The sequence below is a fragment of the Canis lupus genome, chromosome 20 (assembly GCF_011100685.1).
Source record: "Canis lupus familiaris isolate Mischka breed German Shepherd chromosome 20, alternate assembly UU_Cfam_GSD_1.0, whole genome shotgun sequence".
NCBI classification, from domain to species: domain Eukaryota; kingdom Metazoa; phylum Chordata; class Mammalia; order Carnivora; family Canidae; genus Canis; species Canis lupus.
In genome coordinates, this window is record NC_049241.1 from 50,554,422 (window position 1) to 51,116,114 (window position 561,693).

The window sequence follows — 561,693 nt, forward strand, 5'->3', positions numbered from 1 at the left end:
TAGAGTTCCAGCTTCGGAATCAGGAAGACCCTGGGTGAGTAAATGAGCTTTTCCGACATGGAAAGGGGAGGAAATAATGGTCGCTTCCCTTGTTGACAGGTTCCGTGTGGGGGTCAAATGAGATAATTAGTAATCACCTGGGAAAATCTGTAAGGATGGGCAGGGTCTGGGAGTTTTTGCCACATTTATGAATGTCATCATCAAATTCCATTCCTATTACCATGTGTGACTTTTCTTTTTTCTTTTTCTTGTTCTTTTGGGGGGAGGCGGAAGGGTCAGTTAAAAGCACTAGGTTTCATTTCCCTTCAGAAAAATTGCAACAGCTAGTAAGTTCAGTTTCTGTTGAGACCCCAGCTTTCTCTTATTCATAGGGTAGGAGGAGGCCCTTTCTCCCCAGCTGGTCTGGAAGAAGTTATTAGGAGGGAGTTCTCTTCTGGGAAGGGACTTAGCTTAAAATGTCTTCAAAGCTAGTTCTACAGAGATGTAAGGGCAAGCTTGGCAAAGGGCCATGAGAGCTCAGTAAAGAACATCTCAGTGATGCCTAACCCTGGACAAGGTCTCCCTTTGATCTGTCTTTGGAAATCGCAAGGCCCCACCTGTCCCTTCAACACCTAGGCATGGTCATATATTACCTTAAGGATGGAGTCATGCTGTTTTTAACTTCTCTGTTTCAATTTACTGGAGACTCCATTTGCAGCTAGCTCATAGGGTTGTTGTGAGAAGTAAATTAATACATAAATGTATAAAGTGATTCGAGCCATGCTTGGCACTCAGTAAACACCATATATGGATTTGTACTCTTTTATTTTTTTGGCTATAACTGCATCATTTTTTCTTCTTTTCAGGGAAAACCTTCCTTGAAGGCACTAAAATATAATCCACGAAAATTGTTATGTAATATTGCCAATGATGAATAAGGTTGTTTTTAGCACAAGTTTCTTTCTTTCTTTTCTTTTTTTTTTAAGATTTTTATCTTTAAGTCATATTTATACCCAACATGAATTTACAACCCCAAGATCAAGAGTCGCATGCTCTACTAATAGCCAGCCAGGCACCACTCAAATTTATTTATTTATTTATTTATTTATTTATTTATTTATTTATTTATTTTTATTTTTAAAGATTTTATTTATTTATTCATGAGAGACACAAAGAGAGAGAGAGAGAGAGGCAGAGACACAGGCAGAGGGAGAAGCAGGCTCCATGCAGGGAGCCTGACGTGGGACTCAATCCCGGGTCTCCAGGATCATGCCCTGGACCGAAGGTGGCACTAAACCGCTGAGCCACCTGGCTGCCCTCAAATTTATCTTTTATGCTGGTATTCTCACTGCCACATTTTTGGAAACTGTATTACACCTTCAATCTATAATAAATGTTAGTTTTCTAAACAAACAACCAAAAATCCTTCCACAGAATCCACTTCATTTCAAAGTGGCTGGGCTTGCATAGTCATCTAGGACTAGGGGAGGCATAATCTTCATTCTGGTGGACAACCTGCCATGTCCCAGTTTTTACCTCTAATTCATTAGGAGGCTCAGGCCAGAGGAGCCTGGCCTTTTGCCAGAAATGAGCCACGGCAGATACAGCCTGCCCTTTGGCCCAGCAGGCTACATAGAGAAGGCGAGTAATTACAGATGCCTCTGTGCCTTCAAATAGGTGTGACTAAAGGACCTGAATCTACTGGACCATCACTTATCCCCATACGATGCCCATTAGCCACGTGAGAGCTGAGACCATTGCTTCTATCTCCAGTATCTGGCTGTGGTAAGGGTTAAATAAATAAGTGAAAATAAGAGAAATCATCATTGGCGTGGCTGCCATATTGGGGATGCACTGTTTCTGAATTCCACTTTTGTTGGGATTTTGATAATTCAGAACTCAACTTTGATCTCAGGCTGACAGTCTTTCCTTTGAAACAGAGCAGCAGATGGGACACCTGTGTGGCTCAGTTGGTTAGGCATCTGCCCTCAGCTTAGGTCATGATATCAAGGTCCTGGAATTGAGCCCCATGTCTGGCTCCCTACTCAGTCTGCTTCTCCCTCTCCCTTTCCTCCTCAATCCCACACCCTGCTTGTTCTCTCCCAGTCAGTCTCTCTCTCTCTCAAATAAATAAATAAAATCTTTAAAACACACACACACACACACACACACACACACACAAACACAACAGCAGACTCAAATGCAATCCTGTATTGAGAATACTGAGAGAGCCACAAGTCAGTGGCTGGGTGTGTGGGGTGTGGATTCAAAACCAGGGATCCCTGGGTGGCACAGCGGTTTAGCGCCTGCCTTTGGTCCAGGGCGTGATCCTGGAGACCCAGGATCGAATCCCACATCAGGCTCCTGGGGCACGGAGCCTGCTTCTTCCTCTGCCTGTGTCTCTGCCTGTCTCTCTCACTGTGTGCCTATCATAAATAAAAAAAAAAAACAAAAAAACCAAAACCAACCAAGATACCACCTCATCCTCAAAGACTCCAGGAGAGAGAACAGGGTAGGATGGGTCTACAAACATGGGCCTCTGCAGTGCTGGAGAATGCAGAGACCACTTCTCAAATGAGAAGTAGGCCACTAAACTAAACTAAAAAGGCCACTAAACTAAAAAGTATATTTTCATTTAGTTTGAATGGGTGAAACATTCCCATGATTCAAACATGAAAAAAGACTTTTCCCTAAAATCAAGAAGAGAAAGATGCTGTTTTCATTACTTCTACTCAACATACCACTGGAGGTTTTAGCCAGAGTAATTAGATAATAAGAAATAATCGGTATCCGAAACAGAAAGGAAGAAGTAGAAAACAAGTAGAAGTTTTATATGTAGAAAACCCCAGGGTTGGGAAAGTAAGAAGAATAAAATACTTAGGAAAAAAATGGAAAAAAAAAAAAAAAGAAAAAAATGAACCAAGAGGAAACACTTGTAGGACGCCTGAATGGCTCATTGGGTTGAGGGTCTGTCTGACTCTTATTTCGGCTCAAGACATGATCTTGGGGTTGTGAGATTGAGCCATGTGTTGGGCTCTGTGCCTGGTGCAGAGTCAGCTTGGGATTTTTTCTCTCCCTTTCCCTCTGCCCCTCCTCCCCCACCCTTCCGGGGTCTCTAAATAAAAAAAAAAAAAAAAATAGATGAATAAATATTTTTTAAAAAGGATAAAAGACTTGTACACTGAAAACTAAAAAATGTTGCTGAATGAAATTCAAAAAAAGCACAAATAAATGGAAAGACGTCACGAGTTCATTGATTGGAAGACTACATAATGTTGGGACCCCTGGTTGGCTCAGCAATTGAGCATCTGTCTGCCTTTGGCTCAGGGTGTGATCCCGGGCTCTGGGGATCAAGTCCGGTGTCAGGCTCCCTGCAAGGAGCCTGCTTCTCCCTCTGGCTATGTCTCTGCCTCTCTCTGTGCCTCTTGTGAATAAATAAATAAAATCTTAAAAAAAAAAAAGAAAGAAAGACTACATAGTGTTAAGGTGTCACTGCTGCTCAAAGCATTCTACAGATTGAACGTAATCTATATCAAATTCCCCATGAGGTTATTAGCAGAAGTAGAAAGATTCAGCCTAAAATTCCTATAGAATTTCAAAAGACCCTAAATAGCCAAAAAAATCTTAAGAACAAAGTCAGAGGTTTTCTACTTCCTGATTTCTGTTTTTTTTTTTAAGATTTTATTTATTTATTCATGAGAGAGAGAGAGAGAGAGAAGCAGAGGGAGAAGCAGGAGAAGCAGGCTCCGTGCAAGGAGCCTGATTTGGGACTAGATCCAGACTCCAGGATCATGCCCTGGGCCAAAGACAGGCACTAAACCGCTGAGCCACTCAGGGATCCCCCCACTTCCTGATTTCAAAACTTTATGGCCACAGTAACCAAAACACTGTGTTGCTGGCATAAGGACAGACATATAGACCAATGGACTTGGATAGATGGCCCAGAAATAAACCATGTATATCTGGTCTGAATGATTTTTCACAAGGGTGCAAGACAATTCAATGAGGTAAGGGCAGTCTATTCAACAAATGGTGTTGGGAAAACTTGATGTTCACATGTAAAGTAAAAGGAAGATGTAAAAGGAAGAGCTAAAAAAATTAAAAAAAAAATAAAAGGAAGAGCTAAAACTATAAAACTCTTAGAAGAAAAAAATAGGGATAAAACTTCATGACATTGGATTTGATGATCCTTTCTTTGATGTGACACCAAAAGCGCAGACAATAAAAGAAAAAATAAGTAAAGTGGGTTTCAGAAGAATTATAAACTATCCTGCATCAGAGGACACTCTCAAGAAAATGAAAAGGCAATATATGGAATGGGAGCAAATAATTGAACATTCTGTTCCCGATAACAGTCTAGCTTCCAACAAAATATGTAAAGAACCCCTACAACTCAACAACAAAACAGACAATCCAAGTTAAAAAATGAGCAAAGGGGGATCCCTGGGTGGCGCAGCGGTTTAGCGCCTGCCTTTGGCCCAGGGCACGTTCCTGGAGACCCGGGATCGAATCCCACGTCAGGCTCCCGGTGCATGGAGCCTGCTTCTCCCTCTGCCTATGTCTCTGCCTCTCTCTCTGTGACTATCATAAATAAATTTTTAAAAAAATTTTTAAAAATGAGCAAAGGACTTGAATACACATTTCTCCAAAGAAGACATAAAAATGGCCAGTAAGGGCATGAAAAGATGTTCATCACTAAACATTAGGGAAATACAAGTCAAAATGACAACAAGATGCGGGATCCCTGGGTGGCGCAGCGGTTTAGCGCCTGCCTTTGGCCCAGGGCGCGATCCTGGAGACCCAGGATCAAATCCCACGTCGGGCTCCCAGGGCATGGAGCCTGCTTCTCCCTCTGCCTATGTCACTGCCTCTCTCTCTCTCTCTCTGTGACTATCATAAATAAATAAAAATTAAAAAAAAAAGACAACAAGATGCTATGTACCTTATACCTACCATGACAGCTATTATAAAAATTTTAAAAAGCCAAAACTAGAAAATCACAAGTGTTGGTGAGGTTGTGGAGAAATTGGAACCCTCATGCACTGCTGGTGGGAATGCAAATGGTGCAGCCACTTTGAAAGACAGCTTGGCAGTTTCTTACAAATGTAAACACACTCTTACCATATCATCCAGCAATCACACTCCTTGATATTTACCCAAATGAGATGAGAATTTAAGCCCACCCCAAAAACCTGCATGCAGATATTTATGGCAGCTTTATTCAGAATGGCCAAAACTTGGAAACAATCGAGATGTCCTTCAGCAGGTAAATGAATAAATAAACCATGATACATCCAGCCAATGGACTATTCGAACTAAGAAGGAATGAGCTATCAAACCATGAAAAGATATGCAGGATCCATAAACACAAATTAACAAGTGAAAGAAGCTGGCTTGAAAAAGCACCATACTGTACACTTTCAACCCTGCATATGATATTCTGAAAAAAAGAAAACTATGAAAACGGTAAACAGATGAGTGGTTGCCAGGTGTCCTGGGGGAGGGGTGGAGATGAATAGGTGGAGCACAGAGGGTTTTTTTTTTTTTTTAAGATTTTATTTATTCATGATTGAAAGAGAGAGGCAGACACACAGGTAGAAGGAGAAGCAGGCTCCGTGCAGGGAGCCTGATGCAGAACTCGATCCCAGGACTCTGGGATCACTCCTTGAGCCAAAAGCAGATGCTCAACCACTGAGCCGCCCAGTGTCCCGGAGCACAGAGGTTTTTTTAGTGTGGTGGAACTATTCTATATTATACTGTAACCACGGCTACACCTCATACATTCCTCCAAATTCAAAGCATGTACAACCTGGAGAGTGAACCATAATGTATACTATGGGCTCTGAGCGAAAATGACTGTTGGCGTGGGTCAATCCATTGTAACAAATGCACCCCTCTGGTGGGGATGTTGATGGTGGGGAGGCTGTGCGTGGTGGAGGCGATGATATATGGGAAATCTCTGCATGTCATGCTCTATCTTTCTGTCCACTGAAAAAGGACTAAAAATAGCAGGAGAGGCACCTCGGTGGAGGCAGGAGACAGGGTGGCTGAAGGGTGAGGCACATGTGTGGAATGCTGTAAGGCTGAAATAAAATCAGGATAGATACCCGAGGCCTTGGCATGCCCTTCGAATGAAGGAAACTATTTCCAGGGCACTCAGAAGCATTTGAGGCCAGGGAGGCCGAGAGCAGCAGGCTCCAAGTGGTAATTTGGGCAGATGACTCATTAATTAGGTCACAGGATAGGGATGGGATGGAGGCCTGGACAAGAGTTGAGGTGCGGGTAGGGAGAGATGGCCAGAGTGGGGGATTACACCTCTTAGTTACAGTTTGTATTTGACGCACCCACCAGTTACTAATCCACATGAATCCTGGAATGAAAAATTCAATCATTAGCAGTCCTTGCCCTGTCATGGTTTAGTACATGTGCTGCGGAAGCGAGCACCCTGTCAAGGTTTAGGCAATATATCCATGTGAAGTGCATTGCGCACAGTCTGCTCACAGATGAAGAATTTTTGCAATGGTTTTGAAATATCTGGAATGATCTGGAAGATACTGGAAAGCTTCAGAGGTATGGGAAATCTGTCCAGAAGTGGGAAGTCAGCTCTGCATCTCATTTACGTCAATTCTGGGACCCTGGACAAATCTTCTTTCTGGGTCTCCATTTCCTTGTATTTATTCCTCATTCAATAAACTTTTCATTTTTTTTCCATTTTATTTATTTATTCATGAGAGACACAGAGAGGCAGAGACACAGGCAGAGGGAGAAGTAGGCTCCATGTAGGGAGCCTGTTGCGGGACTTGATCCTGGGACTGCAGGATCCCGCCCTGACCCAAAGGCAGATGCCCAACCGCTGAGCCACCTAGGTGTCCCTAAACTTTTCCTGTGCGTCTACTCTGTCCCAGAAATGTTCTAGGTGCTGAGGACAACACAGAAACAAAACAAAGATTCCACCCCTCCAGGAGCTGAGATTCCATTGGAGGAGATAGTATGAAACAAATCAACAAGGTGATTTTATTTTATTTTTTTAAAGATTTTATTTATTTATTCATGGGAGACACACAGAGAGGCAGAGACACAGGCAGAGGGAGAAGCAGGCTCCATCCAGGGAGCCCGATGCAGGACTCGATCCTGGGATTCCGGAATCACGCCCTGAGCCAAAGGCGGACTCTCAACCTCTGAGCCACTCAGGCGTCCCAACAAGGTGATTTTAGATAACCAAATTCGTGATAATACAAAAAGGAATGGCTAGTGTGGGAAGTGCCTCTTTTTGTGACTTTTTAAAACTGAGATATAACATACAAGCAAAGACATGCACAAACCTAATGTATTCACCTCCATAGATTTTTTTATAAATATTTTATTTATTTATTCATGAGAGAAAACACAGAGAAAGACACAGAGACACAGGCAGAGTGAGAAGCAGGCTCCATGCAGGAAGCCCAACGTGGGACTCGATCCCAGTGTCCAGGATCACGCCCTGGGCCGAAGGCGACGCTAAACCGCTGAGCCACCCGGGCTGCCCTCACCTCCATAGATTTTTAAAAAAAGATTTATAGGGACACCTGGGTGGCTCAGCAGATGAGCATCTGCCTTCAGCCCAGGGTGTGATCCTGGAGACTCAGGATCAAGTCCCACGTCGGGCTCCCTGCATGGAGCCTGCTTCTCCCTCTCTCTCTCTTTCTCTCTTTGTGTGTCTCTCATGAATAAATAAATAAAATCTTAAAAAAATAAAAATATTTATACACTTATTTTAGAGACAGAGCACATAGAGGGGAGGGGCAGAGGGAGAGAGAGAATCAGAAAATCTCAAGCAGACTCCTCACTGAGCTTAGAGTCCAACCTCACAACCCCGAGATCAAGACCTGAGCTGAGATCGAGTCAGACGCTCAACCAGCTGAGCCACCCAAGTGTTCCACCAGAGATTTATTTTTTATGGGCTTATCTGTGTAACTACCACCTAGAGTAAGATAGGTAATATTAGCAGTGTCCCTCACACCACTGGGCTGAGCTAAGATGGGGAAGGAAGGGAGGCATCTCTGAGGATGAGGGCATTTAAGGTAAGGCTTGGTTGAAGAAAGGGCGATGTGGGCAGAAGGAAGAGCAAGTGCAAGGTACTTGAGGTGGGATTGAGATGCCACGGGGATCCCAAAGGCCAAGATCAGACTTTCATTTACCAGCAGTCTGTTCTTGGTTTACAAAGGCACAAGCTCCTGGATGGCCAGCTGGGCTTGCTTCTGCCTGCCCAGGTGGACATGTCAGTCGCATCTCTAAGAGCAGACCGTCGGGCAGCCTGGGTGGCTCAGCGGTATAGCACCGCCTTCAGCCCAGGGCCTGATCCTGGAGGCCCAGGATCGAGTCCCATGCAGGGCTCCCTGCATGGAGCCTGCTTCTCCCTCAGCCTGTGTCTTTGCCTTTCTCTCTCTCTCTCTCTCTCTCTCTCTCTCTCTCTCTGTGTCTCTCATGGATAAATGAAATCTTAAAAAAAAAAAAAAAAAGAGCAGACCGTCTGTGAATTTCTATGACTCTTGAAGAACCAAGACTGATTGACAGTCATGGGCTGGAGTGAAAATGAGTGGAGGTTGGAACTCCAGTCAAGGCTGCATGCCAACTGTCCAGAGCAAGTGGTGACATCCAGGGAGCCACACAGCTGTGGGTTCCAGTTTGAGGCAAGTGAGAAAGTGTCTTTCACTGTGTCCTATGATGTTTGATGTCCTACAGGGATGTGTCATATTCATGTATTACTACTTATGTGATTACAAAAAAAGTGAAACAGGGGGTGCCTGGTGGCTCAGTTGGTTGAGTGTCCAACTCTTGATTTCAGCTGAGGTCACGATCTCAGGGTCGTGAGATTGAGCCCCATGTTGGCCTCCACGCTCAGTGGGAAGTCTGCTTGAGATCTTCTCCCCTTCTCCCCAACCCTCATTCTCTTTCTCTTTCTCTCAAATAAATGCAATCTTTATTAAAAAAAAAAAAGAAAAAAGTGGAGCAAACCATTCATCAAAGGGCAAGTTACATTTATTGGAGGTCCCTAGAGGAGTCAGATTCAGATTTATAGAGACAGGGCACCTGGGTGGCTCAGTGCACCTTTGGTTAGGGTGTGATCCCAGGGTCCGGGGATCGAGCCCTGCATTGGTCTCCCCATGGGGAGCCTGCTTCTCCATCTGCCTTTATCTCTGCCTCTCTGTCTGTGTCTTTCATGAATAAATAAATTAAATCCTTAAAAAAAAAGATTTATAGAGATAGAAGGAAAATGGTGGGTAGCAGGGGGAGGGAGAGTTAGTGTTTAATGAGGACAGACTTTCAGTTTGCAAAGATGGAAATGTTTTGAAGGTTGATGTGCTAATGGTTGCATAACAATGTCAATGTCCTTCATGCCACTGAACCATGCACTTGAAATGATTAAGATGGTAAATTTTATGTTACGTGTATCTATGTATTTTGCCATTATTAACACTAAAAAAAGAAAGAAAGGAAAAGAAAAAATCAAATAGAAAGGAAAGAGGGAAGGGAGGGAGGGGAAATAGATAAATAAGAGGGAAAAAAAATCCCCTAACATTGTGAAAATCTCCTCCAAGCTATGCGTGCAACCTTGGCTCCCTCAGCTTCTTGCGTCAGTCTCAGTGAACCTTGGCCTCGGGATGTAAGTCAAGGGTGGCATGGCCACCCCAACCTCTTTCAGGTCGCCCACTCCCTGGCTGCCAGGAACCCATGGGACCATGGGAGTCCGGGGCGAAAAAGCCCATTGGAATCCCTACGGAGGCTGCACAGACCCATGTCTCCTCTTCTCATTCTGCGTGTTAGGGTGCTCAGCACCCCTGATGCCCTGCCTGGGATCCAGGCTCTGTCCTCCTTGGCCAAACTGACCGTAACTTGGGGTCCTGGGTCACGGCAGGTGGGCGGGCAGTGAAGAGACATCCACCTGTCTACAAGGGCAGTGGAATACTGCTACCTGCCTGCCACTACAGTGCAATGTTTTTCTTTCTTTCTTTCTTTCTTTTTTTTAAAGTTTTATGTAAGTAATCTCTACACCCAACGTGTGGCTTAAACTCCTAACCCTGAGGTAAAGACTTGCACATTCTTCGACTCAGCTGGCCAGGTGTTGGTAATTCTATTTTTAATTGTTTGAAGAACCTCTGTATTATTTTCTCCAGCAGCTGCACCATTTAACATCCATTTTATTTTTATTTTCTCTTCTTTTAATTTATTTTTATTTTTTAATATTTTATTTATTTATTCATGAGGGACACACAGAGAGAGGCAGAGACATAGGCAGAGGGAGAAGCAGGCTCCCTGTGGGGAGCCTGATGCAGGACTCGATCTCAGGACCCTGGGATCATGACCTGAGCCCAAGGCAGACATCCAACCACTGAGTCACCCAGGTGTCCCTTATTTTTATTTTTTAAATATTTTATTTATTTATCTGAGAAAGAGAGACAGCATGAGCAGGAGAGGTGGGGAGCTGAGGGAGGGGGACAAACTGACTCTGCCCTGAGTGGAGAGCTGGTTGGAACTTAATGGCGTGACTCAAAGATCATGACCTGAGCCCAAATCAAAAGTTGGTTGCTTAACTAACTGAGACACCCAGGCACCCCTCATTCATTTAATTTTATTTTTTAATTTTTAAAACGAGATTTTATTTATTTGAGAGAGAGAGAGCAGAGGGAGGAGCAGAGGGAGAGGGATAAGCAGACACCTCGGTGAGTGCTGAGCCCAATGGGGGGCTCAATCTTATGACCCGGAACACATGACCTGAGCTGAACCCAGGAGTCAGAGGCTTAACCGAGGAAGCCACCCAGGTGCCCCTTGTTTTATTTTTTATTTATAGAATCCCAATCCTATTTCAGGTTATCATGTGCCTAATTAAAAGTATGTTCCCAGACTCCCTTGCTGTTGCTGCTAGCCCTAAGACCCAGTTCTCATTGATGAAGCAGATGGAAATTTCTGCCCCCATAAAAAAATAACAATCCTTGAAAGGAGAAATCCTTTGACTGTGGGCCATTGGCCCTTGGGCCTTCTTGTTCTCCTGTCTGGATCTTACAGTGGTGCCTAGAAGTGCAGCTGCTGTCTCACCTGCATGAAGGTGAAAGCCACATACTGAGAAATGGTTGAGAAGAAAGCCCAACAGAGGTCAGCTCAAGTATCACCTCTTTATTTTTTTAAGATTTATTTAATCTCTACAACCAACGTGGGCCTCAAACCCATGACACTGATATCAAGAGTCACGTGCTGTACTGACTGAGCCAGCCAGGTGCCCCAAGTATCACCTCTTTAAGAGTCTTTAAAATCTGTATATAACAGGGCTCCTGAGTGGCTCAGTGGGTTAAGCGTTGGTGTTTAGCTCAGATCATGATCCTGGGGGCCTGGGATTCAGCCCCGTGTCAGGTTCTCTGCTCAGCAGGGAGCCTGCTTCTCCCTCTCCCTCTGCCCGCTGCCCCACTTGCTTGTGTGCTCTTTCTCTCTCTTTCTCATTGTCAAATAATAAATAAAATCTTAGGGGAAATCCCTGGGTGGCTCAGTGGTTTAGCACCTATCTTTGGCCCAGGGTGTGATCCTGAGTCCCGGGATCGAGTCCCACATCAGGCTCCCTGCATGGAGCCTGCTTCTCCCTCTGCCTGTCTTTGCCTCTCTCTCTCTGTGTCTTTCATGAATAAATAAATAAAATTTAAAAAAATCTTAAAAAAATAAAAAGATAAAAAATAAATAAAAAAGGTCTTAAAAATATAAACTGTCGGGGATCCCTGGGTAGCTCAATGGTTTAGTGCCTTCGGCCCAGGGCATGATCCTGGAGTCCTGGGATTGAGTCCCAAGTAGAGTTCCCTGCATGGAGCCTGCTTCTCCCTTTGCCTGTGTCTCTGCCTCTCTCTGTCTTTCATGAATAAATAAATAAAAATCTTTAAAAAACATATATATAAACTGTCTAGTTCATTAGACGAATATCAGCAAAATCACTCAGGCCTCCTTCAACAAAGAGATGAAGAAACAGAGGCACAGAGAAGGAAATGGGTTTGCCCAAGGTCACACAGCAAGTTGATGGTAGAGCTAATCTCCCTTTTCTCAAACTGAGATCCTCACCCCACACTTTATTTTTTGTTGTTGTTGTTTTTTTTCCACACTTTATTTTGTCTATTCTGCATCTGAATCTCGTTCCCATATTTGTGGATCTCTCTGTCTCCCACCTCCAGTTTTTGAAATTCTGAAGGCTACCTAGCAGCTTTCCTGGCATCCCTTGCACAAGAACATGAATGTGTGACCTGGAATCGGTCAACCATATTCTCAGATCCAGGACTTTGACTCCAGAGCTAGGCTAGGAATCCAGTACCTGTAGCCCTTTTGATTCAGGAACCACCCAGACTGGTTTATGTCATTTGTAAACAAGAATCCCGCTTGATCAAATGTCTATGAGATTAAAGCTGAAATCACAAATGTGTGAGGCTAGAAAAACACTGATGTTACCTCCTCAAATTCTCATCCTCATCATCTCCTGCTTAAGACTATTCCTCTGAGGGGCAGCCCAGGTGGCTCAGTGGTTTAGCGACGCCTTCAGCCCAGGGCCTGATCCTGGAGACCCAGGATCCAGTCCCATGACGGGCTCCCTGCATGGAGCCTGCTTCTCCCTCTTCCTGTGTCTCTGCCTCTCTCTCTCTCTGTGTCTCCCATGAATAAATAAATAAAATCTTAAAAAAAAAAAAAAAGAGAGACTATTCCCCTGAGGTTGATCTAAATTCCATCTGTTTCCATCACCATCTTGGATTATAGCACAGGTTTGTTTGTTTGTTTGTTTGTTTGTTTGTTTATTTATTTATTTATTTTTAAAGATTTTATTTATTTTTTCATGATAGACAGACAGAGAGAGAGAGAGGCAAAGATACAGGCAGAGGGAGGAGCAGGCTCCATGCAGAGAGCCCGACGTGGGACTCGATCCTGGGTCTCCAGGATCACACCCTGGGCTGAAGGACCCACCAAACTGCTGAGCCACCCAGCGATCCCTATAGCACAGGTTTAAGTGCAAAAATTTTAGAAAGTAGAGAACTTAGAAAAACGTAGAAATTATCGTTTCTAAGTAGAGAAGACATCCACAATCTACTCAAGATCATCACAGTATATTTTATTTATTTTTTATTTATTTATTTATTTATTTATTTATTTATTTATTTATTTTTAAATATTTTATTTTTATTTATTCATGACAGACACAGAGACGGAGAGAGGCAGAGACACAGGTAGAGGGAGAAGCAGGCTCCATGCAGTGAGCCTGATGTGGGACTCAATCCCGGGTCTCCAGGATCACACCCCAGGCTGAAGGACCCGCCAACCCGCTAGGCCACCGGGGCTGCCCTATATATTACTTATTCCAGTCAACTACTATCTATCAACCGATCGATCGATATATAAATATAATGTAAATGTTTATGAAATGGGATTATTTCCTTTTTTTTTTAATTTTTATTTATTTATGATAGTCACAGAGAGAGAGAGAGGCGCAGAGACACAGGCAGAGGGAGAAGCAGGCTCCATGCACCGGGAGCCCGATGTGGGATTCGATCCCGGGTTTCCAGGATCGCGCCCTGGGCCAAAGGCAGGCGCCAAACCACTGCGCCACCCAGGGATCCCTGAAATGGGATTATTTCCTATGCATAGTGTGGTACTCACTAAACTTGTTGTAGGCCCCAAAAGAATTGCTCCTTTTGTCCCCAAGTGAAGCTCCTAGTGGCCATAAGACTTGATTGGGCCAGAGGCATTAGGCAGAAGTGTCACCTTCAAGGCGATACTCTAAGTGTCATTTTCCTGGCTTGCCAACTATAGAGGCACATGTCAAGGTGGAGCCTTCATATCCCTAGATCCCTGAGTAACACAACCTGGTAGTGTGTGCAGAAAAGAAATCACCCTCTGTTGATATAAACCCCTTAGACAATGAGGATGTTTATTACAGCAGACTGTCCTGCTACAATTTTTTAACCACTTATTTTGAAATAATTATAGACTTGGCAAAAGTTACAAAAACAGTACAGAGAGGTCCCATGGACCTTTTCCTCAGCTTCTCCCAATGGTAGATAATATTACATATCTTACATAGCGATAGTACTTTATTGGACTTGGAAATTAACATTAGTACATTAGTATAACACGATAAATAAGACTATAGACTCAACTCAAATTTTATTGATCAATACCATTTGTAGCCCATTTCCCCCTCTTTGTGCCATATATAAGCCCTTTCTCATGCCCCTGATATGTTTAATGGCTGTTCTGTATCCTCTGGATGAACCTTAATGCATGTTGCCATTGCCTTATTGAATACTTTCATTCCCACTCAAATAATGGAAATGATGCCTTGTTCTCTGATTGTATCTCCAATGACTTCCTTAAGAGAAATTCTTGAGAAAAAAGTGTACATATATGTATATGTGTGTATGTGTTTGTAAGTAGGCTCCATGTCCAGTGTGGAGCCCAACATGGGGCCCAAACTCACAGCTCACTCTGAGATCAAGACCTGAGCTGAGATCAAGAGTCAGACGCTTAACCCACTGAGCTGCAAGGGTATACATATTTTTAAGTAATCTTGTCATACTGCTTTTTAGGGAGTCACAATCAGGCGTAGTAGCTGTTTGACAGTCTGCCTTTCCACCACCTTGCAAACACTGCATGTGTCATTTAAAACATGTTTGCCAATTTGCTAAGCCTAAGAATAAAAAAAAAATAATAACGAAGTGTTTCATTACTGTTTTCATTTGCATTATTTGGCGGTTCATGGGATTAAACCCCTTTATTTTCATGTACACGCTCGAATTTCTTCTTTGCAGTTGCTCTGTGGGGCTTCTAAAGATAAAGAACAAAAACTTCTGTTAGTTTCTCAAAGTGTTTTTCAGTAAACAAGCTAGGATTTCTTCTTTTTTTTTCCTGAACTGGCTCCACGCCCAATGTGGGACTTGAACTCACAACCCTGAGATTGAGAGTCACAGGCTCTAGCAGCTGAGCCAGCCAGGTCCCGCAAGCTAGCATTTCTTTTTCAATTTTTACTTATTCGTATTTATCACATCTCCTCCTGTTTGTCACTCATCAACAAGTCTTCATGGGCGTCATAAGAATGTGCTTTGGAATGAGAGCTTTTTTAGGAATCTCTTAAGGAGGGCCTACCTGCTTCCTTCCCTAGAATGTCAAGGAAGGCAAGAAGGGGCAGGAAAGAAACATTTGAGATGAGGCTCAGAGGAAGATTTGGCAGATGAACCATTATGGGAAGAGGGAGGCGCATGGGCAAACGCCTGAGCGTGTGGTGGAAAACTTGTGTGGTTTAGGTTTAGAGTGATTATAGCTGGAAAGTCGCCAGGCTCAGATGATCTGAGCCTCACATGCACTGAGACGTTGAAGGTTTAGATGCCTCTGGCCCTGTGGAAAGGACAGCCTGGCAGGGAGTGGGGGTGGAAGCCGGGGAATCAGGGAGGAGCTGATCACACCAGGGACGGTGGCTGCGGTTGGACAAGGTGGGAGGCACGGTGGAGGGAGAACTGGTGGATTGAAGAGTCACTTAGAAGAATGGGCCGAGGGATCCCTGGGTGGCACAGTGGTTTAGTGTCTGCCTTTGGCTCAGGGTGTGATCCCGGGGTCCTGGGATCGAGTCCCACGTCAGGCTTCCTGAATGGAGCCTGCTTCTCCCTCTGCCTGTGTCTCTGCCTCTCTCTCTCTGTCTCTCATGAATAAATAAATTAAAAAAAAAAAAAAAGAAGAAGAATGGGCCGGACTGAGACTGGATGGTGGAGCCTTAGGGTAAGTGATGACAGCTGAGTAGGACTGCTGGGAGCCACTCAGGCCACCTGTGAAGGGGACACACGAGAAGTCCAGTGTGGGAGGAACGTGAGGATTTGGGCCTCATAAATATCAATGCTTCAGAAGAAATGAATGGCCTCACTGCAGTAGGGATCTTTGAGACCATGACATCAATTGGAAACCTTCTGCTGAATGAAACATTGGTGAGGAATTTAAGAAATGGTTCTTAAAATGGGCAGGTGTCCAGGGCCTCACGAGCTTGGAGGAGCTCCCAACTCCATCTTCTTGTTCCCTGCACTTGGGGGATAACAGCTGTTCCAAATGTCGTGTGTTAGGAGCGTACCCTGAGAGACCTTTCTCTAAACATTGATGTGGCAGTGACCTGGTCCAGAGGCAATAGTCAGATCTTGTGTGTGTCCAAAATAGTACCTCACTGGGCACTTCATTGTGTAGCTTGCTTTTCTCTTTAGCAATGCTCGAAAGATCTTTCCATGTGACTTATACTCATGTCATTTGAAAAATTTGGGGATGTTCCAGTTACTGTGGCTGCATAGGAAGTCACCTCATGCTTAGTGGCTTAAAACACAATCATTTTTGTTCTCGCTTATGGTTTTATTTTTACTTTTTTAATATTTATTTATTTATTTATTTATTTATTTATTTATTTATTTATTTATTTATTCATTCATGATAGACAGAGAGAGAGAGAGAGAGAGAGAGAGAGAGGCAGAGACACAGGAGGAGGGAGAAGCCGGCTCCATGCCAGGAGCCCGAAGCGGGACTCGATCCCGTGACTCCAGGATTGCGCCCTGGGCCAAAGGCAGGCACTAAACCACTGAGCCACCCAGGGATCCCCTCTCTTATGGTTTTAATGTGCCAGGAGTGTGGGAAGGGCTCAGCTGGGTGCGTGCACATGGCTAGGGACTAGAGCCTTAGAAGCTGGGGGTTGGCTGGTGAGCTCTTTCTTCTCATGTGGGCTTGGTGGTCTCTCAGCATGGGCTTGTGTTGGCTTCCTCACAACACTGCAGCCTTCGGGCAGCTGGTACCTTTGAGTGAGTCTTCCAGCAAGCACGGGGAAAGCTGTGGTGCCTTGTATGATCCATCCTCACCAGTCAGCAGGGTCACCTTCCCTGCATTCCACTGGGTATCAGCAGGTTCAGGGAAAGGTGTATTAGACTCCATAGCCAATGGAATCTAATAGGGGAGCTGCAAGATTCTAGAAATGAATGTGGGATGGGAGATACTGTTGTGGCCATCTGTCACATATAAGGGTCTATACTTTATCTATTATTATTTTTATTCTTTTTAATCTTTAAAAAATATTTTATTTGAGAGAGAGGGAGGGAGATGGCATGGATGAGATAGAGAACATGAGGTGGGGGGCCCACAGAGAGAGAGGGAGAACCAGGCTCCCCACTGAGCAGTGACTCTGACAATGTGGGCCTCAATCCCAGGACCCCAAGATCATGACCTGAGCTGAAGGTGGATGTCTAACCAACTGAGCCACCTGGGCGTCCCTCTTTTTATTTTTTAAATTATGTTTATTTTTAAAAGTAAACTCTATCCCCAAGTGGGGCTTGAACTCATGACCCTGAGATCAAGAGCCATGTGCTCCACCAACTGAGCCAGCCAGGTACCCTGGATCTATATACTCTTCTTGACTGCCCCCTCACAGTCCCAGCTGTATCAGGGTGTTACATGGCTTCCCATCACACAGACCATATGACATTCCAGCCTTAAGTCATTCCTTTTCTTTCTTAAAAAGATTTTATTTATTCTTTAGAGACATAGAAAGAGCGGCAGAGACATAGGTGCTAGGAGAGTGGCAGAGACATAGAGACATAGGAGAGAAGCAGGCCCCTCGAGGGGAGTCCGATAGACTCAATCCTGCAACTCTGGGATCACGCCCTGAGCTGAAGACAGACACTCAACTGCTGAGCCACCCAGGCGTCCCGCCTTAAGCCATTCCAAGCACATCCTCAACCATGTCTTGCTGAAGCCTCTTGTGCCTCCTTGGAGACACAGAGGTCAGCTCCCCTATTGCTCAACGCCTCCACCTTTGTCATGGGGCCATTTCACCTTCTAGATTGGAGGCCTTTCCTCTTGACCCAGGGCAGGTCCTAGCCCTTGAGGACTCTTGTGTTTCCCAAACCTGGGCGCAGATCTGTGGGGATTTGAGCAAGTGCCTCACCTTCCTGAGCTCCACCTGTATTGCCTGTAAAGTGGGAATGAAGTCCCCCACCCCTTAGGGATGCTGGGAGGAATGGGGGAGGAAGGCACTGGCAAGAGGGCAGAGATGGAGGGGAAAGGGCTGTCCATATAGATGGGTGCTGAGAGCAAAGGCCGGCTGGGGGTGGGGCAGCAGCAGGACTTCAGGCTGGTGGAGGCGCCTGGTTCGTGGCCAGTATCCACACAAGAATCAAGCTAGTTCTATGACTTTAGGCCAAGGTCAGTGTGGGAGAGGCAGGCCAGGAGGCCTGCAGCCCTGACCTCTCACCCTAATCAGTCCACGTGTCCCTGGGTCACCATGTGTAAGACACTGCCAAACTAGCAGCTCCTATTGATTACCTTCATTTTTTTTTTTGCTTAAAAATCATCTTCCTTTTTTTTTTTTAAAGATTTGTTTATTTCAGATAAGAGAGAGGCTTAAAGAGAATAAGTGGGGGGAGGGGCAGAAGAAGAGCAAGAGAGAATCTCAAGTAGACTCTGCACTCAGCACCTGATCCTGAGCTGAAATCAAGTCAGCCACTCAACCAACTGAGCCTCAATGCAGGGGTTGATCTCATGATCTGAGCTAAAAGTTGGCCACTCAACCACTGAGGCACCCAGGCGCACCCCCCAAATTATTTCTTTTCATTGTCACCATAGAAAATACAGAAATGCCTGAAGAAGGAAGTACAACCTTCTCAAATACCTGTTGGTTTCCCATCTCCCAGTGGGCTCAGAGAGGTGCAGAATGCTGCCCAAGGTCACACAACCTGGAGGTGGCCAGGTCAGGATTGGAACCCACAACCACCTGACTTGGAAGGAAGGGGAGTACGGCTTGACAAACACTGGCTCTGGGACTGGCAGTGTGGCCTCAGGTAGAAACTTCCCTCTATGTGCTAGTTTTCTCATCTGAAAACTGGGGAGAACCACCATCAAGCAGGTGGTGAGCAAGCTGTGTGTCCAGAAGCAGGGCTGCATGTCTGGGCTTCCAGTGCAGCTATGTGTGGCCATTTGACTATGTCATGGCCAAGGGGCACTGAGAGTGATAAGTCAGTTTCCAGACTGGGTGTCTAAGGGGTGGTGTGGCCTTTCCCTCCCCCCTTGCCTCTTTATTTTTTTAAAAAACATTTTATTTATCTGTTCATGAGAGACACACAGAGAGAGGCAGAGACATAGGCAGAGGAAGAAGCAGTCTCACTCAGGGAAGCCTGATGTGGGACTCGATCCCAGGACCTCAGGATTCATGTCCTGAACCAAAGGCAGATGCTCAACCACTGAGCCACCCAGGCATCCCTTGCCTCTTTATTTATGACTGGAAGGTGGAATGGACAGATGGGACTACCAGGAGCCGCCTTGGGCCATGAGGTGGTCTTGGACACAAGGACAGCACATACTAAAGCAAGAACACAGAAGGAGCTGCTCTCCAACACTGTGAGTAATGAACTCTAGATTCTGCATGAAATATATTAACTCATGTCCAATAATTCAATATTACTTTGCATCTTGTTGCCATTTGCCAACAAACTATGTCATACAAATCCATATATCATATGACATTGTTTACCAAAACTTCACTGGTACTTTTTTTCCCCTCAAGGGACTCATTTTTACACTGGCCTCATCCTGGGGCGCCTGGGTGGTTCAGTCGGTTAAATGTCTGCCTTCGGCTCAGGTCATGATCTCAGGGTCCTGGGATTGGGCCCTGCATCGGGCTCCCAGCTCGGTGGCAAGCCTGCTTCTCCCTTCCCTCTGCCCCATCTCCCACTTGGGCTCTCTCTCAAATAAATAAAAACCTTTAAAAAAGTAATAACAATTAACTGGTCTCATCCTGAATATGCTGAAATCAAGGGTTTGGTGAGCTGATTTTCTGCAAATGTTAAAACAAATTCAAATCTATTAAAGCAGAGTCAAAGCCATTAAAACGAAAAAATGTGGATTTCCAAACTGGCAGGAGTGAGGATCTTGCCAAATGCACTCCCTAAAAGCAAAAGTAAAACTAGGCAGAGTTCTCAAAAACAGCCATTTCTGGAAAATCACGACGGCAGGTAAGATCGGCAGTGGGAGAGTTGTGCGTTTTGTGTGAGGATTGCCTTCCTAGGACCTGAGTCACTGCCTGAGGGGGTCTGCTTTCTTTGGAACTGAACAGCAGCAGTCTGGAAACGGGAGGGATTCTCCTGGTGGGATGAACAGCAAAGGCCAAGGTCTAAGGAGCCTGGGGTTGGGATCCTGGTTGCAGGAGACTGGTGAACTAGTCAGCAGTCAAAAGGCCTGGAGAATGAGACAGCCACAGATGGCCCCACAATGCAAAGGGCTGGAAAGCTGCGTGCAGGAGAAAGGCTGCCCATGTGCGTGGGAGAGATGGGGGGAGCCCCGGCGACCTACGGTTCCATGCACCCAGCTCAAGGGGAGGCCATGCACGTGTGCTGAGAAAAATGTAAGCGAGAGGGACAGGAAGCCAAGGTAGAGCCAGCCTGCAAGCTGCCTGAGCACGGGGCCACTGGCATGCAGCCTCAGTGAGTCAGGTGTTTGAGCACAACTGCTGAGCCCTCGCTGGCTGAGCTGGAAGTGAGGACGACACCTGAGTGACTCCGAGAGGAAGACAGCCTAAAAACAAAACTCAAACCTAAGCAGAAGGGCACCTGGGTGGCTCAGTGGTTGAGCAACTGCCCCTGGCTAGGGTCATGATCTCGGGGTCCCGGGATCAAGTTTCACATCAGGCTCCCCAAAAGGAGCCTGCTTCTTTCTCTGCCTATGTCTGCTCCTCTGTGTCTCTCATGAATGGATAAATAAAATTAAAAAAAACAAAAAACAAAAACACCCAAACCTGAGCAGAACATCAGCAGCTACATGCTGTGGGGGAAAGGCCCACCCTACAGTTGGAGCAGCAACTCTTTTTTTTTTTAAAGATTTTATTTACCTATTCATGAGAGACATAGAGAGAGAGAGACAGAGAGAGAGAGAGAGAGAGGGAGAGAGAGAGAGAGGCAGAGACACAGGCAGAGGGAGAAGCAGACTCCATGCAGGGAGCCTGATGCGGGACTAGATCCTGGGACTCCAGGGTCACACCCTGAGCCAAAGGCACACGCTCAACCACTGAGCCACCCAGGCGTCCCAAGCAGCAACTCTTAAAATAAGAAAGCATAGTGATTACCAACTAAGCTCCCTGTGGTGGAGGTAGGGGTGAGAGGGAAGTGGGGGCAGACTCAGAATTCCGAGTTGCTACAATCTATTATTTAAAATGTCCGTTTTGAACAATAACATAATATTGCAAGGCATGCCAAGAAACAAATGTGACTGACATTGAGGGAAAAAGTAGTCAACAGACTCTTTCTCTGAGAGGGTCCAGATATTGGACTTCAAAGCAGCTGTTATACGTATGTTGGAAGAACTAAAGGGAACAGTGTTTGGAGAATTAAAGGGAAGTCACGAAGGAAAGAGCTTAATGAACAGACATGGATTATAGAGAACTCAATGTACGTTCTGGACTTGGAAGCTCCCTTTGATCATCTGGGCTCCCACAGTGCCCTGGGCTTCCCAGGCCACGATACTGACCTCTGTGTAGCACCTGCCTGTTTATATGACTGTCTCTGCGCCCCCACCTCAGCTGCAGGCAGGGAAGAGACTGAGTTGCTTGCTCCCTGTCTGACGGTGGAGGATGGCAGTGGCACCTTGCAGGGCCAAGAGTCTGCGCTGGTGTGAGGACTGGGCCAGTTGTTTCCCTCTGCCTGGGCCTCAGTGTCCTCCCCTGAAATGGACCCCATGGGACATGGTGACGGGAGGAGGACTGGGCCCCCAAGGCCTTCGCAACCTAGTAGGGAGATAGGAATGAGTCCACGAGGAGGCAAGGCCAGGAGTTTTGTTGTCTGTTTAATTTATTACTGTTTGACATCCAGTGACACTGACATACCCCCGCCGGGCCTGCGGACCCCGGCCCCGGCGAGTCTGACCTGTCCCATAAAATACAGTACGAGGGGTGGACGGCTACACACGTGCATCCACGGCTGAAACTACAGTGACTCCCAACTGCGGCCGCAACAGTACTGCCGGGAAAGGAAAGACAAGCAGGTGTCGCGTGTTCCCCGAGTCATATAATTCTTGTTTTCAACAGTTAATGCTGTTACAAACGCTACTGATGCCAGGACAGGGCCAGACACAAACAGTCCTACATCTTCTCTGCCGTATAAATATGGAAGATTTTCGTTTATACAGTTTACCCCAAGTCTGAAACTACATCTCCTGCTACCCGTTACTGCTAAGGGCTACGCCGCCTCGGCTCTGGAACCAAGGGCCCGGGGTCGAGACTCTGGAATGTTGGGACTCAGTCTTCCTCGCTGCCACTTCCTGAGCGGTCCTGGAGGGAGACAGGAGGAGAGAGCATGATCAGCCCCACCGTCAAGGGCATCCCACTGATGCCTACCTGGGCACTAAGTATGTTTGTTAACTGAGCTGCTTCCACCGGGTGTGAGCAGGTGGCAGAGGGGCACCTTGAGGCCGGTGGTAGAGCAACCTTTGGCTTCACCCCTGGTGTCATAGCCAAACCCCCAACGTCTTTTTTTCTCCTGAGGACTGGCCTCTGGTGCCCACACTGACTCTTCCTTGTCTGGGAGACTCGTTGGGCCCTCTCTGCTTCCTCCCACCACTGCACACCTGTCCTTGTGCCCCTGACCTGTGGCTTCAATACCACCTTGGTTATTCCTTTGTAAAACATTTGTTCCTCTGTACAAGTATTTTAAATAACTTGGTAAGGGCCACAAAATGCTCTGCTGAATCTGGACTGGGCAAATGGGGAGCTTTACAGCCGAGACTCGACTCTCCAGAAACACAGGCCACCTCTCTGTAGTCAGGACATCAGTAATGTCCTCATCAGGGTCTACAGTCAGGTTTGTTTCGAGGTAGTGGATTTTGTTCTTATTGCAAATGTCAGTACGAGAAAAACAGCAATGATGAAATTGCACTCAATGAGTTTTGCTGGGAGGCAGGCCCCAGGAAATCTCCTTGGCCTCCTTGATTTCTAGAAGTGGAAACTGAGACTCTGAAGTAGTGAAATGCCCAGGTCCCACAGTAGGGAAGGGCCGAGCACCCAGGCCCCAGCCAGAGGGCAAAGCTTAATAAAATCCAGCAAGTGGGTCTGCTCTAACCCCCATCCCCGCCCACACCACTGCCAACCGTGGGCTTGCTGCTCGTGCAGCTCCCCGCTGGTGTGCAGGGAGTGCGGCCTGCTCCAAGGGAGACGCAACACCCAGATTCCACTCATGGCACCGTTCACGGGACCTGTTCCACACCGTTTTTGATTTCAGAGCATGGGATTTTTGTTTCTGTTTTTATCTACTACCACTGTTTGGAAATCCTCCTACAGAGGTCAGAGCAGAGCCATGAGCAGAGGCCTGGGGGGTTGGTGAACCACATGTGTCACACAGGGTGAAGGCATCATGAGAGCCTCAGCTACACAGAGTGCTGTGTCTGCTCAGGGAAGACACATGGGGGACTGTCTGGTAGCGTCTTCCATCCCAGTGCCTCCTGACCCCACCCTCGATACAGACCCAGCCCTGCTGGCCTCTGCATGGTGGCCCTGGTGTTATGGAAAGCCAGCTCTGCCCACCAACAGTAAGAGCACCAGTTCCATTAGGGTCACACAGACTTGGTCTTGAGTTATGTGGCATGTTCCACCCTGAGCCTCAGTTTCCCCCTCTGTGGAGTGGGGTGTTAGAGCATTTATCCTCCCAACGCTGTGACAGAAGATTTAAGACCTGGCAAGGGGGACAGACCTCCAAAGACCCAAATGCCACTGGCTACCTGCTCCTGCCTGCACCAGGGCCCTGGGTGCTCACCTCCTCCTGCTCCTCCTCACTGTCATCATCGCTCACCACCGGCTTGGCTCGCGAACCGCGGCTCGGCCGCCGCCGGCTCCCCTTCAGCCGGTCCTGTGCCTTCTCTTTCCGGCCGAGCTTGATCTTCACTTTGACCGAGCGGGCTGGGGTGGGGACCAGAGAGTGGGGGAAAAAGACACACATGAGCTTGGGAGAGCATGGCAAGCCGAGTCGGGGTGGCTGGGAGCTGCCTGGCTGTGAGGTTGGTCTGCCCAACCACCCATCGTTGGGACTCACACTCAGACTCAGAGCCTTCTTCCTCGCCCTCTTCCTCTTCCTCGCTCTCCTCGCCCTCACTGTCATCCTCTTTCTCAATTTTCTGCCGCACGCTGGTGAAGACCGACTGTAGGACGATTGAGTCTTCATAGATCTGGAAGGAGACACGTGGGGTTTGAGTGGGCTGGGGCCCGATGGGGGCCACTGGCCCTGCCCTCTGGCCACGACAGCCTATGCAGGGCAGAGGGTCCTCTGTAACCCTTTCCCAATTGGGGCCTGGGACGTGAGACTCAGAGAAAAGCATGGCTGTGTTAATTTAGGAATGACTACCAGTTCCTCCCTCCCTTTGAAGGATCCCAGTGAGCATATGCTTCTAAGGGCTCTGAGAAGGTCTGCAGTAATGCTGGAAATGCATGTCCTTTGTTTAAGGCAGCATTTCCCTCAAATTTAGGACTGTAAAATCTCTTTTCCGTGTAGCATCTACCCTAAGCACAGTCAGGAAAAGTTTGCTAAGTTGCAGTAATGTATGTGTTAATTTCATTGCAGGAAAGGACACATCCACAGGATTCCTTTTAAGGAAGTCCTAGTGAATTCAAAGTAAAATTCAAACACACCCACCAGATTGCTCACAGGTCATCTTGGATGGGTTAGACGGAGTTTATTTTCGCTAATCTGCTTATTGTTCTTTCTGCATCTTTTAGTAAGGAATACGCTGCTTTTATAATTGACAAAATATTCCAAGTGGTTGAGAATTCTATTGTTTTTTTTTTCTTTTTTCTATTGTTTTTTTAAAGACTTTTTAAAAATTTATTTATTTATTTATTTGTTTGTTTATTTAATTTATTTATTTATGATAGTCACACAGAGAGAGAGAGAGAGAGAGGCAGAGACACAGGCAGAGGGAGAAGCAGGCTCCATGCACAGGGAGCCCGACGTGGGATTCGATCCCGGGTCTCCAGGATCGCGCCCTGGGCCAAAGGCAGGCGCCAAACCGCTGCGCCACCCAGGGATCCCCTAAAGACTTTTTATTTATTTATTCATGAGAAACACACAGAGACAAAGAGGCACAGACAGAGGCAGAGGGAGAAGCAGGCTCCACGCAGGGAGCCCGACATGGGACTTGATCCCGGGTCCCCAGGATCATGCCCTGGGCCGAAGGCGGCGCTAAACCGCTGAGCCATCCAGAATGCCCTGGGAATTCTATTTTAATCAATTTATTGTTTTCGTTTGTTTTTTATTTTTTAAAAGTCTTTTTATTTTTAAAGATTGTATTTATTTATGCATGAGAGACACACAGAGAGAGAGGCATAGACATAGGCAGAGGGAGAAGCCGGCTCCTCACAGGGAGCCAGATGCAGGGCTTAATCCCTGGACCTGGGATCATGACCTGAGCCAAAGGCAGAGGCTCAACCACTGAGCCACCTGGGTGTTTCCTTGTTTGTTTTTTAAAAGGAGAAAGATTTATTCGATCTGAAGAGAAACCAGAGTATTATTTGTTTTTTAAAGTAGGCTCCATGCCCAGCATCGAGCCCAACATGGGGCTTGAACTCATGACCTGAGGGATCAACAAACACCCAAAATGGGGCTTGAACTCATGACCTGAGGGATCAACAAACACCTGAGCTCAGATCAAGAGTTGGACGCTCAACTGAGAAACCCAGGCACCCCTTAATCAGTAAATTTTATTTATTTTTTAAAGATTTTATTTATTTATTCATGAGAGACAGAGAGAGAGAGACAGAGAGACAGAGAGAGAGGCAAAGACACAGGCAGAGGGAGAAGCAGGCTCCATGCAGGAAGCCTGACGTGGGACTCGATCCCAGGACTCCAGGATCACACCCTGGGCTGAAGGCAGACGCTTATCTGCTGAGCCATCCAGGGATCCCCTTATCCAGTCAATTTAAAACAGAGCAAGGGGCATGCTTAATTGGAGCCCAGCTGCAAAGACAGCAAAAATTAGGAGTGGGTGCCCTCCAACCCAGGTGCCTCCTCACCAGGGAGCCCTCCAGGTTGAAGGTCTGAGCATTCTGGCACAGCAGCATGACGTCCTTCTCCAGGTCATTGAGGCTGCGGTACTTGTGGTTGCGGATGCGTTCCTGTGGGTGATGGGAGAGGCAGCCTTAGCTTGGGAATTTGCCTTGTGCCCAGGGACCTTGAGGCCAGGAATCCCTTTGCCTCATAAGGTCATGGGCCCAGTCTTTTGGGTGCTTCTGTAGACTTGGAAGCCTGGGCCCACTGAACACAAGAGCTGCACTGCTGAAGCTTAGGCCATGGATAACCCTGAAGGAGCTCTGAGGAATCCCAAGAGCCTGTGACTAGGATCCCGGCCAGACAGCCCAGGCTCTGCTCAGTCTGCTCTGTGGTCATCTTTCCCATGCACCCCGGGGGGGCCCATATTGGGGAGGGACTGGGTCAGATTCCCCAAACATCCCTGTAGAGAATCCCCACTTCCCACATCTTATGCCAGGGTTACCTTTATCTTCTTGAAGTCCACAGGCTTGCGGATGAGCTCGTAATACTCGGGCAGCTCCTTGCGGGAGGGCAGCTGGATGAACACCTCGCTGAGCTGACGTCCACTACTACTGCAAGGTGGGACACAGTGGGCGTCACTCACAGGCCCTGCCTGCTGGGGGAGCCCCCACTTGGCCACCACCCATTGCTTGAGGAATGAGAAATTCAAAGCACTTTGGAGTTATTTCCTGTACATGTACTGTCTTGTGAGTTCTGGAACATTCTTGAGAGGAAAACATGCAAAGAGAGGCCAGGAATGCATTTGAACGCAGGCTCTGCCCTCATCCAACCTCCAAAGCCCCTGGAGGAAACATTGCCAAATGCTGTGCAATAGAAGCCTTGGCACTCCAAAGAGGTAGAATCATGATTACACCTATGTACTTTGCAAAAATCAGTTTGCTTATGGTGGTTGGGAGCAGTAAGTGCCAGTTCTCAAAGAGAGACCAGTTTTTGCAAGTTTTGCAAGCATGTCTCTCATAGGCAGCACTTAGGAGCAGTGAACTTCAGAGAATTTGGCAAAACCCGTGGAGGAGAAATGCCCCCTGGAAAGACCCTAGCGGAAGACCTGAGCGGTTTTCTAGTTCTTGCAATTGGGAAAGTACTGGTTTTTCACGAGGGAGCAGAGAAAAGACACTGTGAGCAACCCTGAGATGTGGCAGGGTCTTAAGTGTTGTCTCCTGGGCCTCACATATGCAGGTGCCGTGCACTTGGCCACCAGGCTGTGCCACGTCCAGGTCTGGATCTGTCTGGGGCCAGGAGCTTGAAGGGACATCACTCCTCAGGCCTCCCTGAGGAGAGAGTGAGCAGGCACTTCAAGGACTGGCAGACAGGAGAAGACTACTCTTATGAGTACAGTCTCTCTTTTTGGAGACTGGAGACAGGGACCTGGCCCCAGGGGTCCAGGCTGCCGGTGAGTTGGTCAAGGCCCTGCTCCAAGGCTTGACTACAAGTGGCTTGCCCTCCCTTATCTGTGACCAGCTGGATACAACATGGGGCACGATGTGGCTGAAAACACAAGCTGGAAGGAAGGGGGAGGCTGACACCCCCACTTCACACTGGGAAAAAAGGCTGGAAGGCAGAGGCCCGAGGTGGGCTGTGTCTGGGCAGGAACATGTGTATCAAGTATCCAGCACACAGAAGGACTGAATGGTGGTATCTGTCTAAAGCAAGCAAGGTGCAGGACCAGATTCCAGCTCCTGTCTGTCAGGCTTGCATCTCAGGAGACCCCAGCTGTGGGAAGGGGCCCAGGGGTCTCACAATGCACAGGAAGCCCAAACAGGCAAAAAGCTTCTGGGATCCCAGCCGGGAGCAGCCTCGGGGAGGCAGTCCTAGCAAAGCTGCTCCTTAATGCAATCGTGACATTGGGAGCATCCAGCATCCAGCCAAAACCCAAAATGCCCTCCCTGGAGTAGCAGGCTTCCCTCCTCTCTGGGAATAGGCTGGTGGGCGGTTTGGCCAAAGACAACTAGAGCTTGTTTACATGAACTCTGAAAACGAGAATTGGTAGCAGAAGGCACTGGACATTCTACCTGGGACAGGCAGACCTGAGCCGCAAGCCACCACTCACCAACCTCCATGTCCTACTGCCCCCCAACCTTCTCGGAGCTCCCCCTTCTCATCTTGACAGCACTATCATGATACTTTTGACCATGATGCACAGTGGAGGTCACATCTTTCACTCTGATCCAGGACATATACCTACAACCGTAAAGTACTAGAAGTTTCCCTGCACAGGGGTCTCCCTTGCTAAGTAAGATGAACCGTTTTCTCCACTATTTCACTTTTTAGAAATGCCAGCTGAGCCACTAAATTCATTTTGCTGCTCACTAATGGGTGTGGAGTGTGCTCTGCACAGTGCTAAGACTGGGCTCTCCAGGTCACACATTCTTGTGCTCCTCTGTGGCATCCATGAAGGGCCCGGCCCTCGAGGGAGCTCACAAAGTGGAACACTAGTACTGGAATAAAGTGGAAAGTTTTGTAATAAAACTCACTCACCTCCATCAGTCTAAAACTGTGGCAGACATGAAAGAATGGAAAGCAACGGGGTCCCTCTTACAAAACTTTGGAATAGTGGCATCATTGAGGAATACAGACCTATGTGGTCACTCTATGCCTGACTTCACTGGTGCAATGAGCTCTGAGCATGGATGGCCTGGAACCGGGTGCACGTGATGGAGGGACAGGGCACCAAGACGATGGCGGACTTTTAGAGCCACCTTTTCTCAGACAGCAAATCCACTGCCATAAAGTTTTAGTTGCCAACATGCCGAGATGTCACTTTTAATCCTTGGAAGTCCTCTGGAAACCCCACCCCACCCCACCACCAGGCGCTGCTGCAGCAGGCTTGGGGCCTAGAGCCTTCCAGGCTTGCTCACCAGCCCTCCTCACCTCTGTGGACTTAGAGGTGGACAAGTCACAGCTGCCTACCTCACAGGGAATAAAACAGAGTCTCTCTGGTGGCAGCTTGGCCCTCCAGGACGGGCTTCCCTGGTGTCTGACATCAGCATCCCTCTCTCCTACTTCCTCAGAATCATCAAAGCCACTGCTCCTCGGGAAGCCCAGCTGCAGCCCTCACATCGCCTCAGAGCAAATGTCAGCTCCCCCTAAGTTCCCTGTAACCCTCACTCCCCGCCCCTCACAGAGAGTAATCATAAGAATGTGATGAAAGATAAAGGCATGGATTTTCAGTGCTCAGCTCCTTGAGGTAGGCCAGGCCTCTTCTTGAACTTGATGTTATGGGGTCATGCACGGTCAGCTCCCAGGTTTGACCTCCTCCTTCATCCCTGTAGGCACATGCAGCACCAGCTCACTCAACTCAAGAGCTGCCTTATGCCCTGTGGTGGGCACATGCCACACGGTTCGCTTGTCCATTTTCTGCTGACTGGTACCCAGGTGTGCTGGTCTTGAGTATCATGAAGCAAGTGGCCGCAGATGCTCACGTCCAACTGTTGGCTTGCACTTCTTTTGGGAACACGCCTGGAGGTGAAAATGCTGGAAAGCATGGCAGGGGCGCTCAGCTTCAGTAGCCGCTGAGCCCCTGCTTACCCTTCTGCCATTGGATGGGCTCTTCTCATCCTATCAGCTTCACTTGCTGTCACTCCTTGTCGGTGTAGCTGTTCTACAATCTGGGTACAAACTGGTATCTCCTTGTGATTTTAATTCACAATTCCTTGATAAGCAGTGAAACGTGACACCCTTTCATAGATGGAATGGCCACCTGATGACCTCTTTTAGGCAGTATCCATTCACATCTTTATCCTCCCTCAGACAGTCCTTCGTTGGATGTGTTTATTATAAATGCCTTTTCCAGTCTATGGCATGTCTTCTTACTTTCTTGATGGTGTCTTTGGGTGATAAGATCTTAGTTGTAATCAAATTCCAATTTACCGATATTGCCTTTTATACTTGCTGTTTCTCCTGTCTTGTCACAGAGGCATTTTCTTTTAGAAAGGTTGACAATTCAACTTCTTTATATTATTAGATATGAAGCCAGTCACCTAGACTGGTGTCTGTCCATGGCAGCTGCCATTTCTCCTACCAGAGCCCATGTGGCTGTGTCTTTACTGAACCAGAACACAAGCCCCAAGGACAGAGACCTTGCCTGTTTTATTTTCTGCTCTCTCTCTGGCACCTGGTACACCATAGGTGCTCAATAAACATTTGCTGATTGAAGGAAGAAATAGCTCAGGGTGAAAGTTTCAGGGTCGAGGAACAGGGTTCAAACTTGGGTGTCACAAAGGTCATCTCTGAATAAGGGTGCCTCACTGCCCTCAACACTGCATGGTTGTTTATACACGACCCTGTTCCAGAAAAGACTGGCAGCAACTACCAGGAAACCCCCTGCCCTAAGAGAGCACTGCTGTGTGCCCATATCTGCCTCCTGTCTTATGAGACTTGCTCTGAAGAAGCTTCTGCAGGCAGAGTGGTCTGGAACTGTCTCTGTCCTGGCTTTGTGTCTGGCTGCCCTGGCAGAAGTGGGGATGGAAGTAAAGGAGTTTGAGAAAATCCTGAGGCTGTGAGGAACAGACCTGTGACCTCCATTCAGACTGAAGCCTGGGCTGTCACCCGGTTTGGCAATAAGGGCAACAGCAGCCACTGCCACGCATGTGTGTGACAAAGAGAATGATGAGGATGCAACTCTCCTGCCTCCAGACGCCAGCTCCCAGAGCAGGAATTTCTTTCTACCTTGTTCACTGCCCTGTCTCCATTACAGTAAGACAGGAGACAGTTGGGACCCAGAGTGGTCAAGCCCTTTGCCTGAAGGCCCAATTCCTCCCAAGTCTAGCCCGGTGAGCACTTCTTGCTGAATGAAGTCTGTGGCACAAGTCTAACTCTGTGGGGGTAGGACCTGGTCTAGTTTCACAAGCCCCTCTTGGAGCCTGAAGAGCCCTGGTAAAGACCCTTATTATTCAGCCCACCCAGATGGTGTCTGCCTCCCTATGGAAATGGGCCCTCCCCTCTGCCAACTCAGGGCTTTGGTGGTACTGCCCAACACTGAGTCCCCACCTCTCCCCCAAGACTTGCACGGTACCAAGTGCTGTACCTTCACCCATCTGGTCCCTGGTGAGGGGTCCAGGCAAAGGCCTGGGACACAAGCTAGCTAATCAGAGCCCTTCCCGTGACTTGCTATCGGGAGCTGAGGAAGGAGAGGCTTTCTTCTTGGGGTGGGAAGTCTTCAGGACAGAGGGAGCCTAGAGTGGTGGCAGCCATGGGTCACTGTAAGGGGTAAGGGGAGAGCTGATAGACAGCTCTAGGTCCTAAAAGCTAGTTTCTTCCTTCCCTTCCGGGGGGAAGGGAAAAAAAGGGAAAAAGGAAAAGGGAGGGAAGGGATCTCCTTTCCTTTTTTCCTTTCCTCCTTGAAGGAACCTTTCCCTGTTAATGTCCTTCCTTCCCTTTCCCTTCCCGTCCCTTCCTTCCTTCCCGTTCCTCCTCCTTTCTTCCTTCCCCTTCCTTCCTTCCCTTCCCTTCCTTCCCTTCCCCTTTCCCTTTCTTTCCTCCTTTCCTTTCTTTCTTTTCTTTTTCTTTCTTTCTTTTGCTCTTTCTCTCTCTTTCTTTCTCTTTCTCCTTCTTCCTTTCCTTCCTTCCTTCCTTCCTTCCTTCCTTCCATCCTTCCAGATTTTATTAATTTATTCATGAGAGACACACAGAGAGAGGCAGAGCCATAGGCAGAAGGAGAAGCAGGCTCCCTGAGGAGAACCTCAGGGACTTGATCCCAGGATCACAACCTGAGCCAAAGGCAGATGCTCAACCACTGAGCCACCCAGGCATCCCCCAAAAGCTAGTCTTCATTAACTCCTCTATGGCCTTCCAGTGAAGGGAATCCCTAGACATGAAGATCTTAGAACTGACTTCTTGACACGCAGAGCCCCAAATTCCAAATGTGCCTTCAATGTGTCCTTAAAACAAAATTACAACATGCAGAGGAAGAATCAAGAGAATCACAATAGACCAAGAGCCCCCCAAATGGGACAAAACCACAAAGTCTCTACATTGAAGAGGTCATCCACCCAGGTCCCTTTCCAACAGATGGAGAAACCACAGAGGCAATGAGAGCTGGCAGGCAGGCAGGGCTTGATCACAGGTCACCCCCTACAACCAACTCAGGGATCCCTCCCACCCTTTCTCATATGTTACATGAAATCAAGGGTCAGCAAACTTTTTCTGTAACCTGTGTAAATCTTTCAGGTTTTGTGGGCCATCCCATCTCTGTCACAACTACTCAACTCTGCCACGGTTGCACAGAAGTAGCCACAGACAAGACACAGAAAAGTGAGCTTTGGGTATTCCTATAAAACTTTTTTATAAACAATGAAAAGTGAATTCCTACAATTTCACGTCAATGGAATGTTATTATTCTTCTGATTTTTCTAAAATCTTCTTCAAAGAAAAATCTTAATTCACAGGTGATACACATACAGCCAGCGGGCCAGATTTATTCTTTTGCTGGTTCACCATTGATATGAATTCTAAAAACAACAGAATGACTGTCCATATTGGGGAAGGCAACATACTGCCTGGTGTCCTCATGTTCTCATCCTCTGACCAGTGCAGACATGCAAGTAGATCAGAGCATTATTCCTTTGCCCTCAGGTAGGCACAAGCAATCAATTGAAGGTGGTACATAGGACATATACTATGAGCCAAGTATGGAGGGGGTCCCAGTCTGCCAGGAAGGACTGTCTCTTAGCCCTGCTTTCCTTCCTAGAGTCCAGTTCAGTTCACCTTCCCATGACATCGATCAGTGATAACACCAAGCCCCGGGACCATGTTCACTTTCGACCCTTGATCAGTGAACTGAGCCTACAAGGTCCTGGATACAAGTGGCTCAGGAGTTTCAAAACTGATTTAACTGCAAACTATCTGAAACAGAATCTCAGAAGGTTTTTCATAGATAAAATTTGAAAGTGAAATAATGAAACCTTCTTTTCTTTTACTTAATTCTTTTGCTTAATTAGTACACAATTACTTTCTAGGTTCAATTTTTTGACGTGTTATAAAATCATGGAAAATTTGAACATCAGACAAGTGAGAAATCTGATGTACTTAGTTACAAGTTCTTTATGAAGAGCCTCTATCTGCCAAAAGGGCAATCCCTGTGTTAGGCTAGCTGTTGGCACCTACTTTGCATGTCCGCACAGCTTCCCCAAGCAGACCATGAATGTTACAAGGCCTTGCACCATGCCCTGCGGTGGCAAGAGCTCAGAAGACATTAGCTGTGAGTGACGAGGACAAAGAGCTGGAAGCCCATGACCTGTTCATGGCACTGCAAAGAACATTTCTCGGGATGAGAGAAGGTGAAAACAATAGGCAAAGCCAGCCCAGCTCCCCCAGGAGCCATGGCCAGAGGCAGGTGGAACTGGTTATGAAAGTGTAGGGGGACTGGGGCCACCATCTGTGGGCCTGGGTCACTGGGGCCTTGAGAAGCGTGTTTCCTGACTGGAATGAGTCGTATTAGCAGCCTGCTGGTACTTCTGGGAGCCCCTGGAGTGCTGAGGGGCTCACAGCAATGGAAGCCCCAAAGCCCCCTCTGAAATGGAAGAGATCGCTGGATGACCCTACTGGAACCAAGGGTGCTGGGGTTTCTTGGTCCAGTGGGAGCTGAAAGACCCACCTCCACACCTGCCCGAGGCCCTCACACCCACTCTTCCTTCCCTAACTTTTAACATCAGTTAACTAACGTTTTTAACTAGTTTCACCTTGGAACTTTAACCTTTTAATTCTTTTAGCTAGCTGTCTTTTAGCTTTATTTTAAAATTACCTATTTTGTGGTTTCTCATTTATTTGACCTGGGACCTTTTTATTCACCCTCTAGTTTGTTAGTTTTTTTTTTTTCCTTTTCCAGAGATTTTGAATTTTCCTTTTATAGGAAACTTCCTGTCTTACTTGTTGATTATCTTCTATTTTCGTGACCATTTCTTTATTGTTTTTCCTGCATACAGGAGGACACACTTGCTGAAATGCACAAGCACTTTAGAAGGATCTCACGCAGGACTGTGAGGAAGGTGGAGGGTGCAACTTGTTCACCCAAAATTTATTTCTGGGATCCGGTGTCTGTACCCGTCCTGTTTTGAGCTTATATGTAATTCTAGTTTTAAGACCGTTCCTAGACAGCCGTCCTGTTTTCTTTGGTGTGATCCAACTGCACTGTGGCAATACATCATCAGCAGGGAATGAAGTCTAAGGGTGGAACCGGCAGGATGACAAACAAGGCAGATGCAACTTCATCTAGCAAAGTTGGTGGTGGCCTCAGAACTGCACAACTCGACAAGGCTGCTGGGGCTAATCCTTCTGTGGCTTAGAGCCCCATTGGGCCCTCAGCCTGGCCTGCATCTACATCAGGTTGGCCTGGGCCTTAATGATAGGTATCAGCACTTTTCTTAAGACCTATCACCTTGCTGTTTCTCAGGACAGGCTCTCGGCTGAGTGCCAAGCAGAAAATGCTGACTCTAGACCCAGACCCAGAGGGCTAGCTTCTCCTCTTGAAGTGGGTCCAGTCTGAGGTTGGGCTCTAGAGGAAGGGCTGTACAGCTTTCCAATGGCTGAGGCTGGAGAATCCTGAGGCCTCTCTGATCCCCTCTGAAAGGGCTCCCAGGCTGCTCACCCTTTACTCTTTTCCCTCAAGGGGACTGGAGCCACTGGCAGTTAATTACCTTTCCTGGGGAATGCTTTAGCCAGACAAACTTTCCTGGGGCTTGCTACATTGCCTGTTTTTGTCACAAATCAACGTACAAACCTTTCAACTCCCAAGAGTCATCAGCTCTCTGATTCTCAATAGGGAAACACAGGGCCCCTGTAAAGGTAAGGGGAAAGTGCTAACAAGTTTTAGGTAGTGGCTGCCAGGCCCAGGCTGAGGCTGCCATCACAGATGTGGCCAGGGCCCTTCATCATCTACAACGCTAAGTTTAGGGCTGGTTTCTAGGCGGCATGCCTGGCCCATGATCTCTCATTTGGGGGTCTCTATAATTCCATTTGGGGGATTCTACTTCTATGCTGAGGACCCAGAAACCGAGGCAGGGAGATGGATGGTAAACCCAGATCTCTGTGATACTCAAGCCTTCAGCTCTTTTAAAGCTGCTGCCTCGGGCAGCCTGGGTGGTTCAGTGGTTTAGCACCGTCTTCAGTCCAGGGCATGATCCTAGGGACCTGGGATCGAGTCCCACGTCAGGTTCCCTGCGTGGAGCCTGCTTCTCCCTCTGCCTGTGTCTCTGGCTCTCTCTCTCTGTCTCTCTCATGAATAAATAAATAAAATCTTTAAAAAAATAAAATAAAGTTGCTGCCTACTGGCAGGGGAAAAAGGGTAAGGGAACCCTGAGGGTCTGCTCAGTGGGGCTCAGCCAAGGGAGGCTTAGTCTGGGCAGTCTGTACACACCCATCTTTCTAAGCAATCGAGAGTAACTTGCGAGGATCTCCTAAGAACAGAAACATTCTCTTGTGTCAGTATGATCAAGTTCAGAAAACCTGGCGCTGACCCTCTACTGCCCAGCATGTGGTCTTCACAAGAACCGTGATTCTGCCCTATAGCTAGTAATGGTCGAGCTCAAAAGCCCAGTGGGGAGCACAGGTGCTATGAAGGGTCCTCTGAAGCCTGCCTGCTTAAATGGCTCCTCCAACCAGAGACGGTTCTGTAAAATCTTCCCCAAAGCACAAGGTATATGCTCCAGAGCACTCACCTACTGACTAGCATCTGCAGACACTGCCTTGGCTACCTGCTGCCGGTTCCCTATGGAGGATTAAGGGATGAAGACACCAGCTGGCAGCACACACAGCCCCTTGACAAGGTCCCAACCTGCCCGGGAATCTGTGCCTAATGTATTTGCATGTTTAGATTTTAAAGAAAAAATCCCTACCTCCAACATTCTTTCTTAATTCTGGTTCCAATTCTGGCTGGTAACCAAAGGGTTCCTCGATGCAGTCTGAGATTCCAAGCACCAGGGAGAAGGAGCCCTGTGAGGTCCTGCATGTGGGCTCAGCCCATGACAACCTACTGCCTCAGCTGGCTTTCTCTGCACACAGGATGCCCATACCCTCGGCCTCAGGGTATGGCATATGTCTCTGCATATGTTGCCCCCTTTGCCCATGACACTCTTTTCTTCCCTGCCCCTGGAAGGGCCCTGCTTATCCTCAGGCTCTGCTTATGTGGCACACTTCTTCATGCCGCACTAGATAGTAGGGGGCCCCGGGCATGGCAGTCCTGAATCTGTACAGGTAGGAAGGGAACAAAAGCTTTCAGATCAGGATGGTACCTGTATGTGGACTTGGATGGAAGTACAAAGATAATATCAAATGTGACTGCACTGAGATATTTAAATACAGCTGGGGGAGATCTTGAAATATGTAATCAAAAGCAACACCTGGAGCGATGCCCACTGACAGAAGGGTGGCCCCGCTCACACAGCAGCTACTACTCTCGAGTCACTGCATGGAGACACAAGCCCGGCTCCTATGAGCACTGGGCACTGAAACAGCAGCACCAGGTCCTCTTGCTCAGCAAGGCAGACTTGGGACATATCGAATCCAAATGCTGACAACATCCTGTGATCATCTGCTGGCGTCCAGGGACAACTGAGCTGTACGATTTGTTCTCTTTTCGGGCTCCATGTTTAACTCAAATATAGAATTCAACTAATTAAAATGTTCTAGAAAGTTAAAAAAATTAAAAAAAATATAAATGCCTCATTTTCTCTTCTGGAAATGAGCTATATTGGAAGTCTGAGACAAGAAAGTGTGTGATATAGGCTACTTCCAAATTCAGTTTGGAACTACTTTGGTTCTCTTTGGTGTGGTATAGTGTCTGGTCCCTCAGAACCTTCCAGGTACCTCTTGAGTGTGCCATTAGAATTTAACCTGATCCAAAGAGAGGCCTGACCTTTGCACTGGGCTCCTGGGAGATGCTCTCTTAGCCTTGGCAATGCCTTGCCTTCTGGGCTGCCTTTGTATTAGCTGGGGCCCTCTACCCCAGAGAGTCTAAGACCGTGATTTAAGACAGGAGTGATGGGTCATGTGGCATCTGCTCAATCCACAGAGGAGCTAGAAACTGAGGCCAGCCATGTCAGTGGTCAGCTGTGTCTCTGTGAATAGTTCCAATAAAAACTCTAGACCTCCAGCCTTCCTTGGTTGGCAGTGCTCCATGGGTCTTATCTCCTAATGCAGTCAGGAAAGTCAGTGCTGCTGGCGATGCCCTGGGGAGAGGACAGCTGGAAGCTCCACATACAGAACTCCCCTGGACGCTGCGCCCTGATGCCAGGCCTTGTCCTTTCACTGTAACAAACCATAATTATGAGTTTAACAGCTTTCAGAGTCCTTGAGCAAGCTTAAGAGTGGTCTGGGATCCCTGAACTGTGTAGTTGGTATCAAGAGTGAGGGTAGTCTCACTTCTCACCCAGTCTCACAACAGGGTGAACCGTGTGATTGTTTTCCCTGTGGTTTTGAATTTAATATGTTAAAGAATGTCAAAAATATCCATTAAATAAGTTGGCCTTTCACCTATATGTCATCTTTGAAAGGATTTGCTATGAGGTAACTTTTCAAGCAGGAAAACATTAATTCCCAAGTCTATGTGCCCTGATTGATCTTTTCCTAGGGGCCACTGGCAAAGTAGCAAGCAGATGGACCCACTTCAATTGCAAACCAAGGATTTCTCAATATCAGCATGTGAGAGGCTTCCTTTAATGACCTTTTATACTGTTCCATTTGTAACTTCTTTACATTTCCTTCTACTGTAATGGAGAACTCCCATATCTGTGATGCCACCCATTCCAGGAAGACTCGGGGTAAATGTAAACCCTCTAATGAGGTGTCCAGCCACACTGGTTTCATGCCAGCTGGGAGTGCAGCTCTGTGGCTTCAGAGTTGGGGCTTCATCAAACAGGATCTCAGCCTCCTGCAGGAGAACAGTCTCAACAAGGGGTCATGGAGCCCTGAGAGCCAGTTTTAGTTTCAGGCATGACTTACTACCCCATCTTGCACATGCTCAAAGAATAGCTGTTCACAGCAGCTAGGGCAGTCATTTCCTCTTTTCTCCCGTGATACAGGCTAAGGCTGATGCTCAGGGGACTTTTGCAGAAAGTCACAAGATGACTAAAAAATAGACATTTTTTTTTTAAGTTTGAAAATATCTAAGACCTTATCGACAAGTTGAGGATGCTGTTTCCAAGTGTCTTATTTCCTGACTTTTTTAATACAGAAGTGTAACATACTATAGGAAAGTATGCTTATCAAATGTTTATCCTGATGAACGTTTTCATGTCTCGAGGTAACCACTGCTCCTCACCGATCACCATGGATTAGCTTTCCAACTTCCTGTAACTTTAGGAAACATCCAGTAGTTACTTGTTAGTGTCTGGCTTTTTTCTGCCAAGAAAATGACTGTAAGATTCTCCTGGGGAATGGCGGAATGCCTGTGCTGGTGGTGGTTAGAATTCTGCTCTTTGATTAGGCCACCACTGATATGTTTTCCTATGGATGGACACTGGGCTGTTTCATTTGGGACAGTCATGATCAAGGCTGCTATGTATGTGCTTATATGTGTCTTTTGGTGGACACAGGTGCTCAGCAATCTCTGGTTTACGACTAGGATTAGAGTCTCTGGGTCAGAAAGTTTAGTGTCAAAGAATGGTCTGCTCCCATAAGTAGCATGTGAAGTCCAACCACTCCATGTCAACACTTAAAGGAGTTTTAGGCATTCTGGTGGGTGTATAGAGGCGTCTCTGGTTTTACTGTGTTACCTTTTTAATTTTTTTTTAAGATTTTACTTTACTTATTTGAGAGAGAGCACGCACAAGCAGGGGGAACAGCAGGCAGAGGGAGAGGGAGAGGCAGGCTCCCCGCTGAACAAGGAGCACGATGTGGGGCTCAATTCCAGCACCCTGGGATCATGACCCCAGCTGAAAGCAGATGCTTAACTGTCTAAGCCACCCAGGTGCCTCTATTGTGCATTACCTTGATGTTATGATGTCGATGCAGTGATCCTGAGCACCTTTTCACATGCTGATTGGTTACTGGGGTATCTCCTTCCAGGAGAGGTCTGTCCATGGCTTTTGCCCATTTAAAAATTTCAGTTGGTACGAGTAATCACTGGCTTCGTGAGGGTATCCTTGGATGAACAGATGTTCTTAATTTTAATGAAGTCTACTTTATGAGTCTCTTATGATTAGTGGTGCTTGTGTCCTATTCAGGAAGTCTACACCTACACTGAGGTCATGAAGATTTTCATCAATGCCTTCTTCTAGAACTTTGTTTTACCTTTCACATTTACATCTCCATTTCAAATAAACACATGTATAAGGTGTTGGGTAGGGATAAGGTTCATCTCCATTTGGATATCCAAAAGATCAGCATGACTTTTTCAAAAGTGCATCCTTGTTCCCTGCCTTCAAGGGTCTTCTTCATTTTGATAATTTTAAACCTCCCTCACAAGAACATTGGGGAAAAAACACTGGGATGAATCATTTTTCATTGGATTTTTACACATTTATATTTCAAATAATTGTTGACTCTTCCATTTTTTTCCTTTGTGGAATTTGCCTCAAAGCTGAAGTTTGCAGATCAGCTCAGTATTTTTTCCTCCGATTCAGATGTCACATTTTTAGGGTAAGGTCTTTCTCACTTACTCACCTGTTTCTCTTTTAATAATAAAAGATTCTTTTTTAAAGGGCAATTTGTATCCTTTATTGGGTACTACAATCATCACCAAGCAAAATTTCATACTTGCTAAGAGCCTCTCCACTGAGAGAGGCACCGAGGGCTTATACCATGACACTTTTCCCTCCTACAGATGACAATTTACCCTGACTTTGCTTAGTGGCTAACTGCCACGTGTTACTCTACAATTAGGCTCGACAACCCTCCTACGACTGGGACAGCTGCATCGGCCTGTATGCACCAGGATGGTACATACACTGGGGAGCAGAACGCACTGAGCCTTGAGCAACATGCAGTCCTCACACCTGTAACCAGCTCCTGCTGCTCCACACGACCTACCCCGAACTGGCAGGACGTACACACACTCCCTTGGAGGGCTTGGGAGAACTTTTCTTATTTAAATGGTACTTGTGACCCACAAACAGATATGCTGCAGTTTCCTATTTGGTATCTGTCAGGGCAGGGACCCCAGATCCTGGACCGGAGCCTGTTTTGTTTTCTCAACATGTGGCCCAACAGTGATGGCCCAGGGTAAGAACCGGGCTTGCATGTCATTTAGGTGTGGGGAGAAGGTGGGAACTCGAGAGAAGGAAACGCTACTTGGTCTTGGCTCCTGCCACATGGGCCCTCTCACCACAGTCCACCAGGTGTGTGATTGGTGCCCATCCCAGCACGGGTCCCTCCCATTCCACCTTGCCCGTCACTGGCCTCCTGAGGCCTCTCCACCAGCTCCAGCCTCTGTTGGAGCACCTGTCCCCAGACCTCCATTCCTCAAGGCTACCCTTCAAATGTCACCAACCTTGAAAACATTCCCCCATGGCTCCATCTCCCTATAATGCTTTCTCTTTCCTCTCACCACGGCTAATGCTCTGTACTTCCCTCTTGCAGAATGTGAGTTCCACAAAGGCAGGCACGACGATACAAAGACAGGTCACTAATGTCTGTGGAGTGAATACCCCAATAAGTGGCTCACAGGCACAACGTAAGGCCAGATGAGGCACCTCTGAGGACACCCTAGTGCCCACCCACTTGTGCTCCTTGGCTTACCTGTCCTTGTACTTGATCACAGCATCCACGATCTTCTTCATCTTCTTGGTGAGGTTGGGAGGGTTTGGGGAGAGCTTCTCGGCAGGTGGCCGGCCACGCTTCTTCTGCTTCTTGCTCTCGTCGTCCTTGTCACGGCTGCGGGTGCTGGTGGTTGGGGTGGAGGAGCCGGCGTCACTGTCCCGCTTGCGCTTCCGAGACGATTTCTTCTGCCGGACCTCCTCTTCGATCTCCTCCAGCGTGCCCTCCTCGATGGCCTTCAGGGTCAATAGTGGTAAAATAGGACAGCCAGCACCGAGGTTGACAAGCAAAGGCCGTGGCGCAAACCTGCAGGGCCCAGCTGGGCAGGACACAGTGGGGCCCCAGGCAGGCTCCATGACAGGCTAGCTCTGCCTCCCCAGGGTGTTCCCTGCCTAGGCCTGTTCTTAAAAAATCAACAGTTGGATTTCTTTACCAATTATAGAGGCATATCCCACTGAAGGGAACCCAAAGACTTGACCCTGGAATCCCTCCACCTGGAGGTGACACTCTAAATACTTCTGCTCTAGATTCTCTGCATTTTACTTAAAAACTGATAAAATGCACATAACACAAAAGTGACCACTTCACTATTTTTAAGTGTGCACTTTGGAGGCATTAGGTATGTTCACACTGTGCGGAGCCATCACCACCATCTATTGCCAGGACTCTCCCGGCCCTTCCCACATATGTGTGCAGGACCGAGAGCACTACAGTCATGTCCACATGCCATATCAGGACTCAGGTTTTTGCTTACTATGTCCTGGATGTACTTCCTGCCGCTTTTCTGCAACATAATTTTTAATGTCTGTTTAGTATTTCATGGCACAACACACCCTCATTTAACCTTCCCGTGTTCTTGGGCATTTTGGCTGTTTCCATTTGGGGGAGGGGTGCTAGTCTAAGTAATGCTATGACGGACAGCCATATTATTTGTACAGAAATTCCTTGAAGTGGAACTGTTGAGAAGGACCTGAATGTGAACAAAACTAATTTTTGAACAATACCAATTTATTAATTCCCAGTAATAATGACTAATTTGCACATTTTTACCCCCATAAGTAAAGAGAATGAAAAGCCATGTTTCCAGGGGAGCTTGTAATCAGAAAAGGGAGTGGGGGTGGGACTCAAAGGGATGTTCTGGTCATCCACCTCACATTTAACAGCTGTGACTGTGAGCAGGGCACAGGGCCAGGCACTGAGGACACAGCGTGGAAAAAAACCCTCATGGAGGGGACACAGTAAGCAGACAAGTATCTTACAAACATGATGACAAGTGTGTTGACTGCCAGGAACGAGAGTGAGTGGTGTACTGATGGTGGAGCAGATGTGGCCTGGCTGGGGGTCAGGGTAGCATCTCAGAAGAGGTGGCACTTAGGCTGAGATCTGAAGAGTGGGGGTGTGTAAGGCGTCCAGGCCAAAGGAACAGCATGAAGAGCGTAGGGCAGGCAGTAGGGACTCTAAGGTCGGCCTGGGGGATGGTGTGCATTGCGAGCCCAGGGCAGATATAGTGGGTTGAAGAGCGTCCCCCAAAGTTCACATTCACCTGGAGCTTCAGAACATAATCTTATTTCAAAAGAGAATCTTTACAGATGTAACTACTTAAAAAGCAAAAATGAAGGTATCCTATGTCAGGGCAGGCTCTGACTCCAATAAGAACGACCCCATGAGAGATAGGAAAAGATACAAAGATGCATGGGGGACAGGCCATGTAAGATGGAGGCAGACTGGGGTGATGGGTGATGTAGCCACAGGCCAAGGAATGCCTGGGCCTCCAGTAAGCTGGAAGAGGCAAGAAAGGATCCTCCCCTAGAATCTTCAGAGGGAAAAGGGTCTTTTTTGCTGATACCCTGACTTCAAGACTCCAAACCTTCAGAACTCTGAGAGAATAAATTGCTACGGTTTTAAGTCACCCAGTTTGCAGTCCTTGTTATAGCTACCCTAGGAAAGCAACGATAGGTTCTCTGGTCCCAAGTCTCAGGCAGCTAGATCAGCCTAGCAGGGCAAGAGCCAGCGCCATTCTAAAGAGATTTTGGTACATGTGGCACCAGAGTGGCTGCCAGAAAAGTGGGCCCAGCTACATGGCGCCACCACTAAGAAAAGAGAATGGCTCTTTTGGGTAAATGTATTTTTTAAAAATTAATGCAAATTCTTACTGAGCATGACATACAAAAAGGCATGTGCTCTGTGGGGAAAAAATAGTCTTTTTGACAATGGGGCCGGAAAAATTGGACATCTGCTTGTGAAAGAATGAAGTTGGACCCTAACCTCACATCCTAAAGAAAAACTACTCAGATCATGCATGGGCTTAAATGTAAAGGCTAAAACTCTTGAACAAAGCAAAACAAAACACAGGAGTAAATCTTTGTACTCTTACATTTCTCAGTGGTTTCTCTGATATATCAGAAAAACAGGTATGCTGGAGTTTGTCAAAATTTAAAATGTGCTTCAAAGAGCCTCATCAAAAAGGTAAAACAATAACCCACAAAATAGGAGGAAAAAAAATCTATGAATCACACATCCAATAAAGAAGATACACAAATGACCAACAAACACATCAGGGGATGCCCAACACCATTAGCCACTGAAAAAATGCAATTAAAAATCACAATAAGGTTACTGCTGCATGCCCATTACAACGGCTATAATCAAAAGGACAGGTGACAAACCGGAGAAATTGCAACAGTCACACACTGCTGGTAGGAATGTAAAATAGCGTGGCTGCTTTGGAAAACAGACTGGCAGTTCCTCAATAGATTAAGCAAAAAAATTTACCATTTGATTCAGCAATTCTATTTCTAGGTATTTATGCAACAGAGATCACAACACACATCCTCACAAAATCTTGTCTACCGATGTTCATAGCAGTATTATTCATAGCAGCCCAGAGATGGAAAATAGGCCAACTGTCTACCAATGAACAAAGACAGCACTGTGTGGTCTGTACAAGAGAATGTTACTCAGCCTGGAGAAGGGAGGGTACTTGCTCCCACGCAGATGAACTTTGAAGATACTTTGCCTATTTCAAAGTAGAAGCCAGACTCCAAAGGTAGGATACATCCCTCTATTTATATGAAATGTCCAGAACCAGAGCTAGGGGGAATAAAGGGACAGGAAGAGAGCTAAAGAGGACAAGGCTTCTTTCTGAGGTGACAAGAATGTTCTAAAGCTAATTTGTGGTGATCACTGCACAACTCTGAAAACACTAAAAACTACTGAACTGTACAACCTGAATTCATAATAAGTGGTATATAATGTGTATAAAGTGGTATATAAAGTACATTAAAAAAAAAGAAACATGTACACAAAATGTTATTAGCATACAGGCAACTGTTTTTAAAAGGTATCTGTGTCTCAAAACTGCAGAGCCATGGGAGCTGCACATATCTGTGCTTGGGCATATATTCATCTCTAGGGGTTTTCTTGTCCCTGGAGCTCAGGGCTGATGGGTGAGGAGCAGGAGAACCACCTGCCTCCCACCCGAAGGTCACATGGCCCCGTCTGGCACAGCTCACCAGGTGAGCTCACTAGTCTGGGCTGTTCTGAGGTTCCAGGATAGGGCCAGAGCTACCTGACCTCATGGACTGTGGGAGCACTGGGGCCACAGGTGAATCAAGAGGAAACTCAGGAAACATGACCAGAGGCCTAGGCAAGTAACATCATCCATTCTGGACTGTGCCAATCAGCCAGGCACAGCTGAATGCCACCACCTGCCCTCTGGGAAGGGTTGCTTCATGGGCCATTTTTATGAAACTATAGGGCTGGATTCCCAGTCATTACCTCTGCAGTCAAAGCCCTAACCCTGACATGTCACCACAATCCCAGTGCTGCCGGCCTGTGGGCCTACCAGACATCCACAGCCCTGACTCAGCCACCTACACCTGTTGCTGTCAGGGACCCAAGTGCCATCTGCTAAAAACCCTGCGTGTGTCACCTGGGAGCAGCTGCAACTGTGAGCCTCGGTGGAGTCTGCTCCCTCCTCCTCCCAGAGATGGCTGAGGGGTCCAGCCCTGTGGTCGACATGCCCAAAGTGGGGTTGCCTGACCCCCGCTGGCTCTCCCAACCACATGACAAGGCAATTCGCTCTGATGACTCATCACTGAGTTTCCTAATGACAAGCACTTGGAAGGCTGGTTACACCCATTGGTGAGTTCTGAGCTCCCCAGGGGACTACGTGCACACTCCCTCCCATGCCAGGTCAGGAGGAATGGAGCAACCTGACCCCACATCAGGTGTTGCTACTGAGAATGGCTAAAGGGAATCTGCTCAGGTTTTGGATGAGCCCCACGGCACAGTAGCTGAACCTCTGCTCTCCTGACCCTGCCCCTGGCCGGCCCTCTCCAGCATGTACCTTGAGCCACTGCTTCTCAGTCAGCGAGTCGCTGTAGTCCACCTCCTTGCGATGGCGGGAGCCACGGCCAAACATTTTCTCTTCTTCTTCCTCACAGGTCAGCCGCTCCACCTCAGCATCGTCCTTGATGATCCATGAAGGAAGCTCATCCTCCTCCATCAGGCGTGGCTTCCGCTTGGGATTTCGGGCCTCCTCGCGCCTGCGGTCTAGGTCCATGCGCTGGGAGGTGTAGGGCAGGGGACAGAGGGAGAGAGGCGTGAGCACAGGCAGAGCTGGGGGCACACAAGGGGCGTGTGGTGAGGGGAGGCTTTGTTATCTTGGGCACTAATGCTGCAAGGCAGCTAAACAGTAGCTCTGAGGTTTCTGGCTCTGACAGAAAGCAGACCCATGCTAGGGTTCTGCTTCAGGGGCAGAAAAAATGAGAAGGTCACAGAAGAGGGGCCAAGGGCCCGTACTCTGACTCCATGCTGACTTGTGCTTTCTACCCAGAGCTAAGGAGCATCTGTGACTGATGGCTGGCCTGGGACAGCGTTAACTCCCTCTGAAAGGGAGCCTCAAGGACAAGAGACTCAAGAGGACAGGCATTCAGCAGGACTGAGGATCACAGGTGTGTGTGTGGGGAGGTGTGTGTGTGTGTGTGTGTGTGTGTGAGTGTGTGTGTCCCATCACTGCTGCAACACTCTTAGGGGGCCATGGAAGAAAGATCGGTCTGTTAGGAGGGAGGAAGGGGGACCACCCCAAGAGATGCCCCAGCTCCATTACCCGCTGGGGACACCATTGTCACGGAGTTTTGTTCTATTTGACTGAGCTGTTTTGTTCTACTTGATGTCAATGGGGGTGGGCATGGGAAGCCTTCAGAGCGCCCCATGAGGTGTGTGGGGTGGAACACCGCTTCTGTCCCCTCTGCCCACGGTACTCACCATGAACAGGTCAAATTCCTCCTCGTGCCGGGCAATCATCTGGTTCACCGTCTCATCGTCAGGCACTTCGTCTTCTTCCTAGAAGGTTTCACACGTTTAGTTCGAGTGTGGAGAGGCCGGGGTGGGCGGTGGCCGGGCTCGGAGGCGAGCGGCGGCAGTCCATGGGAAATGAGCTGGCGGTCCCAGTCCGGCTGCGGTGGATGGGGACCCACACGGCAGCGAAAGGCACACACGCACACGCACACGCACGCTCCGTGGGATCAGGGCCCTTGCTGGCCGTCTCAGCCGAGAAGCCGAGGATTGAATGGGCATGGAGACTGAACTACCCCTCTCACCTTTAGAGGTGGCTCCTCCAAGTCGGGGTTGACGCCCGCTGGCGGAGGGGCAGTGTGGGCGAAGCTGGCACTGCCGCTGCCCGTGCTGCAGTGTCTGCTCTGTGGATAAATAGAGGACTTCAGTCTCCAGGGCTGTCAATCCGGCGTCTTTCACCAGCAGTTTAGAAAAAAAAAACCACTTCAAAGAAAAAGCAAGTACTCATCCTCTTTCCTTTCAGCCCACACTCCCTTTACTCCAAAGGGATGCAAAAAAAATAAGAGTGCAAAAAAGGTAAAAAAACAAAAATGAAAGCCGCTCATGCGTCCACCACTCACGCCGGGGAGGGGGTTGGGGCTGGCGCTGCCCTCACCTCATCCTGCTCCTCATGCTCGAGGATGGCCTGCAGGAAGGCGCGCCTCTCGTGGCTGGAGGACTTTTGGTCAAACATGCCAGCTTGGATCACCTTCTGGTCGACGTTGAGCTTGTACTTGGCTGCGGCCAGAATCTTCTCCTCTACACTGTTGACCGTGCAGAGACGGAGCACCCGCACCTCGTTCTGCTGCCCGATGCGGTGGGCGCGGTCCTGGGCTTGCAGGTCCTAGAGGAAGAGATGCAGGTTAGTCCCAATCCAGCTTTCTGGAGATCTAAGAGGCAGTCAACTTTGCAGTGCCATCGGGAAAGGCCTTCTCATTCTCATGTGCCTGTCTCCCTCTGCATGCCCTGACCAGCAGCTTCTTGAGCTGGGAACCCAGGAACACAACCTCGAGTCCATGCCACAATGACATTACCACAAGATTATCCCTTCCCATCTTTTTTTTTTTCTTTTTAAAGATTTTTATTTATTCACGAGAGACACACACACAGAGAGACAGAGACACAGGCAGAGGGAGAATCAGGCTCCATGCAGGGAGCCCCACGTGGGATTCGATCCCGGGACCCCAGGATCACACCCTGGGCCAAAGGCAGACACTCAACCACTGAGCCATCCAGGCGTCCCTGTCCCTTCCCATCTTAACTGGGATTTTTTGGTACTCCAGGGCAAAGTGCAACTCAGAGGACAAGTCCTGGGCCGTGAGGGTCCCAAGCAGCTCATGTCACAGCTACACGGGTCCCCTCACCTACCCCAGGAGGGGCTCATGTTTGATGTGGCCATATTGCGGTTAAGAGCACCTTTAACAAAATAGGGTCGAAGCTGGGCACCACCCTGGCAATGCCGGCTTGGTTGTGGGCCCTGCTTCTTTTTTGCTATGCAGGCCAAGCCGAGGCCCTATAAGCCTCAGGACTTACTCTGTTGACATAGGCCTTTCCGGTGATCGTGAGGGGAGAGGAGCTAAGTGGCACTGGATGCTCAGCCCAGAGCGTACTGCAGAGCCAGCTCTGATCAAGTGGTAGCCACGGCTGCCAACACTATCTGTATTATTATCCCCAGCACCAAATCAGGGGGGCGTCCACAAAACCCTGCATCTGGGCCCAGGAGCAGTGTGGGCCTATGCTCAAGATTCACACAAAATCGGGTTGACAGGGGCTGTAACTCGTGGAGGGCCAGGAGTGCCTTGTGTTTAGAGCTTAGCTTCCTGGTTCGGTCAGCACGCCTCCTGACAGGGTTAGCACTGGCTAACATACCCCAGGCTCTGTAGGAAGCTTAGTGGCTTCTGAAAGCCCCCAATGTGACAGAGGCCAGGGCTCCAGGTCCTGGCCTCTGTCTGCCTGTTGACGGAATAGCACACTGCAATCACCCTCTCAAAAAAAATGGATGGTCACAGGGTCTTGGTGAGAACTATGCCCCAGGCTGATGGTAGAAAGGAACACTAGTAACCAACCTGAGCATTTGCCCATCAGATGGACTACAACTCACACACTGTGAACTAGCGCCTCCAGGCTGTGGGGAAGAACATGCTCAGACACTGTTGGTAGGAGAAACACCCAAGGCAGCCTTCTGGAGGCCACTTTGGCAAAGGTGACTAGAATGTACAGAGGACATGCTCAAGGGCCAAGAATCCCACTCTCAGGGCTGACTGGTCAGGGAGTCTTGGTACAAATACTGCAAGAGAGGGAGAAAAGGGCTCCATAAGCAGTTACGCTGAGAAACAACCCAGATGCCTGCCAAGTATGGTTTGAGTCAAGTCTCGAGGCCACCATATGCCAGGACACCTGGCAGCTGAGGAATTGGCTGTGTGGAGTCCCCTGTGCTTGTACTGAGAGGAGAAACACACCAGCTGCCAGAGGGAAGGACACATGCTAGAACGTGCTGTGTTTTCGCCAAAACCAAAACACATGTGTGTGTGTATATAGGTACATGCTGGCACATGGTCAGAAGAGCAGAACTGGTAAGGGGAAAGAAATGGACTCTATTTTATTTTGAGTAATTGATACTTGCATTAAAAGACTATTACTTTTATGAAACATTGGGAAAACTTAAAAACTCACTTAAAAACCGCTGTATTGGGATCCCTGGGTGGCGCAGCGGTTTAGCGCCTGCCTTTGGCCCAGGGCGTGATCCTGGAGACCCAGGATCAAATCCCACGTCAGGCTCCCGGTGCATGGAGCCTGCTTCTCCCTCTGCCTCTGTCTCTGCCTCTCTCTCTCTCTCACTGTGTGCCTATCATAAATAAATAAAAATTAAAAAACAAAACAAAACAAAACAAAAAAACCGCTGTATTTATAAAATACTATTTCTCTGCAGCTACTGGCATGGAGCCCTATATAAGGCATATGGATAAAAAACTTAAGAGCAACAGCATACAAATATGCCCCAGATGTTTTTAAAAGCGTAAGTGTGTGAGAGCATGCACAGAACACAGCCTGGAACCCCTGTATCACTAAAAAAGTGACAATTACTGATGGATGATGAGATTAGGGTATTTCTACTTTATACATTTATATAAAACCAGGATTCTTTTTTAAATAGAAATGGAATATGTTTTTTTTCACAATCAAAATACAAAGTGATGTTCTGAAAAACAACGGAAAATGATACTCTCGGGGCTTCCCCACAAAGGCCTCAGAAGCTGTAGGTGCCACTGCTGCTAGCTCCAGGAGAACATCCAAGAGGCATTAGTGATGGGAGAGGGTCAGCGGGGAGCCTCAAGCCCCTCCCCACCAGGGGGCGGCCTGCCCTTACCTGGTGGGGGTTCCAATCGCTGTCAAAGATGATCACAGTGTCGGCCGACTGGAGGTTTAGCCCAAGCCCCCCAGCTCGGGTGCTGAGTAGGAAGATGAAGTACTCGGAGCCGGGCTCGTTGAAGGTTTTCAGCAGCATGCCCCGGTCCTCCGCTTTCGTAGTTCCTGCAGGTGCAGGGAGAATGCTGTTAGCAGGGGGGCTGCATGGGGAGGGGTGCAATGGCGAGGAGACACAGAGGAACACCTGCTTCGGAGAAGAGAGCGGGGACAGTGCCTGCACCTGTCCCACAGAGGCCTCCTGGGCCAACTCTACAGTCGCTCAGCCTATGTGCCTGAGCTACAATTGACGAGCAATTCAGGTTTATGGTGAGCACAAGCAAACACCATTTCTCCCACCCCAGATGAAAATGAGGCCCAACAGGCCACCATATCACCTCAGAGTAAAATGAGGCCACTGCAAGCATAAGCGGGATGGGTGCTAGAGCACAGTGCCTGGAACAGGGACTGGCCAGAGGGTTGGTGCCTGCCTCCACCAGACTGTGATGCGTTTCTCTACTCGCAGAGAGTCATCTACAGGCAAGCACACAGTCGCCTTATAACAGGTACTCTTCCCTCCAGGCAGGAACGGTTTCCCCTCTTGATGGAATCACAGACACACTCATGTGACCATCTAGGGCATGATCCTTCGCACTGAGAACACCAGCGGGGCACCTAAGCTCTTCGGGTGCTGCCAGTTCAGAGGAAGGGTGCCTCTAATCTAGATGATGAGATGAAAATTAAATGCTTCCAGCCACTTGTCTAACCATTGCAATGAATAGCCTGGAGGCCCGATGCCCACAGGAGCCTGGGCTAGAGGCATGCCCCCAGCTGCCTCTTTCTGAGGAAGGGCTGAGGCTGGAGCAGTGAAGAGGCAGGCCCAAGCTGAAGGGCCCGCTGCCCTGCCTGCACCTTCACTCTCACCACTTTGACAGTGAAAGGTTCCATCTCCCAACCTACTGCTGAACCCCTACCTTTTGTCTGCACTTTGCCAGAACTGGTCAGTGACCATGTGGGTACTGTGTAGTTGTGGCTGAGCAGACAAAAGTCCTCTCCTCACTTTGGAGGACAAGGAAAGAAACAGGGCAAATGCACAGATGCTGGGGCAGGCGGGAACATGCTCTCCACCTATAGCCTCTCCTGAGGGTTGGCTTGGTGACACAGACAAGGACCAATGTTCACAAGGCATAGACCATGGGGGTGGGTGAGGCAGCTGGAAAGTCCTGGCCACCCCATTGGCAGGGGTGCAGTTTTCAGCCTCCAAGGAGTGGGAAGGAGGCACCATACGGAGGCAGGGACAAAGGGAGACACACATTGTCATTTGTGCCTGTAAAGGTTGCCCGGGACGGAACTGCAAGGCGAGGCTGACAGATGGCAAGATGAGCACAATGGGCCAGCTGTGGCTGAGGCTGGAGAAGCCAGAGCCCAGCCACCACAGGTTGTGGTCTATGAAACCACTGTTCCACAGCAACAGACAAATGAGGGTGCAGAGGGGCATCCTGCCAGGAAAATGCACCTGGCAATGAGCTTCAATAAAAGCTCTGTGAAGGATAGGAGCTAATAGAATAGAATAAGAGCTACCTGTTTAACAAGGGTCAACCCAGCAGCTCTCAAGCTCACTTTTCTCACGAGTCTGTGCACTCTTCCAGTTGGACAGAGTGGGGATTCCCTCTAGGGCCTCCCTGGCCAGTGGACATGCGTCAGACCCCAGGTCCAGCATGCTGTTACCATCTCACTAAGCACCCTCCTACCCAGAGCTCCCGTGTGCTGGGATAAAAGCAGAAGCACAGAACTTCCCATGAGAGAGTAGGGGGGTCACAGCTAAGCACCGATCCCAGGAGAACTTGCTATTTTCCTGCCTCACCAGCTCCCCTCTCTCCCTGACCCACCTCTCTTGGTGCACATGGCTCGGGCATGGAAAAGCCTGATTCCAGCTCTGGGCCTGACCAGTGTCAGCTCTACAACCACCTGACATGGAGAGAAGGGCATGTGGCTCACAGCAACCTAACGAGAGGCAGCCCCTGGACCTCTGGGGGAAAAGATGGGCTATCCTCTCTGTTGGGGACACTGAAAAAGCTTATGAGGGGGGCCTGGACAGGATGCCGAGAACAAATCCAAGATGGGGCCAGTAGAACCAAGAGCTTGAGAAAAGCCCCATCAATATCATCTAGACATCTGGATCCCGCTGTACCTGAAGCAAGAAGAACCCTTGGGGCTCAGTTTACGTTTTCCTCAGGTCCACAGGACACAGACTTCTGCCACTTCCAACCAAAAGAGGACTCCTGGGTAGCGCCCCATAACCGCTGGGCCTAGAGCTGCAGTACATACCATAAGCCTCATGTTTACGAGACCTGGGTGCCGCATCCAGGTTGGCCACCCTCCTAGGCCACAGGCTCTGATCCAGCCACGATACCTGCAGAGTCCTCCCTCCCAGCCCCTCAAGCCCATGTCACAGGAAGTGCTATGCTCACTCCTGATGCTAGCTAGCCCCAGTCTCCAGGCCTTGCCCTGCCCTGTGAAGGAGAGTCCACCAGCCAGAAGCTTGTGCAGTTGTGGATGACGAGCTCCCTCAAGAAACATCTCTCCTGGTCCTACTCACCATCGAGCCTGAGGTATTTAAAGCCGCGATACGCAAAATAATCTTCCATGATCGTCATGAGGGAGGTCATCTGACAGAACAGCAGCACTTTGTGGTTGGTGGCACGGAGTTTGGGAAGAATCCTATCGAGGAGCTCAAACTTGCCCGAGGCTCGGTACAGGTCCAGCCTGGTGAGCAGAGGAAGAACAGGGGGTTGACAACAGCACATTGCAGACAGGCAGAGGAGGAAGTGCACCTTCCATCTCTAGGCTGACCTGAATGCTTAGGCAGGCTGGCTTATGGTCACGGGCACAGAGGTAGCTTCCTAGGCAGACCCTCTGACCCCCATGAAGTATCAGCAAAACCATTTCAACCCAACTGAAAACGCTTGGGCCATTCTTGGTCATGGGTGAGCATGTGATTGTCATCCACCTCAGATACTTTTAGGAATGAGAGGAGATTCTATCAGCAACCAGGCTGGGGCAATAGGAAGTGAGGCCTCCTTTCTATTCCATGAGAGAACCTCCAGGAGCACAGGCTCACTCTGGAGAGTGCTCACACTACCCCACATAGGGTTATGGGACACTGCAGCTTCTCTCATTCGTTCTGGTCAACAACCCCTGGCTTACAGCTGTGCACACTGAGGCTGGGGAGACAGTTGACATGGCTGCTGATAGGCCAGGGCCAGGACTCGAACCCAGGTCTGTGAGCCCCCTATTATGTAATTTGGTATAAAAAATACATAGCAAGAGAACTTTTTGATCTTTTACTTGGTGCCCCTATTCTTCAAAGGTTTCCTAGCTCACAGAATTGCTGGTGGCCTTAGCTCTGTAACAAGGCAGTCTGCAATGATGAAATCTAGGTGGGGTACCCATGCCCACCACGAGGGCCTAATGATGCCTGGATTGCATCTCATATACAATGTGGGAGAAAACACCCCCAACAAGGTGGACGGTATATCATCTCTTTTAGCAGAGTTTAGCCTCAGAGTGGTTAAGAAGGCTGCCAAAGGTCAGAGCCTGGGTATGGCACAGTGAGACCTGGAAGCCAGGTCTGCCTCTCAAGATTATTGAAGTATTTCTATTCCCTTCTTTGGGTTTATCTCAATTTTCTAAATTTTCTGCCACAAATACAGTGCCTCTGAAATCGGACAAATGTCATGAGAGCAACAATGCCGGCCAAAGAAGTGAAAAAGACCTTCATGTGGACTACACGCCCACCCCCCTTCACTGGGAGCTTCTCACCCTTGCACAATGCCACCGGTAAACCCCAAGTGCTCGGAGAAGGACTCCTGCAACAGAATGAGAGAGAGGTCAGGGCAGGAAGAGGCCACCCAGCCCCACACCTCTAAGCCCTCACACTGGTGCTCAGCGATCCACAGTGGCTCTGAGGCCACAGAGATGCTACACACTGCTTTTCCATCCCACCGACGTCCCTTCCCTCAAGGTTCTCCAATGAAGAAAAGTCAGTCACAACAGAACACTGTTAACAACTGAAATGACTGCACAAGGACAGTGTGTATCCCAGATCATCCTTGGAGTGGCAGGATGGAATCCCAGGGACATCGGGGAATTTGCAAAGATCCCAAGACTTCACGCCAAGAAGTACAGACGTACGTATGCAATTCAGAAGCAAGAATCCAGACGCCAAAGGTTATCATGGCCCAAAAAAGTTCTGACCCAGAGAGTTTATGACAAGGGAGGCTGCTCCTGATGTTCCAAACCAGGACTGGCCCCCTCCTTCTCTGGGGAAAAGCTAGTGTGCCAACCAACAGAGACGGTGGGACTTCAGTCCAAAGAAGAGTCTCTTAATGCTTGCTGTGGCTATCTGAGGGCAGACTTTCATTTCTAGCATGTATATCCCTACATTGTTTGTATTCTTTACAACAAGCTCTTGTAAACATAAAATTGGTAGTAAAACAGTGTACAGGCGTTACCCGTTTAAAATATTAAAAAGTATTTCCAGGGGCACCAGGGTGGCTCAGTGGTTAAGCATCTGCCTTTGGCTCAGGTCATGATCCTGGGATCCCATGATCAAGTCCCACATCAGGCCCACCGCAGCAGCCTCTCCGCAGCAAGCCTGCTTCTCCCTTTGCTTATATCTCTGTGTCTCTCATGAATAAATAAATTAAATCTTAAAAAAGAAATAAAAAGTATTTTTTAAAAGTCATTAGGGAGAAATACCCTAGCTCTGGCTAAGGGGCTGATGCAGAGAGAGGTCTCTGAGAGAATGGAAGGCCTGGTGGGTGCTGCTAGACCCACAGTCCCTGGTGCTGGGCCTCACCTCGATGTGTTGGAACATGTACGGGTGGTTGCAGATCTTCCTCAGCTGCATGATGGTGTTCATCAGGGTTTTGGTGCCACCTTTTCCCTGGGGAGGCAGAAGAGAAGCTCCATATTGGGTCTTGTTTCCATGGCAGGGTTGAGGGTGGGGTGGGAGGAGGACTACAGAAGGGGACACTTCCAGGGGAGGTGTGCCTTGTGGCAGAGTAATTGGGAGTAAGGGGCTGGCTCCTGTGGAGGCGCAGAGGGCTCGAAGCCAGCTCTGGAAGAGCAGAGACTGCCTGGTACTCCAGGAGGGGTTGGCAGGACTGAAGGGAAGACTGGTATATTGCCAAGGCTGAATGACAAACTTTCCCTTGGTTGTGGGCACTGTGGGAAGTCTATAGGGGGCTTCAGTTAGATGGACCATGATGATAGAAGATTTCTGGCTACAAAGAGGAGAGATATGGGTGAGGGTGGGTGCCTGCTATGGGTCGAGAAGTAAACTATGTGCAACTGTTCAGGTAACAAAGGGGCCAAAGAAAACATGGAGAGGAAGAAATGGGGAGGGGGCGGGGCAAGCCTGAGGCAGGGACACAAAATCCAGGGACCTGGGGAGGGTGGGGTCTGGAACCTCAGAGAGGTCCCAGGAGGCAGCAGCCTGCCCAGCCCTCACTGCACAGCACGTCAATTTCACTTAGTAACATGGTGAAGGGGCTCAGTGGCCATGGCTGTTAAGCCAGCTCTTTCCCAGCTGGGAAGGTGGGGCTCACGAGAATATTCTAACTCTGCTGTGGTTAGTGCTGGGCTCAGCCCTACTTAAGGGTGCATCTGCAGCCGGCAGCAATTCACCACAGGACACCAGATGGTGACAGACTGGGAGGATCCTGGGGGACTCCCTGGAGATGAGCCATTACCCCTGATCCCTCAGCCTTACCGAATGAGCCTGTTCCCACCAGCTACTATTTAACTATAGCTATTTGATGCCCTCGGGAGCATCACCAGATGGGGCCTTGACCTCAACAGTAAACTCCAAGGAAGCATAAGGCTTTGCTAATGACTATACACTTGAGCCCCCCATACCTGCCTTGGACAACCAGATGGGGAAGGGGAAGGGCCCATGGCTAACCTTCTTGTCCTTCTCGGAGCCATCAGTAAGCAGCACTCCTTTGGCCTGCATGTGCCGGTAGAGCACTCGCTGTAGTGCAGACATGTCACATTTGATGACATATTCCACCTGCAGGGGACACGCATCACATTAGACGGAGCTGAGAGATCCTAATCCTAATGCCCAGCCTGGGCCCATCTCTGGTCTTTGAGCCTCTCAGAGGCAACATGTACCCTAGGATATGTGCCTGGTTTAGCGTATAAGGGGATGATGATGATGAGGGGTCTCCACAGGCAGGGAATAAGGGGAAACAGGTGCAGAGAGACAGAGAAATGTAGAGGGGACATCCTGGGCCAGAAAAGGCAACTTGGTTACCTTCTGCAAGGTTGTCTACGGTCTGGGAACCAAACAGCAAGTACTATATCCCAACTGGAGGGAAAGGAGGGTGTCCTGGGGGGCAACTAGGGGACTGGGACCCTGAGCAAGAAGCCAGAGCCATCCTGTGGTGTGAGCAGGATCCTGAGCAGCCTATGGCCTCTAAGCACAGCCAGATGTGGTTGCACAGGACCCCTGCCTAGGCATCTGGCCCACAGACAACAGGGGGGCTTCCCTGCTGTAATCCACACTTGCATCCACATTACAGATCCAGAGTGTGTGAGTGGCCGTCCCCATGTCACATGGACACTACAATGCTAAAGCAAGACCAGGGCCACAATATAATACACTGTGGATCACTGGAGTGCCACCTGCCTGGGCCCACCTTGGGAAGGAGGACATCACCTGATGTGACACTGTACCAAGGCTTCATCCACTCAAAACAATCCATTACCTTCTCAGGCAACTGGGCTTCTACTTCCTTCTTGAGCCGCCGGAGCAGGAAGGGCCGCAGCACTTTGTGGAGACGACGGATGATAAGAATAGTCTCCTCCTCGTTCAGGTCCACCTGGGACCCCCATGAGACAAGCAAAACAAGGTTACCACCAAAGGATGGAGGTGGAGATGTGGAGATGGATAGAGTCATCTAGAGTCACCTGGCCCTCAGCGCCTCCGTTTCACACTGCCTAATGGTTTACGGCATTTGGTGGGGCACCCTCTTCCTTTAGACAATTGCGGGGACCTGGGACCATCCATGCCCCACAGGCCTTGTGAAAAGAAATACTCAGGACACCTGATCGCTTCCCCAAGAGTAATACAAAGTCATGTGTCTGGAAACCTGCCAACACATCCAGAGAAGAAGTGGAGAACACCGTGTTTATAGAATTGTTGGTGTGAAATGGGTGGTCCTCATGCAGGGCTCTGTATTAGAGGAGCCCAAATCCTCTCATTTCAGCCTGGCAGGGACAGAGGGAAAGAAACACTGCTTTCCCAAGGTGTCTGCTACTCTGCTAAGAAGTTAAACTTCTACAAATTAAGAGTCAAACAGACCACACCAAACTTATCTTCTTTGGGTCCTCTGATCAGCTCTCCATAGAGCTTTATTTTTTTATTTTATTTTATTTTTTAAAGATTTATTTATTTATTCATGATAGAGAGAGAGAGAGAGAGAGAGAAAGAGAGAGGCAGAGACACAGGCAGAGGGAGAAGCAGGCTCCATGCAGGGAGCCTGATGTGGGACTTGATCCCGGGACCTCAGGATCATGCCCCAGGCCAAAGGCAGGAGCTAAACCGCTGAGCCACCCAGGGATCCCTCCATAGAGCTTTAAAACTTCTGCTAAACTTGAAAAGAAATGAAACAAGAACATTTGATGGGATGAAGATCCCGGATGTCTGAAAACCGGGGACTCCTCTTTTTGAGATTCTTGGAAAAGCCACAGTTTCTCCTTCAGAAGGGCTTTGTCTCCATTGGTGCCAAAGGTACCTCATGGATGATGGTAGTAAGGTGGCCCCAGCTGGCCTGGACCTGCCTACAGAGGACCTAACAATCAGGAACTAGCTGCCTGGACCAGATATACCAGTGGCCCCAGAGAGCCCAGCCACTGCAGGCAGTGACGTTCCTCATTAACCTCCAACCTCGTGGATGCCTGGGTGGCTCAGCAGTTGAGCATCTGCCTTTGGCCCAGGGCGTGATCCTGGAGTCCTGGGATCGAGTCCCACATCAGGCTCACTGCATGGAGCCGGTTTCTCCCTCTGCCTGTGTCTCTGCCTCTCTCTCTGTGTCTCTCATGAATAAATAAAAATCTTAAAACAAAACAAAACAAAAAAACCCCTTCAACCTCTGCAATTGTGCCTTCTTCAGTCACTGGGTTCCAGCCACTTAGCCTCCTTCAACAGAAATCACACCTGGCCACAATCCCTTCAATCCCCAACAGCACAAGAGGCTCACCCCCAGTGTGGGCCAACCTGGGGATTTCATCAAGCAATAAAAACCTGGCTCCTGATGGCCAATGTGCCATAGTCTGGTTTTCAGGCTGACAATGTCATCCACAGCCATATAGACATTGAGAGACACTGGTCATAGCATTCTTTAAATATATAGAATCTGATCACATTGCTTGTTCCTTGGGCTGAAACCCTCCCTCTAAGCCTCCTGTTGCCCTTAGGGTGAAATCCGAATTCTGTAAAGGGACCATCAGGACCCTGGGGACCTCTGCTGTGCCCTGCTAGCCCCACCACTACCTCGGGGCCATATTCTTTGCTGTGTCCACCCTGTGCCTAAGGCACAGGGTCAGGAAAGCCCCAAGAGACCCCCCGCCCCCCTGCCAAGAGTTCACTCTCTTGATCTCTGCCCATCAGTCTGGGTGCAAAAGCAGCACAACTCTATGAAGACATGGCCTTCAGCTCTGGTATCCAGCATACACCTGGCCTGTGTGGTAGGCACTCAGAGGACCCCTGAGAGAAGCCAGCTGAGCCTGGCACTGTCCCCTAAGGAACAGTTCCTCTACAGAGGCCCCCCACCACCATGGCACCCTTCTTCCCTGCCCTATCACTGGCATAGAGCCAGCCACGCACTCGTACCTTTTCTCCGGTCATGGCAAAGGGCGCATTGAACCACTGCTCAAAGGTGCTGCAGCTCTTGAAGATAGTGGGCAGCAGGAAGTTGAGGAGTGCCCAGAGCTCGGGGAGCTTGTTCTGCAGTGGGGTGCCAGTCAGCAGCAGGCGGCGTGGGGCCACATAGTGAGTGTTAAGGACCTGCGTCAGCTTGCAATGGTGGTTCTTCATTCGGTGGCCTTCATCAACGATCATGTACTTCCAACGGATCTGTGGGCCCAAGAGCAGGCAGTCAAGGGAGAAGCAGCAGCAGGGTTGCCTCCATCTCAGCTAGAATCTCCCCACCATTAGGCAAGTCTCCAGATGGAACAACATATTCAGGTGAGGAACATGAGTGTAACAAGGTCCCCTGACAAAAGGGACTAGCTCACCAGATGAAAGCCAGAAAACACAGTCTCTGTGAAGCATGGGGTGCAGACAGACACAGAGGAGAGACATCCCCATGACCTACTGTCAGGTGAAAAATGCAAACTGCAGAAAAGTACTCTGGTTTCTATCGAAATTACATATGCTAGTATGTAGCACAGAAAAATATTCCAAGTAACAACCCCCTCACTGATTAGAGAGGGTACTGGGGCTGTGGGGTGGGGGTGGGGTCTATAGGGAATGTGGCTCAGAAATGGGTACATTTTCCAACTATTTGGCTGTGCCTCTAAAAGCAGAAGTGGTATAGGTTAAGTTCGGACTGTGAACTCCAAGGGGGTGGAGCTGTGCCCAGAGCCTGCTGTTGGCTCCAGGACTGAATGACACGGGCTTCATGTCAATCCTCATGATGAGCAGGAGTCTGCAGGTGGGAACCCCAGGTCTGAATTGTGATTTAAGTCTGTAGGGCCCCATGATGAGCCTCAGAACTACTCTGTGCTTCAGCTTCCCCCTCCTGCAGGCACAGTGAAGCCTGAGTGAGACAGTGTATGTCAGGCACCTGAGTGAAAAGGGCAGAGCTGACGGGGGCAAGGCAGTCATCTTCCGTGAGGAGTCCTGGTCACTTGGCCTTGACGTTCATTAATGATGACACTGTCAGATAAGAATTTTCAGACCCTTGTTCTTGGGATGAGCCAGGCTTTCCCCTAAGTCAGATGTGTGTATCTGTACTATGAGCCTGAGGATAAGAGCCTACTTACTGGACCCCAGCTCCCTGGGCCTCTGTTCCTGTACCTGTATGCTTGGAGATGGATATGAAGCACCCCAAATCATTACAATGACCAAGCCCCGAGAGGTAACTTGTGAACACCTCCATCCCTGGGACAAAAAATGACCACTTGACCTTCTCTCTACTGGATGATTAGCGGTCAGAACAGATGCATCATCTTCAGCCTCCAAACCAGGAAAATGGCCTTCTTGCAGGCAAGGGATCATGCCTATTTTATATCTGGGTCAAGGTATACTCTCAATGATTCACTGATGGCCTGACTTCAAACTATGTCAGTTAAGAGACTCCTAGGCCTATACAAGCCCCACTAACGTGTGCCAGCTCAGTAACCCAAGGCTGAAAGAAGACAAAGGGCCTCAGAGTCCTCCGCTCTGAATGCTAAAATCATACCTCCTCTGTGGGCTGCTGTCCTGAGGGCTGTGGTGGGAGTGGCACAGCTACCAGGGCTGGAAGGGCCAAGGCCAACAGAGTCAGAGAGACATGGCTGGCCTCACCACAACCCCGCCAGACAATGAAGGTAGGGCTCGCTAGTCAGGAGGCATCATATGTGATGCAGATATTTACGCAGAAGCTCTGAGGAGCTGGTCTGGAGGACATACATATGATAACCCTGCATCATGTGCTCTCTGATGTCACATGACCACCTGAGGTTTGGTGTGTTTTACACAAAGACACACTACCTTTGCAAGAATGTGCTTGTCCTTAATGATGTACTCATAAGTTGTCAGCAAGACGTTGAACTTGCCACTTCGGAGCTGGGGGACGAAAGCACGCCTGGCTGCTGGAGAACCCTGTGGGGGAGAGAATGCATGCACGCCTCAGCCTTCTGGGACCACGGTGCCCGCGTAACTGACACCTGGTCAGGGCTGCATGGAAAGGCACCAGGCAAGGCTGTTGGGCCTGTCGTCTAACCCTGACACGCAAAATGCAACTGCAAGGAGAAGGGGAAGGCATGTGGGCCACGGGCAGCTCGGGCCTCTGGGAAGCATGCAGCCTGCTCTATAGCTGTACTGGTCTCAGTGGCCAATTAGCTCCCTCCTTTGCCCCAGGCTCCTCTCAGGCCTCCTAGCTGGAAACCAGGGCCTCCACCTCAAGGCCTCTTGTGCGGGTGCGGCCTATGTGACTATTCCCTGAAGTTCGGCTTTTCCCCAATTAGCAAACCTGGTCTGTTCCTCCCCAGTTCCAAACTCCTGACCCATGTGTCCATGGCCCCAGGATGTACACATGGTGCTTTCTCCACACTCACATTCCAGTCTGAGCATCACTGGATCCCATAAGCTCTTGCCAGCAGAACTATCCTTAGCTCTTTAAATGCAACAAGTTCTCCCTGCAAACACTGTTCCTGGCGTCGGGACTCCCTTCTCCTCATCATGCGGCAGAGAGCGTCACAGCACAGGGCGAAGTGCCTCATACCAAGAGCCTGGCAGCCACAGACACAACCTGGCTCTGTCACTAAGTGGCTGCATGAGGGCTGCTCCTTCTGCCTCAGTATCCCCACTAAGATAATAGGTACTATCAGTCTCTGCCTCACGGGCTAAATCGGTCTAGGTACGGCCCAGAAGTCCCACATCCTACAGAACATGGGTGTACTCGTTAAGCCATCCTACACGAATGGGTTTTAACTAAAGCTCAGGTGCCAATAACAAAATCTTCCAGCGAATGCACTGATATCACCAGATTCCATGAACTGAGTCCATGTGATCATTTAAAAAAGCAGCATTACTCTCAAATAAGTAAGTGATCCAAAGCATGTATGAAGAGTATGATCCCATGTGTATAACACAGGAAAACGGGTGCATATACATCATACTATTCATGCAAGTGGACCTCCCTCTTTGCTTATCTGTATTCCCCAGTCCTGCCTGCCCTCACGCATGTCCTCCCCTTCAGGCCATGACGTACCTTGTAAGACACCTTCACCACAGAGGGGGCCCACTTGTCAAATTCATATGCCCAGTTTGACAGCGTGCTGATGGAAACAAGGAAGGGACAGTCAGGTTCTAATTCATTCAACTACAGCTCCAGTCTATGCCAATGTCCACTGGGGCACAAGGCCGATTTGGCTGTGATGCTAAGAATGGCCAACTAATAGGCCGTATGGGGGAAGGATGGGGTGACGCCCTGGGTAAGAGGACCAGGGACACACATTGATGAGTAGCAGGTACAGGGGCAGCTACTGCTAGGGTGGCAATAGCCAGGCGACTGCAGAAGGCCAAGATCCAGGAACTGAACTTGGGAGACCAGTCCTGTCTCAGCTGTGGGGTCCCAGACAGCTCTGAGAACATTCCATACACTGTGGGCCTGCTGCCAGGAAACCCACGGACTCACGGTGCCTCATTTCAGACTTGGAGCCATGCTGGAGCGTATGCTGAGGAGATTGGGGAGCACAGGGGACACCTCAGGTTCTCTGTGTCATCCTGAAATACAAATGGCCAGCCACTGTAGATTTCTGCCCAGTATGAGGCAATGGAGATGGTGAGAGCACGCTGGCCTCGGGCAGGTGGGCTGGAGGACTGGATGCAGGGCAGGAATGCAGACTCTTCTGCTCCTCTGTGAGATGAGTGTGGCCAGGAAGGGCACAGAGAAAGAGAAATGGGCAGTGACCAGGTGTGAGGAGAAGTGGAAGGTAGATGAGGAGAAACAATTCACCTGGGACAAGAGACAGAGCCTCCGGTGACGGTGATGATAAGGCCAAGTTCCCAGGGGGTGAGTTCCCAGAGAAATACCAGGATATCCAGTATTCGGTGAGAAAGGGAACTTACTAAAAAAGTCTAGTCTGGGTAGTACGTAAAGACAGGACTCAAAGCCTGAGTGGCAGAGATTGCTTGTAGCTCACCCAGGTCCCCACTGCAAGAAGCTCCACTGAGGGTGGTGCTGTCTTCACCTCAAACCCCTAGCTCCTAGGCTCCTCAGCAGGCAGGGCCAACCAGCTAGATGTAGTTGGAGCCAATGAGATGAAGCTTAAATTGCTGAGGTGAAAGTACGGGAAAGCTCTCAAAGGAGGCTGGAGTGGGGTGGGTGCGGGGGGTGGGGGGAATAATCAACTGCCTTTGCCCTGTCCAGCACCCTGGGAGCCCAGATGAAACAATGGAGGCAGTGAGGCCATCTTGCAACCACAATAAGCTAAAGAGCAGAAGTCATATATTAAGGGCGCCTGAGAAAAAAACTCTAGAACCCTGCATCCTGGCATCTTGGAGCCACTGGGCCTACCTCAAATGAGGCATTAGTGAGGATCAGCCAGATTGCCCTGGTGCAGTCACTGAAGTCTGGATTCTATTGTATGGAGCAATGGCAGACAGGGCACCAAGAAAGACACTGAGGACCAAAATATGAGGTGTGGGGAACATCTGTAATAGGAGGGGAGAAGAGCCACGAGAGTCAGTGGGGCATGGGAGGCTGAGGAGAGAGGCTAGGAGACAGAGTCTAGTGGGAGGCAGGACAAGCAAACTCATGGTGGACAGTTGTCTCAACAGATGATGAGACAGCTGGACACTTGAAGTCTAAAACTGCTCTCTAGGGCAAAAGGAACTCTTCTGGCCTGGAGGAAATGACATTCTATGGACTAGACCTCTGTCTGGGTGGGACATGGTTAATCAACACATGGCATAACTTCACTGAAGCCAATTTAAAAAATCTTGGGAAAAGATATTTTGATGGGAAACTATGCTAAAAGCCAAAAAGAACTGGATTGAAACACTGCTCTAGTTGGTAAAGTTGTTTCACGCAGACTATTTGGAAAGTGCTATAATGTACACGCAGCCATACGCATGGGTGAATGAACAAAGAAAGAGCTGGAAAGAGCTCTGAGATTCTAGCTGAGTCAGAGACAGCTGTTAGACATGACTAGACACAAATCACATTAGATAAATACATACATTTATTTCCAAGTGCTATCTGTTGACAGGGCCTGCTAATGAGGACACTTCAGAAGCAAGGGGCACACCAAGCACCCAGCCCTTAGTTTCTAATACTGTTCTCTAGGAAGAGAAACCAGTGCTTCTTAGAGAAATGGCTGAATCTAGGCCTCAGACATGAAATGTACAAGTGGAGCTGGGGGCATCTTTGGGTGCCAAAAAAGCAACTAAGTGTCCTAAAACCCCATGATGATGGGGTCATGTCAAAGGGACAAAGTAACCAACTGAAAGCTCCCCATGGCTAACCCTGGAATGACCTGAGAACAAGATAAATTAGTCTTGGTGTTACGACCAAAGTATAAAGAAACATCCATGGATATAAATGATTAAATAAATGAATAGATGGGGAAAAGATGTATCTTTTGTACAGAAAAATTCTAAAGAATTTAAAATAGAGCTATTTGCCCCTCAAGGAGGTAGAGCTCAATTGCCCACTTATATGGGTGCTGAACTTAGGGACTATTCTGCAATACAGTATGAGGGGGAGAAAAATTAACTTCAAAGTGCAGACACCTGACAAGCAGGATCTCAACCACATGATCAGGTCACATTACCAGAGACAAGGCACACTGCCAGTAACTGCCCCTGAAATGATGTCATGACAGGGGCCCTTCCTGCCCTGTGCCCTTTGGCCCCTAAGCCCACCATCCTGTCCAAGCATGAGAAAATCACCAGATGTACCCAGACTGGAGGACATACTAGAAAACACCTGACTTGTCCTCCTTGAAATCATCAAGGTCAACAAAAACATGGAGAGCAAGGAGCGCTCCCAGACCACAGAAGGTTAAATGCAGTATGGGACCCTGAGAGGAACTGGACACTGGGAGAAAAGTAGTGAAAGCTGAATAAAGTCTGGAGCTTATTTAAAAGTAATGTGTCAAGGCTGGTTCCTGAATTGTGACCAATGTACCATAGTCATGTAAGATGTTATCAACAGGGGAATTGGGGGAGGGAGGACATGTAGAGCCCTCGGTAGCACTTCTACAGCTTTTCTATAAAGCTAAAACTCTTCCAAAGCAAACAACAAGGCACTTTCGTGGCTCAGTCAGTTGAGCATCTGCTTTCAGCTCAGATCATGATCCCAGGGTCCTGGGATCAAGTCCCACATCAGTCTCCCCAAGAGAGGGAGCCTGCTTCTCTCTTCTGCCTGTGTCTCTGCCTCTCTGTGTCTATCATGAATTAAAAAAACAAAAAAGCAAAAAAACCCCAACTACAATACAATGACCGGGACACGGAACCCGGAAACAGGAAACCAACGAGAAGGATCTCCCCCAGCCAAATCTGGGACAGCTTAAGCAACAAAATAATTAATGTGACCATTCTGTCATTTTCAGATAGAGTCACACAAACAAATGAACACAGAGAGAAGGCACAGTTCTTCCTTAGAGTGGATCTCCACACATGTGGGAGGAGCAGTGGAAAGCAAGCCATCATCGCCCTTCCCACAGGGAAAGGGGTCTCAAGTCAGACTCTTATGACAGATGCGGCAATCTCTGGGCAGAGGATGATGACGAATGGGACCTTCCCATGGTCTCCAAGTGCCTTATCATCAGGCACTTATGAATGACAAAGGAAAACTCCTGGGTTTACATGGGGAAACTGGCGGGCACCACCTCACGGGGACCGGCTGTCTTTGTAACTGTCTTGGAGTTGAGGAAAGATGTGTGAGGCCAGGAAAAAGGAATATTGAAAATATTCTATTTTTGTAACTGTTTCTAAGTGAAATACTTTCAAAATGAAAAGTCACAAACAAAAAGAGCTATGCTATGGGGGAACACGCTGCAGTGAATATTCTGGTGGAAAGGAAGCCAAACTCCACACTTGGGGAGGGGAAACAGGAGCTAAGAAGTGGGACTTCAGTAACTGGTCGGCCAGGAGACGATACATGGGGCAAGTGTGGTAGAAAGCTGGGAAGTTTGGTCTGCCTATGAAGGAGGAGACAGCAAGGCCATCTGTCCTCAGCCTGGGACCTTCTGTCACTCTATGCAAGCAGTTCTCTATCCATGCACATTTGTTCCCAGCAGGGCAGCCAAATTTCCACGGCCATGATGGAGGGAAGGCAGACAGAAGAAATAAATTTCTCCAAGTAAATTATGGGAGAGTTCTGGGACCCTCCAGCCTGGCTATATGGCTTCTGGTGGCCTGGCCATCTTAAAAGCAGGAGAGGATTTCCTGTCGGATCTGGGTATGAGCACTCAGCTTCCTGTTCTCCCCCTGGACAGCTGATTTGAGGATGAAGTGGTCATTGCTGAGTGCTGATAGAAGGTGGGGGGTGAGGATGGGAGTGGGGGTAGGGTATGTTTCTCTCCAAGGCCAGGCCAAGTGCAGACTACAGAGGCCTGGCCACATTAGGGTAGATCATACCCCAGGCCTGTGAATGGTTTGGGGTATGACGTGAAACTCAAGCTGGGTCAATGAGAGCTAATCTCAGGACTTCTAGAAAAACTCTAGGGCAGGGATCCCTGGGTGGCGCAGCGGTTTGGCGCCTGCCTTTGGCCCAGGGCGCGATCCTGGAGACCCGGGATCGAATCCCACGTCGGGCTCCCGGTGCATGGAGCCTGCTTCTCCCTCTGCCTGTGTCTCTGCCTCTCTCTCTCTCTCTGTGTGACTATCATAAAGAAAAAAAAAAAAAAAAAAACTCTAGGGCAGGTGAACCATAATGTGGCAGTGTTGAGCTTGGAAGAGGAATGCCCATGGTGGCTGATCAATCTTGGTCCCCTCAGGACTGCCTGCTGGAAGGAGGAGGCCAACAGCGCCACAAGGTGGTGAGCAAGAGCCTCTATGGAACTCAGTTGGAGGACTCAGATCCTAGCACAATTAATATTGGGGTTGCTGTGCTCAGATTGGGACATGGACCAGAGGCCTCAGTGCCTCAGGCAGGAACAGTTAAGGATATTTCAAGTGGCTCTGCTCCACTCTGCTAGCAGGAGTTTGTCTAGCTCCTGTGGCACCTTGGGCAGAATACACTGCTTGGGGAACTTGAAGGGGACCTCAAGGTCATTTTGTGAGAGCAGTCCCAACAGGGATGATGGGTGGGCACTTCCTCATCCACTCTTCTCCTATCCTGCCCCTTGAAACCAGAGGCGGCATGCGGGGGCCCGAGGTATGTCCCCCACCCCCCATGTCCCCTCAGAATGGTACTGTATTTGGAAATGCAGTCTTTAAAGAGGCAATAATGAACCTGAGCCCCAGGGGTGAGACCACTTACGAGAGAGGTACTATGATGAGAAAGGGCCCGTTGATCCTCTTGTGCTCCATGAGGTATGTGATGAGAGCGATGGTCTGGATGGTCTTTCCCAGGCCCATCTCGTCAGCCAGGATGCCATTCAGGTTGTTGTTGTATAGGGACACCAGCCACTCCAAGCCTTTGATCTGCAAGGGGAGGCAAGGGGCCAGGACTGAAGCCCAAGTCGGGTATAAGAGCATTCCCTGCATTGCGGAGACTCAGCACAGACAGGCATGAGACTGTGCCAGCCACATACCGCCTGTGGCTATGGGGATTTTGGGTAGTTTGCTTTCAACCAGCCCACTCCTGTTTCTTGGCCTCATCCTCAGCAATCACTCAAAATCACAGGACTGCTATGCTGGTGATATGTCTACATAATCTCTTTTTCTGGTACACATTCAAAAACCTTAAGTTTCTACCTGGAAGGGGGACCAGGAAGCATGGCTGCTGGATCCTGACATTTAAGCCCCCTGGCGTCACCAACACTTTGCAGGGCTCCAGGGACCATGCACCGAGCACCTCTGTGCCCAGGCTGGGCTCCATCCTGGCTTGGCCGCACCGGAGTTGTGTGATTTTGAGGAATCGCTGCACTCCTTGCTCCTCACTGTCCCCCCATCGAATGCAGAGATGGAAGCACCTACTAAACAGGGTTGTTGGGCAGCCCAGGTGGCTCTGCAGTTTAGCGCCACTTTCAGCCCAGGGCTCGATCCTGGAGACCCAGGATCGTGTCCCATGTCAGGCTCCCTGCATGGACCCTGCTTCTCCCTCTGCCTATGTCTCTGCCTCTCTCTGTGTCTCTCATAAATAAAGAAATAAATAAAATCTTAAAAAATAATAAAATAAACAGGGTTGTTAAGGGATGAAAAGTAAAGGTGTAGCAGCCTCCTATTCAGCCTGGTATACACCCAGCAGACACTGACTGAGTGCATAATTTCATCCTCTCCTGGAGGCAAAGCTAACAGATTGGGTCCCTGCTTCCCAGACAGGGAAACAGAGGTTCAGAGGGGAAGAGCGAGTGTCCAAAGAAAAGACTGGAATGTGGCTTCATCAGCCACCCAACACCGGAGAACCTTAACACTGCTGTGTGGATGCACCTCCTCCAGCCTTACCTGGTACTGTTTGAGGACACCATTGACCATAAGTGCCGACTGCTTATCCACTCTCTCAGTGACAGCGTGGGCCACAGCGTAATAGGACTGCAGGCCCCGAGCAAGGGCCTGGGACACGCCATACTCATCATCAACGTCTTGCTTGGCATTCCTGGGAGCAAGATGGAAGCACTGTGTGAGGACACCCGTACCTATCTGTGACAATGTGCTTCTGACACAAGCCTCTGCCGAGTTGCCCTTTCTGCCCAATGAACCATGGCCTGAGCCATAAAATAAGCTTAAGTGTAGTCAAGAGAGTCTGAGGGTAGGCCAGGCCACAACTACTAATCCAAGGGGGCCCAAGACTAGACTCATGGATCCCAACCCCACCGTCCCAGATCAGGAATTAGGTCACTGCCACAGCACAGAGTGCTTCTTTCAGCTAGAGGCTGGTCCTATAGCCTGCCCTCTCCTGGGTACTCATGAGCATAGAGAGAAAATGCACATAGCACAGCCTCACACAAAACCAGAATCATTTATAGTATGGCTGTTTTAAGATCCAAAATGGAATTATTTTTTAAAAATGACTTTAAACTATCCGTGTTATGGGACCCCTGGGTGGCTCAGTGGTTTAGCGCCTGCCTTCAGCCCAGGATGTGGTCCTGGAGTCCCCAGATCGAGTCCCACATTGGGCTCCCTGCATGGAGCCTGCTTCTTCCTCTGCCTGTGTCTCTGCCTCTCTCTCCCTTTCGGTGTCTCTCATGAATAAATAAATAAAGTCTTAAAAAATAATAATAATAATAAACTATCCATGTTTTGGGGGTGCCTGGGTGGTTTGGTTGGTTAGGCCTTTGGCTTGGGTCCTAAGATTAAACCCCACATCAGGCTCCCTTCTCAGCGGGGATCTGTTTGTCCCTCTCCTCACTTGTGCTTTCTCTCTTGTTCTCTCTCTTATATAAATAAATAAAATTTTTTAAAATTTAAAAAGAAAAGCTACGTTTTATAAATATGGCAGATATAGGTGATCCAACTTCAGCCATATTGTTTCATGCTGTGCTGTGGACTCTTTACATTTTGAGAAACTTTCAGTGAGTTTAGTGGAATTTTCCCCATCTATGATGATTTAAAAGGACTGCATGTTTGCTCTAGGGTTGCTTTCATACCTATAGTGTATACAGCTCTCAATCCTCTATTTTTTTTTTAAGAGTATCCATTAACTTTGTACCGTAAGCAATGATGAAATCAGTATATTAGCTGTACTTGTGCTTACAAGAGCAAAAGATGAGAAATAATGTGAATGGCCGTCACTAGGGACACACGCACATACAGAACAGCATAACACACCACGCTGCATGGACGACACTCTGTGTACAGTGTCACCTCTGAGAGAAAACTTTCAATGAAAAAATCCAGGGGCAGAAAAGTGTACCTGGATACATGTACACAAGTAAGAAGAAAAATATATACACGTTTGCTTGTTGCACAAAATCTCTCTGAAGACAGATCGCGCTGGAAATAGTTTCCTTCTGGGAGGGAGTAGGGTCAGGGGCCCTGGGGAACAAGAGTGAGATGGTTTTTGCTATATCTCCAACTATCTCTCAAACACAAGATGAACCATGTGAATGGATGGAATATTCAATGCCTACAAAAAGCAATGAAATCTGAAGTAAATCAATTCGGTCTGTGTAGTCCACAATGTCTGCTGGCTGGACACTGGTGAGGGCCATCCAGAAGGGGGCACGATTCTAACAGTCCTGCTGAAGCTGCCCTGAGGAAGCTGGCACAGGAGGAGGCCGCAGAGGGATGCCTTACTCAATGATGTGCCGGGCATCCACCTCTGAGACGTCATCACTGTCTGGATCTGGAATCTTCTTCTTCTCCTCAACGGGCAGGTTGGGAGGCTGTGCTGGCTGCGGCTGTTCCTCCTCCTCCTCCTACCAAGATACAAGGTCGCGTCACCTTAGGCCACTGCACACAGGGGCAGGCACAGGGCTCCCAGGGGAAGAACATACTTTTGGAATTGAGTGCTGTTTTCATGCCCTCTTACTATCCTGGAATGTATCATGCCTCTTCTTTGCCTCTTCCTTAATTGGTCAGTTTAAGATTTTCAGTTTGCCTGGCATGGAGCACAGATACTTCTTTTTAAAGCTATCTCAGTATTGCCTTCTTTTTACTAACAGCAAACTCCTCATGCACCACGCTTCCCATCACAAAATCCATACTCCCATGCTTATTCCTTGCCTGACCAACTCAAAGCAGTTTTTCACTTGGTTCTCCTGGATTTTCTAAGACAGAAAGAAGCCTTTTAGAGCCAATTTTCAGGATTTGTGCTCTTGATTTACTTCTGGCTTTAACAACAAGGCTAAAATGTCTACACTATATCCAATAATGGTGGTGAGAACAGCCATGCTGGTTTACTGCAAGGTTTTCTATCAACTTGTATATTAGGTTTACAAGTGTTGTTCTTCATTAAAGGGATTTTTCAGCCTTCAATGAGCAGATGGTAAAGGGATTTTGTGGGACATACTGATAAAACACACAGGAATGCATTTCTCAATGTTAAACTCTTCTTGTATTCCTGGGTAAATCACACAAAGTGCCAATAGGTTATCTTTATGTATAATGAGACTGCTATAAAACTAAAAGGTATCTGGAATTCTCTAAATAATTACAATCAAAATCCCATGGGATATTCCTTGGAGCATGCAAAATGATTTTATAAATGATTTAGAATAATGAATAGGTGATAATAGCACAAACATTTTGGACCAAAAAAATCATAATTGGTACAGATTTATGATCCTAGCTGATATTACCACATCTGGAATTAAAATAGGGGTAGGACTTCTGGCTAAGTCTGAGTGAAGAAATCCACAAACAGTCTCTTGAGAAAACATCTTTTTGAAGCCAGACAAAACGGGCAAAGGCAACCATTTCAGAGCTCTAGGAGTCTGAGAAGCATTAATGCTTGAAAAACTGCTGGAGCTTGGGTAAGAAGAGTGGGAGATGGTAGCAGTTTTACTTGGGACCGCCTTAATCTCTCTTTACCCCCAGCTGTATCTTCAAGGTTCTGCCAGGAAGGCCAAGTCAAGAGCACTGGCGGCTGAAGCTGACGGGGACTCAGTCATTTTGTGGCAGCGGGCAAGGCCCATACTAGCCAGTGGCACTGTTGATATGTCAGTGAGGTTCTCAGTTTTGCTTTGGTTGGGAAAGCAAATTACTGGCTAAGCCTGTGACTATATGCAGAGAAAAGTGAAAAAGGGCCTTACAGAAAGGAAAAGCCAGGGGTGACCTGTAGATGGCCTGAACTTGGAACGTGTTCCTTTATATACCTTGATCCATCAGAGACAGAAGCTTTATTGGCTCAGGATGTCTGAGCACAATCACTGCCCAATCATTGGATGACTACTAAGTTACAAAGAAACGTGGCCTCTTCCTAGAAAGCCAGGCTTAAAAATAAAAAGGAGTATGAAACCAAGAAAATAAACTGAGCAGAGACACCAAAGGTAGGAGACACCATTGTGGCAAGAATTCCACAGATTCAGCCAAGTAAGTTACTAAATAAACACCACTAGCAAAACCACCACCCAGGAGTGGGAGTCTGAATCCAATGGAGCTAAGAACAGGCTTCCACTCAACACTACAAGGTGAGCCAAAAGGGAAAGTGTGGTGTGGCTTCAGGGGAAAAGCAACTGAGCCTGTTTCTGTTCCCAGATGGTGAACTTAGTATATAATGTTTGAAGCAACGATTATCATAAATACATTCAAAGAACCAAGGGAAACCATCTTTAAGCACAATAAATCAACAAATACAGAATCTCCATAAAAGGCAGCAATGACAAATTTCCCAAATTTGATGAAAACCAAGAAACTACCCAGCTGAGAAGCTGAACAAACACTAAGGGTTGAATAAATACAAAGGAGAGAGTTCACGATTTGCCGAAAAGAAAGAGCCAACGACAGTAAAATCCTGAAAGCAAGAAAGGGAAAACTGAATCATCAAGTACAGAGGAGCATCAATACGATTAATGGCTAACTTCTCCCTTGAAATGGAGATGAAAAAGCAGTGGAATAACACATTCACAAGGAAAAAGTCTGTCACCAGAGAAATTTGTATTCAATTAAACTATTCTTCCAAAGTCGAAGCTACAGAAACACAAACCCAGATTTACCAAGGCTGAGATAATTTGTTGCTAGCCGACAGTAACTCAAACCCCAAGAGCATTATTTTTTTTCCCCAAGAGCATTAGAAATGATAAATACATAAGTCAACATAAAAGACTATAAATCCATTGTCCTTAGCTACCCTCTACTGACATATTTAGAACAAATCATAAGATGACATGAGGTATGAAGCAGAAGACTGCTTTTTGGGTTTACAGCAAATATAGGTGAAATACATATTTATTACATTATATGTACACATACATATACAAATATACATCATACATATATGTGATATATCATGTATACATATAACACAAAGGGTAGCAAATAGAACTAGATTTTTTTTAAAAGACTTTATTTATTCATGAGAGACACAGAGAGAGAAGAGGGAGAGAGAGTGCGCACGTGCGCGAGAGAGACAGGTAGAGGGAGAAGACAGGTAGAGGGAGAAGCAGGCTCTATGCAGGGAGCCTGACTTGGGACTCGATCCCTGGTCTCCAGGATCAGGCCCTGGGCTGAAGGCGGTGCTAAATGTTGAGCCGCCTGGGCTGCCCCTGCAAACAGAACTAGATTGAAGCAGAATTTCTATTTTCTCCCAGAATGGAGCTAGCATTAATCTGAAGTATACTGTGATAAAATGCATTTTGTAATCCCCAGAGAAACTATGAGGCAAACAACTAAAAAGGTATAGTAATAATGAAAACTTACAGAATAAAATGATACAGTAAAAACTATTTAACACAAAAGAAGGCAGTGGGATGCCTGGGGGGCTTAGCGGTTGAGCATCTGTCTTTGGCTTGGGGCGTGATCTCCGGCCCTGGGATCAAGTTCCACATCAGGCTCGAGCCTGACTCTCCCCCTCTGCCTGCGTCTCTGTGTCTCTCAAGATTAAAAAAATAAAAATCTTAAAAAAGAGAAAAAGGCAGTAAAGAAGGAACAGAGGAACAAAAAAAGAACAGGAGATAAAATAGCCAAATGTAAACACAGTCATATCAATAATTACATTAAACATGAACAGCCTGAAACACAATCAAAAGGCAGGCACTGTCATACTAGATTTAAAAAGCAAGATCTAGCTATCTGCTCTTTCAGATTCAAATGAACAGATAGGTTTGAAATAACAGAATGGAAAAATATATACCATAAGAAACAGTAACCATATAAAAGCTGGAGGGACTATACTAACCACCAGACAAAACAGACTATAAAACAAGTATTACTAGACACAGAGACAGATATTTAATGATGATAAAATATCAAATACATCAGGAAGATATAATAACAACTAAGTATTTGTATCAACAGAACATGAAAATACATGAAGCAAAATCTGACAGAATTGAAAGGAGAAATAGATAATTCAACAAAAACAGCTGTAGATTTTACTACTTCCTACTCAACAATAGAACTAAACAAAATTAGAAAGGGTATACATGACCTGAACAACACTATCCACCAACACAACTCAACTATCATACACAGAACACTACACCCAAAGAATGTAGAACATGTGAACATGAAACATTCCCCACAATCCTGAGCCATAAAATGAGTCTTGATAAATTTATTTTATTATTATTTTTTAAAAGATTTTATTTATTTCTTCATGAGAGATACACAGAGAAAGAGAGGCAGAGACACAGGCAGAGGGAGAAGCAGGCTCCACGCAGGGAGCCTGATGTGGGACTCCATCCCAGGACTCCAGTATCATGCCCTGGGCCGAAGGCAGGCGCTCAACCACTGAGCCACCCAGGCATCCCAAGTCTCGATAAATTAAAAAAAACTAAAATGAGAGGTGCCTGCGTCAGAAAAACACCACCACCACAAGGGAAATTACAAAATATTTTGAACTGAATGAAAATAGAAACACCACATCAAAATTTACAGGCATGGGGAATTGGGCAGCTTAGTTGGGTAAGTAGCCAACTCTTAGTTTCAGCTCAGGTCATGATCTCAGGGTTATGAGATGGAGCCCCACGTCAGGCTCCATGCTTAGTGTGGAGTCTGCGGGTCCCTATAGTTCGGCGCCCTCCCATCCTGGTCTCTGTTTCTCTCAAAAAATAAAAATAAAATTATAGGCTTGCAGTTTAAGCAGTGCTTAGAGGGAAATTATAGCTCTAAACAAGTATACTAGGAAAAAAGGTCTTGAATGAATAACCTAAGCTTAGACTGACCATCAAAAAATGAAAGACAAATTACTCAATCACCAAAATGAGCAATTAAACAGATATCACTACCAAATCCACAGAAATATAAGGAAAAAATATAAGTAACTTTATGCCAACAAATAATTAAGATGAAACAAACTCCTAGAAAGATACAAATTACTAAAATCAAGAAAAAATTTGAAAAAATTTGAAAAAAAATCTTTAACAGTTAATTGAATCAGTAAATAAAAATCTCACAATGAAAAGGCCAGGGCAGATGGCTTCACTGATGAGTTCTAACAAATATATTAAGATTTTTAAAAAGACTATATCTATTTACTTAAGAGAGAGAGTATGTACAGAGAGAGAGAGAGAGAGGGAAAAGTAGACTCCCACTGAGCAGAGAGCCCGATGTGGGGCTCAACCCCAGGACCTTGAGATCTTGACTTGAGCCAAAGGCAGATGCTTAACTGACTAAACCACACAGGCACCCCCAAATATGATTAATACCAACCCTTCACAAACTCTTCCAGGAAGTACAGGAGAAGGGAACATTTTCCAATCCATTCTGTAGGGCCAATGTTAACCACATCAAAACAGACAAAGATGTCACAAGGAAACTACAGACTAGTATCTCATGCATAGAGACCCAAAAGTCCTCAACAAAATAGCAGCAACACTGCAATATACAGAAAAGATTCTAGAACAAGATAAAGTAGGGCTTATCCTAGGAATCCAAGGTTTGGCTTAACATCCAAATATTAATTTACGTAAGTCATATTAATAGATAAAAGATAAACCAGATGGGGATCCCTGGGTGGCTCAGCAGTTTGGCGCCTGCCTTTGGTCCAGGGCGCAATCCTGGAGTCCTGGGATCGAGTCCTGCATCGGGCTCCCGGCATGGAGCCTGCTTCTCCCTCCTCCTCCTGTCTGTCTCTCTCTCTCTATTATAAATAAATCCTTAAAAAAAAAAAAAAACCTCTCATGGAGTTTTTAAAAAAAATAAAAAAAAAAAAATAAACCAGACAACCAAGTTAATAGACAAAAAATGTGAGACAAAATAGAAGAAAATGTACTCAACTGGATAAAGAGCATCTACAAAAACCCTCAGCTAACAGTAGTGATAGACTAAATGCATTACCAGAAAAGGGAACAAGGCAAGGATGTCTGCTCTCAACACTTCTATTCAATGCTGTACTGAAGGATCCAGCCAATGGAATACAGCAAGGAAAAAGAAATTAAAGGCACACAAATGGGAAAGGAAGATGTAAATCTGTCATTATTTATTAAACATGATGAGATCCTATATATGAAAATCCTAAAAAATCTACAAAAAGAAACCCAAAACTATCAGAATAAATAGTATGAGTTCAGCAAGTTTATATATATATATATGACCATTATTTTTCAAAACCAATATAAGAAGCTGTATTTTCATGTAATCGCAATAAAGTACCCAAAAATACAACTAAGAAATCAATTCTATTCATAATAGCATGCAAAGAAAAATCTTCAAAACTAAATTTAGCAAATAAAGTATAAAAACTGAACACTGAAAACCACAAACACGGCTAAGAGATAATCAATGATACGAATAAATGGAAACATTCCATGAGTATGAATCAGAAGACTAAATACTGTTAAGCTGTGATTCTCCCCAAATCAATATACAGATTGAACACAATCCAGTAAAAATTCCAGCAAATATTTTTGGAGTAACCAATGAGCTGACACTAAAATTTACATAGGAACATAAAGGATCTAGAATAGACAATGAAAGCCACAAAACCAGAGGAGTAACACTATCTAATTTCAAAACTTATTATAAATTACAACAATGAAGATAAAGTGGTTGTGGCAAAAAGACAGACATGAAGATTAATAGAATAGAAGTGAGAGGCAGGGATCCCTGGGTGGCGCAGCGGTTTGGCGCCTGCCTTTGGCCCAGGGCGCGATCCTGGAGACCCGGAATCGAATCCCACGTCAGGCTCCCGGTGCATGGAGCCTGCTTCTCGCTCTGCCTCTCTCTCTCTCTCCCTCTCTCTCTCTCTCTCCCTCTGTGACTATCATGAATAAATAAATAAAATCTTAAAAAAAAAAAAAAAAAAAAGAAGTGAGAGGCAGAAACAAACCCTAACATTTATGGTCAACCAATTTCTTATAAAAGTGCCAAGACTATCTTAAGCAGGGAATAGTTGGGATGCCTGAGTGGCTCAGCAGTTGAGTGTCTGCCTTTGGCTTGGGGCGTGGTCCTGAAGTCCCGGGATAGAGTCTCACATTGGGCTCCCCACAGGGAGCCTGCTTCTCCCTCTGTCTGTGTCACTGCCCCCTCTGTGTGTGTTTCTCTTGAATAAATAGACTCTTAAAAAAAAAAAAAAAAAGTAGGGAAGGGTGGTCTTTTCATCAAATGGTGCTGGATAAAGTGAATATCACACACACAAAAAAAATCTTAGACCTATATCTCAGACCATAGCCATCAACTCAACTATGACCTTTAATGCTTCAGTTACAAAACTTCTAGAAAACACAGAAGAAAAATCTAAGTGACTTCAAAGAGTTCTTAGATAAAACTCCAAAAGCACAATGCATGAACAACAAAAAATTTGATAAACTGGATTTCGTTAAAATTTTAAAATTTTGCATTTCAAAAGACACCACTAAGGCAAAAAACAAGAGGCAAACTAACTAGGAGAAGATACTGCAAATTATATACTTGATCAGGGACATGTACCAAGAATATATAAAGAATTCTTAAAAAAAAAAAAAAAATTAAAAAAAAAATTCTTACAACTCAATGATGAAATGACAACCTAATTCGCAAGGGGCAAAAAAATGAGTAGACATTCACCAAAGAAGATATATGAATGATGCATAAACATATGAAATGCTCAGCATTATTAGTTACAAGGAAAATGCAAATTAAAGCCACAATGAGATACTTCTCACCACCCACTAGAATGGATATAATCAAAAGGCCAGGGGATTCCTGGGTGGCTCAGTGGTTTAGAGCCTGCCTTCGGCCCAGGGCATGATCCTGGAGTCCTGGGATCGAGTTCTGCATCAGGCTCTCTATATGGAGCCTGCTTCTCCCTCTGCCTATGTCTCTGCCTCTCTCTCTCTCTCTCACTCTGTGTCTCTCATGAATAAATAAATAAAATCTTAAAAAAAAAAAAAAAGATATACTCAAAAGGACAGGTAACACCAAGTGTGGACAAGGATATGGAGAAACTGGAACCTGTGAAATGGTACAACCGCTTTACAAAAACAGTTTAGCAGTTTCTTAAAAAGGCAAACATAAACTTACCATGTGACCCAGCAATTCCACTCCTACTAATCTACCCAAGAGAAATGGAAACATGTCCACACAAAGACATGTATGGTAATGTTTGCAGCAACATCATTCATAAAAGCAAAAAAAAAAAAAAAAAAAAAAAAAAAAAGAAAACAGAAACAAGACAAATGCTCAACAAAGTGGCACACTGTACAACAGAACAGGACTCAGGAATAGGAATGACCTCCGGATGCACAAACAACATGAATGAGCCTCAAAAACACATTAACTGAAATAAGCCAGACACAAAATATGATATGTTGTAGGACTCCACTTATAGGAAATATCTAGAGAAGACAAATCTATAGACAGAAAGCAGATCACTGGTTTCCTGGAGCTGGGAGGAGGGAGCCAGAACAAACTGTAAATCAGTAGGAGGGAGACTTTTGGGATTATAGAACATTCTAAAATGGGGTATGTGGTAATGATTGCACAAGTCTATAAATTCACTAAAAACCACTGAATTATATACTTCCTGTGGGTGCATTTTATGGTATTTAAATTACACTTCTATAAAGCTATTCAAAAATTACAACAAAATTTTATTGGAGAGTCACTACCATCGATGTAAAATGCAACTGAACCCGGGACCCTAAAAAGACTACAATGGATATAAAAACTGAACACATCACTTAAAAAAAAAAAAAAAAAGTCACAGCCCAATGGGATGGGAAGGACTCAACTGTGTATGCCAGTTCACTTAGTATTCCTCAGAGGGGCAACAGCGTAGAGCCCCATCCCATACCCTACACCAAATAAAATTTCAGATGACCTGAAGGTAATGAGGACGAAAGTAAAAGCAGGACAAAGCAAAAGAAGGATTATAGGCGAACACCATGCTGATGTTAGGTAGGGGAAAATACATGAAGACAACTTAAAAAATCAGTTAAAAACCACTTATAACTAATCAGAAATGGGCCAATGACTCAAAGTGTTCATAGAAGAAATCAAAATGGTTAGTTAATACTTGAACAAAATGCTCTACTTTAATAGCAAATAAAGAAATGTCCATGAAAATTCCCTTTTGAAAACCTTATGGAGGTGGCAAGGCTTTCGAGGCACTGAAGAAAGCCTTTTAAGACACTCTTGCCCCAACTGAAGGGGAAGTGACAGAGAACACCCAACTGAATGCTAAGGATGGAGATACAGCCTGCAGATAGAAACTGCTCCTATCCTTCCCAAGGACGCAATCTAGAACTAGAACAGAGAGAGGAAACAGGTTCTTCAGTACAGCTCTGTCAACGGAGAAATAGCCCCTTAATATGGCATAGTTAAATGATTTAGAGAGTTCACATAACAAACGCAACTATTTACAATGTTCCAAAGAACAGAATATAATGGGCAAACATGTACATGATCTAATGATCACAACTTCACATTGACCTTTCTAGAGGGGAGGGCTTCAAACTGAGTACTTGAAAGAGCTAGTATAGCTGAGGATGGACAGCTTTAAATTCTATTTAAATAGATTAATTTAAGATCGAGGAGTCACATGTGGCTAGAGGCTTCTATACTGGACAGTGCAGCTCTGAAGCACCCAATTTCAACCAGGACTGGGGACCTTGGCTGCCCCATGCCTGCTTCCTGCCCCATATGACATCTACCCAGAGCAGGAGAGGATCACAGTGCAAAAGGGTGACAGGTTCTCAAGGTGTGGAAGTTACCACACTGAGAGCCACAATGGTCAGGAAATGGGACTCTTACCTCCTCCTCTTCTTCTGAGCCACTTTCTTCACTATCAGATCTTGGAGCTACTTCATATCTAGAAAAAATATTAATGTTTTAATACACACTTCACCAGAACCCAAAGGATTTACTTTCCTTAGTGCATTGGACTGCTTCTAAATGAAGGCAAAAATCACTTCTTGCTGCCAGAGCCCCCAGAACAAGCCAACTCAGGACTCTGGCTATGTCTGGAAATGAAACCCAACTCACCCCGGGTTCATCTCAAGCCAGGCCTCTAGCTGCCCTGCTTTGGGGGCGTCTGTGCCCGTGAGGATCTTCCCACTCTCCACATGGATCACTTTCACCGGCAGGTCACTCATTTGGCTGGTCTCATCCAGAGGCTGAAAAAGAGTCACATGTGTAACTTGAGGTTCTGTGGCTTCCTACCTCAGGGTTCTGCTAACTACAGCCAACTTGGGAAGTTCCCTCCCAACTCCACACCCAGAACATGGCACAAAACATGCCCAGTGGTTGTGAAAATGGGTTAATGACATTAACAATAACAACAAAAGTTACCGATAAATTAATAATCCAGTAATCATATACAATCTATTGATCACAGATTTTTTTTCAAGGTATTTCATTTTCATATAGATATTATGCTTGCATAGTTCAAACTTCACAAGAATACAGAGTAGGGATGCTCCCTCCACCCTATCTGATGGTTTCTCTGCATACGTGCCTACCAATATCTGATTCTCACGCAGCCTAGCAGATCAACTCCATGCATAAGAAACAAGGACTGGGCTCTCCTTGTATAAACAAATGTTTATACACAAACTTGTTTATACACAAATGACTATATGATGCATTCTTCTGGCTCTTGGTTTTTCCCATTGATATTATATTTGTAAACTTCTTTAAAGGTCCTCATTCTTTTCTGTTAAACAGCTAACTAGAATATTTGAAAAACAAAACAACTAACTTTCTCTTAGCAAATATGGAATTTCTCAATTTCTCATTTTGAGATGCTAACATTGGAAGAACATTCCCTCTTCCATTAGCTCACTCAGATTTCCTGGAGAAAACCTCCAGAATGGAAAAAAAAAAAAAAAAAAAAGAAAGAAAGAAAGAAAAAAAAGAAAACCTCCAAAAAAAAAAAAAAAAAGAAAACCTCCAGAATGAGGATGAAGTTCTTGGTTTATACCCTTGTTTGCATCTTCCAAGAACTTCTACCATCCCCTGGCCCCCCTTAAAGTGCCACATTCACTGTCAATATTGCCTACACTGTAGAGATTAGTCTCCATGCAATCAGATAATCTGTCAAAGCTGCCCACCAAGGAAGTTAACAGCAACCATGTGCCACGCAAACAGGCTCTGCAAACTGCCTCCATGGGCCCCAACTAGTGGACTTTTACCCTCAAGTGCTCCCTGGGAGTGGCTAACATGCTGATAGTTGTACTCTCCCTACACTCAAATTCCGATTCAAAAGGACAGAGCTTTTTAAAAAGCTCTTAGATGATTCAGAGGTGCCAAGGCTGAGAATCACTGGCTGAGATCAAGCACAGTTCACAGCCACCACAAAGTGATGCTGAGGCTTTCTACTATAACAAAATGCCAGCCCACACTTATAAAAATATAAAGTAAAATCTCATGAGGAACCTGGCTGGCTCAGTCAGTAGAGCCTGAGAATCTCAATATCAGGGTTGTGAGTTCAAGCCCCACACTCAACATAGAACCCACTTAAAAGATAAATTAATAAAATAAAATTTCATGAAATAAATACGTATTTAAGTTAATCACTGGTCATTCAGCTTAGGAATCTGGCCTACAGGAAAAAGTGTGCATCTGCTATGGGCTGACTTCTGTCTCCCCCAAATTCAAATGCTGAAGCTCCAACTTTCCAATGTGGCTATCTGTGGAGATGAAGCCTTTGGAGGGTAATGAAGGTTAGCTGAGGTCACAAGGGTGGGGCCCTCAGGATGGTATAGTACCCTCGTAAAAGACAGCAAAGCTTGCTCTTTGGGGATACAGCGAGACAGCAGTCATCTATAAGCCAGGAAGAGACCCCTCACAAGGAACTGACCTTGCTGCACTGTAGTCTTGGATTTATAGCCTCTAGAACTCTGAGAACAAAAATATGTTATTGAAGCCACTCCAGCCATGCTGGTTTGTTCCGGCAGGCTGGGAGAGAATGTGGAAAGGTAATGTACTAGGAGGCTCATACAACAACGTGTGCAACAGGAAAAAAGGAACAAGGGAGAGGCATGTGGTGGTGCATCAGAGCCAAGCAGCACAGGATCTTCATCGCAGCTACAAATGTGAAGCAACCTAAATGACTATCAGTCTGAATGCAGAAAGGGATTCCAATATATCGGACACTATAAAATTAAAATAGAATTAATAGACCGATTTGGAAAGATATTCTGCTGAATGTAAAGAGTCTAGCTATGTCTAGATTGCCCCAAATGGTCTTAAAACAATACAAAAAGGATGTAGGCATAAACATTCCTGGAAGTACAGATAAGACATCAACCAGGGATCAACATGCAGGCCTGCGAGAAGGGCAGATGCCATGGGGGCTTTTGCTTTTCATCATACTGTTTAAATATTTTCTCCAAGAAATACTACATTTTGGTGACACTGGAAAGAATAAGGTAAGTGTATGTGAGCCAACGTGGGAAGATGTCAGAGATACAATGCAAGGCTAGAAAAAGAAAACCATCTGGTGGCACATACATAGAAAAGGCCCCAGAGCAAACACCCCAACGGTTATTCACAGTTTTCTTCTGGGTGGTGGGAGTGAGGAGGGGGTGAGGGAGGTGGGAAAGGAAACACCACTTATTTACACCCCTCTCTTTTATACATCTTTCCTCCAAATGAGTGTACTGAGTAAGACGGTGGCTCTCAGGAGGCGGGTAGGGATGTGGGAGGAAAAAAACTATGTGTGGAGACAGCAACCACTCTCTGGGCATGCTACTTTGTATAGTTCTGACTTTTCAAACCAGGCTGATAAGGTTTCACATATGAAATACATACATGATGAGTAAATAAAAACAAGGACAGGGGAAACCACAGTAATGTGGGCACAGGGGAGAACTAATCCAAGCAACTTTTAAATGTAATACTTGGAGCACATAATTTCAGGCTGAGTAACTCCAAACACACACTAAACTCTAGCTAGGAGGCCTTCTTTGGCAGAGGAGTACGAGTTAACAATTCTGAATGTATTTCCTAGAATTTCCTGGAATTGAGCAAATAAGGAAATATACCATAGCTATATACCATAGCTAAGGGGAGCCAGGTTTCAGGCTGTTATAATAAAGAAAGAGGCAAAGATAGAAATAACCCTACGGTAGTGGATTAGATGCAGAGATATCCATGTGAACTTAAGGTTCTGAATATATATAATGGTAATGCAAATATGTATGCCATTTCCTAGATCTATTTGCCAAGAGGGCCTAGAAACAATGACACTCTATATCAATAGTCACAATCAAAGAGAGATCTTGTGGCCACCTGGCTGGCTCAGTGAATAGAGTACATGATTCTTGATCTCACGGTTGTGAGTTCAAGCCCGATGCTGAATGTTGAGCTTGCTTACTAACTTACTAAATAGAGACAGAAAGAGACAGAGAAAGAAATTGGTCTCTAAATAATGGTTGGGAAAGCAGAGGATGAGCTTGGGCCATTTGGTGTGCAAGGGAGTAAGGGAGCCCTCAGAGGATGCATGAGCCAATTGGAAGGGCCTCTTACTGGCCCAAATTGGAATAATCTGAATATCAAAATAATGACCGTAAAGGATTAAACTAAATGAGAATCCTGTAAGTTGGTACCCAGGGTTGGCAAACCATGCTCCATGGGCCAAAGAGGAAAAAAGAAAGAGCTTTTCCTTCCTACAGAAACCCATCTAACAAATGCTGAGGAAGGGACGTCTGGGTGGCTCAGCAGTTGAGTGTCTGCTTTTGGCTCAGGGCGTGATCCCGGTCTGGGGATCAAGTCCCACATTGGGCTTCCTGCAGGGAGCCTGTTTCTCCCTGTGTCTCTGCCTCTCTGAATTTCATGATTAAAGAAATCACATTGTTAGGGAAGGGCAGGCTGGAGTGGGGAATCACCATTTTGTACCCAACACGCCAAAAACTGATATTGGGAGAAACCAATTAATAGATGAAGAAACTAGTGGATGGAAATCTGAGAACGTAAAATATGTTTAAAGAGCCTTGAGCATCTCTCCACAAGGTATTTAATAATTATAAAAGGAAAAGTAGGAACTTTTCATCACAAATGTCTTGGCAGACAGCAAGGAATAATGGTCAATATCACCAGTGACTGAAGACATCTATGCCATGCACTCCTGAGGTGACCCATGGAGGACACGGCGTCACTCTGGGCTCTACCTGCCAGGAACACATGACCTGAATCTAATCATAAAGAAACAGCAACTCAAACCCAAATTAAAGGCCCTGTAGGAAATACTTGGCTTGTGCTCTTCAGAAATGCCAAGGTCAGAAAAAGCTAAAAGGAAGTGAGGAGCCGTTCAGGATCAAAGGACTAGAAGGACCACCACTGAATGCGATGCATGGCCACACCTTAGCAAATGTTGGGGACGAGATCACGGTATTACTACAGCCGTGTTTGTTTCTGCTTGGTGATCACTGCACAGTTACCAAATAGGACCTTATTTTTAGGAAACACACTGAAGTGCATGGAAGGAAAGGGTCTTCATGTCTGCATCTGATTCTAAGATAGTTTAGGAAAAAAATGTGTGAGAAAATGGGGAACCCAGGTGAGGAAGAGGCAGGAATTCTTTGTCCTGCAATTATGTTAGAGTGAAACTAAAAAATAACAGCATGTACAAAAGAGAGAAGTCTGGAAGGAAACATGCCCAGGAACTGACAATCTACCCTCTTGGGAGTGGACTGAGAAGGGGTGGGATGTGGCAAGGGACATAAGTGGATTCTTCCCATTGTCATAGACAGTGCTGGTGATTTGAAAAGGAAAAAAAAAAAAAAAAAAAAAGTTAAAGGATGCAATAGATCTAAGCTCCCAAGGTTGGGCTGGCCCTTCATGAAAAGAAACTCCTGATTCCTTACCTCGCCATCAGGTCCGATTGCAGGCGTCTGTCCTTCTGCATTTTCTGCCTTCTGGAAGCAAAGAGAGACATGGTCACTTCCTGAATGGGGAGGTTAGGCACACATGCCAAGACAGCTGCTCCAGCCCCACCCAGGGCCAGGCACACGGCCAGGTCCCAGCACACCTTCTTTTTCTTTTTCTTCTTTTTCTCCTTGGCGACCTGGGCAGCCTTGTGCTGCCGCACCAGCTCCGTGAGGTTAGCCACATACTCATCTGTCTGCTGTAAGAGGTAGGCCAAGCGCTTGTCCTTCTTCTGGTCGATGAGCTTGCGGTACCCCTCCTCATCTTCAGCCTGCAGAAGGGTGAGGTTATGGTGCTTGCTTGCAAGAGACAGGTGCTCGTCCATTAGCGCCCCAGGCAGGGACCCCAGAGTCAAGAAGCCCACCGGGGGCTGTTGTTAACCAACAACCAGACCCTCACTAAGGGAGTGGTTAGCTTACACCAGAGCCGTGCTGTATGTACACACTTCACATAGCTGTCAACTTCTTAAGTATTTCCTCAACCCCATTTCCAGGGAAGACCCCAAGGGGGCCTGCTGGGCATACATGCCTTTGCCAGAAGTCTTTTGAAAAGGCCAACAGCCAAGTCCTGGACCCTCTGTCCAAAAACACACCCCAAATCCAACAAATCCAAGCACTGCTCTCCGGTCCGGGCCAGATTACTCTCACAGACCCATAAGCAGGCCCCTCCTGACTTTCTAATAATCAATCAGATCATGTCACCCCAGCTTACACCCTCCTGTGGCTCTCCCCTTCCCCCCGGTATACAGAATTAAATCTAAGCCTTCCTCATGGCCTACAAGGCCCCCTTGACTGCCCTAGGACTCTGCCCTTGCTCATGTCCTCCCCGCACCATTCCAGGAGCACCTGCTATGCCTCACACTTGGTGTTCTGTTACCTGAAGCTCTTACCCTTGCTTCATACAGTCGCCCTCTATCCCTGGGAGACACCTCAGGGAGACATGCTCACCCTTCCCATAAAACCCCCATCAACCCCCATTCCCTCATCCTGCTTCATTCTCTCTGGTGTACTTCCCACCACCTAAAATCACCTTGTTTGTTCAGCCTGGGCATCTGTCTCCCTAGGGCCAGCAGGAGTGGCTGTGAGGGGAGAGACCGCATGCTTCTCCGTGCTGCCGTGGCCACATACATGCACCAGTGCCTGTCAGTATCTGCCCAGCTAGAGAATCCCCCCAAACAGCCAGACACAGAGAGTGGGGAGGAAGGACAGGGATCACATCATCCGTCACGAGGAAGGACAGGGATCACATCATCCGTCACTATCCCGACCTGGAGTATACGCCCCCTCCATTTTCTGGAGAGAACACAAGAGCAGCCAGCTAACCAGCCTAAGGTTTTTGCGATCACTGATGGAACGAACAGGCAAAGGTCTCAGGCCAGGTCTTCTGGATTCCCAAACCCAAGTCCTTTCTTTCTCTCTGTCCCACCTCTAACTCTTAAACCTCAGCATAACACTGGGCAATCAATCCCTGGTGCCTGCCATACCCAAAGCACCCTTGACCAGACACAAAGGCACATGATGTCACGGAGGCAGAAATTTACCATGAGTCTCCGCATTCTCTCTTTCTCAATTCTTTCATTTTCCTTCTTCTGTTCCCTCTCCGTGTTGGCGTGGTACGTGGCCACCGCCTTCGTGAGTTTCTGGATTTTGCCTGTGACCGATCTGTGATATTCTTTGAAATCCTTGGCATGCTGCAGAATGCTGTTGAGGTATTCCTGCAGGGATATATACAAAAGAGAGAACTGGCTACTCCCCAGGGATTGCTGTAGCATTGGTGCAAAGGAAGCAAAGCTTTAAAAAGGCAGCTTGTTTAAAACCAAGATGACGGGGGATCCCCGGGTGACTCAGTGGTTTAGCGCCACCTTTGGCCCAGGGTGTGATCCTGGAGACCCAGGATCGAGTCCCGCATCAGGCTCCCTGCATGGAGCCTACTTCTCCCTCTGCCTGTCTCTCTCTCATGAATAAATAAATTAAAATCTTAAAAAAAAAAAAAAACAAGATGACGTAATCAAAACAGTATGACAAGGACACTGTCTGCCTCTGAGGTTCGGCGTTCTCTGTATCAGGAAAACCCAAGGCTGGGGACTATGGTGAATAGACAGGGCTATCCGCTTCACTGAAACAATCTGGCAGTAACCACTTTAAAACGCTCTTCCCCTCCAAACAAGTTATTCTACTGCCAGGAATTCCCTTTAAGGAAAGGGGCAGATATTGGCCAAAAAAAATCAAGTTCAAGAATGCCTATTCTAGTATTATTTCTAACACTGCAAGGTTAAGAATATGCAACACGTGACCAAACGGGGAAACGGTTACAGAAGTTACTAGATGTGAACACAGAGAAGGAATCCAACGTAGATGCTGAATGTCATTCTTCCATAACACTTAAAAACAAGCCAGTGGGTGTATAGATTTGTTTAAAGAAAGCTATTTAACTTTTGAATACTCTGCGTACAGAAAACCAACATGAGTGATGCATACCAAAATGTAAACAACAGTGGTCAACGCTGAGTATTGACTTTAATTTTTAAACTCTACCAGTACTAGATACTGACTAGAGGAGAGCTTTGGGAAATAGAAATGAGCAAACAAACCAAATCATCCTGGATCCTACTCCAGTAGATATTTGGTCTTCCTGACTGACCTTAGAATTGGTAAGTCAGATCACACTAATGGCTCCCACCTTACTCAAAGCAAAGGCTGCAACTGTCCCCTCAGTCCAGATGCTCTGCCTGTCACCTCTCTGTCCTTCCCTCATCCCATTCACTCACTGGCTCCCTCCACTCTAGCCACAATAGGATCCCTGCTGGTCATGGAACACACAGCACATTCCAGCCACCAGGGCCTTTGCAGCTTCCCCTCAATCTGCAAAGCTCATTGCCCTTGGGTCTTTGTGGCTCCCTCCCTCAGGTCTCTGCTCAGATGCTGCCTTCTCAGAGAACTCCCCCAACCATGCTGTGTAAACAGCCCCTCCATCACTCCCCATCCCTGCTTTACATCTCCTTACACCTTGTTACCTCCCAACATGGCATATGTGATTATGGCCTGTCCTCCCACTGCCATTTGGTTACGTCCACTAACATATTCTCTCAGTGCCTAGAATAACTGTTATGATGAATAGAAGATAGCATACTTAGATGCAAACCAAACAAGACACAGCAGCGTGCAAGCTCTGGCAACCCAGGCACACGGGCTGGGGCTCATGGTTGAGCGGGGACGCACCTGGTGCTTCTGCCGGCGCTTGCGCTCCTGCTCAATCTTCTGCTGCTTCTCCAGCTTCTCGGTGATGCGGGCCTCACGCAAGGACTGCCGCTTGCTGCGCTTGTAGGCCTTGGCATTGAGGGCCGTCTCGAGGGCCGTGTCCCTCCTCATGCACACCACCACTTCCTGTCGTAGCTTCACGAAGGAAGAAAAGATGTGCACAGCTTTGTCAGTCACACATAATCACATAGCTCAAGCTACACAGAATGCTGCTCCTTCCAGAAGGATCTGTTCTAAATGCTGTCTGATGAGTGCTCATGGACAGCGCAAGCATGGGTCAGATGACTGTTTCTGGAAACCCAGCAGATGGTTCTCTCCTACCTTCAGGTCTCCAACTTTGCCTCCAGTCAACTACACACAAAATATTTCTAGTGGGTCATTCAAAGGTACAGAACCCTCAAAAAAAGACCCACTAAAGTCTCCTGTTTCAAACTGGCAACTAGTACCTTAGGGAAGACCCTGAGTTACTCATCCTGGGAACAGCTGATATCCCACCACCATGTAGGATATGGACGGGAGAAGGGGACAGCCAGCCAACAAGGATGTGAGGGCACTGCTGCCTTTAATGGTCAAGGCACATTTAACTGCCTGGAAAGCAGCTCTTGGAACCCAAGCATCCATGTTGGCAGAAAAGGTCTTCTCCTCCAGCCTATGCCCACCTGCCTCTGGAAGTTCAGCAGCCTGAGGGCCTTGAGCTCAATGGTCGCTTTGGTTCGCAAATCCCCGGCCAGGGACCCGGGAAGGTTTTCAAGTTCCTGAATTCGGTGGGCGATTCGAGCCTGCAGCCTGGGTTGCAAAGACAGAAGAAAGGAAAGGTGATGAGAGCTCGACTATTCACGGGAGCCCACCTGTTCCCTTTAAAGGTGGAGCCTCGGGGATCCCTGGGTGGCTCAGTGGTTTAGTGCCTGCCTTTGGCCCAGGGCGCGATCCTGGAGTCCCGGGATCGAGTCCCACGTCAGGCTCCTGGCATGGAGCCTGCTTCTCCCTCCTCCTGTGTCTCTGCCTCTCTCTCTCTCTATGTCTATCATAAATAATAAGTAAATAAATATTTTATAAATGAATGAATGAATGAATGAATGAATGAATGAATAAATAAATAAATAAAGTAAAAAAAAAATAAAGGTGGAGCCTCAGGAGAATTCATCCCTCAAGGAAAGCAGATCCTGGTCATGAGAAGGGGAAATGCCTCAGAAAAGGAAGCCAGCCACAACACAGAATACAAAAAGTGGAGGGCAGGCACAGCAAACCCAAACCTGATAGGGTACAGCTGCCTTAGGACCCGTCAGCAGCCAGAGCTGGCTAGGGAGTCAGGTGGACCAGCCTCTTCACTCCAGCCCTGGGACTCTACTCAGCCTGAGGAGACCCCACAGAGCAGCCCTAAAGGCTTGGCCTAAAGTTCAAACGAGATAATCCCCCTTCTTGATGTTTCATGTGTATTTATTAAATACCTACTATGTGCCAGGGACTGATCCAGATGTTGAGCCTTAGCACTAAACAAGACTAACAGGGCTATTTGTTATTCTTATTAAGCTCACAGACCTATCAACACGAAAGGCCAGAAAGGAGTTAAAAAAAATTAAATATCCACATTAAGGCAGCCCGGGTAGCTCAACGGTTTGGTGCCACCTTCAGCCCAGGGTGTGATCCTGGAGGCCACAGATCAAGTCCCACGTTGGGCTCCCTGCATGGAGCCTGCTTGTCTCTCTGCCTGTGTCTCTGCCTCTCTCTCTCTCTCTGTGTCTCTCATGAATAAATAAAGTCTTAAAAAAAAAAAAAAAAATATATATATATCTATATATATATATATATATATATATATATATATATATATATATATATATATCTACATTAATTGTAAAGAGTACCGAGTACTCTGAGAGGGGGGCTGGAAGTAAGGGGGGTGGGCAGGGATTCTATGACCAGGTGACCTCAACAACTGGTCCTAAATTAGCCAAGGAGTCATGCACAGCCTGTGCAAAACCCAGGGGGCAGAAATGAGACTAACTTGCTCAATAGAAAAAGAGGAACAGGGCAAGTGGTGTAGGCAAGGACAGAGCCTTGGGCAGGGGCTAAACAAAAAGGTGCATACTCGCTGGGCAATGGGACACCATAGGCAGATTTGAACCCAGGGAACAGATGCAATGGAAGTTAATTATAAAAAGAGATTTCAAACTGCCATGGGGGAAACAGACTGCACAAGAGATGGGGAGAGCAAGGAGGCCAGCTAGGAAGTGTAGACCAGGTGGCAGGGTCCACAGTGTGGAGAAGGCCACTGGTTTCTGGGATGTGGGAGGGGACCTGAGATAAGGACATGGGGGATGAGGGAGGGCGAGAAACAGTCAAGGGGTGGCAGTGTCTGGCCCAATGAGCTGCTGTTGGGTACATGGAGTAGAGACGGTAGGGAAATATGGGGGACAGGAAGACATCTGGAAAGGCCATGTTAAAGCTGTCCAAATGGAGCTGGAGCTCCAGAGCACATCCCAGCTGGGCGAGGCACTTTGGAGACTGCCATTAGACAAAGATTTACTGATACACCTGGGGATTGGAGTGAACAAGGCACAGCCCCTCATGCATGGAGGCCAGCCCTGAACAAGTTATCAACGCAATGAAGAAACGGGGGAGGGCAAGGTGCTCAGGGGGCGAACCTGAGGTGCCTCAGGCATATGGGCTAGAGTGATACTGGTGCACCGTGTGCCCAGTTACCTTCCCCAGCACCTGGCACCCAGAAGCCCTTGGCAAAGCAGCCAGCAACTAGTGATTTCTGAGGAGCGCCCTCCACAAAGCTTTGACAGGTTGCTTTTTGAGAGCTGATGAGCTAAAAGTTAGCAGGGAGAAACAAGCACTTCCATGCCAATATCCATCTGTACGACCTCTACAGAGGACAGTTTTTACAGAATCTAGGAAATTTCCCTGTATATGTCCCCTATAATCAAGCAATGGCACTTTTAGAGATTTATGCTGATGCATGCACATGAGACAAGAAAGATAAGCAAATGTGTTTATTCCAGGATTGTTTTAACAGAAGATTAGGGGGAAAAAAATTAGAAACCACCTGACATCCCTTCAGCCAGAGTACTGGCTAAATAAACTACGGTACGGTCACCGGACAGAATCCTATGCATCCAAAAAATGGAAAAGCTCATTTTGTACAAACGGGATAATCTACGCTATGTCGCTATGGGAGAAGCAGTGTGCACGTCATGCGATACTTGGGTACCGTGTGCCTACTTGTTTCTGTCTGCCTATACACACACAGTATTTCTGTGGAAGGGTACATAGTCACAGAGAACTAGGCAACTGGTGACAGATTTCTGGTCACAAACCTCACCTGCCTCTAGCACTATGAGTCAAAGCGACAGGGCTGACCTGGGTGAGGGGCAGCAACCCCAAGTGGCCCCAGGCAGCAGGGCACTCACCTGTACTCCCGCTCCTGCAGGATCTCCACAGGGTCCAGGCCCCGCGGCTTCTGGATGGGGGTGATGCGGCTCTGCTTCTGGTGCAACGGCACCATGGGGGCAGGCTGGGCAGGCTGTCCTGGTGACTGCGTCTGGGGTGGCATCACCGGGGAGGCAGCGGGCGGGACAGCGGGGGGCGCAGGTGAAGGGCGGCCTGTTGGCTGTGGGGGGATCAGCTTCTGAGGTGTGCTCGTGGGGGCAGCAGCATTCGCCATGGGTCCTGGGTGGGGGTGAGGGAGAGGAGGCAAAGGCACAGCTTTGAATTCTGGCTCAACTCTGGGGGTAAGTGAAGAGCCTGCTGGGTGCTCACAGCCCTGGAACAAACTCATCCCCAAGGCTGATGGAGGCCTGCATAGGCTGACACAGGGCTTCTCACTCAGGGCTCCCTGAGGGGTCTTCCCTCCCTCCTGCCTCCTCTGGATCTCAGCAGACATGCTCCTTTCCGAAGCCACCCCTGCCTAAGCACCGCTCCCAGGAGTAGCAGCTTCCAGACTTGCATCCGGTGCCCAAGGAATCCTATTTAAGCCATAAGCTCTCCAGTGCCTATCACTAAACCTCAGGCCACAGGGGGACAAGGAATAAGTCTGTTTTGTCCATGCTTCATCCCCAGAAGTGACCCTCCAATACCTCCAGATGACTATGTTTTACACAGAAGAGAGGCTGCACACAGAAGAAACAGAGCCCTGAGCCAACCTGTCACTGTTACCCCTCCCTGCCTGCCCCCCACAGCATGGAGGAGGGGGGTATTCTCAGGAGGCAAGGGGATCAGACACGACACCAGGCTTGGAGGCACGACATCCTGGAGGATAGGATCTGTGGTTGCAGCAGTGCCTCTCCACAGCCTCTCACTAGAGTCATCCAGTGGACTGTTCACTAGGACCCTCCTCTCCTTGGTAAGGAGACTAGGATTACCTCAACCCACAGAACAAACTGGGGCAGGAATCATGCACTAGAACCAAACCTAACCCTTTGTGAACTGACCAGAGACAGTTAAGACCAGAGACAGATAAGACCCAACAAAGGCAGAGAGAAGTGAGGACTTGCCCTTGGCCCCCTCTCTCTGAGCAGGCTCATCTGGGGCTGCAGGGTACAAGCTCATGACGGCAGCCAGGGAACAGGCACATCACCAAGAGAGAGGGAACTTACCTTCAGGCCAAGGCTTGGGAGGCCCTCCGGGGGGCTGACCTGGCATCCCAGGGGGCACGCCTGAGGGTCCTGGGGGGGGCATGTTAGGCCCTCCCATCCCTACAGAGGGAGAAACAAGCAAGAGGATAAAAGGCACCCTGTATTTATGCCTGCAACCACCCCCACAGGCAGGCCTGGCTCCAGGGGACACATCCAACAACAAGCCCCTCAGTGTGGGCAGGGGGCAGGGGAGCAGGGAGGCAGCTGGAGAAACAACATTTATTACAAAAGCAGCCCTGCTCCCTGAGCACTGCTGACCCCATGCAGTCTCCGGGGAATGCCCGTGGGCAACAGAGCCCAGGTCTGCTGACATCACTGCCCATGTTCTGGTCAGTTTGCTCTGAGTCCCCTCCCTACCCCAAGCACTGTGGACAGCGGGCCTTACCGTGAGGCCTGCTATAATTTGGAGGTGCTGGTCCTGGACCCGGGCCAGGGCCGGGGCCGGGGCCAGGGCCAGGTCCTGTTGCGGACACAGAGGGTGGAGGTAGTGTTGGCATCTGCTGCTGCATCCCAGGCATCGGCCGCTTTCCCTGCACTGCCATCTGCAGGTGGTCGGGGAGGGGCTGCCCCCTGGCCAGCATCTTGTAGGCCATGATCTGGGCTCTGAGCTGATGCAGCTGGTTCTGGTTAAATGGAGTCGGGCCCCGGTTCTGTTGTCCCAAAGCCTGGGGATCGGCACCATCCAGTGGGGCTCCTCCTGGCCCAGAGGACATCTGTGGGCCTGAGGACGGGCCACTGGCTGGAACCGGACTGGAGGCATGCTCGGAGCCGCCCAGGGGGGAAGGGTAACCTGTGAAGCAATGTGGATCCAAGTGGTCACTCAGCAGCACACATCCTATGATTTCTAAGGCAAAGAGAGTAACCTTTCAGCTGTGCTTACACCAGCTCCTATCCCAAGACAGGGGGCGGCCAAATGACTTTATTCTCATGATGCAAACAAGGAGTACCCAGAGAGAGGACACATGCTGGCAGCCTGACCAGTGGTCTGCACAACTGGTTTAGTTTGGTTCAGCTTTCAGCAAGTTGCTTGCTGATGGTCAATGCTGAGCTGTTACTCAGATCCACGCCTCCCTCAGACCTGCCCTCCTGCCCCTCAGCTTGGATAGACCACCCCCCTCACTTCCAGTAAGTGCAGAGACCCTGGAGGCACTGAGTTTCCCGCCCCAATGACAGGAAGTCATCTACTCCATCACTTTTCAGACTGCCCTGTTCAGAAAAACCACCTGGAAGGCCTGTTAAATTTGAGCTCCCTCTGCCCAGATCCTGTCTCAGTATTCTGAAGTGGGAATCTGTATTTCTAGTACATTCCTGGGTGGCATGGGAGCTGCTGGCCCAAGGAGCCCACCCAGCTCAGCCCCTGTCTAAACTCCAGTGCTGCATATATGGATGCATGCCACCAGTGTTCCCTCTCCTGAGGCTGCTATAAGACAAGTAGGCCCAAAACAGGCACTGGCCAAGTCCAAGCTCAACAGCCGTCTGTGGCAGTCTCCCACAGGGCTAAACTGTCCTGGGTCTACCCTGAATCCACCTGTCTACCCTGAATCCACCTGTGGGAGACCAGGAGACCCAATTAGGAAAATGATGTCAGGACATCCAGGGTTGAGGGGAGGAGCTTAACAAACACAAGGAGAGAAGAATAATGAAACAGTACCTTGGGAGTGCTGGTCCATGGGGCTTGGCGGGGGCCCCATCCCTGCATGGGCCCCTGACCGCATCCCCATTCCCTTCATCTGGTTATAGCGGGGGTCATCCGACATGCCCTTCTCATGCATGGACTCCATTGGCTGTAAGAGGGGTCAATGACAAGGCAAGATCAACAAGAGGGAACAGGAAGAGGCAGCATGCAAAGTGCTACCGAAGAGTTCACTGCCACTGAAAATGTCCGCCCAAGGTCGCCCTGGTATGTACTGAATCACCAATGTGACCAACCAGTTTAGGTCCAAGCCATGGTCCTGACACCTGCTGGTCTCAAGCAGATGCATGAAGCAATGTCACCTAGGGACTAGTGGCCTGGAAGTGAAGGGAGAGATGGATCAGGGAACCATGAGACAGTTTCAGATGTCCAAAATACCATGAGGAAAAGATGTGAGCTCCTGCATGAGGAGCTGTTTTGGTTGGGACACCAAGCTCTCCACTAATCGTTACAAAGAGACCTGGTGACCACAAATCTTTGGATCAGAAACCCTCTTCCTTGGGAGACTATATATCAAAGGGACAGACAGAAATTTCTGCCTAGAAGTATGATTGCAATACGTTAGGTGTCCTCACTGATCTGCGATCGGCCTCCAGCCTACTAGTTGGGAGGAAAGCTGTTTGTGGTGTGGTTCTGTCCCTCCTAAGAGGCACATCAGACCTCTGTAGATTGATGACACCTATTTTCTCTCCTAAGGCTCATTCCTAAGGGGACATTTTCTAAGACCCTTCCAGGCCACTCTGCTAGGCCCTGATTGGCACAAATATCCTGGTCTCCAGGAACTCAGTCTAAAGGGTGGTCCAGCAAAGTCAACTACAGCTCAGTGTGTACCATAAGAGAAGGAAGAGAGGATGAAGAGAGGGTGCTTGGTGGCGACCACAGGAGCAGCTTCATATGCAGGAAAAGGGTGGGGCCCTCAGGAAGCTGCAATCTCTGCAGGCGAGGGGTGTCTCACTACCATCTGGGTCCTAACACCAAGCAGGACAAATAGCAGCTGTCTTGCAGACCTGTGGAGTATGTGCAAATGACCCCAAGAGGAAGAAACGAGGTGGACAGAGAGGGAAGGAAGCTGTGCTGGAGAAGCCAGACTAAATGGGGGGGGGGGGGGTCAAGTCACCAACAGCTTCCCAAGAAGGAAGTGACAAGAAAGATACTATGGACAGAAATGTGCAGGAGATGGAGAGGCAAAAAGGGCCAGAGGGATGAGATGACTCACCACTGACCATCAGATGGTAAGTGACCATCTCTCCGGGACCCTAGGGACCCTACTTCCTCATCACCTACCTCTGATGGACAGGGGGAGATTTAAGTGGAATAGGGTACAAACACATGGACAGCCCCAGAAGGGAGGCTGGAGGGGTCAGCAGAGACCCCTCACCTCTGGGCCGCACAATGTGCATTTTCTATTTTCACACAAAGGGTGTCTTGTGGTCTCTGAGGCTTGAACATGTTACCTTTTCCTTTAGATGCTGATACACCTAAGACATTTCTTTGATTTCCCCAACTACCACCTAAGAACATAGTGAGAAAGGAAAACTATTTGTGTTGAGGTTTTTCTCTCACCTCACTGGCAAAAGCACCCCTGATCAGTTCAAGAAGTCATTCAAACAGTGAGTGGCACCCAAGTGCAGGATTGAGTGCGGATATAGAGCACCCATGGCCTGCTCTGTAAGTTACATGGGTGAGCAGAGCAGCCCAATGCAGGAAACCATGTGACATAAGGAACTTTTAGGGATTTGGACATGTTTATTTATTAACAAGAGGCAACTTTGGAGCAGTGTTACCACATCTCCCATTTGGAATGAAGGGCATGGGAGACACAAAGTAGGGAGGCTGCTGGCTCACAGCAGAAGCCAGGATGTACTGTTTACCCTCCCATCTCTGATCACGTTGACCCAGACCATCAGGGTGGTGGGCCCAGGCTCCCTACCTTGTGCATCTGGTGCATGTTGTCCTGAGGGTACCCTCCAGGCCCCTGGGTCGGGATGGGGTGTCCTGCTGAGGGAGGTCCCGGACTGGGCCCCATCATGCTGTGGGCAGAGCCAGGTGAGGGACCTGGACTAGGGCCCAACATGGCTCCAGGGGAGGGTCCCGGGCCCGGGGAAGGGCCTGGCCGAGGAGTTCCGCCCAGGGGTGGGTCTGGAGTGGACATCTTCACAGGAGCTGCAGACAGTGGTCTCCTGTTAGAAAGAAGTCCTGGTCAGTTTGGGGATCACGGCCATCACTAGGGCACCAGAGCTGGCAAGGGAGGACCACATGTACAGTATTGTGAGAAGCACCCATCTGACAGAGCTGGCACCTTTGACGTGCAACCCCCACCCCCACCCCCACCCAGACCTTCCATCGCCATTCTTCTCACAGAAGAGAATACATCAGGCATACAAAATCATATCAAAGGTCCCCGAGGAAGGGATGGGACTCAGGAGGTGGAAGTCCACGGCCACTGCCCCACTTGGGGTCTCACTTCCCTTGCTATTATTCTGATCACAACAAAAAGAATGAACATCTCAGGGTAGTACAGATACATCCTTCACACCTAGTACTTGCCATCTTCCTATTTACAAGGAAGAGCAAGACTAACACTCAAAGCCTCTGCCGGCAACCGTGTCCAAGTGGGCCTTCATAAATTCAACAAAAACAAATATTCACGGCAAGTGATGCTGGTTTTTTACTTAAGGCAGTGAGACCAAGTTTCTTTTAAAATAAATGAAAGTTGGGGATCCCTGGGTGGCGCAGCGGTTTGGCGCCTGCCTTTGGCCCAGGGCGCGATCCTGGAGACCCGGGATCGAATCCCACATCGGGCTCCCGGTGCATGGAGCCTGCTTCTCCCTCTGCCTGTGTCTCTGCCTCTCTCTCTCACTGTGTGCCTATCATAAATAAAAAAATAAATAAATAAATAAAAATAAAATAAAATAAATGAAAGTTTAAAACATAGATTCATTTAAAGTATTATACAAACAATGGCATTCTGATATCTCAAACAGTTCTACAGCGATATTCACGTGTCTAAAGTTAAATGAATGTTGCCAAAAACTAAAAATTGATACCCAGAGCATCTACAAGATCCAAAAATATACTTAAAAAAAAAAAAAATCTAATGATGATGGTAAATTTTGCTTGCTACCACCGGGCCATGAGCTGGTAAATTTTATACATGCTTTCTATAATAAGGCTTCAATGTTCAGGTAACTCTCAACCTACTGTGTAGTTATATATAGCCTGAAATAAATTCTCTTCAATCTAATAACTTCTTTCATGACGGTGGCATAATAAATACATTTGCAGGGCTGAAATGCAGAAAATGCAAAAAGAACACAGAAACTTAAAATCACCCAGCATCCCACGAGACACAGAGGTGAAATGCTTGCTGCCCTGCAAAGAGCAATAAGCAATCCTGCTCTCCTAACCCCAGCTAGCAGGGCAGGGAAAGGTGCAGAGTAGGAAGAAAGGGTTGGGGGTTGCCTCAGTGGGTTAAGTATCTGCCTTCAGCTCAGGTCACGATCCCAGAGCGCTGGGATCCCTGCTTAGTGGGGAGCCTACTTCTCCCTCTCCCTTTGCTGCTCCTCCTGCTTGTACTTTCTATGTCAAATAGATAAATAAAATCTTAAAAGAAAAAAAAATAGAGCTGAGCAGTGCAGGGTGGGCCCTCTCAGGGTGGAGAGCTGCCCTCCTGTTACTGCTGGGACCCCACCACACTTCACTGTCTCCTTTCTAGACTATTCCACACACAGGCGCGAGTGCGTGCGCACACACACGCACACACACACACACACTCAAACAGTATTACTCAGCACATTCTAGGCAAGCTTTTTTTCTTCATAGAATTATACCCAGGACCATTTTTATCATGTACTTGTCTTCAAAAGGTGAATTCTAGTGGCTCCACTGTGTTCCCTCAATCGACTACATACCAAGTTATTTAAAAGCCTCTCTCTTATTGGCATGTTACAACTGCGGTTTTTGTTTCTGTGGACTTTTTTGGTTTTTGGAGTGACTCTCTGTGTCCCTAAACTTTATTGGGCACTTCTGGTTCTAAGGATAAATTTTGTTAAGAAGTGTAAGAACATTTCTGGGGCGCCTGGGTGGCTCAGTTGGTTGGGCATCTGCCTTCGGGTAGGTCATTATTTCAGGGTCATGGGATTGAGCCCCTGGCTCAGTGGGGACTCTGCCTCGGCATCTCCTCTCAGCTTGTGCTCCCTCTCAGATAAAAAAATAAAAATCTTTTTTTTTTTTTTTAAGATTTTATTTATTCATTCATGAGAGACACAGAGAGAAGAAGAGAGCCTGAGACATAGGCAGAGGGAGAAGCAGGCTCCATGCAGGGAGCCCAATGTGGGACTTGATCCTGGGTCTCCAGCAGCACACCCTGGGCTGAAGGTGGCGCTAAACCGCTGAGCCACCCAGGCTGCCCCTAAATAAAAGCTTAAAAAAAAAAAAAAAAAAAAAAAGAGAAGAAGTGTAAGAATATTTTTAATCCTCGTAATTAAATCAAAGGTTTTAATTTGAAAGGTAGGCAAATTTTCCTTGATAACAGATCGGAAAGTCCAAACTTCTTTGTTCCAGTTTTGTGGCTAAATAATCAGAGAAGAGAGGACCAGAAACCTTGGCAGGGCATGGACCAGTGACTAATGCATCAGCCTGACTAAGAACAGACCCAACCACGCAAGGGAGTGCTCCATGTGCTCTGGGCTTTCTGGATTCCCTCCACAGTCCAAGGAGCCTCAATGCTGTACCTTAAATAAATCCTCACAAGAGTGCTACAGGATTGGTATCTGCTCACAATCTCTTCCCCACAAATCCAAAACCCAGTAAGCCTGGGGCAGGGGTCAGGGGTAGAATCGAACTTTTAAAAAATAACTTGGAGACAAATACATTTAGAAGTGGGATGCTCAGCAGTTGAGCGCCTCCCTTCGGTCCAGGGTGTGAACCTGGAGTCCCGGGATTGAGTCCCACATCAGTCAGGCTTCCTGCATGGAGCCTGCTTCTCCCTCTGCCTGTATCTCTGCCTCTCTCTCTCTCTCTTTCTACGTCTCTCGTGAATAAATAAATAAAATCTTTTTAAAAAATTCATTTAGAGGCAAAACGACCTGATTCCAATGCATGTGCACAGTCACACCTTCTGCTACAGAAAAGAATCCCTCGTTACTTCCAAATGCCACTCTGGTCTCTGCCATGTGAGAGTGATCTGTGTCCCAATCTCCTTTTCAAAAATGCTGATTCTGAAGTCTGAACCTCTGGCTGAACCTCTGGCCTAGGGTTTGTCTAGGACACGACACACCTGTAGTCATACTTCACAGGTGGAGCTGAGTGACATGAAGATAGCCACAGCTTGGTCAAGGAAAATGGCCCCTCAGGGTGCCCCTCTGGCTTCGAGTCCCTGGGCCCCCTGAGAGAGGCCCACAGAGACTGCAGTGAGGTGGCAAGAGGGACAACGGCCCTGAAAATACTCAAGGAATCTTGTGGCTCATGGATGCCTCCTCACCCGAAGGCCTCTATTCTAAGTCACGCCAACTGAAACTGACAGCAAATAAAATCTACATCATCTAGGGAACATCATCTCTTTATCTAAAGGCAGACATGCCAAAGAGCAAGCACTGGGAAGTGTCTTTGGAATGATGGCTCTTATAAAGGTAGTTTGTACTTAATGTCAGTCCTTCTTCCTATCAAAATCCATTGTACCTCTGGAAATTCATTATGTCCACCCACAGCAGCATGAACTTCACCAACAACACAAACAAGGAGCTTGCCAAAGATGTCAGAGGGCATCAAAAAATACTTCTGCGCCAAATAGAGCTACCCTACGACCCAGCAATTACACTACTAGGGATTTATCCCAAAGATATAAATGTAGTGATCCGAAAAGGCACCTACACCCCAATGTTCACAGTAGCAAAGTCCATAATAGCCAAACTATGGCAAGAGCCCAGATGTCCATCAAAAGATGAATGGATGAAGAAGATATGGTATGTATGTATGTATGTATACACACACACACACAAATGGAATATTACTCAGCCAGAAAAGAAATCTTGCCATTTGTAATGATGTGGATAGAACTAGAGGGTATTATGCCAAGTGAAATAAGTCAATCAGAGAAAGACAATTACATGATTTTACTTATATGTGGAATTAAAGAAACAAAACAGAGGAACATAGGGGAAGGGAGGGAAAAATAAAACATTTTGGATGAAATCAGAGAGGGAGACAAACCATAAGAGATTCTTTTTTGTTGTTGTTTTTAAAGATTTTATTTTTTTAATTTCTATTTATTTATGATAGTCACAGAGAGAGAGAGGCAGAGACATAGGCAGAGGGAGAAGCAGGCTCCATGCACCGGGAGCCCGATGTGGGATTCGGTCCCGGGTCTCCAGGATCGCGCCCTGGGCCAAAGGCAGGCGCCAAACCGCTGCGTCACCCAGGGATCCCCCATAAGAGATTCTTAATCACAGGAAACAAACAGGGTTGCTGGAGGGGAGGGGAGGGGGGATGGAGTAACTGGGTAGAGAGCACATGATGTAATGAACGCTGGGTGTTATAGAAGACTGATGAATCACTGACCACTACGCTAAAACTACTGATATACTATATGTTAATTAATAGAATAAAAAAAAAAAACATTTGTGCCGAAATATGGCAACATCTACCTTTGGGAAGCAGAGTTTTGCCAGAGTTTTTTATTTTTTTTTAATTCTTATTTTTTAAAAGATTTAACTTATTAACTAAGACCAAGAGAGAGCACAAGCAGGGGAAGGTGCAGAGGGAGAGGGAGAAGCAGACTCCGTGCTGAGCAGGGAGCCCAATGCAGGGTCCCATTCCAGGACCCTGAGTTCATGACCTGAGCTGAAGGCAGAGGCTTAACCAACTGAGCCACCCATGTGCCCCCAAAAGAGGGTTTTAAAAATGGCAAGTGCTTTGGAAGCTGTCACCTCTCAAGTGTCAGGCTATGATGAAGCAGGTAAGAGCATGGAGCTATGGGAAGCAAACTCATTTTGGGATTGAAAGCTCAGATACATGTATGGACAGTAAAAGGGACCCAAAAAGTATAGGCATGAGGCAAAACCATTCTGAGCAGCACAGAGGCTGGGCTCTGCCACACACTGAGGTGCTCAGTCAGGGTGCTGGTACGTGCACAAAGACAGACACAGGCTGCCAGATGTGCAGCAGTACAAGGGGTGGGCAGGAAAATGGAAATGGAAGCAGCGCTCTGGTCCTCAGTGTGGTACCGAAGAAGGAGCATTTTATCTACTTGTATTGAGCTTGGGCATACCTAAAGTGCCCTGACTTTAGGGGTACAGCTGGATGAACATTCCTGCAGGGCACCCCTGGCCCTTCCCCTGAGGCTAGCCTCCCAGGGGGGAAACACTGCTTTGACTCTATCAATCTTTGGTTTCACTTGTTACTGAACTGCATCTGAGAAAAAAAAGAAACATACAGTAGTATCCTCTTGCTCCTCCATGAGGGCGTCCACATTAGCGGGAAAGTGGGCATTCACTCCTCCTCATGGGTCCGTGTTCGTATTTGCACACTCTGCTACCAGGTTTTGACTAGCACAAATGAAGCTGCCATGAACATCACTTGGTGGACGGAGGCATCTATTTTCCTTGGGTATCCTGAAGTGGAACCATTAGTCATAGGAAGGCATAAATTTAGCTTTGGTAAATACTGCAAGCTTTCCAAATTAGGACTACAATCCCACATAACTGTCATCCCCGCAGCAGAGGGAAGAGCATTCTAGTTCCTCTACATCGACACTGACACTTGGTGCTGTCACAGCCTAATTTGTAACCATTCTGATGAGTGTATAATCATATCTTTTGTGTGCCTTGTGACTAATGGTGTTGAGTACCTTTCTGTATACTGGCCACTGAGATTCTCACTTGTGCAAAAGCCCTGTTTTCACTAGTGTTTTACTTGGGGATATGTGGTTCCTCTCTCAGTATGAGGATCGCCTTTGCATTCTCTTAATGGCCTTGTTTAAAAATTTTTTTAAAAGATTTTATTTATTTATTTATGAGACAGAGAGAGGCAGAGACACAGGCAGAGGGAGAAGAAAGCTCCATGCAAGGAGGCTGACGTGGGACTCAATCCTGAGTCCCCAGGATCACACTCTGGGCTGAAGGTGGCACTAAACCGCTGAGCCACCCAGGCTGCCCCTCTTAATAGTCTTGTGATGCAGAGAAGTTATCTTAATGGCATCTGATTTATCAAATTTGTTCTTACATGGTTAATGGTTTTGGAGCCCTGTTTAAGAAAATTTTGTCTAACAGGATGCCTGGGTGGCTCAGTCAGTTAAGCGTTTGTCTTTGGCTCAGGTCATAATCTTGGCGTCCTGGGATCGAGCCCCACCTTGGGAATCCCTGTACTGAAGGAAGTCGGCCTCTCCCTCTCTGCCCCTCCCCCAGCTTGTGCGCACTGGCACACTTTCTCTCAAATTTTTTTTTTTTTATCTCAAATATTTTTTAAAAGAAAATTTTTTCTACCTGAGATAGTAAGAAATATATATTTGGTCTCTGCCTTTAGTTTTTGACTAAAACCCCTGGATTTTCTAAAGTGGTAGGGGTGTCTTGTTCTAATGAAGTAACTCTTGCCGGGCTCCTGGATAGCTTCAGGATTAGGGGCTGGTTGCCAGAAAGACCAACCTATGATCAGAAGTTTGGAACTTTCAGCCCCATCCTCCAAGGAGGGGAGAGGAATTGAAAAGTGAATTATGAATCATGCCTACAAGATGAAGCATGCATAAACACTCTAAGAAGCTAGGAGAGCTTCTGGGTTGGTGAACACATCCATGTATTAGGGGGGTGGTGCTCTCCAAATCCATGGGCATAGTATCCTTCTAGACCTTACTTTATTTACCTCTTCGTATGGCTGTTCGTCTGTATTCTTTATAATATCCTTTATAATACGCCGGTAAACATACGTGTCTCCGAGTTTTATGAGCTGTGATATCAAATAATCAAGACTCTGGAGGGGATTCTGGGGATTTATAACCAAGTTGGACAGAAGTATAGGTAACCTGGGGACCCATTACTTGGGACTGGCATCTGAAGTGAGGAACAGTCTTGTGGGACTGAGCCCCTAACCTCTGGGGTCTGCACTAACTCTGGGTAATTAGTGTCAGAATTGAAGTGTAGGACACCCAGCTGGTATCTGCAGAAACGTGCTCCATGTGGAAAACCCACACATTTGGTGTCAGAGCGCTGTGAGCAGAGGAAATTGGTTTTTCCTTACTATTTCAAGGTCGTGGAGATAGAGGAAGGAAAGGGATATTTTAAAATCCAGAAAGAAAAAAAATCCAGAAAGAAAAATAAATAAAATAAAAAATAAAATAAATTTAAAAAATTTAAAAATTAAAATAAATAAAATAAAATCCAGAAAGAGGGGATGTCTGGGTGGCTCAGTAGTTGAGCACCTGCCTTCGGCCCAGGGAGTGATCCTGGAGACCTGGGATCAAGTCCCACATCGGGCTCCCTGCATGGAGCCTGCTTCTCACTCTGCCTGTGTCTCTGCCCCTCTCTCCGTGTGTTTCTCATGAATAAATAAAATATTTTTTTAAAAAATTAAATAAATAAAATAAAATAAAATCCAGAAAGACTGTGACTTGCTGCCGCCTCCTAGTGATTTTCTACTGCTGAGGATATTATCAGTCACAAACAAGTAACAAGGAAGATGATGATCCAGCTGGAAGGGGACTAGGGTTGTGAGCCCATTCGGTGGTAAGGACTGAGATTTACTTACTGAGCCCATACCACCACACCTCCCAGAGGGACTCTCACGGGCCTATGACAGAGGGGTCCCTGAGGCTCACAGGCCACCCAGCATCTCCGCGAATCTGCTATAGTCACAAGGCTGAAGCAACATGTGAAGTGCGACTCACTGAAGTACAGCCGGGACTCTGAGACTTGCAAATTGCATGATACTAGATAAGTGACTTCACCTCCTCCAGCCTCTGTTTCCCCCTCTGTAGGCTGCAGAGGAGACCAATCCCTCCCTCAGGCATCATAGCCAGCATCATCTGTGCTAATACATGCAAGGCATGTACAGGCAGGAAGTAATACCACCATGCTGGCAAAATCAAGGGCCCCCATGTTTACTGTGAAGGTGCTTACTGCTTGTCACTACTGACCCAAAAGCAAAGTACAGAGTAAGTTCTTCTATCCTCCTGTTCTCTTAAAGAGATGAGTAAATTGAGGCATGTAGTAAGTAACCAGGCTGGACAATGTGTTTCCCACCTTAGCCTCCCCGGCAGGACAAACCTCAAAAGATGCTCCTGTCCCAAAGCGTTCAGGAACAAACTCGGGAAGTAAAGGCTGCACAAGGCAGCTCTGCCGAACTGGGAAAAGAGACACAGGTTGCCTGAAGGCCACAGAGGCCCACTGCAAACAAAAGCCAGTGGTCTTTTTTTTTTTTTTTTTTTAAAGATTTTATTTATTCATGAGAGAGAGAGGCGTGCAGAAACATAGGCAGAGAAAGAAGCAGGCTCCATGCAGGGAGCCTGATGCAGGACTTGATCCCAGGACTCCAGGATTAAGCCCTGGGCCAAAGGCAGGTGCCCAACCGCTGAGCCACCCAGGGATTCCACCACCACCACCACCACCACCACCACCACCACCACCAGCGGTCTTAAGTGATGAGGTCCACCCTGGCAATCAGTGGTCAGGATCTGAGCTGCTACAAATTATCCTCTGCCTCTTAGATCCCACCGCCACAAACATGGTGTTCTCACCCAGCCTCAAACTCCTTTTGGCCAATCAACCGTCCTTAAAGGACAGGGGTGGGCCTGCACCTCCTGAGAACTGGGGAGTGTATGGGACCTGGCACTACTGTACTCTAGCGAGTTGCCTACTCAGGAGGGCCTGACAAGCTTGGCCAGAAATTTCAGAAGTGAAGTGAGATCTGAGAGCAAGGAACAGCCTTCTCCTCAACCCCCTTCTTTCCTCCTCACCAAATACCTCTACCTTTCCTACTTAGTAAACTAAGGATTTTAAATTTTCAGCAAATTCCTTGGGCCCCCAAGGTCATCCCATGGTCTTGGGAGTTTCAGGGGGCTTTCATTGTTCAGACTGGACTCCTACAAGTCCTTCTGTGACAAGTCACTTGGTGTCTGGGCTGGGAAAAAGAAGATAATTAAGCACAAAACTGAAATCCATCTTAAACCAGACAGCCACACCTAAGCAGATGAGAAAAGTAAGGACAAGGGGACAGAGGGACAAAACAATGAAAACTCTACACGTATATCTGGAAGCCTAATCAAGGAATATGTGGCCCATGGATCACGTGTGTTTGGGGGGCTCTAAAGGAGGGAATGGAGCCTGGAAATCCAGGTAGGCAGCCCAAAGGAATGTGATGGGAAGTAAAACTGCTTTGGGTCAAGAATCAAAAACCTGAAAGCTAAGACATCCAGCAAGCTGCAAGAGGAAAACAGGTCCCCAGGGCCAATGGGTCTTGAGGTAACATGGCCACATCACCTTGATTTCTCTGAGAATCATCCCAATTGCCGAGCAGTCAAAACCCTCACACAATCTATGTCCCAGAAGCAGAACACTATTTAAAAATGAGGGAGCTTCATGCACACGAATGTGGAAGAAGATCCAAGATGAAACAGAGGAAAGAAAGAGGCATCAGTGTAAGGTGTGGTTGGCCCAAACCCCACTTTGCTAAGAATAAGACATTATGCAGGTTCAGCTGAACACAGAAGCCAGCCCAAAGAAAACTTGCCAAACCCTGGTTGGCAGTGGCCAGCAGCTGTCAGGAGGTAAATGATGGGGAACTGACACTTTCCACATCACAGATCTCTGGTGTTTTTCGTGTGTTTATTTTTTTACAATAACCTATTACTTTTGTAATCATAGTTTAAAAACAAACAAACAAACAAACAAACCAGACTAGATCAGAAAAATACCTTAGAAATAAAAACCCAGAAAAGATGTCTGGGAAGTACCTTTGTGGAAATAAAAAAAAGATGAAAGAATTTGAGAATTGCATTATTTTCTGTCTACTTTCAACTTCATCAAAATTATCATTTAAAATAGAAACATCTATCGACATTCAAATGCGGAACCAGACTGCTTAAGGAGTACATCTAGTTTCTTCCTTCACACCAACCTTTGCTTTTCTCTTACAAAAAAGAACAGAAGTCACAAGATGGATGGATCTAGAATATGATGCTAAATGAAATAAGTCAGAGAAAGACAAATACCATCTGATCGCATGTGGAATTTAAGAAACAAAACAAATGAACAAAGAAAAAAAAGGGGGACAACCCAAAAAACAGACTCATTAACTTTAGAGAACTGGTGGTTACCAGAGGGGAGGGATGTGAAGGATGGGTGGAATAGGTGATGGTGATTAAAGACTCCACTTAACCACGATGAGCACTGAGATAATGGATAGAACTGTTAAATCCCCATATTGAACACCTAAAACCAATATAACACTATATGTTAACTATAGTGGAACTAAAATTGAAAAAATAAAGAAAAAATAAAATAAAGTGAAAATAAAAAGAATGGTGGTGGTCAGCCACCGAAGCAGGACAGACTGCTAACACTAAATTGGGACCCTCTAAAATCTGCTTGCTGAGATTATGATTGCATTTGTTTTTTTCCTATCTTGCCTGAAAACCAGCATTATACTTAAATTTGGCCCCATGCTTTTTGGGCATGGAGAACTTTGTTCCCCTATGTATTTTCATTGGCAGACACACCATGGCCCAGCCATGGCAGGGTACTTAGGCTGATCATGGAGGCTGGGCATGATGCCTTCAGCAAAAGCAGTCTTATTTGTCACATTAAAACTACAAAACAAACAAACAAAAAAACTACAAAACAAGGGACACCTGGGTGGGTCAGTGGTTGAGCATCTGCCTTTGGCTGAGGTCGTGATCCCAGGGTCCTAGGATGGAATCCCACGTCAGGCTCCCTGTGGGGAGAGAGAGCCTCTCCCTCTGCCTGTTTCTCTGCCTCTCTCGGTCTCTCTTGAATAAATAAATAAAATCTTAAAAAAAAAAAAAAAAAAAAAAAACTACAAAACAAGGGGTGCCCAGGTGGCTCAGTTGGTTAGGTGTCTGTCTTTGGCTCCAATCATGATCCCAGGAACTGGGATGGAGCCCTGTGTCCAGCTCCCTGCTTAGCAGGGAGTCTGCTTCTCCCTATCCCTCTGCCTCTTCCCCCCCCCTCTAATAAATAAAATCTTTAAAAAAAATTTTTTTTAAATATAAAACTACAAAACAAGGTTTCTCCCCAACACTGTAGTAGGAAAACTGTCCACACCTGACCTGATGGTGAGAGGCACATGGTCTGTGAACCTGGAAGAGCGTACAGGATGAGGCATCTGTTGTCTTAGGTAACATACGGAAATAGCTTATTCCTGAGTGCTTCCCCAACACTAGCTGTTGCATGCTGGCTGCTGAGCATTTTCCTTGCAGATATAATTAAGTAGCAAAACCTTGTCCTACATTTAAAAAGGAATACACTTCAGAACCAACCAAACAAACAAACAAAAAAACCCGTCATGATAATTATAGTGTCTTATCCGCTCTACCTAAAATGTAGACATGTGAAGTCCTCTGTCACCAAGTACAGTAGTCCACCCCCCCCACCCCCCAATGCAGGTTTCGCTTTCCAGTTTCAGTTACCCAGTCAGCCCTGGTCCGCAAGCAGATGATCCTCCCACTGCATTTTGCCAGAAAACCAACAGTAGCTTAACACTACGTCACAACGCATATGTCACTTACTTCATTTCATCACATTGGCATTTTATCATCTCATATCATCATAAGCAGGGCGAGTACAGTACAATAAGGTCTTCTCAAAGACAAAGAGCACATTCGCCACATTAATACATTATATTGTCATAAGTGTTCCATTTTATTATAAGTTGTTAACCTGAAAAATAAAACTGTTGGTTAATTTACCTACAAAAATGTGTTCATTCAGGAGGAGCAGAGAACTACAATCCAGGACAAGTAAGCTATGGCAAAACCACAGGCAAGTCTGGAGAACAAAGAATGCTCTTTTCTGGAAGGAAAGGGGGAAGTCAGAAGGGCTGTTATGAACAAGAAGTCCACTGGGGCACCTAGGTGGCTCACTGGTTGAGCGACTGCCTTTAGCTCAGGTCTGATCCCGGGGCCCTGGGATCGAGTCCCATATCCGGCTCCCTATGGGGAGCTGGCTTCTCCCTCTGCCTATGTCTCTGCCCCTCTTTCGGTCTCTTATGAATAAATAAATAAAATCTTAAAAAAAAGGGGATCCCTGGGTGGCGCAGCGGTTTGGCGCCTGCCTTTGGCCCAGGGCGCGATTCTGGAGACCCGGGATCGAATCCCACATCGGGCTCCCGGTGCATGGAGCCTGCTTCTCCCTCTGCCTGTGTCTCTGCCTCTCTCTCTCTCTGTAACTATCATAAATAAATAAAAATTAAAAATAAAATAAAATAAAATAAAATCTTAAAAAAAAAAAAAAAGCAGCCCACTGGAGTAAATAGGGAGTTTTAAGTGCAGTAGTGTTTCATTGGCTGGGCTGTTGCTGGGGCAGAAGAAAAGCCTTTCCAAAAAAAAAAAAAAAAGAAAGAAAGAAAGAAAAGAAAAGCCTTTCCTCCTCAGCTGGGATAGTAAAGTACTATGACCTGCAAGGTGACTTGAAAGACAGGTCTTTTTCTATTGGGTCTACAACTGATAACAAGCAGTGGGGTTTGAGTGCTCCTCCTTCTGTCCTCCTGATTCTATTAAATGAAGTTTCCTCACATTAATGTTCATACTGCTAATCTCTTCTGTGCATTTATAAATTAAATTTTACCATAAGCATGTATGTATAGGAAAAACAGTACAGATAGGGTTCAGTACTATCCATGGTTTCAGGCATCCACTGGGGTTCTGTGTCCTCCACCAATAAGGGGGTCTACTGTATCATTTCTAGCACTGGGAATTGTGTATCAATTTATTCACTGGAATCCACACCTCCTGCCTTTTAAAAAAAAGTTTTCATTCACGTGAAAACCACTGATGGGGAAAATGCAAACATATGACAACTAAGCCAGTTCTCTCTCCCTGGGGAGTTCACCCGGCAGGGAGAGAGGCAGAGTCTCCAGGGAGAGAATACAAACACTTCCCTATGCAGCCACTAGATGGGCGTTTTCCAAACTCTTTCGACCATGACCTGGAGTCACAACATGACCCAGCAAGCATACATCAAGTAAATCCAACCAGCTTTACAAATCTGTCCTGACCATGCTCCCCATGAAACACAGTCTCTCTTCTTTTCTTCTTTTTTTAAAAGATTTTATTTATTTATTCATGAGAGATAGAGAGAGAGAGAGGGGCACAGGCACAGGCAGAGAGAGAAACAGGCTCCATGCAGAGAGCCTGATGCAGGACTTGATCCTGGGTCTCCAGGATCAGGCCCTGGGCTGAACCCGGCGCTAAACTGCTGAGCCACCCAGGCTGCCCTTCTTTTTTTTCTTTTTAAGGCTGGTCAACCCCCACATGGATGTTATGGTCTACTACTGCCGGGTCTGTTGAGGTACCTGCTGCATGTTCTACACTGACAACAACACATAACCTGTGGAGAGGGTGGGAGAGAAGTCCCCCACAATAGGAGTGCACAAAATGCAAGAATGGCCAGGGAGGCATGGCATCTATACAGTTTCACTTGTGACAGTCCCTCCCAGCCACCTCAAATACTGACTGAGAGCCAACTCTGCTCAGCAGAGTACCAGGTATTGGGCATCCAGGGGCCAACCAAGCCCTTGCCTGGTGCAACTGACAACTGAGTGACAGAGGCAAGCACAAAGTAAACATGACATGATTACATTGGGGTGAGGGGGTTTGCTATGAACTTGTATTATGAACAAATAAGCAGGGTTAACAATCAGGCTGACAAGAATCACTCTTTCAGTCGTAGTGGCCAGGGATGGTCTCAGGGAGGGGACATCTAAGCAGAGACCTAAAGTGGAATGGAATCAGTGGCTACTGATAGACAGAGGGACCAGCAAGAGCAAGAACAAAGGCCCTGAGATGGGACTGTGCTGGATCAGAGCAGGAGAGGGGGATGTGGCAGCAGATGAAGTCAGAGATGGGTGGAGAGGGCAGATCACAGGCCTTGAGGGCAGCTGTGAGGAGGTAGGAGTCTACTCTAGGTACAAGGGGAAACCGCTGGAATGTTCTGGGCAGGGTGGTGACATGGTCTGATGATGGTTTTAGAAGATTCCTCTGGACACACTGATGAATAGATGTTAAGGTTAAAAGAATGAAAGGAGTAGGGATGCCTGGGTGGCTTGGTCAGTTTAGCGTCTGCCTTTGGCTCAGGTCGTGATCCTGGGGTCCTGGGTTGGAGCCTCAAATCAGCTCCCTGGTTGGCAGGGAGCCTGCTTCTCTCTCTCACCCCTGCTTATGCTCGCTCTCACTATATGCGTCATTATCTTATACATCTCTCTCTCAAAAAAAAAAAAAAAATCAAACAAACAAGAATGAAAGGAGTCAATGATGACCAAGGTAACCAATAGGGCCTCGGCTAGCATAAAATGTTTGAAATATATATAAAAGGTGTCCCTGGGCAGCCCGGGTGGCTCAGTGGTTTAGCGCCACCTTCAGGCCAGGGTGCGAACCTGGAGACCTGGGATGGAGTCCCACATCAGCCTCCCTGCATGGAGCCTGCTTCTCCCTCTGCTTGTTTCTCTGTGCCTGCCTGCTTCTCTCTCTCTCTCTCTCTCTCTCTCATAAATAAATATATAAAATCTTTTAAAAAATAAAAATAAAAATAAAGAAAAGGTGTCCCTTCCTTAGGGCTGACCAGCCCTGGAGCCAGGTTTGGCAAAACCCAGCCAGGCTGGATTTTAGCTCCAACTTGCATCCCTTGGTTCAGTACTGGCAACTGGAGGTGCGAACTGGGGAGACTATGGGAGGAACAAGGGGTTTTCTGCAGAGAGAGGTTAAGTCAATGGTCCAACATCACACAGGGAATCCTGCCTCAAGTCTGTCTGACTCCAAGGCCTGAGTAACTGATTTAGGCTGAGGATCAAAAGGCAGAGGCCAGCCTGAAATGGTGCAAAGTACAGGCAAAGGGAAGCACTCTGACAGGCAGGGGTATCCAGGGTGTGTTCCCAAGAGGCAGACATGGGTGTTCAGTACAGCAGACCAGGCTGTGATCAAAGACACAAATGGCAGTCGTCAGGGCCTGATGCAGCTCCCAGGGCACGACAAGTGGACCCCTGTGCTTCAGTGTCACCATTAAGACAGCGCAATCATCCATTGTTCCACTGTACTGGGACTTATGGTCCAAGTCAGGGTGGCACACATCAAACCCCTTTCCCTCTGTAACAGGTGAGACAGCAACTGCCATGCAGCCACCTGCTTCCTGAGCCAGTGGGGCATGACTTACTTGTGAAAAGAGAACTTAAACCATCCCAAGGAGCTATTTTAAAGCTCACTGCCACTAAATACAGGGTCCATCCTCCTTTTATCTCACACAGGGCTGGTGAACTTCACATTGAGCAAAATCCAGACTGTTCGCAGTAACAAGTACCCACATGCAAAAATGAAGACATGCCCCCTCTATAACAAAGAAACAGTCCCAAAGGGAAGCATGCTGGAGATAAGTTTAGTCGCAAAGGCTTTGAAGAGGCCTGGGCTGGTTTATGCCCTGCTAACAGTTCTCCGTTTTCTAAAGAAAACCCCTTCTCTAAGGGAATTGAGAGGGAAATGGATGCATCCCTTCCATTCTCTCTGCCCTATGAAATCCAACTGCCCAGCAAACCCAGCTACATCTGGCACTATCCTCAAGGGCCTTTCCTTTACTATAGATGATTTGAGGTCAAATTTCTCATGCCCATCAAATCCATGTCCTGAAAAATTAGTGTCATCAGCATGTAGTTAACCAAAAACTCCAATCATATTAATGAGCCTTACACTTCTTAGGGATGATCTCCATAAGGCTTACAGCAATGGCAGCTGCGTTTAGCTTCAGACTCGATTCTGAACTGTCCCCCCTCAGACATTTCCCCCCCAATAATCCAGTAGCAGTTACTTCCCTTTTACAGTAGCTTTTGCACATCCTTTTAATTTTTTAAGTATTTATTTTTAAAAATTTTAATTGTTTTGGGGGTGGAGAGAGAGAGAAAAAAAAAATCTCAGGCAGACTCCCTGATGAACAAAGAGCCCCATGCTCGATCTCACAACCCTGAGATCATAACCTGACCTGAAACCAAGATCCAGACACTTAACTGACTGAGCCACCTAGATGAGTAATTTTTTTAAAAATTAATTCTCTGTTCCAATCAATGTTACAAGTTATTAGGAAATATGCGAGATGAGAAACAAACATTTGATGTTTTCCAAAACCCATACCACCAAACACACTTCCTTCTTTCCAGTGCATTATGGTGAAATTGCAAGCTTACAATCTTTAAGTTACAAAAAGCAAAATAGAAAAGTTGATTCCTTTGCTACCACTTTGAAAACATACAGAACTATTACAGCAAGACAAAGATATATTCTGTATCTCAACCTGCCAGGATGTTGTAGGAATCCTAATAAATGATACCAGCTACCAACTGTTCCGCACTGTGTGCTAGGTGCTGTCCTACGCACTTTACAGATGTCATTGTTGTTTAGACCTTGCAATAATCCTTGCAGGGTACTATTAGTGCCCCCCTTTGCAACTAAGGAGATGGATATGATTAAATGAGAACAGGGCGCTTGTCTGCCTGTTTCTGACTGAATTCTCAGGCCCCGTCAGAGCCTGGCTCATGGTAGGCTCTCAATGCCCACTTGTCCGAATGAGGGAATGTAAGGTTGGGCCATTTCTTGCACAACTCTGGGGGGTACCATTCATGTTGTGTTCTGTCTATGGTCAATATGAATGGGTCCCTCTGTGCCATAGCAGCCTTAATGACTGAGGCCAAAACTAGCTGACACATCTGAGGATTCACTAAATGCCAGGAACTGTCACCTCCATTTCTCTAAGGCACCAAGAAGAAAAGTGGCAAGGCCAGGAGTTGAACCCAGAAGGCTGAATAGAGCCTAAATGTCAGTTTCTTCACCAGCAGAATGTTGTTCTTACCCAACACACCTAATCTCTCCTACATTCCATAAACAGCTAAGACAGGGGGCTAGTCTAGGGCTACCTCCCAGTGTCTTGAGGGTCCATAAGGAATGACAAAGGTATGTGGCACATGGAGGAGCATTTAATATTGTTATAATTACGTATGAATTGATTTTAAAGACATTAAAGTACATATAACCAGCACATCAAATCTGAGCTTCCTGGGATATAGAATGACTCCAAATTATTTTTTTCATTTTTTAAATAGTTGACTTACAAATATATACACACGTACGTACAAAGAACATTAACTCCAATAAATCAAGTGCTTGCTATATGTCAGGCACTGCAGTGTGTTAAACAGCTTCTCATGCTATGTTTTTAACCCTAACAACAACTGTTTGAGGTAGCATAGCTATCATGCCTGTTTCACAAGTGGGGGTACCTAATGGTCAATGCCTTGCTTAAGGTCAAGCTAGGATTTAGAAGGCTGGGTGTGAATCCAGGAGGTCTGATCCCAGAATTAGCAGTCCTCACCACCACCCTTACCAACCACCCAATTCCCTCGTTCCCAGGAGACAATGGCCTAGAAAGTTAAAAAACCAACAAGAACAAGTAACATTCATTGCTTACAACCCAAACCCAGTCCTATACCAAGCATTTCACACATACGCTCACTCCATACCCCCAGAGATTCTTCTCACTCATTCCACAAATGTTCCCTAAGGACCTACTATGGGCCAGACATCTTGGGTATACTCCAGGACACCAAGCAGACACGATCCCTGCTTTGATGGCCCTCAGAGAAGATCGGATATGTAATTCCAAACTGGGGTAACTGCTACACAGGAAAGGATCAAGGTGACATGCGAGTGTAGCAGTGGGAAGCAATGACTGCTCCAGGTGGTCAAAATGCAAGCCTGAACATCCTCCCTGATTCTGAGAAAAGGCCCCCTCTTCCAAGCAACTTCCTTGATCTCTGGCTCCCATCGCTCCTCTGTGCATTCACTGTGTTCCTCTCTCAGGAAGGGTAATGAGGATTACATGATGGGCCATGGGGAATTCTTCCCACATTTACCATCTGTTCCCCTACCAAACTGGAGAGGCTCCTCAGAGCATCCAACCACCAACCATCGAACACCCAGGAAGGACTCAACAAATACTTGCTCCATAATGAAGGAGGAGATTGGGCCTGACAGCAACAATGGTACTTCCCACTTGCCAGGAACCATTTTACAGGTTTTCACCAACTCCATTTGTGGCATTATCCCCATTTCACAAACGAAAAAACTGAAGTTCAGAGAGATTAAGCTATTTATCTAAGGTCACACAGCTAAGCGACCGACAGCGCAGGGAATCAAACTCCAATTGGATCTGTCAATTCAAACTGAAAACTTGTTCCAAATTCCCAGGAAGTGACTCTTGCGCTTATTCCCTAGTTTCCCCAAGGATTCACTGGGGGGAAAAAATCAAGACTGGTGTCTTCAAGACCAGCACAAAACACTCTCCTAAAGGCCCACATTTTAAATAAAAGCTTTAAAATCTAGAAAACCAAATGAAGACGAAAGGACGCAAAACAAAAACAATGCTTTCAACAGCAAACAGTTCTACCCGTCCTCCCCCACTAGCTCTAGACTCCCCACTTCAGGGCAAACATTTTGAAGTCACCACTTGCAAGGGATTGGGGGAGTTATTTACTTTTCTTCGAAAATCCAGAATTTGTGATTTTTTTAAAAATAAAATTTTAGATCGGCTAACCCAAATGGGCTGCTTATGCTCGTTTCCAGGCGACACTAGACTCATTTGGGGTTTTTCCTACTAAGCCCCGACCGCAGCCTCCCCAAAAAGACAACATTCGGGTCAAACCCGTTACAGCGTAGCCAGAAAAGCCCCGACGCCCTGCTATTGTTGCTGCCGCCACGGACACTACGACCGGGTGCCCGGCCCCCGGCCCGCAGAGGAGGCGGAGAGCTTTGTCCGGCGACCCCGGCGAGAGCGCGCGCGCGGCCTCCACGCGGCCCGGGCCCCCACCCCACGGCCCGCGGATGCTGTAGCCGCCGCGGCCTCGCTACACTGTGGCCTTGCCCGCGCGCGCAGTGCCGGCCAGGCTTCTTGACCCTCGGGCGCCGCCGTACCCCAGCCCCGCTCTGGGCGCCGGCGGCCCCCTCCCCCCTCGGCGCCCCGGCTCCATTCAAACCGTCCTCCCAAGCCCCGCGCCGCGCTCCCCCCGCGGCCCGCGTTCCTTACCGAGAGTGGCCGGCGCCGTCGCCTTCCCGGCACCGCCCCCGCCCCTCCGCGCGGGGCCGGGGGCAGAGTGGGCGTCTCGCCTCTCCTCACGAAACAAAGAAGCCGCCGCCGCCACCACCGCCGAGTGAGGGTAAGTCTCGCGCGCGCGCCCGCCCGCCTCGGCCGCCCCCCCACGCCGCCCGCGCCCCCGCTGCGCGCGCACTCGCCAGCTCCCCTCCCCCCACACTCGGCTTCTCTCGCTTCCGCCGCCCGCCCGGCCTCGTGCGCGCGCCCGTCCGCCCTTCCGCTCCCAGTGCGCGTGCGCGTCCGCTCGGAGCCTCGGGGAGGTGGGCGGGACCAGAGAGAGCGGGCGCTCCTGCTGTACCACCCGTCAGTCCGGGACGGTCTTGCTCATGCGCACTGGGGTCTTCGTCCTCACGCTGCGTCCCGACGCTGCCGGGCATGCGCAGAGCGAGCGCCACTGCGGCGGTGGTGGTAGTGGTGGTTCCCGCGGCTGTGGCGGGATGTTGGGGGATGGGACGGAATGGTTGCGGGGTCTGCGGGAAAGGGTTGGCCTGGGGGGATTGAGACTCAGAAGTGAAGACCCGAGGCTGTGCGTAAGGGCGGGAGGCGGGCAGGCTGGACTGGGGCTGAGGCTAGCCGGCCCCTGGGCCAAGGGCGGGTCTGGGAGCTTTTATTTATTTGTGGCCGGGGGATGGCAGGGTCCGTTGGGCAAGACGTGGTGGGCTTCAGTCGTGGCCGCCTTTTCTTTAGAACTTCTCCAGCACTATTAGTCTGGCTATTTTTTGATCTGCTGCTGAGTCCCAGACGCAAGTGCTATGGCACCACGTAGACGAAGCAACCATGTCAACCGTTGAGCTCTCCCCGGAAGGCAACCAAGAGGCAAGAGAAATAAGTAACATAGATTGTGTTGAGGTGGAAACGTGGACATTTTAAATGAGGCAGCCAGAGAAGGCGTCACTGGGAAGATGTTTGGGACAAAACATGAAAGCAGTGAAGGACAGAGCTTTTGATCGGAGTATGCAGGCCCTGAGCCTTTAGGCCGCATCTCTGGTTTGAAAGTACCTCCAGTGCCACATCCTTTAGTCCTGCAAGTGGACAAGCGCTCCCCTAATCACAGCTCACAGCCTGTGACTGTCCCTATTCCTGCTTCTCGGGCCTGCTCTTCCTCATTTTCAGGTCTCAGCTGACAAACCACCTCATATCTCTCATCCTTTGGATCGCTGCTTCCTTTTCCTTCACATTTCTTGGGTGCCCTGTTCATTGTCTATCTTCTTCCTCTCAATTATGGCAAAGTTGTTTTTTAGTCGCGGTGCGCCGGGGTGGCTCAGTGGTTGAGCGACTGCCTTTGGCTCAGGTTGTGATCCCCCCAGGGTCTGGGATGGAGTCCCACATCGGACTTCCCGCAAGGAGCCTGCTTTTCCCTCTGCTTATATGTCTGCCTCTCTAGATGTCTCTCATGAATAAATAAGAATCTTGTTAAAAATATAATAATAATATAATAAATACAATTTAGGGGCACCTGGGTGGCTCAGTGGTTGACCGTCTTGGCTCAGGTCATGATTTCTGGGTCCTGGGATCGAGTCCTGCAACAGGCTTCTCCCTCTGCCTGTGTCTCTGCCTCTGTGTCTCTCATGAATAAATAATAAAATCTTAAAAAAAAAATCCTGTTGGGATTTTAGAAAAATAAAATGTTTTAGTTGCTAGTGAATACCCAGCATCTACATCTATATAAAGGATGCATCATTGTAGTGCTCTCCTCCACCACATCATGATACTTTCATTTTTTTATTGAAAGAAAAATAGATTGGCTGCCGATTTTGTGTGTATCATAGCTGCATCAACTCGTTGCTTCTTTCTGAGCCACTTGCAGTATAGGGTAGACAGATCTCATGTTGGAGTCAGAAAAGACCTGGATTTAAAACTTGACTCCATTGTCAGCTGGGTGATGCAAGGAAAATTTACTGTACTCGTCTGCACTTTCCTTTTCTTCACCTGTGCACTGGAAACAATAATGACACTCACCTCCACAGATTGGTTATGAGGAATCTGTGAAAGCAGGCCACCCGGAAGTTCTCTGAACCTTAGCCCATAATATTGAGTAACACACAATGGGTAAGTGGAATCTAAACCTCAATAGCTCTCCCTCAAGTGGTATTTCTTTCTTCTTTTTTTTTTTTAATGCAGAGTAACACTTTATTTTATTTTTAAAGATTTTATTTTATTTATTCATGAGAGATGAGAGACACAGGCAGAGGGAGAAGCAGGCTCCATGCAGGGACCCCGACGTGGGACTTGATCCCCGGACTCCAGCATCATGCCCTGGGCCAAAGGCAGGTGCTAAACCGCTGAGCCACCCAGGGATCCCCGCTCAGGTGGTATTTCTAAAGCATCCTCAACATGCTAAACACTGAGCTGGTGCCTGGCCTCCATTGGTGCACTGAACAGTGTTCCTGCTCATAGTTTGGACAGTGCATGAGCTCAGTTTACTGTCTCACATGTTGATTAGCTAATGCATGATAGGAAAACGTAAGTGCAATGGAAGAAAAGCCCAGGATGCAATGAGATCATAACATAGGGCACTCCTGGTGTTGAAGAATCCCCTAGATCTTTCAGAGGAAGAGGCACTTATGCCAAGTCCCAAAGGATGAGCAAGAGCAGGGAGGAGGAGGGCCCTAGGTAGAGGAAACATGATGTGCCAAGACCCTGAAGAAAAGAAGGTGGGAAAGAAAGGCCCATTTGCCTAGGTGGGGGGTGGGGGGTGGGATGTCAGCAATAGCTAAATAGGACAAGGAAGGCCATGTGGGCTGTGGTGACAATCTAGATTTTCCTGAAGTGAGGTGGAAGCAACTGAAAGCCTTTAATCAGGAGAATCCCATAGCTGCTCATGCTGCAGGGTGGAGACTGGGCAGAAGGAGAAGGACAGGAAATGATGAGTCCATTTAGGCCATTACCATGGCCCAGGGTGGCAAAGTTGGTGGCCTGCACTAAAGTGGAGGAAGTTGAAGGTAGAGTGGATAGAAATTGAAGGACTAGACCTGAGAGCTGAGCGTGTGAACAGCTTTCTCTGCAGGTGAGACAATGGGAACATGGGAATGGTGGCAAGGGAGGAGCAAGAGTCCTGCTTTAAGGACAAGGTGTCTATCGGGAACAGTTTTATAGACCAGTGCTTCATGGCTGTATGTGGGAATCCCGGTTTCAGTAAAACTGATTGATGCCTTTAGCACTTAGGTCTATGATACATTTTAAGTTAATTTTTTCATATGGTATAAGATAAGGTTGAAGTTCATTGTTTTCCATAGGGATACTTAGCTATTCAGCACCAGTACTGAAGTGTCTGCTCCCACACTGAATTACCTTGGCACTTTTGTCAAAAATCAATTCACTGCTTAAGTGTGAGTTTGATTCTCAACTCCATATTCTGTTATTGGTTGATAGATCTACCCTTTGCTAAGACAAACTGTCTTGATAACTGTGGCTTTATAATAAGTCTTGAAATCAGATATTTCTCCTATGTTCTTTATGTATTTATTTTTAAAGATTTTATTTATTTATTCATGAGAGACACAGAGAGAGAGAGAGAGAGGCAGGCTCTATGCAGGGAGCCTGATGTGGGACTTGATCCCCAGGACTCCAGGATCACGCCCTGAGCCAAAAGCAGATGCTCAACTGCTGAGCCACCCAGGCATCCCTGTGTTCTTTTTTTAAACTTGTTTTGGGGCACCTGGGTGGCTCAATGGTTGAGCATCTGCCTTTGGCTCAGGCCTCGATCCCAGCACCCTGGGATCCAGTCCAGCATCAGGCTCACCGCAGGAAACCTGCTTCTCCCTCTCCCTATGTCTCCGCCTCTCTCTGTGTGTCTCACAAATAAATAAATAAAATTGTTTAAAAAAAAAAAACTTGTGGCTATTCTAAATCTTTTGCATTTCTGTGTAAATTTTATTTATTTTTTTATAAAGTTTTTCATGTTAGAAATGCAGTTTCCTTTTTTTTATTTTTAAGATTTTATTTATTTATTCATGAGAGACACAGAGAGAGAGAGAGGCAGGGACACAGTCAGAGGGAGAAGCAGGCTCCATGCAGGGATGTGGGACTCGATCCCGGGACTCCAGGATCACGCTCTGCGCCAAAGGCAGGCGCTAAACCGCTGAGCCACCCAGGGATCCCCTCTGTGTAAATTTTAGAATCAATTTATCAATTTCTACCAAAAAACTGCTGGGATTTTGATTGGGATCGCATTGAATCTATAGACCAATTTGGGGAGACTTGTTATCTTAATATTAAATGTTCCAATCCATAAACATGGTGTATCTGTCTATTTAGGTCTTCTCTAATTTCTATTAAATTTACTCTTTTCAGGCCTTTCCTACCCAACTGAAATGACTCATTTCAAGGTCACAGGCACCTGCCTGTTGCTGAATGCAGGCGTCAGTTCTTTTCATTTTCCTTGACCTGTTGGCAACAGTTTACATGTTACCTCCTTAGAATATTCTATTCACTTGGCTTCCAGTGAACCACACACTCTGGGGTTTCTTCCCATCCCATCATCTACTCCTTCATAGGCTCCTTTATAGCTGCCTCTTCTTCACACCGATCTCTTAATAATGAACTACCTCAGGACTTGGTCCCTATCTATTCATTGCCTTAGCTTCCAGTCTTGCTGACCTTAAAAACCCATCTACATTCTAAGATACCTAACCCAAAGAAGTAGAAAACAGGTACATGAACAAACCCCTATAAACAAATGTTTATGGCTGTTTCACTATTAACAGAAGCTAAATGTTGGAAGCAGCCCAGTTATCCATCCATTAACAGATGAAAGATAAAAGTGTGATGTACACATTCAAGTGACTATTCAGCCACAAAAAAGAATGAAGCCCTAAGATGTACTACGATGTGGATGGGCCTTGAAACCATACTAAGCAAAAGAAGTCAGACACATAAGGCCACATATTGTGAGTCTGTTTCAAATGCCCAGAATAGGCAAATACATAGACAGAAAGCAGATCTGAAAGCAGGCCCAGGGGCTGGGGCAGGGGAGAGGGAGTAATTGCTTAATTGGTTCAGGGTTTTATTTGGAGATGATAAAAATATTTTGAAACTAGATATAGTTCTTACACAACATCAGGAATGTATTACGTACCACAAAGTATTCATTTTTAAATGTTTCAATTTTGTTATATGAATATCACCTTAAGTTTTTTTTTTTTAATTTATTTATTTATTCACGAGAGACAGAGAGAGAGAGAGGCAGAGACACAGGCAGAGGGAGAAGCAGGCTCCATGCAGGGAGCCCAACGTGGGACTTGATTCCGGGTCTCCAGAACCACGCCCTGGGTGGAAGGAGGCACTAAACCACTGAGCCACCGGGCTGCCCTCACCTTAAGTTTTTAAAAAATTATCACACTAATGGTTTCCAAATGTTTACTTATTGCCTACACCTTTCCCTTGAGCTCTAGAAAACTGCCTCCCAGACGCCATCATTGAATATTTAATAGGAGTTAAATTTTCATATCCATCACATCCCTCTTTTGCTCAAAGTGGCTCCCATCTTGCTAAGAATAAAAGACAAAGACTCAAGAGAATGAGAAGACTAGCCACAGAGTAGAAGAAAATATTTGAAAAGACACATCCAATAGAAGATTGCTTATCCAAGGGCACCTGGCTAGCTCAGTCAGTAGAGCATGCCTTGATCCCATGGTTGTAAGTTTGAGGTTGAGCTGCACATTTGGTCTTAAGGTCTCAAGACTCCTACAATAAAATTAACAGCCCAACTAAAAAATGGACAAAGCTGAACAGACAACCTCACAAAAGATCTACAGATGGCAAATAAGCATATGAAAAGATGTTCAACTGCCATTAGGGAATTGCAATCAAAGCACCAATGACATACTAGCATATACCTATTAGAGTAAGGTAAATCCAACTTGAAAAACACCAAATGTTGGCAAGGATATGGAGCAAGAAGAACTTTCATTCTTTGCTGGAATGAATGGAAAATAGTACAGCCACTTTGGAAGATAAGTGTGGCAGTTTCTTGTAAAACTGAACACTTTTCAATATGACCTAGCATTTGTACACCTTGCGATAATCACTCAAAGGGGCTGAAAACTTATGTCCACATGAAAACCTGCATGGGAATGTTTATAACACATTATTCATAGTTGTCAAAACTTGGGAGCAAGCAAGAAGTCCTTCAGCAGGTGAATTCGTAAACTATGGTCCATCCACACAGTGGAGTAATAACGTTAAAAAGAGATGAGCTCAGTCTACGAAAGGACATGGAGGAACCTGAAATGCATATTACTGAAGTGAAAGCAGCCAGTTTGAAAAGCCCACATACTGTATGATTCCAACTCTGTGACATTCTGGAAAAAGAAAAACTGGAATCAGTAGAAAGGTCATTAGATCCCAGGGATTAGAGAGGAAGAAGGGATGAATAGGCGGAGCACAGAGGATTTTTATGGAGTGAAACTGCTTTGTATGATCCTATAGTGGTGGATACATATATTTATACATTATCCAAACCCATGGAACATGCAGCACCAAGAGTGGCCCCTAATGTAACTGTGGAGCTTGGGTGATAATGGTGTGCCCATTAGGTCCATCAGTGGATCAATGCACCGTGTCACATGCACCACTCTGGTGAGGGTGCTGGTAATGGGGGAGGCTATGCATGTGTGAGGGCAGAGGATGATAAGGGAACACTCTGTGCTCAATTTTGCTGGGAACATAAAACTGCTCTAAAAAGCAAAGTTTATTTTTAAAATATAAACCAAAAAAAGCCAAAGCCAGTCGTCACGGGGGCTACCAGCCCTTCGCTCCCTCCCCCACCGCTCATTCCACTCCACCATGGGCCTCCTTATTCACTATTCTTCAAGTCTGGCACATTCCTGCCCTGAAGCTTTGCCTGTATGCCCCTGACATCTGCCTGGCCCCCTCTCCCAGTGGCCCCTGTGATATTGCAGTTGCCCGCTCGTTCATTCCCGGGGTTTATTTTTCTCCATAGTCCTGATATTCTATGCTGGGACCTGAGTTTTGTGTCTGTCTCCATCGCCCATATAGCCCCTGGGTTTCAAGATGCTTCCTGAGGCCTCAGTATTACACCCCCACCTCAGGTGCCAATAGGGAGAATGACCTTGGCCTAAAGTCACATTGTTAGGCTCCACTCTTCAGTTCATGTTTCCTTGGCCAAGTCACCTTCCTGATCATCCTCTTCTCCCTTCCCAGATGGGAAGGATGGTGTGAGGTGTGTGGGGAAGGGTGTGCTATGAATGCAAAGAGATGTATAAGAGACCAGGTGTTTGCAGCATCGCTCCCTGTGTGGCAAAAATAAAACTCCCAGTTGGCTTTAGTTACCTCAGAGGCCGAATGTTCATGTCTACATCTTTGCAAATCTGTCCCCTATTATTAGGTGGAAGTTTCCTACATTTTTCATATGCCTTGGAGGCTATGTTTGGGTTTTCCAGAGATACGGATTGTGTATATATAATATATATATAAGTTTATACATGTGTATATTTATATATTTTTTATATATGTACATCTATATTTTTTCTCTTGCTTTTGTTGTATACACATATAGGCATACCTCTTTTTATTGCACTTCGCAGATATTATATTTTTATATGTTTTTAAATTTGTTTAAGATTTTATTTATTTGAGTGAGAGAGAGAGCACAAGCTGGAGAGAGGGACAGAGGGAGAGGAAGAAGCAAACTCCCCACTGAGTAGGGAGCCCAAGGCGGGGCTCATGAGATCAGGACCTGAGCCAAAGGCAGACATTTAACTCACTAAGCGACCCAGGCGTCCCTGCATTTTTATAAATTAAAGGTTTGTGGTTGTGATGCCTGGGTCGCTCAGTGGTTGTGCATCTGCCTTTGGCTCGGGTCATGATTCTGGGGTCCTGGGATCGAGTCCCACATCAGGCTCCCCATGGAGAGCCTGATTCTCCCTCTGCCTAGCCTGTCTCTGTGTGTCTGTCATGAATAAATAAATAAAATAAATTTTAAAAAAGGTTTGTGGCAACCCTGCCCTGAGCAAGTCTATCAGTATCATTTTTCCAGTACCATTTGCTCACTTTCTGTCTCTAGGTCATATTTCAGTAATTCTCACAATATTTCAAACTTTTTCATTATTTTTATATTTGTTCTGTGATCAGTGATTATGGCTCACTGAAAGCTCAAATGATGATTAGCATTTTTTAGGAATAAAGTATTCATTAAGGTATGTAGGGGGGTTTTAGAAATAATACTATTACACACTTAATAGACTATAATATAGACTATACTATAGTATAAGTACTTATAGTATAACTATAGTATATAATACTCTTATGTGTACTAGGAAACAAAAAATCTATTTGATTCTTTTTACTGTGATATACACACTATCTTAGTGGTCTGGAACTGAACCCACAACATCTCTTAAGATATGCCTCTGTGTGTGTTTGTGTGTGTGTGTGTGTATGTATAAGAGAAGGGGGAAGAATTATTTTGAGGAATTGGCTCACATAATTGTAGGGGCTAGCAAGTCAAAATCTAATCTGTTATGCATGCATCACATTATCCATTTATCTGTTGATGGACATTTGGTTTGCTTTCACATTTTACCTTTTGTAAGTACTGCTATTATAAACGGGGGTGGGGCGCCTGGGTGGCTCTATCTGCTAAGCCTCTGCCTTCAGCTCAGGTCATGATCTCAGGGTCCTAGGATTGAGTTCCTCATCAGGCTCCCTGCTTAGTGGGGAGTCTGCTTCTCCCTCTCCCTCTACCTGAATGCTCTCTCTCTCTCTCAGTCAAGTAAATAAATAAAATCTTTTAAAAACAACAACAACAACAAAAAACCCCTGGGTGTGCAAATATTGTTTGAGTCCCCAGTGATAAACTTTTGCAAAACAAATGATAATATACATGTATACAGCTAGCTATACATATGTATGTGCTATGTATATGTATGTGCATATACATGCAATGTGTATATGGCCAACAAGTTGGAAATTCAGGGAGGAGTAGATATTGCAGTCAGAATCTACAAGGTGGGCAGCCCCGGTGGCTCAGCAGTTTAGCGCTGCATTCAGCCCAGGGTGTGATCCTGGAGACCTGGGATCGAGTCCCACGTCGGGCACCCTGAATGGAGCCTGCTTCTCCCTCTGCGTGTGTCTCTGTCTCTCTCTCTCTGTCTCTCATGAATAAATAAATAAAATCTTTTAAAAAAAAAAAGAATTCTACAAGGCAACAGGCTAGAAACTTGAGGGTTCCTATGCAACAGTCTTGAAGAAAACTTTTTTTAAAAGATCTATTTATTGGGGATCCCTGGGTGGCGCAGCGGTTTAGCACCTGCCTTTGGCCCAGGGCGCGATCCTGGAGACCCGGGATCGAATCCCACATCAGGCTCCCGGTGCATGGAGCCTGCTTCTCCCTCTGCCTGTGTCTCTGCCTCTCTCTCTCTCTGTGTGACTATCATAAATAAATAAAAATTAAAAAAAAAAGATCTATTTATTTATTTTAGAGAGCGCACAAGCTGGGAGGGGCAGAGAGGGAGAGAGAATCTTTTCTTTTTTTTAAGATTTTATTTATTCATAAGAGACACACAGAGAGAGAGGCAAAGACATAGGCAGAGGGAGAAGCAGGCTCCATGCAGGAAGCCCGATGTGGGACTCGATTCCAAGACTCCAGGATCACGTCCTGAGCCAAAGGCACATGCTCAACCGCTGAGCCACCCAGGCATTCCAGGGAGAGAGAATCTAAAGCAGACTCACTGCTGAGCACAGAGCCCAACTCAGGGCTTGATATCACAACCCTGAGATTAGGACCTGAGCCAAAACGAAAAATTGGATACTTAACTGAGCCATCTAGGCACTCCAAGAATGTCTTCTTTTCTTGGAAACCTCAATCTTTGCTCTTTAGACCTTCAACTGTTGTATTGAGAGCCATCCACATTCTGTAGAATCATCCACTTCACTCAAGCCTGATGTAATGTTGATTGCATCTAAAATGATACCTCCACAGGGACACCTGTGTGGCTCAGTAGTTGAGCTTCTGCCTTTGGCTCAGGGCATGATCCCAGGGATTAGGTCCCATATTGGGCTTCACACAGGGAGCTTGCTTCTCCCTCTGCCTATGTCTCTGCCTCTATCTTAAAAAAATAAAAATAAAAATAAAAATAAAAAAATAAAATGATACCTCCACAGCAACATCTAAGCTGGTATTCACCAAACAATGAGGTGCCATGGCCAAGCCAAGTTTAAACATAAAATTAACCATTGCAAAGAAAAATGGACATTCTTCTTTTGACTCAACATCAAGGACTTGAATTACAAAGGTTACCAAGTCCAGTATATGAAAATGTAAAATGCATCTTCTTCAGTTGGCACTGTAAAGTGAATAACTTTTCAGTAATCTCTTCAGACTTTCTTTGGAACATCATATTGCTTATTTATTAACCAAATATGTATTTGTTCCTCACGCATGGCCTACTGTCCTGAAAAATAAGCCTCACAAGAAAGTAATTTCCCCAGATCAAGCAGTGAGGTATACAAACCCAGGGCAATAGATTTTTTTTTTAGCAGGCAGCTCTGGTTTTAACTTAGCAGATAAGAGCGTGGCATGTTATGCTTGCACTAAACTATGCCACTTCCAGTGGATACCTAACTACCCACATTTGTTGTAATTTTATTGGCGCTTTATTCTAGCTATAGTATGTTTTATTTTAGATCGGCTTTCGGCTTTATTAAACTTTCTTTGAGTTGTTGTGCTTTGGGCTTCCATCAAAAGTAATCCATTCTATGGGCAGCCCCGGTGGCTCAGGGGTTTAGCACCGCCTTCAACCCAGGGCATGATCCTGGAGACCCAGGATCAACTCCCACGTCAGGCTCCCTTCATGGAGCCTGCTTCTCCCTCTGCCTGTGTCTCTGCCTCTCTCTGTGTGTGTCTCTCATGAATAAATAAATAAAATCTTTAAAAAAAAGTAATCCATTCTATATTTGTATACATGACATATGTATTAGTATATATATATATACACATATATATATGGTTTTATATGTATATATATACATATATAACATAAAATATAGGTTTGAAATATTTAGACATTTCACCACAGAGGATATTCAGATGGCAAAAACATGAAAAGACATTTGTTAGTATCATTAGCCATTAAGGAAATGTAAATTAAAACCACAATGAGAAATCACTACCACCTATCATAATGGCTAAAATGAGAATTAATAACACCAAATGCTACTGAGGATGTGGAAAAACTAAAATACATCGGAAAACATGTGGACCTTATTGTGGGTGGGGATATAAAATGGTACAGCCCTCTGGAAAACAATTTGGCAGTTTCAGAAGAAACTAAACAGATACCTATCACATGATCCAGCAATTGCACTCCTGGCATTTATCCTAAAGAAATGAAAACATGTTCACACAGAAACCTGTGCATGAATGTCCAAAGTCACTTTATATGTAATAGACAAAAACTGGAATCAGCCCAAGTGTCCTTCACACAGCTGAATGATTAAACAGATCATGGTCCATCCATACTATAGAATACTACTCAGCAATAGAAGGAAGTGAACTATTGATTCATGTAACAACCCAAATGAATGAATCTCTAGGGAGTCATGCTGAGTACCTATAAAAAAAAAAAAAGCCAATTTCAAAAGGTTACAAAATGTCTGATTCCACTTATATAACATTTTTGAAATGGTAACATTTTTTCCAGATGGAGACAGAATAACAGTTGGAGGAGGGAGGGGGTTGCTTATGAAAGGGCAGCACTAGGGAAAGTAGTGGTGTTGGAACTGTTTGTAATCTTGACTGAGGTAGTGGATATGGAAACACACAGGCATAAAATTGTATGGAACTTGGGGCACCCCAATGGCTCAGTTGGTTAAGCATCTGCTGTCAGCTCAGGTCATGATCTGAGTCCCAGGATTGAGCCTCAAGTTGGGCTTCCTGCTCCATGGGGAGTCTGCTTCTCCCTATGCCCCTCACCCACTCATGCTCACTCTCTCTCTCTCTCTTTCAAATAAATAAATAAAATCTTTTTTAAAAATTGTGTGGAACTTAATATACACAAACAAATGGGTACAAGTAACCTGAGAAAATTTGAATAAGATGAATGAATTCTATCAATGTCAATATTCTGGCTGATATATCTTAATAAAGCTGTGGGGAAAAAAAAACATAGCAGGAAAAAATTTATCTATAAATCTTGGTTGTGATATTATGCCATCATTTTGTAAAAGACTACCACTGGGGACTCAAACAGATATTTGCACACCCATGTTCATAGCAGCATTACTTACAACAGAGAAGATGTGGAAACAACCCAAGTGTCCTTACAGATGAATAGATAATGTGATGAATGCACACAATAAAATATTATTCAGCCTATAAGAAGGAAGGAAGTTCTGACACCTGCTACAATGCAGATGAACCCTGAGGACATTAAGCTGACTGGAATAAACCAGACATAAAAGGACAAGTATTGTAGGATTCCACTTAGATGGGGTACCAAGACTTAGCAAGTTAATAGATCCACAAAGTAGACAGCAGTTACCAGGAACTGGGGGAGGGGAGAGGAAGTTGGTGTTTAATGGGGACAGAGTTTCAGCTTGGGAAGATGAAGAAGTTGCGGAGAGGAGCGCCTGGGTGAGTCTGATGGTTACGTGTCCACATTTGACTCGGGTCCTGATCTCTAGGTCCTGGGATCAAGCCACACATCAGGCTCTCGACTCAGTGGGGAGCCTGCTTCTCCCTCTCCCTCTGTGCTCTCTGTCTTTTTCAAATGAATAAATAAAATCTTAAAAAAAAGTTGCAGAGATGGATAGTGCTGATGTTTGCACATGTCATTGTTGATGTACTTAATGCTAATAAATTGTATGCTTTAAAATGGCAAATTTTATGTCACATGTGTTTTACCACAAAAACAGAGTAGGAGTGCCTGACTGGCCCAGTTGGTAGAGCTTACAACTCTTGATCTTAGAGTCATGAGTTGAAGCCCCACTTTGAGCATAGAGCTTACTACTTAAGTAAAATAATAATAATAATAATAATAATAATAATAATAATAAAAGCAGTTACCATTGGAGGGAACTGAGAAAGTGAGGAATCTCTCTGTATTATTTCTTACAACTGCATAAAAATTAACAATGATCTCAATAAAATTTTCCATTAAAAAAGAAGGAGCACCTGCGTGGCTCAGTTGTTTTAGTATCTGCCTTCAGCTCAGGTCATGATCCTGGGGTCCTGAGATCAAGCCCTGCATCAGGCTCCCTGCTTAATGGGAAGCCTGCTTTTTCCTTTCCCTCTGCTGCTCCTGGGCTTGTGCTCTCTCATTCACTCTCTCATAAATAAATAAAATCTAAAAAAATAAAAAAAACTTAAAGATATACAATGGCAAAAGATAGTCTTTTCAATAAATAGTGTTGGGAAAACAGGACAGCTACATACAAAAAGAATGAAACTGGACCACTTCCTTATACCATACACAAAAATAAACTCAAAATGTATCAAAGACCTAAATGTGAGACCTGAAACCAGAAAACTCCTAAACACATAGACCATAAGCTCTTAGATATCAGCCTTACCAACATTTTTCTAAATATGTCTTAAGTAGGGCGTCGCGGGTGGCTCAGCAGTTTAGCGCCGCCTTCAACCCAGGGCATGATCCTGGAGACCCAGGTTCGAGTCCCACGTCAGGCTCCCTGCATGGAGTCTGCTTCTCCCTCTGCCTGTGTCTCTGCCTCTCTCTCTTTCAGTGTCTCATGAATAAATAAATAAACTCTTTTAAAAAATGTCTTAAGTAAACAAAAGCAAAAATAAACTATTGGGATTACACCAAAATAAAATGCTTTTGCACAGTGAAGGAAACCATCAACCAATGAAAAGGTGACCTACTGAGTGAGAGAATATATTTGCAAATGACATCCAATAAGGAGTTGATATCCAAAATATGTAAAGAACTTATACGATTTAACATCAGCAAAACAGATGCTCCTATTAAAAATGGACAGAAGACCAGAATAGACGTTTTCCTGAAGAAGACATACAGATGGCCGATGGACACCTAAAAAGATGTTCAACATCACTCATCATCAGGGAAATGCAAATTTATACCTGTCAGAATGGCTGGGGTCAAAAAGACAATAAATAAGTGTTTAGGACATGGGGGAAAGGGAACCCTTGTGCACTGTTAGGAATGCAAACTAGTGCAACCACTGTGGAAAACAGTATGGAGGTTCCTCAAAAAAATTTTAAATAGAATTTACCATGTAATCCAGTAATTCCACTACTAGGTATTTACACAAAGAAAATGAAAAAATATATATAAAAAAAAGAAAATGAAAATATAAACTCAAAAAGTTATCTACACTTCTATGGTTATTATAGCTTTATTTACAACAGCCAAGACATGGAAGCAACCAAGTGTTCATCAATAGATGAATGTATAAAGAAGATGTGGGGGCAGCCCTGGTGGCTTAGCAGTTTAGCGCCGCCTTTGGCCCAGGGTGTGATTCTGGAGACCCGGGATCGAGTCCCGCATCGGGCTCCCTGCATGGAGCTTGCTTCTCCCTCTGCCTGTGTCTCTGCCTCTCTCTCTGTGTCTCTCATGAATAAATAAAGTCTTAAAAAAAAAAAAAAAAGATGTGGCATATATGCACATATGCATATATAAATATTAGCCATAAAAAAGAATGATACCTTGCCAAAATGACAAGGATGGACCTAAGGGTATTATGCTAAGTGAACTAAGAAAAAGAGAAATACTATTTGATTTCATGCATACATGGAATTTAAAAAACAACCATAAATACAGAAGACAAATTGGTGGTTGTCATAGGAAGAGTGTTGACAGAATGGATGAAATAGGTGAAGGGGATTAAGGGGTACAAACTTATGGGGGCCTGGCTAGTTCAGTTGGTACAGTGTGTGACTCTTGATCTTGGAGTTGTTTGTGAGTTCAGTATCCCCAATGGGCATAGATTTTACTTTTTAAAAAAAGAGGTACAAACTTCTAGTTACAAAATAAATAAGTCACAGAGATAAAAAGTACAATAATATTGTGATGATGTTGTATGGTGATAGTAACTACACTTATTGTGGTAAACATTGAATAGAATTGTTGAATTATAATGTATATAATTGTCAAATCGCTATCTTGTACACCTAATATCCACTAATATAACATTGTATGTCAACTATATTTCTTTTTTTAAAAATATTTTATTTATTTATTTATTTATTTATTTATTTATTTATTTATTTATTCATGACAGACACAAAGAGAGAGAGAGAGGCAGAGACACAAGCAGAGGGAGAAGCAAGCTCCATGCAGGGAGCCCAATGTGGGACTCGATCCTGGGTCTCCAGGATCACACCCTGGGCCGAAGGCAGCGCTAAACTGCTGGGCCACCGGGGCTGCCCTCTCAACTATATTTCAATTAAAAATCTTAAATCAATGTGCAGATAATTAATTCATCCAGGCAGTATTGTCTGCTTTGGCTACAATATAAGCATTTTGTTTCTACTGCAATGTAAGTAGCCTTCAAAGATTTTTTTTTTTAGCATATATATAGACCTTACAGATCTTTGGAATGAAAATTCTAATAAACATAATACTATGAGATAAAATGATGCAAGGCTGCTGATCACTTACTCGCATTTTCTTGGATGTTTTAAGATTTATCCAATGAAGCCAGCGAAGTACTGAAGACATCATTACAAGGAAAACTTGGGCGGACTGGCTTTCCATATTCATGTGGGCATGTTCAGAATCTCTACTGCTCTTGTGAGTGAGTGTGTGTGTGTGTGTGTGTGTGTGTGAAATCACACTTCTTGTGGCCCTTCTGGGTTTTCACCCCTGAAGAATCAGCGGAAGCAGTAATGGGATCTGGTCAGTACACCAATCACTGAAGCTTGGAACACTTGAACCTCTGGTTGTCATTCTCCCTCAAGGTCTGTAGGAACAACGCACAGCATTCTGCAGTCTGCAGAACTCACTACCCAGCTTTTGTACCACAAGCTCTGTAGGGTGTCTGCTTATTTAACTTCACCTGGCTGTTGGCACTTATATGAATTTGAGCAAATGAATACACAAGTAGGTCCATCTGCTTATCAGGGATCTCATAAGATATGTTGGGTCCCTTCTTTGTTATAACCACCTCAATTTCTAGAAGAAAATTAAAAAGGAAAGAGGGGTGCTTGGGTGGCTTAGGTTAAACATCCAACTCTTGATTTCAGCTCAGGTCATGATCTTAGAGTCTTGAGATCAAGCCTTGTGTCAGGCTCTGCGCTAGGCATGGAGCCTGCTTGAGATTATCTCTCCCTCTCTGCCCCTTACCCCCTCAAAAATATTAAAATTTTTAAAAAAGGGAAAGAGGTTCTCCCCTCTGGCAGCTACAATGTCTTGCTACATTGGGTAGCAAGACAATTCAACAAAAACAACTTAATTCATTACTTGATTTATTCATATGTATTGTGCAACTCCTCTGCCCTGACAGAGGTTATTTCCTAGAGAAATCAGCAAAGAGCATTAGCCTGTGCAGTGCTTCCCACCTTCGTCTAGTAGTCACACTGGCAAGGGAGCTTGTTCAAAACACAAGCCTGGAGAATCTCCTGGAGTTCTGAGACCCTCTCAGGTGGAGCTTTGGAATTTATTTTTTATAAAAAGTACCGAATGTTAATCTTACCACCTGGAAAATCTGTGAACAGCTGAAGAAGCAGTGATTTCAGTGGGGCAAATCCACAGACTCCCCAGCTTACCCTGCCTGCTTGCCAAATCTCAGAGAAAGGCAGGTACTTCCAACAAGAAATCCCCTACTATTGTGACCATGTGATTAAAATTACCATCTTTTAAAAAAAAACTCCAGATTTAAGTGTGCGCTAGAATTCACATTTTTAGTGTGCCTATAGAATCCCCTGGAGAGGGAAGCCTGGGTGTCTCAGCAGTTGAGCCTTTGGCTCAGGGCGTGATCCTGGAGTCCTGAGATCGAGTCCCACATCGGGCTTTGTGCATGGAGCCTGCTTCTCCCTCTGCCTGTGTCTCTGCCTCTCTCTCTCTCTCTCTCTCTGTATCTCTCATGAATGAATAAATAAATAAATAAGTAAAATCTTATAAAAATAATAGAATCCCCTGGAGGGCCTACTAACACACAGATGGCTGGGCCACACCCACAGAGCATCCGATTCAGCAAATCTGGTGCAAGCCTTGAGACCCTGCATTGCCAACAAGCTCCCAGTGATGCTGTCACTGCTGCCACAGGGAACCACTGGGTTCCATGATGAAATCCTCTCTACAACCACATGAGATTCAGGCTGTGATCCTCCCAGTGTCCTTTCCCAGGCAAGGCAACTGAGCCCAACGGTTAAGAAACTTGTCCTGGATCACACATCACGGAGAAGGGGGTAGAGAGCAGCAGGCCATCTCAAGCTCAGCTTTCTTTGGTCTAGTGACTGAGAGGAGCAGCAGTCCAGAGATCTACCCTTTTTCAGGCTGCGTGCACATATTACCTGTTTAAATAAGTCCTGAATACCACAGAATGAGGCCCCAGCTTCTTGGCATGGCCCACTAGGCCCTGCTCCCTCCTCTACCTGCCGTTATCTTCAGTTCTTCCTCCACCTGCTTCAAAACAGCAGCTGTGCACACCTGTGGGTCCCCTTTTATTCTTTTCTGGTCTTCAGGCATATACACATGATTTCTCAGTGTGAATGCTCTCAGACTCTGCCTCCCCACCCCTTCCTCCCTCCTTGACTTAACACAAGGACTGGGCTTAGATTTAACTTGTACCCCCTGCTCAGACTGGTTAGATACTCCTCCTCTGTTGGAAGAAACAGGAGCACTTGGGAATCCTTTTTTAAAAGGTGTTGGAGAGGGCACCTGGGTGGCTCAGTGGTTGAGTGTCTGCCTTTGGCTTAGGTCGTGATCCTGAGATCCTGGGATCGAGCTCTGCGTCAGCCTCCCCATGGGGAACCTCTTTCTCCCTCTGCCTATGTCTCTGACTCTCTTTCTGTATCTCTCATGAATAAATAAATAAAATATTTTTTAAAAAAAGGTGTTGTAGAGATGAGCTCGTTAGCAAGCAAAGGGTATTTATATGGTAAAGGAAGCAGGTGTTAAGGGACCAATAGGAATATCAACAATAACAGCTGACACTCCTATAGCACTTCCTGGGTACCACGTACTATTTTAGGTCAAGTATATGTAAATTTAAATAGAATAGGAATGCAGAAAGGTACAACCACTTTGGAAAACAGTTTGTTAATTTCTTACAAAGCTAAACTTACTCTTATCACATGATCCAGCAATCATGCTCCTTGGTATTTACACAAATGAGATAAAAACTATGTCCACTCATGGGATGCCTGGGTGGCTCAGCTGACTGAGCATCCAGCTCTTGGTATCGGCTCAGGTCATGATCTTGGGACTGAGCCCTGCGTTGGGCTCTGTGCTTGGTGCAGGAGTCAGCTTGAAATTCTCTCTCTCCCTCTCCCTCTGTACCTCCCTCCACTCACACTCTCAATTGATTAATTCTAAAAGCAACAACAACAACAAAAAAAAAACAAAAACAAAAACTATGTCCATACAAAAACTTGTACAAGAAGGTTATAGCAGCTTTAGTCATAATTGCCAAAACTTGAAAGCAATCAAGTTTTGAACCAAGTGATTGGATAAGCAAATGTAACCCATCCAGGAATATTAGCACTAAAGGGGATGAGCTATGAATCCACAAAAAAAAAAAAAAAAAAAAAAAAAAAAAAAACGCGGAAGAACCTTAAATGGACATTGTTAAGTGAAAGAAGCCAGTCTGTAAAAGTTACACACTATGATTCCAATTCTATGATGTTCTGAAAGAGGCAAAACTAGAGACAGTAAAAGGATCAATGGTTTCCATGGGTTAATGGGGTGGGAGGATGAATTAGTGGAGCACGGGATTTTTAGGACAGTGGAAATACTCTGTATGAGACTACAGTGATGGATACATGTCACTTCACATTTGTCTAAGTTTCTAGAAAGTACAGCACCAGGAGTGAGCCCTAATGCAAACTGTGGGCTTTGGATGGTAATGATCTGTGAATATAGGCTTACCAATTACAACAGAATTACCATTCTGGTGGGGGATGTTAATAATGGAGGGGCAGGAGGTATATGGGAAATCTCTTTACCTTCTCAAATTTGCTGTGAACCTAAAATTGATCTAAAAAAATAAAGCTTATTTTTTAAATGTACAACATCAAGAGTGAAACCTAATGTAAACTGTGAACTTTAATAGTAATACACCATAATTAGTTCAGTTGTAAATTTCAGTGGTAACCAATGTTCCACACTAAGGCAAGATGTTAATAATAGGGGAAACTGGAAACTATGGAGATCTTTTTTTATTAAAGTTTTTTTAAAGTAATTTCTAGAGACGCCTGAGTGGCTCAGCGGTTGAACATCATATGTTCAGGCGTCTAGAGACGCCTGATTATGGCTCAGGGCATAATCTGGGGATCCAGTCCTGCATTAGGCTCCCTACAGGGAGCCTGCTTCTCCCTCTGCCTGTGTCTCTGCCTCTCTCTGTTGTCTCTCATGAATAAATAAATAAAATCTTAAGGAAAAAAGATCTAAAAATAATCTCTGTACTCAACATGGGGTTTGAACTTACAGCCCCAGGATCAAAAATTGCATGCTATAGGGACTGAGCCAGCCAGGTGCTCCTAGAAACTATGCATTGTCTATCATTGTTCCATGTTATAGTTGGAAGAAGGCACAGAGAGGGTTAATCTACCCAGTCCTGCAGAGCTGATGTTATTTGCAGCCAGGCCAGCAGACCCTAGTGTTTGTGCCCTCAACCACTGCACTCTTCATCTGCTGTAAACACAGCACTAGAGATGGGGTGGGAGTTAGCCACCTACCTGTAGGGAGACGTGAAGCCATGGAGGAGAGGCAAACCCTAGGTAATGGTTTTCGTGTGTACTCATTCATCTGTGATAAACAGTGCTGGAGTTTGTTTGTTGAAGTTTGTTTTTGTTTCTGGTTTGTTTTGTTTTTTTAAAGATTTATTTATTCATAAGAGACGTAGAAAGAGAGAGGCAGAGACAGGCAGAGGGAGAAGCAGGCTCCTCACAGGGAGCCAGATGCAGAACTCGATCCTGGATCCTGGGATCAGGCCCTGAGCCAAAGGCAGACACTCAACTACCTTGCCATCCAGGCGTCCCTTTGGAGTTTGTTTTTTTAGAAAGTCTCGCCTCACCTCTATTAGGTTCTTCAGAGGAACAGAACCAGTCAGATGTGCACCTGGATAGGAAGAGATCTACTGAGACCTGCATTGTGTGCCCCCCAAATTCACATGGAAGCCGTGACCCCGCCCCAATGTGACTATTTAGAGATAGGCCCGTAAGGGGATAAGTAAGGTTAAATGAGGTAATAAAGATGGGGCCTGGATCTAATAGGGTTACTGTCCTTGTAAGACCAGACATGGGAGAGCTCCATATTTCTCTCTCTCTCAGCCTTGTGAGCACACAGCAGGAAAGTGTCCATCTATAAGCTAGGAAGAGAGCCCTCACCAGAAAGTGAATTTTCTGGCACCATGATTTTGGACTTCCTAGACAACAAAACTGTGAGAAAATAAATTTCTGTTGTTTAGCCACCCAGCTTATGGAATTTTGTTATGGCAGCCCAGTTGACTGTAAGGAATTGGGTTCAGGGACTCTTGGTGACTCAATAGTTGAGCATCTGCCTTTGGCTCAGGATGTGATCCCAGGGTCCTGGGATCGAGTCCCACATCAGGCTCCCTGAAAGGAGCCTGCTTCTCTCTCTGCCTATGTCTCTGCCTCTCTTTCTGTCTCTCTCATGAATAAATAAAATCTTTAAAAAAAAAAAAAAAAGGAATTGGGTTCAGGTGATTATATAACCTGGCAAGTCCAAAAGTGGCAGGCTGGAGACACAAGAAGAGTCAATGCTGCAGTGCAAACTCCAAGGTTATCTGCTAGCAGAATCCCCTTCTGCTCAGGGAAGGTCAGTATTTTGTTCTATCTAGGCCTTAAACCTATTAGATGAGGCCCACCTACATTATGAAGGGCAGTCTTCTTTGCACAAAGGCTACTGGTTTATGTGAATACCATCCAAAAACACACAGAAACATCCAGAATAATGTTTGACCTGGCATACCTGGACACTGGCCACACCAAATTGACACCTAAAATTAACCATCTCATCTGCAAAATAGACTAGAAATGGGTGAGCATCAGATCACAGTTCTTTGGACACCTTTGGCATGGACATACTGACAAAATCAGTCTTTGTCCCAGGGCTTGGCAAAGGCGATCTCTTTTCTTTGCCAGGATTGTAGGGAGTGTACACTGCAAATATCTAAAATGTAGCATTTCTCCCCCATCAGTTTAGGTAAAATAAGCAGGCCGTATATGTTGGGGTTTGGCCCATGTTAGATATATTTTATCAAGGGTTTGTTAGAAGATGATCTAAGGCGAGGAATTTTTTTTTTTTTTTAAGGCAAGGGGTCTTAACCTCAGTATTACTAAGGTTTGGGATCAAATAATCCTCTGTTTGGGGGGGCCTTCTTGTGACTGTTGGGTGTTGAACAGCAGCACTGGCCCCCGCCCCTCCTGGCCTCATCCAGCACTGAGGACTGGGGCCAGGACTCAGTTCTAGGTGACACCATGGGGCTCAGGGCTTTGTCTAGCCTTTCCTGTAGAAGCCTCCTTGTGGCAGGGCCCAATGTTCTGGGTTTCTGCTCTCTCTTCTTTTAGTACTTCACCATGACTGAGCACCACAGGATTGAGCACCATCCCACTATCTGGTGGCTGCTCAGATGATAGTTGGTGTGGTATATACTGATGAAGGAGAGATGGGGTTAGGCTGGCATCCCTCTCCTCTGTGTCCTTCTTCCAACATGTCCACTCTCCAGAACTACCTGGGGTCCCCACTACCAGGACCCTGTTTTTGGTTTTGTTTTGTTTCTTGAGAGAAAGAGAGTACACACATGGAGGGGAAGAGGGAGAGAGAAAATCTTAAGCCAGGCTCCATGCCCAGTGTGGAGCCTGATGTGGGGCTTGATCTCACAGTCCTGAGATCATGACTTGAGCTGAAATCAAGAGTTGGACACTTAACCGAGTCACCCAGGTGTAGACTCCCCCCCCACCATTTTTTTTTTTTTTATGATAGTCACAGAGAGGGAGAGAGAGAGGCAGAGACACAGGCAGAGGGAGAAGCAGGCTCCATGCACCGGGAGCCCGACGTGGGATTCGATCCCGGGTCTCCAGGATCGCGCCCTGGGCCAAAGGCAGGCGCCAAACCGCTGCGCCACCCAGGGATCCCCCCCCACCACCATTTTTTATTTGAAAAAGCCAATGATGGGAATATTATTCTACCATGAAAAAGAAAGAAAGAAATGTTGACACTTGCAACAACAATGATGGAAATTGAGGGCATTGTCCCAAGTGAATAAATCAGACAGAGGAAGATAAATACAAAGGATCTCAATTGTATGTGGAATCAAAAAAATAAAATAAAATAAAACAAAACAAAGCTCATGGTTCTCTTGGATACAGAGAACCAATTGGTAGTTGCTAGAGGTATGGGTGGGAGTAGGGAGAATGAGTATAGGGGATCAAAAGGTATAAATTTTCCGGGACACCTGGGTGGCTCAGTGGTTGAGCGTCTGCCTTTAGCTCAGGGCGTGATCCTGGGTCTGGGGATCGAGTCCAACATCTGGCTCCCTGTGAGGAGCCTGCTTCTTCCCTCTCCCTGTGTCTCTGCCTCTCTCTCTATGTCTCTCATGAATGAATAAATAAAGTCTTTTTTTTATAAAAAGGTATAAATTTTCAATTACAAGATAAATGTCATGGGGATGTAATGTACAACATAGTGGCTATAGTTAAATACTGTATTGCATGTTTGAAAGAGCAAATCTTAAAAATTTTTATCACAAGGCAAAAAATTTGTATCTATGTATGGTAATGTTAGCTAGACATTGCGATGATCATTTCACAATATCTACAAATATTGAACATTGCATTGTACAAGTATAACTAATACTTAGTTGTATGTCAGTTACACCTCAATTTTATTTTATTTATTTATTTTAATTGTGCTAGGATTTCACGGGACACCTGGATGGCTCAGTGGTTGAGCGTCTGCCTTTGGCTCAAATCATGATCCCAGAGTCCTGGGATCAAGTCCCATGTCAGGCTCCCTGCATGGAGCCTGCTTCTCCCTCTGCCTATATCTCTGCCTCTCTCTCTCTCTCTCTCTCTCTCTCATGAATAAATAAATAAAATCTTTTTTTTTAAATTTTTATTTATTTATGATAGTCACACAGAGAGAGAGAGAGAGAGAGAGGCAGAGACATAGGCAGAGGGAGAAGCAGGCTCCATGCACCGGGAGCCCGACGTGGGATTCGATCCCAGGTCTCCAGGATCGCGCCCTGGGCCAAAGGCAGGCGCCAAACCGCTGCACCACCCAGGGATCCCAATAAATAAAATCTTTTTTAAAATTGTGCTAGGATTCCTTTTTAAGGTTTTTATTTTTTTAGTGATTTCTACACCCAACATGGGGCTTGAACTCATGACCCCGAGATCAAGAGTCACATGTCCTACCCACTAAGCCAGCTAGATGCACCAGTTTTACCTCAGTTTTAGAAAAAGAAATTAATAGAGGGAAATACTCCTACAAAAAAACAAAACAAAACAAAAAGACAAATGAGACAGGGTGGCCACAGACTCACTAGGAGCAAGCCCCTCCAGCCTCCAGCTGGTGGTCCAGTGTTAGGGACCACCCTTCAGAGCATCTGCTCCTTTCTGCTGCCCTGTCCTCCTCACTTCTCTTGGGCGCAGGCTCTAGGCTCTGAAGCCCCCACCACTTGTGGATGTCTGTGCACTGATGTGGGGACAGAGACAGAGCCAGCTGAGGGTGGGACTGTCTCTACATGTTGGATGTACAAAACCTTCAGTCTACAAGACAGATTAAGTTATGACACTTCAATGACTAGTATTTAATCCTGTCCTATTACTACAAACTATTCTGTATTTATGTGACTTCAGAAGCTTTTAAAACAAGGACACCCTCCCTCCAGTGTCTAACATCCAGTTCCAACCCCAGAGGGTGGGACAGATTTTCGTGTTTATTCGTCTGTTCTGTAGGCCTACACATCCCAAATCCTGTTTAAGGTTGTTTGTTGTGGTTGTTTGTTTTTTTTTTTTTTTAAGATTGTATTTATTTATTTCACAGAGAGAAAAAAAAAAGGAGAGAATACAGTAGGCAGAGCAGCAGGCAGAGGGAGAGGGAGAAGCAGGCCCTTCCCTGAGCAGGAAGCCCAATATGGGGTTCAATCCTAGGACCCCAGGATCGTGACCTAAGCCGAAGACAGACACTCAAAGAACTGAGCCATGCAGGTGCCCCCTGTTTAAGGTATTAGAATGCTTTCAATATTTTTTTAAAGATTTTATTTATTTATTCATGATAGACATAGAGAGAGAGAGAGAGAGAGAGAGAGAGAGAGGCAGAGATACAGGCAGAGGGAGAAGCAGGCTCCATGCCAGGAGCCCAATGCAGGACTTGATCCTGAGATTCCAGGATCGCGCCCTGGGCCAAAGGCAGCCGCCAAACCATTGAGCCATCCAGGGATCCCTGCTTTCAACATTTTTTGAAACAAAAGTAATCCCCCCCCCATAAAAAAAGTAATTCCCACATGGGCGCCTGGCTGTCTCAGTCTGAAGAACATATGACTCCCAATCTCGAACTCATGAGTTCAAGCCCCCATGTTGGGTGTAGAGATTACTTAAATAAATAAAATTTGGGCAGCCTGGGTGGCTCAGTGGTTTAGCGCTGCCTTCAGCCCAGGACGTGATCCTGGAGACCCAGGATCGAGTCCCACATCAGGCTCCCTACATGGAGCCTGCTTCTCCCTCTGCCTGTGTCTCTGCCTCTTTCTCCCTGTATCTTCCATGAATAAATAAATAAAATCTTAAATAAATAAATAAGACTTAAAAAAATAAGGGATCCCTGGGTGGCTCAGCAGTTTAGGTGGGCACTTGTGTGGCCAGAGGACCCTGCAGCACGGCGAGAGTGTGACAGAACCAATTGCCTGTCCCACCGGCCCCTCTCCATCCACCTCCTCTTTGCCTCTCCTGTACATTCTCCTCCTTGTCTTTCATTGACCTCATTCCGCAGTGCAAATTAGGCCTGGGAGTGGCATCCATGAGATTGTGGCAGAACAGGTTGTCCAACCCTGAACTGGAGAAAGGAGAGCCTGTCTCTGCCTAAGCCGGTGTTCCCAGAATACCACCTGTATGTGCACTTCCAGGGTGACCGTGGGAAAGGAACAGGGGTGGGGTCTCAATGGCTCTGATTCTCCAAGGAGAAGAGTTTTGCTCTCTTGGCTGTATCTGGCTGTTAACCTCTCCCTGGGCCTGCTCACCGGTTCATTCATCTAATGACTTTATTAACCCAAGACACAGTTCTATGAAGGCAGAAGCAGCCTCTTAACACTTGAAAGTGACAACCACCTGACACTCATTAGGATGACTGCTACTCAGAAAACAGGAGATAGCAAGTGCTGGCGAGGATACGGAGAAATCAGAGCCCTAGTACACTGTTGATGGGAGAAGGTACAGCAGTTCCTCTGACAATTAAAATTACCATATCACCCAGCAATTCCACTCTTTTTTAAATATTTTATTTACTTATTCATGAGAGACAGAGAGAGAGAGAGAGAGAGAGAGAGAGAGGCAGAGACACAGGCAGAAGGAGAAGGAGACTCCATACAGGGAGCCCGATGCGGGACTCGATCCCAGGTTTCCAGGATCACACCCTGGGCCAAAGGCGGCACTAAACTGCTGAGCCATCCAGGCCGCTCCAATTCCACTTTTGGGTATAGAACCAAAAGACCTGAAAGCAGGGTCTCAGAGATGTTTGCACATCAATATTCAAAGCACCACTGTTCGTAATAGCCTAATCGTGAAAACAACCCTCATGCCCATGGACAGATGATAACAAAATATGGGTAATATTCCGACTTAAAGAAGAAGGACATTCTCACACATGCTACCATGTAGATGGACCTTGAGGACATGATTTTAAGTGCAAGAAGCTAGACACAAAAGGACAAATTCTGTAAGATTCCTCTTATGTTGGATCCCTAGAAGGATAAAATTGGTAGAGACAGGCAGTAGAATGGTCAGAGCCAGGGCTGGGGGAGGGGAATGGGGATTTAGTGGTTTAATGGGGACAGTTTCCGTTTTGCAAGACGTAAAGAGTTCTGGAGACGGGTGGTGGTGATGGTTGCACAACGGGGTATATTAATGCCACTGAACTGGACACTGAAAAAGAATTAAGATGGTAAATGTTATGGTATGCATATTTTACCTCAATTAAAAGAAAGTCCTTGTAAGCGGGAATAAATCCATGCCATCCAGCTAACCTCCATCAAGCCAGCCCAGGTCCTCACCACCAACCTCAGGTGCTGCCTGGGGGATGTGAAGAATCTCCACATGAGAAGCATCAGCCCAAGTGGCCCTGGGAAAACCTGGGGACTGTTTCATCTGATCAAGATCACGACCGTTGTGTGTATGGAGGGGGCATGGAGGTCCCCATCACAAAGCTCTTGTTGGCCCTTCTGAGATCATTTGCGCACCCCACACGGCAGGATGGAATGATGAAAGCACCAGCCAGACCCTGAGTCAGCGTGCACGTGCAGTAATTACTGCTGAGAGGCCTCGCTTGGCAGGATCAAGAGGAAGAAAAGCTGCTCTTTCAGTGGCTCCGTGGCTGGTTTTCCTTTTAACAATCGTCTGCTGATCCCTTTGCTGTGGTATTTTCAAACATGGCAAAGTTGCCTGCTGTGCTATACCAAACACCTCTAGGTGCCTGGATGCAGATTGTTTTCCTTCATATTTAAAATTTTAAAAAAATTAGAGTAGGAGAGGCCATGGATTATGTTTCTAATGCAAGATGAAGACAGCATTTCTTGCTTCTGAAATCAGCCTCTAGAATCTTAAGCTAGAAGGACTGGAACAGTGGCTGCATTGACCTAAGCTGAAGTCCTTACCATGCCCCACAAACCCCTGCCTTCATCTCTGTGAGTACCCATCACTGGCTCACTGCAGCCACGCTAGCTTCCTCGCTGTTCCGCCAGCCTGCTACAGGGCCTTTGCTCCTGCGGTCTTTCTGTCTGGAGTATTCTGACTCCCATCCCTCAGCTCACCTGTACATTTGCTCCAATCTCAGTTTCTCTGATGACTGTATTTAGTATTGCAGCCACTCCCTCAGCACGCAGCTCTCCCAATTCTTCTGCTTTTCTGTTTTTCCACGGCACATACTCCTTTTAACCCTCTCTCTGGTTTACTTATGTGCTATACCAACCATCTGTCTCCTGTGCCCCTCATGCACCTCTCCCACTAGTGTTAGAGCTCTGGGAATGTGGGGTCTTCTTTTTGTTCATCCCTGTATCCCATGTATCAGTAATAGTGCCTGGTGGATAGTACATGCTCAGTAAACACTGGTCAAATAAGTGAATTCACCTGAGCCAATATGACACTTTGGTTTAGAACTTGAAAGGTGCTCAGTTGGTTGAGAAGGATTTATCAGACTGTGAATGATTTTTAATTATTTTTAAGTTAGTATACTGTATTTTTAAAAATAGTAACAAATTTGTGTCAGCAGCAGCTCCGTCCCTCCAGGGGCTCAGACCAAACATCTCAAGAACATCCTTACCTCCTCACTTTCTCTCACTCCCACATCCAGTCCCTCTGGAAATTTCCAATGGTTCTGTTCTGTGGTACAGTGATTTATAATCAGAAATATATTTTTGGCTTTGTCCCATTTCTGGCACAGAGCTCTTAAAACCCTTGGAATATCATAAGTGATAAGAGTGATAAAGGTCTTGGGCCCTTGGCTGGCTCAGTCAGAGAAGCATTCACCTCTTGATCTCAGGGTTGAGTTTGAGCCCCACGTTGGGTGTAGAGATTACTTAAAAATAAAATATTTTTAAACAGATTTTATTTATTTATTCATGAGAAACACACAGAGAGAGGCAGAGACACAGACAGATGAGAAGTAGGCTCCTCGCAGGGACCCCGATGTGGGATCCGATTCCTGGACCCACCAGGATCACAACCTGAGCCAAAGGCAGACGCTCAACTGCTGAGCCCCCCAGGCATCCCAAAAATAAAACCTTAAAAAAAAAAAAGAGTGATAAAGGCGTCTTGATATTCATAACAAGCACCTTTCAATCACCCCTGAGCTTATATTAATGAGGGAACTTTTGGAAAGCACAGAAGGTTGGGGGCTGGTTATCCAGCAAAACAGTTATGTGATTGGTGGAGGACTGGAACTTTTGATCCCTACCCATCCCAGGCTCCAGGGAGGGGAAAGGAGCTGGAGATTGTGTCAGCCCTCAGTGGCCAGTGATTTAATCAAGCTTGTCTATGTCATGAAGCCTCCATAAAAAACCAAAAGGATTAGGTTCAGAGAGCTTCCAGGTTGGTGAACCAAATGCATCTGAATGCGGAGTCCCACACTGCAGAAACAGAACCTCCTGTGTTGGGGTCTTACCCTTTGTATCTCTTCATCTAGCTATTGATTTGTATCCTGTGATATCTTTTATAGTAAACTGATAAACTAGTAATTAAACTGATTCCCTAAGTTCTGTGATCTGCTCTAGCAAACTACCGGGACAGGAGGAAGGGATTATGAGAACCTATCTATGACTTATAGCTGGTCCCCCAGAAGCACAGCTGATAACCTGGACTTGGGACTGGCAGCAAAGGGTCAGGGAGGCAGTCTTGTGGGACCAAGCCCTTAAGCTGTGGGATATGATGCCATCAGCAGGTGGAGTGTGGGGGACAATATGGATCTTGTTCTCAAAGAACTGTGGTTGTACATTTTGACCTGCCCTCAGTCCCCACCACCACCAAAGGACTAAGCACCAAGGCTTGCTTTTGTGTCAACCCCCTCAGAGCTGTCCCAGGGCTGGGGCCACTTCCTGGGCAGCATCTGTCAGAAGCAGTAAAGACATCTGCTACTCACAGCCATCTGGGGCAGATGGCAGAGTAAAGCCAAAAAAAAGGACATGAGGACATGAGGATGGAATCAAGATGGGATACTAGAAAAAAAAAAAATCAAACACAAAAGAAAGCAGTAATGGAGGACTTACAGAACAATACAGATACAAGAAAAAAATAGTTGTGTGCATCTCTCAGCAAATGTTCCTCCAACCTTAACTATGGCCAGACACTAGAGACTTAACATCCAGAAGCTGGGATTGTCCCCAGGGATGCATTATCTCCCGAGCACATCAGTGTGTGATAATATGTAGATTATTGCCAACCAGGGATACGCACCCGAGGTTCAGAGTTTTTACTACGGTGTCATCAGGTAGGAGTGATTGATTGAATCATTGGCCACAGGACGCCTGGGTGGCTCAGCGGTTAAACGTCTGCCTTCGGCTCAGGGCGTGATCCTGGAGTCCTGGGATCGAGTCCCGCATCGGGCTCCCTGCATGGAGCCTGCTTCTCCCTCTGCCTATGTCTCTCCCTCTCTCTCTGTGTGTCTCTCACAAATAAATAAAATCAGAAGAAAAAAGAAGAATCATTGGCCACATGAATCTGTCTTCAGATCTGGAGGTTGGGCTGATATCACATGTCTCAGCTTCTGCCATCTGATCACATGGTTGGCCTTTCTGGTGTGGCCCGACCCAGAGTCATCTCTGAGCATAAACAAGGGGCCCACCATGAGTCATCAAGTCAGCATAAGCTACCCAGTGCGGTCTGAGGTTCCCACCATGAGTAGCCAACACAGTCCTATCGGGAAATCCCAAGGGTTTAGAGGTTACCTCCCATGAGCCAAGACAGAGGACAGACCTCTCTTTGGGTAATCCTTCACTATATAGTGTTACACCTCAATTTAAAATGTATCAAAATAATAACACCACATCTAGGCCAATTGCAATAAAACCTAGACATCAAAGAAATAGAAATGACTTTAAGATCAGCTGGGATAAAAACAAGAATCATACTGACCACTGGCATTCCAAAAGCAACATTGGAAGTCAGAAGACAGGGAATTGCATCTTCAACCTACTGATTTTAAAAAACCAAAGTCAACTTTGCACTGAAAACAGTTTTCAAAACATAGCAAAAGGAAGATATTTCAGGCAAATAAAAACAGAGTTTGCCACCAGCAAACCCACCTCAAAAAAATTCTAAAGGATGTTCTTCAAGCAGAACAGAAGAGAAGTGATCCCAGAGGGAAGGGTTGAGAACCAAAACAGAATATTAAGTGAAAAAAAGTGGGTAAATCCAAATGAATGAATTTGAAATACTCATAATAATGCAATGTATTATGAGGTTTAAGAACAATTTAGAACTCATTTTCTTAAAAAGTAGTATGGTGGCCAGAGTTCAGCAGATGTCTCTCGAGCATAGAAGGCAGCCCAGCTCCTGAGGTTTATAAGTTGGGTAGGGTATGTGATGTGAGAAACCTAAGTCCAGCAACCACTGTATGATCTCCTTGTGGCCGACACTCAAGAGGGCAGAGAGCATGACATGAGCTGGACTCTGCAGGGGGATCACTGCGGGAGCCCCAGTGAAGGCAAAGGCTGGGGCTGGGGGACTGTGTACAGAGAAGCAGCCTCTTAGCACAACTGGTTTCTGTGAAAATGAAGACTCTGAGCTTACAAGATATTGCGTGTCAGGAGTGGTTTTGCAACTGGCCACGTGACCTCCCCCAAGCGCTAAACTTGTCTGGGGGGACTGGACCGGCTCTGCTTGCATTCTGAGCCCAGTGCAGGTGTGTGGCACTCCCACACCCCACTGACAGTGTACAGGGAAGTGTGCCTTTTTTTTTTTTTTTTCAAAGGAAGAAGTCATGTTTTAGCACAGAAGAAGGGTTAGAACCAACCTGAGCATCCCTGTCATCTCAGGACGCAACATGTCTGTTACATAATTCTGGATACTTCTCTCTAGCCTCAGAATAATTCCTCAGTTAAAAATATTTTCTCTGGGCAGCCCAGGTGGCTCAGCGGTTTGGCGCCGCCTTCAGCCCAGGGCGTGATCCTGGAGACCCGGGATCAAGTCCCGCGTCGGGCTCCCTGCATGGAGCCTGTTTCTCCCTCTGCCTGTGTCTCTGCCTCTCTCTCTCTCTGTCTTTAATAAATAGTAAATAAAATCTTTAAAAATAAATAAATAAAAATATTTTCTCAACAATGCTAATTATTAGAGGGAAATGCAGATCAAACCCGCAGTGAGGTACCACTTCACATGTTTTAGGATGACTATTATAAAAAAAAACAAAAACAAAGAAAATCACAAGTGTTACGAGGACATGGAGGAAAGGGAGCCGTCTTGCCCTGGGCCAGTGGGAATGTGGGAACATGGGAACATGAAGTGAGGCAGCCACTGTGGGAGACAGCACGTTCAAATTTCCTTCCTTTTTTGAGACAGAATAATATTTCCTTGTGTGCTTAAATCACATTTTGTTTACCCATTCATTCATCAATAGACACTTAGGTTAGCGGTTGTGAATCGTGCTGCTGTGAACATGGGTGTACACATACCTGTTCAAGACCCTGCTTTCAATTCCTTTGGGTGTCTACCCGAAAGTGGAATCACTGGGGGCGCCTGAGTGGTGCAGTCGGTTGGGCATCTGAACTCTTGGTTTCAGCTCAGATTGTGATCTCAAGGTCGTGAGATAGGCTCCGGGTCAGGCTCCATGGCCAGCAGGGAGTCTGCTTGAGATGCTCTCTCCCTCTCCACCACTCCCACTTGTGAGCGCTCTCTAAAATAAATAAGTCTTGAGCAGCCTAGGTGGCTCAGCGGTTTGGCGCTGCCTTCAGCAGGGTGTGGTCCTGGAGACCGGGGATCGAGTCCCACATCCGGCTCCTGCTTGGAGCCTGCTTCTCCCTCTGCCTGTGTCTCTGCCTCTCTCTCTTTCTCTCTCTCTGTGTCTCTCATGAATAAATAAATAAAATATTTTAAAAAATAAAATAAGTCTTTTTTAAAAAAGGAAGTGGAATTGCTGGATTAAATGGTAATTCTGGGTTTCATTTCTCGAAGACCCTCCATATAGTTTTCCATAGCAGCACCATTCTACATTCCCAGCAGCAGCACACCAGGCTTCTAACTAATCTCCATCCTCACCAACCCTTACTATTTTCTTTGCTCCTGTCGTTTTTATTCTAGCCATCCTGATGGGCATACGATGGGTGATACCCGTCTGTGTCAGCCTGATAATTTTGAAAGCATTTTAAGTCTGTAGCAGCTTTTTAAATTTTTATTTATTTATCTAAGAAAGAGAGCATGTGAGCAGGAGGAGGAGCAGAGAGAGAGGGAGAGAGAGAATCTCAGGCAGACTCCCTGCTGAGCACAGAGCCTACACAGGGCTTGATCTCTCGACACTAGGATCATGACCCAAGCTGAAATCGAGTCAGACACTCAACTGACTGAGCCACCCAGGTGCCCCAAACTGCAGGGTGAGGTTTATGGGATTATTTCAAAAGCCTACACCCAACAGCTAACTGTTTTCAGGAGAAATAGGGAGACTTCAGAGCACCACTGTATCAGCAAAGCCACAGATTAGCAAACCCACTGAGATGAAACAAAGCTGCAGACCTTACATGTGCCTCAACAAAGACCAGCACAGCCCTTACAGGAGATGATGAGAACTTCCCCTAGATAGCTGTCCCTAGAGTAAAGTTTCACTGCTCACACCACAACTGGTCAGAACTTAGCTGGACTTGAAAAATGGAAAACTATGAAAGTTCTAGCATCAATAACAACCAGAGCAGCGAGCTTCTCAGAGAACCCCTCCCTGTTTCTGATTCAAAGGATGATGAGAATTTCAAATGCTCTTTCACTTAATTATTTGCTCTGATGGGTTAGAGGCAACTTACAGTGTTTGAGGACACAGTTCACCCAAGATCACTCTTATTGCTTTTTTTTTCTTTTTTAATATTTTGTTTATTTGACAGAGTGAGAAGGTGAGAGAACAGAAGCAGTGGGGAGGTGCAGAGGGAGAAGACCCCGCTGAGTAGGGAGCCTGATGTGGGGCTCCGTCCCAGGACCCTGAGATCATGACCAGAGCCAAAGGCAGACACTTAACTGACAGAGCGCCCCAGGTGTCCCAAGACCGCCCTCATTTCTGGTGTCAGTTATAAATTGAGGTTTCCTTGAGACTGCCTTCCTTCCAGAACTGACTAGAAGCTCTTAACATCCACAGCTACAGCTTATTCCAGGGGAAGGATGGTACAGACTGCGAAGAGCTGAGGCAGAAGCGCACAGCGCAGCTTCTGTTGTTCTCCCCCCATGCAGACAGGACAGCTTTACTCTCTCAGCTTCGATGTGTGATGCAACCCAGAGTATCATCAGTCAGGGACGCTCACCCACGCACAGGGTCTGAGTGTGTATGGGGCACTATCATGTGGGCACAGTCAACCAATTGGTGGATTGCCCACAAGGTCAATCCCAGCCTCCTGATGCACAGATACCACGTGATCCAAAGCCCCCTCTCAGATCATACTGTGGGTCTCTCTGGCCCCCAGCCTAAGTCATACCACTGGACTATCCGGTGTGACCCAAGGCTTCCCTGCAAACAGAGACCCTCCTCCGCGGCATGACATATCAGAGATTACCTCCCAGAAGTGGGGGACAAAGGCCAGACCTCTTTTTGGAGAAGATGAAACTCTAATACACAGGTTCCCAGTCCATCTCCAGGAAATGGTGAAGTGCAGGAGGGTAGGAACCAGAACATCTTGGTCTCTCAGGGCCAGGGATTTTGTTGGATGCAAAGAGTGAGGACTACCAAAAAAGGAAATCCTTCCAGTATTGAAATATTTGGGTCATCGGGGCACCTGGGTGGCTCAGTGGTTGAGCATCTGCCTTGGGCTCAGGTCATGATCCTGGGGTCCCAGGATTGAGTCCCACATCAAGCTCCCCCCAGGGAGCCTGCTTCTCCCTCTGCCTGTGTCTCTGCCTCTGTGTGTGTGTGTCTCTCATGAATAAATAAATAAAATCTTTAAAAAAATATTTGGGTTATCATCAAGTGAGAGGGTATGAATGGGGCTCTGCCTTCAGGGCTGCCTCCTGAGCTACTGGGAGAGAAGGCTCTTCTCTCAACATGATGGTCACTGCGCTGGAGTGAACACTGAAGTCCCTGAAATCCATATGTTGAAATCCTAACCCCCAATGTGATGGTATTAGGAGGGAGGGCCTTTGCTAGGTGATTAGATTGTGAAGGTGGAACCTTTGGAATGGCATTAGTGCTCTTATAAAAGAGATCCAGGGGAGCTTTCTTGCCTTCTTACCTCTAAGTGAAGGTACACCAAGATGACAGCCATCTACAGGCCAAGAAGAGAGATCTCACCAGAACCTGACCTTCCTACCACGTTGATCATGGACTCCCCAGCCTCTATAAGAATTTAATTTCTTATTATAAGCCAGACAGTCTGCAGCATTTTCTTATAACAGCCTGAAGGAATAAGACCATACTTGGCTATACCCACCATGCCCTGCCTCTCCTGAGCTCTCAGGTTGTCTTCTCAACTGTAGCCCCACAAAAGAGCTCCCCCCAAAAAGTTCTTTCTTCTCCCTAAGAGCAGAAGGGCCCCAGGGACAGAGATTGGGCTCCTCACAGGGTCCCCTACTCAGGCTGACTGGCTTTGGGCAAATCACAACTTCACTGGGCCTCAATTCCAGGGGCTGGGCTAGAATCACCTTTCTTGGGCCATGGGGCATGTGTCAGTCTTGGCATGGGAGACACTTAGAAGGTTTCAGTGCTGTGAGGGTCTGTGTCCTTTGAAGTTTGTGCTGTGTTCCTTATCACCTGTCCCCCTGGCTGATGTCCCCGTGTATTGAGGTTGTGGCCACAGGGCTATCTTAGTAGCTTCAACAGATAACAGTGTCCAGCTAGAGTGCATTTCATCACTGATTTCTAAAATTAATTTTTATTTTTTTATTTTTTATTTTTTTTAAAGATTTTATTTATTTATTTATTCATGAGAGACACAGAGAGAGAAAGAGGCAGAGACATAGGCAGAAGGAGAAGCAGGCTCCATGCAGGGAGCCTGACATGGGACTCGATTCCCAGTCTCCAGGATCAGGCCCTGGGCTGAAGGCAGCGCTAAAACACTGAGCCACCTGGGCTGCCCCTAAAAGTAATTTTTAAAAAACATGGTTAAGGGGTGCCTGGGAGACTCATTGGTTAAGCATCTGCCTTTGGTTCAAGTCATGATCCCAGGGTCCTGGGGTTGAGCCCCATGTTGGGTTCCCCTGCTCAGCGATGAGCCTGCTTCTCCCTCTCCCTCTGCCTGCCGTTCCCTCTGCATGTACTCTGTGTGTGTGTGTGTGTGTGTCAAATGAATGGATAAAATCTTTTTTAAAAAATCATGGTTAAATATATATAACATAACATTTATCATCTTAACCATTTTTAAGTGCCCGGTTCAGTGGCATCAAGTACACTCACATTGTTTTGCAACCATCTCCACCATCTGTCTCCAGAACTTTTCCATCCTCTGAAGCTGAAACTGTGTCACCAGGAAACACTGACTCCCCGTCCCCAACCCCAGCCCCTGGCACCCGCCATATACTTCCTGTCTCTATGGATGTGTACATATCCTTCATACTTCATAGAAGTAGAGTCACACAGCACTTTTCCTTTTTTGTAACTAGCTTCTTTCACTCAGCATAATATCTTCAAGACTCATCCATGTTATGTTAGATTTTCCTTTTTAAGGCTGAATAATATTCCACTGTATGGATGGACTATCTTTTGTTTATTCATTCATCCATCAATGGACACTAAGGTAGTTCCCACTTTTGGGCTACTGTGAGTAATGCTGCTGTGAATACAAGTGTGCAATTTTCTCTTTCAGACCTTTCTTTCAGTACTTTTGAGGAAATACCTGGACATGGATTCTTGGATCATACAGCGATTCTATTTTGAATTATTCCAGTAGCTGCCATATTGTTTTCCATAGTGGCCATTATCACATCTGTTTTTACTGTTCTCTTGTAATTAGAGCAAGTGGTGCTGGCTGCCATGTATAATAATGGTAGAAATTTTTTTTGATAAGCTTCATTAGATAAAACAGTGAACCCCCTGAAATAAAATTAAAATCTGCTAAAAAATCTGGGTGTTGAGGCATATCCCAGCTGCTCTGACTTTGCTTCTGGTGGAGTTGTAGGCTGAATGTGAATTTTCAAGGTGGACTTTTTTTGTTTTTGGCTTTCAACGTGTTTTCTTTTGCTAATGGTACAAATACTTCTGTTTTCTCCTGCTGTTAATCTGGAACAAACCTTCAACAAGGGGGTGGACTGGAAGATTTTTCTGACATTCTTTCTGGTGATCTTACATCTTCCCTCTTCATGGTGTTTCCAGGAGATATTTGCTGGTCTATCATTAAAAACACAAAATAACATGGACTTTGTAGCAGTCACATAGCCTAGGAACTGCTGGCATATTAATTTCTTCACACCCGTTTTGCCAGGATAATAGCTAGCAAGATTGCAGCTAATAGAACCAGTCCCAGCTGTCTCCATGGTAACATTGTACCGTACCAATGTCACCTTCATCCCGCCAAAAACATGGTTCATAGGGCCAGTCCCAGTCGTCTCCATGGTAACATTGTACCCTATCAACATCACCTTCATCCCTCCAAGGACATGGTTGCACAGAGATCAAGGTAGAGCCAGGAGGAGGAAAGATACTACTATATTTTTAAATCTCTACTTACACCGTTTCCATCTCTATAGATGAAGTTAACAATATTTAAAAGCAGAAAGGCTTATAATGGGCTTTGACATTTTTATAAGGCAGCATTTTAAAGCAGAGTATCATGGAACAATGGTCTCAAACTGTACAGGCAAAAGCATTCTCCTGACCACATGATGAAGTAGAATGAGACTTCAGGTATGGTCTCAAGAGCAGAGACTGCTAGGAATCATACTCTGAAAAAGAGTAGCATTATGATGACAAGAAATCTAAATATAATCTATGGCCACCAGGATCTAATGCCTGGGATCCAGTAAGTACCAATCATTGTTCAATGAATGGGCAGGATTTCACATTTGTAGCAACTTAGGTTGTCATTAGGTCATCTCAAAGACCTCTCTACAGAACATAAGGTACAGGATGTAGATTCATTCATTACTACAAATAATGACTATCGTCATCTATCCAGCCTCTTATAACAGAATACCACAGACTGGATGGCTTATAACCAACAGAAATTTCTAAGTTCTGAAGGCTGAGATATAGAAGATCAAGTCCTCAGCAGATTTGATTCCTGGTGAAGATTCATTGCCTTCTTATAAAAGTATTCTTATTGTGTCCTCACGTGGTAGAAAGAGGGGAAGAGAGAGCTCCCGTGTGCCACAAATCCCATTCATGAGAACTCTCCTCTCATGATCTAATCACCTTCTGAAAACCCTACCTCCTAACGTCATTATGGTGGGGATTAGGATCTCAACATAGGAATATTGAAGGAATACAGACATAGATCATAACATTGAACATTGGCTGAGTGTGTAGTACATGCCAGGCACCAGAGAGGTGGTAGTGAACAAGAGAGACAAATCTACAGTTCTTCAGACCTTCATCCAGTGGGGAAGATGGGCAGAAAAAAACATTAGTGAGTACTAGGGAGAAAGGCAAACAGGGCAAGAGGCTATAGAGTGATCTCAGACAGAGTAGCCAGGGAACACCTTCTTGAAAACATGATGCTGAGCAGAGCCCAGAGTGAGGGGATGGAGCCAGGCAGTAATATGGGGTGAGGGGAGCTTTCAGGCAGCAGAAACAGCAAGTGCAAAGGTCCTGAGGCATGACTGCACTTGATGTGCTTATGTTCAAGAAGAACTTGGAACTGCAGGAGCAAGTAAGGGGGGAATAGAAGACTATCCAAGGGGAGTTTTTAGGACATTATGAATACTTTGGTGGTTACTGGATAATCTATGCTGCCCTTATAGACACCTGGAAAGCATTTAGCAGATCTTGAGGGCTGAAGAAAAGTCCATCTTGATTTTCTTCTCTAATGTGTTATATGCTGAAAATTATTTTCCTTAGATGCTTTCAGAGTGTGATGGAGAGAATTTTTTGTTATTTTTTGTTGTTGTTGTCTTGTTTTATTTTTAGGCTAAAGCACATGGTCTCACTTAACTTATGTCACTTAACAGAGTCTCTTGCCTCCTGGCCCTTGTATCCTTCTGTGTAACTAACTAACCCAGAAGTCCCAGGGTGACGTGCTCCACAGAGGTGAACTATGTAGAAGCCATTGGTGAGGCAAGGAGGAACAATAGTTAAGACCTTCGGTTGAGCAGGACTGTTTGGGCCTGATTCAGGTCCTACCACTTCCTGTAAGAGGGGAACAAGGGAATGGCAAGAGTATCTGTATGAACAAAGTAGAAATATTAATAAAAAATATGAAAACCTAAAAAGAAACAAAAAAATTCTAATGCAGATTTGAGCAGCTTGAAGAAAGAATCAGCACAATTTAAGTTAGGGACAATAGTAATTATCGAATCTAAGGAAAAGAGAAGAAAGAAAAAGAAAGAAAGAGAGAGAGAAAGAAAGAAAGAAAGAAAGAAAGAAAGAAAGAAAGAAAGAAAGAAGAAAGAAAGAAAGAAAGAAAGAAAGAAAGAAAGAAAGAAAGAAAGAGAAAGAAAGAAAAACAGAACTTTAGGGACTTGTGGGAAACCATTAGGTAGACCAACATACTCCTTGTGGGAGTCCCAGAAGGAAAAGAATGAGAGAAAGGAGCAGAAATAATAGTTGTAAACATCCCATATTTGATGAAACAAACATAAAGCTCAATAAACTCCCAAGAGGATGAACTCAAAGAGACCCACACTGGGACGCCTGGGTGGCTCAGTGGTTGAGCGTCTGCCCCTTTGGCTCAGGACATGATCCCAGGGCCCCGGGTTTGAGTCCTGCATTGGGCTCCCTGTGAGGAGCCTGTTTCTCCCTCTGCCTATGTTTCTGCCTCTCTCTCTGTGTCTCTCATGAATAAATAAATAAAATATTAAAAAAAGAGAGACCCATACCAAGACATATTATAACCAAACTATTTTTTTAATATTTTATTTATTTATTCATGAGAGACACAGAGAGAGGCAGAGACACAGGCAGAGGGAGAAGCAGGCTCCACGCAGGGAGCCCGACACGGGACTCGATCCCGGATCTCCAGGATCAGGCCCTGGGCCGAAGGCAGGCGCCAAACCGCTGAGCCACCCAGGGATCCCTATAACCAAACTATTGAATGCCAAACACAGAAGGAATCTTGAAAGCAGCAAGACAGAAGCAACTCATCACATACAAAAGATCCTCCAGATCATAGCAGATTTCTCATCAGAAGCTTTGAAGGCCAGAGGCAGTGTTCTGATATATTCAAAATACAAAATGAAGAAAAGTGTCAACCAAGAATCCTACATCTGGCAAAACTGTCCTTCAAAAGTAAAAGAGGAGTGAAGACATTCCCAGACAACAAAAGTTAAGGGAGATCTTCATGACTAGACCTACCTGCAAGACTTGCTCCAGGGAGTCCTGCAGGGTGAGTTGAAAGGACAAGAACTCAAAGCTATGTGGAGACATAAAGAGCTCAATGAAGAGAAATACATGGCTGATTATAAAAACTGGTATTCTTGTTACTACAATTTTAACTCTATTGTTTGTTTTCTACATATTTTAAGAGGCTAATGTGTTCCACAAATTACTGGTTTATGTTTTTGGACACCCAATGTGTGAAGATATAATTTGGGGACACCAACAATTGAAAGAAGTGGGAATGGAGCTGTGAAGGAGCCCAGTGTTTGTTTGTTACTGTTGTTAAGCTGGGATAAATCCAAATTAGTGTTATAACTTCTGGATGTCAAATGTAATCCCCAGGGTGATCACAAAGAAAATTTAAACATTTCACTACCATGGGGCACCTGGGTGGCTCAGTGGTTGAGTGTCTGCCTTCAGCTCAGGATGTGATCCCGGGATCCTGGGACTGAGTCCCATATCGGGCTCCCCACAAGGAACCTGCTTCTCTCTCTGCCTGTGTCTCTGCTTCTTTCTGTGTGTCTCTCATGAATAAATAAATAAATTTTTTTAAGAATAAATGTTCCACTACCAAAAAATTAAATATAAAACAGGCAGAAGATAAGGGACAAAGTAGCAATGTGACAGAAGTCAGTCCTCTCATTAGTCAGCCCTGAACAGGAAGGAAATTCCACCCACTGCTACGTGGACAGACTCAAGGACATCATGCTCCGTGAAGAAAGCCATTTGCAGAAAGACAAATACTGTCTTTTTCCACTCATGAGATCCCTAGAAGAGTCAAACTCACAGAGTCCAAAAGCAGAATGATGAGTGGCTGGATGTGTGCGAGGGGATGGGGAGTCAGTGTTTCATGGGGACAGAGTCAAACAGTTGGGGAAGATGGAAAAGTCCTAGGGATGGACAGTGGTGAAGGCTGCAAAGCCATGTGAATGTACTTAATGCCACTTAAAAATGATTGCAATTGTGATTTTTTTTCTTTCTTTCTTTCTTTTTTTTTTTTTTAGAGTGGAAGAGAGAGCAAGGGGAGGGGCAGAGGGAGAGAGAATCTTAAGCAGTCTCCATACCCAGAGTGGAGTCCGACACCGGGCTTGATCTCACAACTCTGAGATCATGACCTGAACCAAAATCAAGAGTCTGACTGTTAACTGACTGAGCCACCCTGGTGCCCCTATGATTGTAAATTTCATGTATATTTCACCACAATAACGAAAAAGTATATGAGAAATTTTTAAATGAGCTATCAAACCATGCAAAGACGTGGAGGAACTCTAAGCACATATTTCTTTTGCTTTAGTGAAAGATGCCAGTCTGGGAACATTCTCTACTATATGATTCCAACCATACGACATTCTGGGAAAAGACAAAACTTTAGAGACAGAAAAAGATCCGTAGTTGCTGGCAGATGTAGATGAACAGTAGATTTTTAGGGCAATGAAACTATTTTGTATAGGACTATAATGGTGGGTCTGTGCCATTATTTTCAACGTCCATAGAATGTCCAACACCAAGAGTGAGCCCTGATGTAAATTGTGGGCTTTAGTTAGTAATGTATCAATATTGCTTCATTCTTTATTCTTCATCGGACACTAATGCAAAATGTTAGTCATGGGGGAATGGGGAGGGGAGTGGGAATATGGACACTCTTTGTACTTACTGTTTAATTTTTATGTAAAACTTAAACTGCTCTGTAAATTAAAGTCTATGAATTTTTACAAAATGCATGTCCCATCCCAACTGCCTATGACCAAGTCCAGGGCCCCCGGTCCAGTGACACTTCAGTCTTAGCTGACACTGTTTCCTCTGCTTAGATGCCCACACTTAACATTTGAGGTTCCCCCATTCCTAGGCTGAGTCCTCCAGCAGTCTCCCCCTTTGTGATCACTGGTCTTCCCAGCTTCTGGAGGAGGGTGGTGATCTAGGCAAGATGTTGTGTGAGGGTCTAAGGAACCCAAGTACTGTGGACAGGGATGAGAGCTGTATTTTTTTTAAGTCCTTTTTTAGGTTAATTGATCTTTAACCAGATCACCAGAATGATCACCAGATTCACCAGAATGAGCTGATGTTGTTTCCCTTAAAAGGGAATGAGGGAAAGAGACCAGGAAATAAGAAATGGAAAGGAGGGGATCCCTGGGTGGCTCAGCGGTTTAGCGCCTGCCTTTGGCCCAGGGCGAAATCCTGGAGACCTGAGATCGAGTCCCATATCGGGCTCCTGATATGGAGTCTGCTTCTCCCTCTGCCTCTGTCTCTGCCTCTGTCTCTCTCTCTGTGTCTTTCATGAATGAATAAATAAATAAAATCTTAAAAAAAAAGAAATGGAGAGGAATTAAAAGACAGTTTCCACAGGAACATTTAAATGGCTTTAAATGCTGAACCTGCCCTCAACAGGATTCAGTGTGTAATAATTCATCGTGAATTAATCATTAAAAACCTATTTGTAAGCATAAAATTTCTGTCTCTTATCATCCTAAGCCCTTAATAAACAAACTCTTAAAATTCGATCAGTTAATTAACTTGAATTTAAATAAAACAAAAAAAAATCAATCAGTATTTTGGCAACAGGCACTATTTCCCTACAGAGCCTCAACAACAAAAGGTGAAGACAAGGGGGGTGCATTGCTCTGGTGGCCGGTCACACCTGCATCTGAATCCACCAGGGAGCCCTGCGCACGTGAGAAAGCAGCTCTGTCAGTAGCTGGCAGCAGCCCCTCAGCTCAGTGAGGCCACTCTGTACAGGGGTCCCTCAGACCAAAGAGAAACTACGTGATTCCCAAGCCATTCCCCACTCTTCTTAGACCCTGATTTCTCATTAAACCAGACAAAAGCATCATTGGGCAAAAAGATGGTGGCATTGCACTCATGGGAAATCAGGACTTGGGGCTACTTTTTCTCCCGGCTCCCCCAACTGCCAAGCTTATCTCTACAGATGGCAGATCCAGCTGGCACTTCAGTTAGCAAACTTTTTTGGGTGAGATTGTGGACAAACCCCCTTAAATGCTGAAGCAAGAAAAATCTCAATTCCAAGGAAAACAACTAGTCATGAAGCTCTGGTTTTTATTCCAAAGGAAGCAAACTGAACTTTCCCCTCCAGGTGGTTTCCAGATCAGCCTTAGTTCAAGGCAAAGACCAGATCAACCCTAGCACTGGGAACAGTGCTTTGGAACAAAGGGGGAAATGGTTTCTACCAACCTGGGTAGAGAGAAAGGGGGAATCTGGCTCCCTCTCGTGGTCACCATGTGTCACACACTCGTTGGCGGCCCCGCTTCATTGCCACCTGCCATCATCATGCACCAAGTCCTCTCTGAGGTCACCAGCACATCTTTCAGTAGGTGCATAAATATACCGTGGTCATCCAAATAGACAAATATATAGAGATAGAGATAGAGATAGAGATAGAGATAGAGATAGAGATAGAGATAGAGATAGAGTTAGAGATGATAGAGATAGAGGTAGAGATAGAGACAAAAAATATATATGGAGAGAAAGAGAATCTATAGAGACAGTGAAAAGATCAGGGGTTGCAGGGGAGATACATGAGCAGAGCATAGCAGAGTTTTATGACAGTGAAATTATTCTGGATCATAGTAATGGATACGGGATCTCGTGCCTTTGGCAAAACCCATAGAATGTTCAGCACAAAAACTAAACCCTAATGTAAACTATGGACTTCAGTTAATAACGTATAAATATTGCTTCTCCAGTTGTAACAATGTTCCCCACTAATGCAAAGTAATAGGGGAAACTAAGAGGTGGAGCAGAGGGGATTTATGAGGATCTTCTGTACCATACACTCAATTTTTCTACAAACCTAAAATTGGGGTCTATTTTTTTCTGATGTCTATTTTAAAAAAAAAAAACTTCATTTGATGCATAATATAAAAACTGATACAGAAAACAAGTACTGCATGAAACCAGTTATAGGAGGTCCATAGAGGATCTATACAGAGATCTACAGAAAGTAGATGGTGGGTGCCAGAGTTGGGGAAGGGGAAAATGAGGAGTTCATGTTTAATGGGGATGGGTTTCAGTTTGTGGGAAGATGCAGAGTTTGGGAGGTGGATGGTGTGGACGGTCAGTCAACAACATGAATGTGCTTAATGCCACTGAAATGTATGCTTTGAAATGGCTAAGATGGGGCACCTAGATGGCTCATTGGGCTAAGACTTAATTTCAGCTCAGCTCATGATCTCAGGGTTGTGAGGTCGAGTCCCACGTTGGGCTTTGTGTGGGGGGTGGAGCCTGCTTAAGATTCTCTTCCCCCTTCCTCTCCCTCTGCCCTTCTCCCCCCTCTAAAAAAAAAATATAAGTAAATGGCTAAGATGGTAAATTTTATGTGATGTGCATTTTACCACAATTTTTTGAAAGATGCTTAGAGGGGGGAAAAGATGGTATAATTCTTTGAAGACACTATGGGAAAAACCCTTTCTAGGGCAGCCCTGGTGGTGCAGCGGTTTAGCACCGCCTGCAGCCTGGGGTGTGATCCTGGAGACCTGGGATCGAGTCCCACATTGGGCTTCCTGCATGGAGCCTACTTCTCCCTCTGCCTGTGTCTCTGCCTCTCTCTTCGCTCTCTCTGAATGAATGAATAAATAAATCTTAAAAAAAAAAAAAAACTTTCTATAAAGGTTTTTTTTTTTTTGAGATTTCATTTATTTACTTGAAACCAAGAGATAGAGCACAAGCAGGGAGTAGAGGAGAAAGCAGGCTCCCCACTGAGCAGGGAGCCTGATGCTGGGCTCGATCCCACGACCCTGGGATCATGGCCTGAGTCAAAAGCAGCTACCCAACCGACTGAGCCACCCAGGTACCCCAGGAAAAACCCTTTCTAAAGTTAGCATGGGAAAAACCTTTCCAACTGTGGCTCTAGAGCTACAAGATTAAATATTGATAAACTCAACTATATGAAAATAAACTTTGGGGCTCCTGGGTGGCTCAGTTGGTTAAGCATCTGCCTTTGGCTCAGGTCATGATCTCAAAGTCCTGGGATCAAGCCCCTCCTGGGGCTCCCTGCTCAGCGGGGAGCCTGCTTCTCCTCCTTCTACTGCTCCCCCTGCTTGTGCTGTCAAATAAACAATTTTGTGTTTTTTTTTTAATAAACAGGGGCACTTGGGTGGCTCAATGGTTGAGCATCTGCCTTCAGTTCAAAGTGTGATCCCGAGACCCTGGGACCGAGTCCCACATCGGGCTCCCTGCATGGAGCCTGCTTATCCCTCTGCCTGTGTCTCTACCTCTCTCTCTGTGCCTCTCATGAATAAATAAATAAAATCTTAAAAAAAAAAAAAAAAGGAGACCCCAGAGAGCTCCCGTGTCCCTTCCACCACGTGAGGGCACAGCAAGAAGTGTCTACAATTCAGGAGAGAGCCCTGGCTCCGCCGGGCCGGCACTCAGGTCTCAGACTTCCAGCTTCCAGAACTCTTTGAGAAACAAACACCCGTTTTATAAAGCACTGGGTCTGTGGTATTTTGTCGGGACACCCTGAACGACCCGAGACAGAACCTCGCCCCGGGCCATTCCACACTTTAGCTACACCCTGGCATCCACAGCTTCTCCGTGGGAACTCCGGTAAGGACCCCAGGCCCCGGGAGCCACCCACCCACCCCGAGGTCAGGTGCAACTTCCTGTGTCCCCACGGCCTTGCTGCCACTTGCTGTTGGCACATCTCTGCCAGATTGTGGTGACTCTCATGTGGCCAACTGGGATCCTTCTGGATGCTTGGCTGAGACCAATGAAAGAGGCTTCTGGTCCCCACTTAACCAATTCCACTGCCTCATCCGGGGCCTCACCAGCAGCCAGCAAGCAGGGCCCTCAAGGGCCGGCCTCTCCTCAATCAACAGCCCTCAAGTGCTTACGATTACGAAGATGGGGTGCCTGGGGGGCTCAGTTGGTTAAGCATCTGCCTTCAGCTCTGGTCATGATCTCAGGGTCCTGGGATCAAGTCCTGTATCGGGCTCCCTGCTCTTCAAGGAGTCTGCTTCTCCCTCTGCCCCTCCCCTGCTTGCTCTTTCTCTCAAATAAATAATAAATAAAATCTTTTTAAAAAACAAATACAAAGATCAATCATTGAACCAGCTTTTTGAAAGAAACCTGGTTAATTAACATTTCTTACCATATCCTGTTCAGGCAGGTCATACCGTTGGGGTATTCACCAAACAGCTTCCTTGGACAGATTTTTTTGTTGTTGTTCCACTGACCTTTACCTCCTGCCTTTGATGCTGTTAAAAAACAAGAATTATACCTTTAACAAGCTCCAGTAAAAGTCTAGGGGAAAATGTAAACTCAGGGGCACGGGGCAATGGGACCTAATTTCTTTTACTAATTTCAGTGTTGTTTTAATTTTATACAGGGGGCATATTGCCCTGGGGGAAGAGGAGAGTTCTATTCACAAGAGCCCAGAAGTGGAAACAACCCAGATGTGCAATATTTGAATAAGGAGTAAACCAGATGTGGTGGAGCCACACGGGGGACTATTAGTCACCCATAAAAAGGAATGAAATCCTGTCCTTGCTACAACATGGATGATCGTCGAAAACACTAGGCGAATAAGAGGTCAGACACCGAAGAGTCACGCAGTGTAGGATTCCATCTGTATGAAATATCCAGAGTCGGTAAATCCATAGAGACAAGCAGGCTGGGGATGGCCAAGGACCAGATGGCGGGGGGCATAGCAAGTGACTGCTTAGTGGGGGTGCTCTATGTGGGGGCGATAGAATGTTTTAGAAATAGAGGTGGTGGTCACACAATGCGAAGGTTCTGAGTACCACTGGATGGTACGCCTCGAAGGGGTTAGTTTGATGCTATGTGGGTTTCACCTCAATGAAAGTTAAAATAAACAGTTGACAAACGTGGAGCCTTATCCCTGCCAACCACCCTCACACTTTCCCCCTGAGCTTTCCCCTTGTTTTCCTTGAGTAACAAGGTCAGTGGCGTGAGAGAAAGGGGCCGGGGGTGGAAGGTCTGGGACCTCCCTGACAGCGCAGCGGCTCCAAGGATGTTGTTTCGGCAGGTCCTCCGTGGCTGCAGGAGACATGTGGTGCCGGGTCCGCGGAGCCTAGGGAGTCCTTGGCCGTGTGCCTCGTCTGACCTCAGCTGACCTGGAAGGGCCATCCCCACAGGTATGGTTCCTAATAACAAGTGGCTGCTCTTCGTAACAGCTGCCAGGTGGGGAAAGGACACCGAGCCTTGCAGCTGCCCTCAGGGAAATCTTAAAAGGGCAAGGCCAGGACTTCTCCTCGGGATGGCAGCCGGTTCTCCAGAAGCTCCATCTGGTAGGTCATGATGCATCAGTGACAGCTTACGTGAGATGCCAGTGTCTCACGAGCTCCGTAAGGTACAGGAACAAAAGTGTTGGGCAGGGAAGCCCGGGTGGCTCAGCAGTTTAGCGCCGCCTGCGGCCCAGGGCGCGATCCTGGAGACCCAGGATCAAGTCCCATGTCGGGCTCCCTGCATGGAGCCTGCTTCTCCCTCTGCCTGTGTCTCTGCCTCTCTCCCTCTCTCTCTATGAATAAATAAATAAATCTTTAAAAACACACACACACAAAAGTATTGGGCAGCATTTCGAGGCCCCTGGTGACATCATTGATTCAGGCATTGAGCAAAAATCCTTAGATGAGAGGCACCTGGCTGGCTCGGTCGGTAGAGCGTGCTCCCTATTATCTCAGGGTTGTGAGTTTGAGCCCCACATTGGGTGTAGAGATGACTTAAATATATATTTTTTATATAAATATATTTTTAAAATCCTTTGGGGCACCTGGGTGGCTTGGTCAGTTACGCATCCAATTCGATCTTGGCTCAGGTCTTCATGTCTGGGTCATGAGTTCGAGCCCCGCGTTGGGCCCCGGGCATGGAGCCTACTTAATAAAAAAAGAGAGAGAGAGAGAGAGAGAGATGCCTGGATGGCTCAGCAGTTAAGTGTCTGTTCTCTGTTCAGGGTGTGATCCTGGGGTCCTAGGATCAAGTCCTGCATCCGGCTTCCTGAAAGGAGCCTGCTTCTCCCTCTGTGTCTGTGTCTGCCTCTCTGTTTCTCTGATGAATAAACAAATAAAATCTTTTAAAAAAATAGATGAAAGGCAGAAAGGAAATCTGACAGTGGGGGGCCCAGCCTGGACAGCCAGTCCTGGCATGTGTCCCAATGGGATGCAGTAGTAAGCCAGAGCACCCACTTGGGCATGCTGGAAGCTCTGGGAGCAGTGGTTTGGTGACTTGACTGTTTAATGGCATCACCTGGGGAGATTTCAAAAGTGTGGTTGCCTAGGACCCTGCCCTGGACAGTGACTTCACTGGCCTGGTTAGGTCATACTCCCCAGGTGGACCCACTGTGCATCCTGAGTTGAGAGCTGGTTTGCAGGAACTGTAGGGACAAAGGAACAGTTGAATGGCACAACCAGCTGACAGATCCATATGTGGGATACAGCTCACAATGGCTAAACCCATTTCTGCTACAGGCCAGAGTATGGGGGTGGGGAGACTTCTCTAGGTTAAAAGGAAGTTAAAACAACTAAATACAATGTGCAGACCTTGTTTGGTGCTAGATTCAAACAGATCCAAATTTAAGAAGACACGTTGAGACTGTCAGAGAAATAGGATCATGGACTGGCTTCAGATGATTCCAGAGAATTACTGTGGATTTTGTTCAGCATGACAAGCATGTTGTCACTGTATAAAAAATTCACACTGTAGTTATAGGGGTGAATTGATGTGATGTCTGGGATTTACTTTAAAATACTCTAGCAGGGGACACCTGGGTGGCTCAGCGGGTGAGCATCTGCCTTTGGCTCAGGGAGTGATCCCGGAGTCCCGGGATCAAGTCCCACCTTGGGCTCTTTGCATGAAGCCTGCTTCTCCCTCTGCCTGTGTCTCTCTGCCTCTGTGTGTGTGTATCTTATGAATAAATAAATAATCTTATAAATAAACAAACAAACTCTAGCAAGGTTTGTCTGGGTGGCTCAGTTGAGTAAGCACCGTAAGCATCTGCCTTTGGCTCAGGTCATGAGCCCATGGTCCTGGGATCAAGCCCCACATCAGGCTCTCTGCTTAGCACGGAGCCTGCTTCTCCCTCTCCTGCTCCCCCTGCTTGTGCTCTTTCTCTCTTTCTCTGTGTCAAATAAATAAATAAAAATTAAAAATAAAGCACTCTACCAAAGAGAAAATTAAGAAAGGACTCCTGACCCAAAGGTGGCAAAATCTTAACTGTTGTGTTGGGTGATGAATATGTATAGAGGCTCAAACATACTTATGTGTTTGGAATTTTCCAGACAAAAGAGTTTTAGAGCTTTGTTAGCTGTTCTAAAACCTTGATGTCCTATTGGTGCTGCCTCTCCACTCAGGTGTCTCCCAAATTGGTACCTCTCATGTGACCAAATTTGGAAGAGAGTGATTGGCTGAGAGTTTGTAAGAAGCCACACGCTTGGGGTGCCTAGGTGGCTCAGTGGGCTAAGTGTCTGCCTTCTGCTCGGGTCATGATCCCAGGGTCCTGGGCTCTCTGCTCAACAGCCAGCCTGCTTCTCCCTCTCTTTCTGCCCCTCCCCTCTGCTTGTGTGTGTGCACGTGCACACGCACACACACACACACACACACACACACACACTATCTCTCTCATAAATAAATAAATCTTAAAAAAAAGAAAGATGCCTGTTCATGCCCTTCTACCCGTGGTCACTTTTAGAGCCCCTGGCGTCAGGGTAGAGCAAGTCTAGAAGAGCCCACTATGCACACTCAGGTGATTACAGCTGAGCTTGCTCCAAAGCCTGGACTAAAGTGAGTCATGAGGCCCCTGGAGCACAGAATTTGGGTAGATGCTGCACTTACTGGACTAGAGAGGGAGTCCTCCTTAAAGCCTATGCCATAGGCACCTCGCTTGCCATACCCTAATCCAGGTCCTACTGCGTTGGATGCCTCAGTACAATTCCCAGGAAACTAGGGAACTGGACAAGGTCCCAGGGCGAAGCGGGTGTCACTGCCCATCCCCCGCACCCCACGAAGTCTCAAGGAGAGGACCAGGCCTCTTGCTGACAAGGTGGGTGCAGGTTCGAGCAATGTGGTCCCTCCCTACAGCCCTGACTTCAGCTACTACCCATCTACCATCTCTAAAGAGCAGTGTGTGCTCTGAAAAAAGGATGTGTGCTGACTGCACTACCTTCGCCACCCACCGCCTCTCCAAACAAAAGCAAGGGGTGGCTGTGCCCTTCCCACTGTGGGGAGGCCAGGAGCCGCTTCTGAGCCAAACCTCTGGTGCCCTCTGCCGGACGCCCTGATTACAACAACCTGCTCAGAGGACTTCAGCCAAGCCCTGGACTAGCTGGGAAAGCTGAAATAATTAAAGCCCATTAAGAATAAATTTTAAGAAAAAGGGAAAACTGGAAAATGTTCCTCCTGAATTCCAGTGTCTTTTGGCTCTGAGAGATAAGTTCCAGGCTCTGCCGCTCGTCTGTTTACTGAGCACTCCCCAGGGGCAGCCCTGGGCCGGGTGCTAGGTCCGCCTGGGCTATGGGCAAGGCTGGGGAGCAGCAGCCCCTGGGGTGACAGGGTCGGGGGCGGGGGGCACGGATTCAGAGCTAGGATCTTACCCAGGCAGACACACACATTGTGGAATGCAAATGCATGCTGGGTACCAAGTGCTTTCTTGTGGTTTTGATATTTCTCACAATCCTGGACAGAATCGTTCCCATTTACAGATAAGGAACCTGAGGTCTGAAATCACTCCACCTGTCCTCGGTTAGTCACAAAGCCCGTAAGTGTGATTCAAATTCTATTTCTTTCAAAAGATTTTATTTATCTATTTGTTCATTTATTTTAAAGATTTTACTTATTCATGAGAGACACACAGAGAGAGGCCGAGACATAGGCAGAGGGAGAATCAGGATCCTCACAGGGAGCTGGATGCAGGACTTGATCCCTGGACCCCAGGATCAAGCCATGAGCTGAAGGCAGATGCTCAACTGCTGATCCACCCAGGCATCCCTAAGATTTTATTTATTTACCAGAGAGCGAAAGCAATCACAGAGAAAGGCAGAGAAGCAGGCTCCCCGCTGAGCAGGGAGTGTCAGGGAATGAGAGGCCCTGTGTCTCTGCCTCTCTCTCTCTCTCTCTCTCTCTGTGTCTCTCATGAATAAATAAAATAAAATCTCTAAAAATATATATATATACCATATCATTGACTATAGTCACCGTGCTGTATCTTACATCCCCATGACCTACTCATTTTAGAACTCAAAGTTTGTACCTTTTGACCCCTTCACCCATTTTGCCCACCCTGCCCCCATTCTCTGGCAATTACCAGTCCTACTATGTATCCGTGAGCTCATTTTTTTGTTCGTTTGTTTTTTCTTTGCTTTTCTGGCTTTTTTTAGATTCCACATATAAGTGAGATCATTTGGCATTTGTCTTTGTTTCACATAGCATAATGCCTTCAGGGGACCATCCGTGTTGTCACAAATGACAAGACTGTCTTATTTTCTATGGCTCAGTAATAAAATTTTCACATTTCACCACATTTTCTTTATCCATTCATCAACTGATGATCAACTGATGTTTCCATATCTTGGCTATTGTAAATAATGCTTCAGTGAACATGGGGGTGCAGATACCTTTTTGAGTAAGTTTTTAATTCAGATAAATATCCAGGGGCAGATTTGCTGGATCATAAGGTAGTTCCTTTTTTTTTTTTTTTTTTTAAGGTTTATTTCAGAGAAAGACCAAGCATTGGGGGTGGGGGGACAGAGGGAGAGGGAGACAAGCAGATTGCCTGCTGAGCAGGGAGCGTGACTCAGGGCTCCCATCCTAGGACTCTGAGATCATGACCTGACCGAAATCAGCAGTCAGAGGTTCAACCCAACTGAGCTACCCAGATGCCCCTAGATAATATGTTAGTTCTATTTTTAATTTTTTGAGGAAACTCCATCCTATTTTCCACAGTGGCTGCACTACTTTACAGTCCCAACAGTATGTGAGGGTTCCCTCTTCTCCATGTCCTGGCCAACATTTGTTATTTCTTGTCTTTTTGATACTAGCCATCCTGACAGGTGTGAGGTGATATCTCATTGTGGTTTTGTGGTTTTGATTTGCATTTCTCTGACGATGAGTGATGTGGAACATCTTTTCATGTGTCTGTTGGCCATCTAGATGTCTGGATGCCCATTTTTTTAAATTTATTCATGAGAGACAGAGAGAGAGAGGCAGAGACATAGGCAGAGGGAGAAGCAGGCTCCCTGCGAGGAGCCTGATGTGGGACTCGATCCTGGGTCTCCAGAATCATGCCCTGAGCCAGAGGCAGACGCCCAACCGCTGAGCCACCCAGGTGCCCCTGGATGCCCATTTTTATTTATTTTTATTTATTTTTATTTATTTTTAATTTTTATTTATTTATGATAGGCACACAGTGAGAGAGAGAGAGAGAGAGAGAGAGAGAGAGGCAGAGACACAGGCAGAGGGAGAAGCAGGCTCCACCCAGGGAGCCCGACACGGGACTCGATCCCGGGTCTCCAGGATTAGGCCCTGGGCCAAAGGCAGGCGCCAAACCGCTGCGCCACCCAGGGATCCCTGGATGCCCATTTTTAAATCAGATTTTTTCCTGATTGAATTGTATGAGTTCTTTATATATTTTGGATATATGTATATCCATATATATATATAAAATATGATTTAGAAATATTTTCTCCCGTTTGCTAGGTTGCCTTTTCATTTTGTTGGTTTCCTTTGCTGTGCAGCTTTTTAGTTTGCTGTCATTCCATTTATTTATTTTTGCTTTTGTTGCCGGTGCCCTTGATGCCAAATCCAAAAAATCATCACTAAGACCAATGTCGAGCTTACTGCTTGTTTTCCTCTGTGAGTTTTATGGTTTCAGATCTTAGGTTCTTTAATCTATTTTGAGTTACTTCATGTGTGTGGTGCACAATAGTGGCCCAGTTGCATTCTTTTGCGCGTGGCTGTCCAGTTTTTCCAACACTATTTATCGAAGACTTTCCCCTACCCCTAGTATGTTCTTGGCTCCTTTGTTGTAAATTAATTACCCATATATGCATGGATTTATTTCTGGGCTTTTTATTCTGTTCCACTGAGCTGCATGTCTGTTTGATACTGATACCAACTACACTGTTCTCAGGAAGCCTGATGCCTCCAGCTTTGTTCTTGAGATTGCTTTGACTGTTTAAGGTCTTCTGTGGTTCTCTACAAATTTTAGGATTTTTTTCTAGTTCTATGAAATGCCACTGGAATTTTGGTAGGGTTGTAGATTGGGGTAGTGTGGACATTTGAACAATATTCTCCCCATCCATGAGCCCTGAGTATCTTTACATTTATGTCTTTGGTTTTTTATGGTTTTTTTTTTGTTTTGTTTTTTTGTCTTTGTCTTGTAATTTTCAGCATACAGGTCTTTCATCTCCTTGGTTAAATTTATTCCTAGGTGGTGTTTTGATGTAATTATAAATGAGATTGTTTTCTGAATTTGTTAGTTATTAGCGTATATATATGCAACACTTTTGAGTATTTTTTATCCTTCAACTTTACTGAATTCACTTGGATTTTTTTCAAAGATGTTATTTGAGGGTAGCCCTGGTGGTGCAGCGGTTTAGCGCCGCCTGCAGCCGGGGGTGTGATCCTGGAGATCCGGGATCGAGTCCCACATCGGGCTTCCTGCATGGAGCCTGCTTCTCCCTCTGCCTGTGTCTCTGCCTCTCTCTCTCTCGCTCTGAATGAATAAATAAATCTTTAAAAAAATATATGTTATTGGGATCCCTGGGTGGCGCAGCGGTTTGGCGCCTGCCTTTGGCCCGGGGCGCGATCCTGGAGACCCAGGATCAAGTCCCACATCGGGTTCCCGGTACATGGAGCCTGCTTCTCCCTCTGCCTGTGTCTCTGCTTCTCTCTCTCTCTCTCTGTGTGTGACTATCATAAGTAAAAATTAAAAAAAAATTGAAAAAATATGTTATTGATTTGAGAGAGAGAAAGAGAACGAACACAGGGTGGGGGCAGAGGGAAAGGGATCATGACCGGAGCCAAAAGCAGATGCTTAACTTACCGAGCCACCCAGGCACCCCCGAATTCATTCGTTCTGTCAGTTTTTTTTTTTTTTTAAAGATATTATTCATTCATTCATGAGATAGAGAGAGAGAGGCAGAGAGACACAGGCAGAGGGAGAAGCAGGCTCCACGCAGGGAGCCTGACGCGGAACTCGATCCCAGGTCTCCAGGATCACGCCCTGGGCTGAAGGCAGGTGCTAAACCACTGAGCCACCCGGGCTGCCCTCTGTCAGGGTTTTTTTGATGGGGTCTTTAGCGTTTTCTATGTCATCTGCATATAGTAAGTTTTACTTCCTCCTTTCCAATTTGGATGGCTTTTCTCTTTCTTACCTAGTTGTTCCGGCCCAGGTCAATCACAAAGCTGGTGTGAAAGCTGAGACCCAAACTCTATTTTTAAGTCCCACTTCTTCCCCAGACCCTAATGCCCTTATGAAGAGAAAGTTTGTCCACCTTGCTGTTTCTGGTACTGGGTGAAGCCTGGGGGATCTCTTCTGGGCTGACCAAAGGATGAGGAGCCAGTCCTGCACTGTTTCCCTCTCCCCAGCAGGACCAGACAAGCTTCTGCCCACAATGAACACAGGCATCATCCCATTTAACTCTCTCAGCATTTGCTGGGGCCCATACTGGACTGAGCACTAGAGGGTGTTGGGAGTTCAGCAGCGAACAAGACCATCCTTTGGGAGCCTGTGTACACCCCAACACCCAGTCCTTGTTCCATCTACCAGTTCCAGTCCATGAGCTTTACAACTCAGAAGGCAAGAGGTACTAGAGAGGGAAGCAAAAATATGGTAAGACTCCACTGGGAAAAGCCAATCTTGCAACCAAAGACAAAACCACATAGACTTTAGGCCTACACTAAGCCCCTAAATCCCTAGAACACTGAGAGCTGTTTAGTTTGTTGCCAACAACTCCTCACAGCTGTAGGGGGACTGCACAGAACACACTCTGGCTGAATGTTAGAAGAGGCATTTAATAACCAACACAAGCAGTGAGCAAGTGCAGCTCTCACTGATCACGGTGAAGAACAAGTCTCACTTTGATGCTGATGTGTCTTAAAGCTTTCCCTGAAGTTGGTTAATATCTGTCTTGAACAAAAACATCCGGATTTAGGCCCAGAGCCTTTGGCAGGTAACAGTATAGGACCATAGTTTAGTATCATTTGCTTTTTGTTCCCATTACGTTTCATTTCTATATTCACTTATTTCAGTATTCAAGTTTTATTTATGGCTAATGATAGCAGCATTTAATAATTCCTGGCAAGATGTTGCTAGGATCCAATACAGTACCCCAAGTTTGAGGATTAAGGCACAGGGTTGGGAGTTACCATTTGAATCATAGCTCTGCCACAGCCTTGGAAAAATCAGCTTTTTGAACATCACTTTTTCCATTGTAATGAAGATGTTGATTTACAAGATGCTCCCCTGTCCCAAAAATAAGGATATAAAAATCACCATGTGTCCAGCATACCCACAATGGAAAGTCTGAGTACCAAAACTGAATGACAAAATACATGAACTCAAACGTCACAGCAAAGATGGTTGCTTCATCTCATGGGGGTTTTTTTACTTTTCTTTTTAGTAATCTCTATACCCAATATGGAACTTGAACTCATGACCCCAAGATCAAGAGTCAGTCTTGCTCTTCCCACTGAGCCAGCCATGGGTCACCTAGGTTCACGGAGGTAATCTCATTCCTCTATCCATTTTTAAAGTAGGGTTATCACAACCTAAATACCAGCTCTGTAGACTAACCTATTCCATTCAATAGTATTCTGGGTTTCCAGGGTGACTGAAATAATAATCTGTGATTCCATAGTTAATTCCAGATTTTTTAAAAAAATGCTTTATCCTTCCAAATCAGTTTGATATCACTGTCATATGTGGGGGGGGAAGGTTTTTGCAGAAAGATTCCCTGTAAAATCTATAGTCATACCACTGGCAATCTCCTAGTTTGCTGTAGTTTATTGTAAAACATTACCATTTGGGGTAAACTGGGTGAAGGATACACAGAATGTCTTTGGGTTATTTTTCCACTTTCTTCTGAAACTGCTTTTTAACTTTATTTTGAAATAATTAAAAATGCTACTCATGAAAATGAAAGAAGATAAACATTGCAATTCCAAATTTAAAGTGAAAATCTGGGGGCACCTGGATGGCTCAGTGGTTGAGTGTCTGCCTTTGGCTCAGGTGGTGATCTTGGGGTTCTGTGATCGAATCCTGCATCCGGTTCACCACAGGGAGCCTCTGCCTCTCTCTCTCATAAAATAAACTCTTTTTTTAAAAAAATAAAAATAAAGTGAAAATCTGAATGGTATTAGGAGAGCTTTGGAGTCACCTGACAAATGTGGTACCTCGGTGGAGGGACTGGGAAGCTCAGTAAAAAAGGCTTATATATATATGTATAAGGCTCATTATTAACTCTGGCAGTGATAAACATTACCTGGTCTTGTCGCTTTGCTCTCCCCCAACTCCTTGACCCAAGGTTAGGCCTAGACCAAGCTAACTCTGAATCAGCTTCAACTAACAAGGAACCAGATGAGCGGGAGAGAGGCCGGAAAGGTTGTGAAAACCCAGGGAAAGAACACTGTGCACATAATTTATTTAAGTCACTCTGGATCTGAGGCTAAAACACAGCGGATGCCATCCCGGGTGGACGGTCAGCCAGCGCTCCGCGCCCTTCCGGATCCAGGCCTGGGTTTCATCTGGGGACCTCCGACCGCACCAGGGAGTCGGCCTGGCTCAGGGCGAGTTTGTCCTTCTTCTCCTTCTGCAACACCTGCTCTTCCCACAGCGCCTGGTCAACCTGATCGTCTGTGAGCACGACGGGCTTGTACTTCTCGTCGAAGAGGCGCTCGTTCGTCTCAGAATGCAGCTGATGGGGTCCGACGACGCGCAGATGGGCCGGCAGGTGCTGGAACTCCTCGTCGTTGATGTCGCAGTCGCGCATCCGGGCGGCCAGCACCCACCAGCGGCCCACGAAGCCCACGTCCAGGATCCGGTCCGGGAAGTCGGCCCAACGGGGCTGCAGGTAGCGGCAGCGAGCCTGGTAGAGGCTGGCCTGGGCGTCGACGGGCGCCTCGTACACGAGCGCGCAGAGGCCCAGGTTCACGTGGCGGAGGCGGCCGCGCCCCCGCAGCCAGAGCAGCCGCTGCACACAGTCCTCGGAGGCGCGGTTGCGCGTGGCGGGGGCCAGCAGCAGGAGGATGCCCGACGCGTCGAGCAGCGCCTCCTCGAAGGCCGCCTCGCTGGGCGCCAGCGCGCAGCAGGCCGCCGCGCCCCCCAGCAGCCCCGCGTACACGGCCGCCCGCCAGGGCCGGGCCCGCGCCGCCGCCGCCGCGTCCCCGCAAGCCTCGGCGTAGTCTCGGAGCAGCACGCGGGCCCAGGCGCCTGAGGGAGAAGCGGAACACACAGGTGAGAGCAGGCCGCCGTGGCCACCCTCCCGCCGCCGCCCGCCGCTACTCACCCAGCCGCGCCCACACGCCCGGCTTCGCGGCCGCCGGGCCACCAGATCCTTCACGGTTTCGGGACCACAATCTCTTCAGAGCGGCCGTCGCCATTCTCTTCCGGCTCAGAGTCCGTTTTCCGAAGCGAAACGCCTCGTGTGCGAAGTAAAAGGCCCGGGGGCCTCCTGCGCCAGCGTCGACGGTGCCGGAAGTGGCTTCCCATCGGAACAAGACGGAACTCGGACCGCTGCCGGATGTTGCTGTCGGGTCGGAGCGCGGCCGGCGGAGGCCGGGAGGCGGGCCGCGCAGGCGCAGAGAGCCTGGGCCACGCCGGCTGAGGGAGCCTCAGGTGAGGGGGGCGGGGTGCACCTGTGGGGCGGGGGCGGCGAGGTCACCCCCCGCTCGGTGCCCTAGCGGCCTGGCTGGGCTCCGGGCTGAGGGATGGACCTGGGGGGAGGGGCACCGAGTGTGGTTGGGGGCGGGCGTCATTGGCCTCTGTCCTCAGAGCGGGATGCGGTGACGCCCCTGAGCGACCATGGCAGCGGCCGACGAGCTGGCCTTCCACGGTGAGTGGGCGGCGACCTGGCCCGAGCTCCTACTCCCTCCGCCGCCCGGACCCTCCCACCCGGGTGCCCGCCGACAGCCGGCCTGAAGCCCCGACCCTGACCCGAACCCCGCTCCCAGCCTGAGCCTCGGTCCCAGACCTGACCCCATCCCGGAACCAGCCTTAAGTGGTGGGCCCTTGTGGGGCGGGGGGACACACCTTACAACTCCCCAAAACTTAGGAAGCTGGGCCCTTAGGTAGCCCCAGGTGGAGTGTTGTCCCCCAGCCGAGCAGTGGGCCAAACCAAATTGTCTTGACTCCCAAAACATGCCTTTGTCCCGTATTCCTTCTCCATAGAGTTCGAGGAAGCTTCTAGTCTGCTGGCGGAGACCCCAGATGCGGCCACCACGAGTGGCCGCGGTCAGCTGGCCCCACAGGGGCACGTGGCGGTGGAGGTGGACTCGGGTGGTATCTACGGATCTGAGGAGGCTGAGGAGAGTGACAAGACTGCGGTGAGAGCCTCAGGCCCTGCCTGCACCCAGCCCTGCCCCCGCGCTCCGCCCAGGCGGGAAGGGCAGCCGCTGAAAGCCCATGCCATCCCTGCAGCTCCTGCAGGAGGAGAAGCAGCAGCCCGGATTCTGGACCTTTAGCTACTATCAGAGCTTCTTTGACGTGGACACATCCCAGGTCAGGCCCGGGAAGCTGGTGGGATGGGGCCTGCGGTCACACGGGGGTCCAGCCACTGTTCACTGAGCCCTTCCTAGACACCAGAATGCTGGTGATGCCCAGGCGGTAGGACACGGGCCCCTACACGGGCTGGTGGACTGTGGTGCGCTGTCAGGATTATGGTGTGATGGGCTCGTGGGAACACAGTTGCATATAGTCACGCAGGTTAGAGAAGGGCCTCCTGGAGGAGGTGAGGAATGTGCAGAGACGTGAAGGGAAGCACGTATGGCAGGTGCAGGGAACAGCAGATGCAGAGGGCCAAAGGTGAGAGAAGGTGTCACGAGCTACCTGTCACTTGATCTGGTTGGAGATTGAGGTGGGGGACAGGCAGGCAGAACCCAGACCACAAAGGCCTCGTACGCTGTGCTAGTTTGAGTTTCATCGTGAGGGTGCTGGGGAGCCACAGAAGGGCTTAGAGCGGGAGAGGAATGAATTGAATTAGGAAGGTGGCTCAGAGACCCCAGGCCTTAAACCTGGGGTGCAGAACAAGGAATATAGTGGAAAGAGAGGTAGGCAGGAGGATGCCCAGGATTTGACTGTTCCCCACCTCACGGTCCAGGCATGTCACAACATAACAGGCTGTTCAGGGCAGCCAAGCTAAGAGAAGGGAGAAGCAAGGAGAAAGATGACCAACCCGGAAGAGTCCTTGAGAGCAGTAGCGCGCTAGGGTATTGGGGCTGGCCAGGGAAAGGGGCATCAAAAACTCAGGGAACATCCAAGCTTTTTCAGGCAAGGAGATGGGAGCTCAGCAGGGAAGGAGCCCCTAAGGGCAGGAGCTTAGCCCTTTCCTCTTTCTTTGGTGGAGGGATGTGTGTGTTGGCCCTGTGCAGGCTCCCATTCTGGGCCCCACCTTGTCCCCAGGTCCTGGACCGAATCAGAGGCTCACTGCTGCCCCGGCCTGGCCACAACTTTGTACGGCACCATCTGCGGAATCGGCCAGACCTGTATGGTGAGTGGTGGTGTACGTTCAGCTCGATAATTCATTCAGCACATGTGGACCGAGTGCCAGCCCATGGATTCCAGCTGAGAAGAAAGTAGGGGCACTCCCAGAGGGCAGGAAGCACGCATTCCATCTGGGGAGACAGATATATAGAGGCTGCTGAGGGCAATGGGGCTCAGAAAAAAAGCAAACAGTTTAGAGGATGGGAGTTGCCATTTTGCATGGTTGAGACAGGACATCTCTGAGGAGGATGCAAGAATGGGCCTTGTTAGGGATGAAGGTGAGGAGACATAGGGGAAGAACATTCCAGAAGGGGGCACAGGTCCAGTGGTGGAGCAGTATTGTCACTGGAGCAGTGAGCTGCATGAGGTCGTAGAGGTGACAGGAGAGACTGTGCAGATTTTGTCCGTCTCAGTGAGAAGGGGTCTTAGTTAAGGACTCTGAGGCTTCCTCTGGCCATGGGGGGCGGGGGGGGGCAGGGGCAGATGCCAGGAGACCAGAGAGGCAGTGCCCGCCACCATGGTACAGGTGTGGGGTGATGGGCCCAGCCCCAGGTGGAGAGCAGTGGTTGGACTGTGAAAGAGATCTCATGGCAGAGCCGACGGGACTTCCTGACACCCTGACACGCCTGAGGTCGGGCGGGAGGAGAGAGGCAAGGGTGGCTCCTGGATTTCCATCGGGACTGCTAGAAGGATGGGACTGTCATTTACCAACTGGAAAGGCTGGGCAGGCTGGAGTTGGAGAGACCTAGACGTGACGTGGAAATGCTGACTATAAAGCCAGTGGTTCATGGCACAGACCAAATTTGAGACATTTGGGAGTCATCAGCCTGGAGGTGACCTAAACCCCTGAGGCGGGACAAGATGGTGCAAGGGGTGAACACAGAGAGGATGGCTGAAGACCGGCCCTGGCTGGGTCCCCGTTATTGAAGGGGTTAGGGAGTCCCAAAGGTTGGGGAATAGCCAGGAATGTGACATGCCAGAAGCAGGAGCATGAAGTCCTAAAAGCACATGGGGAGTGGTTCCAGAAGAAGGAAGCGATCAGCTACAGCAAAGGCGATAGAAAAGTCAGGAAAGCTGAGGGACTGAGGGCCAGCTCTGGGATCAGCCAGCCCAGGTCATCAGTGACGGGGGGTGGTGTGCAGGTAGCCCCGAGCCTAGAAAGCAGCTGGGGTCCCAGCACAGTTGAGATGGGACAAGTCTCCTGTTCGGGGAACCCTGGGCCCCTTCCCACACCCTGCCCTGCCCACAGGCCCCTTCTGGATCTGTGCCACGCTGGCTTTCGTCTTGGCCATCACTGGCAATCTGACGCTGGTGCTGGCCCAGAGGAGGGACCCCTCGATCCACTACAGCCCCCAGTTCCACAAGGGTGAGTGAAGTGGGCTAGGCCTGGCACCTGCCGGGGCTGGGAGTGCACAGAGCCCCAAGGGTGACTGCCTGCCTTGCCCCGCGCTCCACAGTGACTGTGGCTGGCGTCACCATCTACTGCTATGTTTGGCTGGTGCCGTTGGCGCTGTGGGGCTTCCTGCGGTGGCGGAAGGGTGTCCGGGAGCGCATGGGGCCTTACACCTTCCTGGAGACCGTGTGCATCTACGGCTACTCCCTCTTTGTCTTCATCCCCACCGTGGTAAGTGCGGCCCAGGGGTGGAGGGCACCAGGCATCATGGGGAAGGCCTGGTAGGCAGCTGCCCATGTCGCCCCCAGGTCCTGTGGCTCATTCCGGTCCCCTGGCTGCAGTGGCTCTTTGGGGTCATGGCCCTGGTGCTGTCAGCCGCCAGCCTGGTGTTTACCCTCTGGCCTGTTGTCCGAGAGGACACCAGATTGGTGGCTGCGGTGCTGCTCTCGACTGTCGTGCTGCTCCATGCCCTCCTGGCCGTGGGCTGTAAGGTACAGACGGTCACGACCGGGGCGGGGGACGGGTGCTGACCCCCCACCAACACTGACTCCAGGGGCCTCGGTCCAGTTTTATTTCTTCCAGCCCCTGCCTCTGGAGCACCTGGCACCGCCGGCCCAGGCCACGTCTCTGCCTGCGAACCTCTTGCTGCCACCCACGTCGAGGCCTAAGGCCACTTAGGGCGGCCGAGCCTATGGGTAAGGGGCTGCTCCTGCCTTTCCTCCCCGTCTCGAGGAGTCCCAGGGCTGCTCCCAGGAGTCTCTCTCTTTCAGGCCCAACATGAGGGGACACCTATGCCTGCCCTGCTCCTCAGACGATGGCTGAAGGCTCCCCTGACACCTCAAGATCACTCTGCTACTTTCCAGACTTTTCTTACAAAGCAAACACTTTTATTTTCTATGCAAAGGTGATTCCGAGAATTTATATAAAGGCGGGAAAGGGGCAGCAGGAAGCTCCTGGTGTGGCATCGCCCTCGGGCTCCCTGCCCAACCTTCTGCTTTCCCCAATGGGACAGTTGGGAGAGCAGAGGGGGGCCACCCCGGCCTCAACTGTGCCTGCCCTTCCTGGGTGCCTGGTGAGCTGGTCCCAGGGCCTAGCCTGAGCTCCACCGCATCCGAGTTTGAAGGTGTTAGAAACGGGGGGAGCAGAAGTAGAAGAAAATTGCCTGTGCTGAAACATACATTTCCTTGTTTATTTGTTTTGTTTTGGGGGGGAGGGGGCGGAGGTCCCTGCAAGGCCCCTTCCCAGGCTGGGGAGGGACCGAAATGCCATCATAGTATTAGGGACTGGAGCGTCTACAAATATTGAGGGAAACACACAGGCCTAATGTGAGCTACAAGGAAAAAGGACGCCTTCCACGATCGATCCTTGAGGTTTCTCGTGTCTGCCCCGAGCGGCTGACAGTGACCCTTCCCTCCAGGCCCGGGGCCCACGGGGCCACCTGTTCGAACTCTTGGCAGGGGTGGGGGAGGGGACCTGCAGGGGCTCAGGGACAGGACAGCAGCAAGAGGCAGGGGCCGAGGACGGAGGGCCTTCCCGACAGCCGGGGTGGGTTGTACATTCAAGTGTGAGGTGAACCCTTTGGTGGGCGGGGGCCTCGGGTCTCCAGAGGCCTGGCCCCACCCCTGTCCCGAAGACTCGGCAGGGCTGCCCCTCACCACTGAGCCTCTGAGTTGGGGAGAGGGGCTGCTGGCTCGGCCCGGCCGGCCTGGTTTCTCAGAGGGTCTGTGGATTGACACTGGTTCTTCTCGTAAAAAAATAAAATTAAAAAAAGCAGCATGTCACGCCCATTGTGACCAAGGCCTGGTAGTTGAAGGGGAGGCCCCGCCCAGTCAGGACTGCCTTCCCATTGGAGACAGGCAAAGGGGGGGACAGGCGCCAAGGGACCGGGTGGGGTGGCAGCTGCTCCCCCCATCCCCCCCAACTCCCCGCCAGGCCCACAGCTGTCAGGCCCGGACACGCCTGTTATAGAAGATGTCAAACCCAGGTCAGGGTGGAGGGCAGGAGGGGGAAACAGGGCTCCCACGACATGATCTTGTGTAAAATATGGCAGCGACACACGCTCAGGGCCAAGATGTGGGTGGGCGGTGGAGTGGGGGCGGCGGCGGCAATGTTGTGTAAAAAAGTGTCCAAGTTCCCATAGCAAAGAGGGCCGTGACCGGGTGTTTGGGCTTCTCCGGTACAGGGGTGAAAGCCGCCCAGGCAGGGGGGGGTGGGCAGGGTCTTCATTTGGTTTCCTGGTGCTGTCAGTCTGTTCCACGCCGGCGGGGCCTAGCTCCCATAGTGCATGGTGTTGGTCGGGATGGACATGGGGGAGGCCATGGAGATGGCAGGGCCGCCCATGGTGAACTGGCTGTTGACTGCGTAGTGGGCGCTGGAGCCGCCGCCGCTGCTGCCCTGGGCGCCGGAGGACCCTGTGGGGGTGCACGGGCGCTGAGGGGCCAGCTCCGCCCCCTCGCCCGCCCAGACCCGCGGCAGAGTCAGAGAGAGAGAGCGCAGGCGAGAGGGCAGGCGGGCACCCGGGGGTCCGCGCTCTCACACCCGCGGGACCCCGCTCCCCCGCCCACCGTTACCTTGGACAATCCCCGTGCTCATTATGGAGCCCATCCGGGAGTGGGTGTGATTGACAATCCCCGTGTTGGCTGCGCAGCAAGAGGGAGGGAGGAAGGAAGGGAGACGGCGTCACCGCCCCCAGCCCGGCCCACACTCTCATCACTAGGGTGTGGGGAGGGTGGGCGCAGCGGCTGCAGAGCGAGGCAGAGAGGAACGGAGTCGGGGGGCCTCCGCCAGGCGCCCCCAGAAAGAGGAGGTGGTAGTGACAACTGTGGCGCGGAAAGCCCAAGCCCTGCCACCCCCAGAGCCCCTGGAGACGCTCACCTAAAGGAATCAGGTTGTTGTGGCCCACGCTGGAGCCGCCGGCGATAACACTGCTCAGGTCGTAGGCGGTCGGCATCCCTGTGCAGAGACGTAGAGGTCAGGGGCTGGGAGGTGGTGGCCAGCGCCCCAGCACCGCCCCTGCCTGGCCCACACGGGCCGCTCACCCGCCACGGCCATCCCGCTGCTGAGGTTGTAGGTGCTGCCCGTGTTCCACATGTTCTCGGAGGGGGACGTGTAGTGGGAGCCGGGTGGGGGCGAGGGCGTCGTGCCGGTGTATCTGCAGCACAGACAGGCCAGGGGTCGGGGCTGAGAGGCTGCCGGCCGGGGAGGGGCACCCCGCCTGCGGGCTGCCAGCCCGTCCTACCTGAAGAAGGGGTTTTTCAGATCCAGGAGGTTACTGGATTTGGAGCCTGTCTGGTCTACCTGGGCCACAATACTGATGTCATAGCTCTGTCTGCAGAGAGGGCAGGGGAGGACAGCCATGAGCTGGCTGGGTGGATGCCCCCCCCCCACCCCACCCCGCCTTCCCCGGCGCCCAAGCAGCAGCTCACACCTTTTGTTGGCAATAAGCAGACATGTCCCTGAGAGCGTGTCCCCGGCCTTGGCGAACAGTGGTGACTGGAACAGGCACCGGACCTGGTACCAGTGGGTCAGGGGCTCCGTCGGGGCCGTGGAGAGCCACACTGTCATTCTGCCAAGCAAGGACAGGCACACGCTTAACCAGGCTGGAGCCACCACCTCTTGAGCTCCCCCCAGGCATCTCTGATGGGTCCCCTGGGGCCCTGGAGCTAAGACCGGCTGGCTGCCCGGGTGTCCCAGGCACGTGCTTGTGCACCTATATGCGCACACATACACACATCCACAGCCACGAGGGGGCCCACTCACCCTGACCTCGGGGCCAAGAGACAGACCAGGTCCCATGAAGGACAGTCACTGAGAACAGGGTGGACACCCCCTCCCCCACAATAGTCTCTGGCTCAAAGGTGAGCTGTCCCTGCTCTTTTGGAGGGGATAGGGAGCCTAGAGGGCCTATCCTGTCTCCCCAGCCCGCAACCAGGCTTCTGAGCCCGCCAGGCCCAGGGGTCACAGCCACAGGGAAGTCGGACCCGGGCAGGTGGAGAGCGCAGCATGCTCTGCACCCCGCTGCACTCACATGGAGCCGATGAAGGCGACATCGAACCAGAAAGCCAGACCGTGAACGAGCCCGGAATGCAGCATGTGGAATTTGAATGGGATTTCTATCCTGGAAGGCAAAGGGTGGTGATTGCTGGGGAAACCAAATCGGGACTGCCAGGAGAGAAGTGGGGTGGCTGGGAGAGGGGTTTTGGGGCCCCTGCCTGCCCCCCCACCCTGGGGCAGAATGCCTGTGGGAGGCTGTGCTGGCCCCAGACTCCAGCAGGAGCCAGGCTCGGGAGGAGGGGCACAGGTGCTGGTACCTGTGCAAATCTCCTTCTTTGGCTTCTAAGAAGTTCACTGTGTACTTGACAGACTTGGCCATCAGGATCCGGATGTCAAATGTGTCCTGGGAGAGACCACAGTGTGACTTGGCTTCAGGCACTGAGGCCAGCTGTGAAGGGGAGAGCTCTGCCCCTCTCCGGCTGGCCAAGGCCTCTAGGCCATTCGGCTACAACCAATTTGCCATTCTCAGACATGCTGGGGGAGGCCGAAGTGGTTCGCCACCATGGAGGGCCAGTAGTGCCGGCTCTCCGAATAGCGATTCACATGCATTAGGAACTTGGCAGTTCCCCTTCTGGGAGGTTAACCTACAGACACACATGTACATATACAAGCTCACACACGTGATCAGACTGTCCAGAGTAGACATACTCTGGACACCATCTAATTAAACCACCAATGTCCCACCCATAAAAGACCAAGAAAGAACGAAGAGGCTCTTTATGAACAGATGGGGGAAGGATCTCTGAGATAAACTGTGAAGTTAAAACGCAAGTCGGAGAGCTGTGCTGACGTCCACACCCAGCTATGACGGAGGCTTTGTACCAGACCAACAACGGTCCTGTGAAGAACTATGAGCTGAATAAAATACAAAGGAAAAAAAAAGCCTAGTTGGAAAGTACTGAAGGGTAACAACAGCAGCCACAGCTTTGGGAGCCAAGATCCTAGAGAGAAGGGAGATGTTTTTTCGCCTGTGCCTCTCCCCTTGGGGCAGGACCTTCTGACGGCCTCCCTGGATGAGGAAAGCAAAATGGGGGTTTGGGGTTATCAAGGCAGCTAGGATTCAAGAGGTCAAGAAATGAAACAAAAGGAAAATGCAGAAACATGAGGTGGATGTTCTACATGCACCTGGCATCTGGCATCTGCCAATTCCTGAGCTGCATGTGGAGTGGGGCCTAGAGGCAAAGAAATCAAGCAGAAAGCCATTGATAAGACACTGAAAAACTAAGGAAAGGTTCAGCTGTGTACTGGTGCTGGGAGGCTGGGACGAGGAGCACCGCGAGGCTCCCACCAGGCTTGCACTGAGACCACTGAAGGCGAGGCCCTAAAGCAGCGGTTCTCAAAATGTGGTCCCTTGCAGAGCACTCTCAAGGCCAAAAGGATTTTTTTTCTTTTTTAGTATTTATTTATTCATGAGACACAGAGAGAAAGGTAGAGACATAGGCAGAGGGAGAAGCAGGCTCCCTGCAGGGAGCCTGATGTGGGACTTGATCCCAGGGCCCCAGGATCGCAACCTGAGCCACCCAGGTGCCCCAATGCCAAAACTATTTTCATGATAAAACTAAGATGCTGTCTGTTTTCTTTGATTCACTCACCTGTGATACCAAAGCCAATTAAACACAGAAGCAGAATCCAACTGTCTCCAAATAAGCCAGACATTAAAAAGATTCGTAAGTTAAAAATGCCAACTGTTCCCACTGTAAAGTTTTGGAAAAGTTTTTTTCGTAAAAATATATGTTAACATGTAATGGACTTATTGTTATTTTATTTTAAAATAAATATATTTTTAATTTCTTGGGCTTAATGTTTAAGTAGACTCCACATCCAACATGGAGCCCAATGCAGGGCTTGAACTCATGACCCTGAGATCAAAACCCAAGGTGAGATCAAAACCCAAGGTGAGATTGCAAGTCAGACACTCAACTGACTGAGCCACCCAGGTACCCCACCTTGAGTTTCTTCTTTTTTTTTTAAGATTTATTTATTCATGAGAGACACAAGTGAGGCAGAGACAGAGGGAGAGGGAAAAGCAGGCTCGCTCTGGGGAGCCTGATGTGGGACTCAATCCCAGGATCCCAGGATCACGCCCTGAGCCAAAGGCAGACACTAAACCACTGAACCACCCAGTGGCTTGGTTATTCATTTTTAATACCAAGAGATATTGACAGTATATCAACAGCTAAAACACTAACAAAAGCTCTTTGGGATCCTCCATTTTTAAGAATAGAAACAGGTCACCTGAGACCAAAATGTTTGAAAACCACTGCCTTACAAGGAAGCCAAGAAATAGACCAGCAAAGTCCAGTCTGAAAAGCAGCCTCTAGATATGTCAAATGTCTGATAGGACGAAGGTAATCTATCTATATGGCTAATTGCCAAGAAAAAAAAAAAAAATCCTTGGGAGGAAAAACATCACCCAGAGCCTCCATCTAAGAGAGGAAACAAAAAGAAAAATACACTAACACTTATCTAGATAATAAAAGTAGCTAGAAACTTACAGTATGTATGGAAAAAAAGGTAGAAAAATGCATTTCAGAGACTGAAAAAATAAGCAGAATGAGATCCTAGGACTGAAGATTTAGAAAATCAACTTAAATAGCAAAGACTCGAACTAGAAGATGGATCAGTAGGAAATATGAAAATGAAGCAATTAGGAAAAAAAAAAGATGAAAAATGCAGAAAACAGTGTAAGAATCATCTGAGACATAGTAAAAACGTCCTAGAAGGAGAAAGAGAATGGGGCAGAGGTAGTGTTTAAAGAGTCGGTACCCAAGGGTCTACCCAAAATTAGTGAAAAACATCAAGTGGGGGAAAACAATACATACCTTATTAAAACAAGAGACAGCAAAACAGTTTAACAGAACCAACATTCAGAATAAATAGAAAAAAGATAAATTTCTACCCATGAAGACCAGTAATTACATCAAATGTAAAATGGTCTCCATGTTGTCGTTGAAAGACAAAAAACATCACTCTGGTTAAAAAACCAATCCCAAATAATGCTGCTTACATGAAACAAACCTTAATAAGGATACAGAAAAGTTGAAAGTAGAAAGATGGAAAAATACATATTGTTTAAAGATTAACCAAAAGAAAGCCAGACTAGCTGAACTATTATCAGAAAAAAAAGAGAGGGGGGCTTTAGGGCAACTGGTACTACTTGAGAGAAAGGAAGGAACACTTTATAATGACAAAAGGATCGCTCCAAGAGGAAGATACAATCATCCTAAACCTGCCTGCACCTAATAACATAGTGCCAAAAAATATAAAGCAAAAACTCAGGAATGGGAAATCCACGATCAGTGAGAGGAAAAAGCAGAAAATCCCTCCCCTCACCCTCCCCAAAACATCAGTAGACAAAATTTGACCAACATCATTAACTAACATGACTTAATTAACAATATAACATTGTACTTAACAAGTGATAAATACACATTCTTCTCAAGTACACAACAACATTAACCAAAAGAGATCACGTAAGTGGTCATAAAGCAACTGTCAACAAATTTCAAAGAAATGAAATCATAAAATATATGTACTCTGATCATAAAAAGTCAAAATAGTATGTTGATTATGCTATATTTTGAGGAAAAGAAGGTTATATACATATGTATGTATTTGTGTGTTTATATATCTATATATTTGTATATGCACATTTAGATATAAAACTCCTGAGAAGAGAACCAAGAATACTGTTTGCCTTTAGGCTTTTCAGTTTTATATTTTTTTGATTTTTGAACCATGGGTCTATATCAGTTCAAAAAAATCTCAGTTAAAATCAATCAAAACCAGTTCACCCACAGTCTCCCAGCAGCTTGCATGTACTGCATGCTTAGTGAGCATTAAAGCGCTCCACGTGCACTGCCACTTTATTCCCAACATCCCTGTGTCAAAGTTCTGCGTAGCGGCAAAAGCAAGAACTCAGAGGGGCAGCGGCTTTCCTAGGGCTGCGCAGCTCGCACGAGGCCTGACAGGAAAGACCATGCCCCTGTCTTGTCACCCCAGAGGAGGGCCACGCCCAGTGCTAACTGCAATAGTGCCTTGGGTGCCCCACTCACCACCACAGGCTGCCGGAAATACTCGTCCACCGCAGCGCCTCGGAGGGCTGACAGGTCCACTCCATGGAAGGATGGCTGGTACCTGCAGAAAGCCCCCATCCCCCACAGCAAGGTCACCAGCACAGCAGGAGAGACAGGTGGAGCAGGCTGCCTTTTCTCCCAGCTGGCCCTCATCCAGCCCAAGTCTTTCAGGTCCTACTGAGGATGAGGAGAAAAAGAGAAGCGGGCTGTCCCTGAGAAGGCAGGACACCCAGGTCACACTCACCAGAAGTTGGCCTTGGTGAACTGCTCCATGTAGAGCTGTTCATCCGTGAAGGGTGCAAGATGGACGTCACCAATGGTGGGGAACATGTTTCCTGGGAGTAGGGGGCAGGGAGGGGTGCTGGCGTCAGGGTGGAACATCCCAAAGGGCCTGGCAGAGCTTCCAAGTGGCCCCAGGACCCCCAAGCCTGGGATTTCCCAGCTTCTCTTTCATTCCTTTGTGCATTCGTGCAACACAGAGGCATCGAGCACCTTCTCTGCCACCGGCCAAGATGAACACTTGACATGCACTGACTCATTAAACTTGGACAGCCAGCCAGGGACGCAGGAAGGCCTGTCCCTCTGGTCCATTACTAGGGCTGGGAGGTGGAACGCACCTGCCAAAGCCTCAGGGGTAAGTACGTGGTGCCTGGGGTGCAGCCAGGCCTCTGGGTCCCTGATCAGTCAGCCAGGCGGAGTCTCTCAGGTGCCACTGTCCATGGACAGATGTGCAGCCAGGGAAAGTGAAGCAAAGCTCTCTGAACAGAGGGAAGGTGAGCCCTTGGCTACACTGTCAGGGCCTCACATGAGGCCAGAGGCTGGGTGGGGGTTTAGCTGAATCCCACGCTCTGGCCAACAGGGTGGGCCACTTGGCTGCCCTGGTGCGGCAACTGGTCTGAAGTGGGAAGGGGCAGGGGGCAGGGTCCTCTGTCTGTGTGACTCAACAGGTTGATGAGTCTGAGCCAGTGGCAGAGAGAGCACGGCTCACGAGGCCCCACCCACTTCGGGTAGTCCAGGGCCCCAGGTCACCTGGTCTCCAGATGTGGGCCTCCCCCCCTTCTATGCAGGAGGGGGGCCTGAGGCAGGAACCTGCCTTCTCTTCCAGCTAGAAGGCTCAGCTGAAGCCACTGGGATGGGGGAGGGGGAGACCAACCCAGGCTCAGAAGCCACCCCTCCAGGCCGAGCCCAAGGGAAAGGGCTCCTGCTCTGAAGGCACCTACAGGTATCTGGCCAGGGACACGAGTCCCTTCGATCCCCCAAAGAGCATCTGGAGATGGAACGAAGACACACACGCAGGCTGGGGGCAGGCTGGGGGCAAACTGGGGGCAGGCGGCCTGACCGCGCGCCAGGGCTTGGCTCCCATCTGTGCTCATGTCCTAGAATGAGGAGCCCACCCTGCTGGGGCGCACCCCCGGCAGCCTAGCCTACCCGCAGGACGGAAGGGGAGCAGATCCAGGCCAACCCCCAAGGCAGCCTGGCTTCCCACACTCACACCTGCGACACAGGCCCCAGCCGTGGGAAGTGGTGGCCACATCCTCCCTCCAGGAGCGAGCCGGAGGCCAGCGCCCGCAGCCCAGATCCAGGGAGGCCAGGGGACCGAAATGGGTGCTTCCCCACAGAGCTGCCCGTCCCCTGGCCCCCATGGGGCGTGCCAGGCCCCCAGTTTTGCATGTTCTGCCCCATGGCTGCTGCCCTGGCCAGGGTCCTCCTGTGCCACATGCACGCATGACCCCTTGCTAGTACGGAAATACTTGAGACACAGATACAAACCCAGACCCAAGCACGGAAATGGACCTACCAGCAGATGTTCCGGGCCCTCGTGCACAGACCCCCAGGGACACAGATTAGATCTGAACAGTCAATGACCCAGGTACGTGGGTAGGCAGGCACAGTGACACGCACAGGAGGCCACAGAAGGGCACACGTTCACAACACAGATGGTCGCTCCCCGACCCTCGAGAACCCCAGCCCACTCTCATGCACACACGAACTCCCTCCTTCGTCTCTCTGGCTCGGAGGCACTCAGGGCCTGTCTAGGATGAGGCCTGTTGTGCCAGGAATGAAGACAAAAGGCCGACTCCTCGGGCAAGTGGCCACCACAGAATACCTTCCGCCCTACCACAACCCCCATTCCCAGCTAGACACTATCCCCACGACCCCAGGGCGTAGGATGGCAGAGGCGGCCCGGAGGCTCTCGGGGGGCATGCGGGGAACCCCCTCCATACTCTGGCTGGGCAGGGTAGGTGCATGTCTGGCCCAGTAGTCTCGAGGCCGCAGCCAGCTGGGGCGGGGTGGGGGCTTGGGGGTAAAGGCCCAGATGCCCCCAGCCCCCCAGGCTAGCAAGGGACAGAACCACAATCAGACCGACTGGGCAGCAGCCAGGGGCTCTGCGAGGGGACCCCCACGTGGCAGCCGCCCGCGCCAGCAGGGACACTCACCCCCGGGCCTCAGGTACTTCTTGGCGTGGAGGTAGCTCTCGAGCATGCGCTCGTTGAAGAGCATGTAGCCCATAGGCTCGGAAATGATGATGTCCACCTGCTCAGGGAGCGAGACTTCCTCCACCTTCCCGGGGATGACCACGATGCGCTCAGTGAGGTTGTTACTCTTCACCAAGACCTGCAGGTGGGTGGGGGTTCCAGAGGCGTCACGGGGACCCCTGCACCCAGCCACACCTTGGGTGGTCCCCAGGCCCCTCCTCTCAGGGGAGGGCTGCCACCCACCCACCACCACCAAACCTGCCCCTCGCCTCCCCCGCTGGCATCCTAACCATGGCCATTACCAGCCCCAGCCCTCTCAGAGCCTCTCCTGCGGCAGCTCCCGGTCCCCTGGTGTCACCTCTACCCTTCGAGGACAACGACTGATAGGAATAGACAGGCTGAGTGGGCTCTGCTACAGCCACCAAAGCTAAACTGGGACACACCCTCCAACCCAGCGATTCCAGTGCTAAGAATGTGTCCTACAGATATAACCGCATGTGAGAGAGGGGACACGTGTATAAGGGATTCGGCGCAGCAGGTGTTTGCATCGCAATGACCTCGAAGGTTAATGGCAGCCTAACTGCATCTAAACAAAGGTCCCGCCAGCCCTGGGGGCAACCGGATGCTCTGCGGCCAGGCCATAGAGAGGGTGAGGACGCTCTCTTTAGGTGGGGACACAGATCGTCCCAGACGTGCTGTCCAGGGAGCGGGGCTGTGTCAGAGGAGGAGCCGGGGACAGCTCTGGAGAGCTTCCACACAGGTCTGTCCCGCTCCCGGGGGTGCTGGGCGGCTGGGGCCGGGGGAGGGAAGCATCTTCAGTTTACCTAACTTTGTGGCTTTTGGGCTCTGAACCTTCGTAATAAAGGTTTCAGTACACGAAAAGAAAAAAAGCAAACAAAACCCTGTTGTCACCCACATTCCACGAATGTACAGGGGAGCTCAAAGTGGGGGCCACTGGCCGGGGAGCCAAGGTCCCAGTCCCACTCTGGTCTGTGTCACTGTACAATCCCCCCACCCTGGAAACCAGAGGCCGTGCAGCCTCTGAAGACAGCAGACCGGCCCCAGCCCCACGGGGAAGAGCACACGCCCTCAGGCCCACCCAGCCCTCCCTCATCCAGTAGGTTCTGGACAAACTAGAGAAGCGGGGTGCCCCGTGAGTGAACAGGCTCAGAGCCCAAGCCTGAGGACAGGCCGGGACCCTGGTGAGTGGCTGACCTCGGCGTGCTGGGCCATCGTGCTGGCCTCCACCGCATAGATCTTCCTCGCTCCAGCTTGGGCAGCGAAAAAGGAGAGGATCCCAGAGCCGCAGCCAACGTCCAGAACAATCTGGAGTAGGAGGGGGCAGTGAACACAAAGCACCAGTGACACGAGGGTGACCACGAGGAACATGCCTATCCTGGGCGCCCACTGGGTCAGACCCTCCCCACTGAGTGTGTTCCGGCCCCGAGGCTCCCTGCCTCGCCACCCAGGCTGGCTGCACCAAAGGCTGGCTTCTGAGAGCCACCTGGAGCACGTGGGAGCCTGTGGGGTGACAGGAGGGGAGTTCCGAAGACTGCTAGGATGCGAAGGCCATTAACACTCTCAGGCCAGATTTTGGGCCGTGCTCAGTCTCTGCAGCGCGGCGGACACCTAGAGCTCCCCTGGGAATGAGCTCTCACTGGGGACACCGCTGTGTCCTGCAGCACGACTGAGGCTCGGGGCCAGCCAGCCAGGCCTACAGGCCAGGCAGAAAGTCAGCGACCCCTGACCCGGCCCCACAAGGCATCTGGGCAACCAGAGAGGGGCGCCCGTGGAAAGCACAGATCTGACCAGTGGGGCCAAGGGCGGTGACACCGGGCAGAAGCTAAAAGGCGCCCTTGCAGGGCCTCAGCGGCCCCAGCAGGGAGGCAAGGGGCTCGGTGGCAGCATCTCCGCACTCTGTGCTGACTGGTGGCCGGCGGCTCACCCAGTGTGAAAAGCTGCCCCAGCCCCAGGCCCAGCTGTGCACCACCCACCGCAAGGGCTGCTGGCCCCGCCACGTGGACTGTCACAAGAGTCCAGGCTCATGTTTAGAACACCGACCCGGTCCCGGATCAGACTGACGGCTTCCTCCGGGCGACATGCGTGAGCTTTCTAAAGCAGAAGTGCTCCGGGAGCAGCAGCAGGCCCAGAGGGAGAGCCCAGGCGGCGTGCTTCTCGGAGATCCAGAGGAACCAGGCAATGGTCTCCACACTGGGAGAGTTTGGAGGGATGTGGCCAGAGGCAGGTGCACTTCCCAACCCCCAGTGCTGCCAACATGCTCACGCCAGTGCCCAAGAGAAAGGGCAGGATGCCGGGCCGTGGGGCTCAGGCCCCAGGGCTCGGGCTGTGTCCTGGGGCCACGGACCAAGCTGCCAGATGAGGCAGATCCGCAGAGACCATGTGGAGTGCCTCCCAAAATGAGCTGAGAAAAACACAAGCTCCCATTGGTTCAAAAGGAAAAACGGGCGCTTGGGTGGCTCAGTCAGTTAAGCGTCTGCCTTCAGCTCAGGTCCCCAGGGTCCTGGGATTGAGCCCCCACATCAGGCTCCCTGCTCTGTGGGGAGCCTGCTTCTTCCTCTCTCTCTGTCCCCCACCCCACCCCCGCTTGTGCTCGCTCTCTCAAATAAGTAAATCTTAAAAAAAAAAAAAAAAGAAAAAATTACAGGGATGCCTGAGTTGGCTCAGTGGCTCAGGGTATATGACCCCAGTCTGGGGGTTGACTCCCATATCGGGCTCCTTTCGAGAAGCCTGCTTTTCCCTCTGCCTGCATCTCTGCCTCTTCTCTCTGTGTCTCTCATTAATAAATAAATAAAATCTTTAAAAAAAATTATAATATATCCACATGACATACTGGTGTGTCCCAAGACATAGCGTTACATGGGGAAAAGTACTTTGCAGGAAGAGTCTAGGAAGGATAAGGTCCTATTTTGTAAATCACTGATTTGGTTAACTAATTCTGAAATACATAAGCTGATATGTGCACGGGGGAAAATTTGGGAAAAACCCTTACTGTTGGCAGTGGTGGTTTTCGAGGTAAACGACAGAGGCTTTCCATGCCTGCATCATACACGCTGGGTTTTTACAACAAGTAGTTTGCTTTTGTAACCCAAAAAATTCAAAGACAAACTCAATAAGCAGAGAAAAACAGAACTACAGACGAGGACACAGTGCAGCGGCTCAAGCCAGATGGAAAGGGCGTGAGGGCAAGCGGAAGGCAGGGCGGGCCACTGCACCACCGGCCAGGGTCCAGCTGGGGGGCGCCAGACGTGCTCACCTTGTCCTTGAAGTCTGTGTGGTTCTGCAGGATTGCACGCTGGTAGGTGCCCGTCCGCACGTAGTCCTGCATCATGTTCTGCTGCTGGGACAGGTAGCCATAAAACTGGAACAGAGACAGGCCAATGGCACAGAGGGCCGAGGTCCTGGCCGGCCCTGCGACAGAGGAGGGCCCACCGTGGGCCCACAGCTCCCTCGGGAGGCTGCACCCCCTCTGCCGACCTAGACCCCGCTGGCAGCTGCTGGCTGCTCCAGGAAAAGGAGCGGGAAGCCAGAGGCCCCAGGAGGGACACTACGACCATCACCATGGCCAAAGTTTGCAGCAGGATGTTGCCTGGACCTGGAAGCCACCCAGTAGAAGTCAGAATTTGCCATGGGATGGGGTGCCGGGATTGGGGGCCACCTGCCCCGTTTTAGGGTCCCCAACGAAGCAGAGTTGTAGACCAAATAGAACCCTAGAACTCAGAGCGCCAGGCAGGTGAGGTGCTGCGGGGTCTCTCTGTAAGACAACGGGCGATCGGGAGGCAGCATGGCACCCGGGCAGGGGCACAGGCTTTGGCATCAGGCAGACCTGGCTTCCCATCTTGGCTCTGTTGCATAATAGCTGTGTGACTTGGAGCAAGTCACTTAACCTCTCTGAGCCTCAGTTTTCTCATCTGTAAAATGGGGACAATAATAGTACTTACCTCCTAGGGTTGTTGGAAGGATCAAGTGCTCTGTACGTGTCAAAGTGCTTACACCAGTGCCTGACACGCAGCACAGGCTCAGGATAACTGTGCTATTGTTACTCAGAACGCCTGTGGACCTGAGCTCCACCTGCACTCACATTCTTCCAGAAACCCTCCTAGGCAGGCCCTGACATCTCCGTTTCATAGATGAGGAAACTGAGGCCCAGCAAACAGACACCTGCCCAAGGCTACGTGGCTAATAAGGGCAGAGCCAGGATGAGCACCCAGGTGGGCCTGCCCTGTGCTGTGCGGCCTCCCAGGGGCCATCCGGCGGCAACAGCCTGGCCAGGAGTGCCAAGTACCCACCTGGAAATACTGCACGGCAGAGGACTCCTCTGTGCGCTCGCTGAACACCGACCGCTCCAGGGTGTGTCCCCGACAGGTTTTCAGGATATTATAGAAGGAACAGAAATCTGGAAGGGGGAAGCCAGGTCATGAGTGGGCATCTCAGGGGTGGGGGCTGAGGGTCTGTCTAGGTGCACACCCCAACTCTTCTACCTTGAGCACACAGGCTTGGTGATTTCTTTTTCCCCAAAACGATGTTGAAATTTTTTTTTTTTTAATTTTTATTTATTTATGATAGTCACAGAGAGAGAGAGAGAGGCAGAGACACAGGCAGAGGGAGAAGCAGGCTCCATGCACCGGGAGCCCGATGTGGGATTCGATCCCGGGTCTCCAGGATCGCGCCCTGGGCCAAAGGCAGGCGCCAAACCGCTGCGCCACCCAGGGATCCCCAATGTTGAAATTTAAAAAGAAGCTGCCCCTTGGTGGCCAGCACAAGAAGGCAGGTGTCCTGCACTGTGGGGTGAGCATGCTCTGCGCAGCCAGTGGGGGTGAGCCTAGCCTCTGCCAAGCTAGCATTGGACCTGCCGCAGCCTGATCACTGTAAGCCCAGCCAGCAGCTCCCTATGGGGTCTGTGGGGGTGGACCTGGATGAGGGTGGAGGGTGGTGGAACAACAGTGTACCGGTATCTACTACCCTGGAACCGTAGACCCTAAAATGGTTAAGAGGACAAACTTTGTTCTGCATATTTTAACAGTTTTAAAAGTAGGACAGGGGCAGCCCGGGTGGCTCAGTGGTTTAGTGCCGCCTTTGGCCCAGGGCCTGGTCCTGGAGACCCGGGATCCAGTCCCACGTCGGGCTCCCTGCATGGAGCCTGCTTCTCCCCCTGCCTGTGTCTGCCCCGCTCTCTCTCTCTCTCTCTCTCTCTCTCTCATGAATGAATAAATAATAAAATCTTTAAAAATAAATAAATAAAATAAAAGTAGGACGGTATTTGTAAGGCAAAGCTCCTAAAAAAATGAAAATATGCGGTCTGGGACGATGAGAAAGTTCTGGAGGCAGATGGTGGGGAAGGCTGCACAGCAGTGTGAGCACATGCAGAGCCCCTGGACCCTACACTTAAAAAAAAAAGGTTAAGATGGTACATTTTTGTTATGAGTACTTTACCTCGATCTCAAAAACTGACAGAATTAAAAGGGAAAAAAGTCAACTCTAAATATTCATAAAACAGAAATTTACACCAATTCATAATGTGCACCCCTGGTGGTGGTTTTAAACACGGACTTTGGATTATTAATTTAAGTAAAGAAAGAAACGGAGCAGGGGGATCCCTGGGTGGCTCAGCGGTTTGGCGCCTGCCTTTGGCCTAGGGCGCGATCATGGAGACCCGGGATCGAGTCCTGCATCGGGCTCCCGGCATGGAGCCTGCTTCTCCCTCTGCCTGTGTCTCTGCCTCTCTCTCTCTCTCTCTCTCTCTCTCTCTGTGTCTATCATAAATAAATAAATAAATAAATAAATAAATAAATAAATAAATAAATAAATAAATAAATATTAAAAAAAGAAAAAAAGAAAAAAAAGAAACAGAGCAGGCTGAAGACGACCTCTGGAGAGAGGTGGCCAGTCACCGGGCTGCTTCCTCCACCGCCTGGCCTCCTCTGGCCCCCGGGGCACGGGTACAGCCAAGGGGGCTCCCAGGGAGCTGGCAGCGGTGGGCAGGCGGCCTCTCCACCTGGGCTCTCCTCCCAGCCCTGAGCCCATTGGGCTCACTGGCCTCAGCCAGCCTGAACCAGGCCCGGGTGCCACGCCTTGATGTAGTCTCCAGCCCCAGGCCACCTCCACTGCTGAACCCTCTCCACCCCCGAGCCACCAGAGCTCAATAAACCCTCCTCAGTAACTGCCTGTGTCCCCCTTGGGTCCCCAAAACCAGTCTGCTCAGAACCCTCCCATGGCTTCTCTATGCGCTCAGAACAGAGCTCAGCCCGCCTCAGGATCTTGTCTCGCCCCCATCCTCCACTGCTAGGAGGGCCAGGCCCCAGACTTCCCCACGGGCTCCTCCGTGAGGCCTGGGGTGCAGCCAGGTGGTAGGGCCAGGCCTCCTGAGCTGAACCCAAAAGGACCCAAAGGATTCAGCAAGGGAAGGTCTGGGGCAGTGTTCCAGGTGGCGAGGACGTACCCTTCCCACGGACACTTCTCTGCCTGGGAATAATTTCTGACGGCTCCGTGGGACAGATGGGTGGGCCATGATTTGACCAGGCTCCAGGTCCCCCTCCAGCCATGGCCAACGGCCTCAGTCACCTGGCTCTGGGCTCTCTGGGTGTGTGCCGCCGGGACAGAAGGGATACGTACCATTTGGTGTGGCGAACTGGATGAGGACACTGTTGCAGCCCAGGGTGATGATGAAGGACTGCTTGCCCACACGGCTGCACTCTGTCTCTCGGGACACCGAGCACTTAAAGACGCACACATCTTCATCTATGAAAGGAGACAGGCAAGCGTAAGCCAGCAGGTCCCTGGGCCAGCCGACCTTTGTTCAAGTCGTGTCCTTGCCATCCCTGCCTCCCTCTCCCCACAACACCCCAGGTTCTTCTGGGGTACCATACCACCCACACTGGAAGCACTGGCACGTGTGCCCTGCCTGCACAGCCCGTGTAGGGACACGGAAACAAAGTGTGTCTGTGGCTAGGAGGGCTGTCCACGGAGCGACCAAGGCTGAGAGTGGGCTCGGGGGGGCAGTAGCCAAGTACCATGTGCCCAAGCAGAACATCCTGGCCAGGGGGGTCCCTCTCCCAGCACCTCCGCTCACGGAGCACCTCCCGGTGCCCAGGCCTCTGCTCATCCAGGGGCACTGAGATGGGAAGAGAGGCAAGAAAAGAGCAACTGTGGCATGGTCAGAGGGCCGCAGGGACCCAGCTGGGGAGCTTGCTCTGTTATGTATGGGGGGGGTGTGGCGGTCAGCCTTCACAACTGAGCTGGCGGAGGGGCAAAGGTAACAAGAAGGAATTCCTGGAGGTGCTTCTGCTTCCTTCACCTGAGCCCCTGCCCTCTCGTACTGATGCGGCACAGTGATCAGGAGCATGGGCCCTGGAGCCAAACGGCCTGGATTCATGCTTGCACTGCTCACTATTTGATTTGAGTGGGTCACGTAGCCTCTCTGAGCCTTGGTTTTCTGATCTGTCAAATGGGGCTAATGGTGGGGCAAGCACGGGGCACAAAGCACCCAAGAGCTGCCACTATGACTATTAGTGCTCTCTGGTTCAACAAGTGTGTGCCCCCCACCCCCAGCCGGTGAAACTCAGCCTTCCCAGGAACAGGATCAACCAACACGCCCTGGAGGCCCTGGTGCAGTGCAGCAGGACAGACACAGCAGCTGGGTCGTATTCTTGGCAAAAGCGTCTGCCCTGGTCAACCCAGTGTCTACCCTGGTCCTCTCGTGATGATGCCAGATCATGGGGAAGTCAGCAACACAGCCCGCCTGCTCTCCCAATGTGCCAGGAGACAGGAAAAGGGCTGAAACTATTCCAGGGAATGGAAGACTGAAGACATGTGACCAGTGAAGGCCAAGGGGGACCCAACTGGAGCCCAGTGAAAACCTTCTCACCAGTTACAGAGGACAACGGAGGGATGGGAGTGTGGACCAGAGGTGTGAAAACTTGAAATGACATAGGTGTGACAACAGCAGGTGGTTCTGCACAATAATGCCCTCATTCTACGAAATGCGGAAGTACTGAGACCATTCTCGTGATGTCTGCAGCTTGCCTTTGAGCTCATCAAATAGACAACTGCGAGCTATATGCATAGAGAACAGCACGAGCGCAAGCGTGGCAAAGTGTCCCGATCCCTCCAGAAAGCCAAAACCATCTTGAAAAAGACCAGAGTTGAAAGACTCATACTCCCCAATTTCAAAATTATTACAAAGGTAGAGTAATCAAAACAGAATAGTACCAGCAAGGGAGAGACATATAGATCAATGCAACAGAATTAAAGTCAAAATAAACCCTTACGTTTAGAGTCAAGTTTTAAGATTTCATTTATTCATTTATTTATGTATTTATTTATTTATTTGAGAGAGAAGGAGAGAACACGTGCAAGTGCAAGCAAGCATAAGCAGGGGGGAGGGGAGAGGAGAGGGAGAAGCAGACTCCCTGCTGAGCAGGAAGCCTAACATGGGGTTCCATCCCAGGACCTGAGCCTAAGGCAAGATGATTAACGGACTGATGCTTAAACAACTGACCCAGGCATCCCTCCCATGACTTTTTTTTTTAAGTTTATTCTTCTTAGTAATCTCTGCACCCAATGTGGGTGCTCAATTTGGGGCTCAAACTCAAGACCCCGAGATCAAGAGTAGCATGCTCCACTGCCTGAGCCAGGCAGATGCCCCTGACTTTCAACACGGGTTCCAAGAGCATTCAATGGGAAGCAAATCATCTCAATAAATGGTACAGAGACAACTGGAGGTTCGCATGCAAGAGAATGAAGCTGGACCCGTACCTCATACCACATATAAAGCCTGACTCCACTAGATCAATGACCTAAATACAGGAGGTAAAATTATAAAATGCCCAGAAGGAAACGGAGGGGTAAATAAATCCTCCTGAACTTGAATTTGGCAAAAGATTCCTAGAGGTGGGCCGCTCCGGTGGCTCAGGGGTTTAGCGCTGCTTTTAGCCCAGGGCCTGATCCTGGAGACCCAGGATGGAGTCCCACACCACATCAGGCTCCCTGCATGGAGCCTGCTTCTCCCTCTGCCTTGTCTCTGCCTTTCTTTCTCTGTATCTCTCATAAATAAATAAATAAACAAATAAATAAACAAACAAACAAAAATCTTTAAAAAAAAAAAAAAAAGATTCCTAGAGGTGACACCAAAAAGCAAGAATATCAAAAGCAAAACTAGATGAACTCAGCTTCATCAGAACTGAAAAACTTTTGTGCATCGGAGGACATGGTCAAGAAAGTGAAGACTACCTACAGAACGGGAGAAACCACTTACCAATCATATACCTGATAAGGATAGTGTCCAGAATATATAAAGAATTTGTTCAGCAAAAAAATTAACATAGTTCAAAATGGGCAAAGGGACATTTGTCCCAAACAGATAGAGGACTGGCTAACAAGCACATGAAAAGATGCTCAAAAACCATGAGTCATCAGGGACATACAAATCAAACCATAAGGAGACACCGCTTCACACCCACTAGGTTGGCTATAATTTAAAACAAATAAGGGAAAATTACAGGTGTTGGCAAGGATGTGGAAAAATTGGAACCCTTACACCCTGTGAAGAACGTGGGAACGTGAAATGGTACGGCCACTGTGGAAAAGGAGCTGGTGGTTCTTCAAAAAGTTAAACATAAAATTACCATTTGACTCAGCCATCCCACTCCTGGGTATGTACTCAAAAGAACTGAAAGAAGTAGTCAAACGAATACCTGCATGCAAATATTCCAAGTAGTACTATTCACAAGAACCAAAGAGTGGAAACAACTCAAATGTCCATCAACTGCCGTCAACTGCAGGACGGAAACACAGAATGTGGTAGATCTGTGCCAGGAAGTGTTATTCACCTGTAAAAAGGAATGAAGTCCTGGGGGGCTCAGTCAGAAGACAGAGCAGCTCTTGACCTTGGGGTCATGGGTTTGAGCCCCACCCTGAGTCTACATAGACATTATTAAAAAAAAAAAAAAAAAGGTAAAAACAAAATGAAAAAAAAAAAACAAAGTCCTGATGCGGGCTACAACATGGGTGAACCTCAGAAATACCATGTTGAGTGAAAGAAGCCAGACACAAAGGTCACACACATGTGATTCCATTTATATGAAACATCCCGAAGTAGCTAATCCACAGCAAACTGGTGGCTGTCAGGGGCTGGGAGCTGGGAGGAGGGAGAATGGGGAGTGACTGCTTAATGGATGCAAGGTTTCCTTCTGGGGTGATGAAAATGTTCTGGAACTAGACAGAGGTGGTGGTTACACAATACTGTGAATCTTGTGAATCTACTAAATGCCATTGAATTGTACACTTTAATTTTGTTTTGTTTTGTTTTTTTAGATTTTATTTATTTATTCATGAGAGACACAGAGAGAGGCAGAGACACAGGCAGAGAGAGAAGCAGGCTCCCTGAGAGGAGCCCGATGAGGAACTTGATCCCAAGACCTCGGGATCACACTCTGATCTGAAGGCAGCCGCTCAACCACTGAGCCACCCAGATGTCCCTGTATTGTACTCTTTAAAGAGGTTTGGTTTACGTTATGTGAATTTTATCTCAATAGAAAAAGAAACACAGGGCAGCCCGGGTGGCTCAGAGGTTTATCACCACCTTCAGCCCAGGGTGTGACCCTGGAGACCCGGGATCGAGTCCCATGTCAGGCTCCCTGCATGGAGCCTGCTTCTCCCTCTGCCTGTCTCTGCCTCTCTCTGTGTGTCTCTCATGAATAAATAAATAAAATCTTAAAAAAAAGAAAAGAAAAGAAAAGAAAAGAAAGAAAAGAAAAGAAAAGAAAAGAAAAGAAAAGAAAAGAAAAGAAAAGAAAAGAAAAACATTCCCTGTGCATGAATGCATATTTGAAGGCCTATGGGTGTTCACTGGCTCCCTTGCCCCCTTGTACAGTCTGAGCACTGGACCTGGGCCCTGCGGGGCCAGCCTCCTGACCACAGGCTGGAGAGAAGAGCATCCCGGCAGGCCACCGGTACAGGCTCATGACCACACTGCACCCATAAGGAACCCCTCCAAGGGGCTCCCAAGTCCAGCCGTAAGTGGGTCCCAGGAAGGGACCTCAGGGCATGGTGCTGTCACCCACGTCCCTCTGGGGCAGGAGATAAAGCCAATCTGTCGGCTGCACCAGGGTAAACAGCAAGCAGATCAAGGAGGGCCTCTGTTTACGAGGCACCCTGGCAACCCAACCAGTTGCCTGAGGCACCCCTGCAACCTGGCGCCAGGCAGGCAACCACAAGGACCTGTGGCCAAGTGAAGCGTGGCTGCATCCAGGGAAGCCAAGCTGAGGGTGACCTGACCTGTCCCATCATGGCAGAGGCAACCACCGCCCATGGAGCCAGCCTCTTGTGAGAGCCACGGCTATGCCACCCCACAGACTAATCCCTAACACACAGAAAGGACTCAGTAAATATTTGGCAAAAAAAAAGCGGGGGAGGGGGCTGGACCATATTCTATTGTGTATTTAAAAGACTCAAAAATCCAAGCTCTTGGAGTCCTCCAGCGCCACGGTGGGCCAGCTCCTGGTCTGTGCACAAGGCTTTTCCCCTCTGCTTGCTCTGCCCCCTCAATGGGATGGGCCTTCAGGGCAGGGGTTGAGGGGTGCTCTGTCTACCCCTGCCAGAGGACAGCCCACATGGGGCTCCAGCTCACTCACTGCCCAGGGTCACCCAAGCCCAGATGGAGCAGAGCTAGTATGCACACCCTGTCTCCTGGCCGGCTCCCCAGGATGGAGGGCGGGTGTCCTGGGAGAGAGCTTCTCCTCCCAGGAAAGAGGGCCTGGAACCCACAGGGCCTGGATCTAGCAGTGGCGATTAGGTACCCACTCCCCAACCCCTACACACACACACACACACACACACATACACACACAAGTGCCTCCATCCGTCAGGAAGCCTCCTGGTAGACTCAAAGCCGGCACCTTCCTCTCTAGTCACCCCTTTATCCAGCCCTCACTGGGTGAGCCAAGGAAGAGGCAGGAGCGACTTTGTGCTCTGCCTCCAGAAACCAGCTGAGAAAACCAGTCTGCCCTTGTCACACAGGGAACATACTGAGGGGCTGTGTGGACATGGCCCAGAGAGGTGGGGGACAGGAAGCAGGAGAGGGCTTAGCAGGCTGCCAGGATGATTTCAGCGGGGCGGGGGCAGGGGCGCGGGGGGGGGGGGGGGGCACAGACAGGGCTGTCGTCCGGAGGCTGCACTGGGTTCCTGCCGATCGAGGTCAGCAGAGCTGGGGTTTCTTCCCTGCAGTAATATGATCAGGCGACGGCGCTGGGAACAGGCCCCGTGACTGGGCCGTCTTCTCTGGAGAGGCTCTCCCAAGGCAGGGGCTGAATGGAGGAGCGTGCAGGAAATGAACCCAGACTCGGGAGTATTAATCATGCCCCAAATGTGTCTGTCCTGCTCTTGGACCCAGCCTGGCACCGCGGGCTGGCCTCCCACCCGCTACAAGGTAGCATGTCCAGCTGAGGCTCTGAAGCCAGGGGACAAGGGGCCAGAATACCCAGGAACAAACACGGGGCAAGCTCGCTCAGGGTGTGCCTGCGGGAAGCCGGGGGTAGGAGCCTTCCTGCATCTTGCTCCCCAGGAAGGCAGGCCCCTGTGGACCCAGGTCACAAATACAGAGTTCCCACAGGAAGCCAGGCCCAGCACCTGCCCACCCACCCATCCCTTGCTGACACGTCACTCTGTCCCTACGCTTTCCAGGTGCCACGCTCTGCTCTGTGCTTTCCACAGAGCCCTCAGAGCACCTCTGTGGCTAGCTCCGTCCCACTCAGATGAGGAAACAGGGCTCAGGCAGGTTAAGTATCTCACTCAAGGTCCCACAGCAAGCGAGCGGCCGAGCTGACTGGCACCAGGATCTGTGCTCCTAACCAAGGTGCTGCACAACATCCCTGTGCTTCCGAGGGTAGGTGTGGGCCAAACTTCCTCTGTGAAGGAGCAGGAATAAATACTTTTGGCTCTGTAGGCCATACAGTCTCTGCTACTAGGACTCAACTCTGCTACAGCCCAGATGTCAGTGAGCGGGTGCGGCTGTGCACCAATAAAACTTGGTTACAAATCCAGCAGCAGGTCTGGAGCTACAGGTGCAGACAGGTTGGCTGCTGAGCCCCCTTTCCACCCGCTTCCTTGTTGGCTCACTGGATGTTGAGATGTGGAGACACCCTCCCTATCCCAGAGGGAGTGAGGACAGCCAGGGGTGGGGGCAGAGGGATGAGGATGATCGCGGAGTCCCTGGCATTGCTGCCAGGGGACCCAGGGCACTGCAGGATCCTAGAGACGGTGCCTGGCCCTGCTGGGACAGAGAGTGGAGGAGTTCTCCAGCAAGAGGGAAAGAGGCACCTGGGAAGGCAGGGGGAAAAGGAGGTAGTGATACTGTGATTTATTACAGAGAGGCGGCACAGAGCTCCTGAAACTCTGGGAATGCCCTAGGTGAGAGGAACAATAAAAGTGTCTTCTGTGATGCATTCAAAATCCCTTGACCACTTGGGTTTCTGTTAATGAGGTGACTTCCCGTGAAAGGATGGAGGCTAGTTGCCAGGGGGACCAAGTAATTAGAGGGCTGGAACTTCCGGTCCCCCTCCTAGGCCTTCAATGGCCAAGGACTTAATCATTCTTGTGAAATAAAATCTCCATAAAAATACAACCCACAGGATGGAGCTCAGAGAGCTTCCCGGCTGGTGAGCACCTGTAGATGCTGCTGAGAGAGGGGAGGGGCGAGAGGGGCGCCCCTTCCCCACACACTGCCCTGCGCATCTCTGCCATCCAGCTGCTCCTGAGTTCTATCCTTTTACATTAACCACTGATCCAGGAATGTAAACTGTCAACCTGAGCTCTGTGAGCTGCTCTGAGGAGGAGGCCCTGGGAACGCCAGATCCACAGCCAGGGAGCAAGAAGTACAGGTGACACGCCGGGACTCGGGGCTGACAGTGGGGATGGGACACTACCTCCAGGCAGGCAGTGTCAGAATGGAGGTGACTCTAGGTCACGTAGCTGGTGTGGGGAGGCCCCCACCCACACACTCAGTGATCGGAAGTGTTCAGCATCAGTACTGAGAGTCCGCAAGACACCCAGGAGGCAGGAGGCACACTTCTCCTCAGAGAGGCCCGGCAGGGAGCATGAGGGGACCAGAGCAGTGTGACTATGGCCATGGAGGTTGATGAGTGAGACTCCCGGGCCCGAGGGGCAAATCTGGGTCTCAGGAGACTCGGGGGTCCAGCCACTCCCACAGCCATAGGTAGCACCTGGAGGGACCGGGTGCTGAGAGGGTCTTGGGGACAGGGCTGGAGCAGGTGCAGGCTGGGCAGGAGATGATGGAAGAAGGGAAGCCAGCAGCTCCCTGGAGCTGTGGGGCGGTGGGGAACAAGCTGCCTGCTACCCACTCATCACAGAACTGACCCAGACACCTCCTCCTTGATGGCTCCCTGGGCAGCAGAATCTGGGGAAGCCTGAGGCAAAGGGGCCTCCCTGGTCCCAGGCTTGAAGGGAATGCCCTGCTCACCATATCGGCCCTGGGCCCACCCCACAGCCTTCGGAGGAGGGCTCCAAAGAGTTGGCTGATTCAGTGAGACCTGTCTCAGGGGCACCAACCAGATGGTCCCGGGGAGACATGGTGGGACTCCGTCACCTTCCAGTCACAGCGTCTAACGTGGCCAATCTGCTGTAGCCCTTCTCTTATTTAGACCTCTCCATGGTTTCCCAGAGCCTTCTGGAACAAGTACAAACTCCTCACAGGGCTCACAAGCTCCTGTCAACATCTGCAGCCTCCTCCACGATCCCAGTGGAGCCAGGCTGGCCTTCGCCACCCCTAGACTGTGGGCAGGATTTATCTTTGGCCTCCGTGGCTCCTGAGATGCAAGACATACTTCCCCTCTTTTCTCCTGTGTCCCTGCCACCTCCTCCTTGAGGCCCTCAGGCACTTCCTGAACAGGTCCCCATCACATGGCAAGTCCTGACTTAATGCCCCCTCACTCCGCATCTGACGACCCAGTGAAGCACAGACCTAGGGCTCTGCACGTGGCTGGGACAACGCCCAAACCAAGGGAGCACTTGGGGGATGCTAACCTGCATGCTGGCCCCAGGGAATGGGGTCCACGTGCCCAGGCCCTGACCCAACAGCACATGTGACCTCAGGAAGGTCACTTAACCACTCAAAGACACTGGGCCCCGTGCACCCACATAATAATCTTCCTGCCCACACTGCCTTCCTTCCCTTTTCTCTCTGCAACAAGCAGTAATGGAACATGCAGAAGGTCACTGGGTCCTTCAAGCTGGTCAGACCTGGGTCAGAGGGACCCAGTGGAAGGACAAATGCCTGGAGTTACATCCCACCCCACTCCTCACCCATGGAACCTTCCATCCTCATGTTAAGACGAGGGAAGGTGTTCATGGAGAACAGAGGTGGGGGAGGACAAGACAGGAAAGCAGCCACCAGCTCAGGAGGAGAAAGGGCCACATTCCAAGTCCTTGCCTCTCAAGCAGGGAAACTATCACAGCCACCAAATGAGGCCTAATTAAAGCTATTTATCTTGGCAGACTTGGGGCATAGGGGGGGTGGCAGTGGGTAGAATCACTTGTCCAAATGTGAGGTCTTTTACTAAATCACCTCCTGCCCCCAAACAAAACACAGGCTGTGCACCTTCCAGAGAAAAATATGCCACTGTCAAGAAAGGCAGGTGAAAAGGAGGATGAGGCACGGAAAAGTCAAGGTGCTTTTGTGGGCTCATCTAGCTGCAACCTTCTCTGCTCAGGGCATCGGCTCAGTGGGCAGCTCTTGTCTGCAGCCCCCTCCATGCAGAGTGCAGCCCAGGGGGCCCAGAGGTGAACAAGACCCTGGCCCTGAGCTCCAGCACTCATGGGAGCCAGGGGGAGGCCGATGGGCCATTGTGGAGCAGGCAGGGTGAGAGGGACCAGTAGGAACCCCCAGGGGGAGGGGAGGGACGTGGTGGCCCAGCCAAGTCAGGCTCCAGGTGGTGCAGGGCTAGCCTTCCTGAAAGAGCCTCCTGGGTCTCAGAGGCCCCCAGGACCTGGGAGCAGTAGCCGAGTTTCCAAACTCTGGACACCAGAAGCTCCCCCCTATCCCTCTGTGGTGTGGCGTCCCTGTGGCTGGGAGAGGAAAGAGGTCACCCTTGGCTCAACCAGCAGGGAAGACCAACATGGGCAGCGATTAAAATGACGGGCATCAAGGAAGACCAGGGTTCAGGCCCAAACTCGCTACCCTCCGACTGTGTGATTGTGGGCCTTCATTCCCTCATCTATCAAGTGGTGACGATGACACAGCCCTCGGGGTGATAGGACACGACCCACCTGGAAGCTTGATCGGCGCCCCCCTGCCTGCCTTCACCCCCAACCTCAGGAGCCTCATCCGGGGAGTGAGGATAAAAAGAGGATAAAGTCCCTCCTCACCACGCAGATGCCATGAAACAGTAAGGGTGGCGGTTTGAGTACCAAGTACTCAGCAGCCGGAAGCGGCCACTTTGCGCTTCGGCAGATCAGCCCCACTCTAGGAGAGAACCCAATCCCGGGAAGCCTATCCTGGCCCGGCCTCCCTCTCAGCCCAGTAACCTAAGCCCGCTCCTCCAGCTCTGTCCTGGGAGATGCTCCACACCGCTGCCCAGTACCGGGGTGTCTGAGGACCAGGAGGTCACCTGGGGCTCCCCTGCCCCGGTCCAGCCCAAGGGGGGCTCCCAGCCCTCCCCACAGGCACCCAGAGCGCCAGGCCCCCTGGCAGCTCCAGTCTGTGCATCTTTCCAGGGCCATCTGCCAGAGGCTCCCCACCCCCAGGAACCCCAACTGCCAGCCCTTTGGGGCGGGGTGGGGGGCTTATCCTATAATTCTACTTGCCAGTGTCTGTGAAGATAAACCCAGACCCGGGACTGTCTAAAGCAGCTGAAATCCCAAACACCCAGTGACCAGAGAATGAGGTGCAAGCAGGAGCAAGCCGGCAGAGGCTGTGAGAGAAAGAGAACTGTAAAACCTAGGCGCCAAGGGTAGAATATTGGGGGGGGGGGGGGGGGGGGTGCAAGCCTGCACTGCATGCCTGGGGGCTTTTCTCAAGAGAAACACTGATAAAATGACTTCAGTAGCTGCCTCTGGAAGGGAGGCAGACGACTCTGCGCCAGGCACCCTTCCTCTCCCATTGTTTAACCCTGCAGAACTTTCAGCACAGCGGGCTCCTGGGGAGAGATTTATGCACTTGGGCCTGTGTGCACCTGAAAATCCAGGTGGGAAGGTCACACAGAAGAGGACTGGTGATATGGGGGCGGGGGGGGGGGGGGGACAGGCCAGGACTAGGAGGGAAGAGAAGGACTTTTCATGTTCAGATGTCTACCCTGAACACAAAAGATAACCAGACAAAAGGCCATGGTGATGGCAGGGTAGACCCGGCGCCCAATCCAGTCCTCTGGGGTATCCCCAAAGTGAGCAGGTCTGACCACATACCTCCCTCAACCTGCTGGAGGGGCAAGACAGTGGGAAAGGGCTGTGACCCCAGGGTCCTTCTAAGGTCAGACGATGGATGGCATTGACCTCTCAGCAATGGCTCTCTGCCGGAGCTGACTGACGCCCACACCCCTCTTAGCGTGATGGGGGAGGGGCAGCAACCCCTGGAGACTCAGGTCTAAGCCAGGGGCACCAAGGCCCACAGTCCAGGCAGCTGTCACCCAGGGAAGCCCTCCTCCCCACATCAAGGAGGCCACACAGTGAGGCACATCCCCAGAACTCCAGCTCACATCAGACTAGGTTGGAATCTGGGCTCGGGCTCTGCCACCTAGAACCTCACGCTCCCCCCACACCTAGGCCTCAGCTTTCATGCCTGGAAAGCTACGTTAGCACACTGCTCACTACTATCGTAGGGACTAACGCCCCCTTCGTGTCCAGCCCAAGACCCATGGGTACACAGGTGTTACTGGTACGAAACGCCCACTTCAGTTGCCCTGTCCCCAAGGCATTCTGGCCGGAGGCAAAGAGTAGCATCCAGGAGAGAATTCTGGCCTCCACCCCCCAGCCCCCACCCGGCCAGCAGACCAGCTGGACTGAGCGCTCCTCGGGGACAGGGGAGCAGCCATCTGGCCGAGGCAGAGAGCATGGCCAGCTTCACACAGCACCTGGGAATGTCTTCAGTTTAGGCCTCGCAAGTTCCAGGATGGTCTTTGGGCAACTCACAACGGCCCCTCCTGAAGGAGCACCAAGTGGAAGGGACTCACCTCCTTGCAGGTGCCACCCCCCCCAGGAGGAGATGAGATGGGGGCCCTCGGTTCTATCAGCAGCGGTTTCTTTAGTCAAGTAGGGATGGGGGTGCACAGTGTTGACCGTACCATCCTTTGTTCCTTTGAGAATACACACAAGGACTCAGCAGTAAGCCACCTCTGCGGGCACAAACAGGCTCCTAGTCGGTGGCAGGGTGGGTAATTTACAGGGCAGCTTGCAAAATCCAAAAGGTGGGTCTATTTTGGGAGGGGCCCCAAGAATACCTGCTTCTGAGGAGGAAACTTTCCAAACTACACTGCAAGAGGGTGACAGGACCCTGGGGAGGTGCAGAGGCAGTGGGGAAGACGGAAAAGGGTCCATCTGGCTGGGGGGGAGGGGGAGTACGACCCCCTAGGCCCCTGGCACCACTTGGTCTACAGGCCTCCCCAGCTACGGCTGGGATCCCACCTCGGGCGGCTTGTCACAGTGGCACCCCAGCAAGACTGAGGCACCATTCTCAGCCCCAGGCCAGCCACGGGCAGGAGAAGGACCCTGCAGCACTGGGTCTGACGGAGTCTAACTATGGGGTGTACAGAAGGGCAACCCCAAGAAAAGAAGGAGCAGACAAAGAAAGGGCTTGGCTTTTCTGAAAAGAGTACCAGGGGCACCGACTGGGCGGGAGCTATTACATGCAAATGTCTCCCCCATCCATGCTAATCAGCTGCGGGCTTTGTGAGCTACAAAAGGGACAGCAGATGTGCGCCAGGGTTCCCTGGCCCCTGAAAGCTGGGGCTGAACGAGTAAGGGGGGGGGTGCGGGCAAAGCAACAAAACCAGCAGCCCCAGCCACGGTGGGCCACTGGCCTCCCCCTCCGGGCCCTCCTCCAGTCGGGGCTTTGAAGCCATGACGCACCAGATACTGGGCAAACACCTGACGACGCGTGGGGCCTCAGTTAGTGCTCCCGACCACCTTTCTTTCGAGAGGAAACCGAGGCACAGAGATGACACGCCCAGGGCAGCTTAGCTGGGGACCCAGCATCCTGTGAAAGAGGCAAAGCCCACGCCAGCATCCACTGGGAAGGACGTGGGCTCTGGGCCCCAGCAGAACCAGGCCTGGCTGCTGGGCAGCAGGCGCCATCCCCCTGAGCCACCACAACAGGGAGGCGCTGGAGCTGGCTTCTGAGGGCTGGGAGGGGTCACCAAAGGCCTCCACCACACTGACAGCAGGAGCTGAGGGTGGGCAGGGAGGCCCTTGGCAGAAGGGACACACAGAGAGGCCTGGAAGGCAGGGCTGGAGCGAGGCATGGAGCAGGGCAGCGGGAGGACCCGGGCTGCAGGGAAGCCCAACCCTCGAGGCGGCGAGGACAGCAGCGCACATTCTGGTCCCCGTCACCACAGTGCTCAGCGAGGGAAGCCCAGCCAGCCAGGCTGTGGTTCCTGGGGGTTCTGCCCTGGGGCCACCTGAGGGGCTTCAACCCATAGACCAGGGTGGCTCCAGAAAGGCCAAACGGGAAGAGGCAGGAGGATGGGGCCGGGGCCTTGGCTAGGATGACAGAGAGAGGAATCTGCAGCCCAGGGGCCGAGCTGACTCGGAGTCGCCAGGAGCCACCTTGAAGAGGTCTCACCCCTGGCGCAGAGGTGAAACAGGGTACCCTGGGGCTCCGCCACTGGGAGCGGCCCCTCTGCCAGGCCCCTGGGGCTCAGGGAGCCCCTACGGCCCCACAGCAGGCTGCGCAGGGTAGGATCAGACCAGGGAGGGCCATGTGTGCCACCCTCGCCCTCAGGCCGCCTCAGCAGACTGGACTCCAGATGAGGCCCAGGAGAGAGGGGACAGAGGCCACCTCACCCCATAATGGAATCAGTAACGAGGCAAGAATGAGGAAAGACTGGCTCCGGGCCCCAGAAGAGCCCTCAGGGCCACTTCCCTGACACAGGATGAGGACCAGAGGGGGCCGGTGGGCACCGTCAACATGCAGGGCTAAATCCTCACGGCACTGACGCCTCACCAGCACCTGAAAAGAGGCGGGGCCCAGTGGAGGCACCAGAGCCAAACCTGGGTTGCTAGCCCAGCTGCAACCTGCCACCGAATGCCTCAGTTTCCTCATTTATAAACCAGGGGAAGGCGCTGTGGCTGCCGGGGCTCCCTGCAGGGTGTGCATGGCTTGGGGAGCACAGAATGGGCTGGTTTCACCCCCACTCACACCTCTGCCCAGCACCCTTGTGCCAACTGTACACAGCGGCCAGCAGGCCCTTCGGGGCTGTTCTGATGGTTAGGCGAATCAATGAACGTAAAGTGCCTGGCACAGTGCCTGCCTGGCACATGCTCGTGCTCGTGCTCAGGAAGGCCCTGGACGCGCTGATAAGCAGGGCATGGGGGCTGGGAATAAGGGGTGAGTCAGAGCCAGGCATCCCGCTGTCGGTGTCCCCCCACCCAGGGAGGCAGGGAGACCATCCAACACCAGGGAATCCAACCTCTGGTTACACAGAGGGCTCAGAGTGGAGCCAGGTTCTGTGGAGGGCCCCCAAAGGGCACACAGCAGGCCTGGAAACTGCAGCCAGCCTTTGCCTTCCCCTCCAGCTCAAGGAAGAATGTGGCCAATTTTCTGGAATGTCCCTATCGGTTCTGCAGAGGCCCCCCAATCTGTCTGTGATTATTTATTCACATGCCCCCTGGAGGGGATCATGAGAGTGCCCCTTTCTCATTAGAGCGCTGATCTGCCAGGGGCCCCTCCACTGTCCTCACCCAGAATGTCACCTGCACCCGTGTCGTCAGCCAGGTTTCCACACATGAAACCATTCCGCTTGTACATGTGTAACGTACCCAGCGAAAACGAACCCCAGCCACACGAACGCAATTAGCGGGGAAGCAAATCCGCCAACAATTTTAAAGAAAAACAGCCCAGACCTGCTCTTGCCAAAGCCGTGGGTGATGAATTGCTTGAAAGACACACACAAAAAGAGGGAATAAAAGGGGGTTCCCTCTCTCTGTGCAAGGAGTGGGGGCAGGGAGGAGACCGAGCCCCCTCCCCCAAACCAGTCTGGATTTGTTTCCAAGAAGGCTCCACCTGACAGAACAAAAAGAACCCAGAGCTGGCGGGGTGGGGGGACACGACAAGTTCTAGGTCTGGCCTGGGTGGGGGGGGCAGTTTTATGTGTGCATGCAACTGTCAAATGCACCGAACAGAACACCCAAGGCTTGGGCATCTGTGGGTGCTGATTAAACAACAATTAAAATAAGTAATTAAAAGAATAACATGAGGCCACAGAGTCTCCAGATCCAACTCCTGCAGGCCCAGGGAAAGCCTGGTCTCAATTTCCTTCATAGAACTGGTTTTCAGGAAACAAAGGGAGTGGGGGCAGGGAAAGTCGGGAACTCCAGATTCTTTAACCAAAAGTCGGAGCAGGTGTCTCAGGGCATCTCGGGGCAGGTATGAAGGTGCCAATGGCCCCACCCTACACGGTGCCTACAACCCTGAATCCTGAGGCCTCCCAAGCAGGTCCCTGAAGTGAGAAAAGCAGGAGGGTTGGTACACGAAGGGGCAGGGGTGCCCTCCTGAGTCATCAGGGACCAGGTCGGGTGGGGCAGGATCTCAAGGCCACCGCGTGCTCCTCCCAGCCCTCACTGTCCCAGGGCTTTATAATCCCCGGGCACTGGCTGCCTACACCTGGGACATACCTTCCCGGCCAGACACCACAGCAGATTTAGACCAACGACCTCTTACGCTGTGTGTTACTCATCTGCTGTGTGCTGGGCTAACACCAACCCACAAACTGCCCTCTCCATCTTCAGGAGGAATTGGAAGCTGAACTGCAATCATTTAACCAGAGTCACAAGGTCACATCAAGGTAAGGCTCCACCGCTTATACCAACCATGACCTCCAGAGAGGGTGGCTGCAGTCCCGGAGGGGGAAGAGAGAACATTCATACCAGCCAGGGAATGCAGAGACAGGGACCCAGGACAGCAGGACGACTGCCCCAGGGACGCTGCGGGCCCAGCTAGCCCCGGAGCCACTGCCCCCTTGTGCCCAGGAGTTCCCTCCTTTCCAACTCAACCCTCTCCGGCCAGAGGCCTCTCGCCCGCAAGCTTATTCCTCTGCTTGCCATTCTCTACAGGCTGACTCCTGAGCCACATCCCCCTGCAGCGGGGAGACGGGGTTCTTTGTCTACTTTCTCTCCATTCCCCAAGACTGGGAGTACGTGGGGTGGAGATCGTGTCTGGCTTGTGCAGAGCTATGCCTACAGTCCGGGCACAGATGTCCACTACCACCTAGGCCACCCGCCACCAGCCAAGCCCCTCAGTGGTGCCTCCCCACCAACAAGGAAGCTGATATTCAGGGTACTGAGTCATTCACCAGGATCACCCTGCTAGGAAAGGACAGGGAACAAAATTGGGCTTGAGCCCAGACACAACCACAGGTGTCACTCCACCCCCCCACCACCCGCCAACACTCTTGGAATAAACCACCGACCCCCTTGTGAGGCCTCCCTTCCCCCCTACACATCCTGCTCCAACCACATGGGGCAGTTGGCTGCCCTTGGCCAGGCCAGGCCCATGGGCTCACTCTGGCTTGCTGGACAGTAGGCATGATTTTTAACTACTTCTATTTTTTTTTAAGGATTGTATTTATTTATTTGAGAGAGAGAGAGAGAGTGCGTGGGCCGAAGAGTGAGCAGGTGGCAGAGGCAGAGGGAGATGCAGACTTCCTGCTAAGCAGGGAGCCAGATACAGGGCTTGATCCCAGGACCCTGGGATCATGACCTGAGCCAATGACAGAAGCTTAACCAACTGAGGCACCCAGGTGCCCCTAAACACTTCTATTAACTCACAACAACCCTCTGAGGTAGATGCCATCAAGATCCCCATTTTACAGCCCAAGAAACAGGCACAGAGAGGTCATGCAGAGGCAAGGCGTCAGGCCTAGGCCCCACCACACCCTCCTTTGACTGTATCTGCTCTTCTCCCATAAGCCCTGCTGCCCCACCCCAGCAGAGGCCCACTCTGCCCAGCCCCAACCCCCTCCGCCCTCCACAGCATTTTCAAGCCTCTAGGTGGTTCACTTTCTTGGGGAGGGCACTGACCACTAAGTACAACCTGCGTGTAAGTGACTGCTGACTTAGCGCCTGTCACACAACACCCCAGACCGGCAAAAGTGGGAGCATGTGCTTATCTTGGGGTTGGGGTGTCACCATATCCCCAGCTCTTAAAACAGTAACTGGCACATGGCAGGTGCTCAGTTTTTGCTAGTTGTTTAAAGAGAGACGCCAAGGTACCCTACCACAATAAAAAGACAGCAAGTCCCCCGCCCAATACACGTTTGTGGTTGGATGGATAGAGAAGGTCAGGTCTCTCCATCTTCAAAGAACTATTGGTAGGTCCTGGGGGCCCTCTCCCTCCCTCCCCTCTCCTGGACACTCCACCATCCCACCTCCCACCACCTGCTGTCTGTCTGCCCCCCCACCCAGCCTTCCAAAGGAGCCATCCCTCCGGACCAGAAACCCAGTGACCTCCCCGTGGCTCTCACTCGCTCTGACAGCCGCTGCCGACCTCTCTTCCTGCCCAATGAGAGCCGCACCCTGGCCTGACAGGCCCAGGGCCTCCATCCTTCCCACTGACCACCCCCACTCCTTAGCAGCCAGAGAGGCATCCACCTCACTCCTCAATTCACTGCTATCCTCCAGGCACCGTCACTTCCTCGTGTCACACATCCCTGTGAGGGGGACCAAAAGCTGGGAGCCTTTCCCCAGAAAAACGCACAGAGAACCAACAGCAACGCCACGGCCACGGTGTATCAGACATACGCATGAGGAAGAATTTTCAGTGTGTTCCTTCCGGAGAGGTGCCACTGTCACCCCCTTTTCTCCTTTTTTTCAAGGAGGCTGGTCCAAGGTCACAACACTGACCCTTGTCTCTCTAGCCTTATGCGAAACTGCATGCAATTTCAGGGCATCATGGGACACACAGCACCCCTCCTCCTCCCAGGGACCATCAAGGATTTGAGATCAAGACACCGTCTCAGAGCCACCTGAAGCCCCTCCGCAGCCTCACTCTCCACAGGGAGCAGCAGGTCTGTCCCAGGCCTGGAACCTCCAGCCCGCCCTCTGCAGGATGGGAACTTCCCGTTTGTCCTGGCAGATTCAGCACCTCTGCAGCTGGGGAGCAGATCCCAGACAGAGAGGGCTCCCCAGGAAAGGAACAGCGCCTGCCAGGGAAGGTTCCCCAACTTTTCCCATTCTGCCAAACCCAACTTGGTCAGAGGCCTCACACCACGGATCATCCGTCAGTTCCCGCCACCCTCCCTCTGTCCAAAGGCCCTGCACGCTCACCTTGGCCAGACCCCCACATGTGACACGGTGCGTGTTTGCCAGGTGCCACTCACAGCGCTGGCCACTGTGCACCTGTGACCTCAGATACGGGCCCCAACAACCTCAAAAGGGGTGAATGGTCATACTAAATTGGATGCGCAGAGATTAGAAGGAGCCCTGTGTGGCAGCTCGGGTGGGATTTTGCCAACATAAGAGTTTGGGTCGGGTTAGGTTTTGCTGTCAAAGGAGCAGCAAGTGAGGCTTTCAGAACTTCTGGATTTCCAGGCTGCCAGTAAGGGGCTTTGGGTGGGCAGAGGGGAGGCAAAGGGGTTGGCAGATGGGCAGTGGCCGGGATCTGGGGCTGGAAGCCAGGTCAGCTTAGGGCTCCAGGTAACAGCCCTCACCTCCACAGGGCTCACACTTGGGGCCTGGAGGAAGGGGCCCAGGGCCGAAGGAGGGTGCCAGCTAAGGGTAGGGAACATTGTCCCACACCCAAGGGCAGCCTGGGTTCACAGAAATGCCTCTCTATTTTAAGAAACCAACCACTGCAAGTGCAAGGACAAATGGCTACTGGCACAAAGCCTCTGTGCTGGGGCGGCGACAAGCAGGAGGGGGACTTCTGGGGCAAATTGGGGCATCACGGCCCTTCCAGAGGGGCCCCTGCTGGCCGGCTCAGCCTCAAGGTGCACAGGCCCAGGGTTGCCAGCCCTTCTGAGTTTTCACAAGTACGAAGTCTGATTTCGACGTGAAATCACACAATTTAAAAAATACCGGGGGTCTACTTTTACTCTCACCACAGAGTGAAGCAAACCCGAGGGCAGGTAGGTCACTCACAAGGCCTGGCGATGGGTCATGGCCTCTGCCCGGGGCAGAGTTCACCTTTTGTTCTGTGACACACTTCTAGGGCAGGCTAAGGTGAAACTATTCAGTTACATTCCTGTTGCATTCTCTAGTCTGGAAGCTTCCACAGGCCTCTCTCTCCCTGCTCCCATCTACACGTAACCTGTTGTCAGAGCAGTCTGCAGAAGTAACATTTTATATGTAGTCCCCCTCGTGAAAGATGGCAGCCAGCTCCTGATCACACGCAGGAAAAGGCCCTGTGGTTTGTAAAACGTCACCTGGGCTTGACCTTGCTGCCCTCCCCATGGCTCCTTCAAGCTTGAGAAGAGACCCCTCGGCCCTACGCCAGGCTACTGCCCCCCAGCCCCACTTGAACGCTCCAGGAATACCCTTCCCAACATTGGCTACATCCACATCCTATCTACTGTGACCAAGGTGACAGCATCTCCCAGGGTCTGTCCTCTCTCCTAGGGAAAGAGAAGCCCCGAAATTAGCTGAGCTGAGCTCAGCTGACCGCTCAGACAGACCACAGACTACATTTCCCAGCCTCCCTTGCAGCTAGTGGTGGCCCCAGGACTGCATTCTAGCCAGTGGGATGAAAGCAGAAGTGCCCAGAGCCAGCTCCTGGGAACTTTCCTTGACAGACAGCTGGCCCGTGCCCTTGGCACCTTTCTCCCTTTCTTTATCCTGCTGCCTGGAAACTGGGGTAACAGTTTCTATGTGGGCAAAGGCTCCAGCTGCCATGTTGATGCATGATGACAGGACCTCACCCTAGAAATGGGGAAGGGGGATTCTTAGCTGGAAGGGCCCGGGTCCAAGGAATTTCTAAAAGCAAAAAGCCTCCACACCAGCACTGGTCTGCCGCCCTCCAGACTTGAGCGTGACAGCACAATAAAGAAAACGCCCTGTTGTTCAAGCCACTGCCACTCTGGATCTCTGTTCTGCATGAATAAATTGAATCCTGACCACCTTTTTGCACTGAACTAAAACAATGAGCAGGTCCAAGAGCAGTGACCTTGAAAGCCAGCCCTCCTGCAGGCTAGCCATGTCACCTGGTCAAGCCCTTTCACCTGTTTTTGCACCAGTAAAATGGGAGTGGCGTCCCTGACCGCTCAGGACTATTCTAAGTGGTAACACACAGCAAGGGCTACACCTGTCAGGCTACCTGGCCCACAGAGCCCAGAAAGGGTACCCTATCCGGCCTGAGTGATCAGGACACTTCACAGTCAAAACAAACAGATATACACAAAGCAAGGCTTTTCGGTTTCTCTTAAAAGCTGTGGCAAAAAAAAAAAAAAAAGGGCTGTGGCAGATCTGGCGACCCTGGCCCCTGGCTGGGGCCAAGTTCCCACAGTATCCCCCTCCTCCTGCCTGCTTCATTCGTTTATCCCCAGGGAGTCCACAAGATTTTTCTGTCCAGGGCCAGCAAGAAGCATTTCAGGTTTTGCCAGACACAATTTGTGTCACTTAAATGTTCTGACTTCAGTTGTTGGGGGTTTTTTGGGATAGACCCTTCAAAAACGTACAAAGCTCCCTTCAGTTGTTTACACAGAAGCCACAGGCCTGCTCTGGCTCAGACACCACTTTGCCCACAGGCTCTGATTTCTGCTCTTACCCTTCCCCCGGCTGCCCCCCTCAAGGTCAAACATCAATACAGGTTCACTCGGAGCCGGCACCCAGTAAGTGCTCAATAAAATGACAGCAGGCAGTAGCACCACTGGAACGTGAGGGCCTTCCCACTGTTACTAACTTTCTGGGTTGTCACCCCAGCTTGATACCGAAGGTCCTAAAGCCTGGGTGTGTGACAAAATCCTCTGTCCCTGTCCCCTCTCTCCCTGCCACCTGGGGATGGGGGGGTGGGGGTCCCAAAACTGTGATGGGAGGAAGTCTGGAGAGCTCCGGGGTCTATGGCAGCAGGCCATTCTTCACATTGATTTTACAAAGGGTTTTTTCTCTGGGGTTTCCACACCCTGGCCAGCCCCCCACAAACCGAAATTTAGCCCCCCCTCACCAGGCCTGCCCTATACCTCTTCCTGGCCCAGGGGGCGGGGAGAGCCCACAGAATCAGGCAAACTGACTCGCACTGACCAAGAAAGACAAGTGACACAGTCATCTCCAGAAAGGACCCTGGGGGCCTGAGGAACTGAGAGTCTGCTCTGCTCTCTGCCTCGGCCGCCCCACAACGGGCTTCCCGAGAAGCTGCCTTCTGCCAAAGGGCGGGCGCCCGGGTGTCCAAGAACTCCAGCGGCCGTGCCAGGGCTTCCTGAAGGCTCGGGAAGTCTGCGCCTCTGCCCAGGGAACACAGCCTGCTTTTGGTAGCTGCCATTCAGCCAATGCCATGGCCACTGGCCAGGGGGACTTCAGGTGGCAAGGAGGGTAGGGAGGGTCATCACTCATGGGAAGGGGACTGGGGCGGGCCCTACTGCAGCTGTCATCCTTCTCACGTGGGACAGTGGAGACGTCAAGGAACAGGGCTGTGTATCTGCCACCCACATTCCTCTCCCCACCCCCACCCCCATTTGCAGCCCCGGGGTTCCCCTTCTACCTGCTAGGGGTGCAAGAGAGCAACTGGACAGCCCTGCGGCCTAAGGGGCTCCCTCCAAGAAAAGCCAGCTCTTCCTCACTCCATGCCAGTAACCACACCACCAATAAAATCTACAGCAACACTGACCGCTTACTGCCAGACACCCCCTGCTCCACACTTCCATGGTCCACTTCACCCAAATTTCTGGGTCCCAAGTGATAACATTCCCATAGCCGAGGAGAAAACTGAGGCTGCACACAGGGAGGTGCTGCTAGAGGTGAGCAAACAGGCTCAGGGAGGTGAAACGGCTCATTCAAGGCCACATAGCCAGTGACCCACACCAGCCAGACTCTGTGTCCAGAACCCTCACCAGCACCCAAGCATACCTCTGGCTCACCTCCCACGTGAGGCATGTGGAGATTCGTGTCTTGGCCAACGTCCCTGTCCCTACCTACACAGATTTGCTTCCCGGGGGTCTGTAGTTACACACAGCTCATGGGACCCTGCCTCATGTGGGACAGGTGAGCAGAACAGGGCTCCTGATGCCTTCTCATCTGGCCAAAGCCATCAGGTCCCAGAGGGTCCAGACTGGAAAATGTGGAGGCTGGGGAAGGAAGTTCCTCCCAAGAAAAAGCCTAGAGCTCCTAGCAGGCCCCAAGTGCCCCTGGTCTACCCAGCTGCCACATCCCTGAACATCCTTGCAGTGGCTGGGCCATCTCTGTCTTTTTCCAAGGCACTGCTAGCTAGCACCCCCCACCCAGCAGGCCAGGCCTGCGCTCTCAGATGCAGGAGCAGAATGCAGCCCCACACCTCTGCCCTGGCTGTCTACACTCCCCCAGCACACTTCAGAGCAATCGCTCCCTGTGCACCCCGGTCTCCATGCCTGCTCAAGAACCAATGCTGCCTCACCCTGAGCAGTAACTCAGCCAACTCTGAGGTCATTGCCAGCCCCAGCCTGCTAATGGGAGCAGGTGCTACCACCAAAAAAAAAAAGGATTTGTTTATTGAGCAAACACACTCTATGCCACAAAGTCCTGCCATTACCCCCATTCTACTGATAAACAAACTGAGGCATGAAAACTCATAGATAGTAGGGCACCGATCTACTCCACGTAGTAGACCCGAAAAAAATTTGTCCAAGGGATCCCTGGGTGGCGCAGCGGTTTAGCGCCTGCCTTTGGCCCAGGGCGCGATCCTGGAGACCCGGAATCGAATCCCACATCAGGCTCCCGGTGCATGGAGCCTGCTTCTCCCTCTGCCTATGTCTCTGCCTCTCTCTCTCTCTCTCTCTGTGTGATTATCATAAATAAATAAAAATGAAAAAAAAAATTTTGTCCAAACCCTAATGCCACTCCCCCCTCCCCCAAACCTGTGAAAGTGGCATATAGAGAAGAAAGGGTCTTTGTACATGTAATTAAGATTCTCAAAAAAAAAAAAAAAAAAAAAAAAAGACTCTCAAAGATAAAATCATGAGATGCCTGGTGGCTCATCAGTTGGGCGTCTGCCTTCGGCTCAGGGCGTGATCCTGCAGTCCTGGGATCGGGTCCCGCATCCAGCTCCCTGCATGGAGCCTGCTTCTCCCTCTGCCTATTTCTCTGCCTCTCTCTCTCTCTCTCTCTCTCTCTGTCTCCCATGAATAAATAAATAAAATACTTTTTTAAAAAGATAAAATCATTTAGGGCTCACCCTAAATCCAATGACAGGTATCCTTATGGAAAAGACATAGAGACACAGCAGGATGGCCATGTGAAGATAGAGGCAGAGACTGGAGTTCTGTTGACAAAAGCCAAGCAACACCTAGACCCAGAGGAAGCTGTTTGAGGTAAGAAGAGATTCTCTTCCAGTGTTTCTGGAAGGAGTGTGACCCTACCAACACTTTCATTTCAGACTTCAGGCTATAAACTGTTAAGAGAATACATTCCTTGTATTGTAAGCCATCACGTTTGTCACGGTAACCCTGACAAACGAACAAAACCAGGATCAGCTGACTCCAGAACCCACGTTCTCAGCCCCACATCAATGCTACTTGAGCATAAAAGGGGGAAACAAAAAATCCCTTCAGACCCCTGAGACTATGTCATCCCTGACTGAGGATCTCAATCTGAGAAACGTGGACTTTCTCCTCCTTACAAATGCTTCAGTTATGAATTACCTCTAAAAGAGAATGTTATCTTTACAACTAGTAACAACAAGATTACCCACACAACAAAAACACAAAATGTGAACACTCTCCTGTAGTAAGGTGTCAAGCACAGGACACACCAGGTGTGCAGTATAACAGAACTCTCTGTACTATGTCCCCAATAATTCTATAAATCAGAAACCGTCCAGAAATCAAAAGAAGCTATTTACAAAAGAAAAACCGACTGTCGGGATCCCTGGGTGGCGCAGCGGTTTGGCGCCTGCCTTTGGCCCAGGGCGCGATCCTGGAGACCCGGGATCGAATCCCACATCGGGCTCCCAGTGCATGGAGCCTGCTTCTCCCTCTGCCTGTGTCTCTGCCTCTCTCTCTCTCTCTCTCTCTCTCTCTCTCTGTGACTATCATAAATAAATAAAAATTAAAAAAACAAAACAAAAAAACCCGACTGTCCCTGGAACTGCTTTGAGGATTGGCGCCTGGGACCCCAGTTGGAGAAAGGCTGCCCATCTTTATTCTTTATTAATGTTTGCCGAATGAATGGCCATGCTTATCATCTGGGAGATCCTGTTGAGCCTAAGATAGAGCTTAAGTGCCTGTCCTGAGCTCTAATGCCCACCTGAGACACTCTTCCGCCCTCTCCTCATGTGGTCCCAGGAAACCCAGCTCTGCCCCAGCAAAAGGAGGTGTGACACGTGGGATGTAGGCGCAAGTCCTTAAGTTTGGGTTTTCCAATAGGGGTGCAGGGAGAACCCTGTGCGAACCAACTGCTCTACACACTTTCCTTCCCACCACCCCCTTCCCAAAGTGGCAAAATATCCACACAGGCCAGGGCCAGGAAAGGCCTCCTCAGGGGCTCCCAGAGCATCAGTGCAAGAAACCCTGAGACAAAGCTGAATGAAACAGTATAGCAAAATGTGAACAAGCAAATCGGGAATCAGAGAGAACAGATAGGAAAGAGTAACAGAAAGAAAAAAGGATGAACCACAAAGACTCAGGGGCCTTGGCAAACACATTTGTGATTTTTTTTTCCCCACCGAAATGTCAGCTTTGAAACTAGCCTCTGAAAATGTAACCAAGCCTCTCACATCCCCAAAAAGAAACACTGGGAGGGCCGTGGCGAGGGCGGGGGCTGTTACCTCTCACTCCGGAGCCGGACATCAAGAAGGAGCCCTACCCTTCCACGTTTCCACCAGGAGCACATCCAGCGGCTCGCGCCACCCTGCCGTGCCTGGGCCCTCTCCCCACGTCTAGAAGTTTCCCACACGGGGGTCCAGAACGCCAAGAACGCTCCCGGGGGGTGGAAGCGGGTCCTCCAGGCCGCCCCGGGCCGGGCACCACTTTCCAACTGTCCTCGGCACTCCCGGGAGTCCCGAGAGGTGGCCACAGGCTGCCCACACCCCTCCCTCCTTCCCTCGGGCGGCCACACCCGCCCCCGGGGACTCCCACCTCTCCCACACCCCGGGCCCCCTCCCCTCCCCTCCCAGCCCCCACACCCCCCGCTGGCTACGAATTCACCTTCCCCGCGGGGCCCCCCACTTCCTGCCCACCCCCTCCCAATCTCAGGGCCCTCACTCCCCCATTTCCCGCTTCCCACCGTACTCGGGGCACCTCACCTCTGGCCGCCACGCACGCCCTCTTGCCTCTCTGCCCCTGACATCGTTCCTGCGCTGCCCTCACTTGGGGGCCCCCGCTCCCGGCTCCCTCGGCCCGGCGCCGCGGACCCCACAGCGGGCCCCCACGGCTCAGGGCCCCTCACCCTCGGGGCCCCGCGCCCCCCGCCCGGCCGGCCTCGTGGGAGCCCCCGCGCTCGGCCCGGCCCCGGGGCCCCGCACTCACGGCTGTAGAGGGCGATGCCCGCCGCGTCCGGGCCGGCGCGCACCTCGAGGCGCAGCGCCTGCTGCTCCGCGTGCCGCTGGATCTCGCCGTTCGCGTCGCCGATGGTGAGGAGGCGGGCGCCGGGGAACACGGACACGGCCGCGCAGGGCCCCGCGCTGCCCGGGACCGCCGCCCCTGCGCCGCCCGCGCCCGGCCCCGCCGCCGCCGCCGCCGCTGCCATCTTAGATCCGGCTCCAGGCCCCGCCGCCGCCGCCGCCGCCGCCGCCGCCGCCGCCGCCGCGCCCGGGCCCAGGCCGCCGCCGCTGCCGCCGCCGCCGCTGCCGACGCGCAGGCCGAGGCCAAGGCCGAGCCGGGCAGCGCCGCCTGCCGGCCACGCTCCGCCTCGCCGCCACTGCCGCCGCGGCCCGGCCCCGTGGCGCAGCGCCCCCTGCTGGCCGCCTAGGGCACCGGGAGAGAGGACGCCGGGGGACGGGGCCGCCCCGCCCCGCCCCGCCCCGCGCGAACGGTCGCGGCTTTGTGAGGTGGCTCCGCGGCCCAGGAACGGCGGGGGCGGAGCGTGAACCGGGGGCGGGGTCGGCCGCGAGGACTCGCCCCTAGGCCTGGGCCACGCCCTCGGCCACGCCCCGCCCCCCGCTCCGAACTCCGCGCTTTGTACTCGGAGCCGAGCCTCGGGGCGCGGGGCGGGGCAGGGGGCGCGGCCCCGGGGGCGGGGCTCGGCCGCGTGGACACGCCCTGGGACCCGCCCCGCGCAAACGGTCGCGCTTTGTGAGGCGGCTCCCCGGCCGGGAGCGGCGGAGGCGGTTCTGACGCCGCTCGGCCCCGACACGCCTCTGCGGCTGAGCTCCGCCCCTCGGCCCTGCCCGGCTTTGTGAGGAGGCACGCGGGGGGCGGGGCCCAGCCAGGCAGGCCCCGCCCCCGGACGGGACGCTCCCTCCCACTGGACGTCGCTTTGTGAGGCGCCGGGCTCCCAGGGAGTCCCTGCAAGGGGCGGGGCCAGGGCCCGGGACACGCCCCCCGCCCTGGCTCCGCCCCAGCCCTCCCGAGGGGAAAATCAGTTTGAGCAGGGGCTCTGCCTCTGCGCTCCACCTGCATCCGTGGGAGGCCCCCCAGCCCTCGATCGCTCCTTATCTCTTCCCCATCGTCTCCGCCCCCTCCCGCCACTGTCCTCCTCCTCCATCCTTGGCTATCTGTAACCCCATAAAAAATTCTTGGATCCCTTTATCTGGGCCCTTCCGTTAGCCCCTCCCTTCCCCCCAGCGATGACTAGCCAATGAATCCAACAGAGCAGGGTCAAGTGCCCCTTTTCGTAGACACACCTATCTTCGAAATCCACCCCACCCGCCCCCGTCACTGCTCCTGGGCGTCATTCGCTTCAGGAGGGTCCAAAAAGACGTGTGGTGACTTCCCATCTTCTCTAGCTCTCACTCTTCTCTGGACCTCCTCTTCGATTCCCCCATCATTGCACTTACTATACTCACCAACGCCAGGACTTTAGCACAGACCCCACATGGCACTGTCCCCCTCTCTGTACCCTCCATGGGCCTCCCCGTATACCACCTTGACTGCGTGCACTAGAGGGAAACAGCTCTCCTCCCCCTAGGCATCCAGTGATTAGACCCCAGAGACCCTGGAAGCTTGAAGGATGACGCTCCATAGAGACCTTGGGAACAGCTCCAGAGCCGTTATAATTAATAACTTAGGCACGCCAGCAGGACAGACATACAGAACATACCCCGGGGTACCCTATGCTCCAACCCGGTTGGGTTGGTCAAGTAGATGTAGCAAGGGAAGAAGGAAACCAGAGGCTTATGTGGAGGGCTCAGACCTCCTATGGCCCAGGGATCCTAACATCTCCTTCCCCAGGTGGTCTGAGAAGCTGGGACTCCAAAGAGAGTCTTCCTGCTTTCTGTCCAGCCTCCAAGACAATGTCTGTGCCCCCTTACTCACTCCTGCTCCTCTGAGAAGAAGGTCCCAAGGCCAAGGATTCTCCCTTCATCTCCTCTGCCAATGCCCTGAGAACGCAGACAGAAACCCCAAAGTAGCTAGAGGGATTTCAGGCCCTGAAGAAAGGCTGAATGCAGAGTGCACAGACACAGAGAGGCCTCTGATCCTCGGCCTCACTGGCAGGACCGGAAAGTGCTGAATTCGGGGGGCTCAGGTGAGGATGATGTGGAGGTAGGCCTTTTCCGGGGCCCAGAGCTGCCAGGTGTCTCGGTGGAATCCGAGCAAGCATCCACGGTGACTGCATCTTCTTCTGGATTCATTGTCTTTGTCCATGGAGGAAAAACAGAGAACAGGGTGATTTGAGGTTTCAGGATCTAGGGTCTCCCTACATTCTGAGTCTGAGACTCCCCCCCCCCCCAGCCCCCAGTCCATCAGGTCTCATTTCACTTCCCGCACACTACCCCCCAGCTCCAGGGCCCAGATCCTGACCTCTGTTGTCCTGCCTCCTGGTTCTTTCTGAACCAGACAGCCTGGGTTCAAATCCCAGGTCTACCTTGTCCCAGTAGTATGACTTCGGTCGGTCAGTAACTTAACCCTTCTGAGGCTCACTTTTTTCTTTTGCACAATAGGGTGAATGCTACAAAACAAAGGAATTGAAAAGTACCTGGCACCTGGCAAGCACTAACTGTTAAGTGAACAAAGCTATCATTATCTCTTCCCATCCCTGCCCCGTCCTTGGCTTCCACAAAACCTTCCTCAAAAGTCTACCCTCTCCTCCACCATGGAGGCTTCCACCCCAAATGCCAGTCAAGGAGACATGAACTTGCTAAAATTGAAATGTGGTGGGTGAGAGCAGGGTAGGTTCCATCCCAGTCCTGCACCTCCCTAGCTGGACGATCCCAGTAAGGCCCATAATTAGATTCTAGTCTATTTTTTTTTAATGTCAAAGTGCCTGGGTGGCTCAGTCGGTTGGGCATCTGACTCTTGATTTTAGCTCAGGTCATAATCCCAGGGTCCTGGGACCCAGCCACGAATCGGGTTCCCTGCTCAGTGAGGAGTCTGCTTGAGATTCTCTCTCCCTCTCCCTCTGCTCCTCCCCTTGCTCATGTGCTCTCTCTCTCTCTCTCTCTCTCTCTCAAATAAATCAAAATTAAAAAAATAAAAATAAATATCAACACCACTTCATAGGGGATTATAAAGTGAATATCAGACCCTCAGTATAGTAACACAATACAAGCTGGAGAATGATTAGCTACTTCACTTTTATTTTAGCCAGCAGCACAGCTTCTAGTGCTTAAGAGGGAAGCAAGAATTGAAAGCAGATATTTGCAGGCCCATGTTCATAGCAGCACTATTCATAGTAGCCAAAAGGTGGAAACAACCCAAGTGTCCATCAACAGATGAACAGATAAAATGTGCTATATAAATACAATGGAATATTATTCAGCCTTCAACAAGAATAAAATTCTGACACCCGCTACAAAGTGAATGACCCTTGAAGACATTATGCTAAATGAATAAGCCAGACACAAAAGGATGAACGTTATATGACATCATTTCTACCTAAAATGTCCAGAATGCGCAAATCCACAGAGAAAGCAGCATGGTGGGTGCCAGGGACTGGGGTTTGTTACAAATGAGAAGTTAGTGTACCGTGGGGACAGAATTTCACTTTTGCAAGACCAAGTTCTGGAGATGGGATGGTGGTGATGGTTGCACAATGTGAATGTACTTAATACCACTGAACTGGACACTTAGAAATGGTTAAAATGGTCAGTTTTATGTTATGTATATTTTATCATCATGGGGAAAAAAAAAACAACTAGAGAAGATCCCACTAAAATTTACTGTTAAGGAAAGAAGCATAATAGTGTGGATAGCATGCTATCATTTGTGTTAGAAAGGGTAAGGGTAGGGGGTCCTGGGATTGAGCCTCCCCCAATCAGGCTCCCAGCTCAGCAGGGTGTCTGCGGCTCCCTCTGCCCCTCCCCCATTCGTGCTCTCACTTTTATTTATCTTTCACATAAAATCTTTAAAAGGAGGGAGTGAGGCTATACACTCCCTATTTTCACCTTTGCTTGCTTTCACGAGAAGCTCCTGATGGTGGCTACCTGTGTGTGTGGAGGAGACCAGTGAACACACAGGGGTTAGTGACAGGAGGATACTTTACTGGATATACAATTTTGACATATGGATGTATTTCATATTCCAAAACAAAAATTTTTAAGTAGTCTCCATGCCCAACGTGGGGCTTGAACTCACAACGCTGAGATTAAAAGTCGCAAGCTCTACCACGGAGCAGCTGGGTACACACACACACACACACACACACACACACACACTTTTTAATTAAAAAAAAAAATACAGGGATCCCTGGGGATTCCTGGGTGGCGCAGCGGTTTGGCGCCTGCCTTTGGCCCAGGGCGTGATCCTGGAGACCCGGGATCGAAACCCACATCGGGCTCCCGGTGCATGGAGCCTGCTTCTCCCTCTGCCTGTGTCTCTGCCTCTCTCTCTCTCACTGTGTGCCTATCATAAATAAATAAAAAATTAAAAAATAAAATAAAATAAAATAAAATACACATATAGTCACAAGGACAAAGATACTTTTTAAAAATTTTCTCCTGTTTCGACTTGTTTCAATTTCAAGTGCCTATTTTTTTAAGGGAAAAGGAAAAGTCACCAGCGTAGTGCCTCGAGCAGCATGTCTTCTCACAGAAAGTTTTAGAATTTGCTCTGCCTGCAGGATTTTGGGGTTTTTCTTAACAGCATTGGATTTGTTCCCGGAAATGAGACCTCAGGGGGCTGAACCGGCCCGTGGGGCCAAGCCCCTTCCTTCCCACATTTGTATGCAGTTTAAATTTGCTCGCTTCTCTCTCCAGAACCCGACTCCTGTCTGCACCTGCCCTTGGGCATCCGCCGGGTGGGTGGTCCGTCTCATGTCCCTCCAAGGCTGCTGCTCCCCAAGACTCCCACATGCCTCCCTCCTCCTGACTCTCTCTCCCCCCCCCCACCTCCCCCCACCCGACCCCACCTCCCCCCACCCGACCCCACCTCCCCACCCCCACCCCACCCCACCCCCGCGCCGTCGGTCCAAGCCCCCCAAGTCTTTCCTCCCGCGGCCGCCAGAGGGCGCAGGCGAGCACCCGAATCGGTCCCCTCCCTCTGCTCCGAAGCCTCCACCGCTCCCACCCCACTTGGGGGAAAAATCAAAGTTCTCCGCGGGGGGGCTCCCCACGACTCTTCACGCGGCTCCACTCCAGTTGTACTGGACGGGCCGTGCCAAGAATGTGTCCCCCGGGCCCGGAGCAATCTTCCATAGCTACCCTCGGCGTGCCCATCTCTGAGATTTCCTGGATCGCGCATCCAAGTGAGAGACGAGCTTCGCTCTCACTCCTACCCCACGTGGCATCGCCTGTCTCCTCCCCACCCCGGTGCAAATGAGAAAGCTTTAAAAATAAATAAATAAATAAATAAATAAATAAATAAATAAATAAATAAATAAATAAATAAAAAAAGAGAAAGCTTTGAAGAATTAAAGGCCTTGTGCTGTTCTTGTTCCAATGCCCAGGAAGGGTGTTTTGTTTGGATCAGCCCAGTCCTCCCCCCACCCCCACCCCCGTTATGGTGCCCTAGGCACACCAACTCCCCACCCAGCCTCCGTAAAGGCAGTTCCGAAGTGCCCACTTGTCCAAATGGGGGCGTCCGAGGCCACTGAGTGGGGCCACCGTCACCCCAGACCTGTATCCTACTCCGGAGAAGAGCCAGATGAACATTTCCTTGATCCATAGTTTCCATGGCTCATCTACCTCTCACTTGATCTAATAATAATAATAAAGTACAAACACGAAAGCTGCTTCAAGATCCAGCTGTGCCGAGGAATCCCATAGACCTGGGTTCAAATCTCAACCCCAACAGCGTGTGGTCTGTGGGAGCAAAACGTCTTGCAAAGGGGCAGGGTCCCGGAGCCCCTCCCCACTGAAAGAGAAACGCACAACTTGGACATTTAAGCCGAGATCCCTGAACCTGAATATAAACACAGGCTTTCCTTTACCAGGAGGGGACCAGAGTGTGCATCAGACTGTTACAAAGCACACGACCCCACCGGGTCACCCTGAGGCCCCTGTCACCTTTCCGTAGGGCTGGCCCCACTGAGCGCAGAGGCGGCAGTGACCCTGACAGCCGCCCGGGGATCCTGCCCCTGGCCACAGGCAGGCCTGGACACAGCTGCCTCCCATCCCCTGGGATTGTTCAGAGCCAACTCTCGGCTCACAAAACAAATCCCTGCTCCATATTCTGGGCTTTTCCCAGGCCCCCGAGGCTCGGAGACATCGGGTCGGGCCCCCCCTGCCGGTGGTCTTCCGGGCAGTAGGACAGTCCGCACACACCCGGGACCAAGAGATGAAATGACTTACCATGGAGATGGCAAACAGAGAGTTGTCAAAGGTCATATCTGAAATAGAGAACGGAAAACCAGAGCCAGTTTAAGATCCCCGCTCGCTGCCCTCCTGGGGTCCTTCCCCCGCCCCCAGACCCACAGGCCTCAAGTCAACCAAGAGGAAGGGCTTGGGATCCATCTCCCAGCCTGCTTCGCTCCCTTCCAGCCCATTCCGCAGGGAGAACCGCTCCCACCTGTAAACTGAACAGCATCCTTTTCTGCTCAGAGCCCTCCCCCAGGGGCCCCTCGGTTTCTCCTCTCAACTCCCGCTTTCCAGAGCACCCCTCAGCTCCTGCACCGCCCCAGGCGCTCCCCTGATCGCCGTAAACACCCCCTCTTCCCGGGACCACCCTCCCGCCGGCCAGCGGCTGTTCCCCCACAGCAGTAGGACGGGCTCGTGGGCAAAGACCACCTATCTCGGCCGTGGAGGGACGCCCCCCAAACGCGAGCACATAGTAGGTGCTCAATAAAAGCGTGGGCCAGTGAAAGGAGAGCAGAGGATGGACTTCCTCCTCCGCTTGGGGCCCCTTCCCCTGAGCACCGCGCGCGGCAGCCACTGGCTGCCCGTCGCCCCCTGGTGGAAGCCTTTGGGATGACACGGCCTGGATCACATAGTGGGGCTCCATGCAAGGCCGGGGCCAGGGCGCCCCGGGGGGACAGACACAGACCGTCCCCCCACCGGTGGAACCGAGGCCCGGCGCTGGAGGCGAGGACTACATGGACAGCAGGCAGTGACTACTTGTGCTTTTTCCCCAAGAGGGCGGAAGAGTGATAGGGTGCTGGAGGCAGGTAAGTCTAGGGAGGGAATCAGGGAAGGCTTCATGGAGCAGATGGCATTTATTTAATTATTTATTTATTTATTTATTTATTTATTTATTTATTTATTTATTTACTTTTTAAGATTTTATTTATTTATTCATGACAGACACAGAGAGAGAGGCAGAGACACAGGCAGAGGGAGAAGCAGGCTCCATGCAGAGAGCCCGACGTGGGACTCGATCCCGGGTAACCAGGATCACACCCCGGGCTGAAGGCGGCGCTAAACCGCTGGGCCACTGGGGCTGCCCTATTTTTAAATTTTCTTTTTTAAGAGGTTAATTCTTTTTTTTTTTTTTTAAGAGTTTATTTACCCAGTCACAAGAGACACAGAGAAGCAGAGGCTTAGGCAGAAGGAGAAGCAGGCTCCCCACGGGGAACCCGAACCCTAACCGGGGACCCCGGGATCACGCCCTGAGCCGAAGGCAGATGCCCAACCGCTGAGCCACCCAGGCGGCCCAGAAGGTGGCCTTTAGAGGAGGCCAGAGGGAGGAAGAGTGTTGTAGGCAGCGGTCAGTGAGTGAATGAGGCAAAGGGAGAAGGTGAGAGGTGAAACCTGGGTATGGGGAGGGGAGGGCCTGTTCTTGGCCCTAAGGGAAGTGAGAGGAGGTGGAAGAGGTTCAGCAGCAAGGAGTGAGACCCCAGAGTTTCCAGGGGGTGAGCCTGCCCCGCAGGGACAGGGGTAGGAAAGTACACACCTGTGCTGGCGAAGTTGACCTGGGCCCAGCAGGATTCTCGCTCTCTGCAAAGGGATTCGGGAGAGAGTGACCAGTTGCTCCTCTGGGGCTGGAGGATTCTTCTGGGAAGCCCTGCCTCCCAACTTGGCCTTCGCCACCCACCCTCCTCCCCATCCTCCCTGAGTCCCCTCTTGCGGGAGCCCCACCACCAAGTGAGGTCAGGATTCAATCCCTGGGGCTGCTGCGAGCTCAATGCCATAGGGCAGTGGGGTGTCCCCCTCTCTCAGAGGGGAGAAACTGAGGCTGGGGCCAGTGGGGGGCTTCCTAACGCCCAGGACCCAGGACCACTGCCTACAGGCTACACGTTGGGCACTGCACAGCCCCAGAGGGTGCCACTCACCTCTCCCAACTGTGACTTTCTGGAGTGTCACAACCATTTTGGGTTAAGGGATATGAGGAAGACTCAGCAGCCACTTGCTCCCCATGTGACTAAGTGCTGAGCCTCAGTCTGCTTGTCTATAAAATGGGGCTACTTATAATGCCAGCTTCTGCGGGAGACTTGAGCTGCTGTGGGCTCCAGCTGCAGAGTCTCCTACCACAGGGCTCCCCATACCCTAGGTGCCTTATAATGGCACCTGTTCCTCTTATGCAGCCCTCCCACCAGAGATGCTGTTTGGAATGGAGCTCCTACCCAGCCTGGGAAGCGCCCTTCTGTCCCCAGAACCAGGTCTCAGAGTCCTTAACACCCATCAGGTGACCACTGCCTACAACATTCTTCCTCCCTCCAGTCTGGGTCTAAAGGCCACCTTCTGGGACACCTGGGTGGCTCAGCAGTTGGGGGTCTGCCTCCGGCTCAGGGCATGATCCTGAGGTCCTGGGTTAGGGTTCGCGTTCCCCATGGGGAGCCTGCTTCTCCCTCTGCCAGTGTCTCTACCTCTCTGTGTCTCTTGTGAATAGTAAATAAAATATTAAAAAAAAAAAAAAAAAAAAACAACCCTCCTGCACCATACCCCCCAACCATTTGGTATTTCTTTCCCCCAAACCACCTCCTGAGGATCTCCAGAGATGATCTCACCTTTTCTTCTGCAAATTTCTTACTTTAACTGGGAACAAAAAATAAATAAGCATTTATTAGATTTTGGATGTGGTTGCATCCCAGTTGCAAAAAACAAAAACAAGAATCCAAAGGATCCCTCATATACTTGTGACCCAACCTTGCCTTTACCTCTGGCAAATTTGCCACTCCACAGGAGAGCTCCTGCAAAATCCTCCCCGCCCCCCAATTACATGAGTAATGTATATTGGTAAAAACTTCAAACAAGCATGTAAAAAGAAAAATTTTTTTGGTTACAGATTTTACTTTTAAGTAATCTCCACACCCAACATGGGACTCGAACTAACAACCCCTAGATCAAGAGCTTCATGCTTTACTGACTGAGCCAGCCAGGCACCCCTAATTTTTTTTCTATTAATGTTAGCTTCAGTGGTTGACAGGAGCTGGGAGGAAGAATGGACAGTTAGCATTTAAATGGGACAGAGTTTCAGTTGGGGCAGATGATGAAGTTCTGGAGAGGGATGGTGGGGACAGTTGCATAACAAAGTGGATGTACTTAATATTGCCGAACTGGACACTTATATAAGTTCAAATGTTAAACTTTATGTTATATATATTTTATAATTTATAAATTTTTATCACCTGCCCCTGCCCCACCACCAACATTGCACTTCTGGAGGATTCTTTGCTGCTAAGTTTTGGAGTAAGACTTCCCCAGCTATGCTTCTAAAAAATGGGTGTGAGGGGATCCCTGGGTGGCTCAGCGGTTTGGCACCTGCCTTCTGCCCAGGGTGTGATCCTGGGGTCCCGGGATCGAGTCCCATTCAGGCTCCCTGCATGGAGCCTGCTTCTCCCTCTGCCTGTGTCTCTGCCTCCCTCTCTCTGTGTCTCTAATGAATAAATAAATAAAATCTTAAAAAAAAATGGGTGTGAAGAAAAATAAAAATAAAAAATGGGTGTGAGTAGGGGTTCATTTACACATTCCAAAGGTTGCAAACTGGCAGCCCCTGAACTGTACTTTCTCTGCCTGCTGTTACCTTTCCTGACCACCACAGCAACGGTCACCAGCCCAGCAAGGAGAAGGACTCCAGCCAGGCTCAAGGAGAGTGCCAGTATCCAAGTGGGCCCTAGAGGAACATGAGAAAAAGAGGCAGGAGGCAAGTTATGGAATTGTGGGGGTGCAGGGTGAAGGTGAGACACCTGTCCTCCAGATTACCTTTGGGTAGCCAGCCCTACACTCCCCCATACTGCTCAACCATTTGACTTGGGTGTAGCCAGACCCTGAGGATCTGGTAAATCTTGTGACTGGGCAACTAGCAGATCTCCTCCCCCCCACCCCCAGGCATGGTGATTGGTCCAGGGATGGGCATGTGACCAAAGCTGAACTAATGAGAGCTAATTCTGAGACTTGGCCAGACTACTGGGAAGAGAGAGTTACTCCTCTGGCCAGCAAGCTGGTAGGATATACTTCTGGAGCCACTGGGCACAATTTTGACACCAGGAAGAGGAGGGCTTGCCTGAGAATAAGACACAGAAGAAAGCAGTGCTGAGAGCTGGCAAATGATTCCTGACATCTTTGAGCACCTGGATTGAGCACCTGGATCCAGCCATGCCTGAAGCCAGCGCTGCAAACCGACTTTGGTTTGGCAAACCAGCACATTCTCTTTTGTTGCTGAAGCCAGTTTGAGTCAGGTTTCCCGTTACTGGCAGCCTGAGAGTCCTGTGGGCTTCAGCCAGGGGGGTCAGATGACATCCACCCCCCAGCCCTATGGTGGACCCTGAAATCCACACAGAAGTCATGCTTCACAAAAGCATGAAGCTCCAGCTTCAGAGTTTATTTTTCGGCAAGGGATTTGGCTGCCCCTCCCTGAGGAGAGGGGGTCTCTCAGGGGAGACAGGAGGAGGTGACCTGATCCCCACGGAGATGAGGAGCTAAGCCAGCAAGGAGGACAGACATATTCTTGGTATTTTCACACTGTCAGCCCTTGTTCATTCATCCGTCTGGGGCAGGAGGGATGTTGTCCCCTCCCCACTCTGAGACCACAGGCCCAAGGTGAGAGAACGCGGCCTTTGACAGTGGAGCTCAAAGACACAGACTGTTCTGTCCCCTGAACCCACTGGGGCCTCTGCTGGCAACAAAGTTCTCTTTGCAGCTGGAAAGTTCTGATGGATGGTGGTGCAGAGGCTCTACCTGGAGACTCCTCTCTCCCTCCTGCTCCTTGATCCCAGAGCCCACATCCCGCCTCCTGTCCTGAAAAGACCACAGGAAAATATCAGCCTTCCAGGGCTCCTTCGACGAAGAGCCAAAGTCCTCAGGGCCGCCGACGGCCCTGCACCATCCTCCTTGCCACTCCCTGCCTTCTTCTTCCCCAATTTCTCTCCTTGCCCACTATGCTTCAGCCCTACGGAGGGCCCCCATGTTCCTCAAACACACCAGACACGCGCCAGCCTCAGGGCCTTTGCACAGCCCGCTCCCTCTGCCTGGGAGCCTCTGGTCGCAGATACCCACATGGCTGGCTCCTCATCATTCAGGTCTTTGCTCAAATGTCACTGCCTCAGAGAGGCTTTCCCCGGCCACTCTCCTCTGTATTTGAAATGACATCCTTCGCGGGTTGTACTTTGTCCTTGCTGTTTTATTTGTCCCCTGCTGGCACATGGAATATTTATTGGACTCCCTGCTTCTCGTCTGTCTGCGTCCCCTCAGAATGTCAGCTGGGGGACGGGGGATGGGGGACCTTGTTTCACTCACTGCTGAACCCCGGGGCCAAGTACAAAGCCTGGTGCATAGGAGGTGCTCAAAAATGTTACTTGGGGGGGAGGGTGCAGCAGGGTGTGGAGGTTTAACGCCTAGATACTGGAGCCCACAGAACCCCAGCTCTGCTGCCCGCCAGCTGTGTGACTGGGCCAAGTCCCCTCGTATCTTCTGCCTCAGTTTACTTCTCTGCAAAATGGGGAGACTCGCTGAACCCATCGCGTGGGCTGACTGTGAGAATTAATCAAGGAAAGGTGAGTCCCACAAAGACTTCCGAGCAGAGGGAAGAGCCCGAGCAAAGGCTCGGGGGTGAGCAAAGGAGCCGTGGGCCCCGGGCCGGGGGGAGGGCCTTACCTGGGAAGGACACTTGCAAGGGCTTGCTGAGGTCCGACAGCCGCTCCTGCCTGTGCTCAGCCAGCACTCCATACTGGCAGCAAAATGTGGCCCCTGGAGCCTCCCTGTCACCTCCAGTCACGTTGAAAGTGACCCTAAGCTGGTCTGCGGATGCCTGCAGGAACTGGACCACCTGCCCTCCACGGTACAGTGTGAAATTTGCCCCCGGGAAGCCCACAGGGGCGACACAGGCAATGTGGATGGGGTCTTCTTGGCTGCTGGGGTGTGGGGGCACCAGCAGGATGGACGGCGCTGGGATTGCCAAGGAACCTGGAATGCAGAAGAAGGGAGGCAGGGTGAGCGGTGAGAGCAGAGGCATTTTCTGGCTGTGTGGTCTTGGGCAAGTGGCTGACCCCCTCTGGGCCTTGCTTGCTTTCTTTCTTTCTTTCTCTTTCTTTTCTTTTCTTTTTTTTTTTTTTGAAGATTTTATTGCTTTATTCATGAGAGGCACAGAGAGAGGCACAGACACAGGCAGAGGGAGAGGCTCTCTCGTGCAGGGAGCCTGACGCAGGACTCGATCTCAGGACCCTGAGATCACGACCTGAGCCAAAGGCAGCTGCTCAACCACTGAGCCACTCAGGTGCCCCTTGCCTTTTTTTTGCAAGTAGACAATCAACCCTACCCCGTTGCTATGTTGAGGGGTTCAGGTACTAGCCCGTGGGAGGGGGCAGTGCGTTTTAGTCATTTTATTATAATCGCAGTGGTTATTACAGAGCAATGCGATTATTCTCTTACTCCTTCAGTCAACAGCACTCACTATATGCCAGGCCCTGATTTAGGGACAGAACGTGGACAAGATAGACAGACAGACATGCCTGCCTCGGGGATCTGATGTTCTCAAGGAGCCAAGAAGCCCCACGCCGCACATCGGACAGGGAAATGGGAAGGCTGCGTTGGCTGCGGAAGCCACGGAGGGCTTCCCTGAAGAGGTGACCTAGGAAGAGCTAGCGGAGAGCATTCCAGGCAGAAAGGGAAGAGCACGGGCAAATGCTGGGAGGGTGGAAGGGGTGTGAGGTCTTCCAGGAGGCCAGGGCGGCTGGAGGGGATGAGCCAAGGAAAGAACAGGAGGAGCAGAGGACAAAGGAGCTCTCCTTTTTCTCTGGCTGTGGTGAGGAATTGGGACTTGGGGGTACAGCTTCCTATAGGAGGTACCAGTGTCTCCCCAGGTGCCCCCAGGCTCCTGAGCAGAGTGTCTCTCACTCAGGTGAGGTCTCCTCCAGACCTTTGCCCCCCCTTCCCCCAAGCAGATCCTTCTGTCGCCCCGGCTCTGGAGGTAGGAGCCCATAGAAGCCAAGCAGGGCTGAGTCATGGGGCGTGGGCACCGCTGTCACTAGCAGGGTGGGATTTCTGACAGCCTTGATGTGGGGGTGATGAGGGGCTCACTAAGAGAAAGCCATGCTCCTGCTCTCCTGGGGCAGAGCCAGAGCTCTGGGGCAAATCTGTCAGGGTCCTGCCTCCTCCAGCACCCAGGGAGGGCAGCCCTGTGCGGCTTTCTGCCTCCAGAGCAGAGGCCAGGTGGGCAGGGGTGGTGGGAGCGGGGTGGGGGCGGTGCAGGGGGCCTCAGGCTCACCGGCTGCAAAGAGCAGGACAGTCCAGGGCATCTCTCCTCCCGAGTTTGGCCAGGGAAATCTGGCTGAGGCCAGTGAGGCCCACGGCTTACCGCCAACTCCTCCTGTGAGGCCAGAGCAGGGAAAGGAGAACCAGGGCTGATTTGAACGAATGTTTCCTCACTGGCAGGAAGTTGCACACACACACTCAGCTGCTGAAAGGGACTCTCTCCTCTCCCCACCCCTTCCACGGACACACATTAGATCCTGGCATCTCGCTGCACTTTGGTGGCCACTGTTCTGCAGAGATGTGAGGAAAGACAAAAGGCTAAGATGGTCAGGTGTGTGTGTGTGTGTGTGTGTGTGTGTGTGTGTGTATTTTCTCCCTGTGAAGAGAATTTCTAGCTGGCATGAGGAAGGGACCGTGGGCTGTTTGGGAAATCCATGCCCAAGACGCAAGCCCCAGCCCAACCAGTTCCAAAGTTGAGACACATGTTGGGTGGAGGTTGGTAGAGCACAGTGGTTAGTGCTTGATCTCTGTCATCTCAAGCAACATCTTTCTTTGAAGCCTCACCTGCTGCTCTATAGAATGGGGCTAAGAGTTGCAGATATTAGATCCAAAGAACTCATGATACGAAGTGCAATGCCTAGAGAGGTGTGAGTGCTGCCAGTGTGAGGCCATAGGGGCAGCACCATCCAGGCAAAAGGGAACACTAGCTCCAAAACTGAGGGAATTGCCTCCTGTTTACAGCCCAGAATCTTCCAAAGGTCTGTCTTATCAAGTAAGTTTGCTTTGGTCTCTCAACATTTCTGCCCAAGTCAAGCAGGTCCATCTGGAGGTTTACACCAGGGAAGGATAGAAGTGTATGGTCACTAAACAACAAAAATGGGCCATCGTGGTGGACTTTTTAATTTGGATACCCAAAGTTCATTCCAACTTCAGGACCTTTGCACATGCTGTCTCTCCTGCCTGGGGCACAATTCTATTAATCTGGTAAAATTCCACTTATCTTTCAGGTTAAATATCACTTCTGTGAAATCTTTCCAGATTCCTCTGGACTTAGAAAAATTTCCTTGCTGAATTATACTACAGAGCCTTGTAATTTCATTAAATTAAAATTAGCCTGCTTATGTTTTCAAAGAATTTATTTCATCTAAGTTGTAGAACTTATCAGTATAAAACACTTCAGACTCCTTTTTTATCCTTTTAATGTCTGTAGGGTCTGTAGCGATGTCCCCTCTTTCAATGGTAACATGTTTTTCTCTTTTTTCTTGAATAGTCTTTTCTTTTTTTAAGATTTTATTTATTTAGTCATGAGAGACACAGAGAGAGAGGCAGAGACATAAGCAGAAGGAGAAGCAGTATCCCTGTGGGGAGCCCGATATGGGACTCGATCCCAGGACCCCAGGGTTGATGCCCCGAGCCAAAGGCAGATGCTTAAGCTAGAGCCACCCAAGTGCCTTATTTTTTTTTTTTTTTCTTGAATAGTCTGCTAGGGGTCAATCAGTTTTCTCAATCTTTTCAAAGTATTAGCTTTTGGCTTTGTTATTTTTCTCTATTTTCTGCTTTTGTTTTGTTTTAAAGACTTTATTTATTTATTTATTTATTCATGAGAGACACACAGAGAGAGGCAGAGACATAGGCAGAGAGAGAAGCAGGTGCCACACAGGGAGCCCAATGTGGGACTTGATCCCTGGACTATGGAATCACGCCCTGAGTGGAAGGCAGACGCTCAACTGATGAGCCACCCAGCCATCCCTTTATTTTCTGTTTTGGTTTTCACTGCTTTTTGTCTTATTTTTATTTATTATTTCTTCTATTTACCTTATGTTTCATCGACTCTTCTTAGCTTCTGAAGATGGAAGCTTAGATCATTGATTTTAAAACTTTATCTCAAATATAAGCATTTAAAGCTACATATTTACCTCCAAGTACTGCTTTAACAGCATCTCACACTTTGTGACCTATACTGTGCTTAAGTTAGAGATATTTTATTTCCCTTGTGACTTTTTCTATGACTCATACATTATTTAGAAATGTGTCCATTTCCAAACATTTGGGATTTTTTGATAGCGTATTGTTAGTGATTTTTTCAATTTAACTCCATTGTGGTCATAGAATGTACTCTATATAATTTCAGTCCCTTGAAATGTATTGATATTTTGCTTAGTGGCCCAGCACATTTTGATCCACATTCTATATGCACTTGAAATGAAAGTACACGTGCAGTTGCTTGGTATGTAAATATCCATTAAATTAGGTTATGGTGATTTACATAACATGCTTGAGTTTATTGAAATCATCCAGTGCTCTTCTTCCAGGGTGCAAGGTTGGGTCTGTGCTGTCTCCTGTAGTTTCCCAATGCCTACCACAGTGCTTGGCACACAGTGAACCACAACTATTTCTTGATTGACCTGAAAGCCAAAAAATATTCATTCAGTCTATCTTTGTTGCACTGTCCTGGGTGCATAAGATACAGAATTAAGAGAGGTTCCTGGCTTGTTTATCCTAGCAGCTGTTTACTGAGTGCCACGAAGGCTCAGTACTGTGCTGAGTGCCAGGGACACCATGAGTTAATAAAAAAAAAAAAAAAAAAAAAAAAAACTCCTGCCCTCAGGATGCTCAGAGTTTGGTTAGAGAGTCAGGCAAGCAGACAATGAGAGTCTAGTTGGTGGAGTGTTATAATAGAGGCACTCACCACAAGGAGCTCTTACCCTAGATTTTGCAGGTTCAAGGAGGGTTTCTGGGAGGAGGTGTTATCTAACTCCAAAAACCTGAGAAGGAGGCAAGAGAAGGACCTTCTAGCTAGATGCAAGAATATGTAAGGGCTTCATCCTGGGAGCGTTTAGTATGATGCAGGAATCTATAACCTGGAATTTTATTTTATTTTATTTTATTTTTAAGATTTTATTTATTTATTCATGAGAGACACACAGAGAGAAAGAGGCAGAGACACAGGCAGGGAGAAGCAGGCTCCATGCAGGTAGCCCGATGCGGGACTTGATCTCGGGATTCCAGGATCACGCCCTGGGCCGAAGGCAGGTGCTCAACCACTGAGCCATCCAGGGATCCCCTATAACCTGGAGTTTTAAATTCAGAAAAAGACACACTTACCTGTATTAGTCAGCTATCAGATGGCACCCAGAAGAGGTACAACTAGGAGTCATGGGCAGGGTGGAGGGAAATCAGCAAGGGATAGTGACTCCCCAGGGTCAGGAAGCTGTTACCAGCCCAGGCCTAAAGTTGCTAGGGATGTGGCCTGTGTAACTGGTCCCCTCTCTTCTCTGGCCACTCCTCTCTCTCCACTCCACTTCCTTTCTGCCCCTGAACCCCTTGAGTGCCTTCTGACCTCTGAGAGCTTGTTCTCTTGTTTGCCTCCTCTCCCTCTACTTCACGTCTGAGATTCAGTGCTACCTCTCCAAAAAGCCTTCCCTGATTCCATCCTGAAATGAGTCTTCGATTTACCACCTATCATTTACTGTTTAGTGCCCATCACCACCTGAAATCACGTTAGTGCTGAGCTTACTTGGGTATGATCTGGCTCCTACCCTGGGATGGTGGCTCCACCAGGATACAGACAAGGCCTCTTCTATTTTCAGTGTCAGACGCTCAGTAAATATTTGTTGAGTACTTGGACAGGGGGAAGTTTTTGTTTAATGGAAGGAAACAAGAATCACCCCATTCAACCCCCAGATGTCACCCAAAATGGTGGAGCTGGTAACTCCCAGGGCTGGTCCCTGTGCAGAAAGTTCGACAGCCTGAGCAAACAGTCAGAATCAACTTTACTTGAACTCTGGAAAACAGGCAAAGGTTAGTGCCAGCCAAGTGAACACCGTATCAAAATGAAAGGAAATCTGAACATGGCAGGAAAGCTCTGTGCTGTTTTCCCCTCCCTTTTCTCATCTCCTTCCCAGTGTGGTGGAGGTCTTGAAGACAGCAGCCTGTGTCCCCAGGATGGCGAGTACTTGGTTCCTGAGGTTGGCAGGGTGCTGTTTGCTTATTCTACAATGTCTGGGGGCTACCTGCCAGAGTCACTCAAGATTCTGTCTATTCTCAAAATGCATTCCTGGGGGCACCTGGGGGGCTCAGTCGGTTAAGCATCTGCCTTCAGCTCACGTCATGATGCCAGGGTCCTGGGATGGAGCCCCGAGTAGGGGAGTCTGCTTCTCCCTCTCCCTCTGCCCCCCTCCCCAGCTCTCACTCACTCTTTTTCACTATCTCAAACAAATAAATACAATCTTTAAACAAAAACAACAAAAAGAATGCGTTCCTAGCAAACACTAAGGCAAAAGGAAAAAACCCACAGGGACCTGGGGCAAAATATAATCAAAGATGACATTAACTAGTGATTTTACCAGCAAAAATGGGTTTATTCAGGGATAGCAGAGGAATGCAACTGAGGACAAGCAAGATGCAGCAAAAGCAGAAGCAGGTCTGGAAAAGAAAGAGGAATGCTTTTTGTAGAGGAAAGGGGACATCCGGAAGGCTGTTATGAACAAGAAGTCCGTTGGATTAAACTGGGAGTTGAAAATATTTTGATGTTTCATTGGTTGAGTGGTGACGGTCTCTCATTGGCTGCTTGGCTGTTACCAGGAGGAGAAAATCTTTCTTCCTCCTGCAGAGCTAGTAAAGTCAGGTAGGAAAGTATAAGTTTGCCAGGTACATCTCTTCCTGTGGGGTCTGTAATTGAGGAGTGGTAGGGTGTGAGAATGCCCCCCATCTGTCCTTCTGATTCCATTCTCTTTTTTTAAGGTTTTATTTATTCATGAGAGACATCTATAGAGAGGCAGACATAGGCAGAGGGAGAACCAGGCTCCCGCCGGGAGCCCAATGCAGGACTTGATCCCAGGACCCCAGGATCATGATCTGAGCTGAAGGCAAACACTCACTCAGCCACCCAGGTGCCTCTCCTGATTCCATTCTTTTTTTAAATTTTTATTTATTTATTCATGAGAGAGAGAGAGAGAAGCAGGGTCCATGCAGGGAGCCCTATGTGGGACTCAATCCCAGGACCCCAGGATCACGCCCTGAGCCAAAGGCAAATGCTCAACCGCTGAGCTACCCAGGCGTCCCTGATTAGGGGTATTCAGAAGTGCCAATATATACTGGGGAATTTAGAAAGCAATGTGCAGGCCCAGGGCAGGACAAATGCTCAGGAAAGACCTGAGAAGACCCTAAGCTTTCGTCTCAGGCTTCTCTCTAGGCTCAGTGCAAACAGGAAGTGAAGACTATGGCAAAATTGTAAATGCCCCAGAAAAACATTGAGGGAGTGCCCCACAATACATCTGGGGGTAGTTTTTTGTCTCTTTTTTCTTTCTTCGGCTTGCTCTCTATAATATAAAAATAATTCTTACAACTCAACAACAAAAAGAGAACCCAATTTTAAAACGAGCAAAAGACTTGACAAGACATTTCTCAAAACAAAACGATCTACAAACGGCCAACAAGCACCTGAAAAGACACTCAACATCTTTAGGGAAGTGCAAATCAAAACCACAATGAGATACCACTTCACACCCATTAGGATGGCTATAATAGCAACAAAACTGAAAATAGCACACGTGGATGAGGATTTGGAGAAATCGGAGCCCTCATACATGGTTGGTGGGAATACAAAATGGTGTGGCCACTGTGGAAAACAATCTGGCAGTTCCTCAAAAAGTTAAACACAGAATTACCATATGACCCAGCAATTCCACTCATAGGTGTATACCCTAAAGAACTGAAAGTAGATTCTGAAACACACATACACATGTTCATAGGAGCACTATTCACAATGTCCAAAAGGTGGATGCGACCTCAATGTCCACCAGTGGTCAAATGGATAAACAGTGGTTTATCCAAGCCATGGCATGTTATTCAGCCATTAAAATAAATTAAATGCTCATTCATGCTATTAAGATGAACCTTCAATACATTATGCTAAGTGAAAGATGCCAGACACAAATGGTCACATTTCATTTATATGAAACACCCAGAATTGACAAATCCATAGACGCAGATTGGTGGTAGACAGAAACTAAGGTGAGGAAGAAAAGGTGCTGAATGGGGACCAGGTTTATTTTAGGGCTGATGGAATGTTTTGAAAATAGAAGTGGTGGTTGCACAACATTGTAAATGTTAATACATGCCACTGAATTGTTCACTTGAAAATGGTTAACTTTATGTAATGTGAATTTCATCTTAAAAAAAACAAAAACAAAAACAAGAACAAAAATACCAAGGGATCCCTGGGTGGCTCAGTGGTTTAGCGCCTGCCTTCTGCCCAGGGCGTGATCCTGGAGACCTGGGATCGAGTCCCACGTCAGGCTCCCTGCATGGAGCCTGCTTCTCCCTCTGCTTGTGTCTCTGCCTCTCTCTCTGTCTCTCATGAATAAATAAAATCTTAAAAAAAAAAAAAAAATCCATTAAACAGGCCACCTGGATGGCTCAGTCAGTTGGGCCTCTGTCTTCGGCTCAGGTCATGATCCCCGGGTCCAGGGATCTATCCCCTCATTGGGTTCCCTGCTCAGGGAGGAGCCTTCTTCTCCCTCTCTTTCTGTCCCTCCTCCTCCCGTTTGTGCTTTCTCTCTCTCTCAAATAAATAAAATCTTTAAAAAATTTTTTTATTATTTTTTATTTTTTTTAATACTTATTTATGAGACACACACACACAGAGAGGCAGAGACACACAGGCAGAGGGAGAAGCAGGCTCCAAGAAGTGAGCCCAATGCAGGACTCCATCCCAGGACTGCAGGATCATGTCCTGGACTGAAGCCCAACCGCTGAGCCACCCAGGGACCCCTAAAAAAATTTTTTTTTTTAATTTAAAAATCCATTAAAAAGCTGAGTGAAGTAAGCCAGTCGGAGAAGGACAAACATTATATGTTCTCATTCATTTGGGGAATATAAATAATAGTGAAAGGGAATATAAGGGAAGGGGGAAGAAATGTGTGGGAAATATCAGAAAGGGAGACAGAACGTAAAGACTGCTAACTCTGGGAAACGAACTAGGGGTGGTGGAAGGGGAGGAGGGCGGGGGGTGGGAGTGAATGGGTGACGGGCACTGGGGGTTATTCTGTATGTTAGTAAATTGAACACCAATAAAAAATAAGTTAAAAAAAAATCCATTAAAAAATATCAGGGGGTGCCTGGGTGGCTCAGTCAGTAGAGCACAGGGACTCATGATCCCAGGGTCATGAGATCAAGCCCCACATTGGGTGTGGAGCCTACTTAAAATTAAAAAATATATATATACATAATACATACATTCATATTTATGGGGTATCTGGGTGGCTCAGTTAGTTGAGCATGGGTACTCTTGGTTTCAGTACGGCTCATGACCTCAGGGTCATGGGATTGAGCCCTGCCTTGGGCTCCCTGCTCAGTAAGTCTGCCAGAGATCCTTTCCATATCCTCTTCTCCCCTCTGCTCCCTCCCCCACCCTCACCCCAGCTGGCTCACAGGCTCTCTCTAAAATAAAGAAAATCTTTTATATATATATATAAAATAAATAAAGACTCTCCCATTCTCACTTCAAAATGTCCAAGCAGCAAGTCTGAACGACAAAAACTTTGGAAGGGAAAAGGAGCCCTACCAATGACTGCACATAAACTTTGACATAGCAAGGTGGTGTGACTTCCCCAAGTTCTCCCACAGCAGGAAAGAGCTGACAGCCACCAGCTGTAATTGAAGACTAATTGTTTGTCACTAAGTGCCAACCACTCCAGGGCCTATCTTTTAAAGATTCAACATTTCCATCTAAACATTTTTTTTCTTATGTTTAGTCAGAACCACCGAGCAGAGTCCCTTTCTCCAGTGACTTCTTTGCTTATGTGCCAGCTTCCTAGAGGGCGGTCACCACCAAATACTCCAAGCCAGGCTGAGGGAGTGGTGGGCTGCCCAATGGTGGGCGATCAGCCAGAAAAAACAGATCATATGTACTGAGAGCCTATAATGTGCCAAGCGCTGAACAAACATTATCTTAATCTTTACAACAGCCCAGTGAGGTAGGACAAGTATCACCCCATCTTACGGATGAGAATACTGAGGCCCTGCCGGGTGATTTCAAGCCAAGGATCGAGGGTGGCTTAAACTAGGGTTTGTGGCTCCTAGCCCCACACTCTCCTCTCTCTTTTTATTAACATTCTAAAATTTTATTTACTTGATAGGCATCTGGGTGGCTCAGGTCCTGATCCCGGGGTCCTGGGCTCCCTGCGGGGAGCCTGCTTCTCTCTTTGCCTGTGTTATCTGCCTCTCTGTGTCTCTCATGAATATATAAAGTCTTTTTAAAAAAATGTACTTGACAGAGAGAGCGAGCACAAGCAGGCGAGAGGGCGACGCAGGCTCCCAGGGGCGGAGCAGGGATCCTGAGTGGGGCTCCATCCCAGGGACCCAGGACCATGACCTGAGCCGAAGGCAGATGCTTAACCCACAAACATTCCGGCGCCCCCCACCCCCTTCTTGAAGATCTTCTCCGACTCTTAAACACTTGTCACTTTTCCTACCCTGAGTCGTATCAATTACTCTCTTTACCTGCCGCCGCCGCCTCCCCAGGTTTGGGACCCCTGGGTGCAGGGTGGGCTATGCCCCTCTACGTTCTACGCTAGGAAAGCCGAGCGCCACCGGCAAGGCTTCGTCTGTTCCCACCGCCGCCCTCGTGGGGTCCATCAATAACTACAGACGAGGAAACGGACAAAGGGATGGTTCTCAGGAGCAAAGGGAATGAAGGGTCAGGCGGCGCATCTGGAGCCACGCCTAAGAAGCGCGAAGCCCCCAAGAAAACGAAAAGGACCCCCTCCCGCTCCCCTCGAATCTTTATACATGAGCCCTACGGGTCGCGGGGAGGTCCACTATTCCCAGACTAGATGGCCCAATGGTCGTCGCGCGCGGCGTACTCTGGGAAAACCGCAGGGAGGGGCCTCAGAAGGCCCCGGCCCGCCTCCGATTTAGCTGTCTTAACTTTTGCCTGGAAAACACGCACCATCATAGGACTTATTTTTTTTTCCTTATTCCGTCACCATCTGTTGAGACTAGAGCTCGAGGCTACTCATAAAAAAGTCTCCGGGAGGTCGAGAGTCTTAAGGCACGGCAGGCATTCATTCGGGCAGCTAAGCACTCAGGGGGCCCTTCACTTCTCTCTCCGTTCGCTTCATAGCGCCGGCAGAAGCGGCTGCCAATGAGCTCCGAGGAGTAGCACAAGGGGCAGGGCCAGCCCTTAAAGGAACCGCGACCTCTTAGCAGACCGGAGGGTGACCCAGACGATGGCGGCCGGAGCGGCCCTAGCCTTGGCACTGTGGCTACTACTGCCGCCAATGGGGGTTGAGGGGGCAGGTCCCCCGCCGATCCAGGACGGCGAGTTCACGTTCCTGCTGCCCGCGGGGAGGAAGCAGTGTTTCTATCAGTCTGCGCCGGCCAATGCAAGCCTCGAGACCGAGTACCAGGTAGAAAGTCCCGAGTCGGGGAGCAGGCGAGCGAGCGGAGCCAGGGCGAGAGGGCGTGGCCAAGCCCCTGAAGCGAGGCATGGATTAAAGAGGGAGGGGGAGGAGCCCGTGCGTCAGAGTGCGGGGGCGGAGCTAGGGCGAGCGCGCTGGAACCTGTGGGGACGGCGTGGGAGCGGAGGGGGTGGGGTTAGCGAGGCAGCCGGAGGGGGCGGGGCCATCGGCTGCAGGAGGGCACCCCTCACGGGGCGGGAACCTCGAGGGTGGGCGTGGCCAAATGAGGGAGCTGGTGGGCGTGGCCAAGAGCGCCACCAGAAAGGGCGTGGTGGTCCACGGGAGGATTTCCGGGGGATTGGGTTACGGAGAGCAGGGCCCTGTCCCCTCACTTGGGGTGTAAACGTCGATCAAGGACCTGAGATGGGGGCGTGACCAGATGAAAACGCCAAACCCAAAGCTGTCCTTTCAGTGAAGACTGAGCCAAGGCAAGGGGCGCGGTCTGAGGGACAGGTGGGGCAGGCCCAGGTTGAGGGTGTAGGTGTCAGCGCCCTGGTAGGCTCCTGCTGGTCCCCGATGGGTCTGTGTGGGTTGGCCGGGCCCTGGCTTTCCCTGGCAGGTGCCCTTGGCCTCCCCCTAGCCCTCCCCCCTCTTACCTGTCCGCCCAGGTGATCGGAGGTGCTGGACTGGACGTGGATTTCACCCTGGAGAGCCCTCAGGGCGTGCTGCTGGTCAGCGAGTCCCGCAAGGCAGATGGGGTGCACACGTGAGTTCAGTCCCGCTGTCCGTCTGGGTTCAGTTTCAGCTCTGGCCTTCCCTGGTGGCCTCAGGTTACCACCTCCTGTGCCTCTCTGAGTCTGGGTCATGTGCGTCTGTGTGTCTTTCTCCCAGGGTGGAGCCCACGGAGGCTGGGGACTACAAGCTGTGCTTTGACAACTCCTTCAGCACAATCTCCGATAAGCTGGTGTTCTTCGAACTCATTTTTGACAGCCTGCAGGATGACGAGGAGGTCGAGGGCTGGGCAGAGGCTGTGGAGCCTGAGGAGATGCTGGATGTGAAGATGGAGGACATCAAGGTGTGCCCGGGCTGGCTGGGGCCCCGAGTCTTGGAGCTCTGGCTTTGGGCAGCAGTGCTCTCCATTCTTCCACCTTGGCTGGAGTCCCCATCTGCATCACCCAGCCTCCCTGGTGCCCACCCCACAATTAGAATAGCTAGCCGCTCACACTTAAAATGATAGCACATTTCTAGGTGGAGGATTTTTTTTTTTTAAGATTTATTCATGAGACACAGAGAGAGGCAGAGACATAGGCAGAGGGAGAAGCAGGCTCCCTGATCCCAAGACCCCAGGATCATGCCCTGAGCCCAAGGCAGACGCTCAACCTCTGAGCCACCCCGGCACCCCTAGGTGTAAGAATTTCAAGGGCTTAAATAACTCATGAAATCCTCATATGATGGAGGTAGTGTGCTCCCAATGCCCCATTTTAACGGAGGCACAGGATGGCTAAGTAACTCTCCTAAGGCCACACAGCTAGCAACTGGCAGAGCCAATATTTGAACCCAGGCAGTCTGGCTTTAGCAGCTGTGCTGTTAACCACTGGTAAGTACAGTCTTTATCCTTAGTTAGGCATTCAGTTCTCATTGCAATTTTGAGGAGACTGGGGACCACAGAGGTTAATTAGCTTGCTCAAAGTTACACAGTCAGCACAAAGAGGATGTAGAACTCAGGTGGCCTGGCCACTGAGCCTGCACTCTCAGCTCTCTCCTCCACAAACATAGGCTCACCCTATCCACTAGCCCTCTCCAGTTTTATTGGCCTCTGCTCCCTGAAGGGCGAAGGGTAGCAGAGGCCTGAGCCCTTTTTCTCCCCTCCACAGGAGTCCATCGAGACCATGAAGACCCGGCTGGAGCGTAGCATCCAGATGCTGACGCTGTTGCGGGCCTTCGAGGCACGTGACCGCAACCTGCAGGAGGGCAACCTGGAGCGGGTCAACTTCTGGTCTGCCGTGAACGTGGCCGTGCTGCTGCTGGTGGCCGTGCTCCAGGTGTGCACGCTCAAGCGCTTCTTCCAGGACAAGCGCCCTGTGCCCACGTAGCCCCCGAAGGGAGAACAGGGAAAGAAGGGCAGCAGGGCCCATGTGTGTGTGATTTGGGGGTCCCTTCTCCAGCTTAGCTTCCTACGGGATGGGAGGTCATAGAGGCATGGCCTGAGGGATAACCCTCAGGGGTGTTTCCTCCCTGCCAGGGGCCAGGTCAGCAATAGTTGCTGGGTTGGCAGTTTGGGCCTGGGCCCTCCGGAGGGACAGCTGGGGGGCTGCACCTACATTCCCGGCAACTGTGCATGGAAGGGGGGGCACTGCAGCATGTGAGCACAAGCCCTGGATTCTCTGGCCCCTTTCCGTGTCCCCTACTGTAAATGCGTGTGCCTTAGCTCAAGCCCCAGCCTGCACTGGCTGGCCCTGGTGTGGGATGGGGCCCAGGAAGCAAACTCTCCCTTCCCTCCCCGACTGGCCTTCTGAGCCAGGTGATGGTTCGAGGGGGGCTTGCCGCTTGTGGAACCTCTGCCTTCCTTGGTCTCCTTGTTGCCCCACCAGAGGCCTGCTGCTGCTGTTGGGAGGGTAGCTCCCAGGCTGGGGGGTGGGGGGACTGCTTCCACCAGGGGCTGGGAAGGAGACACGGCTGCAGTGTTCTTGCCAGGACAGTCACTTTATTGAGAGGAAGGAGCCCGGCCCCTCGGCCCAGCGCGGGGTGGGCTCACTGTGAGGTCTGATAACAGAACTCTAGGAGAGGGGACTGCGAGACCACCCGCCCCTCCTGCTCTCTCTGCAGAGGCCCCCGGCAGGGCTGAGGGGGGGCCCAGCCAAAGCTTGTGCCGGAGCCTCACGGAACAAAGGGTGGTCTGGCCCTGGGCACTGGAGTCAATAAATTATGGTCAGAAAATCACAGAGCCTGGTGACTGGGGCTCAGGGACACCAGCCGGGACAGACCTGCCCCCCAAAGGGGGCAAACCAGGCAGGCGGGAGGGGTCTCCCACGAAGCTCAGAAGAAAGGTCGGGCGGGAGCCGATGGAGGTGGTCGCCTGGGCACAAGAGAAAAATCAGAAAGCAAAGTTTAACTGTGACCCGGGCTGGGCCAGAAGGCCTTGGACCTATGGGGAGGGGGGGTCCGGGGGGAAATCCTTGGAACTGCAGTGGTGGGGAGGGGGCCCCGGACCACTGTAGTTTGGGGTGGAGGGCTGGGATCCCCTCTCCCTTTTGTGATTTTGCTGCCTACCCCAGGCCTGTGTCTTGGCCTCCACACTAGTGCTGAGTCAGGGGCTGCAGCCAGGCCTGGAAGTGTTAGTATATGTGTGTGGGGGGAGTGGCCCCAACATCTGTCCCCACTCCTGAGGTGTTAAGGAAAGCAAGAGATTTTCCCTCTAGAGCATGGTTGCCTCTGGAAGAAGCAGACTCCTTCCCCAAGAGCAGAGCCCAGGAGCTTGGTGCAAGAGAGCCCATGGTGGGAGGTAAGGCGGCGTCCTTGTCAGAGGCCTGCTGGGGGAGGGTGAGCAGTCCACATCCTCAGCCTGAACGCCAATACAAAAGGCCCACACGGCAGCCACCAGAAGCTTCTTCCCTTTATTTTAGTTTATTAATAGGATACAGAGTGCAGGCACTTACAGTGGTCAAACCGAGCGAGGAGCGAGCAACGTCTGCTCAGTGATGGACCACCTGGGGCCCACCCCATGTGGGGAGGCCTGGGTGGGAGCCAGGAGCCCCTCAAAGCCTCCCCACTCACTCAGCCCTGAGCCCAAGCCGCCCTGGGACCTAGAAGGAGGAGGGGGCCCAGGAAGGAGAGAGCGAGGCCGGCAGGATGGAGGCTTCCGGACCCGGCGAAGGCACCTCCGGCAGCCGAGGCTCGGCCGTGCGGTTAATACGGCCAAGGAAGGAATATTTACAACTCACAGGGCGGGCAGCGCTGGGCCTGCTGGGCCTGGCTCGAGGCCTGGAGCTCCCACTGCTGAGAAATGGACATGCTCCTTGGGCCCCAGGAAGGACCGAGGTGAGGGGCGGGTTTACAGGCACTCTTGATGCCCCAGTTTCCAGAAGATCTGGTCATCTCAGGCTTTGCAGGCCAGAGAAGCCCTGGGTGAGTCCCCCGCCCCAGCCTGAATCCTTATTCCAGAAGGCGCCCAGAGTGCATTCCCTCCTCTTGTACCCTGTGGCTCCATCCCCCAAAGTGCAACACCCAGGCTTCCCCCCTGCCCCAGGGCGGCTCCCCTCCTGCCCCAGGGCTCCAGGGCCCTTTCGGTCACTGCTGTGTCCAGCTGGGGATGAGGGCCAAGGTTAAGGAAGAGTCAGGGGCTGCCCACAGGGAGCCTGGTCCCGGCGTGTGGATGACAGAGGCCGGGGGCAGCGGAGGGGCCCAGACAACCGAAGCTCCTGCAGGCGGGTGTGCGAAGACCCCCTGAGATGGTGCCCCCCCGACCCCCCTGCGGCCTAGTCGAGCAGGGAAGGCTCGGCTGGCCTGATAATGGTGGGCCGGCTGGGCGCAGCAGGGGGTCTTCTGCTGCAAAGAGAATAAAGACAGATGGGGAAGGGGAGGGGGGAGATGGCAGTGAGGCCCCGAGTAGGACGAGGGAGGGGACCCAGGCCCCACCACCCCCACCCCCTCTTGCTGCCCAATGCCCAATGCCTGAGGGCTCTGAAGGCCGCTAGAGTGCAGTGAAGGAGTTTGCTGTGTGACTCTGGGTGAGTCCCCACCCACCCTGGACCTTGGGTTCCTGGTGGGAGAAGTACAGAGACAGAGCCGGGCCTACGAGGGCTCATAAGTGTGTCCTCATTAAGGAAACAGGTCAAAACCAGGAGAAGGGGCCCCGTGTGAGGAGTCCGATCTGCATCGTGGGCCACCTACTCAGGCAGAGGACAGGCCTGGGAGCCCTGGGGTCACCCTGACTCTCCACCACTCTGTGACTTTGGACAAGTGACTTGGCCTCTCTGGGCCTTAGTTTTCGTACTAGCCAAATGGGGATGGGGACTCCATTCCCTGCAGCGCGCAAGGACAGCTCATCGCAGGGTGTCTGATCGAGGACAGGCCCTAGGGCTCAGGCTGCTGGCTTTAGTGGCAGGCAGTGTGTGTGTGGGGGGGGGCGGGGGGGGGGGGGGGCGCCAGCCTTACCTGGGCACTCCGGGAGGGATGCTGGGGGGAATCCGAGCCGGCCGAGATGGGATCTGAGGCGGGGCCGAGAAGGGGTCATTGTTGGCAAACATGCTCTGGGGTCCAGGCCTGGACGGGATGGGGGGTGCAGCGAAGGAGGCTGTTGGCCCCACTGGCACGGGAATCAGAGGGGGCCCCGGGGTCGGGCCTCTCACAGCTGGGGGCCGGCCTGGGGGATGCACGCTGGACAAGGGTCGGCGCTGTGGAGTGGGGCTGTGGAGGAAAGAGGAGGTGTGAGCTGCGGAAGAGGGTGGAGAGCCCCAGCTGTGTGGCTGTGGAAACCCCAGGGGGCCAAAGTGTGGTGCAGGCTCGTACCCGATACTGCCCAGGGGGCGCAGGTGAGTGCCTGCTCCTGGGCCCCTCCATCCACCCCACCACCACCTGCCCCCAGCTAAACCTTGAGCCACGGCCTACCTGTACCTCTCCTCAGCCACCAGGGGCTCCTGCTTCCCTGTGATCCCACTCAGGGCCATTTCCCTCTCACCAGCCCTGCTGCAACCTGCCCACTTCCCCACCTCCTCCAATCTACTCTCAGCCAAAGATCCTCTCAGAGCCCAGCCCGGACTCCAAATCAAGACCAGTGCCTCCAGAGGTTGCGGGGCCTGCAAGCCCCTGCCCTGGGCACCCCACGGGTTACTCCCGGGCCTGAACACCCACTGTTCCCCAAGCTGGATGCTGTGCCTTCTCCCTAAGTAACTCCATGGCTACTTGAAGCCTTGGCAGGGCTGGCACCTTCTAGGAGATTCCCCTGGCTGACCCTCTCTCCTCCCGCCGCCTGCCCTGTCACTGGTTAGCTGTCCCTGTCTGATGCTCTGCATTGCCCATGCCAGTGGCTCATTTCCATCAAAGAGGTTGGGGAGGGGGGGACGGGGACATGCCAGTCATGCCCTCCAGCTGCTCCTGCAGATCCTCCTCCCCAACCTGCCATCATCTGTGCTCTGTACTCCAGGAGGATGACTCCATGGCCACCACGGCCTGGGCCTCTCACCCTCTCTGGCTTCCATGGGGGCCTAACCAATGGAAAGCACCAGAGGACAGGTGGGCCTTTCACATAACCCTTCTCTCTCCTTACTGCTTCAGGCTTAGGCAGGGTAGCAGGCCCCGCAGCCACCCACCCCTGGGCTGTACACTGACAGGACACACAGGGATACCCAGGAACCCACAGGAGTCTCTCAGACCTGTGGCTGGTAGTGCTCTGGAGCCAGGTGTCATCAACAGGTGGGGGCACGGGTGTGGACACTGTGCTGGTGCTAATGTCTCCGATGATGTTGAGAGCCTCCTTGAGTGCATGGTACATGCGCAGCATGTCGTCCCGCCGCTGGGCCTGGTCAGCTGACTCCTCCATAAGGCTGCTCTGGTCCGCCGATGAGTACAGGTAGGCCAGGAGCTCATGGTGGATGAAGGCTTTCGTCTGGGGGCAAAGGGGCAGAGAGGTCAGGGCTTCCTGCCACACCTGCCGTTATGACTGGCTGGAAAACCACCTGCCACACTCGATGGGCTTTCTTGTCTGTAACTTTGCTGTACGATGTGTCAGATGTTAGATGTTTGAAATGCAGGTGAGCTTTCTACATCCCCCCTCCGCCAAGCCTCTGGTTGGGGGGCCTTTCAAGTGTCCTTCCGGCCTGTTTCACGAGATGCTTACTAAACTTCCTCCTAGAATCCTGCCTCTCTTATTGGTGTCTTTCCACCCCTTTATTATCTTCAAGCTGGCTATTGTTTAAAAAGTACTAGTTTTGCTAATTTTATACTTTGTTCCTTCCTAAAGGATACAGGAGTTTTTGTTACTTTTTATTGAGTGTCTAGGTACCCATTCATGTGGACGTGAGCTTCTCCACATAGGAGCAAGTTTTCCTATTCTTTTTCAATGTTTCACACCTTTATATGATTCTTCTGATTGAACTACATTGGCTAGTAACTCGACAGGAAAGTTTGCTTTCTTTATTTTTTATTATTATTATTATTTTTTAAGTTTGCTTTCTTTAAAAATTGATTTTGAAGATGGGAAAAGAGTGCGTGCGAACGGGGGCAGAGGGCAGAGGGAGAGAGAGAGATCCCCAAGCAGACACCCCTGCTGAGCATGGAGCCTGACATAGGGCTTGATCCCAGGACCCTGGGATCCCAACCTGAGCTGAAATCAAGAGTTGGATGCTCAATCAACTGAGCCACCCCAGGCACCCCTAAAGAAAGTTTTAAAAGCATAGATGGCCAGCTTGTTTTTGATTTCAGAGAAGATGCTTTCTGAGCTTCCCCATTCAGATCAAGAGTGGTTTTGAGACTGAAACACAAAGACTCGTAACAGAAGACCCCTTCCTACCATTGTCTTTTTTAAGAGTAGATGTTGACTTTTAACAAACTTTCAACATCTGCAAAAATGCCAGGCTTGATAGTTTATTTCCCTTCCTCTTTTATACAAATGGAGCTTTCCTGTACATTCTGTTATGCTCCATAGTTTTCTACTTTATGAGTTATTATAAACCTGGAGATCTTTCTCTTTTTGATAGAATAGCTATTTATTTGTTTTTAAAGATTTTATTTACTTATTCATGAGAGAGAGAGAGAGAGAGAGAGAGAGAGAGAGAGAGAGAGGCAGAGACATAGGCAGGCAGAGGGAGAAGCAGGCTCCCTGTGGGGAGCCTGATGCAGGACTCGATCCCAGGAATCTGGGATCATGACCTGAGCCGGAGCCAGACACTCAAGCGCTGAGCCACTCAGGTGCCCCCAGAATGGTTATTTATTAAATGGATTCTATTGAGTGGATAGAGATTTCCAATCTTTGGCCACTACACAGCAATGCTAAAAAAATAAGCATGGAGATGCTCGATTTGTATATGGGCAAAAAGGTCTGTTGGAGAAATTCCTGTGAGTAGAACTTTGGGGCCAAACCATATATGCCTTTTAAATTTCACAGTTGCAGAAAGATGTATATCACAAATTCCATTTATATGTGAAGAATATACCAGCATACCCATGAAACTTAACACTGCTCACCACCCCAAGGAGATGGTGAAGAACACAGTGGAAAAGGAACTTGGAATTTTTGCTTTAGACCCTATTACACCGAGAGCTTTTCTAGGTACGACATAAACCAAACCTGGTCTGCAGAGATTCCTGAGTGCCTAGCTGTGCTGAAGGCCTGAGGTATGAGCCTGCTGCACCCTCCCAGCAGCCTAGAGCAGGAGATGTTAGTAGGGCTGCATTTCACCAAAGAGAAGCCTAAAGCCCTGAGAGTCTAGGGAGCCCTGGGGTAGGCAGGTAACATCCCTAAGGTGGGTTGGGCTGCAGGCCATCAGGAGGCCACAGCTGGGGACATAGTCTGGGTTTTTTTTTGTTTTTGTTTTTTTTATTTATTCATGATAGGCACACAGTGAGAGAGAGAGAGGCAGAGACACAGGCAGAGGGAGAAGCAGGCTCCATGCACCGGGAGCCTGATGTGGGATTCGATCCCGGATCTCCAGGATCGCGCCCTGGGCCAAAGGCAGGCGCCAAACCGCTGCGCCACCCAGGGATCCCTAGTCTGGGTTTTAATCCCACCTCCCACTCTTCTGAGTGACTCAGGGCAGATGTCTTCACTTTGCGGGACCTCGTTTTCCTGTCTATACAACGGAGATGATAGCAGTCCCTCTTCTGGGTTATTATAAGGCTGAAAAAATTCACAGGAAGTGTACACGTGTGGTGTTTGCTTCAATTACCTGAGTAGGTGGGAGTTAGCCCCTTGTGGCCCACCTCTTTCCATTTACCAGGAGAGGCTGGGCATCCTGTTTCTGATGTTTAAATGATAGTGACTCAGTCTAATTTTAAATTTTATAGTGTTCAGGCCAAATCTGGCAGTCGCTGCCCTACCCCCTCACCCCCATGATGGGCAGGCCCTAGTGTGCCAGGGCACTCACGTTGTTGATCATGAGGTGCATGATGGTCTTTGGCATGAGGTCGCGGATGGACTTGTTGATGATGGCCACATATGAGTCCACCAGGTTGCGAATGGTCTCCACCTGCCGCTCTAGCTGCGGGTCCATGGAGAAGGTGTTCTCCTGGACTCCATCCTCATTTTCTGCCTGCAGTGGGGAGAGGGCAGTTGGTGAGGGGCGACCGTGACCTGAGGGTAGTGTGGGGAGCCCCATTCCCTGGGAATTGCTTGCCCTGTCCTGCCCACAACTGGCTTTCTGGGGATGTCCCCTGATGGCCACATCGGCAACACGCGGCCTTGCTTGCCTGCCCCTGGCCTGAGCTGCCTGGACCTGTGGTGACCACGGCCCAAGGCAATTAGACACTGTCACCTGGGGACTGGAACATGATAATTTGGGGGCTGAGGGTGGCCATGTTTGCTCCCCTTCAAGGACAGGAGGAGGAGGAACGAAAGAGATGGGATCCTAGGCCATGGATCTCCCTGGCCTTGGCTTTAGTCAAAGAACCTTTCGGGCCTTGATAGCAAAACCTTCTCCCCCTTTTTCCTTTGCTCAAGAGAGTATGAGCTACGTGCCTGGAAATGACCCATCCAGTGAAACGTTATACCCTTCCTCTCCCAGGAGGCGTCAGCTCAGCCCAAGGTGTGTCAGCCGGGTAGGGCAATTCCTTACCTGGTCCTTCTCTGGGTAGACCCCCGCTCGGAGGAACGAGGCCTTCCAGCTGTCTACGTCCTCCTGGGAATCACAGGCCAGCTCGATCTGCCGAAGGTCCTTGTAGACATTCCTGCAGTGAGAGGAAAAAGCGTGTGCTTTGACCCTGCCCATGGGCCTGGAGGGGGCGGGGAGCTGCAGCATGGGCTCTGGGGTCTGAGTGATGGAGGCTCACACCTGGCCTGAGCACATCGGGAGCCCTGGGATGGCAGCAGCACTTCCACCCTGTTGGGCTGATAGGACCCCCAAGACAGTGCCTACAGTGCCCAGAACCGAGCCGAGGGCGGAGCAAGTGCTCAGCGTGTATCTACATCTAGCAGTATCCATGAGGGTATTTCTGTGGCTTTCGTTGACTTTTCCCTTTTCCCTGGGATACGCTCTCCTGTGGGGGCCAAAGGCTGCCAAAGATACTCTCAGGAGTGGGCAAGTGTCCCTCAACACCCCTGGCTGGGTAGCTCCCACTGAGGTGTTTTCAGGGAGGCCAAAGCAAAGTTGTCCAAAAGAACATTCTGTCATGGGGTGAATCATTCTCGCCTGCTGTTGTCGGGTGCAGGCAGTGAGCTATAGGTGGCTTCTCTGTAAGCACCAGGAACAGGGCCAGGATGACAAGGAAGGTATTGAAGTTTCATATTATTTCAGTCGATTTACATTTAAATCGCTAAATGAGGCCAGCGGCTACTGCACTGGATAGTGAAGGTCATGACTGTGCCCTGACTTCTGGGGTCTGGGCTGGGGCGGGGACGGAGGGCTGTGGAGCTGTCCAAGGACAGGACTGAGCCTCCCAGCTAAGATACATGACATGCTAGGCAAATCTAGGCAAATGTGGGTCTGTGAGAAGAAAGGCGCAGAGCCACAAGGCCGGAGGAAAAACGGATGGACACCTACCAGCATTTACGGACAGCGTTCTGTAGGCCAGGATCTGTGCCACACACACACGCCATCCTGTTCCCCAAGGCAGGTGTGGCCTAGATGGCCAAGCCATCCCAAAGCTTTTGTGTGAGACCTGAGTTGGAGCTTAGTAATGCCTCATGACGGAGCTATGGCCAGCTAGCGGTCAGTGAGTAGCTGCCCTGAGATTTCTGGAAGGAACCTCAGGGAGTAAGAGGGCATGTCTTTGTTGCTCCTTCTCCTCCTTCCTAGCACTGCCCGGAACATCATGATGGCCAGACCTTGGGTAGCCATGTTGGAAAAGGAGAAGGAAGGCTCAGGAACAGGAGCACCTGGGCCTGGATGCCTGTGGAGCTGCCCCTCCTGCCCAGGATGGTAAAAGCCATAAAAAACCCCAAACTTCTTTCTATCGTGTTTCCATTATTATTCTGCGTTTTCTGAGCATTAGGTCCTATCTCTACCCACATGCATAGGGGATCAGGGGCCAGGGAGGAGGACAGCTGCTTTAGGCCAGCCTGGAACAAATCTCGATTGAGCTATTTTTCCACAGAACACGAGGCTGGCGTTGAACTGCTGGGAGCGATGGGCAGTGGGGAAGGTGGTCCTGAGGCAGCAGGGAGAATGTCGGTGCCTGGCAGTCATAAAGAACCACCTGGCCTTGGCTGACAACTAACTCCTGACTTAAGATGTTCCCTGGATGTTGGGTAAGGGCGTGTGAGGGTCCTGTATCCACACTTAGCCCCTTCCTCCTGCTCTCAGGACCTCCTGCCGGAGCTGGGCTTCTTCCCAAGCTGAGAAAAGCATCTTCGTTTTTGCTAACGTCTTCCCAGTGCCTGTGGGTGTGGACTCACCAAGGGCCTCCTGGGCCCTTCTCTTCCCGGTCTGCACTCACCCAGGGGTCTTACCCTGTCTGACTTTGAACACGGCCATGCAACAACAACTCCCCAGTCCACCCCACCTAGAGCTCGTTCTGGAACGCCAAACTCTTGTACCTACAGAGCTGCCTTTCTGACTCCCCCATGTGGTGTCTCATGGGCCTCTTTCCCTCCTGGCCCAAACCCAGTCCCTGACTGTCCCCAAGCCTACCCTGACACTGCCTTCCCCATCTCAGTGGATGGCAGCTCGGTCCCTGTGAGTGCTCAGGGTCCTCAGAAGATGCCTTCCTCTCTCACACCCGCACCCACCAGTTCAGTCAGCTCTCTCAGAATAGGCTACCTCCTCCTCCATGTCCTCAACCCTATCTGAGCCGGCCCTACTCTCTCCCACTTACCCTCCCCCCCAACCCCGTAGCCACCAGGGGGTGCCCGTGAACACCCAAGCCAAGGCCAGTCCCTCCTCTGCTCAGAACTCTCCATGGCTCCTGCATCACATCATTAGGTCTTTCCTGACCACACACTGGAAGCACCCATGGCAGTTTTCTGCCTCTTACTTGATTCTAGAACATGAGACCCCCTGGCAGGTACTTTATGCACAAAGCATTTAGTGGATGCTGCTGAATGACCTTCACTCGGTGGGCCCTCACCTCTGCTCTGTGTTGAAGATGGCGAAGACGTGCTTGTTGGACATGAAGCCTTTCTCCACATCACGGATTTTAAGGTTGTCCAATGGCAGCATGTACTTCTTCTCCTTCTCCTGAGGGTGGAAGAGGAGAGGTCACCGTGGCCTATTTAATTGAGGACCTGAGAATGCCCTGGGCTAGACCCCACCCCGAGGACCATTGCCAATACCTGATGCCTCTCACGCTGGTGGTTACTTGGATTAACTCATCTGCTGCTACTGACTCTCCCTTATCCGCTTTGCCCCAACCATGCTGGCCTTCTTGACACTCTCAGAGAGTCCAGGTGGGCTCTTACCCCAGCACCTTTGCTGAAATGCTCCTCCTTCCAATGCCTGCATGGCTCCCTCCTTGCATCCTTCAGATTTTTGTGCAGAGGGGACCCTCTTGGAGAGGCCTGCCCTGTCCCCGCCCTATGCACACTCCCTCTCTCTTGCCCCCTCCATCCTCCTCCTCCTCTTGATACTGCCCCCTCCATGACACGACATCATCTTGCTCATTGATTCAGGCTACCATCTGTCAGCCAGCCTGACTGGGGTGGGCCAGTTCCTCAAGGTCAGCTCTCATTCTACCCCAAATCCAACCCTTTCTCCACCAGATTCGTGAATGAAACCGTTAACTCAAGTACAACATCTTCACAACAAGCCTATAACTGAGTTACCACCATGATCCCATTTTACAGAGAGGGAGACTGAGGTCAAGTGGGGTCAGGCAATGATTGGGTTGGGGCTGGGATTTAAAATTCATCAGCTTCAGATGATCCTGAAGCTGAACGTGTGCCCCCTTGAGGTCATGCCTGAACTCCAAAGCCAAATAAGTGTCCCTCGCTTCCTAAGGGCAGTCCTGTTCATGAGGTGCCCACTGAGTGCCTGGCACAGCAGTCCTGATGACTGCAGGGGAGGCAGCTCACAGAGGATGTGTGTCACGGAAGCCCATGTTCCCTCACCAATGGTGGCCAAGCACCTACTGTACCCCCCCAGCATGGGGCTGGGGCCTACAGATGCATTATCTTATATCTCCCCAAATGGGGGGTGTGGGGTGGGGGGTGCACGAACAAGTTTTCTACATCAGGAAACCAGAGAGCAGTATCACAGTGCATCAGGATCGCCTGGTTCCCATGCCCACGTGACCCACAGTAACTCTGATGACCTTCCCCTATCTCTGCCAGGGAAGCACCATGCTTAGAGAAGGAAGCTCCGACAGGGAAGGTGGCTGCCCAGGACCACACAGCAGGGCTTCAGAAGCCAGGTCCATGTGCTCCAAAACCAGGTCCTGCCCACCACCCTTTCTTATACCTCCAGGCATCTTGGGAGAGGAGACCCCATCTCCCTCCTCCAGGAGTTTGCTTCTTGTCACCTGTTTTGTCCCTGTGTACTGGAAGGCCCCAGAACCAAGCCCAATATGGCTGCTGCCTCCAAATTCCAAAGCAGCCACAGTGATGGAGGGAAAGGGGGCCAGAGGCTCCCTGGTAGGTGGGGCCTGGCTCAAAGTTTCAGGGCGACAGAGAGAGAGGCAGGAGTGAGCAGTAGGCTTGGTGCAGGGGCTTGGTCCTGCAGCCTTAGGAGCTCCGATGGGCTCCGCCCCTCCAGTAAGTCACTCCCCATTGCTGCCTCAGTTTCCAAGGAAAGTCCTGGCCTCCTTGTGCAGGGTGACGGTTAAGGCGAGTCTCTGAGGCACTAGGGTATCCTTTTGTGCATGTGTTTCTCATTCTCAGGGCTCTAGAGTCAGTTCACGGGGCTCTGGCGGAGGAGGAAGCAAGGCAGAGTGCCCCTTCCGGCCGAGCTACACTGAGGGGCAGAAGAGGGACCCAGTGGCCATGGAGGTGGGAAACCCCCGTTCATGCTGAGTTCTGGGAGCCGGAGAAAGGAGGGTGGCAAAGAAAGGCTCTGGGCCAGGCCCAGGGCCCAACCCCTTCCCGCAGAAAAATCTTGGGGGCTTTAGAAGGGGCCCAGGGAGGGGTTCCCCACCCGGAAGACTGTGGAAGGGCTTTTGCCGCCCCCACCCTGATGTGTCAAGAGGCAGGAAGCTTCCAGTCAGTCGGCCAGGCCAAGTAACTGAGTCACAGTCCTTCTGGGCCCTGAGCGAGACGCCACATCTGGAACTGTTTATAGTGTGATTCCGCCCAGAGCGCAGCGGCTGCCTTCCTGATGCTGCTGACACGCACACACAGAACACAAACACACACAGAGACACAGGCGTGCGGGCACCCCGCCCCCACCCGACCCCCAAAGAGACCTTCGCCTGCACACACAGGCCACAGACCCAAACCCTCCCTCCCGCCCACGCCCACCCGCTCCCCAACCCCCTCCTTAGGATTTCCTGCAAACCCACAACTTTCTCCAGATGCGAGCCGGCCCCAGCCGTGCCACGTCAGAAGAGATGAAGTGGATCGGCGCAGGCAGTGGCCTCCTCGTCTGCTCCGAGGGACTGCGGCGTGGCAGCCCTCCTTGCCCCCTGCCTCCCCTGGCCCGGGGGGCCTGCAGCATGGACAGCCGGCCCCGCCAACCCAGTGTTCAGACTACCTGTTCAGGGGGCTCTGAATGTGTACAGTAGTCTGCACATTGGTTAGGCTGGGCTCGGGCAAGCGGCGCATCAGGATGGGCACCCCCCCCAAACTTGCTGCCACCTCCACAGGGAGGCAGCCCCGGAGGTGAGTGTCATCGTCCACCGCCCTGCTTCCCACTGGGGTGGAGATGGGGACAGAGGATTGGGGAGTCGGGAAGGGCCTGGGGGGGAGCAGAGCTGCCAGGGAGAGGCAGAGGGAGCCTGCCGCCAGCTGAGGGGTTGGGGGCGCTGGCTGGCTGGGTCCCCTATTCCTATCCCACACTGTAACTGCTTCCTCTCAGTGCTTTTTCAAAATAAAGAAATGCGTTCTGCCTCTCTGAGGCGTCTCTGAGAAGGGGGCCTGATCTTCAGGGGCTTAGCTGCCACGTGTGCAACTCTGAGGGTCCCTGCGCTGTGGGGATCGGGCTCCTGCCCCTCCCGATCTTAGCCTGCTTTGTGTCTGGGGCGCACACAGGGCCCCTTTCACGGGCCTGCTGGTTCTCGTTACTGGCGGCAGGCGCTCCACCCTCCTCCCGCCCGACGCTTCCGTGCCTTTGGGTTGGGCCCACCAGAGGGTCTGGGGTTCCTGCTTTTGACCCCTACATGAGGGGAAGATGAAGGACTCCCTCCTACACTGAAAAAAGCTCTTAAAATCAGACTTGCAGGGAACTGCCAGGATGGGGTTTGAGCCCAAAGTCCCTCTCCAGCTGCCCGAGGCTGTGGCAAAGCCTGGCACCCTGGGTGGAGATGCCTGGACCCAAGGTAAAGACCAGCCCTTGGCCGGCCTGGCAGCCCTTGCAGCAGAGCAGACTGGGTTGCAGACGACTGGGGCGGAAAGAGGGAGAAGATGCACAAGCGTCATCCCCACCCGCCCTCACCCCGGCCATTTTGAGAAGCTGATCTGGCCACGAGGGTTCCTGAAGGAGCGCCTGGTCACCCTTATGCTACATCTCAACCCTGTGAGGCTCTGTGGTCCTCGGCACGCCCTTGCCCAGTTTAGAAACAGCAGCCAGACAAGGTCCTTCAGGAGGATCAGGGTTCCTGACTTTCCAGGATAATCTCTAGCCTGGTGTCCCGTGGGATGATGGCATTTCACCCCTAAACACCCTCCCTCAGAGGAGTGGTGTCTGGCCATGAGGGAGGGTCAGGCCAAGGCTGAGGTGGCTCTCAGGGCAGAGAGCACATGCCCTGTACCCACCCCTCCCGTGAGGACCCTTCCCCACTCTGTGACACAGAGCAAGTCACTGCTTGGGGTCTGATTCCTCACTGACAAATGGAGTATAAGGATTTCCTGAGGAAAATGTGGCCAAGGTGGGCTCTTCAAGTCAGCAAGCCTGGCACAGGGCAGGGATTTCATAAACAAGAGTTGTGCGATCCCAGGTGAGCAGGACACACAGTGGCCACGGGACTAGACTGTGATCAGGGGTTGGGGCAGAGTGACACATGTCCCTTCCTCATCAGGCCCTTCTCTCCCTTCTTCAGGCTGCTGGAATGTGATGGACCCGGGGGAGGGAGGGAATCTGGGACCACGATGGGGAGACACATGTTAAGTTGACAATGGGCAAGGTGGAGCTTGGGCCCTGCACAGCCTCACGGCCCAAGCCTGCCAAGCTCACCAGGACGCAGGCAAAAAACAGACTCCTGTCTCTGTAAGTGCCTTCATATTGGGGCCACTGTCACAGACGCCTAATACTGCCCTGGCCAACAGGGACAGCCCGTGGACCTTCCATAAGGCAGCCCAGGAAAATGACAGAAATGCAGTGCCCTTCACTCGTGACCTTCAGAAGCCAACCCAGCCCCCACTGGGGCAGCAACAGGCAGTCACCCTGAAGTGGTATTGTTCCCAGGCGGCTAACCAAGGCCAGGTTGTTAAGAGAACTGAGCAAAGCCACAGAGAAGTGGAGGTGGAGAAGGGGCTAGGCAGCAGCACTGCCCCAGAGGCTGCCCGTTGAGCTGGGGGTGCAAGAACTCGAGCCCCTGCCACAGGTTCATGGAGCCTGCAGTACAAGGCGGCACACGATGCTAAACCCTGTGGTCAGTGTTCCTGATGCTGGTCCCAGAGGCCTCCCCACGCCCTTTGGAAAAGGACACGCACACGTGGAATGCTCTAAAGACACACACTAATCCAACTGATGAGTCACTGGACTTACCTCTGACACTAATAATACACTGTATGTTAATCAATTGAATTTAAGGAAAACAAAGAATTTTAAAAAATAGAAATAAAATAAAATAAAATATTTAAAAATACAGACAGACAGACACTATAGCTAGGCCTGTCCCAGGAGCCATTCCACTCCACTTCGTAGACGGGGAAGCAGGAGCCCAAGGAGGGTAAGCGCTTGGCTGAGCCGGGGCAGGCTGCAGCCCTTGGAACCCCAGTACCTCAGTGGCCTGGCTGTAAGCCTGAGTCCCTGACCTAGGGCCCTGCTTCCCCTGAGAACCAGGGATACCTTACAGTGACCTCAGAGGCTGGGGTCAGTTTCCAGCCTGCCGAGGGCTCCCCTCCCCCATCTCCCTTTCTGCCTGGAGGAGTGGAGCAGCCACCAGGCTGGACCCTTTGGGGGGCAGAGAGGTGCAGCCAGGCCATTACCATTCTCGGCGGGAGCTCTGGGATACCCAACTCAGGGAGACCTTCTTGAATGAACCAGGGTGAATGAGTAAGCACCCACCCATCCTAGTCCCACTGCCCTGTCCCCCAGCCACTCACCTCCTCATCCTTATACCAGGACAGAGACTCGGCTGTCAGCACAAACCAGTACTCCTTGGAGCCGCCCTTCATCAGGCTAATGTTGTTGATGGTTAGCCAGCCCCTGCGGATCACCTGGGGGGGGGAGGGTGTTGCTCAGAGGACAAAGCCTGCCACCCCGCCCGGCCCACCCCTGTGCAGTGGCCAGTACCTTTGTCCCCAGTAAGGAAGAGGGACCATAATAGCCACCACCAGCCCGAAGCCAGGTGACCCAACTCCACCTTGCCCCTAAGCATTTCCCACTGGAAACCAACATGGGACGCCCAGGCAGACACAGGGCACACATGCTCACTTGCAGGCCCAGGGGCAACAGGGAACCAGGCCCCCAGGAGACCCCCTGCACACGAGGTTAAGTTTGGTTAGCGTGGGCAAGAAAAGGTATGCCTGGCTAGAAGGGGCCCAGGAGAGGTCCCAGGCCTGTATTTGTGTCACATGGGATGCAACCCTGGAGGAATCACACCTGCAAGACGCAGGTACCATGAGGCCCTCAGACCTTGTCCCTCGCATGCTCTGGAAGACGGCTGTTGAAGGAAGGCTGGAGAAACTGCCACAAGATGGAGTGGTTCTTCCTCTCTCCTCTTGTGGCTGACCAGCAGAGGCTCAACATACAGCGTCAACTCTGCTGCCCAGTCTGTTGGCTCACCTGCCCGGCTTACTTGGGTGGGCACTCGGTGACCAAAGGGACCTGTTCTGAGTGGCCAGTCTGTCCTGGGGCTCCCTTCCCCACAGGCTCCTTCCAGAGTATAGGATGAAGGGATGCTTCCACCCAGAAGGCTGAGGCCAAAGTTTCAAGCCTGAGCCTGGGGAATCTGCAGGGGATCATGCACCACGCTGGCGTCAAACACGGTAGCTGTCCGAGTTTTCTGACATGCTAAGGTTCTGGGCTGGCAGGTCCCCTGGATGAGGCTCGTCTGGCTGTAGCCGTCATCTGAGTAGGAGGCAGAACCCAGGCCTACGCAGAGGACTCACCTGACTGCTACACGTAGGCAGCCTGGGGGGCCATGGTCCTATGTTCCCTGGGTCATGGAGGCGTGTGTGGGCCGGAGCTACCCATCACTCTGGATTGGGGACCCCAGGGCAGCAGGAAGCACATGGAGGCACAGACAGGGCTGCCTAGGGCCCAGGCGCAACAGACCAGGCCAAGCTACTGAGGTGCGGCCAAGGACAGCTGGGATGGACTGGTGAGTCCCCCAGGGTGGGGCGTGGCAAAAGCATGGGAGATATGGCTCCAGGGATGACTCTGGGCCTACATGGCTTCCTAATGGGTGGGTCTCTAGGGGGACTTCATCTCCTGCCCTCTAACCTGTCCCCAGACCTGTAAAATCTCAACAGAGCCACCTGTTCCATTCCTATGGTTGGAATTAGGCTCTGAGTCTCAGAGGCCATGGAGGTGGAGGTGGCCAGCATGCGCCCAGGGGCCCCTGTACCACACAGAAGCCCTTCTCCAGGCTGGGGATGGCAAGGAATGCCAGCTGGCAGCCTTTCTTAAGGCTTCCTAAAGATGATCAGAGTACCTGGGAGACTTATCCCCCCCAGGGAGTGGGCAGACTTCTGGCACCTGCCCAACCATGGGCTGCCTGGTGGGCAAGATGGCAGAGGCCCCAGTAAGGTCATGGTATCCTCCCAGGGCACCTTGGTTTAGCACTGAATATCTGAAGTCCTGGGAATCCCCCCAGGTCCAGGCAAAGGGGGATGTCTGGTCACGCTGGGGGCAAGGCAGGTCTTCAGACTCAGGCCCGAGGCCATCCTACATAAGATCAGGGAAAGAGTCCCTGGCTCCAGCAATTACACCCTGCCTCAGAGCGGTGTGGGTCCCAGTGTTCATAGTGGTTCCTTCCTTCCCCACTCCAGGGGGCAGGGCAGGGCCTGCCTTGTCCTAGCCCAACCCCAGTAGATACTTCTAAACTTCCGGCACTGACAGCCAGGGGAAGGGGAGCAGGGGGTGGAGCATAGGTGGTTGGTGCTCCCTGGGAGAGAAATCTTCACATGGCAAGGCCTCTCTAGTCCAGGGCCCAGCCCAGCTTCCAAGGGGGCAGGTGTGCCCCACTCCACCCTCAGTGAGCAGCAGTCAGAGCTGGCAGACAGGGCCCTGGCCATGCCGTGGGGGTGGGGGGCGGGGGGTGAGGGCATGGGGCAGAGGCACTGCCAGGACCTAGAATGGCACACCCGAGCCTCAAGGCAGGAGGCTGCTGGGTAGGCTTGGAGAAGCCTCCAAGGTCCCCTTCCCCTCGAGCTGCCCAGAGAGCCGTCCTCATGGGAGCCAAGTGGGGTTAGAGACGAAATCCTACCCTAGGGAGGGGCAGGCTGTGGGCTGCAGACACACACGCTGAGTCTGGAGGAGAGGGAGTTGGGCCTCCTTTTCCAAAAGCCAGACTTGTGCCCCAGGGGCCTGGCTTAGAAGGCGGGGGGGTGGGGGGGACAGAAGAGGCAGGCAGGCTCCCACGCTCTAGGGTGCACAGCGACAGGCATGCAGGCACGCCAGGGATGGGAGGAAGGGCCGCCAGGGGCAGCATGGGTGACAGGCAGGAAGCAGCAAGCTGGGGCTGGCGGCAGGGTGGGTCAGCCTCTTCCCGGGTGAGGGTCTCGGCCTGAGTCGCCCAGGAAAGGAATGGAAACCAGGGCTGGGAGACCCAGGGGCCCACAGCCTTGATGGACGAGGCAAGGCTGGGCTTCGTGGCTGGGGACGTGGAATCTGGCAGGAAAAGAATGGCTAAACGTCTCAGGGTGCAAGGGGAACCAAGCCCCTGGGCTGTCTGGAGGGAGGCAACAGTTGAGTTCAAAGAGGATCAAGGACGACATGGGGAAAAAACTGGAACCACAGGCCTAAGGACCAGCCATTCCTCCTGCCACTGCCCCCACCCAACCCTGCCGAGAGTGGGCTCTTTCTGCACCTTCCAGGCCCCAGGTGCAGTGCAGCCCTGACCCAGGATCAGCTCAGCTACTGCGAAGACCCCCCCTGGGGCTCACCAGAAGATCCCTTCCAGAGGGCAGCAGCCAGGCCGCCCAGCGCCTCAGTGGCCAGCGGTGGGGGAATATCCCGGAGCAGGAGGCCCAGGCCTTGCTCTCTGGGGCGCAGAGCTGGGGCTGAAGCCAGCTAGCTGCCTGAAAGTGAGCACCTTGAAAATGGCTCACCTCGCAGGCGGGAGCACCACCTGCTCCCCACTGGGCTGGCCTGGGCTCGGCCACACACGGAGAGGAGGTGTTCCCTATACCAGGGATGGCAAATACCATTCATTGTGGGTGGCCACACTGATCAGTGGGTAGCGGCTGCCACCATAGTGACGCTTTAAAGTGAGAATTCCGGATGCAGCAGGAAAGGGTCCTAGGATCAATTAGTGATGTCTGCCGCAGGCAAAATACAAGGGAAGGGAGCAAATGGAACAGAACAGTCTCATAAATCATCATATCTGCCATGGGGACAGAAGGATCATGGCAGCATCCAGGAGAGAGTTCCCTGCGCAATCCAGTCATGTCTCTTGTGGGTGCAAGGACAGATGTCACATGCAAAGCTATCATGTGGAAAAAAGAAATTCTCTGACCAGTTGTGTCACATCTGCCACAGAATGGGGAGTGGCGGCGTGCTCAGGAGAGAATACCGAGATTGATTAGCTATGCCTGCCACCAGCCCAGGGCCAGAGGAAAGAATGCTGGATCGATTAGTAATGTCTGCCATGAGTGCAGGATGAGATTTCTGCATGTCTGCACTGGAGTGGTGGCAGTGGCAAGACAGAGTTCCAGCAGAGCTTAAGCAAAACCTTCCCTGGCCAGAGATGTGAGGGGTGTTAGCTGAGTATTTGCCATCCCTGACCTATAGGAAACTAGCTAAATGTGTCAGGAACAGGCTGGAGGGGTGGGCCTCCTACAAGGATGGTGGTCAGGTTAGTGTCTGTGTGAGTCAGCTTATGCCCAGGGCAATATGGAGTCCGGCGGGCGCTGGCCATGGCAGGCAGTTTTGAGGTTAGCTTGATTTTTAGTCGTTCTGTTATTTTGGGGTGAAGGGACCATTACGGGGTGGCGGGGTCTCCACCACTCTCAGGTTCTCTAATGTTTGCTACCACGCTAGGTGGGTACTTACCAAGATCTCCCCCTTTGAAAATGCAAAGTTAGGATTGTGGGTAAAATCAAAGAAGAGCAGGCAGAGGAAGAGAAACGTAAGGGACATGAGGGGACAGAGAAAAAGCAAGAAAAGCACAAAAATGGGAGGAGAGAAGAGCAGGGAAAAAAACAGCAAAAGAAAAAAAATTACATGCTATTAATTATATTCATGGTGTTAATATTTAATTCATTATCATCTCCCGAAACAAAAAAGCAACAACATATGTATTACCTACGGCAAGCGCAAAAAAATCATGCAGTGGTTACATCCTTCTTTTCCAGAGGGCTCTATAATCGTGCAGGATAGCAGAGCCCCTGCCCCCGCCCCCCTACTCCCACCCCATCTAATGTGGAGAAGCGGGATGGGCACTGGCAGAAGTTTTTGCAAGATGATGTGTTTTCTTAAAGATAAAAAAGAGGCACCTGATACTGGCATATATGAAGCTGTTCATATTGTTCATGCCCAAGGCCTCTGGCTGGGACATGACATCAAGGCAGAAAACCTTTCACGTGGCTCTGGGCTTCACCAGGTATGGGGTTCAAAGTGCCCTCAGGCTCCCCAGAACTGCTTATCACACTGCAGCCTCCCACCCAGCCCTTCCACATATTCCAAGTCCCTGGGGCTAGGGATGGGAACCCAATCTGGCTGCAGACACCCATGGATGACTGGGCTGCTCCTTTCTCAAGGGTCAAGTTCTAAGTGTGGCCTTGGATATCAGGACAGGGCCTTCTGGGTGTACAAATTTGCCCCTAAGCCTGTGCCAGAGCTTCAGCTCAAAGATAGGTTTCCCGAAACATCAAAACCTGAACAGACTCAAGAGGCTGGGAAGTGGGGGTGAAGGGTCTGGTGGGACAAGCCACGAGCTAGGCACCATCACTGGGCTCAGTGGTCCCTAAGTACCCATATCCACCCCCAAGGGTAGAGCTATGGGCTGTGGAGGGGCGGGCTACCTGGTTGGGGATGGCTCTCTTCTTGTTCAGCTGGGTGCTCCTCTGCTGGGCGCTGAAAACAAAGCAGAGAGAGGACTCATGTGGCGACATGTGGGAGGGACGTGGTGCAGGGTTCTCTCCCCCTTGTGGGGGGCCAAGTGGCCAGCTAAGGGTAGAGGCAGAGAGAAGCCCCTTAAATACAAGGGGCTGCCCAAGGAAAAGAGTTGGGCTCATGCAATGAGAAAATGTATTTAGTTAAACTGAGGCTTCGAGGCCCTGGCCTTGACCACTCCCAAGAGCACCAGCTATTTCCAGGAGTCAAGGGCCCCAGCCTCCAAAGTGGGGGCATGAGAAGCTGGACTCCCAGGTGACTGGGAGGTGGCCATAGTGGCTTCAGGGTAACCTGAGCACCAGGCTGTTTGGGGGGTCAAACCTGAGGCTTTTTCCCACTCTCTCTTCCCATCCCTGACCCCGGAACCAAGCCTTCAGTGGCTCTGACCACAGAGCCAGCCAGCCTGAAAGATCACACCAAGGGACAGCTGCCCACCATGAAAACATCTTGGATGGCTCCTGGCCCAATTCAAAGGAGAGAAGGTCCACAGGGTGTGTTTCTATAAGGTCTCTTACTTGCCTACAGTCCCTGATCTCTTTTATTCTTCAGCTATCCTGTTTCCCAGCTAGTCTGAGCCATGCAGATGAAGGTTTCCACAACATATTTTGTATGTGGGAATCTACTCGGCTCCCCTGTCCGTCCTGTTTTCCATCATGTCGTTAGCTGCAAACAACTGATATCTCCTACGACTTAGACATCTTATATTCTTTTCTTGTCATATTGATTTAGGGATAAGATATTCCTTTAGGAATATATATTGCTTTAGGGACTTTCAGAATATAAAAAGGCAAACCACCTAGTTTCATTCCTTTATTGGCTGCCTCTGGGGCTGCACCTGAAAGTCCAAGCTGGCTGTTGGATAAAGGAAAGAGAGAGAGAGAGAGAGAGAGAGAGAAAGGGAAAGGGAGGGAGAGAGAGTTAAGGAAGTAGGCTTCTATTCCTAGAGGGGCAAAAGTTGGAACATGAAAAACGGGAAGAATTTATCCAACAGTTTTCCTAACATTCAGTGAGTTTATTATAGAACTTTTCCTCTGGGCCCTGGTTTTCGTATTTAGAGGGCAGTGAGAAAACACCGGGCCTGGCTCCATGGCTATACAGTGGGCCTCTGGGGGACACCCCCCCTCCATCAAGGCTGGGACCATGGCTTGCGCCTGGGCTGGGCAGAGCCTGGCACCCTGGGCCCCGCCCCCAGCAAGGGCGACCCCAATCACACACCAGGAAAAAGGCACACAGCAGGCAATACCCACCCGGTCACCAGCTGCTCAGTATAATAACAGCTGGGGGAAGTGGGAAGGCCCAGGAATCCAGAGGAAAGAGTGGAGTGGTCAAAGGAAAAACAGGAGAGATTGTGAGAAGGAACTGTGGATGAAGTATGAGAAGTAGAGACATCAAGGTGAGGAAAACAGCAGCAAACCAAAGAGGGGGACCAGAGTTTTCAGCCCACACACACCCAGCTGCTGGGGGAAGAGGTGCAGGAGGGGGTACCTGAGGTGTGGCCCACGGTCAGGGCCCCAGCCCTCCCATAGCAGGGACAGCCTGACCAGGGCCTTTGGCTCGTCTGGGCTTGCTTGGGAAGAAGCTTCTGGTCATGCCCTCTTCATTTGTTCATTCATTCCTTCCACTCACCTACCATGTGCCCAGCAGAGAACAGCTGACCAACTGCGTTGAGTGCAACTGTAAATGTTCCACCTAGTAAACTGCTTAGCCCAGCACAGAGATCCCTGAGCGAAAGATCCTCTTGTCCAGCCTGCTAGCCCAAGACTGGGCTCTAACAGGCACTTCTCCACAAGAAAGCCTCCCTGAAACCCCAAGGCCAGAGCAGAAGGCTGCCCTCTGGACTCAACACAAGCCTCACACAGCCCTGACCCCAGCAGTGATTACACTGTGTCTTAACTGGTTTGGTGCACGTCTGTCTCTGGCATGGGACCTTCCTTTGAGGGTGGGGACCTGGGTCTGTGCTTGCTCACTGCTGTATCACAGAGCCTGACACAGAGAACACACACCAGAAACACTTGCTAAGTGAATGCAAGGAAGCTGGCTGCCGATTGTTCTGTGATTCTGTTGGGTTCATCAGGCAAGAAGAATCCACATGACGCCTGAGCCTACTGAGGGTAGACCCAGGGGCTGATGGAGTCAGTGAGGGCATGATACTTGAGGCCATCAGCATTTATATCTAATTATGCCAACAAGAGACCCCTGCTCTGGCCCCTTATCGAGGAGCCATGGAAGGTTCTGGTTTTCAATCTATGGTGTATGGATGGAAGCCACGGAGGGCTTGGACAGCAATTCCCAAAGAGCAGCCCCCAGAGCCAAAGTCTGGAGCCCCTGAGATGCTCTGTGAAAGGGCCAAGTGCAGATAGGAGGAGCCTGGGGAAAGCCGCGCAGTTTATGAAAGGCTCTGAGAAGTCATGCAGAAAGTAAAGCACTGCACGCTGCCAGCTTCACCCTTTCCTGAGGCAGCTGGCCTCAGGTATGCCCCACAGGAGGCATGTTGAGGACAATGATGGGGGTCGCTATCAGCCCAGGAAAGCTTCCAGGTACTTTCAGATGGCTGTATGCTTCACCCCGGGACTCTGACAGACAGACCCTCTTGCCCTCGTCGGCTGAGGGAAGCCAACTCGACCACCTCTCTTGGGGCCAGGCTCTGAGGGCAGGGCACTTGTGTCACCCACCAGCCTCTATCCTGAGAAATACATACTTGGCAAATCCAATAAAGTCCTCGTGGTTCGTGTTGATGTAGGACTGCTCGATGTCAATCAGAAGAAGAATCTGGAAGAAAACGGTTAACTATGAGTAGGGAGAGAAGCTTGGCAGGGAAGGCTGTGGCCAGAGCACTTCCCATACCTGCCGGCAGGGGGCGATGGCTGGGACTATACTGCTTCCAGCGCAAGAGAAGGGGAACACCCATACCTCACCTCCAACCCCTACCCTGGAAAATGGGGCGTGGGTACTTTGAAACTTCAGGGCCCCATGAGAAAGAAAGACCGGGCCAACAGAGCAGAGTGAGGCAGTCATGTGCTGGTTGCAGGCACGGCCTCTGGGGCTGACTATCTGGGCTGCAGTCTTGTTCGGCCACTGCCTGGTAGTGTGACCCTTGGCCTTGTGTTACCAAACAGTTGAAAGGGACAACAAGAGGCCCCACTGCATGAGGTTAAATAATTCACAGCATGTCAAGTGTTTACGGAGCAGCACCTGGCATGTTGTAAGGGCTGCTTTGTTAAAACAGCAAAGGTGGGGAGCCTGGGTGGCTCAGTGGTTGAGCATCTGCCTTTGGCTCAGGTTGTGATCTCAGGATCCTGGGATCGAGTCCCGAATCAGGCTCCCTGCAGAGTGCCTGGTTCTCCCTCTCCCTTTGCCTATGTCTCTGCCTCTCTGTGCCTCTCATGAATAAATAAATAAAACTTAAAAAAAAAAAAAAAGAAAGAAAAGAAAAACCACAAGCAAACAGCAAAGGTAGTTTGACCAGGTGAGGGCATCAGAATGGCACATGCAAACACAGGCATCAGTTGGGATGTCATCTAAGGTAAAAGACAGGCCTTTACAGCACACCCTACCCCTTCCTGTCATTTCACTGTGCCTCTGGGCACTCAAGCATAAGACATGCCAGCCACTTGGACCTTGTGGGGTTGCTGAAAAATGCTGGGGTGCTCTGTCTGTGGGAGCCACTGTTGTTGGTTTTAACAGGCCCGAGCCCCATCAGCCCGAGCCCTGGGATAGAGCCCAGAAGCACTGGCACTGGGACAACCAGGCGCCATGGGAGTGTGGAAGCGACAGCCATTCTTGACAATAACAATAACAATATGAACTGGCACCTTTCAAGCTTTTGATACAACTTCGAGGTTACAGAAGCCACGGGGAAGGGGTGCAGGTTGACTGGGAGACCCTCTGAATGACAAATGAGCCAGTTTCTTCTCCACTGACATGCAAAACGAGGTGGTATCACAACCAAATACAACACAGAGGCCTGTTTTGGCTCTAGTTTGAACAAACACCTGCCAGGAGACCAAAGCAGACCAACCAGGGGAAAGGGACTCAGACCAGATACAAGTCCTATAGAGATGAAAGGACAGCCATGGGCTCACTCGGCATGACAGGTGAGACCCGTGCCACAGCTCTGCAGGGACCTGTCCCACTCTCTATCCTTGTGTGTGCCTGGACGGTCTTCACAAGGAAAATGTTAAAACATAAAAAGCACCCACACATCTTCTGGTGGGCGAATGGGTAAATAAGCTGTAGTCTGCACCCACCCCTGGACACCACTCAGCAAGCGTTAGCAACAACACCACAAACAACAGGGATGAATCCTGAATGCTCTATGCTGAGCAAAGGAGGTCAGACTCAAGAGGCTACAGACCACAGGAGTCCATTTGAGTGATATTCTGGAGAAGGTAAAACATAGGGATAAGGAGCAGGCCAGTCATTGCCAGGGCCCGGGGGTTGGGAAGGGGCAAAGGACAGGAATTTTGAGAATGGTTTGGTACCTTGACTGAGGTGGGGGTTACCTTGGTTTATGCATGTGCCATTATTCAAGGAAATCTATGCTCAAGATTTAAGCACATTAAAAAAAAAAGATTCATGCACATAAATCATACCTGAAAAACAAAACAAAAGGCCCATACCTGGTCCTTGGTTCTCCCCTCCCGTTCCCGGATGTAGGTAGTGACGATTCGCTCCGTCTCTTCTCGCAAGCGGGGGTAGGAGTTGAGCTGGGGGGCAGGGGGAGAAGTAGAGTGGCGGCATTGGCTGAGTCCTTGTGGCACAGGAAGCAACATGAACCACACAGAGAACATGAGGGGAAGGGGAGTGACAAGGGGTGGGCCTACCGAGTCCCCACCCCACTCCTGTCTCCTGGCTGCTGCAGCTGGGAGACAAGCAGGGGATGGTGGAGGCACGGTGTGCCAGAGAGAGTGACAGGGGTGCCCACGCACGAGCAGAGATGCTGAGAATGGATTCGAAGGTGGAAAGTGGCAAGAGAAAGTTGGGGGTGTGTGTGTCTGCTGCCCAACAGTGATGGCCACCCCCTCCGCCCAGTACTGGGTGAGAGCAAGAACACCTAGTTTAATGAAGGCCACCAGGCCAGTGGGGTGGGAACTCTCGCCCAGCTCGTGAGTGAGTAGCGCCTGTTCTAGGATGTGGGGGCAGCATCTGGGCCATCTACCTCAGAGGGACCCCCTTAGAGAAAACTATTCCCCCATCGTAATGGAGCCGAAGGCACGGAGAAGCCCACCATCCGAGGGTGGGGTGAAGCCCTAGTGTTGGGGACATCTGAGCCGACAGTCAGAATCCCTAGCAGAAACCCTCTGAAATGCCCTGTGACATGAGAACACGCAGGTCTGCATGCTGATAACGGTTCATGCTTGGTGACTGTGAGGAGACCCTCCTTACGGGTTCTGGGCCAGGCAGCGCCGCTCGTCCCCCCACGGCCTGCTTAGTGATCAGACCCTACAACATCCACAGGCCTCCCACCCTCCGCAGCACCCAAACTGGAAACGGGGAGCACCCATGCGCTGCAGCACCCCCACCTCTGCCGCCACGCAAAGTTGCGAGGGCACTGAGTGACCAGTGGCCCCCGGGAGGGGGGTTCCCGCCGAGGCAGAGTGTCCAGATGCACAGGTGGAGACTAACGTGGGGGGTGGGAGGGTGGGGAGGAGATGCGGGACAAATGCGCAGGGGACAACAAAACCTGCGGTTACCTTCTCGGCACACTTTTTAATGACCGTGGCCAGCTCTGAGACCACGAGATCAACACACTTCAAACTTGGCTCTTTGAGTTTTACAATCTGTTTTTTCACTATGGCTTCGAAGGCCATGTCCGGGGTGAAGAGCCCCGTCCTGGGTCACATGCGGAGGGCGGGACGAGGTAGGAAGACACCCGGGGACAGTGCGGGCCACACACGCGGGGCGGGGGACAGGGAAAGAGAAGAAAGGAGAGTCAGCTGGTTAGTGACATGCAAGGAGGAGCCGGTGCCCGCATTTGCCCCGAAGCTGCTTCGGATCAAGGAGGAGTCCTGGGTCGGAGTGGGGGGGTGGGGCTCTCCCGACAGACTAGGGGGGCAGTGTCGATGTTCGTGACAGCCAAGGGAACTGGGAGGCCTGGAATTTTCATACCTGGGACATTGGCCTCGGGGATGAAAATCTCTACCCCGGCTAGGTTTTTCTCTCTCTCCCTTTTCTACTCGAAGAAGCTTAAGAAGCAAATGTGGGCTTTTCCAGACTGAGACAGAAGGCTCAAGCAGAGTTGCCCTGCCTTGGAAGACCGACCCGGGACTCTAGGGGCCTTTGTGGACGTGCAAGCACAAACCGCCCACTGGAAAGCACTCCAGCTGTGTGGCCAAGGCGTGCTGCCCCGGGAATCAGGCCTGCAGGGGAGCCCAACGCGTCCTGCCAGGTGGAGACAGTGGCCCGTCAACACCAGTACACAGGTGCCTATGACCCAAGTGGCTCGGAGGACATGCTGCCTGGCGGGGGGCAGCTCCATTCCTGGAGGAAGCCAGGGCTACTGGTGGAGGCAGTAAGAAGCCGAGCTGGCTTTGCTGAACTGGGTACCCGAGCACTCATTCTGCTGTTGACATTCGGGCCTTTCTTAGTGCCTGGGGGACAGCAAAGTGGCTGGCTCCAGGAAAGACCGAGGGGGCCAGGTACTGGTCAAGAAGGGGTGACAGCCAGGGAGGTTCAGGGAGCTTGGCCTCCAATAGCTGACGCGGGGTTCCTCTCTGCTTCCCAGAAGGCAGCAAAGCGACAGCCCAATGAAACCCCCAATTCCATCAGACACATGCTAGGCTTGGTATCAGGGTCCCAGGGAGCCCTACCCACCAGTCTGGCCAGTTCTGGAGGCTTGACGCACACCCCCCACACAGACATTGCACCCAGGCCAACATGCCCCCGCCCCAGCCCCAGGGAAAAGGCCACATTGTTGGAAACTGAGGCAGTCTGGGGGGAAGGGGCCCCAGCAGGGCAAAGGCTGGAGAAGCAGCACTGGGAGCCTGATACCAAACCCCCATACCCCCGCTTCCACAAGGCCAGGAGTCACCCTGCCGAGGGCCCGATACCTTACTGGTACACTGCCTAACTGTATTGATTAGCTCCTGGATAACCAGGTCGACACATTTCAGACAGGGCTCTTTCAGCTTGACGACCTGCTTTTTCACAATGGCCTCGAATGCCAAGTCCGGGGTGAAGAGCCCGGTCCTAAAACCATCCGTACCCGGGGGTAGGGGAGATAAGTCAGAGAGAAACAAAGCACGGTCAGCAATTTCATAGGCATGGGCCAGGTCCCCGAGAATGAGCCAAGGTCACAGCAAGTCTGGGGGTCAGATGCCTGCAAGATGCCTGCATCCACTGCCTGGAAACCCACAGGATGGCCCAAGGACCCCAAGGTTGATATAAGACTGGACAACCAGAGTGACTATTTTGTTGGTTAAAGGAGGGGACCTAAAAGTCTCATGGGGAACCCACGATGGGGACGCATGCAGGGTTCCTGTAATCATGACTCACCTCTGGCTCCCCGCAACCCCCTGGGACAAACCTACAGTGAGCTTTCTTAGAAGGACCCATGCCAACAGACTGGGCGGCTTAACCTACATTTAACCTAAGGGTGGCAACTGCCCTGTGGCATACAACAGATCCACACAAGACAGCACACCTGCCCTCATGCCCTTGGAGACCCACAGGGAGAGACTTAATGTTACTAAATCCACCCAGGAGCCCTCTCAAGTCCTCACAATCAGGGCACCCAGAGGGACAGGGGACCAACTGCCTGGACAGTGGCGCCGTGGAGGTGAAAGGAACGTGGCAACTCTCCCCTGGGAACTTGCCTGACTCCGTGGATGTTCTTAATGGCATAGCTGATCTCACGCCGTAAATCCTTCTCGTCAAACTCCATCTGAAAGCAGACAAATCACCCATATGCAAGGAGGTACCTCCGGCACCCATATAACAGGTGCAGATTAGGGGAACATTATGTCCTGTGTGTGGCTATTTTCACATGACAGACTATTTCACTGGCCAAAATTTTTAAAAACATTAAAACCCAATTTCAGCGAGGATGGTTTGAAATGAACACTTTCACTCTCAGAGGGAACATGAATTCACATGAACTTTTTTATAGGCTGTTTGTTTGGCAGTAACAATCAAAGGCCTCCAAACACATAACTACACTTTCAGGTGACTTTAAATGTTCTAGAAGCCCACCTAGAGGAATTAATAAGAATTACTATGCTCACAGAACTATTCTTAACTGCTAAAAAGTGTGAAAACAACTTAAATATCTAATGATGGGAGGCAGGTTCAATGTATGATGGAACATCCATAAGATAAGATATTTTGCCGTTAACAATGCAAAACAAATATATGACTGCTTTGGAAAGATGGCCACCATATGAAAAAAGCAGGGTATAAAGACACATGAATTGTTTTTCAAGTATGGATGAGGATATGTGCTGTTTTTGTGTATGCTGGGGACTCACCCATTTGCACAGAAATAATCCTGAAAGGGCAAACACCAAAGTGCAAACAGGAATTGTGTGTGGGTGTTAGGATTATGGGTGTTTTTCATCCCTCTAAGCTTTTGTTCTTTCACTAAAAATAATTTTACTGGTTTTTATAAAAATGATATGTGTTCATGGTGAAAAGTGTAAAACTTTAAGCAAATTAACAACAACAACAAAAAAAAATCTCAAATCCCAGAACTGACATTCCAATGAATATTCTTGGGAGATCTATTTAGGCAAAGACACATATCGAGACCCATCCTTCATGTGGAAGGATGTCGTAAATACTGTCTATATGCTATGCTGCACAGGCTAGCTTCTTAACCTGCTTTTCTCCCCTTTATCATGATGAGCACATTTTCCCCATAAGATTTTACCTATGTTTTCTATGTATTTTGCAAAGAAAGTATATTGCTTTTTGTCAGAAGGCAAAAATGGAACTTTCCTACAGGTCTGCTGGTCTACAGGTCTCTCAGCTATCTGCTCAGTGAAGGAAGCCTGAAGGTGACACCTCCTCCAGCACCCCCACCTCCATTATACTATACCTACTACCCACAGTAGGCAGAAGCCTAGAGGCAGGAGCTCAAGACCCTGTGGCCTGGGAGGACCTGCCTTGAGGCTGTGTTGAAGGGTGCTTGACCAGAGTAGGAGGCCCAGCCTGGCAGTACTACCTTCACCAGCTCAAAGGGAAACCGCTCATGGAAGATTCGATTAATTCGGGCGCCCCCAGAGAGCTCCAGCGTGTCCACTTGGTCTCCAGAGCCTTCGATCCTCTTTTCAAAGTCCACCCCAAACTGCTGGACCATCCTACAAGGAAAGGAAAACCCAAAAGTCAGGGGGAAGGTTCTGACACAGCTCCAGAATTATGTTCTATGGCAAACTGTGGCTTACATGCTCCTTTTCATTTTTTTGGAGGCAAAAATTATGCATAGACCAAAACAAATAAATTACAGGACTGCCTATGGCACACAATCACCACATGCCAGGTGCGCTCTACAGGCCCGTTACAGTTATTCATTCACTGAATTGGGTAGCGGGGAGTAGTTTTAACTCCCATTTTGCAGATGGCAAGAATGGGGGGGGTTAGCAGCTTAGCAACCTCTGTCCTAAACAGGAAGAACTGTGTGTGAAAAGATAGCCCCTCCATCCAATTCAGGAGGCTTCTGCTGGTTCCCACCACTTCCCAGCATTCCACCAATGACTGCCATAATGCCTTGGACGGGTAGCTTTGTCCCTCTGAGCCTCAGTTTCTTCATCTGCATAGTGAGTTGATCTTAACTGCCTCCTTACACAAGGTCATTGAAAGGATTCAAGGAATTTCTAGATTTTTATCAACTCCAAGAAATCAATCCTAAGGGGCACCAATAGTCTGTACCCTCAAGAGAAAGAACACAATGCAGCCAATTAATGGTAATTCACCTAAAACTTCTGAATTCAGACCAGTTAAAATGTTTTTCTTTTTTTTTTTTTTTTTTTTGTTTTTCTTTTTAAAAAGTGGTCATAGGGGATCCCTGGGTGGCGCAGCGGTTTGGTGCCTGCCTTTGGCCCAGGGCGGGATCCTGGAGACCCGGGATCGAATCCCACGTCGGGCTCCCGGTGCATGGAGCCTGTTTTTCCCTCTGCCTGTGTCTCTGCCTCTTTCTCTCTCTGTGTGTGACTATCATAAATAAATTAAAAAAAAAAAAAAAGTGGTCACAGAAGTGATGAAATATGTCAATACCACACATGGGCCCTTGGAACCCAGCCCAGCCCTTAAAAAGGTCTCTAAATATTGCTGACTAGTACTGTGACCACGTGAACTGCAGAGAACTTGTGTTTATTAGCGTTCGGTTTTCCTTAGCATTTCTAGTTGCTTCCTTAGCCTCTTCAACAGTCTGCCTTAACTGTATCCGTATTTCTGCCCCTACTTCTAAATCCTTCATCTCCCCAGATTGTGTGTGCAGCCTGCCCTGAAAGGGGGCTGCTGCAATCAAGGGATCTGCCCCTACTCGGCCAGCAGCACGAAGCCCAGTGCGCTAGCAGGGATGTCCAGCTCGCATAGGCACACATGGCTGATGCCCACAAGATGCCGGGGCAGCTGGGTTTAGCTGCCAGTGAACAGGGTTCTTCTCCCTGAACACCCGGTGGGAGGGCAGGTGCAGAATGTCTCAGATCCCAAGAACCAATTTGCCCACAGAAGTAAACAGCAGGGGATCCCTGGGTGACTCAGCGGTTTAGTGCCTGCCTTTGGCCCAGGGTGTGATCCTGGGGTCCTGGGATCCAGTCCCACATCAGGCTCCCTGCATGGAGCCTACTTCTCCCTCTGCCTGTGTCTCTGTCTCTCATGAATAAATAAATAAATCTTTTTTTTTTTTTTAATTTATTCATGATAGTCACACACACACACACAGAGAGAGAGAGAGAGAGAGAGGCAGAGAGAGAAGCAGGCTCCATGCACCGGGAGCCTGACGTGGGATTTGATCCCGGGTCTCCAGGATCGCGCCCTGGGCCAAAGGCAGGCGCCAAACCGCTGCGCCACCCAGGGATCCCGGATAAATAAATAAATCTTAAAAACAAAAAAAAGTAAACAGCACTAATTAAGTTTGAGCATAAAAGCATTCTCACCCCTGTACCCTCTACCGTGCAGTACTGCATAGCGGGGGGTGCGCGGGGAGGGGGAAAGCAGGGTTATGACAGGCATTGCAGGTGGTGTTCTTCTGGTGTGTCCAGGGGACAAGCCACATGTGTAGCACCGTCTACCTTAATAGCTGAGTTTCTGGATCCCACCCTAGCCAAGTGCCCAGGGTTCCTTGCAGTCCAGAAACCAGGAGTACAAAGGCAGTACAAAAAAAATCTCGAGAGAGAACCTGGGATCGTGGGGACACATATTCCCTACCTCATAGCAGCACAGCTGTGATGAATGCCCCAGAGCTCTGAATTGGGACAGTGAGCACCAACTCAGGGGGAGAATTCCAAGAGAGAGCAGAAAGAGCTGACTGACACAGGGCTAAGCTCCCACTCCTGTTCCCCATGTCTGGCCTCTCCACAGCCACCAAAGGGCACCTGTGATTCCTCCATCAGGCCATCCCTCCTCTGCTCAGAACTCTCCATGGCTCCCATCTTACTCAGAGCAAAAGCCTAATTTCTCCCTGTGGCCCACAAACACCTGAATGATCGGTTCTGTCCCCTCCCTGCCCTCCCCTCCTCCACTCTGTCCCTCACTCATTCTGTCATAGAGCCTCCTCCAACACTGTAGGGCAGTCCTGCCTCAGGGCTTTTGCACTGGCTGGGCCCTATCCTTGACCTCTTCAGGTCTTTGCCTGACTCACTGTCTCAGGGCAGCCTTCTTGACCACTCTATTTTAAATGGCACCCCTCAGGCTCATGCCAGCACCCTAGCCCCTTCCCCACGTTAATATTTTGCCATTTAATGCACTACATGGGGATCCCTGGGTGGCGCAGCGGTTTGGCACCTGCCTTTGGCCCAGGGCGCGATCCTGGAGACCCAGGATCGAATCCCACATCGGGCTCCCGGTGCATGGAGCCTGCTTCTCTCTCTGCCTGCGTCTCTGCCTCTCTCTCTCTCTCTCTCTCTGTGACTATCATAAATAAATAAAAAATTTAAAAAATTAATGCACTACATGTTTTCTTTCTTTCTTTCTTTCTTTTTTTTTTTTTTTTTACATGTTTTCTTATTTGCTTATTTTCTGTCCCATCCCTCCCCCTTCCCCTTTCTAAGCACATACGGCAGGGCTGGCTGTCTGCTCCATTCACTGTGGGGACCCCAGCGCTCAGGACAGACCTGGCACACAGGAGGCTCTCCACAAATGTTAGGCTAAGTGAACAGAGAGACAAATGAGGATTGCCACCCAGCCTGGACCTGGGACCCTGTGGCTGGGCAGAGGCTCTGGAGAGCTGGGTTGGGCTTTCAGGGGAACACATACTGCAACAGGGCTTTGGTTTTGCGGGTGGGGTCATCGGGCCGGAAGTTCTTGTACTCCTCCACCTCCTTCTCGAGGGACAGCAGCTGGCTCTGCAGCTTGCTCCGCAAGGCTGGCAGGGACTCCCTGATGTGGTTGGTCAGTTGCTGCAGGAGGAGAGAGGCCAGAGAGCAGAGGTTAGCAGGCGAGATGCTGCAAAGGGGCTGCTAACCTGTTGCACCTGCAAAGGGCTGATGCTGAGATGCTCCCCCCTGAGCCCAGCACTGCCCCCAGTCTCAAATAGAAAGCAAGAGAAATATCCAGCTGGAGTCCCACTAGTGCGTGGGGCAAGGAGAGCTGGCATGTGCTGCCCACAGCAGCAAGATGCCGTGAGCGGCCCACTGTGCTTTCGTAGGGTGGACAACCAGGGCGTCCGTGACACAGGGTACACACGACACATATGCTGACTCAAAACAGCCTCCCACAAGTGCTCTGGCGAGACACCCAGGAGGCCACCGAAGGACCGATGCACTGACGGACTGGCCAGCAGGGGACGGTCCACATGGGCCACGGAACAACAGGCAGATGTAGAGACATGGAGACAGACCCTATAGACTAAGACAGAATCAGCTCCCCAATGAAAGGAACGTACATAGCATTTGCTCCCTTCTGTGAAAGACTGGGAGAAAGTAAGAATGCTATTTTTAGTTGCACAAAGAGAGAGAGAAGCTCCACAGGAAACAAATGCAGGAGGAGGCCAGAACGGAGCAGGTGAATGGGAAGGGGACCGCTCTCTGTGGCCACCCCCCTCCTCTCTAGCTGTGGAGTCAGGTGGATTCGTTCATTATTCACAAACTGTAAAAGGAAGCAGCACTGCAGAAAATGTTAGAGAATAAGTCTCAGGATAGCTGGTGAGAGAAAAAGTGAGAGAGAATAGTAAATATACTGCTGTTAAGGCAGGGAAAGAAGAAAGGGAAGGCAAGATAAAGGGAAGGGGACAGGGAGAAAGATTAGGAGGAGGGAGGTGGGGAGGAGGGAGGATGGGGAGGAGGGAGAAGGATGGGGAGAAGGCAGAGGGAGGAAATGGGGAGGAGGGAGAGGAAGGCAGTGAGGGAGCATGATACAGATACAGTGGCCTCTCCAGGCCCTGAGTATCTCTACAAGGAAGCCCAGTTGCAGTGACTCTGGCCACCTCTAGAGAAGGGATCCACCACCAGATGGGAGGAATTGGAATATTCACTATATTTGGACTGTACGACTTTATCTTTTACTATATAACAGAGAGAGAAGGAGGGACAGAGGGAACAAAACAGAAGCTTATAAATGCAGCTAATACTCTAAGAGTGAAAAGGAGCACTTGCTGCCATCTCTCCTGCAACAGAGAATTTATAAAGTAACCATCAAGCTAGAAAAAAGGTGTAAGGGAGCCTCACACTCCAGCTCGCCACACTCTTATATGAATCTGACCTCATCCCAGTGGGTGGCCCACAGACCCCTCTGTGGGAGCTACAGGCTTTTAAGGGGACGTGGAGGCTACATGCTCTGCAGCCCTTCACTCCAGCATCCAACAGCATCCTAGAGCACTTAGAGCACCTCATTATGTGGGGTGGAGGGTGGGCACAGCTCTAGGAAGTGCCATGAGGCAGAGCCAGGCCCGTGGAAAAGCCAGCTAGGCCCCTTGCGTGCTTGCCAGCCCTCAGAGGAGGCCCATGCCACCTGCAGGGCAGTTTTACTTCCCTTCCTCTCCGTCCACCCAGGCCAACCGCTTCCTCCCACTGGACACTTACTGTCCTCTTTGCTCCCCTCAGCTGCCTTCTCTGCCTCCCTGCTCTGCACCAGCTTTCCCTGGTTGCCCCCCTCCCCCACTACCTAACGCTTGATTGTGAATTTATCTGGGGACCCATTTCGAGTCTGTACTCCCACATTAGAAATACGTCTTCCAGGGATCCCTGGGTGGCTCAGCGGTTTAGCGCCTGCCTTTGGCCCAGGGCGTGATCCTGGAGTCCCGGGATCGAGTCCCGCATCAGGCTCCCTGCATGGAGCCTGCTTCTCCCTCTGCATGTGTCTCTGTCTCTCTCTGTGTCTCTCATGAATAAATAAATAAAATCTTAAAAAAAATTTTTTAGAAATACGCCTTCCCCAAGGATGGAGCTCTGCTCTCCCGTTGCCACTGTGCCCCCATGGACTGCCTAAAGGAAGGACATCCACTCTCCCTCTGAAGCCCTCCACCTTCCAGGAAGCTGCCATAAAGTATCCAGAGGGAACATCTTGCAACTCAGATGGACAAAACAGGACCGGCCTTAAGGACAGACACTGCCTGTTACAGTGTGGCTACATAACTGCCACCATCAGGGATTTGACTCTCCAGAGAAATCCCCACATGAGCAAAATGATGTTATTAACATTAACAGCAACCTTTACAGACCAGGAAGATGAGAAACCATCTCGGTCACTCTCTAAAGAGCCTGGCTGGGATCCCTGGGTGGCGCAGCGGTTTAGCGCCTGCCTTTGGCCCAGGGCGCGATCCTGGAGACCCGGGATCGAATCCCACATCAGGCTCCCGGTGCATGGAGCCTGCTTCTCCCTCTGCCTATGTCTCTGCCTCTCTCTCTCTCTGTGTGACTATCATAAATAAATGAAAAAAAAAAAAAATTAAAGAGACTGGCTGGACAGCCTGCAACTCATGTGTTCAGAAACTATTACACAGCCACAGAAAAGAATGAGGAAGGGTTCCTTTCTATATGCCCAGTGCTCCAAGAGATGGTGCTGACCTGGTGTGTGTGTGTGTGTGTGTGTGTGTGTGTGTGGCATCCATGACTATGTCATCATTTATGGTAAGAAAGGGAGAACTGTGATTCTCGAAGGTCCTTTTTGCTTCTATGGACAGAAAATGCAGACAAGGCGAATAACAGTGCCCTGCAGGTGGAAGGGGGGCAGATGGGGGCGCCTCATTGCAGGCTCGTTGTTTATGAACCCTGTGAATTTATTCCCTGTAAAGGAGCGCCTGAGTGGCTCAGTGGTTGAGCGTCTGCCTTTGGTTCAGGTAGTGGTCCCAGGGTCCTGGGATCGAGCCCTGTGTCAGGCTCCCTGCTCAGTGAGGGAAGCCTGCTTCTCCCTCTCCCTCTGCTGCTTCCCTTGCTTGTGATCTGTCAGATAAATAAATAAAATCTTAAAAAAAAAAAAAAAAGAATAGTAGGAAAACAATGCTTACAGTGCAGTGGCTGCCACTGGATGCCTGCTGTGCTTCACACGGCAGGTGGACTGGGTACTTGGTGGATACCACAGCCCTAGGGGGCAGGGATGGTGACAGTTCCCAGATGATACACAGGGGACAAAGGCTCAGAGGCTGAGCTGGGCTTTGGACCCCCAGAGGTCAGGCCCCACAGCTCTCCTACCGAGGTCCTGTCCGGTCCTCCTGGCCACCCTGCTTTAGTGCAGGCCAGGCAGTTATCACCCAGGTCACCGATATCAGGAACTGCATGAAAACTTCTGGGTACGTTGATTAGATAATTCCAAGTATTTAATTATAATTGAAATAATAGCAACAATAACGGCAATGTAATAAAAGCCCTGCTAGCGACTCTATGAACACCCACCCTTCACCAGGCCCTGAATCCAGTGTGGACTGAACCCATTTTGCTGAAACATGTGCCGGCTCTAGACCAAGGCCAGTATTGTGGTGGGCCGCACCTGCACAAAACCCTGGCCGTACCTGATTCAGGGTCTTCTGCAGGTGCGGGGTGCCCATGCGGTCGGCCATGTGCCGGTAGGCTGGGTGGGAGAGGAAGAACTTCCTCTCGGCCGCCAGGGCCGCACGGATGTCCTTCTTGCCCTCGATGTCCTTCTGGCTGCGGTTCACCACGCCAATGTAGCCTGCGGGGAGAGAGGGTCAGGGCAGGGGCAGTGCCAGGTGAGCCGAAATGCACAGACGGCCACTGTGGCCCAGGCAGGCACAGACACGGACCCTGTCCCAGGAATCACTCACAGACCAGGCCACAAGCCAAACCCGTTCCTTGGAAAGGCAGAAAATATAAATGCACGGTGTGCTCCTGAAAAGTAACATAAGTGTTTGGAGAAAGGAGGGGTGTGAGACCCAGTGGGAGGTGGGGGGGCAGAGGAAAGCTCTGGAGAAGACAAAACCCACAAACTGAGCTTTAGAGACAAGAAAATCATCTCAAAAAAGAAGGGCAAGAGGGACCAGCTCATCTTGCCAGGTATTAAAAACCTGTTCTTAAGCTGTTACGTTCGAAAGGGTTGGATACATTGGGGCCTGTATGTCCGGAGAGATGAATGGAATAGAACAGAACAAGTCTAAACGACACACGACGGACAGGTAGCAAATGATGGCTAATGCTTTGGAGCCAACAAGAGGGAAGCTCAGTCACTCAATGGCCACGGTGGGCAAAGAAACAAAGTTGGCTGCCTGCCCAAAGTAATCCTCCAGGGTTCATGGATCTACACATACACTGTGACACTGGAAGTACTTAAAGACAACATGGGTGCTTTCTAGAGATGACTATATTTGGGTTAAAAATTTTCTGAATCAGACCCAAGAAAATGGTAGCTATGGCTACATGAGAAATGGGACCTGCATCTGGGGCTGGGCAACCTCTTTCACAAATGGCTGTAAGTACCACTCTTGAGTTCTTTAATCTAGAAAATAATATTTAAGATAAAAATGCTAGTGTAAAAAAAGATCTGCCATATTTGGATATGAAACGATTGGAAGAGAAGAGAAAGGGGATGGTGTTCAAAAAGTCAGTACAGGGGCACCTGGGTGGCTCAGTTGGTTGAGTGTCCAGCTCTTGATCTCAGCTCAGGTCTTGCTCTCAGGGTTGTGCGTTTAAGCCCTGTGTTGGGCTCCATACTGGACATGGAGCCTACTTGAAAAAAAAAAAAAAAAAAAAAGAAAAGAAAAAGAAAAAAAGCCAGAAGAGTCGCAGGTTCCTGAGTGTGGATGCAAGGCGCCCAGCAGTCCAGGTATGTGAGGTGTCACGGACACCAAGAACTCAGCCGACTGGCCAACCCATGGCAATAAATAGTTGTTCTTCCTCGCTGTTGACATGATGCAAGTCGGAGATGGATTCGGGAGAGGTGGCAAAACTCCCAAAGGGATGCAGACAGGCATTTCTACCAGTTCTCTCAGTGGGGGGCGATCAAGGGTTCCCTTGGGGAGGAGGGGAGTGGTGCCTACCAGCCATTTATTCTGCAACTCTTGTGCAGGACTGCTGACCTTTCATTCTCTCCATATTGGCCATTATGCCCATTTGGCAGATAAGGGGAAACAACCAAGGTGAGGCCACAGAGTGCGGCTCCACGAGAACCCAGATGTGAACCCACACTGGTAAGGCCAAAACTCACTGCCATCCATACAACAGTACGCAGGACAACAGCGGAGAGCAGAGACCGTGGTCTGGCTGGGATTGTGGGTCCTAAAAGTTTAGGAGTTCTGAGTCTTTTGTAAGTCAAGAAAAAGGATGCAGCTGGAGAGAGTCCAAAAGCCACAGGACAAGAGGAGAACATGGAGGGAGGGAGGCCCAAGGGCACAAGTCGGGAGCTGGTGTACAGAGGAAGGGCTGACTTTCTTGGAAACAGACAGGAAGGCAGAGGAGGGCAGGCGCAGACAATGGTGAGTGGCAGGCGAGGAAGGAAGCTGAGGAGGCCTGTGTCATCCAGCCACCCAGCACCAATGCAGAGCCCAGACAGCATCCCTCGGGGACTAAGATTTAGGCCCAATACATGTGGGAAGAGCACAGGGTCCAAGTGCCTGGCAGAGGGCATGGACACGCGTGGGGTATGCTTCTGTCTTCAGCACCAATGCTTCCTTCCTAAACATATGACACAGATTCATTCCTCAACCCCTGATCCTGGCAGCCAAGTGGGTTTTTCGCCCCCAACCATGTTCCGTCCTGATCTGGGGCCACCTCTAGTTACAGGTGGGGAAAGGTGGAAACCAAGGTCTGAATGTTCTCCCTATGCCTATCCCATACGTGGAGGAGGAGATCCCTCGGGGCAATAGATCTAAATGGCACTGGCAACACCAACGTGCCAGGAGGTACCTAGAGCTGACAGCAGATCCCCTAAGGGAAGGAATGGGCAGGAAAGGGAAGCAATTGAAAAATGGCTTAAAGAAGATTAAAAAAATAAGTAAAAGCCCATATAGACACTTAACACCATGCCATAGTGAAAAACAGCAATAACCTAAGTGTCCAACTTAAGTAGGGATTGAGTAACAGCCCACACGTCTCATATAAAGGATCCCGTAGGACCTCTGGAAGTCACCTGGAAGAACACTTGCTTATCATGGGGAAACACTGCTATTCTGCTAAGTGAGATGGAAAAGTAGGTGACAAAGTGGCAGGACACTGGACAGCTGGCATTCCAAGCCAGCTCTGCCATTCCCTAGTTTTGTGAGCTGGAGTAAGGGATTCACCCCATCTGTGCCTCAGTTTCTTCATTCATAATACAGGGTTAGGAATCAAGCCACCGTGTTGGATTATCATCAAGTTCAATGGACTCTCATACATCAGGAGCGCAGAACAGTGTCTGCTACATTAACAGACACTTAATAAATGTTTGCTATTCTAATTTTTTGAAAATAAAAATATTTAGACTACTCCTATCAGGAGACCTAAACTTGATCCTAAACCTGAACCTTATCAGGCCTCCATCTAGATTTAATTACTAATTCCCAATCCCAAGAGTGGGACATGATATGGTTTCTTCCACAAAAAACTGGTACAGGAAAAAAAAGAAAAAAAAAAAAAAACTGGTACAGGAGGAAAAAGGGGGCTAGTGGGGGAGCTGTTTAACCAGAAACCTAGGTATTTATGTGTAAAATGATATGCTGAGGATTTGCTCTGTAATCCCACAGGAAGCAAACAAGGGGAGGACATTCGAAGATTCGAGATTAGCTGTGTGTTGATAACCACTAAGGCTGGGTCCATGGGGGCTCCTCATTCTCTACTTTCAAGAATTTTTTTTTAAATGTTCACAATAAAAAGCATGAAGACTAATAGAAATTACGAATCCTGGGGTGCCTGGGTGGCTCAGTTGGTTAAGCGGTCCGACTCTTGATTTTAGCTCAGGTCATGATCTCAGGGTTGTGGGATCAAGCCTGACATTGGGCTCCATGCTCAGTGGGGAGTCTGCTTGGGATTCTTTCTCTCCTTCTCCCTCTGCCCCCCAACTAACTCTCTCTCTCTCTCAAATAAATAAAATCTGAAAAAGAAGAAAGAAATTATGATCCTGGGGAATCTTTTGAGAGGAGAACCACAAAGTATGAGCTAATGGGAAAGGCTGCGCCGTGGATGACTCCGGTTTCCTTCTTCTGTAGGCCTTCATTAGGTTCCCCAAGTTAGCAGGTGTTAACTGTGTAACTGGAAAGGGAAGGTGTCCAAATCAGAAGAGAAAGATACATACGGAAAACCAGTTACTCTGGGTGGTGGGGAAACAGGCAACTGTGGGTGCTTAGCTGTGTATACTCCCTGGCATCGGTCTAGGTGTCAGTAACAGTAAGGACAAACATAGTTAACATACCCGTATACTCCCTGCCACTGCACCCTGCGGCCCCCAGCTCCCCGCACAACCGTACCTCTTCTCAAGGGGAGTAGCTTGTTCTCCAGGATGTCCCTGGCGTCCGTGCCTTCATCCATCAGGTCGAGCTTGGTGATGACACCGATGGTCCGCAAGCCTGAAAGACCCCAGAGGTCAGAAGAGGTCACAAGGGAGGAACCCAGGCTGCCAGCCTTGGTGGGGGCCCCCTACTTCCAGGCTGTGAGACCTGGGAGAAGCCATAACGTCACCTGCCTGGACCCTGGTGTCCCTCATGTCAGGTGAAGAAGCAGCCACACCAATCTGAGGGTTGTCCATGAAGGTAAACTGGCTTGTGACAAACGTTCAATCAGTAAATACTGACCACCATCATTGTCACTCCCATGAGCTACGACAGTGTCTTGCTGCCGCAGTGTTAAGAAAAAAACCTCACGGAAACTCAAATCCCAGGTCAGTCTCCATGCTGTGCTGAGTTACCTGAGAAGTCCTAACATCATATCCAAACCCATGGCGACTGTTTCTAGGGTAACCTTTCACCTGAATGGCCAAAATTCCACTCTGGAAACCACATCATCGGATTCCTCCTATCCCTAGGTCACTTAGAATCAAGGGAACCCTCCTTGTGAAAGTGCATGCCTAGAGATCAGCTGCCCTTGTGAGACCTAAGGATCCCCTCTGTGATAACGTCTGTATGCCTATGTGACACACAGGAAGCCTAGGGAGATCTCCAGAGGGTGCTATGGGGGACATTAAGGGTGTGACAGCTGTGCTGTCCCTGGCACCCCTGCTTGTTCACATTCTGCTGTGAGCTTGTGAGCTGCCATTACCTTTTTGGAGGGGCCATAGCTATGAATACTCGCAAAGCCCATGCCAGACAGGGAGGGGAGAGACCGAAGGAGGTAGGAGATGTGACTGGTGGGCCTGGGGGCCTGGACGCTATTGGAAATGCTAGATTTCAGTGGAGCATTATTTATGAAAGACCAGAAATAACCCAAACATTCAAGAACAAAGAACAGGCGACAATGCCAACTCCGTGGATGCTACGTATATGTGTCCCTACAACACAGGGAGACACACACACACCTTACAGGAAGATAAGGAAAGACTGCTCCATTTTTTAAAATAGAGTTTACATAGGAGAACAAGCTATGGAAGGCTAATTACCAGGTGCGGCCACCATTAACCTGTGCGGGGGAAGGGGAGCGGTCACTTTTTAGGTTCTGTATTTTACATGGGTGGCATTTTGGGGGTAGTCATTATGAACACTTTCAAAGCCAGACAAAAAAAGCCAGCATCAAATTCACAAGTGTAACTGAACCCATGCCCATTTTCTCACCACCTGATCAAGCCTATATGGCATCTCTGTCACAGGAACGAGGGGCACAGAAGGCCAGGGAGGGTGTGTGCACGGGTAGGGGCAGCCTCTCCTGGGAGAGCATGCCTGCAATGACCATGGGGACAGAGTCCTTCGCAGGACAAAGAGATACTCAGAACATAGCCCTGGACTCTGAAAAGCTCGCAGTCTGGAAAGGGCCATCAGCTGCCACTGTTTGCCAGCCGCCCTCAGGCTGAACCAGGGACGGGAAGCCAGGTAGGAAGAGGGTACCAGAGCCTGTCTCTTCCCAGCTCCTCCCTGGTCCCTGACTCCCTCTAAACCAGGGAATCAGGCAGTCAGAGGGCATCATACAGGCTATACTTCAGTGTGTGTCTCACTCTACAACGTCCAACACGTTCAGGACACCCAGCTCCCCACAGCAGCCACCAAGGTCCCCTGGACAGTCCTACCTCGCCCTCCCCTCCTCTGCCCTCCCTTCAGCTTGCTCTTCCTTGGCCACTACAGAGTCCTCGCTATGTCCTAGGCACCCCAGGCTCAAACCAAGCCCAGTCTATTTAGCATCACTGTCCGTTTTTCTGGATTTTGCCCCTTTCATCACTCATCATTCTGATCTTGCCTGTAACATCACATCTTCAGAGGCCTCTGACCCCCCTTGCACTCCAGCCTCTCTCCAAGGGTGGGACTTTCCTCCAGTGCTTACCTCTGGCTGAAACTGTCCCACCTGCTTATATTCTTTTTGTCTTCTGTCTCCCCTATTGAAACATCAACTTCCCAGTAGCAGGGACCCTGTCGATTTTGTCCCCTGCAGGTCCCCAAGGACCAAACAGAGCCTGGCACATAGCAGGTACTTAACTGACATTTAATAAATGACCCAAGGAAAAATTTGACCCAGAATACCTGGAGCCAGAGACACCAAAGTCCCCACTACTCCCTACTGCCCCATCTGGCTTTATTAACTCATCATCCTTTGACTTTCTCTGCCTGGCCCCTAAGCAGTTAGAGGGACATCTAGTCCTCTCAGCAGCTCTATAGGCCAGGATTGCTGTTGCCATTTTGACAGAGGGGGAGCCCAAGCTGAGGAGATGCCCAACTGCCACACAACAGCCTCCTAGGGGCAGTCCTCCAGCACTGCTGGCCCCTAAGGGAAAAGCTGTATCCCAGAAGGGCCTCTGCCTAGGGGTTACACACCAAAGAGAACACCAGTGACTTGGAATCAAGGATTCTGGGCAAGCTGCCACTCTCCCAGGCCCTCAGAAGGGGAAGCCCTCCTACTCTAGGGCTCAATGTGTTACCTTGTGGGTCGACCTCCTTGGCCAGCTTGAGGGCGTCCGAGTTGGCTAGGTCCATGTTGGCAGGGGTGACGGCGAGGATGAGGCTGCTCTCCCGGCTAATGAACTGCAGGATCATGTCCTTGATCTGGTACTCGATATCTGGGGGCTGGTCCCCCACAGGCACCTTGGTGATACCCGGGAGGTCGATGAGGGTCAGGTTCAACACTGAGAGGGAAACCAGAAGGAAAGGTCATCAGAGACAGAAGAGGGGAGGCACGAACTGCCCCAAAGCTACTCAGCCCACTTCCCAACGTGCTGGGGCTCAGGCCTCAGGGTTCCTCCTGACCTCCAGCCAGATCATACCTTCAGATCCAATAGCTCCTCTTCTAGGGCCCCCTCCTACACACAGCCTCTCTTTATTGCAGTGATAGTTTTATTATTATTATTTTTTAAGATTTTATTTATTTATTCATGATAGACGGAGAGAGAGAGAGGCAGAGACACAGGCAGAGGGAGAAGCAGTCTCCATGCCGGGAGCCCGACGCGGGACTCGATCCCAGGACTCCAGGATCGCGCCCTGGGCCAAAGGCAGGCGCTAAACCACTGAGCCACCCAGGGATCCCGATAGTTTTAAATCAGGACATTTGCACTGGTAGGCTGGAACTGCCCTCAGTGGCTAAATTGCAGTCCATCAATTCAGCCATGACCAAAGGCTACTGTTTACAATGTTTACCATGAAAACAAAAAGATGATAATCCAATAAGAGACACACTCTGACATGTACTCATACAAAGACACATTTTCTATTATTTCTATTATTACCATTTGAGTAAAAGTGGTGAAATACACAGTGTGATATACACACATACACATTCATAATTACTAATTCAGGCATCAGAATATAAAATGTTTGTAATATTGAAGGCAGGTAAGTTTTTGTTCTATACCCTTTCATAATTTTTGAATTTTTGCACCAGATACAGTCATCATTTACTTAAAAATAAATCAATTTAAAAACTCATCTCTAAGAACTCACACTGAGGAGTTAAGAGTCTGCTGGAATATTCCCCAAATGCTGTCTGAGTTAGCATTGAGTTAACAATCCATGCCCCAGGGCCAGAAGTGGTTGGCACATGATGGCAGGTTGCTCTGAGTAAATGATGGGAGTTCTAAAATCACGACATTCTGCAGAGAAGACTGGCTGTCTGGGTCCTCTGCAAGGGCCAGAAGACTTGGTTGCCCTGGGCCGGTGTCCTTACATGGCTGCCATCACCTGGGAGCCATACCACCGCCACCCCTTCCACTCAGGCCTACACATGTGGTTTGCCCTGGTCCCCATCCCTCCCAACAGCCTTCCCAGCAATCTATATTTCCTTAGAGCTGAGGCTGATTTCTCAATACCACGTTCTGATCAAAACATGGAAAGACAGAGATCAAGAGGACTGTGTGCATAAAGAAAAATGGAAGGGGTCCTATTTTTTTGTGAGGGCACAGCAGACCCCAACCATGAGTGGGCCAGTCGCCTTCCCTCTGCCCCGACACCCAGAGGGCCTGTGCCTGTGTTGCCTACCGTGGGGCGAGTAGACGCGCAGGTTGATGGGCACTGGGGAGATGCCTTTGTTGGTGCCCGTGACCCTGTCGGTTTCCGCTTCGATCTCTTGCCGGACTTCATCAAAGTCGGTAAACTTTTTGGACTTACAGTGCAAAAATTCAGCATATTCTGAAAAAGGAAGAAAGATGCTCAGGATGAGAAAGAGAAGCAGCTTTGCTGTGGATGGGCAGCCAATGGTCTTCGGAGACCGGTGCCTCGTCAAGCAGAGAAAGTGAAAAATTGGTCACCGTGGCTCCAGGAATTTGGGGAACAACAGATTCATCCTCACAGTAAACATTTCTAGACATCGGGGAATTAATTCCTCAAGGAACGGAAACTCTCCTGAAGTATTTGCAAAACTACATGTCATGACACACTATGCAAAAAACAAAACCAAAAACCCAACAGGTGGGTGTAACCAGTGCTCGTTACTTTTGGACAAACAGGACAGAGGGGAAATAATACCAGCACGCGTCACCAGACAGCAGGCGGTGTACATGTGAGGAGGCTGCTGCTTTGGTGTCACTGAGTCCAGAGTCAGGATGTAAACCCCCCTTGCTGTGGGTCAGACAAAAGAGATGCAAGCCGCCGTCCCGGTGGGATCCTGAGCTGCCAGCACTCTCTGGCTGGCCACGATCCCAGACCCGAGTCTATGGGGCCCATGTGCCCTTCCTCCCCAAGTCGCCTGCACAGTGTAGAGAACAGGGCGCCACTGCTGGCCTCACTAGAGCCCGTCTCACTATCTCCTCACCTCCTGGCTGTTTACAGGGCCCCCCACCTAGACACAAACCCCTCAGGAGAACTGCTTTCCGGGCAGGGCCTCAAGGGGACAGAGGAGGCCTCTTCACGCCTTCTGGGCCCTGGAGTGTCTGAAAGCGGTACTGATGCCGAGATGCAGGGAAATGAGTGACTAACAATCAGAGCTGGGCCCATCAGATATGGGAAAGAGCAGGAATAAAATATGTTCATCCTCAGATGTAGGTACTGAGCCTACAGGTGTGTAATCCTTCAACTTTTCCATGTTCCAATCTTCGTGGTAAATGTTGGGGAGGGAAGACCTCGAAGGCTCAGAGACCACAGTTCTACGGTAATGCTAAAAAGAAGCCGGAAGTGAGTCACACTGGCAGACAGCCCAAAGAACTGGACCACTACAGAGAGGCAGAGATGCCTACAGCCGCGTCATCTCTAAGAGTAGAGAACTAGAAATTGCCTCGATGTCCACCAGGAGGAGACCTGGCTATACAAACCCAGCACAGACATACCATCAGCTGCCTCAAAAGAAAGGATAGAGATGGAGCCGGAAAGAAGAAAGCCCAGCAGCTCTAGAACCTCCGCTCGGACAGAGTGAGGCAGAATGAAATGAGTGAGAAGAGGTTCATCATCTCATCACCGAGACCTAACCAACCATGGCCAACATTGAACCCCCACTGGCTCCAGCCAAGTGTGTGGTCCCATTGCCCCTGGATAGTGAGCACCTTAGCTCACTTAGCAGTTCCTTAGCAGAAGGCATCTGTATCACAGATGAGGAACCCGAGGCCCAGAGGCAGGAACTGACTTGGCCCAAGCTTAGCGGTGGAGCTGGGATTTGGAGTTCAGATCATCTGTCTCTAGGTAGTGGCTCTCAAGTCACATGGCCTCTGTGTGAGGCCGCCGGCAGGCTCTTGACCTCTCAGAACTTCTGCTTCGGGGACGAGGGAGAACTCTGTGGGCTCAGATCACCAAGTACCCCCTCTACTGTGGGCACTGGCTGCTGGGGGCCAGGGGCAACAAGGACACCAGCATTGGCAACCCCACCCCACCCCCATCAGCTGACCCAGTTCCCAAGGACAGTCATGCTCTAGCCCTCCACAGGGACAAGAGGAAACGCTTGGCTGCTCTTCCGGCAGCAGCCTCCAAAAATGGAACAGTCAGTCCCCCAACCCCCCACAGCATACCTCAGTCCTCATCCGGCTCAAGGCCCTGGGCTCAGCACCCAAAAGAAACCACCCCCCTTCCAGGAGTGTAGCCACAGGGCACAGGCCCTCTCCCATGTAGACCCTGCCCCTCCAGGCCTGGTACCTGGAAGGCCCACCCGCACCTCTTCCTCCTCCAGGGCCTGCCTGTCTGTTACCTCTCCCAGGGAGCCTTCCTAAACTCCATGCCACTTGACACCATCATGTCCTCTGTCAGAGCTAGATCACCCTGGGATCATGGTTATGGGACCAGGACCTGCCAACTGTGACCCCTAGAATCCAGCGTGCATGGGCAGCCTCCCCTTCTGCCAACTCCCACATCTGCAGGATGTGCAGATGGTGCCGGAAAACCACGGCTTCTTCCCCAGGGAGCCAGGGGTCAGGGGTGAGGGGGGCAACAGAAACCACACCTTCTGAGCCCAAGAGGAAGATTCAGGAGTCAGCCAGGCCCACCCCTTACCACCCACTTTACTGGGCTCCTTGTCACTTTGGAACTACGAGTCGGATTCCAGAGCTGATACATTAAAAAGTTTCCACCAAGCCTGCTTTTATTTTATTTTTTGTGGTAAGCCTGTTTCTAAAGGCAGACCTTGCCTCCCCCCTTTCTTTAGAACCCTCCATGGCTCCCAAATCACTACCTCCCCAGAGTCCTATGAAATTTCCTTCTCCCCAGCTTCTAATTTCAGCTCACTCCCCTCCAGTCACTCAGGTCTTCTGCCTCAGGGCCTTTGCACTGGCTCTTCTACCTGCAGGCTCTCTCCCTAGCCTCCTTCAGGTTTCTTCAAGTGTCACCTTCTCCATGAGGCCTGCTCTGGCCCCCACCCAAGAGAAGGGTCTCTTTCCTCCATCCCTGCCTATGACCCTCCAAGTACTGGCCACCTTCTAACAACGCTGACCTTATCCTGTGTATCCTCCTGGTTCAAACTATAAGGCAGGGATCTGAATTTGCACTGTTCACTCTGTGTCCCCGGGGCTCCTTCTGGGTGTACCTACTGAAGTCTTCCATAATTGTTATGTGTGGCTGAATGGCTATCAGAAAGATAATATGGTCCGTCCCTGCTGCAGCTTCTGTAAGGGGCCCAACTCCAATCCCACCAAGCTGAATATATGGGAGACAGGATAGAGATGGATGCTGGCAATGCTACCTGATGTTTTTTTCCCCTCTCTCCCACCCCCTCCTCCTCCTTCCCTTCCTCCTTCCTTCCTAAGATCTCGACAACAAAGGCCTGGCCCTGAGCTGGGCTCCTGGTCTGGTGGAAAGATGGGACAATGTATAAGCGAGTCATGGCAGGTGCCACAGACACTCAAAAGAGACCCAACACACCAGAAGCTAGGGGCTGGTGGGGACCTCCTGGAGGGGCTAACCTGCCGGGCTCCAGACCCAGCCTGCGCCAGGACGATGGAGGCAGTCAAGGGCAGTGCTGGGCAGAGAGCCCGTCCCTGCACCATCTCTCCAAAGTGGCAACTTTCACCCATTGCCTGTGGACACTCTGGGCCCAGGGGCGTCTGGGGAAGGAGGGGAGTCTCCCATGGGCCGGGTTGGCCTCTGTGTCCCAGTGAAGAGAATAGAAACCTGAGAAATAGGCGGGACGGGCTTTGCCCGGGGCTCCACAGCCCTGTACGTGCTGGAATGCTGATGATTTTTTTAATGATCTCCTGGCCCAGAAAATAAGTCAGAGGCCTGAGGGCTGAGCTCAGAGTTTGTGATGCCTGGAGACTCCCTCCCTCTCAACTTGTTTCCAGCAACCAGAGCTGAGGTCCCAGCAGCGGAGCCACACCCCTCTCTCTCCAGCCCAGCTGCCCTGTTTCCTAACTCTGCCTTGTTCCTGGGCAGATAATGAGGCCGGTCCCACCAGTCCCTGAGCCCTGCTACATGCACAGCCCCACTACCACCTGGCCCTCCAAGCCAGGCCCTTCACGGGACCTGGCCCAAGCCCTGGAGCACACCAGGAACGAAGCCATAAGCTGGGCCCTTGTCTAGCACTTGTGCTGCTGACCCAGAGGTGCCAGCCACCCTCTCCCACCACAGGGCTTCCCACCAGCATCCTACTGTGGGGGTGGTGAATGCACTTGAGGTTTTTTCTAGAAAGGCATTCTATCCTCCCTCCTCGACTTGTTCCTCCCTCTCCTTCAGGCCTCAGCTCTAAGCACCACTCCATGGGGAGGCCCAGCCTGACCACCTGGGATCCAGCAGATGCCCTGCCACTGGGGCTCTCCTTCCATGGTACTCCTCACCGTGTGCTCAGGTGTCCCCTGCTGGGGCCGGAGCTGCAAGAGAGATTTATCTTGGGTCACTGCCCTTTCCGGTGTCTGGTAGTAGGTACTTAATGCAAACTACTAATAAAACATTATTAGGTGCCACAGCCTAGGAGGACATCGCCCTCATGAGTCCTAACTGAGTCCCCATGGTGCCAAGCAGCCAATCCCTACTTTGGGCACCTCCCAGGTCCTTTGAAAAGGTGTCCTCAGAGGGGAGATGACAAGTGCATGCTGCCACCTTCTGGGTAGTGGGTCACCTGGCACACAGGAAGCAGCCCCAAGACAGTGATCATGGTGGTTCCCTTACGCCTCGCTTCCCGAGAGGTCTTTGGGCCCTCCTGTTTGAAAGGACCTAGAGGAGGGCAGCCCGGGTGGGTCAATGGTTTAGTGCTGCCTTCAGCCCAGGGCCTGACCCTGGGGACCTGGGATCGAGTCCTGCATCGGGCTCCCTGCATGGAACCTGCTTCTCCCTCTGCCCCCCCCCCCTCTCTCTCTCTCTCTCTCTCTGTGTGTGTGTCTCTCGTGGGTGAATAAATAAAATCTTAAAAAAAAAAAAAAAAAAAGGACCTGGAGGAGACCCACAGGACTGAAGCCACCCTTCTACCCTGCAGGCAGCCCAGGTGACATATCTTAGCCGGAAGTTCTGCTGGAACCACCTGCCTTCCACCTAGCCCCTCTGGCCTGGAAAGGGTGAGCCAGGTACCATGACATCATGGGGGGAGGTGGCCAGAAGGGAGAGGGGGAGGCATGCCTAGCCATGCCCCTCTCTCCATGCCTCAGTTCCCCCACAAGGAAATGGGACAACATAGAACACAGTTGTGGGGTTGCTATGAAATTGAATTCCATTGGGCTGAGCCCACAGGGAGCACACAGCTTAGCTGCCAGTCAGGGAAATACACAAGGCTGGCCTTGGGGTCTTAGGGCTTTTGTTTTGTTTTTGTTTTTTTTTTAAGAGAGAGAGCAAGCACACATGCATTGGCGGGGAGATGGGGGCAGAGAAAGAGAATCCCAAGCAAACTCTGTGCTCAGCTCAGAACCCAACTCCAGGCTCAATCCCACAACCTTGAGATCATGACCTAAGCCAAAATCAAGTGGAACACTTAACCAACTAAACTATCCAGGCACCCCGGGGGTCTCAGGGCCTTGCGTGGAGAAGCCTGCCCTGGTCTTCATGGATGTTTCCCAGCCCTTCCCCATCCTCAACCCAGCAAGGGGTTGGAACCACCAGGTAGACTCCTAGCAGCAGGAGATGGGGTCTCCCTTGCTCCATCCTGGCATCCACAGGCATGCTGGCCTGGGGCAGGAGGAGCCACCGGGGGACTCAAATACACTTGAGAGACCCTGAGTACCACATAATCAAACAGGTCCGATCAGGAGGGAGTCTGCAGAGGCTTTAGTCAATCAAGAAGAGGCAAAGTATGTGGCACCTCCCGAGCCTGTTTGGTCCTCAAGCTCCCTCTGATTTGAGACAAATCATGCAGATCTCCCAGTCTAGGGCACACTGCCACTGGGAAAACATGCTATTGGTATTTATCATTAAGAAATACATATATTTCCCTCCATTTTGACACAGAGCTCCTAAAACCCTTGGAAAGCCCTAAGTGACAAGAGTAATAGAGGTGTCTTAACATCCCTAACAAGCTCCTTTCAACCACACATCAGTTTATGCTAATGAGGTAGCATTTGGAAAGCACTAAGGGATGGGGACTGCCTGCCAGAGAGACCAATGTATGTGATTAGAGGGTTGGAATTTTTACCCATCCCTACCCACCCCCACCTCGGAGAGGAGACAGGGGACAGGGGTGAGGGGCTAGGGTTCAGTCAGTCACCAATGGCTAGTAATTTAATCAATCATGCCTATGTGATGAGACTCTATGAAAATCCCAAAAGGAAGGTGCTCAGAGAGTTTCCTGAGTGGTGAGCATGTGGAGATGCTACCCAGCTGCTCTATCCTTTTACATTAACCACTGATCCAGGAGAGTAAGCTGTCTCCCTGAGCTCTGTGAGCTGCTCTGAGGAGGGGGCCCTGGGAACCCCAGATCCACAGCCAGGGGGCAAGAAGCACAGGTGATGGACCTGGACTCGTGACTCGACTCGTGACTCACAGTGAGGGTGGAGACAACAGTCTGGTTGGACCCCTTCTCCTGGGGGATGGGACACTATCTCCAGGCAGGCAGTGTCAGAATGGAGGTGACTGTAGGCCACCCAATCAATGTCCACTGAGCACTGGGAAGCTGCATGGTAATGTGGAAAAAACCCACATACACTAGTAGAACAAGTGACAGCCCCGGTTGGCATCCTGGTCAGCCCCCAGCCTGACTCTGTTTCCTCATCAAAACAAAAGGCCCATGCCCTGAATGTTGCAGTCTGCCAGCTTTACAGAAAAGGCCCTGCCAGTGCCAGGCTCATGGGGAGAGGTGCTAGAGAAAGAGGTGTTGATAATACCACCCTCCTTCCACCAGGAGAGGAGAGGCACAGCAGCAGCCCACAGAGCATGCTCAGGTACCTGGCTAATGCTGACGGGGCACTCACTGGGTGCCAGGTTCTGTGCTGGGCATAGGAGAGTTGTGGACAAAGCAGGTCAGCATCCCTGCCCTCTGGCACTGACATTTTGTGGGGAGAGAACCATTAAGAAAATATAAGAACAGGATGAGGTTACGTGCTGTAGAGGAACTAAGGCAGTAATGATGGAAAGGGGGTTGTGGGGATCCCTGGGTGGCGCAGCGGTTTGGCGCCTGCCTTTGGCCCAGGGCGCGATCCTGGAGACCCGGGATCGAATCCCACATCAGGCTCCCGGTGCATGGAGCCTGCTTCTCCCTCTGCCTGTGTCTCTGCCTCTCTCTCTCTCTCTCTCTGTGACTATCATAAATAAATAAAAAAAAAAATTAAAAAAAAAGGAAAGGGGGTTGTGGCTCACCCAGGAGAAGAGGAGGAGGAGGAGGAGAACAAGGGCAAGAAAAGTGGGCAGGGCGTTCCAGGGAGGGAACACAGTGAGGGCACACAGTGAGGGCAAAGGCCCGGAGGCATGAATCTCCTGGAGGGGGATTGGAGCAGCAGCTAGGGACCAGGAGGAGGTGATGTCCCAGAGGCCAACAAAGCCCTGTTGGGGGCACAAAGCTTTGAGTGGGAAGCTGGAAGCCAAGCCCTGCCATGCCCTCTCTGGGCCCTGAGAGCACCAGCCAAGGTCAAGGGAAGGGAGGCTTAGGAGGCTACATTCCACACAAGAACAGTCCCCAGCACCCAGGGTTTATGAGGCCAAGGGGTGATACCCAAGGAGAAGCAGGGTTCATCCATGAGCCATCAAACTTCTTGGTGGCTTCGGTCTTAGGTAATTTTTTTTTAAAGATTTTATTTATTTATTCATGAGAGATAGAGGGAGAAGCAGAGACATAGGCAGAGAGAGAAGCAGGCTCCATGCAGGGAGCCTGATGTGGGACTCGATCCTGGGACTCCAGGATCATGCCCTGGGCTGAAGGCAGGCACTAAACCGCTGAGCCACCCAGGGATCCCCAATTTTTTTAAGACTTTATTTTTATGTAACCTCTACATCCAATGTGGGACTTGAACTTACAACCACAAGATCAAGAATTGCACGCTCTACTGACTAAGCCAGCCCGGAGCCCCATGTGGTCTTAGGTAATTTTTAAACTAAGCAGATTAAAAGTAATGGCTCACCAAGACCAGTCTGGACCAGAAGCCAGGCATCACTGAGCCTCAGGACTGCAGCCCAGCTGCAGAGCCACATCATGGGGCTCTAGACCCCATAGGAGGCAACAGCCACACAAAGCCACATGGGGTGCCAGGGCCACAAGGGAGGTACCACTGTCACCCCCATTTTATTTTATTATTTTATTTTATTTTACTTTATTTTATTTTATGATTGATTGATTCATGATGGACAGAGAGAGAGAGAGAGAGAGAGGCAGAGACACAGGAGGAGAGAGAAGCAGGCTCCATGCCGGGAGCCCAATGTGGGACTTGATCTTGGGACTCCAGGATCGCGCCCTGGGCCAAAGGCAGGCGCTAAACCGCTGAGCCACCCATTTTAGATGAGGAAGCTGAGACACAGAGAGGGAGGCCACCTGCCCCAGTCCCCAGACAATAAAGGGTAGCTGTCTGGCTCCAGAGTCCTGTTCTCCAGAGTCAGCTGGACAAAAAAAGTCTACTCTCTAGAAGCAATACAGCCCCACATAGCCCCTAGAGGGCCCTCCATCAATCACTTTGTCCCACACTACACTTAGCTTCCTCCCTGTTGAGTGGGGTGTTCCACATCCCACCCATCCCAGGCACCTCTGTTATCACCCTGGACTGCCCTTCACCCCCACAGCACTGCCCTGGGCCGGGCCTCATCACCTCTTGCCTGGTTCCAAGCTAACCTCTCCCAGGCTTCCCTGCCTGCACTCCTGCCCTTGTCTGTGCTCCTTCCACAAGACAGCCAATGGGCTGAGCTGGTCTCTTCCCCCACCACGCGCTCTTTGGGCTCTCACTGCCTGATCCCTCACCAGACTGCCAGGCCATGTCACCTGCCTCCTGCCCCTCCATGCCAGCCCCACTTCACAGCTTTGCACATGCTCCTGCCCCTGCCCAGAATGTTCTCCCTGGGCCCCTGGCCCAAAGTATATCCAATGGCCAATATGTCCCACACCTCCAGTCCTTTCCCCTGTCAGACTGACCACAGCATCCTATGTCTGCCACCCCCACGCTGCCTCCCTGGCATCTGGCTGAGATCCAGCACAGAATGGGCACACACTCTGCTGCCAGCAATAAGATACTGGAAATGCCACAGTCAGGTGGAGAAAGAAGCATATGTGTGCTGGAACACAGCAAGGGCCACTTCCATATGGGACACCTGAGCCTCACTTCCCACCTCCACTGCCAGCCCAACAGGATCCAACCAGGATTCTACCTCCACGGCAGCCATCCTGTCCCCATCTACCTTCGGGCACCACTCCTACCTCCTCTGGGTCCCCTGCCCTAGGCTGGCTCCTGCAGTCTCTTTTTCACCAGCAACCACAAGATCTGGTCAGGCGACACTTCCCCTAAGGGGGCACCCCACCAAGTAAGTTTAAGGCTGGCTCTCATGAGGACCCTCCTGTGCACTCTTGGGCAAGTGGCTTCACCTCTGGAAGCCCCAGTTCTCTTTTCTGTAAAGTGGAGATGACAGGAATGGTGACCCCAGCATTAGTCCAGGTCAGACACTGAGCTGATGTGAGCCCTCAGAGCTTTCTGCCTTCAATGCTCTTCATAGCTACCTCTCTCTGCTAGGAAGAGCTCCCTCTTGCCTGACACCCCAACACACCAGTCAGCCTTGGCTCCAAAATCACTTCTTCAGAAAAGCCCTGGGATGCCCCATCCTCTAGGATGAAGTTAGTCACTTTCCCTTCTCCACACATGCTTCAATCTGGTGGGAGCCAGGCCTGCCTGTCTCCCTCCTGGTCTTACCCCAAGTCTCCCCCTTCTGTCCCCTCGCACCAATGGGAATGCCAGGTGGGCAGGGGGCAGGTGGTGGCAGTAGCCTCGGTCCTATCACTGCTGTGTCCTGGACCTGGCCCAGCCCACAGCATGCACTAAGTGCTCAGTGGACCACAGCTGGGTGACGGCCACCATGGAGACAAGAGGGAGCCCTCCAACCATGACACAGCCTGCCATCTTCCAGTGCAGAAAGCCAGCCGACCTGTTCTCCCAGCAGGCCATCTGGAACAGGCCGGCAGAAAGCACAAAACCGCAGCCCAAGTCAGCACCACACAGGGAGAATCGGGAGTGCGCCAGGCGCTGTGCTGCATGTTGAACGTATTGAATGACGTGGTCTTCATGGCAACCGACAGAGTCAGAGCTATTATTATCTTTCCAGACAGGAAACACATCGTGAGCAGCAGTCCCTTCCCAGGGTCCCTGAGGCCAGGAAGCTGCAGTCACGATCTGAACCCAGGCAGTCTTAGGTGGCAAGGCCGACCCACCAAGGCAGAGGTTTTCCCCGTGTGGCCAGGAGCCAGAAGCAGCAGCAGCAGCAGCAGCAGCAGTAGCAGCTGGGAGCTCATTAAAAATGCATCTCCTCAGCCCCCACCCTCTACCAACCTGCTGAATGGAGAGCGGAAACCCACTGGGCCAAGACCTGTGCGACTCTCTGACCACTGTCATCTGAAACTGCGGCTCCGCGGCTGACAGTCCTGGGCCAGCTGATTGGACACCTGAATCCACAGGAAGCAGCCCATTGGCCCGCCTGTGGCCTATGACATGGCAGAGCTCACAGAGAGGAGGAGGAGCGGAGCGGGGCGGAGTCAAAGATGAAAAAGAGCCTGGGGCAGAGCAAGGAGCAGGGTCTGAGGTCTGACTGGCCTGTGCCCAACCTGGATCTGGGGCCCAGTGTAAGGGCAGGTGGCCTGGATAAGCCTCAATTTCCCCATGAAATGGGGGTGTGTCAGGTGGCTTCCTAGCACGGGTGTGTTTAACCGGGCCGCGCAGTGAGGCTGGCGCCCACTGAATGCTGAATCAACCAAGGCTAATATTCCAGGTCAGTGGGAAAGCAGCATGGAGGCCACACAGGGCTCTGGAGAGAGGAGAGGTCATGCCCTGAGAGCTCTCCTGGCCCCTTCCAGCTTCTGACCTGAGATGATTTCCCAGGAGGCCTCAGTGGGTTTTATGCCCGGAGACATGCCCACCTCATGCCAGATACTTGTAGAAAGAATAGAGATAAACCGTGGCCACTGAGGAGGAAGACAGGAAAAAAATCTACAAGGGGGCTATTCTATATTCAATGGATGGGCCTCTCCCCAAAGCCAATGTCATGATCAAAACAGACATGGTGGTGATGCTGCTCTAACAAAGAAGGGGACAGGACAATGGAGTGTCTCAGGGGACTGATCAGAGCAGCTGAAAACCCTGCCAGGGAAGCTCTCTGGTGGACAACTGGCAAGATGAGTATGGACCGGGCATCAGAGAGCATGCAGGGACAATTACTTTTCTTGGGTGTGGTTCTGTGACTGTAGGAAGGTGTCTTTAGTGAGAGGGGAGGCACACTGAAGCATTCTGGGTTGACATGTCACAATGTCTGCTACTAGTTTTGAAAGCATTCAGCAAAAATGCATTATCCACAGCATAGCAAGCAAACATGGCACCTAGCAGCCTAGCCTTGACGATGGAGGACACGGGTGCGTGCCCAAAGAGCCCTTTCACGTGTCAACTCAGCCGTGCTTCAAATATGCTACACAGGTGGAGAATGCAAATTCAACCCCCAAATGACAGCCCAAGACCCCAGACACCACCATCAGCGCCTCACTCCTGCTGGGCACTGCATCCACGCTCATTTCTTGCTGCTGCAGCAGCAAGCGGTCCCACTGTACCTGTTTTTGAGAAGATGAGCTGCAGAATGAGAGGCCGCCTGGTGACGATTCCTGAACCTCGGGGAAGGAAGTCCCTGTGGGAGGAAAAGGAGAGAAGTTACTCACTCCGCTGGCTTGAGGGGCAGGAAGTGTGACCACACATGTGAAGCAATGCAGTCTTGCAATTGGGGCAATGTCACCAAAGACACCAGTCCCAGCCAGGAACTGGGGAGCGCTCTGACCTCAGAGGGTCCTGAGGCAACAGGGGGCAGAGGAGTGACTGGAAAGAAGGTTGCTGATGAATGAAACTATCTCCCTTTGGCTGGCTGTCTTCCAGGCCCAGCACACCCAGAGAGCCCTTTCACTGACAGATAGATATTTGAACAATCTCCCCACTACCACCCAAAAGAGATCACTCCATTTCCTACATACATGTAATAAATATAATGCCATATGTCTGACATAAAGACTAAATAAAAGTATTTGATGACAAAATATGATGTGTTTCATGTCCCCCAAAGACAAATCGATAGATATAGGCAGGAAGTAGATCAGTCCTTGCCCAGGGGTAGGAAATGAGGAGGGAGCTTTCTAAGGTGCTGGAAACATTCTAAAACTTAACTGTGGTGCTGCTTACTTAACATTTACTGAAAATTTACTAAAAATATCCCGGCATTTGAAATGGGTAGATTTCCTAATACATAAACAATCCCTCGATAAAGCTGAGCCACCAGGCATCCCTAGGCTCAGAGAATTTCAAACAAGGTTTGCACCTAGGTAAATGTTCAGACTATCTGAACTTTGTGGGGTGCCTGGTGGCTCAGTGGTTGAGCATCTGCCTTCGGCTCCGGTTGTGATCCCAGGGTCCTGGGATCGAGTCCCATATCAGGCCCCCCACAGGGAGCCTGCTTTTCCCTCAGCCTATGTCTCTGCCTCCCTCCCTGTGTCTCTCATGAATAATAAAATCTTAAAAAAAAATTATCTGAAATTTGTGTAGGACACAGGAGAAGTGGTACTAGGCAGGTGTGGCCCATATACAACAAGACAAGCATCCTGGGGTTCTCAGTGTAGAGCCATGGCCACCATCCCACTCCCCAGAGCTGTGACAACCAGAGTCTCAGGTGGGCACCTACTAGTGTTGAGAACCCCTGCTGGGAGCCTGAAAGGCCGCAGAGGAGGCCACTGGTTCTCAGCCCAGACTAGTTGTCATAATCCCTAGGAATGTGCTAATAATCCAGTGGGCATTCCAGGGAGAAGGTGCACTTTGGCATACACTATGCAGGACCGCCTGTGGACAGCCCCACTGCACTTCTGCAGCACCTCCACTGGCTGTGCCCAGGGTGTTGGCAGTGACCCTGTAAGGTTGGCCCCACACACTTGCAGGGAACTGTAGCCCAGCCTGTGAGACTAGGGGCAGCAGAGCTCCAAACGCCCCACAGGGGCACAGCCAGAACAGTAGAGCAGGGCACACTCAGGCAGACAGGCCCAGAGAGGGGTGGCGTGTCTGTGGTGCTGGAGATCACAGTGAGGAGGCTGGTCATCATTCTTAGAGCAAGGCAGCCAGATGGGGTTTCGGGATTCTAACTATGGGTGCTTTTAGGGAATGTGGTTTTATTTTATTATTATTTTTTTATTATTCATTTATTATAGTCACACAGAGAGAGAGAGAGAGGCAGAGACACAGGCAGAGGGAGAAGCAGGCTCCATGCACCGGGAGCCCGATGTGGGATTCGATCCCGAGTCTCCAGGATCACGCCCTCGGCCAAAGGCAAGCGCTAAACCACTGCGCCACCCAGGGATCCCGGGAATGTGGTTTTAAAAGAACCCTCTAGTGGCTGTCAAGGCAAGGGTGGGAGTCCAGAGGCAGGCAGGCTAGAGGCATCCACACTGGTACACACATGTGTAATGACAGTGGCTGGACCAAGACTGGCAAGGACACTGGACAGCAGTGGGCAGACACCGGACAGAACTAAGAGCAGTTTAGGAGACAGACAGTCACAAACATGGAGGGTGGGAGGGGCTGAGAGAGAGCGAAGAACCCCCCGAGGACACTCATGAGCCCCAGGAAGACGAAGCCCACGGCCCCTGGCAGCAAAGTCACCCTCTACACCTCAGGGGTCACCCATGGAGCATGATGGAGGTGCTGGGAACACCGTGTGGACATGTTGATGGGGGCCCCATGAGATGGGGGCAGTCAAAGATGACACACTATGGGGGTAAGAGAGCTTGGGAACTGGGATGGTCAGAAAAGGCCCCTCTGAGAAGGAGAAACGAGGTGAGCTACATGTCAGGGTATAGAATGGGCAGGGCGGGAAACAACAAGGAGGCCCCCAGATCACCAGGCCCTAAAGTCAGTTCTTCACCATGACCCCTGCCAGAGGGGGCATCCCAGGGTCTCCAGGAGAGCAAAGCCACTTCGTGCCAGATGCCAGGCTCTCCCAGGCCTGCTAGTGGCTGTTAACCTCTCAGGCACCACACATGGCCCTGACCCTGACCTTCCCAGAGGCCCAGGTCACCTGGCTGAGAGGCAAGGCAACCCCTTGCACATCAGAGCCACAGTGTCCTGGAAACCATCCATACCAGCCCTCCGACACAGATGTGGTGACGGCAGCAGTGACAGTGTATGCGTCCTTCACCAGAATCTCCCACTCCACCTCTTCGAGGCAACAGAACGGGTCAGTGACCGGACAATACAGAAGCATAGGAACAAATCCCTCACACCGGTCTCTGTGCTTCCCCCATGCTGTGTGTGTCACTGACCCAGGATCCTTTTCACCACTGACCCGTGCTCTCTGGCATGGACGGGCCAGTTTGCTCATCTGTTCTCTAGTTGATGGGACATTTGGGGTCTTTCCAGTTTGGGGTCATGTACATACAGCTGTTATAAGCATTTTCATACATGCCTCTTGTAGACATATGCCCTTGTTTCTCCTGCTGAGTCAGAGGGGACACCTGAACAGGCAAAACTAGTCTCTGGAGATAGAAATCAGAGCAGTTGGTTCCCTTTGCAGAACTGATTAGAATGGGCACAAGGGAACTTTCTGGAATGATGACAACATCCTCTATCTTGATTTGTCCGGTGGTTTCCTGAGTGTATGCATTTATTTAAAACAAACAAACAAACAAACAAAAAATAAGGTCACTAGGCCTCAGGGAGCAGTAGGAATGTGGACTGAAATTCATGGGGTTTGGCCTCTGACCCCCCGGTCATCCGGCATCTGGGCCCACAGATCTGACTCAAAAGCCGCTGGCATCTCCCCAGCCGGGGCCAAGCCTTCAGTCACTGGTATTGGCACATGCTGTCCTGTGACTGTTCTGGGCGTATCTAGGGGGCCAGGCACCACAAGGACAATGGTAATGCCACAGACAACGGACAATGAGAGCCTCAGAAGAACAGAAGAGGACCAGCATGAAGCCCAACAGAACCCCAAAAGCACCCCAAAAGCTCTGGGCACATGCAGGGAAGGCAGCTTTCTGGGGCTGGGACTTGGCGGTGAGAGGGAAGGATGATGGGAGGGTACAGCCCCGGGCAAAGGTGGCATGACTCGAGGGGCAGCCTTGCACACCAGCCTGGGAGCACCAGTCACCCTGGATTCCTCCATCTGTGCTTCCAGAAGTTCTCAGACTGCAGAGTGGAAAGAGCACCAACATTCCCCCCAAAAGCAACTCCCCAGAAATTCCCAAGAGGCTCCAGAGGAAGGGCCTGTCGGACAGCTACACTCCCAGACCCACCCAGATGGTTTCCTGACACAAGGCAGCAGGAGTAGCTCTCAGGGCCTTCCCTCCCCTGGGAAGGCCACCACCTCCCCGAGTAGCTCTGCCTGGAACATTGCCCACTCATCTAGAGTCAACTCTCAAGCCTCAGTCATCTGCTTCCTCTACCCTGAACCAACCCGCCCACCCCTGCAATGAGGGCTGCTGTACACCCAGGCTGCCCTGCACGTGGTGTGACTTTGGGCCAACTTCCCTGTCTCTCTCGTCTGGGTCTCCTGGTGAGTAAGATGGAGTAGCTCTGCCCACCCCAGGGGTCAGCTGGGCACCAAAGAGGCACCCCTCCCCATGACGCAGGCCCCCCCACCAGCTCTGGTGTCAAAGGACACCTCCCTACGGAGACTTCCCACCCTCGCTCAGAGCTTCAACCCCCTCCCTATGTCCCTCCTACCCTCATTTTTTCCCTCACCACTCACACTCCAACCCACCCATCTGCTTACCCATCCCTCTCCACCACGAAACTCCCCAGGACAGGATCCCGGGTCTGTACTGTTCCCTGGCACAGAGTCAGGGTTCAGTAAGTATTAACCATGACCATTTCTGCACCGGGCCCAGGTCTGGCCCCAAGATTCTCCTTCTGGGGCTACAGACAGTTCTCTTTCTAAAGCCAAGACTGGGGCTCCAAACCTCCCTCCTAAAGTCACAGGATCCATTCCACATCTGACAGTCTTCTACCTGCCCATCCCACCACCCTCACCCTACCCTTGCATCCTCTCCTCTGGGATCTCTGCACTTCTGGCTTCCAGCCTTGGCAGGAACTTCTACCTCTGCCAGGAAACCCTTCCCCAACAGGTATTGCCCACTTACCCATGGGGAAATGCAGTGGCTCGCACCCCACCCCCAACACATATCCCTTCTCACTCCCACTACATGGCCTCCAACAGGAAGTCCAGTCCTGTGACAGCACACGACTTCACCTGGTCTAGTCACTATTGACTCGTCAGCACCTAGAACAGTGCCTGGCATACAGCAGGTGCTCATTAGATGTTTGTTGAGTGGCCAGGAGGAATACAGACTCTGGAACCAGAGAGCCTGGGTTCAAAGCCCAGCCCCGCCCTCATGAGCTGTGTGGTCCTAGGAAGGTCTCCACCTTCTCTGGGCACTGGCACGGCCATCTATGGGATGAGAGGATGCCACTCATCCTTCAGGGAGGCCCCGCTGGCCGCTTGACCTGCACAAGTCACTTCACCCTCTTGGAGCCTCAGTTTCCAAGCCCTAAAACGAGCCACCTCTCCTAGGAAGTAATGAGGGCTCCCAGGGGAAAAGTGGTCAGGGAGGGAAAGGCACAACAGGAGGCGGCACCAGGGCGGATCAGAAGCCCCAGCTGTTTATTTATTTACTGCTGTTTGAACAGAGCATAAGATCCCACCAGGCCCCCTGGCTTCTAGGCTAGGGGTGGGGACGCCTGCCTGAGGGAACAATGGAGGCTTAAAACGCAGGCTGATGAGTGGGCAGGTGGACGCCTTCCCAGGGGAGGGAAAACAAACAGATAAGCCAGCAGAGGATGAGTCAGAGCTGCTAAGGGCCCAGGTCACCCCTCACCCTTCCTCATCACCATATCCTCATGGGGGTCGCTCAAAGCCTCAGTGTGGCTATGAGACCTCAACACAACACCAGCCGCAGGAAGAGCCCTCAGAAGGAGGCCCATGCTCCAGGGACCTGTTTGTACCCAGTTCACTCTCTCAGCCTAATAAGAGCCCATATACAGACCACTGGCTGCCTCCCTAGCCCAACTCTAACCCCATCATTGGCAACAGTTCAGCAAACCCTCTAGCAACACCCAAAAGAACGACACCAGGGGCGATACCCCCATTTCCTGGATAGGCAGACTACGGCTCAGTTTCAGGACATGCCCAGGCAACTCAGCGAGGAAGGAGCAGAGCTGTGATGGGAACACAGGTGGGATGTCAACGAGGCAGACCCCCCCACCCCGAACACCCCCACAGCCCCATGGCCTCCTTTGTGGTTTTGCTAGAACAAAGGTAGAGCTCATCGCTGGGCCTCTGGAGCGCCATCTAGTCTACATCCTCCACCAGTCCCCACCTAGTCCCTGCCTCATTACCATCCATCTGGACACCATCCAACGGTAACCACTGGTCACCCAGAGCCCAGCCCTCATTGTGGCCCCAGGCAGGTGCCACTGTGTCCTTGTGGTTACCCCAAAGGGCAGGCCGACTGACTCAGACTATAGACCCAGGGCTCTTCCCACCTCTCACTTCCCACCCCGCCCAGCAGCAAGCACTGCTGGCTCCACCTCCAGATGGAGCATGAACTGGCCCACTTCTCTGCATATTCAAGGCCATCATGCAGGACATCCGTAGTTGCCTGGCCCAGGGCTGCTGCTGCTTCTCAGGCTACCCACCCTCACTGCCATAGTGGCCACAGGGCATCTGTGGATGCCACGTCAGAGCATGTCCCCCCTCTGTTCAGAAGCCTCCCAAGGCTCCCACCTCCCTCAGGGTAAAATCCCAAGTCCTCTCTGAGGCCCACAAGGCCCTGCACAAACAACCTGCCCAGTCACCCACCAGCCCTCCCCCTCACTCACTCAGCTACCTGCTATACAGTTCCCTGCTATGTTTCCCCCCAAACAGGTACAGTTCTGCCTCAGGGCCTTTGCACTGGCTGTTCCCTAAGCCTAGAATTCTCTTCCTGCAACATTTACAAGGCCAACAACTCCTGGCCAAACCATCACTTCTGTACCCACCACCTGGCACCCCCTGAATATGAAGCATGTCCTGCTCTATCATATACCATCCTGCTCAATTCTTCTCATTACTCCCATTCTTCTTCTCATTACTGGCATCTTCCAATTTACTGATGTGTTCATAGGGCTATGGTCTGTCCCTTCCACACTACCCACTCATTAGAGTGGCAGCCTCACGGGAGCAGGGTCCTCTGCCTGGCACGTTCTCTGGTCCCTCCTCAGCTTTCAATACAGAGGCAGGTGACCGACATCTGTGGGATGAAGGATCAAACCTGCCACTGTCCAATGAGACAGAGGCTCAGGTGGGGGTGGGCAGTCTTGCTGACTTTCACAATCCCACTCCTGGTGCCACCCATTCACAAATTCCAGGCAGCCTCCTCCCTGCTCAGGAATCCTGCAGGTTCCAGATCCAGCCCCACCTTTGGCTCTCAGCCATAGGGTCACCTGCTCCAAGGTCTCACTTGGATGCCAGGCCAGGAGCAAAAGCAGGAAGTGGCCCATGGAGACTAGCAGCTGTGGTTCATGGGCCTCTCAGACCCCAGGTGGAATCCAGGAACTGCCCATTCTTTTCTGGACTCAGGGCAGGTCTGGTCACCTTTTTGTGCCTCAGTTTCCTCATTTGTTAGGTGGAGATAATGTCACCTGCCTCAGATAGTAGTTGGAAGGATTTACAAAGTTCTTTAAAAAAAAAAAAAAGATTTTATTTACTTATTCATGAGAGACACAGAGAGAGAGGCAGAGACACAGGCAGAGGAAGAAGCAGGCTCCATGCAGGGAGCCCGATGTGGCACTCGATCCCAGGACTCCAGGATCACGCCCTGAGCCAAAGGCAGATGCTCAACCGCTGAGACACCCAGGTGTCCCTGGATTTGCGAAGTTCTTACCATGGTGCCTGAAAGAGACCATTTGCCCTATGTCAACAAAGGAGAACTGGACACAATATGAATCCCATTATTACCCTCTCCTGCTCCAAAGTGTTCCCAATAGCCTCCAAGGCCCTGAGTAATTGCCCTGTCTCTTCCTTTCCCTCACTCCCACACTCACACACTCCCTCAACCACACTGCTGGCCAAGGTACAGCAAACAGGCCAAACCTACTTCTGTGCAGGGCCTTTGCACGTGCTGATTATCTGCCTGGAATGACCATCTCCTCTGAGCCGTTCCACAATCCTGGCTTCCTGTGGTCACTCAGCACTTAATTCAGGAGATGCGTGGGTGGCTCAGTAGTTGAGTGTCTGCCTTTGGCTCGACTGAGCTCTGTATCAGGCTCACCACAGGGAGCCTGCTTCTCCCTCTGCCTCTCTCTCTCTCTGTGTCCCTCATGAATAAATAAAATCTTTTCTTAAAAAAAGGATTCAATTCAATATCAACTCTTTTGAGAGGCTTAACTGTCCCCTACGGACACCCCTGCCCCTCGTCACCCTATTTTCAGTCCCCTGAGTGGGTCCGCAAGGACGGCCTCTTCCTGTGGCAGTGCTTTCCAGGGTGAAATCTGTTAACCACTTAGATGTCCATCAGCATGGAATTGGCTAAATCAATCCCAAAACTGGCCTGGGAGGCAATCCAGGCCGCAGTGCTGAAAGCAAAGTGTGATGCACAAAACAGACTGTGTCCTCCAAAAAACCCTTTTAATGCCCTTTTAATTTTCTGCTGTGTGAGGACAACAAACTTGGAGGGGATGCATGACCGTTGATGAAAGTTTTGTATGGAATGCAAATGGAAAAACTTTGTTTTGACAGTTTCCTACATGACTTGAATTTTGGTCTTCCACAACTTTTTCATAACCTTTATAACAGGTAAATATCAATTTTGGGGGCACCAGGGTGGTTCAGTAAGTTAAGCGTCTGCCTTCGGTTCAGGTTAGGGTCCCAGGGTTCCAGCCCTGTGTTGGGCTCCTGGCTCAGTAGGGAGCCTGGCCTCTCCTGTGTCTGCTGCTCCCCCTGCTTGTGTACTCTCTCTCAAATAAATAAATCTTTAATATATATACATATGTTAAATCTTATATTTGATTATATATTAAATAATTATATATTAATTTTTAACTTTTCAGTTGTACTGAGAAGCACCAAAGCAATCAGTCAGCCAGCCAAGCAGCATTTTCGTAGGCGACAGACAAAACACTGGCAGTTGAGCACCCAAGTTCTTCATTCTGCCCTCCTGGGAGCCACCTGAGCATCCCCACTGCTCTACCCTGCAGCAGACAGACAGATGGTGTCACACGGCCACGTCAGCTGCATGCCAGTTGTGTGACCTTGGCAGCAAGGTCTGGGGCCAGGCTCTTCATCTATAAAATGGGGTGTGGTGAGGATAGAAGACAGTGCGGGGCTGGGGCGTCAGTGAGTCCCCACTGCACCTCTATGGCCTGGTTGGCCACATATGGATCCCTAGTTCTGCGTAGGTCACCGTCCGAGGAGCTCCACTGAATCCAGGGGCAGGATGTAAATAGGCAGAAAACAAAGCCAGGCTATACCCCACCACACTCCCAGCATTCCAGAATCATCCTCTTTGCAGGTTCCTTCTTCAAATAGGAGAATGGGTGTCTATCTTCCCCAATCTCCTTCCCAGAGCCCCTTCCAAATGATAGGGCGAGGAACTGTCCAGTGTCACACAAGACAGGATGGCCTTACCGCCCTTTCTTAGGCCCTATCTTTCCCTCCCTCAACAGCCGATTTCTCAGCAGATCCTGCCTTCAACATGCCTGAACACATCCCACCCCACCCCGTCCCCTGCAAAGTCCCAAACCCTTAGGCTGAGTCCCCTGGGTCACAGCCATGCTCCCCAAACCTCCATGCCCCATACTTGCCCCTGCCCTGTGTGTTCTCAGCCTGGCAGCCAGCAAGAGTTTTTAAAACACAAGTCAGATCATGCTGCTCACATGCTTAAAACCCAACTGTGGCTTCCAGCAAATGCAGGACAAAACCAGTATCCTCCTCGCAGCCCATGAGGTACAACACCAATGCCCCATCACCTCCCTGCCATTCTCTGCTGGTTCCTTGGCTCCCGCCTCCAGGCCCTGATGCCATCAGTCTACTCCTGGGCTCCTCTGCCACCAGGTGCCCCTCACAGAGCCCTCCACTCTTCCTCCAGACACTGGCTGGCCGGCATGTGTCAGGAGAGGTCCCCTGAGTGCTTCCCCAGAATGAGCTCTGTCCCCTTTCCAGGCTTCCTCCCTGCATATGGGTCCCCATTCTAAACAGTCTGCTTTGTTCACTGTCCCATACCCAGCACAGTCCCTGGCACACAACAGGTGCTGGGAGCAGATGGTAAGAGAGGATGGCATCTCCAGGGTGCATACAACACAGAACTGAGCTGAGCTCTGTGCACACAAGTCTTCATTCCACCTTCACAGTGGCTCTTACCAATCCTGCTTTTCAGATGGGGAAACTGAAGCCACAAGAGAGGTTTGGTCACCTGGACCAAAGCCACCTAAGCTAACACCACACACAACAACCCCACCCTTCAACCAGGGAGGCACCAACCCAACTGGCTTCATTTCTGTCCCCATCTGCCAGCACCATCCTGGTCACAGCACCAGAAACAAAGATGGAAAGAAGCTCCTGGACTCTGAAGACAGGACAGGCAGTCATAGCTCCCTGTAAGGAGAAACTGGCCAGCAGATCATGACAGTGGGGAGAGTACAGAGGCTGCAGCTGGACAGCTCAGCCACAGCCTCACTGTGAGACCTGAACAAGGGCCTTCATTTCCCTGGACCTCAGTTTCTCCATCTATAAGAATGGGATAGTACCAGTGCCCACCCCATCAGGTTGTCAGCAAGATTAGAAGGACAAGTCACATGAGGCCCATGCCTGGCACACATAGGACACTCTTCCACAAGATTGGTTGATAAGGGTGATGGCATCAAAGGAGACCTTCATTGGCACGTCAATAAGGACCCTGGCACAGTCCTTCCTGGCAGACCTGGCAAGACAATTCTATATCTGCTCCCACTCCAACACACCAAACCCCTTCTAGGGCTCAGCCCTGGGCACAGCAGATGCACAGACCTGTCACTTTACCCCAAGCATCTGTCAGGAGGGGGAAACCAAAAGGTCATGCAGGAGAGTAAGTGGACCTGATAGGGCTGGGCTGTACTGAGGACTACCAAGCAGTCATAAAGAGAGCATGAGAAGGACGCCTGGGTGGCTTAGTGGTTGAGTGTCTGCCTTTGGCTCAGGAGATGATCCCAGGATCCGGAATCAGAGTCCCACCGTTGGGCTTCCTGAGGGGGGCCTGCTTCTCCCTCTGCCTATGTCTCTGCCCCTCTCTCTCTCTATCTCTCTCTCTCTCTCTGGAATAAATAAATAAATCTCAAAAAAAAAAAAAAAGAGAGAGAGAGAGAGAGCATGAGACAAGGGAAACAAGTCAACAGCAGTAGATGAGGGAGGTCAATACCCCATCCTCAATAATGGATAGAACACTGGACAAAAGATCAACAAGGAAACAGAAGATATGAATGCTACCAGAAACCAATGAGATCTAACAAACCTGCACAGAATACTCCACCCAACAACAGCAGAATACACATTCTTATCAAGGGCACATGGAACATTCTCCAGGATAGGCTGTATTTGAGGTCAGACCATAAAACAAGACTCATAAATGTCAAAGGACTGAAATCCCACAAAGTATGTTCTCTGGCCAGAGTGGAATGGAGTAAGAAATCAGTAACAAAAGGAAATTTGGGAAAATTCACAAGTATGTGGAAATTTACAACACACTCCTAAATAACCAGTGAGTCAAAGAAAAAAACATAAGGAATATAAGAAAATACTCTGAGATGAAATGAAAATGAAGCCACAACATATAGGCCAAAACTTAGAGGTTCAGTAAAAGCAATATGCCCAGAAAAATTTACAGATGTAGGCACCTATATTTAAAGGGGATGGGTAGCGCCTGGTGGCTCAGTGTGTTGGGTTTCCAACTCATGGTTTTGGCTCTGGTCGTGATCTCACAGGTTGTGAGATCGAGCCCCACACTAGGCTCCATGCTTGGTGGGGAGTTCGCTTGGGATTCTCTCTCTCCTCCCCCCCCCCCCCTTCTGTCTCTCTCTCTCAAATAAATAAATAAACCTTAAAAAAATGGTGCCTGGTCAACTCAGTCAGAAGAGCATGCAACTTTTTTTTTTGAGCATGCAACTCTTGATCTTGGAGTCATGAATTCAAGTCTCTCACACTGGGCACAGGTATGACTTTTTTTTTGAAGGATTTTATTTATTTATTCATAGAGACACACACACAGAGGCAGAGACACAGGCAGAGGGAGAAGCAGGCTCCATGCAGGGAGTCTGATGTGGGACTCAATCCTGGGACTCCAGGATCAGGCCCTGGGCTGAAGGCGGCGCTAAACTGCTGAGCCACCTAGGCTGCCCGGGCATAGGTATGACTTAAAAATAAAATCTTACAAAAAATAAAAAGTAAAAAAGACAGACTGCAGGTTGTTGTATGTCAATTACATAATAAATAAATCTTCAAACATTTTTAGAAATTTTTAAAAGAAAGATTTCAAATAAAAAATTAATCTTTCACTTAAGAACTTGAAAAAAAGAAAAACAAGCCAAATCAACCTGAAAGAAGGAAATAATAATGATTACAGAGGCAATAAATAAGACAGGAAATAGAAAAATAGAGAAAAATCAATAAAACCAAAGTTGGTTCTTTAAAAAGATTAACAAAATGGACAAATCTTAACTAAATGAAATCAAGAAAGGACTCAAATTACTAAAATCTGGAACCTACCCACCTTTCAGAAATAAAAAATGGATTATAAAGAAACACTATGCCAAAAATTAAATAATGTAAATGAGGGCAGCCTGGGTGGCTCAACGGTTTAGCACCGCCCTCAGCCCAGGGTGTGATTCTGGAGACATGGGATCGAGTCCCAAGTTGGGCTCCCTGCATGCACCCTGCTTCTCCCTTTGCCTATGTCTCCGCCTCTCTCTCTCTCTATGTCTCATAAATAAATAAAATCTTTAAAAAAAGAAACAGTGGGATACCTTGGTGGCTCAGAGGTTAAGTGTGTCTGCCTTTGGTCCAGGGCATGATCCTGGAATACCGGGATCAAGTCCAACATCAGGCTCCCTGCATGGAGCCTGCTTCTCCTTCTGCCTGTGTCTCTGCCTCTCTCTGTGTGTGTCTCATGAATGAATAAATAAAATCTTTAAAAAAAATAGGAACACCTAGGTGGCTCAGTGGTTGAGCATCTGCCTCCGGCTCAGGGCGTGATCCTGGAGTCCTGAGATCAAGTCCCACATCAGGCTCCCTATGGTGAGCCTGTTTCTCTCTCTGCCTATGTCTCTGCCTCTCTGTGTTTCTCATGAGTAAATAAATAAAATCTTTAAAAATACATAAGAAAAAGAAATCTCAATAGACCTGTAACAAGCAGAGACGGAATTTGTGCTCAAAGACTTTCCCACAAAAAAAAAAAAAAAAAAAAAAAAAAAAAAAAATCAAAGGTCCAAATGGCTTCCCTGGTAAATTCTAACAAACACTTAAAGAAGGTTTAACACTGGTCCTTCACAAACTCTTCCAAAAAATAGAAGAGGAAGGAATACTTCCTAACCGGTCTATGAGGCCAGCATTATACTCATACCAAAGCTAGACAAAAACATCACAAGAAAATAAGACCGATATTTCTTATGAATACAGACACAAAAATATCAACAAAATATGAGTAAGCCAAATCTGGCAACATATAAAAAGGATTATGGACCACAGCCAGGTGAGATTTATTCCAGGAATACTATAATGATCCAAAAATCCAAAGATCAATCAATGCAATACACCATATTAAAAGCAAATGACAGAACAATCAATAGATGCAGAAAAAGCACTTAATAAAATCTAACACCCTTTCATGAAAAAGAAAAAAAAAAAACAATCAACAAACTAGGAATAGAAGGGAATTATCCCAATCTGATAAAGGTCATCTGCACAAAACTTACATCATACTTAATAGTAAAACACTTAAAGCTCTTCCTCTAAAATCAGGAACCAGAGAAGGACGTCCACTCTCACTTCTATTCAACATTGTCTGGAGGTTCTAGCCAAGGTAATAAGGCAGGAAAATGAAATGAGTGCATCCAAAGGAAGAAAGAAACTATTCAAAGATGACATGATCATGTCTATAGAAACTGCTAACCAGGGATGCCTCGGTGGCTCAGCAGTTGAGCCTCTGGCTTTGGCTCAGGGCATGATCCAATCCAAGTACGAGGATCAAGTCCTGCATCGGGCTCCCTGTGAGGAGTCTGCTTCTCCCTCTGCCTATATCTCTGCCTCTCTCTCTCTCTCTCTCTCTGTCTCTTATGAATAAATAAAATCTTAAAAAAAAAAAAAAGAAACTGCTAACGAATCTACCAAAAACAACAACAGCACAAAAAAACCCGTTTGAGATAATAAGTGAGTTCAGCAGGATTGCAAGATATAAGATCAATACACGAAAATCAGTTATGTTGTTATACACCAGCAATAAACAATCTGAAAATGAAATTAAGAAAATAATTCCTTTTACAATAGCACCAAAAAGAATAAAATACTTAGGAATAAATCTAACAAAAAAAAAGGTAAAAAAAAATTTATATTGAAAACTTAAAAAAAAATTTTTTTAAATAAATTAAAGACCTAAATAAATGAAAAAGACATCTTGTGTTTATAGACTGGAAAACTAAGTATTGTTAAGATAGCAATACTCTCCAAATTGATCTAAATCTTTTCAACAAATAGTACTGGGACACCTGGACAGCCACATGGAAAAGAATGAAGTTGGACTCCCACCTCATGAAATATATAAACTGACTCAAAATGAATCAGAGACCTAAACGTAAGAGCTAAAACTATAACATGTTTAAAAGAAAATAGAAGAGTATTTACAATAGCTAAGATATGAAAATAACCTAAGTGTCCATCAGTAGATGAATGGATAAAGGAATTGTGGTGTCTACACACACATACACACACACACACACACACACACACTGGAATATTATTCAGCCATAAAAAAAAGAATTAAATCTTGCTAGTTTTTTTTAAGATTTTATTTATTTATTCATGAGAGACACACACACACACAGAGAGAGAGAGGCAAAGACACAGGCAGAGGGAGAAGCAGGCTCCACAAAGGGAGCCTGACACGGAACTTGATCCCGCGACCCCAGGACCACACCCCGGGCTGAAGGCAGGTACTAAACCACCGAGCCACCCAGGGATCCCCTTGCTATTTTTGACATCATGCATGAATCCAAAGGGCATTACACTAAGTCAAATGAGACAATGACAAATACTTTTTCATCCACCTTATATGTGAAATCTTAAAGAAAAAAAACACCAAATTCAGAGATACAGAAAATAGATCAGTAGTTGCCAGAAAGGGGGGGGGGGGGGTGGGCGGAGAGCAGGAGGTGCAAACAATAGGTATCCAATTCTGTTTGTTTGATTTGGGAACCCTTGCTTTTAAATGTACTTTCTTTTTAAGGTTTATTTATTTTAGGGGCGCCTGAGTGACTCAGTCAGTGAGGAGTCTACCTTTGGCTCAGGTCAAGAACCCAGGGTCCTGGGATCCAGCCCCAAGCTGGGTTCCCTGCTTATGCTTCTTCCTCTTCCTCAGCCTCTTCCCTCTCCCTAATCTTTTTTTGTTTTTAAAGATGTATTTATTTTATTTGAGAGAGAGAGAGAGAACATAAGTGGAGGGAGAGGTAGTGGGAGAGGGACAGAGAGAATCTTAAGCAGACTCCCTGAACACAGAGTCTGATGCAGGGCTCAATCTCAGGACCCTGGAATCATGACCTGAGCTGAAATCAAGAATAGGCCACTTGGGGCACCTAGGTGGCTCAGTGGTTGAGTGTCTGCCTTCAGCTCAGGTCGTGACCCTGGGGTCCTGGGATCGAGTCCTGCATCAGGCTCCCCACAGGGAGCCTGCTTCTCCCTCTGCCTGTGTCTCTTCCTTTCTGTGTGTCTCTCATGAATAAATAAATAAAATCTTAAAAAAAAAAAAAGAGCAAAATACCACTTCAAACCCACTAGAAGGCTAAATTCAAAATTATAACAAGCGTTGGCAAAGATGTGGAGAAACTGGAACCTTCCTACAGCACTGGTTAGCCATAAGATGGGGCAGCCACTGTGGACAACTATCTAGGACTTTCTCAAGGTTAAATGTAAGGATTATCACACGGCTTAGCAGTTGCAGTCCCACACAGAGACTCAAAAGAAATGAACACATGTGCACACAAAAATCTGTACATAAATGTTCACAGTAGCATTATTCCTGATGGCCAAATGTGGAAAGGAGCCAAATGCCTGTCGACTGAGGAACAGATAAACACAGGGTGGCATAGCTGCACTGTGTAATATTATTCAGCCAAGAAAAGGAATCGAGTTCTGATTTGTGCAGTCACAAGGATGAACCTGAGCACACTGCACAAAGTCAAAGGAGCCAAACACAAAAACCACAAAGTGTAGGATTCTGTTGATACAAAACATCCAGAGTAGGCTAATTCATAGACAGAAAGTAGACTAGTGGTTGGGAGTTGCTGGGGGTGGGAGATGACTGCTGATGAACCCAGAGTTTCTTCTGGGGGCATGAAAAGGTTCTGAAATTAGATAGTGGTGATTGCTGCACAATTCTGTGAAGATGCTAAAAACCACCTGATAGTACACTTTATTATTTATTTTTTTTTGGTAAGATTTTATTTTTAAGTCATCTCTACACCCAATTTGGGTCTCAAACTCACAACCCCAAGATCAGGAGTCCCATCCATGTTCTACCAACTGAGCCAGCCTCACACGATCACCACCCCCCCAATAGTACTTTAAAAGGATGAGTTTTGTGTGTGTCTCTCATGAATAAGTAAATCTTTAAAAATAAAACAAAAGGATGAGTCTTATGGTATGTGAATTGTAGTTTGGTAAAAATGCTATTTTAAAGTAAAGAGCAAAAAAAAAAAAAAAAATTTAAAGTAAAGAGCACCAGAACAACCCAGGTACCGAGAACAGAGCAAGCCCCTCATCTATCTTTAAGATAAAAGCCACTGTGGGGCGCCTGAGTGGCTTAGTGGGTTGAGCAGCTGACTCTCCATCTTGGTTCAGGTCCTGATCTCAGGGTCATGATGAGATCCAGCCCCGTGTCAGACTCCCCACTCAGCAGGAAGCCTGCTTCTCTCTCTCTGCGCCCCCCTCCCCCACTCATATGCACTCTCTTTCTCTCTCAAATAAGTAAATCTTAAAAAAAAAAAGAGAGAGAGAGAGAGAAACCACTGCCAATCTACACAAACCCTCCCAGAAAGGCCCGGGGCCTCTGACTGCAGCCTGTCCTCGCCCTGCCCTCCTACAGCCTCACCCCTCTGCCTTGTCCCCTCCATGACCCTGATCTTAGTCCCAGTCTCCATTTCTTTGTGATGTGCCTGACGTGTGTGCCTCCCCGTCCCAGCCTAACTCGGTGGCAACCAACTGAGTGTCAGCCTGGCGGCCTTTGCTGAGTGCATACCAGTTAGCAACTGAGACACAAACTTAGTTTTTTACATGGAGGAGATGGGGTTCTAGAGCACATCATACACACCAAGTACCATACAAAGGAGCACACCCATGAGCTAGGCCCCATCAGGGACCTCACCTTCAACTGGGTGGAAATGGACAATAAACCAAATAAACAGGCAGGACAATGACAGGGAATGACCAGTGCTTCCAAGAAAAATTAAGCAGGGCAGAAGGATGGAGTAACAGGGTGGAGGCATTTTTAGCAGTGGGACCAGGCAGGGCCTACTGAGGAGGAGACAGCTGACCATACGCCTGATGGAGGTGACAGATGATCCATCAGGCTATCTTAAAGAAAGAGCTTCCAGACAGAAGAACAGCATGTGCAAAGGCCCTGAGGTGGGACCATGTTTCACATATTTGAGAAACAGTAAGAAGCCCAGAATAGCCAGAACAGAACAAGTAAGGAAGAAACAGAGGTCGTTAAGAGAGGTAAAGGGAGAGAAGTGATGGGATGGGGTGGGGGGGGGGGAGGTGAGTGGGCAAGGAGATCACGCAGGACCTTCTGGTGGTAGTGAAGACTTCAGATATCACATCAAGGAAGCTAGTAGCCATGGTGGGTTCTGAGCAGAGAGGGAATACGTTCTTAACAGGCCTCTAGCCACACTGTAGGGAGAACAGCCTAGGGTGGGCAGGTAGTGAGGGCAGAAGGTATAAGAACTAGGAGGAGGTTGGGATCCCTGGGTGGCGCAGCGGTTTGGCGCCTGCCTTTGGCCCAGGGTGCGATCCTGGAGACCTGGGATTGAATCCCATGTCGGGCTCCCGATGCATGGAGCCTGCTTCTCCCTCTGCCTGTGTCTCTGCCTCTCTCTCTGTCTCTCTGTGTGACTATCATAAAATAAATAAAAATTAAAAAAAAAAAAAAAAGAACTAGGAGGAGGTAATACACTGATCCAGGTGAGTGGTGTTGTTACATGGAATCACAGGGACACAAAAACTAGTAGCAAAGCTCTCCATGTACTGAGATGGAGACATTTTTTTGTTAAGAAATCAACAAGCTGGGGGAGCCTGGGTAGCTCAGTCGGTTAAGCATCTGCCTTTGGCTCAGATCGTGATCCCAGCGTCCTGGGATCAAGATCTGCATTGGGCTCCCTGCTCAGCGAGTACCCCGCTTCTCCCTCTCCCTCTGCCCCTCCCCTTGGCTCATTCTCTCTCTCTCTCTCTCAAATAAATAAAATCTTTAAAAAAAAAAAGAAATCAACAAGCTGATTCTAAATTTTATAATGTAAAGGCAAAGGAACTAGACTAGGCAAAACAATTTTGAAAATGAATGACGGAGGGGCAGCCCAGGTGGCTCAGCAGTTTAGCGCTACCTTCAGCCCAGGGCCTGAGCCACCCAGGTGCCCTTCATTTAGACCATTTTTAAGTATACAGTTCAGGGGGATCCCTGGGTGGCTCAGCGGTTTAGCGCCCGCCTTTGACCCAGGGCGTGATCCTGGAGTCCCGGGATCAAGTCCCACGTCAGGCTCCCTACAAGTAGCCTGCTTCTCCCTTTGCCTGTGTCCCTGCCTCCCTCTCTCTCTCTGTGTCTCTCGTGAATAAATAAATTTTAAAAAAGAAAATGAATGACGGAGAAGACTCAGCTGGCCTGATTTCAAGGCTTACTGTAAAGTCATAAAGAAATGTGGTTTTGGTCAAAGGTCACACATACAGATCAATGTTTGTAGAAAACAGAGTCCAGAATGAACCCGTACCAACATGGCCCACTGGTCTCTGACACAGGCACCTCAATGGAGAAAAGGTCTTTTCCTTTTTAAAAAGTTTATTCATTTATTTGAGAGAGAGACAGAGACGAGAGAGAGAGAGAGAGAGAGAGAGAGAGAGAGAGCAGGGAGGAGAGCAGCAGACGGAGAGGGAGAAGCAGGCTCCCTGCTCAGTAAGGAGCCTGACAATGCAGTGCTCCATCCCAGAACCCTGGAGTCACGACCTGAGCTGAAGACAGACACTTAACTGACTGAGCCACCCAGGTGCCCCAAAAAGAAGGTCTTTTCAATAAATAGTACTGACATGGGGCACCTGGGTGGCTCAGTTGGTTAAGTGGCCGACTCTTGATCTTGGCTCAGATCTTGATCTCGGCTCAGATCTTGATCTCAGGGTGAGTTCAAACCCCATGTTGGGCTCCATGCTGGCCGTGGAGCCTACTAGATAGATAGATAGATAGATAGATAGATAGATAGATAGATAGATAGATAGATCTGACACAACTGGACAATTATATGCCAAAAAAATTATAACCTCAATCTATAACTCATAAATCATACATAAATTAACCGAAGATATAACCTATATGTGAGCCACAGAGAGACAGGCACATAAATGTCTCTGTCGGTATTATTCACAAGCACCAAGAACTGAAGAAAATGCACTGTCCTTCGGCTGGTGAATGGCTCAACAGCCGGGGCGTACCATGAAACACTCCTCACTCCTCACCAGTAAAAACGACCAAACTGCTGATGCATTCGGTCTGAATAGATCTCCGGTGTGTCATGCAGAGTGAAACGCAGCAAACTCAGGAGGGCTGCGTGGGCTCATTTACATAAGACTCTGGAAAAGGCAAAACCATAGGGTGAAGAACCCATCAGCAGGTGCCAGGTGCAGGGGGTGGTGTGGGGGTGACCACAAAAGGGCACAGGGGGACTTTTGCAGGGGGACTACAAGTGCTCTGTGTGTTAAGCATGGTGGTGGTGCCACAACTCTGCTGTTTGTCAAAACAGAATTGTGGGCTAAAAATTTACAGCCCTTATATGTAAATTATACCTGGAGGGTGGGAAACAAACCAAAGGGGCCAATATGCTGTCTGTGTGCTGACACGAGAAGATCTCCAAGAAACACTGTCAAGTAACAACCTCATTGTTCCCAACAGGATGTGAAGCTGTGTATGGGGGAAGGGAAAATAAACACACAGCTGTTTGCTTCTGTTTGTACAGAGACGGGGTGGGCACACAGCAACCAGGGAGGGCAGGTGAGCTCTAAGGGCGCTGGCTGCAGGGGCAGGTGGGTAGCAAGGCCTCTCTTTCTCTCCATCCTTTCTCATTATTTGGAACTTGGTGCCGTACTGAACATAGTACCAATTTAAACAATTATAAAAGAACCTTGAGGCTTCCAAAGGATGGTATATGAAAAGGAGAAAAAGAGCGAACTACTATAGAGAAAGCTGACTGCCATCACCTTGACCATGAGGTCAAGGTCAGCATCACCCATGATAAGACTTGTTGATATCACAGAGCGAGCCCTGACAGGATATGGAGGGAAGGACTCCTGGCCTGTGTTCTTCCCCCTAAATCCAGAGCCCTAGCCTAACCATGGAAAAACCAGATAAACCCAAACTGAAGGACGTTCTATTAAATACCAAGGGCATGAAAAGCAAGCAAAGAGGGTGGTACTGTCACAGACCAGCAGACACCAAAGAGGGATGACTTACCTGCAATGTGGCATCCCAGATGGGGTCCTGGGACAGAGAAAGGACACAATGGGGAAAACTGGGGGAAATCTGCAGAAAGTCTGGCTTTCCTTAATGATAACAACCTACCGAGGTTCATTTCTTAGTTATGAGGAATGTGCGGTGGTACAGTAAGACATTAAGAGTAGGAAAGGATGGGGGCACCTGGGTCACTCAGTGGTTGAGCATCTGCCTTTGGCTCAGAGTGTGATCCCAGGGTCCTGGGATCAAGTCCCACAACAGGTTCCCCGCAAGAGAGCCTATGTCTCTACCTCTCTCTCTGTGTGTCTCTCATGAATAAATAAAAATCCTTAAAAAAAAAAAAAAGGTCAGGAAGGAGGGTGGAGGGTACATAGGAGCTCTCTGTACGGTCTTTGCTACTTTGCTACAAATTCAAAGCTTGTTTATTTTCGGTCTTTGCTACTTTGCTACAAATTCAAAGCTTGTTTATTTTCGGGGCATCTGGGTGGCTTAGTCTGTTAAGCGTCTGACTTCTCAGGTCATGATCTCAGGGTCCTGGAATGGAGTCTACTCGGAGTCTACTCATCCTTCTCTGCACCAACCCTCCGCATGTGCACATGCTCTCTCTCTCTCCAATAAACATTAAAAAAAAAAAAAAAAGTTTTTTTTATTTTCTGTCAATCTAAAACTGTTCCAATATAAAAAATGTATTACAGACAAAACAAAGGCAAAAACCCCTCAAAACACTGAAGAGCAGGGACTTGGCATGGGGTGGACACATTATGCCAAGACTCTGGACCATCAAACATGGGGTTATAATGGCACTAGGGGGAATGGGGAACATTCACACATCGAAATGAAAAAAAGATCTGCAAGAGCCACAAGCTAGTGGAAGTGGTTCCCGGCAAAGGGCAACAGGAACCTCTACCTTACTCTGGGCATGTCATAAAGGAATGAATTCTATTTTACAACAAAGAGACAAATAAATATTAAAATTTAAAAAGAAAAAGAACTGAAAAATCCAGCCAACGTGTCATTTTCTGCCCAGTGCCAGCTGTGTATCCCAGGTGGGACCTCCCCAACTCAGAGAGCCGCCTGCCCTGAACTCCACAGTGACCTAGGCCAGGCAGTACCACCAAGAGATGTTAGCAGGGCAGATGCCACAGAAGCTGGACTTCCGTCAGAACAGCTTCCACCCAGATGAGGGGAAATCAGTGTTGCAAGACAAGACGCGCCAACCCAAACCACAGGAAGGCTCCCTCAAGCTGAATGGGTGGCTCCTAGTCTCTGGTCACAATCCCCCAAACTTGATTTATAGCTCCCTGGCACTCCATCATCCCACCAGGTAGAGAAGAACAATGTCTGAAGGCATGATCCTCAAACCACTGCCTCCCTGGCTACAGGGCCAGCTGGGGGCCTCCTAGACCAGGTCCTCCAGAAGGACCCTTTCCATCTGCATAGAACACAGAGGCCCAACAGCCTGAGACAGACAGGGCTGTGTCCAGACCCACCAAAGGGGCTTCCTGCAGGGCTGGGCTGGTCGTGCCAGGGTGTATCACCCAGCAGCCGGGTGTCACCCCAGCTGGGACTGTTCCTGCCGGCTCTGCTCGCCAGCCAGTCTGCCAGTCCCTAAAGACTCTTATCACTGGGAAAATGTATCATGCAGCAGAGTTTCCAGGACGTCGCCTCCTACATCTGGGCATGGCAGTGTCACCAGGACAGCTCTGGTGGCCGCTTGTCCACACCCCATGGGTCTGCAGTCCGAGCAGGTTCAAGTTTAGCCAAAGGAAGTCTCCCATTACAGAGTACTGGTTTTCCACACTGTGGCTCATGGCTAGAATCCCCCAGGAGTTTTAAGTTGGTCTAGGGAGGCAGGCTGGTATTTTATGACCTCTCCCCATGGCTCCCTGTGGCAGGATGACACCCAGTAGCTTCTTTTCCATGGTTCTGCTCTGGTCTAAATGGGCATTTGGGCATCCTGCCTTCAAACTCGAAGCCTTGTGGTGACTGTGCTCAAGCACCTGTGCAAAGCGGTTCCCGCTCCTGCCAGGGCTGCCTAGCACCCAGGTATAAAGCAAAACTTGAGGGGGCAGCTCACTGGTAGCTTTGTGGAGCCTTGGTTGCCCCAGCCCAGGGTGGGGACCCCTCTCACAGCTGGGGAAATTAGCCCAGACAAACATCGAAGCCTGGCCGGCCTGGGATCTTAGCACGACATGTCACAGCCTTCCCCATAAAGAAGTTGCGCGTGGAAAAAAAAAAAAAAAGTTGCGCGTGCTTCTGTCCGCGCCCCCCCACCCATCCCCGTCCCAGAGGACCCCATGCCCCACCTCACCACCACGAGCCTCCAATGGGGAGGGGTATCCCAGCATTGTCCTCCCACCCTCTTCCTCAACAAGCATCTGTGCAGTTAAATCAGTCCAGTTCTGGTTTCAAGGTACATTCAACAAATACGTATGCTCCTACTATGTACCTGGTCAGCAATGAACACAGACAAAAATCCTGCTGTTCTGGTGGCGGTGGTGGGGCGGCAGACAGAGAAGCAAATAATGAAAATAATGTCAGGTGCTAATAAGAGCTCTGAAGACAAACACATCAGGGCAGGGGGTCTGAGGAGATGCAAATGAGGAAAGAGAAAGGCCTCAGGTGAGAGTGAACCTGCGGGGTTCTGGGAGCAGGCTGTGAGGCTGCAGGAATGGAGGGAGAACGTGAGAGGAGGTGAGGGCAGGAGGTAAGGGGGCACGTGGCGGGGTGGGGGCACAGAAGTTGGGCTTTTACCCCAAGTGAGGTGGGAGCCAGGGATGGTTGTGCACAGAGAAAGGGTGTGGCTGGACTCAGGGGTCCACAGGCACCCAGTGGGAGTGGTGCATAAGGCCAGGAGCCTAGGAACCCAGATGGAGGCAACTGCTCTGGTTCAGGCGGCAGAAGAGGTTTAGAGCAGGGTGAAGCATGGTGAAGACAGGCTGACATGTGGGGGCATCGGGGAGGACTCTCTGAGCAGCTCCAAACCAACCCCAGGGAAGCAGCTACGTGCTGGCATCTCAGCCAGCATGCCTGAGACAGGGAAGACCACGCACACAGTGCTGGCCATCATCCATATTCTGCACCAGGCCCCATGTCCACCTGCAAATCCTGGGACTAGATAACTAGAAAGAGCCTCAACACCCATCACGAGGAGGCTGGTAAATAAATGAAGATGCCTTTGCACCGTGAGTACTACACAGCCATGAAAAAGCAAAGAGGGGATGAAGGAGGGCACTTGTCGTGAGGGGTACCAGGTGTTGTATGGAAGGGCTGGATCGGTATATTGTGAAATGCATATAATACTGTATGTTCACTAACTGGCATTAAAATAAAAACAAGCCGAAAGAAAGTGAGAAGAGAAGAGAAGAGAAGAGAAGAGAAGAGAAGAGAAGAGAAGAGAAGAGAAGAGAAGAGAAGAGAAGAGAAGAGAAGAGAAGAAGAGATGCCTGGGTGGCTCAGCGGTTGAGCGTCTGCCTTCGGCTCTGGAACTCCGGGATGGAGTCCAACATTGGGCTCCTGCATGGAGCCTGCCTCTCCTCCCTCTGCCTGTGTCTCTGCCTCTCTCTGTGCCTCTCATAAATGAGTGAATGAATGAATGAATGAATGAAGAAAGAAAGAAAGAAAGAAAGAAAGAAAAAAAGAAAAAAAAGAAAAGAAAAGAAAAAAGAAAAGAAAGAAAAGAAAAGAAAAGAAAAGAAAAGAAAAGAAAAGAAAAGAAAAGAAAAGAAAAGAAAAGAAAAGAAAAGAAAAAAAAAGAGAACCTATGAACAAGGCTAGAGCCACGAGCTGGCCCACAGTCAGGCAGGATGGGCACAAAGGTACAAATTCAGGGGCCACCCGTCTGCTGCAGGCCAGCTCCCTGCCCCCCATCCTCCTCACCTCAAGAGGAAGACCTACGCCTCCTCCAGGAAGCATTCCCTGACCACCATTCCCATTCCAAGGCTCCCTACCAGAACCTCTGTCTTCCACATGCCTCCACCCCTTCTCACTGAGCCTCCCGAGAGAAGAACCTCTTGGGGCTCACTCATGGCAACATCCCCATTCAAACCCAGCCTCTGCTGCTTGCCATGGTGGCAGCATTCTCCTCCAGAGACAAATACTGGTTGAGTGAACAAGTGGGCAAGCACGGGGACTTGGAGGCCCCCCAGCCCTGCCCCTCAACTCCCTTGTCTGTAAAATGGGGCCAATCCAAAACAACATACAGACACCACGAGTGCATCAAGAACGTGGAAAGTCTGTTTGGTGAAGACCAGAGCCACCCTCCCCCCAAAGGAGGCCAATCAAGGAAGTGAAGTGTGGTGCTAGGCACTTCAATGGGCACTCTAAGGACCCAAGGAGGGTTTGGATTACTCCTTGACACCTGGCCTTGTTCCAGAAATCTGAGGCCATTCTGAGGTACAAACAGTGCAGGGAGAGTGAAAACCAGATCCTATGAAGCAGGGCCAAGAGTTGAGGATGCTACTCCAGGTCCAGGCCAGCAGGCCCAGGGGAGGCCTCCCATGAAGGTCAAGGCTTTGGGTTCAAGTCCAACCACCCGAGCCCCACATCCTGGGGCAAGCCTCTCTGATCAGTCTCCTCACCAATAGACAGGGATCGAGCACTGGCCTTGAAGCAAGGAAGGCGCCTTGTGCCAAGGCCTCAGCGTGGATCCCAGCTCATGGAGGGTGCTGCCATTTCTCATCGGGGCAGTGAAGGCAGCTCTCTCCCACTGGCCCCTCCCTCCACTCCTTACCCCACTGGGGCCATCAGGAAGTTCCAAGCAGCAGTTACAAACATTCCAACACGGAGAGACCTCCGGGATGTGTTCAGTGGTTGGAAAGCAAATTGCCACGCTACATAAATGGGGTGGTCCCAGTTCTAGAAAGCGGATATGCCAAGAAAGAACCAACTGCAGGCCATGCTGTGTATTTTCTGTAGGTACCGGTGAGTACGTAGGTACAAAAACACAAAAGAGGGATCCCTGGGTGGCGCAGCGGTTTGGCGCCTGCCTTTGGCCCAGGGCACGATCCTGGAGACCCTGGATCGAATCCCACATTGGGCTCCTGGTGCATGGAGCCTGCTTCTCCCTCTGCCTATGTCTCTGCCTCTCTCTCTCTCTCTGTGTGACTATAATAAATAAATTTAAAAAATTAAAAAAAAAAAAAAAAAAAAAGAGGGCTTGGGTAGGATCCACCCCCACCTCCCGTCCCAGGAGGACAGGACCAGGCTGAAGCACGTTCTTCCTCATCGGTCATGGTTTCCCTTTTCACGAGAACTCAGTCTTCAGCGTCCTACTTGAGTAATTAAAATTAAGGGAGAGGAAGCCTCCCATGGGCACTGTCTTGCCTCTCACGTGCCTGCTGGCTCTGGCCTCTGGCTCAGTTTTCTCTCCGAGCGTGCAGTAGGGACCTGGCAGGCTGGGGCCCTCCGCTCCTGCCCAGGACACTGCCCCGGGGCCTTCGGGGGCACCCCTGGGCCCCTAGGCAGGGGGTTCCTGTCCAGTCTCTCTCTCCCTCCCCCTCACCATTTTCACAGCATTTCATGTTCAGAAATTGTTAACAGGGACACTTGGGTGGCTCAGCAGTTGAGCATCTACCTTCCACTTGGGTCGTGACCCTGCGGTCCTGGGATCAAGTCCCACATCGGGCTCCCTGCAGGGAGCCTGCTTCTCCCTCTGCCTCTCTCTCTCTCTCTCTCTCTCTCTCTCTCTGTCACGTGAATAAATAAAATCTTAAAAAAAAAAAAAGGAAGAAAGAAAGTTGTTCATATAACCATGCACCTAATCTCTGTCCATCTTGGTCCCTGCTGGGTTCCCAGCAGCCAGCAGAAGAGCTGCTGCTTCAGGCACGTTGGCCAGACACACGGCTAATGGGCTCAAAGGATGCCGAGAGCCAGAAGTTGCTCTACCCATCACCTCAGCCCCCTCCTCCGAACCCCAGTGCCATAGCATCCATTAATCACTCCACACTCCCATCCCTGACGTTCCCGAGCACCTGGCTCTGGAGGTGACAGGCCCAGTTCACGGACTGGCTCCTGCACGCCTCCCTGTGTGACTTCAAGTCACTTTCCCTCTCTGGCCTCAGTTTCTCTACCTGTGAAACAAGGATGCTCAGAGCAGCAGCCCTGGGCTGCTGGGACCACACAAATTGCAGACACAAGTGCCCAGGGCATGGCACAGGGTGATGCACCACACACATCACCTCCTACTGTGTCATAATCATCCAGCAGCAGGTGAAACCAAGAGTCACTCGGCTCCCTGATCACACTGAAGGCGACTCCGAGAGGGAAGATCCCCAGGACCAAGCACGGGCTACTAACAAGAACCCAAAATGCACCCAGAAGCAGAGTCTTTTCTCTCTCGTGCCATCTTGCTTCAGACGCAAAGCAATTTCTGTCTTTTATTCGGATGGGAGCTAATGCCCTATAAATATCTCATTATTGGCTTGCATTTTCCCAAAGCTTTCACACAATAAGGGCTTAATTACAGCATGTGGTTAGCAACCCCAGTAAATTAAGGGTTAGCTGATGTTCCCATTTTTTCCTGCAATTAAGGGCCTTGTAATTTTGGCATTTCCACTCAAATCGGGCAAAGGCTTGGCAGATGTGGCTCTGACCCAAATGCAAACACCTGGAGAGATGAATGGTTCCCTTCTGTTGGCACTACCTCTGCAAACCCTAAATCTAGACCTGCCCACAAGGTCATCCTCTGCCCTCACCCAGAAACGACCAGCTTACCACCAGGGGATTTCAATTCGTGTACCTAGCGAGGGCCATTATCCCTGGACAGATAACTCTGAAAAAGCACTCGGTGGCCCAGAGCTGAGCTCTGGAGCAATCTGTCTTCCTGGCCATAAACATAATCCGAACAAGCAAAACCAAACCAATAATCATCTGGGGAGACAACCCCTATATGGCGTTCAGGAAGTATATACCTTCCCAGGCTTTTTACTATAAAAATACAACTGCTTTGAATGAGATGAGACCACACTTCCACTGGGCCTGGAAATTAACAGGTCTTACACAGCTTTCTGGGTCATTAAATCCTCTTCTAGGTCCCTCTGAGTAGCTATTTCATAGCTGGTTGTTGGACACACTGTTTATCTAGCCAATTCACTGCTGTTGGGCATTTCTCCCAATCTCCCACCACCATACACTAAGTGAGCATAAATAACTCTCACAGCCACATATTTGTTCACAGCCACGTATTTGTTCACAGCCACCATTTCCACTGAGAAACGCACCAGTGACAGGCTCCCGCTAGCATTTCAGGATCTGGCTCACTGGCTGGCTGGTCCTGGATATAGCCCCCAGGCTAAAGCCAGAAGGAGGCCCACCTGCACTGAGAGCCACTCAATTCACTTTTGCCCTAAAATAAGGTGGTTTTTATATTAACAAAGAAATTATGAATTCCTTTTCTTTGTGGAAAAAAGAAATTAACCAACGGTTGAGTCCTCACCCAGGGCTTTTGCATAACGCAGTGCTCTCATGTTTCACAAGGATTAGCTCATTTGATCCTCGGCCTGCTCCCAGGGGAGAGGGAACATCACGATCCCCATTCTCCAGATGCGTGAAGTGAGGCCCAGAAAGGTGAGGTCATTCTGCCGACGTGTGACAGGGACAACGACACTCCCACAGGCGCCTGTGGACTCTCCCCATTCAGGCTGGCCCGGGTACTACCAACCACACAGGCAAAGTAACTTTAGTTTTGCACCCAAAGGTAAAACAATGGAAACAGCTGTCATTTGCAAGCAGCTTTAACACCTAAGATCCCTGAAGGCACAAACCAGCCCAAGTGGCAGACCATGTGCCTACCCCTCAGTCTGGCAGGGACACGAGCTGCCAATAGTCATCTGACAAGATCTGTCCAGCACCCACCATGTGCCAGGCAGCAGCCTGGTGTGGCCATGTCTCCTGGAGGGACACATCACCAAAGAGCCAATGGAAATGGAGCTGGAGACGGGAGAGACCCATGGGCAGCTGGGCTCCTCTGTGAGTTGGCAAGTACTGTTCCCTGAGAAAATTGAAGTAAAGCTGAAAATCGCAGGCAAAAGTCCTCAGCTTGCCCAGAACCAGGTCCGGAAGACTTGGAATAGCGCCACTGCAGCCTTCCCTCTGCTCAGAGCCCTCCCACCCCACCCTAGCCCAGCACCTGCTAACCTCAACTCTCCTGCTATACTGGCCTGCAGGCACATGCCCACCTCAGGGCCTTTGCACTTGCTCTTCCCACAGCCTGAAATGCTCTCCCCTCCCCCCACACCTCAACAAATCTTCACTGGTGGCTCCTCCCTTACCTCCTTAAGCCTCTGCTCAAATGTCACTTTCCCAAGGAGTGCCCTCAACTGTCTCCCTATTTAAGACCCTAACTTCCCCTTGCCCTGCTCTTCTTTTCCTAAGTTATCATTTTTCCAACCTGTTTCTTCCTTATCTACCAGCCCTTGCTGGAAGGCTGCCTCCCCCCAGGGCAGGGGTTTTGGTATCTTACTTAGGGCTGTGTCCACAACAGCCCCATAATAGGGCCAGGCACAGAGTACACGTGCTCAGAAGACATTCTGCAATGAACAAATGAAAACTACAGAGCGTTTTAAGCACTTTGCTAGACACTCTCCCAGACATGTAGTCCTCACTCCATCATCAACAGCAGGCATCAGGTGACTTTATCTGCCCTAAGAGCTGAAACACACACGTCCTACCACCTCAAAGGGGCCCGAGTAGATCCAGTTAACAGCCCCATTCCCTAGTTGGGGCTACTGAGGCTCAGAGGAGGAATGTCTCACAGGATCAAGCCCAGCCCTATGGGATTCTGGGCTGGAAGCCTAAACTTCAGCTTCCTCCTCTGCTTCTCCTAATGAAAAATTTCCCCAGCTCCTCCCTCCATTTGGCTGCTGAGGCTAAAAGACCAGAGTCACTGGAGAGCCACATCTTTCCCCCTCCTCCTTAGAGCCACATGCTGGTACCGAGTGGACAAGCCAAGGGTTTTAAATTCAGGTTTCCAGGGCCAAGAGTCTCCAAGCAAATGTAAACTGAGGCTGGGAGAGTACTAGGGAGTAGTGAGGAGTGTGGCAGCTCACGTGGCCACTCCTCGTCTGACCTGGAAGCCAGTGGCTGCTGCTTCTGAGATCCAAAGACTTGGTGCCAACCAAGACTTGGGCCCAGGGAGGCCAGAATATGATTATAACGACAATTATAAATTGTCGGAGGGGATTAAAAAAAATGGCCATGGGGATAGAGTCAATGCACTCGACGCCCATTAACTCAAGCAGTCCCCCTGGGGAGGGTCTAGCTATTACCCCATTTTATAGAAAAGGAACCTGAGTCCACCTAGCCAAAGTCACACAACCAAACATGCTGGAGCCAGACCGAAGGCCTGGAGCCCACGTATTACAGCACTAAATTCTAGAAAGACCTGTGAGTGTCTGCTAAGCACTGCCAAAATCTGAATTTTGATGTGAAACTTAACTACTGGCAGTTAATTAAAAACAAAAGATTTTATAAATGCTGTGCAGGTGAAACAAAAGACCAGCAAGCAGGCCTCGGCACCCCAGGGCTGCCAATCTGCCACCACTGGTATAGGCTGAGCTAACTGGGCCATCCTCACTTGGACCACATTCTTAGAAAACCAACAAGAAAGAGGCAATGAAGCAGAGCAGCCCGTGCTGAGCCCCAGGCACAGGCCCTCGACATGCGCTCTCATTTGTCCCTTGAAACTAGCCAAGATGTCCACTGTAAAGGTCCAGAGTGCAAAGAAGCAAACAGGTCCTCATTCAAAATGAGGCCCGCCTGCCACCCCCTACGGCAGGGCTTGGTAGCTAAGAGACCTTACCCACACTCCAGAAATAAAAAGAAGATAGCTCTGTTTGAGCAACCCATACCCGAGAAGCCTTTTTTTACAAGTCTGGTTCTCAGGCCCTGAACTAATGCTCTTAACGACCAAGGTCACATTGCAGGCTTTCTGGGAGGAGGTTGCCACAGGAGCCAGCTCAGTAGATGACTGCGTGGGTGGGTGGGTAAGAGAGAAAGGCGAGCGCCAGACAGACTGAGGACAGGGGAAAGAAACCCCAGCCCCCCACCACCTAGAGCCCTGAATTCCTCACCGAATGGCCTTGAGCAAGAGTGCTCAGTTGAGCCTCGGTTTTCTGCTCTGTAAAATGGGGTCAAAGCAGAGTCCGCCTCATAAGACTTAAATACAGTCCAGCATGTAACTCAAAAGCACTTTCATCCTGATTAGTTTTTGCTGCTGACATGAGAACAGCATGGTGAATAACAGCCCGTCCATGTCAACCTACTGTGTGCCACACACTGTGTTAAGTAAGCACTTCCAACATATCAGGTCCCTGCACCATGGCAACAGTCTTGTCGCCATGATGAAGGGGAAACTGAAGTTTAGAGAGGCCAAACTACCTGTGCAAGGTCACAAGGCAAATGAAATGGACAGAACTTTGCTGTGTGCCCACTGAAAGCCTGGGCAGGCAAGAAGATAACCATGCAAACGGGACCCACAGCCCAGCCCAAGGCTCAGGCCAGGCGCAGCTGACCCCAAGTCCACACCTTTCCGCCACACTGGACAACAGGCAAGGCGCCAGAGACAAAGCAGCAAAGGAGGAAATTCGTGCCGCTGAGAGCAAAACTTCAGGCCTCTGGGAAGGCAAGGCGGGGCTGGGCACCCAGCTGGGTTCCACTAAGTGCTAGCCTGGTGCTCTTGGGCCAAGGATGAGTCTTTTCTGAGCTTCCCTGCTTGTATGTAAGGTGGGGTTAACAGAACCTCCACCTCACTCTGTGGGGTTTAAGATGCTGACAAAAGAACTCAGCCTGGGGCCTGCCAGATGAACATTACCCCTCAACACCAATAACAGCCACAGTAATAATAACGATGACTGTGATGTTATCACTTGGCAGCCACAGGCACAAATGGAGTCTGTCCCAGAATGGAGAAGTGACAGCCCATCTGGGAGGCAGAAGGGCAGACTGGGGGGAAGGGAGAGGAAAGAACCAAACACCCCTGGAAGCCACACATTTTCATTCATCAGCTTCCTGAATCCTGGAAACCACCCAATGAGTGGAGTTTGCCCACCGGACAGATGGGCAAACTGAGGCTTCTCAGAGCTACCCAAAAGCCTGATCAGGCTCCAACAGACAGCCGCCAATTTGCAGGTTTTCGCTTGGGAGCTGGCCCCTGTGTTCTGGGGCCCCAGAACACTCTAAGGGTCAGGAAAGAATCCAGCAGAAAGTTCCTCCCAGGATCCTATTTCCAACTGATACAGAAATTCAAGTTTCATCCCTCAGCTCCCTTGTCCACTGCATGCTCCCCCTACCCACTACTGCAGGGGTAGGGCCAGACAGCCAGGGACTGCCAGCGCACTGAAGGGCAGGCAGTGACAAGGCTCGACACCTCTACAGACAGAAGAAAGGATCAATTTGGGCCAGAAGTCAGTATTTGCAAGGGACCAAGCTTTAGAGTCAGCCTAAGAGAACCAGACAACAGAGACCCTAGGGTCCAGCCAGCCAGCCAGACTGCAGAAGCCAGCCAGCGTAACCCAACAGAGGTACGGCTAAGTGTGAAAGTCTGCGAGGCGGCCAGACAGCACAGGTCGCCCTAGACAGCTAGCCAGGCGGCGGGGGGCTGCCCGGAGGGACTGGACAGATGGACAGCCAAATGGTGGCGGCAAGGAGTTCCATCCAGGACAGAGCGACGGCCAACCAGACGGCAGGGGCTGCTCCAGAGAAGTGAACAGCCAGCCAGACCACAGGGGTCGAACCAATAGGTATCTGGCTGGCAGGGTTCGGACAGACAGGGAAGAGGGACTTGACCCTGACCCCCCGATGGTAGAGCTCGGCCGTGGAAAGCTGGGCACAGAGGAGTCGGCGACGGTCCACCGCACTTCCTGGCCCACGCCCCCCGGCCGGTGAGACGCCCCGAGGGCCCGAGCCGGCTCCCCAGCCCGGCAGGAAGCCCTCCGCCCGGGGCGTCCCACAGAGCCCGCCTCCCCGTCCCCGTCCCCGTCGCGGGCACGCAAGCGCCGCAGTTACGCCGGCTGCGCAGGGCGCGCCATTCCCGGTCCGCCCTCCGCGCCCTAGGCCGCCGCCCGCCCGCCGTCGCCGCCGCGCTCGCTCACCGGCCTACGAAGTTCTCGAGCACCGAGCTCTTGCCGGCGCTCTGGCCGCCCACCACGGCGATCTGCGGCAGGTCCAGGTGGCAGCTCTGGCCGATGGAGCTGAAAGCGTCCTGCAGCTTGTTGACCAGCGGGATCAGCTCTTCCATCCCGCGGTTGCCCATGGCGCCGGCGGCCCCGGCCCGAGCGCCCCGCGCTCCCCGCCTGCCCCCGGCCCTTAACGACGCGGCCCCGCGGCGTCCGCGGCCGTTGCTCCCCGCCCGCCCGGGCCTCGGCGCGACGCCCGCTCCCGGCTCGGCCTCACAGTCGCCGCCTCATCCGGTTCTCAGACGACACCCGACCCGAGCGACCTCCCGCCCGGGCCCCGGGGCTGCGCCCAAAGCCCTCATGCCGCCCCCGATTGGCCGGCCCCGCTGCCACTCGTACCCAGGAGCCAATGAAAGAGAGGCATAGGTCTCCGGTTGAGTAGACCTTCCCCCTGGGGACCTCCCGGCGGGCGCATTGGACGCCAGAACTGTCGTTTCTGCGCAAGAGCCAATAGCGTGGGGCAGCGAGTTGTCAAGGCCAGGAGGCGGTGTTTCGGGAAAAGGCACTGTTGGCCCCGCCCATCTTGGGGAGGTCCCTGACGGCAAGAAAACCTAAGTCTCATTGGCAGGAAGACGGGCCAGTCAACAGTGCGGGCCAATGACGTTAGGGATCGATTCATAGACTCTGGTTTGTCACTTGATACTACCTAGTTCCCTAAGAATTTCCCATTGGCTTATATAAATATCACTCCGTTCCTCCAACCAACAAAGCCAAAGAGGACGGGCGTTGACCTCCGAATCCTGACTTTGATTGAGAACTTAGCTGTCAATCAAAGAATCTCCCGTTCTTGTGATTGTTGTAGGTCTATTAGAGTCTTCTGGAGTAAAGAAGGGCCACGGTACTCAAAGAAGGGCGACACCTCGTGGTGGGACCTGGTAATGATAATCGCTTCTGCGTTTCCGGCCTCTAGAGAAAACTACAAGTCCCAGAACGCATCTCGGCCCCGGGCTTGCAAACCAACTCTTCGCGCGGGGTTGCAATACACTTTGAAGATTAATCGGGCGTTAGTGGTTCCTAGGGAGAGGCGGGCTGGCGCTGCATCCTTGTCTCTCCCTTTTATTCCTATAAAGTCCCACCTTCATGCTTTTACAAATTTTGTGCCCTTTCCTAGGAACACCCTCCGCTCACGCCACGACTTGACTCGGCTAACAGCTGCAACGTTGTTCCCCTACCTCTTCAACTTGAGCGCATCGTGACCTCTTGGAGCACCCAATGAAACTCAACGGATCCTCTCCCCTTGAAAAGATACTATTTTGCAGTGTTGGAACTAGGAATCTTGACCTCGTGGGAAAAAAGCCTGAGATAGGTGGAAGGATTTTATGAGAAGTGATTTGATCCCCTGGGCGTGGATTGGCCAGAGAAGCAGCCCAATAAGGAGTCAGATGCCATGGAGGTAGGGAAGTGGGCCGTATGGGGCAGTATGGGGCAGTATCGGAGGAATAGAGAAATAGTGGGGAGGAGGACGGCAGAGTGGCCCATGGTATATGCCTGCTCCAAGACCTAAAACCCCGATTGCAGAGAGATGGGCAAAAAAGTCAACCGAGACAAGGCGTGGCATTGCAGCCTTCACCACGGCAACCTGGAAACACCCTAGAAGCTCCTTCTCTGAGCTGGTTAAATAAATACTGTGCAAGAACTGTAAGAAACACAGGAAGTCTTCATGTTCCGACATGTTAACAATTTGAAATATACTGAGAGAAAAAAAAAGATACAGAACCACTCGTAAAGGAGGCCCACATTCATGAAAAATATATACACATGGAAAACCTCTGAGAGAATACACACATTGATGAAAGTAGTTGCATTTTTATGCTATTGGAATAGTGGATCCTACTTTTGGATTACTTTCTCAATATAAAAACCCTTATCTTCTCAGAGCAGCAGCTCTGTAATTGGCCATATCTAGGTTAAGTCATGCGCCTATTTGCTCATGTCATTCCTCTAAACCTGTCTCCTTATCTGTAAAATGGGGAATGCAGCTACACGTGCATCATAGGGTGGCAAGAACTAAACACAGACAACAGCCATTTAGAACAGTACCAGGCACAGTGTAAGCACCGGCTGGATCACACCTACCGTCCTCACCATGTTTACTGACAGCAAAATTGTGCCACAAGTCAAGAGTCAAGGCTAAGAGCATGAGCACTGGAGCCAGGCTACTACTTCTCAGTGGTGACCCTGGGGAAGCTATTTCCCTCTATGCCTGTTTCCTCACTTTTGAAAAGTGGGGGAACAAGAGGTGCCCCTCTCAGGACAGCTGGAGGCCTTGAGCCAGAGGAAAAAGGATGCAGCTCCCACACTGTGGCGCATCCTCTATGCTGGGCTGAGCCAGGTAGTTTCCAGATATCAGCTGCTGCTGTGGTTACTTATTATTATCAACAAGGGGAGGGAACACTGGCCACAGAGACACTCAGAGGAAGAAGAGGACTGAGACAGGCCACCTTCCCAAGAAGGCACAGATAGTCTAAGTTAGAATAATAATTTTTTAAAAATCCTTCCAATACCTCCTGTTCCCTCCCTCCCCCAAGCCAGATCAACGCAGTGTGATTCCCACAGAGGCCAGGGCTTCAGTGGCCCAGGTGGGACAGAGGGTGGGGTCCCCATACATGGTGCCCATGAAGTCCCGCACGAAGTCAGGGAAGCGCTTCTCCACAATGCTGGCACGCACAGCACTCATCAGCTGCAGCTGCAGGGGGTAGGCGTCAGCCAAGGTCTCAGCCAAGGGGCCCCAGAATCCTCCCCCATGACCACCACCTCCTCCCCCAACACCATGCCTGGCCCACCCTGGCCGTAGGCCCACCTGGTAGGCAATATTGTGGACAGTGAGGTGGTGCAGGGCAGCAGTGTTGTCACTGTGGAGCAGTGCGTGCAGGAAGGCCCGGCTGTGCCTGTGGACAGGAGGTGAGGCTCAGCCATGCAGAGTCCTGCACCCCTCCACACCCTCTCCCAGCCCCCAGGCCCATCTTCCCCTACTTCTGGCAGGTGGGACAGGTACAGTTGGAGTCTATGGGTCGGAAGTCCTTCTCATACTGCTTCTTCTTCAGCTGCAGGTTCCCGGTGGGCACCAAAGCGGAGCCAAAGCGCTGGGGGAAGGGTGGAGGAAGGGAAGATGGGTCAACCAGATCTTCATGCTCACTGGCCCCACCCCCACTTTGCCCACCCCTGCAACACCCCCTGCCCCGTCTGCCCCCTGCCCAGGGCCTCACCGCAGTCCTTGTGGGAAAGACGCAGTCGAACATGTCACATCCAAGAGCCACGCAGACCACCAGATCAGTGGCATAGCTGGGGGCAGGGTCATGGAGGGGAGGGAGCAGAGAACCTCATGCCCTGGTCACACACCCAGGTCTCCCCCAACACACACACTCTGGCTCCCCAGGGACTGGGCCACATTCCCTCTGAACCACCCCCAGAGGAAAGCCATGTTCTCCTTTGGTCCCCTCCCAAGCAGGGCTGTGTCCTTCCACCAATGCCAGCCCACGCAGGAGTCCCCAGGAACCCGCTCCCCGCAGGTAGGGCCGGTTCGCCTCTCCCCCACATACCCGACCCCCATCAGGTATCGTGGCTTGTCCTTAGGCAGCCTTGAGGTGCTCAGAGCCACCATCCTCCAGAACTGGCCCTTGCTTTCGCCCCCACTCAGGCCCCCGATGGCGAAGCCCGGCACGTCCCTCTTGGTCATCTCTGGGGGCACAGGGCAATGTGAGGGGCCACCAGACAAAAGAACATATGCCTCCTCCTCTGCAGCCCCAGGGCAGAGCCGGCCCTGACCTCCACAGTCCCTCAGGAAGAAAGGGGGGGAGGGGGTCTGTCTGTCTGTCTAAGGGCTGCTGGTGATCTCAGCTATCATTTGTTGAGTGCCTGCTGCGTGTGAGGTCCCCTCTCATCCTTCAATTCTCAGGAGAGGCCCACAGCCTGTGCTCCCAGCCGACACCTAAGATGAAGCCAGGTATGTTTTCAAAACTGAGAATTTTCCAGATTTAGAACAGTAAACATCCTATATGCTGGATAACAGCCTGTACTCAAACAGTGAAACATTTATGCAGCAAAACACGTAGAGACTCCCAAAAACTGGGGTGAATAACCAGAGGTCTGGTCTTGCCACCAAATGAGTTAGCTACAAATTCCTGAGTGGTTTGCATTTTCAAAATGGGCTATTAGGCTCCAGAATTTGCAGAGAATGGGCGGCAGCTCCGCACTTGTTGTCAAGGTGTTCAGAGCTTGACATTGGCCAGAGGCCGCATATTCCAGAGACTGGATTTGAACTCGGGTCTAACTGCCACACCCAGCCATGTCTTGGGCCCCAGTTGCCTAGTTCAACCAGGGGAGGCCACAGTATCCACAAAAGGGACCCGATCCAAGGGTCAGGTTTCGAAGCTGGAATGCACATCAGAATCAACTAGGGACAAGTTGTTCAAATGTGGCCTCCTGGGTGCCCCTACAGTGGACTCAAATCCAGTCGTTGGGGAAAACCCAGGTGGGGCTGGTGCAGGTGAGCTTGGAGCACTTTGAGAAGCACCACCAGCATAGTCAGGCTGGCCTGATTGTCGAATTCATTTCTTGGTCAACCTGCAGGTGGCCAAGAAATGAATCCTACAGGGCAAGACTAGCATGGTAGTTTTTTGTTTTTTTTTTTTAATGAGAGAACAGAGAATACCAGAACATGTTTCACGTATAAGGATCATGTTTCATGAAGTCTTGGTTTCTGCTTTCATCTATGTCCACATATACTGGGCTGTGACATGAAATGTTATCTCTAACTGGGGATCTCCATAAAAAAGACTTACCAGTCCGGGAGCTGGGCACAGCTTGAGGACAAAAGGAATTACAACAAGGGCAGTCTTCACAATGGCACACACTGATGCCTGCCAGGTGCAGGCACAAGACTTTGAACATTTTCCCGTTTATCTTCACTTCGACCCTATGACATAGGGATATGTGCCCATTTTACAGAGAAAAAAGTGAGGCTCAGAGAGGCCAAGCCACTAGCCCAAGGGTTCACAGCCATGCGGCAGCAAATCAGAGGTATGGATCCTGCCAGCCAAACACCAGGATCCAGAGTCTTGCCCATGACACCTCATTGCCTTTGAGCCCCATCTCTGCCTCCCTTTTGTCTCCATTGCCATGTCCTTCATACAGGCCTGTCACTCTTCCCCTGAGCAAATACTCCAATGTCTTCATGGGCCTTCTGCTTCCTATCCTACCGGGATTTTTCTATCATGCCCCTTGTTCCCTGTCACTTTCCCACTCAACAGGCCTCAATGGCTCCCCAGTACCTCAGTGTGGTATCCCAGGGCCTCCAACGTCAGCACAATGCCCCAAGCCCAACCCCTCATTCCTGACCCTGAAGAGGAAGCAGCATCTGTATTGGTTAACGCCATAGGTTCTATAACCCAGGAACAGGCTCCAATTCGCAGCTCTGCAACATCCAAGCTGCGTGGCTTGGGGTAAGTGACTTTACACCTCTATGTTTCAGGTTCCCCTTCTGTAACCTTACAGGATGGTTACAAAAACTCAATGGGTCAATCTGTACCAGCATGTGGCATAGCGTCTGGTGAACATCCCAAAATTGCTAGCTATTGGATTTCCAATCATTCTGCGAAGATTCTAGTCCATTCTGCCTCTGGGCCTTTGCTTCGATTATTCCTTCCACCCATCAACAACCACCATCAGCACCATCACATGACAGGCCCAGGTGGGGCCCTCAGTGATGGACAAGCCCTGGATCTACCAACACTTGGCTCTACCTTCAAGGCAGGTGGCCCGGAGGTCCGCGTCTAGCCCACCCTGGATGATGGCAAAGAGGTTTTGCTTGTCTGGCCGCTGATGGGCTGCAATGCAACGGTCCAGCCAGCGAATTGACCTGTAAGAGGACCCCAGTCATGAGCCCTAGGGTAGGGAGACAAAGCTATAGGATTAGGATCCCCTCCCCCAATACACAAACACACACACACCTGTACATGGCCTCCTCCACACGTGGCCCCGTCACAGTGCTGCTGACCACATCATCCAGTTGCATGATGATGTCTGAGCCTGGGGGAAGTGGGGGGTGAGACAGAAGCACCATCACTAGGAAAGGTTTCACTTCCTGTTGGGGACAATCAGGACTCAAGAAGTTCCTCCTTGGGTCTTGCTGACTCCCACACAGCCCCCCAGTCTGTTTATACAACAACCAGAGGGAGCTCTTAAAGATACCCATTTGATCTTGCCTCACCCAGCTAAAACCCTGCCCAGGCACATAGAGTAAACTTCCACTTCTGCAAATTTACCTTTTTTTTTTTTTTTAATTTTTTATTTATTTATGATAGTCACAGAGAGAGAGAGAGAGAGAGGCAGAGACACAGGCAGAGGGAGAAGCAGGCTCCATGCACCGGGAGCCCGACATGGGATTCGATCCCGGGTCTCCAGGATCGCGCCCTGGGCCAAAGGCAGGCACCAAACCGCTGCGCCACCCAGGGATCCCCAAATTTACCTTTTAAAAACAAAATGTTGTGTCTACAAAGTGATCCTCCATGGTATAGCAGGCAATAGCATGATGGGAGCCCAAGTGACCATCAACAGGGAACTGGCTAAATAAATCATGGTCCAACCCTTGACAGAACATTCCTTTCCCTCAATTCCAAAATCAAGAAGCTTCTTAAAATCAAAGACTTTATCTTATGCTTATGGCATACCTAATTTGGCAGCAAAACCCAGAACAGTTATAATCTTTCATAAAATCCAATTTAGCAGGTGCTTATTCAGTCTTAAAAAGGAAGAAAATTAAAAAAAAAAAAAAAAAGGAAGAAAATTAAAAAAAAAGGGGGGGGGAGAAACTTTTAACATATACTACAACTTTGTGGCCACTATGCTCAGTGAAATAAGCCACACACAAAAAGACAAATACTGTATGATTCCATTTATATAAGGTCCCTAGAAATGTCAAATTCATAGAGGCAGGAAGTAGGTAAGAGGAGCCAGAGGCTGGTGGAGAGGGATAGAGAGTTAGTGTTTAATGCGAACAGAGTTTCAGTTTCACAAGATGAAGAGTTCTGAAGAGGGATGGTGGTGATGGTTGAACAATGCAAATGTGCATAATGCCACTGACTTGGACACTTAAAACATGGTTATAATAGGGGTGCCTGGCTGGCTCAGTCAGTAGAGCATGCCACTCTGGGTCTCACAGTCAAGTTCAAACCCCACATTGGGCATGGCACCTACTTAAAGAAATAAGTAAATTTAAAAAGTGAAAAGTAAAAATAAATGAGTAAAAATGGTTAAATTTTTTTAATGGTAAATTTTTATGTGACATGTATTTTGCCACAATTTTTTTTTTTTAAAGATTTTATTTATTCATTCATGAGAAACAGAGAGAGACAGAGACCTAGGCAGAGGGAGAAGCAGGTTCCCTGCGCGGAGCCTGATATGGGAATCGATCTCAGGACCCAGGGATCACAACCTGAGCCAAAGGCAGACGTTCAACCACTGAGTCACCCAGGTGCCCCACCACCATTTTTTTTTTTAAGATTTTATTTATTTATTCATGAGAGACACAGAGATAGAGGCAAAGACACAGGCAGAGGGAGAAGCAGGCTAATGCAGAGAGCCAGACACGGGACTCAGTTCCAGGTCTCCAGGACCACACCCTGGACCGAAGGCGACACTAAACCGCTGAGCCACCCAGGCTGCCCTACAATATTTTTTAATGGAAAAAAGAAAAAGTAACGTTTCACAGGGTACTGCCCCAGACCTTCTAGGATGCTATGTATACTACATTATTTTTATAAAATATTACAATTCTGAACTGACCTGAAGAATTTCAGGATCCAGGTCATGGATTTATACATGTTAGAAACGCCCAGGGAATATTGCCAAGATGCATCATTACAGGAAAAAAGCACACACAGTGCACCACACAAACCCAAGATGGGGCAATTTAATAAATAAACAAACCCATGATATCATGGTGATCCTAGAAAAACTGAATGAAAAGATTCATTCATCACTGCTGGAAGATGCTAAGTAATTAATCCATGAAAACCCAGTAAATGAGGAAAGGAATGAATCCCACTTTTCCTATATGAATTAAACAAGCTGGTCTCCCAAGGGTAGGTGAGGGACATTTGTCTTTACAGAAATAACCTGGTTGATGAATGAAGAAAGAATATTACCACTTTGGAACTCCTAATGGCATGATAGTCCCAGGCAGAGTGTTGATGGTTCACTGGGAGACACCAGCAGACATTAGGGGCTTCCTGATGGAAATATACATGATGTGAAGCCCTCTTGCCAAAGGAAAGAACGTGAATCTGGCGCAGACCTTGAACTCTGACCCCCACCAACTAAGTAAACCCAGAAGGCAGAGGAAAACTGTTACACAGCACTATGGAGAAGTGGCCAGCAAAAGTCATTCTCTGTGACACACTACAGGGGAAAGGAACTCGTTTCTTCAAGGAGCAAATTTCTTTAAAAAAAAAAAAAAAAGGACAGTGCCTGGGTGGCTCAGTCAGTTAAACCCCAGACTCCTGATTTCCATTCAGGTCATGATCTCAAGGGTGGGGAGATCCAGACCCACCTCGAAAACCACATCCAGCCCTTGGCCCTTCCTCAGTGCTTGGGATCCTCTGCCTCTCCCTCTGCCCCTCCCTCCACCCTCTCAAATAATTAAAATCTTTAACAAAAAAAAAAAAAAAAAAGGAAGAGGGGCCCCTGGGTCAGTCAGTTAAGCATCTGCCTTGGGTTCAGGACATGATTCCTGGGTTCTGGGATCCAACCCCCATTGGGCTCCCTGTTCAGCAGGGAACTTGCTTCTCTAGCTCCCCCTCCTGCTCCCCCTGCTTTCACACTTCTGCGAGCTGTCAAATAAATAAAATCATTTAAAAAAAGGAAAAAGGGAAGGGGGTAGAGCTAGAAACTACATGTGTACTATATACAATAAAGAGAAACGTTCATTGTCTTTACCAAGGAATGGCGGGGGGGGGGTGGGGGGTGGGGGGGAGGGGGTACTGATGGAAATGCGAGGGACCTAAAGCTTCCCCAATCCCCCTTTGGTGCTTCCATAATTTCAACATATCTTTGCCGAGCTAATTTGTCATTTAGGAGAAATAATAGCAATAAAATCATAACAAAAGCTACGACACGCCAGGCACTGTGTTAAGAGATTTACAAACATTACGTCATTATTCCTGTGAACTATCCCCATTCAAGTCCGCTCGTGTGAAGCTCAGGCAAGGGGAGTGACCTACCCGAAGCCCAGCAGCAAGGAAGGAAAGCGCCCGCCTCACCTCCACCCTCTAGAGGCAAGGGAAGGGGAGGCCGCCCCAGATTCGCTCACCTAAAGCGTTCTGGATCTCCACGGACTTCTCCGGGCTCAGGAGGGTCTCGTCGCCGTCGTAGGGAGAGCGGAAGCGGACGCCCTCCTCCGTCACCTCGGACAGGGACACCAGAGACACCATCTGGAAGCCGCCGCTGTCCTGGGGGAAATCCCACCGCAGGGCGGTCAGAGGGGTGGGACTGGAGACCCTCCACCTCTGACAAGTGCCCTGGGACCCCGGCCCCGATGCCACCTCACCGTCAGCAGATTGTGGGGCCAGTTCATGAAGCCGTGGAGACCGTGGGCTTTCTGGATCAGCTCGGGTCCCTGGGTTAGCGGAAGAAAGGATCAGGTTAGGGGCGAGCGCTGCCCTGAGGGCTCATGTTGAAGGACAGAGCTGGCCAGCTCGGGTCCCCGCCGCTCCCTCACGCCCAACACAAGGCCCGGGCCACCAGGGTCACTCGGTAGGTGTTTGTGGATTGACTTGGAGGCCCGTGTCTCGGAGGAGCCCGTACTCCCCACTCTCTGCCGCCGCCCCAACAAGGCAGAACCCACCCACCGGCCTCAGACCCAGATGGTAGGTGTTGCCCAGGCAGATGCGGCAGCCCAGCGCGTCCAGTTGCTCGGCCGTGATGCCCTTCATAGTGGCCTGCGTGCCCACTGGCATGAACACCGGAGTGGCTACCGGCCCGTGCGGCAGCCTCAGCTCTCCTGCCCGGGCCCTGGATCGGCTGCACTCGGCCACCAGCCGCATGATGCGCGGGGCCGACTCTAGAGACGTGGGGTTTACTGCTGCCGCCATCTTAGCTGACGGAACCACGTGGACACTGCAGCACCCTGGGCGGCGCCATGTTGATTGGAGTCACGTGACGCGGGCGCGGGCTGCAGCGGCGGAAGAGAGTGGGGGAACCATGGCAACAGACGCCGGCGCGCTCGTCCCCGCGGAGCGTCCAGTTCGCTCCCACCCGCTGCGTGTTGTCGGGAAAAATAAATATACTTATGGGTTTGAACCCCACCCCGGCCACTTGCCTGCTCTACAATCAAAGCCTCTCTCTAAGCGATCATTTTTCTCCTGTATAAAATGGGGCGAATAATTGTGTTTCGGTATTAAAAACGTTGTAAAAGGGCGCCTGGCTTGGCTTCAGTCGGTAAATCATGCCACTGGATCTCGGGGTTTTAGTTTCAAGCCCCACCTTGGGTGTTGAGATTGCTACAAATCTTTTAACAAAAAGTAAAAATATAAATAAATAAAAACTGGGATCCCTGGGTGGCGCAATGGTTTGGCGCCTGCCTTTGGCCCAGGGCGCGATCCTGGAGACCCGGGATCGAATCCCACGTCGGGCTCCCGGTGCATGGAGCCTGCTTCTCCCTCTGCCTGTGTCTCTGCCTCTCTTTCTCTCACTGTGAGCCTATCATAAATAAATAAAAAAAATAAATAAATAAATAAATAAATAAATAAATAAATAAAAACTATGTAAAGACTGAGAAGCATGCATATAGAGATCTTAATCAGATGCCTTGCACAGGCTTTTGTCTATCTTGTCCATTAATTTGTCCCAAGAATTTAGAACAGCACCTAGCACCCAGTACATGCTGAATATACATTGATTTATACAATGAGAGAAAGAATGCCAGATTTACAGATTGAGACCCAGAACCTAACCACATTAATTCATTCATTTATTCAGTGAAGACCTACGTATATACATCCCTACTAGTGCCAGCCTTTGTGCTGCACAGGGATGAGAGGCTGGGTCATGGATTTATTGAGCACTAGCTGTGTTCCTCTAATAACCAAGTATTATATAATATATAAGAACTGTTATTGTTGAAAATGGAGCGGATATCTATCCCAGCCAGCAGAGGGCGCCATTGCCCCAGAATCCTTCCTCTCAGTGGCCCAATGGCCTAAATTGTGCTGATCTGAACAAGATTCTGACCCTCAAGGAGCCTTAGGCTAATGATGCCAGCTTTTCAGGGTGGCAGGAGTCTTCACTGAGGCCAAGTCTGGAAAATGCGCAACCATGAGATTCCACCTCAGGGCCTTTGCACTTGCTATTGCCTTTGTCTGCCATACTTTCTGATTTTCCCATGGCTTTTTTGTCAGTTGCTCCTGACTCCCCCAGTCTTAATAATGTTGCACCTCTATCACTCTGTATCATGTCGCTTATAACTTATATTGTACTTTTAAAGCCTCCACACAGGGATGCCTAGGTGGCTCAGTGGCTGAGCCTCTGCCTTGGGCTCAGGGTGTGATACTGGAATCCCAGGATCCAGTCCTACATCAGGTTCCTTGCAGGAAACCTGCTTCTCCCTCTGCCTGTGTCTCTGCCTCTCTTCCTCTATCTGCCATGAATAAATATATAAAATATTTTTCTATTTTTTTAAGATTTTATTTATTTATTCATGACAGACAGAGAGAGACAGAGGCAGAGACACAGGCAGAGGGAGAATCAGGCTCTATGCAGGAAGCCCGATGTGGGACTCGATCCTGGGCTCTAGGATCACACCCTGGGCTAAGGCAGGTGCTAAACCACTGAGCCACGCAGGCATCCCAATAAAACCTTGAAAAAAAAAAAAAGCCTCTATACGTTGACAATGCCCAAATTTTAATCCAGCGTAGTCCTCTCATTGAACTCCTCTTTACAGATGCCTCCTTGACATCTCCACTAGCTGTCTGTAGGCACTCAAACTCTAGATGCAACGCTCCTTACTGTCCCCCCCAAGCTTACCTATCTCCTTCCACCCTTCCAGGAACTCAGACCAGAAAACCAGAAACTTACGGGTGGTCCTTGACCTCTGCCTTCCTCCCTACATCTGATATATCAGTAATTTCCAGCTGCTTATTATTAATACACTTCTTTCCATTCTTGTATAAGCCCACCTTGGTCACGGTATCTTTTAATATACTATGGCATTTTACATTAATTTTAATTAACATTTTATGTAAAATTGCTGCAACACATCTGCTATAAATTATATTGCTCTGTAGTTTTCCTTTCTTGTACTGTCTTCATCTGAGTTTGGTGTCTAAATATCTATTTCCTGGAAGATATTGTGCAAAATTGGAATGATCTCTTTCTGGAATATTTTATTAACCCACTTGTATACCCATCTGGTTATGTTGTTTTCCTTGAAGAAATATTTGTAGTTACTGATTTAAGGTGGTGTGTGTGTGTGTTTAATTTTTAAAATACACTCTACAGGGTAGCCCCAGTGGCTCACCGGTTTAGCACTGCCTTCAGCCCAGGGTGTGATCCTGGAGACCTGGGATCGAGTTCTGCATCAGACTCCCTGCATGGGGCCTGGTTCTCCCTCTGCCTGTGCCTCTGCCTCTCTCTCTGTATCTCTCATGAATACATCAATAAAATCTAATAATAAAAAATAATAATAATAAATAAATAAAATACACTCTACACTGAACATGGGAATCCATCCAACTCAAGACTGGTAAGAGTGACCAAGGGTCCCATGCTCTACAGACTGAGTCAGCCCTGAGCGTCACCCTGGTTCTTGAAAGATAGTCTCAGGGCGCCTGGGTGGCACATTCTGTTAAGCGTTGGACTCTTGATCTCAGGTCAAGTCTTGATCTCAGGAAGGTGAGGTCCAGCCCCATATTGGGCTCCATTTCCAGCATCAAGCCTGCTTAAAAAAAAAAGAAAGAAAAAGAAAAAAAGTTGACAGTTATTTCTCTTAGCCCACTGAACATATTCGGCTCATGGCTTCCACGGTCACTGTTAAGTAGGATCTTGTAACATTGTCACTGTTAAGTAGGCGGCGGGAATGTGGGGAGCCAGGCCACCTCGCCCTCTGCTTCTGCAGGAGCTCCCGGGCGGGTGGTGAGGACCAGATGCTGTTTGCACGGATGCTGTGGCTGCTGCGGCGGCCCCCCGAGCAGAGTACCGGCCGGAAAGAAGCTACTGGAGGTGAGGGCGACAAAGGACGTGGCCTGGCTGCAGCAGGCACAAGGGACCCAGCCATCGCGGGCTGCAGGCTCTGAGCTGGGCGGGGCGTAGCAAATAAGCAATCCCCTGTGCCCATTCGTCCGCGGTCTGGTCCAGGGCTTTCATTCATGACCCTGGAGAGGCAGAGGGCTCGAGGTTGCAGGTGTTGGACTAGGAAGAGGGACAGGCGGAGGCCACCCTGGATGGACACTTTGAAGCTGACCCTCCCTAGCAGGTGGCTGCCTCCTCGTCCCAACCGCTGGACTCACCCCACTTCCTTACATTCTTTTAATCCCAGACTCTGCTCTAGTACCCTTGCTGCTTCTTAGCCCCAGTACTAAATTTAAAAGTATGTTTAAAATTCTAAGGGGAGGCGGGGAAGGATCAGGGTCTCAATCAAAATGCTATTTCTTGGGACACCTCTGTGGCTCAGGTCATGATCCCAGGGTCCTGAGATGGAACCCCACATCCTGCTTCCTGCTCAGTGAGGGGTGGGGCTTGCTTCTCCTTTGGCTGCTTCCCATGCTTATGCTCTCTCTGTCAAATAAATAAGTAAATAATATATTTTAAAAATGCTATTTCTTAAAAAAAATGCTATTTCTTGTGATCTCTTCTTTCTGGTTTCCGCTAAAAATTATTATTTTTTAAAAAGATTTTATTTATTTATTCATGATAGAGAAAGAGAGGCAGAGACACAGGCAGAGGGAGAAGCAGGCTTCATGCCGAGAGCCCGACGTGGGACTCGATCCCGGGACTCCAGGATCGCGCCCTGGGCCAAAGGCAGACGCTAAACTGCTGAGCCACCCAGGGATCCCCTAAAAATCATTATTTTTTATTTGCCATTTTGCAATTTTATACGATGTGTCTCAGTGTGGATTTCTTGTCATTTATCCTATTTGAGATTCCTTCAAATTCTTGAATCTGGTGATCAGAGCCTCTCCATGATTTTGGAAATACTCAGTTATTCTCTCTTTGAAGAGCTGCACTTGCCTCAAACAGCCTAGTGACAAGAAATGCTGAGGTGTTGCCCCTCCTGAGACAATAATCACACACACACACACACACACACACACACACACACACACACTGGGGACTCAGGATGAACAAACCTTATGTGCCTGGTTGCACCAGTCTGGAGTGGAGTTTCCATGTCACTGAACTGGTGGAAGGAAGGAAGGTAAAAGATAATAAACACCAGAAACACTCATTATCCCACTGAATTTTCTCATAGATTTTCTTGAATGCTTTCTTCCTCATTCCTAAGTGCCCTTAGGACCACTTCCAGAGACATTACATGGTTGTTATTTTAATGCTTTTCAGGGACACCTGGGTGGCTCAGTGGTTGAGCATCTGCCTTCAGCTCAGGGCGTGATCCTGGGGTCCTAGGATCAAGCCTGTTTCTCCCTTTGTCTATGTCTCTGCCTCTCTGTGTGTGTGTCTCTCATGAATAAACAAATAAAATCTTTAAAAAAAATACCTTTCACCAGTTTCACTGGGGAGGGGCTCTGCAAAGATCCTCGTGTTGGCATGCAGAAAGACGATGCCTTTTAATATTTTTTGATGTTTGTATTTCTTTTTGAAAAAAAGATTTTATTTATTTACCTGACAGAGAGATAGCAAGAGAGCACAAGCAGGGGGAGCAGCAGAGGGAGAGGGAGAAGCAGACTCCCTGCTGAGCAGGCAGCCCGACAAGGGGCTCTATCCCAAGGTCCTGGGATAGAGCCAGAGCCATGACCCGAGCCAAAGGCAGATGCTCAACCAACTGAGCTACCCAGGTGCCCCTGATGTTTGTTTTTCCCATTCAAACATTAGATACATTTGAGGGCCGCCTAGCTGGCTCAGTAGAGCATATAACTTTTGATCTCCATGTTGTGAGTTCAAGCCCCCACACTGGGCACTGGGTGCAGAGATTATAAATCTTTTTTTTCCCAAAGATTTTATTTTTTTATTTTTTTATTTTTTTTAGATTTTATTTACTTATTCATGAGAGACACAAAGACATAGGCAGAGGGAGAAGCAAAGACATAGGCAGAGGGAGAAGCAGGCCCCATGCAGGGAGCCCAACGTGGGACTCGATCCTGGGTCTCTAGGATCACACCCTGGGCTGAAGGCGGTGCTAAACTGCTGAGCCATCCAAGCTGCCCAAGATTACAAATCTTAATTGAAATTTATACGTTTATTAAATCATTATGCTGTACACTTAAAACTAATACCCTGGCTACTTGGCTGGCTCAGTTGGTAGAGTGTGCAACTCTTTTCTTTTAAGATTTATTTATTTATTTATTTATTTATTTATTTATTTATTTATTTATTTATTTATTTTAGAGAGAGACACACAGAGCACAAGCAGGAGGGGCAGAGGGAGAGGGACAATCTCAAGAAGAGTCTGCACTGAGTGCAGAGCCCACTCCAGGCTGGATCCCATGACCCTGAGATCAGGGCCTGAGCCAAAACCAACAGTCAGACGCTTTACCAACTGTGCCACCCAGGCACCCTGGTGTGCAACTCTTGATCTCAGGGTCTTGAGTGTGAGCCCCATGTTGACGTACAGATTTCTTCAAATAAATAAACAAATAAAGGAGTAAATAAAAGTAATACAATGTTATATGTCAAGTGTATCTCAATAAAACTGGGGAGGAAATCTCTTAGCAAATATGAAAAAAAGGCAAAAATGGTAAATTTTATTTATTTTTCTACAGTAAAAATATATATAAAGAAATGAAAACATGTACACAAAAATACATCAAATACAACGAAAATTTTGAAAGCAGAGGAGTGTAATAAGCTTTACTTAGGATTCAGTTTTATTAAATAACCTTATTTAAGGTTTTTTTTAAGATTTTTATTTATTCATAGACACAGAGAGAAGGGGGCAGAGACACAGACAGAGGGAGAAGCAGGCTCCATGCAGGGAGCCCGATGTGGGACTCCATCCCCGGCCTCCAGGATCACACTCAGGCTGCAAGTGGCGCCAAACCGCTGCACCACCGGGGCTGCCCTAATTTAAGGTTTTATTTATTTTATTTTTTTATATTTTATTTATTTATTCATGAGAGAGAGAGAGGCAGAGGGAGAAGCAGGCTCCATGCACGGAGCCCGACATGGGACTCGATTCTGCGTCTCCAGGATCACGCCCTGGGCCGAAATCAGCGCTAAACCACTGAGCCACCCTGGCTGCCCTAAGGTTTTATTTTTTTTTTTAATTTTTGTTTATTTATGATAGTCACAGAGAGAGAGAGGCAGAGACACAGGCAGAGGGAGAAGCAGGCTCCATGCACCGGGAGCCCGACGTGGGATTTGATCCCGGGTCTCCAGGATCGCGCCCTGGGCCAAAGGCAGGCGCCAAACCGCTGCGCCACCCAGGGATCCCTGCCCTAAGGTTTTAAACAGATAATATATGGGGCACCTGGCTGGCTCAGTTGCAAGAACATACAACTATTCATCTCAGGGTCGTGGGTTCAAGCCACACATTGGGTATAGAGATTACTTTTAAAAATAATTAATAACTAGGGGGATCCCTGGGTGGCGCAGCGGTTTGGTGCCTGCCTTTGGCCCGGGGCGCGATTCTGGAGACCCGGGATCGAGTCCCACATCGGGCTCCCGGTGCATGGAGCCTGCTTCTCCCTCTGCCTGTGTCTCTGCCTCTCTCTCTCTGTGACTATCATGAATAAATAAATAAAATCTTTAAAAAAAATAAAAATAAAAATAAAAAAATAAAAATAAAAATAATTAATAACCAAATAAAATAAAATAGATAATACAGGGATCCCTGGGTGGCGCAGTGGTTTGGCGCCTGCCTTTGGCCCAGGGCGCGATCCTGGAGACCTGGGATCGAATCCCATCGGGCTCCAGGTGCATGGAGCCTGCTTCTCCCTGTGTCTCTGCCTCTCTCTCTCCCTCTATATGACTATCATAAATAAATTTAAAAAAATAAAATAAATAAAATAGATAATACATAACCACATGGCTTTTTAAAAATGTAGATAAGCGACGCCTGGATGGCTCAGTGGTTGAGCGTCTACTTTCAGCTTAGGGTGTGATCCCAGGGTCCTGGGGTGGAGTCCCACATCGGGCTCCCTGCAGGGAACCTGTTTCTCCTTCTGCCTGTGTCTCTGCCTCTCTCTGTGTCTCTCATGAATAAACAAATAAATCTTTTTTAAAATGTGGATAAAATCTATACTGTGAATTATCTTTCCCACTTGTGTGTTCCCCGCCAAAACAATGCTCACCCTTTATTTTTTTAAATTCTCACCCTTTGATATTAAGTAATGTTTAGTATTTATTCATTCTTGTCTACACTCACAGATACTTGTCAGCATATATTAGCAAATGTATATTTTCTTCCTGTTGATGTTGTTTTTGATTATTTAGGTATGGGTTTTTTTTTTCATCTTCTACAACCTTTAATACTTTTTATAAATAGAGCCTTTTTTAAAAGATTTTATTTATTTGGGGATCAAATTGATTTGGTGGCTCAGCGGTTTGGTGCCTGCCTTCAGCCTGGGGCATGATCCTGGAGTCCCAGGATCGAGTCCAGCATCGGGCTCCCTGCATGGAGCCTGCTTCTCCCTCTGCCTGTGTCTCTGCCTTAAAAAAATATATATGTTATTCATTTATTCGAGAGAAAGTGAGAGAAAGAGCACAGCAGGGACACAGGCAGAGGGAGAGGGAGAAGCAGACCCCCATTGAGCAGGGAGCTGGAAGTGGGGCTCAATCCCAGGACCCTGGGACTAAGGCCTGAGCAGAAGGCAGATGATTAACAAAATGAGCCACCCAGGGACCCCTAAATGGCGTCTTTGAACTACCATTTCCCACTAGTCATGGATCACCAACTCATGGAATTGCCCCCCAAAACATTCCCAACATTATAATTTACTCCAAATGTAAGTTTCATAATATTTATTTTATAATTCAATTGCAAAAAGGAGGCATGAGATAAACTGTCAGTTGTCCCGCAGTGCCTATTCCATCTAGTCTAATAAAATCATTATAGGGGCGCCTGGGTGGCTCAATAGGTTAAGCGTCTGCCTTCGGCTCAGGACATGATCCCAGGAGGGCTCCTGGGATTGAGCCCTGCTTTGGGCTCCCTCCTTTGTGGGAAGCCTGCTTCTCCTTCTCTCACTGCCTGCTGCTCACCCTGCTTGTGTTCTCTCTCTGTCAAATAAATAAAGTCTTTAAAACATTGTTAAAAAAAATAAAAGATTGTTATATCACCTAGTCCCTGTGATTTACTTTATCTTTCTGAGATTATGTGTCTAAGACTTATTAGTGCTGAGACACTAATCAGGGGTCGAGTCCTGCATGGGGCTCCTTGCATGGAGCCTGCTTCTCCCTCTGCCTATGTCTCTGCCTCTCTCTGTGTGTCTCTCATGCATATAAATAAATAAAAGTCTTAAAAGAGATAAAGACTTATTTGTGTTGTATGTAGTTACGGTCCATTCTTTTTTTCCTGAAAATCAACGTAGCCTCACATATTGGTATAAATATACCACAGTGTACTTATCCATTCTCCAGTCAATGAACTTGCAAACTTTTCAGGGTTTTTACTTGTTTGTTTGTGCTATTATAAACAGTACTGCTGTGAGCATCTGTTTACACATCTCCTTGTATTCTTGTGCAAGAATCCTAGAAATGGACTTACAAGACCCTAGACCAGATGGATATATTCAATTTTACTAGGCAGTACCAACTTTTTCCAGGTGATTACAGCAATTGAGACCCACAACAGCCATATAAGTTAGCTTGCATGTGTCAGACGCTTAACCAGCTGTGCCACCCAGGAGCCCAGTGTGCAACTCTTGATCTCAGGGTCCTGAGTTTGAGCCCCACATTGGCGTAGAGATTACATTTTTATTTTTTTTTAATTTTTTAAATTTTTTTTTAAAATTTTTAAATTTATGATAGTCAGAGAGAGAGAGAGAGAGGCAGAGACAGGCAGAGGGAGAAGCAGGCTCCATGCACCGGGAGCCCGACTCGGGATTTGATCCCGGGTCTCCAGGATCGTGCCCTGGGCCAAAGGCAGGTGCCAAACCGCTGCACCACCCAGGGATCCCAAGATTACATTTTTTAAAAATAAATAATTTATTTGAGAGAGAGTGAGAGAGCATGAGCGGAGGTGGGGGGAGGGCAGTATGAGAGGGAGAAGCAGACTCCCCGCTGAGCCAGACTCAGAGTTTAATCCCAGGAATCCAGGACCATGACTGGAGCCAAAGGCAGGTGCTTAACCGACAGAGCCAGGTGCCCCTAGAGATTACTTTGAGCATCAGACAAATAAGGAATCTCTGGGACTTCTTTCATTTTCAGAACTCTTCAACTCTGTCAACCAGGTGTATATGAAATGGTGTTTCATTGGGGTTTTAGTCTGCATGTCTGTGATTGTTACTAAGGTTCGACATTTTTCCAGATGTTCGAGTCATTTAGTGACATCTTTCACTACTCAGTTTAGGGAATTTGGTGATAGAATTCAACATGGTTGAGCTGTTGAGCATTTCCTTTTTTTATTTATTTTTTACTTAAAAAAAAGATTTTATTGATTTATTCATGAGAGACACACAGAGAGAGGCAGAGATATAAGCAGAGGGAGAAGCCCCCTCTCCACCAGGAGCCAGATGGGGGACTCGATCCCAGGACCCCAGGATCACAACCTGAGCCAAAAGCAAATGCTCAACCAATGAGTCACCCAGGTGGCCCTGAACATTTCCTTTTCTAAATGTAGTGCTTTGAATAAAATGTTATAATATGGGCAGCCCCGGGGGCTCAGCGGTTTAGTGCCGCCTTCAGCCCAGGGCCTGATCCTGGAGACCAGGGATCGAGTCCCACGTCGGGCTCTCTGCATGGAGCCTGCTTCTCCCTCTGCCTGTCTCTGCCTCTCTCTCTCTCTCTCTCTGTCATGAATAAACAAATAAAATCTTAAAAAAATAAATGTTATATATATAATATTATATATATATATAATAGATATATTCTTTTTTTCTTAAACTCTACCCCCAATGTGGGGCTCGAACTAACTACCCCAACATCAAGAGTTGCATGCTCTACTCCCTCTATGTTTTTTGCAAGACATAATACTAGGCTAGCAATCCTCTTGATTTATTATTGTTGTTGTTGTCATTATTGCTCGTTTGTGTTTTACAGATGCGAGTGCTCAGACCTTGACTATGTACTTCTGCGGCGGTGCAGCTGCTCCTCCCGCTGCTGCTTCTTGGTCTTCAGGCTTTCCCCGTGCTTCTTGGGTCGGCGGCGCATGGCATCTTCTTGGGACACAGATCCAGGGGTTTGTATTTCTTACCCCTGTAGAATTCCCCAAGGTTCTCTTTCTGAGTCCGGTTAATGACGGTAAGAAAGAACACAGGCAAAGAACGTTTGTTAACAACTCAGATCTTGGAGAGCTTGGAAGCAGAGCTGCCTGTCACTTGGCACCACAGCTGGGACAGCTCCACCATCAGGTCTTTCTTTTTTTTTTTTTTTTTTCAGGTCTTTCTTAAAGCTGTATAAGCAGCTCTTCCTTCTTGCTGCAAAGGTGGCGAGCCTTAATCTTGGCCATGTCTGCACAATCCCCTGCAACTACCGCTGCCAAGGGAACAAGACATCCTCTTGATTTTTTTTTTTTAATTTATGATAGTCACAGAGAGAGAGAGAGAGAGAGAGGCAGAGACACAGGCAGAGGGAGAAGCAGGCTCCATGCACCGGGAGCCCGACGTGGGATTTGATCCCGGGTCTCCAGGATCGCGCCCTGGGCCAAAGGCAGGCGCCAAACCGCTGCGCCACCCAGGGATCCCTCCTCTTGATTTTTTAAAATGTGTTTCGTTGGGATGCCTGGGTGGCTCAGGGGTTGAGCGTCTGCCTTTGGCTCAGAGTGTGATCCTGGGTCTGAGGGTCGAGTTCCACATCGGGCTTCCTGCATGGAGTCTGCTTCTCCCTCTGCCCATGTCTCTGCCTCTTTCTCTCTGATGAATAAATACAATCTTTTAAAAATGTGTTTTGTTGTTTGTTTAGTTTCCTCAAATAATAGTATGATGATGATGAAGAACCAACCCTGCCAACACTATTGGAGCAGGCGCCCGTGTGTGCCAGTTGTCTGGTAAGCCCTAGTGTCATCACTTCTCACAGTACAGGGGGGTGGATACCATTATCATTCCCATTTTATGAAGAAACTGGAGCACAGACATTTACCGACTTGCTCATGGTCACATTGCTAGTAATCAAGGAACAGGAATTGAAATCTAGTCCTGTCTGAGCTCTGTGAAGCCACCCTCCCATACAGTTTCTTTTCCTGAAGGAGAAGGCAGCATTAGGGATTGCAACATAGAGCAGGGGTTAAAAGGTTACAAACAGAGGAATCTGGGAGTGGGGGAGGGGGATTCAGAAGCCAGGTGACTTTGGTCAGGTGATGCTACTCTCGGTATCACTTTCTTAATCTTTAATTTGGGGCAGAGGATCATTATGATGGTGTACAGGGCCTAGTACATTTTAAGTGCTCAAATACACACATGAAGATTGATGTAATAAACATTATGAAGTGTCCACTCTGTGCAAGTCTCTGTTCTCACTGCTGGCAACACAGCAGTAAACAAGGAGACCAAAATCCATGCCCTGGATGAGCAAACAAGAAAAATAAGTTAAACATACCATAACTCAAGTGATGATGAGTGCTAGGGAATAAATAGGGCAGGGCAGAGGAGAAAGAGTTGGGAAGTGAGTATTATTTTTTATGTCATCTGTACACCCAACATGGGGCTCGAACTCATGAACCCAAGATCAAAAATTGCATGCTCTACCAGCTGAATCAGCCAGGTGCCCCTGAAAGGTGACTATTTTAAGTAGGCTGGTCAGGACCACAATTGCCGAGAAGGTGAGATGTGATTTAAGGCCTGAAGGAGATCTGGAAGGAGCCACATTGAGATCTCAGAGAGAGGGGCACCTGGCTGGTTCAGTTGATGGACCGTGTGACTCTTTATCTCTGGATTGTGAGTTCGAGCCCCACATTGGGTATAATTACTAGAAGAAGAAGAAAGAAGAAAGAAGGAAGAAGAAGAAGAAGGAGGAGGAGGAGGAGGAGGAGGAGGAAGAGAAGGAGAAAGGAGGAGGAGGAGAAAGGAGGAAGAGAAAGGAGGAGGAGGGATCCCTGGGTGGCGCAGCAGTTTGGCGCCTGCCTTTGGCCCAGGGCGCGATCCTGGAGACCCGGGATCGAATCCCACATCGGGCTCCCAGTGCATGGAGCCTGCTTCTCCCTCTGCCTGTGTCTCTGCCTCTCTCTCTCTCTCTCTGTGACTATCATAAATAAAAAAAAAAAATTAAAAAAAAAAAAAGAGAAAGGAGGAGGAGAAAGGAGAGTGAGAGAAGGTATGAGGGGAGATGGGAGGGGAGACAAGGATTAGGAGCTTCCTCAACCCTCAACCTTAGTTACCTGAAGTGAACCCCCCAACATACCCTCCATCACTCACACCGTAACGACCTGCATGGAATCAACCTAAACAAGAAAGAAAGAAAAGAAAAAGGAAAATAAAAGAAAGAGAAAAGGAAGATGGAAAAGAAAAAGAGGAAAAGCTAGCTCTCGGAGAGGACATTTCAGGCAGTGGATACAGTGAGAGTAAAAGCCCTGAGGCGGGAATGTGTCTGGATTGTTCGCAGTGCAGCGGGGTGGTCAGTGTGGCTGGAGGGAGTGAGGGAAGGAAGGGAAGATGAGCGTGAGAAGGTCACAGCGCCAGTTTCTGCAAAGCCTCTGGTTTGCAATGAGGACTTTCCTCTGAGCGTCTAGATGGGATGGTGGGGTTTCTTAGCAGAGCGTGAAGCCAGCTTTGTTACCAAGAGGTAAACTGGGGTGTGGAGGTGGGGTGCAGCTGAGATTCACTGACATCTGCTTTAGGGGTTTCAGTGCTCCTCAGCAGAAAGGGCTGGGGGCGCCAGGATGCCGCCACTATTCGAGAGGCGCTGGGACAGCGGCTTCAGGACGCTGGACAGCGCCATGCCCGTTGTCAGGAGAGCAGGGACGCGGCGGCTCTGGGGGCGGAGCCTTGGGAAAACGTCCCTTCCCAAGCGGTTGGCTGGGAGCTCCAGGCGGGAAACACCTATGGGGCGCGACCGTAGGCGGAGCCCGAAACAGCGCCCAATTGCAAGTTTGCTGACGGCATAAGGGCGTGGGATCTCGAGGCGGGGACTGCTGCGAGCGAGGCATGTAGAATACTGGTTTCAAACCGATTCTTGATTGGGCATAAAAGGGGCAGGCGGTGTGTACCCCGCGGACTTACGGGTACACGGGACGTGGTTTAGTAAGGGAGGTGTCGGCAAAGGCGGGACCTGGGGCGGCATTTGCGCCCCTCGCGCGGAGGTCTGCGCATGGCTTCCAGACGTGGCTGGAGGGGGTTCTCAGTAGGTCTCCCAACCTGCCCTTCTCTGGGAACACCAGTCGCCTGGGGAAGTCCCCAAACTTCTAGGGGCTAGGTGGTTGGCCTTAAGGTGGTACTGAGGGCAGCCCCGGTGGCTCAGCGGTTTAGTGCTGTCTTTAGCCCAGGGCGTGGACCTGGAGACCCAGGATCGAGTCCCATGTCGGGCTCCCTGCATGGAGCTTGCTTCTCCCTCTGCGTGTTTCTGCCTCTCTCTTATGAATAAATTAAAAAAGAAGATGGTACTGAGATCCCGGAACCCATAAGGGCAGGAATCGGATTTCTGAGCAAGGACTGGGGAATCCACAACCTCTGGAAGAGGAGCTGGGGATTTTGAATAGCTCTGATGTTGAAATAGGGTACTTGGAGCCCAGTGTGGGTGGTTGTTCCAGGAGGCTGGAGAGTAGGTGTTTTCTTGTTTCTCCAGCCAGGGATGGGGGCTATCCTTTCCTGAGCTTCTTGGGAACCACTGGGAAAGGCACGGGCCCAGGACTTGCTACCTCCAGAGAATGACTTCCATGGTGTCTTAGACTTTTCTGCTTGTCTCATTACAGAGCAGAGTGCCTGCGAGTAGGGGCCCTCTAGGTGTTACCCCTTTCAGGTCTGGGAGAGATTTCCTACCTAGTCCAATGGACTCTATGGTCTAAATCACTCTATATCTCAGTTCAGATGTTCCAAACTTGAGCCTTCTGAACCTTGCCTGCATCCTAATCTCTCTCACACACCTATTCTCTGCTCAACAGCAAAAAGGGCTGTTCTCAGAGGCACGACTGAACCTAGGTTCTCCACCCCCTCAGAATCCCTCCATGGCTCCCCACTGCCCTCAGGATAAAGGTTAGAACTGTCTAGGCCCTGCAGTGGTTCGCCTCTGCTGATATCCAACCATACTTCTCACCTTGCAACCAGAATGCTTCACCCACCTGACTTCAGCTCTCAAGTCAATGCCCAACACACAGCTCAACTTTTGTGCATGCTGCTCCTCTACATGGCATAACCTGTGCTCACCCTCCCTTCATACACCTTCTGATTTAACGGTTTTGTCTCTTGTAACAGACAGTCTTCCTTCCCTACCAGCTGGACCAGGGCCCTCTTGGTACCTGGAAGCTCCATGAGAAGACCCAGCTTCACATTCCCAGCCCACTGTATGGGATTGATACATAAGCAACACCCAATAAATACATGTGGAGTGAATGAAACAATGAACACATGAAGTTTCCATTTATTCTGGGATGAGTTAGAATGAGCATTCAGGCCAAGAAGGCTTGCTGGTGTGTGGCCCATAATTGTGTCCAGAAGTCTCTGGATAGGCTTGCAAAGGGCAGCGTGGGGCTCACACCCGCAGACTGAATCCTAAGGCTGAGCCCAGCGGCAAAAAGCCAGACCTGGGGGACCAGGTCAGTACTGAAGGGTGGGACGGGCCTTGCCAACTGCACAAGAATGATCAGTGGCCAGAGGGACAGTGCACATTCCCTTGCCAGAGTGGAAGCAACTGGGCATCGACTTCCAGGTCAGACTGGATCCCAGCCCATCGGGACAACCAGGACCCTAGTGATTCTGCTCAATGGACAAAGGTGGAAATCTTGTATCTGCATCCCATTATTACTGTTTAGAGCACCCCCCTTTGGTCCTCGGTCTTAACCACCCCACACCTTCCCGTGGGATCAGCTGAAATTCCCTGCAAGGCTCTTCCCATCATCTCAGCCCACCATGCATGTGTCCAGGTGTTCCCTCAGTCATGAGGTCTTTCCCCCTTCCTCCCTCCAAAGGCATCCTGAGCCCTCTGGGATAGTGTCCAGTCCTGGGTCACTGACCCTCGTGCGCCTATCCACCAAGTAAGTACCCTACCCTAATCCACTTGCTGAGCATGTGGGCCACTGGCTCTTCCTGCTGACATTCCTGGCAAGCTCTGCTGGTGACTGAATGACACAGGACACCCTCCTCTGGCAGCATATGGGCTGAGGCATCCCTCTGTTGCCCACTGTGTCCCTGGCCAAGGAGGACCTGGAGAAGCATCTCAGCGAGAACTTCCTCCAAGCTGGCTTCCTGAGCTTGGAGGGCAACAGGCCTGGAGAGACCTTGGTCAGCTCTGAATGAATGACATGCCAGCACCCAGGTCTTCTTCATGCTTATGGTGGCGGCCACAATCTGAACCCAGTTGCCTGGAATGGCAGGTCCTGAGGGCTGAGATACTGTCACTGGCCAAATGCATAACACTGCCATTAGCACCAACGAAGTCCTCAAGCAGTAAGGGTGCCGAGGGATGTGTGCTCATGAGCTGTTGCCTTGGGACAGGTACCCGCCATGGTGATCCTGGCAGTGGTCAACAAACTCCCAGGGCTGTGCCACCAGCATGGGATAAAGCCTTCACTCAACCCTTTCAGTGAGCTGAATTGTGCTCCTGCAAAAATGTACATCCAAGTCTTAACTGCCGACACACCCATGAATGTGAAGGATGTTGGGATGCACTCTCCCTGGATTAGCGTGGAGCTGAAATCCAATGACTTGGTTCCTTAGAAGAAAGGAGTAGATCTGAGACACAGGCTCACGGGGAGGTCACATGAAGGAGGTGGCTCCTAGAGTGATGCTGTCACGAGGCTCAAGTTACCAGAAGCTGGAAGAAACAAGGAAAGATTCTCCTTCTCAGATACTGCTCTGTTCTTGGCAATGAATGTCAATCAGATCAACAAAGCTTGTCTTGGCTTTGGGAGCGCTCAGGCCAGGTTCAAGGATTCAGACAGGCATCCACATGAGACAAGCAACCCAAACAAACCCTTTTTCACAAGAGGAACATGGCACCAAGTCATTCATAACTCCCTGAGGCCTCCACATCAAGATGGCCTGGGAGTTCTCCACTGCCTTCCTCAAGATTCCTGCCCTTGTGAAGGTCTACATTCAGAAAACTTCAATGTGGTGGCAGTCACTGCTTCAGAAATGGACAGTGAGAGACCTGTGCTGAGCAGACAAGCCCATGGTTTGAAGGTGTTTGGCAGGCAGGGCAGGGTGTTCTTCCTCATGGGTTTCTTCTGAGTGGTACAGGCTTCATCTGTATGTAGCCTGTGTCTTCTCATTTCAATATAAGGTCCTAATGATCTCGAGGGGCTCTTTGTCCCAGCCCCCTGAAGTGTCTAGAAGAGATGATGGGTCATGGACAAGTCACATCCCGTCACATCCCATCACATCTGGGTTGGGACCCATCCCTCGGATCTGTCTCTTGTCCCAAGTGCACGCACACACACACACTCAAGGGACCCCAGTGCACTGCAGGCCAACCTAAATGTTCACACCATGGACTTCTCAGATGGGCATCACATTATCCCTCCTCCCTCTCCCCAGGCTGGACCACCTGGTTCTTCCTCTGCTCCAACAGAAGGCAAAATTCTTCCAATGTTTTCTTTTGTTTAGTGCAGAACACCTTTCTTTCGTCTCTCCAAGGCAAAGCTTTGTCCTTTGAAGGCACACTGGATTTTCTGCCTCAGCTGAAGAGTTCTGAGTCAAGAATGATCATCTTCCAAAGGCTATGGTTAACGAAGCCAGGAGGCCAAGGGACTTCCCAGGGTTCAGGATGCAAACAGTGCCTGGTCTGAGAGATGGTAGAGAGACGGCAAGAGGAGAAGGGTCCCTGCAGAGGTGTAGCCCCACGCCTCACCCGAGGCTCTTCCCAGACAGAGCTGAAGCCTGGGCAAAGGCAGTCAGAGCTGCTACCTCTGCCCATCCCCAGGGCAGGGCCAGAGCTGAAAAGCACTGTTCTCAGGGCAGGTTCCTCCACCTCCACATAGCTGACACTCAAGCATAGAATGGTCGGGTAGTATCTTTGGCCTCTGCCCAGTAGGTGGCAATGTCCCCCAAACAGGCAGCGTAACTGCCTGGTTTTGAGAAGCACTGCTCCAGGGAAACCTGCTAGAATGGGGCAGGTCTGGGCTATGAGAAAGAACCCCAACTGCGCACTCTGAGCCCCTGGGCAGGGGTGGCAACAGGGACGAAGGCTGCAGCTGTTGGGAACACAAAACCACGCCATTCTGATATAGAAGGTTCTATGGCTGGGTTTCTCAGATCTTGGGGTGCTTTAGCCAGATTCAATCAGCCCCTTTCGAGTCAGGTTACACGTACTAAACCTAGGACATTTTACTTCATGGAAACAAGAAACTGCACTTAAAACTACACCAGAATTCAAGGAGCAGAAAAGCAAGCATGCTGAAATGTGTGAGCAAGTCCCCAAACACCAGCGTGGGCCACTTGTATGCCACTGTGCAGACCCCAAGAGCCCCTGGGACACCAGGAATACGAGATCCCATGTAACTGGGGTGCTGGCCCCAGCCAAACTTGGAATAAAGGCATCTAGAGGCCTGGAGCCAGACGCTTTGGTGAGAGGGGACTGCCCTGCCACCCCCACCCTGCATTCCCGTGCTGGGAACAGTGGAGGAACCTGCCCATCACACTGCTGGTGGGTCAGACACCCAAGCCTACCACGGGCACAGAGTTTTCTTTTTCTTTATTTGTCTACATTCAGCTTAACTCAGATGTACTGCCTGAATGATCCAGACATACAAAAAAAAACCACTCTTTCCCACTGGTTTTTAAAATAAAATCTTCACTTATAAAACTGAAACACTAAAGCATTAAAATACAGAAAGCTCGTTTAACTCACTTCACAAAAGCATTAACAGATGATGTATCCCTTCTGTAGCTATTTAAAGACAAACTGAGTTAACACTAACACCAATTGTAAATAGACAGAGGGATATGTAACTGCAAGAACTCAAAAAACTCTACTCGGACAAAGTTGTGATGGCAACTAACAAACCATTGAAGACATGGAAGTCCCAAACACGGCTAAATATGGGTCACAGGACGGGTCACGGGCGTGACCAGCTGCACCTCACAACACAGCAACGTGGACAAGTTGGGGCGGAAGGGGCCTGGAGGGGCCAGCTGACATGTTAACTGTGATGCATAAAACTGAATCTTACAACGAGGGGTAAGTGCAGAAGGTACAAATCTTCACCCCTCGGGGGGGGCTTTATCTATACTGGTAGTTCATGCTGTGGTCTGCGTTTCTGCCGTAGCCGCCCTGTGATGACTGGTAGGAGCTGGGAGGGCCGCTGTAATTCTGGCCGGACCCCGGGGAGTTGTAGTTTGATTGTGACGAGTAGCCTCCTGGGGAAGAGAGGGGTGGGTTAGAGGTGAGGGGCACGGGGCTTTGCCTGTAATCAGATCTCAGGACCACGGCAACACCTGAGCCATGTTGTGTGTCCACGTCATGTCCACTGGGGAGACCACAGCAGGGCAGCAGTCTGGGCACTGCCTCTGGCTCAGTGCCCTTCCTGGGTAAATGGGGTTGGTTGTCACCAACACCCTGCGAGGTAGAACCACCGGACCCTGGTTTGTAAGCGGTGAGGATCTGCCCAGTAGAGGCAGAGGCAGCAGCAGCGGGAGCTGTATCTGGGGGCTGCCCAAGCACAAGGCCGAGCCTGAAGCCCCTGAACCAGAGGCCACACAGCAGGCTGTGTGGGCCTCAGTGTCATCAGCGTTTTTCCATTCAGGTGTGATCTAGCTATCATCTGGATGTCTGGCTTCTGGAAAGCTGAGATGCTGGAAGTATCCCTGAGCCCGTGTGCCCAGATCTCCCTCTTCCTATTCTCAGCCCACATGGAAGCCAGATGGCAGGTGCCACTGTAGCCCTGCCTATGCTACCCGCCAGGTGATGCCCCTCATCATCGGACCCCTCCCCTCTCCCCCGGCTCTGCCACCTGCCAATCCAGGCCCACCTTGTTTGCCTTGGTATGAGGAGCCGCCCCCAGAACCTCCGCCGTAGCCCCCGTGTGACCCTGGGTTGTAGGACGACCCGCCTGAGCCGTAGCTGTTCCCGCCGCTCCGGCCTCCACTACCACTGTAGTCTGGAGGAGAGAAGATAATGTGGTTAAGGGGCCTTGGCAAAGACACAGCTGGGGTGGTCCAGGATCCTTGAGCTGTGGGCCTGGAAGCAGGCCGTAGGTTGAGACTATAAGCCTTTGCAAATCACCCTGTTCTGACTGCTTAAACCTGGAACACGCCAATTCAACCTAGAACTGCAAGGGGCCGGCTGGAGCCCTGCTAGGTCTCTGTGCCCTGGATTGGAGGGCCCAGGTGCATCCTGTCTTCCCACCTTCCCCTCCAACACAAGCTTCCCAGCAATTCAGGAGCCATACACCAGTCTCTTCTCCTCCCACCCAGCTGTTACCAACCAGGCACCCGGTGCCCCCTGGCCCACACACAGGGAGCACAGCTTCTTTAAAGTCCCTGGCCCTCCTGCTGGCCAGTGTCCCATCATAGAAAACAAGCGCACACCTACGCTTTCCTAGCTCAGCCACCAGCGCAGCCTGCTGAGTTTGTGCATGAGGTGGAGGGAGAGGCGGAGCAGAAAAGTGACTTGGGCTCTTTTGGAGGCTGAACGCAACACTGTTTCCAGAGCCCATCCCTGGAAGTTACCTCACAGTAGCTGCCCAGACTCAGAGACTCCACCCTTGTGCCCCAGCCTCAACCCACAGGCTTCCTTGGCACAGGGGCCTCCACTAGACCTGCCTTCGGAGAAAGCGACAGGAAGGGAACAGCAAGGATGCAGGCCAGGGGAACTCTGCCTCCAGGATTCTCCTAAAGCCCACCCGGGCAGCCAGCACCGCCCGGCTTCCTTCCAGTCCCTCAGCAAGAGGTCAGGGCAATGCTGAGCTTCCGCCACTCCACGGGATGCGCCGCCAGCCTGGACCCTGGCCAGGCCTCGGGGCCCTGGAAGCCAACTCACTGAATTTGCTCTCGTAGCTGTAGTCTGATCCGCCCCCGCCCCCGGGGGAGCTGTAGGAGTTTGAGTAGGAGGAGTAGTTGCCTTGTCCATGATTATAGCCCTTCTGCTTGCCCTGGGGGGGGCCGTAGTTGCTGTACTGGCCCTGGTTGTAGGACTGCTGCTGGCCTTGGTGGGACTGGTAGCCCGAGCCGTAGGAGGGCTTCTGCTGGCCCCCGTGGGGCTGCTTCTTTCCAGCGTGTTTCGGGGGCACTGGTGAGTTGTAGTTGTCGCCTTGGTAGTAGGAGCCATAGCCAGAGGAGCCACCACCGCCCCCGCCGCCGCCACCACCGGCATTCCCAGAATGCCCTCCGTTGCTGTAGAACTGACCTAAACAGGAAGGCAGCGGATCAGGCGTAGGACGGGGGAGACGGGAAGGGAAAGACAGGGAAGGTCGCAGCTGTGGGTCCTGAAGGCTGACCCACGAGCCCGCTGCCCAGGCCAGGGCAGAGGGACAGAGGCAGGAGAGGGAGGAGCAGTGGCTCCGGTCCTCAGAGCAGCCTGGTTTGGACTGGTCCAGCCTTCAGCTCCACTCACCCATCAGCTGATGACAACAATGGATCTTTGCCAAGCAGCGGCAGGACAGCGCGCCAACAGCAGCTTTTGCAGCGGATGTCAACATTACAATGAGATGAGCTCCGAGCGCGAGATGACATTCATGACTAGCTGACTGTTACCCAGATGTCCCCAACGGTGACAGGGAAAGCAAAGCCCCAGAGAAGCAGCCGGCCACCCCCACTCCCCCCTGCTGTGCTGGGAAGAGGCTCTGCAGTCATAGGCCTGGGTGACCCCAAGAGATGCTCTTTAACAAGGCCCCTCAAACTGCTGTCATCCCTGGAAGAAGAACTGGTCTGACGTGGCTCTTGAGAGTCAGTCAAACGACCTGGGGTATCTCCCTGGTGATTCTTGCAGACGTAGGACTTAGGGATTGATTCTTGGGGCAAAGGAGGCTGGCTCAAAAGTTAGGATCCGAACATCCAGGCCAGGCCTCAAGCTACAGCCTCAGTGGGCGCTCCAGAGGGCCCCTCTGTTCCCAGCACAGCTGCCAGGGGCAGGTGGACCGAGCATGGACTGCCAAGCGTGCAGGGAGGCTGCCACATCCTCAGATCCAGAGGCTGAGCATGTCACAGTGAGACCCTCCTCTGGTCCTCCTACGTGGAGATCCCATCCCACAGGACAGGTATGCCCACACCCTGCCCCCACCAGACACTCAGGTGGGCCGATGGGGGATGGGTCAGCTAAGGTGAGGTGGGAGGAAGGGGAGGCCGGGACGCATGGGTGAACTCTCAAGCCCAGCAGAGCAATCCCCAGCGCTCAGAGGGGGCAGTGGAGCTCCTGGCTCCCTGGGCAGGGGGTGCCGGTGGGCTCACTCACTTTTGCTGGTTGGTGCTGCCAGTCTACAGACAGCCTGGAGCTACCCTGGTGTGCCCAGGGTGGGTGGGAGGGGGAGGGGACACTCCCACACGGGCCCATCCTTCCTTCCCGTATTTAGCATGAAGGGTTCCCCCGCCTTTTGGGTAGTTAATTTGGGAGTCATCGCGTCCCTCCCACCCGCTGGAGCTGCGCACCCCACACTGCTAGGTCTTGAGTTGTTGAAACAATAATTTGGATAAAACTGATCTGTGACATCAGTTTATTTTCTTCAGGCGGCCTCCTCCACCCCGCCACCCGCCCCCATCACAAAGCCAAACACCAAGAAGGACATGGTCCACAATGCGAAGAGAGCAAACATGCGAAGGCCTGGCAAGGAGGCTGGAGGACAGGAGATCCTCTGCAGACCCCCTCTCAGAACCCCGCCACCTAAGCTGCCCCACGGCCTAAACTGAGCACCTCAGCACCCCTCCTCAAGCACAGGAATGAATGAAGACGCCAAGTACTGAGGACTTGTTACTTTAACATGTATTGATTAAAAAAAAATAAAGGGAAGGAGAAGTTTTCAACGTCATTTCAGGATAACTATTTCCTGGTATAAAAAGACATTATTCTCAAACAATAACTTTCTAAAAAGAAAAAAAAATACATCATGCAAAGTTTTAAAAAGTTTCACTGAATGTTTCAAACCTCTGGGAACAAATTATATAGTAACCGTTTTGACCAGTTTTTGCCTGAAGAAGCGCAAAATCTTGCAAGTCAACACAAAGGCAGGCTTCGCCACAAAGGACTACTGACTAGAGCCCAGCCATGCTCTTTCCAAAAGGGACTGCCATCAGGAAACGGGGGTCTCTGTAAAGAACCCTACTGCTTCTGTGTGCCTCTGCGCACAGGGAGAAGTCAGAAACTCCAGCCTGCACCCTGAGGTGAGAGGGCAGAAGATTCCAGGTCTTCTGGAATCCATCAGGGCTGCATACCCAACAGCACAGGCCCGGAGAGGCCAGCTCCTCACTGGAGAATCGGGCTACGCATTAAGTCTTTCTGCTTATTTTGAAGCCCCATTAAAACAAACTCTAGAATCCCATGCATTTGCAGCTATGATTAGGACTTGCAAAATTCCACGTTCTCTCTCCCCTAAAGCCTGTTTCCCACACTAATAATGGAAGCACAGTTTTGATACCTTTGAGAGTTCACCTCTAACTAAACCAGCCACAAAATACCGCACCCCCAAACAAGAACCCACCAGAGCATTTACAAAAGGCGGGAGAGGTTAACTTAGCACAATGTACAATTCCCAATGTTCCCCACGTTTTACAAGCTTATTAAAAAAAAAAAAAAAAAAAAAAAAAAAAAAAAGGAAAAGGAAAAGGAAAAGAAAAAGAAAAAGCCAGTTGCTCTGGATTCAGATGTGATAAAATCGTTTTCATTACTGTCAAAGGCATCAACCAGATTTGGGAATTTGTTAAAAGGTTAAAAATTCATACAAAACCTGCTGTAAATTAAGACAAAGGTAGATTAAAATGCATCATTATCTGTCTCTTAAATAAAGTAATGCTTTCCATAAAAAGCAAAGGTGGGCTTTTGCCTTGATGCTGACCAACGCTGGCTCTAGAATTCTGTGCAATTCTGCACAAAAATGCATTCTCTGAAAATTGTTTTCCACTTATTGTGAACTTCAATATGACCAAGTTCAAAGGCAAATCACGATAAAAACTGCCATTGTCTTAAATTCTGCAGGCTAAGAGTTTCAGACAAGCTGCGGTGACAAGCCACGGTTGAGAAACCCAGTGAAGCACAGGGGCACAGCACGGACACTTTGGGTTTTGGAGTTCGAGAAAATTGGAGTAAAAAGTTGATTTTGTGTGCAATACTTTTAGATGCTCTAGGAAGACCCAAAATCATGATAGCCGTAGCAGTCTGTGAAAAAGTCACCTACAAAAGGGGGAGACAGAGCAGAGAAAAAAAATTAGAATTCTTTTGAAAAATGGCACAGAGCGCCACATTTGAAATTCATGTTTTAGATTTCTCTGCTCCTGTAACCCCCCAATGAAGGCTCCTTCTCAAGACAAGAGCTGTGCACTGTCAGGAAAAGCATAATCACAGGACTGGTGCTTCGCATGGCTTAAAGCAGAGAAATTTAAAATTTTGACTTTTAAGGAAATTTCGAGTCACACAAACGTGTGTTAACATTTAAAGAACAAATTACACTTTTGCAGGATGGGGCTGGAGGATTGCCTGCCCTAATCACTCAGAAAAGATGCGTGCCACTCTTAAATCTCAGGGAGGGTGCTGCTGGTGGGCCACCCTGCTCTAACTCAGGTGTGGGAGCTAAGCTGTAGCTTCTCCCCAACCTCAGACAAAGAGAAACACACACTTACTGTAGCCTGCCGTCGCCGAGTTGCCTCCATACCCATAGCTGCCATATCCAGCGCCTGGAAAGGAACGCACAGGGTTACGGGGGTAGAAGGTGGGTCTGCCCTCCCCGACCCCTCCTGCTATCCCAGCCTGACCCCAGGGGCCCCACTCACTGAAGGGAGCAAGCCAGATCCCTGGGACAACACAAGACAAGGCTCCTCACCAGCATTCATGTAGCCTCCATGATTGGCGCCGCCAAATCCTCTCCCTCGACCTCGACCTCGGATGTTCCCTCCTCTTCCCCGCCCTCGAAGGTTTGGGGGTGGGGGTACTTCATTGTGCATGGGGCCTCCCATGCCGAACCCAGGGTTATGTGGCTGCAGGGGAGAGAACAGAGACAAGTTGCATTCACCTCAAGCTCCAAACACAGGAGAGCTCCAGCTCAGGCCACAGACTGCGGGGGACGACTACTCACCTTAGCAGCAAATTTCGGTCCACCTCTGACAGGCACAGGGGCTCTCTTCTTCTTGTTGGCTTCCAGGGCGAGAGGAGCATCAGGGAATAGCTTTTCTAGTGCAGCAAGAGCGGCATATGCTTTTGCCACCTTTTTGTTTGAGCCAGCACCCTGAAATTTCTGTCCATCCACCTCGACCTGGAAAGAACAGATGTGTGTCAGGGCGGCCCAATGCTTCCCTCTGGGGCAGTGACTACTCTCCTGGGAGCTGGCTGCTCACCTCCATGACGAAGCGCTTGTCGTGGCTGCCCCCAGTCTCTGAGATGAGCTCGTACTTGAGGCCACGCCTCTTTTCATTAAGTTCCATAACAGGGTTCTTGCCATGCTTGGTCAGGATCGGCCCCTGCTGTTTTACGTTCTCAGGGAAAACAGAAAAGAAAACCAAAAAACTCAGCTAAGGGCTTTCCAGCACGTGGAGGATGACAGCCGCCCAGACACAGAGGCCAGAGGCCCTTCCAGTCCATTTCCCCTGCTGTCCCTCATCACCCTTGCCTCCCAGCCTCTGGAAGTCCTCTGAGGGCCTCCCAGCAATGGGACTGCCTCCATCCATACCCTATCTCTGGGGCATGGCCTGACTTCAACTGAGGGCCATCCCACCACAGCCCTGGGTATTGGGGCAACATCAGCAAGGGCCTCTTGGTGGTGGCTCAGAGGCTCCACCCCGCTCCCTATACAGGCTCCTAGACATGAAGCTACTCTTTATGGGGGTGGGGGAGAGATAACAAGAACCAGTAACCCTCCTGGCTCAGAGAACACAGGACTGCCTGCTGCAACCTGTCGGGCACATCAGCCCCCACCATGTGCTCACCTCGGCAGTGGGATCTGAGGGGAAGGCAGCACTGGGAGTCGAAGCAGCTTCCACCACAGGCGGAGGGGCCACCACAGCCGGCTTTGCTTCTGTTTCTTCAGCCGAATCCTCTCCCTTGCTGGAGTCTCTGCCTTCAGCGCCAGTAGGCAGGCCCATGTCCTGTAACACCTGCAGGTGGACATGCACAAGGCTCCCCAGTTACGGAGGGGGATGTAGCACCAGGGTTACCTACGTAGATCTCGCATTCCCCAGGATCCAGAATCAGAAGCTCCTAAGGTGGCAGCCAGGAATCCAGAGGGTGTTTTTTTCTCCCCCTCCCGCCTATCCCACCCCCCTGAAACTCTGATGCTCGCCCACATTCAGAGACTCTCTGCCTGTCAACCACAATGATGAAGCCATTCTTTCATGTGTGACTTGGCAAACATTAAAATATCCACCCATCTCAGTGTTCACACACCCTCTCTAAGCCTCATGTTGTCCACATCAAGGGTTTCAATAACATATAAAAGAGCCCAAGGTGCAGAAGTGCTTTTGTTCACAGAACAGGCATGCGGTACACAACACTGCCGGCATGTACCTTCACAGCCACGTGCAGCTTGGCAGTCTTTTTGGACGGTCCAGAAGCCTCGAAGGAGTTGCCATCTACCTCCACAGACATGGTGAAGATGGGGGCATGGACTGGACCAGTCTGGGAAACCAGCTTATACTGCAGTCCCGGCTTCAGCTGGTTTAGTCTCATGAGAGCGTTCATTGCTTGAGGCGGCTCGGCCTTCTCCTCTGGAGAGAGAACACCGACACGGTGGTGCGCCGTCAGCTGAGGCTAACCGAGGAGGTGGGAGGCGGCAGCTCCTCCGACGCCCTCCTGTGGCACAGTGCTACACAAAACCACCCCGTATGTATTCCAGACCCGCACCACAATTAGTCATTTAAAAACGGGCTTTGGTATCACATCTGAGGAAATTAAGGCAAAAGCAAGCATCTCACCACTTTGGGAGGACTCTTAATCGAGCTAGGAGAAAGACAAACCAAGTGCTAAAGACAAACACTAGTACCTTTCTTCTGAATTTTCTTCTTCTTTTTGCTAGGGGACTTCTCCTCCCCATCTTCTTCCATAGGACGTTTCATGGGTGTAATGGCGTAGGTGGTGCTGGGGGGAATTTGAACTAAAAAAAAGAACAGAAAAAAGGCTAAGGATCCCTCCTGTGCTCTTGCTGGAGTCCACGCTGACACCATCAGCCTGGGGCTGAGCCCATGGCATGCTTACCTGTGTAGTCCACTGGGTTTTCATTCTTTGGTTTCTTGGGCATCTTAGAAGGCAGAGGATCCATACCCAGAACTTTATGGAGCTGGCCAAACGCAGCAAGTCGCAGAGCATGCTGGAGAAGGGGAAGAGGACCTGACTCAGCCGCCCTGTGCTCCCCGCCAAGGTGTGTGCGCTCGCTAATGCCTTCTGGAAGGGGTGGGAGCTGAGGGGGTTGCTAACGGTCTCCCCTACAACAGCAAGGGGTCCCCCAACAGCCAGGGGAGGGCCTGACTGTCAGGACCCAACCTCGCTGTGGGGGAAGGCCAGCCTGTGACCACCCCCCTCGAGAGGAATACAGGAGACCCCAACCTGGGGACTGGTTGCCACACGGAGCCACGTGGTGGGCCTGCAAGGGAAGGACCCTGGAGCAGTGCACACAGCAAATACATCTCCCCGCTGAACTCGGTGTCCAAAAGTAGCACTCGAGCAGGCTGAGGGGACAGGCGACAACCACGCGTGGCGCCAAGGGAAAGAAGCAGCCCAGATTGGGGCGCCCTGTATCAGGCACAATCCCTTCACCTTCAGTCCCCAACCTGAGCCTACGAGTCCAGTGGCGACCCTGAGAATACCCAGTAATGGAACTGGAAGCCAGTGATTACAGACTGGGTAAGGGCTCACGTTGGCAATGGCGATGACTATACCTGCGCACTCTGTGTGATATCTTCCCGTTGCTGTCTGTCTAGATGCCCAATAGCATCAGTGGCTTCTTTTTCACAAGGGTCATAAATGCCAGAACCATCTGAAGGCAGGAAACAAGGAAGATATGCAGAGGATTATCTTTTAGCATCTCGGAAGAGTTGTGCTGGCTGAGGGAACCAGGTGCGTTACCCCCCACGCCCCATCCACACCCAGCTCTGGAAAACACGCTGAGCTCGGTGACCCACTCAGCGTCCAGTCCGTGAGATAAATAACCCACGTGTCTCAGTGCAAGGAGCTCGCGTGGGAGTGGGTCACCACTGCCCCGGATCCGCCCTGAGTCACAGCTGCGGAGCCGACACAGGGCTGGATATGATGGTGCAAGAGGGTAGTCACATGCTTCAGCCCTAGGGGGACACGGGGCGGCTGCTGCCCTAACCCGGTCAGGGGACCCGCCAGGAAGTGGCCTCAGGGCCTCAATCCCTGTTCTTTCCCTGCAACTTGCAAAGCACAAGGCCCCAACCTGGCATCACGATGCCCGACGCCAGGCACTCCAGCACTCTCCGCAGGGCCTCGCCGGCACCCATTGGTCTGTTGGCAGTGCCGATGGACTTCTCACAGAGAAGCTCAAGGGGCTGAAAGGCAAGAGGTACAGTTAGCGCCACTGTGCAGGAGGTGGGCAGCCAACACTAAGGAGCTGTCGGTGTGTGTGTTTTCCCAGGGTTGTGGGGGGTGGGGGTGTCAAACCCCTCCAAGTGCATGAGTTGAGGCTAAACCAAAGACAGGACAACCAGAGCCTGGCCTGGTGACTCTTCCTTAAAAGGACAAACTTTAAATCTTTCAGACTGTGTGGGCCAAGAGGCAAAGCTGACGCTGTTACACAGGTACTTCTATTTATCATATAGCCACTTAAAAAAATAAACACCGTTCTTAACTATGGGCTACTGATAAAGAGACGGCTGGCCAGAACTGGCCTATAGGTGCCACTTTGCTGACCCCTGTCCGAGAACAGCTACAAAAAGGCTTCTTCGTGGATCACAGTAAACGTGCTACCTGGCAGCCCCCTCCCTAGGCTGAGCTCTGAGTCTACTATGGTGGGTGGATGGGGGAGGGGAGGAGATGGATATCCTGGTCTAGCTCTCATCCCCCTCCCAGGGGATGGCATGAAGTAGTTGTTCAATAAATGGCCAGTACAGGGATGCACTGGCCACACCCCAAACGGCCACGCCAGCCCAGTTACTCTAACATATTCTTGGGATATGGGAGAAAGTCTGCACCCATGACCCCCCAAGTGGCCACAGCTATGAAGGTGCCTTACCCATCCTCTGAGAGGACCCCAGGTGGGCACTCGGGTACACAGGTCCCTCAGGACCCGGATGACAATGACACACGACTTCAGCCCGTTGGCTCTGGCCTAGAGAACAAAGCACAGGCTCTTTACACCAGGGAACCTCCCTAAACACAAGGCAAACATGAAAAACACAAGTCTCAGGGTGCTACTTTGTCAAGGGTAAACGGTGAACGTTCAAGACCATCAAGTGTGTGGCCAGCAGCGCTTTCACCGTTGTGGACAAGAACAATGTTACTCTTGGCACAAAGCAGCAGCAGCCCACCTACTCAGTCACAAGCCTCCTTTGGGGACGTCAAATTTGTCTATGCGCGCTCCGTTAGCAGCTGCACGCCTGCAGGTGCTAAGTTCAGCACAGAGATCTTCAACGTTACCGAAACTTTATGGTGAAAGTTAGCCAAGTTAAAACTTAGGAATTCTCTACCAAAAGACAAATAGAAGAACAAAATGCAAACCTGGAACCACTTGGCGTGTCGGAGGGACGCCAAGGCAGCAAGGCATTTCTGCCTGTCCAGAACGTCCGGGGGGTCGTTGACTGATAGCGTTTCTATTCATGGATGGAATAAGAAGACAAGGCACAGTTTGACCAAGGGGTTTCTGTCAGGTGGAAAGGGGATGTGGCAGCTTCCTAAAGGGCAGCTGAGGCTCCCAGAATCTCAAGTCATCTCCACCCTAGACCAGGGAAGGAGAAGCTAGAGTGCGTTTAACTCTGCCTTGAGGAGATCGTAAAAATCGGAGGCCCTTCCAAAAAAAAAACAAAAACAAAAGCAAAAGTGGGAAGTTACTCTAGAAGGAATAATCCCATGGGGGAGTGGGACAGATAGGTGGATCCTATCTTCTAATAGACAATTACCTTGCTTCCTCCCCATGATCTCCCAATAAATTAGCTATGCTAAAAATTTCAATAGTAAAAAACAAAAACAAAAAACAAAAAAACAAAACCAAAAACAAAAAAAAAAAACCCAAAAACAAAACCAAAAACGAAACCAAACAAAAAATCAAAACAAAAACCCCCCAAAAATAGAAACAAAAAACCCCAAAATAGGTGGGGGGAGTGGAAATGAACTCCCTTCTCTGCTTCCCACAACGGCCATCCCCTGAGGCATCTGCAGCAAAGGGGACCACCTCCGCCCACCAGGCGGGACTGCCCTAGCCCCAGCCCTTGACAGAGAGAGTCCTGTTGGTCAAAGGTCCAGCGTCCCTAAATCGATAATTGGAATCAGGTATCGGAACCAAAGGTAACCAAAGAATAGCAACGAGGGCGCAAAGTGTGAGCCTCTGCTGCAGCAGAACTGGAGCACTGTCACTGCTGCCACTCATGTGTCAGGGATTTGGATAAGGCCTGTTACCTTCACTCTGTGGTAAGAGATCTCGGATTAAAAAAACGTCCGCACAGAAGAAAGGCATGAGGGGCCCTTGGTGGCCTTTCAATTGCAAAAGCTTCTGAGGTTTTGGTTTGAAAAATCACACAATTGTTCACAACTTTATCCAAAACTCTGTACCAGCTCTTTGCATTTCAATCATGGCAGCTGATAAAAGCAGCCCTGGAAGAGGACAAGCGAAGCAGCCCTCGGTTCTGCTGCAACACAAGCTGTTTGCACGACTCCAATGTGATGTTCATGCAGAAACCATCTGGTTGTCTTCCATAATTTAAAAGCCATAAAATCACCAGGGACATACTTTTCCAAGGCCAGAGAACGCTCAACAGAAAAACCAAGTGTAACACCGATGAAAACATTCAAGGATTAAAGATAAAACAAAAATGGTGCAATCCTCTACGAAAAAAGTGCTACTCACTTTTAGTGCAAACTCCCAAGTACTGAAACTGAACGGGAGATGTGACCTCAGAGTACGTGGCCAAAGCTACACCGACGGCCTTTTATCAAAGCAGTCTAAAACTGAATAGCACATTTGACTGGCGAGGGAACACCGAGTTTCCAAAGTCCTGCTGGCTTTTCTCAGCCTCCCTACCTCCGGCTAATACTTTCTCCATTTCTTCTCTGACAACAGGGGATGTCAGGTGGATGGTCAGGGACAATGGAGGCTCTTTTGTGTTTTTTATCACAATCGCAGCATCATCAACAGACTGGAGTATTTCGTACTTGTCTTCTGTAACAGCCTACAAAAGAAAATGCAACTTTCAAACACACTTCCTCAAGATAGGCAATCTACAGCTGTTTCGCTGGTTACCACAGCACACATGTCAACTTCTTGGGTTGTGACACAACAGCGGTGCCTTCATCTAGGGATCAGTGCCTCCCTCTTGCCAAGTCTCTTGCCGTTTTCTGAGTACTCCAGAGTGGGGGTCCCTAACTACGCAGAAAAGCGATTTTTCATAGGGAGCTTTACAAAGCAACAGTAAGATTTTCAGGGTCTGGGAAAAGGAGACAAGGGTGTGAATCTTCATTTTGTTGTTTGGTAGTCGTGTAACTTTAGATAAGTCATTTAATCTCATTAAGATGCTGGTTTCTAATTTGTAAAATGGACTTCGTGACAAGATCCATAGCATCTGGCTGCAGGAGGCTTACACAGATATGATGTGCAAAGTATAACACCCAGCAGAGTGAGCATCCACCACAGGTATTTGCCATATGGAGATGAGCAGCCATCCATGTGGCAAGAAAACTGCATAGTAAGATAACGTGTAGCACATAATGCATACAAAAATATGCAAGTACTTGCTGCAAACACATGTATCTATAAAAGGGTGTTCACCTGGCTTCTGCTTTCTCCTTTGTACCAGTTACATCATTTTTTGTTGTTGTTGTTAGTTACATGCCTTGATGAAGAAAATTCATGCTCTTACGATTTTATTTTTGTTAGGGGAAACAATACAGGAAAAGTCACGTTGAGGGAGGGGCAGATGCACATTGAAATATCTAAACCGGGGTTTCTCCACCTCAGTGCTATGTATATTCCTGGGCTGTGGGGCTAACCTCTGTATTGGAGGACACCGAGCAGCCATTTCCAGCCCCTACCTAGTGGTTATCAGCAGCAGCCCCCTCCCACACATTGTCACAAGATCAACTCTCTCCAAATCGCCAAAGGTCCTCTGTGGGGGGCAAAATTGCCCTAGTCAAAAAACACTAATCTGATTCAATAAAAATACACTTTATTTGTATCTTCCTTTAAAGACTTTTTACAAAAAATGCCTTTCCTTTAAAAACATTTACAACGGGATCCCTGGGTGGCGCAGCGGTTTGGCGCCTGCCTTTGGCCCAGGGCGCGATCCTGGAGACCCGGGATCGAATCCCACGTCAGGCTCCCGGTGCATGGAGCCTGCTTCTCCCTCTGCCTGTGTCTCTGCCTCTCTCTCTCTCTGTGACTATCATAAATAAATTTAAAAAAATAAAAAATAAAAAAAATAAAAACATTTACAACAAAGTAACTTTCATCAATGAATATACCTTTTATAAATATAGATTAAAAGTAATGTAAAAAATTACCACCAAAACAAAGTTTAGGGCTTCATTCACCTGAAATATAGCTCTCCAGAAGTATCTACTATACTGCATTAACTCCACATTTCAATTCTGACCTCTATCCTAAATCTCAAATTATCAGTCACCATGTGGAAAAAAAATCCACGTTTACGTGTGAAAATGAAGTGTGTTTCCCTTAAGGAATGCGATTTCTTAGTTTCTTTTTTTTATTCTTTTGCTTATCCTGTGAACGTGGAGGGTAAATGTGTCCCAAGGAGGCAGCATATGGTGGTAATGATTGGAGGTTCTAAAATCCCAGGACTCACAACCAGGAGTGCAGGGTTCAACAACTCAGCTCCTTGCACCCTAGTCACATCTTCTAAAATACTGAGATGTGGGGATCCCCAGGTGGTTCAGCAGTTTAGTGCCTGCCTTCGGCCTGGGGCATGATCCTGGGGTCACGGGATCGAGTCCCCCACATCGGGCTCCCTGCATGGAGCCTGCTTCTTGCTTCTTGCTCTGCCTCTGTCTCTGCCTCTCTCTGTCTCTCATGAATGAATGAATGAATGAATGGATGAATAAAAAGACCGAGACGATATGATCCTATCTCAAAGGGTTGTTTCGAGGAGGAAACGATATACATATAAACAACACACCTGGCCAAGAGTCTGGTGTAGTAAGTTCTTTTTTTTTTTAAGATTTTATTTATTTATTCATAGAGAGAGAGAGAGAGAGAGAGAGGCAGAGACACAGGCAGAGGGAGAAGCAGGTATCATACAGAGAGCCTAATGTGGGACTCGATCCAGGGTCTCCAGGATCACGCTCCGGGCTGCAGGCAGCGCTAAACCGCTGCGCCACCGGGGCTGTCCTGGTGTAGTAAATTCTTAAAAAATATCAGAGGCTATTATTTATACAACACTATTTTGTAACAAAACAAGCTGCTTTTTAAAAAGTTCTTCTAAAAAAAAAAAAAAAGTTCTTCTGTCCAGTTTTGGATCAGGGAGGAAGAGTTAATAATAGTACCTTCTATTCAACCATCCATACACCAACCCATCTACCCAACTGTATGTGGATTTAGAGTTCTAGCCTGCTGCAACCCTAGAACAGTATAGTCTGGCACCTCATGGGCACCAAGTCTTTCCCAGCTGACAAGAGAATCTGGGCCCATCAGAGTCACTCAGGCCCTGTCCACAGAATCTTAGCAGCTCTGCAGCATCCTGCCCATTACCTGTGGATAAGGCACAAGCAAAGCACGTGCCAAGGTGGGTTTGCAGCGTGCACAGGACAAATGAGCCTTCCTCTGTTCTGCATCCTCAACAAGCATGACCTAACCCCACCCGGTGGAAACAGTCACTCACAGCGAGCTGGATGGCCAGGTTGTCAGCCACCTTGTCCAGGAGGGCAGTCGTGGGCTTCTCCTTACATAGCAGCACCAGCTCCAAATCCAAGTCCCCCTTGAGCAGCAGGCCCTTTGCTACAAGGCCAACTCGCATCACGCCCCGCAGGGTTCTGGTCATGTGCTCAGTCTTCTGCTCCCTGAGGGACAGACCAAAGTATGCTCAGTGAGTGAATTCAATGCAACTAGAACCCAGAGGCCCTGGAAGGCTGGGGAAGAAAAGGAGACACTCACGCCTATGCTGGCCAGTCTCTCCAGGAAGGATCCCTCCCCCACCAAACCTCAAACTTACCCAGCCCCCTCTTTGGTCTCATCCTCCGGGGGCACGTCCACATTCTCCGACTCAGTGTGCTCACTGCTGCCTTTCTCTTGTTCATCTATCCAGTCAGACACAGCTTTGAGAGCCCTCTCTGTGTGGGACACCATGTTCTGGACTGCCTCCAGTTCCTCTTGGGTTGGATAAACAGAAGAATGCTTTGCCATCACGTGGCGGTCGTCATTCACAAAAATTCGCATCGGACGCTAGAAATATAAAATCTCATTTAAAAACCACAAAGATACCAAGTGATCCTCCACTTCTTTTTCAAGCTGCCCAACTCAGAATTATGCCTTATCATTTATGTCAAAGTAAGCCACCTACACGACCACTACTGAAGGTCTGAGAAGCAGGACAACCAGATGGAACAGCAGTTCATTCTCCAGGCAGTCAAAAGGGGGCACACTTAACTTTACATAATTATATGTATCTATATATGTGTATATGCATATATATGCAGTTGAACTCTTTCCCTATGTAGTAGTATTTTATAATTCAAAAAGTCTAATGAAAGGAGAATCAAATGCCTTGGAGAAATGCTGCATCTTTGACTATGAATAAAGAAATAAGTATGAGTAAAAAAAAAACTTACCATTTTTACTTCTTTTTTCTGTAGTGTCTGGAAATCAAATGTTTGCTTATCTTTTCAAATTGTGACAGATTTCCTTGATGTTATCAATACTTCAACTATCTATAAGATCAGAAAATCTTTTTAGTTTCAAATATTTCATAGATGGATGAATTTTAGTAGCCAGATACTTAGTAAGATAAAAGTGGTGCAGCCATCCAAAGGGACACTGTTAACCCAGCAAGACACATTTTTATTTCCAAGTAATCACTGCTAAGCTAAGGTACAAGCAACTAATTATAAAATCCCCTAAAAATGAAAACAGCTGGTTTTAGAAGCTAACTCTGAATTCCCACCCACATTCAGCAGATTTCTACTTCATCTTCTTTCATTTTTTTAATGTAAAATATTCCAGTTCTTACCCCCCAAAAAAAGCCTGAAAACATACATACACACAAATCATCGAGCCCCCAATAAATGGTAACAACACAAATGTTCAGCAAAATCTTGGTGTTTGGAGAAGGCAAAGAGAGGGAAGGAGCTCTGGTCTTTGAGTAATGAAGAAATGGAAGGAAAGCAGGAGAGAAAGAACCCCAAAAGGCTTCTATAAACCAGAAATGCAAGAACCTTCTGAAACATCAGGTGGATACTACAGCACCACATGACCACACCTATGGGCTCCATTTCAGAGAGGCCTTGAGAACCCAAGTGCACAACAGAAGTCTTCAGGACAAGCATAGCTGTAATTACCATCTTGGGCTCTAAATAACATGCTGACTACAACCTACTCAATTCCTACTCTGTGCAAACAGTCTGGTCCACGCTAAAATCTTCCAAATGAGTAAATAACAAAAAAGAAATCCATCACAATAATACAAAACTAATGAAATCCACCTATCCCATGCCATCCAACCACGCAACAGCCAGCTGCTTCAATCTTAGTTTCTAGGCAGGGCAGCAGACTTCACCTGGAAGGCACACGCCTCAAAGACAAACTTGGACATGCCAGGCCAAAACAAGAATTTCCCACAATGCTTCAGGACTACCTAACAATCTAATTGCAAATCTGTAGGTTTTTTTTTTTTTTAAGATTTTATTTATTCATTCATGACAGACGAGAGAGGCAGAGACATAGGCAGAGAGAGAAGCAGGCTCCTCACAGGGAGTCCAATGTGAGACTCAATCCCCAAACTGGGATCAGGCGCCTAGTCAAAGGTAGACGCCCAACCTCTGAGCCCCCCAGGTGTCCCAAATTTGTAGGTTTCAAAGTAGAACTATAAAAATGAAAGGTGAAGTAAGAGGTGATGCTCCTGCAGAGCTACACAAGAGGACAAGCAGGGGTCAAAGGCTATGCTGGGGGTAGTGGGGAGAGGAGTGGCGACCAGGCTCTGAGTTCGGCTGTTCACTATGCCCTTGATAAACCACTCGGTCACCGCCAAGTAGGAGCTTCCATACATAACTGGACTGGAATCTCTGCATGCCCAGCCACTAGCCACGTGGCCCTGAAGCTTCCTTCTACACCTGCAACATGGATGTGGCCCCTCTACCTTTGCACGAGCAGTGAAAGTTAAACAAGTCAACCTATGGAAAGCATGCAGCACAAATCCCACAGTCCTTCAAAATGGCACCAACTTCTACCAACAAGATCTCCACTTGCCAGGCTGCCATGGGGGGGGGTGTGCGGTAAGTGATGAGTGACGATACAAAGTGCGTCCTATGTGAATAACTTACCATTCATTCAGTTAGGAACATATGTTATCAAAGCTGTGTTCAAAAAAAATGCTTTACCTGCTAGGTACGTATTTAAGATAAATTTACAGTTCAAAGTACCTGCTTGGTATTTGCTCTAAAATACTCCAAAGACAGGCAGTGAAGATGTGGGCAAATATAAAACAAAATGGCAAAGTACTGATAGCTGTTGAAGCTGGGAGATGGTAATGTTAGCATTCACTTGCGAGGTCTGAAAACTGCCATTACGGTTTTTAACTTAATTGCAGAATGTACTTACATAGTCCTAACAAAAGTGCACCCAATTAGTGCCATCTAAAAATTTAACCAACGATCAGATGCCTAGCTCTAAACAGAGAAGCATACCATCAAGAAATCATAGTCTGATGGTGAGACGGCAATGTTAAACAGCCACCACTCCTAGCCACATCTATGCTGGAACCTCATCAATCTGATAAAGAAGGCTGATGTTTAAAACTGTATTTATTTAAAAAAAAAAAAAACTGTATTTATTTAATCGGCAAGGATTTAGCATGTTCTTCCTCCACACCAAGACCTGGGCTGGCCGCTGGGATGGTGAAAGACATGCCAGATAAGTGCCTTGTCCCTGTGGACACAGTTACCTGGCACAAAAGAAGAAGAAATATCTTCCTTCCAAGCCCAACAAGATGCCAGGAACCAATGTTTAATGTCACACTTACCATCTCTTCATGCTATACTCCTCTGCAACAGACATCAAACAGAAGGACTTTAAAAACAAAAGAGCTTAAACCAAGGTTTCAGGTGGCTAAGACTTTCCAGGTTTTACAGGACTGATAATGTCTAACTTACTAAAAAGAGCTCCCCAGAGAAATGGTTGATTCGGCACCTCACCTCAGAACTGTTTGAGCCCAGTCATTTGCAGTTCAGAAAGCAAGAAAGTGCTCACACTAATGCAGGTGGTCCAAAGGAACAAGGAGGTGACCTGTAAAGAATTCCACTGGCTACATTTGGAGCAACGGAATACAAAAAAAATAAAAAATTAATAATAGTAATAATAAGAAGCTATCATCTATACGAAGTTCTAAAAAAGCCAAAACTGGGATCCCTGGGTGGCGCAGCGGTTTGGCGCCTGCCTTTGGCCCAGGGCGCGATCCTGGAGACCCGGGATCGAATCCCACATCAGGCTCCCGGTGCATGGAGCCTGCTTCTCCCTCTGCCTATGTCTCTGCCTCTCTCTCTCTCTCTCTGTGACTATCATAAATAAATAAAAAAAAAATAAAATAAAATAAAAAAATAAAAAAATAAAAAAAAAAAAAAATAAAAAAGCCAAAACTGCTCAGTAGTTGCCTTGGACAGTGGTGTGGCAGGAACACCCAGGAACAGTGCTTTTCAAGTGGTAGTACATCTTGGTAGGGGTTGGGTGCATGCAGTGGTCAAAACTAGTTGAATGGGGGCAGCCCCGATGACACAGCGGTTTAGCGCCGCCTGCAGCCCGGGGCGTGATCCTGGAGACCCAGGATCGAGTCCCATATCAGGCTTCCTGCAGGGAGCCTGCTTCTCCCTCTGCCTGTGTCTCTGCCCCTCTCTTCGCTCTCTCTGAATGAATAAATAAATAAATCTTAAAAAAAAAAAAAAAAAAAAAACCTAGTTGAATGGTATACTCAAGATGTGTGCATTATTTTTATTTTATTTATTTTTATTTTTTGTGCATTATTTTTAAAGAAAAAAAGAACTGTAAATAAATGCTGGACTCTAGCCAACATTTAGACGGAAGACTGCAACTTTCTGCTACTTTGAAACGTGTAAGAATAAGATGGATTATATGTCGGAGATGTTCAATAAGTGCATACATCAATCAATGTGGACTGAAGGATGACCAGAACAGATGGAAAGATGGATGAGAAAAAAAGTCAAATGTCAATGGCAGAACCAAGACTCTATCTACAGGTAGCTGTTCACCATAAAATTGTGTCACCTTTAATGTATGTTTGAAATTTTTCATAATAACATTCTTTTTTCTTAAGATTTTATTTATTCGTTCATGAGAGACAGAGAGGGAGGCAGAAACACAGGCAGAGGGAGAAGCAGGATCCCTGCAAGGAGCCCAATATGGGACTCAATCCTGGGACCACTCCCTAAGCTGAAGGCAGATGCCCAACCACTGAGGCACCCAGGCGTCCCTAACGTATTCTGAATATATAACCAAAACTGATTCAGCACATTACATTTCTATAAAAGCTTGAGCCCGGGATCCCTGGGTGGCACAGCGGTTTGGCGCCTGCCTTTGGCCCAGGGCACGATCCTGGAGACCCGGGATCGAGTCCCACATCAGGCTCCCGGTGCATGGAGCCTGCTTCTCCCTCTGCCTGTGTCTCTGCCTCTCTCTCTCTGTGACTATCACAAATAAATTAAAAAAAAAAAAAATTAAAAAAAAAAAAAAGCTTGAGCCCATAAGGATACTTAATAAAAATCCCAAACCCTAATTTGCTACTACCGGAGAGGTCCATATTCCAACTCCCTACTCTGAAAATGTTAAAAGGGACTGAAGTCCATCTATAGTTAGTTCACGTGGGAATCTCTACTAAGAACGAATGCCACCTGACTAAGACAAACTGGGAGCAGAAAAATCACTCTTCTACCAATGGGTAAAAAGATCCTATCAGAAAACCCCAGCCTATCAGAAGTACCTCAAGGACACAAATACACCCCCAAATGCACCTGCATTCAGTGACTGTCCTGCATGTAGGTTTTCCATCTGCTGCCTCCACTCTTAAAACTCCCGATGTGGGTGTGCCTCTGCTGCAGCCAGCTGAGGCACGTGCTCTCCCTCTGCTCCAAGAGACAGGCCCCAGAAGGTACCCCTGAAGAGAGTCACTGAGCTATGACTGCCCCTGACCACCAGACCTTGTTCCCAACTGGGGAACTTCACCCTTGGGGCCTTCCTCCCTTAGGCCAGGCCTTCGTGGTGATGGGAGTATGAACATAAATTATCTGAACTAAAACAAATGTTGAAAAACCAGAGACAATGCTCCTTTGCAGGCCAACAAATCTGGCCTTGTTGTCTTTATGTGAACCCAGATCTGTCATCCAAGCCAGTTTTTCAGAAGCCAGCTGCTCTGGTCTTGAATATCAGGAAATCCATCTATTAACAGACAAGGGTCTTCTGGGCAGGCAGAAACCTTTTCAAGATTTTTAGCAAAGAACCCTGTTGGCAAGAAGCCTACAACACCCACCTACCTATAGGCAACACTTCACACTTCAACACCTATTGACCCCTGCCAATCAAACTTTAAACAGAAGCTGCTCCTGCAACTACCTTTATGATTCAAAAGCAGGGCACAAGGAAGCCTGATTTTTACCAGCCTGGCTTCTCTGAAAAGAAACCGAAGCAGGAACAACTGGAGTGTGAAGAATCAGAATTTTAAACATTAACTTTGTGTGGCTGAGGATTTTTTTTTTTTTTTTAAGATTTTATTCATTCATAAGAGACACAAGGAGAGAAGCAGAGGCATAGCCAGAGGGAGAAGCAGGTTCCCTGCACGGAGCTCCATGTGGGACTCAATCCCAGGACCCTAGGATCACAACCCAAGCCAAAGGCTGACAACTCAACCACTGAGCCACCCAGGTGCCCCATGGCTGGGGATATTCTAACAGGGATCAGGTTTCTTTCTTCTCGAATCCAGCCCACTCCCAGAATGCAGAGTTACAAAGCTTAGCCACAAAAACCTATTCCTTATAGCGTGATGACCACCTTTCTGACCTCTTGCTAATTAGAATGACATACATGGCACTTTTGGAAAAGAAACATGCCCAAGTCAGCATGGGTGAATCAACAAACATTTGTAGAGTCAATGAACAGGTGTAGTGGAAACATCTTAACAAGTATGGCTCTGCCTATCTTCCAGAGTAGATACCACCCCTTCCAGGTTATTTCACAAAATCCTACCTCTATTCCAGCAACTCTGGGGAACTGCCCTGAAGCAGATGCTCACCAAAGAGACTGAATCAATTAGGCTTTGAAATGTACAAGGATCCAAACCCCACTCCTGGCTTCCCTATCTCTGCAGTGTGATACAAAGTGATACACGTGTTCCTCTCTAGTGACTCTACAAACTTTTATAGATCAACATCATCAAAGACACATGAAAAGTAATTTTAACAAAGCAAGGCAGCCCGGGTGGCTCAGTGGTTTAGCGCCACCTTCAGCCCAGGGCGTGATCCAGTCCCAAGTCGGGCTCCCTGCGTGGAGCCTGTTCTCCCTCTGCCTGTGTCTCTCGTGAATAAATAAAATATTTAAAAAAAAATTTTTTTAAACAAACCAATCCAGTCAGAAGATGCCAATCTAAAATCTGGTTATGGATGCCACTCTGAGAAATTATAAAATCCAAGATGGTGTACGCTAATTAATTTACATGTGTTCTTTACTGAATAAAGTGACAAATACATGTTTTTCCCCCAAATGCTTCTGGAACTCCCACTGGTGTGTGAGACCCAGGACTCCAGGCCCACTGGTACAGGAGAGCATTTATGGATCTTGGAAGACAAAAGCCTCTGGCTTGCGCCCACCAGGGCTGTCCAACCTAGGAACTGTGGGACCCTCTAGCAAATTACCTACCTGTTCAGAGCTGGGTCAATCAGGAGACGGAAAACACTAGCTATGCCTGAGAATTGCAAATAGTAAGGATAAAAGAGGACTCTGTGGAAAGATGCTTTATCAACCATAAAATCTCAAATGCAATATATAAAAGGAGGAATTTCAACAACTCTTGGATGAACCAATAAAAATGCTTGAAAATCTGCCTGTGAGGGGATCCCTGGGTGGCTCAGTGGTTTGGCACCTGCCTTCAGCCCAGGGCGTGATCCTGGAGTCCCGGGATCGATCCCTGCATGGAGCCTGCTTCTCCCTCTGCCTTTGTCTCTGCCTCTCTCTTTCTGTGTGTCTCTCATGAATAAATAAATAAAATCTTAAAAAAAAAAAAGTCAGACACTTAATTGCCTAAGCCACCCAGGTGCCCCAGATTGTTTTTTTTAAACTTGGCGTGCAATTTGTTCACTTCTCCCAAAAGCATCCCCCACCCCCACTGCCAATTAAAAAGAAAAATGACCACCTCTCAAAGAATGTGGATTATGTATGCAAATTCACAACTGTGAATTATTTTAGTGGGTAAGGGCTCTTTTAGAGTTTTTTAAATTTTATTTTAATTCAAATGACATACAGTGTATTACTAGTTTCAGAGACAGAGTTCAGTGATTCATCAGTTGCATGTAACACCCAGGGCTCATCATGTGTCCTCATTAATGCCCATCCCCCAGGTACCCCATCCCCCATCCATCTCCCTATGGTGGCCTTCTTTTATTTTTTTTTTAAGATTTTATTTATTTATTCATGAGAGAGAGAGAGAGAGAGGCAGAGACACAGGCAGAAGGAAAAGCAGGCTCCATGCAGGGAGCCCGACGTAGGACTCGATCCCGGGACTCCAGGGACTCCAGGATCACGCCCCGGGCCAAAGGCAGGCGGTAAACTGCTGAGCCACCTGGGCTGCCCCTGGTGGCCTTCTTTTAAATAAAACTTTTTCTTTTTTTATTTTTTTTTTAAAGATTTTATTTATTCATGAGAGACACAGAGAGAGAGAGAGAGAGAGAGAGAAAGACAGGCAGAGACACAGGCAGAAGGAGAAGCAGGCTCCATTCAGGGAGCCCGACATGGGACTCGATCCCGGGTCTCCAGGATCAGGCCCTAGGCTGAAGGCAGGTGCTAAACCGCTGAGCCACCAGGGCTGCCCTAAACAAAACTTTTTATTTTGAGGTAACTGTATGTCCTCTCTAACCAGTTTCCCCTAATGGTAACATCTTGCAAACTATATAGTACAATATCCTAACCACAACACAGACATGGATACACAGACCACTGCCATCCCCACAAAGATCTCTCCTGTTCCCCGTTGATTGGCCACACTACCCTTCCACCACTCCCCACATGCTTAACCCTACCAACCACTAATCTATTTACCATTCCTATAATTTTGGCACTCCAAGAATGTAATCTTTCAGTATTGGCTTGTTTCATGCAACATAACTGTCTCGAGATTAATTCCAGTAGTGTATTGAAAATTTGCTCATTTTGACTGCTCCGAAGTATGTTAGCACAATAGTCTAACCATTCACCTGCTTCAAGACTTCTGCTTGAAAAAAAAAAAAAAGACTTCTGCTTGGCTTCCAACTCCTGGCTATCAAGAATAAAACTACTATGAACATTTGTGTATATACTTTTATGTAAACCTAAAGACTCATTTCTTTGGGATAAATGCCCAAAAGTGAAAATGCTGGGTCATAGGGTGGTTGCCTATTTAGTTTTCTAAGAAACCCTCCCCGCAAAGCGTTTTTCCAGAACTGAGATTTTATTTTTTTTTAATTTTTTTTTTTATTCATGATAGTCACACATAGAGATCGAAAGAGAGAGAGGCAGAGACACAGGCGGAGGGAGAAGCAGGCTCCATGCACCGGGAGCCCGACGTGGGATTCGATCCTAGGTCTCCAGGATCACGCCCTGGGCCAAAGGCAGGCGCCAAACCGCTGCGCCACCCAGGGATCCCTGGAACTGAGATTTTAAAACACAAATTAACTTCACCAAAATCAACTCAGTTCACCTTCTCTCCACTCCTGTTAGCTACCACATCTGCTCTGCGCTGCTGCGGTCACTGGTGAGCCCTCACCAGGCAGCCACTACGCTTCCCGTGGGGCTTCTGCACAGGTCACCCGTAGGACAAATGTTTATTAAGGGTTGCTATAAGCCATGGGGCTAGGTTAGTTATTTCCACATTGTTGATATTTGGACTGCTTTTCTGAATTATGAATACATAGCAAGAATTATTAACCTGCAAAAAATCTAAATGTACCATGGAAAAGCAAATCTAACTTGCAACATTTTATTCTATAAAAACAGACTCAGTCAGATGAGAGAATAGTAGTCCAAAGGAAGCAGCAGAAAAGCAAGTGGCCTGTAAGATTATATCCCAGTAAGACTAAGCTTGAACCACAACCCTAATAAAAATATTTAAAAAGAGGGGCGCCTGGGTGGCTCAGCGGTTGAGCCTCTGCCTTCAGCTCAGGGCATTATCCTGGGGTCCCAGGATCGAGTCCCACATTGGGCTCCCTGCATGGAGCCTGCTTCTCCCTCTACCTGTGTCTCTGCCTCTCTCTCTCTATCTCTCATGAATAAATAAATAAATAAATAAAATCTTTGAAAAAAAATATTTAAAAAGAGAGCTGGTCAGAACGATCAAGAAAATTACAATGGATCTCAAATACCAATAGCACCACTTCTCACTAATCACCTAAGATTATAAAATAATTTGGAGCACATTTATATACTCTAAAAGGATGCATACTCAGCTTTGTAAATAAATGATCTTCAGTGATCACATATGGCAAACAAGAAAATGGCCCTTGGACAGTAAACTCATTTTCTTGTTTAAACTACAGGCTACTGGGACGCCTGGGTGGCTCAGCAGTTGAGCATCTGCCTTCGGCTCAGGGTGGGATTCCAGAATACAGGATCGAGTTCCACATTGGACTCCCTGTGAGGAGCCTGCTTCTCCCTCTGCCTGTATCTCTGCCTCTCTCTGTGTCTCTTGTGAATAAATAAATCTTGAAAAAATAGGGGTTACATTTTCAATTTCTTCATCCCATTAATATTCAATGAGAAAAGAAAAAATATTAAATTTCAGCTGGACATCACTTTCTCGAGACATCTGAAAATTGCAGAAGTTAAAAGTCACTTCTGAATTTCCAATTACAATTTATAACAGAATCACCTTTAAAGAACAACCTTGGGAAAATATCAAAAGGGATTTAACAAAGCATAAAATGGTGAGAAATAATGTTTAAAAGTTAGAACACAGACAAGGCTCCCTAACAAACACCTGTCCACCTTGATTTCACCATTATTTCGTTAATGCTGCTAATAAGCACCACAAAATCAGCATCAACTTACCCTAAATAATAGAGCAGAGAGGGAAGCTGGTTGTTTCAGACAAAACTGACAAGTAAGTGTTGGAGCAGCAGGAATCTGAAGGAATCTCCTCCCTTTAGGGGCCCCAACCTGCTTCACTATGTGTAGACTGCTGTCAAACCACTATTGGCCTTTAATTTCAACCCCCTTCGCTGGGAAGAGAAATCAAATCTTTTTCTCCCAGGACTTGGCTAAGATAAGAAGCATCCAATATATTATATGTAGCCTAGAAAATCCTAATTCTCACGAAGGTTCAATCACCCCTTTGATGTCACCCTTTTGTAAGACATACATGCATTTAATACTAGATGGTGATGTCTACACATCTTTCAAAACTGCACAAGGTCAATCAACTTAATGACAAGATGTAACCGAAGGGCAAATCCAAGGAAGTAGAAACCCAAGCTTCCTGGAAAGGGAATTATTCCTCTGGGCCATAAAAGGTGACACTAGGAGGAATTGGGGAAGAGGATGAGGTAAATAAGTGGGAGTTGATGCAGCCTGAAGAACACTTTTTTAAGATTTTATTTATTTGAGAGAGTGCACACAAGGAAGGGGAGCAGCAGAGAGACAGGAAAAAAGAAACAGGCTCCCCGCCCAGCAGGGAGCCAGACTTGGGGCTCAAACCCAAGGTCCTGGGAACAAGACGTGAGCCTCCCTGAGCCGAAGGCAGATGCCCAACCAACTGAGCCACCCAGGCGACCCCCAAAGAAAACTTGTAAAGCCTCTTTCAGAAGAACATTTCCAAGCCCCACATCTTGCTGAAACCTACAGACTGACAAGCCTACTTCTTACCCAGGGAAGAGGCTTATAGACTTACAGAAAGCTTTCTTCATCATTGCTTCCAGTGTCCCCACCTGGGGGGGACTTAAGCAGAGAACATGAAAATGAGCACCAAATAAAGGACATCAAAATATTGCAGCCACTCTTGACAATGTAGTTGACAGGAAAAATTTAAGAAAACTAGAAACAGCCTTAGATTCCTCACTCCCCCTAATACGGGCCTCAAAACAAAAACCCAAATACAACCACCCTCTAAAATATATTAGAAGGGGCTAAAGAAAGGAATATTTGCCTACAGGCACTAGACAAGTTCAAGCAAAAACAAACAAACAAACAAAACAAAACAAAACCAAAAACAAACAACAAAAACTGTAAGCGATTAGGCACCACTCTGCCCCAGAAAGTGTGATTCCTAGGCCTGCCCAAGCTCTAGGAGTAGGGAAACTCTGATATACTGCACCGGGTGCTGGCAAGGCCAACAAGCCTGGCAATAACTGCCAGCCTCCAATCAACTCCAAACACTAGGGCCTGCAGAGATTCCATTCACAAATCCAGAGACCAAGATCTACTCACATGGCCAACAAACAGCTCAGGGGCAAAGACCCCCACAGTTAGGGACAGTAGCACCTGCCAGTACGAGGGGCTTGTTTTCCCCCCTTTCCAGCTATTAATGAGCTTCTGGTTGCCACACTTCATTCACAGCCTGACTGGCTGCTGTTACCTACATCCCACGAGACCACACACAAAGCATCACACCACAAAGCGTAGTGGCAGCAGTGTGAGCAATCCGCAGATATTCCCAGCCCCAAGTATCCGAGATAAACAGAGTCTGAAGCCCTAAATTTGAGTCGCAACTCTGGGTGGCACCTTAAGTTTTCCTGTTGAACCCAAATATGCCACGAGGCCACTCACTTTAAAGACAGAATCCTAAGCAACCAAAAAGATTCAAAATCAATGAAATACCTGAGTCCAGAAAAGGAAGAATTCTCAGGGAAACTGACACTTCCTTACTTCCATCAGGTCCCGTCAGCAGAATCCCAAGTAACGGATCAACCAATTTTGGAAATACTGAGAAGAGATGGCTTATCTGCCCAAATTAACTGGGGGAGGGCACGCAGATCACTGTACATCCCAGATAATTCATCCAGGCGCAGGATTAACTGGGGCAAAACTTCAACTCAGTCACTCACTCAAGTATATGAGGAAATAAAGTAGAAAACCTTTTTAATCTCTCACGTTTTGGTCACAATCCTGCAAGTTTTGGCTTATCTACATATCGGACCAGATCACCATTTTGAGGAAAGATGCAAATCTTAAGCATTCTGGTGAAAATTCATCATCAATGAAACACCTGAACTAAAGAAACGGAAAGCTTAAACCCTCCGCCAAAAGGAGTCCTGATCTGGGGGAGGCCTGGCTGACTACTGATTTGGGAACCCCATGCACCGACAAAGGCCTCCTGTGCAATCAGCGTGGGAATGGGGTTTCAGGGAGGAGGTCCGCGTCTCCATGCCATGTAAGGACAAAGGCAGCGACGTTTCCCGCCTCGAGAACCTGGGACTCTCCTGGAAGCCGGGACGGGGACTGGGACAAAGACTGGAAAGGAACGAGGAGGGGGTCGCCCCATCCGCGCCGGCCAGGATGCTACCGGCCAAGGGGGGTGTGTGCTCCCAGCACGTGCGCGCGTGCGCGCGGGGCGCCGCAACAGACAAAGCCGGGCCCGGGGGATTCGGCGGCCGGGGGCCCGGTGCGCGCGCACCCCCCGCGCGAGGCGCCGCTGCCGGCCGAGGGGCCGCGAGGAGGGGGGGCGGATGCGCGCGCACCGGGCCCTCGCCGCCGCCGCCGCCATTTTGTTTCCTCGGCACAATGGGGGAGAGTAACGGCCGAGCGCGGGAGCGAGCCTGGCGAAGGAGAAATGAACCAAGCGCTGAAGCGAGAGAACCGGCCGTAGGCGGGAAGCGTGGGGCGCCTCAGGCCTTGTCATCGAGACCCCTCAGTCCGGCCCGCGCTGAGTGGGAGGACTGGCGGGGGGAGGGGCAGAGGCGGGAGCGGGCCCGGCCGCCGCCACATTGACGCTTACCTTGTCGGCGTTCCCTTCCCCGACCGCAACCGCCGCCGCCGCCCTCCTTCCACAGCCCGCCGGGGTCTCCCCCCAAAAGCCACGCGGTGCGCACCGGGCTGCTGAGTCCAACTGCAATGGCGAGAAGAGGAGGAGGAGGAGCCGGGGCCGGGGGCGAGCTGGCGGGCGGGCGCGCGCCGGGGAGGTGCGGGCCACGTGATCGGTTGGAGCCCCGCCCCCTGCCGCCGCGTTGCCGCTTGACGCAGGCCCAGCCGGGGAGGGAGGGAGCGACGAAAAGAGATAAGGTGGGCTTCAGTCACGTGGCCGGAGTGCAACCGTTGCGTTCCTGGTCACGTGGGGTCGAAACGTTTATCTCTTCGAGGCCCTGATCATGTGACAGTGGCCATTGCACAGCCTTCCTTGGCCACGTGACAAGGACTTTGGCGCTTCCCTTTGTTGTATTGGTAGGCTGTGTCATGTGACTTCTTCGCCGCTCTTTTTTTTCAATGGCGGTTTTGAGCGGTGTAGCCACGTGATTCGGGTCGAGGGGCGGAGTCTCCCCAGCTGCGAATCTGTGCGCCTGCGCGGCTGCCATCTTACGCCGGTCGCTCCTGTGTACGTTGGCGGAAACGGCTCAGAGAGCCTGGCACGTGAGTGTCCTATTAGCGGCCGGATTACGGTCTTGTTCGGGGAGGTTCGTCCTATGTCCGAGGTTTCCTGGCAGAGCTTCGTCCCCTCTCCTTGCATTTCTTGCTAGAGGCCGAGGAGACCCGAGGTGCAGGTGTCAGCAGCGGCGGGACAGCTCTTGTTGCTGCCCCGGGATCGGCGCTGGTGAGCGCTCCAGTTCTTAGGTCCCACCAACCCCCAGTGTAGGGTCCGGTCGTCTTGCCGGGCTGGGCCTCCGAAGGGCAGAGCCGAGCTGCTCGGGATCGTTTAGTCTCTCTTTGACAGGTGGAGAAGCTGAGGCCCAGTTGGAGGATTCATATCCTGCCTGTGAGAGCCGGATCTGCGAGTCACACGCTCGGCCAACCACAGTCGGCGTGGTTGAATAAAGCCACCGGGGACCGAGCGCCTTCTCTTTTTCCAGCCCATTGTTGAGTACTCCCGGGCGTTTCGTGAGATCCCCGATGTACAGAACGATTTGTGCCTAAAGTAAGCCACGCTCCCTTCCAGTATCAGAATCAAGCTGGCGCTTGATAGACGTCTTTATTAGGCACGTTGTCATGAGCGAGGCTGTTGTTCAGAAACTGCCGGGACTCGGAACGAGGAATTAAAAGGTTTCCTTCCTGAAAGTGAGAAGTCGTTCAAGGCTTTCGGCGTAGTGATGGATTTTCCTGGCGAAAACGTAGGGACGTAAGCTCCTTTGTTAAGGATGCAAGACCCAGTATCTGCTCTAGGTTTGAGTTCCCCCGGTGTGACCAAAACAAGCCCACGTCTCTGAGTCTCCGTTTCCTTACTTAGAAAATGGTGACGATTTTTCTTTAAAGCTCTTAGCACAATTCTGTGTGCGGAATAAATGCCTCAATGGTAACTTATTAAAAAGGTAAGATGTAAAAATATAGTTACAGAAATGGATGCATACTATATCTACCGGTTTTCTTTTCTATTTACGTTTTATTTGCAATTTTGAACATTTAACGTGTTCACCTGATACAAAATGTTAAATGTGCAAGAGTCTGAGAGGACAAAATCAATTTCCTCCTCCTTGGCAGCCAGTGTTGGATTTTTTTGCTTATCTCTACAACGATGTTTTATTCACAGAGACGTGCTTTTTTTTTCTTTTTTGCTGATTTTCACACAAATGGTAGATAATCTGCATCTTGCTCCCCCCGCACACACACTTGGACATTTTTCCTAAATAGAGCTTGAAGCTGAAGAAAGTTTTGGTAAATTTAATGACCCATGTATTCAGGTAAAATTGGTGAAAGTTTGGATTGTTCCAGGTCCCCCTGACAAGGAGAGTGATAACTGACTTTAATGAGGTAGAGGAAAAAAAAAAAAACAAGGTAGAGACCAGGGCCGCCTGGGTGGCTCAGCGGTTGAGCGCCTGCCTTTGGCCCAGGGCGTGATCCTGGAGACTTGGGATGGAGTCTCACATTGGGCTCCCTGCATGGAGCCTGCTTTTCTCTATGCCTGTTTCTGCGTCTCTCTCTCTCTCTCTCTCTCTCATGAATAAATAAAATCTTTAAAAAAAAAAAAAAAAAAAAAACAAGGTAGAGACCAATTATGGACACTCAAGGAACAGGCTCAGCGAAGTGCAATTTGACTAAGCTAACAGCGCTACCAAGTGGCAGAACAAGGAAGGTTTCTAGTTTTCTGACTCCCAAGTCTAGCCGGTTCTTGGGAGTGGCCGAAGATTAGATTTTTGAAGAACTTGTTTGGGGTAAACACAGGGGTAAAACGGTGGCCGCAAACACAGGGGTAAAAAGGATCATGGTTATAAGCAAACATTTTTTTTTTTAAAGCAAACACTTTAAAATCAAACTAAAATGTTCACAGAGGAGTCCAGGAAAGATTTAGAGAGTTTTTCAGTCTCAAGGCTTGCATGGAATGAGTGCCAGGGAAGCTGATAAGCTGATGTGGTTCTGATTGTGACCTGTTGGACTGGTGGCTCATCCAACCTGGATTTTGTAGTAAGAGCAGCTTGAAGCGTCAAGGAAACCAGACTCCCTTAAGTACATTCTGGGGGCGCCTGGATGGTACAGTCAGGTATCCCACTCGTGGTTTCACTTAGATCAAGGCCAGAGTCAGGGCTCCATGCTCCACAGGGAGTCCGCTTGAAAATTTTATCTGCTCCTCCCCCCATTCATGCATATACATGCACTTGTTCTCTCTCTAATAATTAGTCTTTTTTTTTTTTTTTTTAAGTATGTTCTGTTCTAGCTACCCCAACCCCACCCACCAGGAGTGGCAGGATAAGAGGTTTTGAGCCCAGTCTTCTGACAAGCTGCATCCATCCTGCTCCTTGTCTGTGTTCTGTCCTTGGTCACCTTGCAAGATTGAAGCCCCAAGATGCCACCTACCTCTCTTGTCCCTTCATCCACAGCTTTTTTTTTTTTTCAAGAAAATTTTTTTTAATTTTTATTTCTTTATGATAGTCACAGAGAGAGAGAGAGGCAGAGACATAGGCAGAGGGAGAAGCAGGCTCCATACACCGGGAGCCCGACGTGGGATTCGATCCCGGGTCTCCAGGATCACGCCCTGGGCCAAAAGCAGGCGCTAAACCACTGCGCCACCCAGGGATCCCTCATCCACAGCTTTTGATTACTGCCCTTGCCTTTCCACCACTACGTATTAACAACCATTCTCTGACTTCCCTGCCCAGACTGACATGCCCTGTCATCTGGCTGTGTTTCCTCTGCCTAGACAAGTTTTGTCTTCATCAGAGACTTTAGTGTTCTCATGAACATGCTCTCCATTCCTTGCCTTCCTCCTCTTCAGAGATTTCTCCCACTTGAGCCCCCCCACCCCCAATCACACTGAGGATCTTTCCCTTTTGAGTCCTTTTTGATGCATACATGTTGCTTTCCTCCACTTTCAGTGGAGGGGACATGGGTTGACCACAGTGCTTTGGGGATCTTCCCCTTTTTCTTGCTCAATTTGTAGTTTTTGGTTTTGTTTTGTTTTGTTTTGTTTAAGATTTTATTTATTCATGAGAGACAGGCAGAGGGAGAAGCAGGCCCCATGCAGGGAGCCCAATGCAGGACTTGATCCTGGAACTCCCAAGATCACACGCCCTGGGCTGAAGGCAGGCACTAAACCACTGAGCCACCCAGGGATCTCCAAATCTGTAGTTCAGTTGACAAGGCCCTGCTGTCATACTCCAAAACTAGGCCCATGGGTTGGCCAAAGTGATTGGCTTAGAAGCAAGTGACCAAAATCGAGCCAGTGAGCCTCAGGCCAGGGGGGACTTTGGGGCAAGAGAAGCCCTTGTTTTTCTAATACTAAAGCCAGAAAATAGCAAGTGTGGTGGTGGTGGAGGAGGAGCAGGGAGTATACTTGACAGAATGAAACCAACAAGGAAGAAAGTTCATCTAAAAGATGGAACAAGAGGGCAGTCAGGGTGGCTCAGAAGTTTAGCGCCACCTTCGGCCCAGGGCGTGATCCTGGAGACCTGGGATCAAGTCCTGCATCAGGTTCCGTGCATGGAGCCTGCTCCTCCCTCTGCCTGGGTCTCTGCCTCTCTCTGTGTGTCTCTCATGAAAAATAAAAATAAAATATTTTAAAAAATAAAAGATGGAGCAAGAAAACATGGTGTTTTCTCCCAAATTTAAACTGAACAGGGATCCCTGGGTGGCGCAGCGGTTTGGCGCCTGCCTTTGGCCCAGGGCGCGATCCTGGAGACCCGGGATCAAATCCCACTCGGGCTCCCGGTGCACGGACCCTGCTTCTCCCTCTGCCTGTGTCTCTGCCTCTCTCTCTCTCTCTCTCTCTGTGTGACTATCATAAATAAAAAAAAATAATAATAAAATTAAAAAAAAAATAGGGATCCCTGGGTGGCGCAGCGGTTTGGCGCCTGCCTTTGGCCCAGGGCGCGATCCTGGAGACCCGGGATCAAATCCCACATCAGGCTCCCAGTGCATGGAGCCTGCTTCTCCCTCTGCCTGTGTCTCTGCCTCTCTCTCTCTCTGTGACTATCATAAAAAAAAAAAAAAAAGATATTAAAATTAAAAAAAATAAAAATAAACTGAACATATCCAGCAGTTCCACTCCTGAGTATATGCCCACCAGAAATGAAAGGGACTCAACATATTTGCACATTCCGGTTTATTATAGCAGCATGATTCACAATAGCCAAAAGGTGGAAGTAACCCAAGTGCCTGCCGATGGATGAATGCATAAACAAATTGTGACATATGCAGACAACGGAATCTTAAATATTATTCAACTTAAAAAGAGAAAGACATTCTGACATATGCTATAACATGGATGAACCTAGAGGATGTTAAGTAAGCCAGACACAGAAGGCTAACTACTGTATATAACCACTCGTACAAAGTCTCTAGAAGAGATGTGTGGAGGCAGGAAGTAGAATGGTGGGTGCCTTCCAGAGGAGTTGTTTGTGTTTAATGGGGACAGTTTTTGTTTGGGAAGAAGAAATAGTTCTGAAAAATGGAGGTGGTAATGTGTGTACAAAAGTGTGAATAATGTAAATGCCACTGAGCTGTATACTTAAAAAATGATTTGGGTGGTCATTTTTATGTGTATTTTACAGTGATGTTGTTTTTTTTTATTTTTAAGATTTTATTTATTCACGAGATACACAGAGAGGCAGAGGGAGAAGCAGGCTCCGTGCAGGGAGCCCGATGCAGGGCTCAATCCCAGAACTGTGGGATCATGCCCTGAGCCAAAGGCAGCCACTCAACCGCTGAGCCACCCAGGCATCCCTACAGCGATATGTTTTTTAAAAGATTTTATTTATGGGGCACCTGAGTGGATCAGTCTGTTAAGTATCTTCCTTCAGCTCAGGTCTTGATCTCGAGGTCCTGGGATTGAGCCCCACATCAGGCTCTTTGCTCAATGGAGAGCCTGCTTCTCTCTCTCTCCCTCTGCCCCCCACTCCACTCATGCTCGTGTGGTCTCTCTAAATTTAATTTTATAAATATATTTGAGGGTGCAAGTGCATGCACGTGTGGGCAGGGGGAGGAGTGGAGGAAGAGAGAATCCCAAGTAGGCTTCTGCCATGCAGGAGTTGAATGCAGGGCTCCGTCTCACTACTGTGAGATCATGATCTGAGCTAAAACCAAGAGTTGGATGCTCGGCCAACTGAGCCACCCAGGCGCACCAACAATATTTTAAATTAAAAGAACAAGATTAGGGATCCCTAGGTGGCGCAGCGGTTTGGCGCCTGCCTTCGGCCTAGGGCGCGATCCTGGAGACCCAGGATCGAATCCCACATCAGGCTCCCGGTGCATGGAGCCTGCTTCTCCCTCTGCCTGTGTCTCTGCCTCTCTCTCTCTCTCCCTCTGTGACTATCATAAATAAATAAAAATTTTAAAAAAAATTATAAAAAAAAATAAAAGAACAAGATTAAAAAAAAAAAAAAACAAGATTAGGGGATCCCTGGGTGGCGCAGCGGTTTAGCGCCTGCCTTTGGCCCAGGGCGCGATCCTGGAGACCCGGGATCGAATCCCACGTCGGGCTCCTGGGATGGAGCCTGCTTCTCCCTCTGCCTGTGTCTCTGCTTCTCTCTCTCTATCATAAATAAAATAAAAAAAAAGAACAAGATTAAAATAAATAAATAAATAAATAAATAAATAAAATAACAAGATGTAGTCAAAGTGAAGCCAAGTCATGACCACATCAGTTTGAGCCCTAGGACATTAAAGCATGGGGAGAAAAATAAATAAATGAATGAATGAATGAAAGAAAAGAAAGAAAGAAAGAGAAAGAAAGAAAGAAAAGAAAAGAAAAGAAAAAGAAAAGAATGGGGGGGAGGGGATCCCTGGGTGGCTCGGCGGTTTGGCGCCTGCCTTTGGTCCAGGGTGCGATCCTGGAGTCCCGGGATCGAGTTCCACGTCGGGCTCCCAGCATGGAGCCTGCTTCCTGCTTCTCCCTCCTCCTGTGTCTCTGCCCCTCTCTCTCTCTCTCTCTCGTAATAAATAAATCTTAAAAAAAAAAAAAAAAAAGAAAAGAAAACATGGGGAGAAAAATTGGCATGGCCACACAGGGATGTTGACATACGGGCCAAGTGTATATAGGACCCCAATCACCTGGAGTTCATCATCTTCACCTGCCAGGGCCCTCTTGGCCTGAAATTCCTGGTGTCCTGGTTCTTGCTCTCATCTCTCAGAGTGGCTAGCTACCTGTGGCTTTGGCCTGCTGGGTCTCCCTTCCCTCTTTGTTGTTAGAACCAAGGCTTCCCTTGGGTAGCCACCACTTCCCCACGGTATTTCCAACAGCCAAGCCTCTGCCTTGGATCTGGCCGATCAGAACCCTCTCTTCTTTCCTGGTCCAATAACTGGGACAGAGATGGCCAAAGAGGAACACCTGGGTGGCCCAGGGGTTGAGCGTCTGTCTTTGGCTCAGGGCATGATCCCAGTTTGGGGATCGAGTCCCTTATCGGGCTTCCTTCGAGGAGCCTGCTTTTCCCTCTGCCTGTCTCTGCCTGTCTGTCTCTCAAGAATGAATGAATGAATGAATGAATGAATAAATAAATAAATAAATAAATAAAATTATATGTATATATATGAATAAGTAAAATAAAAGATGGCCAAAGAATAGGCAGCTTTGGGACTTACCTCCAGTCATCTGAGAAAGAAAAGGTCTTCAGGCCGCTGGGCTGGGTGGGTGAGAGTGTGGGATATACACTTTGATGTGTCTTTTCACACCTTCATTCATTCAAGCATCCTGTCACCTCCGTCTTTGCACTGGCCATATCCTCTGCCTGAAATGCTCTCTTCCCTCAGGTATTCAGAGCTCCCTCTCTCACTTCTAGCTCTCTGCTCCAGCTGCTTTATTTTTCTTCAAAGTGTCTATCATCACCTGTAACATAGTTATTATTTGTCTCCCTTGTTAGAGAGTAGGGAACATGGTTCTATTTCACCATGGCTTGGAGCCCTCAGCAAGTAAGTGCATGAATAGGTCACCCACCACACCTCGCCCCCATTGTGCCCAAATCAGTCCGACCCCATGGACAGGAGCCAAATAGGAACTCCCCATTTCCCTTAAGCCACTTTTTTTTTTTCTTTTAAGCCACCATTTTTTTCAATGAAGGTATACTGTGATCATTTAAGTCTACATTTTTAACTGTTACAGAACTTGACAGAACTGGAAGACTATCTTTTCGGTCTGTTAGTTGCCTGAGCCACTTTGTTTTCTTCCAGCCTGTAACTAGCCAGCACACTTGTGCCTGCATGTCTCCTTGCGGATAGGGCAGCGGTCTCCCTCCCATTGGCCTGCCCACATCAAGTATTCTGAATCTGTACCCCCACAGAGTTGCAAACCACAGAAATGAATGCCCGCCAACCAAGCAGAAAAGAGCTTGGGTATAGCCTGGTGGTGATACCATCTGGAGGGTGGGAGGAGCTGGCCTTGAAGCTATGCGGCCAGGAGCTGCTGCTGGGGATACAGTGAACAAACCATCCCGTGGCCCTGCCTGCATGGAGCCAACCTAGCTGGGGAGGCAGGTGATAAATAACAAGCAAAGTAGTGGCGAGTGCAATGAACAAAAATAAAGCGAGGTGGTGATGTGGGGCTGGGGCAGGTGCAATTCTAAGTCGAGCAGTGCACAGGGAAGTTCCGGGGGAGCCAAGGGACTGAGGCCAAGCTGGTTGCTGGGAGATGAGCCTTCCAGGCAGAGGGAACAGCCAGTACAAAGTCCCTGAGGTTGACAGTGCTTGTGGAAGGAGCAGCAAAGAGGCCTGAGGGGCTGGAAGGAGGCCAGCTGGGAGGAGGGAGGGAGGACCATCCAAGAAAGGGTGGGATGGTCCTGCAGGGCAATGGAGACCTTGGCTTTCACCCTGAGTTCTTCAAAAGCTGTGGGCTTGTTTGAGGCAGCAGAAAGCTAGCATTCCTACATCTCCCCTTGCATATGCCCTCAAGCCCCTGCTCCCCTTTGTCAATCCTAAACTAAATCCACTGCTGGCACTTCACACCTCAGTGAGTTTGGAGGAGAAAAAACCCACAATCCTTTTTTAAAAATATTTGAGGTAGGAGGGAGAGGGAGCAGCACACTCCCTGCTGGGCAGAGAGCCTGATGCGGGACTCGATCCCAGGACTGACTCTCAGATCATGATGTGAGCCAAAGGCAGACGTTCAACCGACTGAGCCACCCAGGCATCCCAAACCCCACAATCCTAACATTGCTCATTCATGCAGCACTCTCCCAATTTTTCACACCTTGTTACGTCTTCCAGCGTGCCTGCACGCTCTGCCCTGCGCTGATGTCCTCCTTACTGCACTAGAAAATAGTCACTGCATTCATTTCTTCCCACACTAAAGCCAGGAGCGCTTGTGCCCACACTTCCTGCTTTCCACTTAGCTCCAGAAGCCACGACTCTCTGGCTCTCCCCTGAGTTCACCTTTTTCCCTTCTCCCCAGAGCTCAGACCTCACCTCTCTCTTCACTTACTCCCCAGGTGATCTCAGCCAGCCCCATGATTTCAAAGACCGTCAAAACACTCAGGCACCTGAGTAGCTCAGTCGATTAACGGCCTTCAGCTCAGGTCATGATGCCGGGGTCCTGGGATAGAGCCAGGTGTCCAGTTCCCTGCTCAGTGATGGAGTCTGTTTTTCCCTTTCCCTCTACCCTCCCGCCCCAGATTGCTCTCTCAATCTCTAATAATAAAGTCTTTTTTTTATTTTTTTAAATTTATTTTTGATAGTCACAGAGAGAGAGAGAGAGAGTGGCGGAGACACAGGCAGAGGGAGAAGCAGGCTCCATGCACCGGGAGCCCGACATGGGATTCGATCCTGGGTCTCCAGGATCGCGCCCTGGGTCAAAAGCAGGCGCCAAACCGCTGCGCCACCCAGGGATCCCATAATAAAGTCTTTATATATATTTTAAAAGACGATCAAAAACAGTCTCGATTAAATGCCTCCAGCCAAGAATTCTCCCATAAAGTACTAACACACACATCCAACCGCCTATGTGACCACTTCCCTTGGAGATTATGTATAAAGCACATCCAAAATAAACCTACCTGCCCAGACCCCTTCAGCTCTAGCGTCTCTCTGCACCCTTGCCAGGGCTGTGTGGGCTTTTGCACAACTGCATGCACACCAATTCTTCAGACAACTACTACCGTGGGCTCTGGATCACATTGCCAACATACTCAAGAGGATCAGACTGGATCACACTGGACACTTGCCCACCCGCTCAGGAGAACCAGATGTGCCTGGGATTGTCAGTTCCTGGGCCACCTTTAGTCTGGACCTACCAGTTCAGGACAACTCTGAGATGTCACTTAACCTCCCAAGTTCCCTGCCAGGTCAGGCAATGGGTGCCTACTGCAGGACCCCACCTGAGCTTACCCCCTCCTAGCCCTGCTTCCTCCTGCTTCTTTGACTTCTCTCTCTCTCTCTCTCTCTCTCTCTCTCTCTCTCTCTCTCTCTCACATGCAATCAATCAAGTGAACTCCATCTTCAAATTACACCCCAACTCTGCATGCTTTTCATCTTCACCAAGATCACCTGAGTCTAGTCTCCAGCAGCAGGTGCTCAGATGAGTGCAATAACTTTTTTTTTTTAAGATTTTATTTATTCATAAGAGACACACGGGGCGGGGGGGTGGTGGGGAGCACAGAGATACAGGCAGAGGGAGGAGCAGGCTCCATGCAGGGAACCTGACATGGAACTTGATTCCGGGTCTCCAGGATCAGGCCCTGGGCTGAAGGCAGTGCTAAACCGCTGAGCCACTGGGACTGCCCAACAATAACTTTTTTTTTTAAATCTTTTTTTTGGGGACACCTGGGGGGCTCAGTGGTTGAGAATCTGCCTTTGGCTTGGATCATAATCCCAGGGTCCTGGGATTGAGTCCTGCATCGGGCTCCCCACAGTGAGCCTGCTTCTCTCTCTGCCTCTCTATGTCTCTCATGAATAAATCTTTAAAAAAGAAATTTGTTTTAAGTAGGCTCCATGCCCAATGTGAGGCTGGAACTCATAACCCTGAGGCCAAGAGTCACATGCTCTACTGATTCAGCCAGCCAGGCACCCCTGCAGTGACCTCATTGGCCTTCCTGCTTCTACTTTTGTATAATAGTCTCTGCACACAGCAGCCAGAGAATTTTAACCATTCATAAAAGACTGGAAACCTAAACACTGGCATATCCTAATATAACAGTGGTTCACACTGTGCACTTCCCCCAGGCTGGGCACTGGGCTAAGCTTTTGCAGTCATTCAGCTGTTCTCTGCCTGTATACTGAGTACCTACTGTGTACCGTGCACTGCCCTGCTGTGGGATAAGGTGGTTAAAACAGACAAGATTTCTATCCCCTTTAAGCTGATATTCTGGCTGGGGAGGCTAAACAATAAATGAAAATACAAATAATTGCAGGGGCTCTGGGTGGCTCAGTTGGCTAAGTGTATGCCTTTAGGCTCAGGTCATGATCTCAGGGTCCTGGAATGGAGCCCCACATTGGGCTCCCTGCTCAGGGAGAAAACTGCTTCTCCCCTCTCCCTCTGCCACTCCCCTTGCTTGTGCACTATCTCTAATATAAATAAAAATTTTAAACATAAATAGATGCAGATTGTGACAAATGCCATGAAAAAAATAGAGTGAAAAAAATAAAAATAAAAAAATAGAGTGATGTGTGGTCACCAAGGGAGGCCAACCTTCATTGATCACTAGAGGCTTCCTGGAGGAGGTGATCCCTGAGCTGAAAGCCAATGGATGAGGAGCTAGCCACACAAAAAGCAAGGTGGGGATCCTTTCGGGCACAAGCCCTGGGGCCATGGAGGCTGGATCAGTCAGCGAAGGATTGCTGATGGGGCAGATGGGACAGGGCCTCATGGGCTGCAATGAAGACCGTCTGTGATGCTGAACAAAGTGGAAGCCATGGAGGGTTCTTGAGCAGAGAAAGGGTGTGAACTCACTAGAGTGTTCACAAGCACCTTTTGCACCTGTGTGGGGAACTATGGAGAAGGGGAGGTGATGGCAGGGGCCAGGCACCTGGGCAGGAGACCACGTTGGTTCAGGTGAGTGACAAGGGGGACTGAACGGGGAGGGGTGGTAAGGTTTTTTGGAGGCAGGGCTAGCAGACACTGGGGATAAGGAAAAAGACTCAGACAATTGAGGCAAACAAGGGACCCCAGAGAGTGATGGTACAGGATAACAGGTAAGAGCTTGGGATGGAGGAGACCTGGGTGCAAATGCCTTCTAAGTCCCTTTCCCACTGGGCAACGCTTAGAAATGTGGCCCAATCTCTGGCCTCAAATAATTCCGAAGTGGCTTATGGTATGCAGCTAGGAAGGACTGAAGAAATGGTGGCTATTCTGCAGTCAATTAAGCCGACTGTGCTCTCAAGGGCCCAGTGTGCCATGACTGCAAATAGTAGTGTCCTTGGTAGTGTATGCAGCCTGTTGATTGTATGGGTTGCCCTAAGGGACCTCGGAGACAGCCTTTATGATGGGCTTTGAGGTCTGACATCATGCTATCTCCAATCTATGCCACAGACAGGTATGCGAGGTGTCTTTGGGAAGCCCCAGGGCACAGTAGCCAGGGTCCACATTGGCCAAGTCATTATGTGCCTCTTACCAAGCTGCAGAATAAGGAGCATGTGATTGAGGCCCTATGCAGGGCCAAGTTCAAGTTCCCTGGCTGCCAGAAGATCCACATCTCCAAGAAGTGGAGCTTCATTAAGTTTAATCCGGACGAATTTTTTTTTAATTTTTAAAAAAGATTTTATTTATTCAAGAGAGACAGAGAAAGGCAGAGACACAAGCAGAGGAAGAAGCAAGCGCCATGCTGGAAGCTGGATGTGAGACTCCAACCCAGGACCCCAGGACCACGCCCTGAGCCAAGGGCAGACCATCAACCACTGAGCCACCCAGGCTTCCCCATCGTGGATGAATTTGATGACATGGTGGCTGATGAGCAGCTCATCCCAGATGGCCCTGGGGTCAAATACATCCCTAATCCTTGCCCCTTGGACAAACGGAGGGCTCTGCACTCATGAGAACCTTACACCACCTCAACCCTATTCATAAATCCTACTTCCTGAAGAAAAAAAAGGAAAGAAAGAAAGAAGAAAAGAGGAAAGAAAGAAAGAAGAAAAGAGGAAAGAAAGAAAAAGGAAAAAAGAAAAAGGGAAGAATGAGAAGAAAGAAAGAAAGAAAGAAAGAAAGAAAGAAAGAGAAAGAAAGAAGAAAGAAAGAAAGAAAGAAAGAAAGAAAGAAAGAAAGAAAGAAAGAAAGAAAGAAAGAGAAAGAAAGATGGGATCCCTGGGTGGCACAGCGGTTTGGCGCCTGCCTTTGGCCCAGGGCACGATCCTGAAGACCCAGGATCGAATCCCACGTCGGGCTCCCGGTGCATGGAGCCTGCTTCTCCCTCTGCCTGTGTCTCTGCCTCTCTCTCTCTGTGTGACTATCATAAATAAATAAAAATTTATAAAAAAAAAAAAGAGAGAGAGAGAAAGAAAGAGAGAAAGAGAAAAGAAAGAAAGAAATGGTGGCTATTAAAAAATTCCAAGGGCGGAGATACAAAGGCAGGCAGTGAAGGCGTGGCATTGGGCCCAGCAGTGACAGTGACAGATAGCTGGCAGCAGGGGGCAGCAGCGAGCCTGGAGGCGGCCGGGCAGGGGCTTAGCAATTCGCAGCTCTGCAGGTCCCAAGAGGCTGGACTAGACTGTGGGTGCCTCAGGTGCCAGGACCTGGGGGCATGTGTCCAGGCCGTGTGACTGAGGAGGTGGACAGGCCCTCGTCGCCTTCTGGAGTCCGGGGAGCAGAGCCTCATAAGAGGCATTTTGTTCAGGAGAAATCTGAGCTGCCCGCACCGTGCAGTTCAGGCAGAGATGGGGCCGGCAGACAGAGGCCTTCCTGCCCTCCCTCGTTCCCTCGGGGGACTCGGCCCAGCTCAGAGGCTCAATCCCAGGGCCAGCGAAGCGGGGGTTCCCCCTACCAGCCTCCTACTCCCTCCACAAACACTCCAGGCCCGGGCTCTGTACAATAGGCACTTTATTAGTGGTTGGAATGCAGTTAACACGCGAGAGTGTGCAAACAGGCCGGGGGGCCTGAGGGCTGGCGGGCAGGCACAGGAGACGGGGACCCCAGGCTGGGTTTCTCCCTCTCTGGGAGGCTGCCAAGGTGCTGATGAGCAAAGGCATGATACGGGGATATGGCCGGGGGTCAGGGTGGGGTGGGGGTGGGACCTGGAGGTCCCCAGCATTCAACAAATTTGGCAAAAGGATCCTCAAGGTGAAGTGATAGGGCGGGGGGTAGGGAGGGGGGTTGCCCACAGCATCTGCCCCCACCCCTTCTCCTAACACCGTCCCTTGGGCGGATTCAGCTGCCTTCTCTCTTACAAAGAGCTGTGTCGATCACTGGCAGATGGGGGGACATTCACCAGCAGGTTTCCATTAAGCAGCTCTTAGCGGGCTCCTCCCTCCTGCTCTGGGCCGGCTCCACACCTTCCGCTCCCTGCTGCCCTCCCCCGACAGACTCTCCCTCTCCTTCCAGGATCCCCCTGCTGTGGCCTCCCATGCCAGGAGACACCCCCACCTGGCCACGCCGCCACTCCCCCCACCCCAGCCACGCTCGGTGGGGAGGCGGGGACAGAAGGCACTCCACAGCTGGCCCCATCTCAGCCGTTGAGACAGACAGAAAAAGCTAATAGACCCTTTAATGCATGTCCAGGTTAAAAAATAATAATAAAGAAATGCATGTGGCAGCCTGTGTGCCAGCTGTTCAGCCGCAGAGGAGGGGCTCAGTCCTGGCCTGGGCAGACACCAGCGAGCGAACGAACGTGGGGGGGCCCTTAGAAGCTGGAGCTTGCTAGAGCCACCCCTCTTGCAGACACAAAGGCCGCCCCGTTGTCAGAGGGGAACAGGAAGCATGAGGCGGCCCAGGCCCCGCTGCATGCCAGACGTCAAGAGGCCTCACCAGACTTCTCCCCACTGTCCAGGCCAGTGAGGACTGAAGTGACCTGTGCAGTTCTGGGGCGCTGCCGTGAAAATCCAACTGCCCCTTGGCACAGGAAGGAGATGCCCCAAATCCTCCAGGTCCCTGGAATCCAGCAGTAACTGGATGGTTGGCGGTGGAGGGGAGGGGGGAGGCGGCAGTGATAGGACTTCAGGTGAGCCCAGGGGCCAGGGCTTCTGACCCAGCTGCCGAGCACCCAGTGTGAGACTTCTGGAAAGGTGGGGGGGCGGGGAGCGGGGCCTTTAGGACTCCGCCAGCTTCTTGTTGGTCTTGTTCAAGAGCCTCTTAAGGTTGGGAGACATGAAGTAAGGCCTCTCGGCTGAGCCATCATTCCTCTCCAGGTCCTCCACTGCGGAGAGAGGCCCCAGAGACGGTGGCATGAGGGGAGCCCATGGGCAGGGGCCTCTGGGGACAGGGCACAAGGACCAGGGCCATAGAGAAGCCTCAGAGGGTTAGGAAGCAAGACACACTGGGACCACAGAGGGGCAGGCTGTGGTGGGCTCGGGAACGGGACACACACGCTCCCCGCGCTCCCAGGCAGGGTCGCCCCGCATGCACCCCCGGTCTACAGGGAGGAAACGAGGAGGCCTGCCTGGCCCCCACGCCTCCCTCCCTTGCTCTCTACTCCTCGACTTCTGCCCGCTTCCCCTCCTCCTCCGCACTCCCCTTCAACAGGATGTCTCTCAGCTCGGGCGACATGAAGTAGGGTCGCTCCTGAGAGCCGTCATTCCTTTCCAGGTCCTCACCTGGGCTCCCCCCAGGAACCGGCAGGGGGGAAATGGGGTGGTCAGGAAGGGAGGGAAAGAGGGAGGCGGGGAAGAACAGGGAAGCCAGCAGGCATGGAGTAGAGGAAGAGAAAAGAAAAAAACAAAAAACAAAAAAAACAGACAGATGGAGAGACCAGAGTTAGTAGCAGCCACAAAACCCCCCCCAACAAAGCCAGAGACTCCGAAGCCGAGGGCCCAGGGGCGCAGCGTTGTAGCTGCAGCCTGGACCAGGGGGCAACGGGTCGGAGCAGCTCCGAGCGTAGGGAGGAGGCTGAGAATGCATGCCAGGGCCCTCTGCCGCGCCACAGCCGGGTCCCCGGGGAAGCGGGGGGGCGCCCGGCCGTCCAGTACAAAGCCCCATCAGATGTTATGCCCAGAGGGGAGAAGGCAGTCAGGGCCTGGCAAGGGCTGGGCTGAGGGGTCACTCACAGAAGCAGAGGAACAACGTGTCCACACACATGCCGTAGACACTGAAGAAGCCATGGGCAATCAGGTAGGAGCCGATGATCACCGTCTAGCAAGAGGAGCCACGCTGTTTCCACCCCAGCTCCTAGAGCACCTCCCGCTCACCAAGCCCTCCCAGGCTCCCGGCAGCTGTTTCCCTGCTGACCAGCCCTCCCTGGAATAACATCCTAAGCCCTGCCATTCACTCCTTGTTCTCTTCAACCCCAGGGCCTTTGTCCTGACTTAGTCTAGTTTTGGTCTCCTTATCCTTCTGCTTTCAGCTCAAACATCAAGTCCTCAGGTACCACTTTCTTCAAGAAGCTGCTTCTGACATCTAGGCCCCATTTTATGCTCTCCTAGCACTGCACACCTGACCTCTGAGATCTGGCAACAATTTTATGCATGTTTAGGGCATTACGGGGATAATGCCCTCATCCCCACTAGACAGTATCTGTCCCACTTACTGCTATCCCCCCAGCAATTTGGAGACTCACAGGTCCTTGGCAGGTATCTGATAAACATGTATGGATTGAAGCGAGTGGACCATGGAGAGATTAAAAAACTTGCTCAACCTGACTCATCTTTGGGCAGCAAATAGAGAACTCAGATAAAAATCTAGGTCACTGGGCTCTAAGGCCTGCACTGCTCTCAGGGTGATGACCTTACCCCCTGGTGGCCCCATCACGTCCCTGCCCTCATCCCCACCCCTTTCCCCCCACACCAGTCTCCTCACTATTCATTCCTGGCATAGGCCCACTTCTGGGCCTTTGTATTTGTTGATTCCTCCGGCTGGAGGTTCCCTGTTTCTCCTTCAGATCTTAGATCTGATATCACTTCCACAGTGAAGGCACCTGGCCTTCCAGACCTGCCCAAATCCTCCACCACAGGCTCTCACAGTTCCCTGGAACCCTCCTTGGTGGCACGTATCTGTTTGTAATCATGCATCCACCCACATCGTTAGTCACTAAGGTCCATTTGCCTCGGAAACGTTAGGTCCTCTGGAAGGAAGCCCTTTCTCCCCCCTGGGCCTGGTATACTGTAGGTGCTTACTACATGTCTGCGGACTGAATAAATAATCCACCCCCCACCTCTGGCCTCCATCCATATCTGTCTAGTCAAAAGAGACCAGGAGACCCCAGCCACCTCCTTCTCCCTGGACCCCCACCCACCCCCAAAGGTCCATACCAGTATAGGGACCCAGTAATAATTGAGGGGTGGTGCTGTGTCCTGCACAATCCTGATCCGGTGAGTGAAAAAGAAGAAAGCCAGGATCCCTGAAGAGAGGGAGGAAACCAAGATGGGTGAGGGTTCTGGCTCAAGGAAGACGTCGGGGCCCAACAGCACTTCACAGGTCACCCCGACAGGCTCCCACAGCCAGGCAGGCAGGCCGGTGGTACTCACCCACGCTCCCCACAATCAGAAGTTTGCCCAACAGGAAAAGGAAGTCAGTAACTTTGTCGAGGACGGCCACTCTGCAGGGGACAGTGAGGAGCACGCATGAATACGAGCACAGGGACTGGGGGAGAAGGGAGGCAGCTGGAGGATGGTGCTGTCCCTGACCTGATGATGTTTCTCATCAGCAGGAAGAAGGCATTCCTGGCCGAGGTGCAGAAGTTGGTGCCGTAGATGGCAATCTGGAGGGATGAAGGGGGGGGATCAGGCCCCCTGGCTGGGAGTGAGGGTTCCTCATACCCAGCAGGAGCTGGTGGGCTGCTTCTGCGTCCCAGGCCTGCTCACCATGATGTAGGCATTCCTGTTGAGGAATCTGATGAATTTCTCCAGGCACCAGAAACAGCATTTGAGACATGTCATGAGGAACTTGGCGAACTTGTTCTCTGCAGCTAAGAGGAAACAGAGGGATGCAGAGGTGAAGGGAGACCCTTGCTGGGGGACCCCCATCCCCCACCTCCTTATTACATGCACAGTCCTGGACTCCTGGAGCCCACTTACTCCAAGGGACAAGGAGAGGGAACTCGATCCAGAATCCAAAACCCTCGGGGTCCTGCCCCTCACCCAAGTAGGAACCAACTGGCTCCAGGACTCTCAGTCCAGAGCCCCTTGAAGGGCCTAGTGATGAAGCCTTTCAACCCAACCTCTAGGCAGGAGCCAATCACAACCCACACACTCCTGCCCTGGCCCCGCCTCCCACTCAGAAGCCAATCCTTGCGGAGTCCTTGGCCCCTCCCCAAAGAATAACCAATCCCAGCTTCACCACTGCAAATTAAATATAAAGTCTTAGCCCTGCCTTTCCCACAAACAAATCTTAGCCTCTTCAGGAACCAATGGTGGCCCGGGCCTCTTAGTCCTGCCCCCCTAGAGGTAAGAACTCCACCCAATGGGCTCCCTCAGTCATCCTAGCAGCTCCGGGAACTCACCGTTCAAACTGCTCCCCCCACACCATGCTCCCCAAGCAGAAACCAAATCACAGTCCCATTGCCTTAACCCCACCCCTATAAACGAATCTCCACGTGCCCCTCAGCCCTGCCCCCCAGCAGCCAATGCCAGCCACTGGTGGGCCTTACCTTTCAGGCGCTGATCCAGGTACTCAAGCATCACTCGGATGATCTGCACAATGGCCAGAATGAGGGCACCAAAGGCTAAGGAGCCTGTGTGGTACCTGCGGGCCAAAGGGATGGTCAGTGGCTGGACCAAGGCTCCTCCACTCCATCTTGTCCCCACCCCCAAGCCACAGGGAGACCCACCTGAGTGCCCGGCCAAAGGCAGAGAAGAGTGGGAAAGCAGGCAGGTCATCTGGCTTGTGCAGGGCCCAGTAGTAGGAGGCGAAGGCCCCAGCTAGTGTGACCTGGCCCAGGGCCAGCACGAAGTTGGCCAGCCAGAAGAACATGAAGGCATTGAAGATCTGCAGGCCCAGCAGGGCCCGATGGTAGCCCGACTCACCACCGTAGAAGGCAAACTGGCAGTGGGCACCAGGGCACAGGCGGGATTCGTTGGAGGAGGCGAAGGTCTGCGGGAGGGATGCAGAGCCATGTCACACCAGAGGGGCCCGGGTTTCCGAGTGGGTTCCGGGCATCAGGTCTGGGTCAGATAGACCATGGGGTGGGACAGGAGTCACGGGAATCAGAGTTAAGTCAAGGGATGGGGGGGCGAGGGTTCAGTACTGGGGGTTATAAAAGGGGTTTTAGAAGCAAGACGGGAACATTGACTCCATGGGTGTCAGAGAGACAGGATAAGCTATCCTGGGGATCAGGGTGGGGTCATGTGTCAATACAGCGGCCACGAGGACAGGACAAGAATGGCAGAGATCAGTAGGAGGACCACAAAATTCAAGATAGGGGCTTATGAAAGGCAAGGAAGGGGTTCCAGAAGCAAGAAGTGGCCATCTTTGGGTTAAGGGAGGGATATGGAGCAGGGAATGGAGTCACGGGGAGAAAGATGGGTAGTTTGTTCAGCATTCAGGGTGGGGTGGGGGCCACCAAGTTGGGTCTCTTCCCCTCGATGTTCCCGAAATCCAGCACAGGGTATACAGTAGGCACCAAATGTTTGTTGAATGGTCCCCAAGTGGGGACAAGAGGTTTCAAATAGTCTGTGGGCTGCTGGCGAAATAGCCGACCCCCACCTCAGGGTTGCAGGTTTTCCCAGCAAATTGGCAGGTGCCGTCATCAAAGATCTTATAGACCGCTTCGTTGGAAGTGGACAGGAAGCTGGAGGTTCGTTAAGGAACCTGAGTTTTGGGATTACGGGCCCCACTAGCTCGTGAGAAAGGATCCATTCCCCCACTGGGTTCTGGCCCTGCCCCCCAAGTCGCAGGTGACTTCCAGGCAAGTTTGGCCCTTAGCCACCCCCGGGGTCAGGCATCCGGGTCTGAGGGTGGATACACAGCAGTGCTGGCCCAGTAGGCGATGCAAAGGCACAGCAGGAGAAAGGTGACCAGTGGGTATAGCAGGGAGCACATCACGTATCCCACAGCCCTGGGGAAGAGTAGACACAGGCATCAGAGCCCGGGAGGCCCTGGGACCACCCCAGCCCAGCCCCCGGCACCCTGGCGCCCACCTGCTGGCTTCTTTGATGAGCGCGATGGCGATGAGAATTCTCTTCCGCAGAAAGATGAGCAGCAAGATGATAATGACCTCAAGGATGCTCAGAATGATCACTGCGGGAGGCAGAGGGGGGCCGAGTCTGCCAGCCGCCTGTCCCCACTCCCTCCCAGGCCTCACCAGGGGTAAGACGTGCGGGGGGGCTGGGACTCACTGAAGGCCATCCACGTCTGCCGCAAATGCAGGTACACGCGAAGGTCGGTCTGGAAGCCAAGGTCCACCAGGGAGATGTCAGAGCCGGCCTCGCCTCGCAGTCGCATGTACTCCATGTAGCAGTGAAATATTCCTGCACGGGGGACCGACCTCAGTCCACCAAATGCTCCCCCAACATTGCAAAGCAGGTAGGAGCACCCCCAGTGAGCAGAAGCAAGAACGAAAGCTGAGAGGGGCTGACATTGCTTGCTCCTGACTCCAACCCTTTATCAAGATTATTTATTTATGGGGATCCCTGGGTGGCGCAGCGGTTTGGCGCCTGCCTTTGGCCTAGGGCGCGATCCTGGAGACCCAGGATCGAATCCCACGTCGGGCTCCCGGTGCATGGAGCCTGCTTCTCCCTCTGCCTATGTCTCTGCCTCTCTCTCTCTCTCTCTCTCTGACTATCATAAATAAAATAAAAAAAAAAATTAAAAAAAAAAAAAAGATTATTTATTTATTCCTTTGGGGCCGGGGTGGGGGAGTAGGGGGTAAAGGTCAGTGGGAGAGGGAGAGAGAATCCCAAGCAGACTCCCCATTGAGCGGGAAGCCTGATGTGATGTGGGGGCTTGATCGCAGGACTCTGAGATCATGACCTGAGCCGAAATCAAGAGTCAGATGCTTAGGAGAGTGAGCCTCCCGGGCGCCCTGCCTCCGAGCCTTTGTATTTGTTGTTCCTGCTGCTTAGTACTGGATTCCTCACACTCTCCTATCTCTACTCAAATGTCACCTTCTAATAAGACCTTCCCAAACCATTTTTCCCATTTCGAAATGCACCCCCTCACCCTCAATGTCTTATCCCTTCTCTCTGCTTGGACCTTCTAGAGGTTTTTCTGGTTTATTATTATTATTTTAAGATTTTATTTGTAGTAATCTGTATCCAACATGGGGTTTAAACTCACAACCCGGAGATCAAAGAGTTGCAGGCTCCCCGGACTGAGCTAGCCAGGCGTCCCCTGGTTATTTATTTATTTATTTATTTATTATTTATTTATTTATAAATGATCTTATCTATTTATTCATGAGAGGCACACACACACACAGAGGCAGAGACACAGGCAGAGGGAGAAGCAGGCTCCATGCAGGGAGCCTGTCATGGGACTCGATCCTGAGTCTCCAGGATCAGGCCCTGAGCTAAAGGCAGTGCTAAACCACTGAGCCACCCAGGCTGCCCAGGTTTATTATTTCTTGTGCACACCCCCAGACCTAGAAAACTGCCCAGGACATACAGACACTCAATACAGGTTTGATGCATGCATGCGTAAATGAGTGGCTGAATAGGTGCCAGGATGCTATGTAACCTGAGGCTTTCCTGGCCACCCAGTAACGATGATTCATGGGTGGGGATGGAGGATGTGGGTATTAACGTTCAGTGGGGTGGCATTAGGGATTTTCAATATTTCCCTTAGCTCTTTGTAGAATAAAATTGTAAAATGCAGATAAAGTAAAATAAAAAAAAAAAAAATAGGGACGCCTAGGTGGCTCAGCAGTTGAGTGTCTTCTTTTGGCTCAGGGCGTGATCCCCAGGTCCCAGGATCGAGTCCCATATCAGGCTCCCTGCATGGAGCCTGCTTCTCCCTCTGCCTGTGTCTCTGCCTCTCTGTCTCTCTGTATCTCTCATGAATGAATAAATAAAATCTGAAAAGAAAGAAAGGAAAGGAAAGGAAAGGAAAGGAAAGGAAAGGAAAGGAAAGGAAAGGAAAGGAAAGGAAAGGAAAAAAGGGAAAGGGAAGGGAAGGGAAGGGAACGGAAGGGAAGGGAAGGGAAGGGAAGGGAAGGGAAGGGAACCAAGGGGCCTGGCTGGCTCAGTCATGAGAGCATGAGATTCTTGATCTGAGGGTCGTGAGTTGAGTCTGACACTGGGTGTAGAGATTTCTTGAAACTAAAATCTTAAAAACAAAACAAACAAAAACCATTTGCCTCAAAAACCAGCACTCAGCTAGAAACCACCATTAACATGAGTATCTTAATATCTACGTCTTCACCTTGGGTTGCCTATCAGACATCTTCCCCCTGGGAATGTTTATCTGAATAATCAGAATGTGAAGCACTGAGTTTTGCGCATTGCCTCTGGCTGCCACAAGCCTGAGATCTACAGGACCCTCCCCCTACCTCATCTGCATGCTTTTTCTCATTAAGCCTCCTAACTAGTAAATACCAATTATCCCCACTTTACAGAGGAAGAAATTGAGGTACAGGGAGGTTGAGTCACCTGCCTGAGGTCACAGAGGAGGGAACCGGGAGAGCCAGCACTTCATCCCCAGCTGTCTGGTACCAGAGCACCCATCTGTAACCATTGTGCTAAGTGGTCTCCTTGAGAATGCTTTTTGGGGTAGATAAAGTACAGATCCAGGCCCCATCTGGAAGGCTACAATTTAACTCATCCCCATCGATAAACACTGAGGTTCCAAGTACTGCTCCCATAGACAATGCCGAGATGAACTTCCTCACAAATAGGCCAAATAAAAGCCGGAGAATGTCTGATGGTTTAGGACAAGATTCTTGAGGGCCACTGGCAGGTCAAAGAGCACTGGCGTTTTGTAGACTGCGGGGTGGGGAGGGGTCACGGAGTGGGAGACGTACCATAGCCCAGCACCAGAATCACCATGATGATCATCACCCAGACCATGATGCCGGCCAGGAAGCGGAGCAGGACGATGAAGAGGAGGCTCATCAGCATAGCGATGACCAGGCCTCTGGGGATAAAATGAGGGCATGGGCAGACCGCATCCTCACCAGCCTCAGCCTACACAGACTGGGAGGACCACACTCCTCCCCAACTTACATGACTATCCAGTACCAGGAGACCGTGTAATCTTCAAATATCCGCATGGCCAGCTGCCGGGCCTCCAGGACCCCGTTGGCCTTCCTGGGGACAGGCAACAAGGCTCGTGTGAGAGCCCTTCCCTGATCGGGCCAGCCCCAGGGGATGCCCTGGCCCACCCCAGAAAGTAGGACGCCGATGTGGTGGGCCGCGGTCCTCACTTGGCTCCCTCCACCAGCTCTGTGATGTTTTTTCGAAAGCCATGCCCATCCTCGTAGGTCGTCTCATTGCCCACCATGAGGACCCCCTTGTGGGCGTGGATGGCTGGGAAGCATCGCCGGGCCACTGCGTGGAGCAGGGAATGAGACCAGTCAGGCCGAGCCCCTGAAACCCCCCCAACTCCGCCCCGCCCCCGTTTCTAGAACCCCAAACTCACAAGGTTTGCTGGGGATGAGTACAGCAGGGCAGTCGCCATCCCGAAGCACTTCAGCCACACCCTAGCAAGAAAGGGAGAGGGGTTAATGCCCCAGGTCAGCACCCTGCACCTGCCCCTACCTAGGCTCCCCTCACCTTGTTGTTCTGGAAGCCAGGCACACAGAACTGCTTGTAGTATTCAAAGTCCTGGGATTTCTGAGCGTTCAGGTAGGTGAGGTAACGGTCAGGGCACTTCTCCACGCAGATCTTGGGGAGCAGGAGGCCGGGGTTGGGGGGATCAAGATAGACAGCCAGGCCCCACCCAGGACAGAGGCCCCACCTCCCATTCACCAGGGAAAAGAAAAGGCCAAGAGCAGCTGTCCCTAGAGGGAGAAAATGACCTGGTAAAGGAAAGCAGGGGTAGCAAAGAAGATGGGAAATGGCCAAATTACCTGAGGGGTGGGACACTGGAATTCCAGCAGGACCAGGGGGCTGGCACACTTCACGATGTTGAAATAAAACAGGAAGGGTTTGTTCCTAGGGTTGGGGGAGGGATATGAAAACTGTCAAGGCTTCTCAACCTCCTGACGTAAAATATCTAATGCAAGCAACTCTAGTAGCAGCAACCCCAAGCTCTTCTAAGCTCTGCCTACTGGCTCATCGATCCAGCCCAACAGTCTCCTGAGGGTGGGACTGTGATGATCCCCATTTCAGAGATGAGGAAAATGAGGCCCAGAGAGGTTGAGACACTTGCCCTAGCTCACACAGCCAGAGAGTGGCACAGCCTGGATTGAATCACCTTTAGCTCACTGTTCATCCCCGCCTGACATCAGATCAGGGACTGTTTCCTCTCAGTCCTTCCCCTAAATTGTGAGCTACCAGAGGACAAGACTCTTAATGTCTCATTTAGTGCAGTGTCCTCAAAGCCTAGAACAGTGGTTGGGGATGGATGGTGGGAGATTTATAAGCATTTGTTGACTGAACTAATGGATAGTGGAGGTGGGGGAAACCTAGAACCTTCTCCCCAGTGCTCATGAAGCCATCCTGCCCGCACCTCTCCAGTCCCACCAGGTCCCCAAGGAGCCAGACTCACGCATTTTTTGTGCCCTTCTGCCCGCAGAACTCGCCTCGGCTATCAGTAGGGTAGATCACCTTCCGAGGGTCCCCATGGGTCCAGGCTGTGGAGGGATCCAGGGACACTGAGGCACTGCCATTCTTCAGCACCATCCCCATTTCTGCCCTAGAGGCTGTGGCTCGTCCTCCCACCTTGGAACCCCGATCCTGGGCCCCCCTCCACTCACCTATGATGCCTACAGCCACATAGCCCACAATGGCCAGGAGGAGGAACACACAGCAGATGATGTCTGTGCAGCCCCTGGAGAACAGGGAACAGCATCAGGGTGGGAGCCTTGGGGCCCTGTGTATCATGAACCCCATCTTGCCCTGGACATATACCTACATCCATATGTTATTTGGACATATGTCCCTGTGGTGTGAATGCTGTACCAAAAAGCACCTACATTTTATTCTTATTTATTTATTTATTTTTAAAGCAAGCTCTACACCAACACCAGGCTCGAACTCACAACCCTAAGACTAGGAATCACATGCTCCAGGGACTGAGCCAGTCTCACACAACTTACATGTTGATACCTAATGCTACACTGTTCTTGAAGCAGTTGGCCACAATGTTCAGCTCTCTTTTGAGAGTGCTCATTTCCCCCCACCTTGAATAGCAACAGGTATTAAATGTTTTTTAAAATTTAAATTATTTTAAAAATACATACATCCATACATAATTTAAGCTCTTTTTATTACTATAAGATTAAACATGAAGAATTCCATACAGGAATACATGCAATATTAAAATAAGTCACCCACGCAGCCTCTCTCCCTATAAGTAACCTCTGTTAATGATTTCTTGGGAGTCTTTTCTTTTTTAAGTTTATTTATTTACTTATTTTAGTAATCTCTACACCCAACCTAGGGCTGGAACTCATGACCCTGTGGTCAAGAGTAACTTATCAAACTAGTTCCAACGGATGGACATTCAGATTGTTGGTTTCTGCCATTTTCAAAAAGGCAGCTACACCATACATTTTTATCCAGGTATGCCGGGTTTATGGAGAATTTTTTTTCCCTAGAATTTTACTCTTTGGAACAAAGAACTGCACATTTAAAAATTCATATTTTGAGACACCTAGGTAACTCAGTTGGTTAAGCATCGCACTCTTGGTTTCAGCTCAGGTCATCGTCTCAGGGTAGTGGGATCAGCACAGAGTCGACTTGGGATACTCTCTCTCCCTTCCCCATCGCCCCCCCCACCGTACCTAGGTGCACTCTCTCGTGCTTAAATAAATACAAAAAATAATAATAAAAATAAATAAATACAATTTAAAAAAATTTTATATTTCCCAATTCCCTCCAAAAGCCACTGAGCCACTTAGATTCAGAGCAGCATATGTGCCAATCTTTTTAATCTTTGCTAATCCATGATGGGGAAATGCTTTTTTTTATTTTTAAGATTTTTATTTACTTGAGAGAGAGAGAGAGCAAGTGAGAGCACAAGCAGAGGAGAGGGGAAGAGAGTGAGGGAGAAGCAGGCTCCCAGCTCAGCAGGTGGGGCTGGATCCCAGGACCCTGGGATCATGACCTGAGCCTAAGGCAGACACTTAAAGACTAAGCCACCCAGGTGCCCCTGTGATGGGGTAACCCTACTTGGTTATTGTTACAAATCTCATTCCTTTACCTTTCAGTGAGTTTGCACATTTCCCCATAACTACACGGTCTGCTATGGTATTTCTTGTTCTAGAAATTATCTTTCAGTCTTTTGCCTGAGTTTAAAAATTCATTTATAAAGACTCTTTGTATCCTGAGGAACTTAGTTATTTTAACTGTCACGTCGCAAATACTGATCACCAGTTTGTTGGAGAGCAGAAGTGTGGTTGGGGGGTGGCTGAGTAAAGAAACGGGGGTGTTGGGATTGCTAGCAGAGACCCCCTCCCCTCCCAGCGACCCCAGCCCTTACCTGTGATAAATGGGTCCTTTGAAGGTAGGGTCATACTTCTGCGGTGTCCCTGAAAACAGCGAGATTGAGCAGGGGGACCAAGAAGGGGCTGCAAGACCACCCTCCCCCAGAAGTGCCTCAGAGTATCTCTGGCCCAGGGAGGAGTCCTGTCCTGAGGCCTCATCCCACCTCCAGGCCACCACGTCCCTGCCCCCAATAGGGGCAAGGCCAAGTCAGGAGGAGCAGTCGCTGATGGAGAGCAGCCCCGAGTATCCCCCGCGGCCCGCCCGCGGAGGTCGGGGCTGGACCGGGGACGGGGAGCCGGGGAGGGGCGGGGGGTCCAAGGTGGGATGTGGAGAAGGTTCCAGCGGGAGGCTGCGGAGGGGGCTACAGAGACAGGCGGCCCAGGGAGGGGGCTCTGCAGGGGGCTCCCAGGACGGCCCGGGGAGGGGCGCTGGCTCGCGCGGGGCAGGGGCTCCCGGCCTGCGCCCCACTCCCGCTCCCCGCGGGGTCCCCCCCAGCGGCCGGGCCCGGGTGCGCGAGGGGGCGCCGCCTACCGTGCTTCCCGTAGTAATGCTGCCGCTCGCCCCCCATCCCCGCGGCCGGCCGCCCGCTCCGAGCCCCCGGGCCCCGGGTCTGGAAGCGCGGGCGTCCGGGCGAGGGACGGACCGACCGACCGGCGGCGGCGGCTCCTCCCAGCCGGGAGCCAGGCGGGGCGGCCCAAACCGGTCTGACCGGCCCTAGCGGAGCGGCGGCCTCGGGACCGACGGGCCGGCGGACGGGGGGGCGGGGGGGCGGGCGGGGCGGCAGCTGCTCCCGCCACTCACCCGCCGCCCGATTTAGCCCCGTCCGCTCCCCGGAGCCGCGCCCAGCCCCCGCCCCCCCATCCCCGGCTTCACCCCCTCCCACCCGGCGGCGCCGCCTGCGACGCTGCTCAGCCCGGGAGGGCGCCTCCCGTCGCCCCATCCTCCAGGTGCGGAAAGTGAGGCGCGGGGAGGGGACCCCAGACGTGGGCGCCGCAACCCCGGCAGATGGCTGAACCCAAACTCCCAAATATAGAGTATTTGCGCTGAAAACTCTCAAGCCAGTGGACGCGTTTTATTTTGGTCTGCTTTTTATTTTATTTTATTTTATTTTATTTTATTTATTTATTTATTTATTTATTTTTAATGAAATGCCAACAGTTAAATATTGGGAAACTGCATATAAAAACCTACATCGGAAAAAAAAAACAAAAAAAAAAACCTACATCGGGCATATGGGTGGCTCAGTGGTTGAGCGTCTGCCTTCAGCTCAGGTCATGATCCCGGGGAGCTGGGATCCAGTCTCCTATCAGGTTCCCCAAGGGGGGACTGCTTCTCCCTCTGCCTCTGTCTCTGCCCCTCTCTGTGCCTCTCATGAATAAATAAATAAAATCTTAAAAAGAAAAAAAAAAACCCACATCGTTAGTCTGTTGAAGACTGGAAAAAATGGGACTGGCAGCCCAGATGCCACATCCCTGCCTGGCATCGCCCTTCGTGGCCTGCAAGGCTACACACCTGAGCTCACCATCCCTGCACACTTCCCAATAGTGAATCTTGAAGCTATTGTTTTGTAGAACAAGTATGTATTGAGCGCCTACTGGGTGCTGGCCCAGAGCTGGGCATTGAGTACAGTAGCAGACGGTGGCAGATGAGAGACCCAATTTTGTGGCTCTGTCCTTGTGGAGCTGACATCCAAACCACATGGCCCGAGATTCAAATGTGCCTTCTGCCCTATCCAAGCCAGAGGACAATCCAGCCAGTGTCTTGCCTGCCCTGAGCCCCCTGCACAGTGAAACGAGGCTAAAGTATAAAATCAAAACTAGGCGGGGATCCCTGGGTGGCGCAGCGGTTCAGCGCCTGCCTTTGGCCCAGGGCATGATCCTGGAGTACGGGGATCGAGTCCTGAGTCGGACTCCCTGCATAGACCCTACTTCTCCCTCTGCCTGTGTCTCTGCCTCTCTCTCCCTCTCTCTCTATCATGAATAAATAAATAAAATCTTTTAAAAAATAAAATAAAATCAAAACTAGGCAAAGACTGGGGATCCCTGGGTGGCGCAGCGGTTTAGCGCCTGCCTTTGGCCCAGGGCGCGATCCTAGAGACCCGGGATCGAATCCCACGTCGGGCTCCCGGTGCATGGAGCCTGCTTCTCCCTCTGCCTGTGTCTCTGCCTCTCTCTCTCACTGTGTGCCTATCATAAATAAATAAAAAATTTTTTAAAAAAATTAAAAAAAAAAAAAAAAACTAGGCAAAGACCCATCACAGGATAACAGGACATACAGTATACAGTTGGCATGGCAATTTACAGTTGGTGTTTAACTGATGTGGGGGTATACAGTAGGTATGGAGGGACCACTAGTATGGGGCATGCAGAGTGGAGTGGCATTATACAGTTGTGGAGGCATACAGCCAACACAGAGGTATACAGTTGCCATGAGGGTTTAATCACTGTGGGGGTACACAGCAGGGGTGGAGGTATACACTGGTGCAAGGTATACAGTCAGCAAAGAGTTGTATAGCCAGCGTGAGGGTATTCAATCAGTGTGGTGTGCACAGTCAGCTGGCTCTGCCGCCCATACTATACTCCCCACACCAACCTTCCACTCCCCAAGCCAACTGTATGCTCCCTCGATCATGTGCCTGTTCTCACTGTACCCCCCAACAGCTCTTTGAGGCCAGCTGTACACTTCACAGCATAGTCGATTATACAGTTGGTGCCACAATCAAGAGAAATATATATTCAGTGTGAAGCACACGTCAGCAATGGGGTTATACAGTGTGGTCATAAACAGTTGGTGCTCAATAACTGTAGCTGCTATCTCAGAGTCAAGCATCCCCTGGCAGGGCTCTGGTCACTAACTCAGCTTGCCCCCTGGAGGAAGGCACTGTCCCCCCAGGGACCTCCAGCGGTGGAAGCCCCAGCTGACCCCTGGCCCACAGGCTTTAGCAAACAGGAGAGCTTCAAGGCTCCCAGCCATGCCCTTGGGTGACCAGGCCTCCCAAAGAAACCCTGTGGTTCCCGTGGTCTCTGCCAACCCCCACCCAGTCCCAGCAGTGGACAAAAAAAGCGGGCCAGGGACAGGCTGCGGCCTCTTCCCAGCTACACTAGGTCCCTTGGGGACACTCCTGCAGACTCAGGACTTCAACACCAGCGCCACCCTGGCGATTCCCAAACGTTGGTCCCCTGAGCCGCACACCCTTGTGACACCTGTCTCCTGGAAGTCTCATGAGTGTCTCACACTCAGCACAGCCAGATCCAAGCCTCTCAGCTTCCCCAACCTGCCCCGGCTCAGAAAAGGCACTTTGTCACCCCAAGTGCTCAGACCAGAAACCTGCCATGCGTCTCTTTCCATCACACCAGGTCTGCCTTCAGAATCCATCGAGAATCCGGGCACTTCTCACCCCCACCCTTGTCACACAGCTGTGGTTTTCTGCCTGGACCAGTGTAGGCAGCTCCACTCTGCTCTCCCAGCCTCCTCCACCCCTCCCCATCCGTTCCTTCCATAGCAGCCAGAGAAGCCTGTGAACACTTGAGTCAGGGCATGTTACCCTGCCCAGAACCTTCCATGGCTCCCACCTCACTCAGAGGAAAAACCCAACTCTTCACCATATAACCCCCAACTTCCGCCTCATCTCCTCCCTCTCTCCCCCTTTCCTTGCTTGTTTCAGCTTCACTGGCCTCATTAGCTAAACCGCAAACTCACCAGGCATGATCTCACCTCAGGACCTTTGCACTAGCTGTTCCCTCTACCTAGAAATCTCTTCTCAGAGAGGTCCATGTGGCTCCACTTCATTCAGGCCTCTACTCGATCATCCCTCCTCAGAGAGGCTTTCTCTGAGCATCCCAAACAGCATCCCTTCCCCTTCTATCTCATCACCCTATTTTATTTTATTATTGTTTTTTATTACCACCTGACACGTCACATTTACTTATTGCTTGTTTACAGTCTGCCCCCTTGCCTGTTCGCAGCACAAGGGCAGGAATTTATGCCTGTTCTGTTCACAACTGTTTCCAGGGCCCGAAATAGCACCTGGCACTCAGTGTTTGTTGAATGAATAACCACAGTATATAAACCATGTATATAAAGATAGTGAAGACTGGGGTCAGCCGGGTGGCTCAGTTGGTCAAATGTCTGATTCTTGATTTCAGCTCAGGCCATGATCTTAGAGTCCTGAGCTGGAGGACCCCCTGTGGGCTCTGTGCAGCTTGGAGGCTACTTAGGATTCTCTCTCTGCCTCTATCCCCCACTTACCTCCCCACCCCGCCCCCACACACCCCATTTACATGCACACATGCAGGCCTGCACACACTCTCTCTCTCACACATAAATAAATATTTTTTTAAAAGATGGCTGTGGGGGATCCCTGGGTGGTGCAGCGGTTTAGCACCTGCCTTCAGCCTAGGGCGTGATCCTGGAGTCCCAGGATGGAGTCCCACATCGGGTTCCCTGCATGGAGCCTGCTTCTCCCTCTGCCTGTGTCTCTACCTCTCTCTCTCATGAATGAATAAATAAAATCTTAAAAAAAAAATAAAAATAAATAAAAAAATAAAAGATGGCTGGGGCACCTGGGCGGCTCATGATGGAGTGTCTGACTTTGGCTCAGAGCGAGATCCCGGGGTCCTGGGATCAAGTCCCACATCAGGCTCCCTTCGGGGAGCTGACTTCTCCCTCGGCCTATATCTCTGCCTCTCTCTGTGTGTCTCTCATGAATAAATAAATAAAATCTTATATAAAAAAAAAAAAAAAAAGGGCAGCCCCGGTGGTGCAGCGGTTTAGTGCCACCTGCAGCCCAGGGCGTGATCCTGGAGACCCTGGATCGAGTCCCATGTCAGGCTCTCTGCATGGAGCCTGCTTCTCCCTCTGCCTCTGTCTCTGCTACTCTCTCTCTCTCTGCATCTCTATGAATGAATAAATAAATAAAATCTTTAAAAAAAAAAAAAAAAGAGGATGCCTGGGTGGCTCAGTGGTGGAGTATCTGCCTTTAGATCAGAGTATGATCCCAGGGTCCTGGGATCAAGTCCCATATCAGGTTCCCTGCAGGAAGCCTGCTGCTCCCTCTGCTTATGTCTCTGCCTCTCTCTCTCTGTGTCTCTCATAAATAAGTAAAATCTTTTAAAAAAGAAGGAGATAGGGATGCCTGGGTGGCTCAGCACTTGAGCATCTGCCTTTGACTCAAGGCATGATCCCAGAATCCCGGGTTCGAGTCCCACATCCAGCTTCCTGGGGGTAGCCTGGTTCTCCCTCTGCCTGTGTCTCTGCTTCTCATGAATAAATAAATAAAATCTAAAAAAAAGAAAAAGATAGCTAAGACTGAAAGTAAAACTGTAGCTTAGAGTTTTCCAGGTGCATGTATTTAAAAAATTAATTTGTGAATTTTATACATAAAGAATTTAACACATGATAAATGTGGAATTTTCAGAGGGTGGGGAAAGGATAAATCAATCTGTCAGTAGTCTTGATTGCATTAGGATGGAAAAAAGTTAACTCCACTCCCAACACATAGCAAAATAAATTCCACATGGATTAATCATGCAAAATAGATAAAAACTCAAAACTATTATGAGTATGAAGGGAAAACACCAGAACATATTTCTACCATCCGGCAGGAGGTGAGACTGGCGAGGGTGGAGAAGAGGTAAGGAGCACCGGAAGTTTCTTATGTCACCCGAAAGGCAGCCAGACTGGCAGAGAGGAAACTACCATAAAAGAATGGTTGGTGCTGACTGAGGAGTATCTTTCAGACTCTATCTCTGTCCTCATTAGACTGGAGGTCCTATCATCAACCCATTTTACAATGGGTTGTAAACCAAGGCTTGGGGAGGGGAAGTGGCTTGCCCAGCCACCTAGCAACAAGGAGAGGGTCGCTTCTCCACCCAGGTTTGATGGGGGAGTGGGAGCCCCTGAGAGTGTCTGAGCAGGAGCATGACCTGGCCAGGCTGGGGAGGGGAAGACACATAGAGAGGTTTCAGCTCTCAGAAAAACTGGCGGCTTTGCAGTGGGACCATGACCTTGCTGTGTGAACCTGAGTTGTCCCCCCGTGAGAGGAAACTAAAGATGCAGAGCAGCGCCTGGTCGTCCTCTTGGGAACACTGGTGCAGCCATCCGATGGGTTCCAGTAGCTCCCATTAACTTTAGTGGGTGGGGGGAATGGAGGGGCCAATTGAAGACTCCCTGATTCTGATCATTGAGCCTGGTCCAAACCGTGTAGGATGAGAACTTGCTGCATCTTTGCAACAGTACTACAAGGTGATAACAGTCCAGATGCCCCAAAGCCTCCATTTTACTGACCCCTTTACCATGTGCCAGGCAGGCACTTTTCCAAAATGTCACACGGTTTCCCTGGGCTCATCTTTACAGCAACTTTGTGAGATTGATCCCCTCATTACCTCCGTGTGAAGGACACAGAAACTGAGGCCCTGAGAGAAATCATGTACCCTCGGTGAGCAGCAGAGCAGGGCCACCCAGCTCATGAGTTAGCATCTGTATGAGTTTCCTGGGGCTGCTGTGACAAATGACCAAAGACTTAGTGGCTTAAAACAGCACAAACTTGAGGCGCCTAGATGGCTCAGTCGACTAAGGCCCAACATTTGGTTTCAGCTCAGGTCAAGATCTCAGGGTCATGAGATCGAGCAACGTGTCTGAGCACCGAGTCAGGTTCTGTGCTCGGCAGGGAATCTCTCCCTTGAGAATCTCTCAACTTGAGATCCTCTCCCTCTGCCTGCCTCCCACCCCCCCCAACCCCGGCTCATGCTCTCTCTCTCTCTCTCTCAAATAAATAAAATCTTTTTTTTTAAAGATTTTATTTATTTATTCATAGACACACAGAGAGAGAGGCAGAGACACAGGCAGAGGGAGAAGCAGGCTCCATGCAGGGAGCCCGATGTGGGACTTGATCCCGGGTCCCCAGGATCACACCCCAGGCTGCAGGCGGCACTAAACCGCTGTGCCACCAGGGCTGCCCTCAAATAAATAAATCTTAAAACAAACACACACACACACATGGGCACCTGGGTGGCTCAGTGGTTGAGTGGCTGTCTTTGGCTCAGGTCGTGATCCGGGGTCCGGGGATCAAGTCTCACATTAGGTTCCCTGCAGGGAGCCTGCTTCTCCCTCTGCCTATGTCTCTGCCTCTCTCTGTGTCTCTCATGAATGAATGAATGAATGATCAATCTTTAAAACACACACATATACACAAACTTATTATCTTATGGTTCTAGAGGTCAGACATCCAAAGTGCATCTTGCCAGGCTAAAATCAAGGCCTTGGCAGGGCTGCGTTCCTTCAAGTTCTCAGAGAGAATCTGTTTCCTTACCTGTTCTGGCTCCTAGACGCTGCCTGCACACCCACATTCCTTGGCTTGTAGCCCCTTCCTCCACCCTCAAAGCCAGCATGCCCATCCAGCCCACGTCCCCGGACACTGCCACATCTTCTCTGACTCCCGTCTGCCTGCCTCCTTCTTCTCTTTATAAGGGCCTTTGTCCTTGGATCCACCTGGATAATCCAGGATAATCTCCACACCATAAAATCCTAAATTTAATCTCATCTGCAAATTCCCTTTTGTCCTGTAAGGTAACATGGTCACAGGTTCCAGGAATTAGGAGGTGGACATCTCTGTGGACATTCTCCCCATCACAGTGCATAACCACGTAGGCCAGGGGTTGACAAATTGTCATGGGGTGGGGGTGGTCAGGGGTATAGAAGGAACCCACCCACTGCCTGTTTTCATATGACCCAGAACTAAGAATGGTCTTTACATTTTTTAAAATATTTTATTTGTTTATTCACGAGAGACACAGATTGAGAGAGAGAGAGAGGGGGGCAGAGACACAGGCAGAGGGAGAAGCAGGCTCCATGCAGGGACCTGACATGGGACTCGATCCGAGACTCCAGGATCATGCCCCGAACTGAAGGCAGGCCCCAAACCGCTGAGCCACCCAGGGATCCCTGGTCTTTTTATTTTTAAAGGGCTGGAAAACATCAAAAGAGGAAGACTAGTTTGTCATATGAAAATTATATGAAATTGACATGTCAGTGGCCATAAGTCAACTTTTCTTGGTACGTAGCCATGCTGGTCCCTTTTCATGTTGTTCGTGGCTTTCAGGCTACAGCAGGAGAGTCGGGTAGCAGAGATAGACCGCATGTGGCCTGCAGAGCTGAAAATATTTACTCCCTGGCCCTTTGCAGAAAAAGTTTGCCGCCCCCTGGTCTCTAGGCCACGAACCAACAAGTGTTGAGACTGATTCTGTGCCAGCAGGTTTCACATGCTGTCTTTGTTTTTGTTTTTAAATATTTTATTTATTTATTTGACAGAGAGAGAGAGAGTGTGCGAGCATGAGTGGGGGGAGGGGCCGAGAGAGAGGGAGAAGAAGCCAACTGGGGTGGGGAGGGCCCAAGTGCAGAGCCCAGCATGCGGCTTGATCCCTGAGATCATGACCTGAGCCCAAAGCAGACACTTAACTGATTGAGCCCCCGAGGTGTCCCACACACATGCTCTCGTTATAACAACCAGCAGTGGGATTATTGCCCACAAAGGCCTGGGAGTAGACCAGCCCTTTCCCTCTCCAGGCTGCCAGTTTCCTGTCTGGAGAATGGAATTAATATTTACATTTGCTGGGGCACCTGGGTGGCTCAGTGGTTGAGCAGCTGCCTTTGGCTCAGGCTGTGATCCTGGGGTCCTGGGATCCAGTCCCACATCGGGCTCCCCACAGGGAGCCTGCTTCTCCCTCTGCCTGTGTCTCTGCCTCTCTCTGTGTGTCTCTCATGAATAAATAAATAAAATATTTGAAAATTTTTTTTTACATTTGCTTTGTGGGTGTTGGTAGGATTCAGTGCTCAAAGAGCACTTAGCACAGGTTTGGGATCAACAAACACTAACCAGGAGCATGGTCCCATTTGACAGGGCAAAATGAGGCCACTTGGTCAGACACAGAGCTGGTGAGGGATGGAGCTGTATGAATCAAACTAAGGCCCCTGTGGCTCCATCCCAGGCCTTCTCTTTGGCAAATACCGAGAGAGGAAGAAATAAAGATGCAAATAAAGTGGGGGGAGAAGGTGTGGGAGAGCTAGGCCAATAAACCAGGCTTGGTTGGGGAGTCGGCCCTTGGGGCCTGGTCTCGCTGGGCACAAAGGCCGTCCCACCCGGTGCAGTGGGTGTAGAAGATAAGGAAACTGATCCAGGCAGCCCAGTCACAATGCTGGTGCCAGGCCATCAAGTGCCACCCAGCCCCCATGGCCTCCAGATACCGGCCAAGTCCCCAAGGCGTACAGCAGCCCAGGGCCTCACCCACGCAGCCAGGCTAGTTCACCCCTACCTTCCCAGAAGTCTGTGCCTAGGGAACCAGATCCCAGCCACCCAGATGAATCCCTTTGACAAAGAGTTTGGGAATAGCTTCTGGGTAGGAAAGCTGAGAGTGATATTCCTGGTCACTATGCTAAGAGCAAAAGATAGAGCACCTACTATGTGCCGGGCCTATGCTGGGCACCAAACCAGATATTTATTTCTAGAAGCTCATATCATCCTCACAAGACTCTGAGCGTATAGGGTCCAACACAGAAACCAAGGCACAGGGACGCTTCATGACTTGCTCCAAATCACGCCACCAGTAGGAGCTGGGATTTGAACTCTGCTCTTGACAACCATGCTCTTGAACTCTCTGCTCTGTGAAGAACCCCCACAAATTGGACATTTACCATGGCCCAGGCTCTTGGCTAAGTGCTGTACCTGCATCAGTTCACCAAACCCTGCAGGCAGCCCCAAGAAGGAGCCGACACTGTTGTTAACCCCGTTTTATGGATGGAGAAACTGAGGCTCGAGTAATAGGGAAGGTCCAGGGACACAAAAGGTACAGGTGGCACAGGGCAAGGACAGATGCAGCTGGACTCGAGAAGAGGCGATGCTGGGTTCTAGAACCTGGCTAAGAGTCAGAACTCCATGGCAAGCTTTTCTGTAGACATGCTCGTTTACTTAGTACTTCAGTACCAGGTGATTCATGCCTCTGGGTAAGTGTTATCACCTCTGTCCTAGTCTCCTGGCTTCTGCCACTGCACCTCATAGAGTCCGGGGGGGCCTGTGAGCACCTGAGTTAGACCAGTTCTCTCCTCTGCTTTAGAACTCTCAATGGCTCCCATCTCTCTCGGAGCAAAAGCCCAAGTCCTCCCCATGGCCCACAGGCCCGTACCCTGTGCATAGGCTGAGCTCTCTGCCTGAAACATTAGAGGGGGGCTGCCTCCCTCCTGCCTCTGGTCACCTTAGGATGGTCTTAAAACTTTCAACTCCAGGGGATCCCTGGGTGGCTCAGTGGTTTAGCGCCTGCCTTCAGCCCAGGGTGGGATCCTGGAGTCCCGGGATCGAGTCCCACATCGGGCTCCCTGCGTGGAGCCTGCTTCTCCCTCTGCCTGTGTCTCTGCCTCTCTCTGTGTGTCTCTCATGAATAAATAAATAAATAAATACTTAAAAAAAAAAAAAAAAAACTTCCAACTCCACCACCAGGCGCCACAGATTATTCCCACCCTTCTTTCCTACAGTATTTTTCTCCCGACCCCTTCTTGGATATTCTAAGAATTTCTCTCATTAACCATTAAAAAATATTTTATTTATTTATTCATGAGAGACATACAGAGAGAGGCAGAGATATAAGCCTCTATAGGGAGAAGTATGCTCCCTGCGGGGACCCTGATGTGGGATTCGATCCCAGGACCCCAGGATAACAACTGGAGCCGAAGGCAGCTGCTCAACCGCTGAGGGCCACCCGGGTGCCCTCTCTCATTTATCTTTTTTTCTTTTTGTTTACAGATTCTACTTATTTGTTAATGAGAGATACAGAGAGAGAGGCAGAGACACAGGCAGAGGGAGAAGCAGGCTCCATGCAGGGAGCCCGACACGGGACTCGATCCCGAGTCTCCAGGTCCACGCCCTGGGCCGAAGGCAGGCGCCAAACCGCTGAGCCACCCAGGCGTCCCTCTCATTTATCTTAATACCGCATCTGTTTCCCTGTCCGGAATGTCAGCTCCTCCACTGCAACACCTGTTACCCCAGGGTTTAGAACAGAACCTGGCCCACCATACCTGTACCATAACCGTTTGAAGGAAGTTAGGGGCGAACTCATTTATATTAAGTAAACTCTATGCTCATCAGGGTAATAAAAAAAAAAAACAAAACCCTTCAACCAGACAAGCTTTCAGACTAAGAAAAATCACTCTCCCTCTTACCTTGGCCAAGAGCCCAACTTCCTCTCCTCGGTTTCCCTTTCCTCCTTCCAGACTTGTCTAAGTACATATGCATAAGCAAACTTGTAGCTATTTATGCCCCCCCACACCCTGTTTTGTTACACACACTGTTCCCAACTTTGCTATTTTACATGCTAACATAATGAATGGGTCCTTGTTTCCCATCAGGGAGGTTAGTTAGACCTTTTTCAACTTTTACAAGGCAACATAGTATCCCACTCTGGGGCAAGTGGCATTTTTCATTAATCCAGCCTAAGGAACTTTATTTATTTTTTTAAGGAACTTTAAAAAATACTGTACAGATGCCACACATACACACTGAAATTAATAGGCTAACCTCCTGCTAGAGACTTTTTGGTCATGTTACGTCTTGGATGAGGACAGTTGGCCAAGGGTATGTAAAGGGCTCTTTCACATGGAAGGCTAAAATATTCTCTGTGGCTGAGAGCTTATTTTTAATTTTCAGCACTCCCTTGCCCTCATAGAGGGAATATATTGATTTTACTCCATAAGAGATTAAAATCCTATTTAAAAACAACTCTCCTGGGGCGCCTGGGTGGCTTGGTCGGTTAAGCATCTGCCTTGGGCTCAGGTCATGATCTCAGGGTCCTGGGATTGAGCCCCAGATCAGACTCTCTGCTCAGTGGGGAGTCTGCTTCTCCCTCTCTCCCTCTGCCTGCTGCTCTACTTGTGTGCATGCTCTGTGTGTGTGTGTGTGTGTGTGTGTCAGATAAATAAATAAAAGCTTAAGAAAAATGAGAATAAAAAATAAAATCAACTCTCCCTTTGGGGATTGACTGGGGAGGAACCTAACAGAACTTTCTGGGGTTAAGAGGGAGGTCCTTACTTAAGCTCTGCAAATTTTCTTCTGTTAAAGGCCACATATTTAAGATTTTAAGTTTTGTGGTTCACATATCAGCTCTGTCACATATTCCTTTTAATTTTTTTTTAACAATTTATAAACAATGGAGCCATTCTTACTCTATTGGCTTTACAAAAATAGGCCACAGCACAACAATGTGAAGATACTTAACACTATTTGTTTTTTAAGTAGGCTCCACCCAGCATGGAGCCCAACGCAGGGCTTGAACTCACATGACCCTGAGATCAGGACCTGAGCTGAAATTAAGAATCAGAACTTAACCGACTGAGCCACCCAGATGCCCCTATACTTAACACTATTGAAACATACAACTACAAATGATTAAGAGTGCACATTTTTTGTTTTGTTTTTCACCACACAAAAAAATTAAAACTAAAATAATAATACTGGGGATCCCTGGGTGGCGCAGCGGTCTGGCGCCTGCCTTTGGCCCAGGGCGTGATCCTGGAGACCCGGAATCGAATCCCACGTCGGGCTCCCAGTGCATGGAGCCTGCTTCTCCCTCTGCCTGCTTCTCCCTCTGCCTCTCTCTCTCTCTCTCTCTCTCTGTGACTATCATAAATAAAAAATAAATAAATAAATAAATAAATAAATAAATAAATAAAAATAATAATACTGATTGGCCCTCCCTGGTGTTCACCTGGTGAAAATTTCTGGAGCCTCGCACATGTAGGATCTGTTTCCTTTTATGTATGAATTGCCTGCTTCAGTGAAAAGTTTAAAATATTCCCCTTGATTGGTTAAATATAAGATCGGTTAGATATAAGACGGTCCATCCACAAATGAACTATTGTTTACAGCTGTCAGAAAACACAGAGAAGGGGATCCCTGGGTGGCTCAGCGGTTTAGCGCCTGCCTTCAGCCCAGGGCGTGATCCTGGGGTCCCAGGATCGAGTCCCACATCAGGCTCCCTGCAAGGAGCCTGCTTCTCCCTCTGTGTGTCTCTGTGTGTCTCTCATGAATAGATGAATAAAATCTTTAAAAAACAAAAAAACACAGAGGAAGCTGTCCAGACACCGACATGAGAGATGTCTCTGAGACATATTAAACAAAGAAACAAACAAAAAAACAGAGAAAGCAACACGTGAAACACCTTTTCATTCATAAGCGTCCACTGAGTACCTTCTACGTGCCAGGCACTGCGGATATTCCTTCCGACACACAGACACAAAATCCTGCCTCATGGAACTAGCACACTAGAGATATGCTGATATTTTTGTAAAAGGAAAAAAAAAAACCAGCCATTAGATAAAGAATATGTATATAATTGCATGTGAACTTCTAAGGCCTAGACTCCATTTGGAAGAAAGCACAAGATGTTGGAACAGTGGTGCATGCCAAGAAGGGTGTGTCATGCTGGGAGAGAGAGCAGGAGGGAGACTTTTCATGATAAAGCTACACCGTCTTTGTATCTTTTGTATTTTGAAGCATGTGAATGCTTCTGGAGCACCAACTCTCAGGGGGAAAAAAACAAACCAAACCTTTCCAGTAACAACTAAGTATCCCCACCCAACAATATTTTTAAAAAATCAGATCCCCGATCCCCGCGGCCACCTGAGTTGGACTCTCTACAAATGGGGCCAGGGAATCTGCTTTTTAAACAAGCACTCTTATTCTTGTCTCATCTCTCACCCCACCCTGCCTCCCGAAAGAGTCTCTTGTTTTGAGTTCCAGAATCTTTTTCCATGCACATGTCAAGGGTGGATTGGAAGCAGGGCAGTACCCATTGCTGTCATCCATCAGGGCCAGGAGCCATTTCTCTGGATTGCTCAGTGCTGTCACCCCCTCTAGATACGCTGTCTGGGGAAGGGGGAGCTTCCTGCCCTGCTCAGGCCAGCAGAGTCTATGCCTAGACAGAGAGGACTGCATTTCCATCAGCTAATAGAAAATCCATGTCCCCAGTGTTACAGGTCCTAGAGGCCTCTTGAGCAAGCAGAGCCCACCAGCCGCTGTGCAAAATTCTGCCCACCAGTGAGTGTGGTCTTCCCAGCCCTGCAGACACGGAAAGAGCCTCAGAGAGGTCACCGACTCTCCCGTGGCCACATGGCTCCTAAATGTCAAAAGCAGGATTTGAGCCTGGGTCTGCCTAACGTCACCCCCTAAATTCATGGAAACCGATGAATGGAAAGGCATTGGGATACAAGGGATATGTGAGCAACTCCTGCAACACCATTCCCCAAGTAAAGCTCCTCTATCTGTCAGGGATCCATGTGGCAGCCTGAGGGCCCCAGGTTTTTGGTTCTGGTGAAAATGGACTAGTTCCAAACTAAGAAAGACACCTCCTCCACCCCCACTTCAAGGAGTCAAGCCAGGTGGCCCTTGCAGAGGAGGTGACCGCGTGGTTGCAAGACCTAGCTGAAGTCTCCAGCTCAGGCTTCCTTGCGCCTCGTAGAGAAAAATAATTAAGCAACTGTGTGGTTTGTTTGCTGTTCCTTCTGCCTAGAACACACTTCTGTCAACTCTTCCAGGGGCCATTGGCTTCAACTCCAGCCCTTGGTCACCTTCAATAATCCTAGATGATTCTCCCACACACAGGCTGTCCTGTTCTCTGCTCCACAACACTTACTTACAACAACCTAAAAGCATATGTTTATTCCAGGATTTTTCTGCTTTGTTCACTGCTGTGTTTTCAGTGTCTAAATTCTACCTGGAAGATGCTCAATAAATACTTGTTGATGGAATGGGTTTCCAGCACCCCGCGCTACCTCCGTTGGGCACAGAGGTCCCCTGTCTGGAGTGTGGGTCTGGCAGGGCCTGAGAGGCTTTGCTCCGGCGTCCATGGCTGGCTCCCTTTGGCCAAATACAAGGCTTGGTGAATCACATCATTGTCCACTCTGACTGCCATCCCCCGCCCCCAGCCTCCACCTTACAGAGCCCCAAGGTCCCTCAGGTGCTGCCCACAAGCAGGCAGGGCCCCGCCAGGCTGAGATTCTCAGATCAGAGACAGCCAGCCACACCCAAGGAGATGCACAGCACCCACAGACGCAGGGTCTGAAGCTCGAGCCAAAACCAAGAGCACGGAGGCCCCTCCGGATGTTGGGTTGGCAGCTTCAGGCAGGGAGGGGAGTGTGGCTGGGCAGTGGCCAGGTCCCTGCGTTCCCCTCTTGGCTGGGCCTCGCAGGGGGGGGTCCCAGCCTCCCCGGATCTGTCTCCCTCCGCAGCCTGCTGAGGCCACAGTCCCAGGTGGAGGCAGCGGGGAGAGGGAGGCACATTTCTAGTCAGCTTGTTTTTCTTGATTATTTTTGAGCGGTTTCCTGCCCCCTCCCCAAAGCCTTCGGTCTCACAGTTTCCAGGAAGTTCCTGTCACACAAGGAGGGGCAGCAGCGCCCCTTCGCCCCAGGGGAGTGCTCCGTGGGACCTGTGCCCAGCTCAGCCGTGGGACCCAAAATGGAGAAGAGAAAGGAGAAACTGAGGATGGCACACCCCTCCGTGGGAACCGGGGGAAGGGACGCATTGTAGGGCGTGGGAAGGGAGGGGCCTCATCTTGGCCCCAACCCCTGGGCCCGGGGGCGAAGGCCACCCGCGGAGGTCCGCGGGAGGGGGATCGGCGTCGCAGGGACCTCGCGAAATGCTGGCGGGCACCCCAGCCCTCGTAGGCGGCCAGCAAAGTTTCTCAATGGTCTCTTGCTTCTGGAACGCCCCCTCACCGAGGGCGCCCTTCTGTCTGTCCTTCCAGGCAGCTGGCAAGAGCTGATGGCCCCCTCCCCCCAGCATTCGGTCCGCCCAGGCTTGCCTCAGTTTCCCCATCTCGCCGGAAGCCCGGGGTGGCTACTTCTCGGGGGGATGTGGACAGGAGAAAGAAGTGGACTAAGGCAACCAGAAGGGGAGGGCGATTTGGGGAAGTAGGGGCCCTATCCCTTTTTCGAGCCCCGGTCGCCAAGCCTCCCCTCCCCCGCCTGGCATCTGAGCCGCCCAGATAACGGGACCTCCCCGGGCGGAGCATGCGCCGTGCGTCCCGGCCCATCAACCGGAGGGGGTGGGGGGGCTCCCGGGGGAGAGGTCGCGGGGCGACCCGGGCCGGAGCAGGGGGGCGTGGGCTCGGCGCAGCGCGGGACGCAGGGCCGGGGAGCCGCAGGGGGGCCCCGCTGCCGCGCGGGTGTTTGTGATCTGGGAGGCCCCCCTCCCCCAAGGCCCCCCAACTCCGCGGAGGCGACCGCGGGCCACAGGCGGCTCCTACCGTAGGCTCCGTCCTTCCGCTCGTCCTCCATGGCCGCGTCGGGCGGGGAGGGGAGTCCGAGCCCGAGCGACCCCAGCCCGCGCGGGCGGGAGGCTCCGCGGGCTGCAGCGCCCCGCCCCGGGCCCGGCCCCGCCCCGCCCGCCCGGCCCGCCCCGCACGCCGCCTCCAATGGGAGCCCGGAGCCGGCCGGGGCGGGGCGGGGGGCGGGCCCGGGCCGCGGGAGGGTGGCGCCCCAAGCTTTGTTTCCCATCTGGGCTCAGCCGAGACTCGTCGCTGTGCTTGGTGGGGTGGGAGCAGTGGGTCACCCAATCATTCATCTACACCCCCCCCCCATCCACTCATCAACCAGGTATCGAGCGCTGACCGTGTGCCAGTGAACAGGGCAAAAAATGCTATTTTGCATTCAGCAGACGGGCAAGAATTTTAGCGTCTGGAACAACCAGCCGGGTGAGCACATGCAGTGGATCTGGCAGAAAAGATCAAATGCAATGATGTTGGCCCTGTGTGATTCCTCTCTGCCACTGACCCTGGAGAAGCCATCGTAGGTGTGTGTGTGCCTGGGGACTGTCAAAGGTTGCTCCCTGCTGCTTTGGTACTTTTTGTAAAAAATGGGGAGAGGCTTACAGGTCCTCCAACAGAGGAGTGCACTCAACCCGATGAGAGGGAGGGAATACCATGCAGCGAATAAAAAGAATGAAGCCATCAGGGAAATGCAAATCAAGATGCAATGCTACGGGGCACCTGGGTGGCTCAGTGGGTTAAACATCTGCCTTCGGCTCAGGTCATGATCCCCGTGTCCTGGGATTGAGCCCCATGTCCAGCTCCTTGCTCAACCGGGAGTCTGCTTCTCCCTCTCCCTCTGCCTGCTGCTCCCCCGTGCTTGAGCTAGTTCTTTTTCTGTGTGTCAAATAAATAAAATCTTTCTAAAAATAAAACAGGGATCCCTGGGTGGCTCAGCGGTTTGGCGCCTGCCTTTAGCCCAGGGCGCGATCCTGGAGTCCCGGGATCGAGTCCTGCATCGGGCTCCCGACATGGAGCCTGCTTCTCTTTCTGCCTGTGTCTCTGCCTCTCTCTCTCTCTCTATCATGAATGAATGAATAAATCTTAAAAAATAAATAAGTAAATAATGAAAAATAAAATAAAATTCAATTATATACAGCCACACATCCACCAGAAGCGCTAGAACTAGAAAGATGAATGGTAGCAAGTACTGGCTGAGGATCTAGAACAAATGGGACTCTCCTACATGGCTGGTGACGATGTAAAATGACACAACCACTTGGAAAAAGATCTCTCCGTTTCTCATAGAGTTAGATAAGTGCCTACCACATGACCCAAACATTCTACTCCTAGTTATTTACCCAAGAAAAATAAAACCGTAAAACTAGGGACACCTGGGTGGCTCAGCGGTTGAGCATCTGCCTTTGGCTCAGGGCGTGATCCCAGGGTTCTGGGATCGAGTCCCATATCGGGCTCCCTGCATGGCCTTTGGCTCAGGTAGTGATTCTGGGGTTCTGGGATCCAGTCCCAGATCAGGCTCCTTGCAGAAAGCCTGCTTCTCCCTCTGCCTGTGTCTCTGCCTCTCTCTGTGTGTCTCTCATGAATAAATAAATAAAATCTTTAATAAAAAAACCATCAAACTAGGAGGGAAAGAAGGAAGGAAGAAAAGAAAGACAAGGGCTTGTATACAAATGTTCATACCAACTTCATCACAGCCTCATTCATAATGGCCAAAAATTGGAAGAAACCCAAATGTCCATAAATGGATGAATGGTTCAGTACATCATGGTCCATCCATATCATAAAATAGTCCTCAGCAGTTAAAAGTCATTATCTACTGGTAAGTGCAATAGCATAGGTGAGTCTCAAAAAAAAAAAATATATATATATATATATATTATACTGAGGGACAGAGGCCATGCACTTTTGAATGAAGTCCTAGGACAGGATAGCTAATCGACCTATGGTAATTGAACATGGATCAGTGGTTGCCCTTGTGGGTGATAGGGCCTCTGGGGCAGCTTCCGGGGGTGACAGGAAACAAGACTGCGGTTACTAGGTGGGTTCAGTTTGTGGCAACCTCTTGACTTCTGCCCTTTCTTAACATGTTTAAGTTTTAAAATGGAAAAATTGTAAATAGCTTAAGAAAGAAGGAGGTGGCCCTGAAGATTATAACAAGAGCGAATTTCAGAGGGAACTTATGCAGCATCAGAAGAGGGATTATTTGCTTTGTGTTCAATCTTTATAACCATTTTCCAGTTGAGGAAAATGACACAAAGAGGTTAAGCAATTTCTCAAGTGTGTCATATTAAATCCTTGCAGTCATTTTCCACTTGGAGAAAATGATACAGAGAGGTTAAGTAATTTCCCCACAGTCACCCAGCTAGTGAATGTGGGGCTATACAAGGATTTGAACCTCATGGAGCCTGACTTTGCAACCCACAGATATTCCATAACCTGCCAGAGTAGCAGTTAGATTTACAGGTCCTAATGGTGAGTATAGCAAGTTGCACTTAGTCGTGCATGGTGTGGGGACACACACACACACACACACACACACCTGCATGCAACTTAATAGAAAAAGATCTGAACGTGCGTTGCTTGTCAGAACGACCAGGATGGGAGGGGGGCAAGAGGACTGTTTTCTGATTTCTGTTTTCTTTCTCTCTCCCTTTTTTAAAAAGATTTTATTCATTTATTCATGAGAGACACACACACATACACACACACAAAGAGGCAGGGACACAGGCAGAGGGAGAAGCAGGCTCCATGCAAGGAGCCTGATGTGGGACTTGATCCTGGGACTCCAGGAACATGCCACGCGCCAAAGGCCGGTGCTAAACCGCTGAGCTACCCAGGGATCCCCATCTTTTCCTTCTCTCTCTCCTTAGTAGGAGAAAATATTCATGTGGGTAATTAAAACTCTATTGAAAAAAATAATAGATTTAATGTGAAGGAAAAGGAATCCTTATGCACTGTTGGTAGGAAAGTAAATTGGTGCAGCCACTACAGAAAACAGTACAGAAGTTCTTCAAGATATTAAAAATAGAAAAAAAAAAGAAATTAAAAATAGAAACACCATATGAGCCAGGAATTCTACCGCTGGGTATTTACCCAAAGACAACAAAACATTAATTATAAAAGATATATGCATCCCTATATTCATTGAAGCATTATTTAGAGCAGCCAAGATATGGAAGCAACCTAAGTGCTCCCATTGATAGATGACTGGATAAAGAAGTGGTATAAATATACAATGGAATATTACTCAGCCATAAAAAGAATAAAATCTTGCTATTCTTGACAACATGAATGGACCTAGAGGATATTATGCTAAGTAAAATAAGTCAGAGAAAGACAAATACTATGTGATTTCTCTTCCATGTGGAATCTAAACAAATGAATGGGGGCACCTGGGTGGCTCAGTTGGTTGGTTAAGCCTCAGCTCAGGTCGTGATCCCAGGGTCCTGGAATTGAGCCCCACATTGGGCTCCCTGCTCAGCGGGGAGTCTCCTTCTCCCTCTCCCTGTGCAGCTCCCCCTGCTTGTGCTCTCTCACTGTCAAATAAGTTAAAAAATAAATCAAAAAAGTGAACAAACAACAAACAGAAAGTGAACAATAAATACTGAGAATGTGTGGTTGCCACAGCGGAAAGAATGGGTACATGAGAGGAAGAAGTAGGTGAAGGGGATTAAGGAGTACAAACTTCCAGTTATAAAATACAGAAGTCATGGGGATTAAAAAGTACAGCACAGGGAATACAGTCAATACGATCGTAATTACATTATACAGTGACAGATGGCAACTACACATTCGGTGAGCAGTGTGTAATATATAGATTTGTCGATTCACTACGTTGTACGCCTGAAGCCAATAAAACGCTGTCAACTATACTTCAATTAAAAAATAAAACTAAAATATATTTTAAAATCGATTTAAACAGGCCAGTCACAAAAGGATAAAGGCTGTCTGATTCCACTCATATGAACTCCCTAGAGGAGTCAAATTCATGGAGATAGAGAGTAGATGGTGGGGGCCAGGGGCTGGGGACGGGAAGAGGGGTTAGGGTTTAATGGCACAGAGTTTCAGTTTTGCAAAGATGAAAAGAGTTCTGGAGAAGGATGGGATAGTGGCTGCACAATGCTGTGAATGTGCTTAATGTCCCCGGCCTGTACACTTGAAGTGCATAAAATGGTAAAGTTTATGTTACAGACAGATAGACCGATAGGTAAAGTTTTGTAAAACATAGATTTTTAGAAACAGCTGTGACAGGGGAGCATGGGACAATTGAGAGAGTCAAGGAGGGACTTGACCTAGACGTGGATTGAGAGGTCAGAGAAGGCTTCCTGAAGAGGCGATCTTATCGCTGCTTCAGAAAGAGGCTAAGAAAGCAAAAAGGAGCAGACATTTCATGCTGTGTGGTTAGGTGCCAGAGGAAAGAGAGAAAGAGAGAGGAAGTGAGATTAAGGAAGTCAGCACGTCTGGGGCAGTGGGTTCAAGTGGAGGCTTGTGAGAGAGGTCAGCTGGGGTTGTTTCTGCCTGCACTGGCTCCGGCAGCTTGAGGGCAGTGGGAGCCAAGGGGGATATGAGAGTGAGGGAGCTTTCAGTTTCAGACCACTCCCTTTAGAAAAGTGGAGAAGGGATCTAAGGGGGTGCCTAGAGGTAGAGTCCCAGAGGGGAGGCTGGGGCAGGCTGTAGGCATCTAGGAGGAACTGGGCCAAAGCCATGGCCCCTGGGGACAGGGCAGGTTGCAGCTGAGGCTGGACGGTTGGGCACGCAGAGCTGCTCTGTTCTCTGAGCCCACTGAAGCTTTTGGGTTCATGAATTTTGCAGCCAAACAGACTGTGAGTTTCAGATTCCAGGGCTCCGGACCCAGGCTTTGGGGTTCTAGTTACTGCCTGCAAACATCCCAGGGACCCAGGAGAAGGGCCCTTGAGAGGTTCTGTGATGATGGGCTGGGACAAGGGCCTGGCAGTGTCCACCAGGGTCACTGGTCCCCTGGGTCACCCTCTGAGCAGGGAGCAGGTAGGAAGGAGAAGAGCAGTGATCCCTGTTTTTTGAGCAGACAGCATAAAACCTTGGGCTTTGCAGGGCTGGAATTCCAGCTCTGCCACCGGTGATGGGGTGACTTTGTCCAAGTCACTTCCTGTCCTCCCCTTAGCAGTGCTGTGAGAGGAGATGATAGGCCTCCCTAACTCAAAGCATTATTTCCAGGGACGCCTGGGTGGCTCAGTGGTTGAGCGTCTGCCTTGGGCTCAGGGCATGATCCTGGAGTCCTGGGATCGAGTCCCACTTTGGGCTCCTTGCTAGGAGCCTGCTTCTCCCTCTGCCTATGTCTCTGCCTCTCTCTGTGTGTCTCCAATAAATAAATAAAATCTTAAGACAAACAAAAAAAAGGCATTGTTTCCGGAAGCATTCCCACAGGGGAGACATTTAGGGCATAATGGGCACCACACCAGCAGGGCCTATTGTTGATAATAGTAATGCTCGTATCTGGCAATATGGGGCAGAGCAGTTGGGAGTGGGTTTGGGTTGAACTCTTGAACATGAGGACTCAGGTTCAAATTCTGGCCCAGGCACCTCCCAGCTGTGCAACCCCAGGCGAATTGCTTCACCTTTCTGTGCTTCTGCTTCTTCCAAGGTAGGAAGACATGAAATGTTTTCCCCTCGGGTCCTGAATTCTCAGGAACACCAAAGATAGGTAGACCAGAGTTGAACAGCAAAAAAAAAAAAAATAATAATAATAATAACTAACTTGAAAAAAAAATTGAAGACAGAAAGGAGTATCGGGTGAGACATGCTCAAGGAGTGCATTTCTGCTTTCGTTGCTGTGATATTATCCCCATTAGATGCCAGCGAGGAGGGGAGTGGGTAGTTCTGATAGCAGCTGCCACCCTCGCCTCCCTCCCTCAGTCCCTGTGGGGACGCCCTCCCCATCCCCAGAGGCTGATAGAGTGTGGGGCTGGGTTTGCAGAAGGAAGTATGAGGCCTGGGAGAGCTGAGTGTCCACCCCCCCCATCCCCCCCACCCCACCCCCACCCCCGGCCCTTTGAGCCTCTCCCTCTCTTAAGTAGGATCAGTTCCAGTCAGGCAGGAAGGGAGTGCTCCTTTCCTTCCCCTGCTCATCCCGCCAGGAGGGCTGACAGTTAGCGGGTCTGTAATAGCTGATGTGCAAGGAGCACGGGTGCCAGGCCAGGCATCCAGGCCTGCCCAGTAGGCCAGCGAGTGGAGCCTGAGGAGGTGGCACCGAGACTCTTACGACCATTTAACAGGAGGGGAGACTGAGGCACCAAAGGTGCAATCACTAGCCGAATGTCTCAGAGCCAATAGTGGAGTCAGGATTCAAAGCGGCCACCCTGTGTTCTTAACTGCTACACAGTAAATAATAATAGCAATGATAGCAAATCATAATAATATTATTTTTGAAAAGATTTTAGTTATTCAAGAGAAAGCAAGAGTAGGGGTGGGGGTTGCAGAGGGAGAGAGAGAAGCAGGCTCCCCACAGAACAGGACCCCAGGATCAAGACCTGAGCCAAAGGCAGATGCTTAACTGGCTGAGCCCCCCCACATGCCCCCTAATAATAATATTGATTGTTGGCTACACCCCGGGTCTGTTCTGAGAGTCGCGTTGGGGGTAGTAACTCAGGCATCTGCATGATAATCTAACGAGGGAAGTTATTTCTATCTCGCAGATGTGCAGACAAGAATTCAGGGAGGAGAGGACAGGTGCCTGAGGTCACCCAGCTGACTGGTGGCAGAGCCAGGACTTGAGCCCAAGCAGCTGGCTCCGGAGGCCTTGTGCTTTACCAGCACATATAAACAACAACAACAAAAACACTATTAGTACCCGCTTTATGCTAGGCTCTGCATGAGGACTCTCTTCCAGCCCATAAGGTCATGGTGGGAAATTTGCAAATGTCAGTCCCTCCCCTGACTTCCCATTGAGATCTCACAGTCCCCCCCTTCCTCAAACCCTGCCAACAGTTCCCTCGCCTTCTTGATCAGAGATGATCATGATGAAGATGATCAAGATGATCTCCCATCATGATCAGAGATCATCTCGTTTTGGGGTTTTTATGTTGTGTGCCTCTCACCCTCGCTCAAAGAGAGCCAGTGGAGTGGCTTTGTCTATTTGCCACCCATAGTGTCACAGAGGGCGCTCAATAAATATTCATCCACTGCGTGACTCATCAGCAGCAGCATTACCATAACGAAAGTCGCTTCCGTATGCTCAGTCCAACACACAGAAGATGCTCAATAAATGTTTGTTGAGTGAATAATAACATTATAATATAGTCACAATGACTTTATTTTGTCAACATCTTAGTGTCACATAATAGGCGCTTATAAGTACTTTTGGAACGAATAAGAATAACATTAGGAATAAGAATAAAAGCAGCGACGTTTGTTCTGCTCAGAGTGCTACCCACAGTTCGTCATTAAAAAAATTTACTAGTCAGAAAATGTCTGAGTGAAAGAATAAATTAATTAGTAAATAGTTATTGAATGAATGAATGAATGCATGCATGCATGGTTTGGACAAATTTATTCTTTTCCCTCTCCTCCCCACGGGCCTGGAAATATTATTGAGTGCCCAGCGTGGGGCCCTGGGGACACAGATACGAACAGGGCAAAATCCTCCACTGGGGCTGACGTGCCTGTGGGAGAGACAGAAGAAAAACAAGATGAGTGGATGAATGGGTGGATGGATGGGGAAGGATGGGTCAGTGGGTGGGTGAATGGGTGGGGGCTGAGTGGGTGGACGAATGGACGGTCAGGTGCGTGGAGGGACTGCTGGGTGGGTGGGTGCATAAATGGAGATGGGTGATGGGTGGGGGGATGAATGGGTGGGGGTGAGTGGGTCGAAGGCTGGCTGGCTGCTGGCTGGGTGGACCAATGGGTGGTTGGTCGGCCTGGAGACTCCTCCCATCCGCACTCCCGGGAGCAGAGGGAAAGTGAGGCGGGGCAGCTGGCCCCTCCGGAGCCCCGCCCTGCTGCAGTCCTCGCGTCGGCCGACAGCGCCGCTCACCTGCGCGCCTCCCCTTTAAGACGCTCTCACCTGGGCGCTCACCTGCGCGCGGGCGCTTCCGCAGGAAGAAGGAAGCAGCGCCGCCGTCGCCTCCCGGCGCTCGCTCCCCGCCTCCCGGGTCCGCCGGCCGCTACCATGTCCGCCTCGGCTGTCTTCATCCTCGACGTCAAGGGCAAGGTGGGCCGGGCGCGGGGGGTGTCGGGGGCAGGACAGGTGAGGCCGCGCGCCCCTGCGCCCGGGGGCGGCCCCTCCTCGCGGGCGGGGGGGCTCCAGAAAGCCCCGGGAGCGTGGGAACACCCCTCCCCCAATCCCGGGAAGTCCCGGCTCGAAGCCCACCTCCCCTGTTGCCCCTCAGCGCGCCGCGCGCGGGCAGGGCCTTTGCCTCTCGGAGCCTCAGTTTCCCTGTCCGGAAAAATGGGGAGAACGAGGTCCCCACCCGCTGGGAGTGACTGCAACTCGCTGAGCGTCGACTGCTTGGCCCTGTAGCCCCGCTGCAAACATTAGGGGTTCGGTCGGTCGGTCGGTTGAAAGGATTTTTATCACCCTCATCATCCACATGATTAATATTTGGGGAAGACGGCAGGGGCGGGAGACCCTCGTTCCCGTTTGGGGCTGCCTTGTCCCCTCCTGAAGTCCCCTCTCAAGCGCCTTGTCATTTCATATAAAAAACCACGGTGGTTGGGGACCCCTGGGAGGCTCAGCGGTTTGGTGCCTGCCTTCAGCCCAGGGCGTGATCCTGGAGTCCCGGGATCGAGTCCCGCGTCGGGCTCCCTGCATGGAGACTGCTTCTCCCTCCGCCTGTGTCTCTGCCTCTCTCTCTCTCTCTCTGTGTCTCTCATTAATAAATAAATAAAATCCTTAAAAATATATATAAATAAAAAACCAGGGTGGTGGTGAAAGCTCAAGTGCTTGAGGACGGGCTCTGCGAGGTCCTGGTTCTCAGCCCTGGACTAAACCACCCTAGGAGGTAGTACTGTTAGCATCCAGGGCTCACTGCCTGCCAGCCGGCGGCTCTGTGCGATGTATGATCTCTCTTTCTATAATCTTTTTTTTTTTTTTTTTGCCTCCTTCCCCCTCCTCTCCCCTCCCCATCCCCTGATTTCCGCACCTCTTAGAGACCTGGTTCACACCTGCCTTTCTCCAGCTTTCAAATGAAGATAGTGCTGGTGCCCGCCCCACAGGTTGTAGTGAGGACATAATCAGTTAGCAAACACCCAGTCTTTGGTAGGACGCGGCCTGGTCCTCAGTGAGGACCCTGGATACCTTGCCCTGGTCACACACCCGTTTTACAGAGGAGGAAACTGAGGCAGAGAGCAGCAGAGTCTTGCCCTTGCCTGTCAGCCAGGGAGTAGAGTCAGAACCAGGCCCTCTGACGCCCCTGGATGAAGGGTCCCGGATTCCAGCCGTGACCAGGCCTTCTCTGCTCACCCTTAGCCCCTGATCAGCCGCAACTACAAGGGCGACGTGGCCATGAGTGAGATTGAGCACTTCATGCCTCTGCTCATGCAGCGGGAAGAGGAGGGCGCCCTGGCCCCCCTACTGAGCCATGGCCGGGTGCATTTTCTGTGGATCAAACATAGCAACCTCTACTGTATCCAGCCCCCAGCTGGGATCCTGGAGGCCTGGGGTGGTAGCAGCTTGGGCCCAGAGAGAGTAGACTGAGGGCAGAAGTTGCACAGCACATCAGGGGCTCGGGTTGGGGTGGAGGGGATGGACAGAAATGAGGTGAGGGTGGGGGGACAGCCAGAGGATTTAGGATCTGGGCTCCATTTGAGACCTCCAAAACGGCACCTTTTCCTTAACTTTGCTGCACATAGTGGTGGCTACCACGCTGAAGAATGCCAACGCCTCCCTCGTGTACTCCTTCCTCTACAAGACGGTGGAGGTAGGTTCTGGCTTCCCGTTGGCCAGCTGGTTTGTCTGTCCACCCCCCTCCACCCCATTTGCTCTTCTCTTTCAGGATCCATCTCTCCTAGGAAGCTTCCCCTGACCTCCATTGAAACCCCATCTCTGTGTTCTCATTAGCTGCTAAGGGATCATCTCTCCCTATAGGGCAAGGACCAAGCAGGTCTTCAAGAGGGTGCACTGCTCAATCCTGGGCCAGAGAATACTGGGTTGCAGTCCCAGCCCCCTACTCTTCCTGGCTGTGTGACCTTGAGCAAGTCACTTCTCTCAGTGTCTAAACTGAGGGTTACAACAAGTCCCACCTTGGGGTGTTGTACAAATTAGTCAAATTCATATTTATGAGTGCTTCAAACAGGGGCTTAGTACACAGTGAGTGCTCAGTAAAGGTTTGGTGGTGGTGTTAGCGTTAGCACGGCTAGAGAATCCTATAATAATTTGAGTGCTTGCTAAATTGCATTCTCAGTGACCGAGAAAGTGCTCAGTAAATACTTTACAACAAACAAGGAATATGTATTGATTTGTCTCCTGCCAGGCGAAGAGGGGACACAGCTATGCACAAGGCAGGTGCAGTCCCTGCCTGTCCCGAGGAGTTAAAGGGCATGAAGGAGATTGAACAGGACATCATGAGAACCAGTGACTAGGGTGCTAGTCTCACTGTGATACTCAGAGGGGAGGAGGGATGTAGTGGCTTCACTGGGGAGGTGACATTTGAGCTGAGGCCTGAATGACAAGGAGTCCATTGTGAGAAGATTGTCCCAGGCATAGGGGACGGCATATGCAAAGAGGTGAGAACGGAAGGCAGGCCAGTGGGGCCGGAGCAGAATGAAGGATGGAGGGTTTCTCAAACTGTCAGATGACTGATAGGTTCTCTGCTGTGGTTTAGCCTACAAAACTCCCAGAGGCTCTGAACTTGGGGACCCAAACCCTTAAAGCCCTGTGAATTCAGGGGTTCCACGAACTTAGACGTATTTCTGTATAACAGATTTCCTTGGCCATCTCATATATTTTATGCATTAAAACCCTTCTGTAAACAGCACCAGATACACAGCATTCCGTGGTCCACAGGAAAGAAAAGAAACGAAAAGAAAAAGTCTCTAAGCCCTTCTAATCCCTCCTCCAGGAAGGCTTCCTGGACCTCCCTGCCTCTGGCTTCCTACTTTGTGGTTTCCTCATTTTCACACTTTACATGTTGTATTTCTCTTGGTCCCATTACCGGTCCATTTCCCCCACTAGACTGTTCCATGAGACCACGGACACTGTTGGTTGTGCTCACCATTAATGTCCCAGCGTTTGGTAGATAGTAGGCACTCAATAGTTGCTTGGTGGATTGCTGGCTGGCTGAGTGGGGCCCCAGCCCGTCGTATGGCTGTACCACAGCCACGCCTCTACTGGTGTGTGTTTCCCTGCACCCCCAGGTTTTCTCTGAGTACTTCAAGGAGCTGGAGGAGGAGAGCATCCGAGACAACTTCGTCATCGTCTACGAGCTGCTGGATGAGCTCATGGACTTTGGCTTCCCACAGACCACTGACAGCAAGATCCTGCAAGAGTGAGTGGGCCCTGGGGGCAGCCCCAGGGTGAGCCACTGATGGAAGGAACTTGGGGGGGGGGGAGAGGAGAGGGGAGTGTCCCTGGGTCCAGCTGCTAGTCACCCCCACCCTCCTGACAGGTACATCACGCAGCAGGGCAACAAGCTGGTGACTGGCAAATCCCGGGTGCCACCCACTGTCACCAATGCCGTGTCCTGGCGCTCTGAGGGCCTCAAGTACAAGAAGAATGAGGTCTTCATCGATGTCATAGAGTCTGTCAACCTGCTGGTGAGCCCGCACTCCTTCCGTGGCCTGGGGGGCAGGAGAGGAGGCCCGATGATGCTCCTTGACACCCCTCCCCCCCATATGTGCATTTTCAGGTCAATGCCAATGGCAGCGTCCTTCTGAGCGAGATCGTGGGCACCATCAAGCTCAAGGTGTTTCTGTCGGGAATGCCAGAGCTGCGGCTTGGCCTCAACGACCGCGTCCTGTTTGAGCTCACTGGCCGTAAGCATCTGGAGGGGGATGCACGAGGGAGCCCACCCTGCCCCTCCTGGGGACCCAGAGAATGCCAGCCGGTTTTCCACTCGGCACTGGAGCGCCCTCTGCTGGTCCTGGCCGGTGCTGCAGCTGCTGGCTCCGCGGCGCCCACAGGGCTTCATTGTTGGGTGCCTGGTCCACGCACCGCGAGGTGGGAGGCAAATCTCTGTCCCCATGGAGCTGACATTCCAGTGGGCGTAGGAGGCGGAATAGCATCACATTTAAAAACCTGGCAGCAAGAGCCAGATTCCCTGAGTTCAGATCCTAGCTCTGCCCCTGGCCGGCTGGGCGGCCCTAGGCCTGCTCCTCATCCTTCCTGGGACTCAGTCTCCTTACCTGTGCGATGCAGGTAACAGTGCCTGGGAGGCGGGAAAGGCGGGGCTAGAGACCCTATCCCAGGCCTCCAGGGTCACCCACCCACTCGGCTCCGAGTTTCAGGGAGCAAGAACAAGTCCGTGGAGCTGGAGGACGTGAAATTCCACCAGTGCGTGCGGCTCTCTCGCTTTGACAATGACCGCACTATCTCCTTCATCCCGCCCGACGGCGACTTCGAGCTCATGTCCTACCGTCTGAGCACCCAGGTGAAGCAGGGTAAAGCCCCACTGCAGGGGCGAAGGCCGACCCCCAGAACCTCCAAGAACTTCCTCTTCTGCTGTCTGCAGGTCAAGCCATTGATCTGGATTGAGTCCGTCATTGAGAAATTCTCCCACAGCCGCGTGGAGATCATGGTCAAGGTAGGCCCAGGGGAGCAACACTCAGCGCTTGATCTGCCAGCTCTCACGTCCTCCCTGGCTCCCCATCGCCCTCCAGCCACGCTGGTCTCCCCGGTTGTTCTCACGCACGTCAGGCACAGTTCCCTGAAGGGGCATTGCACTGGCTGTTCCTTCTACCTGAGTTGCTTTTCCAGCAGCAGGCTCACAGCCTGGACTCCCACCCTCTCCCGCCCCCTCTGGTCTCTGCTCTACTGACCATCACATCTACTTCTCTCCTGTGTGGATTTCTTTTCCACACAGCAGACACATAGTAGGTTCTCAATACTGTCTAAATGATGGACAAAGTATTAGCTGTCCCTATTATGATTTTAACTGAGCCTCTTACCTTGTAAGGGAACTAAGGGACAGGAGGGAAGAAATAAAAGATATGCTGTCCTCAAGGAGCTTGAGGCCAGCTGGAGAGACAGACAAACCTTCAGCAAGGTAGATCCCTAATCTGCCCACTTCACACTCCCTCCACTGCATATGCCCTGGTCTCCCAGCTCCTGCCTTTACCCCCACCGCTGCCAACTGTCTATTCCTTTACAGGGCACCTATGAGCATCAGTCTGGCTGTGTCTCTCTTCTGCCTGGAACTTTCCATGGCTCCCACTTCACTGAGAGTAAAAGCCAAAGTCCTGGCAGCCCACAAGGCCCCGTGACAGTCTTCCCTGTCACCTCCCTACCTTTTTTTTTTTTTTAAGATTTGATTGATTGATTGATTGATTGATTTATGAGAGACAGAGAGAGGCAGAGACATAGGCAGAGGGAGAAGCAGGCTCTTCGAGGGGAGCCTATGCAGAACTTGATCTGAGCTGAAGGTATGTGCTTAACCACTGAGCCACCCAGGTGCCTCTCACCTCCCTATCTTTACCTCTTTCCTCTGTCTTCCTCCCTCACTCCATTTCAGCTATATCGGCTTTCTCTATTCACACCAAGCAAGGTCATACCTCAGGACCTTTGCACTGGCTATTCCCTTTCTTTGGATCATACCACCTCCTTGTCCCAGGTACCCCACATGGCTCCTTCCCTCATCCCCTTCAGCTTTTTAGCTAAATGTCACCTCCTGAGAGTCCTTTCCTGATTTCCCTATTTAAAATTGCAACCCCTTATCATTCCCCACCTCCCTCTCTGCTCTATTTTTTCCCCTATGACTTAACACCAACTGACATGTTTTACCTATTAACTTTCTTTTATTTAAAAAAGATTTTATTTATTTATTCCTGAGAGACACACAGAGAGAGGCAGAGACATAGTCAGAGGGAGAAGCAGGCTCCTTGCAGGGAGCCCAATGTGGGACTCCATCCCGGATCCCAGGATCACACCCTGAGCCAAAGGCAGACGTTCAACTGCTGAGCCACCCAGGCATCCCTACTTATCTACTTTCATATCAAATTATATATATACATACATAATATTTATGTGGTTTAAAGAAAGTACTCAGCAGGGATCCCTGGGTGGCGCAGCGGTTTGGCGCCTGCCTTTGGCCCAGGGCGTGATCCTGGAGACCCGGGATCGAATCCCATGTCGGGCTCCTGGTGCATGGAGCCTGCATCTCCCTCTGCCTGTGTCTCTGCCTCTCTCTCTCTCTGTGTGACTATCATAAATAAATAAAATTAAAAAAAAAAAAAAAAAAGAAAGTACTCAGCATATTCAAATGTGCTTGACCACAGACTCTGAGCCCCCACATGGCCCTCCCCCAATTATTGCTCACCCCTTCCCCAGAGGTAATCATGATCTTCAATTTTATGTAAATAATTTCTTTGCCTTTCTTTATAATTGTGCCATCCATATTTTTTAAAAGATCTTTTTATTTTTTAATCTTTAAAGATTTTATTTATTTATTCATGATAGACCCACAGAGAAAGGCAGAGACACAGACAGAGGGAGAAGCAGCCTCCCAGCAGGGATCCCAATGTGGGACTTGATCCCGATCCCAGGATCACACCATGAGCCAAAGGCAGACGCTCAACTGCTGAGCCACCCAGGCATCCCTCACTTTTTATTTTTATCTTTAAGTTTTATTTTTAAGCAATCTTTACACCCATTATGGGGCTCAATCTCACAATCCCAAGATCAAGAGTTGCACGCACCACTGACTGAGCCAGCCAGGCGCCCTGCCACCCACATTTTTACCATAAATATTTTGTTCTGCTGGTTTCCGATCCTATCAGTGAACTGACTTGCTTTGTGTAAGATTGATTTTTTTTCAAAGATTTTATTTATTCATGAGAAACACACAGAGAGAGGCAGAGACATAGGCAGAGGGAGAAGCAAGCTCCTCACAGGGAGCTGGATCTGGGACTCGATCCCAGGACCCTGGGATCACGACCTAAGCCAAAGGCAGATGCTCAACCTCTGAGCCACCCAGGCGTCCCTGTGTAAGACTGACTTGAACACAAGTCACAGGAACTGTACCTATGGCCCTTTTTATAGCTGTAGAATATTCCACCATGGGGATCTTTTCCAACTATCCCTTCTCCTGCGGGAGTTGTCCTAATTCTTGGCTCCTCTAGTTGTTGCCATGAACAGCTCTGTGCATGTCTCCCAGTGTCCCAAAGAGCTCCTACACAACTTAGAGTGAGCCCTCTTTTACAGATGGGTAAGGTGAGGTTTGGAGGGATGAAGATGCCACCATCTAGCAAGGGCAGGAAGCTACTTTGAACTTAGGTCTGCTTGGCTCAAGAGTCTGTGTTTTTATTATGTATTTTTATTTTTTAAAGATTTTATTTGAGATAGAGAGTGAGAGACTGAGCTTGGGGTGGAGGTGGCTACACAGGGAGAAGGAGCCTGCTGAGCAAGGAGCCTGACACGGGTTCCATCCCAGGACCCCAGGCTCATGACCTGAGACAAAGGCAGATGCTTAACCCACTGAGCCACCCAGGTGCCCCAAGAGTCTGTGTTTTTATATTTGACCTTGTTCCCTGGTTTTGGGGTGTCAGGGAAGTTGGACTGCAGGGTGAATGGTCACCAGGCAGGGTCTTGACACCCCTCAATGTCCCCATCGCTGTGCGCAGGGAAAAGGGGAAGGGGCCGTTAATACTGGTGCTTCCCGGAAAGAATATCCCTTCTGGTTTATTTCTAGGTCCTCTGCCCCGATCCCACCTCTCAGATATCCCTCCCCAAATTCATCAGTAGTAGTAATCATAATGCTAGCACATAGAACACTTAAAATCCCTGTGTTCAAAGTTTGTCTCGTGTCATGTGCTAGATACAGATAAGGTAACTTGTTCATTTATTTGTAAGGAAGGCCAGCGATGGTTGACAACACAAATTCGACTCAAGTCCCTGCTGTGCCAGGTACCAGCTTACTGTCTCGCACAAAGTGCCTCAGTCTCCTCATCTGTAAAATGGACCTTAGGGATGGGGAATTAGTGAGAGGGCCAAGTAGTTGGCTCAGGGCCCAGCACGTTAGGGGCTTTTTTTTTTTTTTTTTTTTAAAGATTTTATTTATTTATGAGAGACACAGACAGAGGCAGAGACACAGGCAGAGGGAGAAGCAGGCTCCACGCAGGGAGCCCGATGTGGGACTCGATCCTGGGACTCCAGGATCATGCCCTGGGCCAAAGGCAGGCAGTCAACTGCTGAGCCACCCAGGCCTCCCGTAGGGGGTCATTAAATGCCCATTATCAAATAAAAACTCCTCTGTGATGGGCAGTGTTGGCACTTTGGGCCAGGCAAAGGTGTAGGATGCTTTCCAAAAGGAAAGTCACTAAGAACAGAGCCTCTGAAGTCTCCTGTGGGTGTGACCCCCCAGCCCGGCCACCTGTTGGCTGTGCATCTCCAGGCAAATGCCTCAGCGTCCCTGTGGTCTCCATTTCCTCTTCTGTAAAATGGGCAGGATGACCGTTCCCACTTCAGGTTGCTGAATATTTGCAGAATGCAAGAGTGAATTCTTCACACCCCATACCCTCTCCACTAACAGGCCAAGGGGCAGTTTAAGAAGCAGTCAGTGGCCAATGGTGTGGAGATATCTGTGCCCGTCCCCAGCGATGCCGACTCCCCTCGCTTCAAGACCAGTGTAGGCAGTGCCAAGTACGTGCCGGAAAAGAATGTCGTTATTTGGAGTATTAAGTCTTTCCCGGTGAGTACAGGGATGGGTGTGGGATCTGAGGGACCTGCCCCTGTGGCTTGCAAGCAAGGCAGAGAATAAATCAGAGAGACCTGTGTGTGTGCACAGGGTTATCTTTTGAGGGTAATAAGGCTGGAAAGCAGGCCAGCGTGGTGGTTAAGCGCCCCGCCTCCCAGGTCTTAAGGAAACCAGTCCTGGGGTTCAGGTTCTCCACCCTTTCCTCTGTGAGCTAGACAGCCTTGGGAAACCCACTTCCCTTCATGGAGCCTCTGTCTGCCATCTGTGAAATAGGACCACTCTTCCTTGGGCTGCTTGCTGCAGGATTTGGTCAGTCCTTGTAATCTGGGAGGGTCCATCAGGGCCTGGAAAGTGGGGGATGACCATTAGAAGCTCTCAGAGCAGGCTTTATAGATAGAAGCTTCAGCTGTGTCTCAGCCATGAGCCTTTCATTTCTGGTCTGAAATGGTCAAGGAACAGAGCCGGCACTGGGGGCTGCCGTGAGGATGGTCTGGGGCACACAGAGGCCTTTGGTGTGTCTGATGCGCCCATGTGCCCTCAGGGGGGCAAGGAGTACCTGATGCGTGCCCACTTTGGCCTCCCCAGCGTGGAGAAGGAGGAGGTGGAGGGCCGGCCCCCGATTGGGGTCAAGTTTGAGATCCCCTATTTCACCGTCTCTGGGATCCAGGTGAGTGTAGCGAGCCGGTGTCTTCTCTCTTTGGCCTCAGTGGCTTTCCCATTCTCTTGTCCCTTGGCTTGGGTCACTTCTGCTTCCTGGCCTGGGTGACCTCTCCTCTGTAGCCGGCTTGTGCCACTTGTTTCCCCAAAACCACGTTGTGTCTATTCCCTTACACTGTGCCATCTCTTTCCCAGCGTCCTGGACTGTCTCCCTGCTCCCCTCTTCCCACAGCCCATGTCATGCCTTTGCCCCAACCCATCACCTCATTATTCACAGACTGTGTCATCCTATTCCCTCCCCCATCAATTGTGTTACATATGGTTCTCTCACCACAGCCAGTCTCTCTCCACAACCTGGGCCACCTCTCTTCATTCCCTTTCAGGTCCGATACATGAAGATCATTGAGAAAAGCGGTTACCAGGCCCTGCCATGGGTTCGCTATATCACCCAAAGTGGCGGTAAGGCAGACGGTGGGGTCAAGGAAATCAAGAGGATGGTCTCGGGGCTTTGATCACACTCTGGCTTGGAGGGCACCCATATTCAGCAGGCCTGGCCTCAGGCCTACCCTGTCTTTATCACCATGCCAGCTGGGCTTCAGTTTGCCCATCTTCAAAATGGGGGCAGTTGCCAGTTCTAAGGTACTGATAGAGTTTGGACAAGGGACTGAACGCACAGCACTCAATCTGTACCCAGAAAGGAGCTGCTTGTTGCTATGGTTACTATCCCTGTGTTGAACCCCATTCTTAGCCTTGTTATGTACCCATGGGGTTGATCATGAGCACTAGGGTGGGGATGGATTAAATGGGGGGGGTAGGTTCCCCTCTCTTCTCTTTCCCCAACTCTGAGATGGTCTCTGCTCCTTGTTTCCTGGCAGATTATCAACTTCGTACCAGCTAGGAGAGAGAAGAGGTGGGGACTTGGACATGGGGCCTTCCCTCTCCCTGGGCTGGGCAGTCGACTTGAGAGGGAGGAAGATGGGGGATGTGTGTGAGGGAAGGCCCCCGACTTAGCAGTTTCTGCTCCTGGCTTCCTCCCTGCCTTTCCCTCAATCCACAGGCTGGGAGGAACTGGCCTGCCTCCCCCACCTCCCTCTTGCCTCGGGGCTCCTCCCTCCTACAGTTTTATATGAAGAAATAGAGGAGGGCCTCAAAGCCCCCCTCATGAGTGCCTTCTTGCAGTGACCTGCCTTAGGGGTATTGGGGCCTCTCCTTCACAGCTACTGAGCCCAGAGGCCATGCTGGCCCACCTGGAGTTTTAGGATGGTATTAAAAAGAATGAATCTAGCTGCTGTGTATATTCTTGGCTGGGGACTGGGGATGCCAGGGACACCCCTGAAGTGCTGGGACAGGAGTGGGCAATGCATATCCATTTCTCAGCCCTAGTCCTGGCTGGTCTGTGGCAGTGCAGTTGCCCCTCTCCCCCTTGCTCCTTGGGCCCCAGGCCCAACCGGCTCCAACCGGGCTCTCACACCATCAGTTCCCCTTGCAGCAGCCAGAGGGCGCCTCTTAACTGCTAAGTCCTAGGTCTTGGCTCTCTCAGATCCCTCCCAGGGCTCCCGTGTTAAAACTAAAAACTCAAGGGCTAGTGGCTTATTGCGGTCCACAAGCCTGATGTGCACTACCCCTCCCTCCACTTACCGGTCCTCACCTCCTCCCACTCTCCCCATTTAGTCCTCAGGGCTTGCTTTTTCTAAAAAAGTTTATTTATTTATTCATGAGAGACACAGAGAGAGAGAGGGGCAGAGACACATGCAGAGGAAGAAGCAAACTCCATGTAAAGAGCCTGATGTGGGACTTGATCCCGGGAATCCGGGATCCTGCCCTGAGCCAAAGGCAGATGCTCAACCGCTGAGCCACCCAGGGGTCCCAGTCCTCAGCGCTTCTGCTCCTGGGCCACTGCATCCATAACACCCTTCACCTGGCGTGCTTTCCCCCAGATAGTCACATGGCTCCTTCCCTCACCTGCAAGTCGCACATGTCACCTCCTCGGGGAGGCCCTGCCTGACCTCCCTATTTCAACGGCCTTCCTTTCCCAAGAGACTTTCGCTTACCTGTTTTATCACCTTCGGAGCGTTTACCGCTCCGCAAAGATTTAATTTCTGTCTTCTCCCAACCCAAATGATGGGGGGGGGGGGGGGGTCCTGCAGCGGGAGCCACCGGGCTGCCTCGCTCTCCAGTTCGGCGCCTAGTACACAGAGGGTGCTCGCTAAGTGAATGCAGGCACCTGTAAGAGCCGCCTCGGACCTCGCCTCTCGCCTCCCAGGCTCGTCCACGTGGCGGCTGCAGCTTGCAGCGGCGAGTTTTGTCCTCGCCCTGGCAAGTGCCAGGTTTGGTTCAGTCTGAGCCAGACCGTGATTCTTTCTCACCCACCCCAACCGCCCCCCACCCCGTTTTATTTTCTCGACGGCGCTTAACCCTACCTAAAATTACGCAGTTGCCCTTATGTGCGCGCCCCAGCGCCCGGAAGGCTTCCAGCACGCGGTGGGGGAGCGAATGAAATAATGCGCTGTGCCCAAAGGGCTAATAAATCCTTATCGCGTGACCGGATGGTGAAACCCCGGCCCGAGCTGCCCCAGCCCTGCCTCCCTTCCTCCCAGAGGTGCCGAGGCTCGGGAGCAGCCCGCGTTACTCTGCCCCTGACCTTTCTCCCGCGGGTCAGTTAAACCGGCTCCCTTTCCCGCCCGCCTGGCGAGTTTGAAAACCGAAAACCCCGCCATTGCCGGCGGTCCACCGGTCGCCGGCGGCTCGGCCAATCAGGAGCGGCACCGCCCATGCCGGAGGGCCGAGCTCCCCCGGCGACGCGTGGCCATTGGCTGCGCTGCCCGGGTGGGCGGGGCGCCGCCGGGTCGCGCGCGGGGCAGTGCTGCTGGGCTACAGTGTAGCGAGTTCGTAAGAAAACAAATCTGCAGCGTTCGGGGCGGGGCCTCGCGCGCGCTGGCTCCGCCCCCTGGCGGCCGGCTCGGCGGCGACGGCGTAGCAGGCTCAGAACAGACCCCGCCCGTCGAGGAGGAGGGAGGGTGAGTTGGGGGGAGACCCGGCCCCCAAGGGGCGGGCGCCGGCCCGGGCGGGCGGCGGAGGGTTGGGCCGGGCTCCCGGCCCCCGGGGACCCGCTGGCCGGCAGGGGGAGGAGCCCGGGGAGGGCGGGGGTCGCGCCCGAGTGCAGACTGGGAGCCGGGCGGGGAGCCTCGCACAGGCCAGGTGCGCCTCGGAGGGGATCTTCGGGCCGGCGTCTTCCCCGCGTTGACCGCGCCGGGGTGGGGCGGGGGGCTTTGCAGGCTGCCAGTGTCGACATGCTGCTGGAGGAGGTCCGCGCCGGCGACCGGCTGAGCGGGGCCGCGGCCCGAGGCGACGTGCAGGAGGTGCGCCGCCTTCTGCACCGCGAGCTGGTGCACCCCGACGCCCTGAACCGCTTCGGCAAGACGGCGCTGCAGGTGAGGCCCGGCCGGCCCGGGGCGAGGGCGGGGCGGGGACCCCACACCCTTTCCCTTAGGTCTCCGGGCCGCCCGTCGTGGTGGCAGACTGGGGATCCGGTCCTTTTTTTCCTGGGTAGGTGTTGCTCCCTGATGTCCGTATTCATGGGTGGGGGGTGGATGGGTTAGGTTGGGGGAGGGGAGGACTTTGCATCTTCTCTGGACGATTTCTTATTCTCTGGGTGCGGAGGATTCAGTTTCTCGGGGGAGGTTCTTATTCCGTGGTGTGAGTTCAGCTTCCTTGGGTCCTGGTTTCATAGGGATGGCTCTTGTTTCTTGGAGCTTCTGTGGGGGGATCCAATCACTGGAAGGAAGGATTCATGTTTCCAGGGGATCCCCATTTTCTGGAGAGTTCTCTGAGAGGTATCCAGTTATTTGGGGAGATCTCAATTTCTGGGTTGGTTTTTTTCCCCCAGATTGCTGATATATTAAGGGAAGTCCTGATGGGGGCACAGTTACAGATGGCATGGGCGTCCTTATTCCTTGGGGGCCATTTTACAGCGGAACCCCATTTCTTAAGGGAGTCAAGTACCCTGGGAGCATCCTCATTATATGAGAGGAGCTATTAATTGGAGAAGGGGGTTTCAAATTCTCTGGGCATCTTATTTACCTTGAGTAGGCAAGTTCCTTGGGGGCAGTTTTCATTCTATAAGGTCTATTTCCCCGGGGGGGGGGGGTTGTCATATTTCCTAATGATTTCCCGTATGGGTTGGGGCAAGTGTCTGATTCCTTGGTGAGGGTCTTAAGTTCCCTGAAATTTTTCATAGAGGCTATTCCCTAGTTGATCATCTTATCCTTAGGTGATGACCAGTTTCTTGGGGGTTCCTATTTCCAGGAGATACCTTTCTCTGGGGTATCAAACAGCTGTCTGAGAGCTTGTGTTCCCTGGGGCTTCCCCATTCTTGAGAAGACCTCTAGTGTTCCCTATTCTTGCATGACCCCTCTCTTCAGTGACTCCTTTTCAAGGAACCTCTCCCTTGAAGGCCCCTTACTCTGTGCCCCCACACAGGTCATGATGTTTGGCAGCCCCACCATTGCCTTGGAGCTCCTCAAGCAAGGTGCCAGCCCCAATGTCCAGGATGCCACCGGCACTACTCCAGCCCATGATGCAGCACGCACTGGATTCCTGGACACTCTGAAAGTTTTGGTAGAGCATGGTGCTGATGTCAATGCTCCCGATGGCACTGGGGCACTCCCCATCCATCTGGCAGTGCGAGAGGGCCACACAGCTGTGGTCAGCTTCCTGGCTACTGAGTCTGATCTCCATCACAGGGATGCCAGGGGGCTCACACCCCTGGAGCTGGCACAGGGGATAGGAGCTCAGGATCTCATGGACATACTGCAGGGGCACACTGTGGTACTGCTGTGACCTGGGGCCACCCCCTCCAGCAACAGGACCCAGCGAGGTTCTATGTTAAAAGAGGAGAGAAGAAACACTTTCTTCTTTCACTCCTGCCCACCGTCGAAAGGGAAGGGGCACCAGTTTGTGGCTTGTTGGTGTTGATTTGCGGGGTGTGTGTGTTTGAGGGGTATTTCTCAATTTGTTTTTCTCACCCCTTTTGATGTGTTGAGCAGAGAAGGGCTCCTGCAGACATCAGCCATCTAAACGGTTCAGTTTTCTCTGCGCCTCAGATTGCTGGGGCTGCAAACGCCCAAGGGCAGAGCATTTAAAGCCCCAGCCCGAGTGAGGTCATCGCTTCCAGGGCTCCTGGAACCTGGCGACCTTGGCTGGCTGTACCCAGAGAGAGACCTCAAGTGTGCACACTGCTTTCAGGCATGGGGGAGGGGGGGAGTGTTTCAAATCAATAAAAGGGTAGTATCAGTTCATTCATATTTTGTTGGAAGCTTGTTTTCCAGTCTCTTGTACAGCGTTTAAAAAAAAGAGATTCTATTTATTAAGCTTTGTGGAAAAAAAATTGTTGTGTGATAACTTAATGTTTTTACCCATTAAATTAAGACTTGTGCATGATCACAGAGCTGGTGGCTTTTGATTTTTGAGTCTGCGATGGAGTGTCGCGCGTCCAGTACGTTTGTGGGGGGTGGGCGCAGGGCGGGGGGACAGATCGTGGACACTTTGGGGGAGGGGAGAGAGTGGTAATTCCCAGGGTGCCAGAGGTGAGTGAGCTGGGTGGGGCAGCGGTTTACGCTGTCGGAACGGAAGGGAGGCAGGAAACCGCGAGTGGAGAAAGGGCCCCCAGATGTCAGCTGGGTGCCGGGAGCCCCGGGGGGGCCGTAGTGGGCGGTGGCTGCAGTCTGACCCGCAAAGGCGTGACCCGCGGGCGGGGACTGTGGTCGCACGCCGTCAGGGATCCCGGAAAGACGGGACGGGATTAGGCGCGGCCCGCGAGGCTCCGCCTCCTTCCAGGCTCGCCGGGGCGGGGCCGGGAGTAGCCCCGCCTCCCCGGGGGCCGCTCGCCACGCGCGTGCGCAGTGGGCCGCGCAGCCGCCATGCCGGAGCCGCGCGGCTCTTCGCCCCTTCGGGTAAACGCGGCGTTTGCGGCCCGGTACGGCCGCTACCGGGAGCGCGAGGAGCTGCAGCGGCGTGAGTGCGGGGCGCATGCGCGCGGGGCGGCGGCGCGTGCCGGGCCGTGGGGAAGAGGGGGCTGATCCGGTCCTCCGCGCTCATCTGGGGGGGCTCCCATCTCCGCTCCGCAGTTAAAGATCGCTACGGGGACCGGGACCGCGGCGGCGACTCCAGCTCCGAGTCGGACTCTAGCGACGAGCGCGTGGTGAGCTCTCACCCCGGCGCCGTACATTCGGGAAGCATCCAAGCCCCCCACCGCATCCCGACCCCGATATACAGAGGGCGGCTCACCCCCAACCCCACTTCACCCCACGCGAGTTGCCATCCTCCTCTTCCTAATCCCATGAAGGGCACAGCGCTCCTCCCCCGGGGGCGGCCACATTCCCGTCTACTTCCCCTCTCCCGCCACCATCCACCTGCTTCTCCCATCGTGTGAGGTGCGACGATGGGACCGCCGCGTCTACTTTTTCACCCCCAAGAGTTTAACCATTTCTTGGTGTCGGACTCAGTCCCCGAAGTGGGACATCCCTCTGCCACGTGGGGCGCACAGCTTCTCACATCAGCCCAGATTTGGGGCCTCACCGTGCAACCCAGCCCCTGCTTGCTGTCCCATCTGTGTCCTCTCTGCTCACCTGCCCCCGTGTTAATCCTTTCTCCGGGTAACTATCCTCCCCTTGCCCACTACCTTCTATGTCAGATCCTGTACCTATGTGAGGCCCGCCCCTGCCCGCCCCCCACCCCAAGAGGGCCCCTCGTCCTCCTCTACTTGTTTTGCATCTTTGGACCGCCCCTCTTACCCACCCTCCAGCCCCCAACCTGCTTCTGTTCCCCCTGGATCTTTCTCCTTCCTCCTAATGTATGCCCCTCCCTCCACCCTAATTTCCACACCCTTTCAGCCCACCTGCCCCTATTATTTAGTGCCCCCCAGCCTCCACCAGGGCTCTCACCATTTCTGCAATCCTTTCATGCCTTAGGAGTTTGACCCCCAGCAAGAGCGTGACTTTTATAGGACTCTCTCCTTGTTGAAGAAGAAGGACCCCCGCATCTATCAGAAAGATGCCACCTTCTATCAGAAAACAGGTCTGGGGCTGCTCCTCCCTTCGGCCCAGGTTCCTCGTTCCCTTACTGGTTTTACTGACTTCTGAATGAAGCCTTTTAACACACAGGTCATGTTCCATGTCCAGAGTGCTTAGCGGAGGGTTTTAGGTTATTGTGCTTGGCGCTCTTCAAAGCAGGAGTTACTCACTGAATGAGCACAGCCAGCTACTAACACATAGTACAAGTGTGATACCTGTTTCACAGCTGGGAACTGGTGGCTCGGGGATTTGAAACCGCCGTCTGACCCTGGCTCCGCCTTGTGGGATCCTTGGCCTGGGGAAGGTGGGGGGTTGTGGGTGATGGCAGGTGTCTTCTGGCAACCTGACAGTATCGTCCTCGGAGAGCGAGGAAGCTGAAGAAGTGCCAACAGCCAAAGAGAAGCAAAAGAAGATGCGTCCTATGTACCTGAAGGACTACGAGAGGAAGGTTATCTTGGAGAAAGAAGGGTGAGGAGAGGTCCTGACTCCCTGCCCCATCCTCCCCGCAGCCTTCCCCGGGCAAGTGGATACATGAGACTCTTTGAAGGGGCGGGAAGCAGCTGGTGGTGACTCACCAGGGTTGAGGGGACCCCAGAGAACAGGAGTGTCAGTGATCTACCTGTACCGCCCCTACAACTGCTGTTTGGAACCCTGTGGGGATAGATGAGCTGTGGGGAGTCTAGGCTGAAGCCCCCACCCTTCCTTGCACAGCAAATATGTCGATGAGGAAAATTCAGATGCAGAGACCTCCAATCAGAGATTCCAGGTAGGTGGGGTGGAAACCCTGGTTGGGGGCTGAGGGGCCTGGGGCTGGGCCTGAGGCCAGCATCACTTTCTCTGCAGCAGATCTCCTCGAAAACTTATGTAGAAGAACAGAAACAGCTGAAGGAAAGGTGAGCCTGGGCTGGCTGAATGGCCAGATGGATCAGTGCTGAGGCTCTGGGGTTGGACAGGCCTGGGTTCAAATCCAGCTGTTACTTGATGGCTGTGTGCCCTTGGGCCCATCACTTAGTCTTTCTGTGCCTCAGTTTCCTCATCTGTTAAGTGGGGTTGATGGTGCCCCCTGTGCCACAGCACTGCCCTGAACTTGGTGAGGAGAGCTCAGGACTTAGTAAACAGGCTTCATCTCAGGACTGTGGGCAGGGACCAGCCTGCGTATCCTGAGTCTTCCGCTCTCACATGGGCAGCTTCCGGGCGTTCGTGGAAGACAGCGAGGATGATAGTGCTGGGGAAGGTGGCTCTGGGTTGCTGCAGAAACGTGCTAAGACCAAGGAGGAGAAGGTGGGTGCTGGACTGGCTGGCTGGCTGGGGGTGGGTGGCAGGAAGGGGTCGCCAGACCCTCAGTGCTGGCCTACCCTCAGGCCCAGGAGGAGGCGGACTACGTGGAGTGGCTAAAGGGGCAGAAGGAGATTTGTAACCCTGACGCCTTGAAAGAACTGGTGAGTTCTTGGGTCTGTTCTGTCTCCAGCCCTTTTCTGGAAACCAGTCCTTGAGGGGGTCGCCAAGAACACATAGTCTGAAGAGGGGGTGTGCCCCTCTCTGGGCGCCAGTTTCTGTTTCTGTGAAACAGAGGTTATCCCACTTAGTCTGATGGCAGCCCTAGAAGGCTCGGTTACTTAGGTCCACGTGGTGCCCATGCCCACCCGTCCCTAATCTGGGTCCCATCACCCCGTCACCCCCAGACCCACCTCAAGGAATACTGGAACAACCCAGAGCTGGACGAAGGAGAGCGGTTCCTGCGGGATTATATCCTCAACAAACGCTATGAGGAGGAGGAGGAGGAAGGCGAGGAAGAAGAGGAGGAAGGGGAGGAGGAAGGGTGAGCAGTGTCCCTTGGGGGCCTGGAGCCAGTGCTGGCCAGAAAGCAAAGGGCACCAGGCGTTTACTTTTTCACACAGATGGTTGCAGAGTTATTGTTGCATGAGGAAGAGCCGCGGTGTGTGGGCTCTGGAGCTAGGTGGCCCTGTTGCCAGCCTGTGCCTCAGTTTCCCCATCTGTAAAATGGGGGTGTCCCCAAAAGTAGGGCTCTTGTGGAGATTCAGTGAGTTAACATTGCTGGGACACAGGAGTGTAGGGGTTTGACTAACACCCCTATCTCTGCCCCATTTTGTCCCTCAGGGGCCCTGGCCTCCCGGTCCAGCTAACTGTGGATGATTCCTCAGACGAGGGGGAGCTGTTTCTGAAGAAGCAGGAGGACTTTGAGCACAAGTACAACTTCCGTTTCGAGGAGCCGGACTCGGCCTTGGTGCGTGACCTGGGCTGGGACGGGGGACCCAGACCTTGGGCCCCAGGCCGAGAGAACCCAGAATCATCTCTGTGACCCTTCCGGGCTCCCCTGCTCTCCCCAGGTCAAGACCTACCCTCGAAGCATCGCATCCTCCGTGCGCCGCAAGGATGAGCGCAGGAAGGAGAAGAGAGAGGAGACTCGAGAGCGAAAGAGGAGAGTGAGTGTGGGGAGTGCCAGGTTGGGGAGGGTTGCCAAGCCTGCGGGGTGAGCCCACACCCTCGCTCCCTGCCTGGTCTGCCATCCGCAGGAGAAAGCAAAAAAGCAGGAAGAGCTGAAGCAGCTGAAGAACCTGAAAAGGAAGGAGATCCTGGCCAAGCTAGAGAGGCTGCGGCAGGTCACCGGCAACGAGACGCTGGGCTTTGAGGAGCGGGACCTCGAGGACGACTTTGACCCTGCCCAGCATGACCAGCTCATGCAGGTACGCCCGTGCACCCACCCCAGCTAGGTGGCGCAGCTTGGGACAGGGCTCTGAGATCAGTGCTTGTTTCCTGGCTATGCAGCCTCAGAGAAGTGACTTGACCTCTCCGAGCGTGTGTGTCCCTGTCTGTAGACTGGGGTCAACCATACTGTCCACTTTAGGGCTGTTGTAAGGATAGCCTGAGAGAAAGATGCATAAAAATTGGTGATACTCGAGGAAGACAGGTTGCTGTGTTTCCTTTAAACTTCTTGATGGTCATTGTTCAGCTTGAGGGGACATAGCAGTAGCATCAAGCCATGGAAACAGGCAATAGAGTGTTATGGGGAAAGCAGTGGGGGCCTCTGGGGCCCCAAAGAGACCCCTGACCAAGCCCAGGAGGTCAGGGAAGGAAACTGAGGATATATAGGCTTCAGTTTCTCGGTAAAGTGGAGGTAGATTCTGTCTCTCGGGGTGCTTGTGAGAATGCAGTGAGATGCAGCCCAGTGCTGGGCATACAGTAGGCACTTAATAAATGACATAGTTAGCGATGTCTGCCTTGCCAGGTGCCCCCAGGGTGCTGGCGTTACATCAAGTGCCCAACAGTTTCAGCCTTCTTGGAGCTCACGGAATGGCGAGAATCAGTCTGGTAGTCACTGAGCACCAGGTCACTTAGTGGTCCCGGCCTCCCAGAGCTCCCAGTCTAATGGCAGGCCCTTAACTGTGCACTTACAACCCCCAGGCATCAGAGTGCTGATAGGGATGTGCAGGGGTGGTGGGGTCTTAGAGGAGACTGGACTTTGTCAGGTGTGGTGGTGAGCAGGTTAGGGCGGTAGCTGAGGCCCGAGCAGCAGTTAGATAGAAGGAGGGAGGGAAGGAGGGAGTGGACCCGGGGGGGGGGGTGCCCAGGGGCAGAGTTCTGCGGGGAGGGAAAGAACCAGCTCTGTGGAACAGAATGGTAACCAACACAGCATGGGGGTGCAGGGGCAGGGAGGACACACAGAGTTCCCCTCATGTCAGCAGCTATGTCTGGGGGGTGCTGGGAGCCATGTAAGGTGTAGGAGTAACACTGGGGGAGTGAGTCTGGCTGATCCTCCTGGCCCTGACCCTGACCCTGCAGAGATGTTTTGGGGACGAGTACTATGGCACCACAGAGGAGGAGAAGCCGCAGTTTGAGGAAGAGGCAGGGCTTGAAGGTGAGGTCACCCAGGGCACCGGCCTGGGGGAGCTGCTTGGTCTGAAGTTGCGACTTCCGCCCTGACCCCCTACCTCTGTGTCCTCCGGAATCAGATGACTGGAACTGGGACACGTGGGCTGGGCCTGAGCAGGGTGGAGCTTGGAATGAACAGGAGCTGCACTGCGAGGACCCCGACTTTAATGTAGGTGCCATGGGTGGAGGGGAGACCCGGGGGGTAAGTGGCCCCCCTCCCACACCCCCAGAGGGCTGGCCTGACCTCTGCGTCTTGGCAGATGGACGCGGACTATGACCCCAGTCAGCCGCAGAAAAGGCAGCGTGAGGCCCCCTTGACGGGCAAGAAGAAGCGCAAGTCACCGTTTGCCGCGGCCGTGGGGCAGGAGAAGCCGGTGTTCGACCCTGGTGAGGTCCCAGGCCGGTGGCGGTGGGCGGGCAGGGGCTCCAAGGGGCCTGGCAACCCTGGCAGCCTGGCCCCCTCCCTGCACAGGAGACAAGACGTTTGAGGAGTACCTGGACGAGTATTACCGGCTGGACTACGAGGACATCATCGATGACCTGCCCTGTCGCTTCAAGTACCGTACCGTGGTTCCCTGCGACTTCGGGCTGAGCACTGAGGAGGTGGGGTACCATTCTGGGGTAGGGGGCGCCCCCTCGGCAAGAGGAGTGTGTAGCCAGCAGATGTTGCGACTCCCCCCACTCCCCCTTCCGTCATCTCGGAGGGAACGTTAGAGCTAACAACTGTACTGACAAGGTTACCTGCCTCAGACAGCGCTTTGCCCACAGAACACCCTGCAAATAGTACTTTTACTTCTGTTGCCAAATATCCGCAGTTGGGTGGCTTGGTGGGCTCTGGAGACAGATGGCCTGCATTCAAATCCTGCCATGGCCGCTCACCAGCTGTGACCTAGAAGACTCTGCCTCCGTTTCCCCATCTATAAAATGGGCCTAATAACAGCCCCACTGCAGCTGTAGAGCTGAAATGAACGTGTGTGGCTCTTGCGACGGTACTTGCCTGGTAGCCGTGGTGGCCGTGGTGGCTTGACTGTTCATGGTCAGCAAAGCCAACATTTATGTAGCTTATACCTTCTGCATTCATTCAATCTTCCCGGCAGCCTTTCAGTATTTTCTAAGGGGCTTGCCCGCCTCATAGATGAGGACACTGGGGCCTGAGCTGGGAACCTAGGCCTCATCTGTAATTAGCAGACCTGGTCATTGGCGCAGAGCCCCTTGCCTGTCCTGAGGCTGCTGGGACCATGGTGCCTAAGTGAGGCTCTAGGGTCCCTGGGCCCAAACTGGAATCTGACTTCAGCCACTTCCTGACCACGTGACTGGGGCACGGATCTCCTTGCTGAGCCTGTTTCCCCATCTGATGCCCCCTGCCAAAAACATCCAGTGGCCTTCACAGAGATCAGTCTTTTCCTGCAATGGTGACAACCCTGCCCAGTGGTAATAGCGTTTCCCTGTTTTGACCAGCGAGATGGCTAAAGCTTAGAGAGCCAGGCCCCCTGCACCCCTGACCCAGGGCTCACAGAGCAGGACCCCACCCTCCCTTCCTATGTAGATCCTCGCTGCCGATGACAAGGAGCTGAACCGGTGGTGCTCCCTGAAGAAAACCTGCATGTACAGGTGACATGGCTGGGCCAGGTGTGCCAGGAGGAGGGGCGGGTGGGCGGGCAGGCAAGCAAGCATGGGCACCTCCCAAAGCAGCCGGCGATAGGCATGTCTGCCGGGCATCCGCAGGTCAGAGCAGGAGGAGCTGCAGGACAAGAGGGCGTACAGCCAGAAGGCCCAGAACTCCTGGAAAAAGAGGCAGATCTTCAAGTCACTTTGCACAGAGGAGTAAGTGTCACTGGCTGGAGGAGGGTGGACTTGGAGCCTGCTGGGCCTGGGTTTGAGTCTTGCTCTGTCAGCCATTTGTTGCATGGCCCTGGGAATGGGGCTTCCTTTCTCAATACCTGGGTTCAAATTCTGGCTGGGCCACAGCTGTGTGGTGTTGGACAAGACACTTGTCCATTCTGGGCCTGTGTCATTTTTTAAATGGGGGTGGTAGGGGGTAAAGATGGCTTGTTTCTTGTTGGGTTCTTAAGGATTGAGTGAATTAATTTATGTAAAGTGCTTAAAACATAGTAAAACCATATAGGTATTAGCGTTATCATCATGCTCAGTACTTCCTAATCTGTAAAGCAGGGGTGATAGAAGCCCACGGAGCTGATTTAAAGCTGCAATAAATCAATTTCCATGAACAGCTAAGTATAGGCCCAGGCTCAAGATGCCAGAATTATCAGCAATACAATTGAATCTCTGAGTTCAGTAGAAGAGGCCCAATTTTGGTGTCTGACTTGGGTTTGAACCCCAGGCAGGCTCCTGATTTGCAGCCTTGCCTCTCTGAGCCTCGTCTTTCCTCATTTGTAAGATGGGGGATGTGTACTCAGGAATAGGCCTAATTGTGACCAGCTTGGGCTGAGCCCCCACTTTTCTCCTCAGGACTGAGACACTCACGGAAGCCACAGGGAAGCCACAGAAAGACAAAGCCGGCCCACAGGGGCAGCTGCTGGCACTTGATGGGGCCTGTGGGCAGCAGCCCCAGCCTGGGAGCCCCCCAGTGCAGGAAGAAGCAAGCCCTGTGCCACACACCCAGAAGCCCCAGGGGCGGAGGAGGGGCAAGAAGGCACGTCTCCTGGGTCCCACTGTGACACTTGGTGGGCATGAGTTTAGCCGCCAGAGACTGCAGGCCTTTGGCCTCAATCCCAAACGGCTGCACTTCCGCCAGCTGGCCCGGCAAAGGAGGAAGCACCGGGGTCCCAAGAGTCGCCCCTGAGGCAGCAGGTGGGGGCCCTGGGGTTCCTCTCTTCCAGTCAAGCTCCTGACTGTTTCTCCCTCATGGACTGTGTGGACTCTGTGGGCAGAGAAGGCTTCCTGTCTCACAGATGTGGCAGCTGAGGCCTACCTACCCAGCTTCCTCCAGCATCTCACTTTGAGACACACCTCGGACCCCAGCCATAGCCACAGTCAAGTTAAACGGCTTTATTAGCCCCTGGTGGCCACAGTTTCCCCCGTCACCCCCAGATCTCAGCAGGGTAGGGGTTTTGGGACCAGTGAGGGGCACAGGTGGTCCAGTGCAAACTACAGTACTTGAGTCAGGCCCTGAGTGGGTGTCCGGGAACCCTCCCTCCTCGCCCTGTGAGGAGGCCCAGCTGGCGGGAGGCAGGTGTACAGGCTCTGCCCCAGTTCAGAGGTTTCCTGGACTGGTCTCAGCTGCAGTTGTCAAGGGGTTGATGGGAAAAGGCCCATCACCTCCAGATTTCAAGCTCCCACACCCAGCATGACATAAATAAAAAAATAAATAGTGCGCATCTTCTCCCCCAACCCCACGCGTTATAAAAACACAAAGTCCTCAGAGCTTGGGCGTTTGGCTTTGAGGAGCCGCCCCGTGCGAGGGAGCCGCAGTGTTGGCTGGGAGAGCTGGGAGCAGAGGTCGTCCAGGCTGTGGTCCTGAGCATGGCCTTCAGCCAGGGTGAACATGGGGTAGCGCTCAGTGGCTGAGGAGGAGCTGAGGACCTGGCAGGAGGAAGGAGAGTGGCTTAGCTCCAAACCATATTAATTGTCCTAGAAGTATAATTATCCTAATAGGTATATTTATCAGGTGCCTCCTGAGCTCAACTTTCATCCCTCCAGGGCAATGACCCAGGCCAGCCAATCAGCACTTCCCATTCCCTCGGCCACAGTGACTGGCCAGTGATGGGCGTGACTGATGAACAGTAACCCTAGGATTTTTGCTGCATCTCCTGGGAAAGTGGGGCTCCCTTTCCACTGAAAAGGGAGGTGGGTGCCCAGAAAGACTGATGGCCCCCTCTTGCAACTACAAGGGTAAAGCCCTGATGGGACAGTAGAGCCAGGAGAAAGGGAGAGGTTCCACCACTTGAGTTCCCGGGTGCAGCTGTCCAAGCAGTGATGTCCCTCGCCTTTTGTTTTACGCCCTTCATTTGGTCTAATCAGCAATAACTGAGCTTTTGTAGCTCGTGGGCAGGATAATAATCTTGGCAGCACTGCCTGCAAGTAGCCTCCCTGGGTCTGCTGGACTCAGGGTCTCTCTGGTCCTCTTCAAGACCCTCCCTGTCTGCTTACCCTCCACCACTCCTTGCTCACCCTGGTCAGCTCTGAGCAGAGTGTCTCGAACTCCTTCTGGTCTCCAGCATAGAACCCCACCGTACAGCTTGGGTCCATTTTGGCAAAGGCCATCTTTCGAGGTGAGGTGCAATGGAAGGACTGGGGCGTAGGAATGAGGCAAGTTTGGAGCCCCAGCCTCCTCCATGTGCCCCAAAAGCCCACCCCAGGGATCCCGCCACCCACCCCCCACCAGCTCACCTCCAGGGGAAAGTCAGCCTGACTGACATCCACAGTGGGCTGGCAGTAGTGGGGGTCCAGGTAGAGCAGGAAGTCATCTGCAGGAGTGGAGGCATGAGCAGGGCTGGGGAAGGGCAGGGTGGGGCAGGATGGAGCGGGACGGGGTGGGCCTACCCTGGTAGCCGATGAAGTACAGTGAATGCCGTGGCTTGCCCCCCATGATGCCCAGGCACAGCTCTGAACGCAGAAGCTCCTGCAGGGAGAAAAGCAAGTAGAGGAGTATGCTCCGGGCAGGTGCCGTCAGACAATCCCTTGGTAAACACGTAGCAAAACCCCAATGTGTGCACACCCAGCCCTATCTCACGGAGCTGGGAGCTGACGTTCTAGTGTAGGAGGTAAACAAGGAACGTGATGAATAAGTTCTGTCACATGTCAGTAGGCGGTAACACTGGGAGAAGAAAAGAGAAGGAAAAGGCTTTAGAATTTTAAGTAGAGGAGTCAGGAAGGCCTCACTGAGAGGTGTCATCTCAGCGAACACCTGAAGGAGGTTAGAGAGGGAGGGAGGAGTGAATCTCTGGGGAAAGAGCGCTCCAAGCAGAACAGCGAGTGCAAAGGCCCTGAGGCCAGTGTGTTCTGAAAACAGTGAGGAGGCTCAAGTGATTGGGGCAGAGTCAAGTGAGAAGGAGAGTGGGGGCAGATGAGGTGAAGGAATGGGCAGGGACATGGTACAAAGCTTTGCAGGCTGTGGGGAGAACTTTGGCCTTCACTCACACCGGAGTTTTTCCAGCCTTGCCCTTCCTTTAGCCTGGAACACTCTGGCTCCTGCCCTGGCTGGAGAAGGGCTTGCCTAGCCTGCAGCCACCCCCATCTGCCCTTTATAGCCTTAGTTTTAGTTCCTCTTGACTCTAAGGTATAATGCCACAGCCATCAGTTTGGTTTCAGATCCACTGTCCTTCCCCCATTAGAATGTCCACTCCCAGAGGGCACGAATGTTTGCCTGTTCACCGCTGAAACCCAGCAGCTTGGCGTGTAGTAGGTGCTCCCTAACTACCGAGTCAACAGGTGGACAGATGCAGGAAGAAGCAGACATACCTGGCCGGAGCTCAAGGAGCCCCGGCAGTTCCCAGGGGAGGCTTGGTGGAACCTGGCAGACCTTACCTTCACGCAGGGCACGTATACGGGGTTGAGAGTCTCGCCGCCCAGCCGTACTGGCACCAAGATGACCACAGACTTCCACTCAGCTGTGGGGTCGGGCCTGGCCACCAGGCGTGCCACGTCTGCCTTGTACACTGGAAAGGCGGCACAGCCGAGTCACATCCGTACACCCCCATTCAAGCCTCGGAGTGTGGCCCTCCACATGCCTGTGCCACCTCAAAGGGTCCCACTCCTGTTGTCAGCAGAAAGGGAGACCTTTCTGGTGCCCCATGCCCAAACTCTCCCCACACCGACAATTCCAGGGCCTCTGGGCAGGTGTAGACATCCCTATTTTCCAGAGAGGGCCGCTGAGGCCCTGAGATTTAGATAAAGAACATAAAACCAGGAGGAGACAGAGAGCCTTCCGCACAGCATGGAGCACCTCCCCAGCTCTAGGCCTGATTAGTCTTTACTGACTCAGCGCATGCATTTGCCAGTATGGAAATAGAGCACCGAGCAGTCGTCCCTGCATGTCCCTCCTCCTCAAGTCCAATCGGGCGGTCTCCATTCTCCCCCTCCTCCCTTACTGCTAGCTAAGCCCCTTCCTGGCTCCCAGAAAAGCAGATTCAACCCTTTCTGGAAACACAGCTGTTAGGGTCTGAATGCTGGTGTCCCCTTATGTCCTCTCTTCTATCACTTGCAGAGAAGCCCCTAGAGTTTCCTCTACCGATTCCAGAGGGAGTGGAGGGATCCTGGGCACCTCCCACTGTGCGGGCCCCGAATCCCTTCCAAGGCTTCCTCTGCCCCACAACTTGTTTCAGCCTCTGAGGAAGGGAGGTCCTAAGAGGTGGCTGAGTAGCGGCTGGTTCAGGATGAGAACTCTGTGATCTTGGGTTTCCAGTCTCTTACCTGTGCAGTCCTGAGAAACATACACCACCAGGCGAGTGATCTCTGAGCAGCTCTCCACAGCTTTCCTGGGGGTGAGAGGGAAGGCCTGAGTTCCTGGGGGAACCCAGTGGCTCCCAAGTTCCCTGCAGTGGCCCTCACCTGAGTATGTGTGCCACCAGAGATGGCCCATACCAGTCACCCGCCTTCTTGCCTGAGCTCTGCCCAAGCTCCACCAGCCGGTGTAGCCCAAAGGGGGCCTGGGGGTGGTCGGCGAACCAGGACACTATCTGCCGGTGTCGACGTTCCTGCTCCAGCTCTGGGGTGCCTTGGGCCCAGCGTGGGGGCATCCAGCGTGCAGGCCCACGGTAACGGTTGGGAGAGGCCAACCCTGCTGGCTCAGAGGGGCCCAGGCCTGGGCCCTCAGCCCACGTCCAGTCTGGTGGGGATGGAGTACAAAGTCAAAGGGTGCCAGTGGGCCAGGGGGACACAGTTCCCATTTGCTCATCCTTTATGTACAATTCTAATGCTCCTGAGACGGCAGGTTTACCAACAATTTCCACATTGCTGAAACTTATTTTATCGACTCTCACTCCCCCAAAAAACTTACTCAACACACAATCTAACATACCTTTAAACTTAGTTTATAAACAATTCGAACACTGCTGCCTGTGTATTTGGCACCACACTTCTAGGGTGTCTTCCCTTCCAGCACTCACCCCTGGGCAGGAAATGCAGCAGCAGGCCCTGTGCCAGCATCATCTGCCCGCTGCGCAGCATGCATCCCCAGCCACAGTCTGAGGTCAGACAGCCTCCAGCGAGGGGTGGGAAGTCCCGGCGGTAAGTGAGCCACAAGCGGGACACGAAGTCCCGCTGGAAACGCTGGATGTCACCTACAAGAGCAGACTGGTCAGCTGCCACCAGGAATACCAAGCCTCCCTCGACCCTGGCCTGGGGCCACCAGCTCACCCTCGCCCTCGAAGCGGTAGCGGCGGCCACAGAGGTGGACGCTGGAGATCTTGCTAAAGCTGGTCCGGCTTTTGACTGCCCAACCTGGGGAGACGCGGAGTAGCACCCAGCCAGATGAAGCACTGGCTTGACAGACATGTCACCTAACAGTTATGACAGCGACAGCGCTTCCATCCCCCTCGCCTGTGAAATGGAGACCATCCTGGGTCCTATCTCAGGGCTGGCACTGGGCAATTCGGGCCATATTCCTCTCAGATGGAGGCAGGGACCCCTAGGAACAGCCACGTGAGTGTCTGCCATCAATTCAGGATGAACAGAGCAGATCTGATTATTGTATCCGTTTAACAAAGGGGGAAAACGAAGGCACAGAGCAGCCTGAAAACCTTGCCCAAGGTCACACGGGAATGGACGAGGCTTGAAAAAACACATTCCTTTTCGGACCTGCTGCAGGTCCGCCCGGGGCCGGGGCCGGGCCGGGCAGGGCGGGGGACCCGCAGGTGACTCTCGAGGGGAGCGCAAATGGGAAATGGTGGAACTGTGGGCAGAGCCGGGGTGGACCTCCGAGCCCCGCCCGGCCGAGCCCTCGGAACACAACCCCCGGCCCGCCCCCTCCTCACCGTACTTGACGTTGTTCCAGGCCGTCAGGAACTTCGCCTTAAACTTGTCCACTTCGTCCGGCTCCCCAGGGGCGGCCGCGGGCGAGCCAAGAGCGGGGCCGCTGGCTCCAGAGGGCCTCGGGCCGTTGGGGTCCGGGACTCGGGGACCCCGCGGCCTGCGGCCCTCGGGGCGGCGCGCGTCCTCCGGGCTCCCGCTCCGGTACTGCGCGGCGGCCGGCGACACGGAGTTCATGAGCGCGCCGGGAGGGCGGACCCAGGGCCCGGGGCGGGGGCGCCGCGGCGCCCGGAAGGCGCTAGTCGGCCCCCGACGCGGCGGCCAGGCCCCCGGGCCCCGCGCGGGACGCTGTCACCGCCGCCGCCGCCATTTTGGCGGCCCTGGCCCCGGGAGCCCAGGCGGGCGCGACACGGCCGGACGCCCCGCCCCGCCCGGCCCCAGCCTGGGTCGCCGGCCCCGGTTCCGGGTGGCCGCGCCGGGACCTTCGGCCGCGGCGCCTCCCCGCGGCGCCCCACGAGCACGCCCGGCCACCCTATCGCGGCGCCCAGGCGCGCCCGAGCCCACCCCCCGCCCCCCTCCGCGGGCCCTTATCGGAGGCCCCAGAGCCGGGAGGCCCCGCCCCCGCCCAGGCCCCGCCCCCGCCCCGCCCAGGCCCCGCCCCCCGCCCCCGCCCCCGCCCCCGGGCGCCGCGCTGGGCAAGGGGGGCCGGGGGGCCAGGGGGTGGCGCCGCGCGTGTGTGCACCTGCCGGTGGCCCGCCCGCCCGAGCGCCCCTCGGCGGCCGGCGCGCCCGGGACTCGCCTCGCTCTGGGGCCGGGCCTGTGTGACACCTCCTCCTCCTCACGCCCGCACCCCCACCCCCACCCCGGCCACGCCTCTCTGTGCCTCAGTTTCCTAAGGAGCAGAAGGGGCTCAAACACAACAACACAGACGAATCTTCGTGATCATTCTGCGGAGGCAAAGAGGCCAGATTAAAAAAGAGTATATACCCTTTCTGGTCTCGTGTACCTAAAACTCCAGAAAATGCAGTCTCATCTCTGACCAATTTCGGGGTGTCTGGGGGTGGGGTGGGGAGACGCTAGAGGGAGGGATTAAAAAAAAAAGGCTAGAATATACTTTTCGAGGTGGTGGATATGTTTAGAATCTTGATGGTGGTGCTGGTTTCCAGGATATGAAAACTCATCGGATTGTACACTCGAAATGTGTGTGGTTTGTTGTATGTCAGTTATACTTCAATAAAGCTGTAAAAAAAAAAATGTTCATTGCCTCTGACTCAGGAATGTTAGGAGGACGAGCTGAGCTCATCCGGGTAAAGGGCTTTAGCATGGCATTTGAGGCACAGTCAGGGCTCAGAAAAAAACCCACCACAACCTCAAAGGCGAGTGACAGTGTAGCCACCCTGTGAATGGCAGAGAGGGTGGCCCCTAGTGGCCAGCCCAAGGGCACTGTCCTCAGCCAGCTAAAGGAAATAGGATGAGGATTCGGTAAGAGTGTGCGATGTGAATAAGGCTCAAAAAGACAGTCACTTCCCTGGCTTTCCCTCCACTCTCCCCTCACTGCACCTCCCTGCAGCCACACCTGTCTCCCTTCCCAAACCCAACATGTGCAATCCCACCCCAGGACCTTTGCTCTTACAGTTCCCCCTGCCTGCCTAGCTCTCCCATCCTTGAGATGTCTGCATAGCTGGCTCCTCCAGGACGTCCTTCAGGAATTTATTCAAATGTCATTCCCGCAGGCTGACAGTGCTCAAAATCCACCCCACCCCCACCTTTGAGCTCCTTTTCTGGTCCCTGTTTTTTTTTTTTTTTCCCCAGAGCAGTTACCACAACCTGATTGAGTCAGCTCAGGCTGCTGTAAAAATACTGCAGACTGGGTGGCTTAAACAACAAACATTTCTTTCTCATGATCCTGGAGGGTGGAAGCGTGAGATCAGGGTGCCAGGACAGCCAAGATCTTGGTGAGGGCCCTGCTCCTGCTCATGTCCTCACATGGCCTTTCTCTGGTATATGCAGGCAGAGAAAGAGAGAAAGAGAGAGATCTCCTGTCTCTTCCTCTTGGCATTAACCCCATCACGGAGTCTCCAGCCCCATAACTTCATCTAATCACTGATCATCTCCCAAAGGCCCTGCCTCCTCATCCATCACACAGGGTGGTATGGGGGGGTTGGGGATGTGAGGGGGATAGGGGGGATAGGTTTCAATATATGCCCTTTGGGGGAACACAAACATTCAGACCAGAGCACAGATCATAAAAGTATATAACCTCTGTCCTCACCACATCAAGAGGCCAGGGGACTCTGTCCATCTTGGTCACTGCTGGCTACTCACACTCAGCATGTGGCCTGCATGTACACAGTAGGTGCTCAACAACACAGTAAGTGCAACAAATAACATGTGGAACAGAAAGGGGAACTTGTTGCAAGGGACAGATGGTTTGTGGGGGGACACAGGCGACCCTCTTTTGTTTGATCTGGTGGCTGACCACCCCTCCCTGGGCAAGCTGGTTCATTGGGGGATATGGTGGGGCCCTGGAGTCCTTGCCTTCACCCCCCTTGCCAATGAATGAGCACAACCACATCATTTCACTACCTGGGTCTCCAGTGCCAGACTGGAGTCCAGCCTATAGGTGTCCCCCTTGGAATGTTCCTCAGGCTCCCCAGATGCAGTATGCCCCTAATTGATCCTGCATTTCAGTCGCACTGGCCTTTCCTCCCACAGCCTTGCCCCATCCCCACCCCCACCCCCTGGCCTCCCTCACCTCCCTTACCAGAGTCTGTCTGTCTGTCTACGGTTGTCCTCATACTCCCTAAGCAGCACAGCAGTCATGGCCACCTAGGCAGACGCTGCAGCCAGGCCTCTCTACACTTCAGTTTTGTCATCTGCCAAATGGGCTTAGTAATAGTGCCTCATTCCTAGGGTTTGGAAGAAGGATGAAAAGAATACACAGAACAGGGATCCCTGGGTGGCGCAGCGGTTTGGCGTCTGCCTTTGGCCCAGGGCGCGATCCTGGAGACCCGGGATCGAATCCCACGTCGGGCTCCCGGTGCATGGAGCCTGCTTCTCCCTCTGCCTGTGTCTCTGCCTCTCTCTCTCTCTCTCTCTGTGAGACTATCATAAATAAATAAATAAAAATTAAAAAAAAAAAAAAAGAATACACAGAACACTAAGAACAGGGCCACGCTCACACCAGCCACCACTTCACTGTGAAGTGTTGCTATTGACATTCTTTTTTTTTTTTTTAATGGTTTTATTTTATTTATTTGTTAGAGAGAGAGAAAGAAAGTGTAATGTGGTGGGGAGGGGCAGAGGGAGAGGGACAAGCAGACGCCCCACTGAGCAGGGGCTAGATCCCAGGATCCTGAGATCATGACCTGAGCCAAAGGCAGATGCTTAACAGGTACCCCCCCCCCCCACCGCTATTAACATTGTTAGTCACCACCACCCTCTCATTCTGGCCCCCATCAGTAGCGGCTGGCTGCCAACTCTGATGCCTCTAATCCACACAACAGCTGGAAGAACCTATTTATCAAGCTATTTATTTTTTCTTTTTTTAGAGAGGAAGGGGGAGAAGCAGAGGGAGAAGGAGAGAGACAATCCCAAGCAGGCTCACACCCAGCTTGGAGCCTGAGGCAGGCCTTGATCTCACAACCCTGAGATCATGACCTGAGCTGAAATAAATTGGATGCTTAACAGACTGAGCCACCCAAGTGCCCCATCAAGTTATTTTTATGGACAGTTTCTGAATGCCAAAAAAAAAACCCTAAAGCAGCACTGTTCAGTAGATACATGAGATATAATATTAGAAATTCTAGTAGCTATGTTAGAAAAATACAATCATGGGACGCCTGGGTGGCTCAGTGGTTGAGTGCCTGCCTTTGGCCCAGGACGTGATCCTGGAGACCTGGGATCGAGTCCCACATGGGGCTCCCTGAGTGGAGCCTGCTTCTCTCTCTGCCTGTGTCTCTGCCTCTCTCTCTGTGTGTGTGTCTCTCAGAAATAAAATCTTTATTTAAAAAAAAGAAAGAAAAATACGATCTAATTAGAAAATGGGCAGAGGAGCGGGTGCCTGGGTGGCTCAGTGGTTGAGGCATCTGTCTGCCTTTGGCTTAGGGAGTGATCCTGGGGTCCTGGGATTGAGTCCTGTATCAGGCTCCCCACAGGGAGCCTGCTTCTCCCTCTGCCTGTGTCTCTGCCTCTCTCTCTGTGCCTCTCATGAATAAGTAAAATCTCTTTTTAAAAATATAAATAAATAGATAGATAGATAAATAAATAAATAAATAAATAAAATCTTTAAACAATAATAAGGAATCTTTAGGAAAAAGGGCCTGAACAACCAAGACAGAAGAGAACAAAACAAAATGAGCTCATAGATACAGAGAACAGATTGGTAATTGCCACAGGCAAGGGATGAGGGTGGGGAAATGGGTAGAGAGAGTCAAATGGTACACAATTCCAGTTATAAAATAAATAAGTCCTGGGGCGCCTGGGTGGCTTAGTTGGTTAAGTGTCTGCCTTCCGCTTGAATCATGATGTCAGGGTCCTGGGATCCGGTGGTGTTGGGTTCCTTGCTCAGCGGGGAGCCTGCTTCTCCCTCTCCCTCTGTCCCTCCCCCTGCTCGTGCTCTCTCTCACGCTCTCTCTCTCTCTCAAATAAATAAATACAACCTTAAAAAAGAAAAGATAAATAAATCCTGGGGATGTGATGTACAGCATGGTTGCTATAGTTAACAATATTGTATTATATATTTCAAAGTTGCTGAGAGAATGGATCTTAAAAGGTCTCATCAGGACACCTGGGTGGCTCAGCGGTTGAGCACCTGCCTTTGGCTCAGGTCATGATCCTGGGGCCCCAGGATCGAGTCCGCATCAGGCTCCCTGCAGGGAACTTGCTTCTCCGTCTGCCTGTGTCTGCCACTCCCCCTACTTGTGCTCTCTCTCTCTGTGTCAAATAAATAGATCAAGCCTTTAAAAACTAAAAATTAATTAATTAAAAAAAAAGAAAAAGAAAAGACAGAGACATAGACACCGGGAGGAAGGTCAAGGGACCATGGCAGCAGAGATGGGAGTTATTTACCTACGAAACAAAGACCCCAGTTGCCACCAGATGCTGGGCAAGAGGCAAGGAAGGAGTCTCTTCCGGCCCCCAGCGCCTTCGGAGAGAGCATGGCCCTGCTGACACCATGACTTTGGACTCTAGCTTCCAGAATCATTTCCGTTTCAAGCCACTTCTTTGCTGTAATTTATTACGGTAGCCGTGGGAAACTAACATTGCCTGTGGTGCCTCCTCCCCTTCAGGCCTCAGCTTGTCCGTCATCTGCTCTGAGGCCTGTCCTGACCTCCCCCGGGCTAGGGCAGGGCCCCATTTTTTTTTTTTTTTAAGATTTTATTTATTTGACAAGGAGGGAAAGAGAGAGAAAATGAGCATAAGCAAGGAGAGTGGCAAGCAGACAGAGAGGGAGAAACTGCTGAGCAAGGAGCCCCATGCGGGGTGCAATTGCAGGACCCCAGGATCATGGCCTGAGCTAAAGGTAGATGCTTAGTTGACTGAGCCACCCAGGTGCCCTACCTGTCTTTTTTTTTTTTTTTTTAAGATTTATTTTAGAGAGAGAGCAAGTGAGAAGATGGGGCAAGGGGTAGAGGGAGAGAGAGACTCTCAAGCAGATTCCCTGTTGAGACAGAGCCCAACTCAGGGCTCAACCTCATGATCCTGAGATCACAACCCTGAGCCAAAATCAATAATCCAAAAAAAAAAAAAAAAGAGTCCAACAACACTTAACTCACTGAGCCACCCAGGCGCCCCCCTGACTTTATCTGTCTCAAGTACTTCACACTCAGCACTACGCTATAAGGTAGGTGCACTTCTTCCCTCTTTACAGATGAGGAAGGAGAGGCTCAGGTATGGAGGTCATACAGCAGGGGAGCTACTCTTATCCCCAGTGATAATCTTCATAGCCACCATGCATTTTAAACTTAGCACGGACGCCTGGGTGGCTCAGCAGTTGAATCTGCCTTCAGCTCAGGGTGTGATCCCGGGGTCCTGGGATCCAGTCCTGCCTCAGGGTCTCAGCAGGGAGCCTGCTTCTCCCTCTGCCTGTGTCTCTGCTTCTCTCTCTCTCTGTCTCTCATGAATAAATAAATAAAATCTTAAATAAAAAATAAAAACTTAGCAACCCAATAAAAACACTGGCAAAAAGCTTTGAATAGACTTCACAAAAGGAGATAAATGGGAGTGCTGTGGTGGTTCAGTCGGTTGACCAACTGCCTTCAGCTTACATCGTGATCTTTGGGTCCTGGGATCAAGCCCCACATCGGGCTCCCTGCTCAGCAGGGAGTCTGTTTCTCCCTCTGCCTCTTTTTCTCCTCCTCCCCACTGCTTGTGCTCAAGCTCTGTGTCTTTCAAATAATAAATAAATAAAATGTTTTTTTACAGAAAGAAATGGATGCCAAATAAGCACACAAAATATTCTCAACATCATCAGCCATCAGGGAAATGCAAAACAGCGTGACACTACTACAGACCCACCAGAACAGCTAAAATGAAAGAAATGAAAGCCCATTCTGGGCAGCCCGGGTGGCTCAGCGGTTTAGCGCCGCCTTCAGCCCGGGGTGTGATCCTGGAGACCCGGGATGGAGTCCCACGTCGGGCTCCCTGCATGGGGCCTGCTTCTCCCTCTGTCTGTGTCTCTGCCTCTATCTCTCTCTATGTCTCTCATGAATAAATAAATAAAATCTTAAAAAAAAAAAAAAAAGAATAGAAAGCCCATGCCCAGTGCTGGAGAAGTTGTGGAAGAACTGCAATGTTGGAAGTACATGCAGTTTGTCGTATGTCAGCCATAGCTCAGTAAAGTCGAAGGAACAAAGTGATGTGCTAACGTGAGGGCACAGATGCAAAATTGCACTTGAGTGGAATTCAGGAAGGTAGGATCGTCTTCTGGTGACTGTATCTTGGCATCAGTGCATGAATTTTCTCCTGGGTCTCTCAGCAGTTCCAAGAATGCCTCTATGCCTCTCCACCCCGTTCCCAGCCCCCTTACTGAAATACATCAGGCCCTGGAAATCCCTCCCAGGCTGAGCCATTGCTAGAATAAATTACACGCTCTTGAAGAAAACTAAATATGAAGATAGATGCTTCCTCACCATCAACCACTCTCCTGGTCAAACTGCCTTTGCTTCCTTGAGGCATCATATGCTGCCTCTCACACCTCTATTACGTCAAGAGTTGTGTGAAAAAATGCTCCAGGAATAAGTTCTGCTCATTGCTACCTTTTTGGCAGAAAGGATGTAAAACTCTTCTTCCATTCAGCAAATGTATCCTGAACATCTACTCTGGGCCAGGCTCTGTCCTGGGTTCAGGGCTGCAGCACTGGGTGACCCAAATACCATTCTCTCCTCTTGGGGTCTTGGAAGTGGGTTGCAGGAGTTGGATGATGAGCTCATTACACAAATAATTTCACAGTTATGATTACCGCAAGGGTCATGTGGGAAAATACAAGCTGACAACAGGGGGAAGTAAGCTAGTTTAGCAGCTGTGATCCAGGAGGACTTCTCTGAGGAAGCCAGATTGAAGGTGGATTCTATGTTAGCATAAGTCAAGTTTTGCTGCAGTAACAAACAAGTCCGAAGCACTGTAGGTTAACACAAACACAGTTTATTTTTCCCTTGTGTTACTCATCCTTTACCAGCTGACAGGGGCTCAGCTCCACACAGTCACCCAGGGGCTCAGGCTGATGAGGCAACCCACTGACTTGTGGCTGCATCATGTTGAACTCACTGCCACAGAGAGACAAGAGGGAGACTAGAGAAGTGCGTTTGGGCTTTCCGATGCCTCTTCTCAGAAGTGACTGACATACAGAGATGCCTGGGTGGCTCAGTGGTTGAGCATCTGCCTTCGGCTCAGGTCATGGCTCTGGGGTCCTGGGATTGAGTCCCACGTCGGGCTCCCTGCATGGAGCCTGCTTCTCCCTCTGCCTGTGTCTCTGACTCTCTCTCTCTCTCTCTCTCTCTCTCTGTCTCTCATGAATAAATAAATACAATCTTAAAAAAAAAGACATTTCCAAATACAGAGGGGTTCAAAACATGTTATCGCCTATGCTCATATTCTTAGAAAGTTATTGGAGGATGCACCCCAACAAAACAAGGGGGCAAACTGGGAAGAAAAAAGGAAGACACGAGATAGAGGAAAACAGGTGTCCCAATATGAAAACTGAAGATAATTCCTGGGAGGATGGCAGGACAAACTGCCCATCGGAAAGAACTCAGGAGGAAAACAGAATGTTACCTATAGATTATCTGGATGGTGTGATCATTTGGAAAGCTGAATTGAGATGTACTGCCAGAACTTATAAGAAGGAGAAAAAAAGGGATCCCTGGGGATTCCTGGGTGGCGCAGCGGTTTGGCGCCTGCCTTTGGCCCAGGGCGCGATCCTGGAGACCCGGGATCGAATCCCACGTCGGGCTCCCGGTGCATGGAGCCTGCTTCTCCCTCTGCCTGTGTCTCTGCCTCTCTCTCTCTCTCTGTGTGACTATCATAAATAAATAAAAATTAAAAAAAAAAAAGAAGGAGAAAAAAAAAGTGGGCAATTATCTCCAGGTGGAGAAGTCATACATCATAATAATGACACTTTCCAATTGTATCCTTCAAAGGGAAATGAAATTACATTTCCATAAAAGCAATAAAAAGAATGTGAGCCACCAAGACACCCGATGAATGGGGTCTTCTATCCAGTTGATGATTCAGGGGCAACATGTGATGGCTGGGAGGCATCTCACACTCAACTGGCCCAAAGTGAACTCCACCTTTCTGACACTCCACGCCTTCCCACCTCAGACACCTGAAACAACCTACCAAGGCTCAAGGACTTATATTGGCTCGAATAGAGGTGCGTTACAAATTTGGGATGACCGCCAATTTGGGATGATCCTCTGACCCGGCCAATCAGAGCAGTCCAACCCTTAGGCGTGGTCATTGGTTTGGTTGTGTCATGTGATCCTAGCTGGACCAATGAAATGCAGTACTAGGACATCTGTTGAAACCTTGGGGGCAGTTGGATATCTCTTTTCAAGTAGTTGCTGAGGGGAAATAATGGATCTCTAGTACCAGACAGAACCCGTGCCACCCAAAGGGGGCCCTGAGGAGATAAAAGCCAGTAGAGCCAGGAGACAAATTAGAGTCCTGTGACACTGGAGCTTCTTCATCCAGCGATGCCTAAAGTCAACCCAACTCCTAGGCCCCTAGATTTTTAGTTACAGGAGTCACTTGGTTTCTTCTTTTTCCTCAGATGAGTTTGAGGTGGTTTGTTTTTTTTTTTTTTTTTTTTTTTTTTTTTTTAGTTGAACTTAGTTTTGTTTGTTTTGTTTTGTTTGCTTTTTTTTTTTCTGGAACTTCCAACTGAGCAAATTCTGATTGATACAACCCTTACTCAATACTGGACATTGTACTAAAGAGTTGACATGAGGGGCGCCCCAGGTGGCTCAGTGGGTAGAGTGAGCAACTCTTGATCTTAGGGGTGTGAGTTTGAGCTCAATGTTGGGTAGAGAGATTACTTAAAGAAATAAAATCTGGGACACCTGGGTGGCTCAGCAGTTGAGTGTCTGCCTTTGGCTCAGGGCGTGAGCCTCAGTCGGGGGATCAAATCTCACATCGGGCTCCCTGCAAGGAGCTGGCTTCTCCCCCTGCCTGTGCCTCTGCCTCTCTCTGTGTGTCTCTCATGAATAAATAAATAAAATCTTAAAAAAGAAAGAAGAAAGAAAGAAAGAAGGAAGGAAGGAAGGAAGGAAAGGAAGGAAGGAAGGAAGGAAGGAAGGAAGGAAGGAAGGAAGGAAGGAAGGAAGGAAATAAATCTTAGGGACCCCTAGGTGGCTCAGTGCTTGAGCATCTACCTTTGGCTCAAGCTATGATCCCAGGGTCCTGGGATGGAGTCCCGACTTCCAGCTCCTTGCAGGCAGACTGCTTCTCCCTCTGTCTGTGTCTCTGTCTCTCTGTGTGTGTCTCTCATAAATAAATAAATTTTAAAAATATTTTTTAAAAATCTTTAAAAAAACGAGTTGACATGAATAGTTTCATTGAACCCTAGGAGATAGGGAATCCTCTAATTCCCATTTAACTGATGACCAAATGAGGCTTACAGAGGGTAATCCATCCACCCAAGATCATCAGAGCCAGGGTTCCACCCCCTGTCTGCCTGACCCCAAAGCCTGCCTCTCTTTGACCATGAGGAACAGTTGCCAGATTTGGAGATTCAGAGGCAGGAACGGTGGTATAGGGTGAAGTGGGTGGGGGTGAAGGGTAGGGAGAGCCAACAACAATGGCCAGGACTTTTTAAACTTTCTTCAAAGGGCACCGAGGAGTAATGGAGGGTTGTGAGCAGAAAGACGGGAGGAAGCATGGACTGCCGTGTGAAGAGTGGATCAAAAAAAATAGTAACAAAAAGTAATAACTATCCAAACCACGATGAGATGCCACTTCAGCCTCACAAGGATGGCTATCACAAAAAAAGACAAGGGGCACCTGGGTGGCTCAGTTGGTTAAGTGTCTGCCTTCGGCTCAGGTTATGATCTCAGGGTCCTGAGATCAAGTCCCACATCAGGCTCTCTCAGACCAGCTCAGGCGCATTCAGGGTGTTATGTTAGACCAGGCTCTCTGCTCAGCAGGAAGTCCACTTCTCCCTCTCCCTCTGCCCCTCTCTTCCACTCATGCTCTCTCTCTCTCTCTCTCTGAGATTGCCAGTAAGTATGAAGTCTACCTTTCTGAGTGATGAAGTGTTCTAAAATTGGTTATGGTGATGGTTACACACTCTGCGACTATGCTAAGAACCTTAGAAATAATGGTTATAAAATACTTTGAAATATAAAATACTTTCGCTGGGTGAATGGTATGGCAAGCGAATTATCTCTCTATAAAGCTGTGAAAACATAATACCTGACATTTATAGAGTGGTTTGCTCTGACAGGCAAGGTGTTAACACTTTGCACCGATGGCTGCATTCATATTCACAAGATCACTGTTTGGAAGACCCCATTTTACAGGGGGGAGACAGATCAGAGAGGTTTGGCAAGCCATATAGTGAGGTGATGGTCAGACTGCAGAGCCTGGCATTCCAGGCCCCACCAGACCCGAGCCTTGCGCGACCCCCAGTCTGCTCCCAGCCCCCTGTTCTTTCCTCCCCCTAAGCTAAGCTTCTGCGCAACTGACCCGATTTCAGTTTCTTTCACACGCTCATGCTTTGCAGCCTTCAGGCCTTTGCATCTGCTGCTCTACTGCCTCTGCCCAGCTCTTTTTTCTTCTTCCCTTCTCTTCTATCTAATCCACCAAATGAATATCTAAGTGTGAGCAGGCGAGAGAGGGAGGGGGTGCTGACTCCCAGTTTCCAATCCTAGGGCTTGGGAAGTGAGAGGTGCAGGGAAGTGGGTACTAGAGGGGCGGCCTGGGGGAAAGATCAGGGCCAGCCTCCTCCATCTCCCTGAGGATTTGGCCCTCACCCATGGGGACAGGTTTCGAAATCCTTGGCCTGATTTTAACCCAAGCTGTAACTGGGGGGGGGGGGGGTGAGGTCAGCTTTTCCACTGGGCTGTTTGCCAGGCCTGGGGTGAGCAGGTGAGGAGAGAAGGATGCGGCTCCACCCAAGTCCTGCCCATCGTGTTGGGACCAGTTGATGCCACTGCCAAGCTGCCTTCTCCTCCCTTGCTCCACCAGCCCAAAAGTCTCTTCTTAGAACCTGTAAGAAGAAGTACACAAATACAATAAAATGCTATTCAGCTGCAAAATGGAATGGACTTCCGATGCCTGCAACCACTGGAAGGACCCAGAAAATGTTATGCCAAGTGAAAGAAGTCAGATACAAAAGGCCACGGATTGCACGATTCCATTCATGTGAAGTGTCTGGGTAAGGGAAGTGGGTGCTTCATGGGTGTGGTTTCCTTCTGGGGTGACGAAATGTCTTCTTCTCTTTTTTTTTTTTTTTTTGAAATGCCTTTTTTATTTTAAGATTTTATTTATTTCTTCATGAGAGACAGAGAGAGAGGCAAAGACATAGGCAGAGTTGGAGAAGCAGGCTCCCTTCAGGGAGCCTGTTGTGGGATTCGATCCCAAGACCCCAGGATCACGGCCTGAGCCAAAGGCAGATGCTCAACCACTGAGCCACCCAGGTGCCCCTGAAATGTCTCAAACTAGACCAAGGTAGCAGTTGCATACCATGGTGAATGTACTCAAAGTCAATGAGTTGTACCTTTAAAATGGTTAATTTTATGTTACGTGAATATGGCCTCGATTTTAAAAAATAAAAGGAGTATGCTAGGCCTTTACTCATGAAGACTTCTCTGCCAGGAATCCCCTTTCCATTGACCTCAGCTTCCTTCACCTCCTCAAGGAGGGATCCCCTGCTGTCTGGATCCAAAGTGGTTCCCAGTCACTCTCCTATCATACCATGATATTTTATTAGTTAATAGCACACATCACTATGTGGAATTCCTTTTTTTTCCTACATTTTATTTATTTATTCATTTTATTTGTTTATTCATGAGAGACTCACAGAGAGAGGCAGAGACATAGGCAGAGGGAGAAGCAGGCTGCCCACAAGGAGACTAATGCAGGACTCAATTCCAGGACCCTGGGATCATGACCTGAGCCAAAGGCAGGCACTCAACCACTGAGCCACGCAGGTGCCTCAGATGTTTTGCTTTGTTTTGAATTTAATTTTTATTTTTTTAATATTTCATTTATTTATTTATGAGAGACACACAGAGAGAGAAGCAGAGACACAGACAGAGGGAGAAGCAGGATTCCTGCAGGGAGCCGGATGCAGGACTCAATCCCAGGACCCCAGGATCACGCCCTGAGCCAAAGGCCGATGCTCAACTGCTGAGCCACCCAGGCGTCCCTGTTTTGTTTTGTTCTGTTTTTAATTAATAGACTTATATTTCAGTGCAGTTTTATTGCACGGAGAATAAGTGGAAAGGACAGAGTCCCCATATATACCCTGCTGCCCCACAATTTCCCCCCCGTGGACATGCCACATCACTGTGGTACATCGGGTACAACCAGGGAACCTGCCATGACTCATCATTACCACCCAGAGTCCACAGTGTCCATTAGGCTTCCCTCTTGGTGTGCTACATTCTATAGGTTTGGACAAAGGTGCATTGACATAAATCTGCCATCACTATCATTAAAATCCTCTGAGCTCATCTTCATCCTTCTCAACTCCTTGACCCCTGCCAACCACTGATCTTTCTACTGTCTTCTTCACACTTTTGGACCTTCCAGAATGTCATAGAATTGCAATTAAAACGGCATGTAGCCTTTTCTTTCTTTCTTTCTTTCTTTCTTTCTTTCTTTCTTTCTTTCTTTCTTTCTTTCTTTCTGATTTTGTTTATTTATTTATTTATTTGAGAGAGAGAGCAGGGGGAGGAGCAGAGGGAGAGGAAGAGAGAATCTCCAGCAGACTCCGTGCTGAGCACAGAGCCTGACATGGGGCTTGATCCCAGGACCCTGAGATCATGACCTGAGCTGAAACCAAGAGTCAGAAGCTCAACCAACTGAGCCTCCCAGGCGCCCCACAGGTTGCCTTTTCTGACTGCTTCTTTCACTTAGTGATATGCATTTAAGGTCCTTGCATTTAAGGTCTCTGTATGGGGAGGAGTATCAAAAATCTGTGGACAAAAATAAAAATTAAAAAAAAAAAGAATTTGTGGACAAAGATTAAGGCCCATCAGGATGATTTTTTTAAAGATTTTTTTTTTTCATTGATTCATAAGAGACACACACAGAGAGAGGCAGAGACACCGGCAGAGGGAGAAGCAGGCTCCATGCCGGGAGCCTGATGCGATCCCGGGACTCCAGGATCACGCCCTGGGCCAAAGGCAGGCGCCAAACTGCTGAGCCACCCAGGGATCCCCCTAATCATGTATTTCAAATCAGTATGGGCTTGTGGATATTTATCTCACTGTTTGGGTTATAATCCAATACTATGGTTATTCGTTTTGTTTCTCACACATATTCTTTAAAGATTTTATTTATTTATTCATGAGAGACACACACACAGAGAGGCAGAGACACAGGCAGAGGGAAAAGCAGGCTCCCTGCGGGGACCCCAATGTGGGACTCGTCCCAGGACCCCGGGATCATGACCTGAGCTGAAGGCAGAGGCTCAACCAACTGAGCCACCAAGGTGGCTCAGATTGTTCCAGCTTTGGCCTGGGGGTGTTCTTTCCGGTTGGCTCCTGTGTCCTTTGGGCTGGTTTTGTTTTAGGACTTTCTGACTTTCTGGCCCTGGAAAAGTCTCCAGGCTGTTTTTTTTTGTTTTTGTTGTTGTTGTTGTTGTTGTTGTTGTTTTAAGATTTTATTTATTAGAGAGAGAGAGAGAAGCAGGCTCCACGCAGGGAGCCTGATGTGGGACTCGATCCTAGGTCTCCAGGATCACGCCCTGGGCTGAAGGCAGCGCTCCAGGCTGGTTTTGTATTTTCTCTCCTTAGCCCTAGGATCGGCTACTTCTTTCCTTTTTTGGAAAAAGGTATTTAGAAACCAAGACCTTGGGGCTGAGTGTACTCATTTTTCTAGTGTGCCAATATTCTGAATCTTCAGCAGACAGCACTAGGAAATATATGTGTGTTTACTAGGCCATGTATACACACATTTATATTTTTTTTCTTAGCTATCTATTAAACATGCCATCTTGCTAACCACAATCCAGCATCTCATTGCTTTTTTTTTTTTTTTTTTTTTTTTTTTTTTTATTTTTGAGGGGATCCCTGGGTAGCTCAGCGTAAACGCGCTGCCTTCGGCCCAGGGCATGATCCTGGAATCCCAGGATCGAGTCCCGCATAGGGTTCCCCGCAAGGAGCCTGCTTCTCTGTCTGCCTGTGTCTCTGCCTCTCTCTCTGTCTGTGTCTCTCATGAATAAATAAATAAAATCTTTTTAAAAAAAGATTTTATTTTATTTTTGAGTAATGTCTACGCCCAAAGAGGGGGAGGTCAAACCAATAACCCTGGGATGAAGAGGGGTATGCTCCACTGCTCCACGGACTGAGCCAGCCAGGCGCCCCCACATCACTTTTTTGTAACTTCCTTCTGCAACAGCATGAAACCTGGCTGTCAGAAGAATCTACCATATGTACTTATTTGTTCAACACTAGCATATAAATAGTTCCAGAGCTGTTAACCTGTACGCCTGTGAGCAACACATTTACCAGCTAAAGTGCAGCGTTTCTGGCCAGTTCAGACAGTTTGAATGGGAAGCCTCTGAGCTAAGCAAACATGCCTGTGGATGTGGGCCACAGGTGCTCGGGCTTCCAGTTTGAGGTCCCTCAAACCATGACTGCTCTGGTCTCTGGCCAGTGGGAAAGTTGGTTTGCACCTCTCTGCACCACATTCATGCCTCGGATCGGACCAAAGGGGCTGAGAGGGAAGAATGGAAACCCCCGCTGTGGTCCTCCAAATCTTCAGGTGGGTGGGGGTCTGAGGAGACCATGTTAGGCCTGCTGTCCTCTCATGGGCACTGACTCTGCTCTGAGAGTGGGTGCAGAGTGGGCAGGGCGGCCCCTGTGTGAGGGCCCAGGTAGCAGAACCTGCTTGGTGGGTGTGCCCGCCCAGGCATGCATCAGGTGGGCGGGCTGTGGCAGGACAGCGCAGGCCAGGGATGCCCTTCCCCTGGGAAGAGACCGGGCTTGACTTTGCGAGGGGGTGTTTGGGGGGTGGTGCTTGAGGCCCGTAGAGCCTGAGCTGAGTCCTGCCCTTTTTTTTTTTTTTTAAGATTTATTTAACCATGACAGACAGAGAGAGAGAGAGAGGCAGAGATACAGCCAGAGGGAGAAGCAGGCTCCATGCAGGGAGCCCGACGTGGGACTCCATCCCGGGGCTCCAGGATCACACCCCAGGCTGAAGGCGGCGCCAAACCGCTGGGCCATCGGGGCTGCCCGCTGAGTCCTATCCTAAATCCTCCTCAAGCATACAGTGGTGACCAACAGTACCCAACATTTAGAACTGCTTTGCTGCATCCCAAAGATTTTGACCTGTAGTGTTTTCATTTGTCTCTGGGTATTTTTTTCATTTCTCTTTCGATTTACTCATTGGCCCCTCTCCTCTCACTGTATGTCCTGGCTCTCGTCTTTGTTTTTGTCTTTGTTTTTGGTCCTGGCTCTGTTCTAATCATACCTTTCATCCTCAACAATATCCCTCAGAGTGGACACTGTTATTAAGTCCATTTTACAGATGAGGCCACTGAGTCTCAGAGAGGGCATCATTTGCCATGGTCCTAGACAAAGTAGGTGAGCCTGGCAACAGACTCTGAACCCTTTATATTTATTTATATGACATCTGGGCAGAGGGACAGACGTCTCTGCCTTCCTGGATCTGAGGGTCTAGGGCACAGACACACAATAGGCCACATAAGTGAATAAATAATCAAGGTAATTTCAGATGATGTCAAATGTCTTGTGAGATTGGGGAGGAGGGAGACAGATCAAGGAAGGCCTCTCTGAGGAGGTGACCAACTGGGAAGGGTTGGAGGAAGAGTGTTCCAGGTAGACCCATCCCCAAGGGCAAAGGTCCTCAATTGTGTGAGGAATTGGGAGGAGGCCAGTGGAGCTGGAGGGCAGTAAACAGCTGGAGGCAAGGAAATAGTGAAGTAAGTGATAAGGAGACACCCAGGGCCATGTGGACCAGGGTGAAGACTTTGGTGGTTCTTCTGAGTCACCTAGGGAGCCATGGGAGAATTTAGAGCAGGAGGGGAACCTCATCCGAGTATTAAGGACTGTGGCCACAGGTGTGGAATGGTGGATAGGGGTGGAAGCACAGAGATGCCCAGGCTCCTGACATCTGCCAGAGAAGTCAGGGTCTCAGTCTAGAGAAAAGAGGCACTGGAAGGGTGGGGGTGTTTGGAGGGCCCTGGATGGGTGGCAGGAAGAGCCTCCCTCTGCAGCATAGAGCCCCAGGGAGGTGAGACTGCAGCCTGGGAGGTGTGAAGAGGCCACCTTCCCACGTGGGGCGTGGCTTCCCCTTCCCAGAAGGGGGTCATTTATCCAGCACCTGGGTGGCCCCACCACGTCTGAGGAATCTCCAGGGCTCCTCTCTGTCAGCTTGGAAGACAAGGCTGTGGAGCACCACCACCCAAGCGTTCCCCAGCCCCCACGCCACCCCCACTGGCGGCACTGCCTTGCATGTGTCCTTGGTCCCAGCAGGCGGGAACCGTTCTGTCTCCCCCAGGAACAGCAGGGCGAGAAGCCTCGGGGACTCCTCAAGGGGGTACACGGGGATGTGACCAGGCCTGGGTGCCCCTTGTGATCCCTCGCCTGGGGGCACTCTCCCAAGCCTCCCCTCAGTCCCCTGGGACACCATCACCCCACTGGGGCTAGTCAAAGAGCACCAATCCTGGGGAAAGTAGTGGCCACCAGGCCTAGTCCCCCTTCCTGGCCGTAGCCTCTGGTCTGAGGGTGGGAGAGCTGGGCCTGGCCAGGAAACTCCTGGGAACTGGGAGTGGGGGTGTGGGGCCAGCTCAGACTGGCCCATTGGAGGAGCAGAGGCCTGGGAGAGGCGTGGGAGAGCCACATAGACAAAGACACAGCCAACGACTGAGAGAGATGCAAGAGAGACGGGGAGAAAGAGAGCCAGACCCTGAGAGACCCGATGAAAGAGACACACACTCATTCATTTATTTACTCAGTCAGCGGTAACTTACGGGGCCTGGGCTGTGTCCCCGCTGCGCCACCAACAGGCGTGAACCCCTGCCTCCCGAGGGGCTGACCGTCTGGTGGGGACACCCCCCAGAAACATGTTAAATGAGCAAATCACGTCGTTGGGAGCAATAAGAGTAGGAGAGCAAGGGCGGGGGGGGGGGGGTGCGGGGCGGGGCCAGGAAGGCTTTCGAACCAGATCCTCCTCATCTGGGGAGAAGGAGGCTCCCACCAGAACCCTGCCTTCACCTGCGCCTCCCCAGCTCCCTCCAAGCCAGGTGTGTGTGGGGGGCGGGAGGGGGGTAGGATGTGGGGCGGGAGGATGGAAAGTGGCCTGCGCCCCGAGGAGCCACCAGGACCTAACTGCTGGAGGGTGGGCACCCAGGCTGCCGCCGCCCTTCCTGAAGACTTCTAACCTGCGCTGCTGGGGTCTCTCGCCGACGGGGCGTTCTTGGGGTGCAGCCCAGAGGCTCAGCTGGACGGCAGGCGGGGAAATGGGCAGGGACCGGCGTCCGGGGACCGACGGGACCGCTCTGCTGGGGGAGGGGGGACGGGACGGGAAGAGGCTCAGGCTACGGCCGCCCGGGCTGACAACCTCCTCTTCCCGCGCCTCCCAGTCCTCCCACCGCGACGGAGCGTCCCGGGGCGAGCGGTTCAGGCCCGGAGGGGGGAGCCTAGGGCTCGCCGGTGCCAGTCGCCGCCGGGGCGCGCTCCGGTGCCGCGGCGGGTGGCACAGGCTGGCAGCCATGGGCTGGGTGCCCGGGCCCCAAAGGGAGGGGGCGACGGCTGGCGACCGCCAGAGGTCCGCGTTGCGGGCCCGCCCCCTCGCCTGCCAGCTCCAGCCCCGCCCCCCGAGCCCTGGTGGCTTACTCCGCTCCCCGCTGCGCGACTGCCGGGGACGCACGACCAGGGCGCAGGGGTGAGTGCACCGCACCGGGTCTCCAGGTGCGCGGGGCTCAGCCGTGCCCGCAGTGGGTGGCCCTGATCGCCTCCCCGGTCCCCTTGTTTGGGTCCCCCCCTTGGCCTCGGTGGGGGGTGCGGGGGGCGGGGAAGCCGGCGACTCCCGGGCTGGACGCGGGGCCAGGATGGGGTAGGGGCTCCAGGAATTCCCTGGCCTCGCCCTCTCCTGGCTGCGCCACCGTTGAGTTTCGCTACTTCGGTCCTGCTGCCAGGGAATCCCAGGCCAGGCGGGAGATGCAGAGGCTGTGAGCCTCTGCTCGGTGTCCCCATCAGAGCGAGTGTCACCAGTGTCTGCGTGGATTTGATGCCTCCCTCCCCCTGCGTGGCTGAGGCCGTGACTCCCTGGGTCTGTATTTGTGCAAGGTTCCCTGAGCGGAGCCGAGGCGTCTGGGATGCATTTGCTCCTGCCGCGTCCAAATAAATAAGCCCGTGGCCCTTGCTCGGCCTCGGTTTTCTCATCTCTTAAGTGGGACTCTCAGGACCTTTTCTGACTCGCATAACCATTTCTGAGTAGCCGCACCTATGCAAGAAGAGGAACACCTTTGTGTCCACTTTTTATGTAAGGGACTTCTTTCGAGTCACAACTGGTGTCTGTAAATTGGGATTAAGAGGAGAGCTGTGGAGGGGATGAAAGGGTGAAGTCTCAGGCGGGAAGTATTATTATACCCTAATGACACGTGTGCCTCTCTGCAAACGTCCCTTGGTGCAATTTGGGTCCTGTCTGCTGCCCTCAGGCTCTGCCTCTGTAAAATGGGAGAACAGACTTAGCTATCTCACAGGTTTTTTTTTTTTTGTTTTTTCTTCTTTTGTGGTGGATGAAGGGGTTTGGACAGGAAAAAGCTCTGTGTGCAGCGAGGCATGTAGAATGTGGGGTTCTGGGCTCCAGGCTGGGTGTGGGTGGAGGTTGTGAAATTGTGGCCTGTAGGACTGGGCAAGACCCTTTCTGATTGTGACTTAAGTTAGGTCCCTGTATGTCTCAATGTTGCTCTGTTCATGTGTGACTATTTTCTTGTTTCCCTGATGGGGTGTGACTGTGTATTTTTGCCCTAGTTTGTGACTGTGTGTTCATGTCTTTGTCAGTGTGTCTCTGTCTATTTCTGATTGAATCCAGCCCCGGATATCCCTGATTATGTGTGAATTATTAGTGTCCCTCTCCCATAGGACTCTGTGTCACCACGTCCCCTCGTGATATTATTTGCGTGTCTTTGTGTCGGCCTGTCTCCCCGGCCACCTCGTTTTCATTCCGAGCTCCCTTTGGGCCCCGGGGGGAGTGTGGAGTGGGGGGGTTAGGGCCCCTTTCCCCGAGGCCCCGCCCCACCGAGCCCGCGCCCCCAGGCCTGACACCGCACCCTACCCCTCCCGCAGCCTTGGGGCAGGAGGCGCATGGAGTCGGGGCTGCTGCGGCCGGCGCCGGTGAGCGAGGTCATCGTCTTGCACTACAACTACACCGGCAAGCTGCGCGGCGCGCGCTACCAGCCCGGCGCGGGGCTGCGTGCGGACGCCGTCGTGTCCCTGGCCGTGTGCGCCCTCATCGTGCTCGAGAACCTGGCGGTGCTGTTCGTGCTTGCGCGCCACCCGCGCTTCCACGCGCCCATGTTCCTGCTCCTGGGCAGCCTTACGCTGTCCGACCTGCTGGCGGGCGCGGCCTACGCGGCCAACATCCTGCTGTCGGGGCCTCTCACGCTGCGCCTGTCGCCCGCGCTCTGGTTCGCCCGCGAAGGTGGCGTCTTCGTGGCGCTCGCCGCGTCCGTGCTGAGCCTCCTGGCCATCGCGCTGGAGCGCCGCCTCACCATGGCCCGCCGCGGACCCGCGCCCGCCTCCCGTCGGGGACGCACGCTGGCACTGGCGGGGGCCGCCTGGGGCGTGTCGCTGTTCCTCGGACTCCTGCCGGCGCTCGGCTGGAATTGTCTGGGCCGCCTGGACTCCTGCTCCACGGTCCTGCCGCTCTACGCCAAGGCCTACGTGCTCTTCTGCGTGCTCGCCTTCCTCGGCATCCTGGCCACCATCTGTGCGCTCTACGGGCGCATCTACTGCCAGGTGCGCGCCAACGCGCGGCGCCTGCGGGAGCGCCCCGGGGCCTCCGGGGGCGCCTCCACCCGGGCCCGCCGCCCGCCGCGCTCGCTGGCGCTGTTGCGCACGCTCAGCTTGGTGCTGCTGGCCTTTCTCATGTGTTGGGGCCCCCTCTTCCTGCTGCTCTTGTTCGACGTGGCGTGCCCGGCGCGCGCCTGCCCCGTGCTCTTGCAGGCCGACCCCTTCCTGGGCCTGGCCATGGCCAACTCGCTTCTGAACCCCATCATTTACACGTTCACCAACCGCGACCTGCGCCACGCTCTCGTGCGCCTCCTCTGTTGCGGCCGCCGCCCCTGCACCAGAGAGCAGGACGCCTCCCAGGGGTCCGGGAGCCCCGCGGGGGCTTCGGAAGGCCTCAACCGCTGGCTGCCCCCTGGCTTGGACGGCAGCTGCCGCCACTTGGGGCGCTTGTCCCCCCAGCCGGACGGGCTGGACACCAGCGGCTCCACCGGCGGCCCTGGTGCGCCCACAGCCTCCTGGACCCTGGTACACGCACCGGCTGCAGACTGACGCCCTTTGGCCTGCCATCGCCCTCCCTAAGTGCTGTTTTTGCAGACTTTCTCTTTTTAAATAAAGGAATTTGTAGGAAAAGCTGCTGAAGATGGTGGCGGCAGAAGATGGGAAACCTCACAGCAGTGAATGAGACAACGCAGCCCTTGTGGAATCGACATTTTGATGGGGGACACAGGCAACAGCAGAGTGAAGAAATCACGGAGATAATTCTGGCTACAATACAGTGATGCGATGGTGGTCAGGGGCGGCTTCTCTGCCAAAGAGGTGATATACGATGTAAGCTGAGACATCATTGCCCTGGGAACACTTGAAAGAAGAGTTTTTCAGGGTGAGGGAACAGCAGTGCAAAGGTCCTGAGGTTGGAACATGCCTGTGTGTTCTCTGAAAACAGAGAAAAGCAGCCCTTCTGGCTGGAGCAGTAATAGAGGAGAGTGGTGGGAGGAAACAGAGGCAGGAAATAGATGATGCAGAAGGGACAGAGCCTTGTGGGGCTCATGGAGGACTTTGCTTCTACTCTTGGTCAAGTGGGAGGCAGAGGATGGACTTGATTTGCTTGAAATGTTCACAGATCTCTGGAAGGATGAAGGTAGAAGCTAGAACAAGGTGAAAGTGCCTGCACTGGCCCAGGGGAGCAATGATGGGGACTCAGACTATGTGGATTCTGAATAGATTTTGGAGACAGCAGACAGAATTACTGAGGAATTGAGTGGAGATGGGACAAAAAGAAAGGAATCAAGGACAGCTCCCCAGCTGAGAGGAGACAAGGCCAAAGATGGGGCCCCCTAAACTGAAATTTGACTGTGGGAGAGACTTAGCCGATTCCTCTCTGAAACAAGATTTGAAAAAAAAAAAAAAAAAAAAAAAGATTTGAGTGTGACGTCAGATCTTTCAAAAAAATTAAAATAATAAAATAATAAGAATAACTATAGCTAATCGTGTCTGGCTGGTCATCCCACGGTGCTCGGTCTAGGACACACCTTTTTTTTTTTTTTAAGATTTTATTTATTTATTCATAGAGACACACAGAGGGAGAGGCAGAGACACAGCAGAGGGAGAAGCAGGCTCCATGCCGGGAGCCCGATGTGGGACTCGATCCTGAGTTTCCAGGATCACACCTCAGGCTGCAGGCGGCGCTAAACCGCTGCACCACGGGGGCTGCCCTAGGACACACCTTTTTTCTTACCCTGACTGCAACTTTGCAAGGTAGGTTTCCTCACCCCGATTTGACAGATGAGGAAACTGCAAGCAGTGAGTACCTGGCCGGTGTCTGAGCCAGGACAGTAGCCCAGACTGTCAGGCTCCCAGGCCCTAAGAAGGCGCAGGTCTAGCGTGTGGCTCCTCCGGAGGGGTGTGGCACGGCCTGACACTCCCTCCCTCCGCGGTCTGCATTCTTCTCCGGGGGGCGATACCAGGACCCCGTCTGTGTCCATGAAAGGCTCCAGGGACGCTGGCTGTGGGGACCCGCTGTCCCTAGACGCATTCCGGACCCCAGGGCCGCACCGCCCTGCTTGGGGAGGCAGAGGGCTTGGGGCTCAGACTACCGCGCGCCCCTTGCTGGGAGACCCGTGCAACTGCAGGCAGTGCTAGGACAGCAGTGTGTTTTGGGGACCACGGACCCAGTCTGGGGGCCTGAGCGTCTGCCCGCCAAGCTCAGGTAGTCCCTGCAGGCCACAGGCACGGGAAACCAACCTATTTTCTGGAATACAAACACACTGAAACCCGGGAACTCCCAGGACGGGACAGAGTTTCCCCTGGGCCTGGCGCCCCTAACCCCAGGCTCTTTTATTTTCCAGGGAACCTGAAGCTCACTCCTTTGTTTGCTTGTTTGATAGTATGACGGTAGGGGATTTATTCCCTTGTTCACATTTTACAAATTTCGAAAAGCACCAGTTCCCCCTTTTGGATGTGATCACTGTTGGGATTCCTTGGAAACTTCCAGAGCTGTTCTGTGGATAAATGAACTGGCACATAAATACTTCTCTCATTTTATACAACTTCAGCACTGCTTTGCGTCTTGCTTTTCACTTAATAGTGTATCTTGGGAATTGTACACCCACAGATTTTTTACTTATTGTCTTAAGTTGGCTCAGGCTGCCATTAAAAAACACCATTACCTGTGCAGTATGTTTGTTTGTCTGTTTTAAGATTTGGTTTTTATTTAGTCATGAGAGACACACAGAGAGAGGCAAGACATAAGCAGAGGGAGTAGCAGGCTCCTCGCAGGGAGCCCTATGCGGGACCCAATTGCCAGACCCTGGGATCATGACCTGATGTTCAACCATTGAGCCACCCAGGCGACCCTACCTGTGCAGGATAAGCAGAAATTTATTTCTCACAGTACTAGAGGCTGGATTCCTTTTTTTTTTTTTTTTTTTTAAGAGGCTGGATTCCAACCAAGATGAGGGAGCCAGCATTATCTGGTGCTGGTGAAGACTTCAGATGGCTACCTTCTTGCTGTGTCTTCAGGGTAGAGAAACCAAAAAGTTCTCTCGTGTCTCTTCTTATAAGGGCCCTAATCCAGTCATGGTGCCTCGCCTTTAATGGCCTCATCCTCCCAAAGCCCCATCTCCAAATACCATCGTATTGGGAGTTAGGGATTGAACATATGATACCACTTGTCAGGAAGGTGGTGACACAATTCAATCCATAGCACTTAAATTTTTTTTTTTTTCAAATCAAGACAAACATTCACACTGAAAATGTTATAATCCCTTTCACTGGCTGCATAATATTCACAGCTGGATGTGCCACAAAGTATTACACCAGGATCCTATGGAGGGTCACATGGGTTGAGTCCAATCCTTTTTTTTTTTTTTTTTTTAAGTTTTTAATTATTTATTCATGAGAGACAGAGAGAGAGGCAGAGACATAGACAGAGGGAGTAGCAGGCTCCTCGCAGGGAGCCCTATGCGGGACCCAATCCCCAGACCCTGGGATCATGACCTGAGCAGAAGTCATGCTCAACGGTTGAGCCAGCCAGGCGCGGGGGGTCCAATCCTTTGCCTTTATTCACAGTACTGCAATAACATCCGTGTACATACATCCTCCTGCACGTGTGCAAGTATACCTGGGATAAATCTATATAAGTGGCATCACCGGATCACAGGGCCTATAGGCTTGATTTTGAGATGAGAGATTACCTTCCGACACCGTGTAGGAAAGTGCTGACTTTCTGCCTCGCCTGGGCCACTGTGCATATGCTGGCTGGGCTATGGCGCCCCTTCTGGAGAAGTCCGGAACTGCAGCTCACGCAACAACACCTCCCCGCGCCCCCACCATCCTCTGGCTTGGATTTAATCCTAGACTGAGCAGGGATGTTGAATCTTTAAAATTCACTCCTAAGGCTGGTAAAATCTTTTCTTAGACCAACATCTTTTTAGCCTGGCATTTCCTTCGATTATTCACCTAGTTTTCATTTAGATGGACTCTTTTTTTTTTTCTTTTTAAAAAGATTTAATATAGAATATCTTTAGGAAACAAACTTCCCAAGTGCAGTTGAAATTTGGGTCAGCTTATCATCTAGCTTTTTAGGAATGAATGTATATCACATATGGCATTCCAATGAGGTACTTGTTTTTTTTTTAATTTTTGGATTCTTTTAAGATTTATTTATTCATGAGAGAAGCACAGAGAGGTAGAGACATAGGCAGAGGGAGAAGCAGGCCCCCTGCGGGGAGCCGGATGTGGGACTCGATCCCAGGACTGGGGATCAGGACCCGAGCCAAAGGCAGATGCTCAACCACTGAGCCACCCAGGTACCCAAATTTTTGAATTCTTATGAAGTCATTTCATCAGAAAACTGAAAGCATCGTATCCTTGATTATGTCTCTTCAAAGATACAGTCTTTCTAAAAAAAAATTTTAGGGGCAACTGGGTGGCTCAGTTAGTTAAGCTTCAAACTCTTGATTTCAGCTCAGGTCATGATCTCAGGGTCATGAGATCGAGCCCTGCATTAGCCTCCTCACTGAGCATGGAGCCTGCTTAAGATTCTCTCTCTCTCCCTCTGACCCCCTCCCCTTCTTCTGCTCAGTCTCTCTAAAAAAAATTTAATTCTATTTTGGGGGATGCCTGTGTGGCTCAGCAGCTTAGTGCCTGCCTTCAGCCCAGGGCGTTACCCTGGAGTCCCTGGATTTAGTCCTGCGTTGGGCTCCCTGAATGGGGCCTGCTTCTCCCTCTGCCTGTGTCTCTGCCTCTCTCTGTGTCTTTGTGTCTCTCATGAATAAATAAATAAATAAATAAATAAATAAATAAATAAATAAAATCTTTTTAAAAATTCTATTTTGATTCCAGTGTAGTTAAGATAGAATGTCATATTAGTTTCAGGTGTCCAATATAGTGATTAAATAATTTTGTACATTATTCAGTGTTCATTGTGATAAATGTACTCTTAATCTCCTTCACCTATTCTACCCATCCCCCATCCACCTCCTCTTTGGTAACCACTACTTTGTTCTCTATAGTTAAGAGTCTATTTTGGGTTATCTCTCGCTATCTCTCCTCCTCCTCCTCTCTCTCTCTCTCTCTCTCTCTTTTAGAGGAGGGAGAGTAGAGGGAGAGAATCTTAAGCAGGATCTTCATCGGGACACCTGGGTGGGCCTCAGCGGTTGAGCATCTGCCTTTGGCCCAGGGTGTGATCCCGGAATCCTGGGACCGAGTCCCGCATCGGGCTCCCTGCATGAAGCCTGCTTCTCCCTCTGCCTGCATCTCTGCCTCTCTCTCTGTGAGTCTCTCATGAATAAATAAGTAAATAATCTTTTTAAAAAAGCACCATCTTCATCCAGCATGGAGCCCATTGTGGGGCTCATCTCACAATTCTAAGATCATGACCTGAACCGAAATCAAAGTCAAAGCTTAACCAACTGAACCACCTAGGTGGGCACCCCATCCTTTGTTTCTTAAATTCCACATATGAGTGAAATCATATGGTATTCATCTTTCTCTGACTGGCTTATTTTGCTTAGCATTATACTCTCTAGCTCCATTCATGTTTTTGCAAATGGCAAGATTTCATTCTTTTTTATGAATAATATAAATATATACATCTTCTTTATTTGTTCATCTATGGATAGACACTTAGGCTGCTTCCATAGTTTGGCTTAGATGGGCTCTTGTTAAAATAAATACATTTAAAAATTAACTTTATATCATAATCAGCATGAATGGCAAATCAGTATCCCTTGCAGTGAAAAATAACAATTAGGGCAGCCCTGGTGGCTCAGCGGTTTAGCGCCGCCTTCAGCCCAGGGTGTGATCCTGGAGACCCAGGATCCAGTCCCACATCAGGCTTCCTGCATGGAGCCTGCTTCTCCCTCCTCCTGTGTCTCTGCCTCTCTCTCTCTCTCTCTCTCTCTCTGTCTCTCATGAATAAATAATAAATAAAATCTTAAAAGAAAAATAACAATTGTTCATATCCACTGGGCACTAGCATTCCCATTTCACCCTTATGATCACCTTGCAGGTAGGTTTTACAGGGAGGAAATTGAAGCGTGAACAGGTTGAGGTAGGGACCTATCCCTTCGGAGCTGGACAGTGGCGGAGCCGGGCTTCAAACCCCTGCAGGCGAACTTCACACACCTCTAGACCGGAAGTAACTAAAAAATAAAGATAAGGAGGGGCGCCTGGGTGGCTCAGTTGGTTAAGCCTCTGCCTTCAGCCGGTCAGAATCCTGGAGTCCTGGGATCCAGCCCCGCATAGGGCTGCCCGCTCAGCGGGAAGCCTGCTTCTCTGTCTCCTTCTGCCCCTTCCCACTCGTGCGGGAGCTTGCTCTCTCACTGTCTCTCAAATAAATAAAATCTAAAAAATAAAAATAAAAACAAAGAAAAGCCAACTAGGTAAATAAATCTAGCCGGATCCTTCACCACTGGACCCAGAGCTGCGTGGGGTTAAAGGGAAAAGAGAGGGTCGGGGAGAGCAGCCACACGCTGAGATGCTGAGATCCGGGGGATGGAAGGGGCCAGCGCAAGTGGGGACGGACCCCCTCCCCCCCCGCCGCCGCCCTGCTCCCTCGCCGTCGCCCGCTCCGCGCCCAGGGGCGCCGGGCACCTGCGGGAAGGGCGGGGAATCGCGGCTCCCTCCCCGCCGCGCCTCTCCGCCCTCTCCCCGCCTCCTTCCCCGCCGACCCGAAGTCGCCCCCCCACCCGACGTCCAAGACCCCGCAGGCTTTGACGCCCCAGAGCCAAGGTCCCCCCAACGGCGGCCGCGGGCGCCCCATAGCGAAAGTTAGGTGGGAGCCGCCCCCGGCCGGGCCGCGGAGGGTTGCTCTGGGGGTTTCCGGGAAGCTCTGCGCACGGGGGCACCCCTGTGCCCGGAGCCACTGCGGTGCCCCGGGCATCCCCGCCCCGCGGCCGGAGCTACGAGGCTGCGCGGGGGCCGAGGTGAGCGCGCGGCCGGGGGGGCTGCCCATCCACCTCCAGTGCAGGCAGGGAGGCGCCGGGCCTCGAACCCGGGCTGAGGTTCCCGGCGGCTCCGACCACGCGGCCGGGCGCGCCGCAGTGACGGGCCCGAGTGGTCGCCCCGCCGGGGCTGCGCAGCTCCGAGACCCGCGGCGGCGGGGGGGGGCGGGGCGGGGCGGGGCGGGGGGCGCGGCGCATCCGTCAGCCCCGCCGCCGCCGGAGGCCCGGGCCGCGGGGACTCTTATTCTGACACGGCCGGCGCCCGGCTCTGCTTAGTCATGGTGACCTGCGCGCGCTCCGCGCCTCCCCCCGGCGCGCAGCGATGGAGGCGCCCGGGCCTGGGCGACGGAGGCGGAGCTCGAGCGCGGCCATGGCGGGGTGAGTGAGGCGGCCTGCGCCCGGGCTGTGGGTACGGCGGGCCGGGACGGCCCCGGGGGTCGGGGGACGGGGCGCCGCGGGCCCGGGCGCCTTGGGGTTCCCGCGGCCCCGCGGGGGGCCAGGAGGGCGAGGCCCGAGTCCTGGCCTTTTGTTGGACGGCGCGACTCGAGGGCTGGCCCGGGGGCTACGCAAGCCGGCGAGAGGCCCAGGCAGCGCCCCGCGACCGAGGGCCCCGGAGCCCGGCGCGCCGGGGAGCTGGGAGCGCGCCTCGGGGCTGCCAGCGGAAAGGCCGCGGCAGGGTCACTTCCTCCCTTCTCCGGGCCTCGCTGGCGGCTCGGGCAGGGCATGCGCAGTCCCCCCACCGCTCGGTGGGGAAGAGCCCGGTGTCCAAGGGGCACCGTCGGCCGCCTGGCCGGAGACCAAGAGGCTGGGCACGGGCCTCGGGCGGGGAGAGGCGGCGAGCGGCCCTGGGCCCGGTGGAGGAGGGTGCTCCGGCAGGCAGTGAGGCGGGCAGCCGGCCAGCCAGCCACCGCGTCCTGACCCCTGAGCAGTGCCAGGCCCCAGGCAGGACGTTGGGGAGGCACATGCTAGGGTGGGCGCGACCCTGACCGACCCGGGGCTCCCTGCCTCCCGAAGCGCGGGGCTGAGAGGCGGAGGCGCCCGCCCGCCCTCAACAAGCCAGCGGCCGAGCTCATCGCCGTTTCCGACAAGTGCGGTGGTAGAAGTAAGACAGGGAGGAGAGGACTGCGCTGGGTCCGGGAAAGATAAAGGGAGAACCCGGGGAGCCTCTTGCAGATGCCCCTCTTCTCCCGACAGGACCTTTCAAAACAGCTCGTGCCCTGGCCCTCCAGCCTCCTCAGGGTTCACGGAAACCTTCCCTTTAGCAGGATTTCTTGTTACACTCCTCCCTGATGCTCCAGCTGGTCTCTCTCGCTCTGCCTCCGAGCCTTTGCACTTGCTATTCCCTCTGCCTGGAAAACCCCTTCCGTGTGTGCATCCTTCTTGTCTCCGCTCTAACAGAGCCCCCGACTACCCGATTTAAAGTAACTGCCCCAGGCCACACTGTCGCAGTGCTGTGGTCCTTTTCTTCATAACCCCCCGTTCCTACTCAGGTCTTGTTTGTTTTACTTATGGCCCATCCCTCGCCAAGTGTCCTCCAGGGGGGCACAGTTTATGTCTGCCTGTCTCCACTGGGATGTCTCCGGTTCCTGGTACACAGTAAATAATCAGTAAATGTTGGTGAGGCCAATGAAAGAATGAGCTAGATGTGCTCTGTCTAGGAAGGGAAGAGGTGGACAGAGGCGGACTGTGTAGGGCTTTAGTAGGACACTGAAGAGTTTGGTTTCACTCATTGTGCTGTAGGGAATTGTGGGAGGATTCGGCACAAGGGAAAGACATCATCTCACCTGTGTTTTAAATTGGACTCTTGGGCTGGTGAAGCCATGTGGCGCTGAGTGAGCACAGACGGACATTGCTTCACCTGGGCTTGGGAAGGAAAACTGGTCTAGGAGTCGTTTTATCGTAAAAGAGGAGGCCTGCCCCCAGGCCCTGCCCCCAGCCCTGTGCTCTCCCTCCTCCAGGCCTCTGAGTGCCAGTGGTGGTGTTGTCCCTTGTCACCTGGAACCCCATGCAGCCGGAACCTGGGCCTAGCGGGGCTGGGGCCCGCACTCGATTCCTTCCCCTGAGGTCACAGCGCCCCGAGGGGGCAGGGGACACGGTGATGTACGCCTCCACCGAGTGCAAAGCCGAGGTGACGCCCTCCCAGCACGGCAACCGCACCTTCAGCTACACGCTGGAGGACCACACCAAGCAGGCCTTCGGCATCATGAACGAGCTGCGGCTCAGCCAGCAGCTGTGTGACGTCACGCTGCAGGTCAAATACGAGGACGCGCCAGCTGCCCAGTTCATGGCTCACAAGGTGGTGCTGGCCTCATCCAGCCCCGTCTTCAAGGCCATGTTCACCAATGGGCTACGGGAGCAGGGCATGGAGGTGGTGTCCATTGAGGGCATCCACCCCAAGGTCATGGAGCGCCTAATTGAGTTTGCCTACACGGCCTCCATCTCCATGGGTGAGAAGTGCGTGCTCCACGTGATGAATGGCGCCGTCATGTACCAGATCGACAGCGTCGTCCGTGCCTGCAGTGACTTCCTCGTGCAGCAGCTGGACCCCAGCAATGCCATTGGCATTGCCAACTTCGCTGAACAGATCGGCTGCGCTGAGCTGCACCAGCGTGCCCGCGAGTACATCTATATGCACTTCGGAGAGGTGAGTGACGGGAAGAGACAGGGAGCCAGGGCTTGACGGTGGTATCAGAAGGACCAGGGATAGATGGATGGACATCCCTGTCATCCCTGTCTTCCCTTGAGATGAGAAGGGTCAGATCGGGGAGCTGGAGAGAAATGGGCTTCTGAAGTCCTAGTCTGCACATCTGGGGTGACTGTGGGAAACAGCTGAGGAAAGTGAGAACTTCATGGGTCTATGTCTGGGATCCCCGACTTCTCTGGGGTCAGGGCTGGGGACAGGGTGCAGCTCAACCTTAGGGTACGCTATTGGGGGCCTAATATTTCAGACAGTCTGCAAATATTTATTGAACACCCATGACATGCTTCCTATCTCAAATGTGACCCTTAGACATGTTTCCTGTGGTCCATGCTGTGTTGTCCTTACCCTGTACTTGGTTTCATTTTCGGTTTTAAGTGGAGGAAGTTGTGAGCAGAAAATAACAGATGCCTTGTAAATCACAATGATGAGCCCAAATTCTTGGGTAGCAGCTACTAGAGGTTGTGCCCCTGGGATGATGATAATAATAAGTGTTTGTTGAACATTTGCTGTGGGCCACCCCCTGTTCTAAGTGATTTCCATTCTTTAAATCATTGGATTTTCCCCCACTATCCTTTGAGGAAGTACCACCCTTAGGCCTGGCCCAACAGGGCTGTACCCCAGGCCCCACGCTTTAGGGAGTTCTGTGCTTTAGTGTGCCTTCCTGGAAATTCTAAAAGTCCTCTTCCAGTGGCTGGGATCAGCTAGGGTAGATACTGCCCTGGTTTCCATCTCTTTTCTTAAGGGGTGGATGTTCTCCTTCCCTCTCCCCCACATTGGGGTCGACCAGATGCCCTGAGGAGCGCTGGCGTTTGTCCTAAGGCCCATGGCTTCCTGGAAGGTGAGGGTGGTCTGTGAGCAGGGCTTTCCCACAGGCCTGCAGTGTTTCTTTAAAGGGACCGTGTGGGCTTGAGGTACCAGGACATTTGTGACCTACCAATATTGGTAATTGAGTTATTTATATAGACTAGTGCCTGACAAGAAATATTTGCCCAGGACCCTGTACACCCGAGGAGTAGCCCCGGCTCTGAGGTAGCTACTAATACAATTGCTCTTACAGAGGAGGAAAAACAAGGCATGGAGTGTTAGAGATATTTGCCCAAGATCACCTAGTTAGAAAGTAGTGGGCCAAGTTGCAGCTCAGCCTTCTTTCTTTAGAGCCTACACTTTTTCTAGAATATTCTGTCCCCATTACTTTTTCCTTTTTGGTCCATCTACCCTTTTGAAAAAGTAATTTTGTTGAAAATAGAGGTAACAATCTTGTAGTTCAAGCACACAATGATACAAAAAGGTACATAGTAGTGCCTTCACCCATCTACCTGAGTACTTAGGTACCATATGCCTGTAGCATTAACTCATTTAATCTTCTTCACAACCTATGAAGTTCACACTATTCGAATCCTCGTTTTACAAAATAGGAAACTGAGATTGTCAGAGGCAGGTTGAGTGACTTGGCCGTGATCATACCGCCGTTGAGGGGAGTCAGCCTGTCACAGTAATGCCCTCTGCAGGTGGCCAAGCAAGAGGAGTTCTTCAACTTGTCCCATTGCCAGCTGGTGACTCTCATCAGCCGAGACGATCTGAATGTGCGCTGCGAGTCCGAGGTCTTCCACGCCTGTATCAACTGGGTCAAGTATGATTGTGAGCAGCGGCGCTTCTATGTCCAGGCATTGCTCCGGGCTGTGCGATGTCACTCGCTCACACCCCACTTCCTGCAGATGCAGCTGCAGAAGTGTGAGATCTTGCAGTCGGACTCCCGCTGCAAGGACTACCTGGTCAAGATCTTCCAGGAGCTGACCTTGCATAAGCCCACGCAGGTGATGCCCTGTCGGGCGCCCAAAGTGGGCCGGCTCATCTACACCGCTGGTGGCTACTTCCGCCAGTCACTCAGCTACCTAGAGGCCTACAACCCCAGTGATGGCACTTGGCTCCGATTGGCAGACCTGCAGGTGCCTCGTAGTGGCCTGGCGGGCTGCGTAGTGGGTGGGCTGCTGTATGCTGTGGGCGGCCGGAACAACTCGCCAGACGGCAACACCGACTCCAGCGCCCTGGACTGCTATAACCCCATGACCAACCAGTGGTCGCCCTGTGCCTCCATGAGTGTACCACGCAATCGGATTGGGGTTGGGGTCATTGATGGGCACATCTATGCTGTCGGTGGCTCCCACGGCTGCATCCACCACAACAGTGTGGAGAGGTGAGTGGCAGGGCCTGGAGGGATGGGCTCGGAGGTTCCCATTGCTGACAGGCCCCAAGCCATTGGAATTTGGGGATTCCCCCTGTTGTTGAGTGCTTGTCTCTGTCCTGGCTTTAGGGAGGGGAAGCCTCAGGTGAAGCTGAATTCATGGGGGATTTATGGTCAGTGACCTTGGATGATGTGTCTGGGCCTGGGAATTGCTTACAGGGCTGTCCCAAACCCATACAACTTCTGCAGATTTGGAAAGAGTTCTATCAGTTGGAAGTTGTTATAAAATGCTAATTTTATTAAGACATGACACCTCACTGCCATCTGCCCCAAAATTGCTGTAATAAACTGATGTATGAGGTCTTCTGTGTGGAAGGTGCCCCCTTGGATGTGGGACTCTTGTGCAGTGTACAACATGCAGAACTGCATGATGACCCTGTGTTTAGAGCCTAAGCAATTTTGGCTTTTGACTTTTGCCAGACAGTCCTCTCTGCCTTCTCCTCTTTCAGAAGCTTGATCCAGGATACAGTTCTCAGCTGGAGAACTTGTTAAACTCCCTAGCCCACTGCTGGAGATCTGGTACTGGTGGGTTTGGAGCGAGGCTGGGGAATGGGAATTATAACCAAACAGCACACTTGTACGAAAACCATCCTGGGTGGCAGCCTAGTTGTTAGAATTAAGATTCTTGTGTCTTTTTTTTTTTTTTTTTTTTTTAAGAATTATTTATTTATTTATTCATGAGAGACACACAGAGAGAGAGAGGCAGAGACACAGGCAGAGGGAGAGGGAGAAGCAGGCTCCAGGCAGGGAGCCTGACGTGGACTCGATCCCGGGTCTCCAGGATCACACCCCGGGCTTCAGGCGGTGCTACACCGCTGCGCCACCGGGCTGCCCAGATTCTTGTGTCCTAGAAGGCTGGGTCAAACCTCCAGCTCCTTGGTGACCCTGGTCTTGCCATTTCATCCCTCCGTGCTTCTATCTTGTTATCTAAAGATGATGGGGGAAGTGGGAGATGATAGTAAGGACTACCTGCCCAATGGTCAAAGTGGGTTTTGCTGAGCTAACATACAACACAGCACAGGGCCTGGCAGTGCTATATGGTGGAGCCACCACCAGCGTCCAACAGGTGCGTGTGTAACCTTGAGCAGATGATGGCTGTGAACCTGTTTCCTCAGAGAAAAGCTCTGAGGAGTAAAGAGTTCAGGTGCATAAAGAATTAGCAGCATATTGGGTCATAGTAAGTGTTCCACACAGGTCAGCTGTGATTGCCATTGTTACCGTTACTATGCCCTTGCAGGTATGAGCCAGAACGGGATGAGTGGCACTTGGTGGCTCCCATGCTGACTCGAAGGATCGGGGTGGGAGTGGCTGTCCTCAACCGTTTGCTCTATGCCGTCGGGGGCTTTGATGGAACAAACCGCCTCAGCTCAGCAGAGTGTTACTACCCCGAGAGAAATGAGTGGCGAATGATCACACCCATGAACACCATCCGAAGTGGGGCAGGTGGGTATGGGGGCTGCCAGGAGGGGAGTGAGGAGGAACACTGTCCCACCCCTGGGAGTGAAACTTAGCAAAGCCTGGGGGAGGCTTCCTGTTTTGGTCTTAAACCCTGAGGCACACACGGGAGAGCTAGATTCCGAAAGTCCAAGCTCTTCTCTTCTGGCTTTGTTTCTAAAGGGTCCCCCAGGAGAGGGAGAAGGGGAGGGTGCCCCCAAGAAGGTGGTGGCTGGGGCTCTCAACACCAGGCCCTGGAATCACTCTGTTTGCATGGTACGGTTTAGGAGTCTGTGTCCTGCACAACTGTATCTATGCTGCGGGGGGCTATGATGGTCAGGACCAGCTGAACAGCGTGGAGCGCTATGATGTAGAGACGGAAACGTGGACTTTTGTAGCTCCCATGAAGCATCGGCGAAGTGCCCTAGGGATTACTGTGCACCAGGGAAGAATCTACGTTCTGGGTGAGGCCCTGGGAGTGGGGATCTGGGTGGAGAGCACTGTTTAACCCCATCTTTGGGGGATTGGGCTCAAATTCCAGTAGGAAGGCTTCTTGGGGTTCCTTCTCCCTCTTTCTTTCTCCTGCCCTCAAAGGGGGTGACTCTGCTCTCCCTGCAGGAGGCTACGATGGCCACACATTCCTGGACAGTGTGGAGTGTTATGACCCAGACACAGACACCTGGAGTGAGGTGACCCACATGACATCCGGCCGGAGCGGGGTGGGTGTCGCTGTCACCATGGAACCCTGCCGGAAGCAGATCGACCAGCAGAACTGTACCTGTTGAGCCACTTTTGTTTCTTGGGCAAAAAAATGGTCTGATTGAGAGTATTGTTGTTTTTGTACAAAAACAGGGACAAAAGAAAAGGCGACAGAGCAAATGCTTACCCTCCAAGACGGGAGGCTGAGATGCCTCGGTGTTAAAATGACAACTAGAAGGAAAAGAAGGCCAGAGTGGGAACCCATGAGCCTGTCAGAGTAGTCCCTTCCTGGGAGGGGGGTGTATGAAGGAGAGAGCCCCTGCACCCGCCATCCTGACAATAGGCCTGGGTCCCCTCCCAGCAGCCGCCACCTCCCTTTGGGGCAAAAGCAGATGCCGAGGTCAGGCCGGTTTTTGTTCCTTGTGTCTTTGTGATTGGTTCCTGGAGGCCTGGGAAGGAGCCAGCTGAGGCCTCGAGGGTGAGGCTCCCATGGAGGTGTGGACCCCAGGGATGGGCCTGTACATAGAAACCACTGGATATCTCTGCCCTGGACAGTCTTTTTGTCGATAAGTAACCATATAACTTTCCAATGAAAATAAAGAACAAACTAACTAGTGTCTTCCACCCGGGCTCTCAGCTGGAGGTCTCGAACCTGGAGACAGAAAGGACTCTTCTGAAACGTACTCAAGTCTTTGATTTCGAGTTTGAATTTGAAACCAGTTCGTTTTCTCTGCCCATCGCATCTTAACATGTAGGGCATCTTTCTCCCCATAGGCAAACCACACAGGGCTCACTTTGTCACTTGTGGCTGCTTTGAAGACAATGACCTAACTCCTTGACGCCTCTCTTAGGGCTCCCCGGAGTTCTATTTTAAGGCAAACCATCCCCAACATGCCTTCCAAATCGGTGAAAATCTATCCAGTCATTTTTCTGCGCTTCAATAACACAAACTGAGCCTTTTATCTAGGGGCCTGGGTATTAAAGGATAAAGGGGTCCTTGGGGATTTTCTCAGGCAAAGGGCTCAGTATAACCTGCCCTCTTCTGAACAATTCATGTGAAGGCAGTATATGGCCTGGATCTCTTTTTAGGCCAATTAACTCTTACTTGTATTGGGAGAGTAGAGCAAAGAGGAATGAAGATGGTCTCAACTATCCGGCCTGTCATAGGTTCTCCCAAGTAGCTTAGAGAGGAAATATTTGACTCCTTCCCTTCCAGGGAAAACCTTACCTCCCATCCCCACAGCTTCATTCACTCAGTTCACCTGAAGCTTGTCATAATTGTCCTGTTTCCTTGGTCCTCTTCTCAAGGTTTTTACTGGAACAAGAAAATAAATCTGCCTTGGCTGCATGAAATGGACAGGGGGAAGACTAGGAGTTGGAAGCACAATATCTGGATAGCCATTTTAGCACTTGCAGTGTCTTTGCACATTATTTGATCCTCAAGAGTGCTGGGAGCTAGGAAGGGCAAGCCTGCATTCTGTAAAGATGGAGGTTCAGAGAAATGACTTGCCCACGGTCACGTGGCCACCAAGTGGTAGGTTTCAGGTTCAACTGCAGCGGACACCAAAGAAGCCACAACACGCTCTGCCACTATGTTTGTGAGAAGGGGATACAAGGAGGTCTCATGGGGTCAGTGTGTATATCAGTGAACATTCCGGAAACAGGGATCTTATCTAGAGTCGAGGAATTTGCAGGTAATTCGGTTGCCAGAAGCCACACATTCTAGCCCAGAGTGATGTTTCCTTCTACAAGGGTTAGAACCCTGGTCTTGAGGTCAGTTTTCAGCCAATTCAGTAAAGCAGTTTGGGTATCGGCCCTGTGAAGTTTCTTATCTGCAAAAATGGTACTTGGGCACTGACTGGGCATTAGGCCCCATGTAAGCTGCTGGACCAAGCAAGGTGAGTATTTACATTCACTTTCTAATTCTGCAAAGACAACTTTAAAAAAGACCTCACTGTGCTAGTGAACGGACCCCAAATGAGCCCTTGTGGAAATTACAGCCTCACGGAGTAGAATGACCAGCCTGTCCTGGTTTGCCCAGGAAATTCCCAATTTGAACAATGAAAAGTCTGGCACCCCAGAACCCCTCAGACCTGGAGTAAACCAGGCCAACTCTACAGGTAAGCCTGATGGTGAAACAATATTAAAAGTGTGCTGAGTGACAGGCTGCTGAGGGTCATGGTTAAATACCCCCTTGAAAGTCCGTGGCTCTGGAAGCTATGTGGACGTGGCTTGGTTGCAGATTGGGGTGCGTTGGGAAAGGAGAAGCAGCTGTTGCATCAGCCAGGTGAGAGAGGATGGCCCTTTGGATTAGGCTGTGGGAATGGAGAGAGGTCAAATTTACAGGTGAAGAGACTGATGAGACAAAAGGGCAGAGAATTAGGAATGTTCCTGGGTGGCTTCAACCTTAAAACAGCCTGGGGCCGGGGGGGAAGAGGGGGGAACACCCTGGGGGTAGAGAAGCTTTGAGGAGGCTGCAGGTATAGAAGGAAAGTGACAATGTTTGGGGGTGTGTCTGGTTTGAGGCCTCGAGATACAATTGTTCTAGGAGTGTGCACAGTCATTTTTCTAGCCTTCAGGCTTTAATGCTTCCACAAGTAGTTCTGGAATGACTATTTTACCAGACCCGAAGGGAAGTGTTCAGACACAGTGAGGAACAGGCATGAAACAGTAGAGCTAGAGTGAAGGATCACAAGATGCATATGTAATTAAGTTCAAAGGTAAGTCCTCTGAAGGCCAGGAGGTTGACCAAGGTCAGAGGCCCTGAGAAAGCATTGTTGAGGAGGTGGTCTTCTCACAGAAACCAAAAGGAACTGATAGAGTAAACTAGGTGAGGAAAGGAGGGGCAAGTTTCTGGACAGAAGCATCACATTCAAAGGTCCAGTGGTACTGGGGAACAATCTAGATGAAGCTGAGAGGGAGGAGGAACATGGGGTCAGAAGAAGCCCTGTGGACCATGCTCATTTCTCTCTGTTAAGTACCTAAGTATTAGCTTAAAAAGAAAAACAAGAACATTATAGATAAAGCTGAAATCTTACTATCTCTTCATTCCAGCCCCCTCTCAATTTAAATCAGACTGCAATAATGTTCTATGTATTTCCTTACAAAAATGGCGTAATTTTGCCCATATTATTCTCCAACTTGCTCCCCCCCCGACTTCTAGATCTTTCTATTTGTGACATCACATTCCTTTTGCCAATTACCCATGTTCTGTTTTATCTCTTCCAGTACTGACAGACATTTAGGTCTTCTCATTTCTCAGAATTACAGATAAGGGTGAAATGCCTACTTTAACCATGTCTCCTCGGGCACAAATGTGTATAGTTCTCCAGGGGAATACTAAGACGTGCAACTTACTAGATCTTAGGTAAGCACAGCTTTCCTTAGATGCTTCCAGATCGCCCTCCAAAGTGGTTGTTAACAAACCATGTTCTTACTGCTTTTAGAAGTTCTTTATAAATTTAACACAGTCAAATTTATCACTCTTCCTTCATGTTTCTTCTCTTTTATGTCATATTTAAGAAGGACTTTTGGCTCTTGCCATTTTCCTCAGCTTCCTACCCATTTGTGAAGTTATCTCCTGGCCGTACGCTGTTTCTGCTGAGGTTAACCAGACTTGAGTTTTGATGGTTCTGTTGAAACCAAGAATCCTGACTAATAGACTAATCCTGACTAATCCTGACATCAATAAATTTTTGTAATATCTTTTTTCTTCAGATATTATTAAGTTTTGTTTTTGTACTGTTTTAAAATCCAACAGGAATTTGTTTATATGTATGGTATCAAGTAGGAATTTAATTTTTTTGTATGGATAGGTATTGCTGCTCGACCATTTATTTTTCAAACCATTTCTTGACTAATTCTTTACCTATGGTTCTGAAATGCTATCCCAATCACATACAAACTTCTCATGAATGCACAGGATCTCAATTCTGTTTGGCTTTCTGCTGTTTTACCTAAATATCCATTTTTGCAGCAATTTCATCATTTCAAGTACTACAGTTTTATAACATGTCTTAGTATCAGAATAAGTTCCTTCTCCCTTTTCTTCCAAAAAAAAAAACAAAAAAAAAAAAAACAACAAAACAAAACCTTGAACTGTTACTGTATATTTATTCTTTGCTTCATGGATGAAATTCCATGAAAAATGAAAATTTTAATTGGGTTGCATTAAAATTGTCGAGTTGGGGAGTAATAATATTTTTACAATAATAAGTCTCTCCATTCATGAACTTTATGTATCTATTTAATGAAGTCGTCTTTGCTGGCTCAGGAAAGCTTTATAACTTCTCCACATAGGCCTTGCAAAAGGTTTATTCATGGGGGTTTTATTGGTCTGGTTGCTGTTGTCAATGAGATCTTTACTTCTCAATCCTTTACAATTGGTATTTCTGAAAAAAAAAAAAAAAAAAAAGTATTTCTGGTATATGGGAAAGTTGTTGATACAGATATCCCAATCTTCCACCAGCCTCTTTCTAGTTTTGTTTTGTTTTAGCAGATAGTTAAATCATCTGCAAATAGTAGTGGAATGTCATCTTTTCCAGTAGTTATACCACTCATTTATTTTTCTTGCCTTATAGCATTAGCTAAGACCCTCTGTCAAAATGTTGGTTAGTTGTGGGAATAATGGGAATAGTTGTCTTATTCCCAATAATAAGGTGAGTGCTTCTAACGTGCTACCATTAAGTCTGATATTTGCCAAAAGATTTTCTGTAAGCTATACTTTAAGATTTGCTGGAACTTTTTTCAAGTTCTTCTTCTATGACTAGTTTGCTATGTGGTGTTTGGGGTTTTTGTTGTTGTTGTTGTTCGTTTGTTTGTTTTTAATCATAAGTGGGTGTTGAATTTTCCAGAAGTCTCTCATTCAATAGGTGGGTCCCAAGAAATTGCATTTCTTACATTCCCAGTTGATGCTGTTACTACTCATCCAGGGACCACACTGGAAGACTTACTGGTGTAGAACAAGAACAGTGGGTTAAAGACACATTCTGAGAAACATTTAAAGAGTAAATGGAAGAAAAGCCCCAACAAACAGCAGCAGCAGAAAAGCATGAGAGAAATGAAGAAAAGTATAGTGTCACAAAAGATAAGTGGAGAAAAAATCTAGCACAAAATTTTTTTTAATATTAGGGAATATCCCCCCCCTTTTTTTTTAAAGATTTTATTTATTTATTCATAGAGAGAGAGAGAGAGAGAGAGGCAGAGGGAGAAGCAGGCATCATACAGAGAGCCCGATGTGGGACTCAATCCAGGGTCTCCAGGATCACGCCCTGGGCTGCTGGTGGCGTTAAACCGCTGCACCACCGGGGCTGCCCTAGCACAAAAAATTTAAGGAACAATGCTATGAGGCACAAAGGACTTCAGAAAGAACCCTTCAAATGCCCACTGGATCTGGTGACTGGAAAGTTAACTGAGAACCTTTTTGGTAGAATAATGAAAGTAGAGCAGCAGATTCCTTCAGTAAATGGTTATGGAGTGCCTCCTTGCAACAGGTACTGTTGCTGAGAAGACAACACTGAATCAGTGCAGGAAACTGAGGAAGGGAATATGAATATCTCTTCTGAGGCATTAGGATGAGAAGAGGCGAAAAAAACTGGATGAAAAGCTACAGCAAAAAAAAAAAAAAAGGGATCCCTGGGTGGCACAGCGGTTTGGCGCCTGCCTTGGGCCCGGGGCTTGATCCTGGAGACCCGGGATCGAGTCCTACGTCGTGCTCCCTGCATGGAGCCTGCTTCTTCCTCTGCCTGTGTCTCTGCCTCTCTGTCTCTCTCTGTGTGACTATCATGAATAAATAAGTAAAATCTTAAAAAAAAAAAAAAAAAAGCTACAGCAGAACAAAGAGTTCAGGGTGGGTTTGGGGTTTTGTTTTTGAGATTTGAAAGACAGAGCCTGTTTATAAGCCGAGGGGAAGTTTCCATATAGAAAGATTATCAAAGATGAAGGTGAAAGAGGGTGGATTCATAGTGATGGTAAAAATAACTTCCTGCTCTCAATCAAGTGGACAGTGTCTAAGGTAACTTTTAGCTCTGTGAAGGGCACTGTAGTACTGGATGCTTAGAGCCCCTTGCTTTGTGCAATACAACATGCCTTCGATTCAATGAATATCTTCTCCCTTGGGTGTGCATTCTGGTTTTAAAAAATAAGTGTTAGTGGAACTAAATATTGCAGAAGATAGAACTTAAGGGGGGGGGAATACACTAGAATCAACAGATTAGCCTTGAGACCCATATCTGGCACTTCAACTTGGTGCAAATCCTCTCTGTGCCTGGCTTTCCTCGTCTGTAAAATGGGGATAATAACCACCTAGCACCTGGCACACAGTAAGATACAATAAGTGTAGTCTCACAGAAGGGAATGAGGTAAGTACTGGAAATCTGAAATGCTAACATTCATCAGGATTATCGAGGTTGTTACCATTAGCATGCTAATGGTATAACATTTAATGACCTCAGAGCACTTCACGTGTTTTACTTAAAATCCCTCAGTGGCTCTTGTAACCCGTGAAAACTCAGTGCTTCCACCAACCCATCTGCCTTATTTTGTGATGGTTTTGTAGCTCCCCATAACTCTCTGAGCTAATTCGGGAGGCGTGGTCGAAAAGGAAGGCAGCACCCTCTTGTGGGCTTCCAGGCGGAAAGAGGAAGTATTGCCAGAGACGGAGAGCTAGAAAAGGAACAAGATTGGAGGGGCCCAGGGTGCAAAATTACCTGACCTTGGCTTGTTCCTATTTTTTAAAATTAGCATTCTTCAAAACTTCTGGGTAAATTATATTTATAGTAAATGAAACAACTGCAAATGCCTCAGGAAGCTCCCCCTATTTAAAGAACTCTCCTATGAGCCCCAGCACCACATCCACACCTCAGGGCCATAACTTTGATTTTCTTAGGCCACACCTTACGCAGGGCACTCAGGAGCATCTTTCAGACTACACATTCCAGGATCTGCCCTAATTAAATCAGCTGATAATAACTTTGGTGGGAGATTTTATATGTGCTGCCGAAGCAAGCACTGGTGGGAGATTTTAAACCGAGTTGCCCAATGCTGCTTTCAGCTGCCTCTTTGCCTTCACTTTCTCTTAGCTTCAGGGTCAGGAAAGATGAATCTCATTAGCCAAGGAGGTGGTGTTTAAATCTCAGTTATGGCAGGTACATCTCTTTCATGTCTACTGCACGTCTTGTCGTTATGCATCATATCTCCCTGGTCATCTCTCAATCCAACTAAGGATTCACCAAGTGAAGAGTCAGGGCAGGGCCAACAAATACTTCGGTGCCTACCTTGTCCCAGGCACTGGGTAGAGATGACTAGGAGCAGGCAGTTTCTGTCCTCATGCAGCTTGTAGTCAACCAGGCAGGAGACAGACTTTTTGTTCCCTGATGAACCACCACAAACCCTGAGGAAAAAGTAGCCTGCAGAACTCAGAAGCACAGTATTTGTGGGCCTCGTATTCAGAATTATTCCTCTATTCTTCCATCTTGTTCACCACTTGATGAACACAACAGGAATGTCACACGTATTTGAATATGGACGAGACAATTCTTGACCTCCGTGGCGGGGGCGCTGAAGCGCTGTGGGATTGAATGGAATTGGCCAGCTCTTCCAGGCTGCAGATTTTGCCAACTCTGTGCTCAGTCTTTCAGGATTTCAGTTCAACACCAGGAAGCCCTCTTGACCTCCGTCTAACCCTCACCATCAGATCTCTTGGGACTTCATGGGCCAGAGTAATTCCTCTTCCAGGCAACGGTCCTACACATACCCGGTGACTCAATTAAGTGCCTGCTGACCATGTCAGGAACCATGAGAAGCCCCTGATATTTTAAGGCAGCTTTAGATCTTTCCTGCGGCTTCCATTTTGGGAGAAACAGCCCCAGTTCCTTAAAGAACTTCTCAGGGGACACAGTAAGTGCCTGTGTCAGCCAGTCTCTCTCTCTCTCTCTCTCTCTCTCCCTGTGAAGGCCCACACACTGCGGGCCAGCTGAGTCTCCCCCGTCCCCCTCCAAAGCTGCGGGCAGGAAAGCACGGGGTGGGACGGCTCAAATTGCAGAGAAAAGCCGGATAATGCTCCTTGGGGCTGTGGGGACGGCAGTGACAGGAAACCCTCAGCCAAGGGGGCGTGACCCCAGGCCCTCTGTCGGCAAGGAACACTGGGGACACTTGCGGAGGGGGGAATGGCAGGAGAGGGGACCTCTCGACGAAAGGGTGACGCCTGGGTCCCTTAGGAAAGACGATGCTGGGGCCCCTCAGGGAAGGGGACTGACACCGGGTTCCCTCAGGAAGGGCTGATGAAGCTGGGAGTCCACCTAAGGAAGTATGAATGGCTCTGGCGTCCTTCTCAGGAGGAAGGGACGATGCTAAGGTTCACCTCCAGAAGGAAAGACGACGCCGGGGTCCTCCTCAGGAAGAGGGGACATCTCAGGGGTCCCTCTTGGGTAAAAGGGTTGATGGCTCCGGGAAAAGGGGTGCAAACGACGCCAGAGTTCTCTCAGGAAGGGAGGCTGACGCTGGGGTCCCCTTAACAAGTGGGAACCACGACGCACGAGGTCACTCTCAGAGAGTGACGCCAGGTCCCCTCACCCACCTGGAGGTTCGAGCACCTGCAGCCGCCCGAGCGCCTCAGCTCGCTCAGCCCTGGGGCTCCCAAGGCGAAGCGGCCGCGCCCCTCATTGGCGGCCTGCTCGGCTAATGACAGCCACGACAGCCAATCGTAGCGCAGGAGGAAATCTCCCGCGTGCCCTCGCCACGCCTTCGTCTCGGTCTGCGCGTGCGTGCATTTCCGAACCCGCTGCAGTTCCCCAGCTCGGCTCTGGGTGGCGCTTGAGGGCTGGAGCTCCGCGTCCGCTCTCCCCAGCCCGTGACCCATTTACAGTAGAATACTTCGTAAGGCTGTTGTGAGAATCCAGTGCAATAACTTACGTAAAACAAACAGCGTCTGGCACCTCGTAACCTGGGCAGTTATTATTTGCATTCTACAGCGGGGGAAACTGAGGCACGGAACAAGTAAATAACCTGCTCCCAGGAACTCAGTCATTAACTGGAGGCGTGGGAGCTAGATTCCAGGCAAGCTGAACCCAGACTCTGTGTGCTTATCTACCATGCTTTGTGCCTCCCAGATAACAAACACCGGGTATTTCTTTACCCTGATTATAAAATAACTTTACCCTTGATTATAAAATTAATACCTGCTCACTGCTAAAGTTCAGAAATCAAAGTCTACGGAACGGAAAACACAGATCTCTCCGAATCCTACCATTGGAGACATTGTTAATATTTTTATGGACAAACTGCCTTTTCTATGCACTTAATCTTTTAGTAGGATCATGTAATGCAGAACATTTTTTTTTTTAATGCAGAACATTTTGAAATCTGCTCTTCTCATTGTAAATATGTTGTCATTTCAATAAATGTAGACCTACTTCATTGTTTTTAATGGCTGCATGTTCTTCCACTGTTCAGAGAAAGTATAATTTAGTGACCTCTAATGTTGAACATTTTTTTAAGGGAGGAAATGTATTTTTTTAAGGATTTTTAAAAGAATTTATTTATTTATTTATTTATTTATTTATTTATTTATTTATTTATTTGACGGAGAGAGAGAACGAGCACCAGCTGGGGGAGCAGCAGAGGGAGAGGGAGAAGACAGGCTCCCCACCAAGCAGGGAGCCTGATGCCGGGCTGGATCCCAGGACGTTGGGATCATGACCTGAGCCTAAGGCAGACACCCAACGGACTGAGCCACCTAGGTGCCCATGTTGGACATTTTTAATAGTTCTTTACTTTTCTTTTCTTTTTTAAAAAGATTTTATTTATTCATTAGAGAGAGAGAGAGAGAGAGAGAGAGGCAGAGACACAGGCAGAGGGAGAAGCAGGCTCCACACAGGCAGCTTGATGTGGGACTTGATCCCAGGAATCCAGGATCATGCCCTGGGTGGAAGGCAGGCGCTAAACCGCTGAGCCACCCAAGGATCCCCATTCTTTACTTTTCTAACCAATACTGGAATGGGCATTTTGTGCCTTTAGGTTTTTATCCAACTGTTTCTATCAGATGAATATTTTAACAATTTTTTAAAGATTTTATTTATTTGAGAGAGAGAGCTTGAGCAGGGAAGAGAGGGAGAAGTGGGCTCCCTGATCACCCAGTAAATATTTAAAAAACTGCAATGGCTAGGTCAAAATGCATGCAGTTACATTTTTGATAAGTATTGTCAGACCATTCTTGGAAAGCTTTATGTGCCAACTTCTACCAACACTAACGAGCTATGAAAGTTCTTTGCCCACCCCAGGATGGTCCATTTTTTTTTCATTATTTGCCAGTATATTGTATATGTATATATAATATATATAATTATAAATATATAATATATATAATATACTGGCAAAAAAATATATATATATATAATCTACTTACAGGCCCCTGGCTGTCTCAGTCAGTGGATCATATGACTCTTGATCTTGGTGTTTTGAGTTGGTACCTCACTTTGGACCTAGAGCTTACTTAAAACTAAATAATTTTTATTTTTATTATTTATTTATTTATTATTTTTTATTATTTTTTAAGATTTTATTTATTCATTCATGAGAGACAGGCAGACACACAGGCAGAGGGAGACACAGGGAGCCTGATGTGGGACTTGATCCCAGGAATCCAGGATCATGCCGTGGGCAGAAGGCAGGCGCTAAACCGCTGAGCCACCCAGGGATCCCCAAAACTAAATAAATTTTAAAAATAAAAACAAGTGTTTTAATTTGTACATCTTTATATTTTTATTCCGTGAAAGAGGGAGAAATATTATCTGTCTCAGGATTTTGTGCAGGTGGAATAAAGTAGCAATAATAGGAGCAGCGGGCTGGCTTGGTGGAACATGTGATGCTTGATCTCGGGGTGGGGAGTTCAAGCCCCATGTTGGGCTAAAAAAAAAAAAGGAGCGATGATAATGAAAGTATCAGGTCATTATCTAGTAGTTATCATTGTGGAACAGACAATAGGTGAAGTGAGGTCTCTGCCTTCCCTCAATGGCGTTAGATCACTTCCAGGCCTCAGTTTCCTATAATAGTATATATCTCCAGGACTGCTGGAGGGCCAATAAGACAATCCACCTAATGAGTTTGGCACAGGGCACGACCCTCTAAAGGCTGGAAGAGCCAGAACCGTTTGTCCCAGACCACATAGCTTGTTTGGAGGTGGCTGATGTCAACTTTAATTTGATCTGACTCCACCCCTTCCCCAGGTTTCCCTGTCTTCTTCAGATTACAAGGCCTTGGTGCTGTGCCTCACTGCCCTAGGCCACCTTCGCCTGAGGAGAGATGAACTCCCCACCACGAGGATTTTAAAGAGCCAGCTGGTGGTCACATGCCCACTTCTGCCCTCTGACTCACATTCTCAGATTGTCACAGTGTCCCAACGGAGGAGGCATTTGGGACATCATGCTTACACTTAGGGTAACCGAGGTCCAGAGCAAGAAGACTCATCAGCCCTCCCCTGAAGCCTGAGATTGGTGCTGTCGCCTCCTGACCCTCAGCCCGACACCCTTTCCCCGACTCTGCCTCCCTTTGAAACACTCTCGGGAAAACGTCTGTCTCTTCTTTACTTCTTGCACAAAGTTCAGATTCCCTGGAAACTTCTACCTAGTTTTCCAGCCTTTTTTTTTTCTCCCCTTTCTGGGTGCAGGCTGGACCCCACTCTTCTGGGTCAGGATATCTACATACTATAATGTCTTCAAACCACAGTGAAGCCTGCAAATCTTTGTACCTGCTAAATCCTATACATTCGCCCTCTAGAGTTCCAGAACTGTACAGTCTCAGATGGGAGTCATTGGCTGCATGTTGGTACTTAAGGTAAAAGGAAAATGAAAACTCCAGCTCCTCAGTTGCACTAGCCACATTTCAAGTGCTTAACGGCCACTTGTGGCTAGTCGCCACCACATTGGATAGCACAGATAGAACATTCCCATCATCTTAGGTTTCACTGGACAGCTCTGCTCTAGACTGGGATTTTTGTTATCCTAACTTTATAGATGAGACAATGGAAGGTCAGAGATCATGCCCAAGGTCACACAGCTGGAGCTGGGATCTAAAGTACTCCCTGATAACTAGACAGGAATAGTAGAGTAGGCAAGCCAACCTCTTCTTAGATCCAAGGAAGCTGCCCTCAATTTGTTTCAAAACACACATGCTGTGAATATATATATCTTTTGACCGCACTGCACTTAACCACTTAAGTGCTGTGTATGTGTGGATCTCAATTTATCACACCGCAGAGGCAGCCAGGATTCTAAACCAAAAGCTCAAATCACAAATGATTCTGTTAGCCATATCTTTATCCCCTTGGGAAATTCTCATTAGCATAAATGAATGTCAGAAACATCGGTGAGATCAAGGGTTTGTCAATTAGGCTGATAAAGGTTGGAAAAAACAGGATCCCTTGAGCGGAATTAACAGTATTCAAATATGCGGATTGGTTAAAATATCTGAAAGTCACTCACTCCCCAACCTTGAATGAACATGCAAGTAGAACAGCTTCCATCCCAAGGCAGTCTGGTGGGTAAATTTGGGAGGATTCGGCTCTCCTGATACCAATCACAAGACTTACAGGCTCAAAGCAACACAGAGCCCTGCCCTTAAGATGTTCAGGTTTGGGGGCACTTGTCTGGCTCAGCCAATAGAGCTGATCATACCACTCTTGATCAAATGACTGTGAGTGGTCAGCCCGGGTGGCTTAGCGGTTTAGTGCCGCCTTTAGCCCAGGGCCTGATCCTGGAGACCCGGGATCGAGTCCCACATCGGGCTCCCTGCATGGAGCCTACTTCTCCCTCTGCCTCTCTCTGTGTGTCTCTCATGAATGGAATCTTAAAAAAGAAAAATAATAATAAAATCTTGGGGCGCCTGGGTGGCTCAGTCGGTTGGGCATCTGCCTTTGGCTCAGGTCATGATCCCAGGATACTGGGATCCAGTCTTGCATCAGGCTCCCCACAGGGAGCCTACCTCTCCCTCTGCTTCTATGTGTCTTTGTGTCTCATGAATAAATACATAAAATCTTAAAAAAAAATGGCCAGGAAACTGGGAATTCATAGAACTCATAGAGGTAAATAAATTCTCTTGTGCCAGTTTATCAAGTTTAATGTCTGCACGGCAGAATTTGACCAGAGAACCTTTTATCATGGCCTGGCAGCCAGATGGTGGAGGCATTATCAATCAGGCCCCCTTGAGGTTTCCAGGAATGACTCTGAGATTCCAGAAGTACCCAAGAGTTATGTCAGATACGCTGTGTAGGGGAAGTAGGGTTTACCTACGTCTGTTGGCCTCTGAAGACTGGTTTGAACCTCACCTGGAGTCCCTGAGGCAGCACCTGGCCCAGGCCTGGGGGGGGTCTGCCCCCCGCCACACAATGCACTCCGTTCAAGTTCTATCTGCTTGGGGTGAGATGGGGACAGAACCTTCCTTTTGCCTTATCCCCACCCCAGGCAGACAGCGCAGGAGAGGTGCACCCACCAAAAACAGGGTGGGAAAGGAAGTCACATAAGACAGGAAGATCAGTGAAAGCCTCGGTTTAATTGGAGACAAGATCAAAGGATTGATTATCGATCAACGGACCGACTGATTGATCGTCAAAGTGGACAACACAAGAGCAGCACAGGGCGGGGGTCCCGTGCCCCCCGCTGGGGAGAGGAGCCCTGATTGGGGGTGGGGTTCCATCTCACCAGTCACACCTGGGTAAGGGGGAAGGGGCAGGCTCTGCTCAGCCCTCGCCCCCTACAATGACACGACTTCCCATCAAGCGGCAGCGCCGAATCCACCCATTTGGGGTCTATGGTACAGTTTGTATAATACAGTGGGAGTGGGTACTCTTTCTCTGGGAGACCCCACCCCTCCTTCCCCTGACTGGGTCAGCTGGGGAAGGGCAAGTTTATTTTCCCTTTTTGCCTCTGTAGAATAATTTACAAACCAACCATACAATATGTACAAAAAAAAAAAAAAGAGAGAGAGAGAGAGAGAAAAGAAAGAAAACCCAAAGAAGTCCCACTCCAGTCACTGGCTGGGACAGAAACTACTTTTGCTACAAAAATGAACCCTGTACAGCATTGTGGGAGTGGGGGTGGGTGGTACATCCCACGGGGACGGACAGACAGATGGAAGGCTGGGGGCGGCTGGGGGCTACAGTACCGTGTGCTCAGAATTGGGGGCGGGGGAATGAGAGAGAGGCCCTGCCTTGCCCAGCTGCAGAATTGGGCTGGGGGGGCATAAAAGAGGAGGAAGATGGGGAGGGAGGGGGGGTCTTTCCTTCCAAACAGTCCCCCATGGCTTGGAGAAGAGTAGCCTTGCATCTGTCTGTTGTATTGCTCCAGGAATAGCTAAGGGTGGTGGGGTAGTGTGGCCAGGTGGGGGTGAAGGAGAAATGACTTTGGTTGGTGCCAGGGTGGGAAGGGCTGCCCAGAAAGGGGATGTGCATGTACACTGTTATTGCTTCCTCCTAGGGCAAAGGGTCATGAAGGGGGTCAGGAGGATGCTGGAGGGGGGGGGGTGCCCAGGAGGGGGGCTCTGGGCCTGGCCGCACCCCACACAACGTGAAGGTGGGAGCTACTGCAAACCCCTCTCCTACAGCCATGGGCATCATTAAGGCAGAAACAAGAGGAGAAGCAGCTGGAAGGAGGGGTGTGGTTCAGAGCCACCCCCCCAAAATGGAGAAAACTCAAACAGAACCCAAAGTGGAAGGGGAAAGGGATGGCAAGCCAAGGGGGGGATCAGGCTCTCCTCAAACCTCAGACCCCAGGTTGGTGGTGTGAACGTCCCTCCAACACCCCCCTCTGCTACATCTTAAAGCACACAGCTTCCCCTGTCCCCCAAGTTAGTATTGCCAGGTTTGTGCAAAATGAGGTGGAAGACTTTGGGGGAGTGGGGTGGGCGGTGAACCAGAGAGGGGCTGGAGCTGGGGCCTCCCACGGTGACAGCCCCCTCTGAGCACCCTGCCCAGAATGGCTATTCCTGGTGGGGTTCCAGGGACCCTCCAAAATTCAGAAGAAAAACCTGGAGGGAGGCGTGATGCCTGCTTGGGCCCAGGCAGGGAGCCCTAGGAGGCCGGAAGACTGAGCCTGGGACCTGGGGAGGGGGGGACGCACTGGGAGGGACACAAGGGGTGTAGTCGGTGGGGGGAACAGGAGCGTCTACAGTGGCTGTGTTTTATCCTGTTTTTTTTTTTTTTTCTTTTTCTAAAAATGTAACAATTAAAATTCCAAAAATAAAATCCCTTCCGGGACCTCCGCCCCTTATTCCCCAGCCCCCACCTCCAAAAAGAGGCCCCATGGGTGGGGGTGGGGGGAAAGAGGAAAAAAAGAAAAGAGAAAAAAACCCACTTTTCTGTTTTCTTTTTTCTTGGGAGGCCCAAGAGTCTTTGAGGCAGTGGCGGAGGTGGTCGGGGGGTGATGGTGGTGGTGGAGGGAGGCAGGGAGAGCAACAGGGAGTAGGGCCTGGGACTCAGGTAGGACCTCCGGCTGATCCCCACCCGCCAGGAGCTGGGGGGGTCGGGGGGTCCTCGCCAGATGTTCCCGTGCACGCACTGCACGCCCTCTTGGCAGCCTGCTCTTTTTGGGCCCCCACCTCGGCCGCCATGGAGGGGAGGCCCGGGAGGCCCGGGGCTTCCTCTGGAGGGGGCAGGGTCCTCAAAGCAGGCAGAGGGGGGCTCTTGACAGACAGGGCCAGGGGGCCACCACAGCCCACAGCATCCACGGATGCATCTGGGGACCTGGCCTTGTCCTTGCCTGCAGCCACACTATCTGCTGAGTCTGCTTGCTGTGTGAAGCACGGTTCCTCTACCTTCACCTCCATGGGCATATCCTGGCCATCAGCCTCCAACAGGTCCTCGGCTGGGGACGGATCCTGAGCCATGGACAATCCCTGTACTTCGAATGCACCTGGGGCAGTAGACACCTCCTCCTCCTCTTCCTCCTCCAGTGTCAGCTCAAATTGGAACTTATCAGGTGGGGGTGGGTGGCCTGGCCTTCTTGGCTCCTCTTCTGGAGGTGGTGACGGGCTCTGCCTAATGGCACTGTAGTACCAGTCCCGGTTGTCCTCCAATGTGTCCAGGATCTCCTGTGCATCTGGATGGACCAGGTCAGCCCACGTCTCCCACAGTGGGTGTACAATATAGTCGATGAAACCCACCTGGAAGAGAAGGAACAAAGATAAAAACTGGTGGTCCGCTGGTGCAGATTGTCCTGCCATGCTGTGGGATCTAGTAAAATTTGCAAGATGTTGACAGCATTTAGCCTAGCAGTCTTGCTTCTCCAGATCCACCCTGGAAAAACTCTTGCACTGATAAGAAAAAAAAAAAAAAACTTTACACATGAGATGCAAACAAATACTGGAAACCTTCAGATATTGGTTGGCTGGCAATTAGTTTTAAAAAATTGTGGTACCCCACAGATAGTAATAATGACATTTTTTTACAATGAAGAAAAACTAGAAATTTAACTCCACGGCAAAGTATTGGTTAACTCACTGTGATATTACCTTTCCTCCTTGTTAACAGAATCTTGATTTTTCTTGGTGGAGGCAATGCTTCCCCCCATACAGCTGAAAACTACATTTCCCAGCCACTTTTGCAAAAAAAAAAATAAAGGGGTGGCAATGTGACCACAGGTAGATGGAAGATGGGAGCTGGGGTGGGAGTAGAGGGTAGGGGTGCTGCCTCAGCTGGCAGAGACCTTTCCTCCCTGCTACGTAGCCAGAATGGCTACAGCTTCAACAGCATCTGTGACCATGAGACGGATCTCTGGGGACAGAGGCCCCACGCTTCGGATGATAGAAGTCTCCTAGGTACCTGACAATTTCATGGAGCCAAAGGGAGCTAAATTCTTTCTCTAGGCCTTTTTACATAAGAGGGAAAAAAAATGAAGGCTTATCTTGTTTGAGTCACTGTGAATTTTAACTCCTCAACACCTCAATGTCCAGCCACAGGAGAAAAACCATGTCTTCCCAGAAACCACTACCTATCTATATCTGTGAGAATACCATACAATAGTCAAAAAGAGTGAGTTAGGGGATGCCTGGGTGGCTCAGTGGTTGAGCATCTACCTTCGGCTCAAGGGGTGATCCCGGGGTCCTGGGTTTGAGTCCCGCATCGGGCTCCCCACAGGGAGTCTGCTTCCCTCTCTGCCTGTGTCTCCGCCTCTCTCTGTGTCTCTCTCTCATGAGTAAATAAATAAAATATTTTTTTAAAAATTTAGCACTTGTAAAAAAAAAAAAAATAAAAAAAAAAAAATAAAAATAAATAAAATAAAATTTAGCACTTGTGATCACTGGGCCAGAGGCAAGAGGGACGTTTATCTTTGTGTGATCTATGAAAACAAAACTTTTTAAGTAACAGTAGTATAAAGAAGATTGCTAGCGGGAATGGTTACACTTACAAAGCAAACGTTTATTTTTTTTTTTTTTTTTTTTTTTTTTTTTTTTTAAAGCAAACGTTTATTGAGTGTTTGCTACCACCAGACTTCAGCTCAGAGTGTGATCCCAGGGTCCTGGGATCGAGTGCTGCATCGGGCTCCCCACAGGGAGTCTGCTTCTCCCTCTGCCTATGTCTCTGCCTTTGTGTATCTCTCATGAATAAGTAAATAAAATCTAAAAAAAAAAAAAAGAATGAGCTAGGGGTTCCTGGGTGGCTCAGTAGGTTAAGTGCTTGCCTTTGGCTCAGGTCTTGATCTCAGGGTCCTGGGATTGAGCCCTGCATCAAGCTTCCTGCTCAGCGGGGAGTCTGTTTCTTCCTCTTCCTGTACCCCTCCCCCCATGTGCATACTCTCTCTCTTTTTCAAATTTTTTTTTTTTTAATTTATTTATGATAGTCACAGAGAGAGAGAGAGAGAGAGAGAGAGAGAGAGGCAGAGACACAGGCAGAGGGAGAAGCAGGCTCCATGCACCGGGAGCCCGACGTGGGATTCGATCCCGGGTCTCCAGGATCGCGCCCTGGGCCAAAGGCAGGCGCTAAACCACTGCGCCACCCAGGGATCCCTCTCTCTCTTTTTCAAATAAATAAATCTTTTTTTTTTTTTAAAGGATGAGCTAAATCTATGTGTAGAAACTTAGATCTCCAGGTCATTGCTTGGAAAAAAGGCAAGCTGCAAAAAAATAAGTATATGTTGATAAAATTCATTTTTATTTTATTTTATTTTATTTTATTTTATTTTATTTTATTTTATTTTATTTTATTTTAAGATCTTATTTATTACTTATTCATAGACAGAGAGAGAGAAAGAGAGGCAGAGACACAGGCAGAGGGAGAAGCAGGCTCCATGCAGGGAGCCCGATGTGGGACTCGATCCCAGGACTCCAGGATCGCGCCCTGGGCCAAAGGCAGGCGCTAAACTGTGGAGCCACTCAGGGATCCCCTAAAATTCATATTTAAAAAAAAAGCAGGGCAGTCCTGGTGGCTTAGCAGTTTAGCGCTGCCTTCAGCCCAGGAGTGATCCTGGAGACCAGGGATCGAGTCCCACATCAGGGTCCCAGCATAGAGCCTGCTTCTCCCTCTACCTGTCTCTCTCTCTCTCTCTCTCTCCCTCTCTGTCTCTGTCTGTCTGTCTCTCTCTCTCTGTGTCTCTGATAAATAAATAAAACATCTTAAAAAAAAAAGCAAAACTTATTACTATTAAGTTGCACAAACAGAACTCTATCATAAAATGTATGAAATTGGTTTTCCCAGGAGCTGGAGGATGGGGGTGATCTGCATGCTCAGGGGATATTTGGAAGCATCTAGAGATATTTTGGGTTGCTATAACTGGAAGGGGAGGATGGAGACCAGGGATGCTGCTCTACACCCTACCATGCACAGGACAGCCCCTGGGACAGAGAACGATGCAGGCCCCAAATGTCCACAGTACCAACACTGGGTAAACGCTGGTCTGGAAAGGCATGCGCAGTGAACCAGGGAAAAATAGGTCTCACCAGGGAAGAGACCGGAAGTAGGGAGGGTGAGAAACTTTCACGTTCACACTTTACAAACAAGATTGTGTTTCTGTACCTCTTGTTAAGTTAAATAGCACACGATGACGAATCATTGCATCTCATTTCAAAATCCACCAAAAATCAAGGATAAGCATCTGCCTTCGGCTCAGGTCATGATCCCAGGGTCCTGGGATTGAGCCCCTCATGGGACTCCCTGCTCAGTGGGGAGTCTGCTTCTCCCTCTTCCTCTGTCCCTCCCCCCAACACCCCTACTGCCCAGCCCTCCACTGGTGCTAACTCTCTCAAATAAATAAATACGTGTTAAAAACAAAAACAAAAACAACCACCAAAAATCGAGGACAAGATCAGTGACCAGGTTACAGGGAAGCTGAGAGGCTGCATTGATGTAAGATCTGTAACTAAGAACTGGGTAAGTATTATCATTAATGCTATTTGGTGGCTACAAATGAGTTCGATCTGTGTGACTCAGGTCTCCAAGTTGTGAGTCCACAGTTTGCTTGTTCTGTAGGAGAGAACATGCTACAAATTTCCCATCAAGATGAAAAGGAAAAAAGCAAATGGAAAAACTTGACTTTGTAGAGAGGCAGGGCAGGAGGAGCTTCTAGGCCTTGAAGCTCCTGGCCAGCATGGGCAGGGAAGGGCCACCCTGCTGCCTTCCATAGGGGCTATAGAACTGTACCTGAGACTTCTCTACCGAGGCTGTGTGCTTGTCACACATGGGGCTGATCTCCATGCCCCGCTCACGTTCACGGTCACCCTGCTGAAAGAACTCGGCCATGATGCGGTCAGTCCACTGGCGGTACAGCTCCAGTGGCTTGGTGGGGTTGCTGAGGTCTGCACAGTGCACCATGTTCCGAAGGACCTGCATGAGGTGGGGGGCCTTCAGAGGCCATGCCCCTATTCCAGTGTGGGGGCTCATGCTCCCTTACCACCCCCTTTATGGGGAGAGTGTGAAGGGGTAGTGGGGATATGGAGGGAGGGAGGGGAAATGAAGAAAGGAGACAGAAAGGTAGGGGGAGAGGAAAGAAGGCTGCGTTGGGGGAGGAGGAGACAGGAAACGGTTAATGAAGGAAGGGAAGAAGAAATGAGGAGGGATGGCAGGAGATGGTGGTTGTGAGGGAGAGATGGGAGGGAGAGAGAAAAGAAAGAGACAGGAAGATGGGCAACAGGGGAGCCAGAGGCTGAGGGAGGGAAGCCACCCAGACCCAAAGAGCAGAGAGGAAGAGAGGAGGCCTAGACTCCTTCTATGGTGTGTGGGCGAGCACCTGGATACGGTCAGAGTAGTTGTCCAGCAGGAGGACCCCCGAGCTGGTCACTTTCTTGGTCTCCACCATGGTCTTCAGGTCTGCCAGGAGGGTCATGTGTTTGGACATGTCCGTGGCCAGCACCTGTGGGTTTGGGGGTGTCACAGGGGCTGCCGAAGCCCTGTGCCTCTCAAGTTTTCACTCTACACAACCCATCTGCAGCCGCCACAGTCCTCCTCCCCCACCAAGGGATGCCTCTCCTTGGGGCAACCAGTTCTGTACTCAGACCCTGCGGCTCCCCAAGCCTCAAAGGCATCGTCCCCTCCCCCGGCCCCGCCCACCATGTCGATGACCATCTTGCGCAGGCTCTGCCGCTGGCGCTTGCTGAGGTTCTGGAAGATGTCACAGTTGTCTTCCTGCAGCAGCTTGAAGCCCACGGCCAGGTGGTGGTTCTCCAGCACCGACTCATCGTTGTACATGAGCGCCAGCTCCGAATCTGCAGCCCAGGCCCAGGCAGGGGGTCAGGGGAGGGCAGGAGCCAACCGGGAGCCTTGTGGGGTGGGGCAGCGAAGGCCCCGCCTCCAACCCGGCAGGCCCCACCCCCGTGGGGGGGCCACTCACTGGTGTTGATGAGGAACTGGTTGGAGACCCCAGGATGGTCCACATCATGAATGGCAGCCGCGAAGAGGGCGGCAAGAATCTCCAGGTCCGTGAACACAGCCTAGGGGCAGAGAGTGGGGGTCGGAGAGAGATGGGTTAGAAAGATTAGGGAGGGGTCTGAGAGACAGGATAAGAGAGAGATGGGGGTGTCACAAAGGGGGGATCAGGAGAGTGAAATAAGGATCAGAAAGAGGAACAGGATCAGAGAGGGATGGAGGTCAAAGACCTAAGGCCAGATAGACAAACAAGATATGGGAGATGGGGTTGGGGAGACTCGGGGGCCAGACAGACAAACAGGACATGGGAGATGGAGTGGGGAGGGACTCGGGGGCCAGGCCGTGCTCACATCTAGCGCGGGTGTTGCCAGCAGCACATGGGTAGACTGCAGCACATCGGCCGCGTGCAAGCTGTTGTGGTAAGCCACATCGGGATGGTAGTGGTCCTCCAGGGTCAGCATATAAGTCACCATGGTGTCCACTGGGATGCGGAACTTCTTTAGCAGGTCCCGTTCCTGAGGGTAAGTAGGTATGGGGGGGGGGGGCAGTGATTCCTGCTGGCTCTCTGCTCCCCACCCTGCCCCCTCCCTCATGCTCTGCTCCACTCAGCCCATCTTACCTGAAATATCGTGTACATGATGCAGCTGAGTGAACGGCCTCCAGCATATTCTGAGACGCAGAAGATGTTCAGGCCCCACTTGTTCAGGTTCTCCAGTTCCTGGTGGAATCGGAGGCCAGAGGTCACAAGACCCAGGGCCAAGCCCCTACCCACTTGGGTGATCTTCACCCCTCTTTACTCTTTCCTAGAAATTCAGAGCACTGGTCTGAAAAGAGCACCATTATTGCTCACCCAGTGGGTGACATGCTCAGCAGCACAGAAGTTACTGTCCATGTCCTACTGGGCCAGAAGATAACAAAGCAACCACAGCAACTGTGGACTGAGTGATGATTATCTGCCAAGCATTACACTGCTTAATCTCATTCACTTGGTTTGAGACCTAAAGCTCATAGGAACAAGGAGACTTACCCAAGACCCTGCATCTCAGTGGCAAAGCTGAAACGTGCACTCAGCTTGGCTGGTCCCAAAGCACAGTTTAACCTCTGAGCTAAACTGCTCAGGGGGAAAGAAACATGGGCTGGTTTTCCATGTCTCCCTAGAACCCAGAACAGTGCCAGCATGTAGTAGGTGCTCAATAAGCACTGGGTGAGTGAATGTGGCACTGGCTACTGCTGGCTTGCACGTTACAATAGATGTCAGCTGAGGGAGCCAACAAGAAGAGTGCACCACGTCCTGCCATACGAACCAGTGTGAGAGCCTCTTGGCTTTAGGTATCATGGAAGAGCCAGGGGCTGAACCCAGATCTGGCCTGTAGTGGATGCTATGGGGCATCTGCCGAGATCCCCTTCGCTGACCAGAGTATGCTTCCCCACCTGCTGGGACTGTTGCTTAGCAAGACTCATGCTGCTCCGTTCTCCAGAAAACTGCTCTTGCCCCTCCCCACAGGAGCTACACGGAGGAGGCAATGCTGTCCGCTCTGGGGGCAGCCCACCACCAATGACTGACACAGCACTCTTGCCTCAAGGTGGGCTCAATTCTGTGGCGCTGTGCACGCTCCAGAGCTCCTCATGGGGTCAGGCTCAGGCCAGACTCTAGCTGACACTGTCTTATTACTTAGCTCCTTCCCATCCTGCTTCCTCTACTCTCCTCTCTCCTTGGAGTCTCATAAACCAGGATACCTGAATCTTCATTTCAGACTGACCCAGTGCCCAGCCATGGTTTGGGCCTGTCCTGTCCCTCTCCAGTGCAGCCCCTGCTGAGCCGCCACTCACTTGGGCCAGGAGCTCCTCTTGATCTGTCTTCACCCCAAAGCGGGGGATGCTGGAATCATTCAGGCTGCTGCTGTGCATCAGTTTCTTCACCCCTGTGATCTGAGACATGGGCTGGAACTGCGGCCCAGGGGGCGGGGGCTGCTGGGAGGGTCTCTGACGTGGGGCTGGCTGTTTTTCTCGATCCTTCATTGTGGGTGATGGAATCTCCACTTCGTTCTGCTTGTCTGCAGAAGATGGAGGAGAGGCAAGCATGAGTAGCCCGCAGAGACCCCCTCATCTGGCCCTCAATTCCCCTCCCCTGCTCCCCACCAATGCCCTGGGAAGCCTCACTGGGGAGGGCAGACCCCTTTGGGTCATGCTGTGTGTTACTTATAAGCTGGAAGTCAGAAGGAAGGGATGAATTCTTCTGAGAGGTGGTGGGCTGGAGTGGGGACCCTGGAGCTGGTCCGGAGCTATGGGGTGGCCCCAGTCGAATCGCCAGGTTTGGCAGGGGGGTGCCATGGGAAGCCAGGAAGCGGGGTGGGGATGCTAGAGAGAGTCGCTGCCTGTTCTGTGTAGGCAGGGAAACTTGTCGGGCAGGGGAGACACCCTCGTGGTGCCCAAGAGCGCTGGTGGGGGTGGAGAGCACTGGGAGGAGGGAGGGAAGGGTAGTCTCTGGCTCCATGAACTCCCCCCACCAGCCCACCCCTCTGCCACCAGCCTGCCTGGGGGCCAGCCCCAGGAGCCCTCTTCCTGAGCTTTCAAGGGCTTCCAGAGCCCAGCCCGGGCCACCCATTGTGACCTGGGGCCCTGCCAGTCCCCAAGAAGGCCTAATAGGGGTTATTTGCATGCCATGCTCCCATTGGCTGGATCTCAGAACTCTCCATGGCCACACCCCCACCGGCGGGACCATTTGAAACTCTGAACCCTTCTCTTGAGCTCGGGAGCAGGGCTGGTCTCTAGAATTTGGAAACCTCTGGTGATCAACTGAGAGGATGAAATTACCCTGAGTTCGTGGGGGATAGTCTCAGCTTGGGCTCTTGGGTTCAGAGATTAGGATGAGCTGGAGCTCCCCACAAGCTTGAGGTTTGTAATGAATTTGAGGTGTTCCATATAACTGTGTTGGTATGGGAAAGTCTGGAGGAGGGCTCTACTGAATTTGGGGGTCATATCAAGGTGGGGGATTCTACTGAGTTTGGGAGACTGTTCAGCCTGGAGGGTTTTTAAAGTTTGGGGGACTTTTCTGGGCTCTTAAGGACAGCAGTTCTCTTAAGTTTGAGAACCCTAAAAAAAAAAAAAAAAAAAAAAAAAGTTTGAGAACCCTACTGAGTGTAGGCATCTCAACGGTTCTCCCAAGTCTGAGAACTTACTGAGTGTAAGCGTCTCTCTTGAGTTTGTGGGAGGGAAATCTGAGTCTGGACATTCTGCTGAATTGGGGAAGGCTTCAGCCTGGAGGCATTTAAAGTTTAAGAGTTCTATTTTAGTTTGTGGGTTTCTTGAGGTCTTGAATTTGAGAGTTCCATTGAGGTTCCACTGAGTGTAGAGGGGCTTTTCTGCTTGGAGAGATATTTTTATGTGGAGGTTCAATAAAAGTTGACATCCCTCTGAGCGTGGGGGCATCAAGAGTATCTAGAGCATGGTAACCTTGATCTTTGAGGAATTAAGGGGCAGAGTCCCTTGGGCAGATGTCAGCAGTAGGACCTGTGGTCTGGGGCAGTCCCCCTCCAGTCCTGGCACACAGCCTCCCCACAAAGTGCTGCCCCTCACTCACCCAGGAATGTGGTGGAGATGTACTCAGAGACCTGGTTTCCTGACCTGCTCATCTCTGACAGGTGTGTAAGTTCACGGTTTAACATCCTCTTGAACTAAAGTGAAAGAGGCAAGAAGGAAGGAATGATGGGGAGACAGGGCATCAGAGGGTGGGGGAGGTCAGCCCCTCCCAAGAAACTTCTAAAGACCCCATGAGTCCCTCCTACTTTGCTATTTAGCCAACAGAGCCCTCAGCAAGCTGCTGGAGGGGAGGGGTCAGCCTTTCCTCTCCTCCCAGGTCTGGAGGGGGACCCCAGGCTTAGAAGTCAGGACTCAGCTAGCATACTCCTCCTTCTTAAGGAAGGGGGGGCACCCCTCCCGAGACTTCCTCCTCCCCAGGGCCCAAAGGAGGAGCCAGAGGGGCACCTGTGGAAGGGAGGGGCTCCTGCCTGCCAGTGAACCAATTGGGTGTCAGGAGAATCCCGTCGCCATGGTGATGGGAGTCTCCTTAGCAACTCCCCCTCCAACCAGCTGCTGAGCTGGGGGAAAAGGGGGCAGGCCGCAGGCCCCTTAACCCTTGCCTTCCCAGAGCTACCCTGGCCCAAGTCTTCCCAGATAGAGACCCCACTTCCAAGGCATCCTGGCCCCCAGCTCCCAACCGCCCAGTTTGGAAGGAGAGAATACAGTGTTTCCTTTACAGGAGAGCATGCAAGTTCTGGGTGAAGAGAAGGTTTGGCAGGGGCAGGAGCGAATAGTGAGCTGAGGAAACCTTGTTGGGTCACCCAGGGGAGAGGGGTTCCCATCATAGCCCCCTCTCCCTCAACCTCAGAGGGCTGGATGGATGCACAGACGAATGGAGTATACCCAGAGCCAGGCTTAGAGGTCCCTCCTGGTCCCCCCGTGCCACTTCACACAAGCGTCTGCTGTGACATTGTGCATGCAGGAGAAAGGGCATTGGTTCCCCGCCCCCAAGCTCCACCAGAGCACCCCCAAAGCAGGAGCAGACTCTGTCCAGAAAGGCAGGAGGGACACTGGACAGGAAGGGTGAGCTCACACAGCCCACACCAGGATGGGGCACTTACTCCTCCCAGTGCTGCCAGAGACCCCAGTTGCACAGAAAGATACACAACCACACATAAGATGGACCCACAAAGTCACACAACCACACACAGAGTCACAGACTACCATCTTACACAGTTCCACACAGCCACAGACACGTAAATCAAAGGGCACAGACAATAAGGCAGTCACCGACACTTGGGGTCACATGCCCCAGAAAAATCACACAGCCCTGCGCTCACAACATGTCCCAACACACACCACCACAATCAGAGCCATATGATTGATCTCAGAGAGGGCCACATCATGACCCAGGCAAATCAGCATATGGTCAGACAGCCCCACACCACTGCAGACACACACACCGGCGAGTACTGACAGTCACACCCAGCAAGAGACCCACATCCCCAGCCATCCACTATCCCCGCCCAGCCCTGGGCCACACACAGAGACAGTCACAAGGTTTCATGTCCAGGCCACACACGTGCACAGCTGCACACACCAGCCCAGACCGGGGGCTGGAGGATCCAGAGTGGGAGGGCCAGGGCCCAGTCTCCTGCCCATCCTCCACTCCGAGTTCCCCTACCTGGTCCCACCAGCCCACCAGCCACGGCTTGGAGCAGGTCTCACAGAAGAAATCCACCAAGGGCATCTTGGAATCTTAGCCCCGCTCGGGGCTGCCGCACAGAGAGGCTGGGCTTGGGGAGTCCCGGGGTTAACAGCCACTGTGGGTGGGGGTGGGGGGGTTCTGGGCAGGTGGGCAGTGCAAGGGGGAGCCGCGGAGGGGCCTGGGCCGGCCCAGCAGGGCTGGGGGCTCCCCTCCCCTCCGCGCTCCCGACAGCAGCCCTGGTTACATGGTCTGCCAGCCCCCGGCCCTGGTGGGCCCCCCCGCGGCAGCGGCTGGAGGCGGCCTGGGACCCCTGCCCATGAGGGGGCAGGGCGAGGGTCCCGGGAGGTGGCTTCGGAGGCTCTCGGCTCCGTGTGTGCGCCTGTGTGTGCGTGTGCGTGCTCACTGCAGCACTGGCAGGCTGCATGCGACGTCAGGTGGTGCCGGGGGTGGGGGGGCATTAAAGGGGCATCAGTGCCCACGGGCCTAAGCCAGGATCCAGTGGGGGCTGCCAGGGATGGGCAGGGAGGCATGCACACCCTCCATGGACACACCCAGAGACAAAGACCCACACCCAGACACTCTACACATTCACAGACGCACAAACACTCTGAGACACACCTTCCACACCAACACACACACACAAACACACATCACACAGTCACAACTCTGATGTCCAACACATTTATAGGTATACAGTTGAGCTCACAGGATATACACACTTTCAGACACACCCCTTTCAAGAACACAGACTCACACCCAGACGTGGAGACACACACCTAGGAACAAACACCCAGATATGCTGGACATACTTCACATACACTCAACACACCCACAGACATACTTTCAAACAAACACAAATATGCACAAGCATACCCCCAGAAATCCACAAGGGCATGCTCATACTCACACCCACAAATACACACACACACCATCTCAGCAACACACCTGCAGGCCCACATTTAGAGACAGTCACATTCTCAGATGCTCAACACACCCTCAGAGACACAATCATTCTCAGACTCGAATGTTCCCAGACAAATCTCCACCCACAGGTGTATGCACCCCCCCAACACAGACACCTCCACCTGCATACTCATTTCCTGATAGACATCCTCCCACGAGGGCTACCACTGTGCTGCGCAACTCCAGGAAACATCATTCATAGTGCCCGCTTTCTGAATGGTGCCCTCTGGAGTTGTGCAGTATACAATCTACACAGCTGTACACAGAAGCCTTGTACCCTCCCCTGCAGCCCTGCAAGCACACGCGCACACACACACACACAGTCACAAACATGGAGATACACACTCAGATTCATACCCACACCGACTCACACTTGTAAATATACATATTCCTCTGGCACAAGCCCACACACTTACAGCCCAGTATAACTGCCTGTGCACACCCATACATCTTCCATAGGTACACATCTGCACATCACTCCTGACCTGATGTGCCCGCCTGAAACATCCCCTCACACCCCACCTTGTGTTCCAAATGTGTAGCCAACAAATTGACGGCCATACAGACCTAGTCACATATATGCTTGTAGACTCTAGCATAGGACAACCTCCCCCTGAGATGGTTGCCTTCATACAGATGTACAGACACCCACACCCACCCATACACCCAGCTAGCCCCACCCCTGGGAGAAGTCAAAATCCACAGGAATAGGCAGCCTAGGGGGTTGGCCCCACCTAGGGATGGACTCCCACCCCGTTGGCCCCATCTGCAAACTGGCTCTGCCCCCACTAGCTCCACCCCAGGCCCCACCCAGAAGTTAGTCCCACCCCAGGGGCCCCAGAGACTGGCCCCACCCCATGGATGGTCTCACCCAACATGGGTGGCCACCCCATCCTCAGGCCCGGCCTAGGGCCAGACACAGTCTCACCTTGTGAGAAGCCATCTCGCTCACGGAACGGTAGGTCTGCATGGTCTCCAGCTGCTCCAGACACCAGTCCAGCTCCTCCAATGTCTCCCGGGCCAATTGCTGACATGTCTCTTCTAGAGAAGGGGCAGCACGGGTGGTTAGCCAGGGGCCGCAGCCTGTGATGTTGAGGCTGCACCAGGTGAGAGGGGTGCTGGGAAAGGTTAAGACAGCCACCCCCAGGTGAGGGGCTCCCCCCCAAACACACACACACACTGGAGCACCAAGAGGGGCCCATTCCCACCCCCTGGGCTTTGTTACCTGACAGCGTGGCCTTGCAGACAGGGGTTGGGCCGCCCAGTGGGGACCGTCTGCAAAGAAATGGGGCTCCAACATCAGCCTGTGTGCCCAAGATTCCTGCCTCCCCCTTTGCATGAATAATGCCAGTTTTCCTTTTTCTGAGCGCTCAGTGTGTCCCATGTACTCAGCCTGCAGCCCCTCAGAAAGCCTCGTAAGAATCCATTTTATAGATGAGGAAATGGGCTCAAAGAAGTGAGGCCGCTGATCAGCGGTAGGGACTGGTCCTTCGTATCCAAAGTTCCTGCTTCCTTGACCATCTCTCCCCTAACTCCCAGAAGGGCCAGTAGTTCTCAGCCATGCTCCTGCTACCGCATAATAACCAATGCTATTTAGTGAGCTCTTAACTATGTGCTGGGCAATGTTCTCACACTTTCTAGGTATCATCTGCCAGACCCCCACAGCAGCATATAATGGAGGTGCTATTAAATTCCCATTTTATGGAGGGGGTGCAAAGGTACCACAAGATGCCATTTGCCCAGAAAGTTGGTGTCAGGGCCAGGAGTGACCCCAAGGCTGGGATGACCAGCTACCCTTGGTCTCACCACTGTGTGTCTAGACCCCTTGGTCTTTGTTTTTAAAAGTTTCTGTCTTAGGCATTCAAATTGCAATGGTTTACTGGCTCAGAGGGAGCTGTGGCCTAAACCGAGGCTCAGAGAGGTGAAGTTCCTGCCTGAAGTCACACAGCAGAGCTAAGAGCTGAACCCAGGTGTGCTTTGCCTTGTGATTATAAGTGTTGGGGCCCAGCCTTGACTTACTTGTTGCTGGGAATGGGCACATTGGTCAGGAGTGAGAAGTTGCTGCGAACACTTCGGAGGCTGGCCAGCACCTGGAAGAGGGTGCAGCTGTGAGGACAGGCGGCTGGGGCTAGGTCCCTGTCCCCAAGGGTGGGGAAGTGTTGGAGTCCCTTCCCTCCTTAGGAGAGGGGTCTTACCTGGGCGAAAGGTGTCACAATGAGGTCCTCAGCGTGCCTGCAATCAAGGACAGGGGCAGGTCAGGACGCTCACAGGCCTGGGTGAAGAGGGGCTAGGGTGCCAGAGAAGCAACTCTCTAGAATGGACCCTCTGTGGGGGCTGGTGGGCTGGGAGGGGAGGCTCCAATAAGTCAGGGGAGAGGGAACTTATACCTCCCAAGGGTAGACCCCCTGCAGGGGCTGGTCCCGAAGGAAATGATGGGCAGGGAGAGGAGCTCAAGTGGGTGTTAGTGAGGGGTGTGCAGAGACAAAGGGGCCTGTCATAAATATATGGCCAAGGCTGAGCTTGGTGGGAGCAGTGGCTAGGAGGGGCAGCAGGAAGAAGTTAGGGGAGTGAGGTGGATGGGCAGGGCGAAGGGCTGGAGGATCCATTGAGAGGGGAGGGGGCTGAGCAGGTCTGGGGGTGCTCAGATCTCAACAGGTGGTCGTGACAAGGGGGGCTAGCTTAGGGAAATCTGGGGGAGGGGAAGGAAGGGGGGCTGAGCCAAAGTGGACAATCTGTGGGAAGAAGTGGCAGCAGGGAGGGCCTCAGGTGGGGCCAAGCCCCAGTTACCAGTGGATAGAAGTGGGCTTGGGCAGGTTGGATGGGCAGGATTGCAGGGATGGGTGGAGGCTGGGCCTGAGCAGGGGCCCGGTGTAGCTAGGTAGGGAGCAGAGATGGGGTGCACACTCAAACATCACAGGGTGGACATGCTAGATAGGGACTGAGCCCTTGATGTGGGCAAGGAGGCTGTTTACTTTTCACTGGGAAGGAGAGGTGGCCCGGGGCTTGGGCAGTGTCCCCACTCCCTCCTGGTAAGGGCAGCTTGTGTTGGGAGCAGGCCTGGAGGGTGAGAATGGGGTGCTCACGCCTCGCTGGTGACTGACGAGTTCCGTGACATGGTTTTGGGGGACATGTCGTAGTCGCTGTCCGAACGGTACAGGAAGGACTCCCGGCGCTGGCTGGCAGCGGCCCCAGCATGCAGCACGAGGCCCGGGCTCGCCTGCGAGTCCAGGGGGCTGCGGCCAGGAGATGGTGTGGGCCCATTCTCTGCCTCGAAGCTGTAAGGGGATGGGCGGAAGAGGGGTCAGGGGGGCTGAGATGACCCTGGGGAGGTCAAGAGGAGTAAGGTGCCAAGGAAATTCCTGGCACAGATGCGGGGCAGATGGAAGACATTAAAGAGAGACAGTTACCCCCAAAAGAGATGGGAGATAGGGAGTTGCAGAGATCAAACAACTATTGGGCACCTTTGTGAGCCAGGCTCTGTTGAGGTGCCGGGGACACAGCAGTGACCAAGAGTAACCACCATCTATCCCTCACAGAGATGGCATGGGGAGGACCGGATTATAAACAGGTTAACCTAGCAGCAGTGCACACCCCAAAAGTGTGGCGGCCTTCTTGACTCTACTTTTCTCGATGCCCAAGTCTATTCAGAATCTGTCCACTTCTCACCTCCTCCTTGGTCAGCCCCCCACCCCCTCACCATTGCTTGCCTCTGTCCTGGTCCCAGGCTCCTGCCTTTGCCCCTCAGTCTGTTGCCCTCCACTGTGGCCAGAGGGAGGCTGTGAACACCTCCATCAGGCTACATCCTTCTGCTCAGATCTTTCTATAGCTCCCAGCTTACCCAGAGCAAAGGCAAAGTCCTCACTGTGGCCCACAAGGCCCTGCCCAATGGCCTCCCAGTCTACCCCTCACTCACGCTACCCCAGCCACAATGGCCTTCTTGCTGTTTCCTAAATATTCCAGATACATTCCTGCCTCAGGCCTTTGCAAGGCTATTTCCCCTGCCCAAATCTCCACTGGCTCCTCCTCCACTTCCTTCAGGCCTCAGCTCAAATGCCATCTTCTTAGGAGGCCTCATCTGACCAACACATCTAAGATCTGAATCTCTGCCCTAATAATTTATATTTCCCTTCCTTTATTTTTTTTAAGATTTTATTTATTCAGAGAGAGAGAGAGAGAGAGAGAGAGAGAGAGAGGCAGAGACACACATAGAGGGAGAAGCAGGCTCCATGCAGAGAGCCCGACATGGGACCCGATCCCAAGTCTCCAGGATCACACCCCGGGCTGAAGGCGGCGCTAAACTGCTGAACCACCTGGGCTGCCCTATTTCCCTTCCTTAAAAAAAAAAAGAAATAGTACTTATCTGACATATTCTATGTTTTACTTCTTTACTATTTGCCCTCCTTTCTACAACTTAGCTATGCAGAGCAAGGATTGTCTGCTTTGTTCACTGCTCTGTCCCTTGAGCCAAGAACATGGCCTGGCACACAGTGGATACCCAATAGATGTTTACTGGATAAATCATAAAATGTAATGAATAAATATACAAATTGGATTGTGCCATGCACAGAATTAAAACCAAGTGGGTATTGGGACGCCTGGGTGGCTCAGTGGTTGAGCATCTGCCTTTGACTCAGGGCATGATCCCAGGGTTTTGGGATCGAGTCCCATATTGGGCTCCTGCATGGAGCCTGCTTCTCCCTCTGCCTGTGTCTCTGCCTCTCTCTCTGTCTCTCATGAATAAATAAATAAAATATTAAAAAAAAAAACAAGTGGGTAGATGAAAGTTACTGGACAGGTGATTTTAGCTACTGTAGTTGAGCCAGGCCACTTTGAGGAGGTGACATTTGAGCAGGGTCTGAAAGATGAGAAGGAGCAGACCACTAATCAGGAGGTAGGAGAAAACACTCGGTGGGGGTGGGGGGGGTGGGCAGCAAGTGTAAAAGCCCTGTGGCAGGATTTGGGTTTTGTTTGAGATGTGGCTAGAGTGGAAATACAAACAGACTGTAATGGAGACACAGCTAGAGAGAGAGGGGAGGATGGAGGAACCCTGGCCTGGGGACACTCAGGGTGGTGCCTAGCACAGAGCTCAGGAAACACTGGCAACTGTAAGTCAATCAGCCCCATACATGCCACTCAGGCAGTGGAATCAGCAAGGCAATCAATATGGAGAACCGAGGATGGGTGTGGGGAGCTATGTGCCTGCAGCATACTGTGTGGCCTTGGGAAGGCCACTGCCCTCTCTGGTCTGTTACCCTGTTGTTACAGTGACGGGAGTTAGAGTGGTCAGTTGACTTCAGGATATGCTCTGGTGGGTGCAAGAGGGTATGGGAATGAAATGGAATCCTCCCCTTTCCAATCCTACCTACAGAGAGTCAGTATAAGATTTTATCTGAATGGTCCTCTGCTAATGACTAAGTCTAAAATCTCTAAGAGTGGGATAGCCAAACCAGGATCCATATATTAGCCTTTTTTTCTGGACCAGCCTGGGGGTAGGGGTGCAGGAAGACACTGTGCTGATTCCATTTTACAGATGAAGAAACTAAGGTCAGAGAGGAGAATGATTAGCTCTGGGTCACATAGCAAGAGCATGGTGCGGTCAGAATTCAAACTCAAGTCCTGTAACTCCTCAGACCAAAATGTGAACTGGTGCCTTTTGCCTGCTTGAGCCCTGTTTGAGAACATTCCTGCCATCAAAGCAAATGTCCCCAGGGGCCAGGCAGCTGACACCACAGGTAGGTTGGTGCTGGGGGCCCTGAGCAACCAGCTATTCCAATTTTAGGAAAGAAGTCAGAAATTTTATTATCATTATTATTTTTTAAGTAGGCTCCATGCCCAAAGTGGAGTCCAACCCGGGCTTGAACTCATGACTCTGAGATCAAGACCTGAGCTGAGGGATCCCTGGGTGGCACAGCGGTTTGGCGCCCGCCTTTGGTCCAGGGCGCGATTCTGGAGACCCGGGATCGAATCCCACGTCGGGCTCCCGGTGCATGGAGCCTGCTTCTCCCTCTGCCTGTGTCTCTGCCTCTCTCTCTGTGTGACTATCATAAAAAAATTAAAAAAGAAGAAAAGACATTCAAAAAAAAAAAAAAAAAAGACCTGAGCTGAGTTCAAGAGTTGGATGCTTAACTGATTGGGCCACCCAGGCTCCTGAGAAATCAGAAATTTTAAACAAAAATCCAAACTTCTTTTAAAAACAAACATCAAAAAAAATCTTAAAAACTGAAAACTTCTGCTCTGCAAAAGACACTGTCAAAAGAATAAAAAGACAAGCTTCATGCTAGGAAAAAATACATGACAAAGGATCTGTATCCAGACTATATAAAGAACTCTCAAAACTCAATAAAAAGAAGACAAGCAAAAAAAAAAAAAAAAAAAAAAAAAAGAAGACAAGCAATTTAATTTAAAAATGAGCACAGGCTGGGCGCCTCGGTGGCTCAGTGGTTGAGCGTCCACCTTTGGCTCAGGTCGTGGTCCCGGGGTCCTGGGATCAGGTCCCACATTGGGCTCCCCGTGGGGAGCCTGCTTCTCTCTCTGTGTCTCTGCCTCTCTCTCTGTGACTCTCATGAATAAATAAAGTCTTTAAAAAAATGAGCAAAGGTCTGGACAGTTTGCCAGAGAAGATATACAGATGGCAAATAAGCATAGGAAACACCATTGCTCTTTAGGGAAATTCAAATTAAAACCAGGAACCATCCCTTCATCCCTATCAGCATGGTTCAAACAAAGAAACAAACAAGAACTGGCAATCCTGGCAAGTGGTGACAAGGATTTAGAGCAACTGGAACTCCCCTCATTCATTGCTGGAGGGAACGCCAAGTGGTACAGCCACTCTGGAAAGCATTTGGTCAGTTTCTTAAGAAATGAACCATACACTTACTGTGTGATCCAAAATCCACTCCTATGTTTACACCCAAGATAAGTGAAAATACGGTTGACCCTTGAACAAATGGGTTAGGGATGCTCCCCCCCATGAAGTTGAACATCCGCAGATAACTTTGGACTCCCCCCCAAAACTTGACTACTAACAGCCTACTTTTGACCAGAAACCTTACTAATAACATAAACAGTCGATTAACACATATTTTGCATAAGTATTACATACGGTATTCTTACAATAAAGTAAACTAGAGAAACTGTTATTTAGAAAATCATATGGGGGGGCACCTGTGTGGCTCAGTTGGTTGAGTAACTGACTTCGGCTCAGGTCATGATCTCAGGTTTCTGGGATCAAGCCCCGCATCAGGCTCCCTATTTTATATAGAGTCGGCTTATTCCTCTCCCTCTGCCGCTCCCCACCACTTGGGCTCTCTCGGTCTCTCTCTCAAATACATAAAATATTTTTCAAAAAAGAAAATCATAAAGAAAATTCATTTCCAGTCATGTTCTATATATATCGAGAAAAGTTTGCATCTAAGTGGACCCACACAGTTCAAAGTTATGTTGTCAAAGGGTCAACTGTATATGCTCATTCAAAAACCTGCAGATATGGGGTGCCTGGGTGGGTCAGTCAGTTAAGCATTTGCCTTTGGTTCAGCTCACGATCTCAGGGTCCTGGGGTCGAGCCCTGCATTGAGCTCTCCTCTTGGCAGGGAGTCTGCTTCTCTCCCTCTGCCCCTTCCCACCATTCATGCTCTCTCACTCTCTCTCTCAAATAAATAAAATCTTAAAAAAAAAAACAACCTGCAGACAAATATTTATAATATTTAAGTTCTGCTCATAATCACCAAATACTGGAAACAACCAAAACAAATGAGCATCAACTGGTGAATGGATAATTTGTGGCAGATCCATACCATGGAATACTATCCAGCAATTTTTAAAATGGGGGGAGGGGCACCTGGGTGGCTCAGTTGGTTAAGCATCCGACTCTTGATCTCAGTTCAGGTCTTGATCTTGAGGTTGTGAGATCAGGCCCCCCACGTTGAGCCCAGTGCTGGGCATGGAGCCTACTTAAAAAAAATTTTTTTTGAACTACTGTGAAATAATAAGAAATATATATTTGGTCTCTGCCCTGGTTTCCTGTCACACAGTTCCCTAAAACCCTAGGAACCTCTGCAGTAAAAAGTGTCTTTGTATGCTAAGAGATGACTATCTGCGGGGGACACCTGGAGAGCCTCAAGATGGGGGGGGACTGCTTGCCTGGGGAGCCAACCATAGGATTAGGGCATTGGAACTTGCAATGCCCCCCCCCCACCCCCCGACCAGAAGGGAACAGAGCTGTAGGTTGAGTTAATCACCAATGGAATGGCCAATGATTTAATCAGATGTGCCTACTAAATGGAGCCTCTGTCAACATCTCTGAAAGTTCCTGGTTGCTAACACATCAGGTGCTGTGGGTGGTGGGAGGGTGGTGCACCTGGGGAGCGGCATGAAGCCCCATGCGCCTCCCCTTAGACCTTGCTCTATGCATTTCTTCCATATGGCTGTTTCTGAGTTGTATCTTTATAATAAACCAATAATCTTTTTTTAAAGATTATTTATTTATTTATTTGACACAGAGAACACAAGCAGGGTGGAGCTGCAGGCAGTGACAGTGAAGCAGGCTCTGAGCGGGCCTGAGCCATGTGGGGCTCAATCCCAGGACCCCAGGACCACGACCTGAGCCAAAGGCAGATGCCCAACCAACTGAGCCACCCAGGCACCCAATGAACCAGTCACCTAGTAAGTGCACTGTACTCCTAAGTTCTGTGACCAGCTCTAGGAAATCAGCTGAACCTGAGGCAGGAGTCCTTAGAACCTTGAGGTATAGCTGGTTGGTCAGAAGCACAGGTAACACTCTAGACTTGAGACTTAATCTAAAGTCGGGGCAGTCTTACGGGACTGAGCCCTTAACCTGGGGGATCTATACTAAATCCAGGCAGTTAGTGTCAGAACTGAATCAGGATGTAGTTCACCCAGCTGGTGTCACAAAGAGTTGTTGCAGGGAAGGGGGGGCGCGCGGAAGGCTGGGAAACCACATGCATTTGGTATCAGAAATGAAGAGTCAGCAAGAACGGAAAGAAACAGCAGTTTCCTTTTTAACTACTGATGCACAAAACAACTTGAGTGAGTCTCGGATGAATTTTGGGAAGAGAAAGCCAGCAGTGGGGATTACCTGTGTCAAAACACAGAACTGACTAATAAATGAATCTAGCATGGTTGCAAGATACAAAGTCACAAAAATTGGTTGTTTTTCCTTCTGTACACTAACAATGAACAATCCCAAAAGAATATTAGGAAAACAATTTCAGGTACAATAGCATCAAAACGAATAAGATGCTTAGGAATAAACTCAACCAAGGGAACAAAAGTTCATGAAAAACAGGAATGCCTGGGTGGCTCAGGGGTTGAGCATCTGCATTTAGCTCAGGGCGTGATCTCGGGGTCCTGGGATCAAGTCCTACACCTGGCTCCCCGCAGGAGAGAGAGCCTCTCTCTCCCTCTCCCTCTCTCTGTCTCATGAATAAATAAAATCTTTTTTTTTTAAATTTTTATTTATTTATGATAGTCACAGAGAGAGAGAGAGAGGCAGAGACACAGGCAGAGGAAGAAGCAGGCTCCATGCACCGGGAGCCCGACGTGGGATTCGATCCCGGGTCTCCAGGATCGCGCCCTGGGCCAAAGGCAGGCGCCAAACCGCTGCGCCACCCAGGGATCCCAATAAAATCTTTTTTAAATAAGTGCATGGAAAACAAAAATGTTGCCGGATGAAATTAAAGAAGGAACAAATAAATTAAAAGACATCCTGTATTCAAGAATGAGAAGACAGGACGCCTGGGTGGCTCAGTGGTTGAGTGTCTGCCCTTGACTCAGGATATGATTCCACAGTCCCAGGATCAAGTCCCATATCAGGCTCCCTGCATGGAGCCTGCTCCTCCTTCTGCCTAAGTCTCTGCCTCTCTCTCTCTCTGTGTCTCTCATGAATAAATAAATAAAATCTTAAAAACAAAAAAAAAGAATCTTGAAAGGGAAGAACAAAGTTGGAAGATTCACACTTCCTAATTTCAAAACTTACTACAAAGCTACAGTAATCAAAACAGTGTGGTGGTGGCATAAAGACAGAGTCACAGACCAATGAGATAGAGTAAAGAGCCCCAAAATAAACCCTCACGTATATTGTCAAATGATTTTCAACAAGGGCACTAAGACCATTCAATAGGCAACAGACAGTCTCTTGAACAAATGGTGCTGGCAAAACCGGTTATCCATATGCAAAAGGATAAAGGATAAAGGTGGATTCTTACCTCACACCATACACAAAAGTAACCCAAAATGGATCAAAGACCTAAATGTAAGAACTAAAAACTATAAAACTCTTAGGAGCTTCATGAAATTGGACTTGGCAAGGATTCCTTGGATATGACACCAAAAGCACAGGCAACAAAAGACAAAATAAGCAGCACCTCATCAAAATTAAAAGTTTTTTGCATCAGAGGGCACTATCCAAAGAGTAAAAGGCAATCCGCAGAATGGGAGAAAATTTTTGCAAATCACATATCTGATAAGAGAGTAATACCTAGAATATATAAAGAGCTAAAACTCAACCAACAACAAAATACAAACAACCCAATTAAAAAGTGGGCAAAGGACTTAAATAAACATTTCTCCAGAGAGGTTATGGGCATACTTCAGAGATATTGCAGGCTTGGTTCTAGACCACTGTAATAAAGAGTGTCAGATAGATGTTTTCTTTTTTTTTTTTTTTTTAAGATTTTTTATTTATTTATTCATGACAGTCACAGAGAGAGAGAGAGAGGCAGAGACACAGGCAGAGGGAGAAGCAGGCTCCATGCACCGGGAGCCCGATGTGGGATTCGATCCCGGGTCTCCAGGATCGCGCCCTGGGCCAAAGGCAGGCGCCAAACCGCTGTGCCACCCAGGGATCCCCAGATGTTTTCTTTTTCCCATACATATAAAGGTTATGTTTACACTACACTGTGATCTGTTAAGTGTGCAGTAGCATTATGTCTAAAAAGTTCATCTTAATTGAAAAATACTGCTAAAAAATGCTATCATCAGAGCTTTCAGTGAGTCAGTGGTCAGTTTGCCATAACAAATATAATAATGAAAAAGTGAAATATTGCAAGCATTAGCAAAATGTGACACAGAGACACGAAATGAGCAAATGCTACTGGGAAAATGATACTGATGGATAGACTTGCTTGATGCAGGTTTGCTACAAACCTTCAATTTGTAAAAACCACAATATTTGTGAGGCACAATAAAGCAAAGCACAATAAATAAAGTATGTGTGCATACGGATGGACAATCAGCACATGAGATGATGTTCAACACCATTAGTCATTAGGGAAATGCGTATCAAAGGTGCAATGAGATATCACCGCACACTCACTAGAATGGCTATTTTCTTTTATCTATCTATCTATCTATCTATCTATCTATTTATTTATTTATTTATTTTTAAAGATTTTATTTTATTTATTTATTCATGAGAAACACAGAGAGAGCCAGAGACACAGGCAGAAGGAGAACCAGGCTCCTTGCAGGGAGCCTGATGTGGGACTTGATCCCAGATCCCAGATCCCGGGATCACACCTGAGCCAAAGGCAGATGCTCAACCGCTGAGCCAGCCACCCAGGTGTCCCTTTTTTCTTTTTTAAAGAGGGGCTCTTGGCTGGCTGAGTCAGTAGAACACAGCAATTCTTTTTTTTTTTTTTTTTTTAGATTTTCTTTATTTATTCATGAGAGACACAGAAAAAGGCAGAGACACAGGCAGAGGGAGAAGCAAGCTCCCCGTGGGGAGCTCAATACAGAACTCGATCTCAGGACCCTGGGATCATGCCCTGAGCCAAAGGCAGATGCTCCTACTGAGCCACCCAGGGGCCCCAGAACATGTGACTCTTGATCTTGGGGTTATAAATTTGAGCCCTACGTTGTATGTAGAGATTACTTAAAAATAAAATCTTAAGGGGCACCTGGCTGGCCCAGTTAGTAGACTGTGTGAATCTTGATCTCAGGGGTCATGAGTTTGAGCCCCATGTTGGGCATAAAGATTACTTAAAAATAAAAATATTGGGGCACCTAGGTGGCTCAATGGTTGAGCATCTGCCTTTGGCTCAGGTTGTGATCCCGGGGTCCTGGATCAAGTCCCACATTAGGCTTCCCCCTCTGCCTGTGTCTCTGCCTCTGTCTCTGTTCTCTCATGAATAAATAAATAAAATCTTTTTAAAAATTAATTTCTTTAATTTTTAAAAACTTTTAAAAATTAATAAAAATGAAAATAAAATATTTATTTAAAAAAGGTAAAAGGACGCCTGGGTGGCTCAGTTGGTTAAGTGTCTGCATTCAGCTTAGGTCATGATCTCAGGGGTCCTGCGATCGAGCCCGTGTTGGGCTCTCTGCTCAGCGGAGAGACTGCTTATCTCTCTCCTCCCCACTCCTGCTCTCTCTTGCTCGTGCTCTCTCTCTCGCTCTCTCTCAAATAAATAAAATCCTTTTTATTTTTATATTTTTAAAGATTTTATTTACTTATTCATGAGAGACACAGAGACAGAGAGGCAGAGACACAGGCAGAGGGAGAAGCAGGCTCCATGCAGGGAGCCTGATGTGGGACTCGATCCCAGGACTCCAGGATCATGCCCTGGGCCAAACCGCTGCACCACCCAGGGATCCCAATAAAATCCTTTAAAAAAAAAAAAAAAAGGTTAAATAACAAGTGAGGATGTGGAGAAACTAGAATACGTGTGCAGTGCTGGTGGGATGTAAAATGTGTGGTCACTGTGGAAAATAGTTTGGCAGCTCCTCAGAAACTTAAGTATAGAATTACGACAGCAATTTTCCTTCTAGGTAGATACAAAGAATTGAAATACTAGATACTGGAGCACCTGGGTGGCTTACTTGGTACTGGGGCACCTGGATGGCTTACTTGGTTAAGCGTCTGCCTGCAGCTCAAGTCATGATTCTCAGGGTCCTGGGATGGAGCCCCTCAGCCAGGCTCCCTGCTTGGCGGGGAGTCTGCTTCTCCCTCTCCCTCTGCCCCTAACTCTGCTCGAGCTCTCTCTCTCTCTCAAAATAAAAATAAATAAAACATTTTAAAAAATGAAGTTCTAAATACTAAAGAGTTGCAAGCAAGACTCAAAATGTTCATAGCAGCATTATTCACAATAGCCAAAAGCTGGAAAAAGCTCAAGTGTCCATTAACCGGTGAACAGAAAAAGAAAATGTAGCATATATTGCCGATGGAATATTATTCAGTCTTTTTTTAAAAATTTTTTTATGACAGTCACACACACACACACACACACACACACACACACACACACACACACAGAGGCAGAGACACAGGCAGAGGGAGAAGCAGGCTCCATGCACTGGGAGCCCGACATGGGATTCGATCCCGGGTCTCCAGGATCGCACCCTGGGCCAAAGGCAGGCGCCAAACCGCTGCGCCACCCAGGGATCCCAATATTATTCAGTCTTAAAAAGAAATTGAAATCCTGACACATGCCACAACATGGATGAACTCTGAAAACACACTAAATGAACTAAGCTAGACACAAGAGGACAAGTACTGTAAAATTTCACTTACATGAGGTCCCTACAACAGTCATTTTCATAGAGACAAAGTAGAATGGTGGGTGTCAAGGGTTGGGAAAGGGGATGCAGGGAATTAGCCCTTAAGGAGGACGGAGTTGGGCAGCCACGGTGGTGCAGCGGTTTAGCACCGCCTGCAGCCCAGGGTGTGATCCTGGAGACCCAGGATCGAGTCCCACATCAGGTTCCCTGCATGGAGCCTGCTTCTCCCTCTGCCTGTGTCTCTGCCTCTCTCTCTCTCTCTGTCTCTCATGAATAAATAAATAAAATCTTTAAAAAAAAAAAAAAAGGAGGACGGAGTTGCAGTGTGGGAAGATCAGAGATGGATGGTGGTAATAGTTGCACAACAATGTGAGTATACTTAATGATGCTGAATTGTACACTCCAAAAGTGATTAAAATGGGTAACTGTATGTTATGCATATTTTACTACACTAAAAAACCCTCATATAGTATATACTAAAACAGGTAAATTTTTACTGTATGTTAATTTTTAAAAGTAAGTTTAAAAACTCTTAAGGGACACCTGGGTGGCTCAGTCAATTAAGCCTCTACGCTTGATATCAGCTCAGGTCTTGATCTCAGGGTTGTGAGTTCAAGCCCCATGTTGGGCTCCATGCTGGGTATACAGCCTAGTTAACAACAACAACAATAACTCTTAAGATGGAATATTTTTAGATCATGAGCTGGGCCTTTGATGATAATGTCCATTTACTGAGCACCTGCTGTGTACCGGGTGCCAGGTTAGATCCTTTTCAGTATGGAGCAATAATAACAAGATACTTACTGAATATTTGCCGTGTCTGGCATTGTCAAAGGGCACACAAACACAGTTATGTCTCCCACCAACTCTGTGAGTTGTGCTAACATCCCAGTTCAACAAGGAGAGTAAGGCATAGAGCGATGGCCAGGGGTTGGAGGCCTCATCACCTGAGAACTATGTCCTGTTTCCCAAGGCACAGCTTGGATTTTGTGGCTCTGCTGAGTGCCACTGGGGAGGACAGAGGAGCATACCTACATACTCAGGACCCCACCCTCGCCCCAGACACAGAAGCCAGTTTAGGGAAGATGAGACCCAAGTCCCAGAGGGCCGCCAACTAGCATGGCTGGCAGATACTGCAGCCCCAGGGGACTCAGCTCACGTAAGCAGGAGCCCAGAGGCCAGGATGCGAAGAGGCTCCCGGGGGCCCTGCTGTTTGCTTGCGCTTCCAGGAGCTGCTGTCCTCTGGGCTTTGGAATGGCAGAGGAAAGGGGATTAGGCCTGCTGTACAGACTGAGAATGTGTGTATGTGTGTGTGTATGTTGTGGGGAGTCTAAGCTACCCTCCAGAATTGTACCCTGGAACTATGTGGAGTCACCCTTCCCTGGCCTGCCACTGCTCAGGGTGAAACAAAGTCAGGCTGGAGGCTGCTCCATTAATGTCCCAACGGGACCCAAGGCCATAAAGTGGAGTCAAGGGCAGCCAAAAGGCCTTGACATCACAGCCACATAGCCAGACACTTCCTCATAAGGGAAATAACCTGCTCAAGGGTCCCCTTCAGAGAGGCTGACCACTTGGTGGCATCATCAAGTGAAGTTGCTACCTGCCTCCACCCGCCCCCCCATCCCCCCAGGGCCCCTAGGCCTGCCCACTTGGGCTCCTTAAGCATCAAATTGGGCCTCTGGAGGGCTGTGCAGCCCAGGAGCAGATCAAGGCTTCAGAGAGTTCTGCTGCAGGGGCCAATGGGCAACAAACAAGTTGGGAGGGGAGCAGAAAGGAAAGGAGACGTCCTGGTTGGTAAAAATCATAACAACAATGAAAGTAGTCAACTGCTATTAAATGCCACATGCTAGACACTGTGCTGTGTCTGGACATGTACTAATGCCCCATTTTCGAGAGAAATAAACTGAGGTACAGACAGGACAAACAACTTGACTATCAACTATCAGAAGGAGCATTTAAAACCTGGGCAGCCAGACTACAAACCTGGACACTAAATCACCGGGTGTCTATCTCTCCCCAGGCAGGCCCGGCATCTCCCTGGGCTCCCTGCCCCACTCCACCTGACTCCTTCGTAGGAGGTGCCAGGCAGCCTTTATGGAAAGGCCTGGCATTTGCTTTGTGAAGGTCATGCAGAGGTTGAGGGCGGGCGCTGGTGTGTGTCTGCCAGGCAGGCGCGTGGTGCCAGGTGACATGGCTGTTTGTAGGGCTGGGTGTGCACAGAGGGTCTGTGTATGTGTGAGTCAGAGTATATGTGTGCTCAGGGGTACCTGTGTGTATATAGCTCTCCGTGTGGATTTGTACATCCGAGTATGTCAGTGGGGTCTGGGTGTTCATGAGTGCCTGCGTGGATCTGTGTGTCTCTATCTATGTCTGTGAAATTTGTGCGACCTTGTAAGAGTGTTCCTGTGTGCCATGCATATATGCTGTGACCGTCCCTGACTCCTGAGTGGGCATGAGGTGTGTTCCTGTGTGTGGCTATGTGTGGGTGGGAACCAGGCCTGGGTGTGTGCCGAGGTGAAAGTGTGTTCCTGCAGGCAGTGTCGTGTATGATGCTGTGTGAAACCAGCATTTCTGTGGCTTGTGTGTCACTGCACCCATGAGTCAACTGTGAGATTCTCTTTGTGTCCCCACCGGCGAAGAGAACCATGCCTTACATAGTAAACACCAGGTGACCCCAAATACCCTGTGTGTGGGTGTGTCCGTGTTTCGGTCATGTGTAGCTGTGGATGTAGCGTGTGTGTGTGTCCGTGTCTGTGTTATGTGTGTGTCCAGGTGTCTGAAGGGGCTGGTGGAGGGAAGCAGGAACAAGGCTGGAGTACCCTGAGAATTCTGAGAACTCTTCTTCTCCAGCACTGTCCAGCTGATTCTAAATAACCTCCAGGAGTTCCAGCAGTTCCAACCTACCCTCCCTCCTCCACCCCAGCTTGGTTTTCAGCCTGGCAGCACTAGCCAGGAGGGGGTGGGTAGGACTGGAGTCACAAGCAGGGCCAGAGGGACCTGGCTCCAGACCGGTGGCCTGGGAGTGGAGCCCAGGTGACGCTGGACACCCATATTTGCTGCCAGGATGAGTGCCAGAAACCCAGGTTTAGGGGCACAAAGTGGATGAAGGGATCCCATCTTAAATAAGAAGGGGGCAGGACCTAGCACTCCTTTTGAGGGCTATCACCTGCAGGAAGCCCCCAGCAGCACCAAGAATGTTAGGGCCAGGGAAGGGGGTGGGGCTCCAGGCAGACCCTGGAAGCCACTCGGGGGACTCCCCAAGGCAGACTGGGCACCCTCTCCCCCCAGCCAGAGCCCTCCATGGCAAAGGAGGGAATTGGCCACAGGCCACCCACCTGACAGATCTGCCTGGAGGGTGCCAACAGGTGTCCTCGTCGCTGAAGGAGAAGTGGACCAGGGACTCGGGGCCCGCCGGGGGCAGTGTCAGGTCAGGGGGCCGGGGCCGAGCCCGGGGCGCTGTACCCGAGCGCATGGGTGCCAAGGACCGTCGGGGCGAGCATGGGGACAGCGGCACGCTGTGTGGCGCGCGCTGCTCGCAGGCCCGAGGTGTCTGTGGCCACTGGCAGCGCCGCCTCCACACCCGCCCTCCCGGTGACCCCCCCAGGGACGGCCCCGGGCGTTCGGGCGTCTCCGTGTCCCCAGCGCCTGCCTCCTGCGGAACTCTGAGCACACTTCCCGCTTGCCCCCCTCCCTCCGGGCCTGGGGCGCGGGGAGGGGTGTGCCCCGGGCTCCCGATTCCCGGGCTCTGGCCCCGGCCCCCCTCTCCCCCGCTCCCGCCGCGCCTTGCCTCTGGGCCCGCCCTCCCCCCTCCCCACTCTGACGCCAAGCTGGGCCCGCTGGAGCCGCTGGAGCCCTCTGAGCCGCGCGCCCCTGGGGGAAGAGCCTGGCCCGCGGGGGCCTAGTTCGGGGTCCGGTGACAAAAACCCGGGGGAGGGACGACGGATGCGGGGAAGGGGGAGGGGCAGAGACAAGAAAGACAGAAGTGGAGACAGAGACACAGGGAGCAACTTGGGAGGGACTGATTCCCCCACACACACACCCCGTCCCCGAGGCCACGCGGGGCTCCCGACCCCTCCCCATCTTCTCTCCCCTTCCCAGGCTCTTCCCGGGTCCAGACGCTGAGCCTGTCCCCGCAGTGCCCTCCCCCGGCACGTCTTTGGACTCAGGTTCCAAACAAGTGCGTGCGGAGAGTTGGGGTTAAGGGGGTAAGCAGAGGATCGTCCCCTGGTCCTGGAGAAGCCCCCAGACCCGGCCGGCTCCCACCTCCCGGCTGTCGATCTCCGATCTCCGTCTCCAAGCGAGACGGGGTGTGGTCTCCAAGCTTCCAGCCCCCCGCACCCCACCCCGGGTCTGGCCAGGAAGAGAAAGTCCATTTGCCCTCCGTGCCCGGTGCGCCCAGTAACGTCACCGAGCCTCCTGGCAAGGCAACCCCGGGGTGGCAGCGCTGGCCCCATTTCACAGGCCGTTAGCCTGAGGCCGGCAGACCTGAACACACGACCCCAGATCACCCTGGATGGCAGGTTGGCCTCACCCCTCCAGAGCCTGACTGCAGCCTCAGGTCTGCACAGGAAGTGGGAGGAACCTAACGTTTATTGAGTGCCTACTGCATGCCCTATCAGATGTCTCCACGGCAACCCTGGAGGGCAGGGATGATTTTTATCGCCGTCCTGTGACGGAGGAGGGGAAGTCAGGCTGGGGAGAGCCAGCGAGGAACCCCAGCCCCGGCCCGCGCCAGCTGGTCAGGGGGGACTCGAACCCACCGCCACGGGCGCGCACTTACCCGGCCCACGCCTGGCGGCCGAAATCCTGGAAGCTGCGGAGAAGCCGAAGACGCCTGCGGAAAGTTGGGGACGGGATGGCGAAGAAGACTGGCGAGGAGGGCGGCGAACGCAGGCGGCGGGGTGCGCGCGGGACCGGGGGTTCAGGCAGGAACGCCTCGTCCTCGGCGGCCGCCGCCGCCGGGAAGGCCGCCAGCTGCAGTTCGGGGATGCGGCCCAGGCCGTGCGGCCGCGCCATGGCCACAGGGGGCGCGGCCCCCCTCGGCGGGCGCTGGGGAGCAGCGCCGCCCGCCAGCCCCGCGCAGCCCACGCAGGCCGGCCGCCCAGCCCCGGGGCCCGCGGGCCCCACCCCGCCGGCCGCCTCGGCCCTTCCGGCTTCGCTCTGGGGCCGCCCCCGGGGCGGAGCGGGCCGGGGCGCCACGCGGCTGCGGCGGGACGCCCCAATGGCCCCAATGACCGCAGGGGCACCCGCAGTCCCCTTGAGGTCCCTACAGTCGTCGGAAGCGTCTCTACAAACATCTGGGATGTCCCCCAAATCCCTGGGGTGCTCTTACAAACCGCTGTGGCTCTCCCAAACCTCAGTGTCGTCCCCAAAGTCCCTCAGATGTCCCCACGATTCCAGAGACTGTCCCAACTATCCCTGAGGTGTCCCCACAGAACCCCAAGGTACCCCAAATCCCTGAGTTTCCCTCAAAAGCTAGAGGTGCTCTGAGAGGCCCCATGGACTCTGGGACAATCCCTTAGCCCCCCAAATGTCCCCTACTAGTGTCCTCATTGTTACTGATATATCCCCACAAACCCCAGGGTCACCCCGAGAATCTCAGGATGCACCCACAAATGAAACTCCTTCAGATCCCAGGATCATCAGGTTTCTTCAGATGTCCCCCAAATCTCCTAGAGCACCCCCACCATCCCGGAGTCAGGCAGAGACCCCCAAAGCACCCCTAAGAATTTCCCACAGCCCGGATCCCTGGGTGGCGCAGCGGTTTGGCGCCTGCCTTTGGCCCAGGGCGCGATCCTGGAGACCCGGGATCGAATCCCACGTCGGGCTCCCGGTGCATGGAGCCTGCTTCTCCCTCTGCCTGTGTCTCTGCCTCTCTCTCTCTCTGTGACTATCATAAATAAATAAAAAAAAAATTAAAAAAAAATTTATAAAAAAAAAAGAATTTCCCACAGCCACAGAGTATTCCTGCAGACCATAAATTGTGCCCCCCAAATTCTAGGATCCCTCACAGATCCTAAGAACGTTTCCACAGTCCCTTGGATGTCCCCCAATCCTTAAATGGCTCCACAGTATTCCTGAGGTGCCCCCATAAGTTCAAAGACACTGAAATAACCTCAGGGGTTCTTTGGACTCAAGGACTGTTCCCATAACTATGTAGCTGCCCCCCAAATCCTAGGATACCCCATAGGCACCAAGGGCACAACTAGATCCCTCCGCAGTTCCTAGGCTACCTTCCAAAACCAAGATGAACCCACAATTCTTGGGGATACCTCCAGAATGCCCCTCACAGCTTCTGAAACATACCTTATAACTCAGAGACACCGCTAGAAGCTGAGAGTGCTCACAGCCCCTAGACACTCCTAAGGTTCCCCCAGTCCTGCCACTCCTTAGTCTCTGAGGCATCTTAGAATTGGGGCCCTCCTCAGCTCATGAGGTGGCCCCAAGAAGCTGACCTCCCCTTAGCAGAGCAGTACAGGCCGATAGGGACTTTCTGGGGCTCCTGTGGTGGCACTGCATACCCAGCCAGTGTGACTCTGTGGGGGGCACATTACCGCCTTTCACAGATGAAGAATGAGACTGAGGAGTTGAAGATTCTAGAACAAAGCTAGCCAGCTGGTTATAATTTCAGAGACTACCCCAACCTACCTGTGGCTCTTTGGGGTTAGGAAGGGGGAGAAACTTGTTTTAGATAAGAAAATTGGAGCAAATCTCTATTTTAGGGCCCTACCTCTGTAAATACCTTTCTTTCTCTACCTGTTGGCTCCCTTGTCTTGGGCTCCAGAATTAGCTGGCCTAGGTTTGAGTCAGGCCTCCAGCACTTCTTAGCCATTTGACTTTGGGCCAGTTATTTCACTAAGCCTCAGTTTTCCCACCTGTAAAATTGGCATAATGATACTATGCATCTCATGGGTGGACATGTAAAAAAGAAAAAAAAAAAGGCTCACAAAGCATTTGGGGATAGTAAAGCATTCACTGAATGTTAGCTATGATTACCTGACAAAACATTTTTTTGGAGAGCTTGTAATGTGCAAGCCACTGTACTCGCCACAGGGTACAGATGATGATGATGATGAGGAAGATGATGACGATGGTGGTGATGACAGCAACTAGCCTTCAGAATGCCTCCTGGACATTCAGCACCTCTAGTTCTGATCTCATTTATTCCTCATAAAATACCTGCAAAGTGATATGTTGTTGTCCCCATTTTACAGATGGGAAAACTGAGTCTTGGAGAGAAACAAGCTGCTCAAGGTCACACAGCCAATGAGTGTCTGAGTCAGGCTCTACACCAGTGTTTGCCACCCTTTATTTCATTATCCCCAACACTGCCCCAAGGAATAGCCTGCTTGGACAGTCCCTTCTCTATGAAATAGCCTTCTTTATGAAATGTCACAGCCACTCATACACAGGTATACCTCAGAAATATTGCAGGTTTGGCTCCAGACCATTCCAATAAAGTGAACATCACAACTAAGCGAGCCAGATGAATTTTGTGGTTTCCCAGTGCATATAAAAGTCATGTTTATACTACACTGGTGTCTACACTAAGTGTGCAATAGCCCTACGTCTAAAAATGTGTACATACCTTAATTTAAAAATACTTTATTGTTAAAAAATGCTGACCATCATCTGAGCTTTCAGCGAGTCATAATCTCTGCTGGTGCAGGGTCTTGCCCCAATGTTGATGGTTGCTGACCGATCAGGGTGATTGTGGTAATCTCTTAAAATAAGAAAACAATAAAGTTTGCCACATGGATTGAGTTTTGCTTTTAGGAGCATTTGCAGGGTCTCTATAGTGTATGATGCTGTTCTATAGCATTTTACCCACAGTGGAACTTCTTTCAAAATTGAAGTGAATCTTCTTAAATTCTGCCACTGCTTTATCAACTATATGTAATATTCTAAAATCTTATCATTCAACAATCTTCACAGCATCTTCACCAGAAGCAGATTCCACCTGGAGAAACCTCAGGCTTGGTTCATCCATAAGAAGCCACTTGTCTTCCGTTCCAGTTTGATCATGAGATTGCAGCAATGGGGACCCATCTTCAGGCTCACCTCCTAATTCTACTCCTCTTGCTGTTCCCACCACACGTGCAGTTGCTTCCTCCCCTGAAGTCTGGGACCCCTCAAAGTCATCCATGAGGGTTGGGATCCACTTCTTCCAAACTCCTGTACTTGTCAACATTTTGACCTCTTCCCATGAGTCAGAATGTTCATAACGGCATTTAGGATGGTGAATCCTTTCCGGAAGGTGTTTGATCCCTTTTGCTCAGATCCATCAGAGGAGTCACTGTCCACAGCAGCTATAGCTTTATGAAATGTATTTCTCAAATAATAGGACTTGAAAGTCAAAAATTACTCCTTAATCCGTGGGCTGGAGAATGAATGTTGTGTCAGCAGGCATGAAAACAACATTAATCTCACTACATCTCTGTCAGAGCTCATCAGTGGCCAGGTGTATTATCAGTGAGCAGTAATATTTTGAAAGGAACCTTTCTCTTTTTCTTTCTTTCTTTCTTTCTTTCTTTCTTCCTTCCTTCCTTCCTTCCTTCCTTCCTTCCTTCCTTCCTTCCTTCCTTCCTTCCTTCCTTTTCTTTCTTTCTTTTTTCTTTCTTTCTTTCTTTTTCTTTTCTTTCTTTCTTTCTTTCTTTCTTTCTTCCTTTCTTTTCTTAGCAATCAGTCTCGATAGTGGGTTCAAAATACTCAGTAAACCATGTTTTAAACAGAGGTGCTGGGACACCTGGGTGGCTCAGCGGTGGCTGCCCTTGGCTCAGGGTGTGATTCCGGGGTCCGGGATTGAGTCCCACGTCAGGCTCCTTGCAGGGAGCCTGCTTCTCCCTCTGCCTGTGTCTCGGCCTTTCTCTCTGTGTGTCTCGTGAATAAATCAATTTAAAATCTTTTAAAATTTTTTTTAAAAAACCCAAAACACAGAGGTGCTGTCATCCAGGCTTTGTTGCTCCATTTACTTTTTTTTTTTTTTTTTTTAAGATTTTATCTATTCATGAGAGACACAGAGACAGGCAGAGACACAGGCAGAGGGAGAAGCAGGCTCCATGCAGGGAGCCCAATGTGGGACTGGATCCCGGGGTCTCCAGGATCACACCCTGGGCTGAAGGCAGCACTAAACCACTGAGCCAACAGGGCTGCCCTGTTGTTCCATTTTCAAAGCAGACAGGAGAGGTTTAGCATAATTCTTAAGGGCCCTGGGATTTTCAGGATGGTAACTGAACATTAGCTTTAACTTGAAGTCACTAACCGCATTAACCCTGTCCTTTGAGGCTCTGAAGCCAGGTACTGACTTCTCCTCTCTAGCTATGAAAGTCCTGGATGGCATCTTCCAATAGAAGGCTGCTTTGACTACATTGAAAAGTGTTTAGGGCAGCCACCTTCGCTAATTATCTTAGCCCAGGCTTCTGGATAACTTGCTGCAGCTGCTGCATCAGCACCTTTGCTTTTATATAATAGAAATGGCTTCTTTCCTTAAACCTCACGAACCAACCCTCCGGTAGCTTCAAACTGGTTTGCAGCTTCCTCGCCTCCCTCAGCCTCCACAGAACTGAAGAGAGTGAGGGCCTTGCTCTGGATTAGGCTTTGGCTTAAGGGAGTGTTGTGGCTCATTTGATCTATCGAGACCACTTGAACTTTCTCCAAATCAGCAATAACGCTGTTTTGCTTTCTTAACATCCTTGTGTTCCCTGGAGCGGCACCCTTATTTTCTTTCAAGACTTCTCCTTTGCATTCACAACCTGGCTAACCCGTACGTACCAGAGGCCTAGCTTCTGGTCTGTCTCAGCTTCCAATATACCTTCTTCATTAAGCTTAATCATATCTGGCTTTTGATTGGAATTGAGACACTTGTGTGACTCTTCCTTTCACTTGAACACTTAGAGGCCATCAGGGTGATTAATTGGCCTAATTTCAATATTGCCGCGTCTCAGGCGCAAGGAAAGGGAGACCTGGGAAGCAGCTGGATGGTGGAGCAGTCAAAACACACACACACACACACACACACACACACACACACACACAACGACACGCATCTATTTAGTTTGCCGACTGCTATGGGCTCAGTTCATGGTACCCCCAAATGACTACACTAGTAACATCAAATTGATCACACATGACCACAATAAATATAACGATGAAAAAGTTTGAAACTTGCAAGAATGATCAAAATGTGACCTACAGAAACAAAGTGAGCAAATGCTATTGGGAAAATGCACCAATGGACTTGTTCAACGCAGAGTTGCCACAAGCCTTCAATTTGTAAAAAATGCAGAATCTGTGAAGTGTAATGAGGCGAGGTATGCCTGTACTGCATATCTGCTTGTGTGTATTTGGGGCTTTATAGATAAATGTAAGTTGTTTTATTTTTCCTACATACATCCACCCAAGAACCAATTTTCGCCCCTTTGTGGTGATAACACCTTGTTGGGAATGCAGGGTTTCCCAATCTTGGCACTACTGACATTTAAGGCCAGATAATCCTGTCCAGTAGTAGCCAGTAGCACCCCCCCTCAATCATTAAAATGTCTCCAGCCGAGGCACCTGGGTGGCTCAGTTGGTTAAGCGTCTGCCTTGGGTTTAGGTCATGATCCCAGGGTCCCGGGACAGAGCCCCACATCGAGCCTCACATGGAGCCGCACATCGGGCCCCTGCTCAGTGGGGAGCCTGTTTCTCCATCTCCTTCTGCTGCTCCCCCCTGCTTGTGCTCTCTCACTCTCTGTGTCAAATAAATAAATAAAATCCTCTCAAAAAAAATGTCTTCAGGCATTGTGTCACACATGTCCCTGGAGGCCAGAATCACTTTCAAGTGAAAATTCCTGGTCTAAAAGCACTAAGACCCTTGCACTGGCCACCGGGACCCCTAGGTCCAGGTACAAAACAGAAAGGAAGAGCATTCTTGTTTACCTGCCCTTAGGCTCCCTTCCATTGTTTCGCTGACTCCTCAGGACAGAATTTAGAAATAAGGTTCTGAATTGACCTGTTTCAGAGACAGGGTACCTGAGGCCCAGGAAGGGGAAATGACATGGCCAGGGTCACCCAAACTGGAAAAAGCAGAGCTAGATGATGAGTCCAGTTCTCTGACTCCAGAGACTGGGATTTTTTTTTTTTAATCGTTAAATCTTTTTTTATTTATTTATGATAGTCACACACAGAGAGAGAGAAAGAGAGGCAGAGACATAGGCAGAGGGAGAAGCAGGCTCCATGCACCGGGAGCCCGATGTGGGATTCGATCCTAGGTCTCCAGGATCGCGCTCTGGGCCAAAGGCAGGCACTAAACCGCTGCGCCACCCAGGGATCCCGAGACTGGGATTTTAGCCACTAGGCTACACAGGCCCTTCATGGTTCAGTCTCCTCCCAGCTCAGTGACTTTTGTCCTTTCCTAAAAAGGCAGAGATAACCTAAGGCCTAAAGCCAATGCTGACCATAGCCTGTAAGGCCCTACGCGAGTGCCCTGTTACTTCCCTGCCTCATTTCCTTCCACTCATCTCTTGCTCACTCTGCCTCTGCCACACTTGCCGCCCCTCTGCTTTTCCCCTAACATAACAGATTGGCTCCTACCCCAGGACCTTTGAACTGGCTGTTCCCTCTGCTTGTCACCGTCTTCCCTTAGGCTCACTTCGCATCTGATGTTACTTCATTTAGGTCTGTACTAAAATTTCACCTCTTCAGAGAGCCCTTCCTTGACCTCAGGGTCCCTCTTTTCTTCCTGTCCCATGTGTCACCAGAATTATCACATGCCTTTACTTGTTATTTCTTCCTCATCTACTAGCTTGAGAACTCCAGGACAGCAGGGACTGTGGGTCTGTCTCATTCCTTGCCACAGCCTGAAGAGGCTCAATCACTGCCCGTGGAATCAAAATCAAAGGCTCAGGTAGGCAAATCCTTTCCTCAGGGCCCACAGCAAGTCAAGGGCCAAGGCTGGATTGGAGCTCTTACTCAGGAGTGAAGATAGTGGGCTCAGATGCCCCCCCAAACTCTGTCCTCACCCTGTCCCCCAGCACCAAAGCCCTACCTCCAACTCAGAGGAGCCTGCCAGTCAATCTGTGACTAGTGAAGGAAGGAGGGGTGTGCCCTGGCAGCCAGAGCCCAGGATTGTGGTTTGGAGGACACCCCCCTTTTGTCTGCCGACGACGTCAGAGAGATGCACTTTGCAGAAGCGCAGTTCTCCAAACACCAGCTCCTGGCTGTCAGGCCCCAACGTCAGCCATCTGAGCCTTACCACAGCCCGGGGGGCGGGCAGATCTTATGCACGCGGGTTTAGTAAGAACACTGAGGCCCAGGGGGGCATGATGGTGGGCTCCTAGTCCCACAGCGAGTCAGGGGGCAGGGCTACAACCTGATTCTCACCCACCCATCTGGAGTCCAGGAGACCTGGGTTTTAACCCCAACTCGCTGTGCGACCTTGGGCAAGTCACTTCTGTTTCCTCGGCAGGAATAGCGAGCCAGAGACGCTGGGGGTGAGCACGCGGGTCGGTGTTGCGAGGCCCTGGCAGGGACAGGGGCAGCGGCAGCCAGGAGCGCGGAGGTGAGCCGGGAACTCCGCGTGCGCAACTTCTCCGCCAAGCTGCTCTGCGTCCGCCAGGCGGCCGTCTCCACTGCGCTCGGCTGGACGGGGAGAGCCGCCTGGTCCCGCCCGGGGAGGGCCGGGGCCTCCCCCGCAGCCTGCGGCCGGCCGGCCTGGCGCCCACTCTCCGAGGCGCTCGATAAGCAGGAAATAATAACCCGGGGCGCCCGGCAGTGGCGGCGGCGACTGTGCCCCGCTCGGGGACTGGAGTCCCGCCCAGGCGGGTCCGCACTCGGAAGGCGCACACAGCCTGTGCCTTTCTCGTCCCCCAGCAGAGGGCGCGCGGAGGGAGGGGCGCGCGGAGGGACCCGCTCCCAGGGCAAGGCCAGGGATACGCGAGAGCCAGAGAGGAGGGGAGGCGCGGACCCGAGTGGAGACACAGGCCACCGGCCAGAGACAGACCCCAGTTCGGCGGCCTCCGCCCCTTCCTGGGGTCCCGCGGCGCCTCCCCGGGCGGGAAGACTTTGCGGAGACAGAGGGGCACGGGGCGGGGTTGGGGGTGGGGGGTAGAGGCTGGTACGTTGGCCCCGCCCCCAATTCAGGCAAGCCCCCCCCCCCCCCCGCCCCCACTACCATCGCACTCTTTCTCTTCCTCCAGCTCCATCTGCCTCTTGACAGATCGTTGTGGTGCCGTGACTCAGCCCCGCAGGGCGCCAGGAGCACAGGCTCATACATCCCCAGGTCTGGAGGGGGGTTGTGGATGCCATCTCAGATGGAGGGCAGTGCCCTCTCTCTGGGGGTTCCTGTGACTCAAGTCTAGGGCTGTCTGGATCCCCTTTTTGGTGGCTGCAGGAACTGCAACGTGGGTAGCATTGGAACGCCCTGTGTGCACTCAGAGAACCCCCTTTCTGGAGAAACAGGCTGGCAGAAAGCCCATTCTAAGCAGCAAGGTTCCCACTGGAGGCCTCTCAGTTCCCCCTTCCTCCTTCTGTCTAAGGGTGGGGGGAGGACGCTGGCACCCATGCCTTCCCTCCCGACGAAGCCCCTGGAGGCTACACAGGCCCACAGTGAAACAGAAACCTGAGCCCTGAAGGGATGTGGTTGAGGTTCCGTTTTTTTCTTCCCACCGTGGAGGAGCAGGGTCTATGCAAGCCCCACCTCCTCTCCTGAGTCCAGGTCCCTGAGTGACTATCTACTGAGCACTCACTGTGTTAAGCCCTTTACACACATCCCCAATCTCACAGAACTCACAAACACACACACCACCACCACCACCACCACCACCACCACCACCTCTGCTGCGGGCAACAGAGCAGTGCCAACAGCCCCACTTTACAGATGGGGAAACTGAGGCAAGGAGAGGGCAAGACATGTGCCAGGACCCCAGGCATCAGATAGCCGGGTGTTGGGATCTCAGCTTTGCCATCTCCTGCTTGTGTGAGCTTGGGCATGAAGGAGGGGTGTCTTGCTCCTCTGGGCCCCAGTCTGTCCAACAGGAATACCTCCTGAGGCACTGGAAACCCAAGATGAGGGGAGCCTGAGAGTGAGCCATTAGAAGATGGATACCACTAAGATAATGATGATTATTACCACTCAGCCACTGTCCCCAGGGAGTCAGCACCCCAGAGACCAAGGCAGGGGGAGTCCCTGAGGCCTTTAAAAGGAAGCGGGCCCAGCTCCTCCCCGCAGTACCCCACTCCTTCATTGGTCTCTTAGGACAGTGACCTGAGCCAGTTTGGCGCAGCCCCCGGTCTTGGCATTTCCTGTTGATTCCAGCTTTTGTTTTTCTTCAGCTTCTCTCCAGTTCCCTCTGGGAGATAGCAGGCCGTGTGTTTTGGGCCCCGGCACATGCTTCCTGCCTGGGGGCTGAGGCTGGAGCTGGGGAGTGGGTGGGAGTGGTTTGTGAGGTCGTAGGGCTGGCTAGAAACCCCTAGAGAGAGCAAGGACTGTAGGATCACAGCCTAGAGGGGGAACTCCGGGAGTGAGAGGCCGGAATCTGATCCTCTTAGCGACATCCCAAGCAGAGGGGCACCCATGGGGGTCAGACAAAGCACAAAGTCAAAGCTCTCAGTCACACATGTCACCAGAGCACACACAGACCCCCAAGCAACACTGGAGCAGATCTGTAACGAGAAACATGGGGTGGTTAGAGGACAGTACACCAGGCAGCCAGGAGCACACCCCAGAAGTCAGACGACTCCCGGATACAGGGAACAGAGGCAGCTGAGAGCACGCCAGTGTCTCTATCAGCATCCCTGGGAGCACAGACAGTACCGCTGACATGACCACTGTCCCAGAATGTACACATCACAGAGCCACCATCACTGCCTTCCAGGAGTACATACTGTCACAATCAGTGCCTCAAGAGCACACGCAGTCACTGTCACAATCGTTGTCCCGGAAGCACAGTCACATAATCATGGTGCTGGGTGCTCACACGGTCATATTGTCACAATTCCTGTGGCCCTTCAATACACAAGTCATATTGTCATGATTACTGTCCTGGAAGCCTACACTGTGTCACAACTACACTGTCCTGAAGCACACAGTCATGCTGCCACAATCACTGTCTCAGAAGCACATATGGTTCCACTGCCATAATCACTGTCCCTGGAGCACACATAATCCCATGTCACAGTCACAGGACCCCAGAAACCCAGGCAGAGCATGTAGCTAAGGCAGACACAGCTAGTCTACCCCAACAGCGGGAGCCAACCCAGGTCAGTGAGAGGATGCCATCAGAGCCAGTCCAACACCACCCCTCACTAACACTGTCTGCTCCTAGAGGCAGGGATTCCCTTACCCTGTGTGAGGACTGTGCACCCTCTGGGCACTGTTACCTCCCTCTGGGCAGCTACTGAACCCTAACACTCCTGCCCACAGAGGGAGCCCCAACCCAGCACACAGACCTCAGTGCTCCCTGAAGAGGCTCCCCCTAGATTTCTGACCCGAGCTGCTCAAGCGTGAGTCTTCCATTCCCCCCCCCCCCATACAGTCCTCCTTTCCCTAGAAGAACTCCAAGAGCCCTTCGGCCTGGAGGAAACATCGTGAACCTAGGAGGCACCACCGACAGTGCCCTCGAGGTCGTCGACAAACATAGTGAATCCAGCTGCCAGTACAGTGCCCCCGGGAAAGTCCCTTCAAGTACCCTGCGCTGTCAACAACTATGGTACAGACTCCCAAAGCCGCAGCCCTCAACCAAGCCGCCGTTAATACAACACGCAGCATGGCGCCCCCTAAGTTGATCCCAGGACCAGCTTCAGTGGGAAGGGTGCTCGTACACAAGGAGCCACCAGGGTCGCGTCCCGGACGCCCCCACGGTAGAACTCCCCCCACCTCCACACCCCCGCCAGTCACTCGGACTCCACCCGCAGCGCAGCGCCCCCTGCGGTCAGCGGGGCGAGTTGCGTCCTCTCTGCGCGCCTATCCGCTCCACGCGCGTCTGCAGCCCGGAGTCTTACCGCCTGCAGCTGCCTCCGCTCGCGCCGCCGCTGCCGGTGCCGGTACCGTGGAAGGACGAGGGCCAGGACATGCGGGAAGTGCGCAGGCCGGGCCGGTCGCCGGTGTCCACGGCGTCGGCGCGCTCTATGGGCCGGTGTGGCGGCCGCTCGGGCTCTGCGCGCTCCGCGCTGTCGGAGTAGCCGCGCTGCTGGATACGAATGGGGGTCCGCGGCTGCCGCCACAGGTGCTGGGGGGGCGGCTTCAGGGTGGCCTGGCCCTCCCGGGGCCCAGGCAGAGACAGAGACAGGCTCCTCTCCGAGGGGGCGGCCGGGGGCTCCATGGCGCCGACCCCCTCCTGCGCCCCGGGGGGCCCCGGCCTCTGCGAGCTTCACCCTGCTCAGCGGCGCGCTAGCCGACGCGCCCGAGGGCCCGCGGGTGCGCCCGGCCTCGGTGGGGCCATGGCGCCCCGGGGACAGACCCGGGGGCGCTACGGGCCGATCGCCCCCGGGGCCGGGCGCCGCGGCTTTCTGTCGGCGGCTGGCGCTCCGCTCGGCGCCCGGCAGCGCTCTCCGCGCTCGGCACCCCGCTCCGCGCCAGCCCCGGCTCCCCCGCCCCGTCCCGCCCCTCCCCGCCCCCCGCCCGCCGCTCTGTCAGCGCCGCCCCCCTCCTCCTCCTCCGTCCGGGCCAGTGGGGGGCAGCCACCCAAGGAGGGGGGCCCTCCCGCCCACGCAGAGCCCCGCTCCCGGAGGGGAGGGGGCGCCGGAACTCGGCTCTCTCCGGAGCGCCCTGCCTAGCCGCGGCGTGCACGGGAAAGAAGGAGTTAAACGGTTAATCCGATCAGGAAGGAGACACCCGACTGGTTGCCGGTGTGTCAGTCAGTCCGTCCATCATGGCGGGGGCGGAGCCCGATGCTGGCGTGTCCTCGCGGCTGCCTCAGGCCGGGGGGAGCGCGTGGGGAGTGGTCCCGGGGCCGCCGACGCGGGCTCTGCGGCTGGCAGCGGCGACGTTCGGGGATTCTCCTGTTGGTGGGTCGGAGGGTGGTGATGGCGCGTGCCCAGGGCGGGATGTGCGCGCACGTGGCCCCTTCCGAGGGTTGTCTGTGTTTTTGGTGTCGGCTGGAAGTGTGTGCGCGCACGTGGTTGGCTGCTGCGGTCTGCCTGTTTCTCTGGATTTCGCTGTGTGTGTATCTGTGTGTCTGTGGGTGAAGGATGTGTGCGCACGTGTGCTGCTTGTTTGGAGGGTGTGCGCCGCTGTGGGGTCTGTTCTGGCGGCCTGGGGCTGTGCATGTGTACCCACGCGTTTGGGTGTGTATTGTGGTCGGTCCGCGCTTGCGGAGTTGTGCAGGCAATTTGGCTGTTTGACTGTGGTGTCTGAGGGAGTCTGTATGTGTTGGTGTGTGTGTGTGTGTGTGTGTGTGTGTGTGGTCGGCTTGAGGGCCGCTTTGGGGTGTTTCTGGGGTGTGTCCCTTTGGTTCCCGTGTGGCTCCAGGAGGACACCGCGGCTGCCGCCCACCGCTCTGTGCGTCGCTGCCTCTTGCAGAGCGCTTCCGCAGGAGGTAAACTGAGGCAGGTCTCCGGCAGCCGCGGGATGCACCCCCATGCCCTTTTCAGGCGAGTAAACAGCCGCGCCTCCTCCCCGCGGCCCCCGCCAGCAGAGCCCCCCTTCCGGCACCTAAATCGGGAGTCGCCGTGACTCACGCTCCCGCCTCCCCCAGCGCCGCGCCGAGCGAGCGAGCGGAGAGCGAGCGGGATCCGAGCGCCACCCTCCCCCCATCTCTGCCGCCCCGGCCGCGACGGAGCCCTGGCGGTGGCCGGGCTTTGGGAGCGCGATCGCCGGGGCGCCCCACCCCCGGGGCCGACGCGCGCTCGGACTCTAAACGGCTCTGATGCGCGTCCCCGGAACCAGGTCCCCGCCCCCGCGCGCCCCCTCCACGGACTCCCCAGGGCAGGCCGTGCCGTCTGCCACCGCCCTCCTCCCTCCCGCACCCCCAGCACTGTTGTTATAAAAAAAAAAAAAAAAAAAAAGCGGCCGTTTCCAACCCCCACAGCCGCTTTTCTCCCCGCCCGAGGGGGCTCCGGGCGTGGGCGAACGCGGAGCAAGAACCGGCCCCGCATTAGCAGCCGCGGGGTATCCCAGAAGCCAGAGCTGTGTCTCCCACTTCTCTCGGGGACCCTCTGCCTCCCCCCGCAGTATAGACTCAAAACGGTTTCTAGGGGATTGGCAAGGACTGCGATTCCCCCCCCCCCCGCCCACCCAGATCATTTGAGGGTCCTGGACTGGACCAAATTCCTGGGGGAAGGTGGAGACTATAGGATTGGCCGCAGCTCAGGGTGGGTAACAAGGGATGGGGGGGCGGAGGAGAGAGGGGTGGACCACAGCGGGGTGGGGGTGGGGCGGTTTGCAGAAGAAGGCCGCAAGGCTGTGGGCTAGGGCTGGTGTTTGGAACT

At 50.5% G+C, this 561,693-nt stretch overlaps 17 protein-coding genes, 5 long non-coding RNA genes, 1 other non-coding gene and 1 pseudogene across 73 annotated transcripts in view; 13 read left to right on the forward strand and 11 right to left on the reverse strand.

The window, feature by feature from the left end:
• Positions 1 to 21,800: 21,800 nt before the first annotated feature.
• SMARCA4 (SWI/SNF related, matrix associated, actin dependent regulator of chromatin, subfamily a, member 4) lies at positions 21,801 to 115,302 on the reverse strand. 8 transcript variants are annotated; one of them, XM_038567266.1, is made up of 35 exons: positions 115,136 to 115,302; positions 95,788 to 96,037; positions 93,816 to 93,948; positions 92,550 to 92,954; positions 92,126 to 92,224; positions 90,941 to 91,199; positions 88,184 to 88,310; positions 87,486 to 87,659; positions 85,808 to 85,981; positions 84,371 to 84,538; positions 84,207 to 84,257; positions 79,384 to 79,514; positions 79,153 to 79,210; positions 69,616 to 69,737; positions 67,825 to 67,975; positions 66,698 to 66,861; positions 61,478 to 61,544; positions 60,256 to 60,366; positions 58,393 to 58,635; positions 56,267 to 56,380; positions 55,459 to 55,566; positions 54,352 to 54,438; positions 53,313 to 53,359; positions 52,090 to 52,256; positions 49,456 to 49,619; positions 46,705 to 46,932; positions 46,355 to 46,453; positions 46,020 to 46,097; positions 45,100 to 45,318; positions 40,734 to 40,996; positions 26,509 to 26,617; positions 26,030 to 26,131; positions 24,057 to 24,189; positions 23,781 to 23,923; positions 21,801 to 22,303 (listed from the first exon to the last, which is right to left on the reverse strand). In XM_038567266.1, the coding sequence occupies exons 2-35, from the start codon at positions 96,007 to 96,009 to the stop codon at positions 22,271 to 22,273; spliced, it is 4,953 nt and encodes a 1,650-aa protein (XP_038423194.1). In that variant the 5' UTR covers positions 96,010 to 96,037; positions 115,136 to 115,302; the 3' UTR covers positions 21,801 to 22,270. The 8 variants fall into 8 exon arrangements, with proteins under 8 accessions (XP_038423194.1, XP_038423189.1, XP_038423188.1 ...); XM_038567261.1 differs by lacking the exon at positions 115,136 to 115,302 and adding an exon at positions 107,126 to 107,289 and having other exon boundaries at positions 26,509 to 26,614; XM_038567260.1 differs by lacking the exon at positions 115,136 to 115,302 and adding an exon at positions 107,126 to 107,287 and having other exon boundaries at positions 84,207 to 84,254.
• On the forward strand, positions 25,859 to 35,251 carry LOC119864744. Its single transcript, XR_005375122.1, has 3 exons — positions 25,859 to 30,835; positions 32,232 to 32,315; positions 33,986 to 35,251. It is a non-coding gene; the product is annotated as an uncharacterized LOC119864744 (long non-coding RNA).
• On the forward strand, positions 115,059 to 171,416 carry LOC111091380. 2 transcript variants are annotated; one of them, XR_005375120.1, is made up of 5 exons: positions 115,059 to 115,265; positions 161,018 to 161,279; positions 161,678 to 161,786; positions 170,265 to 170,367; positions 171,168 to 171,416. It is a non-coding gene; the product is annotated as an uncharacterized LOC111091380 (long non-coding RNA). The 2 variants fall into 2 exon arrangements; XR_005375121.1 differs by having other exon boundaries at positions 161,018 to 161,220.
• TIMM29 (translocase of inner mitochondrial membrane 29) lies at positions 169,641 to 172,468 on the reverse strand. Its single transcript, XM_038567273.1, has 2 exons — positions 172,149 to 172,468; positions 169,641 to 172,072 (listed from the first exon to the last, which is right to left on the reverse strand). The coding sequence occupies exons 1-2, from the start codon at positions 172,240 to 172,242 to the stop codon at positions 171,384 to 171,386; spliced, it is 783 nt and encodes a 260-aa protein (XP_038423201.1). The 5' UTR covers positions 172,243 to 172,468; the 3' UTR covers positions 169,641 to 171,383.
• On the forward strand, positions 172,335 to 177,506 carry YIPF2 (Yip1 domain family member 2). 2 transcript variants are annotated; one of them, XM_038567271.1, is made up of 10 exons: positions 172,335 to 172,477; positions 172,634 to 172,694; positions 173,030 to 173,184; positions 173,279 to 173,359; positions 174,260 to 174,347; positions 175,590 to 175,706; positions 175,798 to 175,964; positions 176,042 to 176,224; positions 176,287 to 176,428; positions 176,504 to 177,506. In XM_038567271.1, the coding sequence occupies exons 2-10, from the start codon at positions 172,664 to 172,666 to the stop codon at positions 176,512 to 176,514; spliced, it is 975 nt and encodes a 324-aa protein (XP_038423199.1). In that variant the 5' UTR covers positions 172,335 to 172,477; positions 172,634 to 172,663; the 3' UTR covers positions 176,515 to 177,506. The 2 variants fall into 2 exon arrangements, with proteins under 2 accessions (XP_038423199.1, XP_038423200.1); XM_038567272.1 differs by having other exon boundaries at positions 176,301 to 176,428.
• Positions 174,356 to 218,463, reverse strand: CARM1 (coactivator associated arginine methyltransferase 1). Of its 4 annotated transcripts, none has more exons than XM_038567267.1 (16): positions 218,160 to 218,463; positions 192,970 to 193,095; positions 190,647 to 190,753; positions 189,614 to 189,718; positions 187,555 to 187,665; positions 186,301 to 186,478; positions 184,107 to 184,197; positions 183,842 to 183,923; positions 180,044 to 180,129; positions 179,761 to 179,850; positions 179,161 to 179,298; positions 178,972 to 179,061; positions 178,772 to 178,884; positions 178,608 to 178,685; positions 178,304 to 178,372; positions 176,902 to 178,144 (listed from the first exon to the last, which is right to left on the reverse strand). In XM_038567267.1, exons 1-16 carry the CDS (start codon positions 218,377 to 218,379, stop codon positions 178,002 to 178,004), a joined length of 1,827 nt encoding a protein of 608 aa, XP_038423195.1. In that variant the 5' UTR covers positions 218,380 to 218,463; the 3' UTR covers positions 176,902 to 178,001. The 4 variants fall into 4 exon arrangements, with proteins under 4 accessions (XP_038423197.1, XP_038423195.1, XP_038423198.1 ...); XM_038567270.1 differs by lacking the exon at positions 218,160 to 218,463 and adding an exon at positions 217,460 to 217,496; XM_038567269.1 differs by lacking the exons at positions 176,902 to 178,144; positions 178,304 to 178,372 and adding an exon at positions 174,356 to 174,471.
• Positions 218,464 to 219,816: 1,353 nt separating this feature from the next.
• On the reverse strand, positions 219,817 to 231,958 carry C20H19orf38 (chromosome 20 C19orf38 homolog). Of its 3 annotated transcripts, XM_038567274.1 has the most exons (7): positions 231,804 to 231,958; positions 230,195 to 230,503; positions 228,126 to 228,215; positions 227,110 to 227,137; positions 226,056 to 226,099; positions 224,519 to 224,556; positions 219,817 to 220,426 (listed from the first exon to the last, which is right to left on the reverse strand). In XM_038567274.1, the coding sequence occupies exons 1-7, from the start codon at positions 231,832 to 231,834 to the stop codon at positions 220,277 to 220,279; spliced, it is 690 nt and encodes a 229-aa protein (XP_038423202.1). In that variant the 5' UTR covers positions 231,835 to 231,958; the 3' UTR covers positions 219,817 to 220,276. The 3 variants fall into 3 exon arrangements, with proteins under 3 accessions (XP_038423202.1, XP_038423204.1, XP_038423203.1); XM_038567276.1 differs by lacking the exon at positions 228,126 to 228,215; XM_038567275.1 differs by lacking the exons at positions 219,817 to 220,426; positions 224,519 to 224,556; positions 226,056 to 226,099; positions 227,110 to 227,137; positions 228,126 to 228,215 and adding an exon at positions 228,238 to 228,866.
• A 4,172-nt stretch (positions 231,959 to 236,130) lies between these two features.
• Positions 236,131 to 241,272, reverse strand: LOC119864746. The gene is made up of 2 exons (XR_005375125.1): positions 240,296 to 241,272; positions 236,131 to 236,404 (listed from the first exon to the last, which is right to left on the reverse strand). It is a non-coding gene; the product is annotated as an uncharacterized LOC119864746 (long non-coding RNA).
• TMED1 (transmembrane p24 trafficking protein 1) lies at positions 240,857 to 252,576 on the forward strand. Of its 4 annotated transcripts, none has more exons than XM_038567293.1 (6): positions 240,857 to 241,206; positions 241,863 to 241,960; positions 242,086 to 242,269; positions 243,069 to 243,236; positions 252,141 to 252,263; positions 252,439 to 252,576. In XM_038567293.1, exons 1-6 carry the CDS (start codon positions 241,024 to 241,026, stop codon positions 252,559 to 252,561), a joined length of 879 nt encoding a protein of 292 aa, XP_038423221.1. In that variant the 5' UTR covers positions 240,857 to 241,023; the 3' UTR covers positions 252,562 to 252,576. The 4 variants fall into 4 exon arrangements, with proteins under 4 accessions (XP_038423221.1, XP_038423222.1, XP_038423223.1 ...); XM_038567294.1 differs by having other exon boundaries at positions 240,863 to 241,203; XM_038567295.1 differs by lacking the exons at positions 252,141 to 252,263; positions 252,439 to 252,576 and having other exon boundaries at positions 240,872 to 241,206; positions 243,069 to 244,134.
• On the reverse strand, positions 243,879 to 332,349 carry DNM2 (dynamin 2). Of its 14 annotated transcripts, none has more exons than XM_038567283.1 (22): positions 332,047 to 332,349; positions 299,564 to 299,637; positions 287,992 to 288,141; positions 286,443 to 286,646; positions 283,855 to 283,953; positions 279,973 to 280,133; positions 276,285 to 276,427; positions 273,034 to 273,169; positions 271,688 to 271,755; positions 269,567 to 269,705; positions 268,493 to 268,579; positions 266,572 to 266,642; positions 265,121 to 265,150; positions 263,783 to 263,834; positions 262,812 to 262,823; positions 258,698 to 258,811; positions 253,411 to 253,520; positions 250,962 to 251,073; positions 250,275 to 250,439; positions 247,566 to 247,798; positions 246,349 to 246,600; positions 243,879 to 244,270 (listed from the first exon to the last, which is right to left on the reverse strand). In XM_038567283.1, exons 1-22 carry the CDS (start codon positions 332,205 to 332,207, stop codon positions 244,231 to 244,233), a joined length of 2,613 nt encoding a protein of 870 aa, XP_038423211.1. In that variant the 5' UTR covers positions 332,208 to 332,349; the 3' UTR covers positions 243,879 to 244,230. The 14 variants fall into 14 exon arrangements, with proteins under 14 accessions (XP_038423211.1, XP_038423216.1, XP_038423217.1 ...); XM_038567279.1 differs by lacking the exon at positions 243,879 to 244,270 and adding an exon at positions 244,790 to 245,736; XM_038567277.1 differs by lacking the exon at positions 243,879 to 244,270 and adding an exon at positions 244,790 to 245,739.
• On the forward strand, positions 255,950 to 256,010 carry MIR199-1 (microRNA mir-199-1). Its single transcript, NR_049272.1, has one exon. It is a non-coding gene; the product is annotated as a microRNA mir-199-1 (primary transcript).
• LOC102157235 lies at positions 332,330 to 333,879 on the forward strand. The gene is made up of 4 exons (XR_005375124.1): positions 332,330 to 332,757; positions 332,933 to 333,005; positions 333,242 to 333,523; positions 333,649 to 333,879. It is a non-coding gene; the product is annotated as an uncharacterized LOC102157235 (long non-coding RNA).
• Positions 333,788 to 342,282, reverse strand: QTRT1 (queuine tRNA-ribosyltransferase catalytic subunit 1). Of its 2 annotated transcripts, none has more exons than XM_038567292.1 (10): positions 341,976 to 342,282; positions 341,675 to 341,743; positions 341,438 to 341,576; positions 338,079 to 338,157; positions 337,872 to 337,987; positions 335,670 to 335,808; positions 335,337 to 335,343; positions 335,104 to 335,213; positions 334,931 to 335,018; positions 333,788 to 334,816 (listed from the first exon to the last, which is right to left on the reverse strand). In XM_038567292.1, exons 1-10 carry the CDS (start codon positions 342,216 to 342,218, stop codon positions 334,664 to 334,666), a joined length of 1,143 nt encoding a protein of 380 aa, XP_038423220.1. In that variant the 5' UTR covers positions 342,219 to 342,282; the 3' UTR covers positions 333,788 to 334,663. The 2 variants fall into 2 exon arrangements, with proteins under 2 accessions (XP_038423220.1, XP_038423219.1); XM_038567291.1 differs by having other exon boundaries at positions 335,337 to 335,412; positions 341,976 to 342,281.
• Positions 342,283 to 356,941: 14,659 nt separating this feature from the next.
• Positions 356,942 to 389,381, reverse strand: ILF3 (interleukin enhancer binding factor 3). 6 transcript variants are annotated; one of them, XR_005375127.1, is made up of 21 exons: positions 389,175 to 389,381; positions 376,615 to 376,713; positions 375,999 to 376,228; positions 375,669 to 375,846; positions 372,860 to 373,007; positions 371,344 to 371,435; positions 370,859 to 370,954; positions 370,064 to 370,175; positions 369,546 to 369,643; positions 368,866 to 368,977; positions 368,654 to 368,764; positions 368,179 to 368,378; positions 367,602 to 367,769; positions 367,014 to 367,151; positions 366,755 to 366,931; positions 366,503 to 366,656; positions 366,303 to 366,356; positions 362,518 to 362,883; positions 361,508 to 361,636; positions 359,086 to 360,896; positions 356,942 to 358,867 (listed from the first exon to the last, which is right to left on the reverse strand). XR_005375127.1 is itself a non-coding variant. In XM_038567297.1 (20 exons), exons 2-20 carry the CDS (start codon positions 376,615 to 376,617, stop codon positions 360,760 to 360,762), a joined length of 2,703 nt encoding a protein of 900 aa, XP_038423225.1. In that variant the 5' UTR covers positions 376,618 to 376,713; positions 389,175 to 389,381; the 3' UTR covers positions 356,942 to 360,759. The 6 variants fall into 6 exon arrangements, 5 of the variants coding, with proteins under 5 accessions (XP_038423225.1, XP_038423226.1, XP_038423227.1 ...); XM_038567297.1 differs by having other exon boundaries at positions 356,942 to 360,896; XM_038567298.1 differs by having other exon boundaries at positions 356,942 to 360,896; positions 367,014 to 367,139; positions 389,175 to 389,380.
• On the forward strand, positions 388,927 to 391,029 carry LOC119864747. Its single transcript, XR_005375128.1, has 2 exons — positions 388,927 to 389,458; positions 389,622 to 391,029. It is a non-coding gene; the product is annotated as an uncharacterized LOC119864747 (long non-coding RNA).
• A 10,058-nt stretch (positions 391,030 to 401,087) lies between these two features.
• On the forward strand, positions 401,088 to 401,214 carry LOC119864843 (annotated as a pseudogene).
• Positions 401,215 to 402,749: 1,535 nt separating this feature from the next.
• Positions 402,750 to 431,810, reverse strand: SLC44A2 (solute carrier family 44 member 2). Of its 3 annotated transcripts, none has more exons than XM_038567303.1 (22): positions 431,683 to 431,810; positions 415,395 to 415,443; positions 413,668 to 413,741; positions 413,460 to 413,544; positions 412,819 to 412,903; positions 412,523 to 412,633; positions 412,389 to 412,449; positions 412,174 to 412,297; positions 411,974 to 412,057; positions 411,772 to 411,884; positions 409,151 to 409,282; positions 408,953 to 409,052; positions 408,778 to 408,870; positions 408,519 to 408,603; positions 407,644 to 407,906; positions 407,464 to 407,558; positions 406,679 to 406,782; positions 406,502 to 406,575; positions 406,343 to 406,413; positions 406,127 to 406,215; positions 404,927 to 405,011; positions 402,750 to 404,476 (listed from the first exon to the last, which is right to left on the reverse strand). In XM_038567303.1, the coding sequence occupies exons 1-22, from the start codon at positions 431,711 to 431,713 to the stop codon at positions 404,352 to 404,354; spliced, it is 2,133 nt and encodes a 710-aa protein (XP_038423231.1). In that variant the 5' UTR covers positions 431,714 to 431,810; the 3' UTR covers positions 402,750 to 404,351. The 3 variants fall into 3 exon arrangements, with proteins under 3 accessions (XP_038423231.1, XP_038423232.1, XP_038423230.1); XM_038567304.1 differs by lacking the exon at positions 431,683 to 431,810 and adding an exon at positions 415,931 to 416,066 and having other exon boundaries at positions 402,750 to 404,079; XM_038567302.1 differs by lacking the exon at positions 431,683 to 431,810 and adding an exon at positions 415,931 to 416,066.
• Positions 431,811 to 439,729: 7,919 nt separating this feature from the next.
• Positions 439,730 to 450,464, forward strand: AP1M2 (adaptor related protein complex 1 subunit mu 2). 2 transcript variants are annotated; one of them, XM_038567305.1, is made up of 12 exons: positions 439,730 to 439,888; positions 441,146 to 441,302; positions 441,529 to 441,596; positions 443,032 to 443,162; positions 443,283 to 443,430; positions 443,523 to 443,649; positions 444,115 to 444,263; positions 444,345 to 444,416; positions 448,359 to 448,517; positions 449,065 to 449,190; positions 449,564 to 449,639; positions 450,056 to 450,464. In XM_038567305.1, the coding sequence occupies exons 1-12, from the start codon at positions 439,847 to 439,849 to the stop codon at positions 450,076 to 450,078; spliced, it is 1,278 nt and encodes a 425-aa protein (XP_038423233.1). In that variant the 5' UTR covers positions 439,730 to 439,846; the 3' UTR covers positions 450,079 to 450,464. The 2 variants fall into 2 exon arrangements, with proteins under 2 accessions (XP_038423233.1, XP_038423234.1); XM_038567306.1 differs by having other exon boundaries at positions 444,121 to 444,263.
• Positions 450,465 to 452,054: 1,590 nt separating this feature from the next.
• CDKN2D (cyclin dependent kinase inhibitor 2D) lies at positions 452,055 to 454,626 on the forward strand. 2 transcript variants are annotated; one of them, XM_038565322.1, is made up of 3 exons: positions 452,055 to 452,197; positions 452,456 to 452,611; positions 453,660 to 454,626. In XM_038565322.1, exons 2-3 carry the CDS (start codon positions 452,471 to 452,473, stop codon positions 454,017 to 454,019), a joined length of 501 nt encoding a protein of 166 aa, XP_038421250.1. In that variant the 5' UTR covers positions 452,055 to 452,197; positions 452,456 to 452,470; the 3' UTR covers positions 454,020 to 454,626. The 2 variants fall into 2 exon arrangements, with proteins under 2 accessions (XP_038421250.1, XP_038421251.1); XM_038565323.1 differs by lacking the exon at positions 452,055 to 452,197 and having other exon boundaries at positions 452,336 to 452,611.
• Positions 454,627 to 455,056: 430 nt separating this feature from the next.
• Positions 455,057 to 463,492, forward strand: KRI1 (KRI1 homolog). Of its 2 annotated transcripts, none has more exons than XM_038567307.1 (19): positions 455,057 to 455,192; positions 455,306 to 455,379; positions 456,149 to 456,254; positions 456,601 to 456,718; positions 456,962 to 457,016; positions 457,094 to 457,143; positions 457,438 to 457,531; positions 457,612 to 457,689; positions 457,933 to 458,069; positions 458,369 to 458,495; positions 458,599 to 458,694; positions 458,785 to 458,955; positions 460,052 to 460,127; positions 460,222 to 460,310; positions 460,402 to 460,528; positions 460,614 to 460,744; positions 461,688 to 461,752; positions 461,867 to 461,965; positions 462,611 to 463,492. In XM_038567307.1, the coding sequence occupies exons 1-19, from the start codon at positions 455,099 to 455,101 to the stop codon at positions 462,942 to 462,944; spliced, it is 2,121 nt and encodes a 706-aa protein (XP_038423235.1). In that variant the 5' UTR covers positions 455,057 to 455,098; the 3' UTR covers positions 462,945 to 463,492. The 2 variants fall into 2 exon arrangements, with proteins under 2 accessions (XP_038423235.1, XP_038423236.1); XM_038567308.1 differs by having other exon boundaries at positions 457,097 to 457,143.
• ATG4D (autophagy related 4D cysteine peptidase) lies at positions 463,131 to 468,322 on the reverse strand. Of its 2 annotated transcripts, XM_038567309.1 has the most exons (11): positions 468,076 to 468,322; positions 467,459 to 467,542; positions 467,209 to 467,382; positions 466,652 to 466,928; positions 466,514 to 466,578; positions 465,629 to 465,759; positions 464,835 to 464,918; positions 464,645 to 464,723; positions 464,492 to 464,568; positions 464,273 to 464,392; positions 463,131 to 463,684 (listed from the first exon to the last, which is right to left on the reverse strand). In XM_038567309.1, exons 1-11 carry the CDS (start codon positions 468,305 to 468,307, stop codon positions 463,502 to 463,504), a joined length of 1,506 nt encoding a protein of 501 aa, XP_038423237.1. In that variant the 5' UTR covers positions 468,308 to 468,322; the 3' UTR covers positions 463,131 to 463,501. The 2 variants fall into 2 exon arrangements, with proteins under 2 accessions (XP_038423237.1, XP_038423238.1); XM_038567310.1 differs by lacking the exon at positions 464,835 to 464,918.
• A 17,590-nt stretch (positions 468,323 to 485,912) lies between these two features.
• S1PR5 (sphingosine-1-phosphate receptor 5) lies at positions 485,913 to 491,392 on the forward strand. Of its 4 annotated transcripts, XR_005375129.1 has the most exons (3): positions 486,570 to 486,649; positions 488,056 to 490,476; positions 491,067 to 491,392. XR_005375129.1 is itself a non-coding variant. In XM_038567312.1 (2 exons), the coding sequence occupies exon 2, from the start codon at positions 488,074 to 488,076 to the stop codon at positions 489,268 to 489,270; it is 1,197 nt and encodes a 398-aa protein (XP_038423240.1). In that variant the 5' UTR covers positions 485,913 to 486,008; positions 488,056 to 488,073; the 3' UTR covers positions 489,271 to 491,392. The 4 variants fall into 4 exon arrangements, 3 of the variants coding, with proteins under 3 accessions (XP_038423240.1, XP_038423239.1, XP_038423241.1); XM_038567312.1 differs by lacking the exon at positions 486,570 to 486,649 and adding an exon at positions 485,913 to 486,008 and having other exon boundaries at positions 488,056 to 491,392; XM_038567311.1 differs by having other exon boundaries at positions 488,056 to 491,392.
• A 4,077-nt stretch (positions 491,393 to 495,469) lies between these two features.
• Positions 495,470 to 505,630, forward strand: KEAP1 (kelch like ECH associated protein 1). Of its 2 annotated transcripts, none has more exons than XM_038567315.1 (6): positions 495,470 to 495,647; positions 497,624 to 498,309; positions 499,875 to 500,560; positions 501,846 to 502,051; positions 502,330 to 502,506; positions 502,661 to 505,630. In XM_038567315.1, the coding sequence occupies exons 2-6, from the start codon at positions 497,671 to 497,673 to the stop codon at positions 502,825 to 502,827; spliced, it is 1,875 nt and encodes a 624-aa protein (XP_038423243.1). In that variant the 5' UTR covers positions 495,470 to 495,647; positions 497,624 to 497,670; the 3' UTR covers positions 502,828 to 505,630. The 2 variants fall into 2 exon arrangements, with proteins under 2 accessions (XP_038423243.1, XP_038423242.1); XM_038567314.1 differs by lacking the exon at positions 495,470 to 495,647 and adding an exon at positions 495,887 to 496,043.
• Positions 505,631 to 516,263: 10,633 nt separating this feature from the next.
• The window catches only part of PDE4A (phosphodiesterase 4A), a 47,175-nt gene continuing 1,745 nt past the window's right edge, over positions 516,264 to 561,693 (reverse strand). Inside the window, exons 1-15 of one of the 5 annotated variants that reach the window (XM_038567316.1) lie at positions 559,267 to 559,601; positions 532,857 to 533,048; positions 531,969 to 532,005; positions 531,793 to 531,863; positions 530,999 to 531,048; positions 530,702 to 530,814; positions 527,164 to 527,257; positions 525,414 to 525,637; positions 524,203 to 524,301; positions 523,934 to 524,098; positions 523,549 to 523,648; positions 523,269 to 523,423; positions 522,949 to 523,071; positions 522,363 to 522,545; positions 516,264 to 518,890 (exon numbers count right to left, since the gene is read on the reverse strand). In XM_038567316.1, coding sequence (XP_038423244.1) covers positions 518,204 to 518,890; positions 522,363 to 522,545; positions 522,949 to 523,071; positions 523,269 to 523,423; positions 523,549 to 523,648; positions 523,934 to 524,098; positions 524,203 to 524,301; positions 525,414 to 525,637; positions 527,164 to 527,257; positions 530,702 to 530,814; positions 530,999 to 531,048; positions 531,793 to 531,863; positions 531,969 to 532,005; positions 532,857 to 533,048; positions 559,267 to 559,586 — 2,613 coding nt within the window. In that variant the 5' untranslated portion in view covers positions 559,587 to 559,601 and the 3' untranslated portion in view covers positions 516,264 to 518,203. Of the gene's footprint in view, positions 518,891 to 522,362; positions 522,546 to 522,948; positions 523,072 to 523,268; positions 523,424 to 523,548; positions 523,649 to 523,933; positions 524,099 to 524,202; positions 524,302 to 525,413; positions 525,638 to 527,163; positions 527,258 to 528,786; positions 528,934 to 530,701; positions 530,815 to 530,998; positions 531,049 to 531,792; positions 531,864 to 531,968; positions 532,006 to 532,856; positions 533,049 to 546,623; positions 546,826 to 548,068; positions 548,305 to 559,266; positions 559,602 to 561,693 lie in introns of those variants that run through there. The other 4 variants (XM_038567318.1, XM_038567319.1, XM_038567317.1 and 1 more) reach the window with 4 other exon arrangements.

What these genes read in the sequence shown, in the direction of transcription:
- DNM2 (XM_038567277.1), bottom strand. Translation starts at nt 332,207, where the DNA reads ATGGGCAACCGCGGGATGGAAGAGCTGATCCCGCTGGTCAACAAGCTG. An exon ending in GACTTTATTGGATTTGCCAA is followed by an intron (nt 265,151 to 266,571) that starts GTATGTATTTCT and finishes CACTTCCCCCAG; the next exon opens with CTGTTATTATACTGAGCAGC. An exon ending in TGCACCTCATGATCAACAAC is followed by an intron (nt 247,799 to 250,274) that starts GTGAGTGCCCTG and finishes CTTTGCCCCCAG; the next exon opens with ACGAAAGCCTTCATCCACCA.
- AP1M2 (XM_038567305.1), top strand. Translation starts at nt 439,847, where the DNA reads ATGTCCGCCTCGGCTGTCTTCATCCTCGACGTCAAGGGCAAG. An exon ending in TCCTCGACGTCAAGGGCAAG is followed by an intron (nt 439,889 to 441,145) that starts GTGGGCCGGGCG and finishes GCTCACCCTTAG; the next exon opens with CCCCTGATCAGCCGCAACTA. An exon ending in CCTACCGTCTGAGCACCCAG is followed by an intron (nt 444,264 to 444,344) that starts GTGAAGCAGGGT and finishes TGCTGTCTGCAG; the next exon opens with GTCAAGCCATTGATCTGGAT.
- CDKN2D (XM_038565322.1), top strand. Translation starts at nt 452,471, where the DNA reads ATGCTGCTGGAGGAGGTCCGCGCCGGCGACCGGCTGAGCGGGGCCGCG. An exon ending in TCGGCAAGACGGCGCTGCAG is followed by an intron (nt 452,612 to 453,659) that starts GTGAGGCCCGGC and finishes GCCCCCACACAG; the next exon opens with GTCATGATGTTTGGCAGCCC.
- QTRT1 (XM_038567291.1), bottom strand. Translation starts at nt 342,218, where the DNA reads ATGGCGGCAGCAGTAAACCCCACGTCTCTAGAGTCGGCCCCGCGCATC. An exon ending in CCGGGCCACCTGCCTTGAAG is followed by an intron (nt 335,809 to 337,871) that starts GTAGAGCCAAGT and finishes CTGTGCCCCCAG; the next exon opens with AGATGACCAAGAGGGACGTG. An exon ending in TCTTTCCCACAAGGACTGCG is followed by an intron (nt 335,214 to 335,336) that starts GTGAGGCCCTGG and finishes CCCTTCCCCCAG; the next exon opens with CGCTTTGGCTCCGCTTTGGT.
- CARM1 (XM_038567267.1), bottom strand. Translation starts at nt 218,379, where the DNA reads ATGGCAGCGGCGGCGGCGGCGGCGGGGCCGGGCGCGGGCGGCGCAGGG. An exon ending in TTCACCAAGGCCAACTTCTG is followed by an intron (nt 183,924 to 184,106) that starts GTGAGTGTGACC and finishes GGCTTTCTGCAG; the next exon opens with GTACCAGCCATCCTTCCATG. An exon ending in GTCGCCTTCATCGGCTCCAT is followed by an intron (nt 179,299 to 179,760) that starts GTGAGTGCAGCG and finishes CTTGCTTGGCAG; the next exon opens with AATGACAGTGTGGCTCTCCA.
- S1PR5 (XM_038567312.1), top strand. Translation starts at nt 488,074, where the DNA reads ATGGAGTCGGGGCTGCTGCGGCCGGCGCCGGTGAGCGAGGTCATCGTC.
- YIPF2 (XM_038567271.1), top strand. Translation starts at nt 172,664, where the DNA reads ATGGCAGCGGCCGACGAGCTGGCCTTCCACG. An exon ending in TTGACGTGGACACATCCCAG is followed by an intron (nt 173,360 to 174,259) that starts GTCAGGCCCGGG and finishes CCTTGTCCCCAG; the next exon opens with GTCCTGGACCGAATCAGAGG. An exon ending in GAATCGGCCAGACCTGTATG is followed by an intron (nt 174,348 to 175,589) that starts GTGAGTGGTGGT and finishes CCCTGCCCACAG; the next exon opens with GCCCCTTCTGGATCTGTGCC.
- ATG4D (XM_038567309.1), bottom strand. Translation starts at nt 468,307, where the DNA reads ATGAACTCCGTGTCGCCGGCCGCCGCGCAGTACCGGAGCGGGAGCCCG. An exon ending in CTACCGCTTCGAGGGCGAGG is followed by an intron (nt 467,383 to 467,458) that starts GTGAGCTGGTGG and finishes CTGCTCTTGTAG; the next exon opens with GTGACATCCAGCGTTTCCAG. An exon ending in GCTGCATTTCCTGCCCAGGG is followed by an intron (nt 466,929 to 467,208) that starts GTGAGTGCTGGA and finishes CATCCCCACCAG; the next exon opens with ACTGGACGTGGGCTGAGGGC.
- ILF3 (XM_038567297.1), bottom strand. An exon ending in GTCGGGCATCGTGATGCCAG is followed by an intron (nt 369,644 to 370,063) that starts GTTGGGGCCTTG and finishes TCCTGCCTTCAG; the next exon opens with ATGGTTCTGGCATTTATGAC. An exon ending in ATATCACACAGAGTGCGCAG is followed by an intron (nt 368,978 to 369,545) that starts GTATAGTCATCG and finishes CCCCTTCTCCAG; the next exon opens with CATGCTCTGCGACTTGCTGC.
- TMED1 (XM_038567293.1), top strand. Translation starts at nt 241,024, where the DNA reads ATGGCGGCCGGAGCGGCCCTAGCCTTGGCACTGTGGCTACTACTGCCG. An exon ending in TCGAGACCGAGTACCAGGTA is followed by an intron (nt 241,207 to 241,862) that starts GAAAGTCCCGAG and finishes CTGTCCGCCCAG; the next exon opens with GTGATCGGAGGTGCTGGACT. An exon ending in TGCTGGTGGCCGTGCTCCAG is followed by an intron (nt 243,237 to 252,140) that starts GTGTGCACGCTC and finishes CCTCCTTCCTAG; the next exon opens with CACTGCCCGGAACATCATGA.
- SMARCA4 (XM_038567259.1), bottom strand. Translation starts at nt 107,253, where the DNA reads ATGCAACAGCTAGTGTTGGGGAAGCACTCAGGAATAAGCTATTTCCGT. An exon ending in CATGGACCAGCACTCCCAAG is followed by an intron (nt 92,955 to 93,815) that starts GTACTGTTTCAT and finishes ATTGCTTCACAG; the next exon opens with GTTACCCTTCCCCCCTGGGC. An exon ending in TGCTGAACTTCCAGAGGCAG is followed by an intron (nt 87,660 to 88,183) that starts GTGGGCATAGGC and finishes TCCTTCGTGAAG; the next exon opens with CTACGACAGGAAGTGGTGGT.
- KRI1 (XM_038567307.1), top strand. Translation starts at nt 455,099, where the DNA reads ATGCCGGAGCCGCGCGGCTCTTCGCCCCTTCGGGTAAACGCGGCGTTT. An exon ending in CCTCCAATCAGAGATTCCAG is followed by an intron (nt 457,017 to 457,093) that starts GTAGGTGGGGTG and finishes CTTTCTCTGCAG; the next exon opens with CAGATCTCCTCGAAAACTTA. An exon ending in TCGGGCTGAGCACTGAGGAG is followed by an intron (nt 460,745 to 461,687) that starts GTGGGGTACCAT and finishes CTTCCTATGTAG; the next exon opens with ATCCTCGCTGCCGATGACAA.
- KEAP1 (XM_038567315.1), top strand. Translation starts at nt 497,671, where the DNA reads ATGCAGCCGGAACCTGGGCCTAGCGGGGCTGGGGCCCGCACTCGATTC. An exon ending in CACCATCCGAAGTGGGGCAG is followed by an intron (nt 502,052 to 502,329) that starts GTGGGTATGGGG and finishes GGTACGGTTTAG; the next exon opens with GAGTCTGTGTCCTGCACAAC. An exon ending in GGGAAGAATCTACGTTCTGG is followed by an intron (nt 502,507 to 502,660) that starts GTGAGGCCCTGG and finishes CTCTCCCTGCAG; the next exon opens with GAGGCTACGATGGCCACACA.
- SLC44A2 (XM_038567302.1), bottom strand. Translation starts at nt 415,967, where the DNA reads ATGGGGGGCGAGCGGCAGCATTACTACGGGAAGCACG. An exon ending in TCCAGTGTCCCACCCCTCAG is followed by an intron (nt 412,634 to 412,818) that starts GTAATTTGGCCA and finishes CTGCTCCCCAAG; the next exon opens with ATCTGCGTGGAGAAGTGCCC. An exon ending in ACTCATCCCCAGCAAACCTT is followed by an intron (nt 412,298 to 412,388) that starts GTGAGTTTGGGG and finishes TGCTCCACGCAG; the next exon opens with TGGCCCGGCGATGCTTCCCA.
- TIMM29 (XM_038567273.1), bottom strand. Translation starts at nt 172,242, where the DNA reads ATGGCGACGGCCGCTCTGAAGAGATTGTGGTCCCGAAACCGTGAAGGA. An exon ending in GGGCGTGTGGGCGCGGCTGG is followed by an intron (nt 172,073 to 172,148) that starts GTGAGTAGCGGC and finishes CTTCTCCCTCAG; the next exon opens with GCGCCTGGGCCCGCGTGCTG.
- C20H19orf38 (XM_038567274.1), bottom strand. Translation starts at nt 231,834, where the DNA reads ATGCCCTGGACTGTCCTGCTCTTTGCAGCCG. An exon ending in TGCTGTGGTGGTCAGGAAAG is followed by an intron (nt 227,138 to 228,125) that starts GTAACAGCAGGC and finishes TTTTGTTCCCAG; the next exon opens with TTAAAGTAAGAAATTTGCAG. An exon ending in AGAAATTTGCAGAAGAAAAG is followed by an intron (nt 226,100 to 227,109) that starts GTGAGATCATCT and finishes ATCCCTTTGCAG; the next exon opens with AGAGCGAGAATCCTGCTGGG.